Source organism: Aquila chrysaetos, chromosome 5, assembly GCF_900496995.4.
Source record: "Aquila chrysaetos chrysaetos chromosome 5, bAquChr1.4, whole genome shotgun sequence".
NCBI classification, from domain to species: Eukaryota; Metazoa; Chordata; class Aves; order Accipitriformes; family Accipitridae; genus Aquila; species Aquila chrysaetos.
In genome coordinates, this window is record NC_044008.1 from 32002165 (window position 1) to 32578880 (window position 576716).

The following is a 576716-nucleotide window of genomic DNA, read 5'->3' on the forward strand; positions in this document are numbered from 1 at the left end:
TCCCAAATGATGCCTCTTGGGGTGCAAATAAATCTAACTGGCCATCATTTTTTAATCTCTGAAGGGATCTCTTGCTGCTCTTTGTACACATGAAGTGGAAACTTTAGACCAAACTGTTAAGACAAATTTATGTCAACAGGACTTTGACAGACAGTAGATGTGATCCATTGTGACTGTAAGCAAAGAGGAAAATTGTGATCCTTGTGATCTCATGACTTTTGGCAACAAAAAAATACGCAAAGTTCCTTACTGTGCTCACATGTCAATGAGCTGATAAAAAATTCAGATCATGTTTCATATCTGAAAGGTGGATCCTTCATTTGGGATTGGAGAAGTTTGCCCAACTGTGAATTTGCGAGCACTGGCTTTGTCCCCCGAGGAAGCCCCGTGGGATAAAATTGAAGCCAGCTTGCAAGTAAGGGGTTTGCATATGTTACAAGTTGGAGAGTGAGGCAGGGCAGGAGCCAGCTCCTGTCGCCGGGACCCGGCCAGCCTTTCGACCTGTTCTCCCTCACCCTGAGGTGCTCAGGTAAAATAAAGTAAGTTTAGAAGATAGTGTGGTTTCCCTGTCAGCTGAAAAAAACCCATGGCATCATGTCAAAAATCTAAGTTGCCGCTGTAAGTTGGATTTCATTCTGCCTGGTTTTCTATTACATTTTGGATACCAGTGGAGACGAGGAAAAATACCAGGTCCCCAGCCTGGCACGTTGCACAAATATGAGTGCCCAGGGTTTCAGACCTGAGCCTTCAAACAGGGAACGTTTAGACAGTTGAATTCTGGTGCCTAACTTAAAAATTGCTAGGTCTTCTGCTGCATTAAGGAATGAACTACATTTATCTCTGATAATAAACTACACTTGATATGCATCTTCCAGAGGGTGCTGCCCTATTTCCCAGTCCAAAGACTTCCAAAGAGGGATGCTTTGGTCTTGAAACCAGCAGCTTATCTGAGAGAGGATAGCAGCCTGCTCCATACGTTGCTCTGCCTTGTGTCTGCAAAGATCTAGAGGGCTTTGAGACTTTACAGGGCTAAGGGGACAAATTAAGTTTTCTAAATGGCAGTATTCAGAATATATTCCAAGTGCTGGTCTGCAATGTATGTGCTGTAGCGAGAGAGGTCTTACAGGCACGCTGGCATGAAAAGTTAGCCTTTACAGCACCGTAAGAAAGGGAAGCAAAAATGAAACTGTTGGGACAGAGAAAATGAAAACAATATAATAATTGTATAATATTTGAGGTTTCTTGTAAAGATTTGAGAAACAGTCAGTAAGATAGCTGGCCTGGAGGGGAAAAGGAGAAAAGCAGCCAAAAGCTACTTGACCCGCGTGGGAGAGGCAGCAGGAGCCCTTGCAGGGCTAGAGCGAGATTAATAGGACAACATTCTACTTCCAGAGAATTTTATGTTTGGTTGGGGTTTTTTTCTATTTATCCAGCTATTGTTTCAAGAGACTTAGAAGGACTTACTAATCTTAGAATCTTCTGTCAAACTTAATTGAAAATTGCCAGTAAGTTTGTAGGTTTGGAGTAGGGGAAATACTCAGACAGAAGGACGAACAAATGCACAAAGCAGTTGCTTTAGTTTCCTTTATTTTTGAAGCAAGCTAAAACTATCTTCTGGGAAGCAACTGCTTTCTGTAAGTATAGGGCAAGGCCAGCTGAAGAGACTCTTTTCCTTTTACTGGGGAATTTTGACTAGTGGTGTTCCAGTAATTTGAGGAAAGTGGATGTTTTCCAAGCTGTTGAGATAAGGAAGATACAAGGGAGCCGTACAAACTGTTTGATAAATGAAGAACCTACACGATGCGGGCTCCAAAGCTGGAATACCAAAATCAATGTTTTTGAAGAGGTTCTTCAGGGGAAAACTTGAGCAGAGGAAAAAAAAAAAAAAAAAGGCAGCTAATTGAAACAGTTTCTGGCCAAGTCAGAGGACAGAGGAATCGAAAAAAAAGCTGACATGGACTGGAATAGCTTGATTTCCAGTAAGGGGAGGAAAAGTGTCCTTGCTAGGCCGTCTGATGGTCTCTAGACACAAACGCCACATGAGGAAGCACTAGAAAACTGGTTACACTGGGTACGAGTAAATACTATAGCTTTAATTTTGTAGTGGTCCGCAAGCCACAGTTTGTAGGTGTAATTATCGAACAATTAGTGAGCCAATTAGCCAGCAAGAACTTTTATTTAGATAAGATTATTTTTTCTTCCCAGCTTTTTCCCACCAGATGCTTGGTTCACAATTTTTGCTTTAATAAGAAACCAGCCTCTGCTGTTCTATTAAAATTAGGCAATGACCATAAACTTTATCAAAGGGGAAGCTCATATTTATTTTTCTAAAGCAAACTGATTTTTTTTTTTTAATGTGAGAGGCAGCCCAGTCTTTAATCCTTAACGTTTAAAAATAACTGACCACTAGAGGGAAGTCACAGTTGTTGGTTAGCAGAAGCCTAAGGAAAACTGCTACCCGAAGCAATGCATCTAAGTTCACATCCCATGTGAATGCGTATATATATGTCTGTGTGTATATATATAAAAAACCCCACTATAAAATAGTGGCTAATAAGACACAAGTTCATAATGATTTGCTTGCTTTGCAAAAAGCAATAATGCTATTTGTGTAAGCGATGATATTAATGACCTTATTCTAATTCGCCCGTTTGTTATCATGATCATAAATTTCAGGGGCATTTTGGGCAGAATTGCTGTTTGAAAAGTAAATTGGTAAGAACTATGGGGCAGGGATGCTTGGTCTGAAGTTCAGCAGCTAGCCCTGTCCCAAAGGTGCGTGGAAATAGCGCTTTTTGGAAGCAGAAGTAGAATCAGAAAGCAGCCGAATGCCTCGCGAGGTTGTCAGTTCCCCTATCAGTGTTGGTAGGTACCCGTGCTCGGCAGCTAAACAATAATAAAGGTTAAAAAAATGGCGTTGGCCAAGTTGGTTTGCAGGCAATTGCGATTCACGTAAAGCCTCCACCGCCCGGAGTGGGTTTGGAAACAGGAGATGTGCTGCCCGATGCCGAACCTGCAAAACCCGAGGGGACGGGTTCCCGGGAGAAACCCGGGAGTCCAGCCTGCGCCGGCTAATTTCTAGGCTGGTAGTTCATCTCGCCGAAGTCCCGTACTTGATCTGGGTTTGAATTTGTCGGGATTGCCCTTAATCTCTTGTGTCAAAGAAGAAAGGCTTAAGGTCTTGACGCACGAAGACGGGAATAGCTGTCGCGCAGCGGATTGCGGGCAGGCGGGGCGGCTGTCGTGCCCGGGACGGTGACCACCATTGACCCTTTCGATCGGGACCGGCAACGCAGCGCACGGTTTCGCTATCGCACCACCAGAAGCCCCGTTGGTCTGGAACGAGATGAAGGAACGCTGAATTGATTCGCGTTGTCAGGCAGCATCATCTTCAGAGGGGCTCTGCCCGCAGGAGCCGTCTCCGCGCGTCAGGGCCCGTCCGTGTGAGGAGGACGGCGGCTCGGCCCTTCGGGACCGGCATCGCATCATCCCCGCGGTAGCAGCGAGGGGTGGAAGGGGAAGACGTTTGCAGGGTGCGCACGGCTTTGCGGCAGGAGACTTGTTGCGTGGGTCGAGGCAGCGGAATAAAGTAAGGGAGCCTAAGGTGTTAGTAAGAGAAGTTCTCAAAACACTACTATAGAAAAATCGTCATGTATCGGCATCGTACAAAACACATAGGTACAAGACGTTTGAGGTTAGAGGTGGGAACGCGGCCGCAGGTTAATGATTAACAACGAAGAAAATTTGGCAAATCGTTTCTTTTTGCTGGCGGTGAGAGCAGAGGTGCTGAAAACTGGAGCCCAGGACAGACGTTTCAGACGGAGCAGGCAGTTGCCGCCCTGCCAAAGCCATCGAAGCCGCGTTCGTTTACACCAGCTGAGACTTCTGCTTGTGGCATTTTAGGCAGGTCTTCAGGCAGACGTTTGCATAATGAGTATTTTTTTAGTGAGTAACTGTCTAATGGAGTGTCAGGGTTTCTCCACTAATGACAGCAGCCTCCAGCGCGGACATCACAGCCACCGCCAGCGTACGTGCCGGAGACAGCCACATGGCAGAACCGCGACCTTTCTCTTCTAAATCATGTATTTCAGACTGCAACTGGAAAACATTCTACTACAAATATTAAAAAAGGCAAAACACTTTAATTATGTAGCTAATTTTGGTGAGATTACTGCTCATCAGTTGTTCACTAAAGATTTGTAATAATAAAAATAATGTAACAGGACTATTGCAAAGTCATAGTCCATGTTTTTAAGAGGCTTGCTCTCAGATTGTACATTTTAATTCTACACACAAAAGCTTTGGGAGAATCATTGCAACATCCTTCTTATTTGTAGATAAAATTTTCTGGTTTTAATGGCTGGAATTTGATGGCCCACGTAAAAGATAACAGAAGAAACAGGATGAATTTCCCTGTCACTCATCTCAAGCTTTTCTGCAGGTTTGGTTCTGGTTTTGGTTGCCTGTCAGGCATTTATTTTTCTTAATACATCTAGTAGGATAGGTTTCAAGAGTGATTTACATCCATTCATCACTGGATGATGAGGTTTTCGGTAAGCTGTTCAGAGAAAAATTGCTGTATACCATAAGACTATGGCTGTCAAAGATCAGATGTGACAATCCATGCAGCCTAGTGCTGCATTTAGCAACAGTCTTTCCCTGTAACTTAGATTTTAATTTCAAATCAGCTTTCCATGTGAGACTTGAATTGATATAAAAATACACAGATATTGAATCTGAAAAGTTCAGCTACTTCAGTTGACAAAATAAAAGCTAATGTATGAAACCTATAGATTGCTCTAGTTCAAGACAAATGAAAAGACAGTAAATTCGGGGGGGGGGGTGGTTTCTATTGAAGATAATGTAAAGCGAAACCTATTGGAGCAGAAATGATAGCCTTGCTACAAATTTTGTCATTAATGTATGTCTCGGCCTCACATCCAGAGTTACGTTTCCTCTTCCCCGTGCCCAGCCTTGAGGAGCCGGCTCCGCTCCGCAGCCCCCGGCGCTGCGGGGCTCTCTGCGGCGGCACCGTCTCACCCGGGGCCGAATCCCACCGCCCCTCCGAAGAGGAGGAGTTACGGCGGGGGGGAGGCCACTTCCTAAAGGAAGGGTAATGCTTAAAGGACATTTGGTTTCCCACCCCTTCAAAGGGCCCGGTGAACCTCTCACACCCTAACCAGGCACGCACTGGGAACAGCTCCTACAACCAGGGCGGCTGCAGCCACCGGATTTAACTTTGTCTTAACAAATACTTCATTACACATTTTGAATAACTGGATATCTTTATAAAGAACTGCGTCATCTGGAGTTATTTCTACAAACAAGTGAAGGAAGAGAGAGTAAACCAAGGCTCCGTGCACCTTTTACTCAGGCCAGCAAATGCAAAGAGACCGGCGTGTTACTCCGTAGCCGGTCCAAGCCACGGGGAGACACCCACCTAAGTCAGCTGGATCACCCCCTTTCCCTACACAGGGCAGAGATTTGCATCAACACGGATGTGAATATTTACCAAAGTTAGGAGAGACCTGTCTGCCCACGTCAACGAAGCTCCTCATCGTGGGAACGGCCCCTCACAGCCACTTTCGCACACTCAAAGGAAGTGCTGCATTTATTTCCGATGAGTTAGTCCATGTGTTTCCTTTGGCAGCGTTGGAAGAGTGTGCCTGATCAGAAAAAAGAGGGAACCCAGCGTCCAGGTCCTTCTGGCCTGGCGTGATGCTGGCGCTGGCGATCAAACTTTCACCGCAGCAAGCGTCCAGTCACTCTGGTCCAGGGCAAAAAAGGAGATGGCCAAAGCAAGATTTACCTAGAGCTATGTGCCTAAAACCCTACTGAATTACTCTTTGCCTGGAATGACTGATCACAAGCGAACTGTGCTAATGACAAAAGAAGGTGACGGGGACAGCCATGGCCCCGTGGCTGCCTAGGCAGGACATGCTCTGGTGGGTTGAGCCACGTGTCATCCTCAGGATCTCTTTTGCATTGCCATAGTAGTTGACCCCGCAAATAAGCACCAACTTTTATGTAAAAGTGAAGTCACTAGATACTGTGCTTTTCTGTTAATTCACCTTGTTGTGTGTAATAAATGCTTGATACGGTAGCTGTTGGTAGGACCGACAATCAAACTAAGTACTGAAAACGAACCCCTGGATTTATTGTGCCACCATCCATTAGTACTTGTTACTGACCTCGTGATAAACGGGTGATTTTACAGCGTGCTACACTGTTGTGGTGTTACCTCACATGCTGGTCAACAGCACGCTTAAACGGAACTATTCTGTTGCCTTTTGGCTTTTAAAATTCTGATAGAGACACTTGAGACATAGATGAAGGAGCAGGAATTCAGCTGTCAGCACGGATTTCTTAAGCAAATTAACATTACAGTATATCTTCACCTGCAAAACACCCTTCAGAAATGAGTACACCATTATGTATATGAAGCAAAAAAGCATGTGGGATTATTTTGTCTTCGCTGCGTAAAACACTCTTAGAGCTAAATCCTGAGAAAGCTTGTGTCATACAAAACGGGTATATTCCTGAGATGCTGCAGGTTGGCCACGGCCACGTGCTGTGAATCACACGGTGCGGCTCAGGAGCGATCCGTTAATCTCTGCGTGTGTCTGCTCCTAACAACAGCAGGCAACAAACTGAAAATGCACTGGTGCAACTCCTCTAAGACTGAGAAGGTTTTTGTGTAGTTTGGCTGGATAAATATGTTCATTGAAATGTTATTGTCCAGATTGAATAGCCCCAGGCATTCTGCTTCAGTTCTGGTACGGGTCCATGCATCAACCTTGCAGGAAGCGTTGTCAACTTCATTAATCTATGCACTACTGATTTTTTTCACCTTCTAAGATCGTAATAAGCTGCACACGTGCCTAACCTTGAAGTGATAGCCCAAATCATATTTGAGGAGCTGTATTCTGGAATAAGACGACAGATAAAATTGAAATCTGAACTGATTAAAATAAATGGCGTGCAGCCTAGATGCATGGGACCAAGTGATAGTAATGTGATATTGTAATTACCAATTGCACCCCTACCTTTTCAACAGGTGTGCTCAGACAACATCCAGAATGCATATATATTTCTGCTAAAATATGCCTATACCCAAATATTTGCAGTCATAATTTCTCAGAAAGCTCAAACAAGTGCTGAAGCCTCTCCACGGTTCCTGCCTAAGGCTCAGCGTAGAGTGTTGGAGACTCTCCTCAGCTAAAGACAGGACACAGGGAGGTACTAACGGTGTTAATTGATCTCATGTGCCTGGTGCAGCCTATTGCTGTGCTCAGCTTTTGCTCTGTGATCACAGACGAGTTTAACCTGAGGTTAGTTTGTCAGAGACTGCTTTCTTCTCTCCCTCTCGTATGGCATGGTCTATTTCTTAAGGCAATAGGCAATTAAATTCCTTTACTTGCTTCAGACATAAGAAATGGCCACTATTAAATAGGTCTATTTAAAGTGGGTTTTTCGAAGAGATTGTGAACATCTGTGCAGTGATGCTGAGAATGGATATTCCAGGTAAACAAAATATTTTAATTGTTAAAGACATGAACTAACAGCAGCAATGAACAGGAAAAAGCGCATAGGTCAGAGGACAGGAAGGTGTTGTACATGTATAGGGTGGCTGGTATAGGTGATGTAGGGGTACCAGATGTAAGGTACATTTCATGTACACATTCATTCAAGCACTAACGACTCAACAGAATTCAGGGGCAAGTGGCAAAGAAGAGGGCACAGGAGGAATGAGGGTGGCGAGTAAATAGGTAAGCAACAGATCGGAGAAGAAGGGCTGCGATAAGGAAAGAGTAAGTGACCAAGACAAGACTTTTCTACCACAAATGTATTTACTTCAAAAGCTTTGAAAGAGATTAATCTGTAAGATCTTCACATTGGGCTTCTATGAATAGGCAAGACTCAATCCATCTAGAAAACCTTTATTGCCACTAAAACATGATGAAAGAAGGGTTAACCTTGAGGAAACAAAGAGCGGAGAATGGCTGATTGCCCAAACCTAAAAGGAGACTTCCTGCCCACTGCCGCATGTACACTTGCGTGATGCCTTAAAATGTTTTTGTTGGAGGGGAAAAAAACAATTTTAGAGCCAAGTAATTGCCACTCTTTTATTGAATAGTAGTTAATAAGACATCCGGGGAGAATTGGGTTGATTTAAATACTTTATTCTAAAGGGTATTCAGCAATCATGTTCTGACTAAATGGATAATCAAATAAGTCACACTCTCCATTTAAAAATGCGGTCATTGTTAATGGACCTAATATCTGAGCGCACAGTTTTGTCACTGAATCCAGGCATGGGCGCAGTTAAAAGCACAGTCCCTTCGGGGGCTCACACCACTCTGAAACCAGCTCTGAGCACCAAAGAAGCCGAGAAAATTCTGCTTATGTTTTGGATAGTCACGCTGCAGGTGGTAGACTGTAACTGTGTATGCTACCGGCTTCGAACTGAGTAACTTCCTGTGGTTAATAGTCTTAATGGTAAATTGAAATTTATGTGGCAGTGAAGTTAATGGAAAGATCAGACTTTCACTGTTCTTACCATATAGTTTGCTAATATTTTTTTCCAGTGGGTTCAGCTTTCTAGTGTGGTGCCTGTACCCTTCCAGCAGTGAAAGAGATCTTCAGCTAGACCATATCAACCTGCTCCCACCAAGCTGAGTAGGACTCAACTGGTGTGAAATAGCCAGGTCTAGACGCTTTGTTAACATGAGAAACCTGGACTGTCAGAATCCAGGCAACTTGGAAAGGAGATCTCAACATAATGAAATATGTCTCTTTTTCCTGCTCTTTTACATCTGTGATTTTCTTCCATGAGATCAGGTCCCTCACCAGAAGGCATCAGTTGTTGTGGTGGTTGTCATTTATGTTACAGCAGCACAAGGAAGCTTTCGGAGATCCCAGTGTGGTGAGTGATACTAAAAATGAGACAGGGCCCATCCCATCTAATTTAAGTTGCTTAAAAAAAAAAACAATTTAGGTGCTGTCTTTAAGTTCATCTTTATCCTCTCGCAAGAGACACTGATAAGCCGTTCCCCTTATTTTTGTCAATTCTCTTGAGTGGCAGCCAACCATTAGACTAGGGCCCATCTCTTAAATCCTTCTGCCAAGGGTAAAAAGGCAAATTACAGACCGGGAGAGGAAATGGAGAGGCAGCAGGACCTGCGTGACTTGCAACTATCCACTTATTTGTCTGAGATGTTTATTCTGTCAGCAGGAGGAACCGGCTTTACTCTTTTCTATACTTCCCCAAGAACTGAAAGGGTGTAGCTCAAGGGACAGACTTTCATATAAAAAATACTCGCCTCCAGCTAAAAGCAGAAGTTAAGGTACACAACCTGCTTCTGTAATACCCTTTAGAGACCCCCGAGGAAGCCGACATAGCAATATAGCTGCCACTGCAGGACCTGTCTGTGGGCATGGGTGGTGGAGAAGAGGAATCGTGGGAGGGTTTTGGTGGTCGGGGGAAAGGTTCTCCTCTTCTTCTTCTGCCACCATCCTCAGACCTCTTCTCCTTCCCCAACCCCAGCAAGTCCCGAGCCCTGTCGTAGGCATTGTCTTCGATGGTAGAGCTGAAAGCTTTTTGAATATTAGTTCATTGCCGCAATTTTACTGCTTAACCTCAGGGGAATTTAATTTTTGTTAGTTTAGAAATGGGACTGTCCCTTCAGTATATTTTGAGCGTACAGCCACAGTGTTAACTTGGTGAAGGCTGGGTACAGTATGTATTTGTCCTGTTAAGCTCTTGGCCCTAGAAGATCTAACTTCTTTGTACATCAGTAACGTTCAGGAACCGGTTTAACAAAACTTATTCGATACCGAACATTAGATTTAAAAGTAAACAGATGATTTAGCAGCTCAGGTTAGCAAACTAGGAAGTCACAGTGCAGCAGATTAATGCAGGAAAACGGGAATTTAACAACAAATCCTGGGTAGTTTAGATTTTGAATAGGAACAGAAATCAATGGGGTTTACAGGTTGTAAACCCTCATAGAGTCTGGCTGTAGGTACCAATAATTAGCAATCTGGCATCAAGAAACTCAGAACGTGGCAAGTTCATCAAAACAGGAGGATAAATAGGAAACTGCACAAAACCTGACACTTGTTTTTAAATCACAGATTCTATAGGAAGTCAAATCTCTGTCCTTGAAGAAAGTGAGACAGATATTTCAGTCTGTTAAATCCTGGCAAGGGCAATTTGAATCAGTCGTGTCAGAAGTATAGTCATCCTGTTGGAAGAACTCCAGAAAAGAGATTAGCGGTTGTTCAAGCAGGAAGTAATAAAAGCAATTCAGCCTCCTCCAGGGAAAGGTAATACCACAACAATGTGATGTTCCTGGTATAATGGAGCATTAGGCTGGTGAGTGAGTTGATGTCATTGATAAAAGATAGACTGGAAACCATGATTACTCCAGTGAAATAAGTTTCACTCTAAGAGAAAGGGCATAAATCAAGATATAGACCTGAAAAATAGCCTGGCTGTACACCCAAGAAGATAAAAAGGCTACAAACACACCAGGGTATAATACAAAATTTTTAAAGATCATATTGATAGTGATATTCCATCACCCAGTATGTTAGTTATCAAGTGTGAACCGCTAGGTCCCATCCAAAATCAACGAATTATGGACAACAAGTGACATTTCATAAAACTTGTAGTTTTGCCCACACAACTGCAGAACAAAAAGCTGAATCCTGACCCTTTGGCTCCCTCAGAGCCCAGTTCTGTTGTGCATTGACACCCCTAAGGGGTGAGGTCCCATAGCCCTCTCCCACACTGGGTCCATAGCTATTAGTGATATGATTTCATAGTGTTGTACTTACTTTGATGAATGGCTGTAGAATATGAGCAAGTAGGCGCTCTAGCCTGCAGCTGGGCATGCCACTTAAAAAAGGTATTATTTCAAACAAATGCATGATATATTTTTTAATTATCATCCCTAAAAGAACACAGAATGCAAAAAGAAACTGAGCCAGTGGGACGCGAAGATAAATACAAACTAAGAGAAAAAGCACTGATGGCAATTTGGCAACCTAAGGAGTACTGGAGAGACAGAGGAGGGATGATAATGAATGGGAACTGTTTTTCCAGGCACTGAATACAGCTACTGTGATTCAGATTTGGAAGCTGTATAAAGGTCTGAGCAGAGTAGGAAAAAAAAACGTTATTGAGACTCTAGCTGTGAGCAGATCCTACATAACCCCAAGGGTCAGAGCTTGGTGCCATGATAACGCGGCCGACTGCTTAACTGGAATGTTTTCACAACAATATATGAGATGATTTCTAGGAAGACGGACCTGCAGCTGAACCACTTATCACTGTTTATGGACTGGCTGGGTTCAGACCATGTCTCATGAGCAAAGGTGCTTCCCGTGGCTCTAACTTCCAAGTGTACATATTAGCGTAGACGACCTTTACTCCATGACTGGCACTCTTCTTTTTCCTCCACTTTGGAAACTAAACAAATCTGGACTCTGCAGTGGCAAAGGATCCCTTAACGCCCTTACTGGTCCAAAATAGTCCCTTTCCAATTTCATGGGCTCTACATCAACAAGTGTGGAAAATATATGGGCGAAACACCTCAAAAGAGCTCCAGTTGCTGTAACAAAGATAATTTTCCTTTCCCAAGAGAAAGAAAGAGATACCAACAGAGAGATCTGACAGAACTACTAATCTTTGCACAGAGAAAAAATATGAAGGAAAATCAAATATGGCTGCCAAATAACGGAAAAGATAGGGCGAGTACAGTAAAATTTTGAATTGTGCCAAGGGAAGGAGATCATGGGGAGAGTTTGGAAAGCTGATAGAGATGCTGGAAGGTCTGTAGCTGGAACTCTGACCCAGACAAGGGAGGGAGACAGGCTGAGACACAAGTCTGAACAGAGGGAGGCAACAAGCAAAGGGTTACATCTGGAAGGTGTGAGGCTGGAAGCTCAGACTGACTCCAACTAACTAGATAAACTACGTAGGCACAGCAAGAAAACAGAGTTGAAGTGCAGGAGAAGGGTGGATGAGTCACAAAGGAGAAGGAGATCTTAAAGAGGGGTCAGACAAAAACTCGTATAGGATGGGATATCAAGAAAAAAATATCTTAGCTGCTGTGCTGAAAGCAGAAGAGACACTGAGCTGGATGAGACAGTAGTTCTTCCTCCAAAAATGCTGTAAAAGCTCTGTGCAGAGAAGTTTCAAAAGGGAGGCTGAATCAATCCCGATGGAAGCAAGGAAAGAGCTGGGCAGAGAAGCTCTATGCAGCAGCCATAGATGGCTCATTTGGTAGAAATATAAAGGTAGGGATAAAAAGGGTAGATACATGGTGCAGGCTGAGAACTGCTCTTTTGGAATGGAGAAATTAGATACCCAAACAGTATTTATACCTTGGTATTTCTATTGCATACATATACAATGAAAATTCTTTATAAGTTTATATGATAAGACGGGCAAAAACCATTTAAAAATGAGATAACCGATATATTTCTGAATTATTCATTTAATAAGAGTTTCTGCATTTTGCAAGTACGAAGGCTGCAATGTAATTAAATGGGTATGTAAACCAAGTAGATATCATGGTCAAACAGATATAACCTATTGCAGGGAAATGCAATTGAACTTGCCCCATATAATTAACAACCAATCATCAGCTTGCTCAGCCCCTGCAGAGATGTGCTTTCATTAGCCTGAGCTGACTATCGATAGCTTCCCGTATTTCCATCATCCCCCGGAGCACGAGGCAGCCTTTCACGCGTGTCTGTATTCAGGACTGGTTGGTCAGATGTGGGGAAAGACTGCTAGGGGCCAGCCGGGATAATGATTTTTAGCAGCTGAACTACAGAATCCAAGGTGATTACATAAAATTAATTCAGTTTGTGAATCCAATTAAAAATATGTTTTAGCACCATGAGAAAGCAAAGCTTTATACAGCAATTATAGAAATATGCTTATGCTCATTAGTTTTCTCACCGGAATGCAAAACAACATTTGAGGAATACAGTTCTGTACCATCAGCAGTTTACAAATATTGTAGAAGTTTGAAAGCTCAGCCCTGCTCAAGTGAGGAGTGAGGCAAGTCTGAGCAAGTTCCCCCACAAAGCTAGGAACTGGATCGGGCTTTTGATTTAATGGCACCAGGAGCTACCGAAGGTCTGTAGCCGGAGAGGTTCTCACAGCTGAAGAAGCGGTTCCTTGTTTAATAATTTTAGGCTGCCCATTTACACTGGCTCATAGCCACAAGTTCGAAAGTAAATGAGTGCAGCTTTTGTGGGAGTGCAGAAGTAGCTCCCAGCAACTGTGTGATTACTGGGTTTTGGCATTCATCTGATAAACACGACTAGATATTCTAATCTAGCATGTTAATGTTATAAACATGTGATGAAATAAGCCTTTAGCAGTCCACCGGTGCAATTATTTTTTCTGTTGTTATGGTATGTGATATTGGATATCTTTCATGTTATCAACATGGCACTGCAAAGAAAATAAATCAAAAACCTTTAAAATAATCTCATTCAAAATTGCTATGAAATATCCCATTTCCTAAATTCTATAGAAATGAGTCAAATTTATCATGCAAGTCCATAGACAACCTTGGCAATCTCAATTTACATGTCTTTCTCTTCAAGTGTAAAGATAAGGGTTTCAGGATGAGAGATTCCCCAGAAACAAGATATATCTTCTTTTCAGACAGGGTGAGTGACATACACTGGCACCGACCTGCTTTTCTTGAAGTGAAGGGGTGACTACTCTACCTAGGCAGAAAAAAGATAATAATTGAAGCACAGCTGTGCACTTTTCAGTGTTGGAACAAATTAGAGGATAAAACTACATCCAAAAAGATCCAGGTACTCTCTGTGGTATTTAATTCACAATCTTTATTCATCTGATGAGATTTCTGGCTTATGCTGCCGGAGTCAGCACAGCCACAGTTGCTATACACGGGATATTGGGCAGGTGGAAGACCCACGTAGCTGCGTTCCTCATCTTCATTAACTCTTCCCTTCTTCCAGATGTCTCTTTAATGTTGGCCTTTCCACAATCACTCAAAATCTTGTATTACATCTCAATACCTTCCAGGTCTTTTTCGTTGTGTCTTCATAGTCCTTATCAACCCTGACAGGCTTGACCCAGTACTTACCCTACAAGACTCAAACGCCTTCCAGCCAGGGAATACAGAAAATGTTTGACAAAGTGTTGCCAAGCACTTGGTGGCTGGAAAACTAAGGACCCGTAGGAAGGCTTGAGGAACACGGTGCTTCTTTGGGAGGCTCGTTGCATGGGTTGTGCACTAATTCTGAAAACCGATACTTACTTTTTTATGCAGCTAGGACTGGAACTTGAGGTTAGCAGAAGGACTTCCTTTTCTCTCGAGTGTTTTCAGAGTGTGTTGTGCCCTCCTGTGCCCAGGAGCCACGAGGGAGTTTTGCTTCTGGGACCCCTGGAGATAGGAGCAGAGCAGAGGGAAGGAATCTAATGTCTGTGTGTGGGCTGCCCTCAGCTTTGTCGGACTTGGTGAAAACGGTGGTGGCAGCTCAACCCTTCCAGATCTGCCTGATTTCAGCCCTACTCTTTTTCCAGTGCGCTGCAGTAAATATCAAATGATGAGAAAAATCTCAGCGAGCCTGCCTTCCCCCAGCAGCGAGGCTGTGAGGTTCAGATGAGTTTTGGCCGTCCCCCAGTGCGGGGCTGTGAGCCCAGCCACCCATGAACGAACGTCTTCTGCCCTATAGGCGCTTTTGAAGGGAACCGCTGTGAAACTGAGACCTTCACAGTGTCTCGGAAAGGACATTGATAACACACTGATGTTTTCAGTTGCTGCTAAGCAGTGTTTATACTAAGTCAAGGACTTCTCAGCTTCTCATGCCCAGCCAGCAAGAAGGCTGGAGGGGGACAAGAAGCTGGGAGGGGACACAGCCAGGACAGCTGACCCAAACTGGCCAGAGGGGTATTCCATACCATGGGACGTCATGTCCAGTATATAAACTGGGGGGAGCTGGCCTGGCGGAATCGCTGCTTGAGAACTGACTGGGCATCGGTTGGCGAGTGGTGAGCAATTGCATAGTGCATCGCTTGTTTTGTATATTCCAGTTCTTTTATTATTATTATTACTGTCATTTTATTAGTAGCAGTATTATCATTATTATTTTCTTCCTTTCCATCCTATTAAACTGTCTTTATCTCAACCCACAAGTTTTACTTTTGTTCCCGATTCTCTCCCCCATCCCACTGGGTGGGGGGCAAGTGAGCGAGCGGCTGCGTGGGGCTTAGCCGCTGGCTGGGGTTAAACCACGCCAACTTGGCAGCCCTCTTGATAAGCACTGTGCCGATGACGATGAGGGGTCTATGGGCCATAAGGGATGCCAAGTAGCGCCTAAATAGCTCCTCCCAAATCATGGACAATATTCTTCCTACTCCACTCATTTAAATGATGCTGAACACATGATAGGGGCAACGCAGGGAGGGATAAACATATGCAAATGAATTGTTGGCTTGGTTTGCATCTCCCCACCCTTTTTCCTCTGTATGGAAATATATATGTATGTAGATATATGGATGGAATATCAAGCATACTGCCGTCTATGGTGCTTCCTTTGGCTGGCAGAGAGTGAAAGTGCCGATTGCTTTGAATGCTGGTGTGGACACCTGAGCCTTCCTCATATTTAGACAGGACTTTTTGGGCACCCAATACAGTCCGTTCTGACTCTGGATCCTGGCATCTAAGCGCCGTAGCATTGTGTGCCACTGTGTCCCAAGCCCTGTGTTTAAAGTCTGTCCTCTTCTGGCTTTATTAAGTGGAAGGCTAAGACTAGGTCAGCCTGGCGAGATAAGGGAATACCTAGTTATACGTCTTACTGGCATTTAGCGGTTACAGAGATGGCAAAGCAGCTCATTTATGTACTACAGCCTACACACAATTCAATATGCTCCAAGGGGAGATATTTGCTGAAGAGCACTGCCAAAAATACATGCTTAAAAAATTTAGTAGCTTTGGGGGATAAAAATTGGACTTGAGCAGCTATAAGGATGATTAACTCCTTAAATCTCTTCTGTGAATCCTATTAAATTCAACTTCCACAGCCTGAAGAGCTTCTGTCCTCTCCCCCTGCCAGCTCCCTAGATAAAGGCAATGTGTTGTGCTGGGCAAAATATTACTCTAATAGAAGGCTTCTCTCGTAAGAAAAGCTGGAGAAGCACTCGTCAGATCCCCGAATTACATGGGATTCAGTTCTATGTGCAGACACCTTTCTTAACTTGTCTTTGAGCCAGTTTTGTCTCCCCTTTACTGACCTGCAGGGCTGTTCATGAATACTTGATGGCTACTGACCTTCCTACACAACTTCAGAAGCAACTAAGAAGAATGTTTAGAACCACTCTATTTCCAGGTATTTGTTTGTTGTTGCCTCTTTGTGTAGAAACAAAGAAAACTAGAGCCTAAAATTACTCTCTTTTTTGGACTTCAAAATATTGCAATACTGTACAATGGTGCAGATGGTGAGAGACAGGGCCTGTGGCTGAGAATATCTGTTCCCTTTCATAAAAGCTGTGAATTCGCTGTGACCCCATCCTGTCTATGTTTAGCTGAGCTATCTGGACTCAAGAGAGTCTGGACTGTGTCCAAGATGCCCCCGTGCACACCCAGCTTGTCCTTGGAGGCAACCTGAAATCAGAGATGCAGTTTCTCCCCATCCTTAAAAAACCCAGAACACGCAGTGAGTATTAACCCTCTGAGCTCCCGTCAATCTGCACCTGCAGAGACTTTCCACATTCGAATTGATAAAAAGAACAGACACATAGGAGTTTAGGGCCCAGATTTTAAGAGGCACTGAAGTGCACATAAACAGCTGTGTGTGGTCCAGGGCCATAGAAGAGGACATGGAGAGCTGGGACGGAAAAGTGGTGAACAGCACCTGGATAAGGACCTTGTGAAGTTGAAAAATCAAACATCTCCTGAAAAAAAGGACAGAGAAAAAAAATATCTGTTTTTAATGTGGGACAGGCACTTTGGAAAAAAAATTATCTTTTTAATGTAGCTATAATTTGTTTGAATCGTTATCAGTTATATTGCTAATCTCTGATATTTATTGGGAGCATGTCTCACAAATAAAGAGTCATACAAACCACACGGTTTGTCTAATTGCTCCCTTAATGAGCATGTGGTCATTATTAATTTTGAACTTTAATTTCAACTGTGGCCATTTTTTTTCCATCCTTGAATCAAGCATACTTCCCCACGCCCAGTACATGCAGTGTGTCAACCCAAACATCACACGCTGTTTGACTGCCAGCCAAACCCACATCAACCTGCTGACTATTCCAATCGCATCCTGACCAGTATGTCCAAAAGGTTCAAGGAGAACAAAGGTCAGGTCGTGTCTGCTAGTGATGTAAACCTGTGTCCTCACAGTGGCGCTGCGATTTCATCGCTGCGTCTGACTCTAAAATACACCAACGAGTGTGTGGAGTCGTGGAGAATCCACAGTGTGTTCTTGGGAGATAAGGGAACGTTTTTTAGTAAAAGGGAAGCGCCTGAATTTGCGTCATGATACATGCATGGATAATCCATTTCTTATGGACTTGGTTGCTTGCATTTTAAGACACTGAAATAATTACCAAATGCCAGATGTGACAAAAAATGTAATCGTCCTGATTTTGACCCCGTTTTTAATCTTGCGTTAGCTTTTTATTTAATATACACTTACAACTGATGCCAAACAATAAGGGGGTTTTATACTGTTATGACAGAATGAGTACATATTGTGCCTCCAAATCTCGTAACTGCAATAAGGGATCTGATGAATAAATAACATTTAATGTAAGCTCTGTATTAAAAGGTTGTCTCCTTTTAAGTCTCCTCATCTGACCTATTATCTGTGAATATCTCACATGTTCCTATGGCAAAGCAAAGGCTAGATTATATCAATTAATTTATAGTACATCTGATTTAATTAATATTTAAAAGAGGTCCAAATCTCATTTGTATTTTCTGAGCACATTAGCGGTCATCACTTGCATTTCCCTATCTAAAACTTCGTGAAGTTTTGAACTAACCTGACACAGCTTCCCTACCAAAAAAGCAGGAAAGGCTGTCGGAGGATGGTCTCCTTTGTGGATAAAACCAACACTGACTTTCTCAGGTTTGAATTTGCACAGATGCTGATACATAAGCCAACACAGGAGTTCAAGTAACCTATCTGAAGGCAATTCATTACAACGCTAAGCACCCCATAGAACCAATGAGTGCTTAATTTTACCATCAGACAGACTGTTTATCAAATTCCTCCGCTATGCCTGGTACCAAATATAGAATATCTGCTCTGATTCCTACTAGAAAGCTCTCAGATGTGAGCATTGGGTATTTTTGTAATTAACTGTAGCCTGTCTTTGTTCTAAACTCATTTTTCCAACATTAAAGCAATACGCTGTTCAGCAGCTCATTGCTACAGCTGTATGTTGGTCACGTTTGCAGGTACAAACAAAGCAATGCAACAGTACATGTGCCATCCGCCCAGAGTTCTGCTTGAAGGGTGGTCTATGGCAATTTTATCTGAAACAAACAAGCAAAAGTGCTTAAACTATTTAACCATTTAGCTAAACTTTCTATTTCTGAATCACACTTCCTAGAGTGTTTTAGCTTAGCCGTAGTACCCAGGATGCTCATGATATCCCTGTACAGAGAAAGGATAAATACATATTCATGCATTTTATCTTAAATGGAAAATAAGCCAGAAAATCTGTTTTAAAAGTACATTATTAATGCTGGAAAGACAAACACTAAAAAGCTACAAGGTGGTAGAATTGAACTTTTCTGCACAAACTTAATTTGCCCTTTTTATGCATGGCTTATGATAATTCTGACAATATGACCACAGATTACTTTCTCCACCAAGCTGGTGTCTCGGTGAGCGTATGCTAAGTAGCATGCAGAGTAGCATCATGGAGCTACTCCGGGGACGGCTTGGCACTCTTTAACAGGGAACGCTACTCACAGAGCCTCAACCAGTTGTGTCCACCTGATGCTGTTTCCCCCGCCCAGGCACTCCCAGTCTCTCCAGCAGCTCTAAGTGGTAATTTTCCAATGTCTTCCTTTGCCCTGCCTGGTCCAGTACCCCCTTGCTCAGCACACCAAACCCAGCGGGTATCGAGTCGGGCTGCTTCTAGCACAACGCCAGGACCCCCAAATGAGGAGAAGGGTTTCCTAAGGTTAGGCAAAAGAAGCGGTTTCAGGGAAAGTTTGGCTTGCCACTGCTAATTCTGGGCCAACATATATGCTCTGTATGTTGCTCACACAACGCAAACGTGTTTAGGAACAGCAAGAGTACGAAGCGTGCTTGCACGTGAGGGTGACGCACGGGATCAGGAGCTCTGAGGTCAGAGCTGTACTAGTAAATTAAACGGTCTCAGGGCACTGACGCTCACCTGTCTGTACTCTTAGGCGATGGCACGGTTTTGACCTGGGCCGACAAGCACTCTGACGAACAATTCAGTGGCACCATTTGGAAATTAGGACAGGCGGGGGCCTTTCCCAGCAGGCAGCGGCGATGAGGCCCCCCTGCTGTAAGGAGGAAGAGAATATAATGATGCTGTGGGCAATGCCAGGCCAGCTGGTCTCTGTACCAGAGATCAGGCACGTTTAAATTTTTTCGCCTGAATATACTCTGAGAGTCTCAGTCATGCTTATTGCATCCTGACTCGTTACACCCATAAAACAGCAGCAGTCTTTACTCACTTGGGCAGTCGGTTTGCCTGAGTTTGAGCCAAAATTACAGAAGTAACAGTACAAAACTACTTCCCTGTCACATGACAAGTCCTTGTCCAAAGGAGAAAGTCCTAGGGTTTCCTAAAAAGAAACATCAGCATTTTAGGAATTTACTAAAGACTATATTCTCGGTATTTGGGCATGGAAAATGTCAGGTCATAGGCCCGAAAAAAAACTAGTTTGGAAAAACTGTATGCAAGTTGAAGAACATTTCCTAATGCAAAGTATAAGGTGACATTGATAATAAAGTCACTCCATTAGAGACACCTGCAAAAAGCTCCTTTGCATAAGGAGTAGCGCTGCAGAGATTAGATTTACTTTTCTTAGTTCCACCAGCAGAGCAGTAGAGAGCTCATCAGCTGTCGCGATGTTTAACCTGTGGTGCGATCAGACTGTCTGTTCTCTCCAGCAGACTTCTAGCTAGTAATTTCTATTTGGGATACATTAAAGCCTCAAACATTTTTCAGAGGTTTTACTTTCTTCTTGGTCAAGCAGGAAACATCACATTCCTTCCCCAGTATCTCTCTTAAAGGTCAGCTCACCAAGTGTGGCCTTTGGAAAGCTGCAGGAATAGCATGTGGGCTGCCACATGAGGTCTGCGCAGCTGGGGTTTAGCAGCTGTGAGCTGAAAATCACTATAGAGCTCAAAAAAGACTGCTGCCAGACTGCTAGCTTGTTGGATTTTTGTAATATTTTTTTTTTATTATCACCTAACGGTGGCTTTTTCTGGTCTTGGCTTTTTGCTTTCTTTACGTATGGCATTAAAATTCTCATTTGCTACGCAGTCATTACTGGCAATTCCATCTTTATGCTTTACTGATGTCAGGTTTGTACACAGAAGGAGCCTTTCTGGCGTTACAGCCGCAGCATTTTGCAGGGATTACTGGGTCTGTCGGTAAGTATCGCTTAACAGCATGACGGTGTCACCGCTGACGTCTAAAACCTATCCTCGTGCGTTTAAGAGCCCTTAATGCAGTTGGACTTTACTGGACAGCTGATTTTCAGATTCTCCTTGAAGACAGAAACTGGGTGGAAAAATAATAAGTGATCACCCGTGGCCCTGATCGACGGCTGCTTTAGGGCCAGTTGCACGGTGCGTTAAGTTCTCCACCAGCGGTACTGCTGCCAAGAGCCAGACCAGGAGCAGCCCGGCCCCAGCCAGAAGCGATCTTCAGCATCTGCTTCGGAGACAGTCCGTGCTTACCCACACGTGAACAACTTGCTCTAACCTAAGCCAGACACTGGGCAGATAAGCAGTGCCTTTTGCACTCCCTTCTGATTTGCACTCTTTTATTTGGCTGGTTTGTATTTCTGCTGCGTTATGGAATATCTCACAGGTATTTGGGTTGTCTGGCTTGGAGCACCTGCTTCTTTTTAGAAGACAGTTTAAATCATAGTAAGGGGATACATCGTCATTGTCAGTGTTAACTCCAGAGGGCAATAACTGGGTGGCGTTCTGGAATCTGCTTATTTACCCACCCATGCATTTGGCTTTTCGTGTCTATATTGTTTATTTATAATGCAATTTCAGTGACTGCAGTCTGGAACATACCAGTTATCTGGAGGTCACTGGAAAATAAGTAAATATCCACATAAAATATTGATGAATCATTTTTCCTATGGTATTTAAAATGCTAAGCAGGAAACTAAGAGCTTGATCGAGCAAACTTCACCATGTAGGTACTTTCATTGACCTCATCAGCGATGGCAGGACTTCGTGTGTGAGGGTCTTTTTAATCTTCGTGCATGATGGTGACATGAAAGTGATTTAGAAATGAATAAATTTCTCTACAAATGTCTGAATTTCAGTGCTTAGCAGTTTACTTTAGGGAAATGTAACAGTTTTATTTGTGATGCATTTCAGCGAAGCCACATTCCATGTATTACTGTTTAAAATAAGCTGTTGATGTTTAGTGAATACAGACACGTAATGGTCAAGTCACAATACAATAGTGTTGCATGCAGTATTTACAAACATTCCACAGTGCAAAAAATGTTTAGGTTTTTTTTACAAGGCATAGAAGTTTCCCCCCCCTCCACCCCTTGAGCAAGATTATGGGGCTTTACCTTGGAAGATCCATAGATTCAAAATTTCATGGTCAAGAACAGGAAAGTTTTGTAGCTGTTACAAAAGGATTGTAATTAACTAATAGCTCTTTCTCCACACAAGTCTTTTTCCACCTCAACACGAGTCCCAAGGAGCTATTTAAAAACATGTTTATAATGAAGCTCTAGGGACTGCTGCATAACTCCCTGTTGTTCAGAGAAAGGTTCTTCCACCTGATTTTTCAGGCACCGATATATCTGAGTAATATACACTGACTTCTCAGAAATCTTCTTGTGATCCCTAGTTAATCCATCAGGGAATTATTTTGTTTTATATGCAAACTATTTCCTGCAAATCTTGATGGATTTTTTTTAGAAGGCTTAAAGAAATACAGTACGATACTACGTGTATTTTCAGGGGTCTCTGGGGCAAATGTCTAGAGGATGGTCTTTGTCCATCTTGATTGGCTTCTGTATTCTGGATCCTCAAGCAATCAAACAACAATTAATCCTCTATGCGGTTGAGAAAACGTTGTCTCTAGTAGCCCCAGAGCTAAGAGTTTTCTTCTGTTTTTCTCCTGCAAGTGGCTGGCTGAGAGTGACTCCAGCACTGTGCAAAGCAATATTGAGAATGGAACTTGGCAATTAAATGCTTCTGCTAACTGGATGCACACACTGTGGCCATTAGCATGGGATCTGATTGTCGTAGGCAATCCCAGAAAAGAACACTATAATAAATATAAAGAGAGAGAAATATGCTGGGGGCAAATGCTGAAGAGGGAGGACGTGAGAAGAGGGAAGAAGGGCGAGGTGGAAGAGCCAGGGATTATGGAACCAGTCAGGATGACTGGCCTTTCAAGGGAGGCACTGGTAAAAACCTGTATATTTGGTAAGATTTGAATTTCATTTTATTTAACACAGTTGTTGAGTCCAGAGGAAAAAAACCCTATCTGATCTTGTAGAGAAAGGCAGGGTTAAAGACTCAAAGACTGAGGCTAAAGAATGCGTTCTGCTCTTTTCTTACTTATAAAACAGTGTTTTACTGAAGATACTGAAATAGGAAAGGCAGCCATTTTCCAGCAAAAAAATCTTAGGGCTAGAAGTGAGGTGAAGTGCTCCTCCCTTTTAAATTTTTTTTTTTTAATGATTGAAAATATAATAATCTGATAATGAATACATAACTCCAGATATAGCATGAACTGACCTTAACACTTCATCTGGAGGGTCCAAGGGGAAAAAAACCTATGCTTTTCAAAATAAGTGGTCATTCTAATTCAACATAAACAGCAGTGCACTGCAGTCATGTACACAGCAGTTTTAATCAATAGACTCTTCAGCTGAAAGATATTGACTCTGATTTTACATATTAATTCTCTGGTTTTAACATAATTTGCATGATCATACTCCTTTCTTATAGACTCAGTCATTTTAACTTTATTTATAATCTCTACCTCCTAGCTTTATCTGCTGTTAACAGCTGTAGGAGTTAATTGAGAGGTGGAGTGAGGTCTACTCTCTCTATTACCTTCTCTTTCAAACAGCTGCTAGTCAGTACTGTTGTGTATCTAATATTGTTATGTGGATACTGTTGGACTCCTCTGAAATTGACACACCAGATAGAATTTATCTTAGAAAATGAGGATATTTGCCATGCAGATTTCCCCATCTGAGCTATTCATCTAGTCTGCATCTAGTCAATGGAGAAAAATAAGCACTTCTGTTCATCTCACCCTAATATAGACATCTAAAATAAGTCAAATGAATTGCATCCTAAAATTGCCTAGTTTTCTCTGTTCACCATGAACGGAGATTAGCATGAGTGCTGCAGTTGTAGGCATTTATACTGTAGACATAGGAAGGCAGGTGAGGTGAATCTGGCCACTGCCGTGGCATTTTCAGCAGTTCTCTCTGGGTTATAATTGACAGGTTATGCTACAGCTGAGCAGGTCTCAGGCAGGGCAATAAATGAAGGCACCGCTGCCTGTGTCGCAATATCTTCTTATGAAAAGCAGCAGGTGTTCCCATCATCATTCAGTTAATGCAGAGTAATACGGGCAAAATAATCTTTTACAGATTTAGAATATAATATTGCTATGGGCTGGATAACCTAAAAAAGGTACTGAAGTGTCCTGGGTTCAGCTGGGATAGAGTTAATTTTCACAGGAAGGTGGGAGGGAGCACAGCTGACCCAAACTAGCCAAGGGAATAGTCCCTGCCATGTGATGTCATGCCCAGTATATAACTGGGGAGCAAGCAGGGGCTTGGGTGGTATGTCAGCAGAGTAGGTGGTGGAGTATCAGCTTCAGGGTGGTGAGCAATTGCATTGTGTGATTTTGTATATTCTTTTATTTGTATTATTGTAACTTCTTCTTGTGTTGTCCCAGTAAGCTGTCCTTATCTCAACCCATGAGGTTCTACCTTCCCCCCCCCCCCCCCCCTTCCTGATTCTCCTCCCCATCCCACTGGGGGGGAGAAGTGAATGAGCAGACTTGTGGTGCTTTGTTGCCGGCTGGGCTGAAACCATGATAGTTCTTTTGGGTACCCAATGTGGAGTATGAAGCGTTGAGATAACGACAGATCTGGCCAAAGCATGTTAAAACAAATTTGTTATATGCATTTCTTATATTAGTTAAATAGATGTTGGTCACAATGTTGGTTCATTTGTTCCCATGGTGGTGTTATGTGAGTTCTTATATGCTCTGTGTATTCCCTGCAGTGATTTTTATCACCTCTGGGAGAGGGATCAGGATTATCATTTTGCTATATTGGGTAATGTCGACTTATGAAATTATTACATCACTGGTCATGAGGTTAAGCTGGTATTTGTGTGCAGCTTTGATGTCATTCTTGTACCTCGAGCGCCTTCTGTCGGAATTTGTTGGTAATCGCACCCAATCTATGGGGAAGTCAGGAGGTATACTTTCTCCTGCTCGTTCACCTCCCCCGTCTCCTTCTGGCTAATTACAACAGCTTTTGAGAATTTTGAATATCCTTGGGATGCACAAGCCAGCATGCTGTTAGTGCTATGTCTCCTGAATATGTTTCAGGTCTTGTTTAGCGCTACAAAGTAGTCTTTTAAGAATACCACCCAGAGATGTGCCCTAAGGCTGAATAGTTGTGAGTGGCGTGGCATGGCATGTGGGAGAAAATGGGCAGGTATCTAGAGAACTTCTCACCTCCGATGGGTTGGAGCTTCACTCCCGAACAACTACAGGACCCTGATAAAAAGTGATAGACTATTTGAAAGCAAAATGCTGTGGCTATTCCAAAGAGGCAAAATTCACAGCACTGTGCTGGGCCCTGGCCAGTATCTACCAAACACTGCTCGATATTCTGCAGCACCCTCAGAGGGAAGGGAGGGAAAACAGAGCGACAGGCACTGCGGCTGAACCAGAGAACCAACCTGTGCCAGTATCAGTTGCCCCATAGAAGAAGAAATACACAAAGAAATCAGTTCACTGAGTGAGGGATGAAGGCGAACGAGGGTGGTCATGAGAACAGGAGAAAGAGGCAGAACCCGAGATAATCACCCGATCCCTATCCCTGAGCGAGTCGCGTGATATGCGAAAGGATTTTGGCCACCATCCAGGTGAGCACATTGTTACCTGGCTGCTCAGATGCTGGGATAATGGGGCCAGTAGTTTGGAATTAGAGGGTAGGGAAGTCAAGCAGCTGGGATCCCTGTCTAGGGAAGGGGGCATTGACAAGGTGATTGGGAAAAAGTCTGGGTTAGCCCTGCCTTGGGCAGAGACAAACCCATCTGTGTGTGGGATTGCTTTTGCTCAATGACCTGGGTGCACTTGGTGGGTGATGTGGAAGGATGGGGAAGTTTGATGTGTGCCTCAAGGAGATTTGATTTTGGGAGAGAATAGCCGGTGAATTAGGCTGTATGATGTTAATTGCGAAATAACCTGCCACTGTATGTCATTACATCTATAGTGGCTATACGCCATATCGATGGTATTACAGTAAGAATCGCCCAAATGACTGAAGGATGGACTTTGAAACCAAGTGAAGTGCTGTGGTGATGGTACTTGAACTGGTGCCCCGCAACTTCTTGAAGATCAACATCTTCAACCCACAGACCGTGGGCATGGGTTGTGCCAAATACACCAGCCACAGGCTCTGGAGGCAGCGTGCAACAATCCAACACTGCACACTACCCTAAAGGACTGTTATGACAGATCAAGCCCCTAAGTCATGGATTAAATAAAATTGATGAACACTTTAGAGGGATGGCCCATAGACTAAGGGAATGATATCTGTGTGGGGGTGTGTGTGTATATCTATATATCTATCTATATATATATCTCAAAGACAGGGAAAGTGGTTGTGATTAATTGGAAAGTGTAGGACCTGAGCATGGTGTAGATGATGTAGAATAAGGGGTGGATAATGTCTTGGATTTGGCTGGGAGGGGGCACCGCCAGCACAGCTGACCCGAACTAAGCAAGGGGATATTCCATACCATGTGATGTCATGCCCAGTATATAACTGGGGAGCGGGCTGGGGGGTCGGGGTGGCATTGCCGCAGGGGAAGTGGTGGAGTGTCAGGTTCTGGGTGGTGAGCAATTGTATGGTGCATCACTTGTTTTGTATATTCTTTTACTAGTACTATTGCTGTTATTGTAATTTCTCTCCTTGTGTTCTCCCAGTAAACTGTCCTTATCACAACCCATGAGGTTCTACCTTTTTTTTTTTTTTTTTTTCCCCTTCTGATTCTCCTCGCCATCCCACTGGAGGGGGCAGGGAGGGGGAGAAGCGAGCAAGCGGCCTCGTCGTGTTTTGTTGCTGGCTGGGCTTAAACCACAACATGAAGATATTCAGGACTCGGTTTTGCTATTGCTTGAGGCTTTTGCTACAGGAAAACAGTCCAGTTGAGATTTAGACATCAATAAGATGATCAATCATAGGGCTGAAGGAGCTTTAAAGACATCACCTAGTACAGCCAAGTTCCTGAGGCAAGATCATCTTCAGTGAGATTATTCTTGCTTTTACAAAGCTCCCAAATTGGAGACTTCAAACCACTAGTATCTAAGATGATGCTTCCTTGTTGTAATTTACAGCCATTACTACTTGTCTTGTCTACTATGGGCTTGAACAACAGGTGAACCTCCTTCTCTTCCACCTTTTACTTGATAGACTGCTGTCATGTCGCCACCTAGTCCCCCGTTCTCTAGGCTAAACAATGTCATCTTCTCCAATTTTTCCATACGGCACAGTGACTCTTCTCAGCATGCCTCAGTTCTGTCCAACTGCTCCACATCCATTTGCTGTTGCATCCAAAACTGGACACGGTACTGTAATAAGGCCTTGCCAGACCTGAGTAAGGTAGAAGGACCGGCTTGCATGTTCTGCAGTTTCACATTGCTGTTTATAAGTCCCAGTCTGATGTTTGATTTTCTTGCAGTGATACGATGCTGTTTGCTTGTGCTCAGGAATCATCTCAGATAATCCACAGATCCTTTCCTACAGAGCACTATTTTCAGATTGAATCTCCACCTGCCAAGACTCCCCTTTGACCTCAAAACTGTCCTCTGGCAAGCTAGCTACCTTCCATCTAGACCATCTCTGGATTTAGTAAACCATGTAGTCTCTTCTATCGCTCCTCTCAATAAAGCAAATATTAAACAATACCATGCCAGGACAGACCCTTGACAAACATCTCTCAGCGCACCTCTCCATTTTGACTCTGAGTCAGTGCTAATTACCCTGAATATGCTTTTCCAACTGGTTTTGTAGCCAAGCAATAGTATTTTTATCTAAACCATCTTCCCCAATTTGCTCAGAGTCTGTTATGAGAAACCTTAAAAAATTCCTAGTATTTGACATCTACTGCCATTTATATGTCCACAAGATCGGTTAGGCTATTGTATGAGGAGATCAGACTGCTCTGATACAATTTGGTCTTGACATATCTGCAGAGAAGCAGACAGGTAGGTTAACAAAAGGACATAAATGCCACCTAACTGTCATTTCAGATATCCAAGACCCATATCCTCCAAACTCATAACTTCTAATAATCTAAACTCCAGGGCTTTTATGGTTCTTCTAGGACGTATGTATTTTCCCAAATGCAGTCTGCAGCACAGTAACATTTAGCTCTTAAATCCCAGCAGCATTAAGAGTCTAACTGAAGCTATGTGAAAAACAAACAAAGATTTAGTGGGAGAGAAATGAAGAAGAAATTATGTCATTCATCCAGGACAGAGACCTTCAAGTTCTGGCTGCTGTTCAGAACAGTTTCTATATTTTCCATTAGAATGTCACTGGATGAAAAAAACAGATGGCTATTAGGCTGAACTTAAATTTCTTTCTAAACTACCCTTTTAACAGAGGAATTGTGTGTAGTGCAGTGTAATGATGCAGCTTCTTGTGATTAGTCACTAAAATGTTAGGAACCACAGAGGCGTTAATTGTAAACTGTAATTGCTGGGTTTTGTTTCTTGGTTGTTTCTCCCTTCCCCCCCCCACCCAGAGGTATAGCATCTGCTAAACACAAAAAGCACCAAACCACCAAGAAACAAATACTAACCTCACTGGAGCTGTAATTTCTGACTTCTTATTTTTATAGCCTTGTTGACATTAAATGAAATGTTATATGGATAATACTGCATTTCTCTTAGAATTTTTTATTTCTGTTCTGTTTATTTGCTTTAGTCTGTCACAGTTAACTGTTAAGAAGAAAAGCATGCAAGCACCAATGTGTAAGCACAAAAATCAGGTAGTGGTGGATCAAATCTCAAACACTAATTCAGTATGGTTTTATGTACCAAGCAGACTGGACCATCTAAAACCAGGCTGTTTCCCTGTGTTGTACTCTACGAAAGATCTCAGGTTTGAATTAGTACTGCACTAATCCCACAGTGCTGGAGATGGGTTTTTCTTGTGGATAAGTTTAACAGGTTATCCTAGGAGCAGTTTACGTTGAATTTGGGACTTCTGTAGGGACGCTCCGTCTCATGTGGGTTTTACAATCTTTAATAGAATGCAGCTTTTCCTTAATTCAAGCCATTTACAAAGTATTTCTACTCTGCCCTGCCTTCACTAAAGGCGTAAGAATTTAGCTCTGACACTTCAGTACTTCAGATTTGGCCAACAGGTTCAGAGCTCTTCAAATGGTCACATGGACAGTGTGATGGAAACATGTACAGTGTAAGTAAAAAAAGCATCATTTCTATCAAAAAGGATTAAAAAGTTGAGAGGTAGAAAAATAAGGCTGACACTGTCATTCCTAGAGCCCCTGGAAAGATTTACCTTATGGAAATAAATTCTGCCAGTCTAAAATGATAAATACTGACTTTGAATCCTAAAGAGTGGAGTTAAACCACCACACTGAAAACTTTATGTGCCTATAATCCATGTTGCTTAACTTTGAGATCATTAACCCATGTTACTGATCTTCTAATCAGAAGATGAGACCTGGATAGTTTTTACATCTAGCAAATATGATGGTAGCAGAAAGTAAAGACTTTTAGAAGGAACATGAGACTGTAAGAGATCACATGGATCAGCTCCGCTCCTTCTGAATGGCAGAAAATTAGACAGTTTACATCTACTTTGAAATGGTCCATGTAGCATCCAGCATGCCACCATATGCAACAAACCACAAAAACACTTCCTAATATATACATTCAGTGAACGATAAAAAGATTCAAGCATCATCTACTCTGCAGAAAGAAAGGGGAAGATCAAGAACATGACTAATGCCTAGACACTTGAAATAGTTGCTGTGGTTGTGTGCATAAATATAGTATTTTTCTGCTTGCTTATGGAATTAATTGTGCAGTTTTTATAGCTTAAAGTTGCTTGTCATGACATATTCCACTCAGAAAAGAGGGTGTATTTCAGAGAAGGATTAAGTAACACAATCTGTAGAAATATTACAGTATCTGTAATGAATGTATTATAATACCTAAAAAGAAATTAAAATCCTTAGTTCTGCAAGTACTTAGGGACATATTTAACCTACATCAAATCTTTGTTCCTTTTGAAAAATAAGGAATGTCTTTGATGTTTCATTATATTATACATACACATATGTGTACACATGCATCTTTTATTTTAAAATGTCACTGTGTTAAGAAAAACTTCTTAAGTATATCTATTTTAAATGTACTGTATGAACCATGTCTTGAAATTATGTGGAAAAGTCTCATGTCCTGAATATGTACAGACTGCAAAATTGTAGTCATTATATTTCAAAAGCTGGAATTTTCTGCATAAAAACACAGGACAATATCCTGATCATGGAACCACAGAAGCCATGAGGTTGGAAAGGGTTTCTGGAAATCACCTGGTCCAACCACCATGCTCAAGCAGGGTCAGCTAGCGAAGGAAGGTTGCTGAGGGACATGTCCTGGCAGTTTTTAAGCATCTCCAAGGCTGGAGGCTCCACAGCCTCTCTGGACAACCTGTCCCAGTCTATGACTACCCCTACAGTAAAAAAGGTTTTCTAATGCTTAAATGGAATTACTTGTGTTTTAATGTGTGCCAATTGCTTCTCATCCTGTCGCTTGGCATCACTGAGAAGAGCCTGGCTCTGTCTTCCTTACTCAGCCCCCATCAGATATTTATATGTATTTATAAGACTCACTTGAGCCTTCTTCTCTCCTGGCTAAACCACCCAGCCTTTGGAGCTGAAGAGAGCAAGCCCTCTCTTAGGCCAGCTGCTTTGGTCCCTTAGTCGTCTTTGTGGCCCTTCACTAGACTTGCTCCAGTATGTCCATGTCTCCCTTGTACTGGGGAGCCTGGAGTTGGACCCAGTACTCCCGATGTGTCTCACCGGTGCTGAGCAGAGGGGCAGGATCACCTCCCTCACCCTGCTGGCAACACTCTTCCTAACGCAGCCCCACGTGCTGTTGGCCGCCTTTGCCGCAAGGGTGCACGGCTGGCTGCTGACGGTTGGGTCCGCTTTCCTGGTGGAAATCCTGACAGCTCCATCTTCTGCTGCTGGAAATGGGGAAAATATTTTAACGCATCTCCTACCATTAAAACATTCGAAACTTGAAAATCTGGAACATGTTATGCAAAATACACCACAATAATTATGACTGTAGGTTTGTGAAGAACTTTCACATAATCAAAGGTCTAAGAATGTTGCTTTTTCAGTATCTTTCTCATTGGTAATCTCTTCTAATCCACAGCTAACATTCATTAAAATAAATTTGGTGAAATTAATTGTAAAATGTGTTAGAAATATTACTTTAAAAAGTATAAACCTTTTAAAGTATGCATTTTGTTACATCTCCCTTTATTTCTTTACTTCTGTATCCTTTTAGAAGGAAAACACCTTGCCTGAAAAAGCATGAGTGAAAAAAGTATAATCTTTTGAAGTGGAAGTTCCTGGTCTTTGTAGTTTAAAGATTAGCCTTTTATTAGATGATCTTGACTGCTGAGCAACCAATTTGTGTCAGTCCCATGAGAATTCTTTAAATTAAGTTTAGCTGTACATTGCTGAGAAGATTAAAGACTTTTTGGAGCTCTAAAAGAAAAGACTGTATTGGATGAAAATTGGATGAAAAGGACATAGCCCTTTTCATTATTTTCCTCCTGATGAAAACTGTTCTGAATTCATTTGTACACACAGGCATGCACGCTTGTATGTATCTATATCTTTATACCTATATCTATCTATATGTTTGTATCTGTATCTACCTATATGCACATGTAGTCAAGGCAAGGTGAAAAAACAGATTTCAGATATGGGGGTGTGGGGGTTTTAGCCTTGTCATTAGCACTAGTAGGTATGTGACAAATTCCCGTGTCACTTACGTTGTAGCTGTAGACCTCGAGCATGCTTTTGGAGCGTGTACATTGCTTGCAAAAAAGCTTGCCATGGCATTCACACAATGTACTACCTTATCAGGACAGAAGGAAAGAAAAACTGTACTAGATGTAGTACAACTGATGAGCCTGATACAGCTGGGGTTAGGCCACCTAAGACAGGATATTAAGAAAACAAATATACAGAGAGAATGTGATGCTTAAGCAGGGTTGTTCTGTTCATGAACTAAGAATTAAAACTAAGTGATGATGATGGTAGTCTTTGGGGATGTATTTTGATGCTGTTCCAAATTCCTTACCAGGAGTACATAATTTTGATACACCTCATCTCCTGTACCGACGATTGTCAGGCAAATGTGTTAGGGTTGTGCTGGCAAGCAGTAAACTTGGCCTTGTCTTTACCACCAAGCTGATATTGTGGTGGTTTTAAGAAGTGAGAATGGTGAGATCTTCTCACATCGGCTTTGCAAGCACTGCAGCACTCCAGCCTCGACACAGACATGTCAATAATCCCCAGCTGAAGACAACCCCTGTAACAAGGAAACCACCCATTACTGACCTTGATGGCAACTAACAGCTCAGATAAGAGTAGCCATACAATTTTTAGCACTAATCTCTCTCCCATTTCCTCCCACAATCAGACAGGGGCTGTATCAGCTTCTGCACCTTGTCCTGTCAGGCTGATTTCAGGTAAGATTTAGGAAGCAATAGAGGATAAATCCCACATTGCTAATATGTGATGACTAGCAGGCTAGTGGCTGTAAAAATAAATGTGCTAGAAGTCCAAGGCATCTGTCACACCTTGGTGGAAAGTATTCAATAGCTAATGCTAAGTACCTAATACCCAAATACCTACTGTGACTGAGACTTCCATCAGAAATGCTCATTCTAAAAGAGCTTCTGAAAATATCATCAAAGAATAGTTCAATAATCTTCAGAAATCTGGAGCATATTGTAGCCTCTACAGATATGTTGAACCCTACTGCACAGCAATTCTTCTCCTTTGAAGTAAATTAATACCTTCCTTTTGTATCTGATCTTTTATTTAAAAAAGGAAATAAAAAGTGACATACAAATATGCATTATATATTTCCCTCCGAAAATGATGCTGAAAGAACAGCAAAATCCAAAGGCCGAAGGAAAGATTATGTGTGCACTATTACTGAGGTTTGAATGAAGTGATTTTCTTTGAAATCTGTGCATTTTCTTGTGAAAGCCTTACGCTGCATGATTTCACATAGCAGAAAATGCTTAAAACAAGTTAGCAAGATAGGAGAACTAAGCTCCGTATCTTTCATGGACTATGTGTTACTGTGCAAGCCACTTCAGTAATTTTTTTTTTTTCTCCAAAGACAGTAGACACAGTGTTCTTTATCCTCCATTCAACCAGCTTGAAGTGTCAGCCTCAGGCCTGATTTGGGGGAATCTTTTCTATTTTCACGCTTTCCTGTAAAGATATGGAAAATGTTTAGCATTTCTGAAAAAACAGGCTATTAATATTTTGAGTTGGACATCTAGTTGCTGAGATATTTGCAATTTATTTAGGAATTTCCACATGTCATTTTGTATCTATCTCGGTTGCATATACTGAAACGAAGAGACCATAGTCTTTTCCTACCTGTGGTTTTGGAAGAAGAGTTTCAAAGCCAGAAACTTTGGAGAACCCCTTGGGAACTGCACTGATTGGCACAATGAAAAAAGAATGTGAGTTTTTATTTAGCACCATGTAAATTACACCTGAATTGATTGATTGGTAAGAATATAAAGAAATATTGCAGAGATGCTGTATCATACATATTCACCCTTGTATACTGAATGAGACAGGAATTAGTACAAAAAACCACTGAGCTCATGTAAAGGTTCACATAATGCAGAAGAGTAGGGTGACAAAACTAAGGTAACACAATAATTCTTAAATTTAAAGACTTGCAGCTGCAGTAAGTACTAGTATCCTTTTTGCATAGGGCTTATGCAGATTTTCATATATACTTAAGGAAAACTGAAACATCTTCCCAATGTGCAGAACTGTCAGTAAACTGAGGAATTTTGTGTTGATGACATCATTGTCTCTCACTTGGGCCAAATGAGTAACTGTGGGCATCAAGAGGAATTATCACGTGTGAGAAACAGCCAATGTAGGACCACACAATTCGCTTTCTAAAAATGTTGTTTATTTTGGTTTTCTCCTTTGTTTTGCTATGGGAAGGCTGTGGCTACGTGAATTTAAGCAGCTATATGCATCTGGCTATAGGCATCCATGGAATATGGACTGGACTGGAGAGAGATTGTATTTTTGACTCAGGAGAGTTGACTCTGGGCAACTTCTTCTCTGAAGTGACACTTGAGTCACCTGTCTTGTGGTACAAACCTGATATCCTGCCAATAGCTTATAGAGAAAATAATTTCATGGGGAAGTCAAAGATTTTAATTTGTGGGACTAGATTCACGGGAAAGTTGAGATCTGCTTATTGAGAGGAACAGCTAATTTTATATTCACCCAACCCATGATGTGATGTGACTGCTTCTTAAACAAACTCCTGTGTAACTTAGAGTAACCTCATGTCCAAAGTTACAAGCTCTGGACCAGTATCTAGAGCTCACAGTACCAGTCAGTGATCAACAGAGTGTAAACATACTCTCATGTCATCCTCTTAATTTCTCTCCTGCTCTGGTTCTTTGTCAGGTATGAATATTTTTGTTTGTACAGAAAAATCTGTCTGAGCTCCAAGCTACCTTTTGTTGCCAGATCTCAAGTTCCTACTCCCTCCTGTGGAAGAGTATTCCCATTAAAAGAATGGTTAGAAAAGTTGTTTCTCATTAAAAGTACCCAATTTTGTCCTTTTGCATCCTCAGAAATGTCTGAATAATTTTCCAGAAATATTTGACTCATGAAAGAGATCAAGCATAGGAAATAATAGCCTCAATAGTTAAACCACAAGCTACTGAAAACAGACTTGTAAGATACAGAAGCTAATTTCAACCTTAGGCTTTGCTGTATGCTCCATTTTAAGTTCTATAATTAAAATTACCTTTCTGACATGTTTCATTCACTTTGGAGAGTTTGGAATTCAGCAAAAGTAGTGTTCAGCTCAGTGGTGTCTGACTCTAAAACTCTTACTTTCATTTGAAAATTTTTAATAACATGGGAAAAGTTTTGCATCATTTGGGAGCAATGAAAGGGAACTTCCGTGCATCAGCTTTATGGATGATAGGCTTGGATATAGTCAGAGTTCAAATTATCTCTGCAAATATACATCTGGAATTCAAACAACCATGGATTTTTAAATGGATTGTTAGCTTTCTTACAGCAGCATAAGCTGCAGCAAGACTTGTCAAAGAGAGAGTACTCTTAAGCTGTTCTAATGCATTGCCCTCGACCAGGTAAGACTCCACAGCAGCAGAGTTGAGGAGCAAATTAATTGTTTCTTTTTTTGTAAAATTTGCAGTTGGAACATGATTTTCATTCTTTGCTTTTAGTAGTATTCCAAGGCAGCACTGGAGTATGGAGTAACATATGGTCATTTCTGTATGTTTACAAGAAAAGCCATTTTTCAAATAAACAGCCATTAGCAAAACAGTAGGGGCTTCTAATCCTATTAATCCTCTAAAAGATTGCTGAGACTGGCTTGGGGTATATAAAGCTCATGCTGGCCCATGTCTCCATTTTATTATAATAACAGAAAGCTGTTGTCCCTGCTTCGTATTCCACGCCCCCCCCCCCCCCCCCCCGCCCTTTCCTCCCAGAGTGGATGCTATGAGTGTTTGTTGTAGGAAATATGAAGCGAGGTCAGTGGCTGCTGTTCCTCCACGAGTGCTGCAGGCTGCAGCTACGCCTCTTTCATCCTTATGGTCAGATCCTAAATGACTTGTGCGCGAGCAAATTCCTCGCAGGAATCAAGTACCCAGGGATGTAGGTATGTGTATGGGCTACAGACAAACTGATTGTAGGAAGAGGGTGTTATGGAATACTGGGCAGTTGATGATTACAAATGCACAGGGTGCTGAACGCACTCTGTTTCTGCTTTTTGCACGTTTTCTGTTCCTGTTCTGCTTTGCTGAGTCCCTGGGTCTAGTGAAGGATGTTTGAATCAAGCAAAGGGAGAGACAGGGATGTTCTGTGCAGTGCAGAGACACCCACTGGTATATTCAAGCAAAAAATTACCCTGCCTCAAAATGTGTATGACAGCCATCTTAACTTCTGGCAATGAAATAAAAACCTGAAATTACTGCATGTTAGGGAATAACATCCTTCATAGAGTATTCTAAATGTTAAATACACTGTGGCAGTATATAGCTGCCTGTGCGGCTATAGGGGACACGCCAAGCAGCCTAGCACTCCCTTCAGCAAATCATCCTAAAGTAGACTTCCATGTTTTAGTGCTTCTAGCTGCAAAATGCAGCCTGAAGCAGTTTTGGAACCGAACGTCATTCAGAGCAGTCCTAAGACTGCTCTAAGCCTTGCCAGAGGCTGAAACGGGTTTAAGATCCTCACTGTGAGAAAGCAGTTAAGGTGTCTAAAAACCGCAGTTCAGATGAAGCCTGTGCCAGGGTTTCCAAGCTCACCAACGTTTTAAATGCCTTCTGTTCCATTACTATATACTGTTTGCCAATATGTAGAATCTAACCTGTTTACCGTAATACGCTCTGCTATTCAGCCTTTATTTCCCAATTTTTCTGCACCTTTGGTACTACCACCCAGTTTTCTCCCTGGCATGCAGCCTCCGTCCCTGTTGCTTTGAGAGCAGACCCACGGTGACAGCTCTTCTCTTCTACATGTTTGTGTATGCATACAATGCTCAGTATTGGATTAAGACACAGGAATTAAAGACCCAAGCCTAAATCTCCAACTCTGGAATGATTAAATGAGAATCTGTCAGGGTTTTTTTTTTTTATGAACTATCTTTTTTATCCTTGAACAACAAGCTTCTGACCTATATGGTTGAGGGAGTATGACCTCACTGTAACTGACGTAATGGTATCTGCTACAATCTGCAGACTGTAAAGCCGTTAGGTCAGTGGTATGTTGTATTTTAGAGAAGCGAGTTCAAATCCTCAGACATGCAAGAACTACCTGAGATGATGGCTACAGGTGAAGCAGTCCTGACATTTCCTCCTGCCCCTCCTTACCTCAAGTTGCTGTAAAAATGTACTCCAGATGCCTCTCTACTGCAGAAGCCACATTTCTCATAAGGGGAAATGCATGCACTTTGGTGTTACTCCCCACAGAAAGGATTGATCATGGAGCAACAAGGGGCCTCCAGCTGTCAGGCTCAGGGCCTTGGACTAGCTGAAGTTTTCTACTCTCTGATCCTTATTGTTGTGCAGGTGGCATAACCTAGTCAAGTGTTATTTGTGTTCTGCCAGCTGACTGTGTTTTATCTGTCACTCTCTGTAAATATAAAGTGTCACAGTTTCAGCCCCTGCTCCTCCCAAAAGTTGTTTCATATAGAGTGGGAACTCAAGTCTCATAGTTTTGCAGGTTGCATGTTCCATCCCTCATGAGTCCTTCCTGCAGCAGTCGTCTCAAATTTAGCAGCTCATGACTCCTCAGCGGATTGTACCTCCACTCTGGCCCCCTTTGCTCTCCTCCAGGCAGGTATGCAGCAAGCCCCATACTTATCTGGGGACAGCGCACCTTCCTGCCTGTGCATTTGCACAACCCTTTTGTCGTCTTTTCCCTCTGGGAGTTTTGATTTCTGCAGCAATTTACAAAGTGGAAAATACCACAGGACTTGGGCTGAAGGGAGAGGTGGAGGCTTTAAGAATAAGTATCTAGCCTTTGTGGTAGTGAAGAAGAATTAAGAAATACGATCCTGCATATAAGATGCAAAGTCCAGAAAATAAATTGAGGCTTAAGAAAAAAATCCCGTCCTTTCAAAATTATTCTCCTAACTTGGGAGGGGGGTATTGATTGAAAGTTTGAAGCTGGCGTTACCGGGCATGTCTCTCGAGGATCCCGAGCATCACGCCTCTTGCCCAGCTGCACCCCTGAGGCCTGCCCCGTCTCCCGCCTCTTTTTCCGCTGCCAGTGCGGGGCACGGCCCGTGTACGGGCAGCAGCTTCATTTGGGCTTCACCCTCCCTTCGGGCATGTGCAGAGCGGTCGGCTGTGCCTGCGAGAGCGTGTGAGTGGGGTGCGGGTGTGAGAGAGACGGGCTGTGAGAGAGACGGCGGCCTGTGTCGCATATGCTCACTGGACAGCGCGGAGAGCCGTTCCACCTGCAGTCCCGCGTCGCAGCCAGCGGGACAGGCGTGGATGGAGGGACGCTGAAAACCCTCCGCGTCCCCGGCACTGCTCAACCCTCGCCCCCTCCTGCTCTGACGGAGCGGCCCTCCCGCCGCCTCTCAGCCCGCTCCCCTACACCCACCCGCCGAGACGGCGCGCCCACCGCAGCCAGGGCTGCCGGCGGGTACGCCCCTTCGCCCCTCACCTCCTCTCCGCGGCTCTCCTCACCCTGCCTTCGCCACACTCCCCCCCTCAGCGCTCTCCCCTCAGCGCTCTCCCCTCACCTCTTCCCGCTCTCCCCTCACCTCTCCCCTCACCGCCCTCCCTCCCCCGCGGGCGCGCGCGCACACGAGTGACATCACCCCTGTCCAATCAGCCGCCGCCGCGCCCCGGCGGGCGGGCGGCTGTCAGCCGTGCCGAGCCGAGCCGAGCCAGGTGCGCGCGGCTGAGGCGGGACGCCGCGGGGTGACAGCCCGGCTGGGCGGCAGCACCGCACAGGTAGGGGCTCGGCTCGGCTCGGCTCGGCTCGGCTCGGTGTGTCCCGTCCCGTCGTCCCCACCTCGCTTCAGAGACGCGAGTAAGAGCCCCCGCGGCGCTGCCTCCTGTGAGGGGAGAGGGCAGCTCCCCGGCAGCGGGTGGTCGTGGAGTGTGTGGGGGAGGCACCGCCGCGGGTGGGTTTGCGCCGGCGGGGAGTCAACTTTCCCCGGTGCGGCCGGGGGAGCTGTGGGGGCGGCGGCGGGAGGGCGGCCGCTGTCCCTTCGCTCCGCGGTTGGGCGGCGGGAGAGCCCCCAGCTTCCCCCGCGGACGGTACCGTCAGCCCGGGCCTGGGCGGGGGGGCCCGCTCCTGTGAGGCGGCCGGGGAGACGGCGGCTCTCACACGCTGCGGGAAGCGGGGAGGAGGTGGCGGCGGCGGAGGGCGGGGGGAGCCGCCCCCTGCCAGGGCGCCTGGCCGCTGGGGACGGGATTACTCGGCCTCCCCGGGCTGCCGAAAGTGGGACGCCTTCCCCGGGTAAATCCTCTGGCGAATGCTGTTCCCCTCGCCATCGCGGGCTTCGCGGGGAGGGCGGCGGGGGAGACGCGAGCTGCCGTGCACATCCGCGCTGCGCCTGCCGCTCGGCTGGCTGGAGGGGCCGGGGGAGGGTACCGCAGGGGGAAAAAAACCCCTAATTCTGGGTTTCGTCTCTGGTTCTTACTGGCGCACGAGTGGATTTTGGCAGCTTGTGGGAGAAGGTGTCCGTACTGTGTTGTGGTAGCGCATCCTTTCAGCACCGCTGTTGCTGCGCGGGTTGTCTTCCCGAGCCGTCTGCACGCCCAGGGGCGGCCTTGCTCCGTGTCGTTCACTCGTTTGCGTTTTGGGTGTATTTAATGGTGACCAGCTAAAAAGGGATTTTTTTTTTTTCATTGCGCCTTCTTGCAGTAAAAACCAGTAGCGTTTCACTTTGTTTTCCCCTTGCAAAATGCTAATTATCGATCTTCCCTGTGTCACTTTTCCGTAAACGGCAGTAATTCAGACCGACGGTAGTAACACCTGCTGGTGACAACAGAAATACCGCTTGCGGACGTTGCCATTGCTGAGCTCTGCTAAAAGTCACCTGAAGGGGCTGAGCGTGCCCGTGGTGCTGTGCCGGAGCTGCAGACTGAGTGAGGGGCTCTTTAGGAATTCCATCTGCTCTATGAAGCGCTATTTAATTCTGCTTATAAAACCTACTGGAGATTATCTATGCGGTTAATCAACTATACTCCATTTAGTAATGAATGTAAACTATGACCTGTGAGCTAAGAATGTTTTCAGTGGTTATTATATTAAAGCCTATAAAAAAAACATTTAAAGGGTTCTTTAAGGTTTTAAAAATAAACTGTTATGTAATTACTGGTGTGTACAACTTAGGCAAAAAATTGCCTAAAAACGCAGCCACCTGTGCAGAGGTGGCTGTATCAAAGGCGGTGTTAACAAACATACTTTACTTAATATCAGTCTTTTGTATAAAATTACTTGTAAACCAGTAAAAATAATGAACACAGGACTTGAAATTGCATAAGAGCAGGGGAAAACTTTCTGGAATAACCTGAAGTTACAAAAATTCTCCATTTTTCTCTCCTGCCAGTGGTAACTTTTAAATGTCTTTCTTGCAGTGCAAATATTGTACAAATCCCTGTGAAGGGATGATCTTTGGCCTGTGTTGTATAAATAGTAGTAATCGACCAAAATTTCTTTAATAAGAACTTCCCAGGAGCCTGTTGGGAATATGGAACTTTTTTGTTTGTTTGCTTACTTCTGAATGTGCATTACCAGCATTAGTTGCTTAGTTTTTGTGTTTAGTGATAGTCGAAGTTGCATCAAGGTGTACCTTATCCATCCCTAAATTTTGCAAAAAGTAAAAATAAGAAGCTAAGCAAAAAGCTTCTGTTCTTGTCCGTGTTTGTATTATCCGCAATGTTGTTCTAGACCAAGAAGAGATTTCCAGTTTTACTTCTAACAGACACCAAAAAGTAATGCAACCTCAACACAGCTGCATGATAATGCAAGAACTTACTTGATTTCATAGAATCTTAAATCAAGTATCTTAAACACCTGTAAAGGAAATCCCACATTATGAAGGTTATGGAACAAAGAGCTTGTAAGTGCCTTTTTGCGTGTGTCTTTCTGATACGGTCTTATCTACATGATCACACGCTATTTTTTTTTTTCTACGGGAACCCTGTCTCATTCAGTGCATGGGCTGGATGGAGCTCACTTATTCAGTATTTTGCTTTTGTTTATCATTCTCATTGATCACTATGTGAGCCCATGATTTATTTACTCCACATAACTCTGCTTTGAAGACAGAACCGATAACGTCTGTATGTGCTTTGCTAAAGTGCTTATCGTTACGTGATCAGAATGCCTCACAAATAATTATTAGTTTATCAAACACTACCTGAGATGAGACAAGACTTTTACAGATGGTGAACAGAGGCACAGAGAGGGTTTGGTGAAAAGTATTCACTCATTTTTGGTGTCCAATTTGAAATTTCTATGATATTTGTAAATATGTTTGCTCCAGTGAAAACTGCCACTGCTTCTAGTAACAGTCCTGAGTGCAGTTTGTAGTGCATTTGCACAGGTGCTTCTAATAGTGGAAAAGTGGTGAAAGACTGGAGTCCTTTCTGTTGTAGGCTTTAGAGAGAATGTGTCATGGTGGATGAGGGCTCTTTTGCCAGTCCTCTGCAAGCGTGGTCCTTTTCACTTCATCCTTTATACGTGTCTCCTAATGACAGTCTCCTTATCCTCCTGTAGCCAGTCTCAGTCTTCATTTTTTAGGTATTGCTGGTCTTGACCATTCAAAATTTGTCTTCAGTTTCTTTTCTCAGCCAGTCCTGTCTGTCCTTGCTTTTTGCCTGTCAGCATTCCTTCAATTTACTTTTCTTTATTCCCTAGAGCTTCCTCTTCTTGATTTGCTACACAGTCCAGTCTAGTCTCCTTCCCTTCTCAGTTTCCAGTCACTTTTTCTGTGCTTTTACCAGGCATTGGTCTCAATTTTTACTCCTCTTCATAGACCGTAAGATGGCCTTTGTTCTTCTGCACTGAAACAGCACAGTACTTTCTTCTAAGAAATTGGTTAGTTTTTGGTACGTTTTTAGAGATACAGGAAAGAGCGTAGCATTAACTCAAAGCTTGCCTACGTTGATGGCTTCAAAACATAGTCACAAAATTAGTTTTTTGAAGTAAAAGACACTTTTGCTGAAAGGAAGAAGAAAAAATGGACAATGTGTTTTTCCTCCATAGTTCCTTTTAAAAATTGAACTCTTGAATGAATTTTTCAATGAGGTGTGCAAGTATGTGTTTCTGTATGTGCATTGGCAGAAAGCAAGGACAGACAGGACGCTTACTTTGGCAAAGTTGTAAGTAGTAATAAACATTAGAAATGCTGAACAACTTAAATAGTCCTAATTACGAAGAGACATCAGCAATTCTGGCTGGAGCATATACTGTATTTTTGCTTTACCCTGCTAAGTCGTGGGGGTTTCTGGGCTGGCAAATAAAATAACTGATGATTTGGGGTTGGTTTGTGTTTATGTTTGTTTTTTTCATTTTATGTTAAGGTTTTGTAACAGCTACTTTAGATAAATATTTACAAAAAGAAGGTGTAAGCCTCTCACTGAATTGAGATCTGAATAAAACTGACTGGTGCAGTTACCCCTGCACCATAGGTTTTTTGTTTACATAAGGTAGTCCTTTTGATGTGATAAAAATACTATTTGCAATAACTTAGTATCTCTCATGTCTGAAATGGGGGGCATGGATGAGTTATAGTTTGCACCACAGACTGAATATTATAATTAATGTGAGACAGTATGTAAAAACATTATTGTATCTGTGGAATCTTCTTAAGAGCTCATACGAGCAGTGCAGTGTTGAAATGAAGAATTATACATATTTGACAAGTTCTTTGGTTGTATTTATATAATGCTTTTATAATTGACACATACTAGTCAGATTATGTGTTGTTCCCATGCAAAGGAATTAGCTTGTAGCACAGAGGTCATGATTTAGTCATGAGATGGGTGTTCTTTTTATAGCTTTGTTGGAAACATTCAGCTTTACCATAGACAATTCCATTTTCTCCAGTTTAGCAAAATATTTGAACACAAGAGTAACTTGTGATTTGCTGTTGATTCCTGGTCAAACCAGTACTCAAAGTTGTTAGGCATGTACTTGAATTTACTGCTGTATTAGTTTCTGCATTAAATTGTTTTTCTTATCCATAAAATTTGAGTAATGCACTTCAGCTTAACAACTGCTAAATTTAATTTATTTGTAAAAATCAAGGAAAGGTGTTGTTATATTAAGTCAAGCATTGGAACAGATTACTCGGAGAGGTTGTGCAGTTTCCCTCCTTTGAAGTTTTCAAGTCTCAGATGGGTAAAGCCCCCAGCAACCTGATCTCATGTCTTAGCTGGTCTGGCTTTGAGCAGGAGGTTGGGCTAGAAACCTCCTGCTGTCCTTTACAATGTGAATTATCCTGTGATGTTATCTGGTTTTTCTCTATAAGGGGGAAACATCAGTATACAGTCTGAACAGTACTTTCTGAAAGGGAAAGGGTACCTGTGCCAACGGGCAAAATGTTTAATGTCTGAAATATTTAATATTACAGACTGAATCCCCTTTTTAGTTTTCATTGGTAATTGTATTTAAATGCACTGCTAGATTTACTGTGTGCATTAGGTAGGCTTAATATTATGTTATAGGTCTGTTCTATGGGAGACAATAACAGAATTCAGTAGCTTGGTCAGTTAACATTGGTATGTTGTAATGAGCTGTAGCACTTAAGTAATGATGCCTCTTCAGTTTCATTGGAAGAAAGGCTCCCTTTTATTAATACAGCTGGTTTATGTTATGAAACGTTTATTTTTCATACAAAATCTCACACAATCTGAAGGTATATATTTAAAACAAACACTGGGTGTAGGTAAGTGGAACAGGCTGTTAATGTTGTCTTAATGTTGTACCTAGTTAAGGTGCTAATCCTTCTGGGAATGATCAGTGCTTGCTGAATGAGGGAGGTAAATTGGTGCCCTGTCTCAAGCAGGATGGGACAACAGAAGAGTGACTGGTTCTAACACATCAGCTGCAGCAAGATGGGGAATTTAGGATTTACTACAACTGGGAAAGAAGTCCATGTCATTTTAAACTTGTGTTCTGTAAACGCACTGATTTTTTGGAGTGCCTGCTTATAGTTCAACTAATAAATGATGCAGTGATGAATGCGTCATTTTTTTTGAAAGCTGTCTTGATTTTATGAAAATGATAAATTCACCTTTCGCATATAGTTTTTTGTTTTTCACAATGTCTGTTCTTCAGGCTTTTCATGTTCAAGCCTAATCACAGCTTAGGAGAAATAAAATAATTTATTTTGTTTCTTGTGTGAGAAAAGAGAAGCAGCCTTATACCCTAAAGATTTCTTAATGAAGACTTCCTTCTAGATAACCAGATTTCCAACTAGTATGCTTTCTCTGAAACGTGAAACAAAGCTGACTTTGTTTTGATAGAGGCAGTCAGTTGTCTTGCCAACTACTCACCAGTAAGACCTAAAATAAAGTTGAAAAGAAATTAAATGTATTAATATGTTGAAGATCAAACCTGTATTTTCCTTTACCAACCATTCTTAGTGAACTTCTAAAAGTGCATAGTAGGATAATTTATCTGTTGATGAGACTTGCTGTTTCTAGAAGGTAGAAGACTCAGTGCTGTTGCTAGTAGTGCTTGTAGCTGAAGTATTACATTTTTCCACTATGAACATTTTTGAGCAAAGAAAAAAGAAAATAAAGCTAAATGAGAAAGAACAGCTAGAAATATACATTTTTGTTGTTGTTGTTTTCTGTATTTTTTTCTTGTGAAGAATAAGGTCATCACTCTTTTGTACTATTGCCAGAAGCCCAGCTCCCCTTTCATCAGCTGTCTACAGTTTAGTTCTTTTATAAAAATGAACTTTGGAATATTGAACAGTTTCCACTTCAGATTTTCATTATAAAGGAGCTCCAAGGGACACCAGCTGCTGTTGAAATAGATCTTGGGAAGCCAGGCATTCTGAAATGCTCCTTTTTCCCCTTCTTGCCACTTCCTGAACTCTCTTCACTCTTGATTTTTATTATACCTTTTCCCTCTGACTTTTCCTGGCCCTGTAATTTTCCACAATTTTTAAACATGCTAATCTTTTGAAAAAGTATCTAGTTCTGCCACTTACACTAGGTGTAGCAATGACATCCTTGGAAAAGGCACAATCAGGCCATCACAATGGTAAAATTAGTCTGTAGCTTGACTGTAATAGGTTGGTTTTGAAAGTTACAAACTAAAGAGTGATTAATGTGAAAGTTCAGCATTATCTGAGCTTGAAAAATTATGTATGAATTTCTTTTGATTGCTTTTATGTCTTTCTTGACTCTTTATGTAACACGTAAGAACTGTGCCGGCTATTGCAAAAAAACCCCACTAAAGAATAACCAGTGGAATAGTGCTAATGCTGACTTCTAAAGAACTGGGGTGATAGCTCAGATATACTTTGTTGTTTAAACATCTTACATTTCAGATTTGCATTAGGTCTTGTCAGATGGGTACTTTGTGATATGCGTGGTTTGGATTTTTTTTTTAATGTGGTTTTTTTTTTTGTTTGTTTTGCTTGTTTGTTGGGTTTTTAAGTCAGTGTAGGAGAAGAGGCTTGTCCTCAGAGTTATGGAGGAAATGCTGAATAAGATCCTCAGTTCTGTGGTTCATCATCGTAGTTCATTACCTCTTTCTTTTCTTGATGTTGATCTGCCCCATTGAAAAGTAGATTTTTGCAAAATTTACTGATGCATTAACTGAAAAATTACAGTATATGGTGAGTAATTCCTATCACAAGCAATTTATTTCAAAATTTTTGTCTTTTTATAAACAGTTTATTTGTGTAAGCATAGTATTAGCAGTTTAGATGAGGAATTAGTTTCCTTTTAAGTAACTGGTATTTACAAAATAAGAATCTGGAAAGCATTGACAAAACCTAATTAAAATTATAAAAAAATTGCATAATGGAAAAAATATATAACTGTCTCGTCTGACACATTAATCTGGACTCATCCAGTCACCATTGCATTAACATATATTTGTATACATACACAAACATATCTATATGCATGGTCTTCCCCCCCCCCCCCCCCCGCAGTTCTATTTGTCTGAAGATAGTGGATTGAAGAAGAAAGTTATGTCTAATAAATACCCCAAAAATAACAAAAGGAAAGAGGAGATAATCTCAAGTAGGATGATTTTTAAGAAATGAGTTTAGAAGTTACTAATTGCATTATTAAAATGTCAGTGTAAACAGTACTTTGAGGTACTTGCATTATATTAATGAGATTAACAGGAAAAATAAAGTATATTGACTTGGTAATGGATGCTTTTTGTTCTTCTGGGGACCTTCTGCCAATATGTGCAAAAAATGAGTCATTACTTGAGGGATTTTCTTGAACTGAAGTATTTCTCTGTTTCTTCTTGGAAAAATCATATTGAATATGAATTGGGAGCAAACCCAGTGTAAACTCTTCCTCTGGGATAGTGGAGTGGATAATTGTTCTAAAAATATTAAATAGCTTTTTGTTTTTAATGTGATGGTGATCTGTGTTTTATTAGCTGAGAATACTTGAGATGACTAAAGGGTTTTGAATGAAAAAGACTTGATTGCATTTTCATTACCAGCAATTTGTCGGTTCATTTATTATTAGGCTGTGTGATTATAAAATGTGATTTTGGGGCATGCACTTTGGGGAAAGTGGTATGTCTGAGAAGAAAGATTAATTTGCACTTAGTTGTAAAAGTGAGATACAGAATAAGATAAATCTGATTAAATCAAGTATTATGTTGTTGTGGAAATGGGAGTTTTGAGTCTGATGCTCAGAATGGCAGAGAATCCTATAGAAACTTAAAGGCATAAAGAAAGTTTTGTAGTTAAAACAGCCCCAGGTTTGTAATAAAGCACAGCTGTTCCCATTTCCGCTCACATTCTTTTATTGCAATACGTTCTGTGGGTTCTCTACAAATCAGCTGACCCAGTCTTAAATGTGGCTGAACCATAAAACCTGTTTTGTCTCATTTCTATGCGATCTTATTTGAAGCTTTCAAAAGATATAAAGACTTTTTTTCTTCAGAGTGATTAACTGCACTCCAATGTGACGTTTGTATCTGAAGTTACAGCAGCTTCATACAATTCAGACCTTGCCTATGCATATATTGGAAGGAAGCACAGAGGTTTAGGATGTTTTTTTTAACTGGGACAACCCTGAAAGAGCCATACTTCGGTGTATTATCATGTACTTATGTATTACCTCAATTTTATTTACATTCATGTAGGAAGCTTTTGTGGCCTACTGAATATTTTTTAGCTGATCTTATCCTTGGCAATGTTGCTAGCTGACAGTGATTAGATAAAGCCTGCAAATAGTCACTAAAGTTTCCCATGTGTGATTTTTTGGGGGGTTTTGTGTTTTTTTTTTTTTTTCTTTTCAAAAAAACAAACCCAAAGCCACCAAACACCAAGCACTCTTTTTCCGCATCTATGCTAACGTTTACTGGTACTGATGTGACAAGAAAAGAAAGGAAACTGTGGAAGGAATATATGTGCCTTTTTGGCCACTGTCAAAAAATTCTAATATACCACATAAACCAATGAGGACAGGACACAATTTACTGTTGTGTTATTATTTAATACCATCAAAGCACCTACAGTATTTTATGTTACAGAACTACTCAGCTTTCAGACATTCTTTGCAGACCAGCTTGAAGAAAAACTGGTGGATTAATATAAGTACAGTGAAGGATGTGGAGCACCTTGAAATGTAATTTTTATTTCAGCAGTTTAGCACCTCTCTGTAGGCAGCCCCTTGCTCAGGTCAGAACGCTTCTAGGTTAGAACTATTTTGATACTTTTTTGTGACTGTCTAAACTAAAGCACTCCAAACATTTAGGATATTCTTGGCCTATTTTTCAAGGATTTTCATGGTTAATAAGGTATTAATCTCCTTTTATAGATACCAAATCTCTTTTTAAATAAGGGGAAAATATTTATTGTGTGTATACTAGCTAGATACTGTGCTATTTAATGGGGTGTGCAAACAGCCAAAGAGCAGTTATTTGGCTGTATGACTTGGAGACGTTGTAATCTAAGATAACAAAATAATTCAAAGAGGAATATGGTTATCGTATAGCTGATAAACTACATTTTGGAAATTTTGGTTTACTAGCAGGGTAATTCCAGTTCAGCTTCAGAAAACACAGGTCATCATTCCAGAGTGTCCAGGGCCTAATTCTTGCCTGCTCCAGGAGAATCAGTTGTTAAATACATGTTCCCAATTATTTTTGCTTGTCACTTTGTCTTATTAATCTGAAAGTTTTGTCAGAACACAAAATTCAGTAAGGGCCTTTCAGAGTTAAATATAGGTAGATTTAAATGAGAGGACTTTTTATTAGCTGTTAGCATTAGGCCTTTAACCTTTATCATCAGACGCAAATTTTGGGCTGGACTGAGCATTCTCAGGCTGAAGATGTTTACCATAGTATATAATAACAATATTTAGGTGTTTGGAGTAACCTTACAGAACACAGACACTTGTGCTCCTTCTAAACAGTCCTTCAGGATGTTGCTAAGCATTTACATAAGAAGGGTTTTTATGTTTGTGTCTTTATGTCTGTTAATCTACAGGGGTTTTTTTTTATTCTAACTTCATTATTCCCGTTCTATGGGATCTTTGCCTGGGAATCTGTTTAGTACACGTGAAAAAATGCCAGTGTGTGCATTTGGGTAATATTTTAAAAAGTTATTTAACCTTCCTGGAAAATAGCAAAATTTTCTGTTGCTGGATATATTGTTGTTTGTGCTCATACTTGTCTCTGAATTCATGGCCCATTAAAACTTGTAAACCTGGCTTTCATCCTGGGTGGTTCTCATCTTCCCTGGAAGTTCTCTTGATGGCCTGCGAAGAACCCCTTGGGTAAACTTGTTCTCTCTTAGGGGTGGGGGGTGATGAGAACCTGGGTCAGAGGAAGTAGTAGATAATGAGTGCTAACATACACTTCTTAATTTGCCTAGCCTGTTCTGTACTTCAGTCTAAAGTTGTCTGCATGAGTTTAAATTCAATTTAAGTCAATGATTTAAAATAGTCTGAATTTGCCCTAGTCTGGATTAGGACCGCTCATAAATTTACTGACTGTGTCTCAAAAACAGGGTCATCTGAGACAGATTTCAACAAATAGTAGGAGTGCGGCCAATTCTTATGTTCCTGTGGTTGTCGTATTAGGCCCTTCAAGATTCTTCCAGTTTGGAACATAATTAACCCATGAAATTATCTATCTGCTTAGAGATGGTTGTCTTTCAGACTTTATTCTCGTGAAAGGCACCCAAGAATTGGCAGTCCTGACTTGGTCTGTGGACACGTTTTCTGTTAATTGAATGGTAACTGCAGAACAGCAGCATCTCAGAAGGCTTTTCAGGCCAAGATTATGGGCTTCAACTAATCCTGGGATGTAATACGGAAACCTGATGCCTAATTCATAATTTGAACTGTAAGCCTGCCGTCTCTCAAAATACCTAAAAAAATAAAGAAAGATGAAGACGACTGTGGTACCAGATAAGGACAGATTTTCCTGTATTAGGTACAGGAGCATATAATCAAACCAAAGATGCAAATTAATATAGCAGGATGATTATTTTTAATCATTATGTGAAGATTTAGTAGGAAAAAAATCTGAAACTTTAATTCAAGCCAAGCAATTCAAGAAATTGCTTGATGAATGAATATACTGAAACGATGAACTATGTTTTGTGTTAAAACCTTTCACTTTTGCATGCACAAAATGCCCTGTTTTTAAAGTATTTGTAGTTTAGTTGTTGCTGTTATATTTTTGTATTGGGTTTGTGTGGCAAGGTTTTGGTAGCAGGGGGGTTACATGGGTGGTTTCAGTGAGAAGCTGCTGGAAGCTTCCCCTGTGTCCAACAGAGCCAATACCAGCTGGCTCTAAGACAGACCCGCCACTGGCCAAGGCCGAGCCCATCAGCGATAGTGGTAGCGGCTCTGGGATAACATATTTAAGAAGGAAAAAAAAGTTGCGGGGCACACAGAAATGGCAGCTGGAGAGAGGAGTGAGAAGATGTAAGAGAAACAACCCTGCAGACCCCCAGGTCAGTGCAGAAGGAGAGGGAGGAGATGCTCCAGGCACCGGAGCAGAGATTCCCCTGCAGCCCGTGGGGAAGACCATGGTGAGGCAGGCTGTCCCCCTGCAGCCCGGGGAGGACCCCACGCCGGAGCAGGGGGATGCCCAAAGGAGGCTGGGACCCTGTGGGAAGCCTGCGCTGGAGCAGGCTCCCGGCAGGACCTGTGGCCCTGTGGAGAGAGGAGCCGACGCTGGAGCAGGTTTTCTGGCAGGACTTGTGACCCCACGGGGGACCCATGCTGGAGCAGTCTGTGCTTGAAGGACTGCAGCCCAGGGAAGGGACCCACGCTGGAGCAGTTCGTGAAGAACTGCAGCCCGTGGGAAGGACCCACGTTGGAGAAGTTCATGGAGGACTGTCTCCCGTGGGAGGGACCCCACGCTGGAGCAGGGGAAGAGTGTGCTGAGTCCTGCCTCTGAAGAGGATGAAGTGGCAGAGATAATGTGTGATGAACTGACTGTAAATCCCATTCCCTGTTCCCCTGTGCTGCTCGGGGTAGGGCGGGGGTAGGTAGAGAATCCGGGAGTGAAGTTGTGCCTGGGAAGAAAGGAGGGGTGGAGGGGAGGTGTTTTGAGATTTGATTTTATTTCTTATTACCCTACTCTGGTTGATTGGTAATTGAGTTAATTTTCCCCAAGTTGAGTCTGTTTTGCCCATGATGGTAATTGGTGAGTGATCTCTCCTGTCCTTATCTTGACCCACAAGCCCTTTGTTATATTTTCTCTCCCTTGTCCAGCTGAGTGGGGGGGGGGGGGAAGTGATAGAACGGCTTTGGTGGGCACTTGGCATCCACCCAGGGTCAACCCACCACAATTTTAAACAATTTTATTGCTTTTCCTATACTTCTATATTATAAATGTTTCCAAATAAAGATAATCTTTCTTATTTGGCATACTGCACACATTTTTGCATGCATTTATGACTTGCTGTATATAATTGGACCACTTCTGAGGGAGGAATTGTAGTCTGCCAGTTAATTTCTATTTCATTTAGTTTGTGGGAAGATAAGAATGATTGTAAGGATGAGCTTTTTAGTTGCAAAGTTTTGCTTTATTGCATGTAGGTAAGTAGAAACATCTGTATTCTTGTTTTTCAGTTAATCAAACCTGGAAGGCTGCCTTAGAAGACAGATGAAAGTAATGAAGGAATCCTTTATAGATCAGTTTCTTAAATTGCTGTCCCAGAGCTTTGGGTTTAAACGTTTTTCTCAGTTCAGTGTGATACAATATTTGTTGCAGACTTTTAGAAATATTCTCTTACAGTTTTACAGACAGTTGCAGATAGTGTGGGGTTTTTTGTGTGTGTGTGTGTGTGTGTGTTAATTCTGACTGCAGAAGTGTATATAAACATTACTGTGTCTCTCTTTTCTCTGTTGGTCTAGTGACAGTTGGCAGGTGCTAGCTTCCAATAAGTGAGAGTTGTAAGCTGCACAGCTTGGTAATTGGCATAGAAGTTGGGTAAGGAAATTGCCTCCTTCTCTTATGCTACAATACAGTCTTTTTAAGACAAGTTCTTTTTCTTTTCCTTTTCTAGAGAAAACCAGCCATTATTCAATTTTCTCAAAGAAAGAGTGCATACATGTAGGCAGCATGAGGAAGAAGTACTTGTCCTCAGAATGGCTTGTGTTTTGCTGAACCAACTGAGTTGACAGCTCAGTCTCACCAATATTTTTGAAAACCAGTCTAAGAATGTTTGAAAGTTAAAGTGGGTGCCAGTTGGGAAAAACTTTGCTGGAACCTGTGTGACATGAGTGGCAAAAGATAATCCTGTACAAGGAAAAAAAAGTTGTCAGTTTGCAGTTATACTGAGAATGGCTCCTGTTTTCCCTCCAATAAAAACAACATTTCTGTACCTTGCACCTGAAAATATTATTCTTCGCTGCTTCTTTTTTGTTCCTGCTTACTGGAAAATGAGGAAGAAAAGTTCTTTCTGCAAATTAGAGGAGAAAAATATTATTCTGAGATTCCATTGCAAGTTATTTCTATCATTAAGATTAGTTGTTAGGAATGTGCTTATAAATCAGTTTTCATTGAAGCAGCACTACTGTGTGTCACTCGGAATCAGGCTGCTGTACGAACGTACGTTGTATGGATAGCAATGATAAGGTCCGTTAGGTATAGAAACCGATGAAAAACTGGAAAGGGAAAATGGTACAGTTAAAAACGTTAAGGCATGTGTGGAAAGCATAGGAATATCTTGGTGTCCTCCTTGTTGAACACCCCAGCTCCTCCTTTAAATTCATGGTACAAGGAATTTTCTTTCAAGAAATATGTGATTCTTAGGACAGATGAATAGCTGTTCTTTATATAATATTTATATTTGAAACCATTTAGAAATTTCTAATAAAATAAAATTTCTGCCTTTTTGTTTAAACCAACGTAATTGTGCGTGTTGCTGACTGTAAAGGATTAATCTCGAAAATGGTATCAGCAAACTCTAGATTCTCTTTGTAATGCTCTCCGACTTGATGTGCGTTTTGTGTTCTAACTTTATACACCTTTGGTGTCAGTACTTTATTCCTTCCTCTTAAGCCTGTATTACTCTTGTTACTTTTGAGTCGGAAAATCATAGTCTTACTCATCTGAAAGAAGAACCCCCCGCACACCTTTCAGCAATAAAATATTGATACAGCAATTATGCAACTTATTTTGTATACTACAGTTGTATTTTAATATCACTTGAAGCTTGTTAATTACATAAGAATTGTATTTGTCAATACAATACTTTTTTAGGAGCGTTTCAGGTTCAGACTTCACAGGTGATTTAGCAATGAGGCCTCTGTAATATGAGTTATATTTGTTTGGGGGTTTTTTTTGTTTTGTTTTATTTTTTTTTAAATGGAGCAACAGTGGAGTTAACAGTGAGTTGTTTTGCAGGATATTACTGCTAAAAGACATTTAAAAGTGTATTCTGTTTCTAATAGTTATTGAAGATTTAGGCAGTGTGTATGGGTACAAATTGCAGTGCACTTCAAGTCAGAATTACAGAATTCATGGAAATCTGGCATTCTGTGAGCCTAGAGGAGTACATTCATGCATCAGATAAAAGATGTGACCTGATAATGTCTTGGCGTCTGTAGTACCTTTACTTCTCAGTAAAACATTTCTTTGCATGTATTTTCAGAGACAACTTAAATTGTGTGGAGAGCAAAACCACACGTTGAAAAAAATACATTATTCTGCAGGTATTGTAATACATGTCAGGGTGCGCAGGAGATTGGGTGCTGATCTCATTTAGAGCATCCAAACACGCTTGTAAATTCTTTCCCTGATATGGGAGTGAGTCAGGGAGAGACGAATCCCAATGAAAATTTATTAGAACAACTTTTATTAATTAAGCTTTTACTATGAATAGAATTGAGTTATTATTAAAAGCAGTAGCTATTGGCATGGTGCATCTGCGTATTCCCTCCCACGCGCAGGTACACGCTATCCCACAGGCGCTGCCACACAGGCAGTCACTCGCAGTCCCCGGGGGAGGCCAGCCCCGCTGTTTGCTGGCCGGGGAGAGCTGCGCCGGCCTGACGCCGGCTTCTGGGCGGGTGTGCGGCGAGTCCCGCAGCGGGTCCCGTGTTTCCTCAGCGGCACACGCAGTCCCGGTGCCTCTGAGCAGCGCACGTTTGCCACTGCCTCCTCCTCGGTGGTCTGAGTTGCGCAGTCCTTCGTTGGTGCTGCCGTGGCCTGGTGGCCTTACGCATGCTCAGCAGACTCTGTGTCGTCTTTCATTGCTTGAAAACGCAACAGGATGACAAATCTCCATAGCTCGTCAGCATTTGGTAGACTTTTACACTCTTCTTCTTGGCATGTACGCTTGCTCTTTCTAGCCTGCTGTTTTTTGGTGACTGTTACTCATCTGCACTTGTAGAGTCCATTTACAGAAACTTCCAGCGACAGGGTTTTTATGACAATACAACTCTTGGACAACCGGTACTTCAGCATGAAAGTGCAATGGGAAGTCATGGACCTGTGAAACACTTATCTCAACTTTCTTTCAATATTAGTTTTACATTTGGAATTGAACTAGAATCAGTTTGAATTTCGAATTTTCTTTTTGTATTCTAATGTACTTCTATAGCGGTTTTGTTATTTGTTCCACTGGGACCAAATTCAATCCCATTTTCCAATTCTTATCAAAATAGTAATGAAAAACGTGTTACATCAAATGCATTTCATGGCAATTTTCTCTAACTTCTTTTGTGCAATTCCAATGGCAGATGTATTTATTATAACTGAGTGAACTGTTTCTGCAGAAGTAGTCATCTTTATTTCAAGATTGCCCTTCCCCTTTGTCAGTCACAAATATGAATAACTTTTGTTCCATTTTACCAAACTTTTGTAATTCAACATTCTGCTCTTGGAAGTTTATGTTATTGTGAAACTTTCCAGTTGGTGCTGAAAATCAAAAGAAGTTAAATCTAGTGGTTCACCATAATGTTAAGATACGTTGCACCCTCTGTAGGTCTTGTTATTCCTAGAATGAAATAGGAGAAAGCATTATGGATTTCCACTGTGATTAGCTGGTTATTAGGTCTGACATTAATCACACATGTGGAAGTATGCATTGGGAATAATTTAGCTGACGTCAAGGGAGTGGCACTGACATAAGACTGATTTTAATGAGCTTTATCTGCAGACAACTTTGAAGATGAGAAGTAATTTACATAACATCTTATTTTGTCCATGAAAGAGTAGATTAATTCAGCTTTTTAGCTGCTATTAATTGGACAGCTCTCAAAGTACTATTTGTTCACTGCAAGTAAGATGAAAAGATCTGACCTGGAAATGTAAAAGCACTACAATTAATGTTCTGTCAATGCTATTCAATATTGTTCTATCAACTACTTTTACAACATAAAATTATTTTCATATATTGTATTTTCTATACGCCTGAACAGTATCTGAACTCTGTCCTAAAAGGATCCCCTTATAACCTACTGTCTTAGCTGCTTGAAGGTCACTCTAGATACCTATATAGATTCTTAGGCAATGTTGGCATTAGATTATACAGAACTTGTAACGGCCATATCCCATCAGACGATCTCTAAATTTTCTCAGGTGGTCCCATATTTCTTTCCATGGATGGATATATAGAACAAGGATGAAATTAAGTTTATCACTTTGCAAAAGCCATTTTACTAGCTCTGTTTCTTATGTTGGTTTGGCTGCATATGGAATAACTGTATTTGAAGAACAAGTTTTAAATGCTGCTTCTGATTAAATACATTTAATTTCTGATGCTTGCTAAAGGCATGTTGAATGGTTCAGAATGCAGATAAATTTAGGTTGTGCTTTTTACCTCTGAAAAATTGAATCTCTTGTGAGTGTTGGCATTAGACATCGAGCTAGTTGCATTTACCGTTGTGTAAGTCAGGAAGGTTATTTCTCTGCTTTTTGTTGTCTGTGGGTGTTTAGCATTTCATATATCCTTTAGATATAGATTGCAACATAGAGTGATGTTTTAATTTCATTTCAAGACTCTTAATTACCTGAACATTTCATTTGGCTCTGATATGTACCTTCGAGCATATTGGCTGCAGAGTGTTCACTTGATGGTTTCACTATATGGGGTTGTCAATTTTATGTGATGAATAGCTCAGTAATTATGCAGGCATTCCATACTTTGTAACTCTACAGTGAATTGTGAATTCCATTCATTCTTAAAAAAAACTAATTCAGGTTCTTTAGGAATTGCTAAATTGTATTTTTAAATAGCATATTTAGAAGTCTGAGTCTTGAGATAATTTTCTAAGAACCTGCAAATAAATTAGACAATTAGTTTTAATTGAAATTAACTAAAACCTGTGTTCTTGTAGGAAATAAATATCTATCATCTTTTGTTTCCATTTTTCTTCTGAATGATTATGGTAATGTAACTAAACAATTTGAATTTGTCACCACTGTTAATATTGACATGTTATGTATAAATATTTGAATACTTCAGTTTTTAGTAAGTAAAAATTAAGTTTATTATTTTATAGGCCACCAAAAGGCCATGTAAACAATGCTTAACTAAGGCTACTGTGATATTAATAAATTAAAAAAAAAAAAAAGCTATTGTTATTTTGTGATAGCTACTTCATGTGTAACAGTTCTTGGGTCCCTAAATAGTTAAAATTAACATCAATTTAAAATAGAGTGAGTAAAGACCAAGCTTTAAAGTATTTCAACCATTTCTATATTGTTACTCCTTAATGACACTCAAGGAAAAAAGTAGTGGCTGCCAGATACCAGATAGTACCTGTGTTCCCCCAAACTTTATTGATTGATGTGTAAACATAGCACTGAATATTTGGGAGCGGGGCGGGAAGAGGGGTTTTGGTAGCATTTCATTTTTGGATCGTTTTGCAGTATTTTTGAGCTTCAGTTGCTGATAATACAATTCCTCATTTCAGTGTAGTCATTCTGCTTTCTTCTAACTCTTTTCATAAGAGTTACTGATCCTAAAGGTTTTTGTTCTGATTTTTGCTGTTATAAAGATGCAGAAATTGAATTTATGAAGAGATACAGTAACGTATTTTCAAATTGCATACTTGGATTATTTGTTCATTTGGAATAGAATTGAATATATTGTTTATAAATAAGTAAGGTTTGGGGTGGAAAAAGTAAAGCATTTTCAACACAGGTTTGAATACGTATTTCATGGCTCTTTGAGTTAGTTTGAATATTGAAATATATGAATAGATCAAGGCAATAAATTATATCCCAAGTGATTTCATCTGTTGCTTGCCACAGAGGCAATATATTAATTTTGAAAAAAAGCAGAGAGTAGTTATATATTTTTTAGTAGATGAGCTCCTGACAAATTTAAAAGTTGTTGTCTCCTACTTGTTAAGGTGATTATTTTTAGTTTTTAATATCTTGGTTTTATTAAATAGCAGTGGGTTGGGACAGGTTTTCTAAAACTCTTGTAGTGATTAGTTATTCAACCTAATACTTCATATAAGGAGCAGTAGAAGAAGAGGAAGGTGACAAAGAATAGCTTTTAAGTGTCATCCTGCAAGGGGGCATTTTTTTCCTGCTTTTGAGTGTCTAATTTATTTTTTTAATGTGAACAGACTCAACCACACCAACCTCTTCTTCTCAAAATGCCAACCTCCTTGCAGTTTAATGTTTATTCCATATTTTAATGGAAGTACCTGATTGCACCGTTTAATTTGGAAGAACTCCGGGTCCTTGGCTGGAAAAGAGAAAACTTTCAGGAGAATTGGGAAGAAACACGCTGATCCCACAACTACTGTCTGAACAGTGGAAATCTCAATGGTCCTTTAAAAGCAAGTTCCCTTAAACTATTTGCCAGTGTAATTTATCTCCTTCCAGCTGCCTCTGTAGCTTAGATTAGCTCACAGACATGCACAGAGTCTCACCAGATAATCCCCAAAAGACAGTCCTTCTATTTGTTATCTTTCTGGGCACAGTGTTTTATCTCCTGTGAACCCATTTGATATGGGTTTCTGGTCCTCGTATGTGATACACGAAGTAACGCCCTTAGATGTTTGGATGGACGATTGCGAGCATGCTATTTTTGTTGATGTACTGTATTTTAGTCCTATTTTTTTTCCTTTTTTCCAGTACTTAAAGCTATTGAAAGCTGTAAGCACAGTCAAAAAATAGAACAAAATTTGAACAATTATTGTAGATGCAAAGGACTCTACTGAATTTCATTGCTTGATGACAAGATCATCTATTTCATTTGAAACTAATAAGTAATGCTGCTGTTTGGTTTTTTTTTTTATTTTTTTATTTTGCATAATGCAATAAGTTGGTAGTTTTAGAACACTCAGTATGTTTAATTTTGAGGAAGTTTTATGTTCTGTTTCGGGATTTTGGTATCTGTTCAAACAAGAGCATTCTCTATTGACACATTCGGACAGATGGTTGTCCTGTACAATATGTGCAAGGATGTTCTTTTCTCAGGGACTGAATTTCAGCTTTGACTCTTGAGAGTTGGGGATTATGTTCATTTTCCCTCTCTGATTCAGATGCTGATGTGCCCCCTGGAGAATAGTCTTCTGGTATCACTAGAGGCAGTAAATGAAAACTGTAAGATGAAAGAAGTAGGTCATGTTTTATGTTCTGTTTTTGAGTTTATCCCTAAATGGAGTAATAGAAAAGTCAATGCCTATTGAAACCTCAGGGCATCATTTGCTGGTGCTGATACTGTCATGAGGTGGAGTTTGACAGGTCCCTGATTAAATATTTGCATTATTGGATTTCATGAGAAAAGAGGTGATGATGATGTTTCAACTTGACTTTGTGAATGATTCTAGTCAACAGAAGTGGGGTTTGCTCTTGACATTTTTTTCTGTGTAGATGCGGAATTGATTTTAGTTTGTCTCTGAAGAATTTACTTTTTAAAAAAGAGATCACCTTTTTAATGACTTGGTAAATTCTAGGAAGAAGGCATTAGAAATCACTTAAAAACCCCTGTCACTTATTACATCTCTTCACTAAAAACATCCTTTTGCTTCTCAGTTAGATATCTCTTACAATAAACAAAAAACCCCTCCTGGAATGCTTGAATTAGTTTTGTTGATATCAATAAATTTGAGTGAGCCATCTGAACAACCAACAGTCTAAGTCCTGAGGCACAAAGCATCTCCCATTGAATCAAAATGGATGCATAATAGTGTTATTAAATATTTTACTTCAAATTTTACATTCCTTTTAAGTATTTGTGTGGAAAATTTGGGAATGTATTCAACCTGTGTTTTTTAATAAAAGGGAAGGCAATAGGTTTGACATTATTTCAGCTCCTCAGAAATATATTTCTGTTCTACTGAGCACTGAGAAATTAAATTCTGTTTACAGTCATTGTGGGTTCCTGTGGGATTTAACAAGAAGTACCATAAAACTATCAAATAAAACATTCAAAAAATCACTTGACTGAAAAAAAAAAAAAAAGAATTATTCCTATCTTTGTCATAGTGATAGTTTAATGTTTCACTTTCGTTTGGTAAGACAAAGGTGTAAGGAAAAGATGAGCAGAAGAGTATTTGACAAATATGCTTTCACCTACTAAATTTGTAGGTGAACAAAGATTCTAATCATAACATCTGTTCATTTTAGACAAATGTGAATATATATTATTAAAGATTTTAAATTTTCAGTCATTCCAATTTTTATAATTGAGAACTTTTAAGTATTTTGATTTGACATTCTCCATAAGTATTTTGATTTGACATTCTCCATCTGCTGATGCAGGTAGCAGTCATGTCAAACAAACAGATGTAATTTCACCAAAGTATATTGTCACCTAGCAATGGGAGAATTTACTAAACACATAGTGATATCAGCTAATTTTCTATGTGATCATCCAAAGTGATCTTAGAATCAAAAAGACAATAATGGAAGCTTGTTTGAGTAGGGGGAAAAAAAAAAGGGATTTTAATATTTAAAAAAAAAAAAAAAAAAAGACTTTTGTGTTTTGTGTACTGCTAATCCTGTATTCCAGCATGGAGAGCAAACACAGATAACTTAATTTACCTATTCTAAACTAATCTAAGGCAATGGGTAAGCAATGTTGTTTCGTATTGTTGTAGTTGGTTTTCTTTATTTATTTACATTGTTTTGGATTTTTTTTTTTTTTGGACTGCTGTGGATGCAACTGCCAGAGATGCTGACCTTCACAACCAGGTGAACTGCGTGACGAGATTTTTGGTGATTGCATTATTTGGTAGATAAGTGCCTATAATAAGTAGTGCTAGCATTTATTGACTGCCACTACCATGTTGAAATGTAAGTTTGTGTATCTGAGTTATTGCTTTCTGCTTGTTATAAAATTGTTGTTTTGTCATAGTGTTAAGCTAGAAGTTACATCCGTTACTAGAAGTCACATATGGCAGTAGTAGTGTACCAGTTACGGCACACTAATGGCCAGGTTTGGTACTTTTTATCACACATAAATGGCAAGAGATTAAAATACATATACTTCCTAATGAAACTCTGAGAAAGTCAGCATGATAGCATGCCTTGCTTTGAGCTGTCCTGCTGTTTTGAATAGTTGTGTAAAATGATCCCGTAATAATATAATTTGCTTTCTTTTTTAATAGAATAATAGGATTATGGGTTAAAAGCTCATGTTACTGACATGTTCGTTTCCTCTTCAGTTTGAGAATAGTTACGATTTGTAGTTATGATTTCTGTTTCATAATGAAAGCTGCTGATCTGCCTCAAAAAAATGGAAGAGTGCAGACTCCGCAGTGGTTTGTTAAATACTGCTCTGCCATATGCAAATATCACAGTTGGCTTTAATAAGTAGCCCTGTCTGCCAGCCTTTCTTGTAGAGTGTCTGATGAACCAATTTTTTCGTATTTTCTTTGGGAGATCTTTAACCTGAGATCAACAAAACGGAATAGTTACTTATCTTGTTTGAAGTGCTGGCATGCATCAGTAGATAGCTCGTACCTACCTCTTGCCCCGCTGGTAATTCCGGCTGTGAGAGGCTATGGGAAAGCTTTCAAGAGGTTGGATGAAATCTGGGAGGTGTTTCAGGAGAAAGGGCACTGGGGTGGTTGTCCTTAAGGAGGAAGCCTGTGGGATCTCCATTTTGTTATGGTAGAGCATAGGGCATATTCCTGGGAAACTTCCTAGGAACGGCTTGTCTACTTTAAAATAATCTTATATTAAATGACAGTTTTTCATCCTGGAAGTACAGTTCTTTAATATTTGTGTAAGTCTCAATGCCTTCAAAAGCACCGAAAGCATGTATTTACAAAACCAGTTGTTTGGGTCTTTTTTGAAATACCCTAGGTGTGAGTAGTATGCTGTTTGAGTCATTCCCAAGTACTGCCAGGTAAACTTTATGCCTCATAAATTTTCTGTTTCATAAGCTGTCTTATTTTTGTCAGCTCCTGTATATAGTGATTACTAAAAAAAACCCCAAACAAAAAATGATCACCTGCTGTATTTCGTAGTATCATAAATACAGTTTTGGGACACATAATCTTTTTGGAATTGCTACATGCTTTGGTGTGCGTGGTTTCAATCTTCCTCTCAAATTAATGGGAGTTTTTTGCTGTGTGTTTCAGTTGAAGTAGATTGGGTCGCTAAGCAAGGCTTTTATTATACAGAAATCGTGAAGCTAATAAAGTGTTGATGAATAATGTGAGGAAGGAAGAATGAAAAATTCCCGCAGGTGGAGGGAATGGTGTTATTTGTGAGGGTAATGCTGGCTCCTTTGGGCTGTTCAGTCCGTAGGCTGACTGGGCAGACCGCATGTTGAGCAGCACCTGACTTCCCTGAGCAGTAGTGCGATGGTCAGGGGTTCCCCCTTGGGCTTGGTGGGCTCGGCCTTTCTCGAGGGTAGGGTGGTGTTATACCTGTCCTTGAATTGCCTGTGCTCTGGGCAACAAATAACCAGCGTAGTTCCAGTAGCAGCTTTCCAGTAATACTGTGAAGGAAAAATTCCTTCAGGGTGAAAACTCTTCTCTAATGGTTGCCATGGAAATGGAGAACTGAGAGATTATATAGATTAATATCTCAGTTGCATGTAAATGTTCTGCAACCTTTGCTGCCTTATCATGTAGGAGAAACATCGATTCTGTAACCACTGGGCCATTAGTGCTTTCAGCTCCATTATAGCTAAGATTTGGGCCAAGCCTTTAATACAGAAAAATAGCTATCTCTTTAAATAAGTGATTTGGTTTCATAGAGTTCTGCTGGCTGTTAAAGGTTTTAGCAGGCAAGGTTGTTTTTCTGTTGTGTTGCATAAGCTGCGTTTTGTAGTTTGATTTCATATAATCAATGTTTCAAATACTGGACCAATATCTAGGGAGTATTAGTATTTTTTTCCTTCTCGTTGCCCCTGTGACACTTCTAGTAAAAAAGACTCCAAGAAGAACGTTCCAGAGGAGCTGTAAGACAGGAGATACAGCTGAATTGATCATAATTGCCTCAATATGCTGCTTGTTATAAATGGAGGCAAATTGTTCTAGTGCTTTCTGGTCAGGTAGATAGGTCACAGTGCAGTGTTGAAATGTCATATTCCTCCATCCAAGAGAGAATTAAATTTTTTTTTGAAAAATTCCATGTTCAACTTGTCTTACTGTCAGCTGGTTTATCTTTAATAAAAGCAAGTATTACACTAAATTTAATTATTTTTTTAACGTGGTGTAACTTCATGATACTAGCAGCATAATACTGATCGTTTGAATGTCTTTTCCCCATTTCTGTGGAGTAACTAACACGAAATGTTACATTCTAAAGATACTTTTAGTTTAATATCTATATAGAACAAGGTTCTAACAGTATATTTTTATTTCTTTCTGACACAGGGCTTTTCACTTTGTTCGATAGCAATATAAATGTACTCTTACACTAAAAGAAAAAAATACAGAAAAAAACAAAGTTACTCTATTCTTATTTGTCATATCTAAGTTTTGGTTTATAGTTGGATTTATTTATTTAAGTGCTGTCTGGATTTACATCGAAGATTGCAATGTTTCCATTAGACATGCCAGCTCTTATTAGCCTGTGCACTCCACTCCAAGAGTGTAGTGAGTGAGTCTTCATGGTTTGGTGCATAAGTCAGGTTAAAGTTGAAGGAAAGCGCTGCAAGAGTTATCTCAAAATGTTAGTTTATTTTGCTTTGCTGGTAACTGAAAGCATAGCTTGATTCCTGTTATATTTCTTAGTGATTCTCCTTTCTAACATCCATACTATTTTTGTTTTTTGCCTTGGAAAGACCAAAAGGGCTGTTGTGTTTGAGGTGACATTTTGTAATTAAAAATTTATTCTCTTGTAAAGATGTGACTGTGGATGGAAGTTAATGTCAGCAGAGAAGGTAGTCTGGAACCAGAGAATGACTTCTATTGTACCTTGAGAACAATACATATGAGAATGGAGCGTATGCAGAGCACAGTGACTTCGGTGTGGGGGTCGATATGTATAGTTCTTAGTTGTTCTTTATTTGTAAAGCCATTGCAGTTAGTAATTCAAATGTTAGCTGCTTCTTCATATGAGCTAAGAATTCATATTGCCATTGTATGCTTGACAGCCGTAATAATGTAGAGTAACTTGAAGGACATACCAAGGTTAAAAAACCTGCTGAATATGGTATTGGTTAGTGAGAGATTTAGGAAAACTGACACATGTCTTTGAAGGTCTGGAAAATCTTACTGTGTCAACGTTCCTTTCTCATCCCTCTGAACAACATGTTAGTGTTTCTTGTCTTTTACTCTGGAAAACTTCTATCAGTAACTGGGTTCTATATTATTCTACAGAAGGCACTCATTTGGGTTCATGGGCTTATAAACCCATATAGAATATACTGGGCCACTTGTGATTGCTCCAAGTTAAGGGTTGAGGCCGAACATTACTTTCTCTTGATTCCAGACAAAATGCTTGAGCCCAGGTGAGTGTGGATTCATCTGTGCCAACAACCTGCTAATCCCATTTCTCTTTGTGACTTTGTCCTGAAGCTGAAGAAAGCTGTAGTGACTCACTGTAGATTGACTCCATGTCAGCAGTTCATCTTTCCCAAGGCAGATCCTCCTGTGAATAGTGGAACTCTGTTTCTGATTCAAGAGGAAGAAGGGTTCTGAGGAAGAAGGTTTTTGAGTTGTACCTGTGCTTCTGACCTAACCACCTTTTTAATTACTCAGTGGCACTGCCAAACTGATTTACAGAGCCATGACACATAGTGAATTGTGGTATCAAAGCACGCCGCAAGCTCAAAATCCAGGTCACACAAATGGTCATGTCAACAAATCGAGATGAGTGGTGGAGTTACAGTACCTGGGGAACTGCAGTGTGTACAACAAGGGAACACTTCAAGAGCAGTCCTTTATAAGAAAAAAGGTGTGATAGTTGATTTAAGAGACTGTATTCAAGGGCAAATGGGAGCATAATATAAATGGGTAGATATAACTATAGTGATCTTGTTACTTTTAGTGTTTAGGTTCAGTGAGATTGATGGCCAAGCATACACTTTGTGTTTGTAATGAAGGCAAAAATGGCACATCCTAAGGTATGAGGAAAAAGGAATGGCCGTCTTCTGATCTGTATGGACCACATCTCTTTTCTCAGCACAGCCCTGGACTGCATCAAGCATCGTTAATATTCTCCAACTCAAACGGAGTGTAGCTCATTGCCCACGTGCTGGTCATAAGATTTATGCATATATTTATGGACAAAATAGGGTTGCACTTGGTCATTTAATTCCACTCCAGTTTCTTGTTCTCCTCCTCCCCCCCTTGGTTCTCTAATTCAGTAATTTATTTCAAAGTCAGTCATTCATTACCTAGGGCTTACTATCCTGGAAATGTATAGCTCCTAGAGAGCTACAGGTGGTGATCCTGTTGATTTAGGAAGTTGTCATCCTAGTTTTGGGAAAAAATTTCAAAGCAAACTAAATCCCACTGAAACTCAGGACAATATGATGCCCATTCTGCCATCAGAAACGTTATTATTAGCACTTGTAAACATGCATGAGCTAACTTTAAACTCACTTAATTGGGTTAATTGCTAAGAAGGCAGTCTAGGAGAATGGGGCTCAACAATAGCTGCAAAGTGTGCCTGGGCTTCTGGGCAAATTCTTGAGCAATTAAGCAACAGTTTCTCCCATGCTGCCACACTGATGTTACTGTCAACACTGCACCTAGATAGGGTAAAAATGCTGTAATTATAATTTTGCATAAATCACATAAGTATTTTTAGAAGTGGTACCATAAAATCAAAGCGTTGGTTTGTTATGAAAGGATGTCTTTCAGCCAAAGCAGATTGGTGTTTTTGCCATAAACTAATGCTTTTGTTTTGTCTTGATTTTCAGTTCAGGATAAGAACTGTAGTAACCTGGACAGGGCCGCATAGGGATCTTGGTGACATACACTAATGTAAAGGAGGAGGCAAATCCTGTTAGTCTGCAGAATTATGCCTAAGAAAAATGATGGGAAACCTACAAATCAACATTTTGGAATAACAGGGTTCCAGGCTTTGTCATTAGTTCATGCATGCCTCACCTCCCTTACCTAGTAACGCACACCTCTCTTTCGAGTACCTGTGGAGTGGGGTGGTTTTTTGGTTTTTTTTTTTTTTTTTTTTTTTTTTTTTTTTTTTTGTTTTGTTTTTTTTTTTTTCCCCATTCAGTTCAGGGTAAATAATTCCCATATCCCATTAAACTGTTCAGCTGTGTCATTAATCTTATGAATCAGATGTTCATTTGAAAGCAGTGTCAGCATACAAGTATTGTAAAGTAGGTCACACTAACTTTACCACTTTCGAAGGGTGAAAAGATTTTTCTAAAGCAGTGACCTTGAAGCATATGTTTGAACAAAGACTACTCAGGAAGGCCTAATGTAACTGGTACTAAAGAAAAAAAAAAATGCTGTTTGGTCCTGGGGAAATTGTTCCAGAATGTAACATTCACTCTAAGTGAAAGCACTAGCATTTAAAACAGGTAAAACATCAGGTGTGCTCATGGAGAATCCCTGATGAACCCTAAAATAAGCCATTTGCTCACAGTAGATATTGGAAGAAGAATGAAAAAGGATGGGAAAGACAAAGAGGGTAAGAAATGATACAGGCAGAAATGATGGACCATTTTGGTGTATTAGCTCCCATTAGTTTCATCACCAATTGTATTAGATGCCTGGTTTATTGTTGGAGTGTCAATATTTGATTATTTTGTGAACTGGTTGATGTTTATTGTGTCTTTTGAATTGAGAAGAAGTGTCATAAAATACTTTAGCCTTGCTATGCATTTTATTTGTGTACCATTTATTGGTGTCTCTGCAGAGTTAAATGCCATAGTAAAGTGGAACATTAGATTACCTAATTAAGTATTTCAGAGGGATATGTGCTAAAAATAAAACTGATAAGTGGTAGCAATTCACTGTTCTTGGTTATAAATGTGTAAAATATAGAACGCAACTTCAGGCCTATACTTGAATTGGATTTATTTTAAGAGCTTTATTTACAGCCTGCGTCATCAGGGGGAGTCTTTCAGTGATTTCTTTCAGACTTGGATCAAGCCCAGTAACGACTGAACCACTTACAATCTCCCAACACTTTAATTGCCAATTATCTCATTTTTTTACGTGGCCTTCAGTCTTTAGTAGGATACTTTATAGAACGACAGGCATGGGAGTAGTAGTTAACCCTTCTAGAAATATGATTTGCCAGTGTGTTGCATGCAGCAGTCATGGCACAGCATGACTCTCAGAGGACTCTGTGACATTTGTTTGCCAGCAGTGATAATACTGTCCATTGTCGTTTTGCTGACAATCAGCAAAGTGATTATGAATTTGTCTGGTACTGTAGAATCGTGTGGCACATTGACAGCTGCAAAAATGATTTAATTTTGGCTCTGTACAAGCATACAGCTAAGTGCTTATTAATACAGCAACATTTATAAAGCAAATATTATGATGACTTAATGCGCCCACAGAAGTGTAATTCATGTTTCTTTTGGAAATGAATGGTGAATTAGGAATTTCATCACATGATGAAAAACATTAGAAAAGAATAAGATATAGGTAGATGAACATGACTAATGCTTTTGTTGATTTAATACAATTTAAAGTTTGCTAATCCTGTGGAAAAGTGATTTTATTTTTCTTCAACTAAGGAGAGCTCCATTAATGGCATTTAATACTCCATAAATCTATTAAATGAAAGAGCCTTAGGATTTCCTTGACAGAGGAGAAATAGGATGTGTTGTGTGTTGAAATGCAATTATTACTTAAATAGCAGTAATCCTAAAGTTACTATGAAAGTTAAATCATTGAATGGGCACTGTTAAAACAGGAAGAGTGTGTGTGCGCATGTGTGGGTATATATTCATGTGATGTTAATCAAAATGTCATGGAGATTGTGTGACATTTTTTTGATTAAGTGTAAGTACTAGGTGTTGAAGGTTAAGCCCCCCAAAAATCAGAGGGACAATGTGGTATTTTTTGTCAAAAATAATAATTTGATTTAAAAATATAGATAGTGTGTGTGTGTGTAAAATGACTTATTCAGTGTAACTTGAAGCCAAATCTGTTTTTTACAAAAGATTTAGTCGTGAAAGCAGAGTAACCTGTAAGCCTTCAAGTTTGAGTTTTGCAAATTGGAAAGGAGGGAGACCATATCGATCTCTACAACTACCTGAAAAGAGGTTGTAGCAAGGTGGGGGTCCGTCTCTTTTCCCAAGTAACAAGTGACAGGACAAAGGGAAACAGCCTGAAGTTCCACCAGGGGAGGTTTGGATTGGATATTAGGAAAAATGTCTTCGCCCAAAGGGTTGTCAAGCACTGGAACAGGCTGCCCAGGGAAGTGGTTGAGTCACCATCCCTGGAGGTATTTAAAAGATGTGTAGGTGTGGGGCTTAGGGACATGGTTTAGTGGTGGACCTGGCAGTGTTAGGTTTACGGTTGGACTTTTATGATCTTAAGGGTCTCTTCCAACAGAAATGATTCTATGATTCTAGATGTTCCTACTTTGATTCTGTGTATGCAAGCTCATGAAAGAGGCTGTAGCAATCCCTTGATATTCTCCTTGCACCTTGGTTATATTCTCTTTTGACAAGAACTTGGATAAATAATTTACAGTATATTTTAAAAATAGGGGAAAAAAGATGGAAGTTGGCTGAGGCACTTAATTTCTGCAAGCAGAGAAGAATTTTCACAGGTTGGTGGTTCCTTTTTGAAATCATCAGGTTACCTATAATACTGATGGGGTTTAGCCAGTTACATGCTTGTTAGTCAATTATTTCACCTTAACAAGAAATTTTTGATGGTCTGATTAAGCAGATAGATGCCTGGAACATATATCCTCTTGCTGGGTAGGTATAATTCATACTCATACTACTGTTTGAGCTTCTTTGATCAGTAATTTCAAAAGGTATTCCATCAGTATTCTTTTTCAAGTTTAATTAAAGTATGCAGACCATTCCTTTGGAATTTTTAACAGTATTTAAAGCCATCCTACAATTATTTGTTATGCAGTGGAGGCGAAGTTTGCTCAATGTTTAGAACAAAGAGTAGGGGGAAGACAGTTTAAGTGAAAATATTTAGACCGAAGCTGGACATTTCTTGAATGACTATTTCATGCATATCCTGCCCCTTTGGCAAGGATCACATAGCTCCACTTAATGCAGATGGCTGGATTTCCACATGATTGTTTAATGAGCTGATAGCAGACTGTTATTAACATGAGATTTGCAGGTCAGTAGAAGCGGTGAGACATTCTGGATTGGAAGTACTCTCTGTTTATTTCCATTGCTCTCTGTCTAGTTTAGTTATATAGGAATTAGCCTCTAAAACAAATGTGCTAATCTTGATATCAATACCACCCAGATGAGTGAAGAAAGAAAACCCATGATGCACACCTGAGTAATTTTTTTTTCCTGTTACTGGCATTGATTCCTGCTGTTAGTAACTGAATAATCCTGTCTCACCCAAATCAGAGATGTGTTTTTCATCTTAGCAGTTTTATTTTTTTCTCAGAGTCAAGAGTTGTTTGGGTTGGCATTAGCAACAGTAATGGCAAAAATTACCAAGAAGCAGAACATGAAGAGTATCGGTATTTGTTTCTATGTAGTGATTCATTTTAAAATTGCCAACAGAAGTAATGCCCATAATTATTGCTGAAGTCCTGCAACCCTCAGGAAGCTTATTCTAATATAAAATAATGTTAGGGGGGAACGCAGATAGAAGTCCCAACTTTTGCCTAACATGTCTTGGTTTTTCTTTTTTTTTTTTTATTTTTTTTTTTTTATTTATTTAAAAATTATCTTCCTGTTTATTCTGAGTGAATATTTACTAAAATGAATATCTTAAATAATCTTGCATATAAATGTCCTTCGATCAGCTGGCAGGTGTTTCTTTTATTTCGAGTGATTATTTTGACTCTAATTAATTTTTCACATAGGTACTTGTTGAAGTTACAGCTTGTCTAAATGTTTACTGATTGTGGGTTAGTTAACACTTTTTCTACATCATGGGTGTTATACTTGTAAGTACTGTAAATTTTGCTCGGGTTTTTTGGTAGTCTCTTGGTCTTTGCTTTAAAACGTAATGGGGAATTTTGAAATACTACATCTTGTGTCTGTGTCCAGCTCCTGAATAATTTCGGAAACTAAATATAAAGAATTAGGTAGTTCATTCAGAAATGAAAGAATGTAACAGCTACTGGAAGGAGATGTAATTGCACTGTGGTTTTCCAAGCTCTTAAATAAGCATGAGAGTTTGGAAATTTGTTTTGGAGTATCTTATAGGCAGGAGCACTTCCTGTAGAGGTGATAGATTTTTCTGTGATAACACGAATGGTATGTATTGGCTGATGTGCTACGTCTGTAACGTAAACCCATATGAGAAGTCTCTGAATTCATTGAGCTATCATATGAAATAATAAATGTTAATTTTATTAGAAAATTATATGGGTATTTTTTTTTAGTTCTCATTTATTCGAAGGCAAAAGAAATGGAGTTTGGAAAGACGGATGGTTTGCTGTTTCTTCCCTTTTTTCACAACTGTGAAAGAACTGAAGGCACAGAGTTCATTACAAGAATGCTTCATGGTCTAGCAAATACACCTTGCAGTGGTGCAGGAGCTCAATTTATTTACTTTATAAAAAGGAGTTCAGAAGTGACTTAATGGAAGATTATAAGTACCTGCACTGGGAAGAGATAACTACTGTCAGAGAGCCCTTTAATTTGACAGACAAAGACACAGCAGGACCATAAAGCTGAAATTTGCAAATGCAAAAAAATTGTGGTAAAAATACAGTAAAAAATATTTTTGAAGATGAGTGTTATTTACTCTTAGATTAACCTTAACCAAGATGGACTATTTCATAAAAGCTGTGTTTTAGCGTTATCACAAGTTATTAGACCTGATGCAAGAATTACTGATGATTGTTTGTGACGTATTATACAGCAGATAAGACTAAACTATTACTATGGCCTTTTTGGTCACAGAATCTTTTTCAAGCGCATGTCCTAGCGGTACTGTCATTGCTTTGCTTTGCTATTGCAGGAAACTGAAAGTATAATTTGTGGTTTATTGTCCTTAAGAGTTAACTACATTCTGTATCACCAAAAATCTCTCTGGCCCTAGCATATGTGGCTTCCCATAATATATTATGGGAGTATATTGGCAGAGAAAATGAAAAGTAGCAGCATGTTGCCTAGTAGCTGAGACATACAGACAAAAGAACTAAGAATAGCGGTAGTGTTAGTCCAAATAGAAAATCAGGTTTGGAAAACTTTTAATTTCTCAGAAGCATAAAACTATATAAAAATTATATATAAAAGAAATAATGTAATCTTTACTATATGGAAAACCCCCCCCTAACACCAAACAACCTAGACTTTTTTTGGTTTTGACAGGAGTATTTTTAAATCCATTGTAATGTCTTAGTTTACAACATTTCCATTGTTTGTTTATCATAGAGTGATATGGTTATTTTCTTTCCTTACAAGATTGCCATGAAGTGAAATAAATATTGGCAAAAAGCTCTGAGATCCTTAGATGTAAGAGACTACAGAAGCATACAGATGAAGTGTTAGATAGAGGTGCTGCTCAAGAGTCATATGGAAAGAGAATTTTCCTCCAAGATAGTTCAGAAAGCCACTTCATTAAAACAATTTCCCATTTTTCTTTCTGATGGCAGTTTTCCAGTAGTTAAACAAACAGTGACAGTATGCAACATCCTCAGCATAGTACAATTAGTATGACACAGAAATACCAGAATAAAAGCAGATCGTTTCACAGTAACTAGACAAAGCCTCTAACCCATGTTCTTTAAAGTGTTGTTCTTGGCATGATGTTACAGTTGACAATTAGTTGTAGCAGCTCTTGAGAAGTTTTCAAAATAGAATCAGGTGAATTCATAAATTTCAACTGAGTTCTTGAAGGAACATTAGACTCCTTTAGAGTTGAAGTACCTAATTCAGTAATCTAATGAGCAAGGAAAAGCATTTGTGCTGTAAAAATTACTAAATAAGCTGCATGAATCCCAGTCAAATTACTCTTATGTTGCACTGTTAGGATTTCACTTGACTGAATAAAAATGCCTTCTCCAGTGTTCATTGACCTCCAGCTTTCCATGCCTATTAAATCTTTTTATATGCTTGATTGCTAGACCGCTGCACTGTCAAGTACCTTCAGAATGTATAGAAGAGCTTGCTTGCTTTCCTTTTATCTGTATTCTCTTTCCTTTTAGACATAGTCTTGCTCATTAAATGTAATCTATTGAGAATAATATTCTGTAAACAGTTTGGAAACAAATTGTGTTAATTCCTTGGAAATGTTGTGAAGTATTTTTACTGTGTCTAACTGGGAAAGTGAGAAAAGGTTACTTCAATAATTACACAGCGATTCGTTTCCATAATTAGCTCACTTAGCTGATTTCATCTTCCTCTTAACAGACAAAAGAGTGGCATCGGCTGAATCTCAAATGCAAAGGATTTTCTTTTTGGTAGGAGCTGAGAAAATCTGACAGTGTCCACAGTAGAGAGCCATTGCTACTAGGTTTCCCTTGCTCACGGCAGCCCTGTTCCTCTGCAATTCTGTGCTCAGGCCTTGGGAAGTAAGGGAAGTGTGGGACGTTTTCATGATCCCTCAGAATGCTTCCTTAAATATTTTGCTGGCATTCATCTAACCAACTTAGGCACCTAAAAGGTAGATATTTGTGTCTGAGTTAATCACTCAGGAGGTCAAGTAGATGTATTAACATAATGATTCATTTAACCTAGTCTCTCTGAACATGAAGTGAGTTTAAGTGCCTGAGTCAGACCCAGGTATTTAAAAAAAAAAAACAAACATCAAAGACTAGGTCAGGGAAATTCAAACCTGTTTTTTTTACCCTTGTATTTTGATATAATCTCTCTCAAACTACACAAAGTGGAGATGCGTGATAATATTCACGTCACCCCAGTTTAGCCCAGGTTTGCCATACAAGTTAGCTGAGTGATACTCTTCACTCCCCACTGTTCTCGGAAGGGAGAAAGGGACTACGCCAGAGTGCCATTTAGAACAAGAAACTGAACTGGAAACAGCCTTTCTCCAAAAGAGGGGTGCTTAAGGAAATAGGTTGGTGATAGTAGGTGACAAATATGCTTAAATATTCCAATGTATTACTTAATCTGTTCATCTTATTCAGGTTTTCCGTTAGGCTGAAAGTATGCAGAAAGGCCTTTGGAGTGACAGTTGTGCAATGCTACGTGCAGCACACAGCAGGGAAGGTATGCTCGGAAAGCTGAAAATATGCTTTTGTTGATGTGTGGGTGTGTCTGTACATACTTGCAAGATCATTCCAAAATTGTGCCTGTCTGGAAGGAACTTTTAGACGGATTTGGTTGTGCTCTTAACTCTGTAGTGGAATACAGTAGATTTTCACTTGCAAAAGTATTGCTATATTTGTTCCCAAATTCCCCCCTGGCCCGTGGGGGAAAAAAAAAAAAAATAATTTTTTTTTTTTTGAATCCTTGCTGCATTCACAATTGTAAGTACAGAAAAATAAATGTGTTTAATTTACTTTGAACATTCAGGAGCCATTCAGTATGAATGTGTTAAATGAAAAAAAAATACTAATACTGTGGCCATTTGAAAAAGTGTTTCTGGAATGGTATGCTGAAAATAAATTCGAATACAGTATAGAATCCTGCATACTGATACTGTATACCAGACCTATTTTAGCACTAAAAACTTAGTATAGTCTATCTTCTTTTTTTCCCTGTCAAAAGTATGTTAATTCTGTTGAAAATAATAAAATTCAATTCCCAGGATGCAATCAGGATGCAAAATGTTCTGTAGGTAAAACACAGCTCCAAGCATTAGATGCACACTCTTCACTTTAGGTTTAAAAATTTAAATCTTATTATATTCAGAATAATGAATCTGAGGCTAATTTTATAACCATGAGGCATAAACACCAAAGACCATATCCTCAAATGTCTTCAGTTTATATTTGACACAAAACAATACGTTGGCAGAAATATTTTTAGAAATTGCTGAGAATGTAAGGGAGGGACAAAGATCTCTGCGTAGATGACACTTCCCACTCCATTTTCTATCATTATTATTATTGGTCCCCTTTTAGGGCGGTGTACTTATTTGGTAAGCATTCCAGAATGTATGCCAGTTTGTATAGCCTGATACTACCTTCTGATAAACTCTAGCACTTTTAATCAAGTTCAGCAGGTAGGCGGCAAACCCAGGTTCACTTTTTATCATGTACAAGAATAACGGTAGCAAATCAGCTCTAGAGCTTTCTGTAGACAAGGGTGTAACTATCTGATGTTTTGTGTTCCCAGGGTGTTCCCAGTGGAGGAGAGTGCAGGTCATCGGGCTGCTCTCTTCTGCTTGTGGATGTGTGAAGAACAGCTTTCACCAGACCACTGAAGTATTTTTCTTTCTGAAATAAAGAGTTGAGCTGCAGATGGGTTACACTTTCTTTCTAAGTGAGCCTTAGAGATTAGTGAAGCAGGGGAGTGATGTAATATTTTGATACTGTGATGTCACAAATCAGCTTCTGCTGATTTTTCCATTTCAAATTTTAAACTTCCATCCCAAATAAAAGCCAATGTTTAAATTCTCTTCCTGAAATGGTTAACATCATAACAGTGTAAGTGTGCAGTCACACTTTTCCTATTTCCTAAATTGATATTATTATAAAAGTCAAATAAATGTGTATTTCCATTTTATGCCTTTCAAAGCAAGTTCAGTACCGTTCCAGGGATTCAGAGCAGTGAAGCAGTTTGAACTTCATTCTTTTTGATACTGATAAAGTCCCTAAATGAGAAACTCCAGTCTTTGAAGCCTCCGTTCAGCTAAACCCCATGAAGAGTTTTCTACTTGCACATGCTTTTATGTCATTTTTCCATGTTGAATCTTCTTTGATAAGTGCTTCAGAATGAGAACAAAGATATTACTATGTTCATGTTAGTCACATGTTTGTAAATGAGGAGCTGCGGGTGCCAGCAATGGCTTTGTTTTATGTTGATTAGTCCATGCTGTCGTGCTGTGTAGCTTGTCCTGAATTTACTCCACTGATTCCGAGCAACGTGGTATAAAGGAGAGACTTCTGCTCGCACAGCATACCTCATGGATGGGAGCTGCCTTTGGCTTCCTTTGCCGAGAGCTCAGCAGGATAATGTAACTTTTCATTTTTAAGCTCGAGCATGCTAAATGTTTGATTTTTGTCCTGCTTTGCGTGGTGTTTCCAATCGTCTTGCCTTGCTATTGCAGGAGTATTCCCCAATTTGGTTTGGGAGGTCTGGGCGTTGTGGCACTGGCACATTCTTTCACTGCAATCTGCAGCTTCGTTGCTGCCCTTCTCTTCTCACTGGCTTTCCTTCTCTGTTTTTTTTGACTGAAGATTTCAGGTAATGCAAAATGACATATGACTAGTGGTGTTAGCAGTAAGAAATACTTCCGCTTTACCAATGATCTTTTTTCTCCCTGCCTTTCTTTATGTTGTGTGGTTATTGAGGCTTAAAATGTGATTTGACAAAAAAAAAAGGTGATCAGAATTTTTATTGTGTGGCCTGTTAAAACACTTCCTAGCCGCTTTTCTGTGTGCACACGAGGGTGTTAGTACTTCTACCTAAGGAACCATTTTTGATGTACTTCATACTTTTTTTAAAGTATAAGGTGAACAGAGATCTACATGGTATAATTCTTCTAGTCGTTTCTTCACATGGCAAAAGCTTCCTAGTTTTCATGCGAGAGTTTTTAAGTATTTCCGGAGTGCTTTGAAATAATACTAAAAATGCAGTAATGTGGTGCTACAATTTGTAAGTAGATAAGCATGCTTACATATTACAAGAAATTCAGTATGCCTAAAAATATAGTGTTTTATTAGAAATACTTTGTCAGTAAATTAATTGCTATTTTAAAGGAAAAACTGAGAAGAATTAGGTATTAAACACTGAATCTTTTCAGAGCTCTTAAACTCTGTTTGCTTTTTATCTGTTCTTTTTATGTGATTTTATTAGCATGTAAATTCTAGTTGTTTGTCTTAGTGCATTGATGATCCAGAGTTTCAGGCCACTGAAGAACCACTTTTTAAATAAATTCAGATAATTCAGAGAATTTAATTAAAGTTCTTTGAGATTTGATTTGAATTTTTAATTATATAGTGTAGTGTTCTGCTGTGAAAAGAGTGAAGTTAAAATGTTATTTTTGCAATAGTCTTATCTCTTCTAAAACTTTTCTTACTGTGCTTTTTGGAATTTTTCATTTGAAATCTGAAATAAATTAGGTCAAATAGCAATGATTTGAGGGTTTGTTTGGCTAAGAATGCAAGTATTAGACTGTGTGCTATCTGGTAAAGCTGTTCAAGGGTAGGAATTTTTAAAAAATAATAAATAGGCAATGCTGGAAGAAGTTCCTTGTAATAGAATAATACTTTTGTTCTTCTCATCAGTTTCTTGTGTTGAATGAACAACAGGCACCCACCTAACCAAGGTAAATATCAGATGCTTCAGATTAAATGTTATGTACAAATGTACATAATAAACACATAAAAAAACCTGTACAAGTGTGTACGTTTTTTTTTACTGACAGAAGGTAAAACACAGTACTAACATAAATACAGTCTCTATTGTTTGTTCTTTTGTTTAATATGAGCTGCTATCATCTATTTTTGCTCATATAATAAAAGTTAATGGCAGAATAACATTCTCTGAGATGTGTTGTCTCTACTCAAATAAATTATTAGATAGCTGTGCTAATCTTTACAATTCAATTTGTGATCTGCAGTGATAATGTCATTACTTTATGTTCAGTAAGGCTGCTAGGTTTTATTTAGAAGGAATTACTGCCTAAAAGCAGCCTACTATAATTTTAAATTATGACTTTATTAAATATGAAGTCATAATCAATTGAAAAATAAGTGGTTTTTAAAACAAAATAATTTTTTAACCCTGTTTATTTTTGGTATGTGCCTCAAGGCTTGGTAAGGGATATGAAAAGGATACAGACTTTCCCAAATGGCATTCACTTTTATTTTAGTAGCATGCACAGGACTGGAAAAATGATTCGTAGGTATCTTATCTCCTTTGGAAGTAAATGCTAAAATTAGGTAACTTGCTATTTAACTAATTAAACTTCCAGCTCAGCACCACTCAGCTAGTGGTGAGGGAAACGTACTACATTGCAATTTTTTAAGTACAGCAGATGCTGCGGAGATGGTATACTCAATCACTGTAGACATTTTTATAATTGATCGATTGTTGTGAAAATTAGTCAATGCTTTTTCATATATTATTAATTGAATGCATTTGCAATATTACCAAATGAAGCAAATGAAGTATGCTTTTTTAGTGGTATACGGGCTTGGTGTAATGACCTTTCGCCCCAGCAAATAAATTATGTGCAACCAGATTCTCTGCTACCCTACATTTTCCCACTCACATGGTGGCATGAAAAATAGCAGAGTCTGTGAATTTAAGGAAACTGTTAATTAAGAGGAGCTTCAGAATGAAATTGAGAAAGTTAAATTCCCTAGTGGGGATAAAAAGTAGCATCTTCTCTGCAGGATGGTCTTCCCTGATGTATGGTCGTTTGCTAAGACAGGAGATACGGGTGTGATGTCTCTCTGCTCCCTGGGCATTCTTGGTTGCCCTTTGGCACTTTGGAGTGGGGTGAATATACTCTTTAATTTGTTGATGTAGAAAGGTAATAAAGCCTTTTATTGAGCTGAATAGATAAACCCAGGCTCTAACGATGGAAGGCAGCGTGGGGTTTATGGGGGCAGGCGCTGACACATGACTTTCTTGGTCACTGAGGATGAGGTTGGTAGTTGTGTTTCTGTATGAAAGGAACCGAGGGGCTGTGGAGGGGAGGCTGCACTGCTGGGAAGAGGGGGAGTTGCTTTCCTTGGCTTTCTCTCCTGGGAAGCTTTTGAATCAAATGGAGATCAGAATAGGTGGGGAATTAAGTGCTTTAACTGAGAAAATGGATGTTTATGCCAGTGGCAGCACCTGTATGTCTTTTATTGAGCTTTCTTATTAGTCTGAGGAAACTACCCTGTGTTTATTGCTTGCTGTTCCTTGCTAAATGGTCATGATACTGAGGCTGGAGTGTCTTGTCTTGGATCTTCTTTGGAGAGAGAGCAATTTCTTCAAGAAATTGTGTTGCTGTGCAGTGTGTTATGTAGAATACCATTCCCATCATGCTACCTGTTCCATAGGCTCTCAGTATTTCAAAATGTGGACTAGGTGTAACTGATGCCATCATGCTTGCTAGGCATCTGAAACTAGATCTGCAAAGCTGCCTCAGCAACCTTCCTGGGGATGTTGATGCCATTGCTGGTTTTGTCATCCTTTTTGTCTGTTCTTCTGCTTCTCAAAGTGTAAAGAAAGGAAAGCGTTCTCTGTGCAGATCCAGCAAAGTCTTCCTCATCTCTCATTTTACTGCTTGGAGGATGTGGACTTTGGAGGGAGCTACATTTCCCCAGACTTTAAAGGCTAACAGCAGAGCCTGCCTGAACTGAAGGGTTCAGAGGGAGTCAGCTGTATCTACCATCTACAGTTTGGCGTCTAGTTTTGGCACTGGCCGTTGGTGGAGAAGAGCTTGTTTGCAGAGTTCAGAGCACTGTTGTCCTGGCTGTGCCTTACAGAGCCCGTCTTTCCAGCCGGTCCTGCTGGCCACTGCGGGCCGTGCCCGGGCCACGCTCCGCTGCTGGTGCTCTGGTGTGCTGCGCCCTTACCAGCTGCAGTCAGCCAGTCCACACTTTGTTTGCGGTCCCCTATCTTCCTGGGACTAGGCTTGTTCTGTTCTGGCCAGAAATGTAACTGGGTTTGTCACAGGATTTGTCACAAAAGCTTCTTTGTCTGGGACAAGTTGATAGCTTATGTTACGCGCCACCTGCCAGCTGGTGTCACGGGTACTGTGCTTTTTCAATGGGTTTATTACTTTTCCCATGAAATAAGTATATAGATGTAAGCAACAGTGGTTTTAGTTGAGGATGTCTATTTTTAAGTGGTACATTTGGACAGTAACACCGATGTCTTTTATAGAATTTTTAGTCTTTGCCTTGAAGACATCTTGTTTACTAGTCAAGTACATAATACTTATCAGTTAAGCTTTTTACGGCAGTTGCACAGCTCCCTTTTCAAGCCTTCATAGCACTGCTTGACCTATTGCCAGCTTCCCCTACCACCTCTCCTTTCTCCTCTGCCTATGAGGCATCAGTATTTGGGATGCTGGTGGAAGCTCTGCCTCAGAGCAGGGCCAGGGATTGCACTTCAAGCAGTTTAATACACGCATGGGATGTTGGCAGTTCCTGTTCAGCTGCAGTTTGTGAGTAATCTTACTGTTGCCACCTTTCGCCTCTGTTGTGTTACTATTAGTTCTGTGCCAGGTGTTGTTTGGACCATTAGTTATAGTGTTGCTATTCACAAGCATTTCAGATTACATAATTTCTTTAGCATAGCATTAAATATTTCAACTCATACATTGACTTTTATTTCTGAAATTACAGAGAAACAACCATGCAGGTTTTCATTGTACCTGTTGTAGCTGATAGACTGTAACTGTGTAATGCTGTGTATTCACTGGGGCTATTTCTTCAGTGTCCTGAACTCCCTTACGTTCTTCAGTGTCGTTTTAATAGATTTGTCTTCAAGAACTTCTTGAAGACAACAAAGCTTCAAGAACTATGTTCCCATATCTGATACTGGTGATTCCTATATCTGATACTGGTGATTTCTAGAACTGCAAAGTTTGTTTTCTAGAACTGTAAAGTTGAGATAACAACTTCTTTTTTTGCCTGGAAAATAGTAGTATCATAGAGTGTAAGTATTTATAGATCACTGATCACAATCAAGTAAAATCATGGGAGTTGGCTGAGTATAATTTTGGCATGAAATACTGTTTCATAACGTTAGTTAATTAGCTAAAATAAACATCAGAGAAGATAAAGACTCGAAATCACTCTTAAGGAGAATTTTGTACTTCTAAGTGGAAACACTACTCAGTGAATTCTCTACTTGCACAGGCAAAAAGGATTTCTGCTCCAAAAACACTGAGAGAATAATGGCATCCTTTGTACTGTGAGAGGCAATTTTCTTTATTCTGCTATAAATCTGTTCTGTCATCAAAAGAGAAGGTCTGGCATCCTCCTTGCTCTGAGCTGGGTCTTCTTTTCCTCTGGCTTATGTTGGTATTAGTGTTTGGAAGCCCTCACAAGGATCTGGATCGTTGAACTGATGCAGTTAAAACAAAAAACAGATCAGAATAAGCCCAAGATGCTGGTGGCAGCCAGTGACTCATCTAGACGTTTAAGCTAGTCTTATTGATCTAAAGGTGTGTGTCCAGTTAAACTACTGATCTGTGCTTTCTCTGTAGTCAGCAGTGGGAAGGAGGCTCCCCCAAAGGGGAGCCGTTCCTCCAAATGTTCAACAGTGCAGATGACTAACTTAGATGACTAACCTGACATCTAGCTTTTTTAGGCAGCAACATTTAGATGAGAGCCATGTTGTGTCTCACCCTTTCAGTCCTGATCTTTGTGTAGTTTTAATACTTTACTTTCTTGAGGAATTCTAATTTTGACTTTATAAATCTGTAACTCATTCAGCTGATCAGCAAGTCACAGAAGAATGAAATTTGTTAACAACCTCTCACAGAAACAGTTTAGAGGGGAAGGTAAGTTCTGCTTTTTGAGCTATCGTTCTCTTCTAGAGATAATTTTGTAAAAAAAAGTGCTTTTTTCTTGCACTGAATGCAACTGTATCCTACCTGAGCTAATAAAATTAGTATTTTGATTAGTGACTACCTAGATATCAGTACCAGATACTTATATATCAGATTTTGAGAAAAAAATAATGAATAATGTGGAGTATGCATTCTGCTGTTTCAGTCCACAAGAATGCAATCAGGTTGATTTATGAACTGGAAAAAAAAAGGATTAATAATTCATGCATAGGAGCTATTCATGGATTCCTGCTCTGGAATCTTTGAGCCAGTCATCATTTGTCAGTGTTGCATATATTGTTCAGGGTAGAGGATGTTATTATTTTATAGTTGAATAATAGCATATCTTGCCAAGACTTTTTAATACGTAACAGCATGTCTAAAGGAAGTTGGCATAGGGAAATTCAAGGAAGATGCAGGTAGCCAGAAAACAATTATTTTATTGTTTGAAATCCTACCTGATATGTTGTTAAAGTTTTACTGTCTCTTACAATTATACTCTGAAATACTGTGATTCCACCTTAATGGCTTTTGACCGTAAGTTTTATTAGTGCATTTTGTACCTGTCTTTATTCATAACTCCTAAAGATGAATTTAAAATGGGTGGTTGCATTTTGCAACTGGTTTTGTGGAATAATAAATATTAATTTAGCAGTAAAGAGATGTCATATAGCAGGCAGAATAAGATGTTTCAGTTTTGATATTTGTCCTCAAAACTTTAAAGGCTTAGCACAGTGTTAAGAATTAATAGCCCAAGCACAGGGTACTTACTACACGTTTATCTGCAAATCCAGGTAATTAACTGGTTAATTTTAATGTCATTTTATTTCTTATTCTTTTAAATTGCTTTAAGAAATAGGCCAAAGAACAGATCCAAATGAGAGCTTTGCCTGAAATATAGGGCTTGGGCTAACCTTAGGTACCGGAGTCCAAATCCCCGGAAAACCTCGGGCATTGACCACTTTTATCAGAGGTTTCAAATACAGTGAGCGTTTTCTCTGTTTGACTAATAATTCCTTGGGTTCCTACACTGATTTTGTTCCATCTTCAAATGTTCCCATTCTTAGCAGTGGGATATGTACCTAACATGTGAATGACAGCCTGAAGGTGCCTGTCTTTCTCCACTCTTTACGTAATGAGCCTACACGGAGTGGTTGTTCTTGTAATTTGGAAGTGCTATAATTAGATGGGATGAATCTTGGTTTAAGTATTGCTTCATCTAAATCCTTTGAAGAGTTCAGTCTCCTGCATGTGTTCAGAGAATGAATGTCTTGTACATCTGTCTAAGAGCACACCTGTGGCAAAATGGTCTTGGCTGTTGTTTCTTTTTAAGATACAGTCAGAGGATGGGGTACCTGTCTCTTTCTGTAGACCACTCGCTCAAGAACTGGAAGACTTGACTTTCAGCCCAATGGAGTTGAGTTTTTTGTGCCTCTCAGAGGAGTTCCCTACATGCTATGGTGTAAACTAAATTGTGGGAGTGTGTGCGTGGGGTGTGACTCCCAGTATTGAAGACATGTTACTGTGTCAAAAATAGTCCTTTTAAAAGAATATGTGAGGCCCTGCTCTGTCTTCTCAAACAACGAGTGTGTGCATTTCTTGTATGGGAATATGTAGAGCTGCAACATGGCAATGCAAATGAACTTCTAGGTAGTACTGTGAAGTTCCCATAGCAAATTTCACACTTAAACAGGATGGAGTGTGAAGTGTGAGAAATCTGACTGTTAAGTAAGTGAATTCTGCCTTGAGTGTAGGTTCAGATCCGTAACCTAAATTGTAGAGATGACAAGGTAACTGACATTTGAACATTTAGTCCTGGTTTTATTTCTTACCTCTTTCTTACAATCACAATCTGATTTTGTAGAAATAGCCCTTGCTCTCAGCCAGGAGTCAAGAAGTCAGTCAGTTATTCACGTTTCATGTCAGGCTTTCAGAATAGTACAAACCCTGAATTACAGAGAAAGAAACAGTAAACTTGTATGAAGTTACCGTCATCTTCATACGCTTGCCAGGAACACAGAGAACACTCCTGAGCACTTTCGATGCCAGTCAAGTGCCCTTAACTCTTGTTTTCTATAGAATCAAATTTGTGCACAGAGCGCGTTACAAGCATGCTCAACCGCAGAGTGCCAGATGGAAAGCAGTGCAGAGAGAGCTGGATCACCGATTTTCTGTGTTGCTGTTTGGTATGGTGGAGCTGCTTAACCTATTACAGCACAAATGGAAGTTTTAGCCTAACGAGGACACTTAGACATTTAAATTTAGGCATTTAGATCAAATGTTTAAATGTCATCAGTTAGATAATATAGATACTAGGATATCATGTGGCCTTACTCATATTTAAGTGTTGGGGGGATAACAGATAACGTGGTAATTGTGTGAAGGCTGATGTACACCATGGAAAAGATCTGCATGTGTAATTAGCAGACACAGATACTGTGGGTATGATAACTGATGGGATTGCTCTTCAGTCAGATACTGCAAATAATACAGGCAATAATACGAACAACAAGATTTCAGTACATTGCTGCTGTTGAGTGTTTCTAGTGAGACTGAGCACTCCCCTGTGGTCCCTTTGGGCTCCATGCCAGCCCTGCCCAGAGCAACTTTGGACTTACGGGGTGTCTCGTGCCACCTCCTACACTTTCTCTCTCGCTGCACCAAGTGAATGCTACCTCCCTCTTCAAAATACGTTGGCTGTTTTTCATTCTCCTCTCCAGCCTAATTATCCAAGCGTCCGTTAGAAAATAAACCTATTGCTTTTGCCTCACCTCTGCTTACCATGATCAGTCTTACTTACTGCTTCTTAAAACTAGGTCCAAATAATTTTGGTCTGTTTCTGTACCCCATACTGAATTTCCTTGCTGCCTCATGCAGAAAAAAATGTCTGCTCAGGAGCGCAAGGACAGCAGTACTATGATGTTATGTGAAGGTGCATGTTCACAGCAGAGTCAGTCTTTATGATTGAGAAGAGAAACAGGTGAGTTTTCCAGTCACTGAAAGTGTCAGAGAGGAAGGGACCTCCCCATGACATAGTGTTCCTGTAGTGTTTCCTTCTGTAAAGTATGTGAGTAAGGAAGGATTACTGTCAGTTTCATTGGCTTAAGACAGAAGCATGAGCAACTTCTGGTCCTGAAGAGGTGAGAAAGTAAATTAAGAAGAAACTGGGTGGGATGGGCCCTTGTAGACTAATTAATTACTTTTCTTAGTTATTTCTGAAAGGTATAGATGGTTGGAAGCAGAGGGATTATACATATGACCTGTGTTCCACTGTGTCTTGTGAATGAACCGGGATGATATTTTAGGATCTTTTTCAGGTGATGAAATCTAGTTCTGCTGACATGAAAAGGCCAAAGGGCATCTTCCTCAAGGTGCCTTTGTATTGCTTTACCAGTAACTGAAAACAGGCTTCCCCACCCCACTGCATCTGTTCTTTCTGTTCCTGTAAAACAGGCCAACCTATTGCTTTTCAGCCACATGCAGCTCATGGGATGGTTCAGACGTCTCTCCAGTGCTGTGTCTGTCACGGCTAACACCAAAACTGCTGCGAGGGGAAGGAAGCCAGCAGGGTTCCGGGGGCAGCGTTCCACATCATCCTAGAAACAGGTTGTGCATCCAGCTCGGCACATCCAAAATGTAGATCTTCTACCTAGAGAACAGTTTTCACCTTCCCACTGTGCTGTGTGTCTTGTAGCTTTCAGTTTTTCATATAGGTGCAGGAAGGTTTACTAGCTCTCTATTGATGCTTTGACAATTACCTATGAATAATGTAAAAAGAACATTTAGTAGATTTCAAAGCACTTGGTTCAATACCTCTTCAGACTATTTAGGCAAGACAGAGATGATATAATGCTAATGTAAAGCTATGAAGACAACAGATAGCAATAGAAGGGGTAGTGCTTTTACTTCTTGCTTCTCCTAACTGTAATGGAAAAAATAGTCACAGGAAACTACAAATCATCAAACTAAAAATGATGATTAAAAATTATCACCTTTGAAACTGGTGCACAATAAACTGGCGGAACTAAGTGACATAAATACCACTGAGGGGAAAATATAATGAGGGATAAATAATGACTTGTAATGCTGTCTGACGTTTATGATTGTGAAGCTGAAGATACGGAGGATGAAATTGTTAGCGAATAATGGTCTTGGATTGGGAAGTAGTTCCTGGGAATGCATCAGTAAACAGTTGCCCACTTAAGGGGTTTTAAAGGCTTTATCTGCTTCTCATTGTAATACAGAATGTGAAATCAGCGAACTTGGACCATAGCCCTGTCACATATGGTTATCATGTTTAGGATGACAGAGCATAGGAATGGTCTGGAGAAAAAAACTCTAGAAACGTATACCAGCAGACACGTACCGTATGACATGGCAGGATGCCTTGAGGTAGGGAATCTATCCTGAGGAACCACAGGTGAAGCATTATGCCCTCTCTCTCTGTCAGAGGAACATTTTGGGGGACAGTTAACAGCAGTTGTCGGATTAATTGTTTCAGCGTTTTTCTAATACCCATAGCAGCACCAAGAATTGTGTGCCCTGAGGAAAGGACGTTAAATACAGCTGAGCTATGGAGTTCACCACCTGTATCTGGCTGATGAGAGAGGCTAGCAATCGCCTAAACCATTTGATAGACCTTGTTTCCGAGGCTGTAAGAACTGTGTAGTTTCTGGAGTTTGATTTAATACATTTAAGAGTAAGGTGGTCTATGCAGGTTTTCCAAGTCCTTTGCTATAGGTAGTAAGACTTCATTAAAAGTTTTTTTAAGACTGCTGTGTCTGCACAATCCATAAATGTTGTTTTCAGTTCTGTCCTTGAAATGTGTCCTGTTCAATGCTGGCAATGTGGGTTTTTTTTCTGTCAGATACTTAAATGACTTCAGCAATTTTAGACATCTAAAAACCTATTCTTTCTAGTACAGTTGACACTGGAGCGTCCTGCTTTAAGATTCATTTCTCAGAAGGGGCAAACACTGGCTTAAATTTGCAGCTCCAGCAACAGATTTGTAATGCCTGTTTGATGAAAAGGGTTTAGTAAACCTGGTCACTGTAGTCTACAGAGAAATGTAAAGCTAGGTGGTCTTCCTGCTTTGTTACAGTGAACTAAAAATTACACTTGAAATTTCTCAAATATGGACAAGGGACTGAAAGATGTAAGCTGTTTAAATAGAACAAATTACTTGTGGGCGAAAACTTCCAGCATTAACTACACGTTGGAAACCTCTGTGTGGCACGACTCCAAATGCCACAGTCTCTGTTTTCACCAGCAGTTAGTGTGAAACAGTCCCAATCTGATGACCTTCAGGAGATCTTTCCAAATCTATCTTGTTTGGGTAGTGATACTGAAGGAAGGTGGCATATAGCTTTCTATTCTGCTCCACCATTGCTTGGTGCTTCTTGCCATAAACAGGTTGTTGTCTCAGAATTCCTTGTGTGTGGATATGTTTTCCATTAGTCAGAATGAAAGTTTAAGCATTGCTCATTAATAAATCACATTTGAAAGGGTTTGGCTTTTGTTAATTTACAGATCACCCATCAGATAAAGCTGTATATTTGGTTTTCTTTCTTCCCATATCTCCTTTCCAGACTCTGTCTTTCAGTTTGAGATTATTTTTTTTTTTTAGGGACACTGTAGTGCACTTGTCAGGAAATACATATATGCGTGTGTGTATTAAAAAAAATATATATTTCCAGCATACTGTACTGAAGAATAATATGATTTCCCCAAGAAACTATTTGAGTTGACCTAACTTCTTAGTTGCATCATGATGTGTATTGCTGCTTTCCCCAGCATTGGCTACAACACTATTTACAGAGTGGGATGGACTGCTGAAGCCCTCCAGAAGTTCTCCAGGGTCCCTTGTGATGAGGTGATGGTTACTGCTTGACAGCTCAAGGACTGTGTCAGAGCCAACCAGCACTGAAAATGCTATGCCACGTGAATGACAAGTGGCACTTCAGTTGCCATGTTATTAATCATTGTCCAGATATTCCAAATAATCTGAATGCTGTTCACAGCAATAGCATCTTCTGACTGCCACCGTGTAGATCTACCTTTGTTACAATGACAGCTACTGCTTCCTGTCACTATATAGAGTTACAAAGGTATACGCTTCATGGGTGTGATTTCTCTTGAACACACTATGTGGTTTTGTACAAAGCCTTTAAAATCTTTTCCATTTCCACAAAACGTGCCCGGTTTTATTTTTTAACTAAAATAGGAAAGATAAGAAAGAAGTTTAAATAAAATGGAAAGAAATCACTTAAATGGTTTCTGAACTCCATGCAAAAGAATAAGTACTTTTGCCAGCATGATCAGTGGCAGTCCTGTGCCATGTTGTGACAAAATCAGGACGTTTTCTCACTGTGACTCACAGCCCCATATTACTGTGCTGCAAGTAATGCATCACAATTGTACTACTCCAAATAACATCAGTTCTAGAGATAAAATTAAAAAATCTCACTAGAAGTCTAATCTGCCCATGTTTCTAGGTGCAAAACACATTTCTGTGCAGTAGGACCCCACAAGAGAATTCAGTGTAATTGTAGCATAATTTTGAGTATTTATGGTTTAATTTATCATGACCAACGAAAGAAATGCAAATAATCCTACTTTCAGATGCTGATGCAAGTTTAAATTTGCCATTAGATTGTATATGCTGTTAAATACTTCAAACCTTTTTTTTTAATTAGTTTTGTCTTTCTGTTTTCTAACAAGAGATCAAATGCTTATAAAATTTGATGAACAATTGCCTATAACTACAGCAAATCTTCAGAGAGTAGAGATGGCATTTGTCTTTTCTTGATGTTTAACCCTGTCAGATCATGTTTATGTCTGACTTCCCAATATGTAAAATGGAAATACTGATGCTTCTCTTCAGAAAAAGTGCTTTGATATTGCTGATAGAAAGCACTATATGAAAGCTTGATATTAATATCATTATGTACTTGTAAGTCATGGAAGGCACTGCCAGGTTTGATTATTACTGGGTGATATTCTGCTTCACTCAGAGGACACTGTAGTCATGATTTTACTTATAAATATTTCTACAGCAGATAACATCAGCCTGCTTTCATTAAGACCTTTTGTAAATGTAATTAGACTAAGACAAAATATATTGACTTCTCTATGTAACTAATTACTGTAAGTTTAAAACACGTTAAGGCTACTGTTCATGAGCAAAAGTCAGTATTTGTTAATGAGTTAGATGCATTCATGGTGGTGTAGCTTACTTCCTGTGGCTCACTTTGATACTTCGTTTTTCTGCAGGTAAAAATTCAGAAATCTTAAGTCATTTCTGCAGTGGTACATTTTGTCATCTTAATGAGGTTTTCATTATGCTTAGTCTTTCAGTTCATTTGCTGACTTCAGTCCATTCACACATCTTTGATAGATTGGGGCTGAGCCACACCTTTTCATCTGAGATACCCTTATGCTTTTGGGGTATTTGATACCTGAATTCTGTAAATCACTCCACTCGCTTTACAGGGGCAGTAAGGTCAGAGCTTCAGTGTGTATAGTTGTTGTATGCAAAATTGTAGTTTAAATCTGTTTCCCAGATTTCAGTAACAGTTTTTGGTTTTTTGTTTTGTTTTTTTTTTTTTTAAAGCATCAGCTCCCTACTGCTTATTTCATTCCTCCTTTTGCCTCATATGGATAAATTATACTGATTTAATAATTCCAAAATCTACAGTAACAAACCTATCAATGAAAGTTATTGAATAAGCACTAAATAAAGTCACTTTCTTTGTTGCTAATAGTAAACATTCAGGGCATGACTGACTGCTTTTTTTAGTTCACCTTCTTGTTAAAACAGATAAAGGTTATTTTCATCTCTAGCATTTGCTGGCTGATCACTGTGTTCCATGTCACAGAGAGGCTTGAATAATCTCTTTGAAGGCAGTATTGAGGCAGAGAATTAGCATTCTCTCCAGCTGGACTCCAGTGCACACAGGTTGGTTTCTCATTTGTCGTGGCAGTATTTTCATTAGGTCAGCTGAAAAACTGCCCTTGTTTCCTTCAGAATGCAAAATGAGTAGGGACTAGAGCAAAATGAAATTATAGAAATAAATGTTAAATAATGTGTGTCAATTAACCATGAAAGCATTGGCATTTAATCTTATACAAATTTTAATAATTTGCATGTGCATACATGAAAACATTTCAGACACATTGAGTTTTCTTACATTTAAATGAGGACAGTGTGTGGCTCACCAGTTTGAAATAAGGCTGCTCTCACTGGACCAAATGTAAGCTTTACTTCTAAACATGTGGAATCAAAATGCAGATGGTTTTGTTCAGAGATTCTAAACATGATTTTGCAAACATACCTACCCATGGAGATGTTCCCTGTTATTTTGTAAATTGTATGCTGTAGCTAATTTTTCCTTGTGTCTTCCAAGCCTAGACTTCTTACCTTTGAGATTTGTATTACAGTTTATCAAAATCTCTTCAGTTTTGAGAGTGTCTTAAGAGGTATTTCCCACTAAAATAGTAGAACTGCTGGTCCCAAATACTGTATCAGTATCTCTAAATGATTTGAGAGTCGAGATGTGTATTATGCAAGATGCCTATGCTTTCAACAGTTACTGCTCTTCAGCTCTTTAGAAGTGCAGGAATGTACAGTGTGTGTCTGCATACATACATACGCATATATGTATCTCCTTTGGAGATGCATCTTTTAACCTACCTTCTTGAAGCCAGAGGGGCAAACATATAGTTAACAATTAAAATTCACTTTGGACAGTAAGCAAAACCACAGATGTTTCGTGTTGGATTTACAGTTTACCCACTTTCCGTGAACTGTAGAGAATAAGGATGTGTTACCGATATGCAGTGAGATTAGACAGCAAACTAGATGAGGAAATGAGAGGCTTTATCACTTCCCTTGATTCTCTCCATCCCTGCAAAGTTGATAGAGACATGGTCAGATTTGGAAACAGGCAGGTTTGACAGAAATTTTGACAGGATCGTACAGAAAAGTAAATAATAAAGCTGTAGTATTTCCTGGCACAACAGTAGTTTAAACTTGCATTGCAAAATACTAACTTTACTCTTATGTTTTATATAAAATAGCAATAACGCAATTCTGTTTGTTGGTTTTTTTTAATAAAAAATGACTAAAATATGGAGAAGGTAGCAAAAATGTGTCCTTCTGAATGTGAAACTGGTAATATCCTCACTTAGCCAATCTACACTTAAAAAGTTCAGTTAGAATATGCCATTTTGTTAATTTTGTTGGAGTGTTTTGGTTTGAACATAAATACTGTACATGCAGAAAAAAAGTACACAGAAGCATAACAAGAATGATAGATGACTAAGGAAGATCAGATAAAGTAAGAAATTTACAGGGTGTTTAAATTTATTTGGAAAGACTTCTCTTACAATTTATTTGTCTCGTTATCAAACTGCTACTCCTAGTGCTTCCTGAGTTGTTATTTTCAGTAAAACAATTACTTGCTAGAAATTCAATACAGTAATATTTTTCCATTGGCATTAGAAAAGAAATTCATCTTGGTCTAGCCTATGCCTTGGACCTGTTCAAACAAAACCAGATCTCTACCATATGCTGGATTTTATTAGGATAAATACTTCAGACGTCTAAATTACATAAATAGTGCAGGCATTTGTCAGCCTTGGAAATAACTCTTACATGCAGCTGGTGGATATGAAGAAGTTGTTTATTTTGGGTGATACAATTCTCACAATGGAGAAGAAATTACTGTTTTCCTGTTCTATTTTTATGTTGCTGGTCAATTCTCTTTGCACAGTAAAAATACGGTTCAGTTTCAGATTTACTATAGGTTTTGATCAATCTCTTCAAGACCAAGGGAAAAAATTCTCTGATGTTACTGTTCCATTCTTGGGAGTCATCTACATGGTTTAATATTTCTACCTTTTATTTAGCCAGTTTTTAGTTTGAGATGATAGCAAAACAGATGCCCTAAAAGATTCACGTAAGATTTGGTGTTTGAGACTGAAGGTACACCCGGCTGCACAACACTTGGCCTTCGCTGCCAGCTAGTTCTGCCCCAGCTGGGGCAGCAGCACTGGAAACGGGGACCAAGAGCTGCCATGGAAAACTTCACAAGACCATGTGTTCTTTCCTTCCTCATAAGAGAAACAACACTGACAGAGATAATCCACTTTTGTTTAAACTGCCTTACATGTCTTAAAATCTGCTGTTCTGTTGTTGGTCTGGAGTGAAACTCAAGCATGCTTTGCTGTCCTTGATAAGGCTTTATGTGTGCTTAGGTCTAGGTACTTGTTTGCCCTGTCTAAGCCATCTGAGGAAATAATCTGTCTCCTGTGTACAAATATGTGAAGAATTCATAAATTTACAATAATAAGATATGTCTGATCATATGTTTTAAATACGCTGCTTATAAGATACCAGAGGCTTTGCATTTAGTAACAGTCTATTCTAAAGCCTGCTGACTTCCCCAAGTCATTTCTCAGGCGAGAAGCGCCAGCTCCAGCCATGAGGGAAGCAGACAGCAGGGCCTGTGGTCAGCGCCTACGTTTGACTATCTGCTAAGTAAAACCTGGTAATTCTGGTGTTGGTTGAATGCCATTCAGTTCTTTATCACCAAAGAAATGACTGCACCAGCAGCTACAAAGGAAAACGTACTGAATGAAAGGCTTTTGCTCTTTAGAAAAAGAAAAACATTGCTGCTCATTGTATCTTTTCATCATAAATTACCATTTACATTTCCCTGTGGTCTCCAAAGGACAGGTTATTGTAAAGACCTTTTGGGCCATATTAAAATGGAAGAGGATCTTTATTTTTTTTTTCAAGCCAACTAAGTCATTGGGCTTTATGCTTACAGGTGTTGTCAAAGAGTATGTTTGGCTGCAAGTCATGTTCCAGACTGTGGCTTTTGTGAATGCTAAGACTAGTAAACAATCAAATACTCCAGCCACATAGAGAAGATTGAAACAGGACTGAAAAGAAGGTCTGAGACATGAATTCCCAAAGAGCTTAAGCAATGCTTCAGCTAAGGTTCACTGGATTTTCTTTTGGCAGGCAATAACCAAATATCACTTTTAAAGTCTTATATGAAAAGAAAAAACACTTAGAAACACGGAAGTGGCTTTGATTTTATACAGTTGTGTGTGTATATATATGTATTTTCATGTTTAGCATGCTTTTAGTGATGGTTGATCATAACGCAGTTTGTAGGAGGTTTCTTTCCTTTTGAAAACATAGCCTTCAGTGTGTTTTGTAGACTGTAGAACGATCATGTGAATACTGTATAAAATTCAAACAGTGCAGTACTACGGTCACAAGATTCATACAGCTGAACAGTGCTGGGCTGCATATGTATAATTTGACTGGTTTTTTTCTTCTCATTTTTCTTCTCATATTTCTCTTTTCATTTTAGTTTGACACGTTAAAGCCATGCAAGATAGCATGGTGTCATTTATATTTGCAGGCTACATAGTCCAAGTATTTCTTGCTTATTTTGAATCTTTCAGCCTGCATGTGCTTAGCCTTGTTCAAGGACCTGACATCTAGCTGCTTTTCAAAGAATAGGATGGTTTACAGAAATGCACACCAATATGTTTGTGTGCTTTTTTTTGGTTGCTCATACTTCTGACCCCTTTCTTCACTGCACTCAGGAAGAAGGATGAAACACCAAATATAGGCCAAACTCTCCATATGGAAAATATAGCCTGTCATGCAGTGAGAGAGAAATTGTCCATTTAAAGGTATAATGGGAATAAATGGTATTCTGAAAACCATGACATATATGGTATTTTAAATGAGCTGGTTTTTTTCTAAAAGGCAGTACAAATTACCAAAACCAAAGCAAATGATAGACAATACCAAATAATAAAAACTTTATAGCAATGTCATATAAGAAGGTAGGAAAATGGAAGCAGTTGCAATCCTGAAACATTTGACTTGATACAAATAACCCTTCTTACTAAGAGATTCTTCAATTTCAAGCATGGCATCATTTACATGTTTTTCCTGCTGTTTTATATGGGTTTTGTCTTTTTTTTTTTTTTTAAATAAAACCAACATCAAGAATATTTTAATATCATTCTTGTAATACAACTGGTGCACCTTAGGGCATTGCTAGTCACTGTGTGACAGAAGTGTCGTCGTAAGTTATCTGGTGAGGAGGGCAGTAGGCTGTGAATGCAGAGATGGTGCTATTCCCACCTGCACTGCAGTCTCAGTATGGAACTTCAGGCATGTTAGTTTAATTTAGTTTGATTCCTATGTATAAATGTATCACTTCCTATGTGTATAAATGAGGATAATAATGGTTTAAGATGCATAATGGACGAGGTGTGTGCTGATTATTCCCTACTTGAAGACAAAGGTGAGATTTAAAACAATTATTGTATAGTATGTTGTATACTTATGATCTGTATACTGACTAGATGCCCATCAGGATGAGGGTGAAAACTACTGTTTAGAGTGGACTTTATCAAGGTCATCTGCAATGGGACACCATGAAATACTTATATACAGCTATACTGTCCAAGTAAATCAATCCCTTTGAGAAACAGTGTACATAGGTTAGCTTGGCATGGTGCCATGCCAAGCCAGCTATACTGAGTCTGGGATTCAAGCTATTGTATCTATATATTCTGCACTGAGGTAGGCACTCGCAGAGCTGTAGCAGCCTGTGGAGAGCTAGCAGGACCGGCACGGACAACGTGCTGCATCCTGATGTTTTCATTTACTCTTGAGGCACTGCTGGATCCTGGTTCATATATGAAGAAACGTTTGAGTTAGGGTGCCTACGTTAGGCAGTCCATTTAGTGTACATACCCAATCTGGACGGTATGACCGTGCTTTTCTGTTACAGTATGATAAAGGAGCTTGGATACTGTGCTGTCTAAATGATTTGTTAGTCATCTGAACTACACGTTGTAGTAGACTCTGCTGTAGGCACCATGGCAAGAGATGTGAAAATGATCCCTGCTTTGCTGGTCTTATGGTGCAACAGAGTGGTAGCAACCGAGGTGGAAGGGGCTGTGGTGTGGAAGCAGGGTGTGAGTTGGTAGATGTGATGCCAGATCTTCCTGTAGACTGAATGTCCTAAGGAGGTGACATACTCGCACAATAACAGTATAAAAAGAACGGGTGGGAAAATAAATTTGTGGGGAAGGGAATTAAACTGGACACTGGAGGACCAAGGAATCTAGAGAAAATGGTGCTTGTAGCAGAGAAGGAATGGTTGTAAAAGCAGTCTTGATGTATGCTGCCTATCCTTCTGTTCAGCTACTTTATTTTGTTCAATACAATACAAAATTAATCACATACAGATGAACATTTTACTTGTCCTTAAAGCTTGCACTCTGTAGAATGAACTAAAAAACCACAGATTTTTAAAAGGGTGCACTAATATCAATATGCACTTATTACTCCCCCGATGAAGGCCAGAATCACTCATTTCTAGAGATACATTTTTAATAAACACAGCTGATAATATAGGAGATAAGTACAAAAATCTGAGTCAGCTTCTAAGTAGGTAGGAGATGGATATATTTCAAAAGCCTGCCTAGAAGATATAAAATAAAGCAGACATTTTCAACTGCATTATGTACCTGTGGTAATGTCAAATAGTTCAGCAATGTCCTTTTAAAAAGACCACTTCTACACTGCCAAGTTCAGTAAGATACCAGTATTTTCCATGAGTCAGAATGCTGACAACTCTGTCAGAAACACGTATCCTAAAAATGACTGTGAGTTTATTCGGCACAATACATTAGAAAAATATATATTCTTCTGTAAACAAATGTTTGTTACCATATGCAGTGGTCTGCAGCAATCTTTATGTCTGGAATGAAGTCATGTAACCAATTTTACCCTGCAGTTGTACTGCAGCTTGTTCTGGCCATGGTGAAGACAAGAAGCACCAGCTATGATTTCTATCCTGTCTTCACAGTCCTGGCAGGAGGCCTTTAATGCTGAGCAGGCCTGGAAACAAAATAATTTTTGTTAAATTGGGCAAGCCAAGCATTTTCCCATGGTTTTTCAGAATCCACAAATTCAGTTGGCAGTGCCTACTCACTCTTCAGTGCTGATGAGGCTTAGAGTATCTTTTAAGCCTTAAAGTGTACAAAGTACGCACTGTGCCCCCTTTCAATGTTCTGGCCTCAGCAGACTCCACCAGGTGTGTATAGTTGTATATAGCTACTGCAGGTAATGTGCAACTGGGGCATTCTTGGAGGCACGTTGGTTTGAGTGGGAGCTACTACGTTGCCTGAGCTGTCTGCCCCTTACAAGTAGGGTGCTGTTCTCTAGACACAGTGACACAAGATACTGGAGCCATGTAGAAAGCTAGATGGTTATAACAGGTATTTCTTAGTGTTTGCGTTAATTAAAAAAGATTCTGCTTTAGTAAGGAGTGTAACAAAAAACTTTCCCTTTGGCAGACTTTCCTTCAGTTAGTCTTCACATAAATTCAGTTCGCTGTCCTTTTTTTCTTTAAAAAATCCTTTTATAACCAAACCAACAGCTACAATTTTTAGATTATGTTGTTGGAGTGTAAAGTGTAATATTTACTTTGATGAACAATCAGAAGTAAAAGCATATTAATAATAACAAGTGATGCAGGTCTGATATGTTCCCCTCATCCCCCTCCACTAGGGTATTTTTGGCAGAAATGTCTGATAACTGTCACATTATTATGTAATGTCTCATTACAGGAAAGTATGTCTTCGGATAAACTGTACATTGCAGATTTAAATGAAAAGATATGGAAAAAATGACGGATGTTAAAACATAGCGTAGCCTTTTAAAGGTATGTAGGCTTCCTCTACCTTAGTAGAGGAAAATAAAAACAAAAATAGTGAAAATAAACTTTCCTCCATTTCAGGATGAAAGTATGTCCACAGGCCAATTTTTTGCTGTTAAAGAGCATATGAAGGTTAATCCTTGGGCCATGAGCAGCCTGTGGATTCTAGCTGGTTGTACAGGTCACTGTAGGTGAGAAACTGATGGTGTGAAGCGCAGTAAGCTGATGATTCTTTATTTTCTCCTTGCCTCTCCCGAACTTGCTGATGTGCTTTGAAAAAAAGACAGCATGGTCCAGTGGATTTCATTTTTATGTGTGCATTCATCTGCAGCGACAGCGAGGAGCCAAGCATCATTTTCGTTGTGTAATTTCAAAGTATTTAATATCAATGGAGAAAAAGTAAATCTTTTGCTCACATTTTCATTCCTGTAGGTTCTGGTGTAACTGTACTGTAATAAAACTGTCATACAACTGCCAGAACCAACCCTGCGATTCAGCCTATTCATGTGCATAATGTATATTTTGTCAGGGCTAGTTTGGGCAATGTTATCAAATGTCCTGCTATAAAAAAGCTTGTCGTTACGGAAGCACAAGATAACTGTAGGAGTACTGGAGTAGCACTTGCTACTCTAGAGAGCAATCAAAAATAGTTCAGATGCCAAAGAGTTTGGCCCTGCTTTGGTGTGAAAGAGGAGTGGTGGAAGAAGGACTTTAATGCCTCAAGTGTGATTCAGCATCGCTGTGTCTATGTTTAGCATGATTTGGGTCTCGGGTGTCGTGTGTGTGTGTGTGTGTCTCCCTGTTAGTAGAGCTGGCTGGCTGCCAACGCTTGCAAAAGTCGGTGTAATCCTTCCTCTGGGGAGGTACCTGCGCTGCCTCTCTCCAGTGCACAGCGTCCTGTACAGCGTCTGCTGCGCCTCCTGCTATCGCCGGCCCTTCTTCCTCGCCACGTGCTAGAAAGGATTGAGAAATGCGGTGACTGTCCCAGGATCCTTATAAGCCATTCTCGCCATGTTGTAAGTTCCTTCATGCTAGTTCATTTACTGCACGCTCAGGTTGCTGTTGAATTATTGAGCTTTTATGTAAATAAAAGTCTTTCTGTGAGGGGAGATGTTATGCTGTCAACATCTGCTGCAAGCTGTGCTCTGTGATTTATATAAGTCTTGAGAGTACTTCAACTGGGCAGGGTTTGGAAAAGCAGCTGTTGAACAAGAAACTAAATGAAACTTTAGCATTTTTTTCTCTACGTCAGAAATACACAGTTTTCAACTCTTGTCTGTCAAAATTCAGGGATGGATAGTGCATTCTTATTTAGAGTATCAGCAGTTCCTTTTAACAATTAATATTGTGCTATGCTGGCTGTGTTCTCATTACTATTTATTCCTAGCGTTCATGGGGTTTTTTTGCAAGGTAATGTGTGATCTAAAATAGGAAGCTTTTCTTCAGCAATCTACAAACTGATGGAGCAGTCAAAGAAGATGTAGAGCAATCATTCTTGTAGAAAATACTGAGGGCAAATTACATTCTCATTCTCTAGTGACAAGTAAGCATCTGTTTTTTCCTCTGCATTGAGAGACCTTAAAAGGTGACAGGAGACATTACTGCTCCTTTGATAAAAATGCTGTTGAAAAGTACCGGTGAGGTTCCTCCTAGATTCTGCTTTCTCCACTTCGTATTCGGTGATGCTGCATAAACCAGTTTATTTCAAAGGCCTGCACAAACACAAGCAAAACTTACAGCCGAGCATACCACAGAATGATAGCAAAGTAAGTGAGGATCCCTAGAGTAAGTAGGAGTTGCAGTTAAAAGTAATTTTTATTGGCTTCGTATTGGCATTGTCTCTTTTTTACTCAGGAAAGAAATAACTTCTTTTGGTATCTCTGGAAAATGTTCAGGGAAAGTCCCATGGTTAGTAACTGAGAAAAATGGCATAATGGTTTCCTGTCCTTCAGTTGGAAGATACAGAGTAGAAGATTTTTCTGGCAAAGTCAATAGTAGCAAAAGTAAAACAAACAAACAAAAAAATTACAAATCACTGAAAGGGATGCTTTTTCAATATGTTTTTCAGGATGAAAAAAGAAAATAAATACTGAAATATTTCTAACCAAGACTCATTTGCCTTATCTTCTGATTCTCTTTTCACTGAGGAAAAGTAGATTTTATTTTTTATAAAGTAGATTTTTATTTTTTATTTGGTTCCAAATTAAAATTTTGAGCTAAACCAGTTCTATTTGTATACATTTAAACTTGGGGAGGAGTTAAAACGCAGACTCTTATGCATCTCTTGAGTGGCCAAGAGATTGCAATTAAAAGGTGTGAGAAATAATTTAGCATGTATTAAGGAACTCTGTAAGAGCAATTTCTCTAAAACACAGGAAGGTTCATATACAATTTTTTTTGAGGTTCAGATTGGCAGCTAAGCTACTTAAACACTGCAGTTAGAGCATCCAAGAAGACACTGCTGCAAAGCCTTATATTATTCCTCAGTGTTTAGGGATGCGTTCAGATGTTAGCTAGATCTGTCAAGAATGCAGTACAGTTCAACTCCCACCTACAGCTATGATCTCTCAAGGGGGATTTTCAAGACAGACTTTGGTACAAGCAGTGTTTGAGGTGAGGAAAAAAAAAAAAGAAGAGTTTTTGAGAGTAAAGTGACTTTAGAAAAGTATTCAGATATTTTCCTTTACCAATTCCAAATGAGTCGTGATGAGCATAAGCAATTCCGATTTGGGGCAGAATTAATTTTGGGTTAGAAAGCCGAAGAGGAAGATGATAGCTTTAGCAATAGCAGCAGTGACTAGCTTTGATGTGCTCAGGGGTCAGTTAGCACCTTAGCCAACTTTTCAGGCCAAATAGTATGGCATCGTAGGCAACTGATTGTTTTCTAGGGGAGCAGGAAAGGAAATATCCATGTAATGGTGACCCCTAATCACTTTGAAGTGGATGGGCAGGCTGGAATATAACTATCAAAGGTGGCTGTGGCATATCAGGACTAATTAGCTTTGAGTCACCGCTGACCCTGCTACACTAATAAGGCTAACTCTGGCAGAACCACTTAGATGTCTCTGTAAAGTTCAGAGGAAGCACATGCTGATTTGCTGGTAGGATGCACACCTTGAATTTTTAGGAAATTAGCATGTACTTGACCTGTTTCATTTCCTGATATTCCTTCCATCTTTCCTTTTCCTAGGACTACGCAAAATGTTGAGTAGGACTACACAAAAGCAGCTGTGCTTTTGCAGCTCTGTTTTACAGCCTTAGGCGGTAGACTATCTGGAATACCAGACCTTGTCTGCTACTTGAGCTCGTCTAAAGCATCAGAGCTAAAATATCTGACTTTGGAAATGTCAGTTTTCCTATCCAAGTAACAGGCTGCTTAGTGGATTTCCTAATCTGAAAGTGAAATCATGATTTTGAAATAGCTTTGGTTTTGAAAGATGAAACTTCTTTTGGAATCAAAGCAATAATAATGTTGATTATGGTATGACATGGAAGTTTAGGATTTCCATCTTAAGGATGCAGAAGCAGCAGAGCCAATCACAACAGGATTCTAACCTTAAAAGAATGAGAATTCATGAAATACTAATATTTTTCTTGGATGACATTGCATGTACAGAACTCCAGATTTTGTGATGTGTCAATTAAAACTGAACGTAGCATTTTAGTTTCTTGGTGTATTTTTGCTGGTTCCCAGCTGTCCTAGAGTCTCATTTATTTCAATAGACTTAACTGTGGGGGAAAAAAAAAACCAAAACTATTAAAAGCATTCCCAGTTTGAATATGCCCTACTTTTAGCAATGAATCTGTCACCATGTCCATCTGAATTGCAGTAAGTTTTTTCTCCTATTTGTTTTCTGCTAAGCGTAGCTTTCTTGGCAATCATCTAATTATGTGAATTTCAGAAATGTAGTTTGCTTGCTAGGGAACTCTGTGGTCTAGTGAAATGAGTTTCTGGTCTGGATTCTCTTAAAACCATGCTGGATGGTCATGGGAGCTGGGGAGTTATTTCCCTCCCTAATTTTCCAAGCTTTGGAAAAGAAAAAGTACAGCAGAAATTAGATTTGAAAAAACATGGCCTACTGGGTTTGATTGAGGTTTCCTTAATAAATAAATTAAAAAAAAAAAAATAAAAGAGCAAGCAGATTGGACCATTTGGGCAAATGGAAAGCAGCACTTTTAGAGAGTTTGACCAGCCTTTTCTGTAATCTTTGTTAATGAATTGAAATATAAACCTTTAAAAAGTATGCTTAACCTCTTTTTTTTTTTTTTTTTTTTCTCCATCAAAAATACATACTTATGGGAAGTAGACCAGGAAAGAAAACCAAAAAAATTTCTTAAAAAACAACCCTAAAAATAAGTAAGCAAAGACATGTTAACAGTCTGTACAGATTTGCTGTGTCAATCCTGTAGCAGGTACTTTCTTAATATTCTGTAAACCATTGTGATCTTCTAGAAATTCTCATCCACATAAAATCCTCATCATGTTCATTAGTGTTTTATTCTTCCACTGTGAGATGGTTACATTTTTGTTGCAGTAAATTACTTCTGTAGGGTGCTCCCTGGAGTACCTGGAGTTGATACAGTGAATGTGTAGCATACAGGATAAATTCCCTTCATAAAGCTTTAATTTACTGACTGTCAAAAAGTTGTTACATCTCAAAACTCATTTTCCAAGTGGAAAACTTATATTTTTGCAATGTGTTTGGTGCTAAATTTCATTGTAACTCATAGGCAAATGCTGACTTGTTAAGGGTAATGAAACAAAACATTGCAAAAATTGTGCCATTTTGTTTTTTCATCACCTGATTTATTTTGGAGAATTACCATGTAAACAAAAAATGTAAGAAATTAATTTCTAGCCTAGTAATGAGGGATTTGAAATACAATGGAGGAACCAGTTCTCATTTGCAGTAAAAATTATATCCTGGCTGTGGAGAAGATTTCTTCCAGCGTATCAGTTGTACAAAGGGGCTTTAGTGTGAATAATGTTTAGTAAAGCTTTAAAGATTGAAGCAATTCACTTAATTTGGGGGAAATATAAGCATGTATCAAAGTCCATCAATCTCTAGAACATGGGTCGTTAACATTTTCTTTTCTAAGGCTGTTTTTGGCTTTTAGCCTACTAACATGGGCAGTATAGCCAGATTTCATAAGCCATCCACTTACACCAGACCAAAGCTTACAGGAGGCATTAAAGTTTACCAGGCATGGTTCAGCCAGCCAAGGCACAACTCAGCCTTGACACAAACAGGATTGGAGTTTGACAGTGGTGTAAAGGGAGATATGTTGTCTTTTGGTGGCATTAAAAGTGAAATGATAACTTTCCTTTAAAGTCATTGTGTCTTATGTAACCTTTGATTTTGAAACTTAGCCTTAATATGTAACCATATGGCTGATGTATATGTGCTCCTGAGAGGACAAAAGCAAACGATAAATCAAATCTAGATATTGCACATCATATAATCCATTAGCTTTACAACGCAAACCAAACATAAGCTCCCTGCTTTCAAGGGACTGTGCTGGGGAGGGCAAGGTTCAAAGCACCACGCTGGAGAGAGCAAGAGTTTCCTAAGCAGTGTGCATCTGTTCTTGTAGTACTTTTGTGATACGGAAAGATGAATGACCTTCTCTGAGTTCATAAAATAAGGGGAAACCTAGGAGGATGTGGTTGCTGTTGGGGTCAGAGTACAGGTCAAGTACAGTTAGTACAGGATGCTGTTTCCAGTTTGATCGATGGATATTTTAACAGTGACTTCAGAGCAGAATTTGGCTATTATTTTGAAAGCTCTTATCAGAGCCCAGATGGAAGAAGTGATTTCTTTATTGGCACAGGCTTTCTAGAAATAGCTAGACAAGTAAGAGAGAACCTGTAACTTATAAATAGCATCACATAATGAAACCAACATTTATTTTTTCCTAATTCCTATTTTTTATGAGATTTAAGCACCAGAAGACTCTTCAGGACTTGTTAGGGCCATAGAAAGGCACTTCAGTATCTGTAACAAAGACTGGAATAGGGGCCAGAAATTTCATTTTCTCCCTGTTGAGGAGAATAAGCAAGATCTGACCTCCTCAGAGGTAGGAGGGAATTGGTGCAGTAAAAGGGACTGCCTCAACAATCTTCTTTGCAGAAGAGGAGATGCATTTACTGAGACCGATGTTCTCCTAAGGTGGAGGTGAAGGAAGGTCCTTGGCCCAGGAGGAGTCTGTCCTACAGGAGCTGCTGGTCCGAGCCAGCCAGACCAAGGTACGGTGCTCTCTCTGGGAGAGCTCCTTTCTTGGCAGGTGCTGCAGGAGCCATGCGGTCCACAGTGGTAGTGACTAGGATGGCTCTGAGGATGCTCCACAGCAGCAAACGTGGCCTCTCTTAAATCGGGTCTACAATCTGCTGCAGACTTGTCTGTCTTCCCTCCTTTCTTCTGACGTAAGGGTAAGTTTTCTTGGGATGCAGGTCTTTTTTTATCAGAAAATAAAATGAATATTCACTGGTGATTTATTGCTCGTTCCTTTTCATTTTGTATTCCCTTATCCTTACTAAGAGGAGAAAGGATAGGAAGCAAAGCAAGGGTAAATACTGTTTTCTTAACCTGGTAGATGGTCAGGGAGTTCTTTGGGGTTTAAACTGGCTTTCTTCCCTCATGCGGGCACCCATGGTGCTGTCAACAAAGTAATGGCTGTCAATGGGTGTCAACAAAGTAAAAGGGATGAGACAGGACAAAAACAGATTGGTAATTAATTGTGGTTAATTGGTATAATTCATAAACTTGCTTCTGAAAGCAGTCAGAAGATATCTCCCTTGTGAGAGATGAGAGTGAGCTAGAAGCCAGTTATTCTCTCATTTGCTTTGTAAGAATTTTCTTAATGTTTTGTGATTCACAGACTAGAAAATGCCCATTATTTGTTATCAGAATAACAGGCGCTTTGTATGTTGTATGCACACAAACAAGCTACCACGCTACTCTGCGCCTTCATTCCTTCACACCTACCGTTTGCCTGTCTTGGCTTCATTTGACTATGAAATCCGGGGGGACTGAGCCCTACCCTTTGAAGTGGCTCGGGCTGTGCTGGATCCAAGTTTCGGGACTTGCTGGCAGCTGCAGCGGGGGAGCTGTACTAGTCCACGTCTGGACAGGAGGAAACACCTCACCTCCTGTCATGGACTGGCAGAGCGAGTAGCAGCTGCGCAGTGCGGGACCATTTGCGAGCACAAGAGGAACATCTGACTATTCGAGCTGTGTTTGCTGCTCAAACAGCTGCTCCGCATCTTCTGGATCAGGAAAATAAAAAGCCACAGGCTGGGTGGAAGCGTCCCACAGGCTGAGCTGTGATGTGCTGTGTGACATGACGTAGATAGCTTAACGGAGCTCCGGTCTCACTGGGCTCTCTGTGATCTGACATAATATACATAATGTTAATCAGGAAGGCTCTCATAGTGTTTTCCTTACAATCCTAATCTCATTTTCCATGATGTGGGCCTATTTATATTCCTGAGAGATTATCTTACTGTTCTTCCCTGTCAGTTGAGGTCATCCAAAATCCTAAAATTCAGTGCTATATTTATTTTTGCCAATGGAGAAATCTGTTTATTATGAGTCATAGAAATGAGAAACAGATGATCAGAACTTCAGCACAGTTAACCTCCCACATTTACAGTACTATAATTAAGTTAATAATGCTTACATTGTCATCCCTCTCACTCCCCTCCAGTTTGGGCAAATTATAACGGTGGCCATGAGCTCTGCAGAAAAAGAAAAGGTGCCTTCCATCCACCTTGGACTTTTTATTTCCATCCATACCCACTAAAACGTCACCTTACTTTGAGGTAGGCAGGTCTAAAGGTGTATAGTGCTATCTAGTTTATCCTGGGGCATGGGTCAGTCTCTTCAGCAGAGAATTATTCTGGATCTTACATTTTTATTGCGAAGCTGCTAATAAGTCTACGTCTGTATACCAGAACATTAAGATACATATTTTGATGCTTTTACTGTATTGCTTCAGAAGGGAGATGACTCCCTGGTAGTATAACACACCCTCTAATGGATCCAAGAAGTCAGAGTACTGTGTAGGTCTGATCTGGCTGCATGCCTAATATATGGGTAGGTTTCTTTCAGGTTTTAAGCCCGGGAGGGAAGCTTAATAGAAAAATGAGGAGATGGACTGTTAGGGATGCTGTGGTAAACAGAGTTAGTATTTTCTGGGTCTAGAATCTGATTCTGCCAGACCATGTGTAATGATACGTACTGGTTTTACAGAGGAGGCTTACGTTCTCTAGGCACCAAGATAACATCATTAAATCATTCAACATGGAATATGTGCTGGTATCTCAGAAATTGGGCAGTAAAGAAAGAAAGGATGTGTTTTATTATTTATGACATTTTAGACTTAAAGGAAACATTCTTTGGTTTGTGTTTCTTTTTAACATCAAAAATTGCCTCTGTGGAAGGGCAGTTTGATCAGGGAGCGTGTAATGGACCAGAAATGGTTTTAATTTTAATTCAGATTGAATCCACCCCAAGTGACCAGTAGCTTACCAGGATGAATATCTGACATTTAGAGACAGTAGTTCATGTGACAGGAATTGATGATTTAGTTCAGTTCTCAGTGGACTAATTTTACATAAAATAATATTTTCACTAATTGATTCATTTCAGAGAAGTGAAAAAAACCATGGTAAATTAGCCTTATTAACCCAAGAAGCTGATTTACCTTGGCTATATATAAATGTGAGATTTACATGAGTAGCATGGCAAAGGCAGCCCAGGACATGCTAAGGGTTTCATCAGTATCTAGTTTTCCAGACAAATATTTAATGAAAAAACTAATCCTGCATGTTGTTTAGCCTGGTTTTAAGGAAACGAGACATAAGCTGTTGTACTGTGCGCTCACCAGTGTTTCTCTGGTAACTTTTGAACCTGTCATGCAATTTCTAATTCAAACTTGATGAAGGGCTGGAATTTTCTAAAATGACTGCAACTGGCCCCAGTAAGGAGGAGAATGACCTTGGTGGTTACCTGTTCTGTCTGGAGCACACACACCTGCAGACCTGGCTGCACCTTGTCAAGATCTTAAGCAAGATATATGGCAGGTTATGGGGACAGTCTAAATGGAGGGTGATTTACAGAATGTGGAGATCAGTTGTAGGTGCCATGGGGTGGTATATGATCCTTCAGGGCTGAGGAAGGAGCTGGACTTCTTACTGAGGCAGTGCAGGCAGGTGAAGTTGTAGGACACAGGCAAGTAAGGCTTCGGTCGTCTACTGGTGCAGCAACTTCCATTGCTCTACATGCATTTAAAGAAATGTGAAGAAAAATTTGTCAATTATTTTCTGTTTTACTATGCACAGTTGAATTGTTAAGCAATGTGGAAACACAAGTCAGATATAAAAAAGGGTATTTACTTGCTAGTACAGCTAGAAGTATACATTTTTCCTGTCCTTTTTTTACAGGTATTTTTTCTTAATAAAGGTGATAAATGCCTTAACAGCATTTCAGAAATAAAAATGAAGTGCCTTTAATGTATCATGCTTCTAGAGGTTCTGTTCAGTGCCATGCACGATAAATAAAGACTAATGCCCAAATACTTTTTTTTTTTTTAAGTTATTTTATTGCATACTATTTAAACAGTAGTACGTTTACTCCTGAGGCTTGATACTTGTAGTGCTGGTATTTTGAATATCCCATCTGATTTTGTCAGAGAAACAAATTAGTACCTTGAGGATTGCAGAATTATTAGTGATTTTTCTTTTCATCTTCCAGTTTGAGTTCTCAGAGTGAATAAGTTATTTATCATCCTGCTACCTGGCAGAAAGTTTAAGGCAATCCTACTCCATTTATATCCAAGGCATGACTAAAAATTGTTTGGTTATTCCCAAGGAGCAGCTATAATGTGCTGTCTCATTTCATAAGTAGAGCTAAATCCAGAGCTCTTTTTAGTTCTTGGGCATGCACTGACTAGCTGAAAATCCCGTAATGAAGAATCACATCATTCATTTAATTGGTGTTCTGCATGATAGAAACAAGGGCAGATGCAACTCTTTGCTCTCGCCAGTAAATCCAGGCCTGTGGAACATACTTTGAAGTGGTGACAGTTTTATGTTCTCTGGAGTGGAAATGAATTACTCTTTCTAGACCAGATGAATTAGAGTTTAGAAGGTAATGCAGGCTGCCTCTGAAGCCCAGAAGTCAGCAATCGGAAAACTTAAATGATGTAGAACTCGTAATTTTCTGCAATCTTTCTTTCTGTTGATCCCACTGATAATTAAATCTGAACCTTTTGGCAGTTCTCGGAACATTTTTATCAAATTCTACAGTGATGGATTGAAGTTCTCCATGTCCAGAGGTGAATGGGGTTTTTATCATAACTCTGCCTGAGCAGGTTGAATACGCTTTGCTAACATTATTCTCAAGGGTAAAAGATGATTTCTTTCTTTTACTAACAGAAATATTTTGCAGGTCTTTGACAAACCTAAACTTGGAGGCCCTTGATAAATGGTTTGAGCTTGGTCTACTCTGGCAAACCTTTTTGATTTGATCCCTTTCATTTTGGCAAATGCTTCTATTGCAGCAATTTTTTCAAACCGTCAAATTATCTTTCTGAGCAAATATAGTAGTGCTATAATACATGAGAATGAGGGAGTCAGTAAACATTTGATTTTTTTTTTCCACTTCCTGACATGTTTTGTCTGAAATAGGAAAGCACTTTTCATATCTAGCCTTAACTGAGCTAGCAATTGCTCTGGTCAATGGTGAAGAATGTACTTTGTAATGAATACTGGAAATACCATTCTGAGCTGCGGAACTGGTACCTCGCTGAAATACCACATAATTCTTTAGTGATGTACACTTGAAAATAACCTAGTATACAAGGTGTTCTCACTTGTCTGGCTGCTTACGCTAATGAAATCCATTCGTTCACACAAGTATGAGTCGTTTGGGGTTGGGACCAAATCCAGATACAGCTAGAACAGGGACACCCCACAAACTCTGCTGCATCTAATGCTCAAAGTATAACGTATAGGCAAAATCTATGTGCTGTCCAAACATGCTCCCTGGATCACTGAAATCCAGTAACTAATGATCTAGTTTTGTCCTTCAGTGAGCGTGCTGTTTAAAGATGCACAAATGTCAGTAAAGTCAGAGCTTGAAAAAACCACTTAGCAATGAACGGCATAGAGGGAACTTCTTAATGTTGAGTGTGGAATAAAATTTACTAATTCCTTCAAAATATTGGTTGCCATTTAAATATCACCATCTTTTTAGAGAAGCTTATTGCACAGCTGTCAATAAATGGTATGTGGGTGGTGACGGTAGCTATAAAATAGATGATTTTCTTGGTTTTCTGATGTTTGATCAGCATTAAAGTAATGTAGAAATGAGGGGGCTTGCAGTTTAGAGTGCTGTTCCTTGCTAAGACTTTGGCTGGAATACTACATCTCACACACACAGGCAGTTACAAAGAGACTTTTTATGTTTTCTAGTGCTATAGTGTGTGGTAGTATGGTGACTTACATAGCTAAAGTTTATGTTATCGCATGGTTTCTGGAACAACATTAGCAAAACTAACTTGAAGATTATTTAGAACAAAGGGTGGTTTAATCAAAAAGAAGAAACTTTGTGTCTTTTTCAAATAGCAAGCATATTTGTTTTCCTTTTTTAAACTGTTTTTTATATTTATATCAACAGAAATTCATACGTTTACTTAGCTTGCCACAGGCGGATCTTTTTGGCCTTGCCAGAATTGATCTCTCTCTCGCATAAAGAATGGTTTATGAAGGAGGTTTTGAACAAAATTTTATACTCTCTGCTGGATAACATCATTGCCTGATAGTGGTAAGTTAGAGATATCCTAATACACGGAGAGGATCTCCTGCTGTATTTTGGACTAGACAATACGCTGTTCAAATGCAAATTGTGTATATTATTTTAATAATTATTTTAATATGTTGGAAATCCTCTTAGCAATGCTACTGCTAAGTTAGTAGTAGAACAATGATACAAAATGAATCACTTGCTATTGGAAGTGGAGGCATTATCTATGTGCTGTTCATATAGGCTCAGTTTCTGAAGACTAAATAAGATCCCAGTCCTGCAGGATTACTTGCGTGAATAGAGTGCCTTCTATGTAAATCTTTTCAGGGTACGGGCCTTTGTAATTTCTAGGGCAGGAGCCATATCTGTCTGCTTTGTGATGCACCTCCAGTATGAATGCATAACTAATAATACTCAATTTTAAATCCTTCTGAAAGCAGTGACTGCAGCTCCAGCCATGAGTTAAATCCAGCATAAATGGGGAGCAAGCGTTGCAGAGGCTCTTAGCACATTGATAGCATTCTCTTTTGCACTGTGAGGTTGCCTTGTTTACAGCTTGGGTTCGCAACGGACTCGGCTGTAGAAAGGCAAGAGCTTGAATCTTCACCGCTCACAGATCTAGCTTCCCCTGTTTGCAGACCTCAATATCTAATGAAACAGCCTGCAGCTAGTAGAAGATGATGAGATGTTGACGTCCTTAAGCAAAGCAATTTTAAAAATTGCTTAACCTCGTAACTCAGTGGTGGCAGCTGGAAGTGTAGTTTTTTCTGTCTGTTGCAGTAGCTCTGATCAATGCAGGGCTGTGGTGCTCAGCCTGGGGCTGCAGGTGTTGTGCTGCTGTTACAGGGAGAGAGGGAGTAGTGAGTGGTATGTGGAGCTAAGAGTTTATTTTTAGCCTAACTGAAGTCTTAACTTTGTAATCAAAATACAGCTGTTACGTTGGTGCAGCTCCATCCTTAGAGTTAGTAATACAGTTAAGACACGGGACTTTCTAGTACCTGTTCCCTCCTCTGGTGTTGCGCTCACCCTTTCGGCACCCTCTGGGTCTGCAGCCTGGTGGTGTCCATACTTCTCAAGGAGAACTGGAGCGGCAGGCGAGTGAGGTTACGATGCGTCATTAGCACACTGGTGCTAGGACGAGTTTCATGCCAATGGTGGGGGTCCCTTACTGCCTCCTCGTAAATCCACTTGGAGATATTTTCACAGGTTTTCTAGCGCAGTTGGCTTACTTGCATTTTCTTCATTGATTCCCAGTTCCACATTATACTTGTTTTTCTGTTTGCTACTGCTAAAACGGGTTTTACCTGGCTCACTCCTTTACACTGTGATTTGTATTTGCAGATTGATGCCTCTGGTATTTTCCTGTGCCTATGCTGCGGTACACTTCTGTTTTATTCTAGGGTTGTAGATAGTTTTGTGATTTTTTCCATGATCCTACAGTTAATAGTTTACGCAGAAGCTCAGGGTTGGTTTTTTTTTCATAATCCTTGAAAATGGGAAGGAGATTTGGAATGAAACACCTTTCTGAATATTGAGCTTGCATCTGATTAACTGACATTTTTTATACTAGTGCAAACTTTCGTGTGAATGCACTCATATTTTAAATGAATCTAAGCCTGGCTTCCAGCAATTGAGCTTAGTTAGGTTAACATTACAGCTTAAGGAAAGCTGGTGTGACTTTTACAATAGCCCCAGCCTGAAGGAGACTTGATGATGAGGCCTTCTGCCCAGCAGGCTTACTAAAATAATTTTTGTAAGAGAGTTTTGAACAAAATCCCATCTGCTCCATGCAGCTGGGACAGACTGCAGAGCCAGGAAAGGCAAATGCACCAGACGAGTTTCAGGAGTCCCTCCTGGTGATGGCCTGTGTTTTACATTAGCTGATAGGGAGCCGGTACCCTGTCCTCTCTGTTGTCTTAAGGATCCATCCAAACTAGGGTAAATAGATTCAGATCAAATGGGTGCTCTGAGAGCAACACAGGTTGCCCGGGGGAAGGTGGGGTGGGCACCCTCCGCTCTGTGTCTGCATCACACACCTTGGGTGGAAGAAATTAAACTCACAGCCGGGTTCTTCTTGTTGGTTTCTGATGCTGAGGTAAAGCTCTTTTTGGAGTAGAGAGTAAAAGTGACACCCTGGTTTCCAGAGTTGGAAGATGACAACTTCAACGTCACCTTAAATGTCAACGTTTGTTCACTTTTACTGCTGATCATTTTAGTCAAAATATCCACTGTGCGGTTCTTGCTTGGTAGAGATGGATACTATACAGATAGTAACTGAAAAATGCTTACTGAGGTGAGCAGTCTATTCCCTTGCTCATGCAAATTTTCCCCAGTCAGATAATAAAGCATACATTAAAACTTCAGTGATCACCCTTCTAAAAATGTCTTTGTTAAAAAAAGACAAAAAGAGCTTTGTTAAAGCTCTTTGATGATTTACATGAACAATAGGTTTAATAAATCATATTTTGTGTGTCAGGTTATGTTTCTAGATTTGATAAGCTCATCCTTGCAGTATTTGCATAGGGGTTTTTTGGGGGGGGGGGTGGGTGTCGGTTTGGTTTGTTGTTTTTTACTTTCTGGGTGCTGATTCTTAAAGTTTTTCTCTTTAATATTAATTGCACAAAAATTTAAAATTGTAGCCATTAAAAGAAGGCAAGTTGGGTCAGTATACTTCACCAAACAATATTTATAGCTCTACTTAAAGTTTCTTAAAGAAATACTGCTTTTGAAACGATGATTGTTGAAATGGAAATAGTTTCAATATTCTCAGAATTGTATATACCAGTTGACCAACCTGTTTGTTTTTCTTGGTGTGCATTTTTTTCGTCATAACAATTTTGCGTCTCTTGGACCTCCTGTCCCTTTTCAGAGTAAAGAAACCCTGATTGCAGTATGGCTGTAAGTCAGCAAAAATATGTTTGCATGGCAATGACATGTTAGGCGTATATGTGTGACTCCCAGTTGCTTCAAGACTTCTGTTTTGAAATAATACCCTTTAATCAAGCACATTGCCAGATTATGCCATAGCCTCTTAAACAACTGGTAAGTTTGACGAACTGATTTTTGAAACTTTCAGGAAAAATTTTCTGAATTAAAGTACTACTTCCTTTTTCTGTCTTTTTTTTTTTTTAAACTGATGACAATAGTCAGTTTACAAGCACACATTTATTGTAAATGAATGGGGGATTCAGTACAAGGGATTGCGTAAGTTGGACTTGTGTGCATATTAAATAGATTATCAAAATGCCATTTCAGACATTTTAGAAGATCACGTGGGTATTTAAAGGTGGAAGAGAAGATTTTCTAAGAAACAGAGGTTTCTAGAACTTCCTGGAAAAGATGAATGAGGTCTTTGGAAGCTGACTTGGTTAAATTTCCAACTTTGCTGACCTCTCCGACTTGTCTGTTTTTCTGGAAGAGTCACCGCTTGTTTGTCCCGATCCAATGTCGGGAAAGGTTTCGATATGATCCCAAGAGCGAGATTAAGACACAAACGAGGTCAAATGCCGTATAGTCAAAAGAGTTTTTATTATCAAAAGTATCAAAAGCGGAAAATGGTAGCGATAGGATAGAATGGAAGAAAAGGTAGAAATTAAGCAAGCAGTCGGGATAGAGTTGCAAGGATAGTCACCACCATGGATCCAGCGGCGTCCCGTCGGTCCTCAGGCAAGTAGTCGGTGGTGAGAGTTGCAAGGATGGTCACCAGCACGGATCCAGCGGCGTCCCGTTGGTCCTCAGGCCAGCAGTCGGTCAAGGAAGGTCACCAGCACGGGTCCAGCGGCGTCCCGTTGGTCCTCAGGCCAGCAGTCGGTGGTGCGAGTTGCAAGGATGGTCACCAGCACGGATCCAGCGGCGTCCCGTTGGTCCTCAATCTTCAATTCTTTGGTGAGGAAGAAAAGGCCCCCCCACTGCTTGTTTCTAGGGGTTCTTTATAGGGCATATTTCGATGATGTCATGCGCTGCAGGTTTCATTCATCACACAACCTTCGCGTGATCGATACCAGAAACCAATATCTTATCAGCTCCAGCCCAGTTTCCTCCCCTGAATGCCTCAATGGCCTGGTAATCGTCCTTATGGACAGAGGAGTGTCCCGCTTAAACCGGCCATCTTGGAGACAAAGGGCTCTGGATGAGCAGTTCACAGTTCCTTGATGACAGCCCAGTCCCTCATACCTCACAATCTTTAAGGCAAATGGTTCGAGATAACAATTCAGCCTCTTACATTGTTCCAAACAAAACCTCCATACAAGAAATCCTGCCATCAGTGAAATCATTTGCAGGCTGATTTCCTTTGGCAGGGCCAAGAGGCTCTTTTCATGTTCCCGTTTCTGTTGTTCTTCAGCAAATTCTGAAAATGCCCTTTAAGACACGCAGTCTCTGTGGAGCAGTATTGCAAAAGGTTGTTTTGACTTCTTACGACAGCTGGATGTATTACCATTATAAATTCACTAGCCTTCAGTAAAAACCTAAATTCAGACAGAAAAAATTAACATGAGAAATTACTGGTGCAAAAACACTATGTTAGAAGAAGGTGGTTTAGGCAGCAGAACAAAGTTGGAAAGCACCTGTTGTGGTTGCCCGTGCAGTGACAGCAAGCAGACAGAAGTGTTTTTCCCCAAGGGGCCAGGGCTCTGCTGCCCACAGTGCAGGAGCTGTGCCTCCTTCCCTTGAAAAGTCGGAGAAGCTCGTGCAGAGAGGGATTAGGATGAGGAGGGAGGAGAGATGAGGTGACCCAGCGCTTGGGGTGATGGTTTAGGCAAGGTGTGCCTCATTGGGTTGTTCCATCTCCTGCCCCAGCACTTCCAGACTGCTGCCTCTCTGTCCTGCTTCTGGAGCTGGGATTGGACTGGGAGAGTGCGGTGATGGGTTTGCAGGCTCTCAGTCTGATGGGGAAACCTGTTTTGGGTTTTCCGGTGCTACCTCTGTAGCATTCCCAGAAACATCACAGACAGTAGGAATCTGTGTGTTCTATATTGTTTAATTTTTTTTTCTTTTATATGAGGAAAGCATTTGCTAAAGCAGCTTCCTGACATCCAAATTTAAAAAAAGAAAAGAAAGAAGAAAAAAGGAATAAGGTCTGAGCTTGAATTACAAATTGTTTGAAGGATGGGAACTCAAGTTAGACAGCTGATGTAAAATTCAATTAGCGTCTAAACCAACCATTTAATTTATAATTTTCCAACAATGTGAGATGAATTTATGTGTGCTTTTGACTGGTGTATTTCTTGTGTGGCACCTACGATGTTTCCGGTATGTGTTTGACATTACTACCCAAACTGTAACTTAAGAGGACAAAACAGGAAGATTTCATAAATACTGCTCTGTTTCTGTTTTCAAACCACAAAACTGGATCTCTTATCTAGTGTTTTGTACCATTTTTGCATTGGTCGTATCTCTTGCATTGTACTGGAGCTATATTCTTCCTGGCGCTATGAAACTATGTTCTTGGTTATTGTTTGTGTAGGTCGAAGAATATTCATTCTGGCTTCTGTGGTTTAGTAATGCCTAGACAGGGCAAGAATTTGCTTTACCTTCTTTTTGAAAGATAGGGAAGATCTTTTATACATTTTTGAATACAGCTTCTCATTCACTGTAATTTTTGAGCTTTTTGTTAGCTTCATTTTCTATCATAAATGTACCATAAATGGTAAGAGCTAGTTGAACTTTCTAGCTATTACAAAAACAGACTACAGAAAGAGCTAAGCTACATAATCTTTTTTGTGGTTTTCAAGTGGGATTTTTTTTATGAAGGACCTGTGGGAAAGGCCATACGCGTCGGAACATGAAAACAGATACTTAAAAGGATTAGGTGAAAAAGCAGAGGAAGGCTTTATGGAAGGGAGGCAAATTATCACTAACAGCTTTGACAAAAGCTACTAGAAAAATGTCAGAAGTCTTTACTGTTCTGAGTCAGTGCTTAAATCTGAATGCAATTTATGCCTTTAGAAATGCTTCATCTAATGGTTGGTTTTAAGGTCATTTTTTTAGTGTGACAAACTAGCATATTGATTTTCAATTGAACCTTAATATCTCTAGGTAGATAACAGCTTTGTATCTCTTTGGAGCTTGGAAAATCTAAGCTCCTTGACATGCACAAGAAGCATTGCATTTTGTATTTATGCAGGACTCTGCATACTGTATTCTCATCCGGAAGCCATTCCTAAGTAGATAATAGATACACAAGTGTCTATCTGATATAAACAAATTAATCATCTCTCAGTTTGGTAAAGTTCTCATTTTCCCCATGTTTCCTTTGCATGGGTATATAATAAGCATTACAGAAAAGCTGTTCTCTGAATGACCCTTTTTTGCCATTTCTGTGCACGTTCAGTGGCTGGTGCTGAACTGATGGGTCCTTCTGATTAGCAGAGACTGAAAGTTGCTTTTTCAAGAGCTACTTGTGATGGCTTAGACATTATTGAGTTCAGCAGTAACCTTTCTCCATTGCAGCTCGCTCTCTCGCCTCACACTGTGATTGAGGCTGAAGAAGTGAATTTAGATCTGCAAAGATGATCTAAGATTCCGTGTGGTTTTCTATAAATTTTCATGTATGGAGATTGAAGCAAATTACTTCATTATCTTTTACAGCTCACTGTGAATGGGAAAAGTGGGATAAAATTGCGAAAAAAATCTTCTGCCTGTCTTCATTATGTTATGAGCTGAAATAATCAAATCACATTTTCCTAACATCTGGTGCGATATTGTCTGTCATCGTAAAATGAAAAAAACAGGTGGAAGTACCACCGCTTTCCCAGCTGACTCAGTGGCTCAATTCAGGTACCAATAGATACAAATACCCATGTTGCTGCTTAAATATGAAAGAGGAATATAGCGTGAAGGTTCCCAGAGTTGTCTGTGGAAGACGGCTTATTTTGTCACCAGGACTGAATCCTGCCGGAGCATCTCCCTCCATCCGCCGTGCCCGTGGCAAGCAGGGAGGTGTTGAGTGGAGTCGTCTGAGCAGCGTGACCTGCCACCCAGGAGCAAGATAGGACATCCCCCGGGATGTCACTGAACTCCAGGCCCGGGTATTGCTTGGGCACATTCAGACTGCCAGTACTTGTCTGGTTTGTTGAAAGGGTTTTTTTTTAATAGGTGTCAACAAACTCTCTTTCTAGGGGATAAAAGAGAGAAAAATACTCCGTTTATAGGCCTCTCTTATTTGTGGGCTATAGACCTGCAGAGCTCTTTCACTTTTAGACCTCTCTGAATCTGCGTTTGATTTTACTGGTGTGTTTTCTTCTCTCTCGTTTAAGTCGTGTAGAGTACAGCAGAGCAAGAATCCTTCTTCCCATTTCTTGTATTCTCTCCATAAGCATCCAGTGCTCGCCATTGTCCAGCTCAATATACCGAGCTAGAAGGACCCCTCCTCTCACCCTGAGTCTGTGTACTGTATCCGTCAGCAGATTAGTTTAAAAATTATGATGCTACTATGCTAACTATATAAGCCAGAAAGATTTATATTCTGTTTTAAACTTGCAAGGATAAACTTATTTAATTTGCAGTTTCCCAGACTGTTCCTGGGTATTTCATCTTTTCCCCTGATAACAGCACCGTTCTAGATGCTCTGTGTTCTGTTTTAAGTCAAAATGACACAGTTCTATGCCCTGTAGTTTTTCTGTAGTCCCCCTAAATTTCACACTTGGAAAATGCATTTCTAGTTCCCTAATGTCCATGGTCTGTCTTTTTATTTTAGCAGCTGGCTCGGTTTGACAGGCTTTTCCATAATATGTAGGTTACTAAAGGTAAAGTTAAAACTTCCAGAGGTGAAATACTCACAAATGATGGAATAGTAATATCCAGAGTTACTGATGAAAGGGAAGGAAGGTGTTAACAGCTACTGCAGTTTATCTCTAATCAAGCATTGCCCTGTTGAGGACGAAATTAATATCTGTTGATTCCTTTAACCTTTTTTTGCTTCCTACATTGCACAGTAGTCATAAGCTTCAGTTGAAAGAAATGAGTGTAAAGCTACTAACAAGTAGTGCAGAGTTTGGTGTAACACAAATGGATCTTGGAAAATACATAGAAAGTTATAGAAAGACTATTGTATAGTACTGTTAAGGTGTTTCACTGAATATAGTAGGGAATAGTTCTCAAGGCTTTACTTTAGAAAAATACATAGTTAGCTGAGGGAACTTCAATGAGAAATTGACATTCTTCAAATACTTGCCATTTCAGAAAACATTGAGAACCTTGAGGTTGGTTTTTCTCTGTGCTCAATTTTATATTCCACCCCCCAGCTAATAAATTATGAAGCAAACATGTAAACCTTCATATTAAGTGTTGGAAAGATGACAGGATATATTGCATTATGCTGATGATGTAGTCAATAACTTGTTACTCCAAGAGCTTCCTACTTGAGATAAATGTGTTGCCTGAAAACCAGTTTTCAGAGTTACTAGGACTTATGACCATGCAGATATGTACTCAGCAAGGGAGTGAATGGAGACTAAAATTTAGGCATGACAAAGTCCTTTTGGTTATGTGGCTCTATAAGATTAGTTCAAATTATTTTTGTCCACAGGCTCTCAGGAAGTTTACGAGGAGGTAGTAGTAATAGAAATGTTCTTTATAGATGGGAAATATTCTGATATTCTGTCCAGGTCAGCAGCAGTAGAAGGATTAAACCGCAATGTCTTAACATGTGCATTTAGTTACTTTGTAAGAGGGAGAAGGGATGAGCCTGGGAAGTACAGTCGGCATCTTCTTTCTCCTCTCAGCACAGTGAAAAGACCGTGACCTTAAACTTCTAGAGATGAGGCGCCACAAGAAAGTTGCGTCTCTTTACATAGACATGCAGTGTGGGGAAAGAAGTAGAATTACACAACTTAATGAAGCCTTATGAGAAATTATTACATTTCCAATCTTGTAAACGGTCATCAAATCACTTAAGGGGAGATCTGATTTTGCGTTGCAGTAAATCAGAGCACAAGAGAAACGGAGTAGTGAGCACACCTTCACTAAGCTACCTACAAAGTAGTATAGCTTTGGAGCCAGAGTGCTTGGGTCTTTTATGTCACCCATGGAACTAGCAATTGGACCTTGTATATCTAAAAAATTCCTTACCTCACATGTACATACTTAAATTATTGTCCATGTGGCTATTAACACAACTTAAAAATCCTTCCTATAATAGGGATGAACTACAGTTACAAAAGGAAATACAGGCAGGGGAATGAGCTGGAAATCCGTTAGTTTATGTAGCCAACTTCTGGAGTACCTTGTATTATATGATGTGTTTGGGTTGCACTAGATCTTGGAAGCGTTTGAAAAATTGCAAGTAGTGCCAGTGTAGCGTAGTTCCTACCTTGGATCCACTGACCCGGATGTATAGTGGATATTACACCCAAACTGCTAAGAGAGGAAATGGAGATTTGGATGTAGTTTGACAGTATCTACAGCTGTGAATCAGAGAAGGTTTGGGAAGAAGAAATCAATGCTGAAATTGAGTAAAGATATTTGAATCTTTCTGGAAAGGCATGCCAAAATTTGCTGGATGGAGACAAATACAAGGAGGGATCAGAAGAGATAGTGTAAGTGGAAGAATGAAATGTGTTAGAGAAAGCAGGAGTTTGATGATGGTGTACCATTATGTATCTGAGCAGGCATCTCAGTGTAATTTACTGCAGGAGAGAGCTCTAGGATCAAGTTTTTCTGATAAGGTATTAATGACTTTGAAAACAGCTAAATGTGCACCCAAGCTTATTTTTAAAGGCAGTCTATAATAGCTTGTATATTGAGTAATCGGGGAAAAATAAAACCACATAAGCTCACTTTGCTTTTAAAGTTTAATTTTGGTCGGATTCTATTAATATGTCTTATCTTTATGCAAGACAGTGACTAACTGGAAACCCGCATGTTTATGAATTGCAGAAAACATCTGGGAAAAGCTGATTGTAAGAGAATGTTATGAAAGTATGCATAACACATTGTAACAGAACTGGTAATTGAAAAATTGAGAGTTGAGCAAACAACTGAACCCTGTCTTTATTCAATTCTAGATACTGTCTCTGGATCTGCATTGAAACAGAGTCCACCTTATTAGAGGTTGGTGACTTTTCTTTTTTCAGTTCTTACATCCAGTTTAAAAATACTTATTTATTACCATGTTTAAGTAATGAAGTGAAAGATACGAGCTTCTTAGTAGCAAGTAATTAGTCCCAGAGCGATGGAAAAAGTCATAAAAACATTGTTAATTCAGAAATTTATGCTGAACTAATGCACAGAAGCGGTGTTGTGCTTTTGACCTCATCAACGTGATTAGTTTTTAAATGGTAGTTATATTGAAATACAACATTTTAGCATTAGGTCCACTGGCAAGGTTTTTTGATTCAAATACTTCTCTGGTTTGAATTGATATTTGATATGTATATCCATCAGTTCCTATTTAAAGGTTGGAGTAGTCTGTACTTCTGAGACTGTATCTGCCATGAAAGCCACACTAAATAAGCTTTTTGTATGTATAATACACAAGCATTAGGACCTGATCTGTATTTTCATTGACTATTCAGAAATGACCTACTGGGTTCTCAAATGTATACGTGTTTGAAACTTGGAAGGTGGTACCCTGTGATCAGGTTAGAACAGGCTAAAGCGCTTCCTGACTTGGTTCTGTATATACGTATTGCTGGGCAACAGGAAGCCCATAGGTCAGTGATGACAATATTCACTATATGAAGGTGGACTAACTTTGGGCTACCTATAAAGTCATCTTACACTGCAATAAGCAACATTATGTGCCTCTGATTAAGCTAGTCTGGTTGGATGGACAGTTGAAATAACAGTGGCAGCTCAGCTGGGCATAGTGATTTCTAATCCATCTAGCTGCCTATAGGAAGGAGTACGCTTAGATTTTCATTAGGGGTATGCAAGCATGGTTCCCCCCCCCCCCCCCCCCCCCCCCGAAGATCGCTTAAAGATTGCATTAAGTCAGTGTATATTCCTAAGACTATCATTCAAGTAAGAACATAAATGAGACATTTTAATACAATTTTGGAAACAGTTTTCAGTATATGGTTTTAAATGCTTGCAGAGAAATCCACTGTTCTGTTGTAGAACAGGACCAGAGGAAGCCATGGCTCCTAATGGCAAAACATGGTTCTTTGGCTTAAAGTTATTTGGTATTGATACGTTTGAATTCTGTGTCTTTTACCTTCTATAATGTCATTAATTTTTTGCTGCTGGACAAGGAAAGCACCAGCTCAGAGTAGTGCTACAGTGAATCCTGTAGGTACCTACCTCTAGCCCAAATCCTTCTGGGAGTCTGAACCTTGGTGTCGTTGACCGATATTGACAAACTGTTTTGTCGAATGTTTGTGTAGTACTGAACCCAAGGGATCTGTGCAATATAAGCAAATAACAGTAATTCTTCATATGCAGTGGTTTGGGTTTTTTTTGTGAAGTACCTCCTTGTATTTCTATTTTACATACCACTACAGTTAATTTTAATTTAATGAACAAATTAATGTAGAACAGACTTAATTCTGTAGTCATTGTTAGCTAACCTGTCTGAAAAATAGCCCAAGATCTCCATTTTTGCTCTTTAATTCATTCTTGCAGAGTCAAATATTTATCTGGCTGTTTTGCTTGTTTCCAAATTACAATGACATGACTTTTTGTATCCTATATTGATCAATGCTAGTGAAATGGCATGTGTTGTAGGCATAATTTCAGGCTTTGGACCTTGATTTATCACATAATCTCTGCAGAGAGGTAACTCTTCTGTTCAGCTGGTTTTATTTACGTTCTAGAAAGCTGATTTCTACACTAACAAAGACATAAGTGCAGCTTATTAGTAGTTATTCGTGATTCCAGTTGCCTGATCAGAGTTTCTGGAAGTCAGTGGGTGTATTTCCATTTGGGTGACGAGTATGAGATAAAGCTCACTTACACCTTCCCGAGTACAGGATACTACTGCACTGTGCTTAGCATCATACCAGACTGTAATAGTTCTGGTCCTTACAGAAACTGTGCTTAGGCTCTTATTTTGATTTACAGGTATAAGTGAAGCTTCTTGTCAGCCAGATCTGATGGAGCTAATAGCTGGCCTTGCGTGGTGCCGCAGGAGGAGAGTGTGCTTCTCCAACCTGTAGCAATGCATGCTGCTGCAAGCAGATTTTCATAGCAGTTCTGTCCTCTGCGCTTATAAATGCACCTTATTATATCTTTTTTTTCCATGGGACAAGTGTTCATGAGACAGATCTTTCATTCCTGAAACCTGTTTTGTATCCGAGATGAGGTCCATCAAATCACTCTCACGCACCTTTTCTGTTTGAGAAAGATTTTATCCACCTTTGTTGCCCTGTTCCTCACGCTCCATTTTCCATGTACATGTCATCATACTTTCCTTACCAATAAGCTCATAATTGGCATGGCACATGCTGTTACTCTGTTATTAAAGGATGACCATTCCCCTGCTTATTGTTCTGTACCGATAAGTTCGTGATCCCAGCAGCAGCTGGATATACCTGATGCTTTTTGTCTTCATTCAAAATGGCCACAATCTCCTGCTGTTTCTAATTTATAACTGCCATCAGTAAAGAAGAATGTTACTTTTATTCTTCAGCTGAAGAAAAGGCAAAATGAAGGACAAAGGTCCTTACGGAGGAGCAGGAGGTGGAAGTGCAGGAGTCTGCGCTTCCCTGCCATGGCAGTTAGCTTTGCTTCTTCTCCTGCGGGGACAGGACACCTGCCTGTGAGACCATCAGGTAGTGCTGTGGATCTGTGCAGCTGCAGCAAGCCTGCAGGTCAGGTGTAATGTCTTCTGTGCAATTCCCCATCCAGTACTTTTCCCCGGGGGAAGGAAGCAGCTGGGAGTAAGCCGCCTGTCTCCTGCACGGCTCTCTCCTGAGCTCCTGGGATGCGGAGAGGGAGCAGGCCACATGCTAAGCGTACAGCTCTGATCACCGTCTTTCGACAGTGCCTGTCATGTAAAATGACAGAGAGGCTGGGGGGAGGGCAGCGCAGCTGTAATGCGACATTGCAGCCTCCCTTTTACTCTGACCTTATGGGATAAGACAGCCTTGCGTAGGATCTGCCAGTTGTTCGTGTCTCGTTCAGGACTGGGAGAGATGCTGAGCCGTGCTGAGCTGCAGCAGAGGAGTGCTCTCTGGTAGGGCTCATCACTTAGAAGGACGGCGTTTGGCTGCAGGCAAGCGGCACAAGGTGCCCGTTGTGTGCCTCTGCCGTGGTCTGACTCGGACACAGGATTCTGTGATATGACCAAGCACAATGACTCTCATCTGTTTGAAGAGAAAGTCGAGAGGCAAGTACATCATTCCGCAGGTATTCAGCAAGAGTAATGGTGTTATGTTAATTACTGCATAAGCTGTGTAGCATCTCATCTAACAAAGCTCTTTCAAGTATGTTGTAAGCTAATTAAATATCCAGACATTCAAAAGTAATGCTTTCCATATATAGTTGTATTTTGGTGATGCAATGCAGTCTTTTCTCGTTAAAATTAAGCATTGCAATGCCCCAAAGTATGAAAGAGTTATATCTGTGTTTGGATGTAACTGTTGCTTCAGACTAAATACTTCTCAACAACCTTGTAGAATTCGATTTGAATATGTTCGAAGGAGCAGAAACGGTTCAAATCAACATTTTCCTGGAAAGGCCTTCATAGGATTCACAGGATTCACATTCTGCTTATTATACATTAATTTCTATAACTTTTATATCTTTTATATTGGAGGCATTATTTTTGACTTACTGAAGTATTTTAAGAGGGATGCTCTTGGTAAAGGCATAAACAAAGTACAAAGGCCAGTCTGTTTTCCACATAGTAGATTGTTGTTGAAGAGTTTGTGCCAGCCAGTACAGAGAGTGCAATCGTGTCTTACTCCTCTCAAGAGAGATGAATTACTCAACTGCCTCGGCTCCTGCTGCTCCACATTCTTATCCTTGAGCTGTATTGTTGGAATGGTCTGCTCCTCTTCACGGAGAAGCCAGTGTAACTGGCAGAAATGTAAATGTATAGCATTGTCTTCATGAAAGGTCTTCACCTGTGAGTTGTTTTGGATATGCACCAGTTTTCCCGACAGTGTAGTTAATTGTGCTTTTGAGATTTTTGTTTTTAAAAGAAAACCAACAGATTTTTTTCAGACAATAGCACTATGCACAGCAGTATCTATTAAAACTGCTGCAAATTTGCAGAGACGGCGTTATTGATTGATAAACTGATACATTGTGGCAGCCCAGGTAATTTATCTTGCCGTATTTCTGTTCAGAAAATTTTGTTCAAGGTTGTAATTTCCTGTGGTGGTTGACACAATAGGGACTGTGAAAAGACAAGGTATGTCCAACTAATATCACCTGATTCAAGCGTATTTCTATCCCCAACTCATTTTACTGTGAAGTAGGTAGCACTGAGTGCCTTCAGCAATTAATCTTTTTTTTTTTTAAAGCTTGTGTTTGCAGCTACGTAGATGTTTTAATGTGGTTACCACTGCAGTTTCTTAACGTGCCTCATTAGTGTCACACCCCCCTTGGTGTTAAAATGTGACCGGCATGCTACGGAAAGGCACTTCCCGAGTGCTACTGCCACTGGCAATAAAACCCTTCAACTTTGTTAGGGACAATATTGAAGCATATATGTAGCTATTGCGAAGCATTGAATAGAATCATTATCAAATCAGCACCAAATACTGAGGGTTAAGCATAGACATTTCCTAATTGGGGGTGTGCAGAGAAGTCTTTGCCAGACTGGGTCACGAAGCCACTAGCCTTGGAGGAAATACAGTAACTGAAGTGACAGAGACTGCAAATAACCCATAGCCCTTCATTTGTGAAGGGAAATTAAGCTCGTATTTTGCTCAGAACTACTCGTTGCATAAACAACACAATTTATTGTAGATTAGGAGTGGAACCCTTGCAGATAGTTTCCCTTGTTCACATGTCAGTGCTCCACTCTCCCTAGGCAGGACCAGTGGGAGGAAGATTATCCAGAAGTTTGTTTAGCCAACTGCTGGTATTGATGCTGGGCTCAAGTCGTGGGTATCACCTCTTCTTGAGGAAGGAAGGGTCTGTGTCAGGCACTTACATTGCAAGTGTGTTGAAAGCTATTTGAATCAAGGCAAGATATTAAGGCACTTATTTTACATGTTGCCGGTTTTCACAAGTAAATACGAAGAGATTCCTATGGATGAAAAGAGAGTATACCAAATAGCCTTGCAGGACTCTTGACATCTTGGATATGTGACTTTTCACCTTGCATCAAGAACAGCATATGTTTTTCATTAAAAACAGACTAACTCTGCAAAAAATTGCTTACTGGAGCGTCCAAGAATCATGCAAAGCAGTAGTTATTCATAGATTTTAAGACACAAAAGCAATCTCTCAACAATGCAAACCACAGAACCTTTGCCCAATATAGACATTAATTTGAACTGCATGGGTTTTTTTTAAAGACATCTCAGCAAGATGCTCCAGTTGTTGATACTTGCACTATTAGAAATGCTCATTAACTATACAGGGACTTCAAATGAAGAGATCAGATTAATATTTACATTACAGACTTTTTTAATGATAGGCTGGATGAATCCCACCCTGTGTTAAAATATATTTAAAAGTGAAGTATAATAAACATTAAAACATTGTAGATAGTATGAAATCTGTTACTGTCTGCTGGTATTTGTGGAATGTGCTATTTCATCTTAGCTTTCTTTTGGATAAACCAGATAGGCTGAAGTTGTTTAGGTCTTGCCTGAGGCAAGTTTCACAAATGTGACTATATAACTTCTCTAGAAATTTTTCTTTTGTCTTAAACATCCTTTTGAGGTGTTGATTCAAGGACTAAATGCGGAATACTAGTAATGGCTTTGCTAACATCATGTACCAGTCCTAATTATACCAAATACAAAAGCATAACTTATGTATTAATTCTAAGGATAATTATGTATTAGTGTATAATTCTCCTGCTTATCGCTTCAGGGATGGCTAAAACTTCACACTAGAAGTGCATGTTCAGCTGGTTTCCTGGTACTTGCTGAGTTCGCTTCAGAGCTTTTTGGGATACAGCACTCCATTTTATAATAAAATTTCATGCTAATTCTTTAAAACAATACCATTCTAAAATTGAAAAAGAATAGCAGAAGCATATTACTTTGTAACTGAGAGCTGGATAAAAATTTGATCCAAATATGAATTACAAATGATTCGCTAGCACCTACCTGATTTTGCAGATGGGGATCTAACAAGTTGCTGAGTTATATGTGCTCTGCTAATCCTGAATCATGGTAATTTAAACAGCAGTGTTGCTAACTGTTCCTTATCTCTTTTTTTCTGTCATCTGCATACATTGACATGTCTATACACACATACATTCATGCATATACATGAGCAAGGTATATTTTAATTGTATTGGTCTCTTCTGGATGATACCTGTTTTAGTTACTCTAGTGGATAGAGTAGTTTTAGTGTTCCCCCCCCCCCCCCAGGGTAAGCTTCAGAGATTCTCAATAATCTCCTGTAAAGTATTTGGCTAATACGCAGTGTACGTTGGCTACTGTTCTAACCTTTGAAAGTTTCTCAAAAACTTACTAGCATCTCCCTTTAAGTGAAGAGCATTGCAAATGCCAAAACAACGTTAAGATTTCAGTGATTACTTCCGCAAATTAGATTAGGAATCACTGTGCTGCTGCTGAAGTAACACAGAAAAATCTAATATTAGTTTGAATAATGGTGTTATGAGTTCAGCTTCTGGATGTGCATCAGGTGTGGACAGGAGAGAGGCCATCTGCTGTCTACTCTGCGCTGTTCTCCTGGTGAGAAGAGCTGTGTTGGCAGCTGACTGGAAAGCAGTGAGTCTTGGCAGCAGCCAGGTTGGCTGTTTGTTCTCCCAGGAGATCAGCTATGGGGTGGTTAATGGGTCAGAAAGGTGGCTTCCACAGCTGTAGGTTAGACTTGTGTTAGCTGGATCATCTCATGATCTTGATAGATTTGAGTCTGCCATCACCAGAGACTCTTAACTGCAGAGCATTTCTGGAGAGCTGGACACATTTTTCATCTGGGTAGTGGCACAGGAAATTTGCTTGGCCGCAGAAATGTTGTCAGAAGGGGTCTTTTCTCTGCAGAAGCATGGGGGGGGGGGTGGCCTGCGGGGACTGCTTGTTTTTACTAGAGGTAACTTCAGTTTGAAACTTGAATTTATTTCTAGAGCTCTGTCAAAAATAGATATTCAAAGCATGAAATTGTGCAAGATGATGTATGTATACTGCTGTGGGATACAGACTGATCTGGATGGTACAAGTGTTTCCTGTCTCTATTTTTCTGTTGGGATTTTTTTGTTTCGTTCTCCTCCTTTCCATATTAGCTCGTTTTTCTCTCTCTCACTGTTTCCTTCCTTCTGGAGTAACTGCTTCCACTGAAATCCAGTGCTCATTAACCTGACATTAGAAACAGGATTTTAGGCAGGATCTTTCTTGTCCCTCCCACTAGCAGTTATTCTCTTCTCTTGGGCTTGCCTAAAGAAGGCAAAGAAGACTGAAGGTACGAGCTCTTCCACCACATCTGCCCCTTACAGTTTTTATGGGTTCCTACCAGCCTGTTCATAACCCTAGCAAAAAAATCCAAAACGCCTAATGCAGTAATCCTGTAAGCAGTGAGTAGTTTTCCTGTGTAAAAAGTCACGGGCGTGAAGCACTGATGGTGACAAGCCCCCCAGCTACCCCATCTCTCTACCAGGTCAGCACAGGGAAAAGAGAAAATGGCAGCAGATGCCAGCACTCTGCTTTAAGGCCACAGACCAGATTGCATCTTGAAAATGTTCCTTCTTCTGTTTCATGACAGAGCTTGAAGATGAAAATATTCTTCTAAATGAAAATATTCTCCTATAGCCACAACACGCATGGGAGTTAATAAAGAATTTAATCTTAAATTAAAAAGTAGTAGAAAACCGGAACAATGGTGTGTGTTTTTTTTTATGGTGGTTAAGGAGATTCAGCTTTATTTGTCATCCCTCCTGACAACCAATTCTCACAAAAATTATTTTGAGGATCATATTTAAGGTGTGGGATGCAACCTGTCTATTTCTGAGCTCTTTTTCCCCCATTCTAGAGAACAACGGGAAACCATACTTTTCAAAGTGAGTGATGTTTGTGCAGGCTGGGAATACGTCTGTGTCGGTTCTGTGAGCAGCATCTCTATCACAACCTGTTTTGACAGGAGGCTTTCATTTAGCTTTGTATATTCATTTCATAAGAGGCATTTGCATGTAATAGCCAAACTGCATCTGGGAAATTGTGACAGGAGCAATCACACTGTGGATGACTTTACGGGTAAAACAAGCAGCTCAACTCTGGATGACGCCTCTCAGAGCAGGGCTGCGGGGGGAGTGTGGCAATTCCCCACAAGGAGCGCAGAGACCAGAAGTGTGTCGGAGGGCTTTTCGGAGGTTTTCCATGAGTGGAAGCCAAGTGAAGCAAACAAGGAGCGTTGTCTGTCCAAAGCGCTCAAACCAAACCCTGGACTAGTTACTCCTCAGGGGTATAGCTAAGAAAGGAATAAACAGTCATGTGGGTTTTAGGAAGAAAATATTCAAGCAACTCTGGGTCTTAAAGAGCAGAATTTCAGAGACTTGCGATTCGGGTCAAAGCCAGTCCACCCTTGGGGAAGGCATGGAAGAGACAACAGTAGGGTGGGTGAGACACGAATCCTCTTTGGCCTTTGCTTTCAATACAGAGTAAAACTAAAGCTTGTTTATATTCATGATAAAGTTTAAGAAAGAAGTAAGACCCGTGAAGAGACTCATTACCGAGTAGCTAATACGATGGCTCTTGCAGCTGGCTCACGAACCACTCCAGCTCCTTGCTCTGCCTGGTTTAGGCAGAGTCCTGGGGCTGTGTTCAGATGTAGCTGTGGTACCAACCGCTGTCAGTTCGTACTCAAACTGCCGAGTCTTGGAGGTGCGTGAAGATCAAAGTATCTCATCACCTGTTTAGGTTGGTCTCTATTTTGATGAGTGCCTACAGTTAAAAAAAAAATAAAAATCATCAATGCAAGTCAAAGACTGTTGGGGTTTTACTTCACACTTTATATAGTTACATACACATATACACAATATATATAAAAAATATAGTGCGTAGGGTACATGTAAAATTCAAAATACACATTTAAAAATACACTTTTAATATATTCTTAACTATATTGTGCCAGCCATTTGTGTTACCTATCTCAATAAATGCAATAAGCTGCTGAAATTTTCATAGAGCTTGTGTTGCCGGCACCACTAATGTAACGGAGCTTTAATTTGGTGTAACATTTTACTGTTTCCTAAGGAAACGAGGATTGTGCAATCACTTTCTGTCTGTCAGTCCTCTGTTATCAGGTTTTGAATTGCTGATCTAGCTCCCGCAACATGGGAAGGAAGTCTTCTGCGAGTCTTGAAGATAATTAAGTTCTTCCAAGTTTCATGATGGCCGTGGCTCAGTAAAGAGGAAAAACCCAAATCAGTGCCCTACTGAGTGGAAAGCTGTTCTATATTCTCCTTGGCAGCAGTCAACATATACGTACCTCCAGGCTAAGCACAGCAGGTGCTGTCTCCTGCCCAGAAGAGATGTCAGGAAGTACATGTGGTGGGAGAGAAGCTGAAATTATTTTGGTTAAGGGGTGTGAGAGAAGTAGGACTCAAGTCTGTGGGAAATCGTGTTTCACTACATCTGTTGGTTGCAGAACAACTCATTACATTTTTATTTTTTTTCATTTCACCATTCATATTTCAGTTTTCAACTAATGTAATTATGGAATTCACCAAATACGCAGTTTTAGAGATAAGATGCCTCTGAGATGAGTGGGAAATTGAGAGTCTTTGTACACTATGCTTAATGCACCTAATGCTATTTTGCTTCATACTTTATCTTTAGAATTATTAGCTATGAACCATTTTTTGGTTTTGTTCTCTGACACTAGTCTGACTTGCAGCTTCAGAAATCTTTTTCCCTGGTCTTTGAACAGATTAGTATTAGTGCTCACTGAAATATGGTAAGCGTGTCACTCCAGAAGACCATTTAAAAAAAAAATCAGATTTCAGTATGGAGTCACAGTGAATTTGAATACTTAGCTATTGGTATTATTCTGTGAGCTAGTAATTTATGTTCTTATTTTCATTAATACCAATATACTTACTGTATTGTGACAAAAGGATTTGAGTACTGTAAATAATTTCTAAAAAAGAAAAAAAAGCATACAATTAGTTCAGAAGTCTTGCTTTTATAAAACCTTGAATGGCCTTGGACATCAAACTAACCAGAACAAAGAAAAGTGGAAAACAAAAATCAAATAATGCACCTTCTGCAGGCTGAGTGAACAAAACAGCCTTTCAGAGCGCTGTAAAGATTGTTAGATTTGGCTTCTGACAGGCAGTCGGAGATACAGGTTCCCAATGTGGGGAGACACGACTGCCACTGTCCTGCTCTTGGCCTCCTTGAGTCACCGGTGTGCCAGACAGCTCAACAGATGGCTTGCAGTAAGGTGCAGGACACAGAAAAACTGGTATTACACCTAAACAGGAATTAGCTTTAATAAAAATAGGAATACTTTGAATGAAATGTGAAGAAACAGAGCAAAGACGACAACCCAGGAGCAAAATCAAAGGTAAATGATATGGCAGCATGAGGGCAGTCAAATTTGAGCATTATCAAGTGGAAGGAAAGATACACTGGGAAGACTAATTTTAATAGGAGTCTGTGTTGCTTTCTTTCAGTAGCAAACATTGCAGAGAGCTAGAGATCATGTTAGACAACTCAGGAAAAACATTTGTTCAATATACAATTAGAAATAAACATTTGAGTCTCACAAAGTATGGAACAGGTCAGATAATACCTTCGAAAATATGAATAGATAGACGTTTTAGAAAAATGTTTTGACACACAGGCTTAATTATTTTACAAAGTAATTAGTTGATTAGGACTGTTCATTTTGCAGATGAAGTACTTCCAAGGAAGGTAAACTGGAGAACTACCATATGGTCAACAGAAGTTGACCAACTGTGTATAAAGTTCCACTTAATCTTTCAAATAATTAAAAAAGAAGTGACATAGTAATAGAATTATTTTTCAAGTAATTTAAAATTAATTAAAGGAAACATATTCTACTTAATAATTGATGTCATCACCACACTGTATTATATCTAGAGAGGTTAATAAAATTCCAAAGAACAGTCAGTGATTATTCCCTGAGAGAGGATAAGACGGATACATTTCTTTGTGTTCAAGGTCATAAGCTTAGAAAAGGTTGAGGACAAAGGCGTTCACTAAGAAAATCCAAACATTTTTCTCTTTAGTCTCCTACTTGCTGCTCTTACATACAATATTGTGTAGAGGAAGCTAAGCTCTGGATGCCTGCAGTAGGTGTGTCATCTGTGGTACACCCCAAAATCCTGATCTTGGGGTGTGCGCACACTCAAACAGCCCTTGTCTGCTAGCCGTTTATGTTAGAGGATCTCCTTAAAGACAACACAGCTTCTTTCCAGCCTTCATTTGAAAGGAAACTGGTGCGCCTTGAGAGGAGAGAGAGAGAAGAAAAGGTAGTAAAGAGGAGTTATCATTTGGGTCTCATCTCAGATCAGGACATGGCTGGAATGTGGCATATAATGTCAACACAGTCATGAAATATGGAAAATCCTACATCTCATCTCATTGTTGCAACGCAAGCCAGCCTATGCAATGCTACGGCATGTTAGAGATGTCTGGTATGTTTGTGCCACCAGTGCAGATGCGGGAAGGACTGTTAGTGTAGTTGTGGCGCAGCGACCACATCGGGTACTGCTCTCTCTCCGGAGGCTGGATGTAGCTCTGCTGCTGCTGCTTCCAGAGGTAGCTGAGTATCTCCACACAATCCTGCACCACATGGCATATAGATAAACTTTCTAATCTAGACTGTCACCCTATTTTTCTTTGTAAAGCATTTGCTTCCAGTTTGGGAGCTATGTAGAAGTGCATACAAATAATGAAATGTTCTTCAGTGGTGTCGTGGGGATTTTTTGCTTTTTATTTCATTTGGTTTCTGAAACCTCTAGGATTAACCTTCAGCGTGAATAAGTCAGACAATCCATTTATGTTCCACCAGCAGTGCACTGTCTTTTCAGTAACTCGAATATAATTTGTTTTAATACAGTTAATGATATTTGCAATTGTATTTTCTGGTGCTGAGCTATATTTAATAGAGTTGAAATGTCATGCAACATGTAAATGATAAAATGGCCTTTACATCTTTCCTAGTTTTTTGACTCCTGAATATGATGTCCTTTTATTCTGGTGGTTTTGCGTGCTCCATGTAGGCAGAGGGAGGTGGTAGGATTTGAGATTAAAAGTTTTAAGTATGTAATGTTGAAACCCGTTGACATTACTTTAGGAACGCTAATAATCTAAGCATAAAGGTAGTTGTGAAGGCTAACTAAAAATGTGTGTTATATAAATGGGCAGTGGAGGGAGAGATGGGAAATGGCTGTTGCCCTGAACGTTGTGTGCACTGGAGTAGAACCTAGCGTTAGCAGGCTGCTCAGGGAGAGGAGAAGTAAAAACCCACACTAAGAATTTGGTAGGTTACATTATAAAAGTGTCTGGAATGCGGGCAGAGCATTTGAAATGAGGAGTTTCATATAAAATCACATCTTATGTTTTATTCCTCATTGTGCTGAATTCATTTAGGAGAAATCTCTGTCTAGTATAGGGCAAGTGACAGCCAAGAGGCGTAGGTGGAAGTTTTATTACAAGATACTGGTGATGAATTTATTGGACTCTATACATAAAATGAAATACTTTAAATATACACACAGAGAATAATATTGGTCTGAAATAAGAGCAAAAATAAAAAAGTAAAAGTAGAGCATGATCAGATGTTGTAGAATAAAGACAGCAAATAATTCATGTTGCTCTCAAAAACTGCTGAAGATCAATTTATTTGGGTTCTTCAGAATTCATTCTGCTGCAGTTAAATCCAGTTTAAATTATATTACAGAAATTCAAAGACACTCTTCATTGACCACTACTGTTTTCATGGTTGGTGTTAAAAAAAGGAAGATACATGCTGCCAAAAAGCTTTGTCTACATTTCAGGCTGAATACCATGATTGTTTTTTTAAATTTTCAGTGTACTGAAGAAAGTCTTTGGTCAAAAGAGAACAGATTTCCATAGGGGACTCTGAAGAGGTGCACTGCTGCTTTTAAGCAGATGGGTAGATAGCTTTTGGGAGTCTTGACAAGCTGTGACAAGCTCAGAGCCTCTGAGGTAGCCTCTCTGCATCAGGTGAAATAAAAGGATGCAGGCAGGGTCCCTTCCAGAAAGGTTACAGGGGCTTGGCACTTTGTTTGTCCGTAACTACTGTGATCAGCTCCTACCCACTCCAAAAGCAGACATCACCAAGATGTTTAATAAAATGTGTTCCTGTGTTTCTTCCTTTTCTTCTACAAATTGCAACTGAACACCCAGATACCTAGCCCAGATCTTTGTCTCTGAAGGAGCTTGTGCAACTGCTTATTGAAGAATGCGAGTAAAGAAGAAAACGTGTTTCAAAATCAGATGTGGAAGACGTGGTTCAGGGTTTGGGTTCAGGTCAGACATTTGAATCTTGGCCTTACATACCAGATATGATGTTGTGATCATCTAGCTATTTGTTATATATTGATTTTAATTGTGCTTGGGTCCGCAATGGATTTTTTCCCCCAAATTAGTTCTTATAAAAGTTCTTTGTTTTACTTGGTAGTCTCCCAGAAGAAAGTAGCACCTTGGAGAATGTATGATAATGGTATAATATTTAGGCAAAGTTCTGGCAGGATTTCATGGATTACTTTTGTAATGCTTCTACTTGATTTTTCCATTATAGGCCTAACAAAGCCAAGATTATCTTAATCTAAGCATGTCAGTCCTGTTCAAATCCATTCGGTTATTTTCATGATGAAAATTAACATTTTTAAGTGCTTTGCTGGATCAGGGCCCAGATGATTGTTACCTCTTTCAAATGAGTGTTTTAAAGCTTCCTTGATCATCATAATAAGGGAATTATACCAATAATTATTAATGAATAGTATTACTTTATAAATTCCCCTGTGAATCTTACTGCATACAGGAATTAGGGCCTTGGTTCCAGTATTTCATAAATGTGCCTTAGCAATCTTAATGCAATTTCATTTACTTTCTTGCCTACTGATATGATGTTTATCGCTATTTCTGGTAAAGAGAATAGAGAACCATGAAAGGTGGAGATGCCACAAGATTTTATTTTTTTATTTTTTTGCCTAAGAATGGTAGGAGTCTGAATTTTTAAAGGAAAACCCAGGAGAGTGACCTGGTTTGGTTGAAGGGCATAGGCTACCACAGAGCAATGTTCCAACTATTTGTACCCCTGTATGTCTAGACAGTTTTTTAAAGTATTCTTTTAAAAAGAACAGTTTAAGTACTTTCCAGACACCTTGCAGCACTACAGAGAGAGTCATAGAAGCCATATATTTTCTCCACTTTGTCTCTGGTGGTTTTGTTCTCCGGTCTTCCTGTCGTGACAAATAAAATCTTGTTCTGTGCCATCTTTCTGACAAGTCTGACACCCTCAGAGCACTTGATACTGTTTATTGGTTTCATCTAATACCAGTTTCATGCTTCTTTTCTTGGATAAGACTATATATCAAACTAAAGAAGCCATCAAGCGTACTTACGTCTTGAGAAGCATTCCTTGGTAACAAAAAGATGGACTGAGGAGTCCGAGGCTTTTTCTGTAATCTATATATGTGACAAGCTTGTGTTTGTTTGGAGAACAGAGGTAACAGAGGTTTATCTTTTTCCTATCTGACAACCTACTCAAATACACCAAACAGGATTTGTAAGCTAGGTTTCATTAGGACACAAATTAATAAACTGGAACGGATATCTCATTAAATAGGAAAAGCTGTAGCTGAAACACTTTAAAATAAAAGGCTTTGAAAAGCAGTCATTCCCTCTGTGTCCTTGCAGAGCTGGCTGTTTCCTCCAGTACGGTGAAGCAAACAGTACGCGGTCCCCTCCAGTTGCCCCTGTTTTTGTAACCACTGAGGGTTGCCTGCAGACCTGCTCCGTACCCCAAGGAAGTCCCTGATATTCTCAGGGGTTTCCTACTTGCTTTGGGCTACAGGCTCTCAGCTTGCTGTGCCCCACTCCAGCTACTAACCCCTCGCAGCATGGCAGGCTGCTTTTGGGTGGGTGACATCCCGGGAGAGAGACTCCCGTGGGAAGGCAGAGAGCATCCTCTGAGCTTGCTCAGCTTGGGGAGCAAAGCCTGCGGAGAAGTCGCTCTCTTTCCCTCCCTCTGAAGGTTTTCAGTCCCAGGCTCCGTGTGCCAGGGCAGCACAGGCAGCTGACCCCACTCCCTCCTGCCCTCCTGTACAAAATATACCATGCACACTGTTTTAGCTGGAAACATACAAATTAAAATGTTATACTATCCTTCAAGTTACACATACGTCACTAAAGCACTAGAGGTGGAGACAGGAGATGGTGAAACCTCAGTCGTCAAGAGAGTTATATAGGGCCAGTGTTTGACAGACCGTGTTTGTCCTTCCTGCAGTGTGTCTCTTACACAGATTTTTGTCAGAGCAGCGTACTCACTGCCCTTTTCTTTTTTTATTTACTGCCCCCCCCCCCCCTTTTTTTTTATTTACTGCTTGCTGGTGCAAACCCACCTCCTCCATCCAGCCTTGGATAGGTGTCAGCGACAAGTATTTTTGTGTCCCATTTGGTAGCCACAATTAAAGTCATACTGTTTCTTTTAAAGCAACAGTGGCGTTTGTTGATACCTCAGCTTGTTCTTATGGAGATAGCAGATGTCTTTGTATGTCTTTGTGATAAACATAACTAATTACTAAGAAACAAACATTTCTCACGCTTGAACAACCTTGCGGTCCTGCTGAAGGTAATAGAAACTGCCCGTAGCTCTACAGAAGAATTGGAGCCTGTAGGTTAAAAAAATGATTTTTCAAATCCTGACCACAGTTTATAAGCTTGCATGGGTTATTTAAATGTTACTAATTTGTGTTTCATGTTTTGTGCAGCACAGCAACAATTTTGGGTTTTATTGGGAAATGAGAGGCAGACTCCAGTAAGAGACATCTAGCAAATTCAGTACTCCTATCGCAAAAGATTGCCCGCTTTTTAAGAGGTGATAACATATCAGTAGTCTGGAAATACACTGGTAAGATCATAATTGAATTGTCCAGAAGATTCCTCTCCTTCTTTGTTGTCAGGTTATTTTAGGACATTACTCAATCTGAGAGGGGCAAAACCTTTTACATGCTTTTTGGCAGAAAGTACACTGAAAACAGGGTGAAGAGGTGGAATATGGCCAATTCCACTCTTAAGTTCAAGATTAATCTACTTAATTCTTTCCTATTTAGAGAGCACTAAATACATTTATATCTCATTCTGTAATGGATAAATTCTGTTCTTTATTTTTATAGTTGTATACCCACAGTTCTCTTAGTTTACATCATCCTTATGCTTGAACAGATAAGTACTTTCTATGTGAAATTTGGTGAAACTCTATATGATGAAACTGCTGCAGAACAGGTGGGCTGTATCAATCACATTTAGTCAAATCTTAAGTGACAGATGGTATTTTACAATTGTATTTCAGGATCTGATCACAGATTCATTATTTGTTAGTACTCTTAGCTTGTACTGTTCTTGCAAGTAAAAGCTCTATGTACAGAACAGGGTCCATCACTTTTTGTAAACCCTAAAAATTATAGCCCCCAAGCATACAATTAAGCTAACATATAATATCTTCTCATATTCCTTAGAAGTTAAAATCTTCACCTGGGATAACTAGGAGGCTTGGATATTTGGTATTTTGGTACGGATTGTTCTTTTTATTAATGTTGCTGCTTACCCTCACAGAGACATTACGGTGGGTTACTGTAGATGTCCATTAAGCTATTGACCACAGCTTCCTTTCCTTTGAAACACGTTTTGTGTTTTTCTGTCAAAGAACTAGTCTCTGTTGACTGTTAATACTTCAATGGTAAAATAAATAAATAAATGAAGGTTAACTTTTATAAATAAACTCAGAGCCCCAAACAATTAATTTTCAATTATTTACCTGACTAGTTAGATGGAGAGCTATCAAAAGGCAGTATTGCAACTGCTACTTTTTGCTGTGGTTTAGCTCAGGTGTCCCATAAGGCACAGTATTTAGTCTTATAGTTTTTATGGAACATATTTCCCATATTTGTGGAGGAGCTACTGTTAGATTTGCAGACCTCAGTAATTCAAAGAAGAGCTTTCTGGAAGTTTTCTTTAATTACTTTTCATAGGACCATCCTCACTGCAGCAAAGTAACGTGAGTGTCTGTACAAGCAGTGGAGAATGTTGCAGTCCTTCAGCCATCCCATCATCTGCCTAAAAAAAAAAAGTTTGGTCTTGGAACCATGGCAGAACAAAGAACTAGCCAATGACTAGCAATACTTAAGCTATATTAAATTGCTTAGGTCTTTTTTTTTTTTTTTAATATATCTGTGAAACTGTTAGCTTAATTTTTGTGTATTAAAAAGTCAGTGCACATTTACATCTGTGTACATAAGATGTTTGTATGATACTATCATCTCATTTAGATTTATTCTTCTGTTTTTTTTTTTTTGTTTTGATTTCTACTACTAAAATCAAGTAAACTGTGCAACATCGGTCATTTGACCAAAAAGTATTTTTCTTTCAGAAATAGATGACACCCATTCAAAGGTTTACTTCGTTTGTTATTTACATACTTAGTATTTACTCATTCCAGGACAATATTCCTGCAGTATATCCCTTACATGACAACATTTCACTTTGGAACTTGAAATTGAGCTCCTACTTCCTCAAAGACAGTGACCTTTTGTCCCAGATAGGAATTTGGGTTTAGTAACATTGTTTTTATTTTTCCTAAAGCAAGCAAAACAGCTTGCATACCCTGTGTAATGTTTGCAACCCTTCATGTTTTGTAGTTCATATCATATATGGCATTTCTCATGAAGTGCTGCCTACTATTCCTTTTATCTGTTCAGAGAAGTTCTAGACATTAGTCTGTTCATTCAGGTTCCAGCATCAGTCAATGGAAATATCCTGTTCTCTACATGTTGGTGAAATCTGCCTTTTGTTGAAAAAAAGATTACATGAAAAACTAAAAAGTTTATGCAGATTACAGTTATGCGAGGAGGGAGTAATCCTAAAAGCCATGCAAACTGATTGCATTGGTATAGATTAGAAAATAAGAGTTAGAGGAAAGAGTGCTCTTCTCATTTCAAATTTGAAGGGACTGACAATCCTGGTTTGGCTTAGTTTGGGGTTTTCTCCTGAAGTGGTGGATTTTACAGATTTAACTGAGGTCCCACTAAATTTGCACTGACAGCTGTGGTGGGTTGACCCTGGCTGGATGCCAGGTGCCCACCAAAGCCGTTCTATCACTTCCCCCCTCCTCAGCTGGACAGGGGAGAGAAAATATAACAAAGAGCTTGTGGGTCAAGATAAGGACAGGAGAGATCACTCACCAATTACCATCATGGGCAAAACAGACTCAGCTTGGGGAAAATTAACTCAATTACCAATCAACCAGAGTAGGGTAATGAGAAACAAAACCAAATCTCAGAACACGTTCCCTCCACCCCTCCCTTCTTCCCAGGCACAACTTCACTCCCGGATTCTCTACCAACCCCCCCCCCAGCGGCACAGGGGGACAGGGAATGGGATTTACAGTCAGTTCATCGCATGTTATTTTCTGCCGCTTCATCCTCCTCGGGGAGGACTCATCACACTCTTCCCCTGCTCCAGCGTGGGGTCCCTCCCACGGGAGACAGTCCTCCATGAACTTCTCCAACGTGGGTCCTTCCCACGGGCTGCAGTTCTTCACGAACTGCTCCAGCGTGGGTCCCTTCCATGGGCTGCAGTCCTTCAGGCACAGACTGCTCCAGCATGGGTTCTCCGTGGGGTCACAAGTCCTGCCAGAAAACCTGCTCCAGCGTCGGCTTCTCTCCCCACGGGGCCACAGGTCCTGCCAGGAGCCTGCTCCATTGTGGGCTTCCCACGGGTTCCCAGCCTCCTCTGGGCATCCCCCTGCTCTGGTGTGGGGTCCTCCCCGGGCTGCAGGGGGAGATCTGCTCCACCGTGGACCTCCCTGGGCTGCAGGGGGACAGCCTGCCTCACCGTGGTCTTCCCCACGGGCTGCAGGGGAATCTCTGCTCTGGCGCCTGGAGCATCTCCTCCCCTCCTTCTGCACTGACCTGGGGGTCTGCAGGGTTGTTTCTCTTACATGTTCTCACTCCTCTCTCCAGCTGCTGTTTTTCCATCTGTCCCAACTTTTTTTCCCTTCTTAAAAATGTTATCACAGAGGCGTTAACCACTATCGCTGATTGGCTCGGCCTTGGCCTGCGGCAGGTCCATCTTAGAGCTGGCTGGTATTGGCTCTGTCGGACATGGGGGAAGCTTCCAGCAGCTTCTTACAGAAGCCACCCCTGTAATCCCCCCCGCTACCAAAACCTTGCCACACAAACTCAATACAGAGTTTTCTACTTCCATCAATTGCAAGGCTCTTCCCCCTGCAATCTACGATGCATATTTAGCACTGCGCATCTTGTATTATCTATGTGTTTGCAGTTAATAATTTCTCACAGAACATTTCTAAGGAGAGAGCAGAGGGTTAAAAACATGATTGCTCTTGGACCTGGGAATGGATATTACTGCAGGGGAGGATTCTTCCTGGAAGAACCTGAATGTCTGGTTGTTTTTATTTGGAGGAACGTAGTTGTTCACAAGCTGAAAAGAAACACTTTTGCAATTTGTATTTCTATGTTTATTTTCTCTCTGGTCAGATAGGGCTAACGGTGTGTGTTGTGTGGTGGAGCATCTGTTGATTCAGAGAACTGTGAACAAATGGAGATGACAAAGTCAAAAGCCATGCTCTGGCAAAGAGGAGAGAGGGCTATGCGCCGGTGGTGAGTAGCAGAGGATGATTGTCACTGACAATGCAGGCTGTTGGTGGCAGGGAAGTAGGAGGCTTTCTGTTTATTTTATGTCACTTTTGCTTCTTTACTGGCAAGCTACTTATCTAAGTTGACCTGCATTTGAAAACACTGGGTGGTACTGACTGGCAAGTATGTTTGACATGAGGATGAAGATTAAATGCTGGCCTCCCACCTCAGTTTTGCTGTGATTTGCGTGCAGCCAAATGCTATCCCATGCTGCGTATCAGGGAACACATTGACATTTTCTACATTCAAAAGTGTAGTGTGACATGCAGAGCTAGCAGGGAAGGGAGTAAAATCAAGTGAGCAAATGATGTATTTCTTCTAGTGTTCAGTGGGTCGTTGTGGGAAAAGGCACTCTCGTTTTTTCCATCAGTGTGATGGGAAGGACAGCAGTCCACTCTGAAAAGTAGCTATGCAATATGCCCTCTCTGAGCAGTTTTCAGACTGAGCAGAAAACAGATAAAAATCTAAATGTGCAGATTACAAAGTGAGCAGGAGAAAAACCCTTCTGAGTGTTGTGTACTTTGTTATGACTATTAATTTGCTGCAGGCAATGTAAGTTGGTATCTTCATGGTTTGGCATCTCGAACACTTTTTCAGGGCACTAGGTTATTACCTGTGGCCCTAAGATCTTACTGAATCAGGACCAGGCTGTTCCCCAGGTTTCTGGAGTTGGCTGCATGTGCTTCGGCAGAGCAGCCTGCTGCAGCAGGCAGAAGGGCAGAGTGGGCATGCCAGCACCGTCCGTGATTTCAGTCTCTCCCTTCTGACATGTGCTGCGCTCTGGCGATGTCAAGAGCATTTTGCAGAGAGGAAAAATCACCACCGCGATCGCCTGAAAACAGGAGGCAAAAGAAAATAAACTGTGTGATGGTCAGTGCTGCTGCCTCGAATCCTTCTTGCTCCTTGCTTTAGCCTTGACCACCCTGTTGGCCCTCAGTCCATTGAGCTACATCCAGGCTGCCATTGAGTCTCTCCCGTTGTTCACCTCCACCCAGTCTCATCACACCTGCCTCCTGTGTTTGCACTTCCCTGCTTGTCCTTGCCTCTGTGGTGGCCTTCCTCTCACCGTTCTGCTGATGTCGTTGACATTTTTGGTTGGCTTTTCAATTTCACACTCTTTCCATAGCTTCTGTTCCCATAGCTTTAGACCGAACCTCACACGTCTTTTGCATATTTCTTTTTATCGCTTCCCCCCCACCTTGCAAGTCTTCCTGGAAAATCTCATCATTTGTCATTTCTGCTGATAGCAGATGTCAGGATCCTGAGAGCACCAGCAGGCTGTGCGGCTCCTTCCCCCTCCGAGGAGTTAGCTCCCAGTGTTCAACCCAACTCTGAAATGGTGGAGCTGCGTAGCCTGGAATCAGGTTTGTAGGAAAGCTGTGAGAAGCCTTCTACCCCTTTCCTCTAGGAGCTGCTTTTACGTCTGGCCTTGCCTGGGACCTTGCCTGAGCTGCGTTTCAGCTGTGCTTGTGTCTGCCAGGCACCTTGCTGCCCCTGCCCCTGCCCTGCCACCTTCCCATCTTGGCAGGACCTCAGACCTGCCCCACTGCGATGGCTTTGGCCGGTGATCCCGATCCACGGCTGCCCCGGTTGCAATCAGCCCAGCTCCGTGCTGCTTGTTCAGAGGCCACGGGCTTGTGCCCCCGGGGTGAGGGGCTGCCCATGGCCCCCCGCTGCCTGCACCCCTGCCCTCACCCAGCGGCCCCCTCCTGCCCAACCCTTTTCAGAGCAACACCAGCAAGATCTTTGGATGCAGCAGTTTGTCTCTTGTTTGTATGGTAAACAGCTTGTAGTTAAAGCATTGCAGTGAACTGGAAACATTCATTGGCTTGAATGCACACTTAAAGAGCTGGCAGCCCTGAACTTGTTGCTATGCTCTGCACAGGCAGTGGCCTTGAATTTCTGCTCACGGTAAGGGATATTCGGCTTTTTCCACTTTTCACCAAAACGTATAATTCAGTTGATTCCTGTGGTGTTCCCTGAATTTTTATGGGTCTTTGGATGAGGATATCGGAAGGGTCTGGCTTTAAAGCCAGGCATCCCAACAGGGAATTGCTACTGGGTCAAGTATAAGAGCTTGTTTTGCTTATCCAGTGGTGTAAGTTGTTAGCATGATGAATGAGGACCAATAAACTGAATGAAGAGAGTTCTTAACCAATGATGGATAGAAAAATCAATCCAGAGGTCAGAAACATCATAGAGGAAGCACGCACAGTAGAGTGCAAAACCAGCAGTAATGAGGATATACGAAAAGATCGTATCAAACAGATTTTTTGTTAAGCATGAGAGCTCAAAACATATGCAGAGGTTCAGTGCTGTAGTGGGCTTGGGCTGTCGGCCCAAGGAGAATGATGTGACCAGAAAACCAGGTGAAGAGAAGACCTGATGAACAGAATTTTCCCATCAGTATTACAGACAGTCTGTAGAGGAATATACTGCAGCAAGTCATGCTGCACTTCATGCTAGTTTTGGAGCAGCAGCGATTTGAAGTAAATCACTCTAAGTGTGGGAAGGCGTTCGGAGGGAAGTTTTGCGTGTTATCTTGGATACAGCCTTTGTTGCTGTTTAAAACCAAAGGCCTCGGAGAACATGGAACTAGTACTCTCTCCAGCTCTGTACGCGTGGCTAGCTCTTGAAAGTCGAATGACATTTTGAGTAACAACTGCCTCATGTTGAGGACCTCCACTGAAGGAGAGGAAAGGCTTAGATTTCATATAGAATACATGAACAGACAGAGTGGCAGTTTTCTCAGTATATATGGAATCTGTTTTGCACCTGAAATATGGCAGATATATATAGTAGTGTATGGTCTATTGTAATAATAACAATGGCTATTATTTTATTTTATAACTATATAATACGTAGTATAGTACTTTAAACCTGTGCTATATAATAGAATACAGTATAATGTATGTAGTAGGGACAATTATATTGGCATACAGTTTGTATAATTGTATTAAATATTTTGATTGTTTCAGAGCAATGATTAAAGAAAGCATTTTCATATAATTAATTAGTATCTTTGATAGAACACTGACTTAAACAGTAAAGCAGAACAAGCAGTTGTTTTGTTGGGGAACATGTTTAAGTATTAGTAGCAAAGTGGTCCATAGAGGAACAGAATCACATTTTCAGCTTAAATGACTGAACTGGCACCCTTGATTTCATTCAGCCTCGTATGACTCCTCTGTAGCAACTGTGGGCCGGCACAAATTCTACTCCTGCCTCCGCAGGTTCTATTAGATAACCCCTGTTAGATTCCCAATCTCCTCTGTCCTCCGGTACTGTTGATTACTGTAGGCTGAAAAGCCACAGTCAACAACCAGAGACCCCTTTGAACAAACAAAATAAAAAGTGTCCCTCTCCCCATGAGAATTGCTCACAAGTAATTATGAGTGGAAGTACAACATAAAAGTGAAAGACAGATGGGGAATTGCAAAGAAACAGTGAAAGAAAATCAGCTGTGAGGAGAGATAGTAGTCTCAGCTTTCCTGAGCAGCCTACATGCTGTCAATTTTTTTGTAATTATCATAGCAAACAAGATTTAAGAAAGGATTTGAAGGAGGGCAATGCGGTGACTTTGCAGGTGTTGCAGAGAGTTCTTCCAAAGCATGAAGTGTAATGGGAGGAAGCACAGAAGTGCTTGACTGAAAATTTAACAAGGGGCTAATGAAAAATAATTTACAGACTAATTGTAAGTTGGCTGTTCAGTACCAAGTGCGAATAATAATGAGAGCAGTCCATGGAAGGCAACATGAAGTTGCTTCTATTTGAGATAGCAAAGAAGGGAGTGGAGGGATGCAAGGAGAGAGGTCACATAGTCAGAGTAAGGCACCAGAAGAATGGTCTTTGCAGCAGCACTCTGATTAAGTGCTGTGTGTGTCCAGGCCAGGGGACAAGATTTTATATTAATCTAGTCCTGAGATGATGAGGATCTGGACAAGGGTATTAATTAAGTGCATATTAAAATATGAGCAATTTTGCGCAGAAAGATTCTGCAAGATTTGGTCTGGATTTGACAACCTAAGGATGATCTGGGTTGGAGATAACATTCAGACAGGTGTCTTAAATGGTGGGCTATGTGGTGCCCCTGTACGCAGTGATTCAGGAAGGATCTGGCAGGATGAGTTTCTGGGGGCAGGGAACAAAACCCCTGATTTGGCTACGTTGAGCTTAAGCTGATGGCTGAATTTACACTATCAGAAATATTGGCTGAGAGATGAATTTGAAAAGAGTGTGCTAGTATTGGAGTAGAGGTGTAGTATCCAAAGAAGAGATTACAGCTGACACTGTGTTTATAGATGAGATTGTACCAGAGGAAGGTTTTAAGAGGAAAGAAGACCAAATAATTCTCCACAGAGCATAGAAGAAGGCATGAAGTCGTTCCTTTGAATAACATCCAGAGCAACAGTTAGGGAGATCAGGGTAAGACTGTGTCAAGGAAGCCAACACTTCAGAAGTAAAAACTCCTAGCCATGAAAAACTGTTGCCGTGTCAGGAAGAATGAAAAATGAGCCCAGTTCCTGAGGTCCAGATAACTACAAGTGCTAGAGATTTCAAGAGCTGCTACATTTGACTGCAAAAGGTAGAAGCCAGCAGGAAAGGAAGAGAGGAACTTCAGGCAGTAGTTTTAAAGCTGTATAGAGTCGAAAGAAAGCAGGAAGATGTATTGGTGGCTGCAGACGCAAATGAGGCTAGGGAAACGCTAGGGAATTTTTTTCTTTGCGGAAGGGAAAAATGGTGAGAATAGGAAGAGAATGAAAGCAGGCAGGATGGGGAAGTGTGAGTTTCTGAAGGAAATAATGTAACTATGTGAGATGGCTGTGGCTCTAAGGAGGGTGGAAAATACAGCAGGACTGAGCACAAGCATTTTCTGTGCCTCAAGGATGAGGTAGGGAAAGGAAGGGAAAATGAAGGAAGAAGAAACGTTGCTGTTCTGTCAGATTTCTGTTGGAGAAATAGGCATGTGGAAAGAGAAGTAGAAACAGGAGGATTTGAGAACTGGAATGAAGGAGGTGACAGTCATTGTGGATGTGACAAATAAATGGTAGAATAAGAGTTTTCTACCTAGAAAATGTGAAGGAGAACAGAATTAATTTGTTGTGAAAGAACAGAGCTTTTGCTCAGTGTAAGAAGATGAGCAGAAGAAGAAGATGCTAATGATGAGAGGTGGTGCTTAGGGATGTGGTTTAGTGGTGGACTTGGTAGTGTTGGGTTAAGAGTTGGACTCGATCTTAAGGGTCTTTTCCAACCTAAATGATTTTATGATTCTATGATACTATGAACCAAGGCTGGGGTTAGACTACAGTAAGGCAGAATAACAAAAGAGGTGCAGGAAACAGTGGGATTTGAACAACTAGTTACTGAAGTGAAATGAAGATTTGTAAAACGTCTACAAGAAATGGCTGCATTAAATGACTTTGTGCTCTCAGAATATACTCTGCTAGAAGTGGGAGCCCGTGACTGGGAGTACCTGGCAGTCCACTGTGTGGCATATCTTAAACCTTCCAGACCCATGAGTACTTTCCCATTTCGAATTGGGTAGAAGGTTCCCAAGGTCTGGAGTTTCTACTTTGAAAGGGTAATATGCCAGGAGGGCTGAGAGGCTATGTGTATTGTACTGAAACTGGTATTCACGAGGAAGGATAAATCTTTGTGTTTATGCCTGTGAGCTTCTGATTTCTACCTAGACATAGTAAGAATGTGAATGCCTGATACAATCATTTATATTAGAAGTGTGGAACCGGAGTAATAAAGCAAGGAGAGCGGGGCATTTTCATTACATGTTTTTCATCACTGGCAAATCAGGGAATGCTAAAAAAATACAAATAAATACACAGAGAAGGCTAATGTTCTATCAACATGGATTGTCAGATTTCTTTGGGATACATATCTAATGCAGTGAAATACATAGGCAGTACTTCAATGTACCGAAATGCACCTATAACAAACACTCATATTTGTGTTTGCTGACACCAGTAACTTCAACAAAGCACTGATTTGCCCAGTTTCTAGACCTTACCCATCTAAATAGTAAAACTCTTCTTTGTGATCTTCCAAAGGAAGTGGCACCAGTTTCTCTTCTTATTGTCTGTGCTTCTTATGAAGTTCTCTGATGAAAGGAAGACTTACTTTATTCCCCAAAGCTTCTAGTCTTCCTTTGAGGAACCCATCAGAATACATACAAATTCTAAGAATGTTTTTCTCTACATAAAATATTTATTTAACTCGTGTATTACAATACCAATGACATCCACATGGAGATGTTTTCCATTTCAAATTTCGAATAGGAATATCAACTCTGAATTCAATGTGTAATTTACCTTTAGCTCTTTATGAAATGTGGAAAGTTAGTTTCTTTCCGAATCAATGATCAAAATTCGTATTCTGGATAGAACTGTCCAAAATGGCACTTGTGTCATGGCATTTACATATTAAATGAGCTTTAAGGAATTGCTCAAAGGCTTTATGGAATCCCAAACATAGCTTGAATAGGGAGAGCAGGAGATGTCAAAGTGTACCTGTGCCCAAAATTACCATGTGTCCTGCCCTGTGCCAGAGAAATACTCTGTTAAACCACATGCAGGCTGGATACAGTTGACAGATTGAGATGTCTAAATTGAGTAGTCTATGTGTTGGTATCTGCAATGATTCACATGTCTGCAGTCTGATCATAATCGGCAGAAACCTAGTCGATACAGTCAATGGAGATGGGAATGATCGAACTCACCCTTAAAGAGACTGCAAGAACTGGACAGCCGAATGGCTTCTAATTCTGACAGAGAATGGGCATCTTCCTTGTGTGTAGGCATGCACTGCTAGCTATCCAAATTTAGACATCTTTATCTGGAGCACAATCCCAACATAGGAAGAAGTGGCAGATGTCCACTGTAACGGTAAGCGTAGGATGAGCTAGTCTGTAGTGCCTATGTGAACATTTTTTTTCCCAGTAAACTTCCTACTTATAACTGATTAGAGTTAGATCAGAGTGAGCTCGTGGGGACTGCATGACCTGGGGCATGAATCTCATCTCTGTAAGGTTTCTTCCCATTCTAATCTGATTAATTAAGCAGTCAGGTTCACAACACCACGTTTTCTGATATGGCTTGTAACTTCTAGTTTAATGCTTGTCAGAGGTGATTGTGACCCAGCACTCGGGGTATAGTAATGGGTGAAGAAGTTGACATCCTAAACTGCTCATTATGGTGTATCACAAAGTAGAGATTAACTGCTGTTATATTAGAGCCCTGGTGGCTGCTGAGAAAGGACATACCAGATAGGTACATGATAATTTCTTGGTTACACCTTTGCCAGGGCGCTGAAATGTATGGGTGTGCCTTAGCATAAGGGGAAACAGTAGATTGTGGATATACTGACAGGTGATTGCTTTGGTGAGAGACAAACCAAGCAAAACTTCTCGATTTTCCTCTGAAAAAGCCTCTATTCATTCTAGTTTCTAGACTGTATGCCAAATCCTGCTTGCTCCAGACAATTTTCTGTTAACTTACCTGTGAGGACTCTGAATGCGTACAATTGATGGAGAGTCGATAGTTTACCCCAGATTCAGGTTTTCATCAATATGTGGAGTGTCTCCGTTCATGTTGCAGTCCCACCAAGATTTTTGTTTTGCCAATTGTACCTTCTTCAATCCCAGGAAGAAATAATTATTACAGGTCTTAATAACCTCTTGAATTTCTTTTCAAATAAACCTCAATAACCGTTCTTAATTTTAGTGATGATGGTGTATTTTAGAGATAAAAGATCAGACCAAAACTCCACCAAGAGTAAGGAATAATTCCATGGATTTCAGGAAACTACAGGAAACTGTGTGGTTCACATTCCGGTGATTATGCTGTTTGTCAACACCAGAATAACCAAAGAGTCTTGTTATATTATTTTTAAATACCTCAGTCATGGCCCTAGTGTTTTCTCTTTGTCTTCCCTCTCCCATCTTGTTCTTCTGAAATGGTGGCAGTCGTAGTTTTCCTGTGTATGGAGGGAGAAGCACGTGGCAGTCAAAGGGTTGGGTTGCCCAGAGGCTGTTGGAGACAGGGGCTGAAGACGGGCTCGGTAAACTCTTGGTGAGGCTTCTTTAAATGACGGGGGTGCAAGAAAAGTGAGTGTGCTGAAAAGGCTGGAAGATGTTCAGATCTGTGGGAAGAAGTAGAAACTTTGGGACTTGTTGTAATTGATCTGGCAGATACAAATTATGTGAGTTGTGCTAGACAAAAATGATGCATATGTGCATCTCTATTCAGATAGAATATATGTATTGTAATAAAAGGACTCAAGTGAGAGTGGTCTAGTCTCCTGGTACAAACGAGGTGCAGGTGTATATGGGGCAAAGAATGCGTGGTGGGATAGAAAGCTCTTATATCTGCTCTTTGCTTCTGGAGGTTCACTGTGCTTTGAAGGTGGGGTTAGGAAAGCGTACTTGCTTCTCATGCTGCGTAGAGTTAAAAGGAGAAACAGGCTGCAGGGAATACCGACTTCAAATAAAAGGCTCAGATAATGCAGCATTTTTCGAAGGTCAAAGAAATGCAGAGTCCGGATTAAACACTCTGCAATATGTAAATGCCACGCCATGTATGTTGGAGTTACGCTTGAGTGCTGCAGGGGGGAAGCCTGTGTCTGCATCCCGTTTTGGATGGAATATTTTTTGTTGCAGCAAAGCAATTGCCCAGCCCCAATTGTTTTAGTGATGAGCTGATCAATATCCCATTACTGGATGTAACAGTTGCTGCAGGAAGTGCACAGAAGATTTTAATGCATGAATTATGCATGCTGTGCTCATTCTTTAGTCTCAGAGCAGTGACAGAGATTGTAAAGATGACTGGGGTAGTTTCTTGCATAAAGTGACTGCAGTGAAATGCTTCATATTTTCATGCACACAGGCAGCATTGAGTGGGACGGCCTATTTAAGAAGATATAAATCCCCGAGCTTACAGCACAGAATGCTTGATTTGAAAGCATTGCAGCCATGTACAGAGCCAGTTTTCGTGCTGTCTAACCTGCTTTCTACTGAAGGTTGGCTGAGGGATGCTAACGGCTGTGCTGTGCTCTGAGGTCACAGTTTGAAGTCTTTTTTTTTTTTTTTAATTTGCTTTCTGCCGCAGGAGAGGATCTGTGAAGTTTATTGGTGCAACCATCCTTGTATTTTTCAAAGATACAAACTTGGAATAGTTATTATGATCAAAAGGACAAGCAGGAATTCACCATCTAAGGTAAAAAAGGGTTTTTTTTTATTTGTGGATTTGAGTGCAGAAGAGGGAATATGCTGAGGCAGGATTATGATGATGCAGTGTGGTTACATTGACTCAGATATCTGTGCTGGAATGCAGAGTCAGGATTCTCGGGTGGATATGGCTGCACGGATCCTACTAGTCTGATTGTTTTTAAATGGTTGTTTAAATATTGCTGAGAGTAAATGCTGCTATACTTTTTGAATCCTGCAGTTTGTTCAAGAGTATGCATTTCTGATCAATTTTTATCTGCTATAGATGACTGCATTGTGGGGAGGGGCAGGACAGTCACGGAGATGATCAATATAATAACATGATCTATTTCATTAGAGGTCCTAACTGAATAATGGCAATGAAATTTCATTGACTTTTTCTTCCTCTATCTGTACATTTTCTGGAACATTTGCAAGCTACAGAAAAATGTGTGTCAGAAAAACGAGTCCCAGAATCTATTGCTTGGCTGTCCTGTAAATAACTAAGATGATCAAACTGTTACATTTTGGATAAAAACCTGGGCTGTCATTCACTGAATAGACAAGCCTGTCCTTATTGTCCTTCAGAAAACTATGTACTGTCAGAGATTTTACGTACAGACAGCTTTTTCTAATTATGTAATTTGCTGGAAATGAAAAAAAAAAAATTAAAAGCATTCGACATTCTTTTCATTTGCATGTTTGACAACTTAGGTTATATTCAGGAAAATCATCTAACCAATGTAGCTGTACAGTAAAGATACCACCTTTTAAAAGAAGATAAGTTAAATTATTCTTGCCTATTAAATGATAAAAGCCACAATAAATGCTTAAAAATTTCTATATCATTAATATTTTGTGCATTTGTAGATTTTTCATGTTTTGGAAAACAAAGTAAAAATGCTTTAGTTTCTGCATTCAGTAACTTGAAGATGTACCCATACTTTCAAAGAGACATATTGTCACAGAGTATTGAGAAATAGCTAGTTTGATAAACCTGAAAGCTGTTTGCTGCGTGATCTGAAGGAGGAAGGTCTTGCCAGTAAGCATTGCAGGCAGTCACAACAGGATGCTACCATTCCTTGGGTAAATGCCTTTTTATTTTGAGTTTACATTGTTGTTTTATATTTACGTCTAGTAACACCTGATGGGCCAGTTTTGGATCCCTGAGTCCTTATGCCACATTGCACAGAAACACATATGGACCCCTGCCTTAGTGAACAGTGTGTGTTTGGTTGTTAATTACCTAATAATCAGCTGGAAAAATGCCGTACCAGAGATCAGGCATTGTTAATATTGCTCGACTGAGAAACGTGTCAAGCAGTTGTCGGGCTGAAGCGGCATTTTTGAACCCACCGTTCTGCGTAGGAGCGCATGCCTCGTTGTAGAGCCCCGCAGGTTAGCCGGTGCCCTCCCACCTTGGCAAGCTGCACCCCACTTGCTGTGGCCCAGGGGTACGTCCTTTCGTCACCCATCCTTCCCGCGCCGGGGAAAGCTGTCTGTCTCGGGGATAAGGAATATATATTCAGCCGGCGGGGAGAGGCGGTGCTGGTTTCTGGGATCGATCCCGGAGGCCTGCTGGATGCTGAGTCACAGAGCAGGTCTGGGAGGTGCTCTCTAGCCACATCAGCTCGTGCAGCGAGATGAAGCTCGGGGAAGAAAAATACACGTACAGGGAAAAGGAGCATCTAGAGGGAAGAGCAAGAGAGAGAGAGGGCCGTTAAAAATCCTCCCTGGCAAACATCGTGTCTCGCGTGTGGTGAGTGCAAACACACTTCTGGGCGTGCGAACTCCAGGCTGGGAACCCGGGGGGGTTGGCAGTGACATCAGTGAAGAGCTCACACAGTAGTAACCAGAAGGACGTATACGATAGCTGGCCGCTTGCAAATGTGCTAGTCATTCTTCATTTGCCATGGAGGATTGATTATATTTTCCCTGCTTCTGCCGTGAAATATCGCCTGAAATGCATAGTTTGCAGACTGAGCAGGCTTTCAACCATGAAAACACATATAAAAAAGAGAATAACTAACAGCAGAAAAAAATTCCTAAGCTCCCCTCATTTGCTTTATTAGGGAATACCTAACTTCATATATCACAGGAACTAAGTAAAATAATGGAAACCTATTTGAGTGAAAGAGAATGACAAATGTATACAGTTAAGGGTTGAACATTCAAATACTGAATTCAGAGCATATGTGGTTTACTGAAATATGGCTCAGCTGTTTCAGTGCTTTGCTACTCTTTCCAGATGTATCAGTGAATAAACATTACTTACGTTCTTTGACTATCATAAATAAAAGGCATCACAGCTACACTCACAGTGAGACGGACGAATGTTAATCTTATAACGACATCCTCTTTTTTTTCCCCCTTGAAACTGAGGTACTTAAATTACCTGTGTTTGATGAGGAAACAGATACACTAATAAATGGTAGAGGTGGAAATAGTAATTTTCTCTTAAGAAATAATGGCTAGGATTTTCCAAGGCATTTGAGAGAGGTATCCAGGGTCCATTGAAATTCACTAGGGACCGTGATCTTTAGTCTCCTTGGCTGAGATTTTCCGAGGAGCTTGTATAAATATTTTAGTCACTACAGAGAAAACAGCTTGAATAGAAAGCAAGGAAAACAAAGGCAGCCCAGCAACTCTTTTCGGTTAATGTAGGTAATTAGAGGCAGAGCAGAATTTTTTGTTGTTGTCTTTTCCCCAATATCCTCAGATAACTGGGTAATTATATAATTTAAAATACCAAGAAATAATCCAGGGTAGTATACAGAGAAAAGGGTTAAGAAGGGAAGATCTTGCAAGCATCTTATTAGTAAGTGATATTGTTAGAAAAAAAGCAGCTTAATGTGGACAGAAGTCTCCGTTAATAACCTGTTGGAATATTCTCTTTCTCGTTCTCATTATAATGTCAAAGATTCAGTTACAGTACTTGGTTTTCTCAAATCGCAACTTTGCAAATTTTAACCAACTTGGACTTAATTCTGGAAAATTGCCTTGTAATAAATATATTTGCAATCAGAGGATTGATGTCTGCTACCAGATCTTATTGATTTTTTTCTTGCCCTGGGCTGCAGAGCAGACCCATTCAGTACCATTAATAACAGAATGGGTGACTACTTAGGAAGATCAGAAGCTTCAAGGGCTGATGCTTAGGCATCGTGGGAACTCAAATGAACACAAACCAGTTCTCACTCCCTCCGTGTTGCAGTAAAGTGGCATTGTCATACTTCTGAGTTATGCCCCCATGATAAATAAAAGGAAAGGTTTCTTCTTCTGGTCTATATTGGTTTTCATTTGTTACTGGAAAGAGAAAGTGGAATTAATGCATATTAATAACATGAATTAATAACAGGAATTAATGCATATTAAATGATCATGCAGTTGGAATTGTTCCAAAATTGGCAAAACAGTAGATTAGCAATAAAGAAATACTGTGGCGTATATCTTTGCTAACAGGGGCATGCTTCTGAGTTATTAATAACACAGTAAAAAGTGTTTTTTCCTGTAACTCACTGTGTTATATGCTGTTACTAGTCATTTATTTATTTTTGCATTTCCTGCTGTCGTGGAGAAGAGATCACTGAGAATAATCAGATTGCTTATGACTGATTGAATGCATCTTCAGACGGTTAAAAATTGGTAATTGCATGGAATCATTTTAAGCAAGTAACCTATGAATACTTAATCAGTGCTTATTAACAGAAAAATATGTCAGTATGTGTGTGTCTGTATGTAACACCTGCTTACTCAACAATTCTGTTCCCAGAGCTCTAGTTTTTCAGCAGTAACTGAGAATAGCCACGTTTTCCCTCTGTTAGCATTTTTCTCTAAATAACACTGAAGGGACGATGCAGGTGAGTTGTTAAACATCACTCATTGATAGCACCAAAACCTCATTTGACTTAGCTGAGCAGTAAGAGAACTGAAACTCCTTTATGCCATTTGCTGAAGGCATTATTCACAGTACAGTAATATTTCAGTATGTTGGAAACGAGGTCTTTAATCTCTTAGGAGAACCTGGTAAGAGGAACCAGTGTCTTAGGATTTCTACTGGTAGCATTTTTACTAAAAAAAGGACTGGCACACTAAAGATTACTTTATAAAAATAATTATTGAGCTGCCTTTTGAGCTGGAAGCTATAAATTCATTGATTAATGTAGGTCAGTGAAACTATTTAGAGTTTTTCAGCTGAGCTTTTTGAACTACATCTCATTCTTTATTTTAAAAGTGGGTTTGGTGTCTTAAAGCGTGGATCCGGTACAGGTATTCCTTCTGCCTCCTACAGCACCAATGCACAAGGGGCATGTTAACTGGAGGAACAGTGTGGCAGAAAATAAAACAGTTGTAGACAGCACAATCTGTTCCTCAAGGTTTAGCGTTTGAGGCAGATAGACTACATTAAGATAATGGCACAGAAATCTGCAAACCTTTCAGGATGGGGAGTTCAAATACAGGCTTTTTGTCCGGGTGCTGGAATCCGACCTAACCACAGTGTTCATCCCTCTTCAGCCCAGCAACCAACCTCCTGTCCTGAATCCTTCTTCAAAGGGGATAGGAACGATGATCTTATTCATTAGATACAAGGCTGTTCCCATTGCACCCTCTTACGGGGTGAAATTATCCTCAGGCTGTTTGTTCATTTCTGTGTGGAGAAGCCCATCAGACTCCAAAAGTCTCGCTGGTGCTCTTGATGTCAGATGAATGCCAGCAGTTTGACATTTTTGTGTCACAAGGCTTCATACTGGTTGTTACTGACCGGAAAATGGTGTTAGAAATGAAATACAAAGTTTGATTGGATTAACTGATGGAAATGAAGAACTGTATTAATTAAGTGTACCTATCTAGCTACGGTAGTGATGATCACTTTGATGTCCCAGCAGGCACTTTGGGAAAGCACAGGCCATATTTCCTTGTAGAAAACCACCAACATCTGATTGAATCCTTTAACTCATTAGACCAACAAAATAATGAGCTTATGTATTAGAGACCGTCATCACAAAGTGCTTTACAAATTTCAGTAACTTGTATCCAGCCTGTGCCAAATTCTACCTTATGCTCTGTGAGGGAGTTTCAACTGCTTTTAGGGACCAAAGTATGTAGCCTTTCCTGGTAGGGCTGTAACTGGACTCCTTCTAAACATGCCCTTTATTTAAGTTTCTAGGTCTGGAAGACTGGGCCCTTTTGTTCTTAGTGGGGGATGAGCGGGATTTCATAGCTGCAGGGAACGACTGCAGAGTGGTCAGCAATTTGGCCAGTCTGTCCTCCTCCTGGGGCAGAGCATGCTGTTCCCTCGTGCTCTTTGATCGGAAAACTTCAGGGCCGGCCCTGGGGAGAAGTCTCAGCCGGGAAACAGCCAAGGGCAGTGAGCTGGGAACTGGCAGACTGCTTTCTCCTGCCAAATGGGACAGAGGTGTCAGTAGTATTTTTACATTTTTAATTCTTTTAGGAAACCTGTTTCTTAGAGTGAGTCGAGTCCTTTCTACTACATTAACACATAGTTTAATGGGAACGAAACCAGTAGAAACGTCCACTGACGTTGTTCCTGCAGTGTCTTTCAGTGGGATGCAGGAGGAAGAGGGTTTGGGATGGAGAAGAGGAACCCTTGAGAGGAAAAGCGAGAACTTCTCCAGAGTCCCTCGCATCTAACCAGGGGGTGGTCTGTTTGGAGCGTCTGGAGGATTATTTAGGTTGATAGAGGACTGAGGCTCTCATAAGGTTCCTTTTTGTCATGCAATATCTGGATATAGTGAGGCCTGTTTAGTCACAGCATTGCCAACTTTCCATAGTGATTTAAGGTCACAAATGGGGAGTACGTGAGTTTACTGAGAGTATTGATTTGGATTTGATGCTGCTGATCAGATATTTGGTTATGCAGAATCACATTTCTATAAATTGTGATTTCACCAGGCAACCCAAACAATCGTATCTTGATTATTACATCTCACATAAATTAAACACTTCAAAATGAAGTTCAGTATGAATAGAAATCATAGCATAGAAATGTAAACCCCTCTGCTCCCCTGCACCGGGATTCATGGGGTTGAGTATAAACTGGCAGTGGCAGCCTCAACACAAGATGTTGGTTGTCTCCTCCCACAGCTAAGGTTTCAGATAAGCCAGCAATCACATTGTCCATAGAGGCCATAAGCCATGCATAGGAGCTGTGCCTGAACTGCTTATGAATTACACATAGCTCAAGATCTTCGCATTGGCTACTACCGCCGACAATAGAGCTGCTAATTTCTTTTCTTGCCTGCAGTAATACCATATTTTGGGAGTTTTTTCATGGAAAGCAAGAGAATTTCTGATCTTAACTTGCATAAATAAATGCTTTTTATATCTTAGGACCCAAAGGAATCCCCAACTGGCTTTTTAAGACATCTTTTTTCTCTCCTGAACCGCTCCATGGCAAAAAAAAGGGGAGGACAAATGATTTGAACTTAAGAGTCATTATTACATTCATCACAAACATACTTAAGTTTTTATCTTTCTGTTGTTTCTGTATTTGTTTGCAGTGTCACAGAGTTGTGTCCACATACAAGTAGTTCCAAATTTGTGTTTCAGGTTCCTGAATATTTTTTCACAATATAAGAGGTCAGGAATTCCTATTACTAAATTTGTGATGGTAATGTATCTTTGTATTAATCATAGCTGCATTTGTAGAATTACTTCTGCACATCGTTTCATTACTGGTTTCATACTTGGCTTGAAGCAGTTACGTATTGCCAGTTATTCCAGAAGAAAATAATACTTTTGCTCATTTGGTTCAAATTTCAAATGCTTTGTCTTCTACCAGAAATGCATGCTGCAATGGAAGTAGGAATGCTCTACTATTTACCTTTTAGAACTCCAAACGTGTTTTTTCTTTTCTTTCTTTGCTGTTCCCATACCTGATTTGAGGCCTGTAGTTGAAAAGTATCTGAAGAAGAGGACATGCGTACTGCTAGTGTTAGAGAAATGCTTACTAGTTACTACTCATCTTTGTGACTAAATATGTGCATTGCCAGAGCACCTTGGAACAAGGTGTTTATGCAAGTAAGAGGTGTGTGAACTCCTGGTTTTTTCCCCCCATTTTACGTCATCTTTACTAGCTAAGCACTCGGTGCTTTCCAGCAGGGTATGCATGGGTTGATTCCATTTTACCTGCTGGGAGAGCCTGCTGTGAGCATGGAAATAAGCTCCAGCAGAGCTAAGTCACCACGAAAAAGCAGCACGTCAGTTCCTGCTGAGTTTCTCTCTCCTTCTTCCTTCTGCCTCCCCTCTCAAGTCCTAGTCCTAGAGCTAGCTTGCTCTCCCTGCTCTGTCTCTTCTGCTCCCCTGTTCCAGGGGTCACGTAGTGATGCCGAACCTCAGCCCCAAAGCATCAGTGCTGGGGCCGCGGCACTTCATCCCCACTTTCTCCAGGAAACGTCAACCCTTGAGCTTGAGTACTTCATGCTCTTATTAGGCAGCTTCAACACACCGGGTAAGAGTGTTACCCCCTCCTCTTCTCCCTTCCTCCTAGCCTGCAGAGCTGCTCTGAAACCTACTGGTAGCTTTCCCATTGGAAACATTAGACTTAGCTAATTAATAATTCGACTGTATGACACTCTCCTGTGTATTTTCTCTTCATGATTTTAGTGGTAAGAAGCATGGAAAAATCCAGAACGAGAAATTTATCTTTCAGTCTATTTTTGGCCTCCCGAGGGTTTCACATGTACTATATGAAATTGTAGTTTATTGGTTAATTCACTAAATACAGGAGAAGAGAGCAGGTTCTCATCCTGATGGGAAGGAGCTGAGAGGGTGCTGTTGCCTATCATTGTCACTGAAGGCAGGCCTGCAGCACTTCAGAGTAAACTGTTTTAAAATGTGTGTGTCTTCAACCTGATGGCAATGGCACAAGGGGCTGCAACTTGTAACACAGCTTCAAAATGGAGACTGGTTAATTTACGAGGAAATCCATGTAAAGAACGTTTTTCTATGGAGCCTCACATGTTGTTTCATGATCATAGGACAACAAGAGAATACAACAATCTTCTGCACTGGGAATACTCCATGACTAGACATTTCTGCCTGCCAAGAGAAGGATACTTTTCCTTCAGTGCCTGGGACTTACCCTGGTTCTGTGAGCAGCATGTCAGCTGTACCTGCAGAGGTGGGGCAGGATCTACCTGAAAAATAGCAGCTCGCTGCTGAATGCAAGGCATTGAATTCAGCCTTTTACATCTGTCCTTCGGTTAAGTCCTCCAGATTTGTTTGGTTCCCCAACTTGGGACTAATACTGATAGCAGCTGAGCGTGTGTATATGTACATTTTATAAAAAGAAACATAATTTTAGTGGACTTTTGGTGTACTTGAGTAGGTACGTAGGTGACTAAGTTTTGGTTCTTGTGCACTGTAGTGCTTTCTTCCTGAATTTCTCCCATATAGAGCAAATAATTCTCATTTTACTTTTGGAATATTTTAGTGTCCATCTGCATATTTATAGCAAGCACCAAAAAGAAATGTGTGCTTGATTCATCATGTATCATTTTCTGTATTCCAGTTGTTCATATCTAGCCTGATTAGTTTTTTGGTATTGCTGAGAAGAGACAGCCTGACGTGACGTTGCAAGAAATAGGAAACAGGAAGAATTTTGTTGTGAAGGGTAATACCCGGAATCTTAAAAACATATGAAATAGCACAGATATAAAGTAAGCGTCTTCAGTCTTGGAAAGAGATGTCTGAGCAGAGTGGGGAGAGCTCTATAATATTATGAAGGGTGTGCAGAAGGTGAATGGGAATCACTGTCACTGTTTCTTGTAATGTTTTCATTCAAATCTCCCTTGTTCAGTACTGAGAAGAGGTTCAGAATAAACAAAAGAATTTATTTTTCATGTAAGGAATGGTTAAACTGTTGGTGTTATTGCTACAGGGTGTATAGGTGCAAAATGTTCTCACACGGGCTAAGCAATGAGACAAATTTGCAGAAGAGCAATCCAGCAAAGGCTATTGGGCAGAAGGGTGCTGCCTCCCACGTGGGAAGTCCCCAGATCCCAAAGTTCTGGAAGAAGAGGGTGTTTTGGGGAAGTAGCAGGGTTACAGCGTTCCAGCCAGATTCTCTGGGGCACCGTCAGGGGCAGGACTGCCAGGGCCAGAGGCACCATGGTCTTAACCTGCACGGTTGTTCTCGGATTGTAAGGTGGGGGTTCTGCCAGCGGTGTGGCTGGCAGCTGAAGAAGCTGCCGTGTGCGGTGCTTTGGGGGCTCTGGGTGTCCATATGCAGGTGATCACAGGCTGCTGGGATGCAGCCAGACCCCTCAGGACTTTCTGGGTTATGCCACGAGCCAAGACTACAGCCCAAAATCAGGAGGTTACTATCCCTGGCATTGGTGATAGTTTCTTCAGAGGATTTGTACCTTCTGTCACTTCGCAGAATGACAGTGCAGGTTCATCTTCATAATTTTGAGGTTTGCCTTTTTGTTATTATTTTGGTTTGGTTTTTTAATGCTCAGTTTGCTATAATCTTATAGAATAAGTAATGAGAAATCCTTTTAGACATTGTATGTTCTGTAAAATAAATGGACATGTGTTCACACATGGAGTCAGATAAAATAAACCAGTACAAATTGGAACAGACACACACCCCCTTGTGCATGGAAGTGTAATACATATACTAGAGGAACTATAATGAAGCTATATCTAGCATCACATACTGAGAAGATGGAAACACCCTTCTCCCCTCCTCCCTAACATCTGCTCCTCTGAATCTCCATTTGGGACACATTTAAAAATAAAACAGACTACATTAATTTTCACCTGAAATGCAATCACTAATGAGCTAACACATTAAAGAAGGAGATGCCAGATAGTTGAGTACCATCTGGCATAAAATATAATACCCCTTTACCTGTTGTGTTAGAAAGATCTGCCTGGGCTACAGCAACCAAGTCCATTGGTGGCCTGGTAACCATCCAGACCATGGAGATGTTTTGTTTGGTTTTTTTTTTAAATGGGCTTTTGTTGAGAAAAAAGAGGACTATAATTTTCCAGAGGCTGGTAAAGAACCTTTTCCAAGGACTGGGTCCAAGTAAGCATTTAGTAGTATTCAGAGAACTGATAACATCGGGTTACTTTTCTGTCATGCTTCCTACAGAGCTTCCGTACCTTTATGAGAGGCCCAGGACTGGCCCGTTGCATGTGATAATTCGGGTGAAAGTGGATATGGTGCAGAGTTGTTGGGTGACATAATGCAAGGCCATAAGGAAGGCCATACTGGACCAGACCTAGTCCAGCATCCTGCCTTGAACGGTCGCTAACAACAAACGCTTCCCCTGCTTTACCTTCCCAGCTTCCAGCCTTCAGCTGCTCAGAGAATCCCTGATCCAGAGCCAGCTGGTGGGTGTTTAATAGCCGCTGATTAACCCGTCCACCAGGAATTTGTTTAATCTCTTTTTGAACTGGTTTATCTCTTAAAATGCTCATAAAAGTGTTTTCATGACACTCCTCTCTGCGCTTGTAATATGTTCTCGTTTTCAGCCCGATGGGAGTTTAGACAATCGTGTCAAAACTTCCTCAAACAGGGAAAGTAAGAGGATAAAAGAATTTAAAAATGGAAATATGTGCTTTCCCAGAGAAACTTCAGTCTCTTAACTACCACAGTGTGTCTTGGATGCTGTAATGTGCTTCCTCTTTGTTCCCCACAGTGAAGACGAATGCTGTGCCTTAGTACTTTTCAAGGTGACTCTTAAGAGTTTTTCTCTTTTATTGTACCTCTGCTGTGACTGCAGAGGCTTCACAGGTGACTTTGTTTTCCTGGTTCTGGTGTGCATCTTGTCATGAATTATAGACTTCCTTAGACTGCCAGCTATTTATAATAGAGTCCAGAGAAAAAGAGAAGTAAATGTGTGTTGTTCATTTCTATACTTGCCATGTTTATTTTCTTTCTTAGCCTGGTAGAAATATGCACAATTGAGGCCTATATAAATGTTACTATTTTGCAGTAATTATTCATTTATTAAATGCTGTTAAACTCTGAAAGATAAGACAGGGCTTAGGAAAAAAAAACAGTAGAGATTGTTTCTTCAGGCGTGAAAGGAAAAATGAAATGCAGTAGTTTCCATTTGTTGTTCTGTTTTATCCTTAGCCTGATTTTTGTGCACATCCAAAACCTTTCACTTATATTCAATGGAATTTCAGCCAAAACTTCTGATGGAGCAGGTACCATTAAGATGGCTCTTTCTTGAGGGAGGCTTTATCATGGGGAGTAAATACAAGGAATTAGCTTTGCTGTTGGTTGCAATGAAGGACAAATCAAAAAGGCTAAGCATCTTGCTTTACCCGAGTTCATAGTGTGTAATGTGGGAATAGCAATGCTTCCTTCTTCCAGTGTTTATTCATCTTGTTTATTTGGAATAAAAATATTTGGGGAACTCAATTATATTTTTGTCGTACCCAGAACAGCAGCGTTTGAGCCTTTGCTGGGAGTGTTAAGACGTTCCTGTAGCCCAGGTGATAACCGTGTCCTTGATTTTAATGACTTTCTCTAGCTTTCTCCAGCACTGGAAGATGTCAGAAGTCTTTCTGTGAATATTCTGTATATCTTTGTCAGTATTTCTTGCTGTGTGGAGCTCAGCTGGCAACGGCTGCTGCGTATAACCCACTCACTGTACCTAATTATTCAGATAGATTTCTGCAGTAATGTCTGTGCTGGAACATACCTGATGGAGTATATAAACCACAGGCTAAGGTGCAGTTGTTCATTGAAGCCAAATGAACAAGGAATAAGTAAATAACTTACTATTTATAATAATTTATAAATAACTAATAAGTAAAATAAGAGGGAGAAAGGTGATGTCTTTGGGGCAGCAGACTGAGGCGAGGGATTTCTAAGCTGAATTGAAAGCTTAAAAGTAAAGGTTAAATTTCAGGATGTGGACATTTTTTTGCTGATTTGATCCAATTTCTGTCCTCTCATAAATGAAGCGAGTAGCTGGATTTGAAAGAAGTTCTACTGAGTCACTTCATTTTCATCCAGTAGCCACAGGCCAGTTTTACAGGTTGGAAACTCAGTTGGATGTGCTGGGGGGTCACAGCTGGCAGACGGCTGTGCCCAGTGGCGTGCTCCATCCCTGGAGCAAGAGACTCCGGGAATGCCACCAGGGCCTGGAACAGCTGGAGGATCTGAAAGGCGATAAGGGGATGGGATTAACATCCTCTTCATTATCAAACCATGTAACATGCTTGTGTATGACTTTGAGTGAACAAAAGCACAACTAATCGTCAAGTTGTGTTTGTTTGATTTGTGTTCCCTTGAAAACATACCTAGAAATTCTCAATAGCCGAGGGTGGTGTGGTGTAGAGTCCCTGTCATATTTTAAAGTAGATGTCTTATAGACAAACTCTGCAGGAAAGTGAGGCAAACTGGTTCATCCAAGACCTTCCCCTGTGTTCCAGTCAGATTTTCTTATTGGTTCATATGTGTTTACAACGGGTAAAAACAGCCTAAAGAATAGAAATGTCTAAATGTTTTTTCTTTGACAATTCAGAAATGGTTCAAGTTAGATGATTATTGGTTAATTTTAAAATTGTTAACACTTCACTAGTTTGGCATAAATTCAGTTTAAAACTTCAAGCGTAGTTTTAAGGTTTTCCCTGCTAATTTCTGTAGAAAATATTCTTACTGTACATGCAGCATCCATACAATGTTGATCAGTCTACTTAAAAATAATATAGTCCGTTGATTTTTATAAGTTATTTATGATGAGGCTGAGAATAAAATGCTGAACATCTTTAAGGCTTTATACCGTGAGAATCACAATTTGTGCTCTATTAGTTTTTTTTGATGTATAATTAATAAAACTTGGGCTGATTTCATATTCAGCAAGGAATTCTCTTCCTACTCGCCCAAAAAAAGGGTGAAGGATGGGATTTATGCACTATGTTTAGACATCCTCTTCTCCAGCACTTAATTTTAAAATTATATTTGGATTGTAAATTTAGCTGGTTTTAATAAAAAAGTGTTAAGATGTTGAAATTAAAATGAAATATTTTGTCTAAGGGGTCCAGAAAAAAAAACACTGAAAAATTTCTTTTGTTGTTTTCTCTGAGAAGGGGTTAACTACAAATATTAATATTTTCTCAGCTCTAAATGTACTTTCTGGAAAAGGAATAGCTGTAGATCAATTAATTAACAAGTCCTGCTCATGAACCATCACTTAACTACATTGCAGTGGCCTAGTATGTCACCTAGATAAATTTTCTGATGTTGTTAGGTTGTCCTGCACACTTGCTATAATTAAGATAAATTAGTTCCTTAGAAGATGTGCTAGCAGATTGGCTGTGTCCATGTACTTTATATTGCACCAGTATGTTGAGAAAGCAACCCAAAATATTCAACTGAAAGTAAGGATGTTTGTACCACTTTTTTTTTTTTTTTTTTTTTTTTTAAATCAACAGGTAATCTCGATTATGCTAAATCTTGTTGGAATTTTTCCCAAGATAATATTTCTTTATGTCTGCACCTTATTAACCTATGCCAAAAGTGTGTCCTGTGCCTGCGTGCGCGCTGTGCAGCCAGGATGGAGAAGCAGGAGACCAGCCACGGGAAGGACTTAAAGCAGAAATCCATGTTGATGCATAGCTCTGAAATGTAGAAGAGCAACCCATTTGGTTGCTTCCTGGGCTGATCCCCCCACACTGCCATCATCTACGAAAAGACAGAGATGAACCTCGCAGAATTGCCTCTGTCCTCTCTTCCCCATCTGCCAGTTTGACTGCGGGAAGGCACAGTCAGACTCTCATGGTTAATCTTTCATTATGATTATTTGAAGAATGATGGCATTACATTTCATTATGACATGAATAATTTCCTTAGGCCTCTCAAACCTTTGATGCATGACAAGCTGATCTTAATCTAAAGTTGAACACCTCCATGTAATTACTCGAATAGCAGGTAAGGATGGAGTTTGACGCAGTGATCTGGAAAACAGCGGGTGCCTGTGTAAGGGCTTAAGGTAATCAAAGCCCAGAAACTTAAAACGCTGCTGTATTCAAATTGTTACTTCTTTACTTTTGAATTCATTTTTTTGAACATGCTATTTTTTGAACATGGTATTTTCTAGTGCTTTAATATAATAGATTTATTTAAAAATAGAGGATTGTAGAACAAGGAAAGGCCTCCTGCTGTCAGAAAGCATTGTGTTCTTTAACTTCATTCAAAAAGATCTCCATTTTTAAGAACAGTTGTTGGCTCCCACTCCTTCTTTGGAAGGTTGTTCCAGAATCCTCCTCCCTCGATAGCTATAAATTTCGTTCTAGGCAAAGCGGCTTTATTTTTCTAAAACCCTGAAACAAATACCTTTCTGAAGAGTTATCTGTGAATCTGGTTTCTAGCAACCATCCCTGTTCTCATCAGGTGCTTGTGCACATTTCATTGCCTTTTATCATATGCCTAGGAGTGGAAATTTTGCTGCTCTTCAGTTTTTTTACTACCACTATACGTTAAATCAGACATGAAAAGGCAGCATGCGCAGGCTTCAAACCAGGTCTTTCCTTCTGCCTTGTCTCTCAGGCATATATTTGTCTCAGGCTCTTCCGTGGCTTTGCTGTACACACGTGCCGTGCCCACACAGTTTGAATGTGCTCTTACAGATGATTGTGTTTAGTGCAGTTCAGTGCAGCATGGCAAGTTTGGTGACTGAGACTTTCTCTGAGCCCTTCTATCCCTGCCCCTCTGTAGGCACATGGGAGCCTACAGGGGAATTTATTAGCGATAGCACATCTTTAAAGATTTCAGTTAAGAGAAGTCATAAGTAGCCTTTCTGTCCCATCTTTATTTGTCCGGACCAGAAGTAACTCTGCTAAAGTCCTTAGCATTATATCAGTATAAAACTACCAGCTCTTCTTGCCCTCGCATTTCATTCTCACAGTTCTCGGGCCTCGTGGAGTCATTATTCTAAAGCACAAGCAGGGACAAGTCTGGCTTTTGCGTGTTGTTCTCCTAACACAAGGTCGATGGGAAAGCATGTGGTGTAATGTGCCATGGCAATTGCAGGTGAACAAATGTCCTCAAGACAGTGACATCAACTAGAGTATTTGTCAGGTTTAATCTGAGTAAAAGTCAGTAAACCATCTTGTGGGATACTTTTTCTTAAGGCTTTTCTGCTGAGGTTCAGATGACTCTGGTGATGTTAGGCATGCATCAATGAAGAGGCTTGCACAAACCTCCCCAGTGTATCATGGTTTTGAAAGCTCATCAAGCACGTTTAGTGATGAACGGGCAAAAACCCCATCTGGTGGAGCCTTCTCTCTGGTATTTTGCTTTGTCACAGTTCTGGAGTCCAGAACAGACGGCACCAGAAAGTGCCCTCCGGCCTCTGAGCCAGAGGAGAATTAAAATCCTGTGTAAGATTCCTCTGGAGGCTCTAAGTCTAGGACAGTCTTAAAGTCACTCTTGTTTCATTCCTTCAGAACTGAGCAAGTTAGGCCATCTTGTTTGTACTGAAATGGCACACTACTGGTTTTTTTCTTCCATTTCAATTTGCTCAACCTTCTGAAGTTTTCTGTCCAACATGAATACAGTGGTGTCCTTTCCTGGTGCCCGGCTTATTCAACCACCACCACAGTTCAGTCATTAAACTCAAGGAAGTCATCCTTTGATTGAACTGTTTGTTTAGTGAGGCTAGCCAGTTTCTTCTAAAAATCTAGATTTTGCTGCTCAGCCTTCTTCAGAAAAAAACCCCGATTCTAGATTTATATAGAGTTAACCCAGGTGTAGGGGCCTCCTTAGCTGGGCAGGCATAAAATCAGAGCGGGGCAGGAAACCTGACAGCAGGAAACCTCTTGATTATTTTTCTGCAGGATGCAGAATCTGCTCTTCATCCGAGCCCCTTGGCGATGAGATGGGCATGGCCCTTCAGTAAGATTTCTCAGGTTATCAGGACTGCTGGCACAGCCAAGCACAGCAGTAACGCACTGTGTTGTGGCTGCAGTGGCAAACATCATATTTGGTACAAGCAGATGAAGCCTGTAAAAAGCTAATGAGAAAGAAATGGAATTCCTTTTCAGCTTTAAGCTACTTGTTATTAGCATTTACTTAGAATAAGAGATTAGGAATATGAGGAGGAGGTGATCCAACTTCATTTTTTTTCTTGAATCGGAGAAAAAAAATACCTGGACTGGGAGGACTCAAAGGGATTGTAAGGGACATTGGGGAGTAAATCACAGCAAATAGATGGAACTTATTCTACATTTCAGTTTAAAAAAAAAACCCACAGGAAAAAAGTTGAAAATTAACTAAAATTAATTTAAAATGCATACTTTTTCTGGCATGTATTTATCTTTAAAACATTTCCGTTTTGATGCTAGTTCTAGCAGCCTTAGATTGCAGTGATCAGAAAGGCTTTTTTGTGGTAACATTTATGCCTAATTATTAATAAAAATATTTGTTTATGATAGTGAATCAAACTAATATACTTATCAGGATTCAAATAATGAATAAGCGATGAATCAGAATCAGAGAATAGGTGAAGCACTCTAATTTTTATATTTATCTTCTAGATTTGTGGTACTGAAGTGTGCGTATAAATATATGTACATACACGTACGCATACATGAGTTATTTAGGGACTTTGCCTTCACTTTGTATCTTACTTTTTAATGAAGTGTTCTCAGATTGATTAGGCTTTTTTAAAGTTCTAAGAGCTATAAAATTCTCTTGAGATGCAGGAACACAATAATTAGGGGTTGAATTATTTTGTTACACAAATCGGAGCAGTTTACAGAAGTGTTTTTAACTACATCAGCTAAACTCAGAGGCCATATCAAAAGAAAACACTCCACCCCACCCTTTGTTATATTTTTAAATCATGGGTAAAAAAAAATTTTAAGACCTTTAAGAGGATTTCTGTGGCAAGCCCTAGCATAGAACAAGGTAACAGAGATTAATCTAGCATTGAAAGTGCTGCTTAAAAAAATCTCCCTGGACTCATCAGTAAATATTGTGACAGGCCAAATGCGGGTGGCCTTACTCAAGGAGATTCAGTGGTGAGGACTCATCGATACAACAGACGCTACAGATGTGCAGAGTCACAAGCAGGGTATGGAAAAAGGAATGGGTAGGGCAGGATCAAAGAGAAGTTTAATTCAAAACAAATGAAAACATTAGAGTACAGCTGCCAGACACTCCATGCTGGAGCAGGATGAGGCCCAAAAAAGAGCTTCAGGCATTTGGAACCTCCTCCAACCCATCTGTTTTCTACAAATATTAGTCGGTGCTTAGACATTAAGTATTTAGGGCACGTCTACACCACGCATCGCAAAATGGCCCAGCGGTATACCCGAGTGAGCTGGCGATGCGGTGCGCACAGACCCTGTGCCTGTCTTGGTGTGTACAGCGCACTTCAGGCTCTCGCCGCTCTTCCACGCTGTAGCCTGCGTGGGTTTTCTAGGCTCGAGTCCAGCGGTGCTGCGTCCCAAACCTGCAGAGCCTCAAATGATTGTCTGCAAATAGATGTTCGGATGAGGGCGTTTTCGCCTCTGATCTCCAGTTATATAGCGCATCAGAATATTATTCCCAAAATTGCAGCCTAGGTGGGTTATAAATTGCTCTAAGAGTAATCTGTGCAGATTCTTGATACTAAAATTTTGGGGAATTAAAAAATGTTACTGAACTTAAATTATCCATATTTTAAAATTATAAGTTAAAGATTCATTTTCTGTTACGCACAAATCTAACAGTGCCAAAACCACACAGTAAAGTGTAAGACTAGTAGTTAGAAAATCAATAGACTGGAAGTATTAAATGTAAAATGGAAGCCTTGCAATGATTGATGTTTCTGAGTAAATGTCAGTGGATTTGCTGTGTCACCTTTAGACCTTTAGAGGTTGGAACAGTGTCCTTGAGACTGTATTTGTATCATTTGCAAATAAAAGGAGCAAGAAACTTTTCTGGGCCTCTAAAGTTAGCCTCTGAGCTCCCTAAGTTAAATAAATGTGATCAAGCTTTCAGAAATGCTGACGAGCTAATTCCAATCGACTCCAAATAGATATGTAGATGCATGACATGTCTAAATGCAAGCCATTTTTATTTAGAAGACCATATGTGAATTTTAAACCTACCTTTTAAGAAACCAGGTTTACAAAAACATGAGCTACAAGTTATACCTGATACTGGATCATGTATGAGCTCTCCTGTTAGGGCAGTGCAGGCATTCCCACATTGCCAGCCCCTGATGTTTCCTTTCCTTAAACAATTCCTTCCTTCTTAACACAAATGTTTTTACTTCTGGTCTTCATTCAGAGCTGAAATGAGTTTGTCATTGTTTGATAATAACGAGACCAAAAAATCTTATTTTTTCTTATAAACATCTGAGTGGTAAAGCGACTGACTGTAGGTGGAACAATAGATTTGAAATTCTGAAGGAGTGGGCTCTTAGCTGAGGAAATGACTTTCAATGTCCTGGTAAAAAAGGTTTCATGTGATTGACTTACTGGCTTTGAAATTACCTGAGTGAACAGCATTCTTTTTTTTTCCTGCTCCAACAGACAAAATATGTGTCTTAGAAGGGTGTTGTCCATAGAGGGCTAATTTTATTATAAGATGTGTACCGAAGGCATGCCCCTCATCAAGGGCATATGTGCACCTTCAAATAAACCTCATGCAGCCGAAGAATAATGACAGTGGCTTTACGGTACGTGGTACTATTGGAGACACTGCATGCAGCCATCCTTATTCCTATCTTCATGCAGAGGTGCTCGGAGTTCCCTGGTGGAGCTGTGGCCCTTTTGTTCCCAGCTTGATTCTCCCTTTGCCAGAGAGCCCGTGAAATCACAGGTACTTTAACAGGACTGAGCTCTTGAGAGCTGACAGTTTGGTCACGATGCTGGAAGTTTAAGCCTATGGTGAATACACGGGTGTGGATTGAGTTCAGGTTTTTTGTCATTTTAGCAGAGTGACCGGGGGAGAGTATGAAAATATTCTGTATTGAAAGGAAATTGTCTCTGGAAGACAGTCTTTGAGTTGGCAGGAAGGAGGAATGTATTCAGTGTGATTGTGGCTAAACCAAGAGGCCTGGTTATCCTGACTTTGCATGACACTGACATTAGAGCGTTTTACTGTGTATAAACAGTTTTTATAGCACATATATAATAGTACCTAACTTTTATGAAGTACTTGAAAAAAGTCATCCATCTGGCTAAGGCAGCAGTGTGACATGACAAGCAAAGTAAAATCAAAGAAGCCAGCTCCAAAAAGGCTCATATTTTGTAATAGGAAGATGAAAGAAGATGGTAACAAAACCTGCTGCTTATTTCTTTTGTATGCAAAAGGGCATGCATGTAAGATTTACTGGTTTGTGAATAGTGAGAATACGCATAAGCAAAATTCTGCTTGCAAACAGAATTTACATAAAGTTTTAAAAGTGGTCCATCTGGCCTAGTATTTTCTCTCCAGGAGTTTCAAATAACATATAGTGAAGAAAGAGTGTAAAAAGAGGGAAAAGATTGCATAATACCCTCCTACAATATTCTGTCTGTCCCCAGAAATTTGTTACTTGGGAATTCCCAAATCAGAGCTGCCATCTTTGGGCTTAATCATATTTTAGAGATTTCTGCATTGCATGGTTGTGTAATTGCTTTTGAATTAATTAAAAAAAAATTGACATCCTTACATAATTAGCGGTGAGATCCACAGTACACATGTTGCTACCATGGAGTGAGCTTTTGATGCCAATCGCCAAATTTTCCTCTTTCACTGTAAAGCTGCAGGGAACACAAACTGAATGCCTTCTGATGCAACTAAAGTGGAACTTGTGCTCCACATGCATCTTTAGTTAACTGAAGCCTCTCTCTGGGACACATTGCATGAACAACCTGTTCCTCAAGAGACTCTGTAAGGAGGATATACACAGCTTAGGAATACGAAGTGTAATTTATTGCTTAACGTATGCAATAGATAGGATTAAAAAGCTACCAGCTACCACTCAAAAAGATGTTCCATGTGTCCTGCTGTTCCGCAGCAGGCATCAGCCACATGGGGAAGTGATGAGCCTCCAATGTGCCTTGCATCATCTTCAGTGTTGCTGAGTTGCCATGTCCCAATTCCTGTTTGGTTTTTTTTTTTTTTTTTTTTTTCCTTGGGGTTTTAAACCTTGGGGTTTTAAACCTTTAAAACCTAATGGTATTAAACTAGTACTTTTCCTCCTGAACCGCTGAGGTTCTGTCTTTTACCTTCTCAACAATTACACTGGTGTCGGTGCTTTTCCTTCTCTTATCTTGCCTAGTTTTAGGTCACCTAATGTTTCACGCTTTCTTGCCCCACAGGCAGCTGAGTCCCTGGGCTGAGGGGAACACTGCCAGCAGTGAGGGTTCAGTCCTGGCACCACGCTAGAGCTAGGTAGAATTGAAACACCCGAAGTGCACGTTGTGTGGGTGTTAGGTCCTCCGTGCCGGTTCCTCCTCGCCGCTTCTGGTGCGGGGCAGCATCCGTCACCGGTGCCCTTCCACCTACAGCGTTTTGGAGAGGAGGAGAAGGAAAAGACCAGAACCGTTTGCAGCGCCTAAGCTGGGGACATCAGGCGTCTGTAGAATGGCACGGTGACATTTTCTGGCATTTTGTGTTTCTTTCCTAGTAACACTTAGCAAATTTTTTTTTCGCTGTTAATGAGCAATGAGTTGACTTTCTTGCTGGCTCCCTCAGAGGACTCCAGCAGAGCTGGGAGGCATCGTTTCCTGCTAAAAAAAACCCAACTAATCTTCACTGATACATCACACTTAACATATTGCAAGAATATATATGCAGTTTTAAGTTACCATTCCGTAGAAGATTTCATTTTTAAGAGAAGTACTGCCTTTCCTCATAACATACATAAATACCTTAATTTCTTTAGTATTTTTAATAAAAAAAGATACTGTTATGTACTGTGTTCAATTCCTAATAATTAATTTACTGTTACTAAACATGTAGTATCAATGACTGCAAAAGTATATAGAATATATAAGGAATGTGAAAATGCTGCAGTTTTTAGTCTGTGCACAAAGAAATGTTACAGAGAAATATCTTACTAAGTCTCAGCTGTGCCTTGACTACTAAATATATTACAGTATAAAATAGTATATTTTAATGCATTTGTATTAATTTGTTATGGTAGATTTATTAGACATAATACATATAAATGAACTATGGTGTATCAAATCAATTATTATTCTTAATCGTGAGGCTCAAGTTATTTATTCCAAGCCCACAAGCAATGCAGTAGATTTTGAGGAGTTTTTACAAAGCTACAGTGTTTTGTGGCTTAAGTTTACAAAATACTAGAGAAAATTATTTTTAAAAAAATAATCTTTTGAATTATTAATTGTAACATTATTGTAATTAAAAGCATAAAACTTAAGTGAAAAGCAATAAAAACAAATTATTATAATTTATTTTTCTTCCCCTTCTTCCTTCTGGGGACATGGGAGCAGCTGTAATTACTGTATGCAAGCTTTTACGCTTGCCAGGGAAAAGCTAAATGCATGTAATTGATAGCAACAGCTCCGTTTCTCAAGTGAGGAGAATGAGTGCTTGTGCTTGCATCCAGTAATTGCAGCCAGTTTTCCCTTCCCAATCTGCAGCAAGTGACCTTGCCGTGGCTGCAATGAAAGATAGCTGTTCCGTTCTTGGGGGAGTAGAAAATGGATAAATCCAAAAGAATGCGGAGCTTACAGAAATTGGGGTGACCATTTTCTAAATTAGGAAGCAGAAGCCAAAATAGCGCTGTAGTCTCAAGAATATCTCTTTATCTGCGCATGCTGGCTTTGCCTTAGGTCCCTCTGAAAGACGGACATCCAGAAGAGTGTGAACTAGATGTAGGGAGAAGATGCCTGCATTTGTTATATAGCACATTCTTTCCAGTTTCTGGGAATAGCAAGATGATAGTATGTGTCCTCTTTAAAATCTCTTTTGCAGATTGCAGACCAGTAAGAACACAGATCCTGGCTTAGCTCCACTGGTTTGAGAAGGGAAGTTAGGACAAGAGAGCCAGGAATAGGGTGCATACCCAGCATGGATCCTTCCTGTGCATCTTTCTGCAAGCAGCAGTTCTAAGGCATTGGGAGCTGGAGGTCGCATCTGAACCATCATTTTCCATAGCCACCAAAAATCTAAATGTCTGTTTATACTTTTGGCTTCCTCTACATTCAGTGACAATAAGTTCCCTAATTATCTATTTCTTTACAATCCAGTGCCTGATGATATCACTGGTTATATTGCAAGATACAGTGAATAAGCACTCCCTTCATTTTTTTCTACCTCATTCGCAAGGTTATATAGACTTCCTAACATTATCAGTCACTGCTTTTATGAAACAAGTACAGGTTTTTGCAGTCCTTGTGCGGAAGACGTTCCATACCCCTAGTCCTCTTCCTTCTCCATCTCTGTAATTTCTCAACTTCTGCTTTTTTCCTTTTGAGTATAAGTGGCCACAATGGCAGCTGGATAAAAAAGGTGGGCACAGCACAGACTCACAGAGCGGCATAATGATTTTTTCTGTTCTCCTGAATTAGAAACATCAGTCTTGGAGGCTGAATGCAAGCTGAGAGCAGTTGTTTTGAGTTCAACTTCAGTGTTTAAATCAGACTAGCTGTGAGAACAAAGGTTTGTAACCTGTGGTGCAAGGTGGGAGTACTTACGGAAAAGGGATGACATCACTAGTTGTTACGAGAAAGAGAAGCAATTTATCGCCTCAAGAAAATGGCAGTGTTTGCTAGAAGCTAGCTGGGAATTTAATATAGCCCAAAAACCTAATAACCCTATTGAGTCCAAGGTATTTAGCATATGAGCTTTTGTTCTGAGGCTTATCTTTAAAAGGCTTTGGGTAGGTCTCCTCAGGTCATCAACACTGAGATGTAAGAGAAAAAGCTGTTGTTTTGTAAGATGTGTTTTCCCACTGATGACGGGGTGTTTCTATCCTTTATCAAGGGTAGAGTTTGTTCTGATGCAAAACGGTTGCTTAGTGTTAGCCACATAGGCGCACGCGATAAGGGCGTTTGGTACATTTCATCAAATGTATCGCCGGCTGTGCAGGTACAGGGGTTTGGGTGGTTCTTGTAGGAGCGGCACTTTCGTTTGCTGGTTGTGGAGATGGTCACCAAGCCTTACGTTTGCTGCCCTGGTGTGAGCTGGTTCCAGTGGCAGCGTATGTTTGTGTGAGGAGCGCCTGCTCCTAACGAGGAGCTTAACAAAGCTGAGGGATTGCTTGAGCAGTAGGAGCAGATGTTCTGGAAGAATATACATGAGGTAGGATCATTTTTCCATGTGAGTTATCATTCTTATATGATTTTTCTGTATAGCTTCCCTGGGAAGGCTGTATGTGGCATCTGTGGATATATGACAGTGTGAGGCTTCTTTCTCCATCAAAGCAAGTTTGCACATGGCATTTGGAAAGCTCATTTAAAGCTACCCATTAAAGTTAGCATACTTAACATCCCCTATCTGCTCAACATGGTGTAACGACGTGACATAGTTAAGTTGAACTCAAAATTATTGTTCTCAGCTTGTAGTAAGCTTTGAAGGCTGCTGCCACTGCTAAGAGCTAAAGAAGAGTCGGAAAGTGTGACGCTTTTTAGTTTTTTCCACCCATATGAGATACCACTGGTTACAGAACTGCCATTGCCTTTATCTAGAAGTCATTACAGCTACAAAATGACCAGTAATATTAGCAAGTCTAGTTCCCTTTTTGACCACTACTGAGAACTGGATTGATATTTTTAGAGACCTTATTCAGGCTAAAATGTGGGGGGGTTGAGTGGTAATGACTGATTTAGACTCTGTTTTTCTGTATGTACAGTTATTTTTCCCAGTGTTAATCACTTTCTATTATCGGAACTGAATTTCATCTGCTATTTTACCATTTTACGATCAGATACTTGGTATCATGATCTCCTGTAATTCTTCACAGATAGCTTAGATCTTACTGCCTTGAACAAGCGTTGTATCTTCAGCAGTCTTCATCATCTCGGTGTTCTGCCCCTTTCCGTCTCCTTTGTGGATCTGTTGAACAGCAAAATATCTGAGGGATCCCTCTGGTAGCCTTGTTCCATTGTCAAAACCAACTCGTTATGCCTACACTTTGTTTCCCTTCTTTTAATGCTTATTAATCTACAAAAAGAGATTCTGGGAGGAGAGAATATTTGCCAGGGAAGCGCCCTGTGAGCTGTGGGTAGAGGCTGCAGTGCACATCTCTAGTATCCATTGCTTTGCTAGTTTCTGGGTTTGGTTTCTTCACAGAGTCTGAGACAGTTGAGAAGGATGCTTCAATACAATGCTTATATGACTAGGCTGGTTTTTGCCTTCTTTCTAGATTTGCCACTGGACAAATAAATAATCTGAAGAGCATAAAGATACCATTTTCTTTATAGCTATATCCCATATAGGTGAAAATAAGGTTGTATCATGATGGAATTCTGAAGCAAGATAACAGTAGTTCCATGAATTTTGGTGGTTTCCAGCTTTAGCTGTTGGGGCACGTCTTTTGCAAAAACTTGCTATTTAGATTTGTGGTAAGTGTGTATCCCATTTTACCTGGCCAGTAAAATTCATGGTGTGGTAAAACACGAAGATGCTGGCATACAATAAGGAAGTTTTCAAGTCTGTGTTGAGTAGACACAAGAGTGAATACAGCAGATGATATTCCAGGGGCCTTGTATACCTACTTTAAAGCAAAACAAAACACGATGTTAGGTTTAGGATAATTGCAGCGGTAGGGTTGCTAGCTGTAAAATTATATTTTCTTCCTTTACTTCTTTAAGTATTATTGAGGCTTACTGAACAATTTCAACTTCTGAAGTAAGCTGGAAAGATGATAAAAGTGAAAAGCCAGCATGAGGGTATTTCTAACTCCCAGTACTGCCATTTCCAAGCTGTGCAGCCTGATAAATGCATGTGCAGTGGCTTTTCTTTGAAGCACCAGTGACATCCAGCGGAAGCATCCAGTTAGACAACCCCCAATCTGTCAACTCGTAGATTATCCAAAGATCTTCAGTACTCAGCCATTTGAAGTTGGCAACTTGGGATTGTTTTACTTCCTGACCCAATTCAGCTTATCTTTGTTTTATTGTTTTCATTTTGGTAGAACAGGATTTCTTTTATTGCTGCATTGACAATGAGGTTCAATGAATGCCTCCAGCTGGCGTTGCCTTTTTTGTTGCTCTGCGTGATATCCTAATTGACATAGTATTCTGGAATCTGCTTGAGATTATGAACTGTATACTTTAGCAAAAGGCTCTAGGATCATTAAGATTGCATAGTTGACTTCCTGCAGTGCTTATTAGGGAGGAATTCATGTTTATTTGTAGTGTTGACAACAGAAGCTGAAGCCACGTATCCTTCTACTTTATGTAATAGAAATCTTAAATCTCAGCTGATTACACACTGTTATTCCTATGTTAAATTCCTCTTCAGGTTTGTAACGGGTTGTGCTCAATTTTGTCTCCTGGTACTCAGCGTTAGCACAAGACAGATGCAGTTAGGATTTTAATTGTCACACTTACTAAAAGAATTTCATGGCAATAACACCTGTCTGGCATTTAGCTGCCCTCTACATGTATTATATCAATTAGAAGGACTGACTTGTTTTTAAACGCATACATTTTCAAAAATAATTGTAGCAGTTTGTAAGGTTGCTCTTTCCTGTTGGAGATGTAAATGAGAGCAGAATCTGTTTCAGTTAAATGGTAGCTGCTTCTCTCAGTAATTGAGTGTTGTTGGGTCTGTGTACTTTCAACAGAACTGAGAATATTGGTTTTTAGTAGGGTTTTTCATATTAAAAAAACCCTGAAAGTAGCAGCTCAAACAGAAATTACGGGGTTTTATTTGCATTTTCACCTGAGATACAGTCTTTCTGAGATATTCATGAAGAGGCCAGTTCTGCGAAGTGAGAAGTCATGTCTTTATTCCCATTTTTCAACATCATTGTTTTGTTGAATGCCATCTTCTTCTCTGAGAGGGACCATAACTGAGACTCTGTAGAGAGCTGCTAAGTATCCTAGAAGATGAAACTGAAAACCAGACCCTGTCACTAAATCAGAAATAGTTTGAGAAGTACGCTTTTTTATAAGCTCTTTGTCTAACACTCTCCAGGTTTGCTCTTAAAAAGTGTAGAAGATACAGATCCCATTTTTTTTTACTATGGCAGAACGCTAAGAGCTAGGGACCAGGCTCATCACATCTAACTTTTTACATCTAAGTGAGGTGCATGAGCTGGGTGTATAGTCTGCTTTGCCCCTCTAGGAGGGGGCAAGTGAAAGACGACAATCAGGTACCTACTAAGAGGTTTAGATCTTAGGTAGGCTGACCTGTTTTCTAGATGGGTAGATCTCTCCTCCAACTATAGATGGTGTCTTGAATGACTCTGCTCTTAAGTTTGTCATATCAGGGCTTCAGGATGTGCTTCAGAGTATTGGCCTTTGCTTCTAGATTATGCAACAATAAAAAATAATGTATTTGAAAAATCATCCATTAAAGTATGATTTCCCAAGCATTAACTTGATTAGTTTGTAAAAAAAAAATGCCTGTTTAAAACCATTAGCTGTTTTTAATTACATTTTCAAACCATGAATGCTTTTTTTGAACAGATACTTTAACGTAGTGCTTCTTTTCCACTGAGTCCATAGAGCATGTAAATAGCTACTATAAACTATAGGACATTACAGCTTCGATAGCAAATCTTGGGGTTTGTGCTGATTGTTTATAGCACAATTATAGTGATAACCAGTGTCCTATATATTTTCTAATGAAGCAGAACAAACACTCCCTGACTAGAGAACTTTCAGGTCTAAACCCTGCAAATTAGGACCCTGTAGCGATGTAGGTAGGTTTCTAAATTATTTGTCAAACTCTCAGTGTTGTTATCTCTGTTAGTTCTGTTAGATTCAATAGCCTTAACAGTAACAATTTAGTGGAGAAATCTGGTGGCACAGAAAAAATATCAAAGCAAAAAGTAAGCTAAATATCTTTATTGATGAAATAGAAGTCATTTGTAACAACACTCAAGTCTGCTCATATTCCCAATTCCAACATGGCAGAAAAGAACATCCCAGCACTAACCATAACATCACTTGGAGGAAAAGGCCCCAAAGAGCAATTTTTCAAATATCTTTGCCTTCAAATGTGCTGATTTACATTTATTAGCTATTTATATTATATGTATGACTGCACTGCAAACCTGAGAACCAATATTCCTTTGATTTAATGTAACTTATTTTGTATTTCTATCTCAATTACATGAAAAATTATGTTTCATTACATATGAAACATATGTAAGGTGAAATATGTGAAATTGAAAAAAAAAAAAAAACCAACAAGTTTTATTAGGAAATCTTACCACGTTTTCCTCTACTTAAAACATATTCCAAATCCTAACAGGTTAATGCATCGCAAGCATTAGTACTTTAACTGAGAGCAGACAGCCATTCTCCATACCAAGGGCAAAAAATCTTCTATATGCTCACTGTAAGAATTTCTAATTCTGTAGGTCTTCTCCTTTTCAGTCCCACATTCTTCTGTCCATTTCAACAAAATTACTAAACCTTAAAACCTTACATGCAGGCAGCTCTTCTACAGCACAAAGGCAAGCTGGCTTAACTTTATTAGCAATAAATAGCTTTTGTGTGACTGTTGCCAGGATAAGAGCTATTATGAATGAATAGGAGAGTAGGGGAAGAAAGATGCTGGGGTTTTGGAGATTAAGAGTTTATTCATTCTTTCTGGAAATAGGTAGGCTTTCTCTCAAAAAAGAGATGTAAAATTTAAAAACGGTATTTGCGTACAGAGATTTTAGTTCTAAGGAAAAATTAAAGCACCAGACTCACCAGCAAAGATAGTCTCTTTAAAATTGTCTTTCCTTTCACCTCTTAGGTCAGTTAAATGTATTCCTTACAAGTATCATCTACTATAGCATTTACCGTGTATTTTCAATCATTCATCAAAAGCTCACGTTATGACCAGATACATGTTAAAATTAAAGCAATCAAATCATTTACAGTGACAAAGGACTTAATTTTAAAAGGTGCTGAACATCTGTAACTACTGCTGACGCCCGTTGGAATGAAACATCAGGTTATGAGCATCGCTGAAAGTTGCGGTTTGGTAGGAATAGCAGAGGTTTAGCACCTCTCTGGTGGCTTAATCACTGTCGGGAAACATTGCATTCTATATTGCATTATAAAAATTCAGGCTGTCTTAATGAGTAAGGAGTGCGAATCTTCCCAGAGCTTTAGGGAGAAGCTGTGAGATTTGCTCTTTGTCTCTCTTTACCTTTAAGCTTCTTCAGCAAGAAGTAAAAGGTGTTTAATAGACAGCCTATGGCACGTGAGTAATGTTCGGTACACTACAGTGTACAGTGTAGTGTTCGTATAGTGTATGCTGTTTTTTCCACACAGACCCTTAAGGAAATTTCTATTTTATAATAGTTAATTATGAAATACCTTTTGCTACTCTTCAGTCTCATCTCTCTCAAACATTTGCAATGGTGTTTTCTAGAATAAAAGAGGTAGTTGCCCAACAGTTACACTCTACTGAAATTACTGTTTGCACCAAAATTATTTACAAGAACACAGGAATGAGTTATTGGATGCTGCTGAGCAATGGCACTAATACAGTTACTGAAAATCAAAGTAATGGACTCCATGCTCTACTCCTGGAACTGTTCATCCTCCAGCTTAAATGAACAAAGCTCTATTCAGATCAATTTGGCTATGACTCAGTGTCCGAATTCAGTCTAAATGATTATGCATAAGGATCACTGTAAGGTGCCAATTTTGTGTAACCGTGCCAATGATAATAAAATAGAATAAAAGTCCAAATGTGACTACCTGTGAATAATTGAAGGGAATAATGCTGAGGCATGGAAAGATTGGGGGTGCTTTCAGCTAGTTACATAGTGAAGTTTGATACCATTTATAGTAGCGCATTAGTCTATACCATGTAAATGGAAAGGACTCCCATCCTAGAGAACACCATTTCAATTATCTGATGTTGTTGAGTACAGTAGATGGCCCGCTTTCCCGATGATCTTCTCTTCTTTAGGAGACGTTAAGAGGGGATTAGGGCGGAATTGCCATCAGTGTTCCTTCTGCTACTTTTAACCCACTCAGGGCTTTGGTTTCTAGTGCTGTCTAGCAGATTTCCTAAGTTCCCTCTTCATGCTTACAGTGTGTTTAAAAGCAAAATCTGCTTGTAATTAGCATTGCTAAGGTGGCCTGCAGGTCCACCAAACCCCAGTAGGTGGATATGGGCAGACTTTTGCCTTCACTGAACAACCCAGCAGACTGGAGAAGCGTGAGCTTTGCTGGAGTGCCTGATTATCTTACCCTTAAGGTCCTGCAAACAGACCATTACCGTCATGTCTGATGTACTATCGCAGCAAAGAAGTGGGCTGCGGAGACATCACAGCTATCTCCCCCTTGGGAAGAGGTAGGTTATACTGCAACAGGTGTATAAGGCATTTTTTGTCCCCTTTTGGATGGCCAGACTCCTGGGCTTTCTTCCTATAGAAAATGCCCTTTCATGACAGCATCCTACATTGGCTCACGGCTTCCACAATCAATTCCTGGCAGAACAGTGAGGACTGGTCTCATGGAAGTTAAGTATTTGAGGCAGGCACAGGCCAGTCAGGGCTTGGCAGCTACGACACGGTAAGTCTGGTTACTTCATCCTGGAGCTTGTTCTGGTGGTGGGCTAAGGAAATATTTCTTCTCTCTTACTGCCAGAGGCCAGAACAAAACAGACTGTAGGATCTAGCTTCCATCACTAGCGTATTTTTTGTCTTACTTGTTTTGGGTTTGTTTTGGCATTTGTAACGCAGATGATCATCCTGAACGGAATGTTAATTTCTCCCTGCAAAAATTACAGCTTGCTTTTGTGAGACAATTTGTGCCTTTGTGTGAATCTTTCATTGTATTGAAGAAGGATATATATGCCCTAAGGCAATTTATCTTTGGGGAATTATGTGACCTTGCACACTTCATGAAATGGATAGAGTTCTGATTTAATCCCGTGATGGCATTTTATTTTAAATTGTAGAGACAGACCTTTTTATTGTGCTTTTGCAAAATAAGCAGTTGCTTTTCTAAGACATTTAAAAGGAAGCATGTGCAGGAAATCCTTCACTACAGTCTGAATGACAAGGAAAAATTAGAGGCTCAAGAGGGAACTAAAAGGCCTTGTACCAGTTATCTATACAGAAATAGATTTCCTCTTTTTATTACCTTACCACTAAATAAAAGTTCATGTTAATGCGGTTACTTTCCTAGTAAAGCAGTTGGCCAGTCTTCAGGCTTAACCAGTCTGATTTGGTGTCAAAGAAGGGACATAATGTTGATGGTGATGCATAGGATGATAATCCAAAGAACCTTGAGATGGAGAACTGTGGCTGCTGAATTTTTAGTTATTCCTGAAAAGACAGGGACTGCAGCAGGATTTTTAAAGTGACGTAACATTTTGGAGGAAAATACAGCATAGAGCTCTATGAAGATTTTCAGTCAGCCTAAGCCACGTGGAAAACTTTAGGTTTGGAAGAAAGAAGAGACAGGACCACTAAATGAATCATCTGCTCCTGAATGAATGTCACTGTGGATGCATATTTTTTTCTTGAACTAAGTACTACAAATATTTATAAGCGTTTTAAAATTATTTGCTTATTAAGTACAAGTGTTGTTCTAATTCCTGCAAGTATGGAAACCATAAGATTAGTTGGTAGATAGTGGAACGCTTTCTATCAGTGTGTACAGAATAATGACAATTAAATATTGGCAGAACATCACCTAAAAGAGGATGGACTTTTCTCACCATCATTGTTTTCCCTTAATTTTTTTAAACTTGTAAAAAAAGAATAATTCTGCATGTTAGTATGAGTAAAGCTAGAATATTTTTAACACTTTCATTGCCAGATACAATGATGGAAGTTTTACAAGCAAGACTGGCATTAAGTAAGCAAAGCACAAGTATTTTTCATGCATCTGTTTTGTTGTACGTATGCTTTTGCCTCTTTCACTATATATATACTTTTACAGGCAGTTCAACAGTAGAGGTATTGTAGAATGTCTTATATACTAGCAGTAGACAACATCGAGTAATGAATATCTCTGAAATTAAATTTTGAACAGCTACCTTTGTGATGAAAATCATCTTCACTTGTAAATGGCTGGTAGGTCAACACAGGCTACTAAAGATGGACCCTTTGCAGAAAGGTGGGAAATAAAGTGTGCGTGTCATCTTTATTTTGCTCTAACTTACTAAAACGGGGACAAACAAGCTTGGCATTGGGGCATTTGGAACTGAGCAGTCCCCAGCTGCTTTCATGACATAGGAAGCTTGCCACCCAACTACAAAAGCATGGATAATGCCTCAGTGATCGTCCTGGAGTTCTTCTCTGGCTCTGCAAATGGACCTTGAAGTTTGGCTGGCAGGGAACAGCAATAATCCTCTGGCTGGACGCTTACACAGAGCACAGCAAAGTGTCAAACTCTTAATTTCATTTTATTTCCTGAAGACATGCACAGGATGGAAGTGTCTCCTTGATGTGAAAATTAGCCAGTTGTCTCCAGAAAACACAATCTTAACTTAAATGTACTAAACTGTTGGATGCAGTAACTTCAGAATGGCTGTCCATGACCTCATCATATCTGATGCAAAGTGTTATGATCTATAAAAATTACCTATTCTGAGTCCTCTGCCCCTTGTGTACAAGCTCAGCTCTTTGTCTTTGGAAGGCAATCATGCAATCTCTCAGGGCCTGGAGGAGCGGGCTGCTCAGCAGGGGAAGGCGCGCCAGGAGCCAAGGCAAGGGCAGTGTCCTCAACGAGACCACCACCACCCTTTGCTCTGACCACTTCCCCAGCTCGGACACACACGCATCGACTCGTTACAGTCCCTGTTTACAGCCTGCCATGACAGCCTGCCTCGCTATCTGAGGCAAGCATCGATTTTTAGCGTGGCAGGAATCGGACTAACGTCGTGTGTCTCTGAGCAATTTACCTTAAGCTTCTTAATGGCGAACTTGGCACAGTAGTCATCTACAGATGCCTACGTTTCATGAGGTCTGTTCAGTCCTCAACCCCCCGGTAAATATTTTATAAATGTAAGCTTTACAGTCAAATCAGCTTTGAGGTTTAAGAGTGGGTATACTTCTAGTTCTCTCTGATATTAGTATTAATACAATCTTTTGAACTTTGAGATACGTTGATAAAACAAAACCTTCTATCTTAATATTATAGCTGAAATCAGGTGAACTTTAGAGTACCAAATAGTCTGTACAGACCCCATTTATAAAAATAAAAGATTGACTTCTTTCCAAGTAACCTGCAGCCATATGACAAGAACATAATTAATGCTTTTAAGACCATCTTAGGTTTTTATATTATTACTTATTTTTACTTCAATACTTTGTTATTTTTTGGTTACGCTAAGGCTTAGTTCCTCATAAGCTTTCCTGCAGTATAATTGTTTGTTTCTTCTTCAAAATACATATAAAATGCCATGAAAGTAACATGTTTAAAACCTTTAATATTCCTCTTGTCTGATACAGGTTCTCACTGAATATCTAAAATGGTGAAAGAGATGTAATTTTGTTTAGATGCTAACTAAATTCTTTGGAGGGAGAGAATTTTCTGCTGAAAACCCATGTGGCCAATGTTGTTCTACATCTACATCATTTATTAGGATTTAAATAAAAGTTAGTCTATTAATGCAGGGCAAAAAAATTGTACATATGTAATTAATATTGATGATAAAATGAATTGAAAATTTTTTTGTGAGATAAATTCAGAACAATTTCTTATACTTCGGCATAAATTTCCTGGAATTAGATTTCTTCTCCTAACCATCTCGTTGGACTATGCAGAAAACATCTGTAATCTTAACTTTGCAGAGACCTCTTATGCCTGTTAGTTCTCAGCTATGACATTTTTTCCAAAGCGCCGGTTGCATGGTTTTGCAGGGCACACGTATGAACCTAGTATGGGACTGGCTCCAGTACAGTAGCATGGGCAATATTTCATCATCAAATTTGTTATCCTGTGAAGCAAAATGGAGATTAGGAAACAAGTAGATCTGTGAGCGGCAGATCTTTGTGTGCTGTGTTTGCATTATCTGACCCACGGCGAAGTGCCAGCCCCCCACAAGCTTCTCCCGCGGCTGAGACATCCCCGAGCGACCGCTGTCTGGGGCAGGTTCTTCGCTGCCGTGGCTGCGAGCCGCTCCTGCCGTTCCCTTAGGGGTGATGCTTACCAGGCCTGTCTTCTGTGCCCAGGCAGACATCTTCATGACACTTTTAATAAATTAACTTACATCCTGCAGATTTCTCTCAGATTTCGTTAAAATAGGCCAGTGAAGGTAAAAGTTAATCAGGAGGAGGAAACTGTCAGACCGACTGGCAGAGACGCACGTGCAAGCAGCGTGATTGCTTACAGCTCCTTTCCTTAGGAACCTAAAAAGAAGGTAGTATTTTTGCACAGATTAATTCATTTTTTTTACCGATGTTCTAGCCAGAGACTGGTTTAACAGGCCAGCATTTCCTGTGGGCTGAGAACAGATGTGAAACATAGGGCAAAAAGGGAAAGAAACTTGACCAAGAACCTCAGCATTTCAGTCATGCACAGGGCACAGGAGATTGGGGCTTCACGTTAACTGTACCTGGCATGACGAGTGGAGGAGGAAATACCAAGACCTCATGAAAAGCATACAGAAAGGAAGCATTTTCATGGTACCTAATAGGCAGAATGCTATTAACAATCTAATCTTTTCTCTCTCTCCCCTTTTCTTCTTTTTTTGGCTTGTTCTTCCGCCAGGAGGTCTCGTGAGCTCTTGGAATTGGGGACTGCTTGCTTTCATTTCTTATATTTTTTGTGAGCTTGTTCGGTACCAGCTGTTGTTGTATACCTCTGGTAATTTTCTGTATAACAGTTCTGGAGGGAAGACAGAAGAACACCTTGGATATTTTTATTTCTCCCCCTTTCATGACAGTGAGTGCCAGCCCTGTGTTTCCTGTGCTAAAGAATAAGAATACTGGTGTAACCTTCTCTTTTTACCTGAAACTAACTTTTAGGGGAAGCTTTTAAAAAGTGTTTTGAGATCTGGTAGAGCACGCTTTATTTTATTTCTAATGGAATATTTTGAAAAGAGCTGGTAGATTTCCGTGTGGCAGGAAGCAGTATACCAGACATGTCGGGAGCTGTGAATATTTAAATTTGCCTGAGGATCTGTTTCTGTGTAATCTGGGTAATATAAGACACTCTTTCCTGATAGAAGGTATTTGCGTTACGAATCTCCAAATCTGCTATTATTTACTGTCAGCTGCAAAGGCAGGAAACTTGCTGGGATGCAGGTTGAAGAATAGGATCCAGAGGAGCCGATGAATATGTTGTCTGAGCTGCCTATCATTCGACCCTTGCACAGGCTCGCCTTCAGTGGCACCACTCATTCCCTTTTCCAAAGGACTCAGATTTTATACCCATTCCAACAAGAAGATAAGCAGCTGACAGAAAATTGGTGATTTTTGATTATGTTTCCCTCCACTGCATTTTTACATGTAGATCAGATCAAATCAAATCAAGTGCCTTATGCTGTGAATTACAAAACCAGCAACACCATATGTACTGGCATGTTTTCTGCAAACTCTGAAGGAAAGGAACATGTAAGTATTGTGTTAGGACTGCCGCTCGTTATATGGTCTGTAAGTTGGTTTGCTCTAAGCTGTTACATGTGGTAAAATTGCATCCATGGGAGAGATCTTTGTCACCTGCCCATCATTGTTCACCCAGCTGAGGTACTGGGGGGCAGCTGATGAGCAAGCTCCAGAGTCGGAGATGCCATGTGCTGAGGCTCACTGTCAGGACTGTGCAATAGCCAGCTTCGTACTAAAGCTGTATCCTTCTACGAAACCGATGTTTATGGGATGGCAGGAAACAACTCTCTCGTTTGGCGCAAGGCAGTGTAAAGCAAAGCTTGGGAAACCTTTGCAGGAAATGAACTGTATCTAATCCAGTTTGATATAGTAGGCAGCATATTATTAAGCTTTATGTTTATCCCTTTTTTCTTTGCACGCTTGTCCCTGAGGCCAGTACCCTTCTCTCCTCCGGGCAAGCTGTGGAGGGTTTTATAATTGGGGGGATCAGTAAACCTTCCCTCTGTCCCCTCCCCTCTTCCACCCGCGCAGCCTCCCAAGTTCATGCCAGTACTTACTGCTGAATAAGATGCAGCACTCCATTAAAACCCAAATCACTGAAATAATGAACTGGAATAACTTGCCAGGGGCAAAGTGTGTTTTGTTAAGATACCAGAAAAGATCCGTAGACCAAGTCCACAGGGGCCTGGTCTTTGCATTTACTCCCATCAAATGCAAAAGAAAAGAAAGGAAAACAGCAGGACTACTAGGGGCTATCCTAATTTTATTTTGAGGCTTCTCTTATTTTCAGCATTAAACCCACATTTCCTTTTCGTCCAGTTTGGTTTTTTTTTTCTGTCATCTTTCTGTCACCTTCTGTCATGTTTCTTCTTCCTTGCTTTTCTTTTCAAGTGATGCTGGTCAGCTGACATGGTAATTGGCTCCCTGTCAGGCCAACTCAAGGATTTGCAATTATTTTTGCCTGTCACCTGTTGAAAAAGGACTGGAGATTCCTTTTCTGCCACCAGAAGAATCCATTAGTAACACAAAAGCAGCAGCTGCATCATGGCAGGGATGCACAATAGTTGTATATATACATCACTTACTCTTATCTGCTTTGAGACATTAAGACAGATTGTTGCCTTTAATTCTCTACCTGGAAAAAAAAGAGTCCATATATTGCTTAAAATCAGCTGCTCTCTTTTTTAACTCCTGAATGACGTTTCTTATCCCACAAAACCTTCTTGAAAAATGATTTAAAAACAAACAGAAAATTGTAGAGCAAAGACATAGTCCTGGTTCAGTGCTGCATTGCTTCAATTTTTAAGTTGTATAACTTTATCCAGCAGGTGTAGTAAAAGAGTGGTAAATCAGGCGGCTTCTTGAGACCTTCTTTTAAAATCTGAGATTCACTTAGGCTGACTTGGCTGAGAATTCAGGTTATAGTCTGAAGCTATAATGGTCTTATTGATGCAGAAAAAGCAGCAGCAGCCAACGTATTGGTCATTTCTTTCCTTATTCCTCCACTTGTTATATTGCAGCCAGAAACATTGCAAATATAAATGGTTGTGTTGTATTTCAATTTTCATTAAAAGGAGGAAGAACTAATAAAAATAAAAGCTGTAAGATTTATAAGTTGATTACAGCCAAGAAATCTGAAGAATGCTGTGGTAATTTCTTAAGCTTTTTTCATTCTGTTCTTTTCATGCAGCATCACACTGACCTTTGGCAGGATACTCCCTATTGAGACAGTGTTTTTGCGATCTGCTAGTCTCCTTTAGTCTTTGCCAAGTGCTGGTAGTGATGAGTTTTCAAACACCCTTTCTAGTGATGGAATTTCATATACCCTTTTCCTTTGCTTTTAGTCCTTTCAGAAAAAAGTACTTTCTGTCCTGGTAACCTGGTAACATCAGCAGTGCATGCAATGCGGTATGTTGAACTAATTGGCAATTAAATAATAGGGAAGGCCAAGATCTAACAGAAAATCATTGTGCACACTTCATTAACTGCATTTCACAGAACCAAAATCATGCCACGCCATTTTTAAAAACAGGTTTAAGGAATGAACAGTTTCTTCCTTCATACTGAATAGCTACAATGCAGAGCAGAATGGAAAGATATTCAGACTAGCAGTTGCTGGGGTTTCCAGTTCTCCCCCCCCCCCCCCCCGCTCTGGTAGATATCTGTACAACTCAGTAATTTCTGTGGATTAGTTTATCTTCTCCGTGAGATGAATGGCTTTAAAAAAGACATGGGGAGTCTCCGAGATAATCAGTATCTTAGTGCTATCTGTAAGTATGCCTTCTCTGATGTTCAATTACAGTAGACTAGGAAATACTGAATAAGATTGAGGAAAACACTGTAGATGCCTTTCAGGCAGATTTTAAAATATCTGAGTGGCTTCACAGAAAAATCATGAGAATAATGAAAGTATCAGAAAGCATGCCTTATGGTAAGGGGTGCATACCACAGAGTACTTAACTTACAAAGATTCAGCTAATACCTACGAGCAGTGGTAAAGTGCTATAAGAGGAAGCTTTTGTTTAGTAAATAAAGGTATAACAAGGCTGGTTCTTGATGCTACTGGTTCCTGGTGCTAGACAGTTTCGGACAAGAAGTGGGATGGGTGTGCATGTGTTCATCTGAGTGTGCTTGAATATAGGCGAAAATGGCCAAAAATGAGACATAAGAAGTGAGTTCTGTTTGGGGAAGGAGTGGAAGTGTAGGTCTGAGAATGAGCAGTGTTTAATCTAGAACAATGGGGTTTGAAACGTCAGTACTAAATGCGTTGGTAGGAACAGGTAAAATACTTAGAAAAAAGGATAGGAGGGAGGGCCCAAAATAGAATTTGAAAATTATAATTTTTATAGTAGATCTAAAAGCCAATCTTGAAAACCTTTACCTTTAACATTTGAAGTATCAAGATGAAAATTTCTTAAAATAAGCTCTTTGACATATGGTCTATTGCATAAACTTAAAAAGTACCATGAAGGGTATTTTTTAAGAGAGAAGCAGTGATACCTAGCCATAATACATTGAGATCTATTTTTAATCTTGGTGCTGATGGAATGCTGAGTGGCTGCTGGTTGTAAAGATCTTTTTCATACAGGTAGTCTATTTCTGTGTGAATGGAATGTCTCTGAAGATAATTCATAAACCAATATAATCTCAAGACCTTTTGTTATTGGTGTAGCTCTATCAAGAAGGTTTTTTACAATCAGTTCTTTCTGTATTTTTGATCTCTTGGTCACAGCTTTGTTTGCAGTTTCCACAGCTGTTTGTAGTACTCAAACATGAAGTATGTTGGAGGTTTTTTGCTTGTTAGGAGTGATAAAAATTGCTGCTCACTAAAAAATTTTCTATTTTGAACCTCACTGGAGCCTAGCAATTTAATTTGTGGTCTAACAGCAGCCTTTCCTGAAAGCACTAAAAGGAGGTGCTATAAAATGGAGTACAACTGGAGGCTCTGGCTTTGGGAACAGGTAACAAGGCTTGCCAGTCTGAAAACACAGGATCCCACTCCGGGGAAACACTGTGCCAGACATCATCCTCTGCCTTCTTTCTGCAGCTCCAGTTCTTAAAAGACTGTGAGAGCTCAAAGGTAGGTCAGTAAGTTTCAACCAGCTGCCTCAGTGCTTAGTCCAGTACTTCGTGCTTTGCAAGAAAGTATTTGGTGGTTACTGAAGACCTCAAGAACTGAGAATGTCACTGTACTCTTTGCTAAAATTTCACCTGTCTAAATCACTCCAGAATCATTTTCCAGCTTTTTGGTTTTTATTACACCTTTCTCTAACAGATTAAAGGACCCTTTTGTCTCCAGTATTTTCAACCCATACTTATGTCCTCTAGCCAGGATATTCCTCAGTCATCTCCTTGGTATGCCAGACAGGTTGAACAAGGAAAGTTCTTGCCATAAGGCAATTTTTCCACTCCTTTTATATATATGTGTATATTTTACATCTCTCCACGCTCTTTTATTTTAGTCTTTTTTAATAAATATCATCCAGCATCATAATTATTTACAGTGTTCCAATATGAGTCGTGCTAGTTCCAAGCAAATCTGCATATTCCTAATGAGCAAATACACAGGATAACTGTGCTTCTTAGTCATTTAATCCCTAAGGGTCACGCAGTTCTTTTAGCCACAGCATTGTCCTGGAAACCCCAGCTAAATTGCTTGTCCACTCTATCCCCTAGATGCTTTTCAGAGTTGCTGCTGTCCAGAGCGCACCCATTCTGGTTTGTGACCTCCGTAATTTATTCCTTTCTGCAGTGAATGCCGTGATTTTCTAAGCATTGAAGAACACTGTGGCCTCTTTGTTCTTATTGTTACTTGTGGGTTTTTTTAAAACCAGACTTTTTTCATTTGCAAGTATAGCAGAAGTGATTTTACATTTACTTCCAAATAACAAATATTATCAAGCTGAACAGGTCAAAAAGCTCCTATGAAATGTAATTTCCTTTTCCATGTCCTTCTTTTGGTGTTATTAGATGGGAAATACCCGAGACTTCAGAGCTTTGATTTTAGCATGCAGCTGTGTGCCTGCCTGGTAGCACGAACGTCAATAAAGTTGTGAAAGGGAAGACATCAGAAAGGAGGTTTCCTGCATCAAAATGACCCTAAAATATAGTCTCAAAAAGATATTCTTTAAAGTGTCTTCTTGAATTGAAGGAAACTTTTACAATGCCTGCTGTAAGAGGCTAACAAGAGCTGTCAGACTTCTGCCACCTGAGTGTTCTTTTCAGATCTATCCTGTGTCTGTTGGGAATTAGGAAGAACAGTGAGTCATATACCACATAGAAAAGGAAAAATGAAATCTGCAAAATCAGTAACAACAAGTTTGTGGTTTAAACACTAAATAACCCTTTAGAACCATCTTCAAGATACAGATTCAGTTTTGAATACAAAGTTATACAAAATATCTTCAAAACATACACAGATTTTAGTCAAATTCCTTAAATTGTTTCACAACAGCTGATAATCGTTTCCAGATAACCCCTCTTAGAATTTAAAAGAATTGATTACTTGATAATACATTGCCAATGTGAAGACTTAACAGATTTGTTTAATTTTGACACTAGCTTGTTTATATAGCTTTATTTTGCAAATATATTGCTTTGCTCTTAGTTTAGTATTAATAACTGTAGATTGTTTTTTTTTTTTACATCTTATTTTAGCTAAATGGTTTAAATCAAATTTATGAGACATAGGATGAGTCACATTTTTTTCGGAACATAGTGGAGATCCAGACCTCTTGATATTGGTTACTTAAGACTATCACCTGACCATTTCTCTCTCTATTTAATTCAGATGCATTTGGTTTTCATCATAGGTTCACACTCTTGGCAGGATAAATCCAATTTGCTAAATGCAAGCATTTTTATTAAAAACACTAATGATGTGTTAGAACAAATAATCTTTAGATGTACCATGAAGCATAAAATAGTGGTGGTAAAAAAGTGTGAGCAATTACTGAAATCATCTGACCCATGTTATAGAGATAGCACTATATTATTTTGTGAATAGTAATATTGTACATTAGTAACTGGTTTCTTCAAACTGTATACTGCAAAATGCACATCAAGGCAGAGGAAGATCAATGGTAAACAAAGGAAAGAAAATCTGCTTACTCTGTTTTTTCTCCTCAGTCTAATTGCTTTTCTTCTGATAAGACATGCAGGCAAGTATAAAGTGTATTGTGCACATAATTTACTGGAAGAGTATAGCAGTGTGACTTAAATAATCTCCTCAACTGTAATCTCAAGTGTCAAATATGATAGCAGAGATGAAGAGAGTTTTTCTTTTTGTCTATATCAATAAATCCACTCTTGACCATGTTACAGTAGTTACAGGCAAAGGGGGTTTTGCCCATGTCAAATGGGAGAAATTTAGCGTTTATTCAATTATCATGTACAGCAGAGGTAAATTAACGTACTTTATTTATTGCTTTATTGCTGATGCTTGGACTGTCATTTGCTCTTTTCCATCCATGATAAATGTCCATAGACTTCAGCTTATAAATGATTGATTAGTCTGCTCACACCAAGCAAATATGCACTGCAGTGCTCTAATACAGGAAAAAGCAGGAAGGAAGCTTCATTGTTAGGGTAGGGCTTAAAGCCGTCTTTGGTACACGCTCTATTAGGGGAGCGGGTGCCTCTTGGAGTGAAGGTTGCTGTATGTCTTCTGAAGCTCATCTTTTCGTGAAAATCACATAATGCTTTATTCCCGTAGAAGACCTAACACACCTCTCAAACATTTAGCTTTCAACACTTGTTTATGTCCCAGTATCTGATCTTAATTCAATTTCTACTCTAAGAAAGCGTAAAGCTGGAGTTAAATTTGAAAAGTAACAGCTTTGAAATACACACGTCAAAATGATCACACAGAAATTATTCCTGATTTCCTGGTCCTGAGGTCCTAAACCATTATATTATTTCCTTTGTTCCGCTATGCTTCTACTTAAATCCTTCAGTCCCCATATGCCGTACTGACAAAGGACTGTATGCTCCTGTCTGTCATCTTGTTTCTGCTTAAGAGTTATACCATCAGCACAGAAGCTATCTGTGCAGTGACCTAGAGCTACTCTGTGTTAATGAGAAGAAAAAGGTGATATATAAAACTGCGTTGCAAAATGCCTGGTGAGTTTAATTATGTATGTCAAATATTTTGGAGGCATTGCCCCCATTAGAAGTTTTTTTCATATTGTTGGTACTGTAATGAGAATTAGAAAATTTTCCTGCCAAAAGGAGACCTCCAGAGTTCTCAGAATGTTTCAGAACGTAATTAATATTACAGTACAAATGTCGTACATTTAAAAAATGATTTATTGTAATATTTTGAGAAATAGAAAGACCAAATGACCAAATTGCTGTTGCCATAATGATTCATTTGACAGATGCATTAGCAGACCACAAAATGTGATATACAGCAGGTTTGGGTAGTTATAAATAGCCGCATCTTTCACATTGCCATTTCAAATGTACTAATAATGCATGCTGGACTATGTTCTCGTTGTATCTCCATCAGTATAAAAGTACAGAGATGCCAATGAAGATAATGATATTTCAATTTCTGATATTGGTTAGTGTGAGTAACGTTTTATCTGTTCTTCTCTTGTCATTTCAGCTGTATGTCAGGGAGGTAATTTTATCAATTTTTTTTCCAGATAAATTGAATGTGAAAGGTACCTTACATGCCTCTCCAGCTAAATTAGTTCAATTGAATATTTGAGGCACTTAAGAAAAAGTTGAGCACTTTGGGGAAGAGGTCGGGAAAGAACGATGAAGGCAAGCATGGTAGAAAGTATGTGTAAAAGTTAATAGATGAAAGCATCTATAATTGATTTTCTTTAAAGACGTTAATGTGTGGATGTTCCTAATTTGTAGATGCACTAACATATCACTTAAGATATCAGACTGTATACTGATTACTTGGCTTTTACTGGGTAGAACAAAGTCTGCAGGTGATGATGTGCTCTCCCTTTTCCTTACGTAATGAGTATATTACCATTCACTTGTGGGGCCAGGCAATGAAAAATCAGAACAGTTGATATTGTGTGAGTACTTAACAGTACAATTTAAATGACCAGCCTTGTTTGTTGTGTGCTTTTGGTCATATATACTCCCAAATAAACCTAAATTAATTGAAAAATTAAAATATAATAATAATTCTATTCTTTTACCCAAAAGTTGGGCATCAAGAATTAGGAAGTATTACTCTTTGGCCAAAGTATGAAAAATTTAGGACATTATAGGGGAAAATATTAAAATTTCAGTAAATTTTCACAAAGTCTATGCAAGTGTTAGTAAGCAACGTCAATGGACATTGTAATGTTTGAACTCTCTTTAGTGCTGAAAAACAGGAGTAGTAAGCACATGAACCCCAACACTACTGCATACTACATCTCATACTTTCAAATTAGAGATTTAATCAAAACAGGTAGGATGCATGTTTTGAAAGGATTATCCCTTTCAGATGTACTTTACAGCAGTTTTCATGACACTTGTTTTGTCAGGAGCTCCTAAACAGGGAAAGCACCTGTGTCGGAGACTACGTGTTCCTTGGTGTGAACGCTTCCAGGTCCGTATCGGAAAGGCAGTAAATACAGAATAGCTGTGCAGGACCTCTAGGCAGTTATTTAACAGAGTCTGTAGGGACTCTGTTTTATTGCTTGGAAGAACGTGGAGTTGCTGCAAGATGTTACGTCATTACTTTGCAATCAACACCTTCTAAATGAGAAGGTTATTTTGATTTCTTGGCTTATCGCATACTGAAATAGCATCTGTGAAAGAATACACTTGTATGTTATGTTCAACAGAATAGTTATCAACTAAAACATTTGTAATTATTTGAAATTATTCTAGTGGAATGGAATTACTAATGCAACTTTGATAACTAAAGAGAAATGTCTTTTTTTGTGGCTGACGTGCCTAAGCTGTATTTCTCTACATATCAAAATGTATTTTTTGTCACAACAATATGAAACTTGGAACAAGATCTCTCAAATGCAGTTTTCTAGGCTTCAGTCCTGCAAACTGATGAGTGCCTCCTGTGATTTTGCTGAATGTGTTCATCCTATACTTAAATATTTGCAGGCACTTCAGTCGATCAGGCCTTTGGCTCTCATATACCTGTTTGGTTTTTTATTTAACTTTTTTCTCCTTGATATTTAAGAATAAAAACCAAAGCAGAATGATTTGGATGTATAAAATCAAGTGCTGCTTCTCTTTTGGCTTTATTTATAGACCTATTAATTGCTTAGAAGTGATCTTAAGTGGTTCTCTGGGTTCAGTCATTAAACTGATTAGTCATACTTTTTTATAATGTAATTCTCATACTTTACTTTCTATAGGAATAAACATTATTGTACTACAAAGATAAAATATTGGCATTTTCAGACATATCGCCTGACAAAGATAAAACACTCAGGCACTCATGGAGCCAATCCTGCACATCGTTGTAGAAATTCAGGGTCAGATGCAGCTCAGCAAACTTTTTGGTTGTTTTTGTTGGGGGTTGCCAAATCCCGTCGCCCGAGAGAGGTGAGGCTGCAGCGGCTCCCTGTGCCCGGGACCAGCCAGCAGCGATGCTCAGCAGCTCGCGCCGCGCATACGTACAAGCGTACGTGGCTGGCCACGGCCGCGTAGAGCAACAGACGGAGAGCAACAGCGGTCGCAAACAGAAAACAGCCCCAACAGCCTCATCCTGTTAGTGGAAAGCATGTGTCCGTACATAAATGTGGACCCTCGTCCGGTTGCCACCACTCAAGACCCCCCACACGCGCCGGTCTCTCCAGTTGCTGCTGCCGCGGGCACCTGCGTCCCTTGGGCTTACGGTCCCACCCCAGCGGTGGCACTTACGCCTCTGTACGCACACGTGCACGCAGAATACGGAGCCCCTCACCCAGGAAAGTGGTCAGAGGTGGAGTTTAATGAGAAAACGGGACACCCTTTGGTGGTCAGGCTAGAGAACGGTACTGACCACCCACTGCTGATATGGAGCCGGGCCCTCTTGTCCCCTTACCCGTCCATTTTCCCACCTTTATTCCTCCCCAATCCACCTTGATTTAATCTAAGTGCAATCATGACATCAATATTCTTTCTGATTAGCATGGGAAGGTGTGTTTTCTGGTGTCTCTCAGGTGCAGCGGTTTTGACACCGGGATTCATCCAAAGGCTGTTCTGATGGTACACGTCCACGTATCCCCCCTTGCTGACTAAGCGTTAAGAGAGATTTCTGTAGATGCTGTGTGCCTCTGAGGCTATACTGGAGCTGATAGAGAATACGTGCATGAAAAGTATCAACTGGTAGTTAGCAGGCAATAAACTAAGCTTCCAAAAAAAGGGTTGGTTTTGTTTTGTTGGGGTTTTTTTTCCAAAAAATCTGAAGACTACAGAAACAATGCTTTAGTTGTAGGTAACGCAACCAATCGTAACTATAATTTGTCTTTTAAAATCTTCAGAATACAACTAAGCTTACCTCATGAGTAAGTATCCTTGAAAAGCAGTCTTTGAAACACAGAGGATCTTTGAAATGGTGGATGGCAACTCAAACCTGTAAAAAATGCCCATGGATCTCACCAATAGCTATTCTGAAATGTGTAAGCTTAAAACCAAAAGGCACAAGTAACATATTATTCCAAAATCCACCAGCAAATTCTAGTAAACATTGAATTGATTTTCCTTTTTTTCTCCTTTTTGCAGCTGCTAGTCTGATTCGAACTGTTTATTCACAGGATGAAAGAGATGTTTTTAAGCATTCTCAACAGTTCCAAGTGATTGATGTAAATTTAAAAAAAGCTACACTGATTTAAAGAGAGTTGCTAGGAAACATGCAGTTTGAAGATGAAATCTCCCACTGAGCTTGTCTTTGGCTGTACAATAGAAAGTATGTTATACGGTATCCTGAGTTACAGATTATATGGATAAACTGTTAAATTTTTATGTATATAAATACATCTGTTATGAACTTATTGAATACACATGATTCATTCCCATGTCCTCATTTACTGATGAATAACAAGGTATTACTAAGTTCAAGAAAATGTAAAAATCAGATAGAAAATGCCAAGAGTGTGATAAAGATTTTCATATAATCTTGTTTCATTTTCTGAAATATCAAATGAATTTTTTCTTAGAAATGGATCTATTTAAGATTTAATTTCAAGATGATCTGAGCAGTCTGTTCTTTTCTTCTATGATCTTGGAACAAAATTGAAACTCCAAAAGATAACAGCAATTATACACTTAATTTTACTGGAGAAGTGAACAGGTTTTATCCCTTGAAAGTTGGCCAAAGTAACCGGAAAATCCTCATTATTGTACAAAAGAATGCCCGGTTTTAATAATGGATATTTGTTTGTATTCACAGCTGATTTTTTTTCATGCTGGTTTTAGAGCCTTGGGAGTGTTTGGTTATCTTGGAGTCAAAGTGAAACTAATTAGGCTTTAAGACACAAACAGAAGCTACCTGTAAGTATAGGAAAAGAGTAGTATGCTGTTCTGCGTGATGCTCGGTGCTTGGCAGGAGGTTTATTGATTTTTGTTTGCTGAAATTTTTTACCAGGCAATCTTTAAGCAGCAAAGCCCTTACAGCGTGCTTTCAGAAAAGTGTGAATAATGCCTGTGAGTTACAGTAGCAGTTAGTGATCTTTTTCTTATTTATTACCTTAGAAGAAAGAACAGCCAGTTGCTGATAGAGCAAATGGTGTGAACAGGGACTTGGAGGACTGGCTGCCTGACCCTTTGCTGCTGACATGATGATTAAAGACAGTGTTTAAGTACCGCTAAGCGACACTTCATTATCTGAAGGTATTTCAAAACAAAAGCGTTTTGCAGTTCAATGACTCAAGAAAAGTAACCAAACTGTATTCATAAGTAATAGTAAAGCTGAGTTGTTGAACTTACCACAAATTAGAAGATGCCTAACCTTCCTAAAAAAATATGTTTATAATAGCAATAGTAAATGACTGTTTGCTACAGAGTCGTTGATTAAGTGCAAGATGAGATGGATGTGTGACCACTGTAAAACCCTTGTAGGGAAAAGAATTAGTGTTGATTCATAATGAATCTGTGGATGCAAATAAGAAAAAGAAGACATCTCATTAGTTGCGTGAACTATCTGACAAAATAACAGAAAGCCAAAACAAAGAGTGAAAAAAATGAAAATGGGAAGGATGATGTAGCAGGCAAGCAAAGAAAAGGCCCATAGGGCTTCTTAATTGCCTAACAAAAGAGCAAAAGTGCCTACTGAGCAACTGACTGAAGAAGTTACTGATTCTCGAGGTCTGAATTCTTTGATGTGTAAATATAAAGGAAACAGGAGAGTTAAATTCACAGTGTGATTAACTACCAGCGTGTTGTCCTACTTGAAAAAATGGTGCATTAGAAAATTGCCACGGAAAACAGACATCTTGTAACAGTAAGGTTGCCATTCAGATCCCTGATACCTTCTGTATCTTATAAAAATCTTCTGCAAATATATTTGATTTTTCTAATATATTTGATTTTTTGGTTTCTTGTTATAGGCGCTATGTTTTCTTGCTTTGTAGAATAGGTGCTATTGCTTTCAAGTGCAAAAGGCATGTCTCAAAACACGTCTAAAGAAGGAATTCATTGTCTTTTTGGCGCTTGATTCTTGGAGAGAAGTCACAGCTTCCAAAGAAGGGGGCAGGTAGGGGAGAGAAAGGGTAACTCTGAGCCAGAGTATATTGCAGATCATCAGTGTGCCAGGACGTTAGTTCTTTTAAGCTTATTGACATGAGAGTTTAAGTGGAAAAGAAGGCACGAAGAGTAAATTCATAAGTATGTGTAAAAGAATGGAAGTTTTACATTGCACTCTGAAGTTAAGGTTTCCCATTGAAACTTGGGCCAAGCCCTGTAACAACCTGGAGTCCTCATCACCTCCAAGACATTGGTTCTTCTTGTTTCCAAGTCAATGTTTATTAAGGAAAAATACAGAGCTGGTTGAATTGTCCACTAGTGATAGAATCACTTATTAATTTAGCCTGTCTAAATGTATTAATGAACTGATCCTGTTTGGTTTTTTTTAATTTATTTATTTAACACTTGTATTTTTGAGTAGTTGGGGCCAGGGGGGCGGATTAGACTGCTCTTTGCTCCAACTTTGTGGTTCTTTGTTATTTTATTGCGTGTTGTCCTTAAAAGTGTAAATTCTGTTCAGGAAGAGTATCTTATTTATGGGCCATCAAATTGATGGGCTTCTTAGCTGGCTTTCATTCATGTGAAATGGAGAGAGTAGCTATGTTTTTTAAATAGGATGATGTGGAAAATACTAGAAGCACAACTGTTGGTGACAGACTGTTTGGGCCAGCGGGCAGTATTGGGGGCAGTGGCTTTGAACTTCCATTTCCACTTGAACAAATCTGGCAAAACCAAAGAGTATAATTATAGAAATCAAAGATGAGCAAAAGGAAATGAAGTGTTTCTACAAGCCTTTGTGAAGGGTACTAAAGCCATATTTGGACTCTTGAGAGATAGCCAGCTAACATCTAAAATCTTCTGTAGATGCAGCAGTGCTGTAATAGCAGGGCTGGCTTGGAAGTTTACTTACAGTAATCCTGGACCACTGTAATGAGATAAATCTGTGCAGTGGCAAGGAACTTGACTGTCATCACCTTTCTAGTAATAGAAAAGGCAAGGAAACGCTAGTGGCTAAGGTATTGGTTTCAGAAGTAAATAAAGGTGTTGTGGGTAAAAGTTGAGGAGCCAGACTTTGGAATAAGATGTAGCGCCCTTTCTAATGGCACTGTCTAACCTAGAATGCCAAAACTTGTTGAAGGACCACAAAATTAAATTGCAAAGACCAAAAGAATAGACAAGGGCAAAGGGTGATACAATGAATAATATGCAATGTACATCATTATTTTTGTTAAATTCAGAAGTTTCTTGGTAATTCTAAATATTGAGCAACTAATAAGATTTATGAGGAGTTAGTTATCATAGCAAAAACGCAAACTCTTTTAAGAAAATCAAGATAACGAGCAATTAGATGCTTACTAAAATTACTAAAAGAGCCTGAAGTAAAAACAAATACAAAACACTGATTAGGTTGAAGTATTGTGGGGCTTCTAAAAGGCTTTGATTATAACTTGCCACTGTGTTAATTTACTAGTGAATTATTGCAATTATATACATTCATGTTTTGAAAAAGAGTGGAGAACCAGAGATTTCTTCTAGATCGTTGTATCTATTTATAGTCTAATCTGGACGGAATCTCTACCAATTCTGAAACTTGAATGTGAATAATTATCATAATACGCCAGGAAGTGAGAATTGTAACAAGCATCTTGATTTACCTCTCCTAGCTAAGTGTACCGAGCCAGAGCTCCTAAACGCTTTCCTTTGCCCCCTCTCTGCCCGTTCAGCACTTGGGGTCCCTGAGAGGAGCCCTGAGCCGGTGTCGGGGGCTGATGCAGCGATCACGCTGCTCCCATGCTGACAGCCTCGGCAAGGGAGGTTCAGGGAAGATCTTGCCGTGGTAAATGTTGAGATTTACTGTCAGAGGTGACAGCTAATCCTCATGCTCCTCCGTCTACCTAAATCTCCATCTCCTTTGCTTTCCCTCTCTGCCTTTCGTTCTGACTGCCCTTTTGGGTTGGTTTATTGCTTCCATCCTCCCACACATCACTTACATGTCCCACATGACATCCTTCCCCTCTGTAATGCTGAGTTCCGTGTCTTTGCTTCCTCTTCACGCCGTTAACATCCCCCACTGTTGCTCTGCTTTCCCTTGTCTATTCCCACCCCTTCTTGATTTCAAATCTAGTAGATTATGTAGCCTATTTGCACTGCTGTTGATCTTACGATCTTCATTCAACTGACTTCCGTTACCTGCTGTTCGTAATTTCTTTTTGTGTCTGCATTATGAATGCTTTATGTCCTTGCAAAATGATGATGTCATCTACATGTTTGGATTAAGTAGGGAAGTGATGGAAAACACTGGCTATTTTCATAGCTGTAAAACAAGTGTCTTTTTCTCCTTAATGAAGGCCAAAGTGTGCAGTGAAGACCTGAAGAAAGCCACACAGAATATGGAAGAAAATGTAGACGTTTTCCTGTAGTGCGTTTTGAGAGATTAAAAAAGCCTTACAACTGGGTAGTATAGAGAGGCAGGTCTAACCTTGTGTCCTGGGAACACCTCTCATCCTAATGAAGCTTCACAAGACACTGCAAGCCTCCTGAAGCATTCTGGGAGGTCCCTGTGTTCAAAATTGAATGTGCTTCCTATTCAGCAGCCAATGTCCCAGTTTTCCCCCACCTCCTTTGGGAGGATTGCACTCCAGACAGCTCACCACAAGGAGTTCTCTTGAATCTAGCAAGGCAAAGACCCTGTAGTGGTGACTGGCTCTTTTGGGAAACTGAACAGTCAAAAGGGACCTAAATCTGTTAGTGAGCATTAGATAGTAATTAAACTTGACACAGTTGCAGTTAAATGCCTGCTTATTTTATTACATATTTTAAAAATGTCTTACTCGTTTGCTAAAATTATGATGCTTTGTTGTGAGAAAAGGATAGTGTACTGTGCAGACTAAAAGGAGTACGTCCAGGCATGCAGTCACTCTCTGCTTTTACAGGGCAGAAAAGTGAGTCGTACTAACGACTGTTGTTCAGGAATGATTTTTACTTAGGCGACAACGTCCTTCTCTGCGAAGAAAAAAAGGTTGAGAGCTGTAAAGCAAAAGAGGCAGTAGGTAATGCCGCCTGAGCGCTGCAGCCCACAGTGCTGCCTCGGGCACGAGTGCTGCTGCCTCAAATACGCCTGGACTTCTCCTTGGGCAGCTGGGTGGTAACGTCGTGTACAGCCACACCACTTCAGACATACAGACGATAACCCGTATGCTGTCTCATCTCATAGCAGGCAGTTCTGCCAAAATTCAGCAGAGCGATGTGGAACAGCCTCGCTTCTTGTCCACAAGCTGAGATAAATCAGGAGGGATGGATGTGCTATATATACAGAACCCACTCAGCTGAAAAAAGTGAGAGCAAGGAAAGGATTTTAATCCTGGTGGGGTGTGTATTTTTGTATCTGAGTAAAATGAGGTATTTATAACATTTACTGACACAATTTTTATTTGCCGTAATTTGAACCAGCATTCAAACCATTTTTTCCTGAGCCAACAGAAAGGAATTTTTGGAGAGCTAGAGGACAAGGTAACTTTCCAAAATCAAACCTGGATACTGCAAAAGAGAGGGAGGAGGGATCTTCTGTCTGCAGCGGTGCCTGTAATGTCAGAGAGACAACACAGGTTTACTCTTAACAGTTTCATCTATCAATATATTTGAACAGTTATTATCACCATGAGTTACTGTGTAATTACCGTTGCTCCCAACAGAGCTCCTGTTTCATTGCTGTTTAATTATGTGTATTATTTCAGCGCAACTATGCAATTTAACTCATGTCACTTGGAAATAAATGTTCCAGGCAAGGCAGTGTCATAACACAAGAAGCTTCATAGCCGGGATATGGTTGCTGGAAAAGTATACAAAGTCATTTGTTGATGTAGCCAACCACTGTCTTTTGGAGGAATCATATAGACATAGTAGTTCATACCTTGGTCATTTAAGGTAGATGCCTGAAATAGTTGTGAATATCCTTTGTGTACAGAGTCTGAAGAAACTTTAGTGCCAACAGAAGTGGGAGGGTAAAGATGTTTAGTAAATTCTTCCCCTTGGATCCAGCTACAGTAAGCGTATGCATTTGTTGCCAACATAAGAGCCTTTTTCCAGGGAATATTTCTAAATAAATCTCAGTTCTGGGGATCACTGTTGTATGTGTTTTGCTGAGCACTGTTTTCATGTAACAGCTATCATTTTAGGGTCATGGCAACTAATACAGTTTTGACCTGTTTGTTAAGGAGAAATACGAAGTGCAACAGCTGCTATAATTTCTGAGCCAAAAAGATTCTCTTGTGTTATTTCTTGCCATTTTCCTACACTATGAGTTTAATAAAACACCCCTCTTCTAAGGAAAGTTCGCTATTGTAGACATGTTCAGATAAACACCTTCTTAGTGTTATTCTGAGGAGGAGGGGATAAGTGTGAGGCGCCAGTGACCAAGACGTGTTCCTAGCCACCTCAAGGAGAGACATCGGACACGCACACCGAGACACGCGTCTCCGGCGGCAGCTCAGACCAGAAGCTCTCTGTGAATCAGAGCAGCATTAATCCCACGCTTACTTAGGGAGTCAGGTATGTTTGTACATGTGCTTTGAAATTCAAAACGGCCCGTTTCTTGGTGTTGAAGGTGAGAAACAGGGCCGTTTCAGAACAAGTTCTAAAACATTTGGATTTTGGAAGAAGAGAACAATTTAGTAAAAATTTTGACCTGGAAAGAGCAAGAGTCCCGGTAAAAGGTAGAAACCGCTATTGGAGTCATGGGTACTTGGCAAGGGAAGCTGAAAAACAGTAGCATCGAGATTACATTTTGCAAAAAGTGACAATGCCGTATTAGCACGCAACATGTTCTAGGATGCATGTTACTGAAGGGTATTCAGGTATGTATAAGCATATTTTATAATGAAATAGTAACAAAATTAATATACTGAGAGGAATGGATGATATTGGCACGTGCCTGAGATACAACAATATTCTGTCAGTGATAAGCTGCAAGCCTTGCTTTGTGTGAGGGTCGTAACTTAACCAGTGCTACAGCAGAACCCATCAAGAGAAGAAGTATGAACAAGATGCGATAGATGTAAAGGATGCATTTATATATTCATGGCAAGAAATCCATTAAACAAAACAGAAAATTGCACACTGCAAGCATGATGGCACATTGCCTTAAAGAAATAGATAACAGCCACCAGCCAGAAACAAAAAGCTAGCAAAATATTCTGATTGAAAGAAGTAAAAAATGTTACAGAAGAAAAGTATTCTGAAAAATGGTTTCTAAAATCTTAGAATATTCAAAAGAAGCTGCATATTTCTTCTTTAGCTCGGTTTTAGTATATATAGAGGCAGAGTTTCTCGCAGAAGGAAAAGAGGAAACTTCAAATACGACATTGCAATAAAGATCATATTCAACATTTAAAAGGAAACTCATAAAAATTAATACCGCCTTTCCAGAGGATCATGAATTGTATGTTAAAAGTTTAAAAGGAATGATATGCTGGACAAAATAAATGAATCCTGAAAGAGATTAATGTACTTCAGTTTCACTGTAATTTTCTTTTACAGACTTTGAAATCATTAATCGCAATGTAGTATTTACTGAGATGAAGGAGGATAGAATCTGGACTTTCCTTATTTTATTGCAAGCTATGTAATATTTTAATATTTCTAATAATGTGAAGTGTTCACAGAGAGAGGATCTGGTTTAGGAAGTTTTGGTTTAGGAAGATGAGTCTAAAAGAGGATGTTCAGTATTAACATTTGCTGTATTACTTACTATCACGGGAAAATCTGACTGCTCTTAAACAGTGTGCTCTCTGAATAAAAGAGATCATTAATTTGATCCAGCAAATTTGACAATGCATTTATTATTCAAAAGACTCTATCCTATATTAACTCTTAAGTATTCAGTTTAGACCGATAATCTGGCAAGTGAAATGTAATATGAGATAAAGCCTGATGTCAGAATTATTCACTCCTTTTTCTTTCTCTGTAATCAGGTATTTTTAGTACTCTGAATGGTGGTATTGCAAGGCACAATTCCTTTTGAGATAATCGCTGAACACAAGATAACCATGTGGTTCCTCATCTATCATCTTATTACACCCTGTTTCGTCTTCAGCCTGACAGGTAAGATGACCTCCCATGTTAATTCATTTAAGTAACTGTTGTCAGTTTAATGCATTTCAAGGTCAATTATGCTGTTTGTATGGGTTTAATTTATTTGTGCAGATACAATGAGTTACTAAATGTGAATGATGAAACTGTAAGGAAGCATACTTACTAGAATGGACACCATAATTAAAAGCTTGAAAAAAGACAGATCTGGACTTTAAAATTGGTTTTGTCTATTCTAATTTGGTATATGGAATTAATTCTTTCTCTAGATTATAAAAAAATGTATCTACTGTCTGTTTGTGCACTGGTGGTCAACACGATTAGAAGAACGGAAGTATGCCCATAAGAAGAGACACTACACACAAAATTCTGTAATATAGACACCATCTAAAATTCATAAAATTCATAAAATTCCACCAGCACAATATAGTGGTAGTTTTCATAATACAGTGGGGCAATGTTGCATATACTGACTTTAATTTTAAATTACAAATTGTAAAACATTTCATAAGTAGAGATGGGGTCATAAATATTAGAACATTCAGGAGTAATATTTCTAACATCTGAAATTACGGAGGCATTTGCAACTGAAGTTTTGGCTCATTTTAAGAGATAGAAGGAGCTCTTTGGAAAGTTAAAATTCAGGATTAAAATCTAGTTTCTGTTCCAACTGTTCCAAACAACTTTGAGATTTTTAAAGCTTGTTTCAGACTTCCATGCCAATTTAAATGAATGCTGGTTTTTAGTTGCTGTGATGAATTGGATTGCCAGCATAAGTAGAGCTCTTCTCAAGAAAGAAAACATTTTGCTTACATACAGACTGCATGAACTGAGATCAGAAAATGTGAAAAGCAGAATAATTAAATTGTGCATACATGAAATATTGACTGAGGTTTGAAAAGTGCAAATATTGTGTACTAATGTTTCGGTTATTTTCAGGGTAGGCTTTAGATCCTTCCCTACTTTGAGGGGAAAGTTACTCATAAAACTAGTTCTACTGCATTTCATGAAGCATTCTTGTGTTTTGGGGAGTTCTTTGTGTACTTAATGAGTTCGTAATTGAAGTGAGCTGTTCATAGGCTTGCTTAATCTGGCCTACCATTTCAGGCATTGCCTCAATTTCACTACCTTGAGACTATATTGTTTGTATTATTGAGTGAAAAAATCTGATTAATACTGTGATGTAAGCTCATTGGCTTTAAGAAATTACTCCATAGCTCCCAGGAGTCCTTTCTGGTTTAGTGAGAACAGTATTTTATTCTATGGAGGATTTGAACATTGTTCTTTACCCCACGTCTGAGTTTGCTGGAGGATATACTGATGCCTAATAAAAATCAAGACCTTTAAAATGTTGTGATCTCATGCTTACAATGTATTTATTATGTGTTTCAAGGGCCTTTTCTTTGTTAAGATATGAGGGTTGCTGATAGCACCAGAGTTAAAACTTAAAACTCACCATTTTAATTCGACACTGGGCTTTTCCTGGGAGGGGGGTGGAAGAAGGCTGTCAACTGCCATCAGTAATATTATGCAAGTGCTGGACATTGGTTGATAAAAAATTTGAGTCAATCACTGAGAACAAATGTTCAGTTAATTTCCTGACAGGCAGGACCAGATGATTAATGCTACTACTTGTGTATTATGCACATTGCAGTTGTACCCAGAAGCCAGAAATCTTGGCACCAGAATGCACCTCCTGGCAGGTGCCGTGGGATGACATGGGGAGATTGTGTGCTATGAAGGTCATGAGTAAGTGACATAGGAAGAACAAAGATGGCTATGGTGACATTCCATACAGTTTGAGTATGCGTTGATGTATTCATGGCAATGTTCTTTTGATCTCTCCTTTGACTGTACTTGGCTGTGGTAGATTCCTGCAAGAAGAATAGGAGCCATTTGGTGTGAAGGGTTTCAAACAGGGGCAGGTTCCAATAGTGCTGTTACCAGTTCAGAGAAAGTTCCTAACTTATCTTCTGGTATGGAATAAATACTTGCTTGCATTTTTCATCAAAAGCCAAAGATAAGACCTACCTCCACCTCTAAAGATATGGCACCATCCTCCAGTGTGGAAGATTTGTAGTCTTATATAATCAGAGGGCGTTCGCTATTTCTGGTGTATTATTGCAAGGCTGAGTAGCGTGCACACTCTCTGCTCTTGGACCTGCTGTACTTTGCATAAATAATTAAATATCCATTTGAGTTGAGAGAAAGTCTGCTTCTGTCATCTAGGGTTTATGACACCCATCTGGATTATGTAAATCTGATGTTGCAGTCTTTGCTCTGCCCCAGCACTTGAATCTTGCTGGAGGGTTTCTCGTTTCAAATGAGTGCTAGAGCTGCTGGCAGTTAGTCTTAGCAAATTTTCCTTTTCAGTGTATTTCTTGGCAATGAAAATGTCATGGTATCCAGAAAATACATAGCTGCAGTAACCAAGATAAAATATAAGGGGTTGCTTGGGAGTGTGCATGGTGTGGTTAAAAAGTGAAAGATAGATACTGTAGAGAAAGAAGGAGCACAATTAGAATGATCAGGTCAAGTTCTAGGAGGTGTTCTTTCACACACGATACTATCAAGGGGAATGCTGGCAATGGCAACAATAATGGAGAATGTGGGAATCGGGGACAGTTTTTGAGTAAAGATCATGAGTTCTCATTTCAGTAACAAGACACACCAAGCACCAGAGCGAAGAGACAAGCTAGCTGGGAGCAGATGTTGAAAGCAGAATATTAAAGAAGTTGCTTTAGCAGTTTTTAACAAAACACGGGGTTTCTTTGGAATTGTATTTGGCTCACCTTGCCCCCTGTGGTGCTGGACCCACAGTTCTAGGTCGTTCTGCCCTGTAAGTTGCCTTTGGGCAAACCAATCCGTGACCCTGGAGCCACCAGTCAAGGTTTTTGCAACCCATGGCTCCTAAACAGACCTACGATATTAACTGCTCTGGAGCCAGGAAGCTGATAGCTTCCAGGGTCAATGTCCTTTGACATGTCTCACCATATGGTCTGTCCCAAGTTCAAAGATATCAGCAAAAAAACCTGAAAATATTCAGAATTCATGCATTTGATTGAGAATTGAGAGCTTTCAGACTTACCAGCTAGAAGTATTTGGGAAACAAGGAGCTAGGAAGCTGAAAATCTGAAGCTACACTGACTTGAGATGTTCAGAATTTGGCCTGAAAGGGTGACAGGTATTCTGTCACTCTATAAGCTAACTGTTTTTACCTGTTTTCAAATTGATCTTTTTCCTGCTGCAGGAAATTTAAAAATATTTTTTTCCCAAACTGAAATACATATTTTTTAGAAATTTGGAGTTTTTCTTGGAATAAAACCCCCGACTTTTAGCCAGTTCCGTTTTGTGGTAATCAAAGGCAGACGCTGAGAATTGTTACAATGACTGGCCATTTCCCATCAGTGGGGAATGCACACTTGACTGAAGGGAAGCAAATATTACATGAATCAGTGCATTGGAAGTTTAGGCAGAGATCGTCTTCTGCAATAAGACAGGAGCAATATTTATTTTCCAGGTAAATTAGTGATTGAAATGTAGTCTTGCAGATATAAATTGATGAAAAAGCCATAAGTAATTTGGTCTTTCACTTACTGATAGAACGGACAGTTATAATAAGGGTTGTTTTTCTGAGTGCACTTTGAGCAGTGTAAGGCAAATGAGAGCAGCAAATCACTCCTCAGGGAACATTGTGATGATTGTCAGTCTGCTGCCAAAAAAGTTGTTTCATGCCTGTTACTGGTAATATTTGACTCTTCTTCTCTTTCCCCTGACATCTGGGCTCTCTCCAACATAGTTCTAAGTTGCCTTTGACTCCCCATTAAATTCATATCCTATTGCTAAGTCTCAATTCTAAACTTTTCTTTCATCTAGTACATCCCATATAAATCAATGAACCAAAGTGTATCTTCACTTGGGATACTAACCTTGAACCAAAAGAATTAAGTCTTTCAGCAATAGGCTTGTTTTGTTTCTTCCTCCAAAAGACTAATTAAAAGCTGCAAAGGCCCTATATTTTATTGTGCTTAATGAATACTTGATTATATTTGGCTAAAAGAGGAAACCACAGCAAAAAATATTACTGTGTTCCACCAATATTTTATTTCTGATGAAACCGCTCTACTTTTTACCTTGGGATTTCATAGTTCAGAGCCAGGCAGTACCTGAGTTAGGGTCAGATCAGGCCTCAAAAGGCAGCTGAATTTCTGAGTACGTTGCTGGTGTTTCATACACACTTGGAAGGCTTGTGTGGGGAGATTGTGCAGAGTAACTACTGCACTTTACCTTCATCCCTAATTTGCTGAGCACTGGCTTTCCTGTGAGATCAACATGTTAGGCTCTTAAGTCACTTTTGAAGTAACACTTAGGTTTTTAAGGAAGAATCACCTAAATGATTTAAGTAACTAATAGGCAAATGTGAGTATGTTTAAAAGTACTATAATTGGTATTGGCTGGCGTTCCTCTTGGCAGTCTGAGAAGACAAGCAAGCTGTACCCTGTCATTCTTAGGCTTAAGTGGAGAAACTTGCTCTGCCAAGGGTTGGAACCTTTCATCCTTGAAACTTGCTGTAAAGGAGAAACTACATAATTAACGACGCGGCTCTTCAAGGACTTCACTGGCACATATGCGATAGGGGTAATTATCCCGCTCTTTTCAGTCCAGAAAAGTAGAGGCAGACTTCCCAAAGACAGTCTAACCCTTTCGTATAATATGAAGTGGGACTGCTTGAGTGGTCACTTTTTCTGTTTGACTGATGACTGGTTCTTGGAAACTGATGTCCCTTTAGCATCTTGCTGGCTTCCACTGGTACCTCTTCTCCGTCAGGATGACGGAATCTTCTTTATAGACCGCGAAATGCTACATCATGACTTTTGTGGATGTCCTGGTTTCAGCTGGGATGGAGTTAATTTTCTTCCTAGTAGCTGGTATGGTGTTATGTTTTGGATTTAGTATGAGAAGAATGTTGATAACACACTGATGTTTTCAGTTATTGCTAAGTAGCGTTTATACTCAGTCAAAGGAATTTTCAGCTCCTCTTGCCCAGCCAGCAGGAAGGCTGGAGGGACACAAGAAGTTGGGAGGGGACACAGCCAGGACAGCTGACCCAAACTGGCCAGAGGGGTATTCCATACCATGTGACATTATGTCCAGTATATAAACTGGGGGGAGTTGGCCGGGGGTGGGGACAGATTGCTGCTCGGGGACTGGCTGAACATCGGTCAGCAGGTGGTGAGCCATTGCATTGTGCATCACTTGTCTATCTTGGGATTTTCTCTGGAACAGTAGGTTCAAAAATACATGTTATGAACTGAGGGCCAGAATCTACATTATTTAAAGCTTTTTATCACAACATATGGCATTATTCACAATTGCTAAAGAGAGATGTGTGTTTTCTTCTAAAATACAAAGTGGATGAATATACTTAATACCTGTTTACCTTGTCTGCCATGTCCCTGCTTGGATCTTAGAAGACCATTTCAGGCTACTGCAGAGTGTCTGGCATTTGTAAATAAGTAATCATAATGTGTTTTGTGATTGTAATGCTCAGAAACCTGGAAGTGCCTTGTTTACTTTCCTGCGAGCCCAGTAGAGATAATTTGGCTCATTCCCAGACCATCTTGTTTCTGACCATGAGTTTGTCAGACACTAGTAGGCCCTCATTTCTGTGACATATTGAAAACAGTACGAGATCTACTTCTAAATATCAAATGGTTTCTAGGCTTGCGATGACGATACGGATCCTGACGACTTAGTGCTAGGTAAGATAATGAATGAGCCCATGGCTCTTCTGTTCAGCATCCATTAGCATTCCAGGTTAATCTAGCCATGTGCTGTGTCAACAGATCTTTGTCCCTCTCTCGTGAAAATATGTAACAGGATACAACACTGTCAGGTAGATCAATACCGATGAGAGTGATACCAAGTGACTGTCTCCAGCAGCCACTTATGGCAATGTTAAATGCCAGGGAAATAGAAAGGTGTACAGGAAGCAGGAACAGAAAGAGAAGGAGGAGGCTCATTAGAAAAATAAAGATGCTAATTAAAATAATTTTATCTCAGTGCGCAGCAGGAGTGATGGGTTCTTAAGGTTTTCCCCCTGGTTTAGCTTCTTTCTGACATTGACCTTTGGAAGACTTTTCGCTGTGATTTGCTATCGATACTCACATCACAATTTGTAGTGTTTTTAGAATCAAGTTGATTCTTATCCAGCAGAAGACTTGAACATGTGCGTAACATTGCACTTACACATAAGCTTGTTGATTTGGATCAACTTACGTGCTTAAATTTTGTGATGGATCAGGTTCCTGAAAGAATGAGAGGCCTTTAATGAACTTAAATAAGCACTTTCAATGCTGTCTTATTATTATTTGCTTTAAGCAAACAGTATTACCATTTTACCTTTGCTAAAGATGAAGTTAAAGAGCTTAATATTTCCAGCGGAAGCTCTTGTAGCCATGCCTTACTAAAAGTGTTACCATCTTTCATTGAAAATATATTTTCATTGAAAATATATCTTCATTACAGTGGAACTATTAGGCATTTATCCATCAAAAAAGTACTGCCAACCTTCTTACAATTATCTTCAAAACGAATTGTTTTATGCAGACGTTCTGAGAGGAAAATTTATACAGTTTTGCCTTTTCTTTTTTAAAGCAAAATGTTAAGTTGTTTGTTAAGTATGCAGTCTGTAGGTCTTAAAGAGCATTCAAATCTTTCTCCCTTTATTTTTCAGCACTCCCTTCTAGTATATGGAGGTTTGATCTTCTGGTCTTGGAGCTTTGGATTTTTTTACTATGGGGTTGAATGCATGTGCAGCAGTGTTTGCAGGATTAGGGCCTTAGGATACATCCACTGTAGTTTCTGAACATATGGATTCATAGGCATATATAGCCCCACATGTTTTACTGCCAGCCCTTCACTGTATTTCAGTAATAGCCATCATCATTTCCTCTCTTAGTTTCTTTTGCATATGGTACCTTACACACCGACGTTTTTCTCTTTGACACATGCAAGCAAGTTGTTCTTCCTGACTAAAACACTTTTTTAATGGTGCTGGATCTGGGAGCCCTTTGAGAAGCCCAAGTGCCCTAAGTACTGGTTAAGGGAAAACTTGCTCCTTTTGTTTAATCAGCTGTTTCCCTTACTAATATTCAATTACTTCTCTGTTTTTTTGTGGTTTGAGGATTTAGTGAGATTAAAGACACTTTAGAACAAATAAGGAAAATATACAAATAGACATCCATTAAAAATCTCTTGCACGTGATTCACAATATGTGAAGGATTCGACTGAAGTGACTTGATCTTACATTTGACTTCCCATTTAACCTACTTTCCCAATGAATTGCCACATAACTATATATCCTCCATTTCTGGTGAATCACTTGAAATATATAACTTTCTAAAAAATGGTGTGGTAACACCGTATATCAGCCATGACAGTTTTGTTCTGAAACCAAATGTGGGTCACTTTTGTACATTCTAGAAAGAAAAAGCATTAATAACTTTGTAAATAAGGAAAAAGCTACAAGATTATTTTTACTCTTAGGTAAAGAACATTCCACACCTCCTGCATGAAATATAAATTATAACTACCCTATAAGCCAACATGGAAACATATACCATTTAAAGAATGTAGAAAATGAAGGTGTACTTGCAATCTCTCTCAGTATATCAAATTAGAAAGTGAGAGTAAATGTTAATTTATAACATTTTTGCTTTTTCTCATACTAGCCATATGAAGGTAGAGTGATGCACAAGTGTCCTAACATGGTTTAGTGACCTGTCTTTGAGAGACACTTGAACAAATCATTATAAAAGACAGTAAAATTACAGTATACTATTTCCTTTGGGAATTTTCTCTTTTTCTTCTACTGTTCTGTATTTGGGTTAGATAAAGAATTGATTATGCAAAATGTGAGAATAAGTATATAGAAAAGACAGGTAGCAGTCTGTACAAATAATTCAATTAGATAAATTGTAAGAATGATCCATTTCAGGTTCCTTACAAAATAACATCTCACATCAGGTATAAAGTAACTCCCTGTGTACTTGTGGCAACTGTCCATGAGCAGAAGAAAATAAATATATTTGAATTACGGTGGTTGTTAAATGTTAACTGTGAAGTAATGTGTAATTATTAGTAGCTGCATCTACCAGGAAATAGGGTGGTCTCTTTTTCCCTTTTCCAAATTTTCTGCCACACGATACAAAGTCCCGATTAAGATCATCAGCTCTTCCCTTCTTAGTGCACGTTCCCTGCCTGTGTGGTACGTATCAGCCTTTACGATTCCCGGTGCTGAAAGTAGCAACAGAAGTCAGAGGAAATGTACTGCACTGGGTTTGCTGTGCTGCAACTTGCTCCTTTAACCTGGTGTCCTGGAAAACAATGCACCAGTGGCCAGTTGTCACCTCATCGGTGCCGATCCAGGAAATTCCTAACTCTCTGAAGCTATCCAAGTGTAGAACTTGATAGAAAAAAAAGATGATCATGATTGAACCTAGAAAGAGTCATTAAAAATTGGTAGTGGTGGTGATGAGTCTAGACTCCTTTAAACAAAGTACTACAACATGAGTAACATGCCTTACTTCAGCCACGATGTACCAGCTGCCTGGGGTTACCATTTTCTCAGCTCTATTATAAAACAGAAAATTGCTGAACTCATGAGCTGTCTTCTGTTTCACACATACCCATTCATCATATCTAATGTCATATTTAATCTGAGTGCTAAACTCTGCTTCTTAAATGGATTTAGGAAAGCTCTCCAGACTTTACAGTCCCATGAAGGCAGATACCCAAGGAGACAGTAGTTTTACCCCCAGGAACTTCATAGATTAAACCTACATTTTGTGATTTACTGTTTATAGATCCAAATGCAGTATCTGTGCCAGCAGTAAATGGTATGGAGAGGTATTGCATAAAAAAAAAAGTTTGGAAAGTTTGGAAAAGGAGCTGATGAGTCATCTGGTATGGTGGAAATTATGTTCCTATATATCTTGATAAAATCACTATTTCAATGCATTTCTGCATAACGTTCATGGACAAAAACATATATTTCTATGACGTCCACTAGAGGATGTTAAAATTTGGCTAAGAAGGAACAGGTACACTGTTTGTTATCTTTGGACATGTGAGGATGTAAGGACAATAGTATCTCTTCGTGCTTGACCTTCTTTGTGTTCTCTGGGTGTCTGAGCCCTGCAGAACAAGTAAGAAGCAGAAAGTGGAGTTGCACTTCTGGTGCTGCAGTGGAGTGAAACAATAATTTCTTTAGGGCAAAGACTGTTTTCTTAGTACTGCCTGACCATGTGCTCCCTGACCTTCCACAGAGGTTTCTAGGTGCTGCTGCAAAACAAGTAAAACCAAGTGTATAATAATAGGTCCCTCATCAGTTGTGGGAGTGGGCTGTGCCATCACCGTACCCCCGCTCGTGAATCATAACACTTGAGGAAACGGGAGATAAATTGCTGATAGCGTTCCTGTTGTTGCTAATGATGGTGTTACAGCTACCTCAGAAGGTTCAGCTCCAGGAGTAGGCTTTGGTTCTGGGGTCAGGGCCAGGAGTAGGCTTTGGCTAGTGGGCTCCGCTGAGAGGCTCCAGGTCATGTTGCACAGATACAGTCAGATAAATCCAGACTCTCTTACGGGAAGATTCATTACAGTTTATTTTAACCATCTAAAGATTGGGTATGGGATACAGGTTTCATCTTTCTCTGTGGCTGGTGAAGAAAGAATGGGATATCTGAATTACCTGCTGGAAATGCTTGTCTGACCCTCTAAAGAAAGCCTATGTGACTAGTTTGGACAATATCCCGAAGTTTTAAAATTATTTGAGATAAATCGTATACTTATGTCAAGAGTCTTACTTCAAATTTATTACAGTACACAAGAAAGTACACACAGTAGAAAGAAAGAGGAAAGGAGGAGTTAGTATTCTTGTCATAACTTCATTTATTGAACTTTATCTCCTCTGTGTCATCTCATTAAGGTTTGAGATACTGGAGTGCTGCAAACCCAGATTATCTGTAAGAAAAGCCTTTAAAAGCATTTTATGTTCCATGATTTGCCACACATAAAACAACCCCTAAAAACATATGTGATATGTGCAATCTGTAGCTAAGGATGAGTAAAACAAAAGTAAACAATTAGATTTTATTTCATTTTCTGTATTGGAAAAAATAAGCACAAGAACTGCTGTTTTATCCTATGAACTAAAAAAATTGACAATAGTCTTTAATAAACTACATATTTTTAACTTCCCTTTCTGGTTGTGTTCACACACAGAGCAGTTCCCATAATTATAAGCAGCTTTACTTCATGACATTATCCTTAATCTATGAGTAAAATCGATTTTCAAAATGAATTAGATGCATGTAAGGACGGAATTAGCTGATAATAAAACAAATTGACTTGCCTGAAAGTGATTTGGATGACTGGTGTCAAAAGAAGCAAACTAATCCTGCTCTCTCTTGACAGAGGAATTTTTTGCTCAGCACTCTAACCCACTGAAATTGATTGTGTGAGTTCAATGTTTTATATTGTCTATGGTAGTAACAGGTTGGCGTAGCTGGTTATTACTATGTGAAATGTAAATATCGATGTTTAAAGACTTCATTGCACATGAAGCGCAAGATGAGTGGTTGTATGCAAATACTCTTGGTGCAATTTTTTCTTCATTATTTCTTACCCAAGAGGCCAGTAAAATACCAGATGAAACTCAGATCTAATACGAGAACTTTTCGTTAAAATAACAAATTCAATTAAAAAGTCCAAATGTTGAAGATCTTTAGATATTAAAATTTAGATGTTTAAAAGAGAAATCTTTTAATTGTAAGCACTGTTAGACATTGGAATAAATTTGCTAAAAGAAATTGTGAAGTCTTACTTATTGGAGGGTTTGTAGAATCAGTCAAAAAGACACCTTTTGAGATGATTTGATATGGTAGATCTGGTAGGATATACTGAGATCAGGGAGGGAGAAATATCAGGTAATCAGTCACCCTTTTTTAGTGATTTTTACAATTAAAAAAGACCCAGCAGGTCATTTGCTGTGTTTAAAAGGATTAAAATTCATGTACTTGGGAAGATCAAAAGTGAAAAAATGGAGGGCATGTTGCCCTGAATATTAGGAGTATGTATGTCTTGCGTCCAGATAAGCTGGGACCCAGACATGAAAAGTCTAGATAATTAGAAGTTTGACAAAAATGTGGTAATAATGTCAAACCAAGAAATTGCAGCTGATAAAGAATTTTCTGAACAACTAATACAATCAGCCAGATATTAAAACACAGAGTATTTCTTCAGAACAGGGTTTTTCAAACACTGTTTAACAGGACTGAGTGGGAAATAAGTTGGAAAGAAAGAAGCAGCTGAGCTCTGTGCGTGTATGTTCATGTGCAGGTGAGCCCTGCTCACCCTTTTCTGGATGGTGAGAATTTCCTCCACTTTTCCCCTAAGACTGTCCACACTTTTGCCAAAAAGTCATACCTGTATGATGATGTCTACACTGGACAGTATTTTCCTGGCACCTCATTTATACCACATGAAGTCTCCTTTTTTTCTGTTTCATTTCCTCTGGTTCCCTCCACAGTTGTACCCCAAGCGGTTTTCTAGTTACGCCATCTCCTTTCCCTAGATACATCTATTTCTTATCATCACAATAATGTCAAAGCAGCCCATGATCACTTCGCCAGTCCCACAAAATAGCCATAGACCTAACACCTGCATCCTCCCTTTTTCACAGTGTCCCAAGCTTCATCCCTGGGATGCTCGTACCACATATCTTCTCCACATCTCAGGCTCCTGATCCTCAAATCCCAAACTGACCAAGTGACCATACTCTCCCCACCCCTACTCGACCTTCGTCCTGTCTGCAGCCAGCCTATACAAAGGGCAGATGACGGGACCCTCTAGTATCATGAACCAAATGAATCATTTCCCTAAATGTGTTTTTAAGTGAAGACCTGAAAGCTAAGCTGGAAGGTTGCATGGTTAATTTAGGGTATTTTTAAAGTACAATAACTGCATTTGGTTTTGACGAATCAGTCCCCTCCCTTCTACCAATGTTATGGTGACTTACATCCAGGGCAGCTTTGCTCAAGTCATTCGTCTTTCAAAAATCAAGTCAGATTTTGTCTGCTGTGTTGTTAAATTCATGCCAAATTTGCACCTGACACGAGTGTTTTAGTGTCAGTATAGTTAGAGAAGTACATAGAATTAATAAATTTATATGGAGTTATATTATGAAAATAAATACTGAACTAATGAAATACGCTAACAGCAACAGACAGTGATTAGGCTTTTGGAAATAAGACACAAGAAGTGGACCTGTACAGTGGCTATTTTGAACAGTTTTGCGTTACCTTTATATTTACAGATGAGCATAATTTCCTTATCAAAGAGGAGAAGGATGTGAGAGGGAGAACCAGGAACAGGGTGCCCAGAGGCTGCAGGGCCATTTGAGTGGGCAAATGGTTTGGACATGGAAGGATGTGAGGTGAAGGGAGATCCACAGAGGACTGATACAAGGATGATTGGCTACTGATTTGTTTTTAATTGTTCTTTTTATGACCTAAGTAATCATCGTGGTTTAACCCTAACAGGATATGGGCTGGAAAACCTCTTTGTCTCTATGTTTTACATTAGTGTATACCGTGCAAAATAAAGTTATTTGAAAGCTAATTAATTTTTTAAAAGTATGTTTATATAGAAAAGTTTGACATTTCCTGAATTAAATAGATACAGGATTAGGATGCACTGAATAAGCCTTTTTATTGTGCCTTCCTTTTTCCTCTTCTGATGAAGTTTCTTGAGATGACTTGAAAATAACTGCCTCAGGTAGTTTCTGATTGTTATTTTCAGACATCCTTTTGGTATCTTTTCTCTGAATGTGTTGGATATTTTATATTGTGATCTCTCACAGGCTTGTGCAGGGACATAGAGGTGTACTAATACAGTTTTCTAGCTCATCTGTAAGTAGTGATAAGGCTTTCAGAGATATCTGTCTATCTTGGGCAGCGGTTCTTTCAGATGGTTCAGTCAGTAAGACAACTTTTTTCCACTCAGAAGGTGGAAGCCTATACCCCTGCTCCCGTTCCACCCTTTGCACTGGCACAAGTAAGTCTTCATCAGTGAACAAATGCACCTCACTAAACTGGCAGAAGACTAACCCAGAAAGCTAGAATTGAATAGATTTCCAGTCTCTTTAGCTTTAGCAGCTACCTAAGAAGTCAGACAAGCATGAGAGGCGTTGCAGGAATGCCTAGAGGGAAAATGACACTGCCCAGCTGGAAAGTGTCACTTGGAGAAGGGATGACAGGGCCACCTTCCAGCAGCAATGGTTGTTATACAGGATCCATGATCTCATCAACTCTGTAGAGATTTTCTTGACCTTTGCAAAGACTTCCTAATACATTTTAGCACTGTTGAAAAGTCTGAATCTTGTTTGAAGAATTCACCGAAGAATGCCTCAAGTAGTCAGAATTAGGTGATAGCTTTTGCTCCAATTTAAAATATAAATCACAAGAAATGTACCCAGAAAATAGAGCAGTAAGGGTGTTGGAGAGGTCAGGTAGTCCATCCTTTTGTCTAAAGCAGGACCAGAACAGATGAAATGTGCTTTTCTTCTCATCCTCAGTTTATCTAATGCATCCATTTCCTTCTTCCTTTCCCTGCTTTTACTTCTCCCCCTTTTTTGTAGGCACAACTTCAGCGAGCTGATCTTTTTCCTTGTACTCTTGGTCTGCCCTTCCTCACTCTCCAAACTTTGTCGCACAGGCATGGTACTTCACGTAAAAGTGTGAACGTTTCTTGCTGATCTTTTCACAAACCCTTTCTCTTCTCTTTTCTCCCCCATGCTGTTCCATATCACCGGTCTACACTCAGCTTACGTCTGAGAACGAAAGGTTTATTGCTTGCCACACCTGACATTCAGTCTGCACATCTTTTTCTGCTCAGCCAGACATCTGAAACCAGGTTCATAATAGATTGCAGCAGAAGTGCCATTATAAAGTATATTCGATAGGTGTGAGAAACAGACGTTCACTCAGTAAAATTAATAGTGCTGGCAGCATTAAAAATTCATGCCATGAAATGCCTAAGGGATCTGTAACATCATTTGAGTCCTAAGGTGGACAGAGTCAGCTGCATATGATATGGCTATTTGCTGCTAGAGGCGATTGTTATTCTGTATTCATATTTAAGAACTGCATAGAAAGTGCCATCAGGTTTGTGGCTGTCATTCCATGTTCTGGGCAAATACATGATTCTTGCCTTTTCAGGCTGAAATTACTTCTTCTTTTGATCTAGCAGTACATCTAGCAATGTAGATTTTTACATAGTGTTGTGCTTTAAATATCAAAGAAAGCAGACCATTTTTCAAAAGCTCTGCCTTTCTTTCTAGTTGCTCTTCTTTCCTTCTTTGAAAGACATCTCATTACATGAATTAGTTTTTAAAAAGGAAGTTGCCTGACCGTACGTGGTGCAGCATAACGGTGCCTTCTGGACCTGCTTCTGTCCCTAAGGGAAATGGTGATTTTTTTCCCCAAACTTGAACTGGAAAGGGAACTTACTTTTTATCTGTAAGCAATCTTCTGCTAGTGCTGTAACCCAGTGTCTATCTATGCATATGGAATTTAGGAACAATAAAAAAGATATCTGCAGAAGGATTGTTTTATGTATATATGAAATTTTAACACTGACATAATTTACATTCTTTATTTCTATAGATAGATTCTTTCTTCTCTTTTAGGTTTTCTAAAAACTGTCCAATTTAGTCTAAAATGTTTTATAACCAAAGGCAAGACTTTTAAGGGGATGAGTACAAAATTGTAATTTGATTTAAGGACGTTCATCTGTTACATTGCCAGTTAATGTCTTGATCTGTGAAGATTTTTCAAATGCAGCATTGCAAGACATGTAGCGGATTTTTAGAGGCAGCACAGATACTGTTGCAAAATGTTAGTATTCTTCCATCCTTAACCATTGCTTTTGGAAATTTTTAAGCTAAAATGATTCAGCCATCTCTGAAGATCTTATTAGGAAAACTGTGTTTGTTTTGGTTTTCCTTGTATTACAAGATTCTTGCAGTCATTTTTCCAGATCTCTGACATCTCTGGGATTTGGAGCAAGGCTCTGAACTTGAATGGAAAGTGAACCTGGTAGCAGTCATGTACTACTGTGTTTTTCCCATGAGTTTGCTTGCAAGTGTCCATACTGTTAGTTCAGTCTCAGTAGAGACCTGTGAGAATGAGACAGCTGTGTTGTCTAAAAAACGTTATCTCTACGGAGCATGGACCATCTCCTCTCAGTGCCATTCTGAACCTAGAATGCACATTTGCCGTTATCACAGAAAATGCCAGTTGCATCCTGGATTTACTGAGCAGAATTTTCCCAGAGCGCTCCACCTTTGCTCCTAGTCTTGCTTTTACAGACCCCAAAGAGCAGTCTTGTACACTTGGGGGAGATAAAGGAGAAGGGAATGCAGCAGGGGCCAGCAGAGCCAGCAACCTTTACAACAGCATCAGCAAATAGAGGATAAAGATTAAAAAAAAATAGTTTGTTGTCAAACCTGTTCGACATTTATTCACATTTAAGTGCTTGACTTTACAAACTTAAATTATTTTCAGTGTGGGACTTTTTTTTCTTTTTAGTTTTCTTTTGAAGGGGAGAAAGTTAACATATACATATACCTGAGCTTGAAAGGAAAGACAAGTATGTTCTGGAAACAAGGTAATTCTCAGCTTTGATCTCCAACATAAGGGTTTTTTTTGTCTGATGCAGTAAAGATTCTTTCTGAATATATAAAACCATTGCAGTCAGTTAGGCTGTAAGATAAGGAACACCTAATGTTTGGATAGTTGTTTTAGATCTGGACCTGTTTGATGAGAATTTGTTGGCCTCTGTGAAGTAAGTTGGTCTCACTGCATTCCTAAAGGGCGTATCTTCAATTTGTAATTATCTCCATCACATTTGGCATAAACTGTGACAAATAATCAAATGATGTCAGCGGAGAAGGCAGGGAGGGTAGTTTTATAGGAACGTAGGTTGAGTTACTTTAGTTCCCAGATGGAAGGAATGAAGCAGGAGTCAGTGAAGGAAGGCCGGCACTTCTATTATTTATTTGTACTGCGCTGGTTTTGTTGATGCATATAGAACTTGATTTTGGGGAAGTCATTATTTAGCCTTCGCATTTTGAATCTAGAAGGTGTGATATAAATTCATCTTCAGTTTGACTACTTATTAAAAAGTAATTAATTTCAAACTCTACTATTTTTTCAGAGGAAGGAAACAAAGGTTATGGACCTGTTTTTGAGGAGCAACCCATTGATACCATCTATCCAGAAGAATCTTCAGATGGACAAGTTTCAATGAACTGCAGAGCTCGAGCAATTCCTTTTCCTACTTACAGGTAACCTCTCTTCTTTTGATTTTCAGGTCTTACGTATTTTATTCAGTGAGTGTTTCAGGTTGTGGTATTAAATGATTGACTGTCTTAACAGGTTGATACAAAGTCATCAAGGCAGGAAAAAACGGGGAGATTTGAATTTTTGAGTAAGAATCTACCTTGATTCAATGTGCCAGAATGTCTAGTCAGTGTTGAGAACAGCATATTCCTGTTGTGTTCAATGTTTTCAGCTTTTGAAAGGAATACTGATCCAGATGCAAAACAAAAAAAAAGGTGACCTTTAAAAAATAATTAAGAGGCTGTCTTTCTAGCTAAGGATGACTGAGGTTCAAGTCCTTATTCTTCTTGATTCAGAACAGCATTTTTATCCTATTTTACTCTGAAAGAAGGGGGACTAGCTGTTGAACCTGGATATTCTACACGCTATGTTGCTTTTGCATCCACGATATTGTAGAGAGATGCTCAAAATGTGTCAGCTATGCTACTGAAGACATGAAAAGCTTTATTCTGGAAAAACATTTCAACTAGTTTTAATAGAGATTCACACATGACCTCTTTCACAATAATGGTGGTGTTATTAGCAGAGCAAGTCTGCTTCATTGTGAGATCTCGGGGGATCCATATGAGTTTGTCAGCCATTATCTGCTCATTATGTACAGAGAAATGTACTTAAGATTGTCACTATTAAGACCGTGACTAATTTACAGCCTAGTCATGGGCAGAAAACTGCTGTCATCAAACTAAGGGACAGATGGACTTTCTTGCCAGCAAAAGAGATCCATTTCATTGAATTATCCTATGATATGCCCCCAATATTCACTTTACATGTGTTCCTAGACTCTGACTTCTAGGACAGAAAAAGCAGTTGAGTCTGCTGGCCATTCTTTTAAATCTGTTACAGTATTGTGGTCAACTATGGTATTCTTCTATCAAACCAGCTTAGCTAGTCTTCATTGCCTTTTTTTTTTTAAATATGCTTACAGGTGTCTACATATACAGAACCACCTGTAACTGAAGGATTTGAGGGGGAACTAGATACCCCTTTTGAATATGATCCTTGGCTCTAGGATCATTACAAGTTTTTCTACATGGCATTTTGCTGTTGCATTTGTTTGCTGTCCCCGTCCGTGCTTGCAAAGGACTGGAAGCGTGGAGAGATCAGATACACTTAGATTTGGTACCCTTCTGATATACTTCCCCATCACTTCCAGTCTGTCCAGAGACTCCCCACCCTGTCTGCAAGACTATGTAAACATACCATCTATAGAGTGATTACAGGCTCTACATAAATTTTAGCATTCTTTATCTATCATGGGCCCTGCAAAATCTGAACTAGTAAAGTCACTCTAGAAGAATTGCCTCACACCTCCAGAACTCTTCTGTCTAGGAACAGATCTGACAATTAGTGCTGATAGCTGATGTGGTAATAAGTGCAATACAGAATAAGATCACTTTCCTTATTTCCTGACATCATTATTGTAGTCTACCTCGATGTATTATCTTCATTTCTTAGCCCTCCAACAGTTCATGAGCCAAAATTCTCTTGTCTCAGAGGTAGATAGGTCCTTCCTGCTGCTTTTTCATTGCAGCATAAGCTGTCCTCATGACAGTTATTCCTAGGTATTTCTGAAGAGAGGCTTTTTTATTTGTAATACAGACACGTAGTATGTCTCACAGGACTGAAGTGATACCTCCAAAATCCTGTAAAACCTAAATGCTATTTACTGCATCTTGAAAATCCTGCCATTTCATTACTTTTAACTTATTTTTTAATAATACTACTTTTATTACTGTTTCTTTCTATGACAATTGCAATTTCAGCTTCCAAATGAGTATTCTATTTCAGTACATCTTCAATAAGGAAGGAACACATAGGGTATGCGCTCTCATTTTCAAACACTAATGCCTATCTTTACTTTGGGACAAAAAATTATTTACACTGAAAGAATTTTATGATCTTTAAATGTATTTAAGTTGTATTTTTCCTGTTCGTGCTCAGGAAACGTGCAGTTCCTTTCAAAGAAGGTTATGGTCTCCCCCTTGTGGTCACAGTAATAGATATAGATAGAGCTATAAATCATGAATACTGGTTCCCACTCCATGTATTTTAACTTTTTTTAAATCAGTAGAAATCAGTAAGGACCAGACCTGGGCCACCGAGTTCCTCTCGTAGTCCCTGAAGTGCAAGTTACAGTGGCTCAGTGAACTGGCTGTGGGGTTTTACAGTAATTAAGGTGAGAGTGTCCGGCAATTTTCTGAATGTAGTAAGTAGACGTGCCACTGTTTTTGCACTGGCTTCACTGGCACGTTAGGCTTTATGAAACATTTTCATCCCGTACAGCAAGTTTGCAAAAAGCTCTTAAAAATTTCATTAGTCCATAGTTTGGAGGTGCAGAGGGAGTATTTTCTTAGCCAGTTTGGCCTTAGATAACTATTTGAGGATATGTTTATAATCCCAGTGCTTGATCACTAGCTAGCTCATTCTCGGCCAGCTCAAGAATCCTTTACTGCCTGGCCAGCAATCAGAATTTAACCTATGTCACATCTCTGAGAAGGCTGGAGCAGACTGAGACTGTTATGTTTAAAAGATCTATGGAGTTAAAATCTGTGGCTCTTGCTGAAGAAAACTTAAAGCATATATAGAAGTATATTAATAACTCCCTGTATAGTTTGTCACAACTTATGAGTTATTTTTCAAGTCATATTTCTTTCCAGGTTTGTTTTTTTGGGCCAAATCTTACATGTGGCTTCTCTTTTTTAATAGGTGGAAACTCAACAACTGGGATATTGATTTAACAAAGGATCGCTACAGTATGGTGGGAGGCAGACTTGTTATCAATAATCCAGAGAAATCAAGGGATGCTGGAAAATACGTCTGTGTAGTGTCGAATATCTTTGGAACTGTCAGAAGCAGTGAAGCCACTCTGAGTTTTGGATGTAAGCCGATGTTTACGTCAAAACGTAGAAACACTACGGTTAGCTTGAAATGCCCAATGTTTTACACTGCAGTGTCTTCTGCTAGCATGTGCTATGGCTGTAGTACTCTCTAAAAACAGTATCTTAAGTGCCTTAGTCTGCAGAGATCAACACAAAATAAGTTTTGTAAGCATTTTGTATTCTTTAGCATACAGCTGACTTGACATCCTTCTCAGTGAGTTATTGTTAAATTATTAATTGAAGAGACTCATGGAGCCACATCTTGAGATAATAATGTCCAGACTCTTTTTAAATCATGGTAGGACCTGAGGGGAGATAGTCACAGCAGAAAGATGCAAGTGGGGGCATATGGTGATGAGGTGCTGGTGCCGTGCAAACACAAGTGGGATGCCTGCAGGAGGAAGGCATGGTACTTGCTAGTAAAGCGTGCTCCCTGGCTCCTAGGCTACAACAGAAACCCTGCTGGGGGACATTTCTGTCAGCTTCTGACAATCATGAACTAGTCTTGTGAATGCATGCATATGCACAGACCTGCACTGTCAACAAATACACACGTTGTAAAGCACTGATGTGCTCTATATGAAGAGTAATGTAAAATTTTACTGATTGAAGACAGTGTTTGGGATTTTTATTTTATTTTGCCTTAAGATGCTTTTTTCCCTACATAGATTTTTTCATCAGAGGACAAAAAAAGGAATCCACAGAAAAAGGAATCCACTCTTACGGGTGACTGTTCACCAAGCCCTGTGTGCCCTTTAATCCTGACATTAAGTGCTTAGTGCTCCTCCTGGCTTTCAGCAGCCTCTGTGAGCGGAATTCACTCCTTACCGTATGAGATCAGAGATGAAGTGAAAAGTTCTGCTTTCTGCTAGTAATTATAAGACTGTGGGACCACATACATCAAGGAAACTCAGAGGCTGTAATGAGCTGATGGATCACACTGTAGTTGATCTAGTCTCAGTCTGTATTTTACCCAGTGTATTTTCTAGAATGAATAGAAGGCCAGGTTGTTATTTCCTTCCAATGGAGATGACATCAAAATTCAGTTTACAGGATATTTATTTATACCTAAAGCAGGCAACAACGGTGCCAGTCCTGAACGACCAGTAGGATAAAAGCCACAACAGTTGCTGTAGCTACTTAAAATGAAACCAATACATGTAATAGATTAAAAAAGTAGAATCAAAACAGTCTGAGGCATGTTTTCCTGGCTACCAGCTCACTGACTGCATGAGCTCAACGTTGATAGTTAGTGTACTGGGCAATTATACTGAACAGAACCCTAATATATAATATTTAAATGTTTAAATGATAGTAGGGCAAAGAGGCAAGGGAATAGAAGTGAAAAGATAGCTGGAAACTGTTAAATACCTGTTAAAAAAATGCTACACTCATTCTTCTTTATGCTGTTGTATTTCTCCCCTTCTCCTTTTTATGATCACCTGTAAAAAACATTTTCTTCCACAATCACTGTTTCTAAAGAATTGAATATAGAACTGCTAAAATTAATATAGAAAATGCCTGATCTTTAGTGGAAGTTTTAGTTCCTTTGCTTGTGCATAAACTGATTGAAAAATGGCAACAACCATTTAGAAGAGTTCAAAAAAAGTCTTGACCAGCTGTACATGAGCGAGACATTTTATTTTTGTCTTACTGTCACATTTACTGAAATTATGGAACAAAAGCCACATTCTCTCATAAACTTCATGTCAATTAATCCATCTGAGAACACTGTCTTTAGTAGAACTGGATCTTTTTACATCCAGTGCTTTAAAACCCGTTAAAGTCTTTTTTAGCTGTTACACACATAGTCCTGAAGGAAGGAATTTTAACCTGCAGGAATGCTTAGTGGCTTTTTGGTGGGTGCTGAGCAAAATCAGAAGTTGGTACACTGTTCTATTTGCTGGGAAACAGTCTCAGAATAGTAAACCACAGCAATTTCATAGCAGAGAGGCTTCAAGAACTATGAAGAGATATTTCCATACACTCTAGATATTAGCTGTGTGCGTATAGGAGTGCAGTGATTATGCTAATTCTTTCATTCCAGCTAAAAATGAACGTCTTCCAATTAAGAGTTCATGGAATCACTCTTATTATAATTATTGGGTAATAACCAAGTAGTGCATATGCAAAGAAGACGAGCATTTCCTAAGAGGGATGAAGGTGTACAATTACATCTCAATAATTGTATGACTTTCCTGCACCTGGCATAGACCATTCTACTTCAGGACTAAGATAATGTTTTACATATACAAATTGCTTGTCCTATTCCATGTATAAATTTGTGGTGGCTGTCCCAAAGTTTCAAAGGTTATTCAAGAACACTATGAACAAAATATCTACACTTAAAATGTAAACTTAAAATAGCTAAAATAACTTAAAAGCAATGGTAGGTTTTCCTTTCATCAAGCCCTACACTGTCCATATGCAAAGCAGTATCAAATTAGCAACACGTTTGTTGCTAATGATTGTAATGTTTAATTTTTTCCTACTTCTGCAACAGATTTTAAACACTAACCTGTTGCAAAGAAAGCAGAAATGAATAATGGTGACAATTTACAAGATGAACAAAAGGTTTGCAACAAGGAAATTGGTGTTTTCAGGAAAGATCAGTCAATATTTTGAAGATAGAAAGTAGTTGTGTAGTAAGGTCCACGCTGGCAAATGAAATGGGAATATACTCAAACTACTGCAGCTATTATATGAATAGAGGTTTTCCAATCTGTGTAAAGAACTTCCTTGGCTTTGATTACAAAACCTCTCTGGTCAAATAGCTAATTCTTACTATGTCAGTCTGTTATACTTAATTTCCTTTTTATCAGAGAATAATATTCCAAATTAATTGGGAGCTAATTGTGGAGAACTCAATACATGTGTTGCAGTAAGGCACAGGGTAAAATTGTATAGAATAATAATCAGAAGTCCTTAGAGTGGCCCATTACGATGTCTACCATTTAGGCATTGACCCAGTCAAGATCCAGTCAGTCACTGGAAAGATCTGTATTATCTTCTGGTGTGCTTGAGCAAAATAAACATTAGTTTTTCAGAAGTTAGGAGAGGCATCTTTGCCTCGACACAGATGTTAACTCTCCTAGAGTTTTTTTCATGCATTTGACAAAGCGTAATGTCATTTGCTTCCTAAATTCTTGTAGTCATTCAGGTCTGACAGCTGTGGTTGGCCTTGGAGGAATCCTTTACCTGCACCATATTTAGTAAACATAGCAGTTGTTAGAAAGTTAAGGAATTAATTATTTTTAGATGATGCAGAGTGTCTACTGGATCTGTCTAATTATACATTGCATTTTATAGTAGTGAATAGTCTCTGTTTTCTACTTAATCTCTTTTTGTATGTAGCTCTGTCCTGATTTTTTCTTTCTTGTTTCTGGCTGGCTGCTCTTGAACTTAAGTTTTAGTTAGATCTCAGAGCCAGCCTTGGGAGTTTAGTAGTAGAACTGGATAGCTGCCTGCCATTGAGGAAAGCTGAAGTAATCTGAATGAAGTTATCTTAGATGATTTCTGTGGTAGATTATTGCACTCAGAGACTGTGCACTTGGGTACTATGGATGTATTGTTTGCACCGCAGTAGCGTTTAGAGCAGGACTTCGGTCATGGTCTCTACAATCTCTCTGAGCTTGGTGACATGGAGAAGCTTCACAAGAGATGTTCCCTGCCTCAAGATGTTTATAGTTTAATTTCAGAGTGGTTACGGAAAATGAGAGTGAAAAGCAGCAGCAAAGTGCAATTATTGACCTAGTTGCCGTTGCTCATGCAGCTGTTGTCTTAACACCGCAGATACCATTACTGTTCTCCCACAGTCTGCGGGAGGATATGTAGCTCCATGAAGGACTTGTTTCTTTATCCTTTTACAACAGTCCCTTTACCCTGCTGCATGGAAGTTGGTTTAGAGCGTCAGCTAAGGTTTCTCCTGGGATCTGAGTCACTTCTGTCCCAAACCTCTGGCACAAAAGATGTGTCTGAGCTAACTGCTTACCAGTCCTTGGCTGCTGGATTGTCAGGGAGGGCAGCCAGGTCATTTTAGAGAAGCCACTTCAAGTTACAGTGAAGAATTAAACTTGCATTTTGGAGAAGCCAGTTGAAAAATAACCTAAAATCCTTGTCCTGTCTCTTCCTGGGATTGCTTCTTCAAATGTAGCTCACCTAACTACTCTTAGGTATACAATCTGTACCACTTTCTGTTGTTGTTTATTTTTCCCTGGCATTTGCTGTTATGATGACTAAAATATTGTAAAAAAATTCATTGCACTTGATTATGACTAACTTAAAATAAGCAAAACTGGCATTATGGGTCCATATGTATCTATTTGTTATATATTCTTGTAGTTCCATATTAATCTCTACAGGGCTGAAAATAATAAAAAAAAAAAAATTGCAGTGAAAAACCCACTTTACTCCCCACCCCTTTTTTTAAACTAGATCTGGATCCCTTTCCACCTGAGGAACGCTATGAGGTTAAAGTGCGAGAAGGTGTTGGAGCAGTGCTTCTTTGTGAGCCCCCTTACCACTACCCAGGTAATTCAGCTTAACGTGCTTCATTTTTAACGGCTTAAGAGTGCAAGACAAAATAATACTTATTTTTAAAAGTTTCCTTTACATTTACTTAAACAGTAACTTTTATGTAGCTTGAGAATCACTGTTTAGGTTAGGTTTCCATTTTGAATATGCTTGTAGTTGAACATACGTAAAGGATATTGTTGAATTCGCAAACAGGTTTTGATATAACAGATAGCATGATTCAAACTAATCTGGATAATGGAGGGGAGGCTTGGCCTACCATTCAAAAGACCTGAGTACATGTCACTGTGTCATCCCAGACTTTCTGCTGACCTTGGACAGGGCCCAGCTTCATTCCACCCAATGAAGTCACCACAACAGAAATGATCATCGGGCTCCTGTTAAAATCATGGAACAGCAGCAGGCAGTAGAGGGGTCAGAGATGTGGTGATTTACGCTCTGGAAGCATGACCTTTCTTTCAACATGAGCTACCGAAGAGCTTTACAGGGATTATGCCCGTAACCTCAAGCAGCTGCAGTTCCATCGTGAAAGTGAATTTGGCTGTTAGCATCTCTTTTACTGCACATTGCACATAAAATGCGATAATGTTTTAGTTTTCATACTCTGTGTCTGAGTATTGCAAGGAACTGAAGAATTGAGACATATTTCTAGTTAAAATTTCTGGTCACAATACTGGCAAGGGCTTCCCAGCTCCTCAGTTGGGTCAGAGCAAGACCCAGCTGCCCGTCTCCTCCCAGCCCACTCCGGTTCCTGTGGGAAGGCTCTGCCCACGGGGAGCCGTGGGCACTGCAGCCGTGCACGTGAGTGCAGGAACCTGCACTTACGGGAGCAATACGCCGATGTTCAGTGGAGACAGGTATGAGCTGACTACTGGGACACGTATATTCTCTCTCATACAGCTGCCTCTCCCAAAGAAAAGATCTGTAAGCTAGAAATCAGAGTGGAGTAATTTATATGCAGACAGTATTACATGGCTTAAGTAGCTGATAGAGTTGTTTTTTAATATTGACTAGAAAATATTTTCCTCCAGATGATCTCAGTTATCGCTGGCTTCTAAATGAGTTCCCGGTATTCATTGCTTTGGACAAACGACGATTTGTGTCACAGACGAATGGCAACCTCTACATCGCAAATGTAGAAGCATCAGATAAGGGCAATTATTCGTGTTTTGTGTCCAGCCCTTCAATAACAAAGAGTGTATTCAGTAAATTTATTCCACTTATTCCACAGTCTGATCGTAAGTATTTATTGGAAATACTATGTGCATGCAATGTTCTAACTGTTTGTATTTTAATTTTGCTCATTCATAACTACTTTCAGCTCTGTGAGGAGAATTATATGGCAAGTTATAATGGCTACTGCACAATGTTATTTAGTTTTCCAGATACAGAGGTCTAAATCATTCCAATTCACAGTGAAGACTCTGTGAAGGAAATCTCCCTGGATTCATTCACGAATTTCCTTTCATATCATTGAGAACAGAGTTTCATCCCCAGAGTCCCCATCTCTTTTATGTGATAAGCCCCTGTACTCATCCCAAAATCTTTAATATCTTTTCTGGTCTTGGCATTGGTTCAAAGGGGTATGCCTGTAAAGCAGAAACTTTATGTAAAAGTTGATAAACAGCTTCAGGAATTAATTTTGTTTCCCAGGAAATCCCCCATGAAAATGGAAAATCCTTTTCCCCTGCTGAAATTTCCTATCCAACGGTAGCCTAAGGGCTTTGTGTCTCATGGCCAGTCCCCTAAAACACCTATGTGGCTTTGTGTTACTAGATTATTCGCTGCCATTTCTTCATGAAAACTGCATGTTTTCCAAACGGTAACCAAGTTCACTTTTGCCACTTCAGACTGTCAGTCACTAGAGTCTGATAAACTAATCATCAAGATTTCAGTGACCCTTTTATCTGTTAAATTTCCCATATTACACTGAAGAACTGTGATTGAATTTGAGTAATTAAAAATCAGTGATCTTTGTCCAAATTTTCCATGGCCAATACTCACACTGAGATCTTCATCTAGAACAGCAAGAGGAGTCCTACAGGGATCACCAGTAGGTAGATTTGATTACATTTGCATCCCTGTGCCCTCATTAATCTGTAGATTTGCTGGCTCTAGTTCCTTCGTACCCTTACTAAAATAATATTGAGCTTAAATTCACAGTAGTTCAAAACATTCCATCTAGTAAAAGAATCTGTGGAAATTAGAGACTCAGGCTTTTGTCTACCCCACACGCACAGTACATCGTCACACTTCAAATGGAAGTAAATGAGTTTATGTTAAAGCATTGTTCTGTAAAAAATGTTAGGCATTACAGTCCAGAGAAAGATAACTAGTTGCTGAGTAAAACAATTCTGCCTTACTATTAAAAGTTGAGTGCTAAATCAGACTTCATGGATGGCCAGGCTATTTATTCACTGTAAAGAAGAATTTTGTCTGGAATTTTAAGAACAGTTTTCTTGAACTGTGGAAGTTTTTATATCTATTCCTTTCTGCTGTGCCTTTTCTGAGAATCTCTTTTTTCATGTTAGGTGCAAAAGTATATCCTGCTGATATCAAGGTGAAGTTCAAGGACACGTATGCTCTCCTGGGGCAAAACGTGACACTGGAGTGTTTTGCTCTTGGGAAGTAAGTGTGTTTTAAAGGTATTGTAGAGCACTGTTTGCTTTCATTCAGGGGAATGAAAATACATGTTTCATCATCAAACGCTTTTTTGTAGTCTGCAATTTAACAGCCAGTCCTTGAACATGCTGATTTGTACTTTACTGTACCTTTTCAAGTCCGGTTCCTGAGCTCAGATGGAGTAAATACCTTGAACCCATGCCAGCCACTGCTGAGATAAGCATGTCTGGTGCAGTTCTTAAGATCTTCAACATTCAGTATGAAGATGAAGGACTTTATGAGTGTGAGGCTGAAAACTATAAAGGAAAAGATAAACATCAAGCAAGAGTTTATGTACAAGGTAGGTAGAACAATTTTATTCTTCACGATCTATGTTGCTTTTACTTCAGTTGGAAATATCTGTGTTTTCACACTTGATGTCAGTGCTGACTCATAGCATCATCCTGACACACTGCTGTTCAAGTTATTAGAGCAAAATCAGAACTCATGCATTGAGTGCCAGGCATAACATTTGTGTATTAATTGAACAGCTACTCAATTTGTCTTGTTATGATAGCTGTATATACACCTTGACAGTAATGTGTGCTAGTATTAATATAATTGTGCATAATGGAAATTAAATAAATTTAGAGTACTTGAAGTGAAAGAACTTCCAGGAAGAAAAAGAGATCATTAGGTCTGTTTTGCTTTCTTGTTTCCTTATTTTGTTTGTCTAACTGTCTTAGCTGTGTCTCTTACTAGCTACACTCAATTTTTTTATTCCTCCAGCCTCTGTCCCTTCCCTTCATGCATTTGGTTAAATGAGGGAACCAAAAAATTGTATTTTACTGCTCACAGTGGAATCATCCCAAGTAACTGACTCCTTGACTGAGACTTATGCCACAAAATTGTGGCATGAAAAGGTTGTACATAACATCTGAATTACCTTCAGAAGATTTCTGTCTCTTTTCATTGACTGTACAGAACATCTCCTGAGTTAAGATCCTCAGTTAAGTGCTTGAACTTCAGTGGGATAAATTAAAAATTGGTGTGGGAAGGTTGTTACTGCTTGTAATAGATAAAGCTAATAAAAAGGTTCATTTGCTTAGCAAAAGCAAAAATGCTGGGGTATTTTCAATATTAATTTCTTAAATATTTTCTCTGGACCAAGAGAATATTTTCTTGGAAACCCTTTGAGTATATACATGGTTTTGCACAATTTCATGTCATTTAACTCGTTTTTATGGCGTTACTGAGTAATTTCCACATAGTATAATCTACCGGTCAGACTAAGTGGTAACATCTTATGTCTTTGGACGTTCATGAACCCTTAAATCAATTCCACATTTTCTTCTTATAAAAAATAGTTTTAAGTTACTTTGAGTCTATGTGGTAAGGCAAAAACAACTTCACTTCTTTCTTGTGCTGGTGCATTGCTGAGTTATCATCATTACTATGTGTTGCCTGGTAAGTATCATGGAAAAAGCAGTGGAATTAATAGAACATAATGCCAATTAAATATGTATCTGCTGTATTTACAAGGCATCATGTTTTTTATTCTTCAGCCTCTCCCGAGTGGGTAGAACATATCAATGACACAGAGAAGGATATAGGCAGTGACCTATACTGGCCTTGTGTAGCCACGGGCAAGCCTATTCCAACAATTAGGTGGTTGAAGAATGGTGCCTCGGTAAGTATATTGCCATAGATAAGGCAGGACTGATTGGTTAGCTGATGGAAATGATTTTTTGAAGCATGCATTATTAAAAGGTTAAAAGAAAATGAATTATAATGATACAAATATTTGCTGATTCCACTTGCATTAGGCATTAAAATGTGTTTTTTAAAGTTTTATCTCAATCTTCTCTCCAATTTTTGAAATGCATTTCTTTAGGCTCTTTAATATTCAGCTCTGAGTTACAAACTTGTCTTTTGACCACATGTTTGGGAGGTGGATATCCCTTTTTCTCCAGGCCTTTTTTAGTAAATGCTATTTTCTTCTCTTTGGATAAAAAATGTCTATCAGCTTCTCTCTAAAAATAATCCTTTTTACCACGTTATACATGAGTGTGTCTTCAAAAATGTAAGACAAAACACAGCCAGTGGAGACAAGAAAGTAATTTTTAAATTATCAGTGGTATTCCTATATCGTGTACTTTTTCACATTTTTTCTAGCCACAGAATGTTGCAAAATTCCATTATTTTAGATTATGTGAAGTTTAAATGAGTACCATTTGATAATTTCAGTTTATTGCATTGGATATTTTGTTTAAACAAAGTAGATTTTTTGTCCAGGCATTTCAACAACCTATTTAATACCCATTGCTTATACTGTATGATGAGCCATTAAAGAACAAAAAGAATAGAAGAGGGCACAATGTAACACTGCATCTGTTGAGCTGTGGTGACACTGATCTTGGCAAGCAAACAAAAAAAGACAATGAGGCAGCATTGTTTTGGCTGTGTATCTTAAGAAAAGCGGGAGCTTGGAGGGAGAACAGGGATATCACCATCTGCCATATGGAGATGGCTTAAACCAGAAAAAAACAATGCTGTTTTCTAGCTTCTGCAGTTATTACAAACAAGTAATTTAGCAAGTGAATTGCTGATGGTCCCCACTGAACTTGGCTTTCACTGACAAAAGCTGCATACTGGATTGCAGAAAGCAGTGTGTAATTCTCCAGTAGTACACCAGAAGATTATGCTGTGTGTTAATATTACGAGATGATTTCCAAATGGAAAATAGCAAAAATATTTAAATTGCCTTGAGAATATAGCTTGTTTCTAAATCAGATAATTTTTAATTAGGTATTTCACTTAGCACAAAACAAAGATTTCTTGTAGAAAATCTGATTTAAATGTTTTTCAGTAAAACAGTACAGGAAATATGATTCCTTTAATCTGTTCTTTTTTCAGATAAATAGTATTCTTTTAATCTTCCACTACTCTGTGCACCCAGTTGACTCATATACAAAGTTTAAAGCTTTTCAGCTTCATTTTCACAAGAAAACAGAATTTATTAACATGATCTTTCAAAAACTGATTGACATCTATTTGTAATTTACAAAATATCCCACTGCACTTTGTGTATTTTTATACACAGTTTTTTAGAAATAGATCAAATACTTCATTTTGATTTACTGAGTTTTCTTTTTGTATTAAAACAAAGTAATAGAAAATCGTTTATACTACCTCCCAGAAGAATCTTCTGAAAAACTAACTCACTGGGACTTGCTTTGACCTTTTACTGTTGAAAAACAATGTACATACAATATAACATACTAAACACTGAGCACGGCGAAACAAAGTTTATGTGCATAAAATTAATTTAATTTCTTGGTTTTTATTTCTGAATCAGTAGTGTTTGCATTAGTAAGTTAACAGTGGACTGAAGAATAGATGTGTCTAGTGCCACTCAGCTAAGAATTTTCCAGAAAAATATCGATCGACACTGAATCTTTCTTTTAAAAAAGGTGAACACATTGTCACAATGACTGAAATATAAGATGGATAAAATAAAATCTCATCAGTGCCTGAATGTTGTGTGAGGGACTCTCTTCTGAACACTGTCACTAAAAAAAAAAAGAAGAAATGTGGATGGATGTGAATGCTTCAGCGTATGTAGTGTATATGAATATCTTGTTGTTTTATTGATTCTGTGTTTTAGTTCCGGAAAGGCGAACTAAGAATGCAAAGTCTGAGCTTTGACGATGCTGGCATGTACCAATGTATAGCAGAAAACACGCATGGAATTATTTATGCAAATGCTGAACTGAAGATTGTGGGTCAGTGGAATTACTTGCTCTATTTACTATTTCAGGTTTGAGTAAGATAGCAGTCGTATTTGCAAGCGTTGTTTGGTAACCGATTCCTGTGAGGATAAAGCTAAGAACTCTCGCTGAATCTAGGTGCGGTGGCGTTTATTTGAGCTCCCTAGCTGGGTTTTGGTAACGACTTGAGGAATCCAGTTATTAATTTATGTTGAATGTTTGCTGTATTATTTCTGATGTGTGCTTGCTGCTGTTACCCCTCAGAGGAACTAGTAGTGCAGAAATTATATGAAGTGCGTAGAGTTGCTGACTACCCACTCAAACTGGTTGAGAAGTATTTTCTTTTTTGCTCACCTATCCTCACTCCTCTGTGGGGCAAAATCTGCTTATTTAGAAACCATGTTGTCAGTCACCAGGCCTTTGAAGCTCTTCCTCTCCACTCTCCCCTTTGCTTTTGCCTTCTACAACGCATTCGGATCAGCTGCAATGTTTGTGTGCAATTCGGCTGTCCCATTTGGTGGCTGGATGTAGTTAGTAATCCATTGTGTTTTCCTAAGGAGCATCCTGTTGAAAGTTTGACTTTCAGATCCAGAGTGCTCAGGCTTAAAACAATTTCTGACGTTTTTACTGATGTCATTAAAGCAGGCATATTGGCTGTATGGCTTTCCTAGATTTCCCTGCAGTAGTTACCCTGGGTGCTTTCCATCTCACGCTTGCCTCCACACTTTCCCAAGAGCTAAACTATTCTTGACTTCCCCAACCCATTGCACAACAATACTTCATCCTTCACTGTTCTTCCCTTACTATGTACTCACTACCAGCCTGGATTACCCAGAAGTGAGCACTTTTTGCATGCACATTTTCAAAATTCAGTGTTGGTAAGATGTGGATGTTTATCAGAGTTTTTCACTGTACTGCTGTAGTAACTAGTAGCCCTATTTCCTCAAGCTGTGCACACACTTGCTAGCATGATTAACAATGATGGTATGCTGAGATGCAAAATAATTAAAAGCATTTTTTCTTGTGTTTGCTTACTAACAAAGAGAAAATTAGTAAGCAAAGGTCTGACCTCAGATACATTAGTGTGGTGCTTGCTAGAGTCATGTCTCGTTACTCTTGTACATCTGAGAGTATACCTAAGGCCAGTTGGCCAAACAGAAAACTACAAAGAGGAAGAAGGGCACAACCTTAAAGTTGCTAGAGGGGGGTTTAAACCACTGAAAAGTAAAACCAACTACTCTTTGAAAGTATGATTGAGTGAGCAACTTTTTACAGAAATTGGTCTCCAGGAATCTAAATTTTATTAGGACTGATCAAAAGGCCTTTGAAAGGGAGGAACTTCCTATTGATTTCAGTGGACTTTGATCTCGTTAGATTAAACTTAGATGGAAGTTCAGAAATCAACAGAAAGAAACCTCTGGTGTAACACAACATAGAACTACATAATGATTTTTCCTGTTTCTTTTAGATCACCATCTACTCAGCACATCTCTGTATCATTAATATTTTTCTCACTGATCTGAATAATAGACATTTGTATACAATTCAATAGTTCTGTCATTTACTTCATGTTGCAAACAAATTGTGTTTTGCAGAAAAATCACTAACAAGCAATACTTGTGTTAATTTTTGCTTTCAGCTTCGCCTCCTACTTTTGAACTGAACCCAATGAAGAAGAAAATCCTAGCAGCTAAAGGGGGCCGTGTAATCATTGAATGCAAGCCTAAAGCTGCTCCTAAGCCAAAATTCTCGTGGAGCAAAGGAACAGAATTGCTTGTAAATGGGAGCCGGTTAGTATTGACTGTTAGTGGACCCTGTGAGTCTTAAAGACATTGCCTTATGTTTCTAGTTATCCTGTAGGCTAGTTCTCACTTTTGTAGCCTTCAGGAGCAAGACAATGTGTAATTTCAGGAAAACGATATGCCAAAATGTTACTAGCAGTGTGGATCCGGATAGCTAGCAGGGTATCCAACTTAAACCAGTCTGGTGCTGTTCACATTTCAGAATTGAATTGTATCACAAAACTGTAAGAAAAATATTTGAATGACTACAAGTGAATGAAAGTACACTCTCTTGCTCCAGCAATGTGAGGCATATGATGATGCCAGAGTCTGTTTAAATATTTTTTACTATAGGAGTGTTTATAAGTGCAGTAGGTAGATGTGAGCTTCCAAGAGATGTTTGTGGTTTGTTCTTTCACTTACCACAATTCTACTGAAAGTATTGCTTTCTAATGTAAAATCTGATTGCTCTTGATGTGTTTTTTTCCCTTTTCAAAAGCATACGTATCTGGGATGACGGGAGCCTGGAAATTATCAATATCACAAAGTTGGATGAAGGTCGCTACACCTGTTTTGCAGAAAATAACCGAGGAAAAGCTAATAGCACTGGTGTTCTGGAAATGACAGGTAATCCTCTAAATTGCATTAGTTTGTTTCAGGTAGAATCCCTTAATTCAAAATCACTAATTTTGATTTCAACATTGCACTACTTCTGCAAGCCATTTTATATCTTTTCTTTCTAATTTAATTGCTCATTAAACAATAGATTGATGCTTTTAAAGCATATTGCTCAGTAGAAACAAGGTATGTTTCCACCAGCTCTGAGATTGTATCTCAATTTTCAGGGTTGATTTTTCCATAAGAGATTATGAAATCTGATCCATTAAATTAACATATTTTAATGCATTCATTCAGTTCGGTAGCTTAGCGCTCAGGCTAAAGTGTGATTCTGGGGCCATGACTCAAACAGAGAAATGAGACTCTTACTGACCTTCTTTAGTTTTTCTTTTCTGTTTTTGTTGGTGGGGTAAGCAAGTTTGAGAGAGCATTGCAGTTAAAGAAACATGCATTACATTTGTGAGATGGGGCATATAGCCATATGATTGCACTACTAAATTCCTTTCCTTTATGGGTATTAGTATTTACTGATTGAGTACTGATATCCTTAATTGTGTATTTTAAATCTGATGTCAAATAAATAAATAGCTGTAGAATACAGGCAGGAAAGATGACATTCATGAACAGCTATGCCTATCAATTATCACTGATAGTAGAAGACTCATTTATCAAATACATTTTTTAATGTCTGTTCCAGAAATCAGGCTGAACGTGACAATGTTGCTGTACTAATGTAGGAATTAATCTGTATGATCAGACCATATGAAAGCATTTTTCTGGCTGATTTATACCAAATGTATTGTACCAAATGAATTGTAAGACTTTATTTTGATTAATCAGATTCCTTTAATAATTGTGGTTACTTTTTATCAGCTTCTGCAGTTTTATATGTCTTAATATTACCCTCAGGCATTTAATTATTTTGAAAGGTTATGCAAATAAATATCCAGCCCCTTAATAGTTATATCATACCTTCTAAAATCAGGAAGAACATTTGCATACAAAATTTGCACAGTGAAACACTTAAACTATGTATTTATAAACCTAATAAACTAGGTGTAAAGAATTTTAAAATTTTGGAGAATTCTGCTCTGATTCATCTAAAAAGGAGAACCAAAAGACTAAGACATCTCCCTTGCAGCACAGCAGAAACAGAAGGGTCAGATGACATATTTCAAAATTATTTGCACACTGTGGACAATGATGAGGGTTGACGAAGAATGCTTTGAAAATGGTATTCCTAAGCACATTGTGTGGCCCATAAAACTTCTCAGACATTGCACATGACTACAGGAAATTAAAAAGTTAAATCTGAAGTTGGCAGGCACTGCAAAGTCTGATGGTTTTTCCCACACGCTGTTTGTTCACTCCCACTGGACTGCTTTTTCAGCAACTTCATAGACTGGTAGAATACTTTATGTAAACATGTAGAAAATCACTGATGGTAGAACCAAATGCTGAACATACAGGCACAACGCTAGAATGGAGCAGGTATCCTAAGCATGTGTCCATAGCTAAGACTTCAGAGATCAGATGTTAACAGGTTGCTCCAGTGGACTATGAGATGCTCCATTCTGCAAAAAACAGTAGTTGTGCCATCCTCATAGTCTCAGTATTAGGCAGGTTTTATATTACTAGAGTAGGGTCTGGGGGAAGGTTTCTCTCAAAGGCAGATTGACAAGAAATGTTAGGTTTATTGAGGATTTTTTGCTGTACTGTGTATGGTGGAGTGGAGTGTGCTCCTTGGCGCATGCTCAAACCTAGGTCTTAACTAGTAGCAATAGCTCTTTTCTTACAGCTATTGTCTTCCAGGTTTTGGTACCCTACTCCCACTCTCATATTGGTGGGAAAGATATTATATGTCATGGCACAAGGAAGACACTCTGTGGCTTTTTGGTTTATGATAATAGTTGAAAGAAAAGGAACAGGTCTCACCGATCCAGTGAGTCCCTTCCAGAACAGTGTTGCTAATTTGCTATATGAGTTTGATGCATGTACCAAGAGCTCTAGCAAGTATCATGAGATCTCTGCCTTTTTTTTGTTTCTGTAATAATAAGAGACATTGGTGGGGGATATACAGCTTTCTCCTTCTGTTGTATTATTTTCTCTTCCTTTCCACATGTAGTTATTTGTGTAGTTTGTTATGCACCCATTACATTTTTTCTCAGTAGATAAATTAAGATCTCGGTCCCTGCAGTGCTCTAATGGAAATCTGACTCAGCCTGACAACCGAGTAGAACTTTCCATTCGTTAAAGAGACAGGTTTTAAAGCGTAAGAAATATTATAATAAAAACAAATGCAACACAAGTCACTTAAGATTCATCATCTGTTTTCTTTCTACCTGAGATAAAGCTATTTTTATTCATTGACTATAAATAGTCAATAATGTGATTCAGAGACTGAAATGTAGCCATTTTCAAAGGACAGCTAAATAGAAGGTAGGCATTTCAGTTGTAAAAGGTTTCCTTTGTTCTCTTTAGTTTGGTCCTTTGAAATGTAGCTGCATGAATAACATGTAAACTAGAGTTTGGAATAACATGTAAACTAGAGTTTGAGGGAGTGGTTTAATGTATAATCAAACACTTATGGAGCTGAGCTTACATTTGGATAAACATTTATTTATTGGAATTTTCCATGTTTGCCGTTAACTTCACAGAAGCTACAAGGATTACTTTAGCTCCGTTGAATGTTGATGTCACCGTTGGAGAGAATGCTACCATGCAATGCATTGCATCCCATGATCCCACATTAGACCTGACATTTATTTGGTCTCTAAATGGCTTTGTAATAGATTTTGAGAAAGAGCACGAACATTATGAAAGGAATGTTATGGTAAGATACTATAGATCCTTATTTAATACGTGAAAGCCTAGTTTTCTTTATTGTGAATAGCTGTCTTTTCTATTTGACTTTTTCTGTTGTGTTGGTTCAGGTCTAGAAAGATGCAGTAGGCTAAGAACATAAAATTACAATTACAATTTAGACACCTTACAGACATGTAGAAACTTGCAGGTAGATACCTGAAATCAGATATTTAAATTGATGTAAGTATTTTGGTACCTCAGTTCAATCCCACTCTGACTAATAGTCAATATAGCTGGTAAGTAGGTAGCCTGATCGTAAACAGGGTGGAAATTATCTCAAAAAAGTGTGCATATGCATTCACTTTTACTTACCCATGTTTTTCTCATCAACATTTCTGGAATTTGGCACAAGACCGGGCCAGATGGTGGGTAGGAGTCAAACAGTCTGTAAACAGTGAGCAAGAAGAGTTTGTGAGAAGGCTAAACAAGTTAATACAAAGACACTCGTTTTGGCACACAGAAAGAGGAATCATAGATCTTTCGTGTTTGCATGTATGGTTATCTTTTTACAGTCTTCTATCAGGCTTATTCAAAATTAATACCTCGAGTAGAAATCCCCTCTGGTTATGTCTAATTACATGCTAATTTACCTAATATTCAACAACAACCTCAGAGTGGTTGCCCACATGTATATATTTATTCTGTTGTTCTGGGTTTAAATGATACAAAAATTCTCAAATTTAGATACCTTTTTTTTTTGTGCTCCCAAGAGGAACTGCGGATGTGGAGAGAAAAGGTTGCTAATTGTGCCTGTGTGTCCAGGAACACCAGGGGCCGTGTTCAGTTTCAGCTCCACGTTTAAAATGACGTACCATGTAAAAGTGCCTCCTGCAGAGTCTTTCTCCTAGGCTGGCAATATTATTTGATTTTCCATAGACCAAGAGATTCTTTTTTCTTTTTCTTTTTCAACATATGTTTATCTCCATGTGAGAAGATGCTTCAAGCATAACTATTCTAGTCTGATTTGGAGCAAACCAGTCCTTTGAGGAGTCAGAGTTGCTGCAGCCTGCTCATTTGCTGAGTTGAAAACGTTCCTAAGAAGTCACACTGCTGTCTTTTAGTGAGAGAAAAAGTCCTTGTCCAACAAGGCAGTAGAAGTATGCTAAGATCAGCCAAACAACATTGAAACCCAAAGACATAAAGCCCTTTCTGCAGTAAACCTCCTGAAAGTCTGTGTCCAAACTTAGTAGCAGGGTGCTAAGTAGTTTGCAGTGTATTTTGTGTTGCCTTAGGAATTAGAAAATAGGTAGATCTGCACCAGTACACTAGCATCGTTCAAAACATTTCCTGCATGTGGCTATTAAGCCACACTTGTGATAGGTTTGTATTTACACTTCAGTACTAATCAGTGCATAGGAATACCTTGAAAAAGCTTGAATCACCTCCTAATGGCATTAGTTTGTCCTTAGATAAAGGCTGGAATCAGTCTGAGTGTCAGTCAAAATAAGAGCTTAAAGAGCAAAGCCCCATTAAATGTATTCCTTGTAAAAGAGGAAATAAAACCACTCTGGTTTTATCAAATTTTATTTAGTTGATTGCTTTTAGCTACCTGACAGAAGTCACACAAAGAAATTGTGTTCTGTGAAACAGAAAATCGGGCTGAAAGTTTTGATGAATCAGTGATTTTGGCATGGAAGGAAGGTGAAAATGCCTTTACCAGAGGACTTTGTAATCCAAGACTGCGTTAATGCAAGAGGAAGGAACCAGAACTTTCTCCACCTGTTGGTCATATGTTGAACGACAGTTTTTATATCATTGGTACACATTTCTGGGTTTTCCTCTTAATAATGAAAACAGAAGGAAATTTTTTTTTTTCTTTTGCGGGAAATTAATTCTGAAATGTAATCCCAATTTTAGGGCACTTTCTAGCATAGCACTTAAAGTGAACAAATATGGGGCCAAATAAGGGCCTCAGCAAGTGTGTAAGGTGTTATTCTCTGTGAAGATTGACTTAATATTTAGGTTCCCAGCCACCTGTTCCATCTTCCAGATAGCTAGTGGTCCCGGATCTCCTGATCCCAAATTCTGATTAACTCCACAATATTTTAAACACTTTATTGAAGTGCTTGATTTTAAAAACAAATTAGCCTAGCTTTGCTAGGCTAGCTTGGTCTCTACAGACCTTCTATGGTCTGCAGAGAGAGAGAAAGAGGTGGTTCGCTTCATATGGGTATTGAATCTTGTGCTGGAAGGTTTCCTCTTTCAGTAGATAACAGAGATAGATACTCCATAAGATGCAGAAGTAGCTGGAGAGTGACTAACTCTTAATTCACTTAGTTAAGTAAGTTAGATCCAAACATCAATTAATTTGTCAGTGTGTAACTAAATCTCCCTGAAGGATATTTCTTGGTTTGTTGTGTTCCTTTTGCACTTGATCAATACTGGTAGAAATTATTTTAGTAGGGGCAGCTTCTTGTTTTGCATTCCTAAGCCTTACTTCTGGGCTTTCAAATGCAAAGCAAGTGCAGATAATCTCTGTTCCTATTCCACAGGCAGCTCAGTCTTCATCACTCAGGACAGAGGGGACAGTAGGATTGCGTTTGAAGTCTGGAATTGCGATTTGTAGTTCCTTGGCGATTCACCGCTTAAGTAATAACAACTGCAGAATTTTAAAAAAATTCAGCTAATCCAATACAAAAGTTTATATAGAATGCAGTTAAGAGGAATATGCACTTCCAGTATTTCTGTTTCATTCATATAATTATATTCTTATATTAAGGGGGCTTTTCCTTCCAGTGTGAGCGAAGAAAGGGATTTTCTCCTGCCTTCGGCTTCCATCTCTGGCAGTTCTCAGCTCAAGTCACTGGGTGGCAGGTTTGCTCAGGCTTTCTGGGATGCAAAGGGGTGAGCTGTTGTGCATTTGACAGCAGCAGCCCTAGCTGCTGGGCTCTAAGCAGTGGAGTCCCATGCTGCCACCCAAACATAAAAGAAAAAAAAATTCCATCATGAATATTAAAAGTACTGGATATGGGATGCATGCTCTCTGTGCTATAATTTCCTGTTAATGAAAGATACTCATCAGTCTTCCTGATAATATCACTATTAATTTATGTGACAATGCAGATCAACATGCTGAAACTTGATACAGCCACAGTATTTCAGTTCTCAAAATAATACTAATATTGTTGTCACATACACATAACGGAATGCTAATGAAATTCATGTAAATACCTGCATAAGTCTTCTTTCTTTAAATGGAAGCTTTGGTATCTCCATCATTTGCTGAAGGCAAAACTAACTTGCATTATATTAGTACTAAAACTCATTTATCAAAAGAGCATTTGTCAGTGCTGTTTTGATTTCCTATGATGGTGATATTTAAAATTAAAAAAAATATATATATATATTAATGGGTTAGCTTTCGAAGAGTCAAATGGAGTCTGAAATCTCACTATTAAACTGATTGCTTTTGACTTTATATATGGTTGTTCCTCTGATTGATTGAGAAACTAAACATTAACACATCCCTTCATGTCCCATAGAGATATAGCATTTCAAGGAATCTGGAAAACTCTAATGCTCAGTGATTTGTTATTTATGGATCTGCTTTTTGTCATGTATATTTAAAGATTGAAAAGCTTACTTTTAATATATATAGTATAGCTTAATACCTGCTTGGTTTTTGTAAATTATTATCATTTGCAGTTCCTTGGCTGGACATGGTAGACAAAAGTGTTTTACTGCATGCTCCTGCTTCAACATATTATTGAGTAGACGGTTTTATTGTGTAAGTCTCTCCTTGCACATTCCACAGTTTTCTGCCGCAGAAAAGATACAAAGATTTTCATTTTAATTTTTCTTCACTGCTTCCCCTGTTAATCCTCCTTGCAGAGTGTGGAGTCTAGCTACAGCTACGTGACAGGAAATCAGTAGAAACTTTAGGAGGAGAATTAAAGAATTGGAGAAAAATGTTTAGATAAGAAAGCTCAGTTACCCACTGATGAGGAAGAAGAGGCTGTGTATGGATTGGGAAGAAGAACCTGTGTATGGATTGGAACAAAACCTGGGAGACAGCATTATAGTGAGCTCATTCAGTACAATTTGTTGAATATATTGAGGGGGCAGGTGGTTGTTCATGAAGCGTGGCCAACCAAATCAGCTGAGCTACTGCTTTTTCTGAATAAGAGTCGCAGGACTCTCCAAAGGCACTGTCTCAATACATTGCTTTCAGTGCCTCGATGTATTAGGGAGACGCTTTAGACATGAGTGAGTTGGAAGTCACGTATTTTGGCTAGGTTTGGGGTAAAATTTAGAGGCTAGGGCCTAATAGTAACGTAGTGAGCATGGAATGAGGTGGATGGAGTCAGTGGTTAAGAGCAAGGAGGGGAAGGGAAGCAGAAGACATAGTGCTGAGGGTGAAGCCAACAAGCAGTTAGCTCTGACAGAAGCCTTTGAGGAAACCTATTATTAATCCGCAGTGCTATTTCCAGCACAAAGAAATGTAGTTTGTTTAGAGGATCAAGATATGCCAACTTCTGTGCTAAAATTAAAAAAAATACACAGCAAAATCAGTTAACTGTAACTTCTGTGCTTGTGAGACTTCACAAACTACCAAAATACACGTATCATCCCTAGTTAGGTAGCAGGAGCTGAGAAAGCCAGGTGTGAGCACTACTTAGAGAAATGTAGTTTGCAGTGTATTGTGAATTTTCATCATCAGCTGTAAAGTTGTGAGCTATGAGTGTAAGTGAAAAAGTACCTAGGCTTTTTCTGCTGTTGGAAATGAAATAACAGGGCATATTACCACAGGGATGCTGGTACAAAGCACAGTGTCCTCAGGCATTCTCAGCGGTATGCTGAATGAGGAAGAATAATATATTTGTTGGAAATATTTCCCAGTCCACATTTCAGGGGTAGAATTAGCAGTGTACTTCCTTTACATATAAATATAGTTCACTGAAGGAGGAGATTCTTCAGCAGGAATGACTCTGTCATCATTATCCTGCTGGGTTTTTTGTTTACCCGTAACTTTCATGCCAGCCATGGCTTATAAAACAAAGTGAGATAAGCTCTCCTACGAATACGATTGAGACAGTACAGCTGCACTGGTGGTGTTGTCCCCATGTCATCTCTGATCTCAAGATCAGGAAAACAGCTTTAATCACATTTACATTAACATTCATCAACAGCTCTTGGATTATCTGTTCTACTCATATCTACCACATAGCAGATCTTCTACTGGCAGAACAAAACAGTTCACATGAACTCACATAGAGTTAATAATTTTAACTCTATGTTAAAATTAACAGGTAATAGAAAAAGATGTTTTAAATTATTCCCAGCTTTGGAAAAGCTGATCTCATCACCAAGAATTCCATCTCTTCCACATTACTTCTTATCGATTCTCTTATCATCTTACCTCCACTGTGTATTAAATACCTCTGAAGCTCACATGTCTAGTTTTTGAACCTGAATTAAAAAAAAAAAAGACTCTGTCTCTGCTTACCAGGTTCTTCTATTTCTGCCAAGTTAGTTTTACTCTTACAAAGGGCTTGTTAGCTTCATACTAATGTAAGTTCCTTTATTGTCTCTGAGGTCCCAACAGAAGCAGATACTGCTTTCAGTCAAAAGACTAGATTCCTGTAAATGATTTTTGATCACACAGGGGAACGATCTGATGGCTTTCAGTAATGTAGTGCACTGGCAAAGGTGATAGTCAAAAGAGAACAGTGAATCTCAGAAATAGGTCATACAATGCTATTTTTGACATCACTATTAAAGCATAAATATAGGGCTCATATGATGAAAGTCTTTGCTTGAAACTTGGTAAATAACTGAGTGGTGAACCACAGATACCGTTGGAACATCCCTGAGTACTGCTATCACTATTTCCAGTCTGTGATTCAGTTTTCTGTGAGTTAAGGAAGGCATTTTTAAACTTAGCCAAGCTGAGGTTTTTGAATGAAAACATACAGTGCATTCATATCTAATTTGTGGACAAAATTTGCTGATGCCCATGCTCTTTATTTGCTTTGCAAGCTCTTCTTTTACCACCAAGAACTGAGGCTTCTTCCGAGGTATGGAAAGCTTCATCACCAACTGCATAAAACCTTGCTCCAGGAAAGCTTCTGAACCAAGATAGAATACCATATATAAGGGTTGTTGATTTTTAAATTATTACATTTTCCCGTCTGTTTTTCATCATTTAGATTTTAAGACCAAGTTCCCGTATGAGAAATTAATGTTAGAGCAAGTATATGGGCACATGATTAATAAATATAATAAAGTGTTTTAATTAAAGTGCTAACATAGGAATTAATGAGTACTAAGACTATTAAGAATTTGTAATAATTTGTTATTGAAGTAATAATACGATTATGAGAATTCTGAGTTTATGCAGTTTTTCTAAACCTTATTGCTTTGCCCAACCTTTGCTTATGTTTATTTGCAGATCAAACTGCAAGCAATGATCTGAGATTCACAGGCAGCATGGTTCTTTCTAGGATGACATTTAGTGTTAATAAACTAGAGGTTTATACACAGCACTCAAACAGATAACTGTTTGTCCTTTTTATTAAAAGCAAAACTGGTACGAACAAAACGGAAAAAACCCAGGAACTGAAAACTCAAGGAGTTTGAACTTCTGCAGCTTCTTTGTTGTAATTTTTTGGAGGGCAGAGAAGCAGGTAGCCGCCCTCTCTGCTCCCATGGAAGTACTGACACTCCCACTGATTTTTCTTCCTGAAAGCCATTGACAGTGTTGCTTAGACCACTGCAGACAAAAAAGGCTTAAATGTGGTTAGTCAGGCAGGCAGCCAGTGTTCGCTTATACAGTAATCCCCACAGATTTTCCCCCTGGACTTCTCATGAATAAACTGGGGGGGAACCTGTACAGAAATGCCACTGTCCCAGAGTCACCTCATCTCCGTATCCTGCATGCGCTTTGGCAAATTAAATTAAAAGCCCTGTCATATTAGTCTTGAGTGAAAAGTGTGAAAATATATATATGGACATAGTTTAGTAATAACTAAAAGAGAAATGGTCTGAAATATATCAAGAATATTGGATTGTTCACTGATCCAACTAAACTGTTTGATCATTGCTAATAGCACTTGTGTCACTCAAAAATTGAAAAGGTACAGTGTAACCTGCATTTCTCTCTGACCCTGTAAGGCAATCAGCTGAAGTATTGCTAGACAGAATTAACCAGTTTCTTTCAGGTGTGCTTGATTCTCATTTTATCCAATCAACAGTTTACCTCAGTAATTTCTTAAAGATGTGAATTCTTATGTTGGACCAAACAAAATGGTATTAACAGATTTTAGTTTGTGCTGAAATTTTATGCCAGCAGAATTTGAAGCTGGCATCCAAAATCCTCACTGGAGTTTGGAAAGAAAAAGGACAGTATTATCTGGCTATTTTAATCTCCCCTAAATATAGACTTTAAACTGGCATTCCAGTTTCAGAACATTTGGAAAAGATTTAACTTTACTTCTCCCCCCGCCTCCTTTTCGATTGGGAAACATAAACCGGATGACATAGCTTTATTTCATTTCTTCATGCAGAGACACTAATGACAGCTCATAATATTTGAGATTGTATTGAAGGTCTTTGCTGTTCCCTAGAACCTTCTGTGATGATGACACTATTTCTTACACCTAAGTATTCAGCAAATTTTTTTTTTTACATACCATTTTGCATCTGAATTCCTTTTGTTCCTGCATGTGAAGCTTTCAGGATAGCAGTGAGTTACCTCAGTGTTTGTTTGGGTTTTTTTTTAAAAGTTGCATTTCTGAACAATCTGCAGTGAGTTAGGAAATCTGAATGTTGCCCCTTTTGGTCCAGTGTGGTATAAATCCATCTGTTAATATTTTGTAACATTCTGTCTTCCGTGAAAGCAGTCAGATATATTTTAGAGAGAACGTTTGGGTTTTTTCTGAAATACCTTTAAGACTAACACATGTATAACCCTGTGGTTTAACCTTGTAATCTTTTTTCAGGAATAAACCGCAGGATAGATAAGCAAAATTATTTTAAGTGTGTTATTTTTAAACATTCGTGTAAGTATCTTTCTTAACATAAAACGTGTTTTTCATTAAGAATAGCTGTGGTGTACGTAGTGGTCTCTCTTCTACTCCTTGTTGTGCAGGTGCACACCTAGTTACTCCGTGGGTTTTTTATTCAGTTTGCCTCTCTGTACAACCACAGGTAGCAGCAGATAGCGGACCTTCTATCCATCTGAAACCGTAGCTGTCTATTTTCCCCATAGTCTAGCATTGGTGAAGAGCGTGGAGGAAGGATTAGGGTCTGTGACGATGATGATGATGACGATGATGAGGGTCCGAGCCTCACCGAACAGTCAGTTGCTTCCCTGGAGGTCCTGATGCCGTTTGCCGGGGAGCGGCGGGAGCTGAGCCGGGGGGGTGGGGGGGTGGCACGGCCAGCCGGGCAGGGGCCTCGCCACCCCAGGCTGAGACCTCGCTGCGCGCACCCCGTCCCGGGGAGCCGAAAGACGGGGCCGCCCCGCTCCGCGCTGCCTTGGAGCCGGCCCGGCACCCCGGCCGCCCAGCCTCCCGCCACGGGGGTTACGGCCACTGCCGTCGTCCTGCCCGTCGCCGGCACCGCTGCGCGGGTTTCCTCTAAGGAGCCGTGACGCGTGTCGAGCGTGATTGTTTCTTCGCGGTCGCCGCGTTTTAGTACCTCTTTGGTGCGTCTTCGTTTAGGCTGCGATTGCAGCCTCTCGGCGATAAAAACGTTGGCACTGCTTTAGGCTTGCAGAGGGAGAGCCAAAGAGTATCCCGCTCTGTTAGCAGGACTCCGTGACACGTTATCACACAAACTTGCGTAAAAAAGCAAGTGATGGTGCAGAAGAATCATCTGACTGCTGTTTATGAAAAAATTCTCGACTAAATTTAATGGTCAGATACGGGCTTCAAAAAGTAAAAGGGAGGTGTTGGCCTGTAAAAAAGCGTTTACTAAGACAGCTGGTTTTTTCATGTCCAGTAAAGAGCAGCAGCAACTCAGGAAACACAGGACGCTTTCAACAGCTGTCATGTAAATCAGATGTATCTTTGAGGGTGATCCGTTCTCGAAGGAAGCACTCGCTTTTTGGAAACAGCAACCACTGTATATCAGGTGGGAGGGATGTGTAGACAGGTATCACATGGGTGTACAGGGACGTTTACCAGCTTCACTAAGTGCTATTTTTGTGACAGATTAAATCCAACGGTGAGCTGCTCATTAAAAACGTTCAGCTGCGGCACGCGGGGAGGTACACGTGCACCGCTCAGACGATTGTGGACAACTCCTCAGCTTCAGCTGACCTTGTGGTAAGAGGTAAGGTTCTCCAGGTAAAACAGAAATGTGGCTGGTTTTCACCTAGACGAGCAGAGTGTTTCTGGGTGTTCAGAATATGTTATTTCTTATCAAGAAATGACAGAAATTAAAATGAGAAGTGCATGAACATGCAAAGTCCTTAAAGTCTACTCAGGGTACTGATTCTACTCCAGACATTTAGAGGTCTAACTAAGCGTGTGTTTTCCTGGAAAGCAATAAATATTTTTATTTTTTTTTTATTATGGTATTTTCCTTATGTGAAAGTAATTTTTAGACAGTTTAATTTTGTGTTCATTATTAAAAATAGATTTTAAGTATCATTTCAATGTATCCACTGTATAACATTTTTAAGAAGCCGCTTCTGTTTTCTCATAAAGCTTATGAGTTAAATCATTGTGTACAATACCAGGCCTACATTAAAAGGATTCCTAGTTTTCAAATGACAGAAACCAGGACATTTGGGGTTAAGGTTATCACTCCATTGTTAACTGATTCATGTCTGTTAAGTGTTACTTTGGTCTCAAAACACTGCTTGCTCATACGGTGTGTATCCTACAAGATCTGTTACGATGCATGGTTTCAATAGCGTGAGTTAATTCATGTCCTTTGGGCATTTTACTCTGTTTTGTGCTTCCAGGTGTAACACGTTCTGAAGTGCTAATGCTCTGTAAGGCTGACAATTCAAAGCAGACATAATTTGTACTTGGAGCCACATTGCTGCCTTTTTTTGCCCCATGTTCCAGTTATACTATAGAGCTGTATAGCAGCTGAAGTATAGCTTGTGCCTTGGTTCTGAATTTCTGTCATCTGAGGATGTTGTGGACTTGAATATTCCTGTTTTTAATTTTCGCTGGGTATTAACAACCAGTGAATGTCATCACTTTTGGATGAAACGTCAAAGCAAATATGATAAGTGGTTAAACTGCAGAATACATCTGCAAAGAAAAAGAGAAGGGTCTGTTCATGTGCCTTAGTATTATGTAAGAAATTCCTTTTAAAAATAAAGAGAGACAAGGTGCCTTATCAAGCTTCTGATTCTCCTTCCAACTTAGTAATTATAATTAGAGTCATTGCTCTGAGGTTATGTTGTGGAAGAAATTAGTATTCATTTTATGCTCAACGTTTGGGTTTTAATACGATGAACACAGTTCTGCTCTAGTGCTGAGTAATTCTCACTGCTGTTGTTGGCAGTAGAAGACTCGGCATCTTATGTGGGCAAGGTTAAATATCTGATTAAATATGACAACAGTGACATTATAGTTTCGCTGCATTGGTAGGAAGAGGCAACAGCACAGTATGAAAACACAGAGCCAGGTTCCAGAGCATCTCGTCAATGAAGCAGTAAAGGATAGCTGCTGTTCATGCAGGCACACGAAGATATTTTGCCTGTCCACAAAACACTTCAACACTCCGTATGGATTGTCCTGTGTGACCTTAGAGCATTAGAATGGCTGTCGTGTTCAGGAGACTCGCTAGAGACATTAGTACAGCGAAGACTAGCGGGCCTTAACGGCCCGACCAGCCTCACCCGGGACGCCCACCCCTGGAAGTGCCCGTCGGCCCCGGAGCCCCGTGCAGCTCAGCCCCGGACCTTCAGCCCTGACCGGAGCCGTGTCGCAGGCGTGCGTGCCCCCAGCCCTGCCCCGGGTGGGCTCCAGCCCTGCGCCGTAGGTAGCTTCTCTCCTGGATGGGCTCCTCGGATATACGCCGTGGTTTGTCACCTGGGCGCGCCGCATTCCTTGCCTGCGGTACCCGGGACCGCCGTGTCGGTACCCGGCTCTGCCCACCGTGTTCGGACCCTGCGGGACTGCGCCCCGTTGCTGAAGGAACTGCCGGCCCGGGGGTTACTCGTGGGTCCCGGCTCAGCTTTCCCGAGCGAGCCGCTGGCCCTTGGAGTTTCCCGACAGGTGCCATTTTCAGAAACTTTGATGGTGAGGTGAGAAGCTGTAAGAGAGACCTCCTAAAGAAGGAAGGGAGGAAAGAAGGATCTTGGGACTGAGGACCCTTTCCATACCTTCCGGCTTGAGGGCTTCTGAAGTGAACAGTCCTGCAGGAGAAAAGGGGTCTCTCAGGCCTTACGTACCCCAGTCCTTAGAGCTGGGCTAGCAGATATGCACGTTACCGGGGTGGAGAGTTGACGAACAGCCCTCATCTCAAAAATCAGCTCTTAGCCACAGCTTCTACTTCGTGCGTCCTCTCTGAAGACTAATAGGCTGTTTCCACATGCAGTGATGTATTTAGTCCTCACCTTGAAAGGGAGGTCCGAGGACAGCTACTTAGTAGATTAGTTTTCAATGCCACGATTTGAATTTTAATAGAAGTTGGTTAGGAGCAATCCAGTAGTCAACTGATGTACATTTTTCCAAGGATACTAAACGGGAACTATTTTTGGATCTTAGGAGAAGAAACAATCAGGAATTAGATCGTCAAAGTCATAGGCCAGAGCCCAGTAGGCTGTGTAGAGTGGTCATGCTTATTTCTTTTTCAACAATGGCATATATATTCTTTAAGGAACCAGTCTAAATTTGAATACTTTTGGGGTCGGGAACGGAATTGCTTGCTCATTAGAAGGATAAATTAATTGGAACCAAGAAGCAACAATATATGGTAGTATATTTGTTTGATTCAGTTAATTTCATTTGATTCCTCTTGCTCAGATTTATGGAGAAAATAAAGAGCTCAAGAGCTGAAGGTACATTTGGCACACTGCGTGTTTAGATCTGATGTAGAAATCTCGTTCCGTTCTTTTTGCTGAGTTGTTTTTGTTTTGGTTTTCTGTGGTTTCTCTGTAAATACTGCAGAGACATATATCCTGGTTTTTTCTTGTTGGTTTTTTTAATATGCTCTGGGACTTGTTCAATCAGATTGTTGGATAATTACCTGAATCATGTTGACATATTATTATCTCTGAATGTGGAATCAGAAAATACTTCTCAATAGGTCTAATGCATTGTCTCTGTTTTTACACAACAGTTAACATATATCACATAATTGTGTATCATAGAAAACAGAAGCATAATAACAAAACCAGAAGAGTCAATATGAAAAGAATTATCTGAAAATACCTATAGGCCAAGTTTGTAAGTAGGTACTAAGCTTTGGGTTACAGAATTGCTGTAAGTTTGAGGGGTTTTAGCACAGCTTACTGAACATTGTGGTGTCTTTTACAGATGAAGATTCCTGTACTCACATACGTATGTGCCTGCATCATTCTCTTCTTAGTTTTCTAGTCTATGAAAAAAGTCACCTGTGCCTGTTGATCTGCACATTTTAGCCTCTCTTCTGGGGACCAAGGCACAGCACAGCAACAATAAAAAGTTACCCACACAAAGTAGAGGTGTGGGAGTAGTAGTAATTAAAAGAAAATTTTTAAAATTTAAAAAATGCATTTAGAAAAATGCAAGTATTCGCTTCAGCAGTTTTTGTCTGTTATTAGTGTTCAGAAATAAACCGGATGAGGTTTGGTGGAGGAGTATAATACCATTTACTAGGTTTAGCGATGTACCTGGAAAAAACAGGCAAGTTTTGGGAACAGAGGCCTATCTCTTCAGATCTGAAGTACAACTAACAAACTCAAAGCCAAATATGGATTGAGAATAGTTGCTGTTATTTTAACATAGCTATTTTAAGTAGTTGGTTTGAGCAGAAACCATTTAATACTTCAAAAGCATGGAGGTGAGACTGTGAACTAGTTTAGGACAAGCAATTTCTACCTGTAATGATTTAGCTGGGTGTTGGGAGCATAGTAATGTGTCATCAAGCCAACATCTGTATTTAGTTCATGATTTTTTATATTCACTAAAGCTATGAATTTTGAAATTAATCTTTGCAAGTATCTGTCATTTGAAGAAAAAGAAAGTACTCTTTAGAAATAATTTTATAGGTCCTGTGATGATCAAGACTGAAAGGGCAGATGTGGAATGGCTGTTTCGTGAAAAATTTTTTCACTTTGACAGCTTGGTGCTTCTGTTCCTTGGTGGTGGTCTTTGTGGGGTTATTCTGGTGCACAGAGGTTGTTCAATTTCACCCATGTAGTTTGCAAGACTGCTCTTAGTTCAGTGAGTGTAGCGGATTCCACATTTTGGCATGATTTTTTGAAATTCTTGTTGCGGGAAGGCTTTTGTTGAACTGTCGAGAAACATTGCCTAGTTCTGCTTTCACTCAAGTTATATTAGTCTGTAGGAAGTTTGAATCTGATGGTGGGTTTACCACATTGGGGTAATATGAAGGCCAAGAGAAATGTGAAGAGGTCTATAGAAATGTCTTTCAAGGTATGATTTTTCTCCAATATAGGTTACAAGATTTTCCATTTAAGTTGTGGTTCAAGGCCAATATGGCACAAGCAGAAGTGTAGATTAAAGGTGGGCCACCAATAAGGTCATGTTTAAGTGGAATTTAGGAAGGAAGATTCTGTGTATTTTTTCTGACTCAGTTCACTGTTGTTTAAAAAAAAGAGCAGCAACAGTTTCAAAGTATCATTTTTTCACTTAAGAAAATCTCAGTATTACTACTTATGCAGGAGTCATGGAAGTTTCATTTGGTAGTTGTTAGATGCAAGAGCACTTATCCTCTGAATCACTCTGTAGAGTATTAAAATGTATATATCCATTTTCAATCGGTTCTTAAGTAGAAAGTGAGACTCGAAAGCCTTGTATCTGATAAATACAAGGAGGAAAGTTAGTGAACTTTCATTTTCAGAATATTTAATTTGTAAATTGAACTACCATTTTTTTTTCTCAGGTCCTCCAGGCCCTCCCGGAGGTATAAGAGTAGAGGAAATTAGAGACACTGCTGTAGCACTTACCTGGAGTCGTGGAACAGACAATCATAGCCCTATTTCTAAATACACTATCCAGTCAAAAACCTTTCTATCTGAAGAGTGGAAAGATGCCAAAACAGGTAAGAGTAATGCCAGAAGTAATAAAGTCAATACATTTTGAAGTGTTTGATAGCTTGAAAGCTTGGCTAATCAGAAAATAGTCACGATAAAAGGAAACCAGGGATGCTGTTAGTGTCTGCTACAGGGTTTGGGAGCAGGTACCTTCCTGTCAGTGTGTTGTCAACAGGTTTGTTCCCAGCACTTGGAGGGCCTGAACTGAATATCAAGAAATACGGAAAAGAACAGGCCAGAGATTTTACCTGGTTTTTGCCTCTTTCCTTGTTGCTTGAAACATGCCACATCAGCTACTAGAATCATAAAAATTTATTTACAGGTTAATTTGTATGACAGATGGGCGTCTTCATTTCTGTATTTGTTATGCAGAAAGTTGGTTAAAAATGTCTGATTTTTCCTAGGAGCAGACTAAGTTCCAGTTGTGTTAAAACTGGCACCCATAGAGAAAACATAGCTAAGATTATCCTTCTAACCACTGGATGTCATCATTGTGCCACATAATTGCAGTTAAGGAGGCACCTACCTGAACGCAGCACACTAACCTATATTTCTTTGCAAGATTTAACATAAATGCATAAATGATGAAAATATTTTTAGACTACTAGTATCTTTGAATGGTTTATGAAGGATAGCATTGCCACGAGCCATACAGAATTGTCCTATTAATACAATTCATTATGCTACAGTAATAAATTACAACTTAAGTGCTTTTCTGTGGAATTAGGACATCACATACTCAGCATTTCTAAATACTAAGAGTTATAATAGTTTCAGCTATTGTCTTTCATTTAAGTTATCCTTTGAAACTACAGAGATAGATGTCGAAGAAATACTTTGACATATTGACCTGAAAATCTGTTATGTTTTTAGAGTAAAAAGTTAAAAAATACTAGGCCTACTGCCTTAAATCATATTTCTGTTCTAGAATATGTAGTATATGTAGCTCTATTGTATATAATTACCTCCAACAGCCAGCACTAGTATATGACTTATGTTAAAGTAGCTTGGAAAATAAGACTAGAAGGTTCCGCAGTCCCTTCCCATCTCTTGTGTCTTCTTTAATAGTTTCTGTAGAATAACTGTCTTTGAACTTTAAAAAAATAATTAATGTAGAAATAAGAGCTGTTCAAATAACTGATAATTTGCTTCAGTAACAATATATGCAGGAGGGAGGATACTTTTAGACCAGTCTCTGCTTTTTTCAGGATAAATTATATTTTATTTCCTATTCATTTTTTTTCTTTTTAATTAAGAAAAAAGGAATTGGGAAGAAACAAGGTTATAGGAAGAATAGCAAGAATTTATAAACAGCGGGTGGCAGCTCTGATACTACTTCCTTTTGTGCTGCGTGTTACTGGAACTAGAAATGTGTAGGAGATAAAAGTGTTGGATGCAGATCTTCGCTCTGTCTGGTTCAGAGCAGACACTTGAACCCATCTCTCTCACTTCTCAGGAAGATTCCCAGTTTGCAGTGTTGCAGGCATGATGGGATGGACTCTGCATCTCTGAAGTTGTTCTGCTTCACAGAATTAATGATAGTCATTGAGACATGCAGTCAGACTTTGAGTCTCACCCTGTAGCATGTTGAGTGGGATTCACGTCTTGAGTGGGACAGGGAGGAATCTAGATTGTTGATTTCCTTTTTTAAGAAGCTAGCAGGAAGATGTTAATTTCTGAAAAGTTGAAATAAACTATTCCAGTGTTTTAAAAATCATTGCTTTTTCATTTGGACCACACTGAGTAATTTTGATTAATACATGATTCCCTCAAAAAATAGTTAAAATCACCATAGTTACCATCAGTGGCACCACTGCAAGCTTTTACTTAATTTCTGGGGTCCTCCCAGTTTGGCTTGGTGTTCACTTTCATATGAAAGAAGCATGATGAACAGTACAAATTGATCTCTCATCAGTGTTTAGACTATCATTTAATGCTGCTAGTTTTCAATGTGTGGAAAAAAAAAATATACTTTGGCATGGCACTTTGGAATACTGTTCTTGTTATTGCTACTACCATTATTCCCAAACCAAATCATTCATCTCAGGTTGCATAATATCAAGTGTGTTTTATGAAAGAAGCATGTTCTACTTCACAGTATGGAGATGTGTATGAATGGGTTATGTAATAAGTTGTTTACATTTATGTTGCTCTTTCCAGTTAAGGGGATCAGATTCTCATCATGTTGAGTATTCATAATTATTCTGGCAATTTCTGGCACAGTAAGATTCGTTATGAAGAGATTGAAACTAGCCCAGGAAAAGGAATGCCAAATTTATATCATGGCTTGCATACCATAGGAGGTTTGCAGTGACTCTATTGACTGGACAGAAAAATACTTTGATTAAGGATGAGGGAGGGTGATGGGCAGGTAGAAGGAAAATGGAAAGTGTTTTTCTTTCTCTTTCAGGGCCTCACTTTAGAATGAAAAATTTAATGATCGTTAGGTAGAGGAAAGTTGTGTCACCGTCCAGTGCTTACACAGCCGTGCCTGGGTTTTTTGCAGCCATTGCATTCTTATTTTAATTCCAAACCAGCTGCCTTTCCAGTTCAGAATATCTCATTTCTCATCTCCCTTGAACCCAAGATTCTAACCTGACAAACAACTCTTGGCCCACGCAATAAATGAAAATCCTCTTTCTATAACTGCAGACAGCTGTAGAAACAACCCCTATTGTCTGTGAATTGTAGACAGAGAGTCATGAGTTACGCATTTCGTTTATGGTAAAGAAGCTCATCCTTATGACAGTAATAAGTCTTTTCACAGGAATTACAAGAACACTTACCCTTGTGGGATCAGAACTAGATAGCAAGTTGTAACATGCTCGCTAATAAGGTGCACCAAAATATGACCACATTTTATAAACCACTCTTTATGAATTGATCGAACCCTCCATTTGCACATGTCTAGCCCTTGTCTATATCATGAATTTTTATTTTACTGCTTTGGCATTTCGGATTTCTCATTGCATTTGTCTGTAGGCAAAATGAAATTCTACAACTACAATATGTAATTAGCAAGGATACCTCATAACTACATGTACTTCTTTTGCTTGTTCACACCCAGCTAAAACTTACAACTGTATAAGGGTTTATCCAAGATAGCGTCATAGTTTCCAAATTCCCAGTCACTGCATGAGTACTCCTTGTAAAATGTGGTATTCCTAATGTACAACAAGTTTCCTTCAGTTGGGTACGTGTGGTTGCAGAATAGTGGTAGTTTTGCCGAAATCAACCATGTTGTTGGCTGACCTTATTGTAAAAATGCTGTTTTCTAAAGCAATTTCTTATTTATTTTAGAACCATCAGATATTGAAGGAAACATGGAATCTGCAACAGTGATTGATTTAATTCCATGGATGGAATATGAGTTCCGGATAATAGCAACAAACACTTTGGGGACAGGAGAACCTAGTATGCCATCACAGAGAATTAGAACTGAAGGCGCTCGTACGTAAACAGAAAATATCACGTTTTTTAATGTGCTTCTTCATTTTCACATTTTTATTAATCAATTTTGTAATTTTGTTGTTTATTTGAAAAAAGCACTTTATAAGATGCAAGTCTGGAGAATATCTTTTCAGCCATACTACTGTAGATTTCAGTAACCAAATACCAGACTGTCCAGGTGTGATAGCATCAAAGCAGACAGGAAGGAAACATCGTGATAAAAATGGCAAATTTGCCTCCATTGCTGAAACAGAATCATACTGTATCTTTCAGAGATCCCCTACTGTATCTATCAGTCAGGTTGTTTGTGTGTGAATGCATGCACATGCTTGGGACCAGGGTACAGGATTTAGAAAAAAACATGCATGTGTTTAACAAGGAAAAAGTCCATTTGCTGTTTAGTTTGTATTCTAACTAAAGAATACATGGCAGGATGTGTGGTATACTGGATAATGCCATTTTTCTGTGATTGAAGGTTTGGTCTTGTGGCTTCTTATTCCACGTCAAAGATGTGACATTATCCGACACAACATACGCCCTTATCAGTCTAATTGCTCAGTGTTAAAATCTCAGAGCATATTTAAGGATATCCTTTAGGCTCAGGCACGTCCTTTTTAAAATTAATTCTCCAAAATGAGGAATTAGATGTTATTATTCAAGATAATACATTCTGGTTTGACTGTACAAAGGAGATAACAGCAGTGCTCTAGGAGCAAAAAGACTGTGTCACACAAAGCCTCTATATACCAGTATATCCTCCTTAACACTTATTAGCACCCATGTGCAACCTAGATATATTTACAATTGTTGTCCCAGTAAAAATGAAAAACGGAAGTGTAAAAGTTAATTTTTGCAGTTACACCTGCTAGGTTATTGCTTTGATTAGATGGTATTTTCAAAATAAAATGTATTTGCATTGTAAATTTCAAAACATTTATTAAAAAAGACTCACATTTGGTCCATTAAAAATTTTGTTGCTTAAGGAGAAAGGAAATACAGATTGGTTAAATTAATCTGGACAGGGAAGGGAAAGCCAGAGAACTTCAATACTAAAGTAAAAGGAAATTGCCGCGTATAAAACTGACTATTAGCATCATATATTTTATGACTTAACAGCTGTATTTGAACACCCAGGAATCTAAATGAGAAATCTACACACACTTCTTGGAGTGCCTGGTGCACAATAGACATTTTTGAAATGTCAGAAAAGAGACAGAAAGGGAGGGGAAATAATGCTCACAAGTGGAATAGTGACAGTATCCTGCAGTTTGCAGTGTGCCATGTTCATGGTATTTGTTGTAGCCTCCAAAAAATGGCATACCCTTCAGTTTTGTAGCAGGATGCAATGCTTTTGCAAGGGGTAGTCTGTTTAGGCTGTTGTCTGATTCCCCATGCACAACACCATTGTCATCTCTGGCAGACTGCGAGACATTTTTGGTGAAAAAAAAGCAAAATGTTTATGTAGGCTTCCTAGGCATCAGTCAGCGCTTCTTACCATGCCAAAATAGGGTATAAATCAGTAACAGTTTGCAGATGAACTTCTGTGCCCAAGTGCATTTCCTGCCAGGAGCTGGAATTTGTTATGAGCAGCAACAATAGGATTTGGGTTGCACTGTCAACTCCCAGGGTACTACAGAACCAGTACTGTGTGTGCATTTTCATGTAAATCTGAAGAAGGTAAGTATTTTATTGTACAAACAACAACCCATATCCACACATTGAAGTTATTTTTAACATTTTTTCTGTGTTAAACAGCAACAAACAGTGCTGCATCTTTGTTGTACTGTATGAGTGACAAATAATATCTGTTAAACTCACAGGTTATCAGTGGCTTTTTCAGTCTCTCTTCTTGTAGATAACTAATTTCAGTAACATCTTTATTAGCATGCTAAGAATGTGTGCTATGATTTTTCTTTTTAATGAAATCTGCTTCCTTCATCAGTAACACATTTCACAGTGATTTCTTGAAATTCAGTGGATCAAAGTCTGCTTTTATGTATTTTAGCTTCTGGATGCATTAGAGTAATTGTCTAAGTACAGCTGTTTGAATCAGTAGCCTGGTCTTAATGGAGAGAGAAACCTGGGTTTAATGGTTGAGAGAAGGAGAGAGATTCTTTTGAAAAGGGTGATTTGTAAGACATTAGACAGTCTTTTTTCTCTTCTCTGGCAGCCTCTGTATCGTCGTTGACTACCTAAGCATTCTAGCAAACCTCTGCTTCTAACTTAGCACTGAAGTTTATGCTTATAATAGATAGTGTGACTACTGTGTATTTCAGTAATAACAAGGTCAAGTAATAAGTCAAGCTTCCTCTCGAATTGTCATGATATGTATGTTTAGTCTCACTCTCCACTAATTTGTTTTCTGGAAGGCCTGAAACAAATAACACAAGCCATGCCCTGAATGCTGATTTCAATTTCAAATTTATTGCTATATATTTTTATCCTTTCTGGAAACATTAATTCTTCTCTGCTTTGTGTTTCTCCTCAGCTGACCCTCAGAGAAGGCCTCAGCAAACATCTTAATTAGTAGCACTTAGGAATTATCCCCTTACTATCTTGTGACATTCACTGATTAGTGGAGAAAATGCCTGGTCGTACAAGAATTCTTAACACAAAGAACACGTTCATGTAGATATGACATGTAGTTAATGCATGGTCACCTGGGGCATATTTAACGCACTATAGATAGGCCATCATTTCCTAAGTTTTCAGCGGTACTTTGTGTGTCCTTAGTATTGAGTGACAGCAAATAAATACACAAACACCATAGAGGGATAGCAATAGAATCATCACACTTAGTGCAAAGAGTCAATCTCACAGAAATGAGAATACAGGACTGATTTGTAATGGACTCCTTCAGAGTATCCTGCTTTACCAGTCAGTAAAGTGTGCACTGATGATAGCTTAACAGTTTTTATTTCATCACACAGAATGTCAGTGTAAAATACAATTAGTAAATTACTAAGTGCTATGCCAGCTTTGCTTCTGAACATCTACCCATTCTGAACATGCCAATCAAGAAGACATGCGCCACTAATCTAGAATAGGATTAGGATGCCAATGCTTCAAATATATATCCATGGGTTTAACAGTATGCATTGTGAGTAAATATATTGAAGTAGATGGAACTAACCACAGTCTGTTAAGGTAAATACATGTGCAAGTCCTGGGTGCTTGAGCCTTTGGCATGCCAACGTCTGAGGAAGCACAAGAACAACACACAGTGCTTTTCTTAAGACCTATGAGGAGTGTTCTGTTTCTGAATATTCAATTAAATATTTGTAGAGAATATGGTTGAAAAGAAGAATGATTGCTAGCTATAGTTAGAACTGGCATGTTTCCTGCAGCAGTAGCTATACATTAGGCTTGGCAAGACCACAGACTCTCACAGCTATTACAGACTATCATTATTTTAATTGTGTGTGCCACGTGTGCTCATTGGCCCTGCTGCTAAAGGAAAAGTAAATAGTGATATTTTTACTGACTGCATACTTTGTAGTCATTTTTCTTGTCTATTCTATTTTTCTAGCTCCTAATGTGGCTCCTTCTGATGTCGGAGGAGGGGGGGGAAGCAATCGAGAGCTGACAATAACATGGATGGTAGGTATTGCACTGACATGGCACGAAACCTTTACTTCCTTGTGTCTGATCTCCTCCTCCTGAAACCCGTGGATGATTTGTCACTGGCTCCTGTGAGAGCAGGATTTGTACACAGTATATTCAGGTTTTCAGACTTTTCTCATAAAAATATGTAAAAAGGAATGAGGAAGACAATATTTTAGATGGTTTTGTATTGGACGTTTCTAAGATACGATCTAAAACATTCTCGGAGTATGTTTCAAAGAGATTGAAACACATACTGACTATGATAATGCATTGATATAACTGCATTTGAAAATTCTGCATATTGTATTTCTTTGAGCCTTTTTCTGTTACAATCTGAATAGCACATAGATTACTACAGCTAAAAGTATAACAGCTTAATTATGACTTTAATGTGCTGTGCACAGATTTACAGGCGTTATAAAAAAAAAAGAAAATACATTGCCATTCTATAAACTAGCCTGTCATAATTATTAACTGGACTTTTAAGGAAATTCTTGTGTATTGACATTTTATAAGTTTTATTTTTTGGTAATGTGACTGGTAATACAAAACAAGGTTGCCTCATACCACAATTTAGCCGTTCATTGAGATCCACATACTGATACTGTTGTTCTTTTCCTCCAAGCCATTAATTTTTCTTTAATGATTATGTATTAAGCAAAATAAAGAACAGAGAAAGGGACAGAGATAAAATGTTAATCACAAAAATAATGCAATGAAAAGTTAAAAAAATTACAGCGTTATCAAAGAAGCTTTTCAGTAAGCACAGTCTTTTTAAAATTTAATCTCTCTCATGTACTGTAGGTATTCAGTTCATGATATTTTGTCTTTAAAAAAGTCTTGTATATATAGCTATATTTATAAATGCTCTCTTCATTCTGGTATTGAAGCAATGGTTTTTTAAATTTACCTATACTGTGAGGAAAAAAATGCTTCTGAAAACAGGGAAGAAGGGAAAAGAGAGAGGAAGATAGGAAGAAAGCAAACCCCAGAACAAGAGAGCATAAAAATTTATAAGCAAAGGTGTTGTGTGGGCAAAAGTTACATGGAAGAGAGAGTTGAAGTCTTCTGAAGGGTATTTGGGAAAGCTAGGGAGGAAAAATAAAGCAAAAAAAGCCTGTCTGATTCATGTCAGAGCCTATCAGTATCCAGCAAAAACAGAGTTACAGAAGCCATTACCTCTGGCAAAGAAAGGTGATTAAATGTTATGCTTGAAAAAATTACCAAGTCTATCTTGCTAATGACCTCTCTGTTGACCTTCATATAGCTATGAGGCACACAAGGCACATTACGCCGTTTTTGTCTTTTGGGGAATAGTTTGTATCAGATGTAGCAGCTTATTTCCCTCTATGAAGACTGCTTTTTCTTGTGGGAAGTGATATAAAGATGACATAATTCCAACAGCAACTTTGTCATTGTTGTATAGGGATCCTCCTTATGAATGTACAAATTTTAATTCATACGCATATTTCTTTCTTTTTGTACTTAAGGTTGATCATACCTCTTTGGAAAAGTTCTGAAGTGTGACACAGAAATAGTCAGCCATGTGTTTGGGCTAACACATTTGGGCTTTCCTGTTTTGGTTTGGTTTTAATTCAATTCAAAATATTTACTCAGTCTTCCTAAGTATTTTAGCAATGAATTTACCTAAAGAAAAAATTTCTAAGTTTCTGAAAAAGGAAGAACTACACTTCTGTTAAAATATATTGAAAAGGTTATTTCTTCATTCCACTAACAATAGGTTAGGAAGTAGATGTATCCTAATGAGTTTGATTCTGATCTTTATTTATTTTTGAAAAGCAAAAGTCAAATAAGAACACATGCAACGGACAGTTGCACAAGACCTAGGTTATTTTGTTATTTCTTCACAAGTGCTGTCTTATAAAAACTTCAACAAACTACAGAGCTACTTCTTGCATTGCGTGTAAAGAGCTATACTTGTGGCATTTTCAATACAGTGAAAACTCAGCTGTGATCAAATTAAAAAAAAGAAAATTATAACCAGGAGAATAGTGACTAATCCAAGATCTGAAGTACAAGATCATTTCAGTCTTTCCTATATGCCCAAGTAGACTTATAATCCAATTATTTCTCTTACCTAATGTCACGCTTTTTACATCTGTTCTGTAATGAGTAGCTCATTTAGTCAGACAAATTAAGCATTGTTTCAAATATTTACTTCCCAAGAATCTTCCACTACTATGTCTAGCAAGTGTTTTTGAGTAGAGGCATTAGATTTACAGAGCCTGTCTGACAGACAACAATATATCTATCTGTAAGGCCAAGATAAAGGTGTATATTGATTCCCCAAAATGTGCTGACATTTGCATACACTACTCAAAATAGTCCTTAATTAAGAAGAGAAGAACAGAATGTATGGCAGGTTCACATGTTGCTGCCAACCCCCTTTCAGCTTTTGTTATGATTCATAAGCCCAGGTTGAATGAGACAGCCAGAGATGCAATCAAAGCTCTTCTGAGTCTTGTTTTGAAAGAAGAACTGAGAAAGAGAGCTAGGAGTGGCATGCCCATTCTTCCTCATTTTTCCCCATTTGTTTTTTCCTCTTCCATTTTGTTTTTCAAAGTTTTTAGTGGATACTACAAGCTATTCAGCTACTTATATCTACTTATTATGCGCAGTCATTGGAGGGCAAGCTGCTTTCAACATTTTATTTTAAGACTTTCCAGAATATAATTTTTAAATGCCAGTCCTGGCTTTCTAAAGTTTGCTCTGGCTGAAAACCATTCTGAGACTAGGGCTGCATCCAGGCCGCTTACTTTGGCGTATGAGATAATGATTCTGGTTTATTTTAAGCAGCTGCATACAATGATAGATTCAGAAGACGAGCTACTGAACGTGATCCAGTCTGTGAAATCTTCTACTTTTTGAATTGCAAGGTTGCCTGTGAATCTAAACTTAGGTACACAAAGGTATGTTAGCTGTTCTGGGAAACTAGGTATCCAGTTTTCACCTGATGTCTAGTCAGACCTGAGGTAGAAAACAAGCTAAGGCATGAGTTATACGTCATCCAATAGGTACACTCAGAATATGCCTGACACACAAAAAATTAAGCACATGAAATAGATTATCCAGGTTTGGAGGTTTGGGTTTTTTTCTCATAGCTGATCTGTAGGTTAGAGTCTTCGCCTGGTGGCTTGTGGTTAGCGTCACAACTAGAGACCAAATATCCATCTCCTTTTTGGCGTGAGGGGTTTCTCAGATTTTATCTGTTGGCAGTCATCTTAATTACCGGTTATACTTAAGTCATTCATGTGTTCTCAGAAGTCATGTTGTAGGTAGATGGGTATCTTTCCACTTTCTAAAGCTCCATTATAATCCAGATTTGCCATACATCAGCATTTCACCTATGTTCCCCAGGAAAGCCAAAGAAGTTATATATGTAGAGACCTGCAGTCAGCTGCATCAGTCAGTTGTCTTCTGCAACATGGAGTCATGGTTAGAGTACCCACTCAGGAAGCAAGAGGCGCTCAGTCCGGAAGATTGTCCGTACATATCCCATGTTCTAGAAGGGTCTCCTAACACTAGTCATGGTGTGCCAAGGCTACTTTCCAGTATTTGATTGAACTGAGCCACTGTTCTGCTAGAGATGCAGTTAAGTATGGGGAAAAAAGAACAGCAAGCAAGAGGAAACCTGCTGATGACTGAACTCTACAGATGGTAAATCCTGTTGGATTCTGGGCCTTACTCCCACAGCTGGTTTTTGCCTGTATCCAGTGATGGTCCTGTGCCGAAGCACTGGTGTCTAGTGAGCTTCATCTAGAACCAGCTTTCTGTCCTCAACCGGCTGAAGGCTGCCTGCTTTTAGTATTGCTGTGCTGTTGTTCTTGTGACTTTAGCATTGATGTTGTGGAGTGGTGAAACTTTACAGCAGCAACAGAGAAAACAGGATACAATGGGATCTGATAGCTGGTACACCCGGGAGAGGGGTCACTTAACCTTAAGCTGAGTAAAGTCAGAAGTCCCAGCCTTTGGTCCGATTCTGTACATTTCTTGGAAGCTTTGTCATGAAGAAAAGAAGTTCCATCATTGTTCATATGTCCTTATCAGATATTTTTTCAAATTTTGAGTTCCGTCATCTGTGTTTGCCTTAATTTTTTTCTTGTTCTATTATGTATACTAGTGTTCTAATCCATGTGTTATGCTTCTGAAGTCAAAACTTAAATGTTTCTCTTGTTCCAAAAATTCGGTGAGTTTTCACCAGAATTTTCTTTCTCACAGAATCTTTGGAATTTCATTCTAGCTTCAAACAAATACAAACATCAAAATTTGTGAGCTAGGGGTTTTTTTTTTGACTTGTTCCACTATTAACGTCTAAGTTTCATAAATCCTTGCTCAGAGTATCTCCACGCATATTGGCTGAAGTGCTACACTAGTGGGCAAACACCTAAAGAGAATAATTACTCTCTGTTGCACTGCTCCAGGACCTTTACTTCAAGATAAGCTATTTCATCTCTGTGAAGTTTACAGTATGGGAAAAGGTAATGCAGGAAGTTTATTTTCAAAGGATGCTTCCGGTCAGCCTTCAGATGCACTGATGGATGACCTGATTTTGTCCCATTGGATGCACTGTCTAATAGTTGTCATAAAGGCTCTGTGGACTGAGGAGGGATCACTGAACGTAGAGCTTTGGTAAATAAAGCAAAATTCATTATAGCAGATTGTGGTCCATAATTTTAAATTTTCCAGTATCCCTAGGTATAGGAAATCAGATATAGTTTTAAGAACTATTTTGGATAGATACCTTTAATGCTCCTGCTGAAAGTGGGAGTCATTTCACTTAAACTTTTACCAGTTAGAAGCTAGGTAGATAGTTTAAACCAGCAACTGGACCCCCTCCATCATCAGTGAAAAGTGGTAGGATGAATCATTCTTTGAATGTGTCCATCTTAATCAGCTGTGCCAGTTGCCTAGGTGACCGACTTTATGTAAATGAATATAATTTGGGCCGGCCACGTAAATTTTCTCTTCTCTCTCTCTGTTTTGCAGGAATATCTATCTACACGGATGCACATGTACCCATATACTTGCATAGTGTGTCTGTGTTACATATCCACTGTCGCTTACTCCTTAAGAAACATTTTTTCCAGCTACAGCTGACAACACTTTTAGTACACAATCATTCTGGGTTTCTTTCTGTAGGAGATAACATGATGTGCCTTGCACTGAGTTTGGATGAGGAACAAGATCTTAAAATGTTTTAGTAGCAGATCTGCTGATTTGATGGTATATTTTTAAAGGGGGTGGGAGCAAATCATAGAAGCAAACCAGGAGAAAATGGAACTTCAGTTCAGTGTTTTTACAATGTGGGTATCAATGCTTTCTGTATTATTTATTTTTCATTAGAGATCCATTTGTTTAGTTGGCTACAAAAATTAATGTTTTATCTTTTGCCTCTTTAGCCTTTGTCAAGAGAATACCACTATGGCAATAACTTTGGTTATATAGTGGCTTTCAAGCCATTTGGTGAGAAAGAATGGAGAAGAGTTACAGTTACTAATCCTGAAATTGGCCGGTATGTCCACAAGGATGAATCAATGCCACCTTCAACCCAGTATCAAGTAAAAGTGAAAGCTTTTAACAACAAAGGGGATGGACCATTCAGTCTCACTGCTGTCATTTATTCAGCACAAGATGGTGAGTAAAGGTTCCAGATAAGTTTTACACTGAGGGTCCAGATCAGCACTACCATCAGTAGAGAGAACCTGGTCCTTTACACTGATTTATATAGCAACATACACCTTCAGCAAGGAGGGTGTATATTGCTCTCACAAAACACTTGCAGTTTGTTCTGAATAAACAACTTCAGACTCTGCTTTCTATGTGATGCAGGGCACTTGGTTGTACTTGCTGTCAATGAGCAATACACAGAAGCATTCGAGATTCTTCACACCGCTTGTTAAAGGATTTAAAAAAAGAAATTCTGATATTCATATTGGTCACCTAAAACATTTACATCATTATCCAGCAATGACTCTGTGATCATAATACATGTATTTGACGTATGTGTATTTTTTTCCTTCTTAACAAAGCACACTAAAGCCTATTATTCTAGTAGATCAGTATCAGAATTTAGCCCCAAATTGTGAAGGAATGATAGTTCAGTTGTATCTAGTTACATTTCCAGCAAGCTTAGAGTCTGATATAAATTATCTGTGCCACATTCTTTATTCTGGTTTGGAAGTTAGATCTATCAAGTGAGTAATTGAATGAAAAACTCTTTTGACACTTCACTAAAATCTTTTTCTTAATTCTTACTGGAATTATTTCACATTTCCTATTATCTTTAGGATTGAAGTTTAAATGACATTTCCAGACTTAGTGGGAGAGAGAAAGGACTAGAAGAAGGTCTACCTTAAATCAGAAGAAATATATACAACATCCTAATTGCAACATAATCACTCAAGCCTGTTTTAAAAAAATGTGGTTTATTAATTTCTGCCAGAAACCCAAAGAACTGCTCGTATTTTTCTTTCCGTAGAGCAGAATCTCCTTCACAAAGTCAACAGATCCAGACCAAAGAGCCAAAAGGAGGCGTATGATAACAAGGGCACATTCTCACACTTCCGACTCTGTTCTTTACTCTGTGTACTTTATAGGAGATTTATGTTCATGATTCCCATTAGCACTAATGGGAGCTTTGCACACAAATCGCCCACACACATAGAAAAGATAAAAAAGTCCTTTTGTTTCTTACAATAGTTCAAGCTAGCAACACTTAGCTATCTGAAGAGGCTAATACTAATCCTTTTTCTCAGAAAAGTGTACCTTAGGATATCATCTTCAACAGCTGCTGCAGCAACAGAATGGTTGTTTTTGCAATTGTATAAATGAGTTAGTAAATAGCTATGATGTAGTAAAAGCCGTATCTGCCAATTAACATTTCAGTATCCATTCTTTTTCAGAGACGTTATCGACAGCTCACTGATAAGCTTCCACATGTTTATATTAGGATTATACTAACCATGTCAGGGATAGCAGTGTGTTTGTATAGCTTTCTAAGTTCAGAGACATGGAAGACCCTAGGAGCTCCAAAAGACAGAGGAAAAGCAAACGTGCAGTAGTGCCAGCTTCCAGATAAAGCAGTCACTTCAGTGGCTGCTGATGTCCTAACATAGATTTTAGCAATGTCCAGACACTTGATAGAAACACTTGTGGTTGAATGATGCCAGATGTGGGCAGCAAAAGGAATAGAAGCTCAGTGAACCTACTTCTTTTCTTTGATTTCAAGCACAAGAGTCGCCAAAACAGTCAAATTCACAGTGCTCCAAACCTTACCAGTAGTGCTCACGGCTCCTATGCGGAGCTATGACCCTGAGTACTGACCATATCAAATCCAGGAACTGCAGGGTGGGTTAGAAGGAATTTTTCCAGTAAGTGTAATGGAATTTATTCCAAAGAGCGTTCTGCAGAGTTTTCTGCTGACATCAGGACTTATACAAAGTCACCTCCATACCTTGTAACATGCTTACTGGCTCCCAGCCTTAACTTTGTATAGTTGCGCTTAGAAGATAATTGTGTGATGGCCACTATGTTTTCAGTGAAGAGAACATATTGTGAGGCCCATGTGATTGCTTCTTTAGTTGGTAGAATTACTGAATTAGAAGGCTGGAGAAAAGCAGCTGATGTCATCTTTCTGGCTCAGGAGAGACTGCAAAATATTTACAGAACATAAATGCCAAATAGGGATATAAATTATTTGGAGCTCATAAACAAGCATAAGCAGATGAAATATTCTTTAGAGTACTGTATCAGCAAAATCCCTGGCAGTTGGAACTTTTCAATATGAAACATCTTGGCAAATTCTGTAATTGGTACAATGGAGAAGAGTCTGACAGTGATTTGGGAATAGGTTAGATGATCACATCTATTCCACCTGAACTTCTGTACCTCTGAATCAGCAAGTGATATTACTACTGTCAGACAGCACAACTTCTCAAAGGTATTAGTGAGATTTCAAAGCAATATGGTCATACAACATTCCATATGGATATGTATAAATACACATACATACATAAACATAATGACAGCATTTCCACTAATTTGTGTATTTTGTAATATATCTATGTCTGTCTAGTTAGAACTGTGGGCATCTTTATTCACTTTAGTGACTGGGGAATTTCTGTGTTCCCACATGTTTTAAGCCAAGTTCCATATCTGACAGCTACTAGTCATACCTGCCACTGCTAGTAGCGAGTAATGATTGCTAGTAATGAGTGCACAGGCCTCTTGCTTATCTAAATTCCTGTCATTGTGAAAACAATTTTGCAATAATGTATCATTTTTTAATTATACATTTGCATTATTAACAGTCATTGAAAGACAATTACAAAAGGTAACTTTGCATATAAGATTATTTTGTTACCTTGGATACTTTTCATGAGAGATGTAACTGATTTTTTTCTTAACAGTGGCTGTTTTGATGCATAGTTGACTGGATGCCCAGTTGGAAGATTAAGTATATGAAAGCTTTCCTCAGCTCAGGCTGCCATGCCTGTCTGTTGCAACTTGTTTCAAAAGATTCATGACAGAGAGCTGTTCTTAGCTTGGAAAACTTTATCTTTTATAGACATTGCTAAGTTTATACCTTTTTAAATTCCTTACCTCACTTAAAATACAAGCAGCAGTGAAATTAACAGCTTCTTATAATGAAACTAGAACTTAATATTTTTAGCCCTGAATAAAAGCATATCACATTATAATGGTCTGTATTCTATGTTGGCTGCTGTCCAGAACTAAGAACACAAGCAAAATCAACTGTGTGATGTATGCCTGATAGAAGGGTGCTCTTGGATTATTTCTCACCTATGTTCAAGTTTGTATGTGCCACTAGCCAGTTCTAGATCTAATATCTAGTCTTCTAAAAACTTTGTATCATCATGACTAAGTGACATACACATGAATATTTGTGTGTAACTAGCTTAAAAAATCTGATATATATAATCTGTGAGCTGCTGTCCAGTTTAGTAAAAGATCGCTGGATGCTTCATTCTGTTTATCAAAGCCTGTTTATAATTTACAGAAATTTCAGCATGGAATCTGTTGAAGCATAAAAATACATAGTCTGAGCCGAGTAATAGGATCAGTGCTTTGTTATTATAGAGTCATTTCCCGCACAGATGATCACTGCATTTAAAGTTTACTCAAGTAAAACCAGATTAAAGACTAACACACTTGGCTTCCTGACACCAAGAAAATAATACAAAATACTGAAGTGAGAAGAGCCCCTGTAAGCAAGTATAACAGTATCACTGGATGAGATTGGATGTTTAACATGTGTTTCATCTTCCAGCTCCAACTGAAATACCTACAGATGTGAGCGTAAAAGTTTTGTCATCTTCTGAAATGTCTGTTTCTTGGCACCATGTTTCTGATAAATCTGTGGAAGGATATCAGGTGAGTTTAGAGGTGGCACTGTATATCTTCTCATTCATTTAATTTCAGTCATTAAATGCAAGAATAATTCCTACTCTAGCATTCTATCTCTTAGGGTTCACGTCTCTAGTTGTCATTTGCTGTACAGATTTCACATCCTGAGAAACAGGTTCTTTTTTGTGCTATGATGTACTTCATTACTACAACATACTAACAAATGTACGTGCTGACTATTCAACTGAAAAAAAGGCATTATTTCATAAGAGAATCTTGCCTATGTTATGTAATTGAATGCCTATCTCTACCTTCTCAAAACATACTGAAATTAAGTTTTGGGTGTAATTGTCAACACAAAAGTGAAATTGTAACTAACTCATGGCCCATCTAAATTAGCAGCAGTTATTAATATAATTCACCCACAAATCCTATAGTAAGTTGGACTATGTGACAAATGCCCAGAATCCAGTATAACAGAGGCAGTGCTGTTGTGCAAGACAATGATGTTTTGTTCATGGTTTCTATTCTCCACATGAAAAAGAGCTTCAAGGTATGTTCATCTGGTCCAAGACTAAGTGGTACTACCAGTAAAAATTGTTCTTGTCCTTGTACAGAGATGACAACAGCCACAGGGTGGGTACAACCAGAAATGGCCACGTATACTCCAGCAGGGAATTCTTAACATCCATGCGTAGTGGATGCTGACGAACTCTGCAGTGTACAGCCAGCTTACTTTGGCTGCACTGCAAAATAGGGATTTGGGCCTTTGTTAGTGACTTGCTTTGTTATTGAAGTTGTCGACTGCTTGATGGTAGTCTCTGTGTTCCAAAATGAGCACATACAAATGTGGAGTAACCTCGTAGAATGTATTTTTATAACTGAAACCTATGAATAAATGTTGTTTTAATTAGTAATACTTGTTTCTATATTTCCTGATCTCTGTTTCTGTCTCCATGAGATTTATGTAATACTTTTGGGATACTGTAACAAGATCATAGTGAAGATCTCAATAGGAACTAGCATAGCGTCCCATATAAAGCTTGATTCTACACAGTACACACATTAGGTTTTAAAATTACAAGCAGAAAACACTGGAGTTTGAAATTAAGACACTGGCATCACCAGTAAGTCCTAATTTACTAAAGCAGCCCACTGGTTTGGTGTTTCGTAGAGATTGTGCAACTAGAATAGCATGGACAAATTCATGGTCATAAGTGAGAGCTGGGTGGAGTGCCCAGCTCTGTGAGCTTGAGTCAGCCAGCCATGCCGCAGCGTTGCCCTCCTGAGCTGGGCAGTCTGTGCAGAAAGTGGGCACGAAGCCTGCGCGTCCTGAATAAGCGGAGCAGAAACTCGGGAGGCACGCACCGAGGGACTTGGGGGGGTGGAGAGAGCAGCAACAAGGAGTGCTGGGAGAGGTTGGGATTGCAGCAGCGACAGAGCGTGACAATGGATGTTGAGAGTTGTAGTGGGGAATGGGGTAGGAAGGCTGGAGGAGTGAGGATAAATGGGGAAAGAAGATGGTGGGAGAACATTGCCGTAGGCAGCCCACTTTGGGCCGTTTCTTTTTAATTTTACTTTATTTTACATAAAGCCATCTGAGTTGCTGTCAGGGAACATCAGGGGAAGAAGGGAGGGGAGAGCATTCAGCAGGAAAGAACAGGATGCACGGAACAGTCAATAAAAAAAAGAAAAAAGTCGGAAATAAGCATGGAGGGTCTTTGGGCTGAAAAGAGAATAACTGCTGTTCTGAAGAAAGGTGAGATACCCTGGGAATGGGTGGAGAGCTCTGTTACACAGAACATAGATGTGCGGGATGTGGCCTTAGTTTGATAGCTGGAGTGTAACTTCATCCACTTATTCCTAAAGAGGTACTACACTTCCACAAATCCAGTGTGAACTGGTTGGCTTGAATATGTACAGTGAGCAGTGGCATTAGAATATGGATTTCTTCTCTTTTTTTCCTCTTTTTCTAAAGCAATCTTCTGGTTATCAGGTCTGTGGGAAAAACTTCCCATCTGGCTACACAATAAACAGACTGATAGGCATGAATTACTGCCCCATGGAGCTCAGTAAGGTGTGAATTCTGAGGTCTTTTTCTCTAGAGCAATCACCAGCCTCATTCTAGTGGAGGGGAAAGCAGCCGAGGGCAAGCCTGTGCTTCTACACTGAGGACAAAAAGAAAGTCTTGTGCTCCTGAAGATCAGATCTCCCATCAGTCCTGAAGGAGCCATAGGACAGGGTGAAAATAGAGAGGGCTCTTCCAGAAGGTCAAGGCCACAGATACCTTTTGTGAAGTTACGATACAGGTTGTGGCAGAAGGAGCACTCAAACTACATTATAAAATTCCAACTAATATGCCTAGAAGGCTCTGTCTCTATTGGCATCAAGAAATAATCCAATATTTATTTGTTAGTTACTGCTCAGCTGTAACACAGGTTAGCAAAATCCCTCATTCACTAGAACACCTTCTCAGTTTCATTTTGGTCTTTATTATTACCTGAAAATTGCGTAAGTGACCTTTTAAATGCTAGAGTTAAGAGGTGGGAGTACCCTGAGCAAAGTACTTGAAGGTATTTCACCTGTGACACAACACTTTTCACACCAGGAGGAGTCAGATTTTCTTGACGCTAATGCATACTGTCAGGATGACTGCCCTCATGGTGATGAGTGTGAGCTGATACATTTTGCCATTACAGAGGAGTATCCTCAGCTCACACTTAAAGAAGAGATAAAGTATGAAAACTATCTCTGTCCATATAGAAGATTTAAGATTTATGAGTTCTTACAATAGCCTGCTAAAAGCCACAGCTCTTCAGTGCGTGCAATGCCAAAGACCCTATTCGTATTTCCTGCTGCTTCTATGCCAATAGATGTGTTTATTTTATTAAATTTGTCACTACTCACCACCATTGTCCCTTGTTTACTGAAATATGCTATTAGCATTCTTTCTTAATATGAGTCAAGTATCTTTTCTAAGTCTTTCCTATGTAAAAATTTCTTAATATGAGTCAAGTATCTTTTCTAAGTCTTTCCTATGTAAAAATTTCATTAATATGAGAGCTGTTGTTTCATGACACTTACAGAAACAACTTCTGATGTATTTCAGTATATTAAAATTTGAATAGAGGAGAGGGCCATGAAAGAGAGTGTTTTTTCCTGATTTCAGCACGGAGGGCTGCACTAATTCATCATGGCTAGGGCATTCCTTCCCACAGATCACTGTTGGCTTATCTCCTACAACAAACTCTAGAGCTGGGGCGAAATACCCTCCTGTGTCCCCTGGGAAGTCGTTACCTACGGATTATCCTAACAAGGTTAATGCAGAGCTCTTTAAGAAAAAGAGAGAGGGGCTACTGAGCAGAGTGGGGAAATGTGACTTCTTGAAGCAATGGGGCATTTAATTCTATGTATCACTTCCACAGAGGCAAGAGAGTGAAAGAAATTTCTAAGTTATTTCAAGAGACTTTAAAATTATTTAAATAATAAGTGAGAAGAGAAATGTAGAAATAGCATAAAGAAGACAATACTTTTTCTTAGCTCTCAAGGGAGTCATCTTACTTGAAATTTTTTCTTTTCCAAGAGTAGTTACAATGATCCAAATATGTGGATATGACTGTATATTAAATGAAGAGCTAAAGAAGAACATTCTGAGTGTGTGACACACAGCTCACACTACAGGAGTAAAGTCCACAACATTGCAGCCAAGAACAATAATATTTGGGATTTAAATTTAATTTAATTTTTAAATTATATTACTTCTGCCTGAATTGTAATATGCTCTCAGTGAAGTAATTTACATTTTCATTCATTGTTCTCGCTGGTCTTGTTTGATGCTGTATATTACTTGTTATATTACGCCCTTAGCATCACTGTAGTGCAAATGAACAGTAGGATTGTGGAAAGTTTTGCAAGTCAGAGGTATTCAAAGGCTTCCAGCATATGCCCCATGATTAACGAAAGCTTCGCATAAAGTGTTTGCCGTCTTTAGGTAAAGCAGGTACTTAATTAACATGATAGAACATACTAAAAATGAATTAATTAGTCTTCAATGGCCAGTTAATATCAACAACAAAGCTACCATTGGTCCTGTCGTAGCTAATAAACTTTTGGCCACCTAGAACTTCACAGACATCCCTTTGCTACGGGCTAGAAACTTGTTTGAACTTAGGGGCAGAGGTAGACATGACGTCCTCTAGCTCCTGACCTACACACCCTCTCACACTTGTCAGCCACTTCTAATTAACAGCTTATGGTATACAGCTGGTTGCATTCAACAACAGCAGTTTATCTACGACGGTTTGTTAATTACAAACATATGAAAAAATTCTGACTTGAAGATCATAATCAAACCTTCAGCTGAAGTGACTGTGACAGTTTCAGATCCACACCAGTTTGAAACCATTTATTAAGTGGAGGTTACCACCTTGCTGGAGAAGCCTTCAGGGTTGGATTGGGTGCACATTCCTCGCTCGTTTTGGGGTAAAGGCTGTTGACTCAGTAAAATAGCCACCATGATAAGTAGGAATTTCAGGAGTGTGACTGCCTACATTACAGTAAACTGATGTTCAGGATGCTAGTCGATTAAACTTCCAAAACACTATGCAGGACATACATTTATATAACTAAAAATTACCTGTTTGTGACTGCTGAAAGGCAAGTATGCATGCTATATTAAAAATTGGAGCCAGCTGGGCCTGCAGATGCAATGTGATTCTCTCTACACCAGGGAAGAGTGAGAAAAGCCATTAAGATATTGTCACGTTTATAATAATCAGAGTATGAGTCACCTCTAACACTGGTGGACAACACTGAGGCAACAAACATTGATGAGAGACTTCAGTATTTAAATGAGAGTAACCTCTGTGTAGTGATACTGGCTGCTACCCTGTCCAAAAGCATTTGAAGTAGGTGAAGAGAAATCCTCTACTGCACCTCTCCTCATTCAGCCACAGTATGTGCTCTGAAAGTAAAAGAAAGAAATATTTCTATTAAAAGTTTTAATTTAAACATGAACAAGAGAAAATAAAGCCTTGCCAAACAAGGGTTGTACCCGTAATTTGTAAAGAGGAGAACTGTGATATTAACACCTTGACAAACTATCTCCGCTTCTAATCTATTCCTTAAATGAAGTTCCTAAGGAAAAGTAATGTCAGCAGAACACAAGATTAAATCTGGTGCTATTTAAAAGATAAAATAACAGGATACCTGATGTCACCAGTCAAATCTCACAAAGCAAGATTTTTCTTAGAACCTGAAATTACCAACAACATTAATCTCTTCCTAAAAAATTTTAAAAGATCCTCATGTAGCATACCCAAAAATGATTATGGAGACAGGCAGAAGCCGAGCAGAAAAGCTAAGAGTAAAAACACTCAAAACCAGAATGTAATGGGCACGACTTTCCACTCTTTCAGGTTAGTGCAGTAATTTAGTCTTATGCAAATGGTTATAAACCAGACAAAACCCAGAGACTGACAGTGTTTTACTCTCATTTGCATCCCACAAGGCCATACAGAATAGGACCCTGCGTATGTGATGGACCCTATGGAATGGCATCACTCCGTAGGAGTTACTCTCTTTTAAACTGGTGCTTTGTAATGCGTAATGAATTAAAGCAGAATGGAACAATTTCTTGGGGAAAAAAAAAGCCTCATGGAATTTCTACGTACAGTTACTTGACCTTGGATTTTAAGATGTTACAAGCTTACATTGATGCTTTTCCCGTCGCTTAAGCATTTTCATGTTCTTTCTCATCTACTTGGACAAATGTCGTACTGTACTATGAAATCTGATGGAATTTAGCCAAAGAACTTGAGAAAATGGTTAGGTACATGTATCTAGACCTGCACATACAGATGACATGACCGAATACTTCTCATTCCCTAGATAGAAGTACAAAAGGATTAAATTTGTAAGACATTTTAAACAAAATATTGCAAAAACATTAGCAGCGTTTAGTCTATACTGTAGTGTAGGAAAACAATATTAAAGTTCAGAGTAAAATGCTCAAGCGAAACAGCAACAAGAAAATAGTCTTGTTCTTTGAAGGCATTATCCACCTCCCAGACTTTTAATGACTTAGCTGAGAACAAGTTAAACCACTGTGAGAAAAGGTTTCATAGTAAAATCTGAATTTCTTTCTATTTCTTTATGTCTTATGTACAACTTGGTTAAAATCACAGCCTGCAGAAGGAATTCCATGCTATTGCTGTTAGTTTCTTTTAGCTTGCTTATTACCCAGAGTATAGAGTATAGAAGTACCCAGCATACATCATTTTTTATAAACTTTCTTTATGACTAAATATGTTAAATTTAATCCTTCAATTTGCTTGCTTACAGATTCGTTACTGGGCTGCTCATGATAAAGAAGCAGCTGCACAGCGGGTACAAGTGAGCAATCAAGAATATTCAACCAAATTGGAAAACCTGAAGCCTAATACTCGCTACCATGTAGATGTTTCTGCCTTCAATAGTGCAGGCTATGGACCTCCCAGTAGAACCATTGATATCATTACCAGGAAAGCACGTAAGTAAATGGAGCATTAGGCTGAGCATAATGTCATGTACTTCATTACTGCATGTTGCATCATGCCAGTCATGTTTTCACATGTGGCTTCTCATTCATATACCCAACGTTCTCCCTTTATGTGCTATTGGTTATTTGTCTGAAAAATTCTACTAAGGCTCTCCTTCCTCTCTTTTGTTGCCATGTACAATGTGGCTATCTTACAAAAGGCTGTAAGGAGACTAAGATTTTAGGCTCGTAGGAGGGTCAGCTACGAGCTCAGATCAGGTTGCTCAAGGCTTTATCCAGTTGGACCTTGAAAACCTCCAAGAATAGAGACTGCACAACCTCTCTGGGACACCTGTTCCACTGCCTGACTTTTTCTGACCATCTAGTCTGAGCCTCTTTTAATCAAATTTGTGCCTTTTGTCACTCATCCTCCTGCCATACCACTTTGAAGAGCCTGGATCCTTTTTCTTCATAACCGCCCTGTAAGAACAGACAGGAGGCTCTTGGGTCCCCTCCAAAGCAGTCTCTTCTCCAGGGTGGACAAGCCCAGCTGTGCTCCAGCTCCCCATCAGGTCGGTGGCCCTCTGCTGAACTCACTCCAGATTACCAGTGACTTTCTAGTACTGGGAGGCCCAAAGCTGGACGTCATATTCCAAAGGATGAACAATTCAGACCAGCCATTACTTAGGCAGCTATACACTGTCCTGTTTAATCAATAGCGAGAAGGATTGTATTCTGATGATTAAAAAATGACCAATTGCCATTTTCATTTCATTAACAGTAGAGGGAGCCAGGATCAGGCACCCTTGAAAAGTGGGTGATCTGAATCACACGCCATAATAGATTTCTGAATATAGCTCCTGATTTAATGATGATACCTAGCACTGACATATGCTGAGCAGTGTTCAATTAAGAAAGACATCTTGTGTGTTTAAAACACACTTATATGGGCTAAAAATATGTACAACTAATTTGAGGATTTCTGTCAGTAAATAGTGTATTGTGCAGCTTGCACCTGCAGGGTTCATTTGTGTTGAATAAGACTCCGTTTTATAAGCTTATTGTGTGAAATACAATTAATGGTTTCTGCAGTGGGGTACTCCTATTTCTACTGAGTTAAATGCTGTAGAAACGCCTTTAAATGGTTAATTAAATATTTAAGCTCAATGAATAAACATGACTTGAGCCACATTTCTGGGAGGTTCTGAACATAGTTGCATGCCAGCAAACACACATGGTCAGCAACATAGCGAAGGGTAATGTTGGCCACTTCCATTCTGGCAACACAGAAAGGCAAACCCACAAAGCAGCCACTGCGCAAGCCATCCAAAATTGCTTGGCTGGAGCTGTAGCAGTTCATTCCAGGAAGGAGACTATCCCTTAATCATGTAACGATCAGCCTAATTTCCCTTTTTACATTTCTACATGTCTTAATAAAAATGTCATTGAATGTTTATGAAATCTTATTTATGTGTACATTATACATATGTTGCTTTTCAGCTCCAAGCCAACGCCCAAGAATTATCAGTTCTGTAAGATCTGGTTCAAGGTACATCATCACCTGGGATCACGTGAAGGCAATGTCAAATGAGTCTGCAGTTGAAGGATACAAAGTATGATCTGTGGAAATTTTTTTTGTCTTTGTGTATGCTACATGAGGTGCATTTTATAGACGGCATTGAATTTTTGTACCTAATCAGACTTAAACATAGTTGCATGCTAAAGATGAAGGTATCGTGCTCAGAGATCACAGACATCCAGTAGGCTTAGGGCAAAGCCAGTGGGCTTAGTCAATATGATGAGAAAACAGTGGGGCACTGAAATACATTTGGGTGGTAAGCCGTATTAGGGAAAAGTTTAGTGACTGCAGCGACCTGTTTTCCCATATGATTACATTTATTGTCTATTGGCTAAAATTAACGCTTAAAAATATTGCACACTTTAATAGTTTTTCCTTATACCAGTATGCGTTGATCCAGCTTTCCTTTCCCATCTCCATGTGAGCCACAGTTCCTGGAACACGAGTTCTTTAAAGTCTGGGAAGGTACAGGAAGGGAAGGGACATGTAACCTTGTTAGATGCAATTACTCTGTAACTAGAGCAACTGTATATACTAACTATAGGGCGTATAGAAAGCTTCAAAAATTAATTCCTGTTTAACTTTGCTGCTTGCTTGGCAGTAAGAAAACTAGTATCACGTTCTACATGTACAAATTTTGCTTGAAGTTGAACTGCTTCCTGGGAATTGCTGACAGTGTTTCACAGAGATGATTCCAGAAGGGGTGGGGATCTTTTCTAAAGGCCCCACGAGACATATACCATCTCATTTGCAATAGTTTAACGTCATTGAGAGTTAATAATAAAATTAATAATTGTTTCATTTATGGAAATGGTAATAAATTTTATGTCAGAAAACCCAGCTGAGTTCTCAGATTTTTATTTGATGCTCTTTGCCACCCTGCATTATTATCCTCTATCATTTAATTACTTATTTCAAATGTAAGGGCTGAAATTATTTTTCAAAAGGTAGCATAATTTTATAATAGATAAAACAATGAGGAAACATCCTGTCTAGATTCACCCTCTGTAAAAATGGGAAAAGTAGTATCAGCCATCAAGTTTTGATATATATTGACTTCATATATAAATAAAAACCTAATGCTTTTTCATTGACAGACTGTACATAATGTAACTGTGTTTTCATGGAAATGTAGCATTTCAATAACTATACTTACTATGACTTTTCTAGGTACTTTATAGACCAGATGGACAACATGAAGGCAAGTTGTTTTCAACTGGAAAGCACACAATAGAGGTCCCAGTCCCCAGTGATGGTGAATATGTTGTTGAGGTCCGAGCACACAGTGAAGGAGGAGATGGAGAAGTAGCTCAAATAAAAATTTCAGGTGAGCAGATAACTTCCCTTCTTCTTTTCCACACTCCTTGGAAATCTTGAACTGAATATTTTCCTCTTGCACACTATCCAGAGATGGGCACACCATTCCCATCGAAGATTTGAGAGGTAGCTCTTCAACAGTGACTGCACTGAGAATTAGAGTTTATCTTAAAATATTTTATTTCTGAAGACAGATAATGCACACAGGACACTTCAGCAGCAGTCCAGTTCAATCCTGGAAGCACTTCCAATCTTCCAAATATCAGACTGTTTCTACTGGTGCCCCCAGTTAGGCTGCCACTTCTACTAGGGTCCTACAAGCATAACTACGTGGTGCAGGCCTCAGGCTCAAGACGTCAGCTTGCAATAATCCTATAGTTCCTAGCGCGTGTTGCCTCTGTATCTCATTCCTTTGTCAACTGCCGCTAAGGGGAAGGTAACAGAAAAACGAGTTGTCCACAGTGATCCACAGACCAATTGCTAGGGGAGTTCCATTTTTCAGGGAAGAGGGGAGCTGTGACACAAAGAGGTAAGTAAGCAATGAGAAATGCAACATGGTCAACTTTAGCGGGGTCTGGATGATTGGTAAAGAGGGAAAGGGAGCATGGCTCAGGCTGATTCAACTTGTGCTCAGTTTTGACTCTAAATATGAGCTCAGGCATGGTCTGTACATCTCTTTCCTGTTAGTCTTGTAATTTAAGTAGTGCCTTCGCACGCAGTGTATGAAGTAGAACATATGAATAAACATCAAGGACTTGGATAGTGTCTTTCCAAGGTTATGATTTAAACACTTGCATTGTATTCTTGTCTTTTTAATTAAGAAATGAACTTGGGAAATAGTAAGGATTAAACATCAACAGTATTCTTGTCACACAGTCAGTGCAACCATAGTTGTGTCTTTTAAAAAAAGCAATCCCAATGCTATATTATCTGTGTACTATGAGAGAAGCTGCCTACTTCTAAAGGAGTGGACCTCCAATCTGCTGGTTTTCAGTAATACATACAGTTTATATCACCTAGTGTGAACGCATGGGTATCACCATTTTTGTTTGTATGAACCATCTATTCCGCTCTTGATCAAATGGAATCTAGAGGTGGAGAATCCATCATTTGCCAGATATTTTGTTCTCATGGTTAATCACCTGCACTGTTGACATTTTTTTTTCCTAATTTTTTCTCTATATTTATCTGGTTTGGGGGTCTGGCCATTGTTCCCTTTTATAGCTTTTGTCTAGATTAAAGCATCTTTTTGTGCCTGAGATGTTCTCCCCATTAAGAAATGTATATATATATATATCTGTCAAGTGACTGATCAAATGCTAAACAGACTGAGCGCCTTGAATTTCTCCATGATAACATTTTCTTCAGGTCTTAAATAATTTCAACACCTCTTCTTTTCATCTCTCCAACTTCTGAGAATTCCTTTAGGACCATAGACGCTATAACTATATGCACTGTTTCAACTCTGCTGTCTGCAGAGATAGTCTTGCCTCCCTACACTTACTACTCCCAGCATTATTCATGAAAGGCTTTCATTAGCCATTTATTTCCTTGCACTGAGCTATAAAATGGTGTTCATCTTGTTTGTCCAACACCAGCTCTAAATCCTTCCTGGAATCCCTGCTCTCCAGGATACAGAATCCCATCCTGATCTGTGTGGCGTGTCTGTTTTTTTCCTTGGTGTATAATTTTGCATGTGGCTACGGCAAAGCACAGTTGGTTTGAATGGCTGAAGTTCTCATGCTATCTGGATTTCTATATGAATGTGTTGTTGTCACTACTCTTTACTACTTTGTCATTTTGGTTCATGTACACAGTTCCTTAGGTGTTTACTTCTAGTTTTGATGAAAATTATCAGATTGCATTCGGTCTGCTACTGTTCACTGTGGAATTACACTAGAAATTCAGTGTGACCGTTCTTCAATAATTGTGTTTTGAAATCTGCCAGTGACTGAATTCTTAATCCATTTAGCATACACTGCGTTAATCGTGTGTATCATTTTCTATGAGAATGTCTTGGGGTACTAAGTCAACCACTTTACAAAAGCTGCCATACGTTGCGTTATATTGTCATACTCTGGGGGAATCACTTTTAACATATTTTATGAGCTGCAAAAAAGCTGAAGCAACTGCTATCTTTGGGACATGTCTTAGGTCATCTTTGTATCGTACATACATTATCATCTAGCATCAGTGTGGTGCAAAGACCCTTTAGGTAGCAGCTGATCAACTTCCCAGACTAGAAGCAGAACCATCATGTCAGTACAACGTTGACCCCAAGCTGATCAGTCTTGCCAGTAAGACCTGCCCCAAGTGTGCCCATATGGAGTGAGCACCTCTGGGAGAGTTAGCACTCTACAAATGCTAGTTTGTAGAGTTTTGTGTTGCTCTGTCTTCCATGCTGCAGACAAGTTTTCAGCCACGACTTCTACGATACCCCAGCTAGACAGAGAAGGACTGTGCCTCTGGTGGCCTAGGTAGAGGCAGCATTCCCTGGTTTCAGTTTAGGAAAGGAGATGAAAAAGGAGACAAAAGTCAGGGTAATCTCTTTGGAATACACAGTATACAGAGAATTGGGCAAGCATTTCAGGCTATTTCTCAGCTCAAACTATGCTTTTTCCAAAGAGCAGGATGAAGTGTAGTTTTAACACCTACACATGGCAAATTATGTCTGCTAATTTTTATTCTTAAGGAAATTTTCCAGTAGCGTGACAGGGTTTAGAATAATTGCACAAGACGGGTGATAGAGCGGTGAGAAGCTTTCAAGTAATGGTGATTTTTCTCAGACACTTGCAAAGAAGAGAAGTAATGTGTGTTCTGGTGGTCGACTGGCCAAAATGGAACTTCGATATTTACAGAGAGATGTAAACAATAGCTAAGGCAAAACATAAGGCATCTTATCAAATGCAAGAGGACCATTGCCTTACCTGACCTTTAGGCATCTGATTCCAGAGTTTGCAAACCAAATTAATTTCCTGCCTGAGTCAATGGGGAGAATTAAGGAACTAGGGCAGGGGTTCAAAATAGTCTGGGTGCTGACCAGGAATGACTGCATCTTAAGCAAACTGGAAGGCTGTACAGAAGAGAGAGGAATGTCTAGAAAAACTATGTGTCTTCCAGATTGGTGTTTTCCTGCTGTTCAGTGGGTTTCAAATCCAAAGTAATCTACATAATACACCTGAGTTAAGTCTAAGCTCCCATTATAATCAGTTGTCATCTAGGGTGTAATTCAGAAGCTTAAACAAAACCTGTAGCATTTGAGATGCCCCCAGTTACCAGGGACATCCACACAATGCTGGCAGGCATGACGTGATCTACAGGGGACCTCAGGTCTTCTGGATCAGCAGCTGGAGGCCAGGCAGGACACCAGAAGACATCTTTTGGCCTAGATTTCAGGTGTATGAATTCCACCTATTTGCAAACCAAAACCATCTCCTTGATTTGCGTGGCTGCTGTTGCTGCGCTAGGCTGCCATGTTGTCAACCTGTTGTAGATGTACTCTGAGCAATTCTTAGCACTTGCTGAATTAGGTCTGAATTAGGTTTAAGTACAAGAACATCTAGTTCAGGAACCCTAACTGGCCTTGACGTCTTAACTTAAAGTATTAAAAATACAGCACATTTTAACTAACAAAATTACGTTTGAAAGTCAAATGTAAAAGAAACTAGAAATATATGTTCTTTCTGGATCAACCCCTTGTCTAAGGGAGAAGCTTTCTTTTATGTTTTCCTCATCCTCTAACTTCTCACAGAAAACCGAGTCACATGCTGAAGAGGGAGGCAAATGTCCTACAGCAACTTTGCTCTCATATAACCAGTCAGCTTCCTACAGGATACACGGTTTTAGCTGAGAATGATATAAAGGAAGTTTATCAAACACAGACATCTCACATGCCTTTCTTTTTACTGAAGATCTTGAAATATAAATACTTATCATAAAATCACTTTCTGTGTATATGCTGAGCTGCATTTCAGCATACAGCTATAATCAGTGTAAAATACATTCATGAACTGTTGTATTTTATTGGCTAGTGCCTGTTGTACAGTTAGAGGTTTGGGGTTATTTTTCAAGCCCATTATAGTAAATTAATGAGCTACACAATTTAAAATTCATTCTTGAGATACCACAGCCAGCTGAAGATTGGAACTACTTGTTTAACCAGAGGAGTTTCAATAGCTAATAATAGGCTTATCTGTTTTCTTTGAAATATATTAACTATTTTAAAGGCTGAGATTTTTTTTTTGTCTCTTGCATGATTTTTGGATTGCTGTGCTTTGTCATAATGCTAATATTAATGTAATCAAAGCAATCTTGCAATCAGTAGGAACTAAAACCATACGGTGCTTGGTTCTTTTCTCACTTCACTTGTGTAACTGCACTGGCCTCAGTGCAATTAATTTATGCCAGAGTAAGGAAAAATAGAATCAAGCTCTCAAATTTTAAAATTTCAGCCGGGGCGGGGGGGGAGTGGGGAGGGTAACTTCTGATTTGGGAAAATAATTGGAAAAAAGGGAAGATAGCGTGCCCCTTCACCTTCAAATATGAAATCAGGTTAATGTCTCAGTTTAAATATGAACAAAGAATAATTTATGTATTGTATATGCTTATAGCAAGAGAATAAAATTACGGCTTCTCTGTGTTCACTGCAGACATATATATACACATATGAGTTCCATTTGCCAGAGGCATGTTTTAGGATCCTGAAAAAGTATTTACTTTGAAGCATAGCTTTTTCAAAGGAAAATGCAAAAGTTTTGCCCGTAGTAACTCATACAAACATTTTAATTATTTTATATATTTTTTTTTATTATTATGTAAAGGGGACATTAATATTTATTGCACATATTAGTATCAAGTAAGTCAGGTGATCATTCACTTTTCATGTGGTATAATCAAAATCTTTTGATCTTAATTTGAAAATGTCCATCTGTTGCAAAGATGGCTGTAGTAATAAGAAAAGAGGAGAACACAGGTAAAATTCATAAGGAATGCTGATGAAAACAGTCCTGTAACTGGCATGACAGTCCTCCCTTACTGATCTTGGAACTTACTATTCATCTGTGACAAGAATGTAGCAAAAAGCTTCTACTGAACTAAAAATACATTTCCAAAAGAGCTCTCCTCTAAAAGAACAGTAATTTTCACAATGCATTTGCTGTTGTCTCATGGCTTGAAAATTAAGTAGAAAATACTCAGAATACCCTCTAACCTGGTACATAAATCTGCCTAAAAAAACATACTAGGTTCTCTGGTATATCTCTTGATTTTCCTTCATCATCACATTTCATTTCGTCACAGTTCTGATTTATTGATGCTGCCTCCTTCCAAGCCTTACTTTGACAGCTAAGGTTTGACAGTTCTGTGCATTCCAATGTATTCAGTGCTAGAACAAACATTTTCTTGAGAAGCCATATTCTCCTTAATTGCAGTTTCTTCTCTTTTTCTTATATTCGAACTCAACAGTAGGACAGACTGCAGAAATGTTTTCGTATCTAGTTACGTTTTCTTAGTCTGCGTTATCCTATGATAATCCCAATGCTGTTTATTTTGTCATTTGTGTTTATTTATATGGGAAAGCCTGGATACACACAAAGTGTGAATACAACAAAATTTCATTTTTAGCTATAAGGCTTCTAACTAAGCTGTGCTGTGGTTGTTGACAGGCTCTGTAGCTAGAAACTGGATGTGTGCGTACATGCTTAGAACACAACAGAGGTTTAAGAGAACAGTATCGCACAAAACAAGAGCAGGATAGGTTGCTCGTTATCAGAAAATACTGACAAGACGAGAAACGGTAGTTGCTATCCATCAGAAAACAGAAAAAGGCCACTGTCTTGAAAAGAACCGTGTCGCTTCCTCCTGCTTTCATCTTCAGTCCGAGTTGCCGCATGCCTGTCTGTGGGAGCTTGGGAACTGCCTGCAGAACCCCACTGACGGCTATTGCCTGGTCACATGAAGGCATGAGAACTCCGCAGTGCCTTTAAACATTAGCAAAAAGGAAATCTATGGCAACTTCATACGCTTTGTTACATGTTTTAACTTGTTAGATGTTGGAGATTTTGCCGGCTATCCCCAAGCTTGCAAGAATGCTGTAGGAAGGTGTGACTGTCACAGAAAACATACGTTCTTGTTGGAGCTCGGAAAGTAAAGATACTGAAGATACTAAAAGATACTAAAGAAAGATACCGTAAAAGTACAGGGAAAATCAGTGAAGGTAACACACTGGTGTGAGGTGTGTGAGAGGCAGGGAGTCTTCAGCTAGAGTAGGGTAGTCATGGACAATTTGGTAATTGCAAGAGGTAAGTAGGAAAAGATTATTCACTTTTCTTCCATTATGAGAATGACAGTACTCAGTAAAATTCGCAGGCAGCAGATAGAAAACTATCCAAGTTACACTCTTTTGCATTGCACAGAATTAAACCGTGGACCTTCCTGTGAGAGGATGTTGTGCAGGACAAAGTTATAAATAGAGGCTTGGTCTGTCAGCCCTCATTTAAAACTGTGTCCTATATTCAGCCTTTGACTCAGGAGCTACTGAACAGAAGCTACAAAGTAGCTCAGGAGCTACTTTGACACAAGTGGGAAAGAATATAAGAGGAAAGTCATATTCTGCATGGTATGATTTTTTTTTTTTTTTCCCCCCACTGCGTCTGTTACAGACCACTGTTGGAGTCAGTGTCCTGAGCTAGAGAGGCCTTTGGTCAGACTCACTAAAGCTGACCCTATACTCCCAGCTTCAGGAAAGTGGACTATGAAATGCCTGAATAATATTTAGTTGATGGACAAAGGATTAGTTTCTTCTTCTGAAACCCTTAAATACTTTCTTTACTGTTTTCGGCAGCTTGAATGTTACCCACCAAACAATGACTGACTTTTAAAATGTTTAAGGAGAAAAAGAAAAATAAATGGTGGTTCACTGTGCAGTCAGAAATACTTCTTTTAAAAATTCAGCAAGATTTTGATTGCCACTGTTTCAGTAGGACCATCAATTCATCAACGAATTAAAGGTCTCACATTGAAATTCGGTTTGGCTGAACTACTCCATTAATTTATCCAGTCGTTGAGACATATCGTACAGGTACTTTCAGTGTTCTTATTACACCAACACAGGAACACTGTAATCCTTCCCTTTTATGAAACAAAATGCTTCGTATTTTATATTCATTGTACTCTACCATTAGAAGATGGAAAAAATCCAGAAGATAGTTATTTAACTCTCTTATGCTTAAATGTAGCAACATAGCAAAAATGGCCCAGAAAAAATCACATAGTTCATAGAGTGAATGCCAAGATTAGTATTTTGCTTTAATAGTGTAATCCCTTTGATGCATAATGATTTAATTTAATACAAATGCATATTCTGCTTTCACCTCTTGGTAGGACATTTAACTGTTGAACTATATTTATACAGTATTTTTAATTGCTTTGAGAAATCAAAGCCAGCCAAATAGTGTTTAGAGTGATTTAAAGTAATCTTTGGAAGAGTCTTCTCATTCTTTTTTTTCCCTTAATAATCTAGACAGGATTGCAGACATGATCACAGGGGTGAAGGAATGAAGAAGGGAATACTTTCTAGTCATGACAATTCTTACATGTTTTAATTTTCAGTAGCAAGACGTGGAACTGCCTTATTCAAATCCGTGTGGTATTTTTCAGTTCAGCGGTTAACAATCTATCTCACTTTTTATGGGTGCCTTGGGGTGGTGGTGTACTCATACCTCTCAGTTTTATGCACCTAACCTAGCCAGACTCCTTTTCTTCTTAGCGAGGAGAGTGGTTCAGAAGACCTAGGTTAGACGTCTGCTGTAACACACCTTTTGATGAAACCTCGCTCTTAAGAGAACAAAACCCAGTGATCTTCTGACAAAGGCAGCAGTGATAGTCTTCCAGTTACTTCAGTGGCAAAGTCCGAGGGACTTCAGCAACACTCTTTGGTAATACGGAAGGTGCACAGCTCGTTAATTTAGTATTAAGGAAGTATCACAGAGTCTAGGTCCTTTAATAAACACCAAGGTTTAGCATGGTGGAGAGGGGCTAACAGAAGCACATAACTGTATAAAGAGCGGTCACAAAGACGATGAAGCCAAAGTCTTGGTCATGGCAGATGATAAAACATAGGGCAGTGGCCAGAAATTGCAATTTGGGAGGTTCAGGCTGGACATTAGGAAAAACTTCACCCAGAGGGTAGCGCAGCGCTGGAGCAGGTTACCCAGAGAGGCTGTGCAGTTTTTGTCTTTGGAGAGTTCTGTGACCCAGCTAGGCAGAGCTACGGCTGACGACATCCAGTGTTGGCGACAGTCCTGATATGAGTTGGAGGTCAGACTAGGCAGCCCCAGAGTTACAACCAGGTACAACCAGGCATTTTGCGCTCCTGCGAACTGTGTAACTTCCAAACTTGAGGTCAACTGACAGTACATTAAATGATAAATGTTTCATTAGAAGTACAGTTTGTACTGTGATTATTTGGCAGGTTTGTATTCATGTATAAATAGATTTGTTACTATAGATATGAGGAGTAGATAAAATCACATATTTGCTAACTTGAACTTATTGTTTTAAGTGCCAGTGACCATACAAAATACTTGTATTTTTGCCCTCTTTGTATATCTCAATAGATTTAGATATATTAAATAGTACATCTTATTACATACTGAAATGCTCCATGCTCTTTTCAGAATACTTGAAGGACTTCAATGTCAAAGTGTTCTTGCCTTTGAAGATCAGTGCCATCTATTTTACTTTCACCGTATTCCAAAGCCTGTTCATAGAAGCAAGCGATGGAGAGTTGACAACAGAGTTCTTAGAAGCAGGCACTGTAGGAGTGCTACCTCGTCTGTCTCCTGTGCCTGTTCAACATCATTATATTAAGTGGGAAGGGAAGGAGGAATATTACTTCTGTCAAAGTAGGAAATGTCAGAAGGATCCTTCATCTAAGTTCATGTGAATGTTTCAGAGTATCAAATTTGGTGCTTGTGGCTCTAGCTATAGAGTGCCTGAAGTAAGAATTTTATCAGGAGATAAATTCTAACAGAAGATCAATTTGAAAATTTCTTCTCCAGAAGCATGAAAATCTTGATTTTTTGCTTTTCAACTCCTAGTGTTTCTAAATCAAGGCTGCGAGCCATTTTAGAAGGTGTGTTTTAGAAAAATCTATCTTCCTAGGCTCAGTACAGGAGAAACTAAGTAAAAGGCTGCTTAAACTGTATTGTATGTGAAGCAATATTTAGGTGATATAGCATATACATTAAAAGACATAACAATCCTTCTGCGCTTGAATTCTGTAACTCAGCATTATTTTCTAACACTGCTGAGCAGACATAAGTGAAATGTAGAATTTAATGTGGCAGCGTAAGTCACTCATCTGAACAGATGAGCAGCTGTTTAAAGCTGGGTTTAGGCGCTGCTGGCTCATTTAGATATTATCTGTAAAAAAATGTTTCCCTCATTTATTTCCACATGAGAAGATTTTGTCTCTCTCCCTAAAACAAGTATTTCATTAATTTCTAAGTTATTATTTTCTATAATAATAGAACCCAGTGATGGGTTGTTTCAAATCTTTTTCTGACATTACACAGTATGGAGGTAAAAAGCTTTATCTGGCTATAAAGGAGGTGTTTGCACTCAGTGACAATGGCTGTTAGTACTTCTGTATCAGGACACTAAAATGTAAAATGATGTGCTCAGCTGGAGGGGAGTGCAGTACTAATCACAGGCTTTTCCACAGGTACCTACAAAGTCCTCACAATCTGAAAATTACTTTGTCAGAAAACCAGATGGAGTCGCCAACAAATGTATCAAACTAGGAACAATTCCTACACTAACCCCCTGCTCTTGGTTTTTTGTGTGTTCTTGCTAGTTTCTACCTTCATCTGTTTCTCCTTTTATTTTACCTTTCTTTGGAACTGGCCAAATTGGAGCCTTCCCAGTAGAGGTTCTGTATTAACCAGTGTGCCTTTTCTCTGGTTTATGCAGCCCTCCAAGATGCTTTATCCTGCCTATTCCTCTCTGGCTTCTTTACCAGAGATCTTGCTACCCAGCTACCTTGGAAAATTGTACATGGAGACTGTAAAGCACATGGCCAGTTTCATGAGCGTGAGCCCTGCACGGTACGTGCGGTGCAAGGCTTGTGGCACGCAGCGGAGGGATGTCATCCAGCCTGTTGAGACTGGGCGCTTCTACTCTTGGAGAAGCTGAGGGCATCCTTCTTCATCTTCTGATGTGTGAGCCAGCCTACAGGCTGAAAGATGAAGATTTTCAAGACAGGCTTTTAATGTACCTCAGTATTTATATGTGCCACATTTGTTCCCAGGAACAGAGAAATTCCAAAACTATAGTATTTTTCCCATTAGTTCACCACCATTTTGCACCTGAAGAGTTTCTGCTGTTCGCCAGTTGTACCGCGTGGTTGTTTAAGTGTGGACTATTTGCAGTATATACATCTGGTGTATACTTGGGGTGAATTTACTTGTAAAAAACATTCAGAAATCCCTATTTTCTTGACCAAGGAGGAGTAGGTTCCTCACTCGGAAATCCCCAGACATGCCAGCTGGCCAAAGAAGATCTGTCCTTTTTCTTTTCAGGGTTACAATGAAACTTTCTCTTCTGACCTCCCATTTTTTTCCTGAAAAATTAGCCCTTTTTGATGAAAAACCTGTCAATGACTCCCTCAGAGGATGATCGAATTCCTCTGAATGACGACTGTCAACCATAATTTCTGAGGCAATGCAGAATACATTTATGTGGGAACATTGGCAGCCAAGTGTTTTGCCACACCAGACAATCAGTGTAATCACAGATAAGCTTTTCTATAGGGGTGAGCTATCGAAACTTGCTCCAAGCTCCTCCTGCTGCTTCAGCAGTGAACACCTCCTCCTAGCTGAGTACATGATTCAGCCTTACTCAGCCTCGCAGTACTGCTGGTGCTGCTGGTGAGCCAGTTTGTCTGGAGTGACCACTCAAAACCGGAGAGACAGGGCAGATGCTGAGAGGTATGACAAGCCTTTAGGTCGTATAAGTGATCCTGAAACTCATAAAATTAGTGTGAAGTACAACTACAACTGTTGCCTGGGTCACAGGAGGACCTCCGCAGTTGTTCTTGCTATTATTTGTTGAGTATACTGCTTTAAAAGAGTACATTTAAAAAATATTACCTGTGGTCTTCTACTTAACTCTCAATGCAAAAGAATCTGCAACGAACATTAACATACGTGAAAGGGAAGAGGTATCTGAGAAATAATCTACATTTATTGACAGATAAGTAATAGCCCACCAACTGAAAATTACCTCATTTTCCTCAGAGTCCAAGGCCTCTTTTCATTTTGGCAGCCCAGGTCTGTAGCAGGGCCAGAGTCAATGGAAAAGAAGCCCCTGCTGCTGCCTGCCGACACTGCCAACACACCAGGTGCCATTGCCAGAACAAAACAAAACATTTACTTGACTCTAACGTATGGATTTTCAAGTAGGAGAAGACGGACTAACACCGTGGGGTGGACAAATCACCCAGACCATCAGCAGCTCTTCAAATACGTTTTTAATGTTCTCTCTCTTTTCCTTATAATAGTTTTAAAGCTGTTCCACAGTTGCACAGCAAACCTTAACACGGCACAGAGCATGGGCAGATGCAGAGACAGCATTATTTCCATCCTATACATCTACTCTGCTGCAAAACAGTAATTCACAGGGTTGTGAATTACTCCATAGCACCTTTCTTGAAAGGTTTATGGCACAGGCAAGAGGAAAATTTCCTCGTGCCCGAACAAAGGTATTCCTAGACAAGGGAAAGTTGGACCCATGACTTAACAATGATGCCAGTGATGCAAGATAAGCATATTCTAATTAGTTCAGTTATTTTCCATTTACCATGAATAGGGACAGCAGAATTTGAATCATGTCAGCTGATACTACCTGTTTCTTTTGCAGTAGTCTTTCATGAAGACAGTATTTCCAGCTGGGACAAGTGGAATTTCTTTTCAGAAGCCAGCTGACGGAACTACAAATCCACCCACTTCTTTTATGCAGTTTAGTTTAACCTGAAGAAATTACATTTCCTCCCTTCTTGCTTTTCTGTTCTACCTGTGTAAATATGAAAACACTCAGATATTAATGAAGCCTAATAGATGCTAAAGAAACCAGAAAATGGAGCAGGCAAGAATGCCCCTTTGGTTTTTTTTTTCAGGTGGCCTAATTTTTTCCCAGAGAAGTGGACAAGCTTAGTTAGAAGCAAGGACAAACAGAATATGAGAAGGCTTTGCATTTACCTTTCTTAAAGTAAAAAGGAGAGATAGATATAAAACCAGACAGCCCTGGGGGATGATCGGTCCTTGGATCCTGGACCAAAAGCATAATATTATTTACAGGAAAATGGGTAGGAGTTCTTTCAGAAAAAAGGAATCTATTTTGCAAAACAGACACAAAGGCAGACTTATTTCTCAACAAGTTACAAAATTTATGTTACAAACTTAAATCCTTCCTGAATCATATAAAATACCAGTCCTGGTAAGAAAAATTTCTCTTTTCCTTACTCTTACTAAATGTATGATAACCTGTATCATGAAAAATGTGTTGCAGTGACTGTATCATTCAGATAGCCAGTCTGCATCTACCTGAACAATTTGTGCAGCACGAGAGGAGTGGATCTGTAGAGAGAAAGAGCGGCATTGAGGATCCAGCTCCACCCTGTGTGCTCATGTCAGGTTTTACTTTGCGCTACCTCCAGTCCAGTCCCGCACAGGGTATCCGAGACAGCTGCACAGTGTGAAATAAACCCCAGTAAAGGGGACGGCTGAGATACTCACTTTAAAAACACACTTCTTCTCAAACTAGAAGAGTCATGTAGATATCCCCCTTGATGTTCAGTACCTGGAAACTAAGAAAACTGATGTCATTTAATGCAAATTAATTCTTGAACAATCTTTCCTGACAACAAAAGCAGAGAAAGAGTTTTGCCACAACAGGATCGGCTCATGATTAGCCAAGGAATAGCTTGTAGTTTGTGTATGTTGGCAGGGCAAACACTTTCCCACTGAGAAAGAGAAGTTACTCACGTATGACAGCTTCACAGATGACCAGTAACTAATCTCCTGGTTCACAGATCTCATGAAAGTAAGATTTCTAAACAGGCCTCTAGATTTTTTCTTACAATCCGGTGTAAAAAGGTACTGATGTTGGGAAAAGGACCAAAAATGTCATATCTTAAAGATAAGTAACATTTAAAGAAAATAATGACGTATTTTTAATAACAAATTGTTACAAAGGCTTGGGAAATACATCAAAGTCTGAACTGTTTTAATCCCTGTTTCATTTAGGCATTAAATTGATTTCATTTCTTTTGGGTGTAATAGGAAGACTGTAGCATACTGTTCAAGATGTCGGTAAAATCTAGGATCTCCATTCAGAAGTGAAAAAGATTTCATCCCAGACTTTATGTGATTGAGATGGCAACACAGAATTTAAAGTACAAATAGAAAGCTGTGGATTAGTGGGACTTTACCAGGAGTTCCTGTGATACATAGAGATCTTGCTGAAGGAAAACCCATCCAGCAGTTGTTCTCTTCATTTACTGAGATAAACAGCCACTTGTGAGAAAGGCTGCTGAGAATAGGAGACAGGAAAAAAGTTAGGTTAACTGCACGCATCCCATACAAATTGTATTCAATGTTAAGCTATGTTCTGAGTATATGTTTCTGTAGATAGTTTAGTCCTAGGCTTAAAAATATCAACTACAGGAACTCTATAGCAGACAGTAGTAAGGCTTCCATGGGAATGCTGTAAGATTGCACAACTTTTGCTTGGGGCTGTTGGAAAAAAAAGCAAATTTAAGGTGTGTGTTTCATTGTTTATTGGAAAGAAATGAGGACTGTTGATATGAAGTCCACACATGGTGTGTTAGAGTGGTAGTTAGGCTGTATGATTCTGGTTTGGTTTTGGCCTTGACTTTGCTGACTGTAGTTTGCAAGTACATGTGCACTGGATATGCAAGATTCTGGGTGAGAGGAGAGATCACACATTATAACGCTGAGGTGAGAACGAATCTTTAGGTGCTAAATATGTCCGGCTCATACCTGGCCAGACCTCAGCAGGAGCTTAATAATCCTTGTCTTTTAATTCACATCCACATGTTTATTTGTACACGTTCGTTAAGTCTTTATCTGGCATTTCTCTAGTTTTTAAAGGTTGTTAAAACTGACAGATCACAATTGCATTACTGCACAGAATTAAATCTTGTAGTCTGTACTCGGGCAAAACTTACATTAATTTCCATTCATGAGCTGCAGGAGTGTACTGGCTGTCATGCACTGGTGAATGGTGTTTCCAGTAAAGTATGGTTCCTGACATGTGGGTCAGTAATCTAACAAGAAAAAAGAAGAGGTGATCTGTTTAATGTGCATTTGTCCTCCTAATGTTCTGTTAATGTGCTGTCATCTAAGGGTAGGATTTGCTTCATTGCAGAAAGCTGTTATACATACCTCTGCAACATCGCCTAAACCTTGTAAGGAACTGCTGTAATGGGGTGAATTGCTAACTATTAATTCTGGAGCCAGTGAGCACATCTCAGGGGAAGATTTATTATTCCTTTCTCTTTGTAGAATAGTTACATGCAAATAGAGATTTCCTCATACTTGCTCATCATTCAGTGTCACTCGGCAAACTTTTCTTCATGTTTTCCTTCATTAGAAGCATTCAAAATATGAGTTTAGTTGTGTCTTTCCAACTGCATTATCCTGGTCTGACAAAGGCAGAATACATTTTCTGTGGATATTCTTAAATATGAAATCTGGATTTTTTTTTCCTATGGCTATTATTCATTCATCAAGAACCACTACTTTGATATTTAGGGATAAAGACTACAGAAAAGATGAATGTGTCTCATAAATCACTAAAAAGGACAGATAAATAGACCCCTGTACTTTCACAGTTGCCAAAATATGCAGTTGTTATGTATGAGAATATATTTGAACATACGTTCATGTTCATCTCAATCATAAAATTCCTCTGTGGATACTTAAAGCAATCTTCCAATATTTTCCTTAATTTTATCTTTTGCTGAGGTGGCTATACTGCTTCCTATGGAAAAACATACTGTTCATAGAAATGTACTTTTTACAGCTGAATTGAGCCGATGAAGAAGGATTGGTAGGTCTCTTGTCTTGGTTTTCCAAGTGCTTGGATATCAGAAAGGACTTAGGAAGAAAGCATCCCTAGAGCAGTAGGGGGAAGGGTGGGAATGGTAACGGAGAAGAGTTTTGAGGTGTCAGAAGCAAGAGAAAAAGGGTGGAGTTTAGTATGGGAGACACGGAAGAGATTGGAGCAGCAGAAGGACTTGATTTGAGTGAGGACCAGGGTCAGGAGGAGTGGGGTGGTGGGTGGACCTGGAAAGAAGGGGGACAATAAGAGGAATATGGCTGAAATTGAAAATAAATTCTGTGGGGAAAGCTCTAAAATTCTGGCTTCATGGCAGATGTTGCGGACTTTCTCCCTGGTGGAACAATGGAGAAATCAGGGTCATGTAAAAATACTTGTTTCTACCTCCTGTGGTAGAAACAGGACGGGAAATAGTTGTCTCCATCCTGGAGACTGTCTTCCGAATATATCCCTGGTGGGGTCTGCACAGAGCTTCATCCGTGGGTCAGGAGACACTGCCTTTCAGTTCTGCCTTTCTAATAGCGCTTAAATTCACTACTGAAGGCCAACTGTAAACAAGTCAGGCCTTCTGTTTGGTAGTGGCTTCTGGTCCCCTTTTCGTTAAATGATTCGCCGGGCGACAAGCTGTACCTATGTGCATATGAAGAGCTGTAGGCACATCGTGTCGTGTGGTATTTGGTCACCTCAGAAGCATACTAGCATACTTCTGTTCGTGGGACGGGGGGGCACACACTCCTCTAACACCTTCTCTAGAGAGAGCTCTTGGTTGAAAGGTATCTTTAGACCCAGCTCTCTCCAGTGATACACATGTACTATATATCGGGTGGAACATGATTGTTTCCACCCTACCAGTGCTCGGGATTTAGGTGGGAAGCACTGTAATAAGCCAGTTGTGAGGAATGGCAACTAAGTGCTCCAGTTTGAGATACGCTTCCAACTGGCTTTCTGAACAACTGCCTGAAAACTGCCGTTGTTTGGAGCGGGGCTGTTCAAAGGCAAATGAGGAGAGGAGATGGTGCCATGAGCATGGAGAACTGCAGATGAAGGCTCAATTAAATGACTCTGCAAAGAGGAGAAGCTCTGCCCAGTACAAAATTAAGACTGTATATGATCATCCTTAGTTAAGACGTGTTTGGGGGACAAAACAAAATTTCATCTTGGAATTGCAAATAGTACATGTATGGTAAAACAGCAGAGATGCTGATCTGAAGGACATCAAACCCACAGTGTGTTGAGACATATTGTGAAAAACCCATCAGAAAAAATCCCTGCAATTATGTTATGTAGGAACTACAAATGACTAAATACTATCACTTTCATATATCCACAGCTAACTGATGAGCTGGTGAACTCTGGACTTTTCTCATTTGGACTTAGGCCACAAACTTTATAAAAAATGGGTTTTGTTATCAATCAATTTCATGTCCATCTAATTTCCTTACTTCCTCCTTGTTATTGTGGGTAGGAAATACTGTAAGAAATAAAGACTGGAAGGTAACTGACAGGTGTTTATTTTGCCAAATTCTCACTTCAAACCAGCATTTTTTTAGCCTAAGGACCATGTTTTGCTAACTTAAAATTAATAAAGCACCTTATTAATAAGAGGTTTGAGATAGACACAAAAAGAAGAATTAAGCTCTTTATTTATCCTGAAAGATGCAGAAACTTCTGAGGCAGACATGTAAAACCTACAGATACAGATCTGTCTTTGTAGGAGCCTGCATGCTGCTGGGCCAGAATATGTGATTTACTTGTCCTTGCAAGAGGTCTGATGAGAAAATGTGAATGCTCTCTTGGGACTTTAAATCCTATGAAAGAATACTTGAAATTTGTCATACTGCGCCTGTTGTTAGGTAAAACAGGGCTGCCTGCTGAAATCTGTGCCGTTTGGTTTGGTTCGCATGTTACCTTTTCAGTATGGTTTTTCCTCATTCAGAAGAACATTTGCTGGAGAGACGTCCAGTGGGACGGTTCCAGCAGCTCCTGGGGACTGTCACCACCAGCTGCAAGCACTTCTGTCCCCAGTCTGTGTCCAACAGCAAGGCGAGCAGTAGGCTGGGTCCTGCGCTGCCCACCTACACGCTACCATCCTGACCTAGACGAGCTCTCTCTGGGGTGAAAGAACAGCCCGTTCTCCAGCTCCTTTGGCCCATCTCCAAGACTGACAGCCAGGCACAGTTTGGCTGGCTTATCTTCTCATGTAGATGCTTCTTAACGGGGAGGTGGACCATGGCAACACACGCCATTTAACATCATAGCAATTCTTAGGCCTGTTTGCCAGAGTGAGTTGTGTAAAGTTTGTAAGCTGTCGATTAATGTTTTTTGTCTTAAAATATTTGTTTAAGAAAGACCCTTGTGACTTTAACAGACGTAAATGCCACACCGCTAGAAGTCAGCCATCTGGACTTTGTAATCTGGCAGGTAAACAAAGGGACCAGGCTCTTTGACATCTCTCAGATTATTGCTGATCATAGGAGCATCAACATTGCCAAAGGTGTCTCTTTGCTTCGTCACATTTCAAAGACGCCATTAATTTTGTTTTCACATGTTTAAATATTTATTTTGACCTTTTACCTCCTGGTATAACCTCCTGGCTTGTTGGACCGGCCAAATCAAAATACACTGATGTGTTCTGAACGGCCTTGCTGATTGTATAAACGCGCTGCGTAAACAGCTCTTGCGGAACAAAAGAACGAGTCCTCCACCGCACCGCAGCAAGTCTCTCTGTCCGTCTCAGATTCTCCATACAGGTAGAGGCTGTGCTGAGATACGCCAGCTGGTTCTCCGACCTTCATACCCCGCGTTCTTGCTCGTGTTCAGGGTTGTTCCCCCCGTCCCGTGCCAGGAGTAATGCTGAAGTAAGACCAACACCGTGTTGTTATGTGTTCGATGCGCAGGTGCCGCTGCTGGAGTACCGACTCTGCTCCTGGTCCTGGTGGTGCCTACCCTGGGTGTCCTCGCCTGCTCGGGATTCTGAATGTAGCTGGATTTACCTTGTCCTCTGCCTAACACAAAGGACTCCCTTTGAAGACGAGGACCGCGACTCTTTTTGATTCCTGTGGCACCATCCTAAGCCAAATAAATCACACTTTAAAATAAATTACCCTACCGATTCCTATGAACTTTAAGAGGACTGAGGCATCCAGGAACTCCTTCATGAAGTAAATCAACTTTTGAAAGGCTAAGAAATATTTTTAACTTGTTCCAATATGCCTTATAAAACACTTATGCTGATCTGTGACAGTTGCATGATTCGGTCCAATGGGGCAAGTTACAGTGTTAAAACCCAATAACATAGGCTGTACAGTGAAAGTAAAATCACCATACGTAGGTGCTTTAACTTGAATAACAAATTGTGAAATATAATAGAGATTGAAATGTTGATTGTATGTGATAAATGTAAGAGTACTACGTCTGTCTGTACTATCCTATATGTTTTGTGTACTGCATATTTTTGAATGGCCCCATCATCATTTATTGGGATTACTGGTTTTTAGAGAGACAGTCAAAGCAAAAACATTTCATTTTTTTAGAGCTGTATTTCTTGAGGCTATTGGATAGAATTTGAAGGACTTGAAATAGAAGTCAGTGACAAGGAATTTTTTATTTTAAATATGTTCAGAACACCCGAGACGTGCATAGCATGCTCAGCTTAAAGGAATTTACCTGTGCTTCACTGACACGAGATTTACCATATTCTTTTCTTGAAACAATTCTGTTGAAAAATTCCGTTATGGTTGTTGTTGCTGATTTTAGGAGTCAAGTGTCAGCTTTCAGGGAAGCAGTGTAATGTATTGGTTTTGATTTAGTATTATTACTATTAGTATTATTGTTAAGGTAGCAATATAACACTTAGGAGCTTGGAAATGGAGTCCATGTTAAGATCAGCCAGGTGGACCATGAAATGGTAGGAAACGTATGTTATTTTTTAAAGTGAAAAGATTTAAAATATAAAAAAAAGAAAAAGATATACAATAAATGGCAAAAACAGAGTAGCACAGTAAAAGAAATTATTATATTTACATTTTTATGCTGCAGATGCCAGGTGTTACCTTCCTGTAATGAAGGCGTACATTTGGGAGAATTATATGCTTTTTCAAGAACTTGATATTGTTCTAATGTTCATAGTGTTGTAAATAAGAGTTTTAAAGTTCTGAGACCGTTTCCCTATTTGATAGAGTACTGAATGATCCAACTGTGTGTTAATACATGAAAGTCAGATCCCAACTGTTAGTCGAAGCTAAATGTTTACTATGGCCTTCGCAAAATGGGAACTCTATTAGAGATAGAGAATGTTTTTGTTCTGACTGTGTCTACAGTGCTTCAGTGTTGGGTTTTTTGTTGGTTTGTTTGGGTTTTTTTAAGTTGTTAAAGAAATGCACATTCCTTTCATTTTCCATGGTGTGCTGGGAATTAGTTTGAGTGTGAATGTTGAAGAAACACAGTGATATTGAATCAGCTGGCTCAAGTAATAGTGCAATGTCTGATGCTTCAAGAATTATAAGCTTTGAATCATATTTTATTAGCACAACCTTGCTAGCTACTTAGAAATAGATTTTATCTTTTTAGAACTGATACTGTAGAGGTCCATAATAATAATATTTACATGAAGCAAGAATAGGTCAATTAATAATTTACACCCCTTTCTTTTATTTGTATAATTTTGTACTATATATTTACATGTAAAAGTGTAGAGTCTTCATTAAGAAATATCAATAATACTGTTTTAGTTTAATTTTAACTATTTGTTACAAGATGAAAATTTTTTAAATAGGTGAAAGTGATAACTTCCCTACAGAGGAATGTCAAAGTGTCAAACACTACTGAGTTTCATAAATTGTATAATTATTTGAAAGAGAAATGAGCTGTCTTCATACATAAGAAACTAATATGCTGTAAGCCTTCTGTACAAAAAAATTGTGGTTTATTGTGTTTCATTTGGTTTGGTTCTTTTGCAGTATGACTCATTTTTATATAATCTACAACCACAACTAAATCTTTTGCCAAATGCATGATTGCCTTTTACTTTTCTAATACGTGGTGTAAAAAGCAAAACTGTTTAGTTTTTGCATGGAAATGACCTGGGAAGCAAAGCCACTTCTTTTTTTTAAATCAGCAGCACAGATGAGGTAGGTCTCACATACTGATCAGTTGGAGATTTTTCTGTTTCACATAACTGTGTAAATTTGATCGGGACCTTCAGTTTCAAATTGTTGTCAAGAAAAACTAACTGATGTATCATCTGCTTTAAAACGCAAGGTTCTTAATTAAAGTTTATATAGATAGACATATTTGTTGTTTCTTTATATTTCAGGAAAATTGATATTACTATTATTTGATACTGATGAATATTGAACTGTTTTTTTAGTTACTTTTTATCTTTTTTTTTTTTTCCAAATGAGTAGAGCAGGACCGTGCTTTGTCCTTTTTATGAATGAAAAGTAAATTACAATTAAATAAATGTATTAATGTTACTCAAAATATAATAACTGTCTTTTGAATTGGAGCTTTCTGATTTCATAACAGTGTTGTGGTCATCTGTGACAGTAAAAGTGTGGATGGAATGAGGTCCTGTGTATCCCTGCCCTGCCTTCTTGTGAATTTTGCTGGAGTTAAAGAGCTTTGTGGGGTAAGGGTGGCTGTTTTGCTTTGATTATAGGTGATAGAAAGAGATTTTCCTAACATCAATGACAGAAAGCCTCCTGAGAGCTTTTCAGCTTTTTTGGAAGCAAGAGTTAACCGAGCAGAGTATTTTTTCAGGTAGTATTTTCTGCTCCAGTAGATATTTGTCGTGGTTTGACCCCAGCTGCAACTAAGCCTCATGCAGCTGCTCGCTCACTCCCCCCCGCAGTGGGGTGGGGGAGAGAATTGGAAGAGTAACAGTGAGAAAACTTGTGGGTTGAGATAAAGGCAGTTTAATAAGTAAAGCAAAGCAGCACAAGGAATCCATTCCCCGCTCCCCACGGGCAGGCAGGAGTTCAGCCATCCCCAGGACAGCAGGGCTCCAGCACGCCCAACGGGGACTGGGGGAGACAAACGCCATCGCTCCCAACGTCCCCCCTTCCTTCTCCTTCCCCCAGCTCTGTCTGCTGAGCACGATGTCCTATGGTCTGGGATCTCCCTTGGGTCAGTCGGGGTCGGCTGTCCCGGCTGTGTCCCCCCCCCAACCCCTTGTGCCCCCCCAGCCCCCTCGCTGGTGGGGTGGGGGGAGAAGCAGAAGAGCCCTTGGCTCTGGGTGAGCACTGCTCAGCGGTGACGGGAACATCCCGGTGTTACCGACACTGTTTCCAGCACAAATCCAAAACACAGCCCCATGCCAGCTGCTATGAAGAAAATTAACTGTACCCCAGCACAACATATTATGAAGAAAGATGGCTGAAATGGCAAAACTTCATACTGATTAAATGCTTTGTGTGATCACAATAGTTTCAAGAGGTGACATCAAATATAACTGACTGAGATATTGCTTCCTTGGAGGGGTCACATTCAGGCCCTAAAATGCGGCACATAAGAAGTTGGTGAAGTTGACGGTCGTGTTGCAGAACGTGGTTGCGTTCATCTTCAGGGATGCCAAATGAGAAGAGTCAATGAGAGAGTGTTCCTCATGCCCTGTGCCTAAAAGGCTGCCTAGTCAGTCGGAGCAGGGCTCAGACATGGGGAGGAGAAGATTATCACTACTTTGATAAGGTACGTTTTGTATTTTTATCTTGGTCTCTAAGAGAAAGAAGGGTTTGAGTCTCTGTCTGCCAGTTCCCTACTAATGATTTCGAACCTATTGGGCGATGGCAGACAAATTCACCAGCTATTGTACTGAAGAAAATCATAGTCTGAGTAGAAGGTAGAGATTTAAATTAGGAATTTGCATCGAAGGCGGCTGCAGCGTGGTCACTGGTCTTACCTGTCCTGTTTGGCCTGCCGGATGCCTGGACAGCATGGGACGAGTGTCGGCTGGGGGGAGGCCTGAGCGTGTGGCACTGCAGGAGATGGAAGCTGAGATCATTGCAGTGATGGAGCGAGGAGGGGAAGAACGGGGCATAGAACATAAACCTGTAGGAGAAAAGGTTTATTATTTCCACTCTTCAAAAAACAACTTGTTTTTGTTTGTGAGACTTGTTTCCAGACTTCAGAGCCTCTAGCTACAGAAGACGACAAAAAATATGCCTTTAAATATTAGCTATCTGGCTGAAGGCCAGATCTTCCAGTCTTGATCTGCCTCAGCATTGCATTAAGCTACACTTCCTATTGGAATTAAAATTAAAATAACAGACATCAGGTAATACCCAAATACATTCCTGTATTGGAATCTTGAAACAGTTCCAAATGCTATTGTGTAGAGATTTTCTTTATTTAAACATATCGCAGAAACGTGTATTCTTTCAGGTTACGACAGTACGATATGCGCTAAGGAAATTCCTTTGGCAGCAGTATAAATCTCTGTAGCTTCTAGCACTTGTGTATGCTCCAGCCTTGCAGATGTCTGTGAGAGGCTGAAAGAGTTAATGTCTCAAACATTGTGGCTGGGCAAGTTCTGCATAACAGCGGACCGCAGGCGAGAAGCCGATCAGCAGAGATCGGCGCAGGACATCAGCAACAGGACTGGGAGGGCATCGTGCCAGAGGATGCACAGTTCCATGTTCTGAGACGCTGAGCGGGGCAGCTCACCATGCATGGGCAAAGATCAAACCATGGTCGTGTCTGCAGGGAGGGGGAAGTTACTCCCCAAACGACCCCCAAGCCCACCGACCCATTTCCCAAAGGTTCTGAAAGCACAAACGGTGCGAGTGCCCGCCCAAAGGAGGGGCAAGGAGATGATAAAAGGACACAAACCGAAGCCCCGCACCCGCACGCCCTCCAGAACTGGACCTCTAGACTGGCTGGACCAACGCTGGACCCAGGACCGGTGAAATCTTTTCCTCTGTCTCTCTCTCTTTCTCTTTTTTCCACAACCCCTACACCTCACCCCTTTAGACACAAACCCGTTGACCCAGTCTGGGACTAGGAGTGGATCCAGCCGCCCCTGGGCTCTTCTCTGAGGAGGAGTCTGGAAAGCAAGGGGGTCCGCTCTGAACCTCCTGACCCAACGGGAGGGATCTCCTTCCCCGAATTGATGTATATGCTTACCACGGGTTACACGGTTTACCGAGGTAGTTCTGTGCCAATTCCTGTTGAGAGAAACCATGCCACCTACTGTTACACCTTCCAAGTTCAGGCTGCTTCTGCCATAAATAAAACGTTCAACTGATCGTTTGGTGTCATTTCACCTTAGTTTGGCCCGAGGGAATTCTGACCTCGCCACAATCCCTCCCTGGTCTGTCCAGCCCGGGTTGTGACAATGTCGTCCAGCGGAATCTTTTCACGGCGTTAGAACGTGGGCGCTGCGCAGGAACCACCTGCCTTTTGCACAGAGCAGTGGGGTCTTGCAGAGGAAGATTGCTCCTCTCCATTTCTTCCAGAGGTGATCCATTTTTCTTCAACTTTTCTACCACTAGTTCCTTTTGCTTTGCCATTTGAACATTCTTCTAATTTCCAAAAGCAGGAGAAAGGACAGAAAGGACAAAAGTCCACATGAATAGGAAGTAAAAAGTAATGTTTGCATCTCAAACAGAAGTAGCACTGTCTTTTATTTTTTTGGCAGGCTAAGATGTTTTTCTTTTACCTGGATGCCAGTTAACCAAGTGTGCTTTAAAGGATGTCATGAAAAGACACATGAAAAGTGTTTCTTTCACCTTAGTTGATCTTGACTCTGGTCTATTCCCTTGATTAATATAGATGACACTAGAAATTACGCCAATTTTTGTTCCCCAAAACACTGAGAAAATTCATGATTTAGCTGGCAACCCCCAGTGAACGCTGATGAGTGGATTTTACTGTCTATATTTAGAGTCTAACAGTCTCTTTAAAACCTGATGCCTTTGGTCTTTAGTGTGTTATTACAGCCATCTGCTGTAGATGAAGGTCTACCTATCTGCTTCACGAAAAGGTATGAAATCGTTTCTTTCTCTCCCAAAAAGCAGGCAGTATGCATGACAACACGCAATATCAGCTGGCGGTAAAAAGGCAAATTGAAACAGAGAATACAAAGATATTGACCAGGCATCGTCCCCTCTAGATGGCTGTCACGGCGCAGCTACTTACCCATGTCAGATCCATCCTTCAGAGTTGTTCGACACCTGCCGAAAGCAGCGCATAGCGAAGCGGCTCCATGGCACTGAGGTAGCCCAGCGCCAGCCCTCCTGTCCTCCGCTGGCTGCTCAGCTCCGGGCAAATTCAGATCCTCGCCGGTGGTCCACGTGGGCACGCAGCTCCAGGTGGGCACGTGCCGCAGTCAGCAGGGACGGGTGGCACCAAGGGGACGTTACCTGGCTGCAGGCTGGTGTTTAAGCCCTCGGGAAATACCCGTCTGGCGTGGCCCCAGGGCAGCGGAGGGCACGCAGGCAAGCGGGGCGGTTGTCCTCCGAGCACCAAGCCTCTGGCTACCCACAGGGACGGTGCCCTGCCCTCAGAAACGATGCGTTCGGCACAAGGCGCTGAATTCTCCTCGCCCCCCAGCGGGAGAAGAGAAGCAAATATTTTCCCAGATTAAGGGCCACGGAGCAGGCAGCGCTCCCCTCGCCGGCGAGCCCCGAAGCGAGCAGGCTTTGGGAGCACGCAGTGTCAGCAGCTCAGATCCCCGTGCCAGTAGCCGGATTAGCCGCGCGGTGATGTTCGTTCCTGATTCTCACAGGGAGAAAGATATAAAAGCACAAAGTTCCCAGAGGCTCTCAACTCAAGGGATTTATCCTGTCCAGACAGCTCCCCGTAAGCAGCCGCTCCGCAGTGCCTGCAGCACGGTAGCACTCGTGGGATGCAGCGGCTGGTTTGTACTGGTGGAGCCAAACGGTGTTTCCATGCTGCTAAAACCTCGTAGGACCAGGGCTGTTGTATACAAAGCACCCGTTAGGCGCTGTCCCCGGCCGGCGCTTCTCCCCGGGTTGATTTTCAGACGGCGCAGCCCCAAGCCGTGCCAGGGCCCCGCGCAACCAGTTGGCAGCGGAGGTGTCTGCGTCCCGGGGCTGGCACTGCCAGCTGCACAGGGGTTTTTAGTTTTCCATTCAAAATCTTCAGGATCACCGTAGGGTCTGCAAAAGCTCAGTTCCTACGACTAACTTACTTGTATCTGCGACTCAACGCGGGACGGGGACGCGCACAGGGCTTTAGGGCAAGGCTGCGTGTGAGGAGGCTTTTGCCGATCCTCCTCTTACGCCTCGTCGTTAACTGCTATTATTTGTCTTGCGAGTCCATGTTTAGCCAATAATATTCTTGAAATCATATATCGTTTTCTCTGCCCAGGAGGTTTTTAGCTATAAATGTCGAGACATATGCGTCAGTCAGATCTCCTCTATGACAGCACTCTGAAGCAGTTAATTATCCATCTCAATTTAACTGTATTCTGGCAGAATACTCTAATGCATAGCAGACTCCCTATGGATCGACCTGCAGCTCGAAGAGCTGTCGAAAATCAGCCAGTTCTCCACGAAGCTCCGCTGTGCCTGCCCCGTCAGAGCACCGCAGTACCACCGCAGGCCTCCAAAACGTATGCCGAGGCCAAGATGATGCCTCTCCTGGCATCAAATCTCAAGACCTTTCAGCCAGCTGCAGTCCCTGATTTGATCTCCAGTAGAAAGTATGCGACAGAACGATACAAAGGGGTCTATAGGGAGTGGGTGTATTTATATACGTAAGCCTTGTACAAGTAAGTTAAAACACGTGCTGGGATTGTAACAGAATCTGACAAAAAATAATACCTTAATGGGAAAAAAAAAAACACAACAGAGATGAGCTCTGCAGTTTTTGTGGCAGCTTTTATATAGACAGTTTAAACTTTGTGCTCCCAGAGCCAAGAAAGAGCATGCACGATGACTCCACCGGGTTCTGCTCAGTGGAGTTTTCTATCGCTAACCTACTTCATTGACTTTTCTGTGATGTTGTGGATGTGATGATTTAGACAGCAGTACAGGAGAAAAGAGGGGAAAACAATTCTGTTTAAACAAGGGAGGAATCAATAATTCAAACTCTCAAGACGGAGCCAAACATGCTAATACAAATGACCTAGAAAATAGCATAAACTTTCACTGTTATTAACTGTGTGTTGGTATACAGCGCAATAACCCGCTCCTTTGGGGTTTATTGATTCCAGGATGTAGGAAAACAGGATTTTTTTATATAGAAACAGCATAATCACTGACTTGGTCTTTTTTTAATCAGTACTAAGCAAGCTAGAAGCCTTCACTCTGTCAGGAACACAGGGTTACAAAGGGCATGAACTTAGCTAACATGGTTTATTTCCCTACCTCGCTCCTTCCAGAAAATCCTTGCTGTGATGTGATAACCTGGTGGCTTCTGGCCAGTACTCTCCCTGCGCTCAGCCCTCCAGCAAACATAAACTAAAATGGGTATTTCCATGATCAAAAATACTTAGCCTCTGTTTCTTTTTCTTTCTTTGTTTGTCTTTCCTTCTGTCTTTCTTTCTCTTCCTCTCTTTCTTTCTCTCTCTTTTTCTTTCTCTCTTCCTCTCTTCCTTTTCTCAAAAGAAAAACCAAACTAGGAACTTGAACATTGGTAACATAAAGCCATCAGGAAAGAACATCATCAACTTCTGAAGCAAAGCAAAATCCCTTAATGACTAGCCATGTATTCAAGAGATTTTGCAAGCACTCAGTTGACCACACAGTTCTGATACAAGAAAGAGGTAAAATCAGCATGACTTTTACTTCTGTCAAGTTCTGCATAGGCTTCTTCCAAAAGCTCTGAATCAGATTTGGAGGATCAAGGATATATTCCAGTGATTTTAAGAGACTTGGCATCAGTCATGGATATCTTAAAGGATTTGAAGCCATGTGCTCTGAAAGTTAAGCAAAAACATATGTGTTGTGCATTACCTGGTGAACTGATAGATTGTGGGATGCCAGCATTTATTCCAACATACAGCATAGCAGAACGGGGGGGAAAATACATAAATTGGGCTTTACGCTGGATGACAAGGTATTTTCATCGATGAAGGATTTACTCACCGTAGCCAACTTTACTCCACCCCAGCTCAGGTACCTCCATTACCAACACCATGTGTAGGAAGCCAGCCAAGCAGTCTTCAATGAGCTGTTCAGCCCTGAAACAGCCCAATCACCCTCACCTCTGCTCATAGCAAGCAGATCTCGCCTAGGAGAGCTGAGCTCGTTGCTGAAGCTGGGTTGGATCCACCTGGATGGCTGGTTACCTCCTATGATTATAAAGGGAAGCTGAGGGAGGCTAGCTGCCCCAAGGCAGGCAGCCAACATATGGTTTTTTGCAGCAAGATCTCGAAATGCTGGAAAACTTAGATTAATCATCAATGAAATACTTGAACCTTATTATACCACAAGTAAAATCCTGTGGGATGTCTGCTCAAGAGAAATTGAATTTGTACCACCCTAGCACAGACAAAACTCAGAGCAACTGAAGTGAAGGAGCTAGTACTGTGAAATATGCCACTGGAGAAATAACAATCAGAGAAGTAAGAAGATTATTTCTAATGATATCATTAAAATCAAAGTGTCATTGACAGTATTAGCTTCTCAGGAATTAATGAACTAGAACCTACTGTGAGAATAATTGCATGTAAACTCCAATAATATTGATGTTATGCCAGAAGCTGTGATGTCTATCGAGAATTAATTTACAAAATCAAAACTCAAAGGAAGTCAACTCCATTTATGACCTTTAAAAATGCAAGTAAACACAGGATGCAAAAAAAATTCACAAGAAAGCACATTTGTAAAACTACAATGTAAAACCTTGCATCTAGAAGACCCTTTTCTAAAATCACAAATATACGATCAGTACTTGAAGCATTTCTTTCTAGATTTCTACATTCCTGGTCTACTAACTGGTGTTAGTAGACTGGCTGGTGTTCTCTGCTGATTTCTTGGGATAAATATGAAAAAAATAACTTACATCCTTTTGCAGCTCTTCATCCCATGAGTAGATTCTCCATGAACACATCGACGAAGGAGAGCTAGAACGACCAGGGCAGCCCCTGCCCAACAGTGCTGCAGCAGGGCTTGTCTCCAGCTCCCCACAGCCCTGCCCTGACCGGCCACGGGCCCTGCTGAGCCGGGCCCACCTGCAGGTCCACGTCCCATCCCACCCCATCCCATCCCCATCCCCAGGGAGGTATCCGATGCCCGGGGCTGGGGCTGGCCCCAGTGCCCCCAGTGCCCCCAGCTCCCTGCATGCCCCCTGGGTTGCCAGCCTCGCCACGCTCTGCCTTTGCCAGTGATATCTCCTATAGCAGTGCCAGAAACTGTTCAAGGTATTCAAGCAGCTAATGTGGCGAAGCAGCTGAATTTGGCAGATTTCCCATAGAGAGCCTTAAAAATCCGTGTGGTTCTGAAATTAAGTAAAATGTACGTTGGGTTATAGCGTTACTGTGCCTCACGTATAACAGTGATACAGCATGGTGGATTGGGAGTGGATCTGTGAAAATAAGATCTGTCTGACTGACTGGTAACTGGGCTTTTTTTTTTAGTATTGTTTATGGTTTTAACTGAGCAGGAGGCTTTGAAAGAGCAACGGGTGGGAAAGAAGATCACGTCTCCAGATAGCCATCTCTCCGCAAATTTTGCAGACCCGTTCAGCAAACATGCTGGATCTATTTCCTTTGAAGGTTTCACCTCTTTTCTTGAGCCAATCTCTACTGGGAAGGATCAAAGGAGAAAATGTAGAGTGAGCCGTTCCCAGGCCAGAATGGACTTTTCTTTGCAGAGGACCATAGCTGATGGGGAAGGGATCCAGGGCTCTCCCGGGGATGTCAGGCCAAGAGGAGCACGGTCCCCCTGTCCCAGGGCTTGGGGCGAGAGCAGGCGGACAGGATTGCCGTGCTAAGCCCCAACAGATGTGCAGCAGCTCTTGCGATTACGGACAAGGAAGAAAGACCTCCAGCACATTATGTCTGCAAACGTCATGTCCACTGCGTCTTTTTACCACTGGGGAAGCTAGGAACAGCACGAGAAAGCAGTAAGAAGTACTTCTGAAAGCTTTTATTCCCTTCTGCGTCAAAAATAGTAAAGAGTGATATGAAGATTACAGAGCTGCAAAAATTCAGCGGAGAGCAAAGAATACATCCTAGAATAAGTGGGTGCAGTGAGAGAGCATGCCTGATCTTCATGGACTCACTGGTGAGCGGCGAGGATGGAAGAGGTCACGGAGCAGAGGACTTTAAATGAACAAACCCAAACTATTCATAGGTCTTGGATACAGTTTGTAAGCATTAGGAGAAATGAACGACTAAAAGCTGTCACTAGCGGTACCAGCAGCTCTCAGAGGATACCTCTTCCTCAAACAGGGCTGCGAGGTTTGGGTCTGAGCTCTTCCACAGAGAGCTGTGCAAAGGGGTTAAACAGTAGCTATATCAAATATGCAATCACTCAGCTTCTCTGTGGTATAACTGCAAGCAAGATCTGGATAATGCACATGTACACTTGATTAAGGGCACGTGAAAAAGCATTATGTGGATTTGTGAAGATACCCATTAAAGTATCCATCTGTTTGGGTTTTTTACTTCCTTTGGCTCATAACAGGAAGCCTCCATTAATTTCCTTTATAAAGTGTGTATTCAACAAGAAATTAAAAGTAATTCACATTAAAAAAGAAGAAAACAAGTAATATATGTAGAATGAAGACGTTTGGAAAAAAATCCTTCAATTATGGATGCTAATGTTTCTGTCCATTAGGCATGAAAAATTAATTTTCTTGAACGGATGTATTAAAATTACCTCTCATTACAAGCTGATGACTGCCAGATGTTAACAAACTGTTCCTAAATGCTTATCATTATGTATAATAATGACTAAGCTCACAAAGTGTTTCGTGCTTATGTGCCTGTAAGCCACAGCATGGAGAGCAATGGCTATATACTCTTTTTAAATGATAATGTGTGATGTAAAAAACAGTTGCTCTCTACCAGACAATAAGAATCAAAAAAACCCCACTTCAGTCCAGAGCAGCTGGGAGCCTTTCCACTGCATTTTGTGGTCAGTGTTCCACCTACAGGTAGATTCATTTCTTGGCTGGGGCTACATCCACTATTTACTTAGTCAGTGCCCATATGCTAGATCAACTGTCAAAAGGATCAACCATAGTAATGATTTGGCTGAAGGGGAAAGGAGTTAAACTGCAGATTTTTGTATTCTTTTCATCATATTATCCATTAAAACCCTCCCCAGAAGGACAACAAAAAACCTGATCCTGCCTGGAGGCATTTGTGGCAGGTGCCGACTATAATGACTGATAACACTGCAGACTCAGGCTGGGATGATTGCTTCTGGAGGATGCCTACAGCAAAGGTACAGAAGAATTTCTTTCCTCTCTAAAATGTTTATTTTCTAAATGCTGTGCTGTTTTTATGTCTCTCCTGCCTTCTTTTGTTCCTTACAGTAATGTCCCAGTCTGTGCACTCCAAGCACTTGCTGGGTAAAGCTGCAAAAGAGTTCCTAAATTTTCATTCTTGCAGCACTGCACTCCTCAACAACATGGAGGGATAGGAGATACCCTGAACTAACTTCCCTCCAGTAATGTGTGTTAGGGGAGTTCATTTGTCAAAATCCCGCTCTATTTAACATTGCACTGAACTCGGTACAGCCGCCTTTCATTCCAGCTTGATTAAATCTAGCCAAGAGCCAAGGGAGTTGTGATCCCAGCCGAAATCTCACAGAGCCTGACCTGCAGGGCTGGGGGAAGCCTTTGCCCTCCTGGGCAGAGCTGAGATTTGCTGCGTAATTCTTCTGTGCCTCCCTGGCTACAGTTTTGTAGGAAGGGAGACAAGACTGAAGCGTCGAGTTGCTATTGCTAGTGGGAGAGAACGGGGATGGTTTGGCATCTGTTTGTACAGGTAGGGACAGGCACAGCTTTCCTGGGAAAGGTCTGCATCCCCCGTGCTGGGAATTCTTCCTCGCGGGCAGCAGCAGCAAGCAGGCTTACTCTGTGGGGCTGTGCCAGCAAAAGAGCCCAGAAGAGCTCTGTATATTCAGCAGGAAGAGAAATAAGCACTAGGGCCCGCTTTCTCCTCACTGAAGCTGCTACCCCCGCAACACATGCACCAGAGACAGCTCTGCACGTCCACAAGGACACTGACCTGAGGGAACAGCCCTCACCAGCTCAAAATCTCCTTATCTTGGTAGCTCAGTGCCTTTCAGTTGTGCTTAGAGATCTTTGCTTTTCTCATGTATGATTCATGAGATTTAGCAGCTACACATTGTTATGGAAAGCATTAAAGCACGTATGGAAAATCTAATTTTCTATACCACTTTGATTGGTTTGCAATGTCTTAGATCAGCTAACAGAGTAAGTGACTTTTTAGCTGGAAGAATTTCTTAAACCACTGAATTTGTTTCAACTCTGTGTTTTCTGTTTACTCCTATCCTGCCATGTAGAATTTCTCTCCTTACTCTTTCTTTGGATGAAGTACAACTGGCTGAGCTTAGCACGTATGCTAAAGACCTGAACAACTTGACTGACTTGTTTAAATCCAGTCCTCAAAGTCTAAAGCTCCCAACAGTCCAAAAGCATCGCTCTTCCTCCAGAGAAATACGGGAAAGCAACAGCACAGTGTGGACTTGGCTCCCTACGGCTACCTCCCCTTTGCACAGCCTGCTGGGGTTTACTCAGTGCTGGTCAGGTCCCTCTGGGAAGACTGGTGGGGGGCTCTGAGCAACAGCTCTGGCCACCAAATGCCAAGCTGCCCCCCCGCCGTGCAATAACTGGGGATGGGGGGGGGAAATATATGCCTTTTCCTATCACCCAGTTGGTAAACGTCCCCCAAATCTGTCACAAGGGCAAGTATGTTTTGGTTTGTTTTGGTTTTTTTTTTCTTTAATTGCTCTGGGGAGTTTCCGATCACAGCTCTACCTCCCCGAGGGACTCAGCAGGGCACTGACCGGACCGTTGCTGGTGTCCTCAGGACTTCAGTGGTGATGAACATCGGCTTTCCCCCCTCGGAAAGTCAGCAGCACCAGGAGAAAGGGAAAGGGAGGGCAATGGGCGCTCGCGGCAAAAGAGAGACGGCGAGCGAAGAGACGCAGCCCTCGGGCACTGCCGGGCTGCCGTGGGGAGGCTGGCACGGCCCCGAACGTGGCTGCTCCCCTCCCGTGGGGCACAGAGGGTGCGTTGCCCTGGCCCAGGCTGAGAAAAGTGTCACCTTCCCTGCGTGGTCCTTCCCCTCCCCCTCCGTCCTTTCTCTAATTTCCCCCATCCTGTAACTCCCTGCTCCCTGACTGAACGTGCAGGATTGAATTAGTGGTCCAGACAAGTGACGGATGGGGAAAAAAACCTTCCCAGCTGAGAAGGGAGCTGCCGGGAGCCAAAGTCTTCGTGAAAAGGCAGTGCTTTCCCCAGCCAAAAACGCTTGCTTCTCTCCAGCCAGGCAGGCACGTCTGCACCTCCACGCGGGGTCCCCTGAGCCGAAATCCAGCTTTCCCAGCCGTGACACCGTGGGGACCCGGGAGTTTGAACTTGAATAAGGCCTCGGAGCGGCTCATTAGCTTGTGGGATGACGTCAGCAACCCCTGTTTATGACTACTGACAGAAATTAGGCACCTACCGACTGAAGTAACAGCTGAGCAATGTTTTTTTGAAGATATCAGTGGCGCCTAACTGGTGGGATCAGGCACCTACATACCTTTGAGGTACTCGGCCAAGGAGATTAAGTGACTTGCCCACGGTCACACAGGAAATCTATGGCAGAGCCAAGAACTGAAACCAACTTTCAAATGACTTAACCACAAGATTATCATTCTTCCATGTATTAAATTATTAATTCTGATGCTTGTCAGGAAGCCTGAGGCACAGGATGGGTGCTTATTAATTGGTGCCAGACACATAAACATGCACATTGATTTATGTATTCATATATTTAAAACTGGATGAAAGAACTATCCGGTATCTCATTTTGGATCTTACTTTAGTCGCTCTCCTCCTGGTTTACATAGAGTTGAGGATGCGCTGGAAAACGACCAGTTTTCTCCCATATATGGAACGTTTGCTTATGGGTCTATACATGCAGTAGGATTCATTAGAAGTTGGGAAGGTTGGTTTCACCGTGTATCATCCCAGTCCATCTTTCAGATTTAGACACTGTTGTCACACATTCCTGGCCAGGGCTTGTTTCTCCATTAAGCCAACGTGGCAACGGTATATTTTCGCTAGCCTGGGTTGAGTTCAATCGCTTCTAATACCTGCGGTTCTTTTGTTATTCTTTGCTCCCTTGAGAAATGAAAAAAGAAAATATCCAGGGAAGATGGAGAGCGGTGACACTGCCAAGGTTTAGGCACTGAACCGGGATGCCTATGTCAGGAAATGAGTCTCCCTCGCCTCCTTTCAGAGCCAGTAGACGAGGGTAACTTCTCTGGGGGTGACTCAGAGAGGAGCCTCGGTTATAGGCTCTGACTTGCCCGCTGGGGGAGACGCTCTGTCTGCACTGACTACCAAGGGAGGCCAGGGAGGCAAGGCTGGCGAACGCAGGCATTTAGGCATTTAAATGTACGTGCTTTGAATACGTTCCTCACACCCTGCACACCTCCTGCTTAAGCCTGATGATGTACGGTGGTGAGGACCGTGGAAATACTGCATTTTTATTAGATGTTGTACTCTGAGCTGATACGTCGCTAGAGGGGGGATGAACCAGCCAGATTAAACGCATCTGTAATGACGCTAGTGTGAATAACCACAGGTACCTTCCAGTTCTGGTGTCAAGAAAAGGGGGACAGTCGAGGCCTTTGCGGGACCTAAGAACCCGAGCCTTCCCGATCAGCTCCCAGCAAGCAGCTGAATACCAGCCATAGCCTGGGCAGGGGAAGGTGGTGGTAGTGGGGGCATTGCTGAGTCAGAAAGTTTTAGGGAAAGCAAACTCCAGGAGCGGTGGGACCAGAGCTGAACGTACAGCTTAGACTGCAGGACTGTAAACCTCCGCCAGCAGCGTTTCACTGCGTTCCGTACACCCCATCTGCTCCATAGCCGGACCTAACCGCACGGAGAACGTCCTGCCAGCCCCCAGGAGCTGTATGGGGTCTCTAGGTAACATCAGTCACTGATCTTAACATATCCTGGGGCAAAATATTTTGGGGTTAGGTTGTATTTTCATCAGACGGTAATAATCAGGTAATTAGGGTTTGTAAGCCAGGTTGGTGACTTTTAACTTATGTAACCTGGTAACCAGCTATATATCTGGGTATTTGTGATCAGTGTTTTACAACAGTATGGGAGCACTTCACCATGGGTAGTGTATTTCACCCTGCAACAGTTCGGTAATGTAAGGAATTAGTATTATTGCTCCTCATAGATAAGGGCCTGAAAGACTTAAATGCAACTGAATAAAAGCGCGCGAGTTATTGCTAAAAGGTAGAGATCGTTCATTGTTCTCCCCTACCCAGAAGGATAAACGATGAAAAAGTACCTCCTATATATACATAGCATATAGTATCTCTTCCTTCTGCAGCTTGCCAACAAAATGCAACCGGCTCGTGGTTCAGCATTTGGATTATTTGAATAACACTATGTGCTTTAGCATGGCAAACACAAGCATGATATGCAGAAGGCGTGAGCAATGGGTAGACACAGTGACAAGGAACATCAAATAGTAACTGAGGAAAATGCATTTAATCAGCTTTCCCATTCAAAGCCAGTGTAATCTTGCTTTTTCCGTGTCTGTCTCTCTTGCTGGAGTTTGTATTATATACAGTCACAATCAAGCAATAAAGCTGTTGGTCTCAGGGGAATTTACTGGGTGCTTGGCCCTTCTGAAATTTAGGCTACTTACACAGCATCCTAGCTTTTGGTTTCTTATAGACGTATCTTCATCTAGCAGTTCTGTGATACTAGTCGGTATTTTCAGATGACAAATCTGCATATAGATACCCAATGTGAATTTTGAGTATCTGTTCAGACACATTTGGGTGCTAGCTAGATGGGTGTCTTTAAAAATCTTTTTTTCCTCAGCGAGTTTTCCCCATTTCTCAAGCAGAGGAGGTCCTGCACCTAGGTGGTATGCTCAGACGAGCTGATATTGGCAGTGTGCAATCTGCAGGGCCTCGTGTGCCGAGGCAGCGTCTCTGCAACCGTCACTTTTGGAAAAGGTTCTAAAAGTGAGCTCTTTGGAAAGGTGGGGAGGGAAAGGGCTTGGATTAGGGAACTTTTTTGGTAGGTGAGAAGCACAGCTGCTGGAGGAGGACCTGGAGGCTAGTTTTGGGAAAGAGATGTTCGTGAGAGACGGGGTGGAGAGAAGCACTAGGCTGTGGTCCTGGTTTAGGGGTTTAGCAGTAATATGGTGGGACAGGAGGAAGCTGAGGTAGTGGAGAAGTGGGAAATGGCCATCGGGGAAGAGCATGGGCAAAGTTGTCCTTTTTGGAGAAATTTTGACATTGTTCACGACCTTGAATGTCTAAATACACTTTGTCTCAATCTGATAATGAAATAATTGTATTCTGGGAGATCCCCATCTTTAACCAATTCATCCAATTCATCAACCTATTCATCCTCAACCAGCATGGCCCTCGAAGACCCCGTGGTTCAAGCTACATGGGCTCAGCATAGCCAAGTTATTTTAGCTAGGCCTGTATACACAGGCGCAGACAAACCCGTCTTTCCCACTCCCCCCAGGCCGGCCAGACATAAACGAGGTTGGGGCTGAGAGCTCTCCCCATGAGCGCACTGCCATGCTGACAGAGCCCTGTAGCGCTGGCCTGTGCCTTCATGTTGGGTCAACTTGGAGACCAGAGCTCACATCAGCCCGCCCTGCTGGGTGGGCACCCCTTTTGTGTCCTGGTGCTGGGGTGGGTCCTACTGGAAGAGTCATTCCAAATGCTCAGTGACTACACACTGGTTTCTAAGTACCCTTCTCATTTCCTGATCTAGTTGTAAGGGCCTTTGGGTTTTCTGTGTGCGCGCGTGCAGGTTTTTTCCTTCCTTTCTCCATTTCTTGTGTTTCCCCTATAAGCATCAACTTTCTGTGTTTATCCTTTCTTGGCCGCTGCCCAAAATGCTGCCGTCAAAACACATCTGTAGAATAAGTGGTAAGTTTTTTAAAGGAATGTAAACAGCCAATAAACTGTTATGGGTTTTGCCCACAGAATCCATGCAGCTTTGATTGTTGGTACTTGTTTTATTTTATTTAATTTGTTGTTGGAAATGTCTTGGGTTGGTTTGTTTTTGCCAGAGGACTGCTGTGAGCCCCACAGAGCGAGTATGACAATGGGAGAAGCAGTTTTGGGTTACTTCGGGCAAAACTTCAGGGTTGCTGAGAAAGTCCTGAAGGCAGCAAACAGGTCAAGGCAGGCTGACTTCTTCTCTTGGCTTCATTATAGGTGCCTGCAGAAGTGTCACAGCAGATTCAGGCATGTGGATGAACTAAGAAATTTTGTGGTTTCTTCCACATGGATTTCCATAAACTTGGGGCAATCTACTACACCTAGTACACTAGTATTACTGACAGAGAGAACAGGTTGCCTACCCAAAGGGTGACAGATAAGGAAAAAAAAATAAAAATCCTTAAACCCTGCCAGTGATGGCTACTGTGAAAGGGTGATTGCAGGTTGCCAGTGAGAAGAGGAGCAGAAGGTGGGGAGGGAAGCAGAGGGCACTCTAGGGACTTTGGCCACAACCTTCTACTTAATCCAAAGGAGTCATTTGTGCAGCTGCAGCTGCCACAGGTTCATTCAGCTTCCAGAAAAACACCAAGACAAGTGTACGTTCTCCTTCTGTGATTTTTAAGCTGTAAAAGATGCTGTAAGGACTGTACACTGTGGCACGCTAGCACGACCAAAGCTTTGCGCTGGCCTTGTGCCACAGGCTGTCCACGCTCAATCATATGATTATTGGATCTGTAACAGTAAATGATGTGGTCACCTGGGCTGGAGAGTCAAGGAGAAGTGGCTGAAGGCTAACCACGTCATTCACGGTGTGCCAGTGCCTTCAGAAAATGCTTGATTAATTAAGAAAATGCTGGACTTCAACTCTGATGCCGTGACTGACAGCACCCTACCAGGCCCACGCCGAGCCCCCTCCACAGATGCAGAGTAATCCACCCACCAGCTGCGGCCAGGAGCCTTCATGTGTTCCCGATGGTATATACTTGCTTGGCTAATTGAAAACTATTTTTGCATGAGAATGAAACGAGAAGCCTATCTGTGGGAAACTGCTCTCTTCGGTCTTAATAATGCTGCTTGGAGGGCTTGGATAATTGATGACTGTGGAGAGCAGGGTGGTGGTGTGTCTTTTCTCAGAGACACGTGAGGTAGGACTGGGGATATATGCCCACAGAGAACACTTGATTAGAAAACTATGGTAAGAATCTTGCTCTGCTGTAGCTACAGCCGTACCCTTCTAGGAGAAGAGCCAATTTCTTAAATTTCTGTTGACAAGTTGAGGAAATTTAGATGTGTAATTGAGTGCTTTGGGTAGCATGTTGAAATACGAGAGAAGTGGGGGAAAGGCCCCTTCAGAAGCGGCACGAAGGTCAAATTTCTGCCATCCCCTTACTCTGCTATGCGTTTCCCGTTCCTAACCAGATGCGTACCTGTGGAACATGAAAAAAAAGGGAAGCATGTGTGAGGCTCGCTGTCACTGCCCTGCTATAGGTCTTTCTTCTCCACCTGACAAGAAATAATGGCATGTTAGGAATATGTTTGTTTCCAACCAGTTGTTGACATAAAACTTGACTATTATTTTACTTTTGCTGGTGCCTAAGGGCAAGACAGAGATTGCAACACACGAAGCAGACGGCTAAAACAGGCAGTGACTAAAGAAAGAGGCATCTGGCAGGAAAATCCAGACCACCTAAGTAAGGCACTTAGGTTTTCTACTCAAGGGAAGATTTCTGCCTTTAAACATTGATCCAGAAAGCTTTCCGTGTCAAGCAGGGATCAGGACATGGTAGGCATAGGAGTACACCTGAATCTCTGCCACCCTTTGGCCGTGGAGCACCTGCTTCAGGGCTGCGTTCGGCTCCTCTGTCCACGGAACGGGGAGACCTTCAGGTTCGTGACAGGGGTAACGGTCTCCTGTGGGGCCAGAAGTGCCGAGGCTGCTTCCATGCCGGTGGTACCGGCTTCTTCCTCAGGCGGCAACTGAGCTGCGGCCTCCGTTAGAAGGAGCGCCTGGATAATCTCTGCCTCCCAAGGGATTACGGTCCCTGCCTCTAAACACCAACCAGTAAAATACTCTCGAGAGGAGGCCCGGGGAGGGGACACGTCCCTGTCCTCCTGTCAAACCCCAGCCCGTCCCGACAGGAGCCCAAGAGCGACGGGGCAGGGAAAGAGCCAGCGAAACGGAGAGGGGCAGGCAGCGGGCCTCCTCTTGGAGGAACCTCCTTCCACCCCTGAGGAACGGGCAGGCGCCCGGCTGGCCGCGGACGGGGCTTTGCAGCTCCTTTCTGCGGGAGCCGCGCGTGAGGGAACTTGGCAGCCGGAGCCCACCTCTCCCGGCTCGAAACAGTAATTACGGAGCGGGGAGAGCCGCTCGTCGCAGGCGGCCGGTGCCAAGCCCGTTTCCCTACCACACCGGGGAGCTCCCCAGGAGAGACCTGCGCTCTCCTCCGCACCCAGCCGAGCCCAGGTTATTGAGAAATTCTCCGTGCAGCCGGGTTGCGCCCGCGCAGCTGCGTGATCCCTCCTGGGAAGCGGGTTCGCCTGGATTGGGCCCGGCGGAGAGGCTGGGGCAGGACAGAGGTGAGTCTGACAGAGAGAGCGGGCCACGAGGGGTGGCTCTGCGTGTGCTGTCCTTTTCGTCCCCAAGGAGGAGCAACCTCGGAACCGTTTCTGATGTCTGCTTGCCGATGGGCTGTGGGACATTTTGGGGGGGGGGGGGGACGACGACACACGGGACGTAGCACACGTGGGATTGTCCCCGGTGCTATCGTCACAGGCGCTGGCAGCCGCTGCGCCGCGCGCCGCTTCGCCGGTGATGATACAGCCTGAAAGGACGCGGTTCGGCGTTTAGGCTGCAAAGTTTATCAGAGTTCGGCGTTTAGGCTGCAAAGTTTATCAGAACGACGTTTCCCCTGTCCGACGTTTGCGTTCCCGTCTCAAATTGATGGCGCTCTCAACTGGTTGGTGTGCATGCCTAGTGTCCTAAGCGGGAAGGAAGAGAAAGCTTAAAAAAAGAGGTATAATTAAATATATCAGTGCAATGTATTTAGTGCTCTGTGTTATTTACTAGTGAAAGATGATGGTCTGCATGGAAAGATGTCAGACAGGGCACGGGACCTGTAAAGAGGTTAAAAAAATTAAACGCAGTGGATGTGATTCTGAGTTTGAACAGTAGCAGCAATCTAACAACTCCCCCTCCTGGGGTCCAACCCACCTGGAAATAGAAATACTCTGAAATAATCACTAGTTTATTTAATCTGCATCTCGGTGGCGTGTTCAGCTTCAGATTTAGCTCTGACATCTTTTGAACTTGGGGGTGACTATTTTTCTCCTTAAACACTTCAGTAGGAGTCCAACCAAAAATTATACCAAGTCCTGTACAGACTAATGCACATGAGTTTTTATATTCACTTCAGGAATACCATTGTCTTACTCTTGATTACTTGCCCCGGTAGGGTTGGGCCCACAGGCATTACAGCAATGTAGTTTATTCAGGTAAATGGAGTCCTTCAGACATATTTATGAGGACCATCCATCTTGAAAGAATTTTAAAGTATTTTCAGCACTCAGTTGAGTTTCCAGTTGGTCGTATGAAAAAATGTGATATCCCCTAATTTTTTCTAAGCCATTCCTCATTTTCATTCTTGTGGTTTCAGGATCTGTGTATAATATGACACTTGTTACTGTGATTTATAGCTTTAGGTGAACAATATGCTGTATGTGGTGTTAATTGCACTGGATAGAATCCAGAGGCATTAAAATGCTCGTCTTCCCTCCTCTGTGCTAATGAGCTTTGATTTCTAACCTGTCAGCACGGTTTATTTATTAGAGCATCATGTTTGTGAATCTCCACAGTAGCTCGAGCGTCAACACTGTCATCCAAGCACCCTCTATTCCCTCCTCCCCAGCAAAGTTTTGACACAAGAGAAAAATTGGTTTGCGCTGAGACTTGGCTTAGGCAGTGTCTGAATGCACGTTTTGGGCAGTAAAGGTATAATGGGAGTAAATACAAGAGTTCGGGAATGGCTACTAAAAGAGGAACTGGTCAGCTTTGGGAAAAATACACCTTAAAATGATACTCCTGATCAGAGAATGAGATATCAAGTATTTTCGTTGGAGTGGATGGAGTCATTTTGTCTAGGACTTTGAGCAGGTGGTGAGAAATCCAGAGCTCCTAATATCTAATAATAGCTCTGAAGGAGTTTCCTTTTTTGGTTTTAGGGTAGTCAATTAATCTCCCCACTTAAGTTTCGCATTTCCCAAACAGGGCTAAAAGCTTCTTACTTCTCTCAGATAAGAATAGGCTAATTGGTTAACATCCACAGAAGAGACGTACTAGATAAAACTAAGTACTGTCTTTCATAAGAAATCTGGATTTTCTTCTTAGTTAGTTATAAAAAAAAAAAAAGCTTTGACTTTTTCTGCTCAGTTTGGGCATTACCTCACACAAGCCTGTCTAGCGTTTGACAGTATTTCTATCAAACCTTTCTATCAAATAGCAAAACAAGGGCATATACTCTGAAAAGAAACTAAAACCTTACATTAATATGTCAATGTGGTAACACTTCAAAAACGAAATGATAAGCAGACAGGACGTGTAGGAAAGAAAATGTAACAAATGTAAATTCCGCTGTGAAGTGTTTCTTATGATACGCACTTGATGTCATCAAATGCAGTATGTTTTGCTGCAGATTTAACTGGAAAAACAGGAATAAAAAACATGAATAATCAAGGCAGCTGCATCAGTGTTACATCTGGTTCCTTATATTGTAGCTGATATAAAACTTTAGGACTTTTTTTTAATTATCTGGTTAATCCAGTTTGTCTTTCCCATTTTTTGAAAGCCTGAATGTTTATGTTTCCTACATGGTTTCATTTTTTTTTATTTTGTAGCTATAACGTTGTATTGATATAGGTTTTTTATTTAATTCCCATGTTTGTTTTGAATTAAAACCAACCCGTCTGCACTTAATAACATGAACAATTAAATATTCTCAGCAAGATTCTCACTGTGCCAGCTGAGCGTCCTCAGAAGATTTTTTTTTTTTTTTAATTGCTTTCTATGTTGCTTTTAATTACATTCCTTTCCCAAGCGATTATATCCTCGTATAGGCCCCATTCCTGCAAGCTGTCCTGGCACAGAAGCAGAGAGTTAAAGGCAGAAGAGTGCTGGGAAGGACTGCCAGGGGAAAAAAAGGCCTTTCGGTCAAAACAGAGGGATGCCAGGAAAGCTGTAAGCCTTGCAAAGGCTTCTCTCTGGTGAAAAAGCCAAAGAAAAAGTCAAATTGTTTTGGAGGGGCGAGGAAGCAGTAGGCTGTAGTTATCCTCCTGGAGAATACTGGGAGTTGGCAGGAGGACCTCCTGGAGGACCAGAAGGAGGTTTGGAGTACAGGAATGGTCTTCCTTTGGGGGGACAGAAGTATAGTGTGCCTGGGGCTGGGCCCCCTGAATTCCAATTTTAGCACCGCAGGGTTTGAACTTGTCTGCTACCTGAGGAGAGGGGTGCGATGGTGCATGGTGTCCCCAGGGGGAAACTTTGCAGGGAGGAGCTGCGATGCCCAGGAAGACCCAGCGCACGTGGCCGGCTGCAAGGCCGTGAACTGGAGAGGAAGAAAAGCTGGTAGGGAAAAGTCCACCTCTGGTCACCCAGAGTTTTCCTTGGGAAAAAAGAAAACTACTGACGGAACACATTTCCCACCAACAACGTTAAAATGCCCGTTACACTTACATTGGGAAAGGGCATTTGCACCGACTTTGAACGACTGCAGGAGTAAATTGTGCAGGGACAAAGTCCTGTTCCCTGCCAGGACTAAAAGTGTTATGAACCTTTGCAGGACTTTTGAGGTTACAAGAGTTTGGAGCGAGACGCAACTGTAGCTATAGCTGACAACTGCCAATACAGATCGATTACCAGCTAACACAGATGATGAACTTCTGTTGTCCCACTGACTGGAGCCAAGAAACCAAACATGCATGGCTTTAAAACTATAGATTTTAGCATTAGGACTATCCCAATTTACTGACCATGTACATACATGAGCCAAACCACTTCAGCATACCTTTTCTGCACTAGTCTTCATTTCTCCAGCTCAGACTGAAGATCGAAATACCTTTGGTGATAAAACTGTGCATCTTCATATTTGAAAATGTCTTCATTTTAGCTACTCAATCTTGTTATACCTTCTAAAATGGAAATGGTTCTATTGTCTTTATTTGGTGTATAGGCAGCTTGCAGGTCTAAGCGTGATGAGATTTAATTTAGAAAAAAAAGGGTTCATGTTTTCATACATTTTTTCCCTAGTAATCAGAACTAGACAGCAATATCTGGCGGAGGGTTGTTTCCCTTTTAATGCAAGTTGCATTTCTGACATGATTGCATGATTCCAGGAGGCCAGGCAATGGCAGTTGACTATAAAAATGATGGTGGTTTAAAGCAATATATTATTTTTTAAAGATTCTCACTCATTCCTGCCTTCCAGTTGGAGTTTCTACTTAATCAGTTAGACCTTTGCAACCTAAAGAGTTAATTTCACATTCTGCACAAATGCAGTGGTGGAATCAGGATCAGCCTCACATTAGGAATGCATGATTAGTTGCCTGGTAATGATGACCCTTAAATCCTTGACTTGGTTATTGATTTCCAAAATACAGTCACCCTTCTATAACAGTAACCTACATTCTTGAAGTCAAGGTTAATGACATTACATTAACTGTATTCAAGTGCGTATTGTTCAAATGAACTCAGCTTATCATGCAATCCAGATTGCTCCCAAGTGTCACCTCTTTATTTAGCAGCTAGCAGTCATAATTGATTTTTTTGTAATATTTTTGAAGCAAAGCTACCTCGTAAGCACTAATGAGCTTGGCTGAACGTGTATATGAGAGAACACAAGGAAGGAAATTATGCAAATTTTAATACTTAAATTCTTCCTTTGACTTTTAACAGATGAAAAATAGCTTTTACCAGGTGAGATGGTGTTGCCTTTATGGAAATAATTCTTGGAGGACCTCTTCGGCATAATTTGGCCACTTCTTAATCAAGTTTTTCAAGGAGTGCAGCCAGTGTTGTGATCTCCACCTCAAGTCTAGTGTCTAGAAGGTAAAAAAAGAAACAGAAATGAGCTGTGTTTTCTCCTTCTGCAGTGGTTTTCTCCCCACAAAGTTGTTCCCACTTATGTCACTTCAGTGAAGAGGCTGATGTTTGGCAGCTTTTGATTTCTTCAAGGACTCAGTGCATCTGCTAGAGGAAAGATTACCAAAAGTAAGTGCAGAGCTGCTGTACAATATTAGAAATGGGGAAACAAATTTCATTTCTTTTAGTTGCTTACCATGAGAAAGGAAAGCTGTAAAACATGAATTTAGATGTGTACATAGGGTCCTCTGTACAATCTGGCTCTGAAAGCTGGGGCAATTACACCTTTCTATATCCAAAGGTGCAGGAGAGCTCAGGCCCCCATTCTGGGAGCCCGATATGAGGGCCAAGGCTATTTCTCTAGTAAAAACTGGTTTTCTGGAGCAGTGAATACCAATAAAGTGAGGAGATAAAGGAGAATTGTCCTTATGACAAAATGTTTTACAGAAAGAATGTGAAGTCTGTCTTTTCCATAAGGGTCACTGCAATATTAACACAAGAATGCATTATTATTTCTTTCTTATGATACACTAATACACCTTTAAACCAAATTTCTTGAGGGGGCATAGATGAAGAGCATAGGTATCTACGTATCTATGTTATGCAATAGTAGCATATACGTATCTACAAAGAAGCACGCTCTTTATCTGGTTTCCCCATTCCTTTTACCCTTCATCATTGCTACTAGATATCTATGCTGTACACAGCAGTAAGAGGAGGAAAGCAGCTGAGTCATTGCACCCAGCAGGTTTGTACTGCTGCAAGCTCAAAAATTAAGATAATAAAAGTGCAGTTGTACTGCATAGAAGCAGCAGGAGCATGAAAGCCAGTATGCGCCAAAAATAAGGCAGCGACAGCTAATTCAGAGAGTAAGTTAAGTTTCTGTGTCAAATCATGTATTCAGCATATATTAATGCTAAAGGAGCCAGAGCAGGGAAAAGCAAGTCCACCTGCATCCACTTGTATATGAATTATTTTTGTGATCTGCTGAATACAGATGTCCTTTAGCCACATAAAAAATCGGGATGGGAGATCTTAGGTTTATAGCCTTTGCACTGTGCAGTAGCTGAGATTTTTAATTTTCTTCATTTGACTATGATTCCCAGACTGAAAAATTTTCCCCTCGTAAATAATTCAGGTTCTCTTCCTGTGACTGCAACACAAGCCTGCTTTTCTACCTGCCAGCACTTATGTGTACAGCACCGTATGTAAAAGAGTGCCCAAATTAAAAGATTTATTAAAATTATCGCTATGAGAAACTTAAAACGCTGTGGGTACCATTTCTTTGTTGTAAAGGGCCTTCCATGACTTCATTTTGAAGACGCTTTTCTTCCAATCCGAGTCATCCGTGAGCCTACACAAGAGACGCTGACTGGCACTCTGCTCCTTGGCTATCTGGTATTCTTCAGAGAGAAAATAAACGCGCCCCCAGGGTGGGGGCCCTGGGAAAGGGCATTTGGCAGCTGAGGTGCAGGGGATTGCGTGTTGCTTTGTGGAAGCGGTGGCATGCCCTTGGAGAGCCCCAGGAGGGCACCGGCTTTTAGTGCCTTCTCCTTGGGGAAGGAGCCGGTCCTGCAGGCCATAAATCTTCTCCAGCTGGCAGAAGTGCTGTAAGGCTGGCAGGAGGACAGCACCGCGGGATGGGGAGCAACGGGCGGCTGCGGTGGGGACGTAGCAGGAGCAAGCTTCGGAGGAGTAGTGGCCGCGGCTGCAGTGTTGCGGGGCTGGACGGGGGGTGGTGAAGGAGCAGCGGAGCGTTGGTGCGGCGGTGGCCGAGCTGAAGCCGTGGAGAGCACGTTTCAAGGTGGAGCTACTGTGTGGGTCTTGTATCTAGAAACAGAGGTGCGAATGCTTTAGCTGAAAAAGGTAACAGACCTCATATATTTCATATCCTTAGAGAAGGGAGATGTACTTGCTAATCCTCCAAGCCTAGGCAGTGAGCTGTGAGTGATGTAAAAGCAGGTAGCAGCTAGCTACCGCCTCACTCAGCTGAAAGGGGCAGTTCAGGACTATTGCCAACACACCTTGGAATACCGGTAGTTTCATCTAGTGATAGTTATTCAGATTTTCTAAGCTGATTTTAAAATTATTATTCTTCCCCAAATCCCACCGAAAAAACCCCAAACACAACCAAAACAAAAAAAAGAAATGTTTACTTAAACCTTTCTTTCTACATAATTTTTTTTTGCCACCCAGGAAGTATTGCTTGCTCTTAAGCTCCCAATTTCATTTAGTTTCCTACATTTGAGCAGCATGAGGAAACACTTCAGTGTTTCAGATAAAAGTCTCTAGAAAAATGAACCTGGCACATTTGCTGCCTGACACTGCCTGGGATACATTCAGCAGCAAAGATACAAAAGCTTTTATCCTAGTGCTTGTAAAAGTACACCTCAGTGCTACATCTAACTCTGAGCAGATGCTGGGATTTGCCTGCTTGCAATTATTGGGAAAAAATGGGGCATACATTATAAGAGATCTCTGATAAGACCTCCAATGCTGGTGTTAATTGGATGTTTTTTCCAAGATATATTTTCAGTGTTGTTTCTCTCTGCTTGTCTAACTTGAATACTCCTGAGAACGGGGAGATGACAAGAATTAATGCCTGTTTGCATTAACCCGAACTTCATTGTCACTTAATTAACCATGATTAATGTCAGGAGGCAAAGGAGAAGCATCAAGCTGTTTTCAACAGCTCTGTACTGATGAGTTCAGAAAAAACAAGTAGTGGCATTGCCATGTTGATTACAATAAATTCCAGCCAAAAGATGCATTGTTTTGAAGGCAGGGTTTATTCTTCAGCCTCTGACAACATCCTGGTAAATTGCCAGTGACTGTAACCCCTAGAAACCTCACATAAGAAGCATGAACCAAAAATACAAACACTCTCCCCAAAATTAAAAACAAAGCAGAAAATATTACCCAGAATCACTCCGTAGTCGTGAATCTGTGTAAACTGTATTTGGGTAATATATTCTCAGTGATTTCAGGGAAACAGAACAGCCTAGTTTTATATTGGCACTATTCCTTATTAATCTCACAAGTTTAATACACAGTCCTGATCCACTGCCAAAAATAAATCCATAGGTTGATTAGGATACCTGCTAAGTCTCGCAAAGTAGACCAAACAGCTGTAGACTAGTGGGAAGAGCAATAGATGTGGCAGGCCTGACATTTTAACTAAGGTGCTAGAAACATCTCAGCTCTCCAAGAGCTCTTTTTCGAATCATTGAGAGGGGAAAAATGAAAGAAATGAAAGTAAAATTAAGATTGATATTGTAACTTTCCTGAGTTCCTCATTGGGAAGCCTGGGACTTGCGATGGCAGGGTGAGTGCCTGGTGGCTGCCTGTGCCAGGTGATGATCTAATCTGAAGAATTAGGGTAAAGGGAGTGATTTGAAAATAGACAGAAAACTGATGAATTATTTTCTCCAATGGATGTGGCTGTATAATCTTTCTAAAGGTTCAAGAGAAAGCATGCACATCTGTTCTTCTTTTGCCAGAAGGGAATGTTTCTTTTTCTTGCTCGTGGTCTGGGAGCTCCATGAGGGATCTCTTGCTCCCTTTTCCTCCCATACTAGTGTGTGTGTGGGGGGAATGAAGTAAGAATTTCTAAGCGGCGAGCTCTCGAATGGAAGCAGCACAAGGCAATGGTTGGGTGGACTTCTACTTTCCCCTCTTTCCCACAAGAGTCTTTGCTTTTTTATGTGCTTCTCTTCCTACTTTCTGCTGTGGCAGGGAGGAGGCCTTAGCTCACAGCTCCTCACTAGCAAAGGAGGAATGGAAAATATGACATAAAATAGAGGAGCCACAGATGAAAAAAGGGAGGGATAGAGAGATGGACAGAGGAAGAACTGGGCATATTGAAGACTGGAACAAGGACAGTCAGGGACTAGTATAGGGAAAGGCAAAACAATTATAGGAAAAAGTAAATCAACTCATTAAAACTAAGTAAGAATGAGAAAACAGAAGAGGAGTAGAAAAAGTCTGAGTGAGTAAAGGAAAGCAGAAATTTGTAGGTATCATTTTCTGGATCTGTGCTTCTATGCTGCATTTAAAATAGTAGATTAATTTTTTGTACATTGAAAGTATTTCCTCTTGTTTTGTTGGTTGTTTTGTTTTTTACCTTGCCTTTTGAGGACTCACTAGGTGGTCTTGCAGTGCATTGAGAACTGACTATTCACAACCAATGTTTGTTTATGGAGAAGACATTTTTACACACACATTGTAGAGCTGTATTTTCATTGTAGCATGGAATAGGGAGCAAAAGCTCAGACAAACTAAAGAGGAAGGCTGATCTAGTCCAGCCAGTGAAACCTGCAGTTTGTGCTCTCCTTTTGTCCATTTGGCCAAATTATTTCATATACAGAGGGAAGTTATTCTGCTGAAGACCCACACTGAGAGCAATAATCCTGCTATGAATACATCCTTCGAGGAATTTTCTTGTTTACTCAAGGAGTGAGAGCTCTAGTTTTAGAAAAGCTTTCCCCTGCCTATTCATTTCAATTGGAGGTTCATGCAAGGAAAGAAGACCTTTTCCGTTACAGTTGAAGCGATAGGAAACAGCTAAAGGAATAAAACTGTCATGGGTGACCACTAACTGATGTCACTCTCCTCGAGCATTCAGCAAGGCAATCATTTTAGGGAGAAACAATTTGCAAGTAGCACCATGTTTTCACTGGACTACAGCCTTGCCATTTGTAATATCTCGCTATGGTCTTTGGTTGTGAGCTCTAGTGCCCTTGGTGGGTTTTAGTGGAGTCCATTAGGCTAGTTACGTAGGCTTTAAGAGCATTTAAATCTTAGCCACATAATTATAATGTGCTTTGTCATCTGGCCAGCCTGGGGAGAGTAGTTAGTGTGAGTCATGTGAATTAGAACTTGATAGTTCATAGTAGCATTGGTGGTTTTTAAACAAATTTCTCTCTCTCCCTCTTTCTCTCTCTCTCCTTGAATACACTGTCGACTGGTTTCTGTTTTCCTGAAGTGAAGGAGATAAAGGAGTCTGTCAGCCCCCTCTCAGTCCCCAGTACCTGGATGTGGAAACCATTGCACAACACGGTAGCGGAGTGAAAAGGTGTCATCTAAGTGTGTGACGTGTCTTTGTGCAATGGCTAAATGCAATAGAAGGACATTTTATTGCTTACTCAGCATTTATTCAATTATTTCTAAAATTATATCCTTGGTCAAGTGATTTCTGATTTACTAGTAGGAATGATCTTATAAAATTTTGAACCCTCATTCTAAATAATTATGCTGCTCTAAACATGTTCTTTCTTTCTCCAATAAAAAAACTAAATGAAATGTTGTGCATGCAAGAATCTGGAATAACAAAACACGATAGTTAAAATTTAGCTTTAGCTAACAAATAAAAATATTACCATCAGTAATTTTAATCTGCAGAGCAAAGCTTTGTCCTCAAAAGTTTTCACAGCCTCATTTTTCTTTCCAAAATAAAGCAAACCCTGTTCTCAAGAAACCCAGACCCATCCGGCCAGTCAGATGCATGACTGACCAACAGAGAAAACAGTCTGGATTTAATTCAGGACTAATAAACATTGTCAAAGATAAAGTGTAGTGCTAGCTCTATGTTGTAATGTGTCTGCATCTAAACCCACCCAAAATGTGACATACTGAATGGGAGAAAAACACTAAGATTTTCTTTTCCACCTTCCATACGTACTTCCATATGTGAACCATGCTGACAAAGGTGCAACACTTCCTCTGGGATCTCTGGAGTATTTCTTTTAGTCTGCTGCCAAGGCAAATCCTGTCGTGAGGGTTCCCAAGGCAGTCACTATGAAGGTTAGGAACAACAGTTGTGGACAGGCGTTGAGTCGACCACTGGTTGAAAAGATAGATACCTAAATATAAAAGATGAGACTACATATCAGTGACTGGGATCAAAGTAATCCTTTGATCCAGTGTACTTAATTTTTTTTCTGTGGCAATTAAGTTTAGATTTTTTTGTACTGGTTTATCTTAAAGTGACTGCAAGTTTATCTAAAACATAACTTATGGTGTTCCTGGGCTGAGATAATCAACTAGGTATGGAATAAGGCCCCACATGTGTTTTCTTCCCAGCTACAAGTTTTATAATATCAACAATGCTTTGAATAACATTTGATAATTATGGAAGCATTTGGTTTCTAGATGTTTGTGCAAATGTGTTGTGTTTGCAAACATAATTTTTGTCATGGGTACTTCTGTCAAGTTCGGTACACACATGCCCTGTTTCAGTTTGCAGTTATTTCTGGATGCCTAGTCAAACCTTGATAAGACTAGTTTAATGTCATGTGGTTTGCCTCTCAGTTAAAGCAGGTTAATGTTACATACATATAATATTACGGCAGTTTGGCCATTCTAGCTTGATAATTCTTTACTGTGTGCCCATATTCACTGTTCCCTTCTAGCCTGTGAAAGCAGCTTGCTTGTGCATCACAAATGATGTACTGTTTAGAGAGGGGGAGGTAAAAGAAGACATCATTGCAGAAACCTGAAGAAGAAAGATTATATACAAATTTTCATTTTTACGTATTAATAATGTTCTAATTTAATCACTAATGTTTATTTCTAAAGAAAGACACATAAGTCATTGTTCACATTCTTTTTCAGAAAAAGTTCCTCACAGGCAGTTGGTTGGGGAGCACGACTTCGTTCCAAGAAATCTTGACCCCATAACATAAGACATTCTTGAGCAGCCAAGTATTATCATTAATAAGGCCTTTGTTTGGCATTCATGCGCAAATACAGAATGTTATTTGCTCTTCCCCATTTATAAATGGCCAGACCCTCAAAGAGCCTTAATCGCCTTAAAATTAGGTGGCTAGATTCTGATGCAGAATCCAAAATCCTGTACATGCCTGGGTGACCTCTGTGGTGCATGGGGAAAACCAGGCACCCCAGAAAGAAATCTGAGATAACCAGTAGAGCAAGCAAGAAGCTGCTTAAATGAAGCACACCTATGTTCTCAATTACCAGTGGGAACAGTGTGCTGGCCAAAGCACCATGACAGTACAGCTGTTCGTGATGCTGTAGTAAAAATGCATTGGGGATCTGCTGAGGTATCAAGTAACTGTTCTGGAGATCTGTTCTCTCCTCTCCTCTGACCACGATCTCTTCCAGTGCCTGGGGAAAATTCCCCGGAGCAAATGCAACAGTCACTAGTGGGACAGAAAAGGGAGGGAATGCGCCGTAGGCCAACACGACACAATGTTAGATGTGCTCTCGCATTTTCCTACCTAGATCTCTGCTGTCCCTTCAGGACAGCCAGGATCTCCATGAAAGGAAGAGGGAAGGCCTCTGGAGTGAGAAAAGCTACAGCGAGCACAAGATAAGCTGTTCCTGCTCAGGAATCAAACAATCAGCAGGAAAATACCTAATAAGTAGATAAAAGAATTGCTGTGCACTGAAATGTGTCTTAAATCTGGCATTTACTCCTGCAACTAGTACAACCAGGTTGGCGTTTGCAGCCAACTCCCTCTTCCAGGTAGGCATCACGTACTATTATTCTTCCTCCCTTTCTAGTCCTTACTTCAGTGATGGGAAAACAAGAGGCTCATTCAAATTTCTCCTCCCAGCTCACACCTATATGGCTCAGGTCCTTAAAGGGTGCCCTAGCCCCCCGTCTGCTGGCTGTTTTCGGATCCGGACAGGATCTCTCCTTCTATCTGAGCTGAAAATAAGGTCAGAAAAATCACAGCCCTACTGGAACAAAAAGAGGGATTCTGTCTTCTGCTGATTAAATACCTCACTTGGATAATTGTATTTTATTCAAACAATCCTGGGAAAAACTAAAAATCCAAGGCACCTGAAGAGCTCTAGTACCTATGGGGGTATGAAGAGGTTTGGCATTGCAGCATTGCACTTGCATTTATAAACCCACACTACGCATTTGTGTGCTTCTTTCTGGTGCGTAGCCACCTTAGCAGGAGCCTTTCGTCATTTCATCAGGAACAAGGGAAACCTCTTTCACCAGAGACCCAGTCCCACCTTGGTGGAAACAGCGGCTCTTAACCATGTTCATGGAGAGGCATGAAGAGCCGGAGTCTTTGTACATGGCATTTCCTGGGCCTTAGCTGTGCTGGAAGCATGATGGGGAGCTGGCCAAGTGATCCCAGGAAAGGAGGGAGAAGTTATAAACCCTTGAGGATTTGTGATTTGTGAAACCCAACTGAAATACAAAGCGTGGGCCAAATGCCAAGCATAATGGATGTATTGTTGCCTGCAGGGCTCATCTTAGATGTATAACCCAGATCCTGAAGAATTTTTCAATTCTGATTCCTATTTTTTTTCTGGCTCAATCTTTCCTTAAATGGAAATCAGTCAACTGGATTTAATGTGAGTGAATGCAATTACTATACTTGTTTCTTTGACTGTATGAATACTATTTATTTCTGCTTCATGGTCTACTCTGCATAGCTCCCCACAACTTCTTTTTTTCTGATTCAGACTGTGCCTTTATCAAATCTGCCTGCCATATAAATATGTGGCTTTTTTTCTGGGCCTCATCCAAAGGCCACTGAAGTCAACGGGTTCATGAAAGGTTCAGAGCCAATTATCACTGCCACTACATCCAGCCATGTTCTTTTCATGTAGCGTGTTCCGCTTTTATAGTGCTGTTCTCTTTTGCCAATATTAAAACAAAACCTCCATCACAGTGCAGTGCAATCTATTTAATATTCAGATTTTGATTTTCCTTTTTATAAGTAACAGCTTTTTTCATAGCATTCCTTATCTTGCTGGGATGGTATGTGAATCCACTGAGTCTAATGATAAATTGCTGAGCATAAATGGAACTTTAGTTCTCTATGTCAATGAGTAATGTTTTGCTGCTTAAATAAATATTACTGTGAAATGTATCTTTGATTTACTGAGTCTGTACTAAAATAGATGAGTAACGTTGTTCTGACAGCAGTAAAAAAATGGTCAATCCTTTCTCTTGCATGGCATGTGGGAAATTGGCATTCAGAGTGAATATTTAAGAATGTTTGGTTCATCCTCACCATTAGACTTCATTTTTTTTTAAACAGAATTGTAAAAATGTTGATTTAACTTCATTAAATCAGTAAAGTGAATTCTCCCACGCAAGATTTTTTTCCTTCTTTATTCTTTGCATCTAAGCCTAAGAACATAATCTGCTGAATGTCTCATTCTGGGTTGCTGTTGAAGCTCCCTATTCATCTTTGCACTCTTCAGCTCCCATCTGTCACAAGCCATCATTCAAAAAATTCCGCACTTAATAAATTAAACAAATGAACTGTACTTCCCTCTTCTCCGTTTGAAGGGAAGAGGCCAAACAAACCCACCTCCTGAAGAGCCCTTCGGGCTTCTCCACGTTACCAATATTCCCCAACAGCTTCAAAGTTTACGGGACACAATGGGACAAAGAAAGAATAGCTCTGTATGTCACAACGACAGACAGACACCCAGGAGGATACCGGGACTGCAGCGCAGTACGACTGGCTGCTGCGAGCAAGATCAGTGCCAGCAGCAGCGAGCATCCGTCAGAAGACATCCAAAAGCCCGACTGCGCCCAGAGACCCGAGATCTCGCCACGGTGAACCTGGATTTGCCTGTAGATCCTTGGGCTCCCACTAAACTCTTCCCCTTTTAAGCAACCACCAGCTCAAAGCTGTGGCATTTTAAAAACTCTTTCATCCTCTTTCTGTAGACAAGAAGGCTATAAAACCCCAAACATTTTAATCTGCTTACTAGCCTTTAATTACACTAACTGCCAATAGGTTCTATTACTAGTCCAAAGAAAATACTGGCTGTTGTGTATTTTTTTTAACTGTGATTGATGAAGCATATTTGTGTAACATTAGGTCATATTTGTCAGGGTTTAACTTCTTAGTTGGCAGCTACACCGTTAATTAGCAATATTGCTGATAACCTCTATTTTACATAACCAGCAAGCTGTTTTTCCGTACAAGCTGGCAGTGGAAAACAAGAAAAGGATATTTCCATGGTGCCACAAGTCTGGAGTAGGAATAGTCGGAGAAATACACGCTACAATGTTCTCTGGGATTACGGTCTGTAAAACATGCTTTATTTCTTGACAGGCATTATTTTCTTAGGTGTTCTTATTGTGGCTTCCTTTCCTTTCAGTCTTGCAGTATACTCCTTTCAGTGTTACGTCTCTGTTTTGGATGCTCTCTGAGTCCGCAGTCAGGCCAGTAGCATATTCCTGAGGTCGCACATTTCCTGTTGTAATACCCTGCTTTCAGCTTCTCACATATCTTCCAAATTTTGTCTGTTTGGAATGAAATTTTCCATCTAACTTCTTTTTTTTTTTTTTTTTCCAAAGGTATTTCAGCTAAAGCTGTACTGCCGGTTTTCAGCATAAGGTATGGGATAAAGAATATATTTCTACCGGTCTCAAAACCGCGCAGCATCTTTTATTTTAAATGTTGTAGTGTCTTCTAACATTTGGAGCTGGGATATGAAGTTTCACAAAAGGAGAAACCTTATATCAGGAGCTTATCTTTTACTGTCACTATGAAAATTCACCTTTGGCAAAGTGACATCTCTTTGAAATACGCAGTTCAAAACCTCTCAGTAGAAAGTGATTGGAGTTCACCAATTAAAGTCTCCGGAGATGAGATTTCTCCCTGTCCAAGCTCCCAGAGCACACCCAAGGACCTTGCAGCCCTAAGCGTGCATATGCTGTTCAACTTGACATTAGTCATTCTGCACTGCATTTTCTGTAACATGGGAAAAATACAAAGTCCGTGTCTCAGAGGAGCTTTGTGAAATTAGGTCACGAATGACGGTGAAGCACGTACACGGTGCAGTGAAAGGCATTGTAAAGAGCTCTTGAGGATGTGAATAATCCCGCTTTTACAGCACAGCTTCATCAGTGCATAAGAAAGGCGGCTTGGGCCGTGCACTGAACAATGGAAGGAAAATAAAATTGTGTATTGTTACTCATTAATTGAGTACAGTCAGCTTTTTGCCCTAAGAAAGGACCTGTGGGAAGGAAAAAGGGACATGAGCGTGTGATGAAAGATGGCATCCTAGGGCACACATGCACTACCTTGTTGCTTAAAAGTTGTGTGGGCATTAGGTCATGCATTTTCTGTCTCCTGAGCTCTTAATAATGGTCTTTAACCTAATCTCTGTTACCTAGCTCACAACTGATAGGTGAAGAAGAATGTCTTTGTAGTTAAAGTTCTGACCTGGGACTGGGGGACAGCAGGCTCCTTTCTGGATTCCACCACATAGGTTTTTTGTAGAAACTAAATCTATAAAATGAGTATAATTTTAAAAAAATGCAGTTTATTTGCCCATTGTCTATCACATCTATTTGATGGTTTTCATTTCAAAACTTTTTGGGAAGTTCTTGTCTCTTATTCAGTATTTGTCAGCCTCAGCTGAGGCCTCTAGTTGTCATTTTAAGAGAAATAATGACTTGGTGAGCTCTGTTCCAAGCTCACTGAAACTAAACAAAGCTTTTCCAGTGACTACAGGAGCATCCGTGACGGCTGTGGGAGCTTCTCTCTGAGCAAACTGCTAAGCACTGCGTCTCTGCTGAGAAGGGCTAAAAAAACACAGGAAAGCAAGAAGCTGGTCTTTTTAACTTGCGATATATTTAAGAGGTTCGAAATAAATTAGACGTGCAGTCATGGGTGGATTGATTACGTCGCCCAAGAGGCAAAATGGGAGGTAGCCGGTGGGACGTGGTAGGATGTGCAAGTGGCACTAGGGGCTTAACGTTCAGGCAGCTGGAGGCGGTTCTGTGCTTCTAAGATAGGACCGAAAGCATTTCATAGGGATCATTTTGTGCACTTCCGACGCACTAATGTAGAGTCTGCTGTGGCTCCGTGGTATAATAGTAAGTGTAGCCTTACAACTTTGTCCTAGGGTGTAACTCTTTGTACAGGTGCAAAACTCTTTTGCCAGTGAAAAATCATTGCAGTCCCAGAGAAAAAAATGGTTTACTATACTACTTAAATTTAATGTTGTAGACCTAAATGAAGTAAGAGTGTCTCCCGGTTTAATGAGTATTTTTCTGATGTTTACCGAAAGCCTCCCGCCCAAATCCAAACTTCAGCAATTGTGGTTGTAAGACTTAGAGCAAAAAGCAGAAAAAGAGGAGTGTGAACAAGGCAAAAAACAGTTATGCAGAGATCCAAATTACACTGTCTGACTTTAAGCAAAATTCCCCAGTAACTTCAGCTTGTGCTCAGAAATCAGAGCTCTGACAGGTACACCAGAAAGGCATTCTTGTAACTTGCAGCACAGCGGTACTTTGGAGAATGTTTTGTACCCAAAAGCAATGCTATTGAATCACTGAGCCAAGAGAAGGAGCTATGTTTTGATTAGGTACACAGCCTTCCTCTGACAGATTTCAAGACCTGCGCTCTAGCAGATGGCACCGTAACAAACACAGTTGTACTTCTCTCAGGTTGCCTGAGGAATTCTGCGCCCTTGGTTTTGGCCGCGTGACATTTTCGTGAACCGCTATTTATTTTCTTTGTCTCGGGTTTTTGCTTTACTCCTTTTACAAGCGGTTCTTTATCCTTCCTCAGGTGCGCTGTTTCTTTGTGCAAGAAGCCCAGCCGGGAAGCCACCGTTAGCTTCGCCGGTGAGGCGGAGATGGAGCAGGCTGCGGCTGGGCTGACGGGTACCAGGTTGTGCCAAAACACTGCCAAAATGCGTGGCACAGCCACCGCTGCCCGGGGCTGAGCTCCAGGGGGACCTGCTCCAGCCTCAGCCCTCCCGCTGAGCCCTGCACTGCTGTGCACCACTTCAACCGGGCATTTCTGCGCCTCTGCCTGCAGAACGATGGGGGAATTGCCTGCGGATGGCCGATTCCTCGGCGTTCTCTGGGTTTCGTTAAGTGTTCTTTGAACTTTTAAGAGAAGACCTTGGGGTCTACAGAGAGGAGAATGCCACCTCCGTCTCTCACTCTTGACTTTTTTTTTAGTGACTAATACAGATGTTTAAGATTCAGTTGGTGCCAAGAAGGCCTTTGATTGATTCCTAGAAATGGTAGAGAGGATGTAACTGGTGTGACCCCCTTTTAAAAGTAGTAGTCCCTTTTCAAAATGTTGAAAGGGGAAAGTGCTGAAATGTGTCTATAGCAAGGGAAGCTGATAGACGCAGAGCTTCTCCGTCATCTAGAATATAAGCAAAAAGGGAAGTTCGGCTTGAGGTTTCAGTACAGAGGGATCTACTTCCAAGTAAATAATGCCATTATTTTTATTGCAGAAGTATGGTTTTATTATGATGTTATTGTAAACATGCACTTAAAAAAATTAAATCCATTTGAAACAGGAGACCCTTTTCAGGAGGTATACAGTACAGAAAGGAGAATGATTCATAGGGAGAGAGAAGCAGATAAACAGCCAGCCTTGGTGTATCTGTCACATACACTATACAAACGTTCCCTTGCATGGCAGTCATAGCAGCGCTGTGAGTTACAGGACAAAGAAATAGTAGGTCATATCTTATCCGTGAATTTTAGCCTACAGTTCGGCACTGATGACGGGAGTTCTCTTTTCTTAAATAGATGAGCCAGTAAAAATATATGTCCTTTGTTATTCTTAGACTATATATTGCAACAGCAATATAGTGTAGCTCATTGATAAGAAGAAAAAGTCTCTGATGAGAAAAATTCCTCTGTTGCTCCCTTTGGGAAAGAGCAGCAGGAGGACGAGACTGGGTACGCAGAGGTACGGTCCTGTTGACTTCAGCACGAGCTGGCTCACACCTCTGCGTCAGGCCATTTTCTGTCGTGACCCGACGGTGCCGAGACACCTCTGTAAGCCCTTCTGAGGACTTCTCACGCAGTGATCCTCCACATACACCTCCTCCTCCTGCACACCCCTTCTGCTTTATGTAAGTAGCTTTTGTAGGAGCCAAAGGGGCAGAAAGGAGGAGGCACGCCAGCGTACGGCAGCACGTCTTTCATCTTTTGGGGCACAGCCTTGTCGGGGGGCAGTGGGGAGGCGTGCCACGCCGAGAGAACCCCCAGAGCGACTACGTTTTGGGGAGAAACCCTTCCTCTGTGCTTCCCCAATGTGAAGGGGGGGGGGCATACAGGTTTCCCTTGATCCTGGCGGGGGGCAGCCTGGCGTGCCCGCTGCCTGCAACGCAGAGCTCATTTTCCACTCGCACGTCTGCCCCATTGGCGTGCGGAGGCAGCTGCCCCGAGCCGGCGAAGGCTTCTGGCGGGGAGGGCACAAAAGGCTCTTTTTCCATCCACCTCCACCCAAAGGGCAGGAGCACGTCGGGCTGGTGTTTCTGAATACTTCATTGAAATCCTGTGCTAAATCTCCTAGAAACTAAGCAGCCCAGGCTTGCTCCCAACAAAATCAACGGCAAATCCCTACAGATGATAAAAGGGAAAACAGCAACCCCTAAATAGGTGTCCATTTTGATTTCCCAAATGAAATGAAAGGTGCAAACTGCATTTGACAGTTTTTCAACTAAAACTAATCCTCACTTCAGCTTATGTCTGAATTATTATTTAAAACGTGATAACATTCCTTTGCTCTATTGTATTCAGACATTCAGGATCCCTGCAAAATATTTATTTTGGATAGTCCCTAGATCCAATTCCTCTTTTTATCAATAGAACAATATTTATGGAGATCAGGCTGCCAACTTTGCCAGACAGACGCCCTTTGCATTCAAAAGAAAACATGATTCATCGGAGGATCAGCATTTCAGCTACAAATTAAACTTTTCTTTGATAGGCTGAAAGATACGAGTCAATAAAGGAAAATTCTTGATAGCTGGAAAGGAATGTCTTCTTTGAGACTGCCAATATTCAGTTCTGATCACTAATATCTTAACTGATGGAAGAGATTTTTTTTTCTTTATCTAATTATATCCCAGAGGCAATGTTTAAAAGAAATGGAAAGACAGTTATAACCAGTTGTGCTGTGTAAAGATGTCAGCTTACTTTTGCCATCTCTTTGAGACCATGAATATCTTTTAATGTACTTGTGCAGCACACAGGACAAAAGTGCTCTGACCCAAACCTAGGGTTCTCCAGATAATACATATAATTAGCATTAGGCATTGTAAGAACAATAACAGCAACAACAATAGTAGAGATATTACAGACTTGTGGCTTGTTATCTTTCAGTGCACAAGCCTATCACACATACAAAAATAGACTTACTCTAATAGCCACAGTGCCCAACATGGTAGGAAAAATAAGCTCTATGCTGGGAGAAAAAATCCGAAGATTTAGTGATCCTCATTTTTCAGAGCTGTTACTCCCAGTCTTTACTGCACAAGTAAACTTACAAAGTTATTTCTCGTCTCTCTCTAAGTAGTACCATGAAAATACGTAATGTATTTTTCATCATGTACCCTTTTAATGATAATTAAATATCACAACCCTACCTTTCAACTAATTGCAATGGCCTTGTTATTTTTGGTTTTGCCTGACTATGATTTCAAACTAATGATCATTAGTAACAATAATAGTCCTCTACCCTTTTATCATGCCTTACATCTGCGGGACTCTATGTTAAGCATTACTACGTGCATTACACCAGTGCTTACACTGAGTCACAGAGGTTAATTAACTTATTAAAGATCTCAAAGCACGTCAGTGGCAGAATCAGGAATAACGACAGTCAGCCCTGAGCTCTGCTCTCCCTGGCCTTGACGCTCTGAACAGTTCTTGCTAAAGAGTTAGCCAGACTTTGCAAAATGCTATTAATCACTAGAAGCTGGACTTCTTTAGGAGAGGATTATTTGTGTGGAAAGGGAAGGAGGGAGTCATTTCATTGCTAAAATGAAGCTGAAAGTGGGACTAATGGAAAGAAAAGCTCCTACTTGTCTGAATCACACTGCTTGAAGGCAGTGGGTGTTGCAGAGAGTCGGTAGTATTTGTTAAGGAATCTCGGGATGTCAAGTGCGCAAAACCAGCCTGAAGAGTGATGTAGTGAAATTCAAAGTTCCCAAACAGTACAAAATCAGATCCGATGACATTTTACTAATCTCACCGATGTCCTCTACAGAGAACCTGGGGACAGGGGAACTCTTAATATACAGGCTGCCAAAAGACCACGGTCAGCTAACTTTTGCCTCAGAGAGACTGCCACTTTTCAACCTTGTCCTAGCCAGCACTAAATGACTGCTTGCTCAAACACACAGCCGGATAAATTCTGAGCAAGCAAGACAGCTTGGAAACTTTAAAGTCTGATTACTACAGAAAAAAGATATTTTCTGTGTCTTTCCTCTTCCCTACCACCTTGCTGTTTTATTTTAACACAAGAGCCTTTGACAGAAGCTGTTAATGCTGCTTCAGAGTCTCATGGGATGGAGGCTGGCATCGGTGAATTTAAATTGGCATTTTATGCTGATGGTATATTAATATGTATGATCTAGCAGGGACTTCAGCTTTTATTACAGTTTGAATCATTACTAATTTTGGCAAATTTTCTGGCCTTAAAATGAGCTGTAATAAACTTGAAGCCATGCTTCTGCATAGACCAGATAACACACTTGCCATCTAGATTTTCCCATTTAAGCTGAAATGCTAAGTTCTCCCAATCCTCAGCTTATGTATCCCCTGTTTCTATGTAAAAGAGAAAACTCTGACAGCCAAACATGAAATCAATAGAAAACATTTTGCTGCCCCTTGATCCATTTTAAAACATAACCAAGGGCCAAATCTGGCTTATCTCACTTAGATGGAGAGCCCATTAGAAGTTAGTAGCAGACTTTTATACTAAATTATATGTTATTGATCTGATTCTGCTGTGATAGAAGCAGAACCTGATGCAGCCATAATACACCTAGAGGGTGAAGGGAGGCAACGCCATAAAATACATCTGAGTGGGCTGAACAGGACAATACTAGTAGGTGTCAAGAAAAAGCACATTCATCCTTTCTAAAAGCGCACCTGATTTTCACCACTTTTATCTCCTGTTGATGTCACTGAAGCATGTGGCTGCTCAGCATTTCTAAAACTCGGGCTTCTTTCTTAAAAACCCATATAGGTTAAAAAAATAATGATGAGGTAACACAGCAGGTAGGAGCCGTATTAGCACTTTGACAAAGCACCCCATAACAAGACTATCAGGCTGTACACGTCAGTCCTCAGTGCAGGAGTAGGTAGTCATTTAAAAGTTGCGTTAGTACACCAAAATTAATGTTCGTGAATCCATGATGATAGGCAGCTGAGGAACAGTGTAGCTTTAACTTGTCCAAATATGCTTCAGTGGTGTCACCTCTGATCTTTCAGGTCTGAGTCTCACACAAAAAGATGGGTAGAAATTGTTGGTCAAATTCAAAATATTAAAGAAGAAGTTTTCAAGCATCAGAAAGTTAATTCTCTCTTTCTTTCCCATTTTTTGCCTCATTAGGATGAGAACTATTAAACCATGAGGTAGAAAATTGCTAATTCAGCATTCTTGACATTTCCAGAAACAGAAGAGATCAACGTCTTTTGTGAACATTCTCCCAGGAGACGTTCAGCTAAACCACACTCCCTCAGGTACTAAGATAAACAGCCACAGTATTTTTACTGTGGCTTTACCTGTACGGATTTTTCAGTTGTATTAAAACTACTTCTTAGTGTGGTCTCCTGGGTATGCTCTGCACCCACGAGGGTACTGGGAGAGCACCCCTCTTTCCTCCGAAAGCCCCCAAGCAGCACGGTTGCAGGCTGATGGGTGGCCCTCCACCCGCCACGGGACACGGGTGAGGGTAAGGGGACAGAAAGCGTGGAAGCGTCGGTCACGGAGCCTGATCCCAGCTCCCCGCAGTCCCTTTAGTGCTGTGGCCTTGCAGGTGTTACCCAAAATGCTGTAAAAAGCCAGCGTCTCTCAGAGGAGGTCACGGATTCCAGCCTCGCCGAGGGCAGACAGGGAGGACCCGTGGGAAGTAGCAGCGAAACTCATTCACCTACAAGGAAAAAAAATCACAAACTGGAGCAGGTTCTGTCTGGTTTTAGTGGGGGTGGTGAACGAGAGATGCTGATAGAAAGAATAATGGCCTAAATGTGTTTTTAGAATAACTAGTCAAGGTGGTCTTCCACACAAGACAAGTAAAATAAATCCTAATTGTAAGTAAAGTAAAATACAAGCCATTCAGATGGTTTAAGTTTACTTGTGGAATAAGCAATTGTCTGTATTTTAATTCAGACTCAATAATACGTAACCTGTAAAAGTGTAGCTTTAGGAAAATAGGGCTCGGGAAAAATAAGGCTAAACAGTTCGGGAGGTGGAAAAATTACAAAATCCAAAAGCATGCCTTCTCACTGCTCGTCATATTTGCTTCTATATTATGCTGATATTTTTAAAGATTTACTAACGTAAATAGTTACTCCGTATTATTTCTACTGTCAAATGCAAACACGAGACATTAATGCTATAAGTCTCTAATGGAGGAGGTGAAGTATATCTAGGAATCATGTTTGCTGGAGCACTAAAATACTTTATTATAGGAGGAAATCTTTCTTTTTTAGCAGTGCATTATTTATGTTAACATAAGCTGGGTCTCAAAAGGACTGGCCTTGGGGTCAGTTAAATATTTGGAGTAAGTATCGCAGCTTTCATATGTGAGGAATACCAACGGAGTAGTGTTCCTTGGCGTTTTTGATTAACCTGTTTTGCACATGGAGACAACAGGCATGGGGGTTGAAGAGGACACTCCAAAGTGCGTAAACGACAGTAAGTGTAACAAACAAATAGATGACATGAAAGAAGCAGCAGCATATTCTTATATGCTCATCTTAAGCCCTATATGAACACTAAGATATTAATTTTTCATTTCCCTTTTGTGTCTATTGCTTCTGTATTTCCAATCTGGTTTTTTGTACTGCATCTGGTAAGAGGCTAATAACACTGGAACAGTGCATGGATTCTTGTATTCCCATGCACTGATTGTAATTATATTTTAGTTACCATTTTAAAGTGGTTTCTTTCACTTTTGTCTTGTTTTCTTTGACTTACTAACAGCGTTTTCCAGTCTGTGTCATGTTAAAATGCATAAAGTAATCAGAATTCTCTGCACACATTTCTCAGGCTGCTCACCTGGCTTAGACTAAGGCCAGCCACATTCTGGTGGCAATGATATTTAAATTTAATTTCAAAGGCTTAATTCATGGATTTACATAAGAGTCCTGAAAATCCTACCACAAAATTCCCACATTTTTTCTTTTTAGTTGGTCATATTTCACACTGAGCTTTCCTTATGTTTTTGAACATGGTTTTCTTTTCTCCCTTATCAGTAGATATGCAAGCTAATGCTATGAAATGTATAGGCAGTTTTCTAAACGCTGTGCCACGTTAACACTGGCAAGAGACGTGCAGAAGCCAGAAGGGTGGTAATATCCTGAAGCATTTCTACTAATCTGAACAGCTATCAAAGCCTTCACTGAGATCTGCTGAGGTTAGAAACTGAGTTTCTCCTTCTTTCTCAGCACCTTCTGATGTACCTGATTTTACTGATATTGGGCAAGGTGACTGCTTTTCCATCTTTGATTTTTAAGATATTTTACTGCTTGAAAAGGAAGCCTTAGGAACTGCCCCTGTGTGTTTGCTGGTTGATCAGGTACCGCAAGGGCAAGAGGACTTAACCCTACTCTGCAGGGACCGTCGCCAGGAGCAAGAAGGTGCTCCCTTTCCAAACCAGTTTGGGCTCTGTCGTCTCAGCTGAGCCTGGCAACAGTGGGTGGCTCTACTCAGTGACAGAAACTGCTGAGGTTTCATAATGTGAAAAATCATCCCTCCCCTTAGATTTTTGCCGTGGAGCTAACGGATGCTAAAATAGACGGAAAGCTTTTGGTATCTCAGGGAGCAGCTCTGCACTGAGAGGAGGTGGCCGCAGCAGGTGAGTGCGTTGCTGGCTGGCTCGGCAAGGACAAATTTAGAAACTTGGACATCTGGGGATTGCAGTTTCCCTGGGAAAGGGAAATGAGATCGAAACACCCAAGGCAAAGCTCCCATGTTCCTTTACATTTAGGGCCAGCGTCAGCGCCTTCTGCTTGGGCTGCGGCTGGACCCTCGGTTTCGGCCGTGGTGTGCAAGGCGGCGCGGGCAGCACGGGGCAGGGGTGCGGCAGCCAGCAGCGGCTGAAGTGAGCTTGTTATCAGGCTGCTGAGCGATGATCCAGCTGGCTGCGGGAATGCGGTACGGGCCTGAGAAGTGTGAGAGGTCAACACGCTGGCAGACCTGCTTTCTCTGAGCCTGGCTCTCACCTCTTCTCGCTCCTTCGTTCTTGCCATGTTAAAAAGTAGCTTTCCTTTAACACTGAACAAGAAAAGAAAAAAAAGAACAATTAGGAAAAAACACTGTTTGAACCCTAGGACAAGTGTATCAGTTTGTTTTGTCCTATGGGTCAAGCATACAGTCAGCTCCCACCTTTCCTAGTGCAGTTTGCAGCTAAGAGATTTAGAGAACCGCATATGCCCCTGCACTCCCAGCAATCCAGGCGCCTGCATTCCCCTTCTCCACCTCCTCCTGGGCTCAGAACGCTGCTCTCGGCTTTCCTTTTGCTCTCCCATTTGACTTACTGCCTGCTCTCACTGCTGCCTTTCCTGACCATCAGAAACTTCTTGGTGAAGGCCAGGCGTGTCACACAGACCTGAGCTTCCAGGTCGGGAGAAGGCCTTTGTCTCCTAAAGAGAAAGAGGAGGGCAGTCCCGGTTCCCTGCTTTGACACACGCTTCCAGTTTATGTGAGTCATTTTGACCCAGAACCTAAAGAATTTTAGTTATCTACCTCCTCATCTGTAAAACAGGGACAACAGCACTTTCCTCCCTCACAACTGTTTACTGTTAAAATACTCTGTTAAGAAGATGTGGAAAAGCCACCTTTCAGTGCTCCTATCTACCTATAGACTCGTCGATGGCATCCTAAATTTCAAACAGTTCCCAAAAGGCTTAACGAACAGGCACGCTCAGGAGCATTTGGCTTTTACAGCACTGGGCAGCTCAACTCCTAGATCACGCAGAATCTCAGCGTTCCTTTTCGTCCTCCCTCTGCCAGGCTCAGCCGGCTCGGAGCACACCTCCCAGCTCAGGCTTCACGGCACGCGCCGGGAGGTGCTTTTACCCACCTCTGGTGTCGTGAGGTGCACGCTTCTCTTCTGACTGCCCTAAGGACTGGTGCCTTAACGCGGCGGCTTTGTTAGCAACGGGCATTGTATAGGGACTTCAGTCGAGCGCTGTGAATTCTGCCGGGTAGCATTAACAGTAAGTGAAAAGTAGTTACAGGACTTGCTTGAGGCCATTCGGTGGATAAAAGAGGCAGGTCCAAAATCCAGGCCTCCCACTTACTGCTTTTTAAGACTTGTTCTCATGTTCCTAGTGGTCAAGGTTGATTGTTGATACATTTGACATCAAGCATAATTAAACAGAGATCATATAGTGTCTTTGCGCCAATGAACAATTTATATCACAAATGTTTTCTGTGTGTAAACTTCTTTACTGAATATCTGCAGTTTTGGGGAAGTTTCTTTCCTGAACTGATGGATGCAAACGCTTGTTCAGGTTTCAGCAAATAACTGTGAGCCTTCAGACTTGTTTTTACTCCTCCGTCTTAGGGACGCTTCCTCAAACTCTCTCTTTGCGTGCTGCAATTATAAACTGTGGGGCAGAGAAATTGCTCGCTGAACTGAAAATAAAGGAAAAAAAACCCCACCTTTTGAGGTGATTCTCTACAATGAAACATGAGTTATATGAACTAACTTTACGCTTATAGTGTCTTCTTTGCCAAAGTGCAATGGCATTCATTCCTTCCAGACATCTGATGATAGGAGGTTTTAATAGGTCAGGGCTAAATTCTGCTCTCAGAGTGATGTTGCTGAGTCCTCCTGGCCCTAAACTAGTTACAGGGTTTCACTAGCGTCACTGGGAAAAGAATCTTCCTTTGAAATCCTGCAGATGAATAGTAGGGCAAAATGATTATGAAAATGGGGGGGGGGGGGGGGGAAAAATACATACTTTATTCCAACACATGCGAGTTGAAAGTTCATCGGATTTTTCCCCATTAACTTCAATGGAACCAGGAGGCTTCCAGTTACCTTCAGGATTTCAGAGCAGTAGTTCTTATCTCGGGATTCTTTCATCAGAAGATTTGGGAACAGCTGTATAGTTCGCATTTTAAACTGCAGATCCTCTTAGGATGAGGCAAGAGCTACGGGCAGAAATAACCCTTGATTTTATACTTGAAATAGCTCTTCCTCCCGTCTCTGATGCCCAAGAGCAGCAGGCTTTGCGTGCTGATAAAGACCTCCCTCAGCAGCAGTCACCCCGCCAAATCCTGCCTCAAAGTCGGCGTGTGTGCGTCTAGGTACGTGTGACTAAGCAAGCAAGTGCTTTCCTACTTCAAATTACTTTTGCTGCTTTACCAGGTAGAGCAAAAGGGAGTATGGTGGAAGCTGTTGAAGATACGGACTGTCCTGGAGACAAAGATACGGGCTGTCCTGGAGACAAGCCCCCGCACGACATTTATTTGATCCACGAGCGGGTGCAGTCCCGGTGCGAGTGGTGGAGCTGTACAGGGCTACCGCAGCCGTGGGCAAACGTTCCTGAGGGCACTGCTGTTCCTGTGCTCCCCGGCCTCTCCCCGTCTCACTAAATCTGCATTTCCCTCTCTGATCCGTCGCAGTGAAGCCGTGACTGGAGTGGCTGTATGAAACCTGGAGCTGTAGGTGCTGAGACCTCGGATGAGCAGACAGAGTCGTAATTATGTTGTCTCTTTAAGCACAATTTAGGAAAGTATGAGGATTGCGTTCTTCATTTCCTGATCGCGTCGGAACTAATAGGACTAGTTGTAGGAACAATCCCACGCAAGCACATCGGTAATGTTTGTCTGTATTTTTCCGTGTGTACCCCATTTCCGTGGAGGTCTGGTATGCAGACAGCTGTTACCTCTAGATGAGTTTTGTACTTTTGTCTGTATTACAGGTTCCTGCGCTGGGAAATTACTTTTGATATAAACCCCGTCGCCTGTGCTGCCATCCGTGCCGACATCTTGGCAAAGAAAGATAGTTTCTTACTCCAGCGTGAAGAGGCAAAGGGCACGACAGCCTGGAACCATTTTGCCGGTGCACTGACATTTCACCAATGCCCAAAGTGGGCCAGAAAGGACAGGGTTTTTTTTTTAAAAGTATGCCTACAATGGGATTCCTAAACCTCCATTTAATTAATCACCTAATTTAAAAGAAGCCTAAAGGCTCTGAGGCTCAAACCTGGCTATATCATCCCTTCGGCTGCATTTGTACTGGTGAATAAAATGTGCCAGGCGCCCCAGAAGGACTCCCCGCCTCAGCCCCAAGCTGTCACCCCCGAAGCAGGGCGGCCACCCCAAACTCTCTCCTGGGACTGGCCCCTGCACCCCTTGTGTTGTGCCCGAGTGCCATTCGGGACGCTGCTCGCAGGCCTCGGCCAAAACCCTTCCAAGCGTCACGCCGACGGATTAACAGAGGCAGTAGCAGTTTCACAGATCGTGTGCCAGTGTTGGGGCCTGTTCTCTGCCCGGTTTAATTTATGCGTGCAGATGTTACTGCCTGTGTTCAGATCTGAGATTCTGGGCCATATATAAGGAGGTAAAGAAGATACATCGGGATGTTGGGACAGAAGAGGTGGTATAAACAAATGCCGAGGGCAAATGAATAGTTAAATTCAAAGACGGATGAGAGAATACTATTTTTTAATCATCTTCTGTAACTTCCAGAATGACACTGATTCTGACCCCATGAGCAAGGCAATTAAAATCAATGGATATACTAGATGATCAAAACCCAGTATGAATAGCATAATTAGTTACTCAGGGTGTCCGATTTCCTTTTTTGTGTGAGAGAATGTGATTTTGATCTGCAATGAAATATCTTATAATGTATTATAGGGCATTTTCTCCAAGCTGAGAGGCTATTTGATGGTGCAGTTCATTATTTCATGGCTGTGGTAATCCAACTGAAACTGTGGGTTTCTGTGTGGCAAGTCAGAAACGGTAGGTTGCTGGTGCTTCTCGGTAATGTTTGGGTCTGTAGATGTTCTGTGAGGCATTGCCAGTTGTTACTGTTCAAAATTGCTGAGAAACTTTTGTTAAGCAGATTATGGGTAGACGTAACTGAGATCTGTGGTCCCAGGTACAGTTCTAGGGGCAGGTATGTGCAGAGTTTTCCGTCTTGCTTCGGGAGAAAGGGGTGAGTACTTGCCTCTGCCGCGTTGCCCCCGTGTTGTCGTCTTAGTCACGGGAAAGAACCATTCATTAGTGGGTCTCAAAAGCCCTGATGGCTTTCCCGGAGGGATGCTCTTGGGACTCAGGGTTTGAGGCAGGAATTGCAGAACCGGTGAGGGCACCCCCCGGCTCTGCCTCCAGAGTCCTCAGTCCAGAAAATATCCTGCGATCTGGGCCGGGACAGGCCAAACCTGCCGTCCTTTCCAACGGCGACGGTGTCTGACCCACCCGTGAAGGAGCCCGCTGAGGAAACCCCTCGGCGGGCTCCATCCCGCTCTCCTCTGGCAGGTTTTCCACAGGGCTGGGGGGCAGCAACCTGGCCCCGTGTTTTCAATAGTAAAGTTATGTGGGGAATGCGTTAGGGGTTTCATGTTTCAGTGTAGGTTGTGGGTTGTGCGGCAATGAAGGGGTAGAATCCGGGCTGGCTACTGATCTTAAGTACGCCCTTCCAGATTTGGCCGCGTTTTAGCTTTTCTGAAAACGAAAGCGTTGTTTATACACATGTTGTTGTTTAAGAGAGCTCAACGAGCAATTTTGTTATCCCGGCTGTATTTTTGTTGGTGCGGCGACAAAGCGAGCGCGATTAGCGCTGGGGGGGTTCGGCTTCCTGCGCCCTGACGGGAGCGAGCCTTTTCGAGAGAGCGAGGCCAGAGGCACCCTCACACGCCTGCACTGCTTACCGGCACGGTACGAAAAGCCCCGAAAGCCACTTTCCCCGGGTCAACCTCCCCCCCCCCCCCCCCCCCCCACCTCCGCGACCACAACGGCGGGGCCGCGGCGGGAGGGCGGTGGGCGCTGGCCGGGGCCGGCGGACCCCCGCGGCTCGCCCCCTCCTCGCCCGGCGAGGATGCCCGGGGAGGGCGGACGGAGGTGGTGCCGGGGCTGGGCGTGGGGAGGCAGCGCCGGGGAGAGGGAGGGAGGTGATGCGGGGGAAGCGGCCGGGAACTGCAGCTCGGCGCTGCCGCCCGCCTCCCCCCGGCGCGGCCCCGCTCCTCCGCCCGCCCCTCGCCCGCCCGCCGGGAGCGGCTCCAAGCGGGACCGGGGCGAGTTTGGCCGTCTCCGGTCGCGCCATGGGCTTCGACCCGTCTCGCTTCGCGGCTCCGGTGGCGGCGGAGCTGCAGTGCAAGCTGTGCGGGCGGGTGCTGGAGGAACCGCTGTCCGCGCCGTGCGGGCACGTCTTCTGCGCCGGCTGCCTGCTGCCCTGGGCGGCTCGGCGGCGGCTCTGCCCGTTGCGGTGCCGGCCGCTGGCGGTCGCCGACCTGCGCCCCGTCTTGCCCCTCCGTAGCCTCGTCCAGAAGCTGGAGGTCAAGTGCGACTACAGCCCGCGGGGCTGCGGCCGCACCGTGCGCCTGCGGGAGCTGCCCGCCCACCTCGCGGCGTGCCGCTACGGACCGCCGCCGAGCCGTCCCGCCGAGCCGGAGCCGCGGAGCGGGGTCCCCCTCCCCGGCCGCTCGGGGCGAGGAGGAGGAGGCGGCGGCGGCGGTTCGGCGGGGCGGCCGGCCGGAGGGCATCGCTGCCTGCGGGGGCTGCGGAACGGCGGCGGCGGCCCGGAGCCGGGTCCCGAGGTGAAGAGGGAGGCCCTGCGCTGGAGCAGGAGGGAGAAGTCGCTGCTGGCGCAGCTCTCGGCGCTGCAGAACGAGGTGCAGCTGACGGCGCGGCGGTACCAGGCGAAGTTCGGCCAGTACGTGAGCCACATCAGCAGCATCACCCGGGACCTGGCGGGCAGCCAGCCCGGCAAGGTGAGCGCGGCCAAGGAGGGCAGCGGGGCGGCAAACCCCCCCCCCCCCCCCCCTACGCCTCCGGTCCAGCGATGCTCTCCCCGGACCTGCTTTTCGCCGTGCCCAACTTGGGAGCCACCGGCCGAGGTGACGGTGCGAGCGGTGTCCCCGAGGGGGGGGGGGGGGTAGGAGCCGGCAAGTCACCCCCGAGTCCCCGCCGGGACCCAGCCCGATCCCCCCCCTCCCCGCCCCCGCCGCGCATCCCCCGGGGTGATGGAGCCACCAGCCCCGACGGCGACCGCGCTCCTTGTCGGTCCCTCTTTCGGCGGCCGAAACATCGAGGGCGGCTGGGCGCTTGCTTGGCCGGAGAGGATGGGGAGGGGAGGGGGTGGCAGCCGGCGAGGGGGTCCCGGTTCCTCCGGGAGGGGTGTTCGCATTCCCCCCCCCCCCCCCCCGCCCCGCCTCGCAGGGACCCGGCTGCCCTGCCTGCTCGGTTTGCTGCAGCTGGGACAGAGCTGAGGGGCATGGAGCTGGCTTTTAACTCCTCTTTGAGGAGCCGGGAAGTTGTCTCAAAAAAAAAAAACGGAGCGTAAAATTATTGTGAACTTGTTGGGAACGATGGTGGAAGGACCACAAAGTCTCTCTCGTTTGGTAGAACGGAGTAAGAGCTGACGCTGTCGATAGCAGAGACCGGTGCAGTGCTTCGCTCTCTCCTCAGGTCTGATGGCATTGCTCAGATAGGGACTCGCCTCCTTTAGGCTAAATAAACCATCCGAGAGCACTGGTGAGCTGGCTTAACTCGCTGTAAGGGAGCTGATTTTTTTTTTTTTTTTTTTGAGCGTTAACTCCTGGCTGTAAGATTGCTGTGCAGGCTGTGGCACTGCTGGTTGCAGCCGTGGTGAGGAGCGTTTTAATGCAACGAATTTTTCTTCTTACCCAAATCTTCACGGACCCTTGGGAAGCAAAATCCCAAGTGGAAAAGGTCTGAGCAGCCAAACTTGCTCCTGAAGCAATGTAGCGTGCTGGGCATCTGACTGCTGCACGGGAAATGGGAAAGGGGATGCTGTTTGCAGGACACCTACATGCCTAGAAACATGGGTCTTCGTGGTGCTGAGCAACTTTGTGTTTGGAGACTTGGATATTTAATCTTTTTCTCTTTTTTTTTTTTTTTATTTTCCTGATTTCCTTTGGCTAGCTAATGCATGAGGCGTAGGTTGCTGGCTCTGGGAGGTGTGCTCATACATCTGCTGCGTCCCTTGGCAGATGGGGTAAGGTCATATGAAGAGGGGCAGCAGTGACTGTTAAGGAGCATGGGGTGTGCGAGAAAAGCAGTGGCTGTAGAAAGGGAGGAGAGAGATCTGGATTTTCAGTAAGGAGTTGGCAGGAGGTGTGGGGATGGGCGTGGAGGCATCACTCCTCCTGGGCAGGAGCGGAGGATCTGCCATTGCTGAGCAGTGCCAGTAGGTGCTGCTGTGTGTACTGCTGCGCAGAAACCTCTTCTACAGATGGGACCAGGGTAATGGAGAAAACAGGCGTTTGGAAGAAAAAGTATCGATAAAGTAAAAAACGTACTTCGTTAAAATCAAAGGTATCGTGCGGCAGTAAAGCATTTCACTGTCGCAGTTAATAAAACGTGGGCTTCAGCGTTAAGCGTCGTATTTTGAACGTTTAGAAAGGTATACCTTATTTAGGTGTCAAATTTATGTTAATCAACTAATTTATAGAGACCGGCAAACTCAAACACCTAACAGTGCTGCATGAATACAGATTTTTTTTTTTGTGGGGAGTATGGCCTCTGAAATGTAACTATGATCATATGTGAACAAGGTAAAATAAGCTAACTCGCTGTGCTAGACACTCGCAATATTTTTTTGCTCGTAATTTTTTTTTAGAAAATTATTTACCTATTCACTGAAGGAAAAGGTTTCTTTCTCTTTTTCATTTTTAACTTTGACTCCATCACTGTTGTCGAAAGTTTGCTTCGTATTTTAAACCTTGTTTAGAAAAACCTACTTTTTTACAGGCATGGTTTTGGATTCTTTCTTTCGGGGAGAGAAGTGAAACGTTGGGATGAAGAGTAGGGTTTCATTTTCTGTGTGTATCTTCCCTGAAAGTTGCTATGAAATGTGTACCGATATGACTTTGGGGTCTGAACACTGTAATGTGGTGTATTTTAACCTGTATGTTTCACGTCTGTAACGTTGACGCACATAGGGGTTTTCAGCGGTGCTGAGCATTCCTCCCACCAAAAGCCTGCACTTTTTTCTGTTCAGCACTGAAGATAATCGGGTGTTACCTGTTACCTTTTAGTGGCGTGTGACTTCTCCTTTGTTTTTTTTTTTTCCACTGCAGGGTCTTTTGTTATCTTTTCAGCCTAATTTCCCTTTAAGCCTTATCTTACGTATTCTCCAGCTAAAAATCTTTTGTACATTAGTGCTTTCACTTAAGATCTTCTTTTTGAGAGTGTATTCTTAAACAATATTTCACCTCTTGCTTTTTAGGGAGGAGAACCCAAACCATTAACGATCATGCTACACCGAGAAAATGATACTTTGGGATTCAATATTATAGGAGGACGACCCAATCAGGTAATGAGAAAAGTAACTGTAGGTTATTTTGACCATGCTTTCTGTTACTATATACACTGTTAGTAATTAAAGAGTTACTTTCGATGACAGTAGGTATGGAATCAGCTCCGTACATAGAAGAACTGTATATTCTCAGGTGTTATTAGAGTCATTGTTTTGAAGACATAATCTTGTGAGAATTGGTTTATTCTCATTTTTCAGGAAAGGTATTCCCATTTTTTTTGCTTTAAAACTTAAGGCTGATCTGCACTTAGTTCCCATGTGAGTAATATGTATTCATGCAAACTGTTCAATGGAAATCTCTGGGACTACTTATAAGAGTCATTGTTGCAGGATTAAGCCATTGGAATTTTTGGAAACAGCTTGCCCTTTTTTTTTTTCATTTAAAGGAGAGATGAAAATTTGCTCCTGTAGCTCAGATAGTTTAAGCACATGTGCAGCTCTCACATGCCTGCTTTCAATTTTTCTTTCTTTGTGAACTGAAACAGAGTTTTCATCGACCTTGTATCTTAAATCAATCTAGTCTCATCAGTCTAGGTTTAGAAAGTTCATTGGAAACCATAGAATATGCATAAGGATTGCTAACCCCCCCTAGAATATGCATAAGAATATGCTTTTTTTTTTTTTTTTTTTTTTTACTTCATCCTTCCAAAAGCATTAATCAGGACTGTCATTACATATGAAGGGTAAAGAAACCTGTTAAACTGGAAAATTAATAGTTGATTAAAAAAGGCTTGGTAATAATTATGCACTGATCAGGTTCTTGCTACGTGGGAGAATTGTAACCTCCTACTATTATTGAGGAGGGGAATGGGACCCTGCATATTAGTTTGGCAATCTTCTGCTCTAAAGCTATATTTAGCGGTGCCAAAGAGTCTGTTCCCATTAGCCTAAGAGGTTCACTGTCTGTGCTGCAGAATTACTGCTCCCTGTGGGTAAATACGAAGACCAGCAGTTATCAGATGCTGGTGCTATAAATCCAAAGCAAGACTTTCTTCAATTTTTCTAGTGGAAGGATGAGACAACAGGTGGCTATAAGATAAAATACACGTGCTTTGATTATATCCATATTTTGAGTATACCAGTAACGAAGTCCAGACAATCTTTAGTTTGGATTGCAGTGTGACTTCTGTTATTTACAGCTGTAGGAGAACTGCAGGGAAAGGGGAGCGTGGTGTTCAGCTTTCCTGGGATGGCAGCTGAGCTTCTCTGAAGTACTTACATGCTGACAGTGCATATGGGAACAGTTTTTTGTATTACAAACTGTTAGGGTTTTTGAATGAATATTCTGGAAGTTTAAGGAGTAAATGATAAGTATATGAAGGTTCATAGCACTGTCCGTGGAGAGAACTGCTGACCGGAGGGAAGGAAGTGGTCATGGTCTTCCATCAACACTGATAGCTGGAGATGGAGAATTTGGCGGAGCTGTCAGGCAGAGCTGGGTCTCAGGGTTTTTTGAGTCTTTGAAATTTAATTTGGAAATTCTGTTTTCTTTTATTCTCGTTGTGATAAATGTGTATACCACAGACGTTTGACTGGCAGTTCCCAGATATCAGTATAAGGTCTCATTCAACATATCTGGAGCCAAAGGATATAACAGGATTGAGTTGACTCAAATAATGAAAATAAAAAACTCTCCTCAAAAACTTAAATAGTGGAACAGGAATTGTTTGGTAACCAGACAAAAAGAGTTCATGAAGGCGATCTGCACATTCGGGTTGTTCAGGGAAAAAGTGCCCTTGGGTGAAGCGTCGGCTCTTGCAGCGGAAGAGCAGAGCAGTGGTGTCATGACATTAGTCACCTACGTGGGCATGTGTTTCTTCACCACGCGCTATTGGTGTTTTATAAAGTACAGCGTAGGTTTTTCCCATTGGAAAGCAGGTGCCTCTTGGTGACCCGAGGAACGTACACCCATACTTTCCGTTGGCTGTGTTTCGTTGCAGTCCATAATGGGCTTCCCCGCTGTCCGCCTTCTACCTGGAGGGAGGAGGAGAGGAAGGGAACGACTCACCACAAGCTTGTCTTTTATTTTTGTCAGCAAGGGACTCGTTGACTCATTTCGCATGAGGTGATTCATTATTCTAATGGAGCAAGGCCGCTTTGATGCCCGCTTTTGTCCTGGGCCCCAGCCCCGGCTGGCTGGAAGGACCGTCCCGCGGAGCAGGCTGCGGGGGCTGTCCCCCCCAGCCCGAGGACACCAGGGCAAAGCCGGGCTGGAGGGAGGTGCGTGCCGCCGGCACGGCTTGGGGCTCCTGCGGTCACCCGACCCCGGGCTCAGGCAAAGGTCGGCTGCACCGACCGTCTCGGTAGCTGCCCTCCGTCCCCTGCCGCGCCGGGTGCCGGAGCTCTGTGTGCCACGTGCTGCCTTTTTGGGTCTGGTGGATACCGGCACGTGCTACCGATGGGGACCACGAGCCAGACTGAAATATCCTTCTTCTTACCGGGTCATACATTACTCTTGAAAAAGCCAGCGAAATGTCTTATGGAAAAAAATACGGGTTTATGTGGGCGACGGTACTGTAATCTAGCCTTTTGTTTTCTTAAGGGAAAAAACAAACTGCGTCCCTCCTGCGTTTTCATTAACGGCTATTATGCTGCTTTCATCAGGGTTTCATTTCTTACTGCTTAGATGGGAACTCGGTGGAGGTCTGTTTGTTCATCATTTCAAAATATTGCTGGAACTGTTAATAAGTTTCCCTTTTGCTTCTTACCTGACAGCTGTGAGTCTCTGTGACAAAAGGAAAAAAAAAAAAGGAGTTTATGAAACATTGTGTTGAGCAAATATTTGTTAACCTGAAATCTACCTGGGTTGAGTCTCCATAGGACAGTTGCCACAGACTGTAAAGCATGGTTTACAGCGGCTCCATTTTTTGTTATGCATTTATCATTTCCATAACAGAAGAAATATAAAACATTTTCCCCATGAGCATATAGGACCTAGACCTAGAAACCTGTACACACATGAATCATGCTATTGGCCAGGGATTCGGCCAGGGATTTACCAGTCACAGAACGAAAATAAGCATCATATAAACTGCTATCCAAAGCATAAATCATCTGGAAAAAGATGCCTTCATTTATTGCTGTCTAGGTTATTATTTGTATGAACACTTAAAAATACTTTAGGTAGGCAGTGTCTGCTTGGCATTGTTTCTTTATTAATAATGATTTAGAACTGTTTTAAACTATCATGCGATGAAGTAATTTTAGCACGTGCAACAACATCAGGTGTATCGTTCCAGCTGTGGTAGATAACTTACCTGCTTTAAGTTTGACCTTCATGCGAGTTGTACTTAGCAATGTGTAAAGATCAACTGGAAGCGGGTTCTCTTTTTGTCCACAGCTGTATGGATTTCACAGTTGAGCAAGTTCTCAATCTCCCATGTGAACAGGATTTATGAGGTTAACCAATTCCAACCAAATCCTATCACTGTTACATGCCAACTAACTAATGCCACTTTGTTCCTTGGAGCTTTATTTTCAAACACGGAAAAAAAGTTTTCAAGCAGCAGTACTGCAGGAGCCCTTTCCCTCCTGAGAGAAGCACTTGTACATCCATTTTTATGAGTATCTTCCTCTGTGCATTTATGTACTAGTCACTGTCTGCTGTGAAGTCTGAGGTCTGCTTTAAATATTTTAGCTGGGATCTGATTACCATTGCACCCTGTGTCTCATTTAGACTAAAATAACCAGAAGTAAATGGATAATCTTATAAAAAATGCTGGAATAGTTCATTAATTCTGTCCTTTTGATTAATGACTAGTTTGTGTTAAGCAAGCAAGTTTAAAAAAAAAAAAAATCCCAAGGAGCTTAATGCTTAGTTAGAAAAGCAAGCTGCATATTTCAGGTGGATTTGCATTTTTCATTCCTGCTGATTTTAGTACCATCTCATTTCTTGTACTAATGTGGCCCTTTTTGCAACTTCCCTATCGCCTGGTACAGAACAATCAGGAGGAATCTGCTGAGGGAATTTATGTGTCAAAGATTTTGGAAAATGGACCTGCAGACAAAGCAGAAGGCCTGCAAATTCATGACAAGATTATTGAGGTAAGGAAAAAAAAAAACCACCGGTGGATTAGTCTGTTATATTATCAGATTAATCAAGGATTTGATGGTTTTTACACTAAGTATGTTGTAATTTTCCTCTTTTGCTGTGTCTAAACATGATTCTTGTACATGGAACTGCTCGAATATTTCTCAGATATGAAGACACATGATGGATTTTTCCAACAACTAATAAACGTATTGGTCTTGGGCTTAAGCTGATTTAAGCGAGGCAAAGGTGTAGACACTGAAATAGCAACCAAGAGAGGCATTTTGTATTTCTTTTCATTAACTTGAGAAAGAAGGCAAATGACTCTATGGAAGTTCACAGGTTTAGTGAATTGATTTTGCCCTGGGTAGGGGGTATTACTGGTGTGACTCTGGGACACTGCAGAGAAGCTGTGCTGGGAAGCAGTGCCGTGAAACTTCTTAAACAATTAGAGAAAATACTTTCTGCTATATGATCAAAAGTAGATCATCTCTTCTTCTCACCAGGACCAATATAGCTCTTTCCCAGTCATGTAATATGCTGGCATGGATATTTTAAAGTTTATTCCTGTGTTGTATGCAGTCTTCTCCTGTAAAATAACTGTAATTTAAAAATTATAGTTATAGGTTGCTGCCTAGCCTACATGTGTAACCATAATTAGCCCTCTAAGAGGTCTCGAAGGAACGGTTTCAAACGGTCGCTGAAATAGATTCCTTAGGGTGCTGTCAAAACGGCATTTCGCATCGCAGCTCTAATACAACTCTCTGAATGACAGCACGTGCCAGGAGCTGCTGGGTTGGTTTAGGATACACCACTCCAGCCTCGGGTTTAGGGGAGCCTTAGAAGCATGGTGTGAACTTGCCAGTTGGACAGGGTTTTGAACAAAGACACACGAAACAAGTGGACTGGGAGACAAAAGCAGAGTGCTGCTGCTGGCTTCTTGCATTATTTCGCTGTTAAGGACTAGAAACGTAAGCCAAGAGCGTTTGAGTGCTGGCGCTGCTCTTCATGTTGGGAGCCTAGACCAGTGTGCAAAACCAAATTATACTTCTTGTAAAAGAAAGCTGACGCTCTTAGCTGGCAGGTACATGTATCTCCGGTAGAAACCAAGCTGGCGGAGCGGAACTGAACTTGCAACATAACTCTTATCTCCGTAAGACATACAAAAAGCTTTCGCAACCCATTTTTTTTGTAACAGCAGCCCTATGCTGAAAAAAAATCTGTTTTCTTCCGACATTACTATTTCGCATACCATGTTGTATTTTCTACAGACTGACCAGCTATATAGTTTTATGCATTTGCTCAACACTTCCTGCTTTATTTTATTGTTCTTTTATAGTGCCTTGATTTTTAGGGCAAAATGGAGTGGTTTTGGAGGAAGGAAGAATAAAGTCACAAACCAGCATTTATTAAACGTGAGGTAATTTCTCAAAATGCCACCATAGTTGGTGCTTGATTTTTATTTTGTTGTAAAATTCTGGCTGCGTAAGATCATACTGAGATTTAAATCGCTACTGAGAACGTACAGATTTCAGTTCTATGTGAAACTACAGATCCAGTCTAGCATAAGTATTCATACAGCTCTGAATGGAGCACCCGTTGCACCGTATTAATGTACAACAGCTTTGTATATAATTTTTTGTATTCAGGGAAGCATTTAAAAATGTTCAGGGTTAGGCCAAATATTCTGCCAAATGTTTCAGTGTTTCAAAATTTGTTAGACTAAAATAAAAAGAGGAGGAGAAATGGTTAACATTAAGACTTTCTAAATGAAATGCAAAAAAGTAATTATTCCTCCATGGTAGATACAGGAAGCAGCTGGAGGTAAAAGGTTGAATTTTTGCTTGCCCATACATAGCTATCGATGTCTTCTTGCACCAGTATGCCCTGCCAGCACTGCTGCGGTTTGTTGTGAAGGATCGGTATGAAAGCTTTTGCTGTGAGGAAATAAGTCGGATGGGGCAACTGTTTCAAAAATGTTGGCAGATACACAGAATATGAGCTTTGGTGAAAAGTTGATAGGAAGTGGGACTTATTATTATCGCTTGCTTTTCACTCATTTGGTGATCTGATCTAATGGGTGATGTTTTATGAGACCATTTTTCAATAATCAAGAGCAGAAGGGACCGATGTTGTTCGAAGAGCTTTTAATAGCTTCAGTCAGTTGTTTGGCAATGTGATGCCCGGGGTGTTTCTAGCAATGCGTAGCTAATGGGATAATGGACAGAACTATCCCATTAAATCAGGAGAAAATCTGTTCTCAAGGCGTGTTGCTAAATAAAGAAGGTAATTTGTTTCAGTGCTTTATCAGATGTTTAACAAATGTTAACTGCATGTGGTTGACTACAGTGAGTTGTGCACATTTCAGATGACCATCTCGTGGGTAACCTAGTGCAGCAAATGGATTTCACAGTCCTATGGCATTGGCAGCTGGGATTGGGAGCCAAGCCTGGCAGACATAAGTAGTGCTGCCTTTTACTTTATATACGTCATTACCTGTGGCACCAACTTTGCCAAATAATTGTTACGGTATTTGAAAGGGTGCCAAGGGAAGAAATCAGATTTCTTTCGTAAGGTTATTTATTCTAAGTGTAACAACGCCACACAAATGACTTGAGTACCTGGAGGGTTTTGAGATCAACGTGCCCGGCTTATGGGCCGCAGAGCCTTTTCATCACCTTCATCTGAAAAGGGATGGTGTTTATTTGGGCTTTACCCTCTTGCGAGCGTATTTCGTGCTTGAGGACCTGAGAGCTGGAACAGATGCGGGTGGGCTGGCAGGGTGGTGGTGGGTGAGGGTGACGGGGAGAGGTGAAGGGCGACAGCCCCAGGGGCTCTGTGTGAGGGGCTGCCGCTCTTCAGAGGGTTCGGTCACAGGGCCCTCGCCGATCGTTTTCACTGTTCCGCTGAGGAACGGGAGATTTCAGGCATAGCTTTACCCTCTTTATTCAAAGTTAACTCCTCTGTGAGAAGAGACTTGTTTATGGCCTGTAAAGCTGGCTTGGGACAGCGATGTGCACAAGCAGCATTTTGGCGATGTGTACTTTCAGGAACCCTGTTACAAGCCAAAAATGATCATTATTTGTTCATCAAGGAGAAACTCTTCCTCGTGAATTACTTCTATGTAGCAGGTTCCTCCAGATGTCATGGTCTTCTGCTGCTTTCAGAAGTTTTTATCCAGAAATCTGGCTCCCTAATTTAACACAGTGCAGCATGTGTTCCGGGACTAAACACTGATCACATGCTATAAAAAGCATCTCATAAAACTGGATGCAGCATCAATATCTGTGACTCCCAACATGAAAGCCTTGGATATGAGCAGTGGTATAAAGCTGCCAGACCTCTAACTTTCAGATCTCTGTCTTCTTCCTTTCCACCCTGCCTGTGAATTCCGAGAGGAGGAGGCAAGCAGCAAGCCATGCACAGGACTGTCTATTAGTCTGTGCTGGTTCAAAGAATTCTGGTTGCTGCTGGGAGAAAGTACAAAGTATGTTTAGAGCGGTTCACAGTTCTATAGCTATGCATCATTTCATCTCCCCCTCACTTCATGCAAATCCTTCCTACTGAATAAGTTCACTGCTCATCTTTGCTAATGCTAATAGGCTCCTCAAGGCAGCATAAACCAGCTATGATCCTTGGCAATGTTGCTGATACACAGAACTGTTTTACCTGCTGCTTTTTAAAATAGATATTTATAGTTCTGAGCAGTAACACTGGAAGTAGCTCTTTCTGTATGGAGGAAAAATTTACTCTCTCAGTTTGCAGTCAGTTCAACTTCACACCAGAATGGCACCACGTTGGCCAGAGCTCCAAGTACGCTAGTTAATGCCTAGTTAACAAGCCATTCAGAACTAGTTCTTTATACTTGATTTGGGTTGTTCTTTATATAATATTAAATTTTACGGAAATTGGTATGTCATCTCCTCTGGTTTTGAGCCCGACTTTAGAAAAAAACAGTGACTGATTTTCTCAAGTCCTCTTTCATTCTGTAAGTCACAGCGTCTTGCAAAATACTATTGTATTACTGAAGTGGGATAAGCTGATTTTATCTTTTTACTTCAGCATCGTACATAAAATACATGACCAGGACAGAATTTGCAATCCCGCAAAAAAAAAAAACCAAACCAAAAAACCAAATGCAAGCAATATTTCATCAATTTGAGGAAAAAGAGCTACTGTTAATTCACATTGCCTAGGAGACAAAGCCCTATAGTCACAGCTGAACCTTCTGTAGTAGGTTTGCCAAATAACAAAACAGCAGTGAACAAACTTGTGTGCAGGTAAAAGGGGCTTAGGCTGAAGACCAGAATATTCATTTGAGAAACTGTGAGCACGTCATCGTCTGGAAGGCTCAAGTGTTTTTCTGTTCCTTGCACTGCAAGGCAAAGGCTTCTGTTCTTTTACTCTCAAGTGAAATGAGGATATTGGCCCTTTTGCATTTTAGTCAGTTGATTCTCATTAATTTGATGGCTAAGAAGCAGGCATGATGGAGAAGAGAGGAAAGAAAAACATTTTTAGTCTGGGATCTTTAAGTCTTTTTGAAAAATGAGATGGATGCATATGTATCGTGACTGTGTATTTTGTTTATGCAGCCTGAGCTTCATAAGTATGTAATAAATAAGGCTTCATCCCTTATTCCATGTTTCCCTTTGTTCTTTTCACTTTTTTGGAGAGTACACACACAATGGCTTTCAAGCGCATGTCGGCAAAGCCAGTTCCAATAAAGATGAAGTCTTGAGGCTTATCCTGGCAGAAGTAACTTACATCTGCAAAGCGCCTACACAGAAACTTTTTTAACTATTGCCAGACTGCTGACTGTGCTGTGTGTCAGCCTTGTGATGTTTTATCTTCTGCATGTTTCTGTCATTACACTCACTATGTTGCTTAAGCAAAATCTTTGATACTAGTCATGTTTATTTGGCTAAGAATCTCCACTGTCAGATTGTGGCTGTAGAAGTAGTGAGCTTAAAAACTGTCTTCCTGGGATCAGAGCTAGAAGATTTGGGATGGCTTTGAACCAAAGCTGCACATGATGTGGCCAGTAAGATCTGGGTGGTGGCTCAGGAAACTTTTATATAGCTAATTTTAGTGGTGTGGATTTCAGTGTATCTAAATATGCCCAAAGCAGCCTTAGGTACATTAAGTTCTCTTAAATCCTTAACAAATTCATAATGTTATGTTGCAGGTAACCAGGTCTGGCACCTGCATTCATTAGATAACTCCTAATTAGTCTGAAAGATCCCTGGCATAATAAATTAGTTATACCGTAGGCTTAGAAAGGTCTGTAGCCTCTTTTCACCTCTCCCTCACCTGTTGAGATACAGGTTTTTTGACACCTGATTTCTTTCATCTGTCTGCAGAAACTTTAAAAAAGTCAGGTGTGACCAGGTCTGTACATAACTTCATTTGAACAGGAGCTACTGCCCGCACCGACTTTTTTACTTAACAGAAAGTCTTGGAGTGCTTCTGCAAGAAGTGAGCGATCTGGGTTGTGGTCTCTGCCCTGCCTGCAAAGGATTGAGCTTACCTATCCAGGTGATTGCCCTCGTTACCAGGGCAGAGGCTCTCCTGTGTGAGACCAGCCTCCACCCATCCTCATCCTCTTCAAAGTGAGCTAGGTGCCAGCAAGCGTTTGAGAGTCAGGACTATCCAGCGATAACCTGCTGTGAAGTAGATGCTGGTGGCAGGGAGCTGTATCTGGAATACCGGTCCTGCCCTTTTCTAGGTAAGCGCTTGTGCCAATACATGAGAGTTTTCCTCTTTGTTGCAGTTTTGCATCTTAGATGACGCTTTCTTGAATGATACTTGCATTTCTGACTTCATAGTACCTTGACTTTGAGAAGGGACGTAGCAAATGCTGTTAACCAGGATATCCTCTAGCTAGGATACTTCCCGAGATATGAAAGGTGGGGTTCCCTGGCTGAATAAGTACCAGGAGCTGGGGTTTTTCTCCTCCTTTGCTCTAGCTACTGTGTTATCTAAAAGGTGTTTACCGCTCCTGATGCCCGCTCTCAGAAAGCTGTGCCGGAGGGATCAGGTGGAGGTGGAGGAGCTTAGCGTTCGGTGTACTGGCTGTGCTAGAAGCTGACATGTGGGCACCCTGGAATGCCTGGATTTTGTACTTCGTTACCCGAGTTCCCAAATTTCAGTAGCCTAAATTTGACTGGACTCGCTATAGGTCTTTAGAGGTGCCTGCGTTCCTCTCTATTCACTGATCTAAAATGCAAATGTCGTGTTTAGGAAAACAGGTTATGTTCCTTCTAAAAAGCACTTAAAATTCCAGCAATTTACTGTCTCTAAATTCTCTTTAAAAAGAGAACATGGGACTCTTGTTTATACGTGACCTGAAATGTCTGTATTTTTTGTGCTGAAATAGGTTAGAGAATGGACTACTGAAATAATTACACTTTCATATATAATGTTTTCTTGCAAATCTTAGTAAGACTTCACAAAATACTTTCTATCTGAAAGAGAAGAGAGAAATAAACCAAAACAATATTTAAGAAAAGGAGAACTTGGTGTCAGTAGGGTAATAGTGAATAATGACTTCAGGTTTTGTGATCAGAAATTCAGTATTTGATCCCTTAGTTGACTGAATGGAGTCTTACGTTCATAAAAAGGCAAAATATTATTTTGCTACTTGGGTAAAGCAGCGTTGTGAAAAATTCTAAAATGCCTTGGATTTTAAGAAGTGATTCATTTTTTTTTTTTTATCTGAAGTATAAACTGAGAAGTTTCTATCTGCTGAGAACTTGCTGTGGACCCAGCTCTAGAGAGGTGGAAGCCTGTAAGAGGGTGTCCCAGCTGTGTTCGTTTTGGGGCTTGCTCTCACAGACAAACCAGGCACGTGTGCAAGTACAACACTACCTTGTTTTTGTGGAAATACGTGTGCTCACAGTGCTTTCATCTAAAAAAAGTGGAACTGCCAGACATGTGGCTGGAATATGACCACCAGACGAGCTCTCCAACTGGTTTATTTGCAGAATTGGTATATTCAAGAGATAAGGCGGTATCATCCTTTTCAGCAAGTCTCTTCGGCTTGCGAGTCATAGCTCTTTTGAGATGCAGCTAGCTGGTGTACTGCACATTTGTATGTGCCTGGATGCTCCTCTGTGAGGGGCTCCCAGTAAGCAAAGCAAAGGAGATGATACTGGGGTGGCTGGAACAGGGCACAAGGCAGATGGGGCAGAAGGAGCAGTGCGGGAGTATTTCTGAAATGTGACCCAGCATGAAAGGAGTCAAGAGAGCAAGCTAAGTGGAAGTGATGAAAATCATCTTTTACAATGGGTTTTTATGCTACTTCTACCATGTTGGGTATTTGTCTATGTGGCTTAGGTTAGGCATGATAGACTTTGGGATCTTGCATGCACGTGAGTGTGCGTAACCCCCTCTCTCCAATGAGATATTTGTGTTTTGCTCTGACTCTGGTGGATCTCCACAGCAGCTGGATCACTGTAGGAGCAGAAGGGGAAGAGTGAAGGAGAGTATGCAAGGAAGAAGAAAAACGGAGGAACTGAGCTTTACAATTAAAGAGTACAAAGCACCGATCTTACGTTTCCACAGCAGTGTTTTCCAGTGCTTGCCCATAAAGAGGCAGTGTGGGAGGAATGGAGGGGATGTAGGAATAGGGGTAACTGAACTGTGGAACAGCATCATCTGTGCATGCTGCCATGAACCCTGATAGGGAAATAAGGTGGAACGGTACTGGAGCAGAACTATGATAACTGTATTGTGTCTGCAGAGTGGGGCAGTAGCCAAATTGGCAAGCCAGCGGTGCTGTTAGGTGGGAAGGATTCTGGTTAACCTGTGGAAGAGCTGACTAACATAAGAACCTGCAAGATCCCATAAACGGTGTTGCTACCATGCACCACAGATCCCTAGGCACCGTGTGAAGGTCTGATCACACCCATCTCCTCCGTAAAGTGTCTAATCTCACCCCTGAGGGATAACGTGTCAGAAACTTGGCAAGCTGAAACTCAGCATCTTCCTAGATGCCCTGTTTGAGCTTGTCTTTGCTGCATGTCATCTTTCTGTTCCTTCCCATGATTTTTTTTTTTTTTTTTTTTTTTTTTAAGCTTTAAGGTAAACCTTGCAAAACAATGGAACTTTAGCACAATTCCATCTCACCCGGCAGCAGGAGCAATGCAGTTTTATATGCAGCTGAGGTAGTAGGTTTGGAGGAAATTTTTTGTTTATATGAGGTTTTAGAGGTGTTCATAAGCACTTTCAGGAATGCATTGAACTACTTGACTAACATCTGTCAAATGCTGCTGCTTTCATCCCCTTCCCAGGAAGAGAAGGGCATGTGCAGGGGAGTGTTTTGTTTAGGAATTTTTCAAATAATTACATACACACATATTTACATGCTGGTGTCTGCTTATGTTAGGGAAGACAAGGTCATAGAAAAGTGTCTTTATGTTTGTTGTTGAAGGTGACAAGGTTTTGTGATGGTGATCCTTGCTCTTTGGTCTTTGGTCTTTGCTCTTGGAGATGATTTTGGGTCGGCCCTGAAAAAAGTGCTTTCTCTTCCATTGACAAGCTGAATCTCCATGACAGTTGGGCTGTAGGTGTGATTGTGTATCACTGCCTTGGTCTCGGACCAAGTCTGTCTTATAGGTAAGGTGGACTTGATGGTTGGTATGGAGCTGAAGTATCCTAACCTGGTGAACTCCGAAAGGTTTGAGAGGAGGAGAGGCATTTGCTGATGACTTTCCTTAACCTTGTCAACTATGTAGTGAATAGAAGAAGTCAGAAGCTTCAGAGAGCACTTCACGATGCATCAGGGGGAGCTAACCCTTTGAGGGTCATATGATGAAGACTAGTGGGAATAATTGATGGTAAGCCCAGCTATGGAACGCTCTGATAAAGTCTGAGACCATGCTGAGTTTGTTGCTTAGAAGTGAAGGATGTGCGAGAAGCTGCGCCTCCCACAGCACATGCTGCTGGCACCCCAGAAGCTCTTGGCGTTTTCAGAAAGTGAAAAGAGCCTTCTTCAGCCTTTCATGAAGGTTGATCTTTATTGTGGTTGAGACAACTTCACAGTTAGAGGAGATGACAGCTTACATATGTTGTGTGAATGCAGTGTTTTATCCTCTTAAGTCACCGAATTGATTGTTGCAATCCAAGGATATATGCTCCGAGAGCTTTGATCTCTTCTGCCCTTTTTCTTAATCGGCTAATTATATTTGTAAGGAGTAGCTAATCACTGTTCTCTATAATTGGAGGCTGAGTGAAAAAAGCCATTAGTGTCTGCCAGTGCAGAAATGCTCAAAATGAAGTCATCATTCATGGCTTCACTTAAAAAAATTAATAACCTAATTTTTAAGAAGCTGCGAAATGCAGCAGTGTGCTGAATGGGAGAACGCTCCTCCTTAGCACTTGTGAATAGGTGTAGTCAGAAGCGTGTACAGCATTGTGCTTTCCAAATGCTTTGAAAATTGAAGTGATAATGTAAAAAAAGTTGTTGTTTGGAAACTGCTTCTCTCCAAAATGCAAAATTCTGCAGCATTTAAAACCATACTGTAATGGAAAAACTAATTTTCAAATTGGCAAGAGCAGATGTGGTCTCTTCAAACCACCATCAAAGACTATGCTAAGTACAATCAAATATACTAAGCTAAGTACATTTGTTGCTAATACACAGATGTTTTAGTAAATGTATGTCTTGTTTGGAATTGCAAATCTAATGTTATTTTACAACTTTTTATGTAGACCCAACTTGATTGAATCGCTGCTGCTGCAGGAAAGGAGCGCAGAATGACTCAACACTGTTTCTTTATTCAAATAATTTTGGAAGGCATTTTCTTTATGAAATATTGTTGACAAAATAAGTCATGGCTGCTATGTTTATTTACATAGTAAGTTTATGTTATGTTATTTACAGGATATGATTTACATAATATTTTCTTTGAGGAATATGTTTGTCTTTTCAAGTAGCAAGACTGGGAAATAGAGAGGGGGAAATTACAGAAAAGAATTCATTCGTAACTGTTGACATCCTGCTGTTTTCTACTTGGTTTTAACTATGAAAACCTTATTTGAACATCACTGTATTCCACACACCCATCAAATAGTTTAGCTTCTTTAAAATTGGATAAATTATGAGGCTGTGTGTCTAGAAGTGGTCATCTAATGTAGGAGAAGGTCCAAAATAGGTTGATATAGAACATGAGGGTTTTTTTTCCCTTCATCTCTCTTTTCCTGACCCTTTGGAGCATCCAACATTTGGGGGACCCGGTGGCTCGGAGCTTGCCCATCTGTTTCTAAGTACGGTCTTTCAATCTTGCATTTGTTTCTTTAAGCATGCTGCTCAAGTGGGTTAATATCTGAAGTCCTTCCAGCAGCTCGCAGGAAGAAGGCATGCTATTTTAAACGGAAGGGATTTGCTGTCTTGCATGAATTAAAACATCTGGATCCCTACACTTCTCTGTTACAGGCTGATTGAGTTGGGCTAGTCTTTGGCACATGGCAAGTATGGAGCCATATGGTCTTCGTGCTGTCAGCAAGCCTTTTCAGCACATACCTTTGCCTGCCCCCCCCAGCCTTCTTGGAATGGTAACTGCTACTGTGGCCCGAAAGATAAATATTCCAGGAGCTTTCAGGCTGTCGTGCCCTACTTGAATGGATTAATTGCATTTTTGAGTGGTGTAACATCCGGCAGTCTGGAGCAGAAAGCTGAATCCTCCGCTTCCCCTGCAGTGCTCAGAGCCCCGATCCAAACTGGGCACCTCGTGCTCTGCCAGGTGTGTAGCAGCACTTTCTGACTTGCACTTTGGGTCCCTTGCATCTTGCTTTCTTAATGTCTCCTTGAAATCTCTAAGTGCTCGGCACAACTGTTTTTTAGCATGCTCTGGATGTGTGGTTAAATGGAAAACCAGCTGTTTTAAGACGTTTCTTAGCAGAAATTTACTTTCTAGTGACCAAAAGAATGGCGTTAAAGTCATAATGCACTTGCTAGCATGTCTTTTTCTTTCTTTCTTTTTTTTTTTTTTTTTTTGAGTGGTGAGCAGGAACCTTTCCTTATGAGAATAAGTGTGATATTTTCTAAAAATATAGGGATTCTTCCTTGTTTTCAAATATTCAAAATACTTTAGACACTTATCTAAAAAATAAATTTTAATTATTTCTCTATTTTTCATTTTTATTTAGAAAAAGAGTAGGAAGAGCGTGAGGGACTAGGAAGAACATTTGTATCTTTTCAATATAAAAAGAACCTGTGCAAAACAAAAAATGGTTTGTATAATTTTTTGTAAAGAACTCTTACTACTCCTAGAATTTCTCATTAAATAAATGTAGACCACTGTTTTCAGCCTTCTTTTCTGGGTCACTTACTGTACCCTTGTACTAAGAGTGTGGGGGGTTTGTATTTTCTCCCTCCTCCCTGCTATGAGGTAATGGAAATCTAAAGAATCAGTATTCATCACTTAATCCAGAGGTTTTATCTTTTAATTAACATAAACCATGGACAATATTATAAAGATTAAAGAACACGTTGACATTTCAGAACACAATTCAGAGAGTCAACTGCTCAGAAAATGCTGTTAATGTCTTAACTTAGCAGAGCAATTTAAGAATAAAGTTTTAATCTGATGGCTTAAACTTGTGTCTTATGTTAGTCGGAGTTCCACAGTCCATTATGGCTCTTCTGCCAATGTCATTAACAAGTACTTTGGGGAGTTCCAGTACAAAATGAAGAACTTTGTGTGTACATTAGTGACTTCTTTCTATGTGTGTTGCTTTGCATTTGCCTCTTTCTCTTTTGTGTTGTGCTTGCTGTGATTTTTAAGTTCTGTAGTTCAAGGAGCTACCTCCGTGTGTACTTTGAAGCACGTCTCATACAGGAAACAGTTTATACTAGCCATTAAAGTTATTAATTTGAAAGCCAGCATGTTACTTGTTAGCATGGTGAGTTAACTGCTCTGCTTTGAATTCTCAAATCTGCTTGGCCATAGTTATCAGTTTCCTTTTTAATTTAAAAATTTGGGGACAACTTGTTGGGCTCATCTCAGAAGACCTCAGTTCTGCCTAGAGCCCTTGGGCCACTATTTCCTACTGATTGGCTTTGCAGCGGGGTTGTGGTCCTTCCCTCCCAATGAGGTTGTTAGAATGGCAGCCTTCAGGTTTTCTTGCAGTAGAGATCTACAATTACTTTTGAAGTTAAAGAAACAGGAGGAAAAAAAATTGACTTGACAATGTTGGAGAGTATTTTCAATGAGATAAACATTGATGAATTGTAAGCCATTAGGTTAGTTGGAAAATCCTGTATATTTTAACTTAAATCTTTTATCAGAAGAAAAATAGTTCCATCGCTTGTTTTCTAAACACAGTCAAAGAAGAATGTTAAATGCCTATGCTTCATCTGGTTACCCTAGTCTCTTAATCAGTCGGGACAGAGGCACAGGCAGAGGGCAATTTGAGTTATTTTAGCCACTATGTACAAGATGCCTTTTCATCTGAAGTTTCCTGTCTGTTTTCATTTATATACTTTAAAAACAAAAAGTAGCCACTCCTGCTTTCTTAACCAGAATCGCTGCTTAGTGTACAAGTACCAGCATCTTCTCTGTGATCTCAAAGTCCTTGTTGTCTGGCTATGCTACCTTGAGTTATTAAAGATCTGTTCTGGGAGGAGAAGCCTAAACTCCATACCCAGTTGCTAAGGTTTTCCTTTGATTCAGCCACTTAGAGATGAAATGAGACCTTAGAGGCTAATGGAGCGGATAGAGAAACGTGTGCTAGACTACCACAAAATAGTGGAGTCCAGTTATAAATTGCATGCACCGTCATCGATGTTGCAGTTTCTGATGAGTGAGCTGAGTTTTCCCTAAGTTCATATATTGTACGTTTTATCAATAAGTGACTGGCCAAACCATGATGAATCCATGTTATTAAGTAGGAGAACAATAACGGGTCAAGTTAACCAGCCTGTGCCAAGCCATCTGCCTGACGTTTACTTTTTTGAGTACTGATCGTGTGTTCAACAGGGTACAAAGCCTGAAAAAAGAAATGCTGATCTAAAAAATAGTGTCGGAGAATCTAGAGCACACAGGACACTTAAGATGAGATTCCTCTTGCCTAATGCTAAATGTCTTAATGTTTTCTCATTCTGTAAGTACTGAAGATGAGTTAGGCACCTATTTTTAGCAAAGGTGATTAGTTCAGGCTGAAATATTTAACTTGGTGACATCTGAGTTAGGATGAGATTCATCTGACCCCTCAAAGAAGAAAGTGGTAGTGATGCATCTTAAACTCTTCGGAAGTTTCATGTGAACCAACTTCTTTTTATTGTTTTTTTAGTGCTTTTGAAATTAGATTGTTGGGATAAAAGGCCCCTTCGTACAGAGTTCTTGACTGTAAAGCCAGAACAAAGCTTACTGAATGTTGTGTCATCCAAGAATGAATAAAATTAAAGAGGAAAGAATGTAACTTGTTTCATTCACCTTCTTGCATTATGTTTCACATAGGTCTGATATTCCATTCTTCTGGAATTACATATTTCACTGATCTAAATGGGAGCTTGAATGTACAAGGAATCAGTTTCCTTGTTCATAATATGTAAAATGCCAGTTTAAGTATGAGAAGAGAAATTCAGGTACGAAACAGGGCTTGGAATCCACCTGCTGTGCTGTGGTACTCCTGTTTGAGATGGCCTGCTCCAGCTCCATAGTCTTAATGACTCTCTCAATGTTATATTTTTCATTAAACAAACAAAACAAAATAGGCATACTACAACAAGATCAAGCCTTATTCCACGTTCCAGATATTTCGATTGCTAAATTTTGAACATTGTTACTGAAAATCTGGCAGGAGTTAGCATGAGAAAAGATGGAACTTGAATGTAAGCCCTGCCTATTTAGAGACTAGCTTTGAAATAATTTAACACATGGTTTCATGTCATATCCAGTCTCATTAATCTCTGTATCTTTGGGACTGGAATAAAGTAAACCCAAGCGTTAGAAGGCCATCAGTATCCCGTAAGAGGCTGGTCAGTGTACCGCTGGTTTAGCTGACTCTGCTGTAGTGGAAGAAACGATGTGAACAGCTCTGTCAGCTGAGCGCAATTCCTACATCTCAGCTTTGACTGTTCTCTGCGCCTTTTTAGAAGTCAACAAACTCTGATTTTGGCAGTTTGGGGAGGAATCTGAGTAGCTGTTCGTGGAACCTTGGTGATGGGGTTTAGCGAGCGAAGATGCAGATGTGTGTTTGACATGGTACGGAGCGCCAGCCATCCAAGCAGCGGAGCGATGCTTCGTTTTTCGGCAGTCTTCAGAGGGATGGAGTTTGTTCAGAGAAACAGACCGTACAAAGACTAAGAGACTGGTGACATTCTTTTGGCGAGAGAACAATGTGAATTATCTCATTGCTCAAAGTAAGAAATTCCAGTCTGCGCTTTTGTTGCTGTTGGGTTTAGTGTGTTGTATGGAAATCTCAGGTACACAAGGGAAGGAAGGCAGTGCCTTTTATCAAACTAAGACAGTTGTAAAAGGTGAGCAGGCTTTGGGCAAAAGGTGCTTTCATTAAATCTGGCATAGAAGGATTTATTATATATATCTTTAATATAAGTTTTTGGGTTTGTTTTTTGGGGTTTTTTTTAGGGGTTTTTTTGTTTTGTTTCCTCAAAACCAGGACTGAGAAATTAAGAGATGTGGGGGTTGTTTCCTGCAGGATGTCTTTTTTTCCTGTTCTTAGTCATCTTTTTTGATACAAGTTTATTCTGGTGCTTCATGGTTAGGTGTTTCCACTCAATTTCAAAAAGCATATTTGCACAGTGGATGAGCATATCAGGTCTTAGGATGCACACATGTGAGATGCATTGATTCTGAGGGTGCCTCTGTGGGGAGGCATTAAAAGCTACAGTTGGAAGGATATGTTGGCTGTAGAAATATCTTGAAATCTTTTTTCGGTTGGTTTGTTTGGGGGTTTTTTTTTTTGGTATTTTGGGGTGTTTTTTAGATTTGTTTTTCAGTCTCTATTTGGTGTTTATTGGTCTATGGCACACTTGTGTCTGGTTCTGAATTTGGTGAAATTTGGGAGATGGGGTGTTGTTTAAATGCTAATAGGGGACTTCTTTTTCAAAGTTTTGTGTATAAGTAGTTGGCTAGCTCTTAGAAAGCTGTTGCACTTTTTCCTACATCAGATGAGTATAGAAAAGTGCTTCCGTCAAAAAAAAAAACAAAAAAAAACCAAACCCCACCAAACCTAAAACAAACCACACCCCAAACCGAAAAACCTCACTCCTGTCCAAGTATACTGTGTATATATATATATATAGTCTGTATATGAAAATATAAATATAGAATTTAAAAAAAGGCAAATAGAATGGTCCTGTATCCCTGCTATGTAGGACTGTAGTGAATCAGTTGTTCTTGCTATTAGTAGTGAACTGGCATTGAGAGGCTACGGAGAAAACAGGGAACACTATTACAGCAGATGCCCAAACACCAGTGTAAGGTATAATCCTTGCCTCATGAATTAACAGTCTAAATAAATGAGTCAGACTAAAAGAAAGTGACAAACACTTAATGTTCAGTATGGTGGTTTTCAAAAGCCCTTTTAAATCCCAGATTTCTTAAAATACTCTTTAGTGGAAAGGTTTGTAACATTTTATTTGATACAGTGAAGATATTAATGGGCTAGGAGGTAAGGCGCAAAGGGATATTGTAAAAGGAACATCTGAAGTTTTATCTATTAAACAGACTTTTCCAGTCTTTTTTTTTTTTTTTTTTTACATGGTTTTTGAACTGTGCGTTCTGGATATCATTTAACTTTCCCTTGCAACTGTTTTCCAACTTCAGCTATTATATGACCATAAAGCTGTGCTTTTGGGATGAGATTTAAAATTTCTTTTTAGAATTTGTGAGCTGTGTCTTCCTGTGTTCAGAAGGCAGCTACCATAGTTTCTCAAACTACTGCTTTACACGTGAGGATTTGGAAGTGATTACGCTATAAAAGCTGCTGTGAGGAGCAAACTAGAGTCTCTTCTCTCATGGCCTGAAACTGTAATCACTTCAGAGATAATTTTTTTTCAAATGCAAATTGTTTCTATGAATACTACAATACAGCTTTCAGTCTCCAACCAAGGCACTGTAAAGTATGTTTGTAGTAAGAAAGATCATTCATCAAGGTGAGGAAAGTGAATGATGACTGCTTTTTCCTCTCTTCTGTGTCATGCAGTTCAGAGCGATACAGTTAAGGAATGGGGGGGGGAGGAAGGACAGACTTGGGTGCACATGCTCATTCTGTCCTGCAGCAGTGCTTTAAGAAGTTGTGAGCTTTTTAAACTGATTTGTAAAATTCTGGTCAATCAAAATTTTATTGCTCAAAACTGGGATGGTAGTGTGATGGTTGATTCTTTCCTTTTGTGGATAACCAAGGGACTGGTTCTGAACGGGCAGTGATTATTGTCCACATTAAGACCGAACAGTGAACACAGGGGGGTTCTTTTTTTTTTTATTATTTATTTTAATTTTTTTGCAGCTGACTCAGCCAGCATCTAGAAGAGTTGCTAACAGTAAAAGTTGATTGTATTAAATTTGATGAGACGTGATGGCAATAATAGCTCCGCACCTAGGTTCTGAGGCTGTCTGCTGCTTTTGTTAATGCTGGGGCATGCTGTGGCAATTAGGACTCGGTACGGCAAAGCGAATATAGCCATATGGCTGTGGCTATTCTGCCAGCTCCCAGAAGATCTTACAGGAGCGAACGGTGTCTCGTCTCTGTCCTGGTTCCCCATCCTCCCCTCTTCTCCCATGTGTCCTGCCAAGGAAAGGGTAGCATCCACGATGTGCACCGGTGTGGCAGATGACAGCACCAGCATCTTATGGTACGCTGCCGTCTGTGACTAGGTAAGTCACTGTGTGGTTTTATTCCCGTAGGGAAAACAAAAAGACCTCTGGCCTTCAGAAGTCATCAACTGGGCAGACAAATTTGATATTAACTCAAATTAAATTACCGTGCTTGTCAGCACGCACAGGTGGTGTGTGGATCTGTGTGATGTGTTCTCTATTCATAAATGGCTTCTCTGAAGAAGCTGCTGTTGATTAGGCTCAGTAATGGTATAGACAAACCTGAAGTGTATGCTTGAGCAGTCTAAACCGAAGCTGTTCTTAATATGCCGTGTTGAAAGAAGGGAATCCCTAAGGATCAGTGTCCGACTAGTCAACTGGGAGCTGCACCCAATAAAGCCAGTTGATTTCAGGGCCGTCCGAAGCCCATTTACAGAGAGCACAGGTATTTTTCTATGGTTCAAGGTCAGTATTGATCTTAGAAAAGTTTGACTGGAGTGTCTGTAAATTTTGGTGTTTGGGACTTGTATAGAGGAACAAACTACAGTAAAGTCAGCTGCAAGTGTTAAAGTGTGTCTAATCTACCTCAAGATACACGTTTTTTAAATATTTCATTTGATATATCCATAATGATCTCTGAATATAGAACAAATGCGTGTCTATATAAAGCTTTCCAAAATCACCTTGATCTGATGAAGCTCAGTCTGGCATCAGTCTTTGCACATATTTTTAAAGTTTATGAAAATAATGTTTCTGTCTCAATTTGCATAATAGGTCAAAGGTGTTCTGGTTGTTTTCTGGTTTGTGGGGTTTGGGTTTTTTTGTTTGTTTGTTATCTAAAAAGAGCAGTCGGTGTTTTTTTTTCTCTCAAATAACATTGTTCAGTTAAATACCAATGTTCAATACTAACTGAAAGCCTTGAGTAAATGCAAAAAACCAACTTGTGTGTTGATTCAGATAGATACTACTGCAGCCGTATGATTTGAGTCACAGCTGGGAAATACATTTTGCAACAGTTGAGAATAAAACCTATCTCAGTAGAAAACAAAGCAAAAAAGAAATACTTGTGTGTCCTACTCGTTTTAGTGCTGTTTATCCAAAAAATTCAGTTTAGATAAGTGAGTTTTTTTCCAAATTTAATCATTTTTCCGAACAGTTAAGTGTCAAAAATATATTGCTCTCCCTGACAGGCCAATAATCCTTGCTCTACACACTGGCATAGTGCTTGTAAACCAGATAAAAATGTTGTTTCAGTACGCTGCATCTTTACCATGCCAAATGTAGGTCGAGACTGTCGTATTTTTCAGGATACAAACTTTTTCTGCCCTTAGAATTGTATTTATTTATTAGAGGCCATGTCTAGCTCTTTTTCTGCCACCTGCTCCAGCAGAGACCTGGGGTAAGTTCTGGACGGAGAAACACCCCGCTGGCCTCAGGAGCTCAGGGGAAGGTGGTGGAGGAGCTCGTGGCCTGGGAGAGGACGGGAGGTGCTGAAATATTGCAGTAGGTGTGGGGAGCCTGCACTAGAGGAGAACTGGTGGGAGAAGTAGGGTGTTGAAATGGGAGAAGCTGGGGTATTTTGGAGGGGGTGGCTATTAGGGTGAACTTTAGAATGTGGGATGAGTGGGAAAAACTGGGGTAGAAGAACTTGGGGAATCAAAATGGCTTCTGACGACCACTTTTTTTTGGAAGCTACTGTATTAAACATAGTTTTGAGGTTCACTTTCAAATATGTTTTGATGCCTTTCTGTACACTGGTGAATTTCCATCTTTCACAACTGTAAGTTAGACAGTTAATACCTGAGTTAAAGGCACATTGTTTGATACTCTGAAGTTGCAGACTTTGTTAAACAAACATGTTTTTGCCTGGAAGTATTTTATTACCTTTTTTCCTTAACAATAGAACGATCCATCTGTAGGGTCACATTTGGCTCTTTGCAGAGAAGCATGCTACATATTTTTGTCCCTTTCCACACGCTCACAGTTTGCAGGAGAAAAAAAGATTCAGACTTTCCTGTTTGTGAGACAAGGAAGGTATTGCTGAGGAGATAAGATTTTGGAAGATCTTTTGGCTACTGCAATATGAAAAAGTCATAGAAATGTATGTGCTTTTTCTTCCTCGTCTGTCTGTGTTTTAACCCAGCAAAAATGTGCTTGCTTAGTTGTTTTAATTTGTCATCATAAGGTGCAAGTGATCTCATACATGAGCTAAATCAACAACTTCACTTGCCTCAAGTTGACTCAAAGCATTGTGAAAACTCTCAAGCACAGTGTACTGCATAAAGAGTAGTTTCGGTGAAATGCAACTTTTAAACGAATGTGTGTATATCAGGAACTGTTGTACTGGAAAGTTGTACTGTTGTACTGGAAAGAGACAACTGGTTGTATTCATGTCAGCTCTGCAGGCCTTGTCAGAATCTGAGTATCTTGGGACAACGGTTGGTGAAGCCAATAAACCGGTGAAGTCAGCGAGAACTGAAGTGAATAGGCTAAGACTCTGGACAGAACATTTTTCCTTCTTACTTCATACTTTTATCTGAAATCTTACTTTAGGAAATATTTCTTACTTGATTTTGACAATAGAGAAAACGGTTTCAGTATTTCCCTGTAAAATCCTGCTGAAAATATTTTGAAAACTTCGCTTCCTTCTTGCACACCTGTAATCGGTTCTGTTTTTCACTTAATGCTCAGATCACTGCATGTTGATGTCAGATAGTTGAATTAAAGAAATAGTGATGCTTTTATTGTATCTCCCTTTATCTCCTGGAAATTAACTCTCTATTTCTCCGCCATGCTGCTCATGCATCTCACACCTTTTCTCATGTTCTTGGTGCAGAAGCCTTCAGATCCGAGTCGGTGGCTGCAATCGTCTGAAAGCAATCCGTCTTCTCTGTTCTTACTTTTTAATGTATTTTTTGCTGCTGTTTGATAATGCTGTTCAAGAAGATGTTAGAAGTCAAGGGCCAGGTGACTGAAGCCATGAGCTGCTGTCGGTAAGAAGGGGAAGGTGGTCGTGCTCCTGTCTAAAGAGCAGGGAAGGAGGTGGTAGCAGGGAATGTGCTTCGTGGATTGGAGAAGAGTCGGGCAGTCTCCGCTTTTGTTATCTGCAGCTTTTCTGTAGTTAATTAATGAGTTTAATTCTTGTCATTTGCTTATCTTCCGTGAGCTTAATTGCTTGGCAAAGACTTTGTTTTACTGTGTATTAACTGCTGTCAGGGGTTTGCATTGAGAACATGACATTTATTAATGTTTTACATTATTGTTTTCTCCCCGGTCTCATAAGCTGAGTCGAAGCACAAGAAGTGGAAAAGGCTTCACAGCAATGCCAGGTGGAGGGTCTTGGTTAGTTCCTGATAATGTTTGAGTCACACTTAGTATGGAGGTAGGTTGGTGAGCAGCTGGTAGAGTCTGTGTCCTGTAAACTAATTCAGAGATGCTTCCTCGGAGGGAAGCTCAGCTGACAGGGATCTGTGCCCAAACAGTTGGAGCTGAAAGGTGGTGGGTTTTTTTCCATGTTGACTTTGAAATAGTAAATGTCCAGCTTATCCAGGAAAATAAATCTAAGGAAGACTTATCAACATTGCAGACACCAGGATCTTCTTAATGACAATCCATAAGATCTCACTGATTACAATCATAATTTAAAATACATGAAAAAGACCAAAGTATTATGGTTTAAACTGATTTCATGCTTGCTGTCTAAATTCCCCTGCAAAACAGTGAAGTCGGAATCACAGCCAAGGGCAAATAACAGTGCCTTCAGGTCATCACAGCCCTCGTGAATGCAAGAGTTACTATCTCCCAGTTTATAAAGCGGGGAAGTGCTGAAAAGCAATAAGCTAGAGGTGAGATGAAAGCTATCCAACGTGCAGGAGCTGCCAAATGTGAAACTGAGGTCTGCCGCCTTGTATGTGGGACTGAAGACCCTGCCATCCTTGAGGCCTCTGGGCTGTCCGACCCTTGTGGTAGGGGTTTTCGTATCGTCTCCGTCAGCTGTTGGGAGGTCTGTTAGTTTTACGTTAGGGACTGTTTGTGTGCTCTAACCCGAGGAGAGAAGGTTTGCTACTGTGTCTAGGTTTGTCTGTTAGCCAGGAAAAACTATCAGAGTGTTAGAGGCCAACTCAAACCACAGTCATGTCGTTTGCTCCGGTTCCCCGAGTAGGAGCCTTGCCTTACAGCAAGACTTCCCTTGATTTTCTTACTGGGCCGGATCAATGGCTAATAAATAACACTCTGAAATAGAGAAGAGCCACGGCTACTCCCCATTGACAAGCTGGGTATTTTATTAGTGATTCTGTCCACAGAATGCTAGCTGTCGAAAATAGTCACACAACCTCCTTGCCATACCTGGAGACGTGCATTAAGAAACAGAGGACATCAACAAGGCAAGGACTGTTCATTAGGGATAGGCTCTGCCTCGTTTTTCCTCAACGCTGTATTATGCACTGCTGCTTAAAGCAACAGTATATTGTATGCTCAGATGCTACTGCTTATACAAATATTTGCAATAGTGGTGGAGATGATTCTATAAAAACTGTTCTTGGCTGGTTGGAGACTTCAAAATTTGAGCTCCCAGTAGTGCCTTTGTCTGGGGCAGGCTTGAGAGTGTGTTGGGTGGGACTGATTCTGCTTGAGAAATATGAGGCTAATCTGTAATTTTTGTCATCTTCCTTGTAGTTCCAACAACTGAGAAACTGCTCTGCAATATGGAGATTATAAGGGGTCTCAGCAGAGAGTTGGAAGAACGCAGTGTGGAACTAGTAGTGTATAACTTCAAGTTCAGGGGTAGGAAATAAATTTAAATATGGAGGTTATGCATTTTACGGAGGGTAAGAGTGCTTCTGAATAATTTTGCAGTTCAGTGTCTTCATACTGTGACCTTGTACAGTGGGTAAGGATATTTTATATAAACTTTTTTGCTATTCTAGAAGACTTGTAAAAAAGACTTTTAAAAATCAAAAATAGTGTCCTCTCCTTACTTCTAATAAAAGTCACTTAACTCTAGAGTGATTATTACATGAAGCATTAGCTGCCTTGCGATAAAATGCGAAATGGTCATAGTAGTACATTTTATTCATTCTGTTTCCTCCTCCTGAATGATTAAATGCTTTATTGATGAATGAATTTGCCCTTTCAGCAGAAGGTATTTATACTATGAATAATTCTATTGCCATTAGAAAATTCCAAAGGAAATATTTCTGCAGACATTGCTGTTGATTTTTATTTTTTTAGAAATAAAATATGAAACATAAGAGTTGTAAGTATATGTTTGGTTGTTTTTTTTTACTGTAGAAGCTTTGCTGAATTCAGAGACTCTTTTTGAAAATGACAACTGTGGAAAAAACATATAATTACTTTCTCCTTCAGAAAAATAGTGTGCATAATTATTTGAATGCATGTATTTATATACACATGCAAGCTTTATTGTGTACCTTAGTCTTTCATACCTGACTTTCATGCAGACTAGCCTGCTCAGTGGGAATTCTGCTGAGGTCTGTGTGGTTTCACACTGGGTGGTGAGCATTGCAGGTGACGGACCTGTAGGATTTGCCTGTAGGTGTGAAATACCCCGTGTAGTGGTTGTGGCGGTGTAAAAAGCTTCCAGGAACAGCTGCCGCCGTGCTCCGGGGCAGCACCCAGTGCCATCAGCAGGATTGCCATTAGAGTCAATCTGGGGTTGCTCCCGAGGGACTCGTGTACAGAGAGAAAATAAAAGTGTACAGAACCATGGTTTTACATGTGTAACAATAAAAGGAAGGCTGAGGAACACCATGATGAAACTAGTGTGAAAGCAGATGTAAGACTGATAAAAGGATGTAAAAATGGAGAAACTCAGCTAATGCACAATGAAATACTGTTTAAATTGTAGTGCCCTCATGATTAGTGTCCTCTGATTTCATGTGCTGTGCAGCAGCTGTGAGAACCAAACGATGACGGCTCTTTCCTCTGGCCTCCCATGCCCAGGCGTGGAGTAGGGCTCACCTGCTAAATCTACTCACGGAAATGCTGAAACTGCTCGGGAGGCAGTACTATAACTTACGCTGTCCTACGACTGTGCTACTGATTAAGTGTTGCTGATCTTCGTGTCGGATCAGAGCTTTCGCTCCGTGTATTTTGTCCTTAAAGAATACAGATGGTTTTCAGCAGCAGGATCTACAGGCCGTGGTGCACGGCTCTAATTCATCAAGATCATGACTTGAGCATAATGCAGGCATGCCTCCCTACCTCCTCTTTTTCGATTTACTTTATTCAATAATGCTAGCTGCCGGTGATGTTTAATGATGTTTAATTACTGTTTGTTGATCCTGTCAGGAAGTTTCCGTGGGCTGGTGCAGACATTTCTAATCCAACTGTTTAATATTGGCTCATGGCTGATTATAATTTTGAAAATATTGTAAGAGCATGGGAAATCCAGATAATAACACTTAATAATAGTTTTAACGCTTAATCAAGCTGAGCATTTTCATTTACATATATTACCTGAAAAGCTAATGTAGGCCAGCACTGATTGGCAATGGCAAGGGTTAGTTTCAGGTCCCAGAGGTCCTTTGAATATTATGAAACAATTGACTTCTCTGGGTGTGGACATCCAAAAATCTGGGAGGCAAAGCTATGCTGTTTAGTCACTCAGTGAATCAGATTTACCTGTTGATAAGAACTGGGTTAATGAATGTGTTTTAAAAAAAAAATGAACTTTTTGGAGAGCAAGGAGAACTAATGCTGATGAGGCAAGACCAATTCCCTGTTGACCTCAGCTGCCTCCCCTCCTGCTCCATCAGCCTGCCATGTCTGAACCCTTCATTGGGTTTACTGGGGCAGTACCCGCAGCATCTAATCTTTATGGTTTGCCTGCAATTACTCCTCATTTACAGGTGGTTGTACAACATAGAAGAGTCCCACTGGCTGGCGGGTTGATTTGTTGCACCTGGAAAGGGCTGTCAGTTGTTGGGACTATGCAGTTTATCCCACCTTTAAATAGTTGCTGTTGTTTTTCAAATGAGGCCCTAGAGTGCTCATCGCCAAGGCTGTGCAGTCAGCTGCTGCCCTTAGCCTTGCCTGTGGTAGAAGCACATAGTGGTTTTGGACTTGGACAAATGCTGTAGCAATTCCCAAGATCCACGTCAGTGCTTAGCCACAAACAGAAGATGTCTTGAATGATTTTTGTTTCTTTCTCCATGTTTAAAAAGCAAACCAAAAGCTTCCTGGAGTCCATCTGTATTTTCACTACTAGTGCTGCAAAATACTGCAAGAGTGCTGTAGGGTGCATCCAGAGTGACTTGCTTGTCCTAGCTATAATGGGTACAGGTGCGTTGCCTGTATGCTTTGCAATATGGCGATCATGTTTATGTTTATACCAACTTTAAAATTTAGGTAGCCTTAACAGATATGCTTCCCAACTTTCACAGCTCATACACGTAAAGAAAACCTGTTTAGGCTTGGGTAATTATTTGCTGATTCACCAGCCAATACTGACAAAATTACTGTTCCAGTCTTTAGTTCTGTAGGAAAATACACATGTATTTATGCAGTATATGTATGGGGTACACATATGGGTATGTTATGTAGAATCATAGAATAGTTTGGGTTGGAAGGGACCTTTAAAAGTCCCCTAGTCCAACCCCCCTGCAATGAGCAGGGACATCTTCAACTCGACCAGGTTGCTCAGAGCCCCGTCCAGCCTGACCTTGAATGTTTCCAGGGATGGGGCATCTACAGCCTCTCTGGGCAACCTGTGCCAGTGTTTCACCACCCTCCTCGCAAAAAATTGCTTCCTTCTATCTAGTCTAAATCTACCCTCTTTTAGTTTAAAACCATCACCCCTCGTCCTATCGCAACAGGCCCTACTAAAAGTCTGTCCCCATCTTTCTTAGAAGCCCCCTTTAAGTACTGAAGGGCTGCAGTAAGGTCTCTCCAGAGCCTTCTCTTCTCCAGGCTGAACAACCCCAACTCTCTCAGCCTGTCCTCACGGGAGAGGTGTACCATTCCTCTGATCATTTTTGTGGCCCTCCTCTGGACCTTCTCCAACAGGTCCACGTCTCTCCTGTGCTGAGGACCCCCGAGCTGAACGCAGTACTGCAGGTGGGGTCTCACCAGAGCAGAGCAGAGGGGCAGAATCCCCTCCCTCGACCTGCTGGCCACGCTTCTTTTGATGCAGCCCAGGATAAGGTGGCTTTCTGGGCTGTGAGCACACATTGTTGGCTCATGACCAGTTTTTCATCCATCAACACCCCCAAGTCCTTCTCAGCAGGGCTCTTCTCAATCCCTTCATCCCCCAGCCTGTATTGATAGCAGGGGTTGCCCCGACCCAGGTGCAGGACCTTGCACTTGGCCTTGTTGAACCTCATGAGGTTCACATGGGCCCCTTCTCAAGCCTGTCCAGGTCCCTCTGGATGGCATCCCGTCCCTCAGGTGTGTCAACCGCACCACTCAGCTTGGTGTTGTCTGTGAACTCGCTGAGGGTGCACTCCATCCTACTGCCTATGTCATTGATGAAGATATTAAACAGTATTGGTCCCAATACGGACCCCTGTGGGCGTCTATATGTACGTATAGTATATTACAGAATGTGTGTATATATATTTACATTCATAGATCTCAGTAAAATCACTGAAAACCACGCAACATAAAACATGTCAATTTTTATTGATTAAATTCTGGCCTTTAAATGAGAACAAGAGTTTTGACGCTGACGGCAACTACTCTGAGACTTCACTCTGTGCTTAGTATCCTGTTTGTTGGTATACCTCTAATCTTGTACATACACGTGCATAGCTTCTAAAACCAGGTAAGTGTAATTACAATATTAGGACATGAACACTCTCAGTGTTAAATATTTCTGTAAGATTTTTTGCAAAATGCGGGCCCCAAGCATCATTACAAATGATCTTGTGATGATACAGTACCTTAAAAGTAGAAAGATGAAGGTTAAGAAGAAGGAAAAACGTAGGATTGGTCTTTTTTTTTGCTTTTACTAGATTGAATGGAAGCTTTTACTTCATTACAACAGGCAAGCATGTATGTCTGTTCTTTCCATTTGGAAACAGCAATATCTAATCCTTTCTCCTGTGTAGTGGAAGACTGGAAGTGTTGTAGACTTTCCTCAGCTTTCACTTGAAGTATATGTTTTTATATCCTATACTTTTTCTTCTTGGTCAGCTTATCCGGAATTTCAACTTAGTGGATATTACTAAAAATAGTAAAGATTTCTGGAAGTTCAAAAAAACCCACAACCAAACCACCTCTTCAATATTTGAATCTGAATACATTTTATCCTTCATAGTTGTTTCTTAAAGTCATCGAGCAAAATAGGGCAGAAAAGAGCTGGTATACTTAAGGTAAAGAAACCCAGACAGTAATAGTACATAGAAAAATCTCTTCAGGTCCCTTTGCTGATCAGAAAGAAAGAAAAATTGATGCAATTCTTTATTTTTAATGTGATTTTTACAAATTTCATTTGTGATGAATTTTGATAAGCTTCTACCTGTTGTGATTAAGCCCTACCACTCTATACTAACCATTACAGTGAGAGAAACAATTTTTATTAAAATACTTGAAAAACAAGTTGCTATCAACCTATTATGTGTAGGTACCATTCATAACATGTTTGTTGACTTTTGTGATTGCAACTTAGTTAAATGATTTATAATGTTATGAACCATTCAGAAGGCTATTAATGGCACTTCTGTCTTGTAAAATGAGCCAAAAATCATACGTCTGAAATTTGTTTTCTTTTTTTATAAATGTCGTGAGAATAGACAATAGCCTGGACCAAAGCAATAATACAGTATGGAGCCAGACAGACTGAACCCTGTATTTGAGGGTAATACGAAAGGTTATTATCCACCCTTTCCTTAATCTTCCTGTACCAGAGAGCATAGATAAGGTGTTTTCAAGCTCTCTTCAATCTATTGAACAGTGGCAGCCATTCATCAGGATCTTGCCATTTACTTGTCACAATAATGATCTTGCAATGCAGTAAGGAAATTCATAGTTTGATGCTTTTGCTTTTGGGTTAACTTTAATTAACTGTGCCAGATTGCTGGGTCAAAAGTTTGACTGGCTGACTGCATGCTTTTTTTATAAACATTTTGAAAACCTAAGATAACACAAAAAAAATCAGAATGGCATTATCTGAGTAGCTTGATAAATTTTCTGATAATGCAATAAAAGGAATATGCTGGAATGACATCTTGTAGATGCCTGCATGTAAGAATGTGGTTTGAGTTAAGTTCCTAATTAACACGAAAACGAAGTCATTTGTTTTTCCTCCTGAAATATCTTTGCTTGCATCCAAATAAGTGTGCAGGCTGCCTTTATCTGGTACATGAAAGTTTCCATTTCATTACTTATTTGTAAGAATAAGCCCTTGTGGAGAGCAGGGAAGCCTAAAAACTGCTTCTTTTAAAGTGCTCCTCAGCCTCAAGTCCTTCAAAGAAAATAATCTTTCACTGTGCATCCAGTGACCCTCTGGAATAGTTAGTGACGTGTTTCAGACTGAAATAATTGCTACTAGAGTTGATATCTCAGAGTTTGTTTTCTCGCATTGGAATGGACAAAGGATCTAAAGACACACTAGAAATATTATTTGAAAATTCATTTCCTTGAAAAAACAACTTCCAGCAATTTCCAGACCATTACATTTAAATTGACAGGTGTGATTGTAACCAGTCTGAAAGGAGAGCGTGGTTATTCCTGTTCATGTCAGTGGTGGTGGAATTTGTGTTTTGAAATGCAAAATTTGGTCTTTGGTGCACATCTGTCTTTTGAGGAGAAACATTCTATCCCTGTAGTAAGTAATATGAAATGTTTCCCAGTAATCCTGCTGTTAAAGGAAGCAGGATGACTGGGTTTTAGTAAGTGAAGTCTGTGGAGAGTTTGGATTTTCTTTCGCTGTGTATGCGGTGTCAAACACTACCTGGGAAGTTACAGCTAGCATTTTCTGGGCCTGAAGTTGCAAATCAGAATCTCTGATTCTCTCCTTGTCACTATTTCCCATTTTTCACCTACAGCATTTCTGGAGAAAGGAAGCTGCTGTGAACACTCCTGTCTGTCCCAAGACAACTTTATCATGAATGGACAGAAAGTGTTTTACAATTTTTTGTCTAAAAGTCAAATGAGTTATCGCTCTACCAGGGTCTGCTTGTGTTGGAGATGGCAGCAGTATTTCCTCTGTTCTTTGACTTTGCCTTTGATCAGTGGGTTTAGGGGAGCATTTTTTTGGTAGCCTAGAAAGATAAATTTTTTCAAACTCAGTATTAAACTAGCACTTCTAGGGTGGAGGAAGCATAGTCTTGGAAATCACCCATTATAGACAAAACCTAAGTAACTCATAAAAATGAGGATTAGTCGCAATTGGATCCAAATTCTAGTTTGGACAGCACCATATTAGTCCAAACGCATTTTTTGTCTGCGTTTTTCCCTTGGGTGCTAAATTCTTTCCAGTTTCCCCACACTACGTTGTTGTGTTGAGCCATTTAATCTGTTGTCCAATGAAGATTTTCAAGTTCTACACCTAACTGTAAAACTCTTAACATGCAAACACCAAAGGCTTTGACTAGAATGTAGCCAAAATTTCATTCCAGCATTTTTCAAAACCGTCATTATAAATTAGTTAGTATGTTTATTTTCACTTGGTATAAATGAAAAAGAAATCCATAGATCAATGGAGCAAAATACCCGCAAAGACTGTAAACCCCACTGTGAGCCTCTTCCCAGTAGAAGCTGGGAGAGTGTACTGGGGAAGGTATGCATTTGCTCTGCTCTGACCTTCTTCCCTTGGCTACGGATACTCATCAGCTGCAGAAAGGACCTTGTGCTTAATGGACTTTTGGCTTTAGTCAGCGTAGTTCTTATGGGAACGTTTTGTGTTTGGTGGGGTTTTGGTCAAATCACGCTCATTAGCAGTCAAAGTCCCACTGCTGCCTGGGGTGTATCTGCACAAGAGCCCGACATCCTCCTCCAACAGCCTGGCTTCCTGCTCCAGCTCTGCCTTGACTGTGCGAGCATATTCAAACCCAAATGTCTGTTTTTGTATTGTAACCCTACGATAACCTTGAAACAAATCGTTTTTTCTGTAGGCCACTGTTTCCAGTGCCAAAGAATTAAATTTTCCTAGTTAACCTCACAGGATGTCTAGGCGGGTGGTTTTTTGTTTTAAGTTGGGTAAAAAAAATACCATTTTCTCTGTTGGAGTATTACTGAAAGTGTTAAAAAAATTGGTTTTGTGTTCTTTCCTTATCTGGCATGTTTGATAAAGACTGCTTTTTAAGACTTGCTGGTGAAGACATCATCCTCTTCTGATGGTTTCGTTTTGGGTTTTTTTGTTGGGTTTTTTGTTTGTTTGTTTGTTTGTTTTCTGGGTGAAGTTCCTGTTTTGTGTGGTGTCTGTTTGTGTTATGTTTTAGTAGTGTCCAAGGCCTGTTTCAGATAAACCAGGCACGGTGACTTCCTTCAGCTGAGAAGGATACACACAAATTATACTTCACATTCTGCTGAGCCAAATGTGCCGGTACAATATGTTTTAAAATGTGATTGCTCTTTAACTTACTTCTAAAAAAACTTGACTGCAGAGAGTGGTATTAAAGTAGACTATTTGGTCAACATGTAAAGGGAATTTTGCCTGGTGATAGCTGGAGAATGGTGAGCAGTGACAAAGATTTCATTATGTATAACACTTGTTGAGTCTTGAAGCAAACCTTGAAAGAACCCCAATGGTTTTCGTTCCATGTTTGCCGACTTCAGCACTCTCATTAAGGGTGATCTTTCACTGATACCATTGACAAAAACTATTGGGGAAGGAGAAAAGCCAAAGGGATTGCCATCCTGCAGCACTAGCCGTTGTGAAGGATGCATTGGGAAAGTTTGTGAATGCCCAGCATCTGTACAAGCAATGCATTTGGCTTGCGTAGCCAGCCTCCTGTTGACTCACTTATGGGGAGTGATAGCAAAAGAGTAATGGCACTGATTAGCAACGAGGCTGATGTTACTTAGTGTCTTGGACAGGAGTATAATTTATCTCTAAATACAAAAATCCTGGAAAGCAGTTTATAAATTATGCCCTCAGATTCATTGAAAATGTCATATCTCTCTATTCTAAAAACCATAAGCGTTTATGATTTATTATTCTCCCAGTCCATGGTTAAAAAATGTATGTATGTGCTTTAGTGAAATGTGAGTATTAAGATCTGGATGGATGGCAGGATGTCTTTATTACAGAACTGAGAGCATCAGCGTCTGTACTGCCATATCTGAGCTGTAATGTCATGTCGATTAATGTATGAAAAGTTGGACTGATGGCAAAGTGCATAGTGAGTAGAAACAGTAAAATATAATTAAGAGGAAACAGGCAAGTGGGGGTTTTAGGGGTGCATACCCTAGCTCACCAGACTGTTACGGTGAACATCTCATTAGAGAGCGTTGCTTTCTATAGGCTTTCAGAATGGCTCAGTAGACAAACACATTATCAGATTTATGATGTTTCCTGAAGTTAGAAAACAACACATTGCCGTATTCTAAGTAATAATGAATAGTAGTCTACATAAGTTAAAGCATTCTTCGGCTTTCTTTTCCTAACATAACATTTTGTGATTATATGTTTTTTAAAAAGCAGAAGAGAACACTTACTATGTGGAACTGTCATGAAGATAAATTAAGTCTGCTTCTACCTCCATTGAAACTCAGGCTAAACTCTACTTGCCCTCAGCTTGGAAGGGACCAGTTAAAAAAAGAGAAAAAACAAACAACGAACGAACAAAACCCAACCAAACAAAAAAACCAACCCCAAACAAAAAAACCCAAACCGAAACACCCCTCTCCCCCCAGCCTCTTGAAATTCTTGATTGGTTCAGGGCTCTATTTTGCAGTTCATAGAATCTACTGAAATCAGAGATGGTTATTTAACCCTACGACAGATGGAGCCGGGATGTCTGTATCATCAAAGAGAGGAAAAATGAATTGTGAGTGAGCACAGAAGTCAGTAAATATGAGAGTAATTGGAGTGGGCATGCTGAGAGGATAAGGAAGGATACATTGCTGTCAGTTTTTTTCCAGCCATCAGCTTTGAAGCCAGCTACTGGTCTGTGGAAGTGACCTCTCCAGCCTAAGCTGGAAGAGGTTAGAGGGTTATATAAACGCACAGGTCTATATAAACCTTTCAGGGACACCTATCCAGAGTGTTTTTCATGACGGCAGGACAGATGTGCTTCTTGCAGAGGATGAACTAGGTGATCTGAATTTGTCTTTACTTCTGGAGGTATTTTACAGCTTGACCTTGGTTGGGAGCTGGAGTTTTCAATGTACTTTGAGGGTTTCCTCTGGCTTCTGTTATTAAGATCAGGAAAAAAGAGGCTTGATTAAATATATAATTAAATTCTGCATCTTTGAAATGCTGAATGTTACTCATTATTGGAAACATGAGGCAGTTAAGACAGCGATGGACTGGACTCAGGCTGTCAGGCTATAATATCCTTTTAACTATTGGAGATGGAGCTTAAAACTAATTACCTAGTCTGTAATACTCCCATTACAAAGTTGTTCCAGAACCTTGTTTGTGTGGTAGTCATAGACGGTCTATCAGTTTCCAAAGTAAGTGATTTTATAGCCATTACTGTCAGCATTAGCCTTTAGCTTAAATGACTCCTGTCTTTCAGTTTGTTGCTGCAAAGTGTTTTTTAGCCCTCGGAGTTTTTGTTTTGTTAGGTACATCAAACAAGGCAAGTTCTTTTGTTTTTCTGGCAAAATTGAGAACTGGGTCTGAGTATGTCTAGGCAAGGAAATTGGGCTAAGATAAAGCATGGCGATGAATTAGAGCAGGAACTAGAACAAGCTGAATGAGGTGTACTGGGAACTGTCTTGTGGGTAGTTAGAAAAGGCTCTTACATCATCTACTCAACCTCCTTCCTTTCTGGCATTTGGAATAGACAGAAGATTGTGAGTCTTTCCATTACATGGATGTCAGTAACTATCCGTGAAACCTGCCGGTAGAGTGTGTTTCTCTTTCCCTCCCGCTAATTCTGTGGAGCTCAACAACCTCCAATTGTCCTCAGTTAGACTTAGTGCAAAATATTAGTGTAATGAATCTAAAAAATCACTGTTGATGGTCCCTGTGAAACATGTGATACCAGATGGTGGAATTTGGAGTTGGGTGGGCTTCAGCTTCTTTTTCAACTTCTAGTATATAATTTTATACATTGATTATACTGAGAAAAGGAGACTGCAGAGGGAAGTTGAAAACTCCAAGTGGCCAGGAGTTAAGGAAATGTCAGACTTCTAAGTTTTGTGCATGAACATACAGCACGATTTGGCCTTCCGTTATAGGACTGCAGCTGTGGGATTTGGGAGGAAAGGGGTTGTCTTTTTTCTCTCTTTTCAGGTGGCAGTGGTTTGCAGAATTGGACAGAATATGCTAGATTTCATTTTCCTTTGATATTAGAGGACTACTGAATTGGAGCTCTTTTCTTTTTTTTTTTTTTTTTTTTTTTTTTTTTGAGCAGTTGGTCCCTGTGTGTCCCTTTGAATATTTTTTGCTTGTAAGTTTGTACCACATCTTGAGATGGCATAAAATAGATCTGGAGAAGCATAAGAGGGTAGCTGACATTACTTAATCAAATTACCAAAGCTGTTATTTGACGGATTGCATCCTAACCTGGCTTTCCAGTTTTTCAGTTTAAGTTGTCTGCTTCCAGGCATCATCTTCAGTTTGTTGGGAAATTAGTTTAATGTTGCTTTGGAGAGCACAGGGGACCTGGGGAACGCTGGTCAGAGGCGAAGACGTGGTGTACACCATCAGCAGGTGTTGGGCAGCCTCCTGGAGCCCTGCCTTAGGGTTGCCTGCACCTTCTCCGTGACAGCAAGTTAGCCGGCTCACCTGCCTTTGCTTACAAGAGTTGTGTGAGTAGATGGCTATGTTTGTAGAGGAGGAGTAGGTAAGTTGCCTAAAGAGATCTGGTAAAGGAAGAAGAAGATTCTGGCAGCAGGTGAGAGGTTAGGCTACCTGGAAATGTTTGCTAAGGAAAAGGTTTTTTCCCCTCCCTATCCTGGCACATTAAAAACACGCGGTGGCCGTATGCTGTCCCTGTCCGCATCCTCTGTCCCTCCCAGTATAAGCATGCATTTAGGAGAATGGGTCCCCTCCCAGGCCTCTGCCCTCCTGGTTTGAGGACTGGAGGTGCTAACCGGGGCTCAGCAGACAGTCAGGCTCTTGGTCCTGCAGCTGGATTTCAGCTGCTCGTTCATGCTTGTTTGGCGGCTGCTAACAGGATCTCGAATAGCACAGGAACATTGCCTAAAATCACAGCTTCCATGTTTAATTAAAATTGATTACTGATTCAAGAGCTTGTTAAAAGAAGGGGGGGGGAAAAATCAGCTGGAAGGCTTGGCTGAACTGCATGGCTTTCATATAGATAGCTTTGCTCCTGATGAGCTGAAAAAATAGTTCCCCTTAAGGAAGGGCTTGAGGGTTTTATTTTTCAACTGTTAATCTTGAACCTTTAAAGTTAGCCTGAAAGAATGTGTTTATTTTTCTTGTAGAACTTGAAATGTCCTGTACTAAATAAACATATTGAACTCGAGGCCACTTCATATCATGAGCTTGAATTATCAGCAGAGCAGTATGAAAGATCTCCGTTCCTGTCCTGATAACAGTGATAGATGCGAGAGACCCTAAAGAAATCTATCTTCTTTTTGTCAAAGAAACAAGAGTGCCCCAGGTCAATTCTGGAAGTTAAAAACAAAGCAAAAAGCAATTAACTATTCATTACTTGTGCGTGAAAAAATAATTTGTGATTTTTTTTTTTTTTTTTTTTTTTTTTTGGCAGAAGAAAAATGAATTTGAAAACAGTGCTTAGAATACAGGACCAGTTGCCATGTGTTATATTTACTGTTTTGAGTGAGGAAGCTGAAGGGGAATATAAACTTCTTGGGTTTTGTGCATGTCTGCATGAGTATAGTTATTTCACAGAAAGATTTATTGCCATATCTTCCATGAACCATCATAGGTTTGTAAAAATAAAATTAAATAAGTGAGAAGGTTTGACTGCCAGAAAAGCAGTGAAGTGAGGACCTGGCTATTGAATTCATTACCATTTGAACTGGAAGATTTATTAAGAAATATCTAGTGTATCTTTTAAATTCTGTGCAAAGTTGTTGGTTTTATACCCACAGTAACATTTTGCAAAAGGCTAAAAATCCAGCCAAGTAATGCTTAAGCTAACAACATCTGTTTATGCATGACAGCAGGCACACTACTGAACTCTTGTAATGAGTTTTCTGCTATCCTTACCATGCCATAAGCCACTTCTTGCTTTTTGGTGTTCAGTGTAACTGCAGAATTTATTCCCAACATCTATTGTATTTCAGTTTCAAATAAGGGGTTTTGAACACTGAAGAATAAGTAGCAGCATCTGTTTGACCTCATTCATGATATAATTTCCATTTCATGCATCTCTCAAAGGATCAAAATGTCAGGAAAGCAAAAAGTACATTAAGACCAATCAAATAACACATAGCTGTGCTGAACTCCTTAAAAAGCTAGAAGTGCTTGTAAAGGAAATGTACCCTTGAAGTGATTTGCTGCTGTCTGGTATATGTTTAACTATACCCCTTTCAAGATCATTTCTTTACCTCTGTTAAATGGATTTTATCACAGCTAATCACTACAAAAAATTGAGGGGTTTATGAAAATGAGATATGATATCTGGCTTTCAAGGATCAGGTGAGACCACACCTTTTGAATTTACAGAACTAATAACTCACATAGGGAAACACTGATAGAAGGCAAGCGTGCAAAGACATGTTTAGGTTTAAGGGTATGGATGGCGTTTGAACTCTAAACATTTCCCACCAACTGAGCTGGATACAACCTCTACTCAGCCGAAATGTTGTAAAGTAAGACTAAAGATGGGCCAAAGGAACTAATTCTACTTCATGTTTCAACTCAGCAGACAGTTTCTGCATCTCAGCTGGGGAGACCAGCCGCTCTGCAGCGATAGCTTGCAGTTGCCTGACTGTACCAGAGGAAGGGCATGAATAAATCCAGTGTAAGCGATGAGTGATTTTAGAGCCCTTGAGCTTGCTGCTAGAGCCCTTTAGCTTGCTGTGGACAGTGCTGTTACCTGGCAGGTTTAATTGCCTATTTAATGGCAATCTCTCCCCCGCCCCCCCTTAATTGCACCTTCTACAATCCTCTTTTATGATATCTTGAAGGCCAGACATCTGTTGTTAAATAGAAGAGCTCAGATGGAGCTACTCTGAGATGCAGGTAAAAATATCAATGTTATTCTGGTCCTACAAGACTGCATTTGAATTATTCTTTCCAGTGTTGGAAGAGATCTCCTTTGAGAGCCTGACGTGGATTAGTGCTGGGGATCTGCCCTCAAAGAGAAGAGAGGCTCCGTGTCTTGCAGTGTCTGAGGGTGCTTTGCCAAATATTCGGGCAGTTTAGTGTTGCAGTCCCTACTAATACGTATTTATTTCACATTTGGCAACTGTGAGGGGAGAAAAAAGCATCCTGGACTCATAAAGCTTAAATAACTTTAGCAGCATGAAAAAGTCAGGAGAATTTAAATTCCTGAAACACTACTACCTCTTCAGAAGCTCTGCCGTTGTAATAAAGATTACTCTGTCAGGGAATCCTGGATATTGCATTCATGGATCTTTTAAGTCAGTGCTGCAGCTGTGTCTGAGGAGCTCTTTCTGAAAGTGAAATGAAGTCCTTTTTTGTCCTAGGTATATCATAGAGATCTGTCATTCTCATTTCCCAGAGACTTGCAAGAACAACTTTCCCTGCTGAAACAAAATTTTTACTTCCTAGAGCCTTGTTTTGTTTTTTTTTTTTTTTTTAAGGGTAGCTGAATTGGAAACCTTGTGCCTATAATACAGTTGTAGTCGTGCTGAGTAGCGGATGCCCAGGAAGGGAGAGCAGCTTCCTTGGGTGCAACATGCTGTAGAGGACACCTTCACAGAGCTTCCATTAATCTGGGCAGCGCATACCAACTGGAATTGCAACCAACAGACAAATCGCTTGGATACTGTTGTGGCATGTGCATTACATAAATACGCCGCTAATAAATTGGGTGTGGGAGTAAGAGCTGGGGAGAATACATTTCTGATTTCAAGGGGAGGGAGGGGGCATGGATATGGGTTATTTGACATAGAAGCAATCTGCTAATGAGGCGCTAAAATCTCCGTAGGCTCTACCCTCTCTTTTTACTAGAAAATTCATGCCTGTGGCAGTAATTTGAGTGATCCTGGGATCTTAGCCTGAAAGTGAGCTGCCTTTTCCTGTTCTCTCATTGCTGGCTGTATTTGTGTGCCCTTTGCCACAAGGGAGGGTGAGATGTCCTGCTATGTCTTGGCTCTTTTTGTAAATTTGCTTCATATTTGGATGTTTTCAAAGTATTTTGCTACTTTTGCAACTTTTTCATAAGTCAGTGGCTAATTCCTCTTCAGCTCTTGCTTGTATGGGTAATCAGTTTCTTGATACACCCATAGAAAAGGCTGAGTTTATATCTTTGGGAGTTGATCGCTGACCCCCCCTTTTTTTTTTTTTTTTTTTTCCCTCAGGACTAATCCAGTTCTTTAATGAGTTGCCAGAGGATGTTTTAGGCACTCCTTGTGCCAATTTCTAATAACACACTGTTCTTTACTTGCAACAGCAAGTATGCCTATCTTTGTTAGTCATGAAAAAGTTAGAAGCATCCTAGCAATTAATTCCTACTAATACACATCCTGCCTCTCCACCTTATTGCAGCACTCAGGGCATGCATATTCAGCCTAAATACTGTACAAGCTGCAAAAAGACACTAAGACATTGATAATATAGTAGCACAGTTATTACCAAAACCTGTCTAGAAATATGAGGGGGGGTTTGTAGCATTGTAAACATAACAAAATTCATGTACCAATATTTACTTTAGCATTGTAGAGGTTTAGAGAACAATCCTGTTCTCTACAGCTTCTTGTGCTGCTGTTCCTATATTGTCTGGATATTCCTACATGAACAAGATGAGAGGCAATCAAAAGATTTCTATATCAAGAAAGGAAGGATGGCCAATAATGCAACATGAGTTGCAACGTGGAATTGATCCATGCTCCTATCTCTCAGTATTATGCAGTCATGAATCTATCAACTGATTTTCAACCCTTGAAGTAATGAGTTAAAAAATATTTTGCCATTGTTAAAAATAAGACAGAATCTTTTCATTATTACTTTTTGTTGAGTTTTGGGGGATTCAAACAAAATTTCTTGCTGTATTGCTGATCAAAAAAGGAGGTGAAGGTCAAAATCTTGGGCATGCAGCATAGCAGTCAAAAGTGAAGAGTTTCTGCACTGTGGTCAAAAGAGCTTACAGCTTGGCTTTTCGGTACCACAGTGCAGAGGAGTAAAGGTTGGAATTCAAAAAGAATTTGTAATAATAAAAGTACTAGAGTGTACAGGAATCCATGTAGTCAGCAGTGACATAGCACTTGTGTGCTTCTGGTACTAAGCCTGTCTTAACGTCAGGGAGAACACTTTCTTCTGTTTGCTTTGTTCCTGTTGCAGAAATTCCTAGTTTAGTTTTTCTTACTTACTCCCGCTAGTGACATTTGTTAAATGGGTAATGCAGCCTGCTCATTTTTCATCCTTGCGTTGAATTTTTCTGTGCTGTAAAAATTTCCAGGTAAAGACAGCAGCGTGTTGTCCCTCAACAGCCACAGAAAGTGCTTTCCAACCTGGGACAAAAGTTGGTGTCCATGATTTGCCATTACTTTGGAAAATTAAGAGATATTGATTGGTGCTTGAACAGTCTGCTGCGGTAGGAGCTTTAGCAGAGTGTCCACCAGGACTTTGACCCTGCCCTGCACCCACCCCCCACTGCTGTGGCTTCTTTTAATACCTGTTGCTTCACTCTGTCTTCTAAAATGCCAGCACTGTAATGTTATTTTATGTAGTTTTCTGACCTCATACTGGAAAAATCTATTAATCTCCTCGTTATTATTATGCCCTGCCAGCTGCTAGCTCACTGCAATTTAGGCTATTGCTAAACCCTGCTGCTTTACACTCCCTCTGGACTCTTTTGTCTTCTTGTTGACCACTTCTTCTAAAAGTGCTGGCTTCTTTCCCACTCCGCTCTATTTGAGCTGCCCGTCATCAATCCTCCTTGTTAGTCTTATGGCTAGTAGCATAGGTATATTTTGACTTTTTGAAAAGAACAATTGCTACTCCTATGTTGGAAGTTAAGATTGGAAAATCTGTAGAGGGTCTGTAGTCCATGTAATGCTTTTGTGTTGATTTTGTGATTCAGTTTCTGCTGTGATATGCAGCAGCACCTCCGACGTGATGGGGATTCCACAGCTAGGTGCATAAAGCAGTGTTTCTGCCAGTCCATCAGCAAGGAGCCACCTTCTTTCTATATTCTTACAAGATCTTCCTGGCAGGTTTTCAACACCCACTAGTTAAACAGCTACATTTTTACTGACCATCGTATAGGAATGATGAGAGAGTACCCCAAGATGTGGACAAAGAAAGAGGAGTTCCTGGAGCTGTGAGAACGGTTTTCACTGTCTTGCCCTCTTTAAGGTCTGCAGTTTGACTGTGTGTGCTGGCAGAACCCAGCAGGTGATCCCAGCTGGGGTATGTCTGCTCATGGTACCCTCCTTCTGGCACAAAAATACCTGATGGTATTTTTCCTTCTCTTTTCTGTTTGTGGGAGCTGGGACATGCCTGCCTTCCAGCCACTTGTTGGGATTTTCTGCTTTTTGTTAGTTTGTTGTGGGGGAGATTTTTTTTAACACAAAGATGCCCAAATAATGCCAATTGCTTTGGGCAAGGTATGGCATTTTTGGTGTCAGAGCGGGACACAAAGGAGAGACTCTCTTCGTGTACAGTATGTTACTTACTTGTGGTAAAGACTTGATTTTTTTTTTTTTTTTTTTTTTTTTTCCCCCCAGGCATTTTCAGCTATGTTTGGCTGTGTGTATGTGGGCAACCTCAAGGGGGATTAATAAAACCCTTCATCCAGGTGGGTGTGGGTAGGCACTGTATTGGTAGTGCGCGTGAGAGCCAGTCATGATGACAGCCCCCTTCCCCGTGAGACCGAGGTCAAGATGACCATCAGGCAGGTGTCACACCACGGGGGACACGGTCTCTTCTGTGACCGTGGCCAACGGAGCCACTGCCGGGTGAGCGGGAAGGGCTGGAGCCGGGCTCCTCGTGATGGATGTGCTTGGGCAGTTGGAGAGCAGCAGGGAGGGCTGCGGGGGACGTGCATCCCTTGGGGAGATGCTCCCTTCTATTCTGCACATAATATTAGCTGCTTCCATGCAGCACAGGATTCAAAATAGTTTTGGAAATAACTTTTCTTTGTGAAATAATTCATCTGGCCGCAGGAGCATGTCATACTTCTTTCCTCCCCCACATGCCACGCTGGTCTGCGGCTGCGTTTCGGATGCCGATGGCTGTGGGATGGGAGACTTGCCCTTGGCCCAGACTGGGATGTGGCAGGAGCGCTCGGTCAGGATATGACCCCTGGCCCTTGCTGGGTGATGTCTGTATGGGCACGTTTTCACTTTGGGTCATTAAATGCATGCAGTGGCCTGAGATGCAGAGTGTTGGAGCCTCTTCTGCTCTTGCTTTCTGGCTGTTATCCATAGGGATTTTCAGACTAGTCCTTCGGTCTAACACCGCTCTGATACTTTAGAAGGAAATCTGACATGGAAATCTCTGATTTTTCTCATGGCCTTTGTGACCTTTCAGGTTATTTTATCTTGAACTAGTCCCCTGTCTCCTGAGGGTTTCCTCACCCACCCCTGTTATTGTCCATTGCTCAGTGCTAACCCTACTCCCTCCCTACCTTCCTTCTCACGCTCTCACAAACAGCTTAATGAATTTTAGAAAAAACAAGGATTTCTTAAACACTCTGATAATTTTCATCTCATGACTTTCTTTCTTTTTTTTTTTTTCCTTTAAAGCCTTTTTCAATGATAGAGGTGATCATACAAAGAAGTTCTCATTACTCGCAGCGACCTGCTTTTTCCGAAGTCTTACTGAACCGCTAAAATATTGTTCCCCAGAACAATATAGCAATAAATCTCTGACTTCAGCACCTACCAGGCAAAAATCTCATTGTACTTGAATGAAATCACAAAAGGTCCTTGCGTGACAGGTCGCTGTTTTTCTCCTGGCAGAGTCTGGAAGCAGGCAAACAGGATGCCGGGGCTCTCTTTCTTCCGCGATGCGAAATGAAGTTCTTGGGCTTTTCATGAGAGTAAAAGCTGTCTCATAAGTTTCATTCTTCCCCGGCAGTCTTCTGAGGAGCATTGCTGCTTCAAGCTGGGGACATGGAGGAGCCGCAGCTCCAGGCTGTGCCTGGGAAGCATCCCCGTTGAGTTGCACGTCTCCAACCAAAATGGCCTTTTCTCTCCACCTGCGAAGGGCCGCTGGTTGGCCTCCGTGAGCCTTGCTGGTCAGGACAAGGGGAGGGAGACAAAATGATGTGCTGTACGGCAGAAATGCCCCTACTTTTAGGGGGCAGGCAGGCAGGAGCTGCTCCGCTCAACCTGCATCTACTTGGAACAAATAAGGGTGCGTGTTGGGCTTTGTGTAACCTGGGTCACGTCATCTGGCAAGTAAACAGCTGAGCTGAGCATTCAGGTTTTCTGCAACTCAGTCCTGTGCTTTAATCGCTGTTCATCACTGTTCCTTTCATTACTGGCCAAAACTGTAGCTTAATTCCCTGTTGCAGTATTTCTAGCTCAATTTTAATAACTTCATGTTCCCCTGTGAGTGTGAATCAATGGCATCGTAGAGGCTTTGAGGCTCTTGCTACAGTCATCTTAAAGCTTAAGTGATTATCCTTGCTGCTATAACTAGATATGTTTTTAATCATATATTGAGCAATGTGCCCGAGTCCTCCACATACGTGCTGAGACCTATATGTGATATAATGCTGCTCCCCGTAGCAACTCCAGAACAGCCCTGTACTAACTCCAGGACAGCGGTTGTGTGGGCCCTGGTGAAAGCCTTTGGAAAACAGCAGGCTCAGGAACAGGTCTTCTCCATCTTGTCCTCTCACCCTCGGCTTGCTAGCAGCACCGTAGCTTCTGCCTGAGTATCTTTTGCAGTATTCGAACCTGGATGTTTTGTGAAGTTCTGGTTCTTTTCCTCATTGCTGAGCTAATTCACAGGGATAGATACGCAAATAAGACCTGATTAAGAAGAAAGCAATGCTTGCTACTGCTTTATTTAATAGAAGTCTTTAAGGATCAGGGGCTATTTACAGTATAGCGAGACTCTTGTGGCTTTACTTTTTTTTTTAAGACAACAGTGTGTAATGAGAGTTTTGCTCACTGAAAATGTAATTCCAACATGATTAACTCACAGAGAGTTAATCTTACTATAATTAAAATGTACTGTTGGTTTTTTTGAATCCAAAGTCATTTTGCAATTAATAGCATTGACCTCTATGTATGCGCAGGTTAAATGAAGGAGAAAAGCACCATAACCAGTGTAAAGAAATGGAAAAGAAGCATGGATCCTTTAGAGGGAGAAACAGTAACTCTTGCGCTTGCAGAAACTCATTGGGGAAGTGCTTGTTTTGCAACCCAGGGCAGAAGGGAGGCTGCAGCTCACAAGGTTAGAGAGCTTGTACAGTCACTGGATATTTCAACTGCATGAGGGGCTGGCACCGATCCATTTGCTGAAAGATTTTACAGATGTCAGCTAGGCAGGACTGTTGTTTTAGGCAGCCAGTGTGAAGCAGGAAATGACCTGTGTGGAGCAGGCGGTTAACGAAGAAAGATGTGAGCGAGTTGCACCTCTCAGGGACAGCTGAAGGCATGTCGTTCTGAAAATTAACCTTATATCCTTCAAGTTCAACAGATCATCGCATCTGGTGTTTGCACACGATACAGCTGAATTCTTGCTAAAACCCTCTGAAAGTTGTTGTAAGTGTAACTGTAAGCTGGCTAAGAAAGGCTGGATGATGTCATAGCGTTTTGATGATACAGAATTCTTTCTGCAGAGACAGAGATGAGATACGTCTGCATGTATTGTGTTGTACTCATGGTGTAGGAAAAGTTGCACTGTGATACTATTAGTCTTTGACTAGACTTGGCACAACTTTTACAAACTGGGAAAATATTGTTCCATATGTGTATATAAATGCTTCAGGGTAGAACAGGGAAAATACAATTTGTATGTGTAGCAATTTATATAAAATGGGTTAAAATAGCCTTAAGCAAGGGTAGATCCAGTATTAAATTAATCACTACCCCTTTAGACATTCTTATTTGTTATTTTATACTGTCAAGTACCTAGAGGTGATGAAGGTAAGTTGTGTTAATGAGTGCAATGTGCACTTTTTTGATGACTGAAGTGGGCTATAACACACTTGATAAGCAATAATTAGCTAAAGATGCCAATAGATGGAAAAAAGTGTGTATTCTGACAGAAAGGCAGAGCATAAACAAAGCGGAGGCCACCATGTTACTGCAAGGGGGGTGTGTGTCTCTATTCAGACTAAAAGAATTTTAAGAAATGTAGCGTAAGTGATTGATAGAGCATAAAATGATCCTCTGCAAGGTGATTTATATAATGTCAGAGGTACCCGTAAGCTGGATTTCATACTGCTGTTCATTGGGTAACGGTCAGGAAGGGTTTATATGTCACCGTTTAAATACAGAAGATGTGTTTTACTCATGCACTTTCTGGGAATGTCTTGAAACACTTGTTTTAGGTCACATTGAAGTAAAAATGGTGTTTTGCTGTAGGCTTTTTTACTGTTTTGCATTTCCATCTCAGATGGAAAATCTCCCTTTGATCACTTGACACCAGTAGAAGTGATCTGCTCCAGAAGAACGGATGAGATGGTAGAATCTCTGTCACATTTAGAACGCAACACAGGGAGATCTTACCTTTGTTCGTCAACAGTTTGCTGATAAGAAAAGCTACTAATAGTGAGAGCATCAGGGCCATAAAAACTTTTCTGTCACATGGAATCCATAAAGCAATGTCAATTGCTTTAACTGACAGATTTGCTGAGTTTGCTGGTCTGACACAGTCTTCAGTGCAATCCTTTTGCATTCTCTCATGTTGCAGCATTTAAGCTGAACTAGCGGTACAATTTTCATACCAATTTTGTTTGCCTTTTTTCTTTTTTCTGTCCTTTTTTGCCTTACAGGAAAGAGAGACGTGATCCAAGTTAAAAGTTAAAATTCCTATTTAAAATATATTCAGAAGTTCAGAATACTAATTTGCAAAATGGGAAGGCTATCTAAATGATTTCCTATCAAGCAGGTAGCAAGTTTTATGCCTTCTTGATTCAGTAATCCGAAGTAAACAAGGTATGTGCTACTCCACCTGCATGAATTTATTGGATTTAGCAAATGTATCTTCAACAGTTGGCCATGCTCTCTGTACCAGCTTTATGGGTGCTCCCAGACTTCAGTAACTGCTTTTCGAGACAACCTCACATGCTGCTTCCTCCTGCTGTAAGGCTAGCTTGGCTGAAGTGTGTCTATCTGATCACTAGCTGAGTGCCCCGGTTAGTTTTTTTGTTGCTGGGCCTTTGTTCCTGAATTTATTTTGTTTCCTTAGATACAGGGCCCCACAAGGTCAGGATCCGCACACCATGGTGGCAGCTGCCAGAGCTTGGCTTATTATCAGTGCTCTTACCTACGCTGTGTATATTCAGAATAATGGCAGTCGATTAGTTATAGATATGTCCTGTTAAATAGCTTGAGGAAATGCACCCTGTGTGGCTTTAACTCAGAAACCATAATGATAAGTTTTCTCTTTTATGAGCGCTAGAAGTATGCAATGAAGACAGCAATAAATTAAGCTTTGTTAGCTTACAATTTACTTTTATTAGTCATTCATTTTTATTAACTTATTTTACGCACTTACTGTAGGAAAAATGTTGTGGTCCAAATGCATTATGAGCAATTTAGAGAGTATTGTTAGTCCAGAATTGTTAAGCAGTCTGAATTCATCAAGATCCTTTCTTGGCTGAAATGCGCGGTTGGGTTGGGGTTTTTTGTTTCTTTTTTTTTTTCTTTTCTTTTTCTTTACACATTTTCAGATGAGACTTGCTCTTAAATCTCAGAAGCAAGTAGACCCTATGGTAGCAATTTTTTTCCAACTGTATTGAAGAAATAACAGCACGCTTGTGTCTTTTGTATCATGTGGGATTCTATCCACATCAAGGGGCCCTGTTTGTCACCATAGTTTCGTATCTCTGAAGTTCAAAGGGAAATGCAGTTAATCAAATCCCAGACCCCTGACTTAGATCTGCTGTGTTTGATTTCCATCAGTCTTCATGGTTATGTCATTTCAGTGGCATAGTGTTTCTTCCAGCTATTGCATATTTCCCCAATATTCAGTAACCACAATGCCAGTGAAGGTCAGCAGATGAGCTTTCCCTTATGTTGCCTAAATTGGGAAAACAAATATGGGAAAGGGTTTCTCTCACTGGAATTGGAACTTGCAAGAATATATTATATTAATTATACCTAATTTTATAACCTTAATTATGGTATTTGTCTTTTATTAATTTTTATTGAGACATTCATGGCTATGGTTTTGTAGATGCAGGCGAAATAGTTCAAGAAGCCGGAATTCGGTGCCCCCTTGGGCAGTAAGCCTTATGGCCCCATGGTTGGGAAGCGGGAACTCGACTTAGCTGTCAGACTAGATTTAAATGACAGATTCCCTGCATGTTTTCAGTTCCATTATAGAATGTTATTACAGTTGTAAAACAGTGCAAAATCCAAAATGTGCATTTTCAAAAAGTGTTACTGAGGTCAAAAATATAATACTCAAAATATATTTCTGTGTACACTTATTTTTCTGATTCAAAAATCTGATCCCTGTGTTTGCAGTATTATAGACCACATACACATTTACTGTTTTTACTCATGTGTGTCTTTGTCTCTCGACTAATGGTTTTGTGCTCAGGAGCTTTTGATTGGTCTTTTTTTTTTTTTTTTTTTTTCCTTCTGAATTTACTTCTAATATGTCATTCCACATATGCATAACAGCATGTCTGAAACTCCTGGAGTGATTGGAGGGTTAAGCCACGGCCCACATAAACAAACATGCTGCCTCTTCAGTCTCAGGGCTGTAAGTCATTTTGTCAGTTGTCTTATCTGCTATCTGAACTCACTTGCTCTTTCTAGCAGATGTTGCCAGAGCAAGGGCTGATATTCATGACCAGAAATTGAAGCTGACAAAATTTGTAAAGAAGCAGCAACACAAACCAGGATAAGCCACTATAATTTGCTGTATTTGTCAATACTGTGTTAGAAGGAGGTATTTTGCAGCCTGGTGACATGGATGATAAATGACTGTTCGCTGCGTTGTACCACATAATCTTGATGAACTGACACGTCATTGGGAATTTGTATCCTCAGGGCAAGCCGCTGAGGAAAACAAAGTTGTTGAATGAAAGTGCTCTAGACAGTCAAGACAGTCAAGTCTTTTCATATGTAATTTGAAGGTGTACTAAAAGTGCTGACAAAACCAAAATGATAAAGTGACTGCTGTGTCTCAGTATTTGCATTTGATGGGTGTGTCTAGAAAGAGTTATTTCCAAGAGTGTCTGAAGGTGGGACTAATTACTGCTGTTATGCTAACTGATTTCATCATGGAAAAGCTAATGATAGGAATTCACAGCCAAGTCATTTGAAGTCATTACTGCAAACAGGAGATAACCTATATTAAGAAGCTGCAATGCGTAATGGTATGGTGCTGTTGGAACCCAGCAACAGTCCACCTGATCTTCTGGCTCCTCTTTAGCAACGAGACATACGTGGTGTAAGGTTGCTTTTGTTGGCATGTATTAGCAGGCAATTTTTTTTTTCAGTGCGTCAATTTTGTACATTAGTATTTTTATTAATATTGTCAGAATTATTGTAATTCTGGTATAGCCAGGAACACCATCGCCTGTAGAAGTGTCCGGGTTAATTTAATCAGCATATGCTCATTGGTGCTGGCCAGCTTGGAAAAAACCAGCTTGGTTTATCAAGTGAATCCCGCAATGTTAAGCAGAACAGATTTTCTTGAGTTATTGCCATTGGCCTTCAAGCTCAGATGTCCACAGCAACTTGGAATTTTTCTACCTATGCTGAGAAAACGTTAGTAGACCGATCTTTTGGAGACGGTTGAGGGTGTTCCTCGGGGTAGCAGAGGGAGTTTATCTTCTGCTGTGGCTACCAGCTCTGAAGGTTAACCTGAGATAGTGCAAAGTTGCTAAAGATTCAGGTGTGTGTTGCCCATATGATGCTTTGTTGAGAAAAGCAGTCCTTTCTCTCTTGTGAAGAATATTTTCTATAAACTTTATAACTAAATCAAAAACTTGAGAAAATGTTAATTGGATCAGAGGGAAATGGAAAGCCTTTTTTTCCTGTCTTCTGATTTAGTAAAGGTATAGGAGTTTTGACTACAGATTTTACGGGTTCTCCCCAAATATCTAGCTGATTAGCTCTTTGAACCACAGGGTCAAAGCCTGCCTGCAGCTACCTTTTTTTCCCCTTCTTTGCAATGCCTCCAGCAGCACTTCAGAACATGCAGCCCACATCAAAAAAAAAAAAAAAAAAAAAGTCATCTCCTTGCTCGTGGCTGGTCAGGTAATCATTGAACCTGTGCATCTTTGTCTCATACCAAGCACCTTCTCTTCTCAAAAAAGACAGACTCTAAATCTATCATGTTGACTTCAACTTTTACCAGAAGAAAACATTAATAGAAAGCTGATGTAGGAAATACTGGAGCATACAGACCTTGAATAATGTTAGCGCTTTCAGGGATAATAAATACATTAACACTTCTTCATTGGCGATAACAAAACATACCTGCTCAGGCACATCGCAGCCTGTGAGCCCTAGAGCGCCTTTCCTGGAGGATTAAGCATATTGAGTGTGGAGAGACTTACATTGGTAGTCACTATTTTTTCCATCAAATGTGTGTGTCTGCTTTCTCTTTCTTCCTTCATGTTTCATTGGGACAAAGACAAAAAAATGTTATCAAAAATTTGAGGAAACTTAAGGCTACTAAAAAAGCAACTCCTCTCTATTAAAAAATGGACTTTGAAAGCTTCTTCACTGTTGTCTCATGTGTGCCCACTTCATGAGAATGAATCTGCTGAAACAAGATTTCCCCACATAGGAAATCTATGCATGTTTGGGTTACTTACTGAAATGTCTGAGAACTGTCTGAATGCAACTCTTACTATGGTTTTTCACGATAGAGTGTAACTTGGTGGAAGTGAATTTGCATCTTCTTTCTATGGTTTTCTCTATGCAGCAGTTGCTGAACTTCAGAGTAGTCTGTGCCTTTCTATAAGAAGAAGCTGTAATAGTTTGGGAAATTAGGAATATTTTTCTTAATTATTAAGGTTGTCTCTGATTTTCATTAGCTAAGACTGTATTGGTGGGGAAAAAATAGCCTTACATACTGTAAAACACAGGAAAAGCTCTTACTACTTATTATTGTAATCTATTGGAACTGAAGTCATAGTTAGCGCTCTTGGGCTGGGCAGTGTTCAAATAAAGAGCAAAAAGATGGTTTCAGCTGTAGCTTGCAATTCAGGTATAAGCCAAATTACGGGGGGGAAAAGGTTGGAGCACAACGAAAGAGGTCATCATCATCGGCTAGATATTTAAATTCTGTTGTTTGGGGTTTTTTTTCTTTTTTTAAAGTTGCTTTACTGTTGCAAAGGAGAGTTTTAAAGAGGGACTTAAAGAAAAACCCAACTGCAGCGGGGTTGAAGAAACTCTTCTGATGCAAAAAGAAAAGAGAAAGCACATCACCTATCTGGAAATACAGCAAACAGGGAAATGAGACTGATGCCATGGTTAGTTAGAAGCATCTTGTTTGATGCAAAACAAGTCTTTGCAAAAACGGTAGTTCACAAAGCCAAAGGAACAGGCTTGGAAAGTTTTATTTTCAGCCACATTCTGAGTGGACGTAAACAGGGAAAGGCTGAAATTACTGCTCTGTTGTCTCTCTTCCCCCCCCCCCCCGCCCCTTTTCCCCCCTCTCTGCTCTTCGCTAGCACACTGGATGTGGGATTTGGCTGAAAGAGGTCAAATGGGAATGAAAGAGACAAAGGAGACAGAGGGATGGGAAGGGAGGAGAACACGATAAATAAAGAGTGAAGAAGGTAGGTAAGAATTTGTTACAATTATTTGAAAAAAACCAAAAGTTATGTAGTTATGTGGGAAAAGTAGAGAAAGGGTCAGGGCACTTCGTATATGTGTGCTGTAAATGGAAGGCTGGAATAGTACATGTAAATGTGCTGTAAATGGAAGAAAGCAGGTGAGAGAGCGTGTGCCTTGAGTTTCACATGAAAAGAGTGAGAGTGGGGCCAGAGCCCCCCCGTAGGTCAGAGAGTCTGCGCTCATTTTGGCATATACTTGTTGACACTTCCAGAGTTTTAAGAGCTTGTGCTCTTACAAGCTGGCTTTGAGGCAATAAAAACTTTTTGTTTATGGTTTTAAACATTAAAGTCAAGAAGGTGTTATAAGTTTGTAAAATTTTGCAGCTTCAGAAGCAAGCATTTAAAAATGGAAATATGTCTAGAAAAGACTTTCTTCAAAGCTACTGATTGCCAACAGCTTCTACCGCTTCTCCCCACCTCACAAATATGCACAGATTTTTTTAATTTTTTTTTTTTTTATTTATTACCTGGCAACTCTTTACAGGTATATAACTTCTCTTGGCTCTCTTTTCTTTTCCTATCATTTATCTTTCATTACCTGATGATGTAGCTTTGCATCTTTGACTGTCTGAGACTTGCAAGAATTGTTGCCAGAATCACGTTGCTCCTTCCTGTTTGGATCCGTTTAAATGATTTCTTTTAGCTCCTTGGAATCGCATGACTGGAATATAATTCGTGATGTCTAACATTCACCTGTCCTGTAAAGACTCTCCAGGCTCATCCTCTGAGTGAACAAATAGTCTTTCCCCTTCTCCAGTCAGAAAATGGTGGCTGAGGTGAAACCAAATCAGAGACTTGCTCCCAACCAGACTAAGTGTTTCTTCTGAAGCACCCTCTTAAGTCATCACCTGGTTTATATACAGGGATGCTGAAGCAATCCATGAGGTCAGGCTGGTTGGGTTTTTTTTGTTTGTTTTTTTTTTTTTCTTAGTAGCACCATTAGATATGGATCTCGAAATGAGGTGGAAGAAGTGGAGGAATGCATTTCTAACAGAAGACGAATGCAACCTGAACAAAATCTCGGAGATGTTATCTCCCACCCACATAGGGTACAATTAGTAGTCTATTTGAGCACCTAGTTGTTCTGCGGAGTAATTGCTTTTTCTGATAGAGGTTGGTGAAGAGAAGTGTGAATTGCTAGTCATGCAATCAAATTAACCTTCAGGGGTTTGGTTTTTTTTTGCTGAGTTACAGTTTCCATCCTTAAGGCATTAGAGTGCTTGTGATAAAACATCCAGTCCTTCCCTGTCCTTCTTGTTAGTACTTGGGAAATCTGTTCACCTTGCTTTAAACTGAAATTAACTATAAACTTACAGGAATTTTTTTTACTATTGCCAGCAAATGCTTAACATGCAGTACCTTCAAATAAGTTTCTGGTGTGCAACAAGAGCTTTCAGGGGGCTTAATTCCTTTAGATTAACTGGACACATCTAGGGCTGGATTTGCGTGAGCAGTGGTATATAGACGTGGGGTCTATGAAAGACATACGCGATGATGTGGTAGGCTCTCACCGAAAGTGGCAGCTGCTCTTTTAAGGGTACAGGTCATTTGATTGTGTTGGTTGCCTTCCCAGAGATGTGGAGGTGAAGTACTACTTTTCATCTTCAGTGTGAATCAACAGCCCTTTGGGATTTTCTGGTTCCGCTGAAGCCAGCTGTTCAGGTGAACTACCCCCCACATGGCACTTGGGTCATCCCAAACCTGAACCAGATTCCACAGTAATCCATAATGGTTTCAAAAGTTGTCCCTTCAGTTTGAAAGAAACTTGAAGTATTATTAGAAGATGAACAGTCTGCTGCTTAGAAATAAAGACAAAAGGTGCTATAGCCAAAAGAGCCCAGAGGAAAAATACTCTTTTGATCCATTTACTTTATTTGCCAGTACTTCCCATGTCATGTGTTCCACCATTTCCCCTGGAGTCAGACAGCTTCCTCTACTGTTTGCAGAATAAACATTTCTGCTTCCTATTGATCTGTAAAAGACCTATGCAATCACTTCTTTTTATTTTTTTTTTCGCCTTTATTTTTTTTTTTAAAGAATAACAAGAAGGCTGAAAGACAGAAGCATCATCTGCAAGCCACTCTTGACACAGAAGCCCCTGCAGAATCCTTCTCGATTGCTAATCCTTTAAGACAAAGATAACACTTATTCTGAGACTTGTGTAACAAATAAAAAAATCAGAGCTATGTATTTTTCTAAATTGTTTTGAAACTTCTCTTTTGCCTTATAGTGGCTGTTGTCAGAGACCTTTCTGCAGCCTTTCTAGCAGGTCATTGAACCTTCCCTGCTTTGTTCTGCACTTCTCTATCACAGCCACAGGATTGTCACATTGGTTAGCGTTGCTATGCTTCTGCCTCCTTGTTTTTTCTTTTCTTTTTTTATTTTTTTTTTAACACTTCCCCACCCTCTATGGAGTTTGTACCAAAGAATAACTTTGTTTGATATTGGCGTCTCTCCCTTTATACTTCCAGTTGATAATGAGCACTCTATTTTGAGGTTTGAGGCAGGATTTCAAAAATTTTTCTTTAAAAGCTGATCGAGTGTTGTGCGTCTATGTGTTTTAGAGTTCCCTCTTTCTTACGGAGTTTGCTGTTCTCGGCCTCAAACATACTTTGAAGATAACTTTATAAATGCCAACTTTCAGTTAATAATCTTTTCTTCACACAAATTGTTCTTCTGTGCTTGACAACATTTTCTTTCAGCCTTTGAATATTCCTGAATAGATACCTGTCACCTAGTAAAGTTTTGTTGCTTCATTAATTAATTTCCAGTCCTCCTCATTTTTCTTAGGGAGAATAGTAATTTTTACCTCTGTTTTCTTTGTGTGGTTTTTTTTTTTAGTTTTTTTTAAAAGTACTTATCACCATAACCTGTTTTGTGTTAGTCAGCTGGCTTATTTAGTTAAACTTCAGTCATTTAGAAACTGTTCCATTAGTTTTAGTCAAAGTTGCAACTTTGAGAGAAGGACAAAGGAAGAAACAGCCTTCCTGAAATGCACTTTTCTTTGGGTAAGTATATTTCTGAGCACTTGAATATGCAAATATATATCATCTTCAGTACTTTAGTCTTTGTTTCTGCCCTAATCAGATAGTCAGATGCTGGGTGGTCTGAGTGTAAAAATCGCTTCTGTTCCTGAGCGCAAGTGCCAGAAGTCGTTACGTTCAGGAGCATTGGTTAGACCCAGTTTCATGGGTGAAAATGTCATAGCCAGTTTACTGGATTTCTCTTTCATTTTAGTTTGTGTTAAATATAATAGCTCAAATCTCAGTTCAACCAGCACAGGACGAGAATTGTTACTTGAAATTGCATAGCTTTTCTGGAGATGTTTAACCTTTGTAAGCTTTGGAGAACAAATCCCAAAGTGAGTGGTTAGGGCTTTCGCTAGAAAACTGTTCCGTGGTACACTGGTTGGATATTATCAGAAAGGCTTATTTGTTTTGTTTGTTTGTATATATATGTGTTTTCAGACTTAATTAACTTGCACCTCATTATAAGAACAAAAGAAGAAAATGTAATTTTCTTCGATATCATCAAAATCAAATAACTCTTGAAGCAAATGAGACATGATTACTCAAACATCTTTAATCCGTAGTTTTTGCTACGACTTGTTTTAGCTTCATGATGTAGATCTAAGCTGGTCTCTTGTTCTTCTGCTGTTGGATGCTGACACTTGTCTGTATTTTGCTTATACTTAATGAATTTAGCAACCCAGAAATGCCTTTTGTCTCTTTTTTTCCTTGACCCCCCTTTATCCTTCTCCCAGGAAGATTGTACAGTAATGTTCAGAGATTCAAGTCTCCGTTTTCTTCAGGTTCACCAGGTCTTATTCCTCATACTTTAAAGATAAATGGTTTTAATTTACAAATGTTGATTGTGGTGGTTTTAAGGATAAAGCTAGGCAACTACAAGATGATAGATGCTGTGCTTAAACTTGTGCACTCCTGCTTTTTTAATATGTTAAATATTGCATTAAACTGAAATTTATTCACTGTTTATTGGTTGGTATTTTTTTTAATTGGTGAAATACACATTGTATATTTAGCATTTTGAGAACGAAGATAATTAAAAATTATCACTGGAGCAGCATTAAAATGTCTGAAAAACAACAACAAAAACCCCTCACCTTTTACTTAAAGGAGCATATGTATTTTAAAGAGTTGAGGAGGTTTGGAGAACCTGTGTGTGTATCTTATTAGATATAAGGTCATATTAGATTATTTGATATAAGGTCAGTGTGGATAGCCCTTCTGTGGCCAGTGCTGTGCAGGCTCCAAGGGCTGACTCCTGCAGGGGTGGGCCGTCTCCCTAAATGTACCAAATCGGTCCTCGGCACCGACGCGGACCTGCCGAGCCCCAGGGAGAGAGGTTGCCTGTCTTCCCTTCACCTGAACCGCGTGAAGCTCCCCGCCGCTCTTCCGTGCTCAGGGTGGCTGCCCCATCCGCATCCACCTCAAGATCTTTGGATAATATGGAGTGAGGAGAGTGCTTAGTGAAGAAAGTGTTTGGTTTATATTTGTGTAGCGCAAACCTCTTACTGCTCTGTAGGACGGGATGCCTCCGAGGTGGTCAGTTCCTCCTCACTTCTAACCAAGGCGGCTGCACTTGGGCTTAAGGGAGCGCGTGTGCATTTCTTTATCAAAATGCGTGAAGATATTTTTTTCTTTGAGCCACACTACGGTATTTTAAATTGTGTATTTAGCCTGGAAATAGTGAAATCTTCACTTCAATTATTTTATAAGCTCTAAGAATAGAATATCTTCAAATAGCTATGTAGTGTAAATCCATATGTCCTTTGTTTACTTTGGATGTCAAGTTTGGGTATGTTTAGATCTCTTCTACAAAGTTGTCTTTTTTTGGAAAATGTAGTTGTTTCCCATCTGGAAGAGATAAGCACTTTCATTTCAGGGAAGAAAAAAGAAAAGGCAGGCAGTCGTGCTGGCTGATAAAGGAGGACAGTGGTGGAGTCGGCAATTTTAGCGTCCAGTTCTGGGTAGGTAATTGAGTGCAAAAGTAGAGTTGGAGTCTCTTGATGAAATTTTCTTGAAAAGTCCTTTGCTGGCTCAGCTTCTACTTTAGTATTTTATAACCAGCTTTCTGACTCTAGGTTTCAAATTCAGCTTGCAGTCTGAGACTATTTTAAAACCTGAACGTGCAGTACACGTTACTTCATTTTGCAACTGAATACAGTAAAATGAGTAGGTTGACAATTAAAATTTTGCAAATCTAAAAAGATAGCTAAGCAAGAGTGGAAACAAAACAGCCTTAATTTTCCCATTCCTAGTGCAACCATGTTTACTTCTTAAAGACTTTTAACAGCAAAATCATGATTGTGCAGTTGTGCAGGTAATCCATTAGAGGGCAATCTAATATTGCTCTGTTTGGAAAGAAGTCATCGGTGAGGAGACAGAGGGTAATGGATAGACAACAGGTACAAGCTTGATAAGGTTGAACTTTAGTTTTCTATTTGAAACTAAGCTGTTTTACTTGCAGAATGTATGTTAGCTCAGTAGTAGAACAAGGAAAATAATTTGAACAAAGAAGCTAATTTATTTGTTCTTGTTAATGACGTGTAAGTAAATATAATGGATTTGCATGTTATAATAGAACCTCCTTAGAATCTGCCTAGTTTAGGGAAGTGGCAGAAGGATTTGGAAAAGCAAATTCCATCTCCTCCCTCTAAGTTTAGTTAGCATCTGGTTATGGCCAAATTGCTCGGGCAAGAATTTTGTAACCTTTTTGAGGAAAAGCTAAGCACGTAAATTCTCTTTAAATAAGCAACTCAAGGCAAAAATTCTATTGAAATCAGAGCACTTAATATGTGTTTTAAGAACTTGGACTTTACTACCTTTATTCTCTCAGATTTTAGAAAGGTAGTAAATCATAAAACCTCAGAATGATGTTTCCAATTTTAACACTTAAACAAAATACTATCCCATAAACATACTGCTGTAAATGTAGTGTCACTGCCTGCACTGTGGAAGGAAGTGGTTTGTAAACTTCATACGTCTTGATCTTTCTGCAATCTCCTGATAAGTGCTGGAAGTGTGAGAAGGTGTGCCAGCAAAAACACTGCTTTATATTTTCTCTATTTCTGAAGTATGTGTTAGCAACCGCTGCTGAAAAGAGAACACTGACTTGGCTCAGCTTTTGGTTTGACATGATGTGGTGCCTCTTATGCTGAGATAGGCAAACAAACTTTATATTTCATATTTTATTATGTTACATTTTTGTTCCTTGACAGGTAGGAAAACGATTTACTTAATTAAGTCAATGGATTGGGAAGGTTCCTATGTAGGGTTCAAAAGTGCAGATGTGATTACCAGACTTCAAAGGCAGTTCTGGAGAAGTTTTAGGCTGATAAATTTCCTAAGTGTGAATGTGAATATTTAAAGTGATTTGCAAGGCATCCATTACAATGGAGCAGGCCATGGAGAAAGTATGGCACTCACAGTGGTGTACCAATCAATGATAATTGTATCATTTCATATTTCAAGGAAATCTTTTATATTGTAAATTGATAAAGATAGTCAGTTTGTGTAATGCTTAAATGCATTGTTTTCCATTTGGAAATTCAGCAAAAATAATCTAACTATGCCTACAAATTTAAACCTTTTTTTTTTATTATTAAATTTTCCTTTGCAAATATGAAACAAACTGGTAGTAGTGATTAGTATTACTGTAAGATGAAACGCAGTATAATACGTTCGTTTCTGCAGCACCGCAGCAAGCGGTGCTTATTCCCTGCGGAGTGAGACTGCAGAGCTGCTTTATTTTGCTCTGAAGTACTGAAATGGAGCTGGGGCATCCATCCAAAACCCATGCTTGAATGATCCAGTCTTTTATTAATTGTACACAGATGAGGAACTCTGGCTTTCTTTTTTTTTTTTTTTTTTTTTAGTCCTTTTTTTCCAGAGCTGCACAGAGCCAGCATATAAATAGTCCTAAAGCTATTCACTTTCTCGTCAGTACTATTTTTATCAGTGGCCTCTGGTTAGTGCTGGTTCCATTATGAAAATGTTTGCATGTGTTTCCCAGAGTGTCTACACACTCTGGAAAGGAATATGCAGCTCTAGAGTGTTGCCTTGTAAATATGGCTAAATATCACACCTAAAGGTAAAAAAAGGTGCTTTTTTCTTAAACTCCCCCCCCCCCTTTGCAGGACTACTGCACGGCAGTGCTTTCTCTGATGATTTTGTCAGCTTCCCTTCCCAGTGGACAGCAAAGTCTAGCAAAGTGCTCTGAACTGCAGATGGACCTGCTGCGTCTGACGGTGTCACACCTTTGCTTGGGAGAGGTTTGGGAGAGGGGGACAAAAGAAAAAATTCTGTTTTGAGCATTCAGTTGACTGTTCACGAAAGATCCATGTAACAGAGAATTTTGCCTTAGATTTTTATTTACCTAGAGACTTTTTACAAGGCGTGACTAGCTGTTTTTTATGTGATGCACAGAATCTCATCTTAACAAGATAAACAACATTAATAACCTACTCAGCTTTTACCGTGGAAAATGGTGTTGTTGGTCAGCTCTCAGGGGTTTCGAGTATGATTGATGAGCCAGGTTTAAGTAACTGAAAGTTAAAAATCTACTTTGTAAAACCTGTCAGTCATTTGTTTTATGACCCCTTTTCATTTTCATGAGCCCAGGTAATACTGAGTTGTGAGCAGTATTTAAAGGCTGCTGGTGACAAGGAACTCGGCGGAGCACAAGGCTGGTCCCACCGCTGCCTGCCTTGAGTGAGGCTCCAGAACTTTCCTCTGATACAAATCAGAAGCACAGGTAGAGCAAGTAACCCAGAAACTGGAGTTAGCTCTGTTTCACTGTAATTCGGTAGTTAGCAATTACTCCGTGAGAGTGATGATATCGTGAGATATCAAGAAGGAACTATATATTCATTGCATATCATATTACCTGTGCCAAATGTCCTGGTCTGAAATAGTTCCAAGTGGGTGGCCTCCTTGGTGTGCTACTGGGGCCACCCCTGGGAATGGTTTTCTGAAAAAGTGGCTTTCCCAGCTGATGAGGAACTGGGGGTGGAGGGGAAATCTGTGGGTGAATGACTGGCTCAGGCCCCGACTGGATTGATTGTACTGGCATAGATGGTTATCATGTTTAATTGTTTTAGATAGCTGTGGTGGTAATTGTTGCTTATAAGTCTTGGAAAAAAATAATTATATAAAATCAAAGCCACATCATACGGGAAACAACTGAGTTCTCACAGGAGAACACCACCAGCTTATTATTTAAAGTAAGAAAAATGTGTAATACATGGAGCAGACTTTTTTTTCTTTTCAGTTATTCCCTTCTTCCCCACCCTTTTTCCTCAAAGCAACTAAAGGAGGGGAGGGGGGAAAGCAATTCTTGCAAAATGCTCTCACGCTTGCTAAGTTTAGCAAGCCTGATTTTCCACCCCCTCCTCTCTCCTGGGGATTATGGAGTGGGAAGATGCAAATTTGATAGTTGGGTAGTTTCTATAAAGAGTCCCCACCGCTTTGCTTGGAGGTCTCCACTGATGCCAAAATTGGAAAATGCATGGGGAAGTGTACAGTTGTTCAGGTTCCTGGTCTATGATAAAACAAATTGAGTGTGCAACAGATGGTGACAACCTAGCTAAAAGATTAGTCGCTACCTATGACAGTCCACTGTAGAGACTTTGTCAATATAGTAGGAGGTGGAGGAAACTATGCTTCTCTAATTACAGAGACACCAATTTCATAGGTGTACTTTTTTCCTTCTTTTTTTTTTTTTTCATGGTTGAAGGTCATTAAAATGACTCAGGGTAATGTTTTCAGGCTACTAACTGGTTAATGATCGGTTGCTGTGAAAACTTACCTCCCTCCTCACATTGGTAAGGTGGGTGCTTAATCTAAATTTTAAAATGGTTACAACCAATTCATTAAGGTTTGAAGCAGAGCTACTGCATACTCACTACCTACAACACTGAAGGGAGGTTGTAACCACCAAATTTTGTTGCTACGCATGCTGCCTTCTGCAAGACAGATTGCAGTTGCAAGATCAAGGGGTCCGACTCTTGGAGATCATCTGAAAATTGTACAATTTAAGCACCACAGAAGTTAATAACGTTAATGCCGTCCATGTGGTCTCTATGTCAAATAAGTTTCATTAGCATTTCCAGTGTAATTCAAAGACCAAAAAAAAATCGCTTTTTGCCTTTTGAGAATGGCTTCATGGGAGGGAGTGCTACTTAAACGGTTTCTTCTCGAAGGACCCACAGCAGAGATTCTGGGTTGGTGGCACTTGATGCTTGGGGACAGCCCAGTCTGTGCTCCTGAACATCCTCTGTCTTCTGCTGCATGTCCTGCTAGATGGGCGTATGTGAAGTTCTGTACGCCGCCTGGGCTACGGAGCGCACGGCTCCTCCTGCCGTGAGACCTCGCAGCGAGGTAACGCACATCGTAAAACCTTTGGTTCTGAAATGATCTGTATCTTTGCCAACTGAAGGAAGGAGGAGAATGACTTGAATGTCTGTCGTCTTGTTTTGAAACCTGCTCAGTTCAGGCTTTTCGTTCTTGTTTCTGTAGGTCGGCATTGGCCCTGCTTTCCTATGTATGGGTGGGTGTGGGAATGGAATGAATGCTACTCATCATCATCTGGCTTGTGCGCATCTTTTTTAAAAAGGCAGTTTGGTGATTGTAATGTATTGGAGGTGAACAGTGATGAGGGCAGAGAAATAAATACATAAATATGTCTATGTATCGGACTAGACAACTGAATACCAAGATTCTAGAAGAGATTTTCATCCTTTTTTTCTTCTTTTTTGTTGTGTTTTCCTTGAATGCTTAAAAGGTTTCCAGTTGTTTCAATGTTTGGAGCTTCTATTTATTTTTTTGGAGAAATCTGCTTGTGTTTCAAGTCTGAGTGCTTGGTAAGATATAAAGACTTATCTAAAACTAACTTTTTACTGTTTCTCAAGTCAGTATCATCTAGTTGTTAGCTTGTCTTATAAATAATTCATTCATGTTAACATTCAGCTGTATACAGCAATATGTTAATTTCTGTATCATTTGCATCCACGTATCCAAAGGATGACGAGATGCAGATTAAAACGAAGGACTCCAAACATATATTATAGTCCGTGTTGACACAAGCTATTAACTGCATTAAGAGCAATGTGGCAGTACCGATGGAGGTTACCTAACATTACTTTGCCATTTCCAATGAAATTCTAGGTCACCCTATTCTCTGAGTGCTGCAGAGAAAAGGGTACGATATTTAGACGGATCAAGCCAGTGGAGCGCAGAGTATATGAAAAAGATGGTAATATATAACCAGTCCTTTCTCAGCAGTGGTAGGAAAACTGCCAAGCTTCTAGGCAGTTTACACTGTGGCTTGTGTTTTAGTTTTCTCAGTTGAATAAATTAATGAGTGGTCAGCATTTTTCTGAAATGTACTTCTATCATCCTGTTTGATCATGTATTTGATTATCTTACAGAGCCAAAGAGAATGTTTGTGATACCTAAGTCTGTAGAAGTTAATAATAACCATTAATGAATAGCATTAAAGACTTTTTTTCTGAAATATGTTGAATGTCATTCTCCCCTGCTTCCATGGTAACAAATAGAAACTGCAATGAGTCTTTTAAGCCTTTGCTTCAGCCAGTGGTAATAATTCAATTAAAAAAATGGGAACTCTGGCAATTCTGCAGTAACATTTACTTAATTGGCTCTTGGGTGCAGCCACCACTAAAAAGCTGGAACATTGTAAATGACTTCACTGTGCTTCTAAATAATTGGTTTCTCCTCTCTCAAAAATGTAAAGGCTTTTCAACCTGTGTGGGGTTTGTTTTGGGTTTTTTTTTGTATTTATGCTATACCAATTAGAGCCTTACCCCTTTGGCCCTTCACTTCCTTTTTCTCATTCCGAACCAGCATCTGTTTTTTCACATTCTCCTAGTTTGACTCCGAATACCATTCAGCTGGGATTGATCCCATTTACTGACTGCAGCCTGGAACCCAGATCGGTGCTCACCTGCAGCCATTGTGATTAATGAACATAAATCAGGGGTGACACACTCCTGGTTGCAGCTGGAATGCAGGTTGTGACTGGAGATGCAGAAGGGTAGGCTTTGCTGTCTCTGCTCCAGTTGCATTGGAAACAAATGGAGATAAAACATGTACTCTGAGCCAAGTTTTGCAGCCAAATGCATCAGATGAGTGTATGTGAAGCACTAATGTTCATCAGCTTGTATTGCTTAGAAGAAATAGAAGTATGTTTGAAAGATTATTTTAGGAACTTGGATCAGCTGTCTTTCCATTTTTGCTGAGGACTGTGGAAGGTTGAAGGTGAAATGAGTTCTGTTCAAATGTTAGTGGGGACAAAATGTTAGTTGGTGGGACAAAACCATGGGATATAATCTGATTTCTCTTTAAGAAGGGCTCTACTGGGATTACTTTTCCTCTCGTGACTGATATTAAACATGGATTGATGGAATATTTATGGCAACATTGTTCCAGGGTTTTGTAGACTGAAGGTCGTTTTAGACTAAAGACTACATGCATTATAATTTTTACAGCTGAGCTTTGTCTGTACGGCTCTCCTAGCTAAGAATTTAAGCTCATTATTTTGCAGTAAGATTGTTTGCTTCCTGACACTATAACCTGATTTACAATGAATGCTATTAGTAGTCTGTTCTTTCTTAACGAATATAATCAGGCTGAAGACACATGGAACACAATTGACAAATGCCATGTATTGATTTTAAGCCTGACCTGATTGACGTACTAGAAGAATAACCAACTTGCCAATAATAGGCTATTTGTCTAGCAAAATAAGTGTTAAATCTTGGCAACTATTTGAAATTGCTTCAAGGGTCACCGCTCTAAGTGCCTCTTAAAGCAGATCACTTACAAAAATCTATGCATCCCCTTATCGCTCATATGCACATCTGCAAGCATCTAAAGGAACTGTTACAATACATGGAATGAGAGCGAGTGTAGAAGAAAGCATATGTCCATCATAAAACCAGGAATTATCACGGAGTTCTGGGACCATCCTCTTGGAAAGACCTATTTCACTTTCAATATGCAAAATTCATTTGATACAAAAAAAGTTTCTACTTTTCATTGATTTCATATGAGACTTTACTACAAGTTGTGTTTCTTTAACGACTGAAATAATATTTTCTTAGGAATTTAATTTTATATAGTCTCTTGGGTTTTTTCCCCCCGTTTTAAATCAGTAGCTATCATTAATTGCATCTATTGGAAAAGAGCAGCGACATTTACAGAGTGCAGAGGCTCTGCTGCAGCTCCTACCTATGATACCACCTCCCGTAGCTGATTTGGGTTTTCTGCAGTTGTTTCTGCGATGATGGTCCGTGCTTTGCTGACTCAGAATCCCTGCTGATGAGAGGGTTGATTAATTTGGGGTCTTCTGAAACAGCTGAGGGAGGCTGCCCAAAGGGCCATGGGCAGGGGGGGCTGATGCCCCAGACTGGGCCGAAATGGGGTCCTGGGCCATGGGTGGGGGGTCAGGGCTGGTGAGACCCCCTGGTGCCCTCAGGGCCTGGCGAAGTACGCTTACCGTAGCCTGTTAACCGTGCGGATGAATCTTGGCGTACGCTAGAGGCTCACGTATAGCCGATGTATTAAAAAGTCTCTGTGGGAAATACGTGGTGCGCCGTGGTTCTTGTTTTGATTATTTCTGACTTGTCATAAAGGGTCCTGCTTGCAGTTCAAAGAGCAGGAAATTCAATAATTTAACATCAATCAGTGGAAGTGTGATACTCTGTTGGTTTATTTTTTTTGTTTCAAGAATGAATGTCATCAGTTTGTCTTGAGTGGCATGGGCCACCCAACTAAGTGAAGTTACAATTATTTCCTGGTCTGTTTTTATACTGAACATACTTGCAGACTGTATTTTTTCATTGCTTTGAGCTTTATCTGTAAAGTTGCTCTTTTTTTCCTTATGATGTGTTTTTCTGTAGGTGCTTTTTTTTTTTTTTTTTTTTATCCTGTTGCTGCCTGCTTGCTGGTGGCACTTTGAAGTGCAGTTTGAATTAACGCTGACACAAACACAGGAGCTTGGAACTTGCACAACTTCAGCATATTCCTTTTGAAATACATTTAAACTGCTGTCTTGCACTTAGAGTTTTGTGTAATTTTTAAGCTTGGCGTTTAAGCAGTCTGTGTCCTTTACGGCAGCAAGCGAGAGGGAAGCACTCCATGGTTAGATGTGTCACTTCTCACACTAAATGTAAAACTGAATGGGGGACTCCGGTGGCAATTAGATCAGCAGCTTTCTCTGGACCAGAGGCATCATCTCCCATGTTCTGGCCAGATTCCAGCTCGAGCAATTGTACTCTGCTCAGCTACTTATTTCCACTGGCTCCAATATTTGAGTCTGCTTTGCTTTTTAAACTGCTATTGTGTTACTCCCCAGTGCAGCTAAACTTTATTTTTTTTCCTTTAGTTGGCAGCCTTTCTGAGTGGATATGAAGTAATCGCTGTGAATAAATCTGTTTATAGTAGACTTGTTAAGTGGCTGGGGTTCCTTGGTAGTCGGGTTATTTGTAACGTATTATGCGTATTCGTATTATTTCCTCTTGTAGGATTACATAGGAGCGTGCATGTTTACAGGCATGGCCCATGATATTTAATGGTGCATTTTCGGAATAGACTCTCGTGTTTTGAGAAGTATTAGAAATAACAGGACTATTTTGACATCGTGCCTTCCCTGATGTTGGCAGAAAGATTTGTGTACCTTCTGGAGGCTTTTATTAAGTTGTAAAGAACCTATGTATGCTCAGTCAGTCAAGTGGGGACTCTGGTGTCGCCTTGTTCTTTAAATGACGTGTTGCATTCTTCATTGATTATAAATTGTACTGTTGCTGTTGCAATGGGGAAAAGTTTGTGTTTGGTTTTGTTTGGTTTTTTTTTTTAATCTTAAACTATTTTTTTAATGCGGAAAGTACTAAGCCAACAGTTTTTAACAGATCAGCATGCACAGATAGTGCTTTTTTTCCACATTGTGGTTTTAGCAAGTTTGTTAAACAAAACTGCTTACCTTCGCTTTGTGCTCCTCTCCGCCTCGCCTAGCCAACTTTCTGATTGCAAAATACTCCTGGACAAGTATTTTGCATACTGGGGTGCTCCTTCCTCTCGGGGTGACCCACCTTGCTCCTCATCCTCGGCACCTCTCAGGGCAGTAAGGCAGGACGTATAACCCCACTGCAGCGACCACAGTGCTGTGACATCCATGGATATCCCGGAGCTTTCTCCACGTGGTTATCTTAGGGTGGCATGTGTGTTACCTTGCCAGCTAAAAGTTACAGCTGTCTTCAGCGCAGCGTGGAAGCATCTGTCGTGAATCGGCTTGTGGATGTGCAGCACTGAATGAATGAAATCCTCAGCTATCCGGGACTCCACACCTTTAGCTGGGCATCTGGTTGGAGTACGCTGCAGTGGTCCTCTGGGAAACGAGCCAGAAACTAAGTTATTTAAGATTATTACAGTGGTGCTAATGATTTTGCAACCTGGTTGGTATGGGATTTGGGTAGCTGTAGTGGAGTTGCCTCACTCCTGACACTAGAGGTGATCCAAATTTACTGTCTTCAAAGACATAAGGGTATTTCCTAGTTTTGTTTCCATGCTTCCCCGCCCCTTTCTTTACAGAAAAGTTTCTTGAACTTGTTTACTTGAAATTTGCTTGAAAAGAATGAGAAGGCTCAGATTCTTGTGAAATCTCCTGAATGCAGCAGCTGGGGTTTTAACTGAAACAAAACCCATTCCCTAACCCTCCAAAATACCAAAACTCTCGGAATAAGATTCTAAAAATAAGGAAACTCTTGAAAGTTTTGAAGTGACAGTTTATCACCAAATCTTTCTGGATTACTGGCATATTGAAATGCTTCTTTTATTATTCAAATAACGAACAAATTCAATTATGCAAGAATTAACATGACTGAGAAAATTTACAGTGTTGATATTCTTAGAAGAAATTATTATGGTATTATATAAAATGATGCATACACCAGAGGAGATCCTGGCCAACAAATACACCTTCAAAATATGTACAATACTATGTATTTCACAAATGACCTGTGTGATGTGTGGAGTGATTTGCGCATTTTTCATACCTTTACGTGGTGTCCTTGGATTTTAAAAAGTGTGTAATTGCGTATGTGGTGATAAATGGGTTAGAGATGCAGCAAGCTGCCTGTTCCCAGCAGATGGCAGGATATCCTTGTCTATCCCACCCAGCCACATGTTGGGTGCAGCCCAGGCTGCCTTGTGTGCATTTTGGCTTTTGATACATTATCTGATTCATGCGGTATACTTCCAACCTGGGCAGGCGCCTCTAAGGCTATGGAGTACTCCTGTACGTTGCTTTTGGGCAACTTTTATGAAGATTGACCTTACTTGGGACTACTCTGAGTCAGAAACCTTTGTACCAGGGTGAGATGAGGCATTGGGGAGCAGATGGTGCCCAGGTCCCTTGGGTGGAAGAAGGGTGCTCTGTACAGGTGGGTGGCAATAAGCTTGCCAGGTCCGTCTTGGCTGTGCCAAGTCACCCAGGATGGTTGTGAGATGGAAGAGTTCCTGCTGCTCCAGATGCTGCTGAGACTTTCAAAGAAACTAAGGTCAGGTTGCGGCAGGGCTGCGTCCGTGCTCGGCGCTGGGCAGGCAGCGCTCGTTAAAGGAAATCAATTTCCCTTTTAACGATTTAAGGAACTCAACGAGTGCGAGGTACAAATTCTTCTTCATGCGGGGAGAGAGCATGTTATTTTTAGAAAGACCGTTGAGTAAAAGGTGGATGTTAGTTAGATATTTCAGTCTGCTGCTAGGATTTTAAGGCAAACAACCCTTCATCTGCTCCAGAGCTAATTATCTTAATGGTCGCGTAGATCTAAAAGCTGTGGCCGTATGTCAGGCATAGGCCTCTCGCACAGAATATCTGTGTGCAGATAAAAGGGCACCTTACGTACGCTGTGTGCACACCACAGATGAAAGCAGCACGCTTTCTGTTGGGTTTGTGCTGTGATCTTTCAGTAAATATTAGTAGCGTATTTTAATGAAGTAACAGAGAAATGACTTGCATTTTGTATTGACAATAGTAGTTCCAAGTTAAAACAGAATAGTATAAAGTATATGGAATAGTAAGATTTAAGCCTTCCAAAAGAGAGCATAGTTTATGAACTGCAGAGTTTTGGGGTTCGTGAGAGCTGGTATTTTTCAAGGTGATAATTTAGATGATTGTGCTCATCTGTTCTGTGTGTTATGGTATTAACCAATAGAGGGAGGAAAACCCCCCACAACTGTCGTGATACCCTAGTATCTGTAGGGCCATCCCTGTTAACTACGTTCTGTGGAAGGCACTAGAAGTGTTAACATCAGGTCAAGACTCCTGTAAAACAAATTAATAACAAGCAAATAGTTCAGCTTATATCTGTCTATCAATATAGATGGTGCTTTTGTGGATAATTGAACGGGTTTGAGGGCAGGGTGGCGTATTTTCGGTTTTTGCAATATTTTTAGTGAGGCGGTTTTACTCAGGGCTGATGAGCAGTGGCGGAGGGGGCCCTGTGTGCTCTATGCTCGCGTTGCCCCCAGCTGAGAGAGGAAGAAATGGAGCACAGCCAGCCAGAGAAGCCGAAATAGCCCTCGCTTCCTTTCCGCCCCACCTGCATCTGTAGTTGTGTTACTTAGCAGCACCTATATCAGCTCCTGTAGAAATTAACCTCGCCTTGATCTAGGAAACAAAATTCATCTTAGGGAGCCACTCTGTTAGCAGAAATCTACCTTTGAAGGGAAAATTACGAATACCACTTTCTACCTTTTGATGGCTTTTTTTTTATCCTTTGTACTGTTTCATCCCTCAGTGCTCCCCGATTCTGGTAGCACAGACTTTTTCCATAGCCTCTTCCAAATATTAAACCACGAAAAATTAAGCAATGAAGGTGGAATGATAGCTGTGAGTGAGGACGATCTCTGCAGCCCTTTTGTTTTGTCTCTGTTGAGGTGAACATGTCAACAGCTGTCAGCAATAATGCTTATTCCTCCTACAGCAACGTGATGGATTGATATGTGTACCAAAATATGTTAGAAATTGAAATAAAATATGCATTTTTTCATAATTTATCAGCATTATGATGGCACAAAAAAGCCAGTCTTATGAATAATACAGAGCTCTGCAGCGGGCATTATGTACTGTAGGTAATAAATGCAACGTCTCTCCTAGACTACCAGGAGAGTTGTAAAGCAGAATGCATTAGTTCTGCTTTGTGATAATAAATCATTTTAGTTTGTCAGAAGGCTCTGGCTAACTTTTACTCCTGAGGTATGAAAGAATGCAGTGCCATACGGCTCTGGATGGCTTCTGAAGTGTTTAGGCTGGTTTTGAATCTCCTGGGTAATGTTTTGAGTGAGCGATATGGTTAGATAACAAGTGGCAGTATTTCTCGGGTATCGATGTTGCGATGCCTCCTGTTGTTTTATTGCCTAGAGTGGCTGATTTCGTCCTAATTGGAACTGTAGCTCTTCTCAGATGTTTTGTGTCTCTATTTGCAATATGGCTCCGTGTCTCTCTGAAGAGCTGTGCAAGAATGCTGAGTGGCAAGCTGCTCCGCTGCTTGGGCATCTTTTGGAGGGGGCAAAGAATTCAATTACGCTTTTGTTCTCATTTTACATGCCTAAGCCTGGGTTTAGGCAGTCACCGTAAAAAACTACCTTTCCTTCAGCTTCTCTGCATATCGGCCGATCCGATCGTTGCTGCAAACAGCCCAGATGATGGCAACACAGAGTAGGTAGAAGCAGACCTGGACTGATTATGCAAGATTAGAGAAACAACTACTTGCGTAAACTTCACTAAAATATGCGAGTTATCTCAAGTTCGTTAATTTCAGTTTAATTTTCAGAGACTTATGTGTTGTGGTGTTCTTAGGAAAGATGGGCGAGTCTTTCTAATCCATGTTTTCCTAATTTGCACAATTCATTATTTAGATTTAAAAAGATGGAGTCTTCCCACTTTCTAGCCAAGATTTAACAGCAGAAAGTATAGTGAAATGTCATTAATAAGTTTTATCATCTGTACAAAATATGCTACAGTGTATGTACAGCATGTCTTGAGGCATCATCAGAAAAAAAAATTAAGCTACATTTATCTAAACTGACTAATATTATGTGGAGTGTTACTGTAGCCTCTCTTTTATTTTTGTATGCTTCCTACTTAAAGAAACCTTTATGAATTACTGACCGTGGTTTTTTGTTGTATTTACAAAATTTTAATGGACTTTAATATCCCAAGCAATTAGAAGACCGGTCCTGTGTTTCTGGGTATACCTTGCAGTGTTTTTGTAGAGGTTGATAAATATGAGGAACTTGAGACACCCCGAATAAAGTTAGCCCACCAGCTGTTGGAGATGCTGGCTTCTGCCGTCGGCACTCTCTGACCACCACCACCTTTCCCTTTTCTTGTCTTTGGTGAGGGGGAGCGAGATCTTCCATCTGCAGACTGCAGTGTGCTTTGGCAATGGCAGTGCTGGGCTTTTAGAGTTGCCTGTTCCACTTTTTGTCATCGTTGGATGTGTCCTTTCATGGAATACGATTCTCCATTGCACAGTTTGCTTCGGAGACGTTGGTACCAAACCCAAAGAATGGTTTTACATACCGTTGCTGCTGCTGCATGCCTGGGATGCTGCGGGGGGGGCAGTGGCCCTTCAGGGTGACCCGGTTGTTGTGTCTGGTGCCACACCGGCACTGTCACCGCTCAGTTGTCAGTGGAGACAACAGGGAGCTTCTGCACGGGCTGCACAGAGCACCAGTTCCTCCTGCTGCCCGTAGAAACGCGGGAGGGGCAGGGAGCTGCCCGTGTTTGCGTGGGGACTTCGTGACTCTCTTTGCCTTGCCCATCGCAGCCCGGGTGCTTCCCTGATCCAGGGCGTATCTGTGTACGTGGCGTACTCCTCAACGTACGTGACGTGCAGCTGAGCGCGTAGGAGTAGCTCGGCTCTCTTCTCCGCGAAGAACAGCGTCTCCCAGGTTTTCTTCTGTGGGTTGGTACAATTGAACGCGCCGCTCTGTATTCTGGGCTGTCTACTGAAATTACATTGCCCAGTCCTCAGCTAAAGTTTTCGCCAGAAGATTTTGTGGCTCTTGACTTGCATCCCTTTAGAATAATTGTTTTGTTCTTACAGAGCTCTGGATGGTGTAATTAGTCTCATATTTATGGTAGCTGATCTGTAAACCTTCTGGCGTCAAATAATTTAGTGATGTTTTACTCTGGAATTGTTCACAGGAAGTATTGTGTACGTTAAAGAACAGCAATATCTTTAAAAAGATTCTTTTGCAAATTGAAGTTTTAATGTGATTACTCAGTGTTGTGACTAATGGGCTTTCTCTTGTTTAGAAGTTAAATAATAATAAGCAGTTCCATTAGTGTATTTAACAAACAACAGTGCACTTTGTCTTACAGAAAAGCAAACAAAATGGGGGGGGGGGGGTTGCTTGTTTTAAAGCAGTGGTGTGCTATAACTTTCTTTGCCTTTCACCCTTTTCAGTCTGGCAGTGTGTTCTTATTTTTGTATTTTTCTCAAGTTACCCCACAGCCACTGGCTGTGCACCACAGTTCTATATTGCAATTTTATTTGGTTTTTAGGAGCCGCGTGCCTAAACTGAAGTTCTTACTTCTAAATGTTCAGTGTGATTTTCACAGGAGAACCTGACAGAATCAATGAAATGTTGTAGTCAGTCTTGTCTGATAACGGGAAATGAAGAATTTGCAGAACGAGCTTTGTTAGCTCTTGGTGTGTGGAGCTTCCTCTGAAAATAAAGGGAAGCTGATGCACAGAATAATGGAACGACATTGCAAATATTGGTGATTATATCAATAACTGTCAATCATCATTTCTCCCTACTTGGGAAACTATCCCCGAAGCCTCAAGACTCTCTGAACAATCATCTCTTTTATTTTTAAATTTTATTATCCTCAGTCCAAATAAACAGCAATTTCCTTGTTACTGGAAATGGGAATTGAGGAAAGAAAGCTCTGTTTGGGGTGGTTAAAAGAACTGCTTGGGCCAAGTCTCTGTCTCTTCCATGCAGCAGTCTGGTGTGCTCAGTCCAGCGTGCAAAGGCGCTTGGTGGCAGAGCCCGTATGTCTGGTGGCAATACTGAGATCCTACCTGCACATGTGTGTTCACTGCACGATCACAGCATCACCGAGCTGGCTTTGAAGCATTCGTTCCCTTCCTTAGAAACTTTTGCCACAATATTTTGCTTGACAGTTTCTGATTTTCCTTTTCGGGATACCTTTTAATGCTTTCTGTATAGCTAACGCATTTTGAAGTCTTTGGTTATGGCTGTGGGCTTTTGGTGAAACAAGAATTGATCTTTTAAATCTGGCTGACTTTATCGTAACACATCACAAAGTGTAAGAAATGCTTCATCCCTGCCAGAAAGAAGTTGCTTTGGAAATTACAGGAGAATGTGACATAGACTATTTGATCTAATGGCTGAATGTGCTTTCAACAAAACGTGGTGTAGACTCTGTTCTTTGATCTCATTTGTCCTCTTAAAACTCATTTCTCTAGTGTTTCATGTCTGTCTGCTCATTCTGTGTGTCATGCAGAGTAATGCAGTGCTGCAAAAATGAAGCCAGTAGCACAAGTTTTAATGCTGAAAACTGAAGCTGCAGAGCATTATCGCCTGTGAACAGCCTTATCACAGAGAGCCCTGTTCTTACAGGTGCTCTGTAAAGCTGTTACGGAGGATAAAACACCTGGAATCCTCAGATCAGAGTTTGAAGAGTTTGGCACTTGGACGCGTTTGGTTTTTCCTGACGTCTGTATGCATTTCAGCTTGCCTTCGTCAGACAGTAAATACTCTACTTGCTGTACGTAGTCTTCACAATAAAACGCAATGTGAGAGGGAAGGAATAAGCACAAATGAAAACAGGGTTTTTCTGTATGTCTCCCTAAGACATCAAATGTACTTGCTGTCACTGATGAGATTTTTGATTCCGGTAACCGCATTGATGCATTAACCCGCAGAAGCTCCCTTGAAAGCAGAAGAAATAATACCTCTTCAAATTTAAGAATGTCGTAGCGTCAGGATAAGTGCTGCCTGGTGGAAAGTTAAGGAGAGGGGTTCAAAGCAAGACATCCAAATACACGCTAAGCTTTTACGAGTATATGGTCTGATGTAAATGGGAGAAATAACTAAAATCTTACTCACTAAAGGCTTCTCTTTATGCTTTGTGGGTGAGGGGAGAAGGAAGAGGCACCAAGCAAGGGGGCTGGATCCAAGGAGCTAGATTAGATGGTGTGAGGTGAAAGGGAATAACAGCTTTAAGTCAAAGTGAGGAAGACAGATGACCAGAAGTAGATACATAAAGGCAATAAGGAGCAGTAAGAAACAAGAGGGAACTGAGGCGGGTGCAGAGCACATGTGAGATGTAGGATCTGGGCTGAGATCCATTACACTGGGGTCTGCTGCACTCTCCTGCTCGCTGTTGCACAAAGGATGTTGAGACAGGTTCACACACATGTGGAGCTTTCTTCACAGGACCCATAGCTGATGAGACACACTAGCTCTTACCAATGAAAGTTACTCTGGGCAAAAATGGACAGAGAGAAAAGAGAAAGAAAATTCTGCCCAGTGGCCAGCTGCACAGAGTAGAGATGGGGTCCTTGGGTCAGCATCTTCCCCTCTTGGGAAGGGTACGGAGCAGGAGTTAAGAGGCTTGTGCAGTAACAGCAGATAATTTTGACTTTTTCAGAGACTAACAGCAATTCAAAAGACACAGCCTAAGCTTCTTGACTCTAATGAGAAGATTTCTGTTAGCAACCCTGTGTATCAGCTCGGCAGAGCTGTAGTGAGGTGGGTGCTGGTCTCTTCTATCAAGTAACTAGTGATAGGACAAGGGGAAATGGCCTCAAGTTGCACCAGGGGAGGTTTAGATTGGATATTAGGAAAAATTTCTTTACTGAAAGGTTTGTCAGGCATTGGAACAGGCTGCCCGGGGAAGCGGTGGAGTCACCATCCCTGGAGGTGTTCAAAGAACATGAAGACAAGGCACTTCAGGATATGGTTTAGTGGGCATGGTGGTGTTGGGTTGACAGTTGGACTTGATGATCTTGGAGGTCTTTTCCAACCTAAATGATTCTATGATTCTATGAATTTGGGTGCTTCATGTGCCCTTTTTTCTCTGTGGCCTGATGCCGCAGCAGAGCTTAATTCCCCCATGATGCAGGACAGTCCCCCAATGCTGACGTCCTGTCTGAATTTCTGGAGGTGAAAACACTTCCTATCTTCCTCGCTGTGATGTGGCATCACTCCTGAGGGCTTCCTCCCTGTCTGGGGTTCTGGGAGAAGTTTCTTCTCCACATGGCTATCGTTCAGGTAAATATTTGCTATTTAAACTTGATTTCAGAGTAATTTTATGGAAATAAGTCTGTCTATAGACACGATTTTAAAAAGTTTCAGAGTAATTTCAGAGCATAATAAGAATGATGAATACAGAACTCTAATGGTACAAAGTCTGCCTCTCAACTTACCTTTCTCTCAGCTTGGATGTAAGTCTGGGCTCTGACAATGACAAATCCCTGCTTCTGCCTTACTGCTATTTATTTTCCTTTGGTCAGAGTTGTTTGGTTTATGACTTCCCCCCCCACACACACACCTTGAAATTTTTGTGCTTAAGCTTTCCATACGAATTACTTGATATGACTATTTGCATGAGGAAAAGTACCTAAAACTGTAAAACACAAATGCAGAAATAGATATGCAGCACAATGTGTCACAACAGTACTCTTTCATAAACACTTGCTTTGCACTGGAGTAGAGGGATCATATATGAGTAAAAGAAATATTTCCTAATCCCTAAACACTTCTAAATCTTCAGCAGGAGCTTGGGAAAGATTCTGTATAGCAACATATAATTAGAGTCAAACTTTTTAAATAGGAAGTCCATGGACTACTTCCCAAATTACACATATGCTTGCAAGACTGCATTTGGGGCTATTCTTTCGATGGTGTTTGCAAATAGCCATTTAAAGGTTTAACCTCTTTTATGTGCAAATATACCAATACTTAAACACTTGGCTGCTTTCATCTGCAAGCTAATGCATAGCTTAAAGCCCACACGGAGTCTGTTCCAAGTGGTGATGGTGGTACAGAGAAATGGCTCCACCGCGTTCAAGATGGTTCTTAAAATTCTTGTTTGTTACAGTATTTTGGGTTCAAACTCTGAATACAAACAACAGACTTGATTAGTTTTTAAAAATGTTGTATTCCCTCTGCTGTTAGGTTACCACCTCCTTCTTTTCTTGCTGCTGTATCCAGCCTATTTATGAAGGCAAGTGAATTAAATCACTACACAACTGGAGTATATATTTGGATTTCACTCTGAAGTGACTTGCAACACCTGATGGTTTATGGCTGATAGGTAAAAGAAGGTCAGCGTACAGGGAAAAACATGAAGTAAATTTTGGTTTTGAGTTTTCTGGATTCCAGTGCAGATGGAGCCTTCTGGGGAAAAAAATTAATGGTATCTTTATATGTTCTCTGCTATAATTCATTCTTCACGTGTTGCTTAACGCTTCTTGTAAAGAGACATTAATTGCCCTCAGTCCTCTTTTCAAATACATGAGTTAAAAAACTCTGTTCTTCCATCTTTTTTGGTAAAGCCACTTTTAAAGTCTTCAGAATTATTTCAAGATGTGTAAATGTATCATATCACCTTGCTGTGCAGCTTCGTAATTAACTTCTGCAGCCAGTTGTTTTGTTCCTTTTTTCTCCTAGTTCCAATTTCTCTGTATTCTCATGCTCTGAATTCTCTCGACTCCTGCAGCACTGCCTTTGTGAAAACACAGTGACCCAACAGAGTCACAGCTAGTATTGTGTGTAAGTAGGGGGCAACGGGAGTTTCTTAAAGCTTTTCATAACGTGAGACCCATAGTGGTGGAGCATTATTGTTTAGGTATGTTTTGTGTTTTGATAATAGAACTTTCTTTGGCTAAAAACCAGAGTATTTTGACCTAAATGTCTGTGCAAGTACGTTTAAGCAACTCCGTGCCCAAGGGATTTATTCTTTGTAGTTTACGGAGTGTGGAGATCTGGAAATGAAGAATGGCAGAAAGCATTGTTACAAAAAGGACAATTTTCCACTTAAAACATGTGACAAGTATAGACTAGACTTGTTTTCATTTCCTGTACCCATCAAAACATGATATATCACTTAACTATTGTTTGTATTAGAGAAATGCACTGTTGAAGTGCCTTTTCACTTAAGACTTGAATACATTTTATATTTTCATGTGAAAAAAAGACTATACCATGGCACTTACTATAGGTGTAAGAACCATTCATTCTAAATCATTTGATGCTATCTGGTGATAGCTCCAGTGTGGATGTAGGCTGCTGAAAGGGTTCAACTAGCTTTTCTGTTTAAACTTCCTTGTTGTCCTATTATCCAACCTGTTCTTCTGTTAGGAGCTCATTTGAGCTCTCATGACATTTCAGTATCTGCCAGGCCTGCAGCTGTTGAAGTTGGACTCATAGTGGCAGGAGTTCAAAGTTAGAGAATTAATTCTGTAGGAAAAAAATTCTAACAGTGCTGAGCATGGAGAGGGAGCAGTCATTTGGTGGATCTATTACTAATGCCCACATGACCAATGTGGACATTTCTGCTTAGCCTGGTCCAGCACAACTGGTTCAGTTCAAATGGTTCAGTTCTGCAAGGCAGCCAGAGCCTTAAGTGCCCACCTCCTCTGTGCGGAGATGGGGCCGCGTTCTTTGTTCTTTGTCTTGAAAGATCTTGGGAGGAAAGCTCTGCACACCCAAGTTTCAGCTCCAAAGAGCTAAATGAGATAACCACACAGATGATTTCTGGGAATGTAAATAATTAAAAGAATGCATAATTTTGAAGGTCATGGTCTCTGGCTTTTTTTTTTTTTTTTTTTAAAACTATACCTTTTAGCAGTATTTATCTGATTATTTGTTGTTCTGTTGGATTTGCAACTGAACTATGCGTAAGGTCAGCAGTTTTTATTGTTAAAGACCATTTAGGATCTCTTATTTATTGATATCTTGCATAATTTATATTTTCCATTTCCAGGTAGTAATAACACAATGTAATAGATAGTATTGGTTTCTAATGTACTGAATGGGGAAGCTGTGCAGAACAATGGGTTGATATTATGTTAGTAAATGTAATGACTGGATGTGTATCTTCCTTTAATCGTTGAGCTGTTTGTTGTGACCCACTGCTGACCTCTTTAAGAACAATTTCCTTTTCATACACAAACAGATAGCTGGCCTAATACCTTTCCTAGGTAATTATGCTGCATGTAGGCAGTGTCCATGCCAGGCAAATCAATGAATTGTGACTTGACCTGTTCCACTAGTTTCCAAAACCAGCAGTTTCTAGTGTTTTACAATTGAAATGGTTCTGTAACTGGAATAGGAGCTCTAGAAAACCTCTAATTAAAATAAAAATCTATTATACACACCTTGTTGTATGCAGCGTTTGCCTTGGGGAAAACACCAACAGGTTTCCAGTTTTCACAGTGATCATTATGATTTCTTTGAAAATGACCCCATAGAAAGAGTACTTTAGCCAGGTGCCATATGAAGAATATGGAGGGGGGGGAACCAACAAGAAAAACCCAGAAGCTGTGAAGAGTCCCCATGAGCCCATACCTTAATTTCAGAAGATATTTTCAGAAATCTCTATAATTTCTCAGCTAGTGGCCATAAAAAAATTGTATTGAATATGTTTTGTCTCAAATACTTTGACAAATTCTTGCCATCCACATTAGTAGTCCTATTGACTTGATTTTGTCCAAACTGATGCCATTTTGAACCATTGTTTCTTGCTAATCTTCCGTAACCATTTTCGGGAAGTCTCAAAGAAGAAGGGAAATATCTTCTCCAGACAAAACGTTCAAAATGGTGCAGGTTACCAGACAGTCTGCTTTTCTTGGTACTGAGAAGGGAAGGTTTGGTGAAAACTAATTTTTAATACATGGAAGTGCCTGAAGGACTGTGGTTTATTTGGACTATTTTGTACCTGCTTTTAAATGTTGTTTTTCTGCTCACCCATGAAGTAGATGAATCTTGAAAACACGTTTCTTCCCTTCCTGTTTCTGATGGAAGAAGGACATTCAGAAGGAAACGGCTGTTGTGACATTTCCAGTTCTGAAACCTCCTGTCAAAGCTGGGAGAGAAAAGCACTCCCATCTGCATTAACATCCCGCTTGAAGGAAGATGTGTCTTGCGCATTCATGTCCTGCTGCTTCAGTATCAGTATTTCTGTAGATCAGGCAAACAGAGTGATGACAAAGCCACACACATGCAAAAAACGTAGTGCTACAGCTAAGATTGTTATTATTCATGTGTCTTTTGGATTAGTTCATTCTTTCTTCATGGCCATTGCAGCATCTGACTAGGGTCCTGCATGCTGGAATACATCCAATTTGTTGGCATGTTCGTAATGTGTCCTCTCGCTGTTTTTTTTTTTTTTTGTCTGCCTTGTGTTCAGTTTCACCGTGTTAAGTGTATGGTCACAACTTGTGACAAGGTGTAAGGAATGCCATTTTTTTCCTCTCTGGTCTTCTATAGCCAGCTGATCGCATCTGGATTTTGTGTCCATGCAGTTCTTGGCTGTACCTGCTCAACCAGGATTTGGTGGGCAGAATGGGGAAAACTGGCCACCAACTGTCAAAGCTACCGACAAAATAATGTCCCCTCTTCTCCCAAGATCCAAAAGGTAATCATATTCACAGCGAGAGGTAAAACACAGGATGCTGAACATGGATTTACAGTGGTTTAGCTGAACTAGTTTATTTAAATTGTTAAGAATCTGTCTGTAGGCGAAGCCGTCCTAAAATGGAACATTTACTTCATATTTGGAGGAGTTTGCCTTTCCATCTGCTCCTATTTAATTTGAAAACTGGTCCGAGTGCATTGAGAAATCATTACATGATTACGTGCCTTCAGCTTGTACTTTCGGTTTCACCAATGCTGACATTAAGCAGATAGAACTGACACTTTTCTTCTTCCATTTATGTACTGGTGGTTGGCTAGATGGATGTTTTTCCTTTTGTGTACTATGCAAATTTTTGCACCAAGAAATTCACAACTAACTTAAGGTAGGTCGCTCATTTTCATGAAAAGTAGGATCTCTTTGCAACTTACTGGCTGCTACGGGGCCAAACTTACTGTCATACAGTGAAAGACAGTGCCGCTTCAGTTCTTCTATTCTTCTGTTCTTTATTCTGTTCTTTAAATTTATTTCTGTGCTTGCAGGGGTTCCTTATTAGTATTAAAACTGTCTTAGTAGTAAAACTACTGTGGTGTATAAAATACTACATATTAGCCTGGTTTAAACCAAAATACGAACAACCTCCAAATCTTGCCCTTGTTTAACTGGACTGTTTTAGAACTCCACAATCAGTTAAGTCATACCTTTTGGTTAAATTGGCATAACATTGCATACAGAAGAATGTTAATACCCTCTTACAATTTCTTCATAAAACATTAAAGCAATCAGGATGGTAAGTGTGAAGAGAATGCAAAAGAAAAGTGCAATTATCCTCTCCTGTGAATTTATTCACAAAGTAAATCTGACCTTGTGGATTGACCCATGTCTTTACTCTGCAAATTCTGTCTGATAGCCTAGAACAAAGGCAGCCAGTGAGTATTGGGCATGTGAAGCGAGTTGTCTCAGGACCATAGCAGCCTTCTGAAGATCATCAGCTTGTTTGACAGTTGTGTGTGTCACTTCACTTGTATACACTGTCTGCATTTCTTCAGTTGTGCTCGCTGTTTAATCTGAAACTTAGAAGTTACTTCTGTCCATGGAAATGTTGGCCACCCTTTCTCTGGAATGCAGCTGTGGATTACTGTAAATTCAGATTGGTGGCTTAATAGAAAACTAGCTCTCTTTTAAGGCTGAGATTAATTTTTAAGGGTTTGACTTTGTACGTGTGTCTATAGCGGTGTATGTGTGTGATTTTCAAATATTATAAAGCCACGGTGCATTGCAGAGAATGATCAAAATTACACATATAATTATTCCTTCATATCTTACAGTTAATGAATTATCTGCATCACATCTGTCAGTACACTTACAGGAAAATCTTCATTTCTTAATCGGAGTTTGTTTTCTATATCATTAATGTTGTTTGCCACTCTTTTACCATCTTCAGTATTCTCTACTAAGACAGCAGGCAGCTGATTGTTGTTTTTGTCAGGTCTCTACTTCTGCTCTCCTCTTACTATCACCTTGAATGAAAGCTTTCAAACTCTGTATTGATTAAAGCAACTGAAGCTTGAATTAAGTCCAACTTTTGCTAATACCCTGCCAAGTACTTAACCAAGTCAATCTAGAGATTGCTTTATAAGTCAAATTGTATTGTTGAAAACGTATGGGACTGAAACGTCATCTCTTGTTGACTATAACTATATGCAAAGCAAAATCATGAATCTTTACTAGATCTAGGTTATCCTTTGGGGTATTAACAAGTATGCTATGATGTTGGATCAGGCCAAGTCATATTCCAAGTTCAACAAAAAATTAAAGAAAGTGAAGACAGCATTACACCGTAAATACACATAGTTAAGGGTATATGTGAGTATGGCAGAGGACTCAGCTGGATTTTAAGTACATGAACTGTCTGTCTGATGACCTATATTCTCATTTTTAAGCTGCATTTAACTCTTTATGAAACTAATATTACTCGATATTGACCTTGGAATGTAATTTTGAAATACTGTGGGACACATTTCAAATGTAAATCTAACATTTACCTATTTGCTTCTATCACTGAAGGAGATGACGGGACAGCAGAACTGCACAGGGTCACTTTGAGTAGTCGTGCTTAAAATGTTAACCCAATCAGTTCTCCAGCAGCCAGCCCATGAAATTATATGACAAAACCACTTAAAACATTGAAAAAGAATGAAGTGCACTTTTAAAATACAGTATATTTTCTTTACCTCTGTAAGAAGGGAGGTCACGTTTTTTTTTCTATGATCTCGATTTCAGAATACAAAGTGTCTGGTTTGATGGATGAAGCATGTGGGTGCAGAGATCTGCTCATAAAAAGCATGTTGAAGGCAGAACCTAGCTGAGCTGCGTGTATGAACAGCATTACTTTCTGTACATAATCTCTCCAGTGAAAGTCAGTATGACTTCAAATCCAAAACCAGTGCCCCAAAATAATAGTGATATGACTGAAAGCAGGAGCAGCTGGAGACAGGGACAAAGGCAGGTTGTTTGGATGAAAACTTTCCCAATTTTACACACGGATTTGAAACATTTTTCATGGGGGGGGGAGAAAATAAACCTCGAATGTGTGTCATAAAAGCTCCAGAGAATTACCCCTAAAAATCACCTTTTAAATTATGTTTCATCATATTTCACTGAAGGTAACAATCAGCTAGAGGTTTATTGATTTATTGTCCAATTTCAACTAAGTCAGAAAATAGTGGGATATTGTGGCAGCTGTCATAAATGCATGAAGTCCTTTTCCTCAGTTCCTTGTTCTTCAGTATGTATCAGTACTCCATTTTAAAACTGCCCTGATGGGGAAAAGCCCTCTCCCTCCTTCCCTGTAAAGAAGAATGTTCCTCTGGCAGGTGAGCTGCTGCTCTTCACATGTGGCTAGCACAAGGTCAGTCTTCTGAGCTGTTTGTTCAGAGTACGTTTTTATCCATCACAGAACAGATAAACACCTTAACGTTTTACTGTCAACATATTTATTATCTGAATGCCAGAATTTAACATGGATATTTTTGTCTGAAAAAAATAAACAGTGCAATGCATGAACATTTCGTCATAAGCTTTAACATAAATTTTATGGAAGAGTTCCTTCTAGAAGCTCTGATCTGATACCCATAAAATGAAAGCCTTTTGTTTAACTGTAAGGTGAGTAGAGAAATGCTGCAAGCTTCGTTTAATTTCCTTGCTGACTTTATACTTAATCGCTGTTGAAGGATTTTTGTGTATTTTCTTTGATCCTGCAGTCAAGTCTATTCATTAATTCTTAATGCAGACCAAACCCAGAACTCACTTTATCTTCCAGCTAGATTTAACAAGTTGCCACTGCGCCTTCTGGTATGCTCTTCTGCCTAGAAAGTGACCCTCTGCAGCTAAAATGGAATACTGAAGTAGCAGTAATTTGAAGATGCACATACAAATGTGACTTGCTTGTTTTTCGCTGGCTTGCAGGGGGGGGGAAAGAAGGAAATTACGATAACGATGGTGACACATATCCGACATAAATGAAAGCCCAGTCTAAGACAGCCATAGATACATGACACTGTTCTTCCTTTTGTGAAATACTAGGATATGAAAGCCCAGAAGAGGCCTCGAGAATTTCTCATTCAGGTCTCTGTTCCAAGGTAGGATTAGACACATCACCATCCTTGACAGATACTAGCCAGTCTGGAAAACCTCCTGTGATGATATTTTCCTAATCTCACTATACTAAAAAGCATTGGAAAGAGTTGTTATTATATGTATGGGTTTGTTGTTTGGTTTTTGTTCCCCCCCCCCTCAGTCCCCTCTCACAGATTGCAGATTAAGATGATAGCAGCTTGTTCTATGGTCAGTGAACACAGAAAACGATTAATGGTCACCTGTCTGTAACAATTTCCCATATTGGAAGGCTATTACTGTCTCTCTTCTTCTTCTGGTAAAATGCTGTCACCCCAGACTTGTTGTAGTGTTGATGTCTAGCCAGTTGTTCCCAATATGTTTGTTTGCACGTGCGTTGTCCAGTTCCTCAAGGTAGTTCTGATTTTTAAAGTTGTTCTTAAAATTGTATAAAATTTTGTTCAACTCGGTAACATCTGCAGGTTTTATACGCATACAAACTATTCTTTTGTCCAAGCCATTCATGAAAATGGCAGATTTTCCAGGATGTGAGACAAATCCTTGCAGATCTCCTTGATACCTTTTCTCAGCTTGATGAAGAACAACTGATAACTGTCCTTTAAATTGTGTGCAATTCAATCTTGGCTATATTTCCCTCTTCTGCTTCTGGGAATGTCACATGTGACAGCATCAACAGCTTTAGTGAAGTCAGGCTATGTCACATCTACTGCCTGTCCCTTATCCACTAGACCAGTTGGTCTGTCAGTGAAGGAAATGAGATTGGCCCGACTGATTTCTTCTTGGAAAATCCATGTTGTCTGTTCCTTATCGCATTATTATCCTTAAGGTCTTTAAAAATTGATTGTTTAATAATTTGTTTCAGTATCTTTCCAGTTACGGAAAGTAGAGCGACTGCTTTTCACTCCTTTCGGACTGTTTTTTCTGTTTGTAAGGACAGGTGCTGTGTTTGCCCTCCTGTCTCAAAGTTCTTCATTCTCCGTCAATTCTCAATAAACTTCAGTTCGTTCATTATATACTGTGCAGTGGCCACCACCAGGTCTGGCTGACCTGAGAACATCGAACTTACTAACATATTCTTTGACATCTCTTTTTTTTTTTTTTTTTTTTTTTTTTTTTTTCTCTCCCCGTGCCAATACAAAATCTGTACAGGTATGTTGTTTTTTTCTTCTTTTGTGCCAATGATTTGCTTCCTCTTTTGAAGGGCGTGTGTGTGTGTGTTTTAAAAAGAGATTGTATTATGGTCTGTTAGAACTGTTACATTGAAGATGCTCTACTTGGATGCACTGTGAACTGCTACTGAGATAAAAGTAAAACTGGCTGTAAATCAAGCTTTCAAACAAGTTTAAGTTCTGTTGAGCCATCCTTCCTTTTGCATGGCTTCACAAGCTGAATTGAGGCATTGTTGTTTTGAAATGCGTTTAAACTAGGCTCCCTGTAAAGTCTGTGAGGCAACAGCCATCCCTGCCAGAGCACTGTAGTTGAGATAAACACAGAATAATCTCCAGAGACGCCCATCTCTCTCCACAGACTAGCTGTGAAGTCTAGATGAGTATGGTGCTTACTTAGGCACCTAAATGATAAAGGTTAGGCTGGAGGAATGCAGATGTTCAGGACAGGCGTTTAATGGCACTTTGGTACTGAGAGATGCAGATAGGTGCATCTGCGATGCCTGTTTATTTCTTTATGTGTCAAAGGACTTTAAAGCTCTGTCTGTTAGATTTCTGTGAGCCCCACTATGACTGTATTGGTGAAGCAAACAGGGCTACGGCCTGAGCACTGTGCCATGGTTGTGTATGCCATTTATTTCTTGACTACTACATCACTGTTATATGGCACAGTTTTGGTCTATGCCAACTAGCGTTCTTGCAGACCGTCTCGCTCGTGAAATACGGCTTGTTCCAAGCAGGCATGGTGAATGAAGCCACTGTCCTGGGGATGAAAAGAGTACAGTTGTTTGGATCTGACCTGAGCCATCCAGGCCCCTCGCAATAAGGGGGAGAAGCGAGTCGGGTTGTGTCTGGCGTTTTGTTTTGGGTTTTTGGTTGTTTGGTTGGGTTTTTGGTGGGGTTTTTTTTGGTGGTTTTGTTTCAGGGTGGTTTTTTTGAGTGTGCTTCAGATACAGCCAGTGAGGTTGGGTCTTGGATCCGTCTGCTGTTCATGCACGTTTGTGACAAAGGGTAGTATTTACAATGTTGTACAACTAAATAAGTACCTTTGTGATATTAATTATATCCTCATGATACAGACTGGCTGGTCTGCTGTGTGAAATACCTCTGTATAAAAATCCTGACCTGTAAAACATGCTAATAGCTTAGAACATGGTCATTTACTAATTTCTAGCTATATTGTTACTGCAAAGTAATAAAAAGAAGGAAAAGACATGAAAGATACTTATTACTTTGCATTTCTCCATGGAAAATCAGTTTAAAAGTTACTGTTAAATGAGAAGAAAGAAAATGAAAAAAAAAAAGTGTGGCATCGGCAATATTTAATGTAGCACAAAAGATCAGTGGTCAGTGAAACCTCTTTGTAACTTGCTCTTTTTAAAGGTACGTATTCAATCTTTACTAGGCCTTCCAGCCTTGCAGAGAAGCATTGGGCTGGAAGGGAATGTTGCTCCATTTGAAACAGCTATCTACAGAGTGTAAGTACATTATAACTGCATTGATAGTTCCATTATCACAGCGTGACTCTATCAGACTCGGTGAGGTTGCTAAGTAATCAGTCAATTGCTGGTCTTTCTTAAGAAGTAGGGTTCTGAAAAATAAAAGGAATGCTGTATGGAAAAGTATTGCTTTTGGTGTTTATTTCCAGTGGTGGAACTTATTTTAGTAAAATACTGGCATATTTTATTCAGAGATGGAACTGCATGGCAAATCCACACTTACAATATTGATGTTTTAATGTGAAGCCCTGCCGTACTGAATAGCGCTAATGTACAAGGTCACTTCAAGATGCAAAAGAAAAATGGATAAGAAGAAAATAGAGATGCAAATCTGATGGGCATGAGAGAATGATATCTATCACATTTGAAACAGGTCATCTGTAGCAATAAACTGCTAGTTTCAAAACTGATACCCTTACAGATATAATGATGGTTCAGAAAATAGCCACCATATCAGACAGAAGTCAGATTGCCTATTACAGCTACAGCCGGATCACCTTTACAATTGCCTGTTGCAAGGTGTCATTAAAAAGATTAGTTGAATCGTTGGGCAATCTGAACACTGACGCCAACATGTGAAAAATCCAGTCTAGAGCCATTTTATTTCCTCTGAAGCATTTCTGGCATTAATATCGCCAGACGTTTGCTGTTTGGAAACTTGGCTTTCAAATCTGTCCCGTAAATCTTAATTTCAGAAGTTTTTAATAGAAATTTTAAAGCATTATTTTGTGAAGAACTTGATCATTGAGTCTTAAGGCAACAGAAAAAAAATGGTAAATCTATTGGGCCTACTCTTGCTGCCTTAATTCCATATACACAAGTACAATGTATACTGAAAGAGCTAGCCAAGTGTGGAAAAAAGGATCAGGAAATAAAAGAACTGACAAAGAAAAATCTTAGAGGAATATTATTTAGAGTATTGACTATTCCAGCTGATAGAACATCTTTAACATAAAGTTAACTCTTTATTTGGTTATATACACTCTTCTGGGAGAGCCTAAAGCTACACTTGCTAGCAGATACTACTTATGGGACAAGGGGATGAAGATTTCTGTGGCCTTGATCTACTAAGATATTTTGAGACAACTTATTCCACGGTCTGTCCAAGCTACAGTAATATCTGTTCATATTACATATTTGCATTGGATATTCACCACGTGAAATCGATCATCGTAGTTTCTCTCTACAGGGAGCAGCTAGAGAGCAACTCCTCTAGAAGATGTGTCAGAGCAGCTAAGTTTAGCTCCTTCTCATTGACTTTTTTAGGGAGACCCAGGAGGGGTTTCTAAAAGCAAAATTGCTGAGGCACGTTCCCTGTCCATTAGAGCAGTGGGTACCTGGTGTCGTTTGGGTCTGAGTAAAAAGGAAGCTTTGTTTGCCATTTCAGAAATAATGGTTATTCCTAGAGTGGGTTACGGGAATGGGTTCTTTGGACTTGTTTTTGTTATGTTTCTATAGCATTTGAGTGTGGACTTTTGGAGCAGAGCTGTAATTCAGATTTTGGATTCAGAACTGCAATATTGCCGCAACTGATAGTGAGAACCCAGTTTTGAGCGGTCTTGGTGCATCTTTATCAAGACAGAGGTGTATGAACAGCTCTGCCTTTCCTTCTCGGACCACAGGTAACCTTCTCAGAACCCCGCTCTGGTATCCTTGTGAGGAAGAAGTGACAGGAGATACCGCTGTGGCACACTGAGAAGTTGAGGGTATGGTGTAGCGCCATGTACATGTTTTGTGCAAAGAAGTTCTTGGAGAATCCAAGGTACTTCTGAGTCTTGAGCTCCTTCCCATAGTTCAAGAGCGGGCTTGTGACGAACTTGGGTGTGTGTAGTAAATGTGCTTTTTGGAGTAGGTGACATTTGTATCTGTGCGTTTATTTATTTGTCTGTGGATCCGATGGCATATGCTGGAACTTGTGTGGAGAACACTGAATTAATAAAAGCCAGGCGTGTGATCTCTCTAAGTATCCCTGCAAGGATACTTAGGGGCCTTGTATTCTTAGACAAACGCCAAATTAATCACAGTGCTAAACTAAAAGTGAAGCCCATACAAAATTTACTACATTTTTTTCATCATTTTAAAAAACACCCAAAAAACATCAGTGTGCAGTATTGATAGTGGTAGCTTTGTTTACACATGTGGTCTAAGTTAATAGTGTATATCTATTTTTAATACAGCTCTACAGTAGTGTTTACTGCTTTAAAAAGAAAGGAAAACAAAATGAAATTAAAAATCGCTGCTGGAATCCGTAAAGATAAATGCTGCAATATGGTACCATTTTCAGGGGAGGTGAGTATAAGGATCAACCTTTAAATCCATTTAACAGTTGAGGAGAAATATGCATATCAGACAACATTGTTATTACTACTGCATAAAATTTGGCAGAGAACCTGATGCATGTTTCCTGTATAAAAACAGTTCACTGCCGTGCAGTTCAGATCATTTGGCTGTTGTATAGGAGGTGCTTTTAAAATAAGGAAGGGTTCAGATTATTGCCTTCTCTCTATTTTTTTTGTTTGTTTGTTTTGCGTCTTTGGTTAGAATCAAGTTGTCCATGTGTGAAAAGAGGGTTTTGGGAGGATGGTGTCACTTCTAAATTCATTAATAAGTAACGATGCATTGATATTTTATGAATAATACTTCCCAGTAAATTTTCAGTACAGTATAAGGGAATTGCATATTCAAGCATATTATTTTTAGGCAAGAGGTTTAGCAGCCTCCACTTATAATGGCTTAAAGATTTGTTGTTCTAAGATTTTTTTTTTTTTTTTTTTTTTTTTTTTTTTTGTAGCAGATGCTCTAAGTTCTGATAGTTTACAGCCATATGGTAAAGTAGTGAACAAAATGTACTGCAACTTTCTGTTCGTGTTAAGCAGCTGTCCTGTAGTGTTTTAATATCAAATAAGCCTCAAACCTAGAAGAGGAGTTTTTCCTCATTATTGCTTATGGTAAAAATGGCCTCAGAATGTCAATCTCCACCCTTGTGGACTCAAATACTCTGAATGTAAATATGTATATTATTTCCTTGCAGAGTGTCATTTGAACTCTGTCTGTCCTTGTTCTCACATGTTTATTTTATCACAATGAGAGACTCCTCTGCTAGACAACTTACAGAAATTATTTTTTCTACTTCCATGGCCGTAACAGTGAAATAAGCAAACCGACATTTGCATTTCTCATTTGCTGCAATATAAAGTTTTGATCCACCCTGCAGGCATCTGCCCTTTGGGTTGGGCTAAAGACATTTCAAGAATCTGCTATAAAAAAATACACTTGCAAGACTGCAATGAAACATAGAGGCTTCAGTGCCCTGTCTGGAAGACAGAGAATTTCACAATTTATTGTCAGTTTTTCTAATTGTATTGAAAATGCAATTATACACAATGATACAGAACACATTATTACAAAGTGGCATCCTAAAAAATACAAAATTGCCTTCATTCATGGCACAAAAGTCTCTATGGCTGCATCGTCAGTACTGGGCAAGTGTTTTGAGGAATTTTGCATGTGTTAAAACCCAGGCAGCTGAAAAGAATAATGAATGAGTTGGAGAAGGTAGGCCAGGGAATTTTGGTTTTCCTGTGTCATAGTACAAAAGCAAAGGAAAGTCAGAAGGCAGGAAATTCAAGATGAAGATATGAAATTTTTTTTCATGCAGTGTGTATTTTAGCTCTGGAACCTCTTTTTTAGGAAATTGTGAAAACCCAGAGTTCAACAAAATTCCACTCTTCATTTGGTATTTAAGTTGCTATCCAAAATATCCAAGGTTGCTACTAATTATGACAATATACACTTGTGGAAGGTGTATTTAAACTATGTGCTATGTTCTTTACTCCAAGTATTGACATATATCAGCGTAAGACCAGATGTGGCAATGACTTATCAGCCATACTGTGATGCTCTTGGAAGACCTCTTCAAAACATCTAGTGCTGTCCCCTAGTAGAGACAGGGAGCAAATTTAGGAGGATGATGAGGTTGCTCCACATGACAGTCCTTATTTCATTTGTGGGAGAGTGGGCAACTGCAAGCTTGCATAAGACAATGAGAATGTTACTCCAAATCCATTCAGAAATCAGTTTTTGGTAATAATGTCAAAAAAATTGCTACCGTGAATGGTTGCCTTGTAAGATGTATATAGACTTAGAAACTAATTTGCTAAAGATTATCCACTATACATGATTTAGAGTTGAGTATGACCTGCCTACCTTTTCTAGTTCTCTAAGCCATTAAGTTTCCTATAAATAGTTGTAAAATACAAGGAACTGTGTTTGTCATGTCACCTTATATATACTTTAGAAACAAAGTACATTAACATAAAATATGCTATTTTTAGACTGCATGTATATAATTCATCATGGGTAGAGTTGTTTTTTTTTTTAAAGGTTTAGTAATTTAACTCACAGGAGGGCAGAGGTGGAGTCTTAAATTCAACAGGAGTTCCAATTCTTAAAAAGATTTCCTTAGCACCTCTGCAGCAAAAGAGCAACCACGTTCTATTTTTAGATTTATCCATAGTAAGGATAGAAACTCTACTCTGTATGTAACCTTTTAGTGGATTGTTACCATGAATGTGTTTAGTAAAACACATGTAAAAAGCATGTAAAAAGAGATGAAAGGTCTGGTCAGAATTTTTAGCTGGAAGGCATTTTTAACACTGCATGGGTTCATTTACTGTTGCTGTCTTGCAGGTACTTAGCATTTATAGACATTATACCCTTGTAATTGAACTTGCATGAATCATTTATTTACTATGCTGCACTTACGGGTAATATATGTCAAGGGAATTCATTTTTTATTACAGCTGATGTAGCCATTATGATGTCATAATATATATAAGGGTAGAGATATAGCTTGAGCAGAACTTCTGTCTCTTAAATCTGTGAAACTCAGCACTGTCTACATTTCTGTTTTGGAAGCAGAAGTGCAAGACTCAGTGGTGTAGCATTCTGCCAACCCTTGACAACAGCTTTCTGGTCAGGATAAAGAAATATTTTATCTAGATATGGCAGTGATAATATCTGCATTTAATTTGGTATTTAAAAAAAAAAAAAAAAACAACAAAAAAAGACAAAATGTGGGAATTTGCCAAGTAAGAGTAACATACACTGTTTTCCTGTAGGAGTTTAAAAGACAGCGTGTGTCTTTTAAGGTTCAATTCTAAGAACAGACTTTAAGGAAAAATACAAAAACCATATGCATTATGTTCGTTAGAGTAACTGAGCTGAATTGCCTGATTTCAAGTCTAATCTTTTGTTTTCATTGGGGATATCACAAAATATCTCATTTCTATAGCTGCTTCCTAGCTGGCTGCTCTGCCAGGTCTGGACAGAGTAAGCGAGCTGGTACACAATGCCTACCGAAAGCTTCCCCCATCAAGAGATTCCTAATTCTTGCGGTCTTCGTGTCTTAGAAGTTCCAGTGTCTGAGTGAAGGACAGGGATGTGCGAGTTCCTCTGCACTGTGGTATGAGTGGAAAGTCGCTTGCTGTAGACAAAAAGCAGCTTGTTGGTCAAGTTTAATGAAATGGAAAATGTTCAGTAGATCACCTCTACGCTTTAATCTGTGGTAGTATCAAGCAAATGCTGTGATATGTAATTAGAAGATGGACAGTGGTCACTTCAGAAAATAAAGAGCTTTGTCAGCCTGTACCTATAGCTAGAATAGTTCAGGTATCATTTTGTGGACATAATGGACACAGCTATGTATTTAAAAGCAAACCACTGAAGTAGGAGCAACTTGTTTTTAGAAGGAAGCATACAATGGGTTTTTAGAGATAAAAACTGGCTTTTGAATACAGAGTGTCTTCTGATGCTTTTTACAGTCCAAGAGGGATGGGCTCATGCAGGAGGAGTGAAAGGTTTGGTGCCGAAGAGTAATATATTTATGTTAGCCAAATCTCCAAAGAAGCGTTTCCTTAAATACAGCACATAAATCTCTAAGAATGCTTTGAGAAGCTTATTTTTGAGTTGTAATATCTCTGGTCAGAATGCCTTTTTCTGAGTAGCCCAGTGCTATTTTAATTGCTTAGTCGGATGCATCCTTTCAGCACTCAGACTAGACTGCCAGGAAAAAACCTGCCTGATTTCCATTAGTCTTTTGTCTTGTGGAGAACTGGATTTCCCAGGTTAGGGTTTGCTGACTCAAATTTTAAAAAATATTTCTAGACAGGCATACAAGAAAATGTAAATAAGAGCTGTCATAAATAAAATAATTTGAATAATCCTAGCTTAGAGGTCCATCTCTTTTTAGGAGAAAGCTTGCTGCTCTGTTTAGTTGTTTATGTGGTAGTCTATATTTCAGCAAAATTTAGAGCTCGTTACGAGCAACAGTTCAATTTAAAACAGAGAGAGAAGGTCTGTACCTGTGTTCTTAACAATCTACGATGTTCACACCAGTGTACAGGGTGTCTAGGCTGGGTGTTGTTACACAGATACTCTATCTAGCTCACTATGCGTAGAGCGGTAGCATCTTAATGTTTGTTGTAAGCCTATAGTTGTCTGACATCTATTTTTATAAAACCTTACATGGTCGCTACTGAACAGCAGCAAAAGTGTTACAAGCTTTATATATACGCGTAACAGAGTTGTGGAGCAAGTCTGATAGCTGAATCTCCTGAACACTGCTTATGTTGATTACGTTACATTCCCGAGATGCATCTTCTCGGTAAAAACAGTAGGTTTTGAATCAGAAACTGAGTCAGACAACCCTTTTGGAAAGTTTTGATGAAAAGAACAGTTTTACAAAATTCTAAGTATCTGGAGACAGTCTAGTAAGAAAAAATGTTAGAAAACCTTAGATTTGGAAGAAACTCCTAGGCCTTTCACTTATTTGTTATACATATTGCCAGAGCTTCACCACAATAATTACTTTGAAATAAAAGGAAGATTTTTAGTGCTGTTTTAAAAATGAAAAATCTAAAGAATCTTTCCACTGTGCTTTTTTTCAGTAATATGTTAGTTAACCTACTAGGTAGAATAATAATTTATGAGAAAGGAATTAATACGTCATCTGAGAAGCTGAGGTCAGGTACGTACTTACTTGATTTCTGTAGCAATCAAATCAGGTACCTAAGATACTTTATAACCATCATTTAGTTCCCAGTTCAGGTTTGATGATTTTTCACTCCTATTTATGGCAGTTAACTATGCTAAAGATCCCCTGCCAATGTGTCTAAAGGAAAAAAAAATACAAAGCAGTTTTTCTCCAGAGGAAGGCTAAACCCATCTAAAATTGAAAACAGATCAATCAAGCGGTTCATCAATAAATATATACCATCTTCTGCAGTGCTACATGTGACCTGAGGCTTTGGGAAACATGAGCTCACTCTGAGGTAGACAGCCAAAGCACAGTTGAGTTATATTATCTTTTTAAAAGCGAAGATTGTCTTCTAATTTATTGAGGCAAGAGATAATTAATTCTCAGATTCAATACAGGGAGCCAAAGAATTAGATTCCATGTTTCCATCCCTAAATACAGCTTAAAATTAGAAGTTGAGAAAGCAAGAGGCTGTATAACAAAGTAAAACCGAATTCTGGTGATCATCAGACTTACACTCAAAAGTTTGTGGAGAAACCAGTCTACAGGTGGTCTCTAACTCTCATGTTACCAAAAAATTTACAAAAAATAAAATCTCTCATTCCAATTTTGTACCACCCTCTAGGGGGGAAGCAGGAACATCATTTTTCTTTTTCTTCCTTCCTTTCAGTCGTCTCATGGGGAACTGCAACCTTTTAGGTGATGATACTTCCAAACTCTGTTTCCGCATAGCTGAAGATCTTGACTGCAGAACAGTGCAGCTCTTACAGCTGTGAACCTCACATTTTTTCTTTTCATCTGTCTTATCTTTTTGAGTGCATCAGTGCCATTGCATACCAGGTTTCTGTGATGGTATGTTTTATCAGCTTAATGGGATAGATTGCAGTGCAGGCCCTCTAAATCTCCAGCCTAAAGGTAATTCTCTTCCTCCTGCTGCCATCCTTTTCTGTAAGGTAAGAATATGCCTTTACAAGAATAAAGAGGTTGTTTCTTATTTGTCAGAACAGAAGAGAGACAACTAGCAGATCTATGTTAAACATGCGGTTCTTATTTCACGTTTAGAAGCTTTTAAAAAGCACACTATTACACTCTTTTGGAGGCTTTTGTTGCACATGGCAGCCTTCCTGACTGTAGGTTTTCTTTACACAACACTGACTGCATGTTTTCTGTGTTGCCTGTATTGCATTTTGATGGAGCAACTGGATGAGGGACAAAACAGGACTCAGACTGGACTGGAAAAGCAAGGTCAGTAATTCAGGGAAGTCATTTGCAGCATTGCTAGAAAACCCTAGAACAGCAAATTGTCTTCTACATATAGACCCAGATTAGCTGCGCTTTGTTTTGCTGGGATCAGGGCTCCCTCTTGCCTCTTCTTTTGGCCTCCTTCGTGTTGATGTGAAGTGTGGGAGTAACAATGTGCCCACAAAATTCTCTCTCTCTAAATGCATAACTGGCTGGTTGGCAAGTGTGAACAGGTAATCGGAAAAAACTTATGCAAAATCTCATCATTTCACTCTAATTTGAAAGGTGTCTTCAAATAATCTGCATAGCCTGGATGGTTTAATATGATTCTGAATTGAGCTTTCTGTGTAGGAACTGAAGTTTCATTGTACTTGTGCATGTTAAGTGCATGTAAATTCTCCTCCCTCTCCCCCATTTTTAATTAAACATCCAATCTTGTTTTCAGCAGTCAATTCTCTGTGTAGTTTATGGTACTAAATTATATCGGTAGTCATTGTTTGGTTGTGCAATAAGCTATTGTTAATTGGCATTTCCTCTTTAATAGACTCTGTTAAGAATTATGTTAAAATAATTGCTGCCAGAAAGCACAGTACAGAACTCTTAATTACTGGCTAACAGTTCTGTCCTTCAGATCCTTCCTCCAAGCTATGCTTTCATAGAGCATGTGCTTTTAATTTGAATTCAACTCCATAAAACTCAGGAGAATCTATTGTCTATCAAAGCCAAACTCATAACAACAAAGGATTTGTCACAGCAGATCAGACCTCAGGTCTCTGTAGTCTGATGCCATGCCTCTGGCAGTGGCTATTTCTTGATATTTTAAAAGAAGGTAAATCTCTTCCCAAATCACTAATGCATCTTATCCATTTGTGTGACACTGCACATTTCTTTCTAAACCTTGCAGTTCATTGTCTTACACCCTGAAGCATGAGATTTGATTACCCTTATTATCTTAGCTTGCATAGGTACAAATGTTATTAGCAGTCATAAAATTATTCAGTTCTTTTTAAAAATGTAGCTATGGTTTTTATCTCAGTGACCTGATCTGGCAGCCAGTTCCATTGACTGTGTAAAAGAAATGTTTCTTTATATTGTTTCTGCGTTTACCGTTCTTTCATTTAAAACTCCTTTTATTTTATGTGATAGAGAAAAGAGAGGAACCTGATCAGATTTTAATATATCCATCCTAATTATGAATACCTGTATGAAATTCTCTTTAAGTTGCATATCATTTCGGGTGCTATAAAGTTCTGAACTTTGTTATTTCTTTTATTCTCTAGTATTTCTTGGTTCAGACTTAGAACCAATCAATTATTTTCCTGTGATCTCCCCCCCCCCCCCCCCCCCGTTGTATTTTTTAACTGGACACACTAATGGACATTAAAATTTACCTGTTGTGTGATCTGAGGCCTATATTTTTAAATTTTGTATCCCTCTACTGGTTTTCATAGCCCAAATTCTTTTGTTGTTTTATGCTCATGGTGCAAAGAAATTTGTAAAAGAAAAAGAATACGTATTCTGTCTTCTGAAAAATTTTATTTCTAAGTTAATGACTGTAGAATAATTATAAATTTAAAACAACTGAAATTGATGGTCCTTCAGTCTTTTCAACAGATCTTTTGTGTCTGGTAATCAGTATGTGATACACTGTGGGAATTATGTAGACTGTTTATGAACTTTCTTTCTAATTTGCATCACCTTGTGTCTGTTTAAGCCAAATTTAGTCAGTCATTGTGACAGATGCTTTCTCTTACATATTTACTAGAAAACAAAAAAAAGGGTAGTTGCTATACTTGGTATATCCAGAAGCAAATTGAATGACTGCTTGTTATATAGCATATCTGCAAAAAACTTGCCCCCTTTTCATTTTTTCCCTTTGAAGAAACTACTTCACAGTCCCATAGCATGCAGTGAGATCTGCTTCCTCATGTTTAGCCTCGTTTTTCCTAATTAACTTTCATTTTGCTGCTTGTAGTATCATTGTAATTCTTCAGCTATTTGAAGATAGTCATTGTAAAACTTTCCAGTATTTACTTAAAAAAACTGAATAAACTCGTGCCGCCACAGTTCCTAACTTGCTGTGCAGTTCCATTTCCAAGTCATTAATAAATAGCGCTCATCTCAACAGCAGCCCCAGGAGCATTCACTCTTACATTTTCTTCATTTTGAGGGGCAGCCATTTGCCATTACTCATTGTTGCCTATCACTTAACAATTCTTGAATCAATTCCAGGACTCTGTCCGTTGCCCCACAGTTATTTATTTTCCTGAATAGTCTGTGACGGAGGGTGCTTATGGAAAGCCCGTTGAAAACTCATGGAAATTAAGTACCTTGGGTCATTTAAGCTACCGTTTCAGCAACTGTTTCAAAAAGAGCTCAGGAAGCCTATCTTTGTTCTCAAAATAACTGCGGTCATACCGTGTGCCACCAATGTCAATGTGAGGTTGAGCTCCCCCCAGGTGTGGGCGTATGCCCTTGGGCTAGTGGCCAGCCCTTGGGCTAGTGGCCAGCCCGTGGCCTTGCCCGGCCCCTGCGGGGCGCCCGGCGCTGTCCGTGGTGCTGAAGGTCTCTGCGAGGGGAGCAGCGTCCAGACCCCCCCGGGTGTCCTGGGGACGTGGGTGCGGGTTGTGGTCACGCCTAGCATTGAGGTCCTGCTCAAGCTTACCAGAGAGAAATACGCAGGCTTAGTGTTCAGGCTGGCAGAAAGTTGGGTTAGTAGCTGGGTGCTGCTTGAAGTTCAGCAAAGGTGCCCGTCAGCAGCGAGGAACTTACAAAGGAGGTGAGGTTGAGATGAGGGCTGTTACCAGACAGTTTACTCATGCAAATAGTCACTTGTGGGGATGCAAATACTGAATATAGGATAATTCTGCCTTGGATCAGATTCGGGTTCTAAGAAATTCTGTATATTTAAGTTATTCATTTTAAAAACATGGCAGTGGGTCTTACGAAAATAAAAATCAACTTGATAGATGTCCTTCTAAATGCAGATGAACTGATTATTTGCTGATATTTTTCGATGTAAAACTCCAGCACCGTTGCTGTCTTATCTTTGAATCAGTCTTACTGCCAAAACTGATGGCTAGAACAATAGAGATCGCTCTGGAGCAGGAACTTCTCTCAGAATCCAGGTCTTATCACGGCTTTAACTGGCAAAGACTGCTATTCATACTGTCACTCACTGATGGTACATAATGGATGGTGTCTGCCTTGCACGCCATAGATAACTCACCAGATTAGGAGTCGGATTTAATTCCGCACACTCAGCTGACCCCCAAACCACCCAATCTCCCCAAACAAAACAAAAAATCCAACAACAGCAGAAGATAAATCATTGATGATTTAGGATGTCTGAATGTGTGACTTCCTTTTTCACACCGATAGTCATTGGGAATGTTGGTATACCCACTTTTGCTTAAGGCTGTTTCCCCATAAAAATTATGGCAATGTAATCAGATCTATAATTTTCCTACAAGCAAGTAGCATACAAAACCACAGTCTGTGTGCACTTGCAGTGATTATTTTTTTATTAACATGAAATAATTATTCCCAATTTTATTCCCTTTGTATGTGTGAAATGTGCCATAAATTAACAAAATACATGTATGTATTCACTGCCAGTAGTGCATGGTATTTAATGGTTTATGATTTTTCATGAGTAGGCCTGTAGAAATAGTCTGAAGGTGGTGTCAAGAGTACAACATGCTTTATAGGACACTGACAGGGAAAGTTATACAGACAATAATAGCTGTCATTCGATCACCATCATAATTTTTCGAATTGTTGTTGCTTAACTGATGCAAGATACACTTAAAATGAATGACAGGCTCTTCTTCTTGTTTATACCTTTAAATAAATAACAAATCATATTCCCTTTGAAATTTTTTTTTGTCTTTAAAAGGATTGAAACAATGTAGGACATTTAAGGAGAGAAAGTCCTTCAGTGTGCGATTCAGAGCTTCCCTTCTGAGTCATTGGTATTTATTTTGATTTTTTTTTCATCAGGAACCAAATTGTAAAAGAGCTCCAGGGACACCATTTTGTAAGACCAGGGAGACAGAATCTTCCTAGTCCTTTTTCTTGTCCTGGGAATTGAAGTGTGGGCTGAGAGAGGCTGCATGTAGCTCTCCTTCCAGCTGGGCAGAAGAAGAGGGTCTGTTGTGATATGCAGCCTTTATTCCCTGCACCTGCCTCAACCTACCAGCTACTAGAAAAAAAGCAAAATATACTGCAGTCTCTATTTAGTTGCAGTAAATTACTTCCTTCCTCCACCACAGTAATGGAAAGAATTCTTTATTTGAATCACAGTTCCTTCCTAGGACTCATCCTGGACTGATGCTATGGACTGCTTATTGTATGTCTTGAGTAAAAGAGGCTTATGTTCTCTGTTAATTGAGATTGAAGCTATAGGACCTTTGTCCAGCAATAAAAACAGTGTATATGTACATTAGCTAGCTAAAAGCTTTAATACTTCATATATATAAAAATGATCAAAAATGGGTTTTACATGACATGCAAATGATAAAGGGGCATTTCAGGTACATGTTTAATAGTTCCCCATTGATCTTGTCAAGTAAATAATTGCTCCACCGCTAAATAATACAAATTTTTTCTTCTCTGTGGTCAGTTTAACCAGTGTTTAATTTAACCAGTACAGTGGTGTCCTGCTTGGTCAGAATGTTGCATGGGTATTCCTATACACAAATATATATTTTTTTAGTCCTGTTAAATGCACATTTTATCTACAGGAGTTTAAATGAAATTTCACTTGCAATTACTTCCAGTGTGCCTCGCCCACAGGAGCACAAACCTCAGCCTTTCCCAGGAGTCACACTGAAGCCTGTTGGGGGAGGATGGCCGCAGCTCATCCTTTTTTTGCTAAAAAACAAAGCGGTTATGCTGGTTTTGGCTGGGGTATGGTTAATTTTCTTCATAGTGGCTAGTATGGGGCTATGCTTTGGATTTGTCCTGAAAACCGTGTTGATAACCGAGGGCTGTTTTCGTCACCGCTGAGCAGTGCTCACCCAGAGCCAAGGGCTTTTCTGCTTCTCCCCCCACCCCACCAGCGAGGAGGCTGGGGGGGCACAAGGGGTTGGGGGGGGACACAGCCGGGACAGCCGACCCCGACTGACCCAAGGGAGATCCCAGACCATAGGACATCGTGCTCAGCAGATAGAGCTGGGGGAAGGAGAAGGAAGGGGGGACGTTGGGAGCGATGGCGTTTGTCTTCCCCAGTCCCCGTTGGGCGTGATGGAGCCCTGCTGTCCTGGGGATGGCTGAACTCCTGCCTGCCCATGGGCAGCGGGGAATGGATTCCTTGTGCTGCTTTGCTTGGGTGCACGGCTTTTGCTTTACCTATTAAACTGTCTTTATCTCAGCCCACGAGTTTCTTGCTTTTACTCTTCCAATTCTCTCCCCATCCCGCTGCGGGGGGGGGGGAAGTGAGCGGGCGGCTGTGAGGGGTTTAGTTGCTGGCTGGGGTTAAACCACGACAGAGGTGTTGTCTTTGTACACTAATTTGGGCAGCCATGGCTCCCTCTCAGCTCCTCTGTTGCTTTGACAAAGGCAGCTGGAATTCTGTTTTCTGTTTCAGGCCACTCTAAATTCTATCTCCCATGGCTATATTATAGCGTATTTTTTCCGAAATGTTGCATCATAGTATTTCCACAAAACTGTTCTGATCAGAAACATTAAGCCTTGGTTCGCTCCCTCCTGTTGTTTCCCCGGGGTCACGGTGGCTTCGAGACAGGGTTGTGGCAGTGCAGGGCTTGTTTGTCAAAGAGGATATTACGGTCTTAAACTTGCCTTGAACTCACAGTTTTTAACTTCTTCTCTTTTTTTGGTATTATTTGAGACCTGTGCCTAACAATGTGTGCAGTACTAGGTGGGTGAAATACCAAGCTGTTTAGACTGGACGGCAGCGTACCCTTCACTCTTGAAAGCCTACGGTTTGATCTAGGAGGCATTCTAGATGTTTCTAAGGCTATCATACACTGCTGAAGGCAGCAAAATACTTAACAGAGTAATAACATAAATTGGCAGTGGTGGGGGGGTGATGAGAGTGCTTTGGTAACAACTTGCAACAACTCATTCTTTGGCACGTCTGACTTGAGAAGGGCTGTCTTCCTCCTCGTTATCAATACCGAGAAAAATATCCTCATTGCTTCACTGCAGCCTTCTCAAGCTGGGAGTGCTGAAGATCAAGTAGTCTGGGCGTGTTGTGCTGGAGCACGCAATCAGTATGCGGAATTCAGCGAACCTTTTAATTGTAAATGGTGTATTCATTTTCACCTTTGTAATAAAGGTCTGTCTTCTACTTCTCATTCATTCTTTGATTTTTTTTTTTTTTTTTTTTTTTGTTCTTCATTGGGTTTCTCTGGCACTCCTAAGCTCTCCCTGATAAATCTTTTTACACAGAGAATTCATTCTTTCCAGTGGTGGCGGTGCAGTGAGTTGCCCAGTGTACCCACTAATTGTTCCAGGGGATCCTAGACAAGATGCAGTTTTGATTTGGTGATGATTTTTAAATTTTTTAATGTCAAAAAAATGTATTTGCTTTTTTTCTGTTTTGAAAACAATGGGAGGTTGTTACTATGCAAACAGTAAATGTCCTTGTTAAAGAAATGCTAGTGGATGTGTTTCTCAAATTGTGACTACATTTAATGCAAAAGTATTAAAATACATGTTTCTGTGTCTGCCCTTAATGTGATCAGTAAAGAAAGGGGAGGAAAAAAACAACTCTTCTGGATATTAAACTGCTTTCAAGCTTTCTTTATTTTTATATAAACTAAAATTGTAATAAGATGAGCTACCTACATCATTAAAGACATCTACTGGAGAGAAGGTAAAACAACTCAGAGAGAATGAAAAGAAAAGGGCTATTCAGCCAGGAACTTTACAATTAACTGAACATATTTCTAAGTACCAGGCATTACTTTTTGAAAGAAATAGTTTTATTCTAAGCTTTTTCTGAAAGGCTGATATGTACAGATACATAAAAAATATATATATATACACATAACATACACACCAAGGGTAGTCTTCCTAGGTTCTTTCTTGCTTTGAAGATGGGAGTTGCATTAAAATAAAAATTCCATTCGGGTTATTATCTCCCCAGCTGTCTGTGCAGACCATGGGGTTGGCCTGAGAATATTCTCATTACATGTGCTGAAGCAGTTAGTCAGTGATTGATGCTATATTAATTCACAGCACAGACGCTTTGCCTTTGTTACCGAACATTAGACAAATTAGTTCTTACAAATTCACGTCCCGCCCCCACTGCATCTAAGCTCACCCCTCTGGCTGGTTAGTATTGCTAATAACCTTCATTCAGAGTGAACCGAAGCATTAGGAAGGAGGAGTTTGCTAAAAGAAGGGGCAGAAAACGGGCAGCAGCCGCTGGGTCTAACAATATATTGCCAGGCTCTAGTCGTTTGCCAGCACAGCTCAGCATGGTAATGACAAATGATCTTTTCATTGTCAGACCCCCCAAATTAATTTTCCCTCCTACTTTTCATGAGGCCACATTCATCACGTAGATTGCGTTAAACGTACTTTTGACAGGACAGAGAAAGATGAGTAGTAAAATAATTTGATTCTAGTAGCTTCTTATCTGGGGAAGTAAACCAATGGGATGATACCTGTAAAGGTAAATATTTCTGTAAATTTTCCTGAGATAAATCTGCATGAAGATTTTTTACAACATCTGGGCATAGGGTGAAGCACAAACGAATGTGCGAAAAAGCAGTGGAAGGAAGGTGGAGGAACATCTGAGCTGTTCCTACTAACCTGGGAGTTAAGTCCTGCTTTGTACAGAGGGCATGGCAGCTGAAATAGAGTGCATACAATTTATGTTTGTAATATTATGGAGAGAATAAAATTGCTATTTTTTTTATTATCTTCTTTGAAGTTAATTAGTCAGAGATGGTTTTCAAGTGTGCTTTTATAACTCCTCATTAAGTTTTTGCTGTACATTGTCTCTTTTTGGCCGTTTAGAAAGATGTAGAAAATTATGTTGTATGGAGGATAACCAAGAGATTTGTCAAGGTCAGGAGAAGCACTAGAGCACAAGGAGGCAGGGGAATCCCAGCACAATCTAGTTGTCTGAAATATTCTGCTTCTGGCTGGATTAAGTCACATTAATTGAGCGTAAAAGCAGAGTGTTTAGCGCTTAGAGTGCGATTGGAGTTGCTCTAAGGATTCTTGTGCAGCGAAATGCAGAAAGTATGCTTACTGCAAACTTGTCGCTAATATTTTCAGTATGCGATTGTCCCTCTGCGTTTTGCTTGTGTTTGTTTAAAATAGCTTAACGAACTGAACTGCTGTCTGGCCGCAAATCACATTCAGCGCAAGATGCCTTACTGTTAGCCTAGGTTCTGCACGGATCTAAGACTGCTTGGCCTCTCTTCATCCCCACCAGCCCTGGCCTTTGTTAAAGTCATCCCAAATGTCTTCCATATTGCATTGGCACTTCCTTCATCCACGTGGTCCAAACGTTTATGAACACTTTCACATTTTTCAGTTGGTTTCCTGATCTATTGCTGACATACCACGTAGTAGAGCTGCTTGTTATTCCTCTGGAACCCCGCAGCTCATTTTCACGAGGGTCTGATGCTGATTGCTCATGAGCCACACAGAGTTTCAGGTGTGGTGCAAATGTGAATTAAATACACAGATGCACTTTTCTTCAGGGAAATACCGTTCCCAGGTTGCACTGTTTCACTCATCTCTTGCCACTTCTACTCCTATACCTGAATATATCACTTTGGAATTCTTTGGTGTTTAGTATAGCGCTTTGGAGATAACATACTTCAGCAAATTTTATATAAAAATGTTGACATAATTCATATTTTAGCAATTAACTTGACACTGAGTATTATTAACACTTGTAGGCAGTCTTTGTGTCTCTGGTAAATCTTCCGTGCTTCTTTTCAATAATGGCATCTGTGCTGCAAGGGAGGTGGAAAAAGATGGAGTAGAAAAGTTCCCATGATCTGTACAGGTTGTCTATTAATTAGTCAATTGCTTAGCAAACAGAATCTTTGAACTTTTAATGTTATAGAAATAGCTTCTAATTTTTGTTCAGGTACGTTTGGAAGGATTGTATTTGTTATGAAGACCATTGTATTTAATGCATCATTAAAAAAGTATGCGTATTACAATACATATTTATGATAGAGATCAAAAACATTTTTTGTTCTATTTTCCTTCAAAGTTATAGGAAAAAAACTGTTATATTGTCATAGACCAACAAGTATTTCAGCTTTATTTCTCTATTGCATTAGTCTTTTGCTGGTGACAACTAGATAATACCACATTAGTGAATGGAAAACATATGTTTACCTTTATGCATAGCCACAGTATTAAACAATAAGGCTGTGAAGCCAAGGAAATGGAAATGAAAACAGCTTCCAGGGAAAATTAATAAAAGGGTGGCAAAGCAGAATTAGAGTGAGTTGCTCACTTGGTCTAAAGGTCATTGCCCATCTTCTTGCCAGAAAAGATATAGGGCAGAAGTGATTGCTGCAAAACTTGTCTGTTTTCTTTTATGGAGAGGGGGTTGGTGGTTTTTTTTTTGAGGTGGGAGGAAGCATTCTGATGTCTGTCTTGGAGTTCTGCTGTTTACCTTTTTATGTAATTAGGCAGACCAGATTGGTATTTAGTCTTGTTCTGACAACAGTAAATTAGGCTTAACTCTTTAATTACAACAAGAAGGAAATCACCTTTCTGATATCCTTCAATTAGCTCAAACAGCTGTTAAGTTATAATTAAAATTTCACATGGATCATTTGAGGTTTTGGAATGTTTCCATTTAATATAAAAAAACATTTGCATATATGCATTTGCTTTTCAACAACCTTTTCTAATCTGTCAGTGCTATACCAGGAATACTGATATTATATTAAGCAATATCTTTCTGGCTTTATGAATAGACAGCTGGTTGTAGGAAAATGAAAAATGGAAATAGAAGAAGGTGAACAGAAAATATCAAAGCTCCAAGGTGCACTGGACCTCACTCAGAAATAAACTTCCTTTCTTCCCCATCATCTTTCTCTTTTCTCATGCTCTTTGAGATTCTAATATCATCTTTAAAACAAGGAGCAATACTGTTTGGAGATGAGCAATAACCTAAACACCTATACTCATTCTTCTAGCGCAACCTCTTGCACCTTTTAAGGACCCAGACCTGTAGATATTTTAATTTAAATAACTGTGAAGAAATATTGCACATCCTAAAGAGAATTGTATTCTGATCTTAAACAGCAAAAAACCCTAAAATACTAAATTTTACTCAATGGGTAGAAGTTTGCTTTTGTAGTAGCTCTTGCTGCTGTCTGCATCTAGGTGCTCAGCCGGTGGCGAGGACCTCAGCAGTGTGCAGAAGTGGATTATATCAACAGTGGCAAACACTGTTAAAACCTTGCAACAAAACATTTTGCGTGTTTGAAAGTGAAACACGAAAGTGAAACACAGTTTCACCAGAAACTGAATTGGACTACTCAGCGTGGTAAGATAAGAAGCGGTCTCCGTACAATTTGTTGCTTCTAAATTACATAGAACAGTAAGTTCAGGGAACATCACAGGTGGGAGATTTGCCAAGTGTAAGAAAAATTGAAAGAACATCATATGTTAGATAGCTTTTTGTGATTCTCCTTTTTTTTTCCAGTCTCACTGCTTCACTAGTAGTCTAGTTTATCATAACTTGAAGATACTTTACCACATTCTGAATCGTGGGTCTACAAGGCCCTCATTGAGTCAGTCATCACCGTCAGTTTTCTAAAGAATGGGTTTTTTACTATATCACATCTGGTATTGGTTTGTCTGTGTGTCTTTATATGTTTTTCACTCTAACTTCTGCTATTTTCACCAAATAATGCAAGAATTAAAGCTAAGTTTTGTTCTTTTGTATGCGTGTGTGTTGGGGATGGGAGGGTTTAACAAAGTTATCTTTGCTTTTTTTTTTTTCCTGGACGGAAGCAAACTTCTTTTATGTGGCTTTTCCTGAGCTTGGTTATTTGAAACAGTGGAAGTTCAGGGGTCTGGCAGTATGCATGATAGCTTGCAGAATTCAGTTTTCTTGTGCACGTTGACAAGGTAAAAGCACACACAAATCTAAAAGGATGGAATTACCATAACATTTATTCCTTTAGTCAATGTCATCTCCTGTTTTCTTCATTTATTTCTTTCTCTTCCTGTATCTAATGCTGAGATTAGTTTTCTCTTAATTTTCTTTGGAAGTATTATCGTGCCATGGGGTGCTATTAAGAATTACGTACTAAAAATATATTGATGGCTTAGGCCGAGTCATACACCATCAAGCACTTCCACTTTACCAGACACAAGGAAAATTTTGAAGTCTTGCTTCTAGAAATTGTGCAGTGTGATTTCAGACTGATATTTTATCAATTTTATGAACCAGTTGAGTCATTAAATCAATGGCTTTTTAATCTTCAATTTTTTAATATGGGAGGATGGTGGTCTGTTCTTCTGTGTCTCTGTTGTACTTCTATTTGCATTACAACTTCGGTGTCTTCTTTTGAGTGCCACATTTAGCCAATGTGATTTTCTGCTATTAGAAAGCTCCCAGATTGGATTTTCTAAAACTGCTATTTCTGTTATTTTAGGAGTGTCTGTCTCTCGAAATGCATTACTCGAATACTTGTTTTTCAAGATTGTATATCAGGTTTTTAAATTTCTGCGTATGCAGGATTTTCTTAAACTCCTGGATTTGTGGGAGCTCTGCAGAGGTGTATATATAAGTGTGTAGATCACTCTCTCAAGCTGAGTTGGGCTAGCTGTAGTATACTTTTTGTGAGTGTAGAGGAAGTGTGTGAATAGTTTCCAATGGTATTTTCACCTCATGGGAAGAGGTTTTTGCTTTTTGGAGGATATCTGTCACCTTTACTGATATTATGAATCCTTGCTCTACGTTTTTTACCTTTTCTGTGGATTGACTGACTTATTTCAGAGCTATTGAAAGGTCCATAGAAAATGACAATTTGTCATTTGGAGTGGCTGCTTTTATGAGCTTTTGCAGTTAATTTTCAAACTTGGACATAGGCTACTGTGTGTTTAACTACTCAGGTAAAGGAGGGAAGCTGAACTTGGATATAACTGCAGGTGTCTTATCTTAAAATGCAGAGTTTCTTTGGTACGAGTTGTGAAGAGCCCATACCTGAATTAGAAACGGGCGCATTATTATGCAGTTACCAGCTGTTATTTTTGGAGGATGGAAAAAAAAACCCAGGAGTAAAGGGTGAGAGAACATGTACTCAATGAGGCATGAAGCCTTAGCACCCAGCTTTTTGTTTCATTTATCTGTAGCTCAGTAAGCTTAGGTATGGGCAGACATAGCAAGCACAGTAAAAATTTTGCTTGGATTTTCTTTGGGTTTTTTTTTTGCCCTGGGAGCAATGACATTTTACATGAACTGCAAGGATTGCGTTGCTAAGTTTACAGACATCTGCTTTCTTAAGTACTCCTTAGAAACTCTTGAGTTGATTTAGTTCTTTAAGTTTTGTAATTTTTGCTCTATTAACCAGTAGATTTTTATGTCACCTGGATGTTTCTCCAAAGCTTGTACCACATAAACTCCTGTGGACGAGGATGTTGCTGTCGTTTGCCTAAATCAACTTAATAGGGCAATGTTGTTACAGAGGTGCAGGCTGGCGCGTAGGCAAAGCCTCCTATTATTGACTGCTTAACAGAAAGCAACAAGGTGCTGCTTTTCATATGGAAAGAGACTCAGCATTATGTTCCTGGATTTAGATTTTTGATGTTGGTGCACAACATAATACTTTAACACTTGCATATCATCAGTTTTATCATAGTATAACACCATTATGACAAATGGCATTAAGCTAGAGTAACACAGTGGAAAGTCAAATGAGATGTGTTTTGTCTTATTTAGTACAAAACATGAGCGTTTAAAAATACATTTATCAGTGTAATTAAGGGGCATGCACTGGGACTTTGACTTAAGTCCTAAGCAGGAGATAGTTGAAAATGGTCTGCATGTATATTGTGTGATTAAAGATTTTTAAATAGACTTTGATTACATCTCAAACCCGGTAAAGATCACGAGTGAGTGTAAAACTGCGTATCTTCATTTTCCAGTGCCTACATTGCATTGATTAGCAATACCATTTGCAATGTGCCACACAAACTGATGCAGCTAAATTGACGGAAAGGAGAAAACAGCATTAGCTAGCATCTTGCCATGTTCCACGAGACAAACTTTTACATTTTTGATGTCCAAAGGCTTAAAATATTTTAACAGAACCCAGGCTTGTAATAAAATTTGAGAGCCAGGCATAAGTAATTATGTCTTTTATTTACGTTAAGTCATTGAAAATGCTAATAAAACATATTTGTGGGTTTTCCCTTTAATGAATATAACAATAAAACAAAATCATTGCACAAGTGCCCCACTAGCTTTAAAACCCTAAAAGAGGAGGTTCATCAGTGTCTTGATATCAGTCTTGTTTGTTGTGAATTATGGCCATTTTTTGCAATAAAATTTGGTTTGGTGGAAGAAATGGATGTGCAAGCCTGGCTTTATTAGTGTGACTAAATATTGTGGAACTAAACCAAGGAAATTCTTGCGTACTGTCACAATTTGGGGCTACATGGATCATAAACTCCTCTACGCATATTTCACTCGCAGACTTCAAATGGCATTATCTCATCACAGAGAGGGGAACAAGGAATACACTTAACTTAAATTTAGAAATTGTTCTCGTTACTGAATGTCAGATAAAGGTGAAGCTTTTAAATAGGAGTGTCCCTGATTTACTACCTTTAATGTGCACAGGAAAGGATGCGCAAAGCACATCATTAGTGTGACAGGGTGAAAGGGGCAACATGTTTCTTCTGTTACAATGGAAAGAGGATGAATCTGGCACAGCTCTGATGTCAGAACCTCCATCACCTTTCTCACAGATGATGTAGATTTTAATTGTACTCCAGGCTGATTCACATCGCACCAGCTCCTACGTGACATTGAGATAGATGAAGCCATTTGTTGGCATTATCAGAGCCAGCTGTGTGCTTGGCTGCAGCTACAGTAGGCATTATATCTCATGCATAATCCTCTCATTGAGAGAGGATCACAAGCATCTGAACCATATGGCAAATAATTTTATTATGATCAAAAAAAGGACTCCTGAAGCTAGTTAAACAGAAGAGTCCTTGAAATTCAATCAGAAGAGGTTTTTATTTTCATGTAGCATTATCATCTTAAATTAATTTTTAGCTCTGCCATCATCTGTGAAATACAGGAATTTTATTTTTCCCCAAAAGTAAGAAATTCATGTCGTAATTACAAGAAATGGCAAGCAGAATTGCATAGCTTGATTTTTTTTTTTGATGTCTGAAGAGTGCCTTGTAGGTGTTAATGTCTTTTTTCACTAATTACACACTCGTATCACTCAGAAGCCCAAATAGGAAGTGCCTGAAATTAAAAAAGCTGGGGAAGGGGAGAGAATCGCACAGATTAAGCATGGGAGTGCTGTGTTGATGTCTTAATGCCTCGCTTCCTGAGGGCTGCTACCATTTCCTAGGGATGAAAACATAACAGTCGTAGTAAGAGCCTATAAGTCATTGTTCTTTACATTAAAAAAAAAAAAAAAAAAAAAAAATTAATTAAGCCAATGGAAATGGGTGATGAGGAAGAAGAGAGAGGCTTCAGCTCTGCACAGAGTTACTGCCAGGCAGCTGGGAGGGGATATGGGCATCAGAGACAACAGCAGCCAACCTTCTTAGCCTAGGAATGAGCGGCAGCAACTCTCAGCAGGATGAAGGTATTTCTCAGAGTCCTGGTCCTGTTTCCTTTTGAGTATGCAAGGAAAAAATCTTACTGATATCTCTGGCCACCCCTGGACATCCCAGCCATCGTACTGAGAGGCAGCCAGAGCAGGTACCGGCTCGGGACAGGGGTCCACGGCCGCTGGAGGATGCTGTGTTACTGGGGAGGCAGTGGCTGCTGTTTCAGAGATACAAAGGCAGAAAGCGATAACACGAATCGCGCCGCGTGTGAATAGACTGCTTGCCTACTGGAAAAGACGTGCGCTATTGAGGACTTGGCCCTGGGGACACGAGCTGTTTCCATGGGGCATCTGGTAATAATGCGCATGGCCTATCAGCAACTTTCATGCTGCAAACTTATGGAACATAAATAAAGGCTCACCAGAGCCAAATGGCAACAGCTGCCTTATCTGGAGGATACCTTTTTTATTTGGTACTTTATTGACAAATAATAAAGCCTTTAATTGGGCTGTGGGAGGAATATAGCCATGTAATTTACAGGACCTTTAATTTTCTAGTGCTGCATGCCTGAAGCAGATTGGGGTTGTTATCGCAGTCTCGTGAGTTAAGCAGAGGTCCTGGCTGAACCGCTGAAGTACCGAGAAATGTGCGTCCTTATTCTCGCGTATAAGAAGTGCTTGTGTGTGTCTTGGGGGAGGAAGACGAGCAAGGGGAGGAACCCCTGTTTCTTCTGCAATAAAGTGGTGATGAAGAATTTGCGACTTCAGTTACTAAAATGAGAGTCAGCGAAAAATCCCTGGCCCAGCTATCGCTCTGGAGGCTTCCCCTGCAAACCACCCATCACTCTCAGCAGGATGCGAAGCAGAGCTGTGCTCGCTGAGCGGGCTAACGGGGAAGGATTGCCTTTGCTGCAGCAGCTGCTGAACTGAGACTTTCTGGATCATGAATGTATGTAAATATGTCCAACTGTTTGCCCTTCACACATCTTTGGCAAGTTTGGAGTAAAAAATGCTCCATTAGTTTGCTTGCCTATTACCACAGCAGATGCTGTTAAGAGCACTGAGATGTGTTTCTAGGCGAGCCTTCCTGTCTAAAATAGGATAAAGAAATAAAGGCTAGAGGGGTCCCAGATAGCGTCTCAAAATGGATATAAAGCAAGCTTTGGCAGCAGGGCATGCCACAGCATCCACTGCAAAGACACGGGGGTGGGTAGCTCTTCAGTCCATTAAGCAAAGCAGAAAATGGTTGTGGCTTCTCTGCATTTGTTCCTTTCTGAACTCTCTCTCCAGCAGAATAACAGCTATTTTGGAGAGTTTGTAGAGGTTTGATTCCTGACTGTATCTGCTGAGAGGCTAAAACGGCTGCATTCGGATACCAAGCTGTACTTCACAGGGATTTTCACTGGCAATGAAGATTGTGTATAAATAATGGATGAAGAAGGGTGACAGGACCTGAACACTTGGGGCTTGACAGATTATCTTGTGATGTATTACAATTAGATATGCTTCAGTGTCACTTCATTTATTCAACTAGTAAGGGTGCGTAACTCTTAGATCCATTTGGAGGTGGATTTATTAAGAGCCTTAGTCATGTCCTCTCAAAGTTTGGAATTGATTTTTGAACATTCTTAGCAGCTTTCTAAATCACTTTGCTCTTAACATGTATGTGATTTTTTTTTTTTCTCATCTTTTTTAAGTACTTGGGATTTTATTAGCACATATAATAGACGAGTTTGTTCATTTTTTAAAATCTGTGGTTTGTTTCCCTTGCTTAAGGGAGGTAGTTGCAAGACGAGAGACCATGTTGTCAATTAGCTGGTCAATGGATCAAATTGGCCTTTGGGAAGGAGTTGTCCAGGTTGTTTGTACAAGAAGCAGGTAGATAATAAGCTCCAGCCACCTTACGCTAAACGGTTATTACCTAGGGTTGGGACATCTAGGGAATAGGAAATAGGACTGGCAAAAATGTTGTATGCCTTTTTGTTTTTTAAATAGTGGTAATGAAAAAGCCTGGCATGGAAAGCTGCAGAATAAAATGCTGCAGGAAATGCGAGAGCTCAGATCTGACTTTGTTGCAAATGGAGCCTCTCAGACTGTTGGGTTAAAGCACAAAAGTGATTAGCGTTACGATCGCTATAACTTTCTAACCTACGTGAATGCTTTAACCCTGGTTTTTTCGAGGTGTGTTTCTCTCTATCATAAATGCAGATGGAGAACAATTTGCCACAAATACTAGTGGCGTAGGTGTGCCCAGCCTTTCCAGGCTGCTGTAGGCAGGACCTTTTTTTCTTTGAAGTCACCATTTAGAAAACAAACTGTATTTGTCTGCTTTGAGTATTTCTTGGCAAAGGGAGCCGGGTGTAGGACAGCAGGTGGCCACAGAACCCAGCAGAAGCTACAATCCTCCAGATAATCAACAACGTCCCCGTCCCCCCCCGCTGCCTCCCGTCCCAGCACGTGCCAACCAACAAACATGTTTCTCACTCCATAGCAACCTCCTCGTTCTTCAGATAGGAACTTAACACGGTTTGGGGATAAATTATGCTCATAGCAAAGCCGATCCAAGCCAACAAGGTTTCAGAGCATTTGCTCATTCTTGTAGAAGCTGATGATAATTGATGGACGACCGGCTTGCAGGACCCTGACAGGCTGGTTGCCTGCCCTTTGCACTCTGCCAGTTCAAGCCTTACAAGTGTGAAATAGCCAATTACTGGAATACCTATTGAAAGTAATAGGCCAATGAGCAAATTGCTACTGTGGGACGCGGTGGTGGTGTAGGTGGAAGAACGCCAAGATAAAGTTCTGCTCTGAGCAGCTGCTCCCACCGCAGCTTGGTAATGCTATTGGATGACCAAGTGATGAGAGAAAGGTATTTCCCCATTCGAACTGCAAGTGTCCTGCCTTGTATTGACTTAAAGTTTATGATGCATGATACCGTCTTCTTACCCAGATCCTAATTTGCAGAAATAAATCCTCCTTTTAAAAGGTAGTTAAATAGGTAATAGGGATAGTCATGGCCATAGATTTTGTGCAAAAGCATTAAATACAATTTTTGCTTGGAATGAAAAGTCATATAGTGTGCAGAGTGTTAATACTTGCCAGCCATTTGCTATTGACAGAACAATTTATCTTGATAAAGAACAGTGAAAAATTCCAATCTATTCACTGACATCACATTATCAGCAGTAATATATGACTGCATCTAAATATAAGGTTCAGTTCTGATACAGCTGAGGGGTTTCTGGTAATTTTCCTGTAAATATATTGTGTACTGGACAATGAAAAAATGTCGCTTTTACCATGTAATTGGATGACCTATTTTTATGTGAGATTTGAAGTTTTACTGTGTTTAATGGGATAGACCATAATGTTTCCTTTTTGGGTAACCTGTTTCTTTTTATAAGACTTTAGCAATAAAATGGGTATTACTGGGTTTGACAGAGCAGAAATAGCAGACAAAGAAAGATAGAAGCTTAAATATTAGTCTGGTGAAAGAAAGATTCTGTGACCACAGAAACTTGCCACGGCGGGGAGGGGGGAAGCCTGTGAGAAAATAATTGTCGTGAAAATGTCTGCTATCAGTAGTTAGCTTAATGTAGGTAGTATGTCTTCTTTTTGCCAGGATAGGAATGCTCATGGGTAACTTCTAGGCATGCGGTTCTTAGCTTTCTTAGCAAAAAGATGTGATTCATAATTTTAAATCATATTAAGAACCTGGCTTATTTAATTCAAAATATGTTAGAAAGAAAAGCGGCAGGTAGCTTTGGAGGAAGAATTTCAAAACTGGTTGGCAAATTCTTTTATGCAGTCCATGATTCTGTAATCAGAAAGCAACCATTGTGTAAAGGCCAGAAGTGTAAATGAAGGCAGTGCCAGTGCTCTGTATAATCCATTTTTTCAGTTGCCAGTCACTTGTTTGGTGCTGAAAAGAGAAATGACAAATGACATCTTGCTGTTTGCTTTGAATCTCCTATTAACAATTACCAAGTCCATTTTAGATGGAAAGAATAGAAGATTGATTCATTCGATATTAAACAGGGATCAGCCTCAAGGATAAGATTATCATTTCAATCAGGGCAAAGCATCAAAAAAAGTATGAGCTAAAGACACAGGCATTTTGATCATGATTGCTTTATTGCCTTTAAATACATGGCATGTTTTTACACTGTACTTAAAACTCTGAGGGGAAGACTATTATCCATTTGTATTTTTCACACTGTATTTTCTCCTGAGCATATCTGATTGTAAAACCCCTCTGTGTGGCACTCTGCATGAGGAAGAGAGCCTCTCTGCTTATCTCCTGGAAAGATAGTAGATTTAACTCACCTTGCGAAGATTTCCACCAGAGGCATTTGTACCTTTCTGAGGTTCGAAAAAAATTATTAGGCATGTGCTAGGCAGAGAATTAAAGTTTCTAATGACTGGAGCAGTGAAAAAGCTTGCTAAGGAAGACCACATCTGAATAGTTCATTTCCATTTTAAGGAACAAGACGGGTGCAGGAGTTCCTATTAAATTTTTGTTTGTGGACTCTCTGCATAGCTAAAGATTTTGTATACTTCAGCAGACTCGGGACAGTTAGCCCTACCATGGTTCCCGGGAGAAAGGGAAAATGTTATTAATTTCTCCTTCCTCTCTTTCTTCAACCCTAGAAGGTCTAATATTTTGCTTTCCAAATACTTGGCTACCCTGGGAGGAGAAACGGTCTGGTATTACACCCCAAATCATTTGTCCTTCTGGAATAACTGTACCTGCTGAGTGCTGTTTTATTGAGCAAGGCTGATATCTCCAAATTAGAGCAATTCTTCTGCCATTCCCTGGTTTGTTAACTCCTCTCTGTTGCTCCTCTGAGAAGTTATGAGGAGGAGCGGGAGGTATCACGCTTGCCTGGCTGCAGATCTAGTGGTGAATAGAGGCTCACATGGGGCAGGTTGTCTACCCAGCCGTGAGAGTAGGGCTTGCTGTCACCGAGGGCACCTATTCCTCAGGAATTGATGGCCTGGCTCTCAGCAGGAAGAGCTTCCTATTCTCCTCTGGCAAATGGGTAGTTGGAGTACTCTGGGGATTTAAGGGCTCTTGCTCTATATCCTCCTGCTTCTCCATTTGTTAAAACTGTGTGGCCATTCAGTGTCAACGGCATGACATTCAAGCAGGGGAATAAAGGCTGATCCATGTTAGTAGTCCTGTTTGGTGTTAAGGGTAGAGAGGGAGGATCTCAAGAACTGTTCCGGCTGCTTGAGATCTTTTTGTTGGGGACCCTATAATCAGTTTTAATTTTTTTAGCTGCCTGACCCAGGCCAGAAAAATGGTCTATGTACCCCTCCACTGAATGTCCAGGTATGGCAAAGGAGAGGCAGTTCCTTTTTCCTGGTAAAACTCTGTGTCACCTTCAATGAAAAGGCTTTTACGTGTGTCAGGGAGTGAGTTCTGCCATAAATCTGTCTGAGGAGATCACGAAGTACAGGCAAAATGCTGCAACCAATCCTGCAGGAAAAAAGGTGAAGGATCCCCTGGGCATTTTTGACCTGAGGAGGATGATGGACACTGAAGCTATTAGACATGGATAAATGAGGAATATCTGGAGTTGTGCATTTATGTGCCTTTAAGGACTTAATCCTGAAGTAGTACTGGTAGTCCTGTGCTGGTTTTGCCTGCCATATTATAGTGTTTTCTCTCTTCCCTTTCCTGGGTTTTTATACATTTCATCCAACTTTGACTTGACTTGTGTCAGGCAATTTTACTCGAAAGATGAAAATATCACAAAAGGCGGAAGCAGATACATCGTCATTGTGTCCTTATTTCTTCATCTTTCACCAAAACTGTCCGTTTAATTTTGTAACCTGTGAAACTGTGGCATTGCAGTGGAGTTTCGGCCGTGCGGCCTAGGAGAGTTTCCCAGTAGGTCTTCTTGGCACAACATGGGAGTTGCAAAGCGGTGAATCAGACTTCTCATTTTCAACACACGGACTGACCGCACAAATATCCCCCTTATTTTGTAGGTTGTCCATTGCGAGTACACGTATCTCATGCACGTTGCACCTGGGCTGTCAGCTTCTCCCCTGCCTTCTGTTAGTGTAGCACCACAGTGGCACGTTAATGAGAAGCAACCACTTATGTGTGAAGAAGTAGTATGCTGACGGCTTACTAACAAGCGTACTTCAAGCTGCGGCAAAAGAGTCACCCCGTGCCGCTGATGCCTAGCGCGTCACGTTTTACAGGAACACAGCATGGGGCAACTTTTCTTTCTGTTGCTAGAAGGCGTTTCTTTGCAAGGAAGCCCGGGCAGGGCAGTCCGGTGTCACTCGGCGGCTGCGGCCGTGGTGGTGGCTACGGGGAAAGTGCCCCGCTGCAACGCCGGCGCTGACTCCTCGTCCTCCTGGAGGGTGCTCCTTTGGCACCCTGTGTTTTCGAGGAGCGTGTCTGTTGCTTGTGGTTTGCCCTTGCGGACACTGTAGAGCCCATTACCAGGCCAGTATCTCTTAATTTCGAGCATCCAGTCGTAAGGCTCTAGTATAGCGTGTTGGCCAAAGGCAGTTCGGCAAGGAAATGGAGAGAGCAAAAGCGTTGAGCGCAAGGTGCTTTACTTGGGTTGCACTGGAGACCAAGCAGTCACTAGGGCACGTGGCTGCCTCTGAGGAGGGAACCGTACCACCAGACTCTCTTACATCTCTTCTGTCTGCAGCCTGAAGAGCCTTCGTGACTTTGGGAGGAAACAAGTTGCTTTCCATCAGGGAAACAGGTTTAAATTGGGATGCTTGTAACACTGATTTGGATTGCTCTTCTCTTCCAGTGATTCACCTAATAAGCTCACTAATGAAAGATGACGTTCATGATTTTTGGCATTGGGGCAATATTCTGTTCAAACGTACTTCAGCTGTCGTGTAGGCTGGTAAAAAAAAAAAAAAAAAAAAAAAAAAAAAACCACAAAAAACAAACAACAAACAAAAAACCAAACAAAAAACAATCAAAACCAAAATCCAACGTTTTGTATTAGTTTATGGTAATTAATGATACTATGCTGAAATAAATTAATTTTTTCTGATTACCCCTTTTAGCAGTGGATTTCTTGTGCTGAGATAATTTTCAGCTACTGTGTATTGGTTGATGGAATCAATTGAATAGAAACAGGAGGAATAATTTGGGATGATCAGCTACTGCTAAATTGCTGCCTGCCTTAAGTTTTTTTTAAGCTACCAGAAGCTTAAGAAGCACCATGAAATATAAATTGGGAAAAAAAAAAAAAAAAAGTAACCTGAAAAAACTGTTAATGCTTGTGAATTTTAACAGTCTCATTCCAGACATGATGTGATGAAGTAGTTGAGCACATGAGTAACAAAGTAGTGGAGATATTTGGACTGAGGACATGAGGATTTAGTCCTAGCCAAACAAAAAGCTACTTTAAATGTCTTGATTAATCTAAATCTATTTAGACTGAGTCAAAAAATACAAGCTGTATTTGTATTTTGCCTTTCACCCCGATGGCTTACAAACTGCCTTTTAGTCTGTGTAGGTGAACCGATCACTCTCAAACTACTGCACTATAGCTGTTCTAGGGGTTTTGGTTTTAATATTCTGGGAGGAGAAAGGAAGCTCAACTCCTCTATGCAAAAATCAGAGGCAAATTTTCAGTGTTTGAAATAGAAAGATAGTAGTTTATGAAAAATAAGTGGATGTTGCTATGACGTGAATTTGCACCAATCATTCGCTAATGGTGACAAACACGGATTTTTGCACTCCTATATAACTGGCATGCCCAATTAGCTGCTTTCATTCACCATCACTTCATTTCAAACACTCAATTTTGACTTCTGCGTAAGAAGTGTCTCACACACTTCTGTTCATTTGGCTCTTCCTCTCAGCCACAACTAATTTGACCATAGCTGCGTTTACTCTTGTTCCGTATTTTGCCTATATTTTTTCATTTCACTCAGTTCCCTTGCATATTTGTGGGTTTGGGTTTTTTTCCTCTTTGTGGTGTTTGGGACTTTCCCCAGCGTAGTACTGCTACTTAGGACATTAACAGGGAGTTTCATTCCTTTTCCCAATACAAGTAAAGATGGCACCTTTTAAAAAGTGGATAAAATCCCACAATACTTACACTTCTTCTATTGCTTGCTTTGTTTTGTTTTCAGGTCTTTTTGCCTTCATCCAGTTTTTTCATTGCATGGTCTTCAGGCCATTTTCAAAATATTTTCCATTTTTTTCACACCAGCGTCAGAAGTGGAGAAGGTGTGCGTGGGTCCAGCTCCTCCTGGCCCAGCACAAACAGGCCAGGCGGATGATTTCCTCCTCTTCCTTCCAGCCTTTTTGTCAGCACGCTCGCAAATCCTGGGATGAGGCTCCCCTAGATAAGCAAGAATGACAAAATGATTAGGCTTTATGCTGTATATAGAATTCGAGCAGGTGTTCATCAGCTGTGCCATGGCTGACAGACTGCTGTATCTTTGAATAGAAAGCCTGTCTCCACTTACAAGTATTTGTTAATTTTTAATGAAATTAATTGCAAACAGTCACTTGATACAAGATGATCTAATTTCATATTTGTTTGTGTATGCATTCAGATATGTATCACCCCTTACATCAGTACTTGGCAACTGCCATCTTTTAAGGAGAAAACTGCTCTTCTATGAGGTTTTTCAAAGAAGAATGAAACCTGAAAGAAATGCTTCCTTTTGCATGCGATGAAATACTGTCCCAGTTAGGTAAAGCAGTGTTTTCATAAAAAGACTATCTAAATGTGGCAATTAACTTGGGAAATCTTTGCACCCAAAAAAAAGTTTAAATTCGTTAAGCATTTCAGGATGAAATAAAGCTGAAGTCTGTATTCGGTAGCCTGAACCTAAAAGTGGCCTTTTGGAAAAGACAATGCCAACAGCAGCTGACCGTGCCGCTAATGGGGTTGGTTTGACTGCCTTTAGGACTGAAGTGACCTTTTTGGAAACTTTCAAGCAAGTATGTGAGCGTCTCCTCTAACTCCAGTAGTGTGTGCATGTATGTTATAGTTACCTTTACCTTTGGAACTCGCTGGAACCTAGCAATCTTGCCTAAACAAAAGACAACGGTTCAAGAGCTGATATACATATCAGAGGTTTGATTCCTTGTGGAATCAAAGGGAGAAGAGAGGCTTGCAGTAGGAGTTGCACAAGGAGGAAAATTAATCTGGTGAGTGGTTAACCAGGCCTTTTCTTTTAACAGAGCCCTTTATTTGGAAGAGCTGGGCATGATAGATCATTGAAGTACAACAGAAGGTACGGAGTAATAAAGAATTAAAAAAGATTGAAGAAATCCAGTAATTCAGCAGTTTGCACATTAGTTACAAAATAAGGGCAGTAAATGTTGAATGGATGACTGACATTAAAAGCCCTCTTTACGGTCCAAAGTTAATTTGAATATCATTAATTTACAGTTGACAAATTGTGTCTTTTTAGCGTTGGTAATCCAACCATTTATTAAACTGTGAAAGCAATGGTAATTAAGTATTACTGCCCAGCAGTGCTACTATGGTTAGTTACAGCGGGGACGGGTGTGGAATAACTTGTCTTACGATGTTGGGGAGAATACAAATGTTTGCTCTGCTAGGGAGGAAGCGGGGAGAGGCACGGTGCTGCCCCGTGGTCCTTGCCAGCTGCGGCATCTTCTTCCTTTGCTTTTACCCGCTGAATCCTTTTGCAGTGAAGTGAGGGAGGGATGCGGGGGGGACACACAGGGGAACAGGGTGGGTGCCCTGTCTTTTGCTTGCTGCTGAATGGAGCGTAAAAAACACAGCCGACGCCGCTGATTGCCCTTCATCCCTCTGCTGCCAAAGGGCGAGGAAGCAGGGAGGTCTCTCTGGTCATCCTGCCTTGGCTCTTCATTCATCCAGCGCTCAAAGGAGGTCGGAAACAAACCCCGAGGGACGCTCGCTTCCCTTCCCCACGCTACCACCCCAAATTATGTCGGCCTCTGACACGCGGCATCCCCAGCCGCGGAGGCACGGTCTTGCCCAGGCATCCCGCGCTACTTTTCTACTTTTACAAGCAACGATGCGACCTCCCGCCAGCGTGTCGCCCTGCCTTCCTGTAAATTCGGTCCCCCTTGTGAAAATGAAGTGTTTGGAGCACAGTCGCGGAGCGTGAAACCTCCTGGGGCTGGAGGACGGGGGAGGCGAAGGGAAGGATTTGCGGACGCGCGTGAGCCTGTCGAAGGAGCTGCTGTGCCAGGATGGTGCTGGCCGCGTGGCGAGCGCGCCTTGCCTGAGCTGGCAGCGCTGCCAACGCGTCTTCTCACCCAAGTACTTGGGTTTAGCGCTGTGTTGCTTGACGTGGGGCTGAACCTGAGCCACAAAGCTCACGTTTTTTCCGAAAGGTTCTCGAAAGCGTAGTATTTTTGTGATGAGTATTAAGCGTCTTTCTGGGTGTCAGCTTGCTGGAGGAGTTTCGGGTCAGGGCTTGGCTGAACGCGCGGGGAGACCTGCGCCCGAGGGTCCCCCTGCACCCCACAATGCTGCAGCAGCTCTTCCAGCCACTGTGGCTGGGGGGGGAACAAATGTTTGGTTTGCTATCAACAAGCGTACCGGCAGGCACGACCATCCTCCTGCTTGTTTACGAGGACTCTCATTCACTGAGCTGCTTTGTTTGACCCCAAGCATAATTCCTTAAATAGAAATAAAAATTCCAATGTTAACCCGGGTAGTAAAGTAAGTTTTGTAAGTGGCATTTATGTCTTCTCTTAACAATTACCCATGGGCTTCATGTGCAGTTTAAAGTGTCAGGGATCAGTATTGTAATTTCCATCCCTTTCATGCTAGCGCAGAGGTCCCTGTCTCTCATTAAAATTCTCAGCTTGTCTGCTGCATATTTCTTATACCTCCACCTGTTATGTCACCCAGACTTCTGATAGAAACTTATTTGGATAATGTCTGCAAGCAAAGAATTTTCCCCGAAAAGGTTGAAGATGGAGACACTCTGTCAGGACCTGACAGGTGTAAATTTCTTAATGTATGAGGAGTATATGAAAATACAAATCATCACTGAGCGCCAGCCTGAAGCAGACTGAAAAGCTGTCATAAGCAATTTTCAAAAAGTATGAGTTATTTGGTTCTCTTCCAGGAGGAACAGCTCCACAGGCATAAATTCGTGAATGGTACTTGACAATCTTAACAAGTCCTCCTCTCCCAGCGTTGAGCGTGTGACAGAGATGCGATAGGGACTGTGCGCTCTCCTCCAGCTGTGGAGGAGCTGACGTGATAATCAGGGGCTGAATCCTGCTTTCCTGAACTTGAGGCATTCCTCCACCGAAGCAAATTTCAAGGAACTGATTAATCTGACAGAGCCACGTTGGAGCTGATTATTTGCCAAAAGACGTTTTATAGATCCTCTTCGTTTCCATTTATGGCGAGCAGTGATAGGAAAGAAAATAGCAGATGCCTTGTGACAGGCACTTTGGCTATTTTGTATGCCCCTTGGTTTTATACATTTTTACTTTGGGCATGTGGAAAGATCATTGCTAACTGGATGGGCCTATTCACTGGTGTATGGAAATGGACTTTAAGAAGGGTTGTGCGTGATTGGCAAATCAGTTCTAATTGAATAAATGTCAAGGTCAAAACAAACAAGTGATGAAGATGAGAAAGCCCTGGAGTGGTATCTGCTTCAAATCATATTAAAGGCTGTTCAGTAGCAAAGTGCTTCAGGGGGACTATGCGAAATTAAAGAGCAATGAAGTTGCTGCACAGTATTAAACCAGAAATATCTGTTTCCTCAGCTGAAATTGAAAGCTGGTGCTTAGAAAACGTCCTGACTGAGGTGGCAAAATTCATTTCTCTCTAGCCTGTGCGTGGACGAGGACAGATGGGGTGGCAGGTTTCTGACAGGTAGGAAGGCATGTGGCACTCCCCGCTTAACGCTCTGCACTGGGGGACAGTGGAGTGCCACAGTGGCCTTGTGCCCCCGCTCCGATCGCAGCGAACTGGATACGATTAATATGATGAACATCTTATCGTGGTGGTTGTGGACATATATCTAATAACAAAAGCTTGTTACGATATTATTCGTAACTACAGTCCCAAATCCTAAAAGAAAACTGTGTAAGGATCTAGATTTGTTTTTTTAAAGTCATCGTGAAACTTGCATGTAAACAGGCTACAGGAGACATCCAAAGTTTTTTCTGACTCTCTTACCTCATTAATTTTCACCGATGACTGAGGCTCCCTTGTAAACTAGAAATGTAGGTGAATATAAAGAAGTACGGTGCAGAGCCCAACAAACTCCTTTTGTCAATGTGACTTGCTTTAAACTAAGCGTCATGTGCCACAGTACGTCAATAAGTGCAGACTGTGTGTTTTTCAATGTCAAGTCTAAATATTATAAAATATCGATACAGCAGCTGCCTTAAATCATTGCCGAGAGGGGACGAGCGAACACTGATTTTTTTCAGGTAGAATATAAATTGTCAGTTTAAAGAAGTATTGGAAGGCTGTTTACTGAGTTACCACTGTATTTTTTAAGCAACTAATTGTTGTGGTCTGATTTCAAAGTCATTTAGGTGCTTAGAGATTAAGCTTAAAGTTCAGGAGGAACTGGTCAGATTCTTAAGAAACTTAGAGTATGTTTCTGAACCTTTAAGTACCCGAACTTCTTGCAAAGATTAGCTTTCCAGTATCCAAAGGGAGATTCTTTTTTCATACCTTTATTCTCTGGGTTTTGTTTTGGATCCTGGAGGGGGCCATCTACTTAAAGTCACAATACCAAGATCAAATTATTTAAGTGTGAAGAATATCAGCCAAGTAATGTCTCATTAGTGGTTGATGTTAACAATAAACCATGCTGCTGTCTTTGGGGCTTTTCCAGCCAAAGTAGAAAAGCTACTTTATATGATTTTGTTGCAGTGGTGGCAAGTATGTGAAAAGACCCATCTGCTTCATGTGAATGAAATCGGTCATAAATCTGTTTTTTCAGGGTAGTGAGATGACCAGTTCAATCTTGACTTAATTGGTTTTAATTTATTTTTCTGAAGCCAGTTAATCATTTGGGTACCTGTGTCCATATGAGAAAATGAGGTGAGTTTTCAGGCATCCAATGATCTGGCTTTAGGATTCTGCTTGACATTATTTTTATCTTTAGACAAAATGTTGAAAATGAAATGTCATCACTGAATTTCTGTATGGCTATCAAGGCCAGGTGAGGTGCCACAGAAGTAGAACGTATCAGCTGTTACGAAAGTACTGAATGCTTTTAAACGATTACTGTGAAATGCAAACGCCTACGCAACTGTGTAGTCATCCAGAAGGTAAGAAACAAAACAGGTGTAGGTGACCTATTTTAAGGTATTTTTGCTGTGTGCACTCCCGCGTCCTGGCGCATTGAACGCAAACTGCCCTGGGGGCACCTTGTGAACCATCCGAGCAGCTCCTTACCCGCTCGTGAAGGACTAGTAGGATTTTGTTATTCTTGTGCAGTATTTGCCATTGCACATTGTAATGAGCTTAGTTTCAAAAAATGGACCTGATGACAGGTATAAACTTGATTTTGAAAGTCTTCGTGTCGGCGCTCTTGTGTAGCACGGTGAGGGAAAGCTGCTCACCCGAGTAAGGATTTGTGAGATTGGTCTCCCCTCTCTCATAGCAATATTTGGCCTTCCTTAGTCAGAGGCTACTTGTTGCAAGCGTGATGTGGAGAAGAGATTCCCAAGTCTTAATAGTTTAGATATTATTATATTGTTCAAAGTAGTTTATAGTTTCCAAACTAGCTGTAAGCTGTTCCACCTATCTTGTTCCTGTTTTCAGATATCTTCATGCCTAATTTGATCACAAAGGAAAGCTCTGTTTGTTTATCAAATATGTGACAATGACTGCTGATCTTACTGTATCTTTGAAGGTAATTTCTACCACTGTAACAAGCCAGAATCAAAATGACTAATCAGTTACAAGCCAGTCCTCATTGACTTGCACTAAATTATTTTCATTTGGCAGATAAAATAGCCACTTTTCCACCCTTAATTAGAATTTGGTCTAATAGGATTGACAAGTCAAGCTGGGGGGAAAATGCCCTTCTTAATTGCTTTTAGAATGGAGTAATTTTTTTAACAGCAGATTGAATTTCCTATTTGTGTTATAGGAAAAATCTGCCTGGTGAGCAAATGTATTCTTTTTGTTTTTAAAGCTTGCTGGGATTGCCCATAGCAAAATAAGCTTAACTAGTGTTATCTTTAAACAAGTGTGTTTGTACAGTATTCCACTGTACTAAGGCTGTAATCAGGATTTTAGAATGGAAGGGGTTGAGGGAAGTAGCCTTTCACTTTCTTCGTTCACTTTTCAGTGTCATCATCAAATGAGATCACTTTAAGCGACTTTCACTGAAGCGAAGGGGTATTCCTTAGCACCCCTTTTCCCGTTCTCTATACATTTTTTCTCTACTAACTTGGCCAAGCATAATCAAATTACTATTTTCTTTCACATCCTTGAAAATCTCCCTCCTAAAAACTTTGCCAAGTGGGGACAGTCGGTGTGTATCCAGCCAGCTCCAGTAACATCCGTCATGCTTCCTTTGGCCCATGAAGTGGACCCCGAAGTGCTCATCAAAACAGAAGAGATGGAGATGCGATCATTCAGCTGAAAAGGATGCATCTAATGGCATAATACTGTACCACCATGACGTAGCTGTGAGGACCTGCCTGGCCCATAGACATAATTGATATCATCTGGCTTTTCTCAGATTTCTCATGCAAATACAAAACCAGTATCAAACGCATAGAATTTTTAACTGGAAGAAAAGGCGACAAGTTTTTTTGGCAAAATCCTCTCTCCTCCTTTCTTCCCTTTCTTCAAAACGCGTCCCTTCTGAAGACATTTAAATGGCTAGATGGTTGAAGGTACTGGTAATGCCTACAAAGCCCTTCATCTGCAGGTCACAGGTTTGAATTCAACCCCAGCTGGTAGTGACTGAACATTATTATGATGACACAGCTGTTCAATGGTCTATCTGAAACAAGCTGGTAGTTTCAGTCCAGTTCCTACTGGGCAGGTGTTTGCATCATTAAAGTCACACCACTTCATTCAATAACCTTGTTGGCAGTGTCAGCAAAGAGGCCAAGGACAGAGCGAATGTGGGGCCTGGGTGGGTTCTCCTCAAGGAGAATCAGACCTTTGGCTACTTTAGGATTGACGTATAGTGATGAGTAACAGAGAAACACAAGCTATCACTGACTTCACTGAACTTGTTCTAGACACAGAATAGGAGTTCTCCACCTTACCATAGCATCTCAGCCAACTATTTCTTAAAGATTTCAATTCTTCTTAAGAGTTTCTTATTTCATATGAATTCTGGTTTTCGTACTGTCTTATACACCACCAAAAGAAAGAACTCAAACTGCAGTTAACAAAAAAACAAATTGGAAAAGAGCAAAAACTGTGAAGCCTTTGTATAAGCATATTTCTTTTTTGTGGGATCTCCAGGGAAATAGTCATTGCTTTATTGTTTTATGCCACAAAAATTGTCTAAGAGAGTACAGCATTGAAACAAAACTCTGTATAGAATTGACCTAACTATTAGATTTAACCACAAGCAGTGCGGGTACCTCATAGCCAGTGTCCCAGAAAGCAAGGGATCAGCTCCAGTATTTTTAGCTACAGTTAAACAGAACTGTGGCAAGCTGCTCATCAGGGCATCCTGATGGAAAACCCTTCCAAATATTTATAGACTCTGTGACATTTGCCCTTTGCGTTCATGTAGCAGGGAGTATGCTGCTTCTGTCTTGATGAGCACCTCAGGGTCCAGCCATTCATGGGCCAAAGGAAGCATGACGGATGTTACTGGAGCTGGCTGGATACACACCGACTGTCCCCACTTGGCAAAGTTTTTAGGAGGGAGATTTTCAAGGATGTGAAAGAAAATAGTAATTTGATTATGCTTGGCCAAGTTAGTAGAGAAAAAATGTATACAGAACAGCTTTTGAAAGAGATTCGGTGTGTTCCTGAAGCCGTAAGTGGAAAAAAAATTACACTGCTATGTTGGGAAAAGGGGTGCTAAGGAATATCCCTTTTTTGCTTCACTGAAAGTTGCTTAAAGTGATCTCATTTGATGATGACACTGAAAAGTGAATGAACTTCCCTCGATGATCACATCTCCATCTCTCTGTTTAAAAAGAAGAGTGTATTGACATAGTGTCTTTGTTTCATATAGATCCTGAATCTGCAGTTTTGTAGCAGCTTTCCAGTCCCTATTGTGCATTTAACTTAGATTTAACAGAAACCACAGAATGGTTTTGTAATGGATATTATCTGTGCCCCTGGTCCCTGAAATGCCTTTTGGATGGGCTAATATCAGCAAAATTTTAGTGGGTAGTCAGGGAATTATATAGAAAACATGTAATTGGACTTCATGAGAAATTGTTGACTAATACCCTTCTGATGGTGCCTTGGTATCATCTATGGCTGAGTAATCTGTGTAAAGCGATTTGCATCACAGCCGAGTTAGCGTCAAGGGTATACTTTGGACAGAAGGCACAGTTTAGAAATTAGGATCTCCATTTTTTTTTTTTCCATGTGAAAATACACTACATATGCTCCCTGTTTTTCTCAGGGACTATCACACAGCCCTAAAACATTTACAGCTTTGCTTGTGCTAGAAGGAGGGGATGAGAGGAGAGGAAATATGACAGTGGGGGCTGGTGGCAGCGTGAAGCTGCAGCTCTCCATGTGCTTTCAGTGCCTTGTTTATTGCTTCGTGCAGCACAGCCTAGATGAGGCTCATCAAGAGCCAACTCTAACTGAAGCTGTCCTATAAAAGTGCTGTTACGAGCAGATGTGGCGTACCAGGAATATATTTTTTTAATGCACTAAAAAATATTTTAAGACCTAAAATATTTCTGGCCAGAAACAAGATACTCGGCGCAGACCGAACATTTAAGCTTCGTCGCAGAAACTTATCTCAATTTTCGCACTCCATTCCTGGTCCTCAATTTCTCCTGGGGATCTGGTCATTACTTGCCCCCATTAATGCTGTGTGCTTTAAAAGGTTTTATTTGGTGTGCTTTTCCATCTTGACATAAAACACACCTTTTGGGATAGATTTTTATTGGAGATTGGAGGAAAGAAGTCTCTCGCGTGGTAAATATATCAGGGAATATTTGGGCACATTTTTAACTTATATTTTCACAATGGGGCCTTCTTTCAGCTTTCCCAGGTGTACTTTTCCACCTTCAGGCGTGATAACTAGATGCCTGTTGAAAATATAGTTAAATTCCGTAACCCTTTTCCCTCCTACATATTGCAACTCAAACGATGCTGCTCATCTCCACTCGGCATGGGAACAAAGTACAGAAAAATTCATCGTGGCCTGTGCAGGGTGAAAAAAGGTGGTAACTGTGTACGGTGAAGAGCAGTTACCAACCTGGGCAGCAAAACTCAAGCACAGGAGCCTTCCTGGCTGCAGGTTTGTGGTACCTCGCTGCAACCGGCCAGAGCTGCTCAGGCTGTCCTTCAATAATTCCCTCTCCTGTCATTATCTTGCTGGAAAACTGACCAGTGAATGAAAATGTGGGCGAGTCAGTTTAAGTGCAATAACCTATTATTGCCCATAATTTTGGATTCACATTTAAATATTTTTTTGACTGAAGCAGCTTGCTTTGGGCGTCAGAAGCTCGAAAGAGAGGTGTTTTCTAGAACTATCAGAAAAGTTGAGCAAAGGTGATGGCACTTGGAGAAGGTGGGTAGCTGAGTTTCATTTTCGGCTGTTCAGGCTATGTCCTGCTAGTAGAAAAAGGACTTACAAAAAACCCCAGGAGTCATGACTTGAAGGTGAAGAAGGACTATAATTGAATGAATAGTTTAAGCAGGTATTCCAGAGGTGTAACTCTTCTCTGTGCTTTGCTTTTTGTTTGATCTAAGCCTTTGCAACCTCCCTGCTGTGTTGTTTTGATGTGGAGTTGTGGTTCTGTGCTCCTTAGAGAGCATTACTTGGGAATTCCTCCCTGGCAAGGAGGCCTCCACGGTGCAGGGGCAAAGCGGGGAGCTGATCTGGGGAAAGGGGGAGCGAGCATAACTGTGCTTTGGACTGTGAAGCTACCCATGAATGAAGAAACCATTCTGTACCAAACCCTAATTTATTACAATTAAAAAAAAAAAAAAGAAAAAAAAAAAAAAAGAAGACATAAAGGAGAAGTTCACTGTATCCCTGCAACAGAAGTGACATGTTGGCAAGAAATTATTTAACCTTTAGCTGTGCAAGGCGATGGCTGATTTGTGAGCATGCTTCCTCCCAGGCTTTCAGTTGTGGGTCCTGATGCAGAACTTGTGTTCCCCATGGATTCGGCACTATCAGACCTATTACTTTATCTTATGAGGATCAACATTATCTTGGGCGAAAGCGTCCTGGCCAGCCACCGGCAGGGTACTCTGCTGGAGGGCTGATGGCTGGCGGCGGTGCCGTGCCCTGGTTGGCGCTGGAGCAGCCGGCTGGAAGCGTGGATCGGGGAGGCGTTGAGGCGATGCTGCTGGATAGGGCCGGGGAGGATGAGGTAGGAAGCTAGGAGCTATTTTGTAGCTGAATTCTGAGCAAAGACTTCTTTGTCATAAGCGCTGTCAAACAGCCTTGTTGCTACGGCAACGCCGGCTAGATAACCCATTTGGGAAAATACTTGTAGGACCTAACACTCTATCATCTGTCATTCAATAATTTCATGTTCATAATAACTAGGAAATCAATGGCCCTCCTCCGAGACGGTTTGCTGAAAGGGTAAGCGCGCCGCTGCCAGGGAGCAGCCCAGCCTCGTCTCGGCTGGCCGGGAGGCTCGCGCCCGCCACGGAGCGCGGGCATCGCCGCTCGCTTGCCTGGACCCGCTCAAGGATTAAAGGCGGGTTGAGGTTCGTGATCGAATTGAACCGTGCTGTTGACACCTATAAGAGAGAGAAGCAGCTGGCATATAAAGCAGTTGTTATAGTGTGAGAAAACAAAGGTTTAGGTAGAATTAGCATTTCATATTTTAAAATACCAAGGGAAACTATGTGCTCAAGTTATCACGTGGCCAGCGTGAACAAATTCAGTAACTTAAAGGCATTTTTTTTTCTTATCTTGGCTTTCTAATTAAACTGCTTATCATCATAAAGGCTGTGTTACCTGCATGTTATGTACTGAATATAAAGCAATCATGGAACAGTAATTAAAATTCTTAAACATGCACCCGTTGACTTTACATACAATTAGTTTACTGCAGTGTGTCATTTATTAATAGCACAAGTTTTCAGAACTGAGCCTCTGGTTGGCTATGCAGGGAAAGATGTGTTTGGTAATTACTTTGGCAATGTTTATCTCTTTTGAAAAAAATGCGCTAATACATATCTCTGGAAAGTAATACTGTAAGTAAAAAACATGTTAAATTGAGACTCGGGGAGAGAGGAGGTGTCCTTGCTGGCTGGGGTATTACAGACATGAAGAAAAGGTAATTCTTATCACTCTATTAACAGTATTCGAAAGATGGTTATTCTCATAATTCACAACAGGAGTTTCTTTTTCCTTTTAAAAATTCTTTTGGAGCATAAGATAAGGTGGCTCTTTTCCAGCTGACTGTTTCAGCACGTTTTAGATCCAATTAGCAGACAGTGCAGGGCAGACGCACGCAGGGCCACGGGCCGAAGCTTTGGAAACAGACTTCTTGTTTGTGCTGGGGAATGTGGTGAGTACTCAGGTCAGTTTTTATGGTTTTCTGTGAAGAGGACGTGCCTTTTGAAGGGAAATTTGTGGTTCAGTCTGGAAATGTAGTAGTCGGTAGTCATGTGAAATGATGCCTTAGGTATTAGTATGGGAAATGAGAAGGCATTGCGGTCCTTCTTGTTTTGTACCCCGAGGTCAAACCGAGAGCTTCCAGGGTGGTGACTTGAAGCTCTTTGTTATGTGGTGCCCTGCTGTGGTTTCTTGAGGTAAGCATTTGCTTCTGCAGCTTTTGAAAACTTGTGATTACAGCACATCCAATTACAGGCTCAGTGTGGGCTTTCTGTGTAAAATGTTTTCAGTTGTTCGAAACAGCAGAAATACTTGCAGGTCCTAATTCCTGGCTCTGAGTTGTGTTAGTTAAGTCTCAGAAGCAGGGTGTATTTCATTCGTCCACTTGCAGTTTAAGTTTAGAGTGGCTTGGATTCCTGTATTATGTCAGGTTTGGAAAAATAATTTCCTGGAATAGATCTGTTCGAAAGTGGGAGAAGGAACCTGTTCTTTTGATGTTCTCCAACATACTGGGTTCAGACAAGAAGACAGAGGTTCGGGAGGGTGCCGGAGTTGAAGATGTCACAGCCCAGCTGTGGAGAAACCTAGAACTCGGTTCAGGCAGAAGGGGAGTTGAGATTTCATTGAGAGGGACCTGATGAATAAGGACTCCCTGAAGGAAATAGATTTAAGGAGATGTATGAACGAGATTCCAGAAGTTGTTTGGCATAGAAGAAATAGAATAGTTATCCCCAAATTATAGAGCTTCATAAATAGCAGTAGAGAGGTGCAAGTGGAAGAGTTGAGTTGGATGTGTTAAGAAAGGGCTGTTGGGAGCAAGGGCAATGATAGGAGAGAGTGACAGATGAGCTTTTACTGTCTGCTGAGTCTCTGGTGGCGAAGGTGTGCACCTTGAATGGGAAGTGATTAAAAATACATTATCTCGGCAAAACTGCTCAAAATGGAAATATAGAATCAACAGCAGGCAGGATTGACAATAGTCAAGCTGTGATGTGGCTCAACCTTTCAGGGGCATTTTTTGATTCCATATGGAAAAACAATCTGGACCATTTGGAGAAGGCACCAAAGGGCTTAGCAATAGACCCACCATTGAAGACAACTGAGAAACTGTACTCAAGAAAAGTACAGCAAGATAACAAGCTAAGAAGAAATAAGAGTAGATGGCTGGAGAGGAAACAAGTAGGTGCTTGAAGTCGCACAAGTAACTTTTCACACCACATCCACGTGGCGATCCTTGTCGCTGTCAGTTTTGTATAGGAAGTAATCTTCTCACCTGCGTGACGAAATGACAAAGACTTATTCCTTCGCATGCACGGCTGCTAGGTCCCTCCTGCGTGTGCACTGGGGGGGCAATGCTCCCACAGCCTCTCCGGTTCCCTCCCTTCACACGGGCGTTTGGCAAGGGAAAGGCTGTCTTGTGTGGGCAAATGAACGTGTTCTGCTGGGTTATTAGTTGGCGACTTTTATTCAGATCGTTAAAGAAATGCAGGGAAGCAGTACGAAAGTTCGTTTATTTGCCTTTATGCACAGAATTGGCACCTTCCGTGACTTCCTATGGGGATACTTATATTTACCGTGTGTGGACTTGAAGGAAGGCGTTGTAGAGATATGGATGCATTTATTATTTATTGGTTAGGTCTTGTGCTTTCCCCCAGCATTTGTCAGTAACTGCTATTTTCTGTCACCCACTGGAAGATGGAAAGGATGAGAATTTGCAAGAGTGCCGAGGGAGCATGAACTCTGACTGCCTCTTCCATACTTAATGCGAGTGGATAAATATACAACGTCAGTTCGCAGTGCTGGCGCTCGCTTCGGCCGTGCGAGTCCTCCTTCCCTCTCTTCCTTCCCCGCCTCTCCTAATAGAAGAGGAAAGCCAGGAGAAGTTGTAACGTGACTTTCCCTGTGTGTCGAAGGGGTAGATATTGCCTCCCATGGTGCTGCTTTGATGAATCTATTTTTAGTCAGGGGTTAGATTAGTAAAGCTTGCGCTGGACAGTGTGAAACAGTATTGATCAGACTGACTTCTGCAGCAGGGTGAAAGACAAAAAAAATCAATTAAACCTGTGACCCAGGCATCCTGGTTTATTTTGCTGTGTGCAGAAAAGCAGGCATGCAGCTGTTGCTTGCTTTAACACTCGAAATAAGGTAGAGAAGAGCTGGGAAGGAGCGGGCCACGATGGCAAAAGCAGTGTACAGCAGTAGGGGCCTGTCTGGAGTCGTGAATGGGGAAATGAACATAGAGTTGTGGCAGGGCACGGAATTTAAGCTGGGCGCAGGAAAGAAGAATATACGGAGCAGGATATGCAAAAGTAAAATCTCACCATACAGTAATGGAAGAAGAGGAGAAAATGAGATAAAACTGCATAGGTTTGTGTTGCCGGCTGGAAGCTAGTGCGGATTTTGTTACGTGTGTTCTCTGCAGGTTATTGTAAGAGCTACCTTCAAAGAGGTTTTTTGTTTAAAATTGGGTTTAATGTCATACTATTTTGTTTCTTTGCAAGGTGTACAAAGATCTCAAAATATTTTTGTTATCCCAAACAATTGCTGAAATTCATTAGATGCCATCCTCTGGTGTGTTACTGCTCTGCCGTCACCTGCTTGGTGCTGGGTAGCTCCCTCCCCACCGAGCTCCTTGGTGCTTTCTACACTGGTACTGAATTTTGAAAAATTATTGGTCACACTTCATTATTATGCATTGCTAGATTTCTGTGTTATTCACACATTTGTAAAATGGTGGTAGCATTACCTGACTTTGTGAGGTACTTTGATATCTCAGTATGCAAAATTCTGTGTGAAACTTGACTTCTGTTGTTATGTAAATAGTTTACTGCCATGTAGATTATTTTTTTTTTGTACCAGTTAAATCGAATGATTTTAAAATAATCTGTTTTACTTGCTCAGAATTGTTTGCTCTTCTGCTTGTGCCTGAAGGAATAAAAAGTATTTTCAAACAGAAAATAGACCTTTATATAAATTGGTCTCCTCTTCACCAATAGTACAGAGAGGGTTTAGACAAACTAGCTGAGGATGACGGTTTTTCAAGATCTTTGCTTCTCATCCTTATTTTATCACTTAACTTGCCATTAGGATAGCATGTGTTCGGAAGAAGCACCTAAATGATTAATTTTACCATTTGAATTGTGACCTTTTGTGAAATGTTTATATGATGAACTACAGTAGGAAATAGAAAGATGACACAAGTGCCTTCTGCAGTCCTTCCTAGACATGCGGAGACCTGAACATTTCACATGGTGATTTTGATGTGGTCATAGCTGTGTCTGCACCCTGTCACCTGGTGATCAATATACATATTGCTCGTAACTTAAAAGAAGGAAGATACTCTGTAATCAGAGAAATTAACAACTGAATGAGAGATTGTGGTCAGCTGGTGCCCCCTTTGAGGTCAACGAGAACACAGCTATGTTTATGAGTTTTGCTAAGAAAGCCAGGAGAAGCTAATTTAATTTGAATTTCTGACACATTTCCAGGAGGAGTAATCAGTGAAGTTGTCAGGATTACCATGTAAGACTTGCGTGTTTTCTGCAGCAAGGATGAGCCCATCCTGATTTAGGTTCTGAATACCTTGCATCAGGAATGTACCCACACATTTTACTCACTCTAGGGTTTTGGTCTTTGTGCAGGAGAGCTCTTGGGTGCATGCTTATGTCTTGTTGACAGAACTAGCTGTGAAGGATGCTTTACTAAATTCTTATTGGGGTTTGCTCTGTTTCTTTAAATGTATCACTGATTTTCCGGCTTAGGAGTTCCAAACACCATTTGGGGTGAGACGTATTGCTGAAAACGTGGGGGTTTTCCCATGATTTTTATTCCAACCAAAAGTGGGAGTGTTTCTTAAAAAGGCTTTGTTCTTAGATGATAACCCAGTTATGAGGGATGCGTAGCATCCAGACTTCTGGGTAGCTAAAATACTTGACTTTTTAGTTCACATTTGTAGCTTGAGACAGGACTCACTCTTGTTTTCCCTGAGCTGACAATGTTGTTGCTCGCTGCATGATAAAGTATGTTTCCTAATTTATTTGACCATCACTGTTTGGATCCCTGAAGCATTACAGTAAATCCCAAACGTGTCTGCTGACGGGGAGGAGAACAACCTTACAGCTTCTGGCTAGTCACTCCAGTGACACGGCAAGGTCACTCTCGAAGGCAGTAACTTTTGGAGAAGACCACAGTGGGACAGAGAAATACGTCTTGTTACATGCAGGTAGCGTTTAACAGTAGAAAAATTGTTGTCTTTTGCGAGAAGTCAATGACTCTTTCAGAAAACTTGTGATTCAGGAGCTGGGGGAAGGCAGGCATTGTTTGCCAGAGCAACCTTAACATCCCCTTACAGTATGTCTGTCAGCTGTGCGAGGGCTAATTTATCATGTAAAGTGTATGCTACTTATGTCACATTTTACTGTCTGTTCATTTGTTTTGATAATCAAGATCTTGACAGATTTGTCCCACGTGGTAGGATTTATAGGAGGGATTTTCTTATCACTGAATTAAGTTGATACATATAATCCTAGTGTCCTGCACAAGAACTGAATAGAAATGAAAGAGATTCAGACTAAATGTGAAGGTCTTGCAGAAAAACAAACCCCCCCACCCCCCAATCCGTTATTCTCCTTGATTCCCCCCCCCCCCCCCCCCCCCCCCCCCCCCCCCCGTGATTTGTTTCATATCTCTACAGGAGCAATCACAGAGAAGAGAATAAGCATTGACTTTGAGAAGGTTAAATATTTCCCCTTCTGTTAAAAGATCTTTCTGTTTTATAAGGTGAGAAGTGTAATTCTGTAAAAATGAAACACAAGTGAGTTTTGGAAATGTGCTGCTTTTCCCTCCAGTGTACACACTCACATACTTACTGCCTGCAGTTTGAAACCTGATAAGTAAATTCATTTTTCACAGATGTCACTTCCTCCCCTGTGGTAAATGAGAGCATCTTTCTCTGCTGTCTGAAGACAACGAGTTGAAAATGTGGGGGCTGACTTCTTATGGACAAGTAGAAACGTGGACAGATTTAGCCACAGGAGATGCCTACCTGGCCTGAAGCCCATTGTTTTCCTTTTGAGGTTAAATGATTCGGTAGTACTGAAATTGTCTCCGGAGAATATGAGATTAGGTTTATCTATTTTTGTATTACAGCAGAGTGCTTTGGCCTGAGTGGGTAAGTGGATGGGTAGGTGCGGGGGCACAGAGAAGGTACGTGTCTGTCTGTGAGCATCTTTAAACTCTTACAAGTGTAAGTACAGGATCTGGCTTACCGGAGGAGCTGACAACGGTTGTTCAAGTGGCCTTGAACTTTTTGAGATAGAGAACTCCAAACAATAGCTCCTAAAATATCTATCCTGCAAGGATATAATTTTATTTTATTATTATTTTTAAGAAATAGCATTGTTCGCTTTTGGTAAAGTATAAAGGTACCAAGGGCACTCACTGCACTGTTGGACAAAGGAAGGTGGACGTTTTCTAGTAAGTAAATACATTCAGATAAATCACAGAATAACGGAATGGTTTGGGTTGGAAGAGACCTTTAAGGATCATCCTTTTCCCAGCCCTAGGACTGGAGAGAACATCAGTGGAGAATTACAAAGCAGAGATTCTTTGAGCAGGAGACTTCTGTTTCATTTCTCATCGTATTTCTCTGTCCTAGACTCTGCTTTATCTTTATTTATGACTGATATTGACAACCGAAATACACTAGGGAGCTCGGGCGTGTATTTCAAGAGGAGCATATTTTGAAATCCAAAATGCAAAAATTCAGGGAGATAGTGTTTTCACTGCATGAAAGTTTAACTGGGAAGGATTTTCATCCCAGCTGAATTGCACTGGTGTTGCTGCTATTTCATCTATTAATACTTACCGGTGAGGAAGGTGCTAAGGGGTTCATCTTCAGAACGCACTGGGGGTTTTTAACTGCTTCAGTCTTGGTAAAGTGAATGAGACCCACGCGTCTACAATTCCTGCTTCCCACCTGAAGGTTTCTTTTAAGTGATTTTGGTGTTTGTAGGGTTTCAGATGGCTTTTGTGCCAAATACTAGGTAAGCGCTTGGCTTTAATTTGCGCCATTCTTTGACTGTAGTGCGACCGAATGCTTTTCCTCTGCCGTACGTTGTCCTTTGGCTATTTTAGGAAGCTGTCTTCAAAAAGTGGTTTTAATGCCACTGTCCAGAGGGCTCAGACGAACCAGAAGTCCCGCCGTGCTGCCGTAACGCCGAAGCGGAGCGCAGGGGGGGCAGCGGCGGAGCAGAGGCTGGGCGGCAGAGGTGTCCCTGCGGCCGGGGCACCAAGGGCCAGGCGGGCACCCACCCCTGGAAACCGCCGGCGTGTGACAGATCTCCCCTCCAAAGCTGACAAGCTCTTGGGTTTGACTTTTTATTCCAGGAGGAAAAAGCGGATTTCAGACTAAGGATCTGAAATTTCGTTCAGAGAGAAAGCAGGATTTGCTATGCTAATTTCTTTTCCACAGGACATCAAAATAGAAGAAAAAGAGGCATCGTTAATCGGATTTCATTTGTCTGCATCCGTGTGGCTCTGCAGGAGTTTTTTCACTCTTTCTATCGTTTTTCTTCCTCGCTCCTTGTACCCGAGTTCAGACCTGGCGTTGCTGTTTCACGATGCCCTGGGTGAGCGCTGCGGGGAGCTGGGGTTTGGGGAGGGGGGGGGTGCATGCTGGCGAGGCTGAGGTCCGGCGTGCCGCGGGGGCTCGGGGTACCCCGACACCAGCGGAGCAGCTGGCGCGGGGTCCCAGCGGTGCCGGCACCCGGCTCTGCCCAGGCAGCCAGCCGGGTCAGCGTCCAGCAGACCCCCGCACCTCCCCGACAGCTGGCACGGTAACAAAACACCAGCGATTTGCAGAGAAAGAGACATCTAATAACATTAATTTTCTTCTGGAGCAGACGGTAAGGTAACTAAAGCCAGGTTGTTTGGGCTTCGTTGGGATTTTTACCTAATGATCTTCTAGAAAGCAGGTGCACTGGCAGTGATTTTAAGCTTTAGAAAGCCCAAACAGCGTACAAAGTAAACCTTTGACGCTGTGGGGATTTCATAGGAGGGGGGGCCACATTAGTTTTAGATCATTACAAAGCATTTGCTGACTACAACAGAATTAATGGCGCTTTTATGGTAGTCAGCTAATGACTGTCAACAAACAGAGTTGATTTCAGTTCAAATTGTAATTTTAAATCAAACTAGCCAGCTGTCAGACACGGGAGTGGTGCGGATGGTTCCTCCTGCAGTATCGTGTGGTGCCGCTCCTGCATCCATCATTCTATCAGGTGTGTGTGGGGAGCCAGATTTGAGATTCAATCACGTACGCCACCTAATACTAATTTTAGGGTGATGAAGTCATGATTAGTTACACAAAACCAAACAACTCGCCTCTGCCTCACTACTCCTTTGAAGACTTAGGTCATTTCTATGCTGCAAAATTATTTTTTACTCTAGTAACACGAACTTCTGACAGTTATATTACAACATCTTTATGCTTTGGCAAAGGAGGAAAGCAGCTGCTTTTATGGTCTGATTTGGTACAAGTCTCCTTTTGAGCTTCAATACCATGAAAATCCATTCAAGGCCATGAAAACTTCCTTAATCCCGGGGTGTTTTCCTAGGGCACAGTAGGCCATTTATATGAGGCAAGACAGAATAATCTATTATATTGTATGTATCCCTCAACAGTTCTTCCAGATTGTCAATTGTATGAGCTTTGAAAGTGAACAGTTAAGTGTCTGTATTGGTAAATATGTCTCTGTAATGGTAGTGCATTACTCATGACAGGCTACTCCTCTCAGCATCTTTACCTCACTTCTGAAATACTCCCATGTGCCAAAACTACGCTTGTAGATTAATCCAAATAATGGTACTTAAACTGGAAGGCAACCAAAAAGGAAATAGTCCGATCTACCTCTAGCTAGCATATTTTAGCCACTCTGGGATGAAGACATGTTCAACCATCACCCTGGCCTGAGTATCTCTCTTGTTTAGTTTTTCTAATCCCTCAAATTGCTGCAATTGTCATTTTTAGCAAGGGACTTTTTCAAGTCATGAGTAATTTTTTCTTTTGTACTTTTATACTGATTAGCACACCATGAGTATTACTTAAAACTTTTAATTAAGAAACCACACAAGACATTTTAATTACATTTGAGTACTGGAGACTGCGAGGGTGGCCCTAGCAGGAGAACTTGGATGGGTGTAAGAGCCCTCCATAATACATTCTTTGAAAAGCTCTGAAAAGTCTTAGAAGGTTCATTGAATTAATGCTCTTGCAAGATAGGTGTTACTTATTTTATAAGAATGTTAAAAGGAAGAGCTTTTCTAATGATGCAGGTATCAGAGGAAAGAACAGAGCCAAGGAGTCCTCACCACTGCTCTCATCCTCTGAACCAGTTCCTGCTGCTTCAGCATTTGAATTAGAGTTTTGAACTGTGAGCTTAGTTTCTCACTGAGGCGTTTCATTGATATTTGCCTTTGTTTGGTCTGGGCCTGAAGTTGGCATGTAATATCTTAGTTCCAGACAGTCTTTCTTTCCCACACAGATATAAAAAAAAAAAGCTCAGATTTAATCTTCAGGTGTGGAGAAAAATTCCAATTTTTTTTTTTTTTTTTTTTTTTTTTTTTTTTAACAGATGTAGCTTGAAAAGCTTTGAAAGCAGTGAGGACAATAATAAAGTCTATTTCTATAAATATGTTTGAAGTCCGAAGTCATTATGCAATCATTAATAAAGCCTTGTAATGCAGATGGACTATATGGTGTATTACCAGCTAACGTTAGCTAAGGAACTTTCAGTATAGTACATATTCTAGCTTTTTGTGCAAGAACTGGTAAATTTGGAGCTTTAGAATTGAATTAGTAAAGGGATCCTATTGCCAATATTAGATTTCTGAAGAGGTCAACAACAAAACACAGGCAAGCATCAGCAAGGGGATGCACGGTGAGAAATCTCGTTGTTGCACTCTCTCTCATAGCTCCCAGGAGTCAGTGAATTATGGGCTTCCTAAGCAGGCAGATGACTACTGACAGTTATCTGTCGTTAAGTTGTCTAATACCTTTTTGAACCCTTTTCCTGCTTTTTTGCTTCCAGTGAGTTTTGGTAATGAGTTCCACAGTCAAATTACTTGGAAAAAAAATCCAGACTTCCTTTTGTTGCTTTAAATGTATTGTCTGATTATTTCATTTTGTATTGTGAGAAGGAATGGCTTCCATACGAGTAAAAAAAACCATAGATTAAGATGAAAGATGCAGGGAAAGTGAACTATTACACATCTGTGTTTCTCATCTATTCTTCATAGCTCTTCCATTTCCATTAAGTGATTTAGAGATGGAAAGACCAGGACTGCTGGCTGTATTCAAATGTGGGTATTGCTGGGGTTTGTGCAGCTTCATGACGATAGTTTCTGCTCCGTTGTCTTTTCCTAAAATTCCTCACGTTCTGCTTGACTTCTTACTGTGGTTAAGCATTGAACCTGTAGTTCAAGGAAACTATCCACAACTCCATATCTATTCTCTGAGTAGAAATAACTACCTTAGAGACTCTGGATATTTTAGCAATGTTTCCTAAGTGCATTATTTAATGTTTATTGACATGGGACTTCGTATCCCAGTTTATCTATAATCAGAGTTTTTTTTCCACAACTCTGTTCAGCCATTTTAGGTTTGGCTATCCTGAATGAAATTTTGTCATTTTCTTTAAATCCTTTCAAGCTCATTTATGAGTAATTCTACTCTGTACACTCCATAGTGTTGAAACTCTCTAGTGCAGTAAAGAGCTATCGGTCTGGTTTCACATGATCACATGGTTAAAAAAAAGTAAAGATGTGTCAGATAGTTTCCTTATAATTAACTGATGAGGCAGAGAAAGTCAAGAGAAAGTCTAGTTTCTTTTAGAATTTGTGAACCCTAAGTCCTTAGTTTAGAGAAGACTCTTAGGGCCAGCATTGGCCGATTTTCTCCATTTAACTGACACCGTCCATTTGATGTCTTTATGGATTCCCAAGGCCTTAAAGTTCAGTATAGACATTATTTGGTGTTCTGCAACACTTCTGTAATTCATTATGGCAGCAGTTTAAGAAACAATAAGGAAGCCACTCAGAGTAAAAACCTCAGAAAAGAATATCCTGGATGAAACTTTGCAAAAAGAGAAAAAAAGATATCTTAGTCTGAAGTTTGGCCAGTAGACCCGGAAAAGAAATGGTATTTTTCCCAAAGAAAGCTAGCCAGACCATTCACATGGGAGTGGTAGATAAACAGGGGTTCATTAGATTCCACCCCCTCCCCCACACACACTGTGTAGAACAAAACGGATGAGTAGCTCTTGTGTTGTAAGCAATCGTGGCAGAGAAGGTTCCTCACGTGCTTGCTTTCCATTTCTCTCTAGACATGTATTTACATTTTGGACCAGGAATCCCACAGATCTGTGTTAATTTAACCACGGATGGGAAAAAAAAAAAAATCAATAGAGTGGACTTGTGTCGTATGATGTTGTAGGTGCTCCCTACCTCCCAGGAGGCATCTGAGCCTAATGGAAGATTTCACACACGAAGCCTATTTGATTTACAATCAGGTAGACCTGGATAGTCTTCAGATAAACTACAATCCTTCTGGGAAATACAGAACGTGGGAATTCCATGTCCTGTCTTTTCTCCTACCACCCTTATTCTTGCTGTGACTTCGAGCAGTGCGCGAAGTCTCAGTGGCTGTGCTAAAGGATATGAGTTTAAGCAAGTGTCTTTCCTATGGACGTAAATTAATGTTCCTGCAAATGTTGCATTTTATTGTAGATACACATTCTTATGTTTTTTAATCGTGCATTTTGTAAATGTGTTCTGATGTCTGTGGAAAACGTGTAGTGCATTTTTACCTTGAGATAGGTTTTCATTATCTTTTGTAGGGAGTGTGGTTAAATTTTCCAGTTTTTTATATTTGAAAAAATCCATTTTAATGGAGCCTAGGCCCATTTCAATGAATCCGTACTTCCATAGTTTGCACCTTCATTTAGCCTACTGAGTAATATACATTATGTTATTTTAGAGTTCAAGCTGGTTAGCTTGTATGCAAATTCTGAGTCTTTGGGTTACATTTACTGAAGGTTTTTAAGTTTTTCTCTGCAATCATAGGGCTGGAAAATTCCTTGTTTTTCTAATATGCAAACTGACTATGCATACAATCACCTGATTTTCCAGCAGGTGGGGCTTTACGAAAAACACTAATTATCACGACGAGCTAAAAGATCTGGCCAGACTGAGGTCAAGCCTTAAGAGTTCGAGCCTTTGTTTAGCACAGCGGGGATAAGCAAAGGGTTTCTCCAACTCCCTTTTTCTTATGATATTTTTGGTTTACAGGTATGCAGCTCTAAGACTATAAATTGCATTGCCATCTATTCTGTGAGCTAAATTTCTGGTAAATCTTCCAAATGTATAAAGTAAATGCAGTGTGGTTGGTAAATTCAGGAGGAGAGTGTCCATTCAAGGGATGCAAAGGAAACTTGGAATTCTGCATTTGCCTCGCTGGGTTTCACCACTGAGTTTGGACCAACAACTTCATTATCCTCACTTAAAAGCAATGTTATATTTTATCATATGTTTTTTAGCTGTGTGATAAAGAAGATACAAAGGAATGAGCGGCCTTTAATTTGTACTGTCATTGCCTTGAATTTTTTTCAATGATCAACTTTCAAGCATGGGTGCTTATAATTAGATGCTTCTATATCTCAATGAGGAAACTATATACCAAATGTGTAAGTCATCTCCTAGATACTTAAAATGAGTTAGGGGATCTAAACAAGGGCACCTTGTTTGAAAATGTTAACAGAAATTTTGCTGTAACTCTCCTGAAATTAAACTCTATCCCTTTGCATTATTGCATTCCTGGTTTGACTATAAATTATGATTTTAGTCTTTATGGTAACATTAAATTGTAGGTGATGAACATGGAGAACTCCACAATCAAGAAAAGCATTGAATTATTCAAATATCTTTGAATTACATGTAGAATAAGAATTACTTGATTATGTTTTAGTACCTTTTTGGTCCCTTTAGCTACAAATTTGATGCTGGAGGTGGATTAAGAGGAGGGAGAGAAGGAAGGAAAGAAAAACATTGCTTTCTCCCCAACATCAAATTCAACTTGACGAAAGCACATCCTATATTTCATTTTAGTCATTAGTTCAATCAAGTTTTGCCTTGAATGTCATTCTGTGCTGCACAAAGTTTGGTATTTTGACCACATGTAAAATCAAAGCAGGACGTTTAGATGGTGCTCAAGAACCTGGAAGTACACCTATCCTTCTCAAATAAATCTGTTCAGCCCTGCAGACTGTGGCCATTAGTGGCCGCAGAAGCAGAAGACGGAACCCTTTTACTCTCTGTATGGGCAGAGGGCAGGCACTTGATAAATGAACGGAGAAGCCTATGTCGGCTTCAGAGAAGGAAACAAAAGAACCAGAGGAAGAGCAATGAAAAAAGAGACCGTCAGGGGAAACTGCTGAAAGATTAACTCTAGTTTTCCATTGCTTATTTTCTCTGTTGGTTTTTGTTGTTGTTGTTGTTGTTGTTTGTTTGTTTCTTGTACCTATACAACTGGACTCCTGTAGTAATATATCCTCCCCCCCACCTTTTTTAAAGACTAATTTTAAGGGACTATCAAAAATATAGCAGGGTAAATCATGTCTCCTCTTACGAATGTAGTTTAGCTTTCAGACTGTGTACGTGTCAAAGGGAGAAGTTGTGTCAGTGGAAGGAAGGAACACTTTCATCGAAAGATGGCATGGTTGTCCTTGCATGACTGTTGTCTAGTTCATTGATCTGACTTTCTTAAGTTCAGAATTTACACATCTGAGAATCCTTCTGCACCTCACAATATAGAAACCTTCAAAGATTGAGTTGATGTTTGCTTCATGGGTTTAAACCTCTCAGCATGAACAGCATTTCATGGGAGTGTGGAAGAGGAGAACAGAGGCTGATTCTTTCTAACAACGATGAACCTGCCTCTGTGGCTCGGCTTTGAAACCCTTGGACTTTGGGAAGCTCAGAACCAAACTTGCCTGCTCAGGTTCTTCCACCAAATAAAAATTAATCTTGCTGTTATGTTTCAGGACAGTGCTGGAAGCCGATACGAGAAGAGCTTGCTCTGTTAATGGTCATTATATGATTCTTCCTGACTCTGCTCATTTATTAAAGGAGATGAAATTTATTTAAGATTTAGTCTCAACCTATCTGTAATTTTACATAGAGGTTCTAGGAAACTTTACTAATACGCAGAGTTCGCAGTAACGGTCCCGTTTTTCCTGTAGGTTTCTCTGCTTGGCTTTCATCCCGGCTGTTAGGTAAAATTAAGGCCCAGAAAATCGGATTATTACATCCCAAGGGGCAGGACTGATAAGCAGCACGTGATTGTTGATCTGCTTGCCTACCCGGTGTTGGTGGTGTTTGAGGTGCTGCTAGATGCAAAGCCAATTTGTTAACAATTAGTGCTCATTAGAATCATTTCCTGTTATCGATTTTAAATGTTTGACAAAGCACTTTTAGGAAACTGCACCCCTGCCCCCCCCCCCCCCCCCCCCCAAAAAAATAGTAGCTGTACATCAGTGCTTAGTAATTACAACTCTTTAGGGCCCAGTGTCAATCTTAACTAACTGGTTTCATTGGTTTCCAGGTAATTATTTCTGCTTTGGATCCCACCTGCTATCCCCTCCAGATTAAAGATGCTTGGAAACAAGGACATAGTTCTTGATTAGCAGAGTTGCTGAGAAAGGAGTGATAAAACAAAACCAACTTTTTTTCTGTCTCGGTTTGTCCTGGCTTGGGTATCTTGCATAACTACCAATGGATTACATGATATACAATATAGGAATTAATGTCAGCCTGGAATTAAGTGTGATTTCCATTGGCCTTAATATTTAACATGTGGGTTTAATTTTAAATGCATCCTTGCCTTTATACACACATTGAGAATTGTGGACCCATTAAAATCTAATTTACAAATGGTAAAATTAGATATAATGGCATGTTATAATAAAAGCTTTGATATCTAGGAGTCCAAGAGGGTATATCTGTTGCATTTCTTAGAAATTGGGGCTATAATTACTATTAATCTGTTTTACATGCCAGAAGAGACTTGAACGCGAGATTATTTAATAAACAGTACAATGTGAGTATACATGCAAAAAGCACCAGATCAGGCACACCTGCATTTCCACATATACTGGATGCGTATGACGAGTTGTTATAGACGCATGCCTTTTATGAGTACGCTGGAATTTTGGCTACATTTGGCAATGTCAAAGGTGAAGCTAGCAGTATAGCCATCTGGGTTAATTTTCTCTTCTTCCTTCTTCGCTTTAAATTTTTAGCAACATCAGCTCAGGTTTCACAAGCACTCTCCTAAAACGCTTGCCAATATTTTAAAATATATTCCGTGATCCCTGTTGCACAAGGTGGAGACCTAACATAAGACTTGACTTGTGCCTTTCCCACCCCCGTTCATGAATTAGTCTCCCAATTACTGTAAAAATTAAGGCAAGTGTGGGTGAAATACACGAGGCTTAGTCCCTCTAACCTTAATAAACAGAGATGGTATTGACACAAGTGAATTTTGTTTAACCACAGTACATTTGCTTCTTAATTAGTGAATATTCATCTGTCATCAGCGGCAGCTATGACACCCCTCCCCGCTAACACATTCTGTCATAAATAATCAATGAGAGGCTATTAATATTCATGAGTGAGAATCTGTGTAGTCATGTGCACTGATGCAGAGACAGGGGGAGTGTTGCCATGAACTGAGTCGAAACTCTGTGTGTGTATACGTGAGTGTAAGATAGTTAGGGAAAGGGAAGAAGAGCATGCTGCTACACACTGCCCTGCCTTGTGCTTCCAGCTAACAGTGGCGTGCCTGTGTTTCGGGGCTGGAGTGACTGATGAAAAACAGTAGTCAAGTCTGGAGGGTGATTCCCTGTCAGTGCATTTGCCTTTCAGTGCTGGGGAAATTAGAGGCTTTGCTCTTGTGTTGCTTATTAGGATGGGCTGCAATCTGTGCACTTTTCAGAAGAGAGAGGAGCACTACAAACTGCTCTATGAAGTTTCACAGGTGAGTGCAGAGGATATTACTAGCATCTCCAGAGTAAAAATGGGTGTTCTTTACAGAGAGTAAGTAGAGATGCTTTTGTTTTGCTGTGCCTTTTTTTTTTCCCTTTGCAAAATTGCTAAGTTGTTTTGAGGGGGGGGGTGGGGGTGGTAATTATTAGTATTTTGGGTGCCTGTTGTTTTCTGCTGGTTTGCCACTCCCCCTTCAGATGACTTCCTGTGGGATTCTTTTAACATTTTTGTGCATCTTCTGCCAAGATGTCAGTCATATAGCAGCAGTCTCACTGAACCGTATCGGTGATGTTTTAAGGGAGCCCTCGGCTTTGGTAATAAGACTGATTTCAGATAAGTTGCACTGCTGCCTCTGAAAGCGTTAGGTCTGTCATCTCAGGTATTTCTAAGTTAAGGAACAAAGTTTTTATGGCATGTCTGTGGTGGCCAAGAAGTATGTTAAATTTTGAGATTAATTAATTAAAATTGAAATGATGCTGAAACGTGCTTGTCACCTTTAAACAGGTACTGAGTACAACAGGGTTTCCACGGGTGAGGTGTGCTGCTTGTTCTTTCATTGTGTGTGTGTTAGTTCTGTTTACTACTAGACAAAGATCTTAATCCCATCTAGATATTTTGGTGCCTCTTTCAGCATCATAGCAGTGTGAGTAGCAGTGTGCTGCTACCGTGCTCCCAGCTCCTTCAGAATAAGACGAGAAAAGACGAAACAAGCACTTACCATAATAGCCCCTAATTTTTGCTTGGATCCTATTGAATCAGTATTTGATTTGCAGCTTTTTGTTTGTTTTTTTCCTCTTGGCACAGCAGACCCTCACATACTAAAGTTTAGTGCCTTTCAGCATCTGTTCTCTCCCTCTCTATAATTTGTCCTGGCTTTGACACATTGCTGTTGACGGAGGCTGAACGCTCGCAGTTTTGGACTGCGCTGCTGCTGACAGGCAGCGCGGAGGAGAAGAAACCAGCTTACGGTGTTGGTGGTCTATTGGCACAGCAGCAGCTAAGTGCCCATTGCCGACTGGTTCCCTCCGAGTTCCTCCTGACGTGATTCATTTCACAGTGGGCTAATTACAAAGTGGATTCTCTACACATGAAGCAGCCTCCTCAGTTGCGGTGTTAATGCACATTTTCATGGTAATGTGATCAGAGCCTCATTAGCCAGTTTCCAAAATGATCCTCTGCATTAATTAAATATAAAAATGACTCTTTTTATCACCATAGAGAGGAAGAAGAAGATTAACATTGTTAATTAGTACTGGGGGCAATACCTCTGCATCATTTTTTACCACCGAACCAGCAGGTGTATTCAATCCTAAAAGAGTCTCCGTTTGCAGGTAACCTGCCCGTTGCCTTGCCTGGTGAAGACGGTCTCTAGGTGGAACACTTCCCTTTAGTTCAATAGTTAGTCGTAATACCATCATCGTGTTTTCTTGCAGCAATAGCACAGGGAAAAGCGTAGCAGCACATTTTCTTCTCCTCCCTTTCCCCCTCCCCGGCTCTGGATTGCCAAACTGATGGGAAAGTATAAAATGGTGAGAGTGGAGCAGGTCGGTGTCTGCTTTTCTGTGCCAGGGAATAAGAAATGCAGGTTGTGCTATGAAGGGGATTAGACGTTTCTTAAAGGGCTGCGTGCGTGTAGGGGAAAAAGAGGCTGTGCCTGGTTTAAGGCGAATGCATTTTCAAAATATTCCTTGCAGTAATGTTGCATGGTAATAAATGCTATTGAAATGGTCAGCAAACCCAAAGGTGGGGGTTTTAAGAGATTCTAGAGGAATTCTTCCCTTTACCTGTTATCTTCTCTGCTGTTGAGCTGGAGTGTCTGTGGCTGTGAACAACCAAGGTGCAAAATGAACGAAGGCTTTCACTTTTTACTCTGGTACTTGCCAGATAAAGTGTAATCCCTGGGAGGATCTGAGCGAGTTTCCTTGGGGAGTTGAAATGCAGTGAGCCTGGTGCTGCATCTTGTGCTGTTAGGGAAATGTCACTGATAAGGTGCAGGAGGAGAGCAGAGAAATGACTTAGTGTGCTCGCTGCCAGATCCTGTGTTCATCTGTAAACTCATCCCTATCTTTGTTTCCGTGTGTGCAGGTCAGAGCCCAAAGGATACTGAGCATGTTTTTAACCAGGTGCTGCAGTAGAGATCAGGTAGTATCTCGCACCGTAACTCCTTCTGTGTACAATACTGATTTGCTGCTATGGGAGGGGGAGCAGCAGTAGAATACGATAAATTAAATTAAGCTGAGGCAGGCATTACTACTTGATTTGCAAATCCCTTTTTAACTCTCCAGTCCTGTAATTCCTATACCACAGCCTTGGCTCTTTCATCTGCATGATTTCTGGAGAGCTTGGGACAAGTTAGCCTGTCAGGGACATGAACTGACTGAGGATGAGCTGTGGCTCACTAGCATATGTGGATCAGATAGATTAATTTATATTCATATAGGGAAGCAATCCTAGCCTCATCTCTCACCTTTCCTGCACTAGGCTACCTGATCCTGTGGGTGGTCTGTGCACTCATGTACTTAAAAATACAGTAAACAAAGGAAAGCATGTTTGCAGAGGAAAACCATGCAAGCGCTTACAGTGAGGCATGTTTTCTGCTACTGTCAGATTCAGCACCGGAGAGCTTTTTGTTGTAGAGCTGCTGGGAAATGAAGACATTGTTAGAATATGTATAATTCCTCGCTCTTCCCCCCACCCCCTTCCTCCAGGCTCGTCTGCCTTTCACTGAGATAGCAGTTCGGAGACCACGGAGGCCCCCTCCAAAACCAGCATTTGCTTGCGCGAGGGAGACTTTTATTTTGATAACTGTGTCTCGCACGTGCACATCGGCATTAAAACAAAAAGTCAAATAGTCGTGTTTTAAGAATGAAAGCTTTTGAGATACCACTACACATTGATGAAGGACCCTTGTGCTTCTGAGTGCCTCTTCACCTGTTCTCAGGACATGAGGATGGCTCAGCTTCGCTTCTTGACTTCACCGTGAGAAGGTATCAGGCGCAGCACCCCCCCAGGTCCCCTTCTCCGTATGCCTACCAGTGGAGAAATGGAAGATGTCTCAATTTGAAATTTATGGCCCTACATGCTACTTTGTGGGGCACTTTATTATTATTATTTCCTGTGTGCTGTATAAGCAGGATTGAGCTAATGAGGGTGCAGCCAGGAAGTCTACGTCGAGTCACTTAGAGAAGGTGGGACCTGGTGTGTGCTCATGTCCATTAGCAGCAGACCTCTGCCATTCTCAGCTGATTTTTTTCTTGTGCTGTTGGGGTGAGAGAAGTGAGCTTAAGTCATTTGTTAGCTGCATGATGAGGACTCTTCCTGTTTAGCGGAAAGGGTAAGAGAAATACGGCCAGGATTGGAGGGAATGAAACTGAAACACCATCTGATCAATTGTCCGCAGTGATCTTTAGTAGCCTTGTGTGAGACTCAAGGAAATGCAAATTTTTCACAGAATTCTCTGGATATCATATGGAAATCATTTCCATTTGCCGGAATTTTTATGCTTTGTTTTCAAAATGTGCGGTTAACTCAGAGAAAAAGAGGGGACAGAGAGAGAGAACACAGTACTTTTGGAGGTCAACTAAAGACCAGTGTGAACTTCTTTTTTGAGTTACATGTTAAGAAGCAGTCCTGGCTCAGGTGAGCTCAGAATCGAAAGGGAGAAAGAAGAGCTAGAAGGGTAAGCAGAAGCAGTCTGGGATGGCTCACGAAGTCATTGGTGGAGCTGGGATTAAAACTAGAAGGTTGCACATTTATATTTCACATTTGACCTGAGTTGATAGTAGAGCCTGCTTGCAGTGTTTTTGAATCCTCTGAAGACTGATTATGCAGTTTGCTTCTCATGTTGGTTTCCACAATTAGCATAAATCTCAAATTTTCACCAGTTCAGAGTTCTGATTTTATGTTCATTTTGATATCCCTTAGGCTACTTGAAGTCCTGAGTTTTAGTGGTACACCTCTTGAATTTCAAAGGTGTTCACAAGAGAGACATCAAGCCTGCCCACTGAAACAGCAGAGGCACTTCTGTATTTTTCAGGAGATGCTGCTTATAGCTGGCATTGGAATAGGAGAGAAGGCTGGGGACCAAGCAGTGTTCCCTGTCACTGGCACCTGTCTTCTCTGGTCTTGATGAAGTTTGGGTTTATTCAAGGGATTAAATAGACTAGATGATGTGATCCTTATTTTCCTTCTGAACCAACCTCCAGCCACTAGCATACGTTTTTGGTACTTATGCCGTGTGAGGTATTTACGTGACAACTCCTCGGTGCGGTGTTTGCCATTAGCTCTCATTCTTTTCTGGAGATACCTGCCGGCAGCTTTTGTGTCATCTTTGTTTGCTGGATATCAGTGCCACCTCCAAATGCTCCTCATGAATTTCACCAGCAATAGGAAAGTACTATCTTGCGCTGCATGCATCAGCACAAACACGTTTTTGGGTCCATTTATATCTAAGTTCCATTTTTAATAGAAATTCTGTGGCAGGACACTTTTACCTCTGGAGAACATGAAAGGAGAAAATTCTAAATTCAATTGTCTGGAAATTAGTTGAATTATCTGAGTTGAATTAAATCAGTAGCAAAAGTAGATATGGTTTGATCGTGCTGCATTTCCTAGCTTTTCCTTCTTGCTCCTCTCTAAATTTTTAAACAAAACAATTGGGAACCCCCTGATTCGTATTTTTTCTAAGCAGCTCTTCTGAATACTGATTTATCTGTTTGAGAAGTGCAGAAATTAATTTTGAGGTGTTGAAGAAGTCAACAAACTTGTAGGAGTACTGTTTCCTCTCAGTTTAACTGAACAATTTTAGAGCTCTGCTCTATGTAGTTCCCCTCAAAGCTGCAGTCTCGTATTAGTAGAGCAATGTATTTATGCTAAAAATATAATCAAGTAAAGCTTGTCATGTTTCTAGCCACGTCCTAGAAGCTTGCTTGGAATTTCCTTAAAGAACCTCTGCTGCACTGAAAAAGACTTTAAAAACCGAGTTCATAAAAGTTGACTTCTACAGATAAGAGATGGTCTTTGTGGTTAGCAGACACAGCTTTCGTGGTTCTTCTGTTTCCTCGCTTATTTACTTTACACTGATAATTGAGCAGCGTTCATCCAAATAACTGATGCCATTGCCATAGCGTTTCTACAGGCTGTACTCAAAGAGACACCAGTGTTGGGGCATTGCTAACAACTGAGCTCTCGCTCTTGGTGCAGGAGCTCACCATCCCACACTGGGTACTGGTCCGTGGACCTAGGGAGCGTTGCCCGCCCAGCGGTAACCGGCCCCAGAGCCCCGGGCACCCACGCCTCTGCTCTGTGCTTTGAGTCACCACATGCCAATTGCTTAAAAGAGAAGATAACGTCTGAAAGGCCACCTCTTGTCTGGATTGAGTCTCTCACTGCAGAGCTGTGTTTAGGTGTGAAGGCTCCCTGAGGAGTTCTTGGAGGATTGTGCCATGGAGATTTGGGTCTGGGGACATGTAGGCTGCTTAAAATAACCAGCTCTGGCCGCCCGGATGGATGGTGGCTGTGGAGAAGACACCCATGCATACAAGTAGGCATGTAAGGAAGTCATCATCTCATTTCCTAAACCCCTTAGCAGGATTTGGGGGATCATTCTTTTGAACATGACACCTGAATTCTATGCTAAGTACCTAAGTGATATTTTGGATCTCACGCCAACTGCCTTTGATAAAATGCCTTTTTTTTTTTTCTGATAAAATCCAGGAAACTCTGAAGTGTTGCCACTGACTTCACTGGGGCCAGACTTTCATTTTCTGTCCTTGTTTACTGTCTTGTAAAAGGCATATAGTTCCTGCACATACCTCAAGAGTAAGAATAAAGAAAGAGCCCTGAGATAAGAAAGCAGACAATGGTATGTGAGATAAGAATTCAGGGGATGGGTACAACAGAGGCAGCTATAAAAAGCTGCACCAAGATTATATCAGTAATCTGCAGGGATATGCAATGCCATGAAAACTAAAAAAGTGGTTGAGGTACTGAATAGCATGATTTTCTCTGTCGTTTTGCTGTTCCTGGCATCTTGAATTTAACAGTGGGGATTAAGGATTCTTCTAATGATCAGCTTTTTATACATTTTTTACGGAGCTATCCATTCTTGAGGCTTGCTTCCTGATGTGGTTTGGTATGGATATAATCCTCAGGCCTAATGCAAAACGTATCTTTTTGTGAGTCTTATACACCAGCGATGGGATGTGATTTAGCCAGTCTTGCTACGTTGAGCATTCACAGACTGGTAACTGCTGAAGAAGCGTATTTTAGGGGTTCAGTATTTTTGGTTTGTGGTTCATTGAAAGGGAGTGCATTAAAATGTCAGCCAAACACCCTGCCAAGTGTATGTCAAGAGTTAATTGTGAGTCGGTTGTTTCACCGGTTTGCTCTCAAGAGCTAAGAGCTTAATGGAGACATGTACAGCAGGGCTTGCTGATAACCAGCAGTTCTTCCACCCCTAGGGATTTGGTGAGGTCTCATAAAAATAATTAAAAAAAAGAAGCTGAAAAATGCTTGGATCTTTGCCTTTAAGGCTATTTAACTTCAGAGTGTGTTTAACCTGTTATTTTAAAGGACATGAGCTTCTTGTAATAGTACTTGCTTTTCTGTCTACCCCATAACTTTAAACCCACTGAACAGGTTCAACCACAAAGGCTTTTCTCACCTTCTAGGTTCATGCAAAGTAGTTTGATGATACTATTAGGAAGATCTTTTTGTTTTGTTTTATTTTGGGGTTTTTTTCAGGAGCAAGAGGATTTCCTAGTTTGCAAACGTCACCTCAGAATATCAAGACATGAAAGAATTTAAAAATTTAGATGCGGATTATTCTTTATACACGTACTTCGTGGTTGCAGTGAGGATAGTTACTTGCTATTTTGTGTGTGTAATAAGCTTGTCATTTGTTTTACTTTGGTCAATAATTGTAACAAAAATCAGTCTGTTAAGAGAGGATATTAGATCAGTAACTGTTAAAAGGTTATCTATAATTCTTTTATCATAAACAGTGGGTCAGAAGGATGCTTTTATGCCGTGGACTGAACCTAGAAATGGAATTGCAGTGTCTTCATATAATGCACTGCAAACTCTCTCTTATAGTTGTTTGTATTTTAGTTTAAAATACTGGTGTGGACACGCAGAGGACAGTGTGGCTATTTGGCCATGATAGGATAATGTAGACTTGCATGACCCTCACTGTTGTGGGTTTTTATTGTTTCACTCTGAGGAAGTTAGGAAATTCTACATATCCTTCTTCTCTCAGGTGGAAAAAAATAATTCATTCCTTTTCCTCCAGGACGAATGTTGGGGTTTTTTTTGGTTTTTGTCTGTTCTGTTGTTTGTTGGTTTTTTTTTTTAACCAACAGAAGTAAACCCTGATAATCAGCAAAGTGAAGCCAAACAAAGATTCGTTTTCCTTTGTTTTGTGGTCTGATTGTTTACAGTAGCAGTTTATTCCCTAGAGGTTTTAGCCATGAAGTTTAACCTCTGAAACAACATAAGCACAGTGGAACGAGTAATCTGCTAAACTATCATGTCATATGTAGAATTCCTGTGCTTCATGTGTATTAATGTCAGAGTTGAACCTGAGAGGGCTTAATTTGCAAAAGTCTACAAGCATCTTTAATTTGTCTAGATACAACTTAGTTTTTGTGTTCTTCACCCAGCTGGAGAATTTATTCTGTTTTGTTTCATATCTCTTAGTATTTGGGGGGGTGGGGTGGTGTTTCATATGGTTTTGTTGGTTTTTTTTTTCCTATCCCCTGGAATCATACTGTTTTCAAAAAACCACTTTTCATTAAAAGTAGCCTCACTTATGATCAATGAGAAAAGTTTGCAAATATCAATCAGGTTTAGTTTACAGTTTAGGAAATTTAAAAGGAATTAGGATGAACTTGAAAAATAATGTCTAGAAACAGTCTAAATTCTTGAGCGTTTGGTGGTCTTCTGCATGTCTAGGGTAGGCATCATTGCCTGAGAGGTGAGGCTGAGACCCACCCGTGTGGGGCTAGCAGCTGTGCATGGCCCTAAGGAGGAGGAAGATGTTCGCCTCTGGACTTTTAGGGCTTGTCCACAGACATCAGTGCCAACAGGAGCCAGCCGTGGCTGTGTCAGCACGTCACGGCGTGCTTGAGACCCTGGCCGGTTTCTGGCTCGGACGGCAGGTTCTGCCCTGCCTCCGCTGCCATGCCTGCAGGGACCGTCCCGCTTGCAAATGTCAGCGCAGCTTCTGTGTCCGCCTGCAGCGAACTGGTGAGGCTCCTGGGAAAGATCCACAGACTTACCGGGTGTTCGATTGCCTTCTGATGTCGGAAAGAAAAATGAACTGTGGTGCCAGGACCTGTGTCCTGAGGACCAAGGGGAGTACGGGAATGGGTGAACTTCGCTAAATCCTTATGAACACTGAACAGCTGAAATAATCCGAGAAAAGGATTATCTTTGGTTACCTGTGATATAACAGAACAATTGACTGGCCTATTTAGTATGTTTGATTGTATTTGTAATGTGCTTTTTGCATATTATAGTGATGGATTTGCAGGGAAAGCTGCTCAGGGAGTAATCATTATTCAGGCCTTTGACTTCCTCATGGCTAGAATGTGAAATATTCAGATTCCTCGTGATATCCGTGGGCATATGAACTGCCAGCTCAAAACAAATTTTAATGGCAAGAAAAGATGGAAGAAAGGGTCAATTATTAGTTAGAGTTCAGCATTTGGAATGCTTTCTCAGAGGTCAGGGTTACTAAAAGTGGGGGTGGCATCTCTCATTGCAACATGGTTTTATGCATTTTTTTAATTTAATTCATCATCTAGTCTACTAATACAATCAGGAAAGACACAGATCCATAAGTTTCTAAATGGGGAATTCCAGAAACCGTGTGGTGTCTGTATTGTTTTTCACTGAGGAATATAATTCCATCAAAATCAAAATGCTTTATAGAAAAATATTTCATCAAAATGTGGTCTTAGAGGAAAAACATGGGAAAGAAATTTCTGGAAATGTCTGAATATTATTTATATATCATCATAGTGAAATATTTAGGTTGACTAACTTCTGAAACATCTTATATTCAGTAGTTTTTAAAATGGTGTGTTATTTCATATAGTATGAAATTTGGAAGCCAAAAGTGAGTCAAGCGTTATTTTATCTTAAAATGTTTTGCTCTTTCCAGAGCTGGGTGTACCATTTGTGAAACCGCAGACCTTCTTCTGACATGGAATTTCCATCCTCTCTGGATTTCCCATTCTGAGATATGTGACTTACTGTGGGAAATTCCTCCCTATGTATAATCTTCTTTACCAGCGTACACTTCATATATAGATTTTGTTAGGGACCAGTCTCGTATCTTGTGGGAGAGAAGGAAAGTATATATAGGAAGAAGCGTTTGTGTCAACAGCTTCCAACAAGGTACTTGTCAGAAAAAGAAAGCACCATCGCCTTCACAGTGTATGTTGTGATGCCAGAGAAGGATGTTGCCCTGTTTAAGAGGATTTGCCAAAAGCTGGCTTTTTGCTTTCTGGGTATCAGATGCCACTGGATGGGTGATTCTGGCGTATTGAGACATAGGGCCTATTTAGTGTGGCAGCGGGACTTGGAAGTCTGGCTCTAATTCTTTCTCTCCTGGGTGTATTTGAAGAGGTCCTGGTTTCTCTTTTCCCTTGCTGGTATAAAGTTCTGTATTATTTAAAGCTTTAAAGATTAACTGTAGCCATCTCGGTAAATGGCTAATAAAGAAACCGGAATGGTATTGTCTAATAATGATGATGGTAATCACAATAAGCATTGTAAAATGCTAGATCGATCCAGTTAGCAATTATTGGTAAAGTTATAACACAAGTGGATCGTTGCAGTAGAGTGTAGATCTGCCTGCATTTCCCAACAGCTCTGGAGTCCCATGCTTCCTCAAAGTCCAGAAAGGGTTTGGTTCGGCTTGTTGGATGACTGCTTTTTTCCTTTGCTGTACACTAAAGGTCAGTTTTGATAGGAATTTCTTTTGCAATTTCCCCAGAACCTCTTCTCAGATAACTAATGGGGCATGTTGCTTTTTAATTCATATGTTTTATTGTACTGTGCAAATTAGAAGCTTTTTAGTAGGGAGCAATTTCGAAATACTAATTTATTGGTATCGCTTTCTTCAGGCACTAGTAAAAATAGGGGATTTTTGCTATTTGTTCATCAGTAGTAGAGTCCTGTTGCTGTCAATAAGTTCAGCATAGATATAGTGTCTCCTCACTCCTGTAAGCGTAATATATTTCAAATCTCAGCTGTGAATCTTACTAAACCTTTTAAAACCTTCTTGATGAAGTAGTTTTAAGTTCTCAATACAGGAGGTTGTTCCCATTTATCTCCAAATGACCTCTTTGTCCCCAGATTTACGTATTTCCTTGAATTAAAAATGTCGTTTGGTCATGTTCAGTAGGAGAATGTCTTTGAAAGTCTGACCTGTGGGAACATGATTAATAGTGACAGGGGAAGGATTTTGCCCAGTGAGAATACCAAATCATGTAGCACTGTAGTTTCACTTACTAAATATTGTCCAGGCTCTATTGTTGAACCCTATGCTGCCAGTGTCACTTTGTCAGGATGTTTTCTGTCCTGTGACTAGTAGCTTCAAATGTACTCATCCATCTTCTTGTCCCATTACATTTCATGTGACTGATGTTCTGCACCCATTAAAATTGATGGGAAAGAACAAAGAAAAGAAAAATGTGCCCTTCAACTGATTATGCTTTTGAAAGAGCAAATGAGACTCTACTGCTATCTGGAGTAAATTGAACAGTTATTTCTGCTTTTAACTCTATTACTTAATATTTATTAATCCTTATTAGCAGTAGGTCCCTTATTTTGTTATTTCAATATTATATTGAGAGCAGTAAGTTTATGTCAATATTTTCTCCTTTAATTTTGTGACAATAAGTGAACATACAGACTCTTTTAGATGTATCAGCTGCCTCTGGTAATCTTGCCCGTGAGATATTGCTAGCATGCCTGAATACCCTCTCAGGGAAGGATGGAGGCATGTTTGACAAGCCCAGGCCTTTCCTCTGAGGAAGGACCCACAGGGCTTTGCTCGCCCACAGCTCCTGTGCGCTGGGAGAGCGCTTGTGTGGGATGTCACAAGGTTCTGCTTGGTGATAAGTGCTTGCTCACCTTTACTCTAAGATTTTCAGGGCAATTAATGGGAGACTAGAAATACAAGAGCCTTTGTAGTATTGCCTTTATCTTTATTTCATGGATACAGATGGCTTCCCAAAGTGCTAGTCCAATGTTTCAGAGTTAGACGAGGGCCATTAGCCAGCTGAATGGAGAGAATAGATGTCATGTTTACTGACAACCAAAGACAAAACACAGAGGAAAATCAAAAGAGAAGGCTCCTGAGTGATCGGTATGTCTGATTATTTATAGCTTATATGACAGCCTTCTCAATACAGCAGCCAACCATTCTTTCCCATTTGTGCATAGTAATGAGACTGTCATTTCTTTTTTTCAAGTTTGGGCTTTGACCGTGGGCACTTGCGTGCCCCAAAAATGCAACATAATGGGCCCCTTTAGGCTCTCTGATGTTCTTGTAGAGACTTCAGTAAGTGCTGAATGCAGCTGTTCACTTCCCTAGCTGTACTTGTATGCATTAAAGCTTACTTCCATGCAAAGTTCAAATATCTTCTGGGTTTGTAAAAGTCTGTGGCAGGAATTTGGGTTTCTTAGACTTTGTCTTGAAGTTAATGCTTTGTCTTGGCAATTCAGGCTTAGTTGGTGCTCTGTCTGAAGTTCCCAAAGTGTGTTTGGCTTGGGGGCTGGGAAATGCAGAGACCCCTGAGTCTTGAAAGACTGTTTCCTACACCATTATCTACAATTATTTGAGACTGCTGATGGGCTTGAAGGCCTGTTGTTTTGTCCAACATTTTTCTCAGGCTGGAGATGGTGTACTATGAAGTGGATAATATTCTTATGCTGGCAGTAGATTCACTTGGGTTATTATTTATCCATGTTTTAAAGACAATTGTTCACATCTGTAATTTCTGAAGTAGAGCTTGATTAAGATTAAAATAGGCAAATAAGACTTTAAGAGCCTTAATTTAGTAATTTCTCTGTGAGCTCTCCTGCTCTCTCTAGTTGCTTACTTGACTTCCAGCTGAGAGTGGATTCATTAAAGGAACATTCTTACAGATAATGAACTGCTGAGATGAGTGGAAGTTAGGCAAAAAATGCAAGGAACCTTTAGTCAGGTCCTACTACTTGTGCAGGACAGCTTGTCGTGGTTTAACCGTACCAGCTACTAGGAAGACAATTAACTCTATCCCAGCTGAAACCAGGACACAGCTCTGGACTATTCAAGCACATTGTCACCCTTAACATGAGAGGCACTTGAGCAAATAACCCCAGGATAAACAGGGGTATAAACTTTTATGTGCAGGGGTATATTGCCACTCTTTTACTCTGTGCTAAAATGAGTTGAGGGAAAGGGACTGGTGGCAGAATGCACCCTGTATTTTATTTAGGACAAAAGTATGCAACAGATAGCTGATGCTTTGAAATTTCCACCCCTGTAATGGTAATTCTTTCCCATGCATATGTCTTCAGGGGGATATGAAAAAGGTGGGAAGCGGGATAGAAACCTCGGCTTACCCTTCTGGATTGCAATGACTGCAGCAGCTGCTGGGAAGAGGTCCCAACAAATAAATTCTGTTGCCAAAGAAAACCACTTCTTAGCACTAAGCAGAAAGGTCATCATTCAAATAATAGTTCTGTTAATTTATAGCGTGACTTGAGAAGGGATAGGTCTCAGCCTCCCACCTTCCCATGCCTCAGGAGACTTTAGTTGGAAGCTACCTTAAGCCTCGGGTTACAGATTTTCAGAAAAGCTGTTGTTCCCATGTTTTTGGTTTGGAAGACACTGAGAATTGCTTAGCTTTTTGTTGTGAGGAAAATCTGAATGCAAGAGGAGGGATGAGAAAATTGGATTTCCTTTTATTGCACAGGAACACTGTACAACACTGACAGAGTATTTACTCCTGTCTCTTTCTTCTAATTTGATTCTCCGACTACCATATCAATCTTTGTTCATTGGTGAAACAAAATTATAAAGTATCATAGGTGTTGCTGCTTGTACCTCAGCAACAGCTAAAAGATGGGAAAGAATGAAAGATCTGAGCCATTCTATAAGATTTATTTGCAAATCTGTCCACAATGAAATGCACCAGGTGTACAAAGTGTTGTGAGATGGCTCCTCAAGCCATTTCGACCAACAGGTCTTTATGATTCCTATTTTTCTTCCTCTAGTGAGACATTTTCTATGTATGGCATGGATGCGTTCAATACTAGTAAGTATTGAATTCTGATTGACTAGCTTGCTTTCCACTCCTCAGCATATGTATAGTCATTTGAATAATACAAATCGCACTGGCATTACTAATATATACAGCAATGCAGAGTAAAACTTTACTGCCCGCAGTTAAAATACTGTGAATATTGTTCCAGTGGCAGGCTGGTGGCTTGCTTTTTTTTTTTTTCCCCTAGTGGACAGTTATGTCTTTTACCTTGCTATTAAAGAAGCAAATACAGCATTGCAGCAGGGAAGTTCACCTTGCCTCCCCGTACTGGCATGGGTTTTGTTCAGCCCGCACGGAAGGAAGAGAGGATCGCGCTGGCCTCAGCTGAGCAGGACGTGCTACCAGTTGCAGTAACACGCTCTCACAGTTTTTCTTCTGGGATCTGAAGATGATGCATAAGCAAGTTAGTCTCATGGTCGCGTTTGTAGAATAGGGCTGTATTGGTCGTCCCTTTCCGGGCAGGTAGCTGTAGGCAGAGTGAAGTTAAAGATACACGGCCAAAGTTTCAGGTGTTGTGAGATGTTTTTCCCTCTGTTATTTCAGGCATCTGTAGAAGTGTGCTTATGGAAAACAATACGCGGTATTAAACCTTTAAGTAAGGACACTTCTAAGTGTAGCGGAGATTTGTATTTACAGCAGGAAATAGTCGTGCTTCCTATAGATTGGCATTACGTTGGGCCCGTTTGGAGAACAGAGGCAGAATTCATCTCCAGAGAGTATTTTCCTAGCATGCTGCTGGAAGCCCAAGGTACTATGTGTTTCCTGTTCTTAGAAACAGGCCTGTAGTTTTTAATCTATTTAGCATTCACAGAGCACCTGACACACCAAGATCTTTGTTAAGTGCATTATAGGCTGTGTAAATAAATTAGGAAGAAAATAATGTATTAGGGATAATCCACTGACTAAAATTACAGGGCGGCGTTTTTGCTAGGACCTCTGTGAAAGTAAATTCATGGGAAATACTTCAAATCTCTCTGTGAGAAGAGCGTTAATTTGTATTTCATTCACAAACAGCTTCTAGAAAATACAACGTGACGCAGATAAATAAAGTCATCAGAATAAGATGATGCTAAAAATTCATAAATATGTTTACACTTGCGAGTGGCAAATGTTACAGCTTTCAGAGCTGAGAGTATACTCAGGAATATTGTCCATATGCCTCTATTGGCTGACAAAGTAATGCAGCTTGCGTTACTCTAAATGAACATTCAGAGATTGGAAACTTGCCGTTGTTTGAGAATTTAGACCTTACGTGCACCTGTCTACAGAGTATAAACTTCTGATTATCCTTTACAAATGTTTTAGCTCTAAGAAGCGTTTTCTTAAATTATGGATACTTAGCTGTTTCCACATTTGCAGCTAAATAGTTGAAGTAGCTTGGATAGTATGAACATAACAGGGGTTAGATTTTCCTCATTTTTGTGAACTGTTATAAAAAAATCCCAAAGTTTAGAGCTGTGGCTGTTTATCCAAGAGTATAAATCATTTTACAGAGCAGGAAACTTCAATTAAATATTACTTTTTATGCCTTGATATATGTAACTGATTGATACTGGGGAATTGAGAAAGCAAAGTCCTCCGTCACCTGTATCCAGGAATGTGGAGAGAATTCACATTAAATTAACATTAGCTTAAGAAAAATGAAACTTCTGAGCCAATTACAGTTTACTGTTTAGACTAAAACAAAAAAAATGACCTTTGTTACAGAATATGTGTCTTGAACAGGCAGTTCCATATAAAATTGAGAAGTTGCAAATGTCCTGCACTTGAGTGATGGTGTGCGTGTGATCTTAGTTCTGCTTCATTAGCCCCTAGTGAATGAGTGGTAAATTTTTCCTATTTATACATCTTCTGTCAGGGGATCATAAACATAGCCTGACTAGTGCATGTTTTCACTGCAGCAATTTCATTTATATATTTTGTGCAGCTTTGATGAATAGTTTATATTCCACTTGAATACATTTTTCTTCTTTTCAAATATTCAGGTAGGTATTAGCAGTGGTTAATTATGCACTCAGTACCTTTTGTAATAGAACTATCTGTCATTATGGCAAGCTTTTACGTTGTATTTGAGGGATTCAGTCTTCTCAGTAAAATACTGCTTTTGCAGTATGCATGGGAACGATCAATTTTATTTTCTGCTGATTTGATAATTTTCTACTAAAATTTAATCTTCTGTGCTATGGAGTTTGTGGCCAATCGAAAGATTTTTCCCTCTGCTAATAGAATATCTAATGCTTCAGCTTTTTACTTCCCATTTCTGTAAGTATGCCTTTAGATTTTTTTGCACTATGATACATTTATGTCCCCTTTTAAGGGTAAGAAATGTGCAGCTAGGTTATGTTTTCTGTGTCATTCACTAATTCAGCATACCAGGGATATAAACAACATTTCCTTTTTCCTAGATACTTCTCCAGCGGTGATGTTTTGTTAGGTAAGCCACTGGACACATTACAGACATGATGAATGTTGTAGAGGTCGCTGAGTAGTTTGTTCTACTCAGTCTTGTTTTATACAGATGAAAATTATATTGTTGATCTTGGATGCAGTAAGTTCTGCATGATCCTATACCTCCGTATTGTTGCCTTTCCCGCTTTCAGCTTTTGTCCAGGATTTTTGAAGGCCCTATCAGGGGTTAGATACTTGTCACAATTGAACTTGAAGCAATTCCGGCAACTTTCTTAGTGTTCTATAGACCCTTCAGTCTTAAACCCTGTTAGATGGAGCCAACCGAATTTAAGTGGAAAGTGGTATCTTTGAGCAAGCTTTCCCAAAATGCTCTGCCAGTCCTATCGCACCACAACCACCTGTAGGGATGAAGCATGTCACTTCTCCAGCTCCTGGCAGCTGACTGAAGGTGTCAGCAGGCATTTGGCACTTTTTTCCTGATCATGGTCTATCAGTCCTAGAGGAAGAGCATGAAAAACTGTCTGAGCTTTGGATGGCCATATACGCAGTGGTGAATTTTACATCATTGGTAAAAGATGAGGGAGGGAGAGGAAAGCAACTTGGTAAATGACAGTTACTAAAAATACGTAGCAGATTAACACAGGCATGACTTAAGGGCTATCTTTTTTTATTGTTATTGCAAACGCCTGGATTCTCTGCTACATTAGAACTGCTCTCCTAATCAAAATGAGATAAGATCATAAATGGGAACAAACCTGATAACAACAACAGATGTTATCAAAGTCTAGGAGCAGCTTTTGGAAACTGGTTGCTGATTCCTTACTATTGACTATTCATAGAATCATAGAATCATTTAGGTTGGAAAAGACCTTTAAGATCATCGAGTCCAACCATTAAGCTATCGCTGCCAAGTCCACCAATAAACCATGTCCCTAAGCACCACATCTACACGTCTTTTAAATACCTCCAGGGGTGGTGACTCCACCACTTCCCTGGGCAGCCTGTTCCAGTGCTTGACAACCCTTTCACTGAAGAAATTTTTCCTAATATCCAATCTAAACCTCCCCTGGTGCAACTTGAGGCCATTTCCTCTCATCCTATCAGTAGTTACTTGACAGAAGAGACCAGCACCCACCTCGCTACAACCCCCTTTCAGGCAGTTGTAGAGAGCGATAAGGTCTCCCCTCACCCTCCTTTTCTCCAGACTAAACAACCCCAGTTCTCTCAGCTGCCTCTTACAAGACTTGTGCTCCAGACCCTTCACCAGCTTGGTTGCCCTTCTCTGGACACGCTCCAGCACCTCAAGGTCTTTCCTGTAGTGAGGGGCCCAAAACCGAACACAGTACTCAAGGTGCGGCCTCACCAGTGCCCAGTACAGGGGGATGATCGGTTCCCTGCTCCTGCTGGCCACACTATTTCTGATACAGACCAGGATGCTGTTGGCTGCCTTGGCCACCTGGGCACACTGCTGGCTCATGTTCAGCCGACTGTCGACCAGCACCCCCAGATCCTTTTCCGCCGGGCAGCTTTCCAGCCACTCTTCCCCAAGCCTGTAGCGTTGCATGGGGTTGTTGTGACCCAAATGCAGGACCCAGCACTAAATCTCATCCAATTGGTCTCAGCCCATCGATCCAGCTTGTCCAGATCCCTTTGTAGACCCTTCCTACCCTCAAAGCAGATCAAAACTCCTGCCCAACTTGGTGTTGTCTGCAAACTTAGTAAGTGGGAACTCCATCCCCTCATCCAGATTATTGATAAAGATATTAAACAGAACTGGCCCCAATACTGAGCTCTGGGGAACACCACTTGTGACCAGCCACCAACTGGCTTTAACAATTCACCACAACTCTTTGGGTCTGGCCATCCAGCCAGTTTTTTACCCAGCGAAGAGTACGCCTGTCCAAGCCATGAGCAGCCATTTTCTCTGGGAGAATGCTATAGGAAATGGTGTCAAAGGCTTTACTAAAGTCTAGGTAGACAACATCCACAGCCTTTCCCTCATCCACTAAGCGGGTCACCTTGTCGTAGAAGGAGATCAGGTTAGTGAAGCAGGACCTGCCTTTCATAAACCCATGCTGACTGGGCCTGATCACCTGGTTGTCCTGTACGTGCCGCGTGATGGCACTCGGGATGATCTGCTCCATAACCTTCTCCAGCACCGAGGTCAGACTGACAGGCCTGTAGTTCCCCAGATCCTCCTTCCAGCCCTTCTGGTAGATGGGCATCACATTTGCTAACCACCAGTCAACTGGGACGTCCCTGGTTGGCCAGGACTGCTGATAAATGATGGAAAGCGGCTTGGTGAGCACTTCCACCAGCTCCCTCAGTACCCTTGGGTGGATCCCATCTGGCCCCATAGACTTGTGTGTGTCTAAGTGGTGTAGCAGGTCACTAACCATTTCCTCTTGGATTATGGGGGCCTCATTCTGCTCCCTGTCTTCCAGCTTAGGGGGCTGGGTACCCGGAGAGCAACTGGTCTTACTATTAAAGACTGAAGCAAAGAAGGCATTAAGTACCTCAGCCTTTTCCTCATCCTTTGTCACTATTTTCCCCCCTGAAGTTCAACCTTGTAAAGAATAAGAGAGATGAAGAGCTGTGTCTAAATTTTTTTTCTGATGTAGCAGAATTCTTCACCATCTTGGCTGTGCAAGTGCCTTGGCTTGCTCATCAGGCCAAGCACTCTCATGGGATGGGATGAGCAGTGAGGTCTAAGGAAATAAGTGGTAGAGTCAGTTGGAAATTGTCATATGCAAGGAAAAATTTCTTTGATTGTTACCATTGCAAGGACTCTTTCTAATGGTGCATAACAAACCCACATCTGACCTATTGTATTTCCAAAATCTTCACTTGAAATATAGGAAATTCACAGGTAAGTTTAATAGAAGTCAGTATAAACCTTTGATATGTTAATAATTTTAATTACCCATTGATGAGAACTCTTGCTCCATTAGTGCAAAACAGATTGAAGATTCAGCAAGGTGAGAGGGCTCCTGAGAACTGGAGAGAACAGATGACTGGAAGCGTGAGAGTTTCCATTGAAAATTGTCTGTCCCGTGGTGTTAAATATCTGCTATTTTCTTTGTCACACTAATAAGTTCCTAGTATTCTGTTCCTCTTTTAGCCTTTGGCTTCTAGAAATCTTTATGTACTGTCCTTTTTCCAAAAAAATATTTACAGGAACCTTGCACTTAGTTCATGAAGTATCTAATAGGTACATTGCAGAGGTTGTGTAATAGTAGTACTCTAGGTCTATTACCCTAACCAGAGTATCAAAGCACCTATCAGTCTCAGAGTAATCTTGATCTGAGACAAGGAAGCGAAGGAGAAAAAGGTATACAAAAAAATTTTGCTCAAGGTCACGCAGAGTGCCAAGAACATGAAATTAGAGCTTCTACCCTCTTCAACACCCCACCTCCCCCCACCCCCAAACGATAACAACAACTCTGCTGAAGATAAACAGAAGAAATACAATTGGAGTTATTTGGGGATTATGACTCGTGGTGTTACAGCAGTTCTTCGGGTAGGGAAGATGTCTCTTGCTTATGTTTTCATGGAAGGGTAGGTACATGTGTAAAAATAATTATGCTTGGATCAGCATATTTGCAGGTTAACAATCAACTGCTGATTATCTGCTGATTCTTGCAAAACAGAAAATCTGTTCTTATACAAACATTAATTATGGAATATCTGACAGAATCATTCCAAACTGGTTTAATTATACACAGTTTTTATACCCTGTTTAATTGCATTTTACACTGAAGAAAGACCCAGACCAGTCCTCTTACTGAAGCTCTTTTTACATCTTTACATTTGCTTTAGAGGTTAAACTGACTGGATGGTTCTGGATGCTTCACCGTTGTGGTAGACAATTTTTTGAGTAGCTCGCCAACCTCTATTAATTACCATATTGGGATGAGCCTCCTGTATCACATCGAATGGATTGCATCTATTACATCCAATGAAATTGGTGTGTGGCGGTTATTGATGGGGCCTCAACCATCCCAGTTTTATTAAGACCATTTTTACACCTAGGTTACAAGCTAACAGTGCCATTATCTCTGTCCAAAATCCCTTGGCAGTTAGTACCGCTAGCAGCAGTAGAAATTACAGAGGGATTAATCTCTGGCTCCAGCCCCCAAAAGCTTTTCTCTGGAGGTACAGAATGATATGTTGAACTGTGTTAAGCAGTGAAAGATGTAATGAAAAAAAAGCCCCGAGTGCCTGCCTGCATCAGAGTCGGCGTCTGTCCCTTTCCAAACTTGTCAATACTGTTTTCTGTCTGTGCAGGCCTGCTGGGCTGCCGCGATACGCACGATGGCTTGGGCTGTTTTGTGGCGGTGGTTGTTTTCAAAAGCCCGACCCTGCAGGAGGTTGCTCGGAGCAGTCGATTTTGGAGGAAAATGAGGAGATGGGGTAGAAGGAGGGAATTACAGATCTCTCGAGAGTCCCTTTCATCGCAAATCGTTCTTCCAGCTGTGGGAGAGGGTCTGGCACGGCGAGCAGAGCAGGGGGGAGACGGATCCCGCGGATGAGGACAAAGAGCGACGCTGGGCACAAAAGGGTGAGGGAGAGGAGAGGGGACGCGGTGACTTGGCAGGTCACTCCCGCAGCGCCCTGCTCTGCCTGATAAGGGTGGGTTTTGCAGCGGGGATGCTGCCACGGACACACCTCCGTGCGCGCTGCAGAGGCACCGGGGTTTGGGGAAGGAACGATAAGGAACGCAATGAATAACTAACAAAGCTCATTTGATGAATGCGGTCATTTGCATTACAGTGCCAAATAGCTTTGCTCCTGGTGGCTGAGTGTCATACCCAGCTACAAATATTATTAGTATCGTTTCAATGACATCTAAGGGTGACAGTAGACAGGGTGGGGAGAGAGGTTGTTCGGAAGCTTCAAATTTTGCAGAAGAAAAGGCAGCCTAGAGAACAGCGAGCCGAGCGTCCCTCGCTTTTTTTTGGTTTAGGGAAGTTATGGCACGATTGCTAAAATAGGCTGCTTTGAGTTTTGGAGAGTGTATACAAGTAAAGGAAAAATAGAAGAAAAGGCATGGTAATCGGTGATAGCTTCTATGCGTAGGTGATGCCCGTAGGTGCAGCATCTACATGTCAGCGGAGCAATCCTCATGACTTCTTGAAGATGCAGTATAAAATGTTAGCACCAATCAGAGATTTCCTTGTGTCTGGTTTTTTGGGTTTTTTTCACTTCCATTCACAATGTTTTCCAGTGAAATATAAATGGATGCATTTTGTGCTATGTTTTGTTCTTCATGCCTCATTCCCCAGGGGAAAAAAAAAAAAAAAAATCATTACTTTTAATGACAGAGAGATCATACAGGTAAAGCATATTTCAATCTTTAGCCTAGCACAAGCAAAGAATATAAAAATCCATGACCCAGAGACAACTGCAGGCTTCAGCTTCAACTCAAGTTATGATCTACCACCAGATCCCTGACCTGTATCATCTGCTTTTACAATGCAAAAAAACTACAGGACATACAGGACTTGTACAATGTATCTGAATGTTAGTTGCAGAATTAGTATCCATTTACAATGCATGGTCTTGATCCTCAGACAGAGAAGCCAAGAACACCCTTAATTTAATAAATAACCTTTGCCTTCAGTGTCCTTTTTCCTTCCTAGTGTTTATTTCCCTGGTTGTTTTTCCTTGGACGTTAAATGGCCTGAACTCATGCGTATTGCACTACTTAGGTGTCTGTGGTTCACGTATGTTTATATGCTCTGTATTTCCACTAGCCAATAATATCTAGTGGCAATATAGAAAATGTATGTGCTAAGTGTGAGAAGGTGGAAAGGTGGTGAATATTAGCAAAGTACCTGTGTAACTCTTACAAGAGGGCTTTAATCTCTTGTTCTGTTTGGGGTACTTCCTTGCTGGAATTACTTCTCAGAAATTACAGAGAGAGTCAATGGAAGTCGAGAGACAAGAGAACCACACTTGAAGAGAGCTAAAAAACATTAAGAGCCTCAGATCTAAGAAGTTCGGGGATTTCATCATTCCTAAGAAAGCCAGCGATTGCAGACTATTCCTAGCAACACGTGAGACAGAAACATGTTTGCACAGCCTGATGGAATGGCCAAGGTTTGCGTTAGCAAGGGCCCCATTAGACTGTGGGCAACCTACAGCAATGACCAATCCTTCGCTGACTTGGGGATCAACATAATCATTTTCTGATTCAGATTTTACTGTTGTATGATCATGTTTTGTTATTGCTGCTGTAAAAGTTAGTTAATAATTTTCTCTACCTCTCTTGCAGTTGTGAAATAAAGATACAGAAGAGAAAGGGGGGTTTGGGGTTTGGTTTTTTGGTTTGCCTTTTTTTTTTTTTTTTTTTTTTTTTCTTCCTGTCAGTGAGCATATAGATTATGTTGTGGATGTTCAGTTAATGTGTGTAAGATATGATCTGAATTCAAGCTAAATCAGTTTTGAAGTTTGGTAGGTGTTGATCAGCCTACAGAAATACTTAAAGGACGTAACTGCTGTAGAATTTCAGTATCTTGTAAAGGAAATCCGAAGCCTCTGTAAGAAAGCAGAATAGTCTTTAAGCCAGTACTTTGTAACAGTGTTATGTCTTCAGATTTTTGCAAGTGCATCTTGCATATGCTTTGATTGTAGTGAGTGTCCCAATCCCAACTAGGAGCACATTAAGGAAATAATAACAAAGCAACCAGAAAAATCTGAACTATCCCAATCCTTTAAGAAACGTTTTAGCTTTGACATAGGTCAGCAAAAAGTTTATTCATTAGTAGGAAGCATTTCGGTTAAAAACCGGACTTCACAATTTCTGTTTCCAGAAGTAATAAAAGGAACTTCTTAATTGACAAAACCTTTTCCCCACTGAGGTGCTGACTTTCCGATCCATCGCGGTGTCAGAGGGTTATTGGCCGGAGCCTGAGGAGCCTGACTTCCAGTTGCCATTATTCGTGTGAGCTGTGACAAGTTGTACGCTTTCTGCCTTTAAAAGCCTGTAGTGTCTGTAGATTTATTTCCAATTAAATAAATACAATTACTCATGATTTCTGAAAGTGTGTTCAGAAGCAGAAAGTTTGCCCTCAAAGAGGAAAGAGTATTTGTTTAAAGCATTAATGGCAAGATAGGATCAACTCATTTATCTGAAGAGGCTTAACCTTGCTGGTAAGCTGGCTGGGGAGGAAATCCCAGTTGTACACTGGTCTGGTGCAACTGGGGCTGTGATTCCTGACGGGGCCTTGTGCTGTCTCCAAAATGTGAATGTAACTATAACGACATAACAAAGCTGTGAGATTGTATCTGAACAGCACGTCACCTCTTTCCTTCCATTGCTGTAACTTACTCACAGGCTGTACTGGGACTCTCCTAGAGCTGAAAATGCTAAACGCATAGAGGCAGTTTTTTATTTTGGAGATTTGTTGAGTGATAAGTGGTTTACAGTGTTTTTTCAAATAAAACATCATTCTTACAATTTTCCAAGGTACTCTACTACTGGAGGGTAATCCATTGTCACTACCTTCAGTTTTCATTCTCACCTCTGTGTGAATGTCCTTTTGTAATTTAGTCTCTTGCCAGTGTCAAACCAAAATTGAGGCATTCTTGCTTATTAATGTGTTATGAATATACTACACCGCCAACAGAGCTTAATCTCTCAGATTGACTCCTAGTCATCTTTCAGAAGTGTACAGAAAGCGAAAATGGGCCACTTGAAACATTTTAACCTGATTGGAAAAAAATCTTTTTTTCTCCTTATCCTTGCAGCTCCCTGGTTAAAATTGTGTAGACTGCTGAGCTGAATATGGAAGCACAAAGCGTTGTTCAGCTGACCACCCGTCACTTCGTGCTTATTGATAGGCTCCGAAGGAGAGTGCTGTGTGACTGACAGATGCAAAGCAGCACATGCTCTGCTTTAAATTTGGCATTGTCAAAATAGCGAAGTACTCTTGGAGCAAGCCCGTTACTGCTAAGGATATGAAGCATGGCTCAGTGTGTAAAGCATCATAATTTACGTGAGGGGGGAAAACAGGGGAGGGAGAAAGAGAGAATAATACACAAGTAACTGAGAATTACAGGGCTGAAGTTGCACCTAAGGGTTGACATGAAAGTGAAGCTCAAGAGGTTTGCTATCCTTAGGGACGGGAGAGGTCTGTTTTTTAAAGGTACATATAGGAGTATCTCTTCTCCATGCCTGTGAAGGGTGAGATAATAAATAACGTGCTTAAACTGCAACAATGTAGGTTTGGGTTTGAGTCCAAGAAAAACCTTACAGGAGTAAGAAGGATGGCTTGGAGCTGCTAGCAGGCATCTGTTAGTAGCAGGTTTTGAGAACAGATTAAATAAACTCCTCTCAGGTAAATCCTCGAGACAGAGTGGATTAGGTGATCATCTGAGGTCTGTCTAGGCCTATTTTGCAATGATTTTACATCGCGTGCGCATGTGTGTGTGTGCCATGCTCATGTGTATGTGTGAGAAAGGAGAAAAAGAAGAGGAGAAATGATGATTTTTTACTTCATAGGGAACTTGCAAAATATTCCTCAGCTCTCTGATCCATTTCTCCAATTGCATATATTATAGGAGCAAAGGAAAAAATGGAGAGTTTTTTAAATTTTAGTGACAGCTGTATCTTCATTTGGTATTCTGTAAAGCAGCGTAGAAGCGTGACGAGAAAAAGTGCAGTATAGCATCACTTGGAGGTGGAAAGGGGATTGGAAAGCAGTAAATATATGGCTTCGTTTATATGATTATGCTTATTCAACCTGGGCAGCAAATTCTTCTGATAGGGCAGAACTTGAGGACGCTGCCTTTCGTCTTGCCGAACTGCGCGTGGCCTAGAGCCAGTGACAGGCAGGGAGGTGACCAAGCCCCAGGCAGTCCCATCCCATGGCTCATAGGAAGCCCTGTGATCGTCCCGTCTGGTGCAGCGGGACACGGCAGTCAGCTCCTGGGGCAGGGACCGCTCGCCCGGGAGCACCCGCCTGCCGCAGGGAGCGAACGCGTTGGCGTCTACGTGACCTTACAGAAGACAACTCTATACGTTTCCCATCTGCAACTTCACTAAGGGCATCTGGCCCTAGGTTTTCTGTGTCAGGATGACCCTACTCGTTTAACCATTGTCCTGGTTTTGGCTGGGATTGAGTTAATTTTCTTTCTAGTACCTGGTATAGTGTTATGGTTTGGATTTAGCATGAGAAGAACGTTGAAACACACTGATGTTTTCAGTTGTTGCTGAGCAGCGTTTAGACTAAGTCAAGGACTTCTCAGCTTCTCATGCCCAGCCAGCGAGAAGGCTGGAGGGGGACAAGAAGTTGGGAGGGGACGCAGCCAGGACAGCTGACCCCAACTGGCCAACGGGGTATTCCAGACCATGTGACGTCATGTCCAGTATATAAACTGGGGGGGAGCTGGCCTGGAAGGGCAGATCGCTGCTCGAGAACTAACTGGGCATCGGTTGGCGAGTGGTGAGCAATTGCATTGCCCATCGCTTGTTTTGTATATTCCAGTTCTTTTATTATTATTATTGTCATTTTATTGTTATCATTATTTTCTTCCTTTCTGTCCTATTAAACTGTCTTTATCTTAACCCACGAGTTTTACTTTTTTCCAATTCTCTCCCCCATCCCACTGGGTGGAGGGGAAGCGAGAGCGGCTGCGTGGTGCTTAGCTGCTGGCTGGGGTTAAACCACGACAATCACGAGCAGCACGTTGTTGAAGAGTCGATTTGTCAGAAAAGAGGGATCTCAGTTAATCATTTTGCAGTTGTCGTAGTCCATTGGTGGTCTGTATTACCTCAGGGATAGAATCCACTAAAAAGGTCACACATTTCAGTAGGACTCTTCTCCCTGCCGGTGGACCATAGCTGTTAAGTTTTGGTGATCACGGTGCAGCAGTAAAATACTATTTTTATGTAGCAGCTGACTGAGATTTCACTTGCAACTGTTTTAAAGGAATGGGTCTTCTTTTTGCAAAATATTTTATATAAGGTAGTTTTTTCCCCACCTGCTGGGTATCATTTATTCCGTTGCACAAGTGAGTATGTTAATGCTGCGGTTTGAAGGGAAGACAACAGTCTAATTGCTTGTCTTATTAGCCCACTGGAAATAATGGAAGACTATAGCATTGAATTGCCATTTAGCTACCATAGCCCTGAGTCTACATAGAGCATGGCATAGCACAGTTAAATCATTTATTAACTCCTTAACAACATATATTTAATCAGCTTTCTGGTGCTTCAGACCTTGCAATCGATAAATGCCTTTTACTTCTTTGCCCTTAATTAGTGTATGTTTGTCGAGATTGGCTGATTTGTAAGCCGCAAATGGTACAGGGTAGTGAATTCTTTACATCATTAAATGGGACGGTTGTGAATTTTTGTCAGGATACCCTTGTAAGAGAAAACAAAATGAGTCTCACTGCTTGACATGAATCCAGTGACTTTTTTTGTTGTTTTTGCTAAACCAGTGAGTGAATTATCAAGACTAAAACTTGCAAGGGAGAAATGTCTTGTAATAAGGCAGGGTTCACAGGTATCATCGTACTTTTGTTTCTCCATGTTTGTAATTAAAAACCTGGGGTATTGGAGCAGTCATCTATTCATACAGAAGACTCTACACGGGTGTAGAATTTCTTAAGGTAGTACCCACGTTTGCATCAGAAATGATGTCCACTGAGGTCTGAGAGCTGGTTCCTTATTTGGATCAGGCAGGAGCATTTGATAAAACCACGCGTGAGCAGACGGATCTCTTACCAAGATCTAATTATGCAATTTTAGTCAAATCTGCAACAGATGCCCTTCTGCTTACCTATTGTTGAAGCCATTTGGTACCACTCTAATATTACACGGACACCAGGCAGGAAGGCCCTTTGTATTCCCCACTGAATCAGACGCCTTGGGTGCTAATTTAATAACTTCACAGTCCCGGGAACCAAAGGCGAGTTTGCAGCACACACGCGTGCACCTCTCCCTACGAGGTGAGCTGGCTGCCATGAGGAAGAAGATGCATTTGTTTATGTCAGCGGTATATGAGAGGGGAATTGACAAGCAGGAGCACCTTAATGGCTTCAAACTACCTGTTAATGATTGTGGCGCTGGTGCCTGCCTGGCAGCCTCAGTCTCCAATTAAGCATCTGCTGGAGCTGGAAGCAGGGCTCTTAATTGGAAAGAAACAGATTCAAAGCAGGTTGCATTTTCTGCCAAGACAGATTTATCAGCGAAGCCATGCCTTAATCCATTGTATCTCTTTTCCCACCCCCACCTGGCTTTTCTCTGCACGTTCCCTACGGCTGCAGGCGCAGCCCTAGAGCAGGGCAGGTAGCGGACGGATGCTCAGCACCTCGGGGAGGTTTGGTTCTCCCCTAACCTTTCGCTGACCTGGGGCCCAGTGATGGATGCTGTCCTAATTGCTGACTTTTCTTCCCCCAGACCCTTCACGGCACGCATACGCCCATTAAGATATATTGTCTAGTACACATTCAGGAGATCTGTTTGCAGCTATCTTTTACATAGAACTGATTGTTTAATTGCAGATTAAAGATTAATGCAAGTATAATGATTCCATGAGGACACTTCAGACAAAAGCATCCTGCATCAGGCAGCCTGCATCCATTTTTCAATTTGGCCATAAATTTGGCTGGGAATTAAATAGTAAGTAGCCGTGATTGCAACACTGGTCTCTGAAGGCACTCATGGGAATGAAAATAAATGAACAGGCTCTCGCACAAAGCATGTTTCATTATGGTCATTAGTGGACAGATCCTCAGCAGGGACTGAAGGTGAAATTGTCTACAAGAAATGTTGGCACATGTCTGATGAAATTGAAATAGTAAGGAAGCGAGTATAAAAATGTTCAGGTCACAGAGCCTACAGATGACAAACTTATTTTCTCTGAGCTGTGGGCGTAAGCCGCAGGAGGTGCAGACATGGAGAGACCCCTGGTACGCATTCCAGCATAGCTGTATCTTTTACAGAGTATGAGCGTATTGGGGGAAACGTTTACAATGTCACGAATGCGTAATTGTGTGTGTTATTTATGTACCAGGAGTTACTACAATTCATTATCCCGGTAATTTTGATGAATTATCACAGTTTTGCTTTCTGTTATGTTTTTCAGGTAAGGGCCCTTTTATTTTCCTTACAATGCCCAGCTGGCTGGTAAGTCGTTTATTTCTCTTCATTTCTCTTCCCTCGCGTGACATGCTGTGAACAGAATCGTAGACTAGTTAGGTTGGAGGGGACGGCTGGAGGCCGTCGGGTCCAGCCCCCTCCCAGAGCAGGACCGCTTTTGTGCAGGTTGCTCAGGGCCATCTCCAAGGACGGAGACTACCCAGCCTCCCTGAGGAACCCGTCCCGGTGTCTCACCGCCCTCGTGGCAAAGCGTTTTTCCTGCTGTCTGACTGGGATTTCCCTTGGTTTGGCTTGTGTCCCATCCTGCTGCTGTGCATCGCTGGGAAGAGCCTGGCTTTGTCCGATCTGTACCTCCCTACGAGGCTGTCGGCCCCATCACTAAGGTCTCCCTTAGCCCTCTCGCAGTGCTGGAACCTGCCTGGTGAGATGGGCCTGAGTTTCAGGCTTCTGGGTGTAGAACAAAGCGCTGAAGTTACAGATTGTTTCAGCTCAGTTTGGTTAAAACAGCTCTCTGGGGACTCCCCGACGTCTTGCGTAGCTTTCGGAAACCTTAGCAGCAGCCACTGATTTTGAGTGATAAAGCCTCCTATTTCTTCTGTGTAAATAGAGTTTTCAGTATAACTGATGCTATTTTGAGACTAACTGGCAATCCTAAAGTTAAAATTGTTCTTCTTCTGAAAAAGTATTATGATAAAATATTTCCCTTTTCTTCAAGTAACTAAAGGAATCCACTTGGGGTTTACTGAAAAGTAACTAAAGAAATCCATTTGGGGATTACTGAAGTGTGTTTGACTCAGCTTGCCAGGCTTTCAGTGTAATTAGAATAAAAGTGGTGATATCTTTAAAGATGCTCAGTGTTTGGGGTTTTGTTTGTTTTCCATTAGTTGTAGAGTCAGGGGCATTTGTTGAAAAATAAGGTCCGGTTGCTCCAGTGTTTAGCAGCTTTGTTGCCTTTTGTGGCATCCTTGAAGTTGCGGTTATTTCTATAACTCGTTAAAGGGGCACTCATTATAGTCTCAAAAACAGAGATATGATTTAACATCAGTAGTAAGTTACAGAATAAGATGACGACATAAATAATATGCTGATTAAGCACAGTCTTATTGTCAATCTGTGTTCCTCCTTCTGGGTTTTTTTTTTCTGTTTGTTTTGTTTATATACTGATATGCAAACTCTTCTAGGCACAGACTGTTGGTTATGCATTCAGACGAAGACAGGACAGCACTTTCCTGATAAATCCACCACGTTTTATAGCTGCTAACTTGATAATATAATTAATAATGATAACCTGTTTTACTTTCTGAACGTGTCGGTGGAAATCTACCTGCACGTGCACATGTCCCTGTGCATGTATGAAAAAGCAGATACTTTTGGGCAGTACTGTCTGAGTGGCAATGCAAGCCCCTATGTTTTGCTGCATTCCCTGAGAATAGCGTAAAACCCAAGGTGGTTGTAGCCGCCCACTGTTATCTTACTATCTGTAGCATCAAGAGGGAAGCGTGCTTGATTCCTCCTTTAACCCATTTCACAGTTTTTGGTAGGGATCTCCTCACCGAGCCCCTGCCTGCCTGCCCAGCCCCATGCCTTGTTGGCAGACCTCCAGCTCATCCTGCTTTTTAGCAGACTGGTCTGTTCCTGCCTGCAGGATGCTCCACTGTACAAATCCTTCCCTTTCAAAAGCCAAAAGGGCCACTTAGCTCAAGCTGCATCTACTTAACCAGCCCATACAGATCAACTTGGATACAGAAGTGATGATCATGACTAGGGTAAGGCAAGATAAATTAGTACTACCCAGTGCTTCCTCAAAACCCTTCAAAGATCAGGGAAGGAGGACTTTATTAGCAGAGAGGATGGCTGGCTCAGTGCTGGGGAAGGCTTCAGTTATGGTTTTACTTGTTCTGGTGAAGGCTTGATTTCAAGGCTTCTTGTATTTTGAGATTCCCAGCAGCCTTGGTGTGGTCTTTTCTTGGCACTGGCAGTCCCAGTATTGACAGCTCCAGCTGTCACCAGTGAGCCTGGCTCTTGCTCATGCACTAGCAGAACAAGTAGCGAAACAGTCACACTTGCCTAAATCTTTGCTGGGACTACAGCATACATATTTATTCTGAGTTTAAAAATGCTTTCAAGTCCAGGAGGAAGTATGTTACTTCCGTAAGGACAAAGCCCTGAAGCATCTGGGAAGACCATGAAATTAGAGCAATTTCTGTGACAGAGGTGTATAGATGCTGCTGTTCTGTAAACCGTAGAAGCCTTCATAACAATGCATACGACAATAAGGGCTCCATCTCTGTAGTGGGATCCACACTGGCACTTATTTGAAGACTCAGAGGTAAGGTAGAATAAAAAGAAGGGTGTCTTGCATTAAAGAGACTGGTATGTGAGTTGAAAGAATGTGAGGCACGCTGCGCCTGGGTTATGCTCTGGAGAAAATAAACAGTAAAATGCAAGTGGATATACTGTGATGAGTTTCTAAGCAATCAACATTGTGCCCTAGATAAATAAGAGATTCGTGACTTCTGCTAGGTTTGGTTAATGCTGGTCTTCACAGACCGAAACCTAATGTGGTTTGGTGGGGAGTAAAAATGACTGGTCCTTGTGAGTTCATGTCAAAGTTTGTATTTCAGGTATTCACCAACTCACTCCCGGTCAACCGGGTTAGAGACTTGTCTTTGTAATTGGAAATTAGAAAGCCAGCTACTTCATCCGGAGGATAAGCCTTGTTCTTTGATGTCCTACACATTCCCTTTTCTATATACAGATGACGGTTCTGGTAAAACTTCAGGGACCAACTAGGTCTACCCCAAACTTGGTGGCTTATTCTGTGGTTAAAAGTTAGCTCACTCTTTAGTAGAGCAAAGTAAGGCAGCAGGCAAAGAAAACTCTCCTCTAATACATGAAGTAATGCCCCATGGCATGAAGAATAGGGCCTAGATCCAGCGAACTATTTAGGATCTTGAGTATTTTTTAAACTCTGCATTTTCTGTTTCTTTAAGGAATTGGGAGCCTTTGAACCGGCATCCAAGTGTTTTCCTTCTGGGGAAGGAATAAGGAGTCTGTTTGCTAAATAAGCTACAATGAAATGTAGGAAGTCCTTGTGAAATCAGAAGCAGATTAATGTTGAAATATAGCTCAGCAGAGCTACAGTTTCTCAGGTACTGTGTGATCTACCTGACCTTATCAATAAAATTTATTTCTTTATATTATTCACTTGTCTTTGCTGAATTAGGGCACTGTGATGTGTAATACTAGATAACATCACTGCGTTTTTCAAGGATTCTGTGTTTATCAAAGTTGCTGGAGTAAAATGCTTTAAAAGGAACAAAAAGGCAATCTGTTACCATACTCGCCAATTTTTTATGATGAACTTCTTCAGAGATGTAAGTATTTTGTAGGATAAACTTACTAGCAGTCTCTGTTTTGGCAGCTGAGAAAAAAATGCATGAGAAGGTGCTCTTCTTACTTCAAAAGACCACCAGGTCTTTGAATATATTGCTCTTTTGGTTTTCAGAAGGTAGCCTTACTATAAATAAGTTAGTGCCATGCTTCTGGTAGTGAATTCAGAAAGAGGAAGAGAGAAAGAGAAGATTATTCACCCTGGGCATGTTTTATTTGTCTGTGTGATTTATTATAAGGTTTTAACGATTCATAGTTGTTAGTAATCTGTTTGTAATTGATCAATAATTCAAGTAGCATAGGGCACAGGCTGTTCCAGTAAGTGTCCGTGCCTTTACAACAATCACCTTGTATAGATGTGCAAATACAACCCTGATAAGGGCTGTTTGCATGGAAGTGCTAGTACTTCAGGTACAGTGATGCTGCACTTGGCAATAGATAACTCCAGTGATGCATACACAGGGCGAGCTGTTAGTGCTGTGAGCAGGCAGAGGAAGGCATCTATCTTGTTTCATACAGACCGCGAGACTCGCTGAACTAGTTTCAGAAGTATCAGTACTCTTTTCCATCCCATTGTTTCTTCAAGAAGCTGGTTTGAATATCCAGGGTGAGCTTTCTATTATTACTAGGGTATTTCTTTTGTACTGAGTCAACAGTGAGATTTTATAGAGCAAGCCATCAATCATAGTCCAGCATTGCTTCAAGATAATTTACTTAGGATGGATTATTAAAGAAAGATTAAGGACGTGTTAAAATAGTTTATTTTATATTAATAGCACTCCTGAAAGATGTGTGGTCATTCCAAGGTGCTCCCATAGGCTATTTATATGAAACAAATGAACTCTGCATAGTACATCGTTACGATCGAACATCTGGAGTTATGGAGGTCATGGAGGGAGTTCCTTGGGCGAGAGACAGCGTGTTAGCTGGGGAGAAGGAGACCGAGTTAGGAGACAAAGGTGCATAAATGGAAACATGAAAAAGGTGTGAAACAGAAACAGCTGCGGTTATTCTGATTCTTGGAATCAGGATGTGGAAGGCGAAATCTTCACGAAGAGAACTGAGGAGAGAAATTGTATTTTTGCAGCAGAAGACACAACATGAGCAGTCCTGCTCTGGGTGGACTGTGCTGGGTGGGAGAGAGCAAAAACAATGTAGGCCAACAATGTGCTCGCTTTGGCTGTGGATCAAATCTTTCCAGGCAGGCTGTTCTTTCAGCAGCAGCCTTCATAGTCTGCAGGAACTGAAGGAAATACTTGCTTTTCCATTGGTGGCGTTAAAGAATATATTGATGAGTGAGGAGCCACGGAATGGGTAAGAGTAGTTAAAAGATTAGCCGTCCTAGGAGACCCTGCCAGGGTATCAACATGTAAACATTTAAATGGGATGGTTTTCACTGTCTAGAAAGTGAAACCACTTTAGCCGTGGTTTTCTCCCAGATATACGTCTCCCTTACTGCTCTAAATCAATTTCTCAAGACACAGGAAGCAGAACGTGACTCCAGTCTGGAACCGGTGCTGCTGAGAGCAAATTCCCTCTTCACACACAAGTTTCCCGTGACCTCTTGGTCCAGTAAATTCCCCTTGTGATGCATGCGATCTCGGAGAGAGACCGGGAAAGCCAGTTACCCGCTCCAGGAAGGCCTTTGTGAGACTTCTGGCAGTTTTTAATTTGTCATGTGTTGCGTGTAATCAAAACAGAAATTGCTCAGATGCTGAAAGATTGGTACCTGATGAGATTGTGACAGGAAATACTTCTAGCTCTGATCTGGTGTTTGCAATGTGTGAGGGAGAGAAATCTGTTCTTGTGGGGTCTTTTATTCACTCTGCTTTCAAGAGCTGGAGCAATCTGTCTCTCTGCTTATTTAATGAATGTGATGTCAACAGCGATAATGTGTTAAATAATATAGAATGAGTTGTAAACAAAGCAGGATTTGAATCTTCCAAATATACCACAACCAAAATTAATTGGCCAACCTCAGGGGAAACTGTAGTGCTGAACCTTCTTCTTGGGCTTTGTTTCCTTTTTTATGAGCAGTAAATTAGTTTCAGTTTTGAAACTTGCTGAAATATTACCAGTTTTGCTGTCTCACTTTGAGAAATAGCTCACGCTTTCTCTCAAGAAAGAAAAGGGGGGAGGACCCCCATGGCTGTCAGAGGCATAAAGCCAGATCCTGAGCTCAGTATCAGTCTGAAACGAGACTGGAAGTGGTCCTGTGTGAACAGTGATAGTATTCAAATTAAGCCATTAAAACACTGGAAGGTGATCTTAATTAGCAAACGTCTGCATCTAGTTGGCAAAATGTAAGTGAAAGTAAGCCCACTTGAGTGAAAACTTCTGGTGGCTTGTTAGTGAAGCTATTTTTATTTTATGATACTCTTGCTGGATTTTTTCACTGTACATTTTCCTCTCTGGGGGGGCTAATGCCCAGTTACCCCCTAGACGAAACACTAGTTCATTGCGGTCAGCAGCCGAGCTGTCAAGAAATGAATGAAGCTTGAATGGGGTTCATCTGCCCTATTTCAGCCATGTGCCTGGACTTGGGGAAAAACAGGGTAAGAAACAGGCACCATCAGAGAGCAGCTGACCTCTTCCTTAACAGAGAGAAAATGGATCAGATGCATTGGCTTGAAGCTGCCCTCTTCCCCACTTTGACTTCAAAGGAAGCCTGCAGCCACTAGACATATACCTTCAGATATGTAAAAGGCAGCTGAGGTGGATGCTCTCTCGTATTTGTGTGGTAGTACAAGCCTGTGGTGGAATAAACCCGCCAGTCCTCCCAGGCAGGGTGGACACAGTGGCCCGAGGGAACCTCTTTCCCCTCGATGCCTCTCCTGTGCTTATTTATTTGAGCTAAACCCTGCTATTGTCTTAATTACGAGCACCGAGACCTGGCCTCGTGTTGAAATGTTCGTCTGCTTTTCTGCCTGCTTGGGCACATTTAGCCTCTGTTTGTGCTGCTGTGTTTCTGTTTTGCCGCTCTGAAGTAACTGCAGGGAAGAAAGAAGGGAGAATGGGAAAGTTTCTGTTGTATTTTACATTAATCTGGGGGTTTATCCATGCTGACTGTCATTGGAGAAAAAAAATCATCTTACCTCCTAGAACTCCTGAAGTCTTCAGAGGAAGACAGAAGGCACCCTTTGCTTTTAATTGTTTTCATTTTATTTTATATGAAGAGTGACTTTTACCATGGAACAGTAGGCAATCTGTAAGATTAGTCCGAAAGGTGAGGCAGACCTCAAACAAAGGAAATATGAAAGCCCTCTGCGGGTTGGATTTTTTTGTGGGTTTTTTTTCAGATTTCTGCTGTGCCTCAGGCTTGCAAAAGAGTGCAGAAACCCTAACACCTCACTTTCTCAGATGACAGTGGAGGCAACAAAAAGCTGTTTTTTTCTTTTGAGAGTTTAGGTGCAATACACAGAACTGATGTATGACATGCTGTTCCTTTGTAAAAGTACCGAGAATATTAAAATACTCCCATTACCAGTGCTTAGCCTCAAGCTTCCTTTAATGATCCTACCACATCTTGTAAGAGCTAGAACTAAATTGAGAATGTAACTTCAGAAGGTAGCTACACAGTGACAATTAATGGTTCTTGTCAAAGTCCTGTGCAGTCAGTATCCATGAATTATGACATCTAACCACTAGCCCTTTTAATCTCCACTAAGGGTTTTCGGGTTTCTTATTAAAGCATCAATCTGTGGCTCTGATGTGTCCCCTCAAAAGAAAAAATAAACAACTAATCAAGTAGACAGTGTTCTTTGTGGTTTAATTCAAAGGCTGCTGTTGTACATATATTGCATTTATATGCTAATATCAGTTCATCAGACATTTAGATGTGTATTCTTTTCATCTATATTTTGTGTCCTCGTTATTATGTCAGTCTGCTGTTGAACTTTCCCCGTTCTCCATTCAGAGAAAGTGGCTAATACAATCAGCTAAGCAGATGAAAGAGTTATGGGGATAGGAGTTGGATCCTGCTGTTCTTGTTTTACTCACTGATAAAAGTCGTGCAACTTTGAAAAAAAAAAAAAAAAAGTAAAATAACTCTTAACAATGATGCGAATAGCAAAAAAAACTTATAAGTAGTCCATAACAAGAATGAACAAGCTTTGCGTTTCTCTACAGGGTTTCTTTTTTAATGTACTGTGTCTGATCCTTGTGCCTTATATAATTTAGAGAATAACTATAGATGTGCTTGAAACTTGTGAGAGTAAGAGCTGAGACACGTTTATTCCTGGATTTGGTTTGAAGAAGCAAGGCTAGCACTTTGTTTCCCCTGCTCTCCAACACTCTGCCTCACGAGTAGCTTGTCATTTTTCTGTGATGTATACTCTTCCTCCATTGTAGCTTGTGGTCCTGCCATTTTCCATCTAAATGTTACCATCTAGACCAGTTCACACCAGCCAACCCCCTGGCTTACAACACTGACCCATGGGATACTATGTGGTTCAGTACAATAGACCAGCCGGGCCGTTGCCGCTAGGGTGGGCGACAGCAGGGGCTGGAAGGAGATCTTCCTCTGACGTGTGGTGCGCCCTGCATTTTGAGTATTACTTTGTCTTGATCAAAGCCCTGTCATGGCAGGTTTGAAGTTTGGGATATTTAGCGTGGTTTTCCCAAGTGTGACTCATTCTAAAAAAAGGTGCAGCAAATCCCTTGTCTCTTCTCCTTGACTGAAGAACGGGCTCACTGGGGCCCTGAGAGGGGGCAGGTAAAATCGAGTTGAAACCTCTTTCCCCGGTGCACAACTGTGATGAAGTCACAGCAGATACTCTGGTTGTTTTAATCTCTTTCCTTTCTGTTTCCTCTTCACCCTCGTCCTTCTCCAGCAACATGATGGTACTTCTAGCCTCGACTGACATTACTGGATATACTGGTGATTAATTCTGGAGGCTTTCCAGGCCTGCGTTCATATTTCATTAGTATTTAATTTTTTTTTTAAGGTGGCAAAAGATTGATTATGCCCAGTAGTTTCAATAGTGAGCTTCTGTCTTTGGCAGAGGACGTTTGGGTGATGGACGCAAGCTTCCATGAGTAAGACTTCTGCATGATAGCTGGTGCTAAAAAGCTAACACTTCCTGAGTAGAAAATCTGTAAAGAGTTTGACCTTCAAACATGTCCTAAAGAGCTTTTAAATTCCTCATGAGTTCAGGAAGCTCATTTCAGCGCTAAATCCAGAAGATCCAAAGCACCTTTGTGATGTGTCTGCTTGTCCAATTTATCTGAGCAAGTACATTCCTAAACTAAGACAGGAAATTTCTCAGAATCAGGCTTTCACATGTGATTTATAGTCCTAGTCATACACCAATGGAAAAAATGCATTGATACACCAGAACGGAAAAGATGAATCATTTCTTAAAAAGTAAAACATGGAAACTCTTTTGCATAGATAAGTGCAGATGAAAGCATTTCACCCTTCAGTTCCTGAACTAATTTTAGCATCCTAATTAGAGGATTAATTATCTCTGTATACTTCATTCAAGTCTTGCTGTTATTTTCCCTATTCTTAATTGATGATGTGGTTTGACATTACCTTGTGCTAATGTAGTCAGTAATATTTTAGAATTAGTTAAATCCAGCTTTAATTGGTATTGTTCTGTAATAGCAACAGATTGATTTTGATTTTTTTTTTTCAATTTTTTTTCCCACTTCTTTTTCACAGAAACTCCACTTTTGGAGTCATAGAGAAGCAATACCTAATTTTTGATCCATTTTAATGATGGATCCAATCTCCATCAATCAATAAGAAACATTTACTATGATAACTTATTCTGCAAATGAAATACAATCTGTTATGTAAGTGGACCTGCAAAACAGGAAGTTCTGCCTCTGAGACAGACAAATGTCACTCATACCCAAAATCATGAACTAGATAGAGAAGTTTGGGCATATTATATTATTTTCTCATAATCCATGCCTGACTAAGGTAACCCTTCAGTGTTCCAACCTGCTGATTCCTTGTTCTTCTGTCTTTCTGGGTTCTTACTCCTTGCTTACACAACCCATTGCTCTACATGTGCTAACTACCCTTTTGTTAGCCTTTGTATAATTAATACAGCTCAGTTTAATTCAGAGCAACTGCTGCAGTCCTCATTTCATTTAAAGTTGCTGTGTCTGTTTTCGATGAGAAGAAAGGCTTGCCTGGCTAAATTCCATCTATATTCCCCAGGTCTCTTGGGCTGTCATTCAGTGATGTAGTAAATGCAGCTTTACGGTTCATAAATACAAGAGAGCAAGATCTGTGACTGCATTGCACTCATCATTGATTGGGTTAAAATTCATCTTCCAGTTTTGTTGAAAAAATGTTGATTGGCTAATTTTCTCCCAGCAGGCTTATGCTTAATACCAAATCAGATATCATCTGTCTGCACCATTCTAACTTTATGCTGGTTCAACAGTTGTCTGTTCTCCCACAGTGTCATGTAATTGGCCTTGTACCATAAACTTGCTATCATGCACTCTGGCAATACATCAGAAATGTGATTATAATGCAGGGTGATACAACTGTACATATATTTAGGATCAGCAAATTGTGGAACCACTGCATGACCTTTTCTTGTATGAGATATATTATCATGTTCTACATACTTTACTCTGATGTCTTTAGATAATAGTAGCAATAACACCATGACTAACTTTGTGTTGTGTGTCATTGAAATAGAAATGCTCTGTTATTAGATCATTTATTGAAAACAATGGAGGTGAGATCAAGTCCAACTCCATCTCTTTCAGTAGAAATGAGATATATTGCATATTCTGATGTTTTCAAAGCCACCTGTTTTGTTCTGACTTTTTTTTTTTTTAATGTACAGTTGCTCCGGTACCTTCTTAAAGCAGATCCTGAAGGTATGCATCAGCACTAGGACATATGAAGCAGCATTTTGATCATTTTTGCTCATCAATCAGATCGCCATTTTTACTGTTTTGATGCACTTTTATTTTCACTGAGTTTGAGGTAGAGAATCTACTCAGAGCAGAAGAGATGAATGATTTCTGCTGTGATAATGCCTGTGAAAACAAGAGCAATCCAAACGTTTTAATGGTTCCATTTATTAAGCACACCGCTTTCTAGTCTCCTTCCCCATGAAATATGCAGCGTGAAGAAATTGTGTAAAAGAATAGAAGGCAAAGCTCAAGGACGTACATAGTAAATGTTAGATATGAAGATTTCTGCCATTTCAGGATGTGGAATATGAAATGTTAGTGATACCATGTGTAGGTGAACATACTGCCTCATCTGTCTTTATTGCTGCTCTTACGTGCACAGTTGTTGATCAACACAGCTGGTTTTGACTACTTTAAAATATCACCTTTATCTTCTGATCGCTGCTGCCTGAGGTATTACACCTTGGCAGCAAGTGGCTTGCTGTGGAAGATTCACAGGTGGAAATGAAGGGGTTTATACCTCAGATTCCGTGGTTACAGCATGATTTGTTCTCTTCCAGCATATGTCTACTACAAAGCAGTTTCTTCTCTTTACTGTTCATAGAACAAACTGCCTGAGTAAGGCTAGCGCATACATAAGCTGACATCTTCTAAAAAGAAGGCTGCGTGGAAAATACTAGGAAAGCTTGCCATCAAGATGGAGCCCAAATACAAATTGTTGACTTGTGCTTTTTTCTGCATATTCTTGGTGCACTTAACCAACATATGTATTTATGTCTTTATTCCAAAGGTATTCAGTATCATATAATTTGAGGATGTCTTGAAAAATAGTGATGATATGTTGGGCAACGGAAAGTGTGCCGAACAAAGTGCAACTAGCAACAGCGAGGTCCAACAGAATGAAGGAGCTTGTGGCTGAATACTGAGAATGGTTTGCAATTAGGGAATGCTAGTTATGGTGTAAATATGCAGAGTAAGCCCCTTTGTAATTAGGGCAGTTTTCAGAATCCTGTTCCAGAGATATTTTGCATGGGCAAGAACAAAGCTGATGGTTTAGCTGAGCGTGATTAGGACCTGTTTGCCAACTATAACTCTTGGAAGGCAACGAGGGAGTTTTGTAGTTAAATGCATTTCCCACCTTTCCTGAAAAGAGAAGGCCATTTAAATCACTATTACCTTTGACAGACAAGGTACAACTCAGATGTAAAGATGACTTCAGAGCCAATGTTTCAACACTTTGACTAGAGTGCTTAAGTTTTTTGGTGTCCTGTTGAAAGAGCAGGCCATGAAGATGAAGTCCTCGGGAAAGAAAGGCTTCCAGAAATCTGTCTGCTGCCAACGTACAGCTTTAAATCTGTGCAACGTGCTGAAGAAGATAGTATTTGCACGAGTATGAGGAAGAGCAGGTTTTGATTCCTAGACATGAAAAGGAGAGAATATACATGTAATAGAGGCACGGAAAGTAGAAGAGAAGACAGCGAAAGAGAACTGCAGTGTTAGGTTTTCCTACAGGAAAAGTGCTTACAGCTGGTCTTCCCTGTAATGTTACAAAATCTATGCAGATCAGCTGTACTTGTGTGCATTTAAAGAAAAGCAAGGATCTGTAAATTTACTGTAGTCCAATCATAATGACCAGAGGTTGCAGTGTATGTATACACGTATAATATAAATGAAGCATCCATTTCTGCTTCAACACTAGTTCCCAATAAGCTGGTATTCGTCAATTTGCCAATTTAATTGTATCAGAAGGGTGCATCAGACTGATAATTTCCTAGTCAGTCTCTTGTGTTAACTGGAAAAAAAAAAGTTAGAAAGTGTTTTTACTCTTACAAATGCATGAAATATTTCAATGCAGATAAAATGCTTTGCATTCTGATCTAACTAAGCAAGCAGAGTCAAAGCTGTTATTTATATTAGAACATTAGATATTTTAGGAGCAGAAGATGCATCGTGTTAGATTAATGTAGCTGTTTTATTTGAATTTGCATCTACCCAGTAAAGGAGCGCAGATAATTCAGTGCGGGACCACATGAAAAACATGTTACAGCAGCACAACTGGGAATTTGTGTCATATAAATGAAAGGAAGTGTGTAGTAGAAAAGATGCTGTAGCAGCTCTTTGCTTTCACTGTGTGAGTAGATGGATGAGTATTTCTGTGACTCCCGAAGCTGGAAGGTTTATGTTGCATTAATGGGAGTGTTTTCATCTGGTTGCATGGATCAAATCCAGCATTTGGCCAGGATGGCTAGAGCTGGAAATCTGCCAGCTATTATACTCTACTATTTAGAAACAAAGTGAAAAAGGCTTTTTTTCAGGTTCTCTGTGCAACTGACGTTTTTAAAAGATGATCTGTAAAATTCGCTGAGCTCCTGGGAGGGAACGTGGGAATGGATTGCCAAAAGTAGCTGGCCTCGCATGCTCACTCTTAATAGCATTTCCCATTGCCATTGCTGGAAGCAAGCTACCTAGATGGAGGTGGCTGGTCTGAGCCGGTGGGACATTTCTTGCATTCTCTCTATGGTTCACTGGAGAAGTCAGGCTCATTCAAACCTCCTGTCACTTTAGATTTTGGGGCATCTTTTTCAGAGATTGTTGTTATGACATGACATTTAAAGCTGATTTCAAAATAGCCTTACATATATAAAAGGAAAACAACCTGCTCTCTGAAGGTTGGGCTTGCAATGATCTCTTTTCAGCATGGATCTTCTGTACGTATGGCATTCTGCAAATTATATATTCTGTTTCACAGAATTACTGTATTTATTACCAAAGGAAAATAGATTATTAATTACAGCCAAAGGCTGCTTTGATTAAATATACAATTAATTAGCTATGCTAAGCCCATCCCAAAGCTCCCAATATTTTCAGCTGGATGGTTTTTCTAGTACTTTTAATTAAAATTGTTCTAAAAAGCCACAAGTTAGCTGCCTGTGCACTTAAGCTGAAGTTAGCTCTTCAGTGTTTTGCTGGTTTCTGTATGCCATCTAATTAATCTGTAGTGATTAAATGTACATAAAATCATCTGAAATACAAGGTAATTTGTGCAGATATGGAACAGTGGAGAGCTTTTACTAGTCCTTGGCATAATTGTTTTATCTTTGGAAAATAATTTCAAAAGGCCGCAGATGATGATTGTTTTGATGAAGCAAATGTGGAAAACAGTGTACCAACCAGACACAGTAAAAAAAGCAGCAGCAGAAATGGGGGTGTTTGCTTTTCAGTGTGCAGCTTGTCTTTGTTTCTGGAGGTGCAGGCTCCTTGTTGGCTGGCCTCAAAGTTTGGGAATCTCACCTAAATTCCTCTGTGCTGTCTGGCAGTTTGCATCCCTCTCCTGTTTTGATGAACTGACTGTTGCATAGCTAGGAGGTGGCTTAGAGCTATGTTTTCCTTCATGATTTATGAATAAAGTTAGGGTGGAGTTTTCCAATGGGACCAAGAAAGCAAAGAGCTCCTACAAAAATCCACAGGTTTTGTTTTTCTGCGTGCCATCCGTACTCTTGAAAACTCTCTTTCTCATTACTGCTGAACTATTTTCAGCGGAAATCTCTGAGAAATTAGTTTGTAGATCGTGAAACTTTCCTTAAAGGGAACAGGGTGTTTGTCTTTCGGAGCCCAAATTCTTGGGGGTTTTGGCAGCTCCGTGCATGTGTGTGAGCGCGCATGGGGGTAGCAGACCCTTTATGTCACGTTAGTGAAAAATTAAAGAAATAAAGACCGGGGTTGGGCCAGGGCTGGGGCACGTGTTGTTCCAGAGACTGGAAAGGCAGCCCTACAGATCCTGGCCATGAGCAAGGAGGGGATTAGAGCACATGTGTCCCAGCGCACTTTGCTCAGGGAGGTGCCTCGTCTTGTGTCCCTCACCGGCATTTGTCCTCTTCCTCTAGTGGCAGCAGAGCTACCCAGAGCACGCTAACTTATGGCCCTGTGGTTAGAGCAAAGCCCTGTGAACATTTGAGCCCTCCAGACTGCGGAGGGCCTTGGATTCGGATCGTCTGTTTCCTGGTGGACGCTCCGGCTGTGAGGCTATCAGTTTATCAGACCCGTGAGCCTCAAGTGTTGTGGTCACTTGCCACAAGGTGTGTGATCACAGGGTGACGTTCTGTTGCTTTGTTGGGTTTTTTTAATTCTCATTTGTTGCCTTTTGTCTTTGTTTTTTGTGTGGTTCCCCGTGAACGAGAGGAGGCAAAGTTGCAAGTGATTTTTTAATGGTAAAAATATTTATTAACAAAAAGGTCAGAGAGAGACTACAGAGGAGGGTCGTAGAGGCAGCATGGAAGGAAATTTGATTTTGTAGCTGAAGGTGGAGACAAGCAGTGCAAAGGTAATCTCCAACATCCTCCATTGGAACTTTACAATTACACTATTCTGCAATATAAGCTGCTCTTCTATCTTACTCCCTCTTTTTCCTTCTCCTCCTGAAGGCAGCAAAATTCCTCTGGACAGCTTGATGAAGTTGCTACAGGGCAAGGAATATAAGATCCAATATAAGGAATAGCTGTGCATCATGACAAAATGTTATGTACTGTCTCCAGAAGTGCTGCCTCTCATTAGGCTTCATACCTTTTTGCTCTTTTTTACCCACTGTTAATTCCTTTCACCAAAAAGAAACCACACCTTTGTTTGGAGTAATATGAGTGTTCAGAAAGCTCATCCTAAATATGCCACAGGAGAAGCAGCAGGTTGATGTTTGAGTTCCTAGCTGGATGCTGGATCATCCCTGTCATGTCTCTGCACAGATAGTTTGTCATAGCACAGTCCGTGTCCTAATCTCATGTTTTTAATGTATATGAGCTGCCAGCTTTTAATGGTACATTAGCTTAATTTGTACTTGGCAAAAACAATGTTCCAGTTTTGCACATCTTGGTCTATAAATATCTTTCTACTTCAGGCAACAAGATTCTGGCCTCCCATCAAATATGCCTCTAACTTTTTTCGCAAAACTTTTTTTTTTTTTTTCAAATTAAAATTAATTTTACATGTCACAAGCCTTGTTTTACATGTGTGTTCCAGGGGGCTAGTTAGTGTATACAACAACATACATTCTAGCTTTTTCTATTTATCCTGAGGACTTCTCCAGTCCATTCTTTTGACACAGAAGGGAATTTCTGAATGTGTCAAAATGTCCTGTGAACGATGGTTTAAAAGCCTTTCTCAGGCCACTTGACAAAGAACAGACTCCAAGCACAAACAGGCATATGCTGCACGTCGCAAGTTAAAAGCAAACCAACACGGTAGTGTCCTGACCCAGCCGTATCCACGTGCTACAGCCTGCAAGTCAAGTGCGCAGAGACTCCAGTTTTGTGATTAACTCTGCCTGTATCCGCGGTGTTACCGAAGCCGAGAGTCAGAAACCGGAGGGCAGGGCCGTTTCTGGTGCCAGCAGCGTGCCAGCCTGCTGCAGCGGGAACGTGCCGGCGGCAGAGCTGAACGGAGCCGTGCGAAGCGCTCCCAGCCGGGAGCTCTTCTTTGCAGCTGTCGTATTTTCCAGGAGCTGTACCTGCGAGCCATTTACATCTGTATCTGCCAACTGGTGTCCAGACCTTAAATGGAGTCCTTCAGATGTCAGATAGATTGGAAATGCAGACGCTCTGGCACAAGAACCGTCCTATTTCTGCTAACGCTGTTCTGTGGTTCCCCTCTCGGTAACGCATCCAATACCAGTCTTAAACACTGGTGACATTTGGCGATACGTGAGCGAGAGTCAAATGTCAGTCATAACTTTTGCCTGTTATTGCTTTGTGCTGTTGCTGCAGGTTTTATCAAACTTCAACATCTGTCCTTATTACAATTTGCTTTGCGAGCGTGCTCTTTTTTGAGGTTCGGAAGTGGTTTGCAAACATGAACTCAGCCGCGTAGCGTTTCTGAGGTGTAGTGCAACAAGCAGGCATCACGCTTGGAGATGGTGCTCTGCGTATATGGCAAAAAAAACTAATCTTATGTTCTATATAAAAAAAACAAAACCAAACCCAATGGTTTATTATTTAAGTCAGACAAGAACTCTACTGCTTTAGCTTCAGCGTAATGACAGGCAGGGAAAATTCAAAATATAGTCAAGTTAAGTGGCTGTGCAAAGATGACAGGGCCAAGCCAGTGACAAAGGCAGACCATGGACATTCTCAGTCCTGCGCTGTCCAACTCACAGCTCTGCTTCCAGTTTTTCTAACATAACATTTAAATGAAAAACCACTCATTGTCTGAGTGCAAGAGCTGGCACAATACCTATCTCCATCATAGCTGTTCTGGGCTTCAGGATAAATACCTCACACCTTTACAGCCTCCTTCAAACCCAGCTCATTACGATCTTTTGTGTAAATCCTTCTAAATTCACAGATAATTGACAAGACGGGCTCTGAGGGGCTTACAGCCAACTATGTTAGTGAAGCTGCTTTAGGAAGTCCAATGGCTGAGAAGCCTAACATATTATGGGAGAAAAATAAATGATTGCCCATGCACAGCAACAGCTATACTAAACGAAATACCTCAGTTGTTTTCTATTTTATTTTTTCACAAAATACCCAAAGGCAATAATCCACTTTCTGGATTAACAGCCTGTAAAATATTACTCTCAAAAAATAAAACCATCTTTGAGCTAACTTATGGCAACACAGAAGGCATCAAGAAGCAGTGGAGTCTCCGCTGTGTTGTACTTGTGTAACTTGAAGCCTTGCTGAGTGAACGCTTTTTTCTGCTTCTGTAAGACATGGGAAGAATAATTTCTGTCCAAGACTATAAATCAGACCTCATCCTGGGAAATATGTTTACAACACCCTTAAATATTGCTATCTATTAATAGAGATGTTCTCCTTGGATTACCAAAAGCCATAATAAAATACATTTATATTTTTTCAGCATTTAAAAAATCTGTTCTCTTCCTGTCTTCACCCATTTTATTTTAATGCCTGATTTTTTTGTCTCTAAATTCTCCAAAACTGAGGTCATGCCATTTGGTAAATTAAAAGGATGTTCACACATCATCCAAGGTGCTGAAATTTATAACCGGCTGATTTCTCTAGACTCCCTGTTGTCATTGGAGAGAGGTGGCCATTTCCAGAGGGTGATTCAGCTTACTCGTAGCTACAGTTTACATCTCTGTCTCGCCCGCTCCTCCCATCTCTTGTCCTTGACTATAGAAGGAGAATAGTCGGTTAAATCAGGTATCTACATTTGATGGTCTGAGTATCTTCTCCCATGCTGTATATTTCAAATTAAAACTAACAGATTTTTTTCCTGCATAAATTATGTGAGTAATACTTGCGCAGTAGCTCAAGACCTGGCTTGGATAAGTATTTGCAGCTATGCACCTAGATAACCCTACCTACCCTCTGTGTGTGGAAAATCCTTATTTCTGTATCTCTCCAGGATTTTTTTTCCCCATATATCGCCAGTTTTAATGTCTTCTGGCATTTGCGAAGAGGCAGATGTATCACTGCTTCCCTTTTCTTCTAGACACCTGTTTTGGATTTAAGTGTGAGTGGATGAGGTTGGTCTCCCAGACAGAAAGTCAACGTGGTCGACTGTTGGCTAGGGGAGCAGTTTGTCTGGTTGCTCTGCAATTTGGTCTAGGTGACACCACCTAAGTTACCTGAAGGCTGGTCTTCCCTAAAGCTTACAAAAACTGCTGTTAGGTTGGTGGAACCGGTAACTTTCACCCATTGACCAGCAGCTGGTCCATGTCTTCAGATGGACATGCAGAAGATAATTGGTCAGAATAGGTAGCCATGAGTTTTGTGTGAAACTTAGATGATACAAGGGGAATACAGATTTTAATTCAGCTTGTGTCAGATTTGATTGTAGAATCTGATGAGCTGCTGAAGCATTTTACTGGCAGTATTATAGATGAAACTGAGACGGAAGTGAATGCTGGACATTTGCTTCTTATTCTCATGCTTTCAATGTTTCGTGATACCAAAGGATGTCCAAAGTGTAGGCTTTTGGATTTTGTTGTGGTGAAGCACAAGTCTCTCTATTTTTAAGGTTAAGCATGCTTATGTAGGAAACTCTTAAGGACTCTGAAATTCAGTTTGAATTTTCCTGATAGTTGGTGTGCCCCGTAGAAGATGATTTGAAGGTTAGTGTCCCAGATTTAAGGTCCCTTGAGGCTTCTGAGGTGTATTCCCGTAGAAAGGTAAATTTTCTTAACACCGAAAGGTCACATGACATTTTTGTGTGTGTTCAGGAATCAGAGCTCAGTTTTGATTGTGTTGCGTATGCTTCATCCACTCGATGCCCCATCTTACGCAGGAGATGTCTACTGCTTTGTGGCAAAACTGAAAACAGCATAAATAGTTATTCTTGCAATGTAAACATGAGCCTAGCGTAGGTCTGCATCAGAGGTGTTTAACTGGAAGTGTGAGGTGTTTAGTACTAAAGAGCAATGGCTGTCTTCCTCTCCAACCTGAAGACCTGGTTGGCTCTACTGTACACCAGCTGTGCCTTGTGTCCAGGTAGTTGCATGAAATACAACCTAAGGAGATTGGTCATTTTATCACTCTGCCCCTTTTAAAGAAGATTTTCTTCCTTTTGGGGAGATACAATCTGCATCAAGCAGAAAAGTTTAAAAACCTCTCAGAAGGAGTTGCACAGGTACATGTTTTAAGTGGACAGGAAAAGCACCTGAAGAGTGAAGGGGTAGGAGAGGGGATTTGAGTGGAACACGGGCAACAGGGAGGGAGAATGCAATTGCCTGTAGGGCAAATAACCCTAACATTTTAATAAAGATGATTTCTGAGGTGGGTTTTTTCAATGATCCAATTTTTAGCACAGCCCCCAGAAGTAGTTATACTGGCATAACTGTGAGGCAAGGAACACCAGTGTTGAGAGAAGTAGTAGCCAGGATGAATAGGGCGATTTGTTAAACTAGTTTAGTATGCAGGAGATGGTGGAATAAAATTAAATGTTGTACCTATGCTTAGGATCATTGTGGGATTTGCTAGCCTTCAAGTTCAGCATACACAGTGTGGAAGGTGTTAAAGTACAACTTGAAGAAAAGGATGATTACAGATAGCGGAGGCAAAGGGTAAGTGGGATATAATGAATTGCAGACTAAGCAGGGGTAGATGGTTACAAAGCCAGGCTAACCTGATAGACTTTGATTAGCAAATGCCTTATCTTGACAAAAAGTACGTGGTAGGTCCTTTTATCTGCACTTCAGCTAAACAAAAATATCTGATGTGGTATTATAAGGGAAAATACTAGCTAAAGTGGAACAGAAATGGTTAGATAAGTGGTCATAAGGATGATACGGAGTTGAGTCTGGAGGAATATCTATCTACATGTAGTGTTAAAAAGGAAAGTGAAAGGCTAGAGAGAGGTTACTGGTGGAGCTCCAGAAGGGTTTGTCTTTGCAGTGATCTTGTTTAATACTTTTATTACTGACCTTTCCAGAAATATCAGCAAATTTCACCTACCAATTCCTAATGACATGTCTAATGTCTTCTAAAATACCAACGGCTTCAGCAGGACTGGGAGGTTTACCTGGGAACCCTGGGATGGGAAAGGAGGAGGGCGGGAGGGGAGAAGGCTAAATATTGAGGGAAGAAGGTGGAGGAAAAAAAGAGAAACGCTGTAATGAGTCATGGTTTAGGAAAGTACAGTAATCAGAATATAATGTAAGGAGAAGAGAGCCAGAGATTGAGACTAGACCTGTCATTTCTCTCATTTGCTCCACTACCAGGAGATTTCTGAAGACAGCTGTTGTGCCCATTTGACTGGGATGGAGGAAGTGTTTCAGAAGAGTAGCCTTCATCTACCCACACTAGCTCCTTAACTCCAACCCTACTTAATAGCTGGTTAGATGATGCTTAATTACGTCAAATTATAACTTCAGAAAGCGGTGTATAACTTGTTGTGTTCCAAACTGTCCAGTAACCTGATGGAAAGACTCCCTTGCAGAGTGAAAGACATAATTTCATACTCATGCTGAGTTCAGCTTTCCCAATTTCTAAGCAAATAACTTATTCGTTAGGCTACTGTGTCAATATGCAGCTGCTACTGTCCCCAGTCCTTATTGTCCTCATTTTTTTTAAGGGAAAGTCTTGTGTTCCATTGGTTTCGTTACTTTTAAAGAAGTCTGGCTGACTAGCCTGGGCCTGGAGTAAAAGGGAAGACCTGCTGGGGAGAAATGGCTGCTTAACTACCAGGCTTCAGTGGCAGCTCCAGAAGTGCCTTTTGAGTTTGCTTCCACCCTGTTGAGCACGATGCCTCTTCGCTTGCCCCGAAGACCACGTGCATCTCCTGCCTGACAGCTTCTGAGGGGCTCTGTGCCTCCTCCTACCCAAACAACGGAGGGTGAAACGAGGATACCGAATCCCTTTTGGTACTCGTGCACCTGATCCGCTGATCACGCACGAGGGTGTCAGATGGGACAGCATTGCCCTCTCTGGGATCACAGTATCACAAGCTGCTCCAAGTAATCCCTCTCTCGCTCGATAGAGCTGTGCGACGTACTGGACGTGATGGCTTGCCCGCAGCTCGTTTCCACTGACTGTGGCAGGCGTCGGGGGGAAGCTGGAGATTAAGATTTCATGGCTGGGTACCTGACTTCGCCGTTCCTGGGTTTTCCTAAGGCTGAGTTTTAGGAAAGGGAAAAAAAATGCATGTTCTGCATATGTGTAAGATAGCACTGGCTACCTTAACTGTGTTTTAGCGAGAATTCTGCACTGACAGCTGAGCGTGATGGTATTTCCATTCGGTATTAATGAAAGCACTCGAGGCCGGTATGCAAATTCTTTCCCACAAAAATCGTCTTCTCTGAGAATCTCCATTAAGAGCAGATTTGTCTCCTATGTATGTAAATACTGAATTTTCACAGAATTTGAAACCTGCGGTCCCTTTTCTCAGACATTTTGCTTATTGTCTAACAGAATATCAATAATTAACTGAAAAGTAGGCACAGTGAGAAACAAAACCATGAATATTAACTTGGCAGGTTTATTTTTAAATCGTCTGCCTGAAAAGCTACCTGTGCCATTCCTGGCTGGAATCTCACCCAACATTTCCCGTCTCTTGTACAAATAGTAATCAAAGAATTTTCTTTATACTGAGATCTTGGAGGCAGAACTGAAACACAGCGGACGAAATGGTTTGTGCTTGGAACAAAGAACGGTGCTATGAGGGTTGGAGACCTGCGGTCGGGTGGTTTACTCTCAGATGTGGAAGCTGGCCAAATTTCCCTGGTGGCCTAGCCTTTCTGCCACGGTTCCATGTCAGCGAGCGGGCCCAACAAGTGTCAGGACGAATTCAAATATCAGAATTGATTGCCGGGAATGATTTATGCCTGTCTGCCTCTCCTTGGGTGGGGAAGGTTTGTTTAAATTTTGCCCTGCCATTTTGAACTGGCTTCAGACATTTCTCAATTTATTGGAAGTCTCTGCTTTTCAGCTGCAGTTCTTTTCTCCAATAACTTTATGCTATGACATTTTACTTGACTAGCTTGTAAAGCCAGCCTAGCCTGAAAGTTTAAAGGAACCTGGCTTTCTTTAAGAATATCAGCAGTAACATGAAAGCTACTCTCAAGTCCTACATGATGTGGATTTTGAAACAGGAGCCAATTTGATTTTAAATTTAAGGGGAAAAATATGCTTTTCTCCAGCTGAGCCTTTCTAAAACATACCTTTTCAACAAGTGAGCTGAGCAGAAATCCTTGAATCCAGGTACATCTGAGCTGTAAGAACATCCAGAATTAGGTCCCGGTTGAAATTTGCACTTTGCTACAATATACCCATCCAGTTACAAGCCTATGCTGCTCCTCCCTGCCTGCCTCCTATTTAAAGTACAAATAAAAATTTTACAAGCTTTGATGTTGCAACATCATGTTTTGCTTTCTGTGAGAATAGAATAGAATACAATAGAATAGAATAGAAAATTGCAGTTGGAAGGGACCTACAATGATCACCTAGTCCAACTGCCCGACCACTTCAAGGCTGACCAAAAGTTAAAGCATGTCATTAAGGGCATTGTCCAAATGCCTCTTGAACACTGACAGGCTTGGGGCATCGACCACCTCTCTAGGAAGACTGTTCCAGGGTTTGACCACCCTCTCGCTAAAGAAATGCTTCCAACCAGCTGGTTACCCTGTGTTTGACGCCCCCCAGGATGGGGTTTGCCCTCTTGGCTCCCCAGGGCACACACCGCTGGCTCACGTTGAGCCTGCTGCCGACCAGCACCCCCAGATCCCTTTCTGCAGGGCTGCTCGCCAGCCACTCCTCTCCCAATTTATACTTGTGCCCAGCATAGAAATTTTATGTTTTGCTGCAGTTTCTTGCCTCCCGCTGAAGAAGGTTGCAGAAGTTAGCGTAAATAAACACTACAAGGTAGAAGTCATGGTAACGTGGCATATATGACATCTTAAAATCTGTCTGTGAGGTTTAATTAAGAAGTTCCGTTGAGAAGTGTTACCTTTCAGTGTTGTTGATTGTGGTGAGATGACATCGATTGCTCAGGAACTTTGTTTTTACAAACACTGTGCTGTTCGTAAAGCTTATTAAAAGCATTTCTAGGTAGTCAGCTGTTACCCAATCATTCTTTTAGAAGCACATATATAACTTATATCTCCTTTTATAAAATAATCCCGTGTATACAATTCGTATATTGCCAGCAGGAATTTATGCACACCTAACACTTATCTTTTAATATATAACGTAAAAAATAAAAAGTGCCTTATTTCTTCTTTTACTGGTATCTACCTTTTTCTTTTATGAAATGTCATATAAACTAAAAAAAGAAAAACACATTTTTAAAAGGACTTTATTGCCAAGACAAAACAAAGATGACATTGCCCTTGTCTTGATATCCCGCAGTGTGCCATGGTTAAAGTATTTTCATTGTCTAGGCTATAAACTTTATTTTCAAGCGTGTCTGTTTTAATTCATGTCCCCTTATAATTCATTGTCTAAATTCTCAGCACAGATGTATAATCATTGTTTTTACTGCAGCAATATCTAGAAGGCCCTCCTTACTTTGGGGCTCTGTGGTTCTTGGTACTGTAAAACCAAAAAGACACAGTCCTTGTGCCTAGGCATTTTTTTCTAAATGCAGAAGTATAGGAGGTATAAAGTGTGGATTGCAGTATTTTCTTCAGTGTTTTAACTAAATTGTTCATGCTGCTTTTCCATAAGATAATCAAAAGCCTGTCAAATAATCTCATTACGTATTAAAGGATAACAGCGTTGCTCCAAACAGAAAGAATTACTCCGTTCCTGATGTTAAAAGGTCTTTTCTGCTCTGTGTGCTAAACTGCACCATCTGATGTCGGTGCATGGCAATTGAAAGCAGCAAGAGCTGCCCACATGTATCCAAAGGCCGGGTTTTTCTCTGAATAGTTAACACAGAGATTCTTCAAAATCTGCTTGGATTTCAGTGATATTTGTAGAATTGCAAGGTAATGGTACAAATCTGATTCATGCAACATATTCAGCGGCCAGTTGACAGCACAGCCTTGGCTACCAGCCGTGTGTAAGCTCCCTGCTGTGTTTTTCAGCCATTTGGTCCTTATTAACAGCCTTGCAGTGCCTTGGAGAGCTGGAACGGCAGCTCTGACAGAGTCTTGCCATACACTCAGAATTGCCTGGGAAAAGGAAACTGATGAGCGTTGTGCGAACTTCCTCGGTAATTGCCCTTTGCTGATTTTTTGAGAGTCCGTCGCAGGAATGAGCCGGCTACTTCATGCTCTCCTGAAGCCAGTATGGAGCGGCTTCACGTGTGGAGTTTGTGCAGGGAAAGGTTCCCTTTGCAAATGTTACGTACTAAAGCCTTACAGGAGTGGCCACTGCTGCTGACGCTGCAGAGACCAAACCCAAGAAGATAAAGGAAGTCAAAGGAGCGAGAGAAAGATAAGGGAGGGAAGCCAGCGAGGCAAATGGAATAAAACAGCGGAAGGAAGTGGTGAGGGAAGGCAGAGAGATGGAGAGAGGAAGGAGACACACACTCGGGAAGGAAGAACAGACCTAGAAACACTGGGACAGAAATAGCAGCTGCAATTGATTTTCAGCCAGGAAGGAGCTGCAGCTCTTACTTCTGAAGACATGTACACACCCATGGTGCTGTATAAATAAGATAGAATTAAGCTGGTCCTAATATTTGCATCCCTTACCATTTTTCCTGCTAAGAAGGAATGTGGCAATTAAACTTTAGAAACAACAACTTAAAATATTTCTGTGTCAGTGCAGTAAGCCATCACTCAGTAGAAAAATGAAGTAATCCTACGTGACTAAATAGTCCTTAAAGGAGGATCAAAGTGGGAGAGAAGCAAAAAGCAAGAAACAGACACAAATGTGTTTCATAAGATCCCTTTTCTATGCATCTACATGTAGTTTCTTCTGTGTTCATTGCGTGTAACTAAACGTGTACAAGCATGCTATCGTTAATATTACCTGCTCTCTTGATGTTCAAATACAAATTGTTGCGAGGCTTTCCTAAGAGCTACTGGGAACTTTCTGGTACAAAAGCATCCGATGGACTTTTGAATGGCAGGTAAGGCCCCGCTGCTTGCCTTGTTTTATCAAATGAGTGGTTCCTCTGAATTTCTGTTTTCTTCTTCTTTGAAAAAGAGATCAAGGAAGTTGCCATATGCCATGTTCTGGAGGCAGGATGAAGTTAAACTTCATTGGAATCTATTGCTGTGTCAGCCCCCATGGCTGAGCGAATCTAAATACATGTGAACTTGTCAAAAGTATTTTTTAACTGTTTAGTCCTGTAAAAAGTTGGAAGGAGTTTTTGCAAGTACTATTATGCTCCCCAAAATTGCCAATATGCTTCTTCTGGAGTAAAGCCATGAAAATCAATGGAGAACAACAGTGTCAAATTAGTGTTCAGGCAGCATGAGAGAAGAATGGAAGAATAATGAAAGGGACCTTCCAAGTTTTATGTCAAGAGAGAAGGAGCCTTTTCTATTCCTTCAAGATGAAAATTAAACCGGACACACAGTGAGAAACGCATGTTAAAGTAGAGCAAGTCTGTTGTACGTTCGTTAAAGGGAAGCAAGCGCAGGTGCTTTTAGGGAGCACTAACCTTTGCACTTCGTGTGGTTGGCACCCCAGCAGGACATCGGGTTGGGCTAGATGCGTGGCAGCACGTGGGAACTGGCCAGGGTTTCAGTCAGGGTCGGGGCCAGGCTCAGCGCTCTGACGTTGGGTTTAACATCACTGCTGTTTTGCAGCGCGAAATGCTGGCACGTGGAGCGCCCTCTTGGCCAAGGCAAAACTCTACTTACCAGCGAGGCTGGAGGCAATGCGCTGTCGGCTGCTCTTCTCTGCAGCTTTCGAAGAGCCAGCCCAGTGCACTGGTGCTCGCTGGCGGACGTGCTGGCAGAAACGCGCTCCCTTGCTGGGGCGAGGGTTGCTGCGCGCAGGGGAAGGAGGTTCCCGGTGCCGGCACCGCTGCCTGCGCTGCCACAGCTGGCTGTCCTGCTCCTGCACAGCTGGAGCGGGCGGGAGTTAGTCCTCAGCTCCGGGAGAGCTCTAGCTCTTGCTGTGCTACCTTAAATTGGATTGAAAAATAAAAAATAAAGTCTGCCTTGTGCTTAACTGCACACCTTAAATGGGGAATTTTAATAATGTGCCAACAGCAGCAGTTTGGAGTATCTTACTGAGGAAAAGGTCACTATGCCCATAAGTTATCCTAGCATTTGATCAGTGGACTCTTTTCCAAAGACTTTAAGTCTCATTATTCACTGCTTATAAAGTCACTTGAGATATAAAAAGTCTTTTTATAGTAATGAAAGAACTCCCACAATTAGCCAGAAGGCAGCCATCTATCTTTTTAAACTACTCTGTTCGGAGGAGACCAGGAGTTTCAGGCGTCTGTACGTGGATGAATTGTTATGACAGTGATAAGTGTAACATTCATGAGGCGATGCCAGCCGTGGCTGAGTTCATGGAAGGCTGGGGGTTTTTTTAGAGGTGAAAGAGAGACTTTTTTTGTTAGTGAAATGTAGAATATGATTCCCTGAAAAGGAGGAAAGTGACTACACGTTATTTAGAGAGTCCTGAAATCTGCCATTCAGCCTCTGCCATTATTCTTTGGGAACTGCAGATGATTAAAGAAGGTCGTTAATTTGATCTCCTAAAACTTTAATGGCAACTACCTTTTGAAGCGCCTCTTCCCTGAGAAAAATACATACCCTGGAAGAGAAATTGGAGAGGGAGCTTGTGGCAGAGCAGAGACACTGTGAAGTTCACAGGAGAATAGAGCATTCAGTGCAGGGGCTTAGAGATAAAAATTATTTGTTCTGAGCACACACGCCGGCCTTTGATTGTATTTTTCCCCACCGTCAAAGGGTTGCTGTATGTAGTAGATCTCATGAGAGATTTATATAATGTCCTCTCCACAAATAGAAAAAGTTTGCCATGACTAATGTAATAAATGGTGGTCTAATTATATCAAGAAGTAACTCAACGTATTTTATGCATGCCACAGCTAGTTTAGTCTTTATTGCCCTCAGGCAGAATCTTAATATCATCAGAAAAACTGTTTGTCAATATTAAAAGCAATTTGCATAGTAAATACACGCCGGCCTTGTTACATTACCGTCTGGGTTAGCTGAGCATTCGTGTCGGCTCCAGGAGGTGCCGGTGAAGGCGCCTCACGAGCGGTCAGCCTGTCCGGTGTCACTGTGGGAAGATGACAAGTGCTGGCGTTCCCGGCCCGCGGGAAGGGGACAGGTTCCGTGAGAGGGCAGCGGGAGGTCTTCGCGGTGAAGGCTTCGGGAAAGGAAAGGTGGAGGGCGCTGGAATCGGCGGGCACGAGAGCAAGGAGGGCCCTGGGGAGCAAAGAAGGGTCCGCACTGCAAGGGTGAGAAGAGCAGACAGCCTGAGGGAGGAGGGAAGAGGGAGACCAGAGGTAGCAAAGCGAGGGAGAGGAGAGCGAGGCTGGGAATACCAGCTGGAAGAGGATGCAAGAAAGATGGCCGTAGCAACTAGTAACAGGTCTGCCAGGCAGACTGAGGGAGTCAGAAAAGGAGAATAACAGCTGCTCACAAATGCACGTCTACCAGCACTTGTCTCCGGGCAGCTCACTATGAAACTAATTCAGTGATTCTTAAATTTATTTGGTGTTTTCATTTCACTTATGAACCAGGAGAATTGCAGGTAATGGTACATTCTCTCTTTCAAAACTCAAGTGAATCTTTTCTGAGCTGTTGCTGTGCTTTCTGAACAGTGCTTTCCAAGCTGAGCTTTCTGAGCTGTTCTGATGTTGCTGAACATCAGCGGTAAAGGACTTGAAGGGGTCTTTGTGAGATGTGCATTGCTCCAACACCCAGTGAGGAGGTGGAGGGGGTAGTAACAGATTTAACTCTCTCCAGTTACACATAGCTCTCTCCAGTTATGCAGACTGCCAAGCCTCATGTTATGAAGTACAGGAATTCAGGTCGTGTTTTGGCCACAGATTAAAACTGCTAACTCAGTAGTGCTTTTGAACTCGTTGGAGTGGCCATAGTTATCCTGGAGGTGTGAATTGTAGCATCCAAGTGTTTTTCTGAAATATATCCCAAGGTGAGGGCCCAGATCCACAAAGAGACTTTACGCATGGAAACGTCAGGTGTCTGCCAGGGTGGACTTTTTCATACACTACCAGAGGAGATTGAAATGCTCAAAGGCATTTGTGGTGAATGATGGTTGTGCCTAACCCAGCCAGCTAGAAGCACGCTATAGGTGTGCGTCTAAACCACCATCCTTTTCCTATACTCAATACCTTAAATGCAATTATGCAGTCAGTAGATTTGGGATTTAAAACCCCAAACTTTCTCCTAAAGGTGGGGGGGGATCTTCAGTGATTTATTTGCTTACAATGGACTTGACCTTTCTTTCAAAATATGGAGCACAATTCTGCACACAAAGTTTTGGGAGACGCTTCTTGTAGTAGCAGTTTTGTTTTAGTTAGAGATGACTGGATAGAGAAAGCAAAATCATGGAGAAAAAGATATGAAACTAGAGGTTGTATTTGTCGGAGAACCAAAGTTGCACAAGCACTTCTGTATTAGTTAACTTGCTCACTAGTTTGCAGTAGTTTACTGCAGCTGTGATGAGAACTATTTCTCCGTTCCCTGTACATCTACCTGGGGCACTTTTTCCTATTCAGTTTAAAAATCTTTTGAATTTTCTAGGATAGCTTGTTAGACAATACTTCCAGGCAGTGTCCAGCTCTTTGCTGGGGTCTTCTGGGGATGTGTCATGTCCTTCACAGAGAGGAGTTGCAGCTGTCAGACCTGCCCACAGATGCACTGATCGCAGCGGACAACTCTGACAAAATGAAGCATCGTCTTGAGGTCAGTTGAAAGAAGGGTGCTTTTTTCTGACAACTGCTGTTTAGATAATCAAAATTGCTGAGAAGTCACTGGGTTGTCTCCCTCTGGAAGGAAGCGTTACAGAGTGGAAATAGGTATATATCTATGTTTTCCCACTTTTTGTAGCATTTTTTTTTTTTGTCTTGCTTAGGTTAAGGCTTAGCCATAGGCTTTTCAGCCACAGTAGATTTCTGCTAAATACTGGAAATGGAAGTGGTGCTGGTTACGCATAGGAAGATGCACAGAAGGCTGCAGTACTGGGCATTGCCTGGGTCTGTTCAGTATTGTTGAACCAGCTACACAAACTATCAAGCAGGACAAACCTCAGCTCCACAGGTAACGGAGATACAATTCTCATTACAAGCCTGTGGTTCAGCTTGAGGGAAGCAGCCAGAGCCCGCGCTTTCAGCAGCTTGTGTAGCTTTTAGGAGGGATGACAAGATTTCGCGATCAGGGCAACAAAGGATCAAATGGGAACAAGCGTCGCTTAACTCATCTGGCTAAGGAAGAGGAAATGTCATTAACCAGCGTAATAAAAGTTGTCCCTTTGCTGAACTTGCGTGAACCCTGACTGAGATAGTGGTATTGGGTAATGGCTGAATTTGCTACCTTTCAGATTAACTTGCTGAAGAAATGCAGCTTAATACTGAACTGTAACCTAAAAGGTCAGCGTGTTGAATGCCCTTTCTGTAGATGAGCTATCACATTTGCGTTAGCGGAGGAGTTGCAGTGTCCTCTCCAGCACGCGTGTCACTGGTAGCTCACATGTCCTGTGCCCCCCTGTCCTGCCCGGAGAACTTCACAGCTGGTGGCTCTCAGCGGTAGAAGTTTTCTAGAGTCCGTACCTGCCAAAAGCTGCGAGTCTGGGAGGAAGGTGGTATGTCTTTGTTCTTTTTCTGTGGCTTGCGGTTAGGGAGGGCTTGAATTCCTGCCCTAAAGAAGGATTGGTCAAACTGAGGGGCAGTGTTCGCTCCATTGTGCCAGTTTGCCATCCGAGGATGCACTCGAGGTGTGGTAGCGTGGATGTATTTAGTGTGAGGGATTGGAGGTGAAGAGGCTGCTGTGACGAGAGCAGATTTAGCACCTGTCAGGTCAGAGGCATCTTCTGTATGGGTGTTGAAACCTCCTAGGACAGTGAGCCTTGCGTGAACTCCATCACCACGTCAGACAGCATCTCTGTCATTTCGCTGGGAAACCCTTATGTCTGGACGTCTCTGCTCTAGCAGAACACTCCGGTTATTCTTCCCTTTGCAAACTTTACTGATTAAGTGGAGGGTCTCCTCCTCAGCAGAGCTGATCTTAAATTTCAACTTGCATATGCTGGGTATTTGCTGAGGATAAGAGGTTATCTCATCAGCTGCTAACGTGACACCGTTTGTGATGGTTGCATTCACATGACTACACATCTTTTTTCCTTTTTTTTCCCTTTTTCCTTTTTCTCTTAATACGGAGGAGGTAAAGACTACAGGAAACATATCAACATTTCTGGCTGTCTTCATTCAAAGATTCCGGCCAGTGTTAAAAGAAATTATCAAGAGCAGAAAAGTGTTAGAAGACAAGGCCCAAAAGAAATTATCAAGAGCAGAAAAGTGTTAGAAGCATTTCTCAGTCACAGGCACTTAAATCCTGGAAGCAGTCTTCATCAAAGGACTGATTTTTCTTTTTTTTTTTTTTTTAGAGCTCAAAGCATGAGGATAACCTAACAAACATTTGTCACTGTTTTGTTATTTAGTCCTGTCCCTCCTTCCTTCTCTGCTGTCCACCTCTGTGTGAGTGGGAATAAGCGTCTGTACAGTGGTGCTGGCATTAGAAGTGGCAGTTGGCCAATGTCAGTTGATTTGTGCATGAAAGACAAAGCCCGTTTGCTTATTTATTTTCTGACACTGATGAAGTTTTGCATGTGGCTGGATTTAGAGCAAGAATCCAAAGGAGATGGCCAGGATCCAGGCAGTGGCCACCAGTCACTCTGGGGGAGATGTTGACAAGTGGCCCAGACTTTGCAGTGTGTCCAAAAGCGGGGGGAGAGTGTTCATTAAACAGAAGCTTAATCACACAGGGCAGGAGGATGGTTTACATGAGAAAAGATATATTCTTTACTTAACATTCACAACTTGCTTGTGGATTAATTAGCCCATCTGCTACAACAAATGTATTCCCATGTCTTTGTGTTGACTGTTAAAAGTGACTGATTTCTCTATCCACCTAAAATAGTACCCTGGATTCCACTGAAAGTAACCTTTCCGAGGCAAGGAATTTATTTAATCATCCACTAAGAACCTGTAAGTGGCTTGCTGTAAATAAGTGCTCAGCTGTCTACGGCTCCCAGGGTAACTATATGTGAGTGTTAAGTTGGGGGATAATGCAGGAGGCAGAAAACCCTTAAAGAAGCTACGTGAAGAGAGCGTCCAACCCCATCTGTAGTATTGGCTTTAGGTTTTAAAATAAATTCTCTCTTCCCGGCCCCAAGTGGGCAGGACAGCTGCCAGCATAGAGGAATTCAGCTATAGATTTTCTTCTGAGAAAGACGGCATTCATGAATTAGGTGACCTTTATGCAGATCGACAAAGTGTGTTGATGAACTTCAAGTGACAATTTAAACAAGTATTGGATGTCCGAAGTGCTTGTATTTCACAAGAAACCAACATAAAGGATGGAATGTTTTTAAAGTCTTTAAATTAAATAGGCATTTAAATGAAAATAGAGGTCAGCCATAGGTTCCCAGGATAAATGAAAATGTGTATCTTTTGTGATTTTTCACACTCATGTGATTTTAAAACATTATTATTCTTTAGAAATAAAATTTGCATGTAAATGGCATTGTTGTGAATTTATGTCTATTTCCTCAGAATAAGTGATAAGTATTGACTGATGTGAATAAACAGAGCTTCTGGTTTTCCAAAAAAATCTAATAATATATGTTGTATGCTATCCAAATATCTTTTTGCTTTGCTGATGTGGGTCTGTGATAAAATGGTCAGCTTGTGCCAAAAACCATGTGGTTCAGCTGGGATACAGAAGGATTGTGCGTTTTATACTTGAATAGGGGAAAAAAAATTATACAGTGCTATGTGGTATTTGTTCCCAAGCATTTGCTTTTAGGAGAAACACCATATAGTTATCTGAAACTTTAAAAGTATTGAAAGGGTTTTGGGCGGCAGGAAGATAATTTTTCTGTTCCTAGGGCCTTAGGAGGGAGAGTTACTCAGAGGGCCTATAGGATGCTCTTGTTACACAAACTGCAGAAACTGTGGAAAATTGTGTTAGTGGAACTGTAGAAAATCTGAGTTAGAAGCAAGAATGAAGCAGAGGCTGGAACTGAAGAGCAACTAGGAGACCCAGGCTTGAAGCTTTATCTCTAACTGCCTCTATTAGACGGGGCTGAGTCAGAACACCCTGGCAGTACAACTTGTGCTATGGGAGAGGGTTTGCAGAAGCTGACTGCTTGGGAAAATGTCTTTTATTTTCTTATAACATAACTTGTTCTTTGACTGTTCTGGTTCTTCCTTTTATATACCATTGATATTTTTCCATGTAACTTAGATTAAAGTAACCCAAGGTTATAATTTGATGGATGGTAATTTAAACAATAAAATCTTAACCTGGAATCTTAACATTTTTTGCTTCAGTCATCAGAGAAGCCATACCTATGTATTAAACTTAGGTGGCAAAGCTAGCTGCTGTTCATATTACGTGATCACAGTCTAGGCTGCAGTGGTATGGTACTTCTGGGGTTCCCAGGCTTTCAGCACAGGGAGATTTGAATTGTTTTGTGTATAGAAATCTGTTCAAATAATTTCTAGCCTTCTCATCACTACACAGAGCATCAGGGCTAGCTAGAAGGATCAACTGACCTTTGCATTGGTGGTTACGCTACGGCGTGGTTATTTTGAATGTCCTCATGAGTAGTGTGGCCGTGAAAGTGCTGCTGCTTTGAAAGTTGTGTCAGAGGAAAGCTGGTTCTACCTTGTACTTGAGCACATACTCTGGAAATGTATTAAGTTGATATATACGTGTAATTAATAGTCAATGGTATCATAGCCATCCACATAAATAGACAGGACTATGGTTACGCGTGTTGCCTCAAATACGACATTTTTAATTGCAAATGCTTCTCCTGACAGACTTAAAGATGTTACTGAAGGCTGCTGAATAGCTCTTTTGAGTTTGCTGGCGTTGTTCTTGTTCACGTGTTTTTCCTTTTTGACAAGAAAGTTCCAAGAATTTCTTGAATGAAAGAGTGATGTAGCAAAGAATTTTTAGTTTCAGTCAGTACTTGTGGGCATTGAGGAAAAGTCAGTTATGGAGCCTGTCCCATTTCTGGGGAGGGTTTAGTCTTAGTTCGGTAAGCAGAAGTTTTATGACTTCATTGTCTATACAACAAAGTTAATTTGGGCATGAACTTGCAGCAGAATCCTATTTCTGATTGGCTGCCAGTGTAGAGATTTTCGCAGGGATATACATTTTAATCAGGTTTTGGTACCCTTCAGATATTCACATTTCTTACTAGAAAACCCTACCTTTCTACCCCAGCACAGGACCATCTCATCTCCACAGTAGCTCACAACAGTTAGGTCCTGTGCAGCAGCCTACAGCAGTCCCATTGCTCTGGAAACAGCAGAATGGTATTTTCTGTGTAAGGATGTTGCACAGCTCCAGTGTCCAAGGGCTTAGCTACTGACTGCCATTGACAAATTAGCCTTCACATTTTGTAGCAGGCTGATACTTGGGAATTTTGCCCTAAACACCTGAATTCATATGAATTTAGCATCATCCAGCCTTGCAGTTACCTTTTTTAATACCCTAAGGCCTCGTCTAGACTGGGAGGAATTTGCTGCTTTGCCTGTAGCAGAGAGGAACCTTGCCACAGTCTTTTAGTTTTGCCAAGCTATGCTGCATTTGCAGCATAATTTTCTCTGGTTTATTACTCGTCTGTTTGTGGCAAATTATTTCTTCAGTTTGTTTGATTTAGATTTCTCTTTCCTTAAAAGAGCAGCAGCTGACTGTTAGTGAAATCTTCCTATCTTTGGTCTTAATGATTGTATGATGGCCATAGCAGATAACTGGCGAAACATTGAAAATTGGCCTTGTTTCCTTTTAGACATCAGAGACATGTTTATTGACATCTGCATTAATAACAATGCTGTGCCAGAAATCCTTTAAAACAGTTGCATACCACAGAAAAATGCTGAAATTGAAAATTAAAGGCAGCCCTCCTTTTTTATTTGTATTTTATGAGATGAATAAAATAGCACGAGAGAAATAATTTTAAATGTCCTTTTTAAATACTGTAGTTTCTTTGCTGTGTTCAGATTCCATTGGGACAGTTACGGAAGAGTTCAAACCATTTCTAATTTCTAGCAAAGATTAAAAAATTTATTTCTCCTCCCAGCTTTCTCTTCCCTCTTGCATGGATGCCAAAATACGGTCCAGTCAATGTCAGCACTTGGCATGATGTACTACACAAATAATTCATCCCCCTCTACTTTACACCCACATTTTTATACTGCCTTTTCTCTTGTGAATAAGCTTTGGTATATTTTTCTGTTTTTCTCTAGGTCAATGGAAAGGACCTCTCCAAGGCCACTCACGAAGAGGCAGTGGAAGCTTTTCGCAACGCCAAGGAGCCTATCGTAGTTCAGGTTTTACGACGAGCCCCAATTAGCAAAGCTCATGGTAGCTCTCAGGATGTTCGCCTTGTGGATGCCAGCACTCAGACTGACATCACTTTCGAGCACATTATGGCTCTGGCCAAACTAAGGCCTTCCACACCACCGGTTCCTGATATCTGCCCTTTTCTACTTTCAGACAGGTAAGGCTTATCTTCTCCTGTTTACCTTTGGGATTGAGGCGTTGCAGTGGTAGCTTTGTAGTCTTCTTTTGAAAAAGTCTCAGGAACACTTTAAATAAATTATAAATGTCCTTGATAACCACTGTCCCATTCAGGCTTCAGTGACGGTTTTCCTAAACTCTGCTCACGGATTAGAGCTACAGGAAGGAATCTTGGCCATGTTTACTTTGTGTTCATCTGTTTGTTCTTCCAAAGCTAAGCCCTAGTCAAGAAGAAAAACACTTCTGTGTTCCAAACTATCAAAAAGGCTTCTTCAAACCTAGAAAGACCTGCCTTGTTGCTTTCTGGTCCTCCAAAGTTCTTACCAAAAAAACAAGGAAACAAATTATTTAATTTAAAGGTCCCCTTATCAAAAGCAAAGCAATTCCAAAAATAAAGAGATCAAAAGTACGATTTCACCTGTCATATGGCAAATGATATGAATTAAAGTATCCCTCAGTTGAATTCTTTGAAAGTGAATTGAATGCAAATACCAGCAGGCGGTGCTTATACAAAAATAGGTTGTAGGCTTCTTTCTCTTTGGACTCCACCTCATGAGTAACATCATCTAGTGGTTGACCCTTGCCGTCTGTCTGTAGCTGGCAAAGCTGTGATAGCCCTAGAGCTTTTCCACTGACTTCCTGGCATGCCGTGCATCTCTGAAGAATTGATGCTAATGGAGAACATACCACTTTTGACTTTGATGTAACTCCATTTTTAGGTGTTCTAGGTAAGCTGGGTAGGTGATTATCTCAGAGATAACTTGCCAGCCAAATGCTGGATTGAGCCTACCTCTTACTGCTGCACAGCCAGGAACGTAATATGTATATTTTCAAGTTGTTACTGGATATTAATAAACTGTGTGCTGCTGTGATTGAAGTTCCCATGCCCTCAGCATGGGGAAAAGCTTCCTACCTCTGCTAAAGCAGATCCACACTGGGTGCCGTGTGGTTGGGATCCAGCCTTGGGTCTAAGGCTGTACCTAAGTGCACATTGTAAAGACCTCATTCTTTGTGCCCCAAGCCCATTTAACAGTGCAGTTTTCTGACATTTTTAAGTGTGCAGTTACTCAAATGCACTTCACCACCCTGTTATCACTTTAACAGAAGAGGATAATGCAAGTTGTTTTGTGTGAGTTCTTGAACAATTTGTGAGCCTGGTGTAGGTTGTAGATTGTGGATGTTCAAGACTTTATAACCAGATAATTAGTGAGTTGCCCCCGGCCATGACACAACACGTGAATCTGGAGGTAGGTACCTTTATGAGCATGAGGAATCCCAATTTGTCACATTTAAGTAGTTTGGCCCAAAACAGCCCCTTTTAAGAAATCACTCTGTGTAAATCTGACAAAAGATGAACCCAGCAAAATGAACTCAGCCAGAGTATGAGCTTTTGAAAAGAAAACAGCCTGTGCTACTTCTTGGTACAGTTCCTTTCAGGCTGTTAGGCCATTCAGAGGAGCATTCCAGAGATGAGAAAACTACAGAGAAGTGTGGGGGGGGTTATCTACTTTTTAATTGAAAAAAAAGCGTATTGTCTCATCTACTGTTGTTGTACTGCTTTGTTCCACATAGCTGCCATTCTCTTCACCCGGTGGAGCATGAATTTTATGAAGGTAATGAGTATCTTTCCAGCCTACCTGCTGATGCAGATAGAGCAGAGGACTTTGAGTATGAGGTAAGATCACTGGCACACTGCAGCCTCTCTTTCTGTTATTACAGATATGGTATTTGCAGAGCTGATAGCAGGCTCCTCTGAGAAAAATAAGAGTGGGAATACTTATTAAAAAATCTGCACCAAAAACTATTTTATTTTATACCTGTGTAATGTCACAGGCTTTACTGGGGTTAGGCTAAACACGTGAAATATGAAAGCAGAATTCTACAGTGGGTGGCTACATACAAGTCCAGGAGGCTTATTAAACATGTTCCCTCTTTGTGCAGTGGAGACTGTAACTCAAATGCTTTGCTTTTGCAGTTTCAACACTTTAAAGCAAGCCTTTCCAAAATTAAAAATGGTAACTGGAAGCTTAATTGCTTCCCCCCCACACTAATTTTAAGAATTAATTGGCCTTGTATCTCATGCCTCAGGGATCAGTCTTCCAGATACTTGGGTGTGTACTTGAGTGTAAGATCAGGCTACAGCTTTGAAAATGAATATAAGTTCTATTACTTGCTCTTTGATATTTGACATTGTAAGTATTGCAATTATAAGAAATTGTGCTCTGTACCACAAACCTCCCTTTGCTGTTAATGTATTGTACTCTCCGGTGACAATGGTGGATGTGTTTCTGAGTCACTGGAAAATCATGATGTGAGGCTTCCTAAAATGATAACATGTGGTTGGTGATGTTGCTCTTCATTAGATTTTCATTTCAATATCTAAATCGTCTTCTTGTTGGCCAGTCACTAGCTTTTCATGTTTTCACTATCATCCAGTAACAAAATATTTGTAGGGACAGGCATAAGAAGCAGATGGTTCTTTTTATTATTAAACAGTGCTGAGTCTTTGTATAAGTTCAAGTTACTGTATTTTAAATAAGAGTGATTATAAATAATTAAATATCTTTAATACAAGGTTAAAAATATCCTATCCTCCTGTTTGCTCTACCTTAAGAAACCTTTTTAAAGGTTTCATATAACTGGTTGACATTTGGAAATGAAATGAATGGCAAAAGCTTTGGCAAATACGCAGTGTGTTCACTTTTATCGTGCCTTTAGCAGCTAAGATGCTCTATTGCAAGTTCAGCCCATTGTTCTTTTCTTCTAGCAGCCTGGGGAATCTGAAGTTCTTCCCCAAGGAAGCAGAAAAATCAAATAACATCTACTTAGTGAATCTCAATCAGAACAAGCAAACTTTTATTTGAACTACTCAAAAAATCATTGCTAGGGATTAGTGAAATCATTATTTCTTCCCAGTTGGGTTTTGGTGTGATATGTCACAGCACAAGAGTCTCAGAGCTTAAGTTCTGTTTTGACTCCCCACGTATAATATAATATTAAATTTCTCTGTCAAATGTGTTTGTTGATGGTACTTCTTCTTTAAATGTAATAGAAACTATTTTTCTAGTAATATTTAAATAAATTAGTAATATAAGCATCCAGAAAGAATATTAAAAAAAGGGTTAGATAAAAATAATTTTCACCATTTAATCAGAATGTCAGTGACATATTAAAATACTAACAGTTTTTAAAGACTCTACCTGGTGGAATCAAGTCCTCTTTTTGACCATTATTAATCCCTAGTAATAGCTGGCATAAGTGTTGTGACAACGGCAAATGCTTGGGCAGGTTCTAAGTTGCCTGTAATCTCTACTAATCACACCATCGTAGTCATTAATTTGCTGTCAGCTGCGATTCAGTTGCCCAAGGCAAATTCACTCAGTGACTGAAACAAAGTGTTTCATGTGAAATTTAAATAGGGAAGGAACTGTCTAGCTTCCTTTGAGAAGAATGCTTTCTACTAAATAGGAAAGTTTTGAAGGAGAAACAAGAACATCTCAGAGCCTTTAACTAACAGAGCTCTAAACGTGAAAGACATTCCCAAAATTTAAGCCTGTATGGCAATATTATGATTGAGGTTACTCATTGGTTTATGTTATTTCAGGTCCTCATAAGACGTTATTAAGCTCCCTTGCTGTAACTAGGTAGCTGGAAAAATTGAGAGCATTGGCCTCAGAGATATATATCTCCATCCCCAAAAAAGTCTCATAAAGGACAGAGTTAAAAGGGATTTACTGGCTGCTGTTGCCGATCCAGGGGAGGCAGCAGGACAGTGAGTGGAGCAGAGGCGATGGTCCAATGCTGTCAAGGTCTCTACAGCAGTACTGGCTTAGGTGTACCCTGCTGTGGCCACTCAGTCCCACCCTTGCCCTGATGTTTTCTGGCCCCTCAGTTATGCCAGCGTTACTTTTTGTGAAACAGATGTCAGAAGTAATCAAAAAAAAATTTTTTAAATAGATTTTTAGAAGGGTTGTTTTTAACCTAGCCCAGCTGCCTGATCTAATTTCCAGCATAGCTCCACAAGTTGCAGTGCTGTGGCAGCAGCATCAGGGAAGGAAAAAAATGCTCAAGCACTTGGGAAGACACCAACTTATAAGATCAGCATTGTCCATCCCCCATCTAAGGGTGAAAGCAGCAAGAAGAGAGGGTGTAGAAGCTCTGCTCATGCCACCCTGCGGGCTCCAGGCTGGGTGGAAGAAGCACAGAGCCTTCTCTCTCTCCCACCGTTTGATTTCTCCTGTGTTTAGGGGAAAGAGGTTTACTGTTACTACTGTGCTTTCTGTAGAAGGAGGATTGTATCAGTGCTCCCTGATTTTATCATTGTTTTTTTTTCCTCATAACAACTTTCTGGTGTGAACATTAGCTAATCACACACAGCAAAAAACCTACCTGGTGGCCCGAGTATGGTCCCATTTCCGAAGTGCACATTAGCGTTCCTGTCGTACTAAAAGGATACAGATAAGCGGCTCAGAGGTCTCCATGGCAAACTTAATAAATGGATTCAAAGCCAAACCTGGATATTTCAGAAAGGGATTGAAACAAGATAGTGAGCAGAAAAGGAACTAGAGCAACACCTCATTATTTCCTAGAAATGGTTTGTAAGTGAAGAATGCATCAGTTCTGAGACACAAATGCAAAACACTCAGCCAGATTAGGAAGTAAGAAAATAAGATTACTAGCAACTCAGGTGCTGTAAACAAGAATGTTTTCCAAGAAGGGGAATGTCTTGGAAAGCTTTGATCAGCTTGGAACTTGCTTACAGATATGTGCTGACGTTAAGTACATGAGTTACCACCATAAGAAACAAACAGGAGGATCACATAGAATAGCCAGCACTGGGGATATGGACTTACACTTGCCAGTGGATTTGGTAGGATTAGACACTTACAAGACTCTTCTACTCCATTTGTAAACTAGAAAAACCCAGTGGGTTGTGCTCAGATTGTTGCAGCGCAATAAACTCAAGTATGAGCCAATTGTCTTGGAAGGATGAACTCCCTGGGAGGCTCATTAGGCACCACACAGTACCATGCTTTAAACAAATGGCTGGGAAGGTGACGAAGCTGGGGGATTGATGACAGCCAACTTGAGCATCTTTATGTTGCTGCTGCAAAACTTGTCCTAAAAGGAATCCGAATTGTTGGTAGATACTGAGACAGGGGTCAGAGCCAGCATCAGTCAGTGTTGGCAGAAAGAGATCAAAAGATTTGCGATTCTGACATAGCCAGATACCCAGGAGGACTTTTAAGATAAAGCAGGAATTGACCAATTTGTAAATGCTCAGTTGGAATTGGAGTCAATATCAGCGAATTGGAGTCAATATCAGCGAAAGAGAGCCAAAGATATTCAGAACAAACGCACCCAGTCTGGCTGTGAGTGGCTGTTGTGCTGCTGGAATTACATCATGTGATGTTAGAGTGTACGTCACACTCTCTGGTACCGATGAGGTGAAAGGACTAAAAGCATCACAGCCCCCAGTAAATCTGTGTTAAACATGGCTCTAAAATTTGTCCTTGTATGAAGAACAGAGACTGCTGGTGCTAGAGAGGAGTAAATCAGCTAATGGGCATGCACTCCTTTAATACCATTTCTGAACCTACTATCCAGGAGGGAGAAACATCATATACTTGGTTTGGAATGTTGGCAGTAATACAGAAATTAAAGGGACAGTCACTTAAATGGTGGAAGAGTGAAAAAATAGGTTAAAAAAAAAAACCCAAAGAATATTGTAAAGACAAAGCTGAACAAAAGAAAGCATCACTGATGTCTGGCCCTACATATTCAGTCTGAGGAGACTGCCTTTCAGTAAGAGGGGCAGAAGAAAATAATATGTTACAAGCAGGCAGTGTCGTTTAGTCAACAGGTCCTTATCCAAGGACAGAGACCTTCATACCATCTATGTACTGAAGTAGCTTTTGAGCAAAAGCAAAGCGGGAAGTGATTGGTTTCTGCTGTGAGAGCCAATATCTCTGGGGAATTACAGCTTTTAAAGTCTCGTATATGTGAGATAGGAAAAGATTCTTATTTCTAGCTGAATGCTTCTTAGAAACAGCAAAAGTAGACATTCTTGAGAAGAAATAGCAGTGGGTCGAGGTAACTGTGTTGTTGTTGCATATATGAGGAAGAGTAGGCTAAAGTTTGCTCTCAGAATCAAGGGGGGTTTTTTGGGGGGGAGATTGGGTGTTAGTTGATGTAGATGTGCAAAGGAGACCAGCATAATTGCCTGAAAGACTTTCCAGCTCTGATTGTTCTCATTTTTAGGCAAAGGCACAAGTAATTGCTTCAGCCCAATGACATAGCTTGCAGGAGCCTGGAAGACCACACCAACGGGCCCCCATGCCAGAATTAACGTTTTCAGAACAAAAAAGGCAGAATGGCAGCCATTGTGTTAGCCTGCCTGCGTCTGACGACTCCAGTTTTAACGCGTGCAACTGCTAGTGCTGACAGATCAGGGCGGTGTTAAGACCAGTACCTGGGAGAAGTTGCTAAGGGTTGAGTTGGCCCTATATGAAATTATGAGGTACTCTGATGCTCTTCACTTAAGGTCTTAGAAACCATTGAGCTTCTTTATTTTATTTATTTGCTCAGAAGTTGGTGCATGTCACTAAATCAACAGACAACCACGAGGCATGTGCAGGTGAAATCTTTCTGTGGTCAGTTTTTGTGAAGCCTTTTGTGTCCAGACAATGAAAGGATCAGAGGTCCTGCAGGAAACAGCAGCCACAAAAGAGCATAGTGTTTTGAGAAAAAGCCATGTGAGATTTTTCCCACCTGATGCCTCTGTGAAACTCGGAGCGTGAGCTAGAAACTACACACCTGCCATTTTGATTCCTTCTATGCTCTGGAAAATAGAATTTCTGGAAATTAGAAGATTCATATGAAAGTTGCTTTACTCCATCATTAGTATCTTCTCCTAAGTGGAGCAACCCATAGTGCTCTGAAGGTTGGTTAATACCTCAGGGCAAAAATTAATACTCTTGAGTTCATGTTCTGCTTTGTAGACTCAAGAGACAGATTTTCAGGCAGAATAAGGAAATAAATGTGTGTGTATGCATGTTGAATGTAAGTGCTAATTTATGGTTCTGCACAGCCATTCATTTAAATGTTTTGAGAAGTATTTGCACTCATAAATCTGTTAACTGTAAATGTAGATTAGTCCTTTAAGTTTACCACTGACATGATCCAAACCCACTGAAATTGCTAAGGTTTCCTATTGACCTGAGCATTTCTGGATCAGATGCTGTCGGCTGTTTTCACAAATTATTAAAAATAGGCCTTGAAAAGAGAAAAGGTAGAAAACTTTGGGAACTGGCCACGAGTAAGGTTTTCTGTAGACCTCTTCTCACTGAACACTTAAAACTCCCACAGGGGAGATTTTATCCTGTTCTTTTTGTTTCTCTTACCGTATCTGAGCATTGCAGCAGATGCAATGCAGCGGTAACACATTAGTTTACTTTTCCAGTAACACTCATCCCATCGTGATGAGGGAAGGTATTTTAGATGCAAATTCAAATTTCCCATTTCTGTGACATAACGCTTTTGAAGTGATTGATTTTATTGGTATTTTTTCCTTAGAACAAAAGGAGTAATTTTGTTCAGGTTAGCAGTCTGAGTGAGGCTGTTTATCTGAAAAAAGTTACTCGAATGCATAAGTATTTGTGGGCTGAGGCCCTCATGGGCCACTAAAGTGTGGTCTCTGGTGACTTTCTGAAAGGCCCGCCATTGCTGTAATAGGCCAAGAGAGACCTGTCTGCCCTGTGAATTCGTATTTAAGGCCTTTTCAACACATGGATTATAGAACCAGTAAACCAAACAGCTCTGTCTATCTTGTAAATACATATTTAGGGCCTTTTTAACATGAGGATTACTGAGCTGATAGCCTGTAACAGCTCCCTTCAGAGCTGTGATAGCCTGCAAACACCCCTGCGTGAGCGTTACAGGCGCTTGCGGCGATGCAGTCGGAGCTCCCGCTTCAATTGCTAACACCTGAATAAACAGTTTTTATGGAAGCAGCTTCTGTGCACACACTGCCAGCACTTCCAATCGCTGCCATCAGGCTCTTTTGTTTTGTTACCTGATGAGTGTTTCTGTGCAACGAAGCTAAGCCAGAAGATGGATGTGTAACCGTCAAAATGGAAAACATTTCTTAGATAAGAGGTTTTCTAGAAATTCCTTACACGTAGCGTGGAATTTCTCTGCACAGCTATTAAGTCATGTTTTTTATTTAATAGTATAAAGGGGGGAGAGAGAGAGGGAGAGAGAGAGAAACCTTGTTTTGGCAGGGATCACTCAAGCCAAGTTCCAGCCGTGTTCAGGTAGGATGACAGCGATGTGAAGGGGCAGAACCACTATAACGCCTTTGTGACTTGCTATATCAGGTTGTGCTTGTTTCTTCTGTATTTTCTACTGCGATGGGATTTCTTTGCTGAAGTTCTTAAAACTTGGGATGAATCAAAAAAGAACGTTTAGCAAATAAAAGGCAGTTTTTGAATTCAGCAGCCACTAGATGTAATTTAAAAGAGAAGGTTTCAAGAAATACGGATCCTAATAGAGATGTGGGTGTTGCGGTGTAGAAGAGCTGAAATGGTGGACAAGCTTGTGTCTTTCCATTGTCATCAGACCTGACTGGTGTGGTCAGGGGAACGTGAAAAGGCTTGCTGGTAAGTGTGGTGTAGATTTTCAATAGAAAACCAGATACTTCTCACCACGTGCCTTACCTTATGCAGCTGCTGTTGTGGTGGAGGGACTGATCTGACAGCTCAGAGTGGGCGTAGGTGAACTGGGACTTACTGTATTATGTTTATTTTCTGACCATCAGTTCGTAACTGCCTAGTGGTTATGGCTGAATCGTGGATGCCCCATGGTATAGAGACATTTTACTGACACCATTATTCTGATTTTTTGTGGAAATTCTTAATATTATATAGCATCTGCTGTTAAGAAGTATCATGAAGGAAGTGAACAGATATGTGTGTGCCAGCGATCTGTGGTCTTCGTTGCTTAGGAGAGTCTTTCTGGTTTGTGGGGTCATGGGGTGGTTGGGTTTTTTCCCGTTCCTACCTGTCGTAGCATACAAATCCAGAGAAAATAAATGGACTGTGTTTTAAAGCTATTAATTGAAAAGCTTGTGAGGAAGTCTCCTCGACAAGTAAATAGATTATTGGGGTTGTTTCACTTGGACCTGAGAAAACACTCCAATGATCAGGGCTTCTAAAACCCTTCATTGAGATTTTTTCCTTTTAACTCAAAAGGAGTTCTGAGCTGCTAACACCTGGCCTGTGATCCAGCTGACTGTCACTACGGACTAAAAACGGAAAAGGTCACAGTTAAAATGGAGAAGTGACACCGGAATATTTTTTTGTTGTACTTCTTTGAATAACACTGTAATATTAAAAGAAGACTCTTTTGGCATACTACAGCACAAGATTATGTACTTCACTGGCTTTTTTATTTTTAAATCACCCGGGGATTTAAGTCAGCATAATTTACACATAGGCAATAATAAATATGTAATTTGTCCCTAACTGTGGCCAATCGTACACTGTAAATGAGCAAAGGAGTGGTAAAAGGAGCAGTCCTTTCCTTTTACTTTTTCATCTGTCTTTTAAGAATTGAAGTCACTTTTCAAGTATAAATTCATTAAACTTAACACCATTCCACTGAGTTTCTTCAGTGTTACGATGTCGCATATTGCTACAGGAATTCGTAAGCAGGTGAACTAAGGACAGTCGTACTGAGAGACTTGCCAAGGCAGTCAGTGACAGGACTGGCAGTAAAACCCAGGAGCCTTTATTGTAATGCATCTCTTTTTTGGCCATTAAATCTCTCTTCTTCCTTGCTAGTCATTGGATCATTTAGATGGAAGAGGATGTCAGGGTAGTTTCTGCCACAGTTGTTTGTTAATTTTGAGTGTGTTACTGTATGTCATCACAAAATTCTGACATTTAAAGCAGATGAAGTTGCTGTCATCTCACCTCCCCTAAGTAATGAATATCCCAATTTAGGGATTTGAATTGTGTCCACAACTATAGAGGATCATGAGAGAGTGGGGAGAAAAAGACACAAAACTGACATGGGCAAATTTATCAAAGTTATTACCATTTATTGTGTTTTAAAACAGGAGGAAAATATATCAAGTCAGTGATATTCATTTTGTTTCATGATTTCATAAAACAAACACATGGTTACTCCCCACTTCACCTGAAAGCTAATAAAAATTCTTCCTTGTTGTCAGAGCTTATGTTTTTCCAGGAAAATGAAGAAAAGTGAGCTTAGTTCAGCAGCACTTTATTGTTGGGCAACATTACAACATATGGTATGTGTTTTTCACTCAGCAAAGGAAGGGAAAGGTGCTGGCAATATTTTCATATTTATGGAAATCTGTGGTGTATAAATCTTCTGTTTTGGAGAAATGCTTTGTTTAGACGGTTTTTATACTATTATACCACATACCTCCATATATGGTTTGCAGTGAAAATGTTTGTAAGGGTTTCATTAATGCTATTTTTCATATGCCTTCTGCTTGAAAGTTTGTGTAGTCTGTCTTGGAGACACGGGATTTAGCTATACAGACAAAAGATGGGAGAAAATAATTCCTTTTACGTATTCTTTTAAAAATAACCTAAGTCACGTTAACCAGCTTATTGTAATGTCACTATTTTAAAGCTCAGTATCCTAGGAAATTCAAGAGCACAGGAAGCAAGGGCCAAATCCCCCTAGCAAGAAGGAACCTTTTACAAGAAAATGGACTTTAAACAAGGTTTCAATATTATGCATGCTGGGCCTTCAGAGGAGAAATCAGAAAAGCAGGAGAGGTCTTTTCTCTGGAAGTTTGCTTTTTTTATTTAATGAGGCAGCTCTTCAAAGAGAATGTGATAGTCATTCCTGGAGGGCATGGTTTGGTGAGCAGGAATACAGGTGAAACTGTATTGTGCATCAAAAAAGCAGATGATGAGTTTGCTTTGTATTTCATCTCATGATTTCATCAATCTATACAAGTATGTGTTTGGGGGTGGAGGACATTTCCATGTGCAACAGAAGTTTGAACAGCTGAAACTCAGCATGGATATGGTGCCCATAGACCTCATTTTGGTGCCAGGAAAATAAAAACGTGTTTTAAAAGTCATTGCCTATCGCTTCATGTGCTTGATTTATAGGCACATGTATGTGATTAAAATTTGCATATTTTAACTATACATATTTTAATATGTACATATCTCAAAGTAAACAAGAGCGTGGATGGGGCGGAATTTTAGTGTTTAGTGCTTTCTAAGAATTTCTAATTTTATAAGCTCAACTTTAAATTTAGCTTTTTCATAGCATTTTGTCTTTACTGTGTCTGAAGGGCATAAACTGAATTACAGGAACGTATATTTCTCACAGCTGTCTAAAATTGAAAAATTAAGTTTTCAACTTGATTTTAATTAATATTCCAAAATAGCCTTCACACAGTTGTAGATCAAGGCTGTCCAAACGTGTGGAATTGTAACTGGTTAGGAGTTTGAATCTACAGCTACGTGTTCTGCTGTCCAGATAAATGCTCACTGCAGCAGATGTTGGCACATCTGTTATGCCTCCCCATTTCGATTGGCTGCCTGGGTGTTTAGAAAGTGCTGATGAGGCAGATAAATCTTCTGACACGTTTCAGGCCCAAAGCAGGCAGGCAGCAGTAATAATGATGTTTACAGAGCCAAGTGCTGGGCAGTAACGTTTTGAAATACAGCAAAAAATAAAGTATGAATTTACCTGCAATAGGTGAAATCTATTGTAAAAAGTGAAAGCTAATTATGCCAAGTGATTCTCAGCTGATTTGAACTGCAGCTATGACAGCCCATAAACCTCTGAACTTTGTGTATCTAAGGTTTTTTGGCTAGAAAAAGGCACTTGCTACAGTTTAGAAGGAGCTCTAAGCTATGAAGGGGCTCTTTAATAAACTTAGGAGAGTTGGGAATCAGGTTTAGAAACAGCTGCAGCATATGTGGTTTTTGGAAGGGGAATAGCTATCTTCTGGGGGCTTGAAGTTCCTGATCTTATCAGAATTCTTACTTCCAATAGCTTTTCCTCCACCCTTTGAAGCATGTCAGATTTAAATGTTTTTATACCATTAGAGTCAGGAAAACTCCAGACTTTGGGATCTTCTCCTGAGAAGGTCCATGGTGTATCAAAGAGGACATTCGTGGACAGAGAAGGGTGTACCTGACAGTCTCAAGTGAGGAGACTGGTTTTCAAGTACATAGAGCTCTTGCAGCTGTTGGATCCCTTCCAGACCTTAATCTCCAGCACAATGAATGGCAAACAGAAATGTAGAAGTCACTGTAAAGATTTTGGCACTGCTGTCATGTGCTCATATTGTCCCATTCCATCCAGTAGACGTCACCACTAAATTGTCCAAGTTGCTTTCAAATACCACTATTTGAGGCAAGTCCATAAATTGCAGAGAGAGCGTATCATAGAGGGGCAAAGAAGTCGATGCTCATTATATAGCTGATATAGTTATAATTGGTTATGTTTTATAGTACGCAGTCTACAACGTCTCTGGACAGCTCTCCCAGTGTTTGACTACCCTCATGGTAGGAAGCACTTCCCTAAATATCTAATTGGAATTTCCTGAGTAGCAACTCATGTCTGTTGTCTTGTGTGGCTGTCACAGTGCACCTCCATGAGGAGTCTGGTTCTGACTTCTCTGGACCCTTGTATTTGGTACTTGAAGGAAGCAATAAAATCTCCTTTTTAAGAAGATACTTCTCCCAGCTTCCCCTCATAGGAGATGTGCTCCAGCCCCCTAATTAGTTCATGGACTTCTAGCCAGACGTGGAGTGCCGTATTCCTACCTGATAACCAAGAGAAAGTTCATTCTTACATTTTATGTCAAAGCCATTTTCCTTGGAAAACAGTTTAGGGAGCAAATTCTGGAAAGCCCCAAAACCAAAAAAATTGGACTGGTAAAGTTTGAGGGATTTCTCCTCCCCACCCCTTAAATGGCGCAGATCAGTGATTCCTTAGCTGTACCTCTTATTTTTCTATGTTGAAAGCCAAAGAGTTTCAATATGGGGGTCAGGATAGGAGCTTTAATGAAAAGTCAGAATTTTCTCTTCAAATACATGTAATAATAAATCTCTTTCTTTTATTTTTTGTCAAAATTGTCCAAAAGCAAAGGAATCTATTGGAATATAGAGGCTGTTAGCCAATTTGACAGTTTAGTATTCACAGACTACTCCAGTCTGCTTATCTCATTTTACCATAAGGTTCAGTTTCTGCCTTGTCTGTGCTATTCCCACCTACTTTGTTCAATGAGAACAAAGTGAGAATGTAGAATCTAGGATTAGTGAAAAGGAAACCCTTCGCTGCATGTCATCAGCTAGTTAATTATACTTTAAACTTTTCTCGTATCCTTGCAACTTCACACTTACATTGAGTGAAGGACCGAAAGTGAGGACCAAAGCTGACTGCTGAGAAATACTATATATGAGCAGTTCATCGTGGATCTCTCTGCTCAGAAAGCAAGAATTCATGGTTTTCTCAAGTGCAGAGCATACCAGAAGGGGTGTTGGGTCTCAAGCAGGTGAAAACATATATGCATATATAACATAAGAAAATATGTATATAGTTAAGTACTTCTAATAAATTAGCATTCATACTGCACCATGGGGAAAGAACAGAAATAAAGAGAATGAATAGGGAGGTAGAAGAATTAGGGAGCAAAGTAAGACCGTGGCTTGTTTGAAATAACAAAGTATGCTGAGGATATTTTACTTTCCAGTAAGTGAGATCATCCGGACAATAGGGGAAAAAAATGGTTTTTAATAGCGTTTAGGGTACTTTAATGCTTCCCATAAGGGTTGATTTTTTGATTTATCTTTCTGACAGGGATCTGAAGATTTGGTATTATGCCTGCTAGCTAAGGGGGAAAACTCAGGTTCGAGTGGATGTTTGTGACTTCCTGGAGGATACACTGCTAGCTGTTGAGCCTTTTGCAGCCAGGGAGCCTGTGATCTGTAAAGGGTTTTCTTCCCCCCTCTTTGAGTTCCTTATGAGATACGCTCACTGTAAAGTCCACCATGTGTCTTTAAGCTCAAGACTTAAAATACCCTTTAAAAGCGAGTCAGAAAGGCCGCACCAAGCCTGTGATGCCCACAGAATTAAAAGTTATGTTTATCTCGCCCCCATATGCTTAGACCCTTCCTCCCACTGCAACACGAAATTTGTTCATAGCGCAGTGAGCGAAGGTTTCTCACATTCCTAGTCCAGCTCCATCGTTCCTCCAGCCCAACCAGTTCCCCCATCTGCTCCGCGACTGCTATCCGTCCCCCGTCCTCACCCGTCGAGAGTCTCAGCTGACATTTGGGTGTCTTCCTCCTCCCACTCGCAGCCATCAGGCTGTTACTGATCATCACACATCAGACTGCTGAATATGCACTGGCAGGCTTGCCATGCCTTAAGTTATTCCATTGTTTGATTTCCTACATAGAAGTCTAGCGTGCACCAAAAATTTTCTCTCCAGGGCTGCAGGGAGAGGGTGAATTCCCGTATCCAATGGAGCTTCTTTATTATCAAAGGATTCGTCAGCTACAGGGCCAAATTCTGCTCCCACAGTTGCAAGGTGATATTTTATTAATAGGTGCCTATATGTCAGCATATTAATTCTGTTTTTTTTCTGCTACTACGTTTTTCTTTTTCTTTCTTTCTTTTTTTAACTCCAGTATCATTGTCTACAGCATCCTGCTGTCCCAGAGCATTCTTTGTCTGGACACAAAGCAGCATGTGGCTCTAAGTGTAGCTATAAAGCAGGGATCAGCAGGAAAGTGATCTCGTTTTTAAATATTTCTCGTTCTATGTTGTATTTGCTTTTGGATTATGCATTTGAGAAATGCTTGCTGATATTTTTCCTTTCTGCTTTGATGTAAACAAATCTTGTGTCGGAGATTCTTAAATCTAAGCCAGACTTTAAAAAATGAGGATTAAATGAGACTTTAGCCTATAAGGTAGAGCCCCCACCCCTTGGACAGAGCATTGTTTTTCCCCACCATGTGGAATGGAGATAACCCTCTGTTTCTTTGTGGTAAGCTACCAACCAAATCCATTCTGGCAAATCTGACACCCAATGTGATTTGTCCTTTTCGATGCTGTTTATGAGAAGTCAGGACAGTCTTCTGTCAAAATTGATAAGTGAGAAGACAGTGGGGAATGCAATTTTATTTGTAACAGCACAGCTGCCAGCAGTTCCAGCTTGTTTACATCTAGGCTGGCTCTGTCTTGCTCCATAGCTTTTCTATTTCCATCCAAATAGCCCCCAAGTACATTGTGGATGTGCCTGTCTATGTAAAATCTGCGTAACAGAGCATACCGGGAATGCTAGAGAGGGGAAAAAAGAACTTATTTCTTTAGGTTATTTTCACAACTCGAGCATGTCAGTCACTTCAAAAGCGAAATCTTGAACTCTACCAAATCTCCATAGGCATTTACAGAATGGGTTCTAAAACTGAACTATAATCTGCTAAAATCCTGCGATGCTTGTTACCTTCCATGGTGAACGTACCAGAGGAGTTAAGAGCTTTGCTTTTCTGATGGAAGCGTTCTTTTTCTGGTGGAATTGGCCAGTGTTTGTAAATTAAATCCACTACAGACATTTAAATACAAGTTTATTTGCTGTGAAAAGAACGCAATAGGCTGCAGTGACCTCTGAAGGGGAGGGCAGTTTCATTGCACTCTGCTTCACACTGAATACTTCTGCTACGTAGCCTACAATTAGCCTGTGTTCCGTAGACATTAACGTATTTCCTGGAAAATCCTTTTGACAAGAGAGCGTAACTCCTGATGGCATTAGGATAGTTCTCAGGTCTAGGAAGCCTTTGTTTGCCTGCGGTATTACTTGCCTTCAGTCCGGCAGTCCCAGAATCCCAGGCGGTGTTGATCTTTTTTTATAGGTACACTTAAGAGAGCTACAGTGGTAGGTGTTTCCTCCATATAGTCTCTCCTGTGAGCTGTTTCTTTACAGTAGCCCACCCTAAACATGCAGTTATCATGGAGGTAAAGTGAGAGAGGGGGTTTATGTTTGACTGATCTAGCTTAGGGCAGACGAGGTTTTCTAGCAAACTGAAAATTCTTGTTTCCTTTTGCCATTTCTCTTTTTGCAGTTATTAATCAATAATTAGTCTTCTACATGGTTTGTCATTAAAAGGTAGAGTCCAGAGGTGGCTGTAAATGTCAGTGCTCTGGTTCTGTGAATTGTGGGGTCATCTGACGCTTTTGCTTTCTCATTATAAGTGTATATCCTATCACTGCGTTTTCAAGAGTTGCGATCATGCTCTTAAATGAATTGTTTGGTGATTGCCAGGGGAGACTCTCTGCAGTGTAACCGGCCTGCCCGGCACGCACTTACACACAGATGTATAAGCACTGTATGTACCTATATACTCATATACATAAATTTACACACACATACTACCTCCCCTCCACACACAGAGACACATGTACACTCAAGTAGACAACTAAATATTTAATGCCCACCCCAAGCCTGAAAACAAAATATCTACTTTCAAATGAAATGACTTTGTTAAGTGTACATTGGAGGCACCACAGACTCTCTTCATCTAGAGATAGGTAGCCCACAGGAAAAAAAAAAAAATCATTATATTTGAAATAGATTGGCGTGATGACTTCTACTGATGCTAGGATTTACACATCTTTTTTCTGAGTTTCCTCAAATTACTTCTGGTCATTGTTAAAGACGTAACTGCTAAACAAAGCCTAGCTAAGAGAGCTGGAAACATGATTTGGGTAAGGTGAAATGTGATACTCGTTTGAAACACCAAGTGTCTGTTTTAAGTGTGTAGTCTTACCCATTGTACATACCCTGATCATTTGTACGTGGCAGTCACAACTCCTACTGCTTGGTACCAATTCAGAGGTGAAATAAGCGGTGTTATAAAAAGAAGTCTAAAGAACACCATTCATTCTGCTGATGATGCTTTTTTGTTGCAAACCCAGGCCGTTGTTTCCCCTGTTTTACAACCATTTGCAACGTATGCTTTTATGTAATGTATAATACCATTCTTATCACTTCTGAATTTGAAATGAATTTTTCTTTTTAGTAGCTCCACTGTTAGCTCTCTACCCTCCTAGGACTTCATTAGATTGAACTGTTCCTGTAATAAGAGTGAAGGGTTAGCTCTGGTTCTATTTGTATTATTATTTTTATTTCATGAGCAGAATTACTTGCCAGTGATGACGAGTGTGTGATATTATGAAGATTAAATACTATTGAAGGTAGCAATGTAAACAACCGGTGATTTGGCAGCCTGGAAAAGGTATGTCCTTTGAGCAGCCAAAATTCAGCTATGCATATAAACTGGAAGTTGATCTCACCCATAAAGATGCAGAAACAAGATGATACTGAAGAGTGAATCTTAATTTTAAGGTGTGTGTAGTCCCCGTAGTCCCCATGCATTTCTGTTTGATGCTTCAGAAGGGTGACACTAGCTCAGATGGATGAGGACTTTTTTTTCAGTCTAACCAGTTTATTAAAATAAGTCAGACCTTAATGTACTTTCTCAGTTAATTCTTCATTGAGCTATTCTGTAAGTACTCTGTTCTTGGCCTTTTGTGCTTTATTCACTCAGTTAATCATTCTGTCAATTATAACATTAGCGCGATGAACATTAAAACAGCTTCTCAGCTATTACTACAGGTAAAAAGGAAAAGCAAAGATAAAAGTAACTACTCTGTTCTTATTTTGCTTTATTATTTTGGTTTTGTTTTCTCTTTTTCTTAAAATTCATGACAAGTACTACACTCCTCCACCTTGGATCATCAGGTATTGGGTCCACTCATTGCATTCAATAAGACTTGATTTCTTCCAAAAGTGCAGTCAAGGCTACAACACAAAATAACTAGCCTGGCACAAAGACGCTGCTTTACAAGTGCTTGTGAAAGAAACTGAGGAAAACAAGGACATAATCTCAAAACCTGTCAGCTAAACCTTGGTGTATTTTAGCATTTGCAAACATCTAGGTCATCCCAGCTATGAGGTAAATTGTGTAAAGAGTTTGGAGCTCTGCCTGATAATGATCCATAAAGGGGTAGAACATAAAAGTGTTTCAGCCTACACCTGGGGTTGTTTCAGAGTATGTACATGGCCACTTACTTAGTGATGGGCAGTAATTCACTAATTGGTGATAACTGCATTGTTCTGGGTGGCTATGAAGATAACTTTTTTTTCCCCCCCTTGGTGTTGCACTAATAGCAACTAGTAACAATTCGTAATCTGGTTTTGATCCAAAAGGTACTAATAATCATCCTATGGTACAGAAAAATTGCTGAACCCAGAGAGACCTCCACAGACTGGCGCGCTCTGAATTCTTTTGCCTTAGAACACATTACATTACTGTGGGCTTTGTAGATGCAATTTGTCAGCCACCTTAGAGACTTGAGCCAAGATACCGCTCTTTTGTACATTTTAGAATGAAGATAAAGCATATCTGAATTGCATTGTTTGTTTCTCCACACAAGGACTTTTCCAGACCGGCAGCTTTTTATCTTTCTTCTGGTGAAGTAGGACTCCTTCTCCAGTACTCTGTGGTGACTTCCTTTTCTAAAAGCTGTATGTGTACTGTTGAGTTGGCTCCTAATTTAAAACCTGGCGATTTCATACTTGTAAATAGCAAAACTTCCTTTCTCCTTTCTGTCTTTTTTTTTTCCCCATTCAGGAGCGTTGTTCGAAGGGGAGAGGGAAGAAAGCACAGTGTTTTGGTTTTACAGGCTGGACTGTACTGATATATAACCAGCACGAAAAGCTGACATTCTTTTCCTCTAGGATAATGGAGTTAAATGGGACAGGGTAGATGCTAGTTAATGCTAAGAAATGAAATAGTTGACTGTATCATAAACAGAACAGGTTTAGGATGCTCTATCTTACCATGTCACAAAAATACAAACCCTGAACTATGAATCACAGGTTCTGTTACACTGGAAAGCAACCCTAATTAAAATTAATTTCGTATTTGACTATGTCTCGACAGCGAGATGATTTTCTCATTGTAATGAGGACTTAACTGTTAACTGAAATGATCACACACTGTCCATTTAGGAAAAATACTGTTGTGTTTTGATTCCATGCTGTCCCTTCTAATGGTGTTACCAGAGTTCATGGGACCCATTACTCTGATATACTGTACGGGTGAAGGGAACTCAATAGCTATTACGATTTTGATAGTCTCTCTTGGTCCTTTTAGTGGTGTGCAACAATTGCTATAAAGGCAGATGGGGAATATTGGAAGGATGTAGAGTATTTATAATATTTCTACAGTGCCTTTCAAACACTCCGTAATCATTTATTCTTTTATGTCCTGCTACTTTGGCGGTGTTTGCATTGTTTTCTGCTTATAGATAAAGAAAACAAGTCACAAAAAGTTACATAAGGTGACTGCACCAAAGCAGTTACAACCGAACAGGGAATAGGGACTTAAAGGCAGAAGACTTCTGGAAACCTGCTAAAAAAAAAAATGTCTTATGAGGCAATATCTCACTGATTTTTTTCAAAATTATGATAAATTTGAGAAAGTAGGGAAATTTCCCTTCCTCACTATAGAGCATCATCCAGGGAAGAATCTCAACCATATGCTCAGTAATGTAAAATAAACCCAGTAATTTTTCAAAAAATTTACATTTCTTGATCTTGCAACCAGTTACTTGTATCAATAAGTTCATCCTCTGTCATTTGTGATGGTAACCTTTTTTTAAGGTTTCCTTATTAAAGGCTTCCATTCTGGAAATGGGTCGGCGTGTTTCTGTACACAAATAAATTGCAAAGGGGATCAGCAAGTTTCCTTGTCAGCACAGTCTCAGGAGACTCCCAGTCCTAAGATGACATGTTTGGACATGAGGTAGCCAAGTGTAGAGTTTACCTTTGTCATGCTATAGAATGACGTTGAATAATTGATTAACTTTTATTAGTTATACTGGTCTACATTACATAGAGAAAACTAGTCTTATTGCATTTCACAGCTAGTAAGTCATGAGTTGACAAAAATGAAAAATGGACATAGAATGAGCCAAGACAATGTTATAGTGTCCAGCAACTGGACTGTAAACCCTTTAGAGCTGAGGCAGTGCTTTTCTCCTTAAACCTCCATTGCACTAGAGCAGCCCAAGAGTTACAGTTCCGTGGAAAGAATTCGAATAATGTCTTTGCTAATTCTGTGAATATAGTAAGTCAAATTCAACAAAAATAATATTACCATCACAAAGACCATCGGGGATTTCCTGAACCTGCTTATTCCCTGGCAATTCCCGGGCAAGGGACACATCAGATCTCAAGTTTATTCTGAGTTTCAAAGCCACCCAGTTGCCTTCAAATACTGGGGGTTCTTGTATGGGCTTTGAGAGTCTCCTACCTTGGGAAGAGGGCAGCTTGCTATTCACCCCAACTAATTTGTATTGAGCTCTAATTTCTAGTTTGCCTTATTTCCCACCAGTACAAAAATTTCTTCTCATCACCCAGAAGCGTGAGGATGCAAGACAAACAAAGGATCAGAGGATGAGGGAGAGGAAGGAGAACAAAGTGGCAGTAATAAAAGGTTATTTCGGTAGTGCCTGGCTGTACGCATGATTCATAGGTAGTGAAGCAGTCACTTTAGTAAATGGGACTTCCTGCTTACCAGGCAGTAACTTCTTTACAGATTTCTATAGGTGAGATAACAGGATGGTTTATAAGGTGAGAGTAGAAGGAAGATGATGCAGGGCCCGTGTGGATGCGGGCACTTATGGAGAATGGAAATGTTTGGGGGGAAATGGAGAAGAGTGTGAGTGAGGCTGCTGTCTGAATATGAGTGAAGGGTCACTTAGGGAAAGAGTGAACTGAGAAGGGCTTTGAAGATAAGGACAGAAGGATTGTATTGGTGGAGAGGTGGGATGGTTCGAGCGGAGGTGAGAGAGGCTGACAGGCAGTGATGAGACAGGGGCAGAGCTCAGCCATGCTACAAATGGGTTGAACAGTGTTGGACAGGGAGTAGCTAATCCTGACAGAAAGTGGGGGGAAGATTCAAAGGTGTGCATGGCTTAGTAGAGACCAATCGCAGAGTGGTCAACAAAGAAAAACGGGGCAGAGTAAGCTTTCCATGTGTGCAGTTATTCCAGCACAGGGTCATCACATGAATAAGTCTTGTCAACATCTTCTGGGTGCAGTGAGAAAAAACGTTACCAACTTCCCTCTTAGGCTGTAACCTGTTTTCCAGTGTGTGGAGGGAAAACGTGAACAGTTCAGATCTCTTTTTGCCCCCCAAAAACTGTTTAAGAATGGTCACCGAAGTGCTCATGGGCTGTTTTCTAACAGACCATCAGCTTTACTCTTTGTAATCTAGCTTTTAGTAGAAAGACCCACTATAACTGCAAACTGATGCAAACTTTTCCAAGGTCTCCTTTAATAGACCTTAACCTCTTTTCAGCAATTCTGGAAAGCCAACAGCCCAGTTGATGACATTTATAATCTACTTCTCTAGCACCTGAGAGAAATGACAGTATTAACCTAGCTTTCCCTCCCCAAAGAGGTGACAGCTCCTTGTTTGGTCTTATGTCTCCTGAGGCTGACAGCCTGTAAACTGGTTTTCCATCATTGAAGCGAATGACGGCCTTTAACTGGGAGCCAGAGGCTACAGGCACTACTCCATCACTTTAGAGGATGACCAGTATAACCAGTTTTCAGTCCTTCAGGATCACGACCTGCACCTCTTCGCTGTCTTTTCTATGTTTGAAGAAATGACCTACCTTGGAAATTTGCATCCCAGTCTTTCAAGACAGGATAGTCCTTATTCTAATTTCCATGTCTATCTTTTAACCAAATAATTTATGGCAAAACACTTTAAAGTATTGTCTTCACTGTGGCAATGCACTGAATTATTGTTCTGCCCACACAAAGAAAAGAAGCAGCAAGTCAAAGATTTAGCAATTTGGCATTGAATTCTGTCACTTGGCAGCAGAAAACTCTTCGTGTTGAGAGGCGGCTGCCCCCAGAGTGCCCAAAAGAGGGGGAGGCTGTCATCTCCCAAGCTCTCTCCTCAGTCCCTCTCCTTCCACCATCTGTCTGTCAGCACACTTCATGAATCTCCAAATATTGTTTCTCACAGATTTTTAAAATGCTGAATTTTGAAGACTGTCAGTTCAGTCCCTACATGAACACACACAAAACCCAAAGAGAAGGCAACTGTATGCATGCGTGCATGTGTGTGTGCATGTGTGCATGTATCTAAAGGGATTTCAGAGAAGGAAATTACATTCTTAGAAATTCATTACTGCTGCCAAACTTATTGTTTCTTCTGTTAAAGACCAGTTGGGAAAAAAAAAAAACACTAAAAAGTGTCTGTCGCAAAAGGCGATGTCCAATGCATTTGACCATGATGGTCAAGGTTCTTTAGTGTCTCAGCTGCTGTTCTTCTGTTGAAGTTGTTTCAGATGTGCTTGTTATATAGAGTTAAAGATCAGGCTTGTGGGCTTTTGCTCCGAGAGATGATTCAATATTTTATTCAAAGTGTTTTTAAGTTTTCCAAAGATGTTTTGTCAATCCTGATTTGTTTGAATGTGACCAGGATGTATCATGTTTGCTGTAAAAAAGATGATGCCGTGAGGTTAGTAGTGCAGATGTGCCGTGGGAAAAAGGCAGTTGTCTGGAATGACTTCCAAAGCAAAGTAAGAGACCTCATCCAACTTCTCCCTCATGCTGAATGAGATACTACTTGAGTATGTACTTGAGTCTAGGCTGAAAAGCATGAAATGTTTATTGGGCCTTCAACACTAAGTACCATTATCTCAGTCGTAGGTATCTACAGCTTCTAGTGCCTACAGCCATGCGCAGTCATCAGACTATGCCTCGTGCAGTCATTTAGGAAAGAGGTAGTCCCAAGAGGACCGAGTACTGATCTCAGCTCCAAGCTCTGTTACTGGGCGGAGAAACGAAAGCTGTGGCAGCTCAAGCACTATGCGCAGCCAGGGCTGGTGCATCCCAGTCACTGGTATTTGTCATCAGCTGGTGCCCAGAGACAGTTTTAGCAATCCTCTTGGACTCCCAGGAGGGACCCTCTAGGGTCGTCCTCATTTTCCTTTGCTCTTTCATGCCCTGAATGGTTAAATTATTCTGCTCATTGAGCCAGTGCACTGAAAGGATTCAGTTTGTTTGCAGCCTGAAACATTGGTACAGCTTTGTAGCAACATTTCGAGAAAAATCATCCACGAGAACTTCAAGGTCATTCCCGATCGAAGAAATTATGTTCAGAGCAGTCCTTGGGGCCCCTGTCCAGCCTCAGCGCGGGGAGACGGGAGGTTGTGCCGGCAGGACAATGAAAGTCAATGGATTTCAGCTGGTGCACAGCTCCTCATTTGCCTTGATTTAAAGGTCCCAGTCTCAGTCCTTTATGGTGTATTTAGGCTTCCTTATAGGCCTCCAAGGGACCACAAGCTTCTTTATTCCTTAAAAGTATACCTTGTTGCTGTAATTGAAGCCGTTTTGTTACTGTAATTTCTCCCTAATATTACAGCTCTAGTCAAGTGTTCTTTCCCTCTGGAGGCATCAATTATTATGGGGTTTGAATAGGCCTCCTTCCAGTACATATACTTTTGCTCCCAATGCCAAAATCAGGTCACTGCGAGTCTCTTCCCTAATAAAACATGGTCCAGTGTTTCTTCTTTCAAACCCGATGTATAATGTGTACTGGCGACTATTCCACTTCTCACCACCCTATTTAAAACTCCTGCTGTATTTAAGAAAAACTAAAGAATACTACAGGTTTCATGGTATTTTCCACATTTTCCTCGTTTCCATTAAGATGTTGAATGTCCAAAGTCCAGGGAGAAGTTTATAGGGTTTATGCAGGTACTGAACCCATGTAGATGTGAATGTTGGTGAGGGAGCAGGGGAGGAAGCCGTAGCAGTGCACTTCGTGAAAGATGTTCAGCTGAAATGAAAATGGCGTGGGGTTCATCGGCTAACCCATGTGTGTGAACTGCAGGTTTTTCTGTAAGTTGTGGTATTTTGACAGCTGGTCCCCACAAGTCAATGGGACTCACTCAGTAGTGAGTCCTCACTGCTGTGCGCCCTGCGCCTGTTTATGAATTAATCTGCATGACATCTCTGGGGATGGGGAGGAACAAGCTCTGTACCACAGACTGAAAACCGAAGCGTGGGTTTGTCTCTCCTTTTTTTGCGCAGCCATGAGAAGCAGAAACTCTTAAGCTCTAAATGTCACCTGCAGAGTCCCTTTAAATACATATATCAACTAAAGTTTCCCATTTGCACCCAAGCTAATACTCTGTGTTATTGGATTCATCGTGCTTTATTACAAGTATTGGTTTCACAGTGTTCAAACCAAGTGCAGCTTTGCATTTTAGTGAATGATTCCCCCATGAAACCCTAAAGACGCTTAACTCAGATGGGTGTATGTAGTAGTTATCGCTGCACCATCTGCCCTAAAACTTGCACTTTTCATGAGATGCCACTGCTGGGACATCTGGCACTAAAAATATGTTTTCTGCATCATCTCACAATTGAGAAGGATGCCACGGCTGTTCAGCTCCACAGGAGATTCCTTGAAGCATCCTTCTGTTATCTAATAGCTTCTGCAATGAAGCTATGGCACTAAACTGGCCAGGGAAGGAGTTATGCTATTAAGGGAAGGCTGTGTATTTGCTTTATGGCTTGGATTGCTGTTAGAAGGGAGTGGCACTTGTGTGATGGATTGATTGATGTGTAGCCAGTCTGTCTTATATCCTATAAATCAATAGTTGATGTGATAGTACTAAAATGCCTATGTAATATACTGTAAGTCATCTTCTATTATCCAAAAGCAAAAAACCTGCAAAATCGATGCACAGCCGTATTTCGCAAAGTTTGGCATGTCTTACTGAACTGTTTCTGTATAGCTCGAACCTGCAATATACTGGGATTTCCTTCTTAATTTACAGAATATTTTCCCCCTTAAAGCTGCACACAAAATATTGTGTCTCAAGACTGGGCCGTATGAGTAGGTCATACAGTACGAGTATGTCCTACGGTATGAGTATGTCAGCGGCTTGGTGCTCCCTTCTGCTATACAATTTTTTTCGACCCTTGGCAAAAGCCACCATACGAGCCTGTGTGTTTTCTTGTAGGAGGTGGAGCTGTGCCGCATTAGCAGCCAGGAGAAGCTGGGGCTGACTGTCTGTTACAGAACTGATGATGAGGAGGACACGGGGATCTATGTCAGCGAGGTAAGGACGTGGCAATGGGGAGGAGCGTGGGAGATGCTCGTGGTGGAGGGCTGAACGTGCCAGGGAACGTAAGAGCAAGTGCTCTGAGACCAGAGTGTAGAAGTGTCGGCCGTCAGCCAGCACGTGTCACTTTCAATTCGTTTAGATTATCAGTTTAAATTATGTTGCCCAAGTAGTGTAATTATTACTAGTGAGCTTCTTTAATGTGAATGCTTTTAACTACAACTTCATAGTTAGGGAAGTACAAAGCAGTCTGAGCATGGTCTGAATTTTGAAAGCAGTCTGCCCTTATGATAGAAATCAGGCAGAGTTTTTAAGGAGAAAACACCTTCTCCACACCCTGCTTGCATTCTCCCCCTGCCACAGCCTCGGTAATCGTAACAGTGGATAATCATTATTTTACTATTTGTGGGTTTGTTACAGTTGTGGTACATACCGACATACCACAGGTGGGTGGAGAGAGTAGCTTGGGAGAGGAATATGTTGGGAAGACTAACAATATTTTTTGCCAGACAAAAACCAGAATACTGGATACTGAGATGGGACGAACCCTCAGGTTTTCATTGGCTTCACCAGCAAAACATGGCATCCAGCACGTATCACAGGGTGCCAGTGTTTCACAGGTTCAGCCCACAAGACTTCCAGGAACACTAGCTCCCTTTCAGTCTCCAGCCATTCAAAGAGGGTTGTTTTTCTGGGTAAAGCGAACTCTTGCGAGTCCAAGGTCACTGGTGATTGTCCTGCATGAGCTGCGTTTCCAATTTCTCACTTTTGTGACACATTGAACCAAATTTGGACACTAGGAAAGGGTTCTTCGCTGAGAGGGTGGTCCGTCACTGGAACAGGCTCCCCAGGGAAGTGGTCACGGCACCAAGCCTTTCAGGGTTCAAGGAGCTTCTGGATGATGCTCTTAGTCATATGGTTTAGTTTTAGGTAGTCCTGTGAGGAGCAGGGAGTTGGACTCCATGATCCTGCCAACTTGAGATATTCTCTGATTTTGTGATTCTAAATTCTGAGCGAAGCTCATGGACAGAGGCAATCAGTAGAGAGAATTCTCCTACATATCAGTGAACGGGGATGAAGGCAAGATTGCACGTTCGCAGGCCAGCAGCAATGTCAAAGAAGCAGAAAAGCACAGCCTTGGAACAAGAGTGAGGAATTAATATAAGACTACCCAAGAATAAGTCTTCCACCAGTTGTATAAACGCTGCTGTT

The 576716-nt window shown here is 40.6% G+C and overlaps 2 protein-coding genes and 1 long non-coding RNA gene across 8 annotated transcripts in view; 2 read left to right on the forward strand and 1 right to left on the reverse strand.

Annotated features, from left to right (window-relative positions):
• Positions 1-29923: 29923 nt before the first annotated feature.
• LOC115341362 lies at positions 29924-38012 on the reverse strand. Its single transcript, XR_003923369.1, has 4 exons — positions 37531-38012; positions 33214-33274; positions 31895-33042; positions 29924-30761 (listed from the first exon to the last, which is right to left on the reverse strand). It is a non-coding gene; the product is annotated as an uncharacterized LOC115341362 (long non-coding RNA).
• A 195-nt stretch (positions 38013-38207) lies between these two features.
• On the forward strand, positions 38208-293720 carry CNTN1 (contactin 1). Its single transcript, XM_030014181.2, has 24 exons — positions 38208-38318; positions 115731-115776; positions 197641-197770; positions 214038-214167; positions 216929-217101; positions 221536-221631; positions 222666-222872; positions 224166-224262; positions 224415-224596; positions 225801-225925; positions 227903-228020; positions 229645-229795; positions 230286-230413; positions 233062-233237; positions 242425-242545; positions 247286-247444; positions 250737-250886; positions 254416-254486; positions 259913-260147; positions 263803-263906; positions 270222-270408; positions 271897-272009; positions 273146-273302; positions 291331-293720. Exons 3-24 carry the CDS (start codon positions 197659-197661, stop codon positions 291408-291410), a joined length of 3072 nt encoding a protein of 1023 aa, XP_029870041.1. The 5' UTR covers positions 38208-38318; positions 115731-115776; positions 197641-197658; the 3' UTR covers positions 291411-293720.
• An 18383-nt stretch (positions 293721-312103) lies between these two features.
• PDZRN4 (PDZ domain containing ring finger 4) overlaps positions 312104-576716 on the forward strand; it is a 281627-nt gene continuing 17014 nt past the window's right edge. The window contains exons 1-7 of one of the 6 annotated variants that reach the window (XM_030016056.2): positions 312104-312162; positions 334048-334178; positions 345092-345178; positions 349121-349225; positions 549998-550251; positions 551844-551946; positions 575403-575501. In XM_030016056.2, coding sequence (XP_029871916.1) covers positions 345119-345178; positions 349121-349225; positions 549998-550251; positions 551844-551946; positions 575403-575501 — 621 coding nt within the window. In that variant the 5' untranslated portion in view covers positions 312104-312162; positions 334048-334178; positions 345092-345118. Of the gene's footprint in view, positions 312163-334047; positions 334179-341939; positions 342612-343244; positions 343375-343395; positions 343573-344160; positions 344179-345091; positions 345179-349120; positions 349226-487750; positions 488028-549997; positions 550252-551843; positions 551947-575402; positions 575502-576716 lie in introns of those variants that run through there. The other 5 variants (XM_030016054.1, XM_041123915.1, XM_030016055.2 and 2 more) reach the window with 5 other exon arrangements.

Excerpts from the sequence above, each read along its gene's own strand:
- CNTN1 (XM_030014181.2), top strand. The coding sequence starts at position 197,659 with ATGGTGGTATTGCAAGGCACAATTCCTTTTGAGATAATCGCTGAACAC. Across the intron at positions 197,771-214,037 it reads TTTCGTCTTCAGCCTGACAG|AGGAAGGAAACAAAGGTTAT; the intron begins GTAAGATGACCT and ends CTATTTTTTCAG. Across the intron at positions 217,102-221,535 it reads AGCCACTCTGAGTTTTGGAT|ATCTGGATCCCTTTCCACCT; the intron begins GTAAGCCGATGT and ends TTTTTAAACTAG.